Source organism: Ictidomys tridecemlineatus, chromosome 3 (genome assembly GCF_052094955.1).
Source record: "Ictidomys tridecemlineatus isolate mIctTri1 chromosome 3, mIctTri1.hap1, whole genome shotgun sequence".
Classification (NCBI taxonomy): domain Eukaryota; kingdom Metazoa; phylum Chordata; class Mammalia; order Rodentia; family Sciuridae; genus Ictidomys; species Ictidomys tridecemlineatus.
The window spans coordinates 199,275,902-199,846,551 of NC_135479.1; the positions used below are offsets into that span (position 1 = coordinate 199,275,902).

The 570,650-nt window shown below is 38.3% G+C and overlaps 4 protein-coding genes, 4 long non-coding RNA genes and 1 pseudogene across 23 annotated transcripts; 4 read left to right on the forward strand and 5 right to left on the reverse strand.

Moving 5' to 3' along the window:
• Nucleotides 1–13,856: 13,856 nt before the first annotated feature.
• LOC144376464 (uncharacterized) lies at nucleotides 13,857–32,557 on the reverse strand. The gene is made up of 2 exons (XR_013436976.1): nucleotides 32,365–32,557; nucleotides 13,857–14,354 (listed from the first exon to the last, which is right to left on the reverse strand). It is a non-coding gene; the product is annotated as an uncharacterized LOC144376464 (long non-coding RNA).
• Jam2 (junctional adhesion molecule 2) lies at nucleotides 26,507–80,785 on the forward strand. Of its 4 annotated transcripts, XR_013436975.1 has the most exons (11): nucleotides 26,507–27,378; nucleotides 54,946–55,011; nucleotides 60,808–60,915; nucleotides 63,017–63,169; nucleotides 65,421–65,623; nucleotides 68,768–68,867; nucleotides 72,242–72,349; nucleotides 76,328–76,481; nucleotides 77,141–77,183; nucleotides 78,689–78,811; nucleotides 79,446–80,785. XR_013436975.1 is itself a non-coding variant. In XM_005335399.5 (10 exons), exons 1-10 carry the CDS (start codon nucleotides 27,312–27,314, stop codon nucleotides 78,719–78,721), a joined length of 897 nt encoding a protein of 298 aa, XP_005335456.1. In that variant the 5' UTR covers nucleotides 26,510–27,311; the 3' UTR covers nucleotides 78,722–80,785. The 4 variants fall into 4 exon arrangements, 1 of the variants encoding a protein (XP_005335456.1); XR_002485060.3 differs by having other exon boundaries at nucleotides 78,689–80,785; XR_005734552.2 differs by lacking the exons at nucleotides 78,689–78,811; nucleotides 79,446–80,785 and adding an exon at nucleotides 74,211–74,226 and having other exon boundaries at nucleotides 26,508–27,378.
• A 5,691-nt stretch (nucleotides 80,786–86,476) lies between these two features.
• Atp5pf (ATP synthase peripheral stalk subunit F6) lies at nucleotides 86,477–94,657 on the reverse strand. 3 transcript variants are annotated; one of them, XM_078044494.1, is made up of 5 exons: nucleotides 94,521–94,657; nucleotides 94,029–94,068; nucleotides 90,487–90,665; nucleotides 87,629–87,753; nucleotides 86,477–86,600 (listed from the first exon to the last, which is right to left on the reverse strand). In XM_078044494.1, the coding sequence occupies exons 3-5, from the start codon at nucleotides 90,648–90,650 to the stop codon at nucleotides 86,563–86,565; spliced, it is 327 nt and encodes a 108-aa protein (XP_077900620.1). In that variant the 5' UTR covers nucleotides 90,651–90,665; nucleotides 94,029–94,068; nucleotides 94,521–94,657; the 3' UTR covers nucleotides 86,477–86,562. The 3 variants fall into 3 exon arrangements, with proteins under 3 accessions (XP_077900620.1, XP_013218356.2, XP_005335451.1); XM_013362902.4 differs by lacking the exon at nucleotides 94,521–94,657 and having other exon boundaries at nucleotides 94,029–94,183; XM_005335394.5 differs by lacking the exon at nucleotides 94,521–94,657 and having other exon boundaries at nucleotides 93,896–94,035.
• Gabpa (GA binding protein transcription factor subunit alpha) lies at nucleotides 93,962–129,063 on the forward strand. 3 transcript variants are annotated; one of them, XM_078044493.1, is made up of 11 exons: nucleotides 94,475–94,612; nucleotides 97,626–97,716; nucleotides 100,442–100,544; nucleotides 103,979–104,123; nucleotides 105,461–105,545; nucleotides 107,644–107,889; nucleotides 115,348–115,542; nucleotides 120,146–120,199; nucleotides 121,320–121,460; nucleotides 121,680–121,872; nucleotides 125,658–129,063. In XM_078044493.1, exons 3-11 carry the CDS (start codon nucleotides 100,468–100,470, stop codon nucleotides 125,884–125,886), a joined length of 1,365 nt encoding a protein of 454 aa, XP_077900619.1. In that variant the 5' UTR covers nucleotides 94,475–94,612; nucleotides 97,626–97,716; nucleotides 100,442–100,467; the 3' UTR covers nucleotides 125,887–129,063. The 3 variants fall into 3 exon arrangements, with proteins under 3 accessions (XP_005335455.2, XP_077900618.1, XP_077900619.1); XM_005335398.5 differs by lacking the exons at nucleotides 94,475–94,612; nucleotides 97,626–97,716 and adding an exon at nucleotides 93,962–94,110; XM_078044492.1 differs by lacking the exon at nucleotides 97,626–97,716 and having other exon boundaries at nucleotides 94,472–94,612.
• A 37,852-nt stretch (nucleotides 129,064–166,915) lies between these two features.
• On the reverse strand, nucleotides 166,916–168,215 carry LOC144375902 (uncharacterized). Its single transcript, XR_013435753.1, has 2 exons — nucleotides 168,096–168,215; nucleotides 166,916–167,079 (listed from the first exon to the last, which is right to left on the reverse strand). It is a non-coding gene; the product is annotated as an uncharacterized LOC144375902 (long non-coding RNA).
• A 53,938-nt stretch (nucleotides 168,216–222,153) lies between these two features.
• App (amyloid beta precursor protein) lies at nucleotides 222,154–460,152 on the reverse strand. 6 transcript variants are annotated; one of them, XM_078044495.1, is made up of 18 exons: nucleotides 459,907–460,151; nucleotides 403,738–403,905; nucleotides 386,144–386,273; nucleotides 360,143–360,255; nucleotides 357,869–358,062; nucleotides 329,844–330,046; nucleotides 317,665–317,832; nucleotides 315,450–315,506; nucleotides 303,037–303,170; nucleotides 298,351–298,425; nucleotides 297,448–297,606; nucleotides 281,564–281,692; nucleotides 280,574–280,673; nucleotides 246,609–246,830; nucleotides 240,451–240,504; nucleotides 234,072–234,172; nucleotides 230,981–231,127; nucleotides 222,154–223,393 (listed from the first exon to the last, which is right to left on the reverse strand). In XM_078044495.1, the coding sequence occupies exons 1-18, from the start codon at nucleotides 459,961–459,963 to the stop codon at nucleotides 223,292–223,294; spliced, it is 2,313 nt and encodes a 770-aa protein (XP_077900621.1). In that variant the 5' UTR covers nucleotides 459,964–460,151; the 3' UTR covers nucleotides 222,154–223,291. The 6 variants fall into 6 exon arrangements, with proteins under 6 accessions (XP_077900621.1, XP_077900622.1, XP_077900623.1 ...); XM_078044496.1 differs by lacking the exon at nucleotides 240,451–240,504 and having other exon boundaries at nucleotides 459,907–460,152; XM_078044497.1 differs by lacking the exon at nucleotides 315,450–315,506.
• On the forward strand, nucleotides 228,564–243,090 carry LOC144376465 (uncharacterized). Of its 4 annotated transcripts, none has more exons than XR_013436980.1 (4): nucleotides 228,564–228,748; nucleotides 229,309–229,498; nucleotides 231,274–231,461; nucleotides 234,002–234,675. It is a non-coding gene; the product is annotated as an uncharacterized LOC144376465 (long non-coding RNA). The 4 variants fall into 4 exon arrangements; XR_013436979.1 differs by lacking the exon at nucleotides 234,002–234,675 and adding an exon at nucleotides 242,673–243,090 and having other exon boundaries at nucleotides 228,566–228,748; XR_013436978.1 differs by lacking the exon at nucleotides 234,002–234,675 and having other exon boundaries at nucleotides 228,577–228,753; nucleotides 231,274–231,965.
• A 2,530-nt stretch (nucleotides 460,153–462,682) lies between the features above and the next one.
• On the reverse strand, nucleotides 462,683–465,579 carry LOC144376466 (uncharacterized). Its single transcript, XR_013436981.1, has 3 exons — nucleotides 465,437–465,579; nucleotides 462,877–462,991; nucleotides 462,683–462,801 (listed from the first exon to the last, which is right to left on the reverse strand). It is a non-coding gene; the product is annotated as an uncharacterized LOC144376466 (long non-coding RNA).
• Nucleotides 465,580–544,480: 78,901 nt separating this feature from the next.
• LOC101958884 (RNA polymerase II subunit A C-terminal domain phosphatase SSU72 pseudogene) lies at nucleotides 544,481–545,152 on the forward strand (annotated as a pseudogene).
• Nucleotides 545,153–570,650: the final 25,498 nt, after the last annotated feature.

Genomic DNA, 570,650 nt, shown 5'->3' on the forward strand with positions numbered 1-570,650 from the left:
AATACGTAGTCTTGTGCCTTGCAAAGCTGTGCTTTTCATCAGTGTGTGTTAGTGGTGTCCTCTGAGGAGCAGATACCAAAACAGAACTCAGTATGCAAAAATTTTTATTAAGGGAAATGCCTGTGAGGGGAAGGAGATGGCATGAGAAGGAAGTAAATTTGTATAGAAGCATTCTTGGCCACCCTTGCAGTCCAAAGAGTGTTTTAAAGGGGATTAAAGGAGTACCAGGTTCCCAGAATAGGATTTCCTTGGTATCCCCACCTCACCCAGTCTTTGGGGAGCAATTGTCCTAAAGAAGTAGGAAATGCAGCCTCTGAGCGAGCATGGCAATAGATTTTGGAGCTCAGCAGCTGGAGCTCTGGGTCAACATCATTCCCTGTAATTGGAAGTCTACAAAGAACATAAAACAAGCTGCATTTGGGGACTCAAATAGTTAAAGCAGCACTTGATACGCATTTTACATGTTCTACAAAATAAACTCACACAGACTTTATCATTTATCTTCTCTCAGGACACTGCTGAGGATAGTCCTGCATACTATTATGAAATAATAAGTTTTTCTATTGGTCTATGACACCATGCAGCTAAGTAATACCAATAGTACCTTTACTTCAACATCATTCTTTTTCAACTCCTTTGTGGGCTGAGTTGGCTGTGGAGTGTGTGTGTGTGTGTGTGTGTGTGTGTGTGTGTGTGTGTGTGTGTAAATGCCTGTCTGCTGCCTGTCTGAAGAGATAAAAAAAATAGTTGTATATAAAGGTGTATAGAAGGTCTGGGTGTATAGATCAATGATAGGGTACTTGCCTATCATGTGCATGGCCTGGAGTTTGATACCCAGCACTGCAAAATAAATAAATAAAATAAAGGGCCAGGTGCAATGGAGCATACCTGTAGTTCCAACTGCTTAGGAGGCTGAGGCAGGAGCATCACAATTTGAGGCAGTCTATCTTAAATAAAAAATAAAAAGTGCTAGGGATGTAACTCAGTGGTAAAGCTGGGTTCAACCCCCAACACAAGAAATTTTTTTCTATTTCTTATCCTTATTCATAAATAACAAATAATGTTTATTTTAAATGCTGATGACTCAGAAAGTGTGGGAAATTATAAATTAAATCACAAGTTGAAAAGAAAGTACAGAACACTTATTCCATACCCCTCCTGCTTAGTAGATAGATAAAATGAATCACAGAAGAACTCGTATTTGGCTCAAGGTCATTCAGAATGCTGGTGTAGCATCTGGGCTACTGGGAAACACCAGGGTATGCAGGAAATGCCAGGACTCCTGAAATTGGCATGCAGTCCTTAAAACTGAATCATCCTGCCCTGCAGCAGCCACACCAAGTCCTTCATTTTATAGTTTTGGGAACACTGTAAGAATTCTCCTTCCATTTGCTTAGGATTTCAAAGACGTACTAATCCCTCAAACATATGTTAATATGGATTTTCTTTGATGAAAAGGGACAAATACATTCCCTGGAAGTAGATTTCTCCTTCCACCCACCATGCTATTTCAGAGTGAGAAAGCCAGTTAGACTAACTACGAGCTCATTGATAGATAATGTTTGAGGATGGGAGATTCATGTTCCTTGTGGACAGAGTGGGAATTGGTTAAAGTAATGCTTTTTGGTAAACAAAATGCTTTCCTCCAGAATCCCCCCCCCTGCCACTTAAATAATTATTTAGTTGTAGGTGGACACAATACCTTTATTTCATTTATTTTTATGTGATGCTGAGGACCAAACCCATTGCCTCACATGTGCTAGGCAGGTACACTACCACTGAGCCACAACCCCATCCCTGTTTCTCTTGATTATACATAATTTTTGTCCTTATTTTTTGTTGTTGTTGTTTTAAATCCCCAATCCACTTTGTCTTAGTCCCAGTCTCTTGGATATAACACTTGCCTTCCCTCCATCCTCTTCTCACCATCACATCCTGACATACCCTGCAAAGAATGTCCAGAAAAGCCACCCACACACATTAACCCATGGAATAAGGGGGAAAGCCCAGGTTACATCCCAGCTCTCCACTTCCTGGTCCTATGATCTTAGGCAAATTGAATTGTACTTAATGATATTCTCTCTCTCTCTCTCTCTCTCTCTCTCTCTCTCTCTCTCTCTCTCTCTCTCTCCTCCTCCTCCTCCTCCTCCTCCTCCTCCTCCTCCTCCTCCTCCTCCTCCTCCCTCCTTCCCTCCCTCCGTCCCTCCCTCTTCTCTCTCTCTCCTTTCCTCTCCCATCTCCCCACCCTCCTTCTTCTTTTTTCTTCTTTCTTCTTCCTCTTCCTCCTCCTCCTCCTCTTCCTCCTCCTCCTCCTCTTCCTCCTCCTCCTTCTCTCCTCCTCCTCCTCCTCCTCCTCCTCCCTCCCTCCCTCCCTCCGTCCCTCCCTCTTCTCTCTCTCTCCTTTCCTCTCCCATCTCCCCACCCTCCTTGTTCTTTTTTCTTCTTTCTTCTTCCTCTTCCTCCTCCTCCTCCTCTTCCTCCTCCTCCTTCTCTCCTCCTCCTCCTCCTTTTCTTCTTCTTCTCCTCTTCCTACTCCTCCTCCTTCTCCTCCTCCTCTTCTTCTTCTCCTCCTCCTCCTCTTTCCTCCTCCTCCTCTTTTTCTTCTTCTCCTCCTCTTCCTCCTCCTTCTCTACTTCTCCTACTACTACTCCTCCTCCTCTTCCTCCTCCTCCTTCTCCTCCTCCTCCTCCTCCCCCTCCTCCTACTCCTCCTCCTTCTTCTTTCCCCTGGCCCCCATTTCTGATATTCACTTAGGACATTAGGAATGTCCTAAACTCACTGCTATGAGCGTCTATCTGTTTAACATGCATGCACTGGTGTATTTCTTCCTAAAAATTTCTGATGCAAGGTCACACTTTCCAATTGTTCACCTTTCCTGTTTGCTATGCAAGAATTTTTACACTGACCTTGGCACATAACTGTTACAGCTAATAAATTTACCTGTTTATTGATTTTTGGTAAAGGGCTGTTTTTTATCTCAAAAACCTATTATTACCTTTTGTACCATATAATTGCATTCCTTTGATTATAATAAACTGATATAGCTGGACCTTCTTATTTGTTTGTTTGTTTGTTTATTTATTTATTTATTTAGTGGAGTTGGAGATGAAACTCAGGGCCTCAAGAATTCCAAGTGCATTACCACTGTGACTCTATATTTATCTATCTTTTTTTTTTTCCTTTTGAGACAGGGTCCCACTAAGTTGCTGAAACTGCCTCTATCTTGCAATCATCCTGCCTCAGCATCATGAGTCACTGGAATTATAGGTGTAAACCAGCTCACCCTGCTCAGCTAGACTTTCTCAGTACTATTTTCTTGATTACCTCTACATGATTTACATTTTTATTATTGTTTTACATTGCACAAACTTCATAATCCCCTCAAAAATTTAAACATTAGGAATATATCAAAAGTAAAGCATGAAAGACATCTTGATCTCACTGCATTCTGTATGTATTTATCTCTAGCTGTATATCAATGTTTTCTTCAATCCCCAATTAAATATCTATTTGCCCATGCTATTATTCCTGTTATTCAAATAAATCTCCAGAAAGTAGCAAGAAAATGTAATGTAAGGACAACCAGAATAAAGAAATAGTAACTTCCTGAACAATTTTTTCTGTGACAACTGTGGGAGTATTTTGATAACTATTGGCAGCAGGATACCACATGTGATGTGGGAAAAGAAACCTTGGCATTCAAACAAGCAAATGCTTTGGCGACAGTTTGTTAAATTTCTGCCATGCTTGCAAATGCCAGTAACAATTTCTCAGACCGCAGAATTTCTACATGTGACAGGTCTAAGAATGTTTCACAATTGTCACCAAATAATTCATCCTTCCATATTAAAAATTATATGAAGGTTTTGAATAATTGTCACTACTAAAACAAATGCTCTATTGGCATTTATGTATTTTACTTGTGCATTTTGGATACTACTCTGCCATGAATCAGAAGCTAAGCAAGCATCCAAGTAAATTTGTGTAATTCAGTCTTAGTGGGTTTCTATCAAACTAGTAAAGCTTCGGGCCAAAATAGACCCCATTTCTTCCTAAATTTATAGATGTAAATACCTACATTTAAATATATCAAATCAATAGCAAACATTACACCTTGAAAAACTAGAATTAGAAGAGCAAACTAAACCCAAAAACTAGAAGGAAGGTGGGGTAAAGATTTAAGAAGAAATTGATGAAATAGAGACTAGAAAAACAAAATAGAAAATCAGTGAAGAATCAATTCTTAGAAAGATATAATTGACAAAAAAATAGGCAAAAGAGAGAAAATGCAAATTATTAAAATCCATCTTGTAAAAATAAAAAGGATTAAAAAATATAAGAAAAACCATGAACAATTATGTACCAACAAATTAGAATCTTGGGCACATTTCTAGAAAGACACAAACTACCAATTCTGACTCAAGGAGAAACAGAACATTTGAATAGGCCTATGAGAAACAAGGATGCCAAAATAGTAATTTTAAAACTTCCCTGGGAATGGAAATAGTAAAATGAACAGAACATAACTAACTTTCCTATGTTCCTATATGAATACAGGACCAGTGAAACTCTCATCATGTACAACTACAAGAATGGGACCTAATTAGAATAAGTTGTACTCCGTGTGTGTGTGTATAATATGTCAAAATACACTCTACTCTTGTGTACATCTAAAAAGAACAACAACAACAACAAAAAAAAAAAACTTTTCTACAAAAGACCAGGTTCAGGTGGCTTTCCTAGGTAGGTCTTCTAAACATTCAAAGGAAAATTAAGAAAATTCTTTACTAACTCTTCCAAAAAGTGGAAGAGGAAAACATACTTTTCAACTCATTTTATGATGCCAGAATTACCCTGACACCAAAACAAAAGATAACACAAGGAATAAACAAATAACTGAAGACCCAAATCCTTTAGAAATATAGATGCCAAAATTCCTTGGCAAAATATTAGCCAACTGAATGCAGCCACATACAAAAAGACTATATGGGGCTAGGGACGTGTCTCAAGCAGTATCGCACTCACCTGGCATGTGCGGGGCGCTGGGTTCGATCCTCAGCTCCACATAAAAAATAAAAGATATTGTGTCCACCGAAAACTAAAAAATAAATATTAAAAAATATTCTCTCTCTCTCTCTCTCTCTCTCTCTCTCTCTCTCTCTCTCTCTCTCTCTTAAAAAAAAAAAAAAGATTATATGCTGTGACCAAATGGAATTTATCCCAGGAATGAAAGGGTGCTTTAACATATGAATATCAACAAAATACACTGTATATATGGAAAAAGGCAAAAAACATATGATCATCTTAGTAGATGCAGAAAAGGTGCTTAGCAAAATCTAATACCCTTTTATGATAAAAACACTCAACAAACCATGTGAGGTGGCACAAGCTGTAATCCCAGCAATTCCAGAGGCTGAGGCAGGAGGATTGCAAATTCAAGGGCAGACTCACAACTTAGTGAGACCTTGTCTCAAAATTTTATAAAACATAAAAAAATAAGAATAGTTAGATATTCAGCTCAAAGGTAGAGCAGTCCTAGGTTCAATCCTTAGTACCAAAAAAGAAGGACGAGGAGGAAGAGGAAAAGAAGAGCCAAAGCTAGCATTAGACATTTTATGGAACAGGCTATATGGACAATGACCAAACAGACTCCATTTTACCCTGAGACTATATGTCATATAAGAAATGCTTCTCCCATGGGAACACCCCACCTCTCTACCTATCAATAGTTGCTTAGCTTAGCATGTTTGGCAACACAAAATGGAAATTCTTATACAATGTAAAATTGTTCTCTTTTGCTTCCCATTTTTGGGGGGACAATGTACCTTGTCAGAGAGTGATTGTTTAGATATTAGTAACCATTCTTAACTTTTATTCAACTAGCGTTTCCCTTCTGTTTAAGATTATGGAAAGTCCCGTGGGAAATACTGAATGTACCCAGAATGAAAATATGATTATGGGCCTTGCATTGTTTCACTAACTGCTCAATTCAGCTTCTGTACCCTTGCTTGCTTGCAGCTATGTCAACCCAGATGTGGGGTTTGTGAGTTTTTGCCTTTAAATACCTCGGAAACGCTCAGACTCGGGACTGTTCCTTGCAGAGACAGTTTGGGTTCTGTGGGGAGCAGTTGCAGCTAGCTAATAAAGACTCTCGAATTCAGACAAAATTGGGATTTGGTGTGTTTTCTAGGCTGTCTGCCCCATAAAAAGACTCAAAGGTGAAAGACTGAATATTATATTGTAATCAGGAATAAAAAGGAAAACGATGTCTACTTTTCCCACTATTATTTAACATGTTACTAGAAGTTAGAAATTGGGCAAGAAAAAACACAAAAACCATCTCAAATGGAAAGGAAAAAGTAATACTGGCTCCAGATAAGAATATCTTGTAAACAGAAAATCCTAAGGAATCCACTAAAAACTATTAGAACCAACAAGAAAAAGAATATCAAGTTTTCAGGATGCAAAGTTAAATTAAAATACAAAATCAAAATTTTAAAAAAATAAATTGCATTTCTGTAAACTAGCAATGAAAATTCTAAAAACAGAATTAAGAAAATAATTCCATTTACAAGAGCATCAAAAAGAAAAAGTTATTTAGCTATAAATTAGCAAAAAAAGTTCAAGACTTGTACACTAAAAACAACAAAATATAGTAACTTAGCCACATAAATGTTTATAGCAGCTCAATTCACAATAGCTAACTATGGAAGCAACCTAGATGCCCTTCAATAGATAAACTGTGGTATATATACACTACAGAATATTACTCGGCTTTAAAAGAGAATAAAATTATGGCATTTGCAGGTAAATGGATGGAATTGGAGAATATCATGCTAAGCAAAGAAAGCCAATCCCAAAAAACCAAAGCTGAATGTTCTCTCAGATAAGTAGATGCTGATCCATAATGTGGGGGGAAGGGGCATGGGAAAAATGTATCAAAAACTTTGATTGGGCAAGGGGGAGGGAGAAGAAGGGAGGAGGTATAGGCCTCCTATGGTGGAATGTGATGGACATTATTACACTATGCACATGTATGACTGTGCATATGGTGCAACACTACATAGTGTACAATCAGAAATGAAAAGTTGTGCTGCAATGTGGAGAATGAATCAAAATGCATTCTGTTGTCATATGTACCTAATTAAAATAAATAAATAACTTTTTTTAAAAAAAACAACAAAACATTGTTGAATGACATTAAAATCTTAATAAATGGAAATACGTGTCATGTTTATGGGTCAAACAACTTAATATTGTCAAGGTGGTAGTACTCTCTAAATTGACTCACAAATGCAATATAATCCCTAACAAAATCCCAACTGGCTTTTGAAAAGATTGTCAGACTGACCCAAATTTCATAAGGAATTCAAAGGACCCAAAATAGTCAAAACAATCTGAAGAACAACAACAACAAAAGAAAAAACACATAACATGAATGATTCACATTATCTGATTTCGAAACATAACTACAAAGCTATCATAATTAAGATAATATGGTCCTGACAGGATAATAGACATGCAGGGCTGGGCATGTAGCTCAGTGGTAGAGCACTTGCCTAGCATATACAAGGAAATAAGAGAGAAAAGAGAACAAAGATATTTGACGTGTGTATGTGTGTGTATTCATAACAAAATAAAGAAAAATACTCACGACAAATAGATTCTTCATTTCTATAACTAATCACAGAGTCATAGGTAATATTTTTAACTACCTTCTTCCACTATCAATTCTACATTTTCCTTTGCCGTCAGCAAACTCTTCAGCTGGTGTGGTTCTTTATCTGCTAGGGTGACCTAAATCTTCATTTCCAAAGGCTCTGAGCAATAGTAATGCTTAATACACTGTGTTGTTGTAGTTTTCCATTGTCCTTAGTCATAGGGCATTGTGATATTAAGACATAGCCTAAGGGATCTCCTGTATTCCAGGCATGCTCTTCATATTCATTTCATTTATTCATTTCATTCTCCATGTTGTTCAATTTTCCATTGATGATCAAGATCAATTACACCATTCAGCACAGTAACTCCCTTCATTGTTGATTTAGAAGCACGAGGAGCTCACAGTGGCTAGGTGATATTCTTAATTTCTAGATTGATGGAATTATTGTTGTATCTCCTGTTGGAAGCGTTCTTCCCCCTGAAACTAAGACCTCTAGTCCAGCAGAGCTTATAGTCACAGGAGTGAGAAATGAAATTTTTGCTAATGGGTCATTGGGGATGATAGTGAGAGGTGTCAATTCCATCTTCATTCCTTGATTCCTGAACCCAGAAATCCTAGCTATGGGAGAAGCAGCAAAATATATTGGATTCTGATTCAGAGCCTAGATAATCTTCTACAGAACTTTGACCCTGTCCCACAAGACATTACCACCTCGCTGAATCTTTAAATGGCCATTCCTCTGTTGTATACAGCCAGCTGCTTCAGGGTAGTTGAGAACATACATAAGAAAACCAGTGAATTCCAGGAGACTAGGTTCTTTTGTTGTGAAGTGAGTTCCTTGATCAGAGGCAATGAATATAGAATACCACCAGAGTGGGTGCATTCTCCAAGTAAATGGATGGTGGTTTTGGCAAAGCATTGTATGAGGGAAGACAAGCCTGTATCTACAGTATCTATCCCAGTAAGAAAATAATGTTGCCCTTTCCACAAAAAGAAGCAATCCAAAATAATTAACCTTAGGGTGATCAGATAGCTGCCTGATCACCCTAAGAAATGGTGGACTTTATGTTGGTCTCTGCTGCCAGTAGATGGTACACAAAATAGTGGTCATAACCAGGTTGGCCTTGGTGAGTGGAAGTCCATTTGCTGGGCACATACATAACTTCCACCCCTGCCACCAAGTTCACAGTGTTAGTCAGCTTTCCTTTTCTGTGACAAACTGCCTGAGGAAAACAACTTAAAAGGATGAGAGATTTATTTTGAATTACAGATTCAGAAAGTTTAGTCCATGGTTGCTTGGTCCATTGCTTTGGGACCATGGCAAGGTAAACATCGTGGTGAGGAGAGCATGATAGAACAAAGCTGCTCACTTTATTATGGCCAGGAAGCAGAGCGTGTGAGAGAACTGTACAGAGCAAAATATACACTTTAAGGGCACACCCCCAACAACCTATTTCTTCTAACTAGACCCCACCTCCTAAGTTTCCAACTCTCAATATTCCATTAAGTTCTAAATCTGGACATGGTTAGTCTATTCATGAGCTCAGAGCCTTTATGATCCAATCACCTCCCAGAGCCCTCACCTCTGAATACTGATGTCTTGGAATCCAACCCTTCAACACATGAGCTTTTGGGAGACATTTCAGACCCAAACCATAATACCCACTTTGTTCATGAGCCCATGGGGTGATGATTGCTAAATGCAGCAGAGTTGACAGGTATTCATATACTGGTTAACCCATTCACTTGATTATTAAAATCCTCCTCTGCTTATGTTACCTTGAGTGAGAATTTACATAGCTTCACAATTTTTCCCCATGCACAGCTCTATCCATCTAACTCTTCTCCAAATTATCTGGTCATCAATTTTCCAATCATGTCTTTTCCAAGTCTCTGATTATCCAGCAAAACTATTGGCCACAGCCCATGAATCATTACATAATGACATGTGGCTATTTCTCTTCCTAAACAAAATGAACAACAATCATAACTTTAAAGTTACATCCTATGAGATAATTTCCTTTCACCACTAGCTTTCAGGAGTGACCCTGAATGGAGATCTAGTGTGATAGCTGTCCACTTTGCGATGATGTCTGCTTAGCACGCAAAACCACCTGTAAGCCAGGTCCCACTCTTCCTTTTCTCTGTCAGCTGATCATATGTAACTCCTCCAGGTGCCCTAGGTGTGAGTTAGGGGAGAGAAGACAGTATAGCAGGACTGGTGACCATATGTATTTTTGGGGACACTTCATGAAACTTGTTTGTACCTTCTAGTCTTGCTCAAGCCAATAACATATATACTACTGCCATGGAATGAGAGAGTGCTGCTATGCTCCTCAAATTTATGGCTTGCTGGGTCAAATAACAGCCGATCATGGTCAGTAGATTGGGTTATTATCGCCTGATAATTTGCTGATCCACAGATAAGTGTTCAATCTCTACTAAGGCAGAGCAGCAGACCAAGAGCCATTTCTCAAAGAGAAATTAAATTATCTGTGGAGGATGAGAGGATTTTGCTCTAAAATCCTAAGGACATGCTTTGCAACTCAGCCATAAGAGCCTGCCAACATTTTCAAACAACATCCCAATCACCAATGACGCTCTGAATACTGACGGATCTACTCAATCATATGGCCCAAGCATCAGACCAGCTTTCCCAGTGCCTGAACTTCTTACAGAGCTTTCTCTTGCTCTAGGCTCACTCAAAATTAGCAGCTTTTCAGATCACTTGGTAAATGGGCCAGTGCAACACACCCAAATAGATAGCAAGTTGCTTTCTAAATGTGAACAAGCCCACTATGCACTGCACCTCTCTTTTGATTATAGGAGGGGCTAGATGTAACAGCGTAGGATTCACCTTAGAAGACATCTCAACATACCCACACCACACTGTTTCCCTAGAAATTTCACTGAGGTCAAAGGCCTCTAAATTTTGGTCATATTTATTTCCCATCCTCGGATAGGCAAATGGCTTACAAACAAGATAGAGTAGTTTCTACTTTTTTGCTTATTAGTTCCAATCAACATAATGTCATCAGTGTTATGGGTCAATGTAATATCTTGTGGCAGGGGAACGTGACCGACATTTCTATGAACTACATTATAATGCAGTGCTGGAGAGTTAATATTTCCCTGAAGCATGGCAGTGAAGGTGTACTGCTGGCCTTGCCAGCTGATAGGAAATTTCCTGTGGTCTTGGCTAACAAACATTGAGAAATGTGAAGGTTTTTATATAAAATGAAGTCATTAATGTCATACTCAACTAAAGTGGAGTCAAGAAGCCATGGAGAAAAGCATTAAGATTGCAAATGCCTTTACCAAAATCATCTCACAAGTCCAGACCCAAAGTAGGTCTAACTGTTACTCCAAGATTATAAGCCTTATCTAGTAACTACCCACATTTGACAAACAGAAATCACCAGACTCAGTGACTCACTGCCAGCATCAATGAACTTTCTTCCAAAACAACTAGCTTTTCCTCCTCTTACCTCAGCAAAATCTTAACCTTTTCTTTTGTTCTTCAGACATACATAAAAATCTATCCTGGTCTGTGCATATGTTTCCCATTCTAATTCTACTTTTTATTTATTATCACCAAATAAATCCTTTGTTTGGAGATCCATCTCTGTATTTTTTATTTTAAGTTTACAAAAAAATCATTTGCCTTTCAGATACCAGGGAATGTGTTAATTTACTTTAAGCAATAAAAGTACATGTGATATAGTGCTTCAATTGGAGTTATCACCCCACTAACTTATGGCAATCCACCATCATTTTCCAACACACACCAGTCTCCTGTGTAGAACAAATAGGCAAATCGAATGGGTGTTGTGTTAAGAATGCTTACTTCTGCATTTTTCAAATTCTTCATGGTAGCACTAATATTGTAATCCCTTCTGGAGTGTGGTAATGTTTTTGTTTACTATTTACTGGGTAGGACTGTTGTAATGGTTTCCATTTAACCTCTCCTAAATGTTTACTCCAAAGGTCAGAGAACAAATAGGAGATTCTGCCAACTACTGGGTAAATGCATTCCAATTATACATTTTGGAACTGGGGAAATAGCCTTAAGATGAGAAGCTCACTAGTCCCACTATAATATAGACCTAAGCTAAACTCTGTCTATGGATCCACTGACCACCATAAAACCCTGCTCTTTTTTTGATAGATCACAGTAGAATTAGTGTCAATGCAGAACCAGTGTCCCATGTCCATTAGTTTCCCAAATGCTAATTAATTCCCTTTTCTAATACACAATTACCCTGACAAAAAGCCATAGACTTTCGGGAAAACTGGAAGAAAGATATACAGTATAAATCTTAGGTATTGTATAGAGGTTCCTCATCATGGGGACTTGGACTCCTCTTCATTCAAAGGGTTGTGAGTCTATAAACTGGCTCAAGTCTGGGAATTGATTGAAGGGCAGAGACTCTTTTTAAGATTCATATTAGACTTCTATTCACTTGGCCTAGATATGCTGTGATTATGCAGATCAAATCATAATTTAGTCAGATTCTTAGCTTATTTCCAGAAACACCATGATCAAGCAACAATACTATAGGCCTATGTAAGCAAGACTATTCTGATTGCCGCTTCGACTCTGCTGTCTATCATGGTAACCACACCTGTCACCTTACCTTTTGTGGTTAAGTGCCGCTACTTGGCCTTTGCCACCCAAGGATCCAGTTATCTCTATTGCATTTAATTTTCCAATTCAGTTGCTGCAATTCCCACCATAAGTACTGCCTACAGAGAAGAGGTGACCACAGAGGACTTCAAAAGTGTCATGTTTTCTCTCACAAATGTAGTTCTCACAGTTGTGATGAAAAGTGTGTCTTTGGGATGTGCTCAGTGTGCATAAGTAGGTGAATAGCCTCCAGCCCTGAACGGTTCCATACTTTGAGAAGTTCCGCACTTGACTGGCTTCTACCTTTTCTGGCCACCTGCAGTGACTCTTGTATCCGTATCACTTCTTTGCCTTTGCTTTCAGTTCTGCTTCTTTAAACCCTGTGACCACTGTTAACTATTTTTTATCCATTGTGTTACGTACATATATCATTGTGTAAAGTTTGATTTGAGTGTTACAGATATTAGTAATTAAGATTGGAATGGAATAAAAGCACCTGCAATTACCTTGGTCATGAACCATTACCAAGTGAACCATGAGTTTTTGGTGAATTAAAGCCAATGAGATTGATGTGGCTTGTGAATCTGCTTTACTCAATAGATTCTGACGTTGTAGAAAGACACAAACATGTCCAGTCTAAAGCAAATGCCATCCTTCTACATTAAACCAAGGGAGATTAGGCATGTCCATTTGACAATGGACCAATGTTTGAGTGGTGTGACAGTGAAGCAGCAACAAAAACAACAACAAAGAAAACTTAGAGCTTTACTTGTTGGTTGTTTTAAAAACACTCTGACTTATTTTTTAACTTATTTTAAATTGGCCTAATAATTGCACATATTTGTGGGATAAAATGTGATGCTTCGGTACATTTATATATGGTGTGATTACAACTTAGAATATTTGTAATCCATCATCTCAAACGTTTATCATTTCTATATATGAGAACATTCAAAAATCCTTCCTTCTTTCCTTGTGTGTTTCTCTCCCCATCAGCAAGGGTATTAGATTTAGTTGTAGAGGTCAAGATTGAAAAAAAAAAAAAAAAGAAGAAGAAGAGAAGTTTCTATTTTTCTCCCCAATTAATTTGTCTTCCAACTTTTAGTCAAGGCCTCTGTAAAACTGAAGTTGTTTTGGTAGTGATCATTTCTCTCAGATCAAAAGGTTGGAAGACAGAGGGGAGGTGAGATGGAGAGGTTAAACAGTTCATAAATTATAGGCAGAGAACAAAACACAATTTCACATTTTTTTCCCCCCAATACTGGTGATTGAACCCAAGTATACTCTACCATTGAGCTACATTCCCTACTCGTTTTTTTTTTTTTGTTGTTGTTGTTGTTGTTTTGAGACACAGTCTTACAAGTTGTGTAATCTGTTCTTAAAATTTGTGATGCTTCTGCCTCAATCTCCTGAGGCTTCACCATTGCACCTGGCTTCACATTCTTAAATAGGAGTCAGAACTTGAAATCCCATCCACACCCCTCAGATCCAGTAAATAAATGGAACCAGGAACATAGTAAAGATAGTTTATCTATTTTGCTATTTTATGGACTTAAAATAACAACACCAATTTTTGGCTTTTATTTATTTGTTTGTTTGTTCTAATCAGTTAAACATGACAGCAGAATGCTCTTTGATTCATTGTATACAAATGGAACAGAATTTTTCACTTCTCTGTACACAAAGTAGGGTCACATCATTCGTGCAAACATACACGTACCTAGAGTAATGTCGTCCATCTCATTCCACCATCTTTAACAACTCTGCTTTTAAGAAAATAGCTTATTCTACACAAAATATGGGTGACCAAGGCCCAGGAACATGGATTCACGTTATCCTGAGTGATGCGTTGCACTGGGAAAGAGGTTGCATGACTTAAAGCCAAAGCACAAAGTCATAAATCAATACATTTGGCAAATACATTAGTAAGGGCATTAGGTAGGCCAGCTATGGTAAAATAACAGCAAGCTTTCCATAGGTTTCAGATTGTTCTACTGATACCAGGGCTTAGGGAGTAGTTTCTGTTCATTTCCATCCCAGAATGAGATGATTGCCTGCAGGAAGCTGGGACAGAGAACAAACTGGAGTTAGATCAGAGACAATGACTGGTTCTTCCTTTAAATCTTCCAATTTTAAAGTAGAGTCTGCCCTGCACACCCCCACCCCCTTACAAGGTGTTATGTCACAGTATTCTTAGCTTCGGGGTTAGTAGAGGCAGGAGATCTGCTAAGCTTAGGGGTATATTCCAAGATGTTTACCAATAATTGTGAGAATGTTAGGTCAGATACCAAAGTTGAAGTAAATGGCTATTAAAGGGCCTAAGATAGCCCAAGATAATTTGGGCTTTCACCTGCATCATTACATTTCCCCACAATCATGATGTTCTTCTGAGCCAAAGGCCGTCTGCAGAAAGTTTTAACACAGATGCAGCTTCTTTAGAGAATTTCAGTTACACATTTTTTTTTTATACCAGGTGAGCCATATCCCCAGCCTTTTCTTGAATTTTATTTAGAGACAGGGTTGCTTAGGGCCTCAGGTTTTATTTAGAGACTGAGTTGCTTAGGGCCTCCCTAAGTTGCTGAGGCTGGCTTCGAACTCACCATTCTCCTGCCTCAGCCTCTGGAGCCACTGTGACTATAGGCATGCGCCACCATGCCCAGCCAGTTTCACAATTTTGAAGAGCCAGCAAGTTCATTTAAGGGACGAGGGTACAGAATAATTCAATACGCTTTGATTTCTTGTTTATGAAGATGGATGATTTTTTAAATTATTTTTTTTACATGTGCGAAACATTTCAGCCATATAGAAAAGAAAAAAAAATTCAATAATGGATGTCATATACCCACCTTCAGCGCTATGGTCTGAATGTTTGTGTCCCCCATAATTATTATGCTGAAACCTATTCTCAATGTGGCAGTGTTAAGGGGCAGGGCCATTGGAAGATGGTTATGTCAACCTCAAGGATAGGATTAGTGTCCTTGTAAAAGAAGACCCAGAGAGCCACCTCATCCCTTCTACCTGTAGGGCTGTCATGAGAAGGAGCCTCCAAGAACCAGAAAGTTGGGCTTTTGCCAAACACTGAATCTGCCCATTAGTTGATTATAGACTTCCCAGACTCCAGAACTATGAAAAAAAAAAAATTCCATTGTTTATAAGCTACCCCATTTATGGTGTTTTGTTTTAGTAGTCTGAACAAACCAAGGCGCCTAGGTTAACTTTGCCATATTTTGCTGTATCTTTATTTTTCTAAAGTATCTTAATATGAATTTCAAATAGTATACACACTAATTCGCCAGTGTCTATCTTATTTTATAAGACAATATTTTCTTTTTCTTTATTTCCAATGCATATAAGAAAAGACTAATCTCTTTAATATATAAAGTACTTCTAGAAATTCATAAGGAAAAAAAAACAATATTTTCTTCCATAAAAGATGAGTTTTACTTAACTAAAACTTTTGCAGTGAAAACAAGATATCATTCGTACCAAAAAGTTCGATAATTCTATGATCGAACATCTGACTCAATGATGGTAAAAACCAAATGGAGTCTCTTGAACACAAACATACTATCAAGGCTTTAACTGGGAAAATGTAGGGAGCTTCACCTGGGAGAGAAGGGGAATAGCGCTGATGGAGAGAGAAATCAGGCTGGTCCCCCGAACAAAGGAAGGCACTGGTTTTTATTGAGCATCGGGGGTGGAGTAAGGTCTGGTGTTTTTCCACTAGTGTCTGGCATTTTTTACTCTGGTCATGAGTATGGTGATTTTTTTTTTAAAGGAATTTCATCTTTGTGGAAGATCCTTGGAGACATCATGGCGCAATCCTGCTTGTGTTCTTTATGGTCAATCTGATAAAAATAGGAGATGGGGAAGGGCACATTCCAACATTGTTGAAAGAGTCTGGATGGGGTTAGGGAAAGATCTTAATGATAGTACGTTCTGAGTTTTTCATCCTTGTGTCCTGAGGTGGTCCTTGTCTCTTTATTATTCCCATCAACTTTTCTTTTACTAGAAGGAGGTAGACGGGGTGGGGGGACCTGGATTTGTTAAAATAGATCCAAGTACCAGCTAAGACTTTATATCTTGGTGTTTGCAGAGGGACCCTGACAGCAGAAAGCAAAATTCTCTTTAATCTTAAACTGTGGGTGAAGACTGTGGTCAAGTTAGGCCAAAATCCAAAGCTTTCTGCATTGAAAAATGCTATGGAGACATTTGGCTAAAACCAGAAACTTTTTCCTAGTTAAGACTCTCAGTCAACATGTAGTTTCTGAAAGCAGAAAGAATGGAAGGGAATACAGAGAAGAAAATTGATGATAAGAGAATGATCAGAAAAGAGAAGAAACAGATGGTCTTATAATCCCAATTTATATACCACAATCCAGGAATCTTTAGCTTCTATCTCCCTATATCCCTTTCTCTTCCAACATTGTTGACTTACAAGGATAAAAGTGCATTAAATGGTGCATGAGAAAGAGACAGAAAAAGTGTGTATGTGTCTTCGATGGCTGGGAGCAAGAGGAAATAGAAAAAAAATCTGTAGTAGAGTACAAGCTGTTTATCCTATTGACAACTTTCCAGCATAATAATATGGTTTTTCTTATGAGAAGAACTTCTTGGCCTTCATTTCTGAATTTTGAAGCTCAAATATAGAATCTGTCTTGTTTTGCGGTTTGAAAACATTTTCAAAATCCTATTTCTCAGTCCCGTTTTTAATATGTGAGAAATCGAAGCCCAGAAGTGTTAGCTGGCATATATAAGAGTGTATTGAGATAAAAAAAAAAAAATGTTGCTTGTGGGATAGCAGTATATCTTCACTTTTGGTTTACAGTATTGCAGGATGTTTCACCCTATCCTAGGAAGGAATGACAGAGAAGACTTCCATTACAGCCTCTAACCCTAATTATCCTACTGTTAAACTTCATTTATCCCAAGGATACTTTCAGCCTTCACTTCCCCAGGCCAGCAGAGAAACATTCGAACCCTGTCTTGTTGAGGAATCTTAGCACAAAGCCTGGTCTTCTTTGTAACATTACCTCTCCAGGGGGTGAAAAAAAACTGGAATTGGAGCAGTTTTTTTCCTCAAAACTGATCTAATCCATAAAAGTATTATGTCTATAAGAAATAAGGCAGGCCGTAAAATTAAGTGAGACAATGAAAGGGTTTTGAAATTTATGAGAAAATATCCTCCCCCCTCCTTTTTTTCCTCACTTCTCCAGACAACAGAGAAATCTTGGCTTATATGATGGACAGAACAGTCATTGAATAGCTCATCAGTTTTGGAACTAAATGTTACTCTGCTGCTGATATTCCAGTTGGCTACTTTACATCAGAGTCAAAAAAAAAAAAAAAAAAACAAAAAACCATTTCGGAACGATTAAAACCATCCACCTGGTAAGATTGGACAGTTTCAAGGACACAATGGAATTTCTAAATCTTTGGGAGTTAAAAAAAAAAAACATCATTCTGTTCCTTGTCTACTGCATCCCACTCTCTCTGTCACAGAACAGGTGAAGTGTGTCCATGTTCTCTAAAGAACTCTGAAGATACAGGAACGCAGCTGACACATTGGTAAGCAAAGTTCTTTTAGGCATAAAATTCTATTAGCATTAAAAAGTTGATAAGACAAATGAATGTTTATACAGATGTATTAAAGAAAAATGTTTCAAGATACAAAGTAAACACTAAATAAATCAAAAGCCACCTATTTTCTGCTACTTGTAGTCCTATTTATCTGCCTAACGTTGTATTACACACAAAATTCAGTACTTTAAAAGAGGACTTGGTCCAAGGAAAAGAGATACAGTGGTTTCATCTTTTTTTTCTTTTGTGTATACCGAGAAAAATTAATGAAAATGAAGAGGATATTTTTAAAGTCATGTTTTTCTTTGTTGACACACAGCATAAATATTCTCCTAGCAAATAGGTGAGGTAACAGAATCCACTACTAAAAGCTCAAGTATTAGTAATGCACCAGAACTTCTAGAACTGCCTAACATCTTACTGCGATGGTTTGAATGTCCTCACCAGATCACAGGTTGAAGACACATCCCCGATATGAAATTTCACAAGATGGAAACTCTAAGAAGGGCATTAGGGATATGCCCTTGTGAATGGATTCATCCACTCGTGTGTTAGTGTACTCATGGTTTAATGGATCAATGGTTTATCTCCAGAGTGGATCTATTATAAAATCTGTTTCTAGCTCAGTGGTAGAGTGCTTGCTCAGCGTGGGCTTGATCCCCGGTACCACACACATCCACCACACACAGTGCCAAGCAGGAAGGCCCTCATCAGAGGTGGCCCCTCAACCCTGAAATTTCCAGCCTCCGTAACAATAAGCTGAATGGACCTTTATAAATTTCCTGTGGCATCCCTTTACTGCAACAGAAAATAAGCTAAGACATGTACCAGGTATCCTGAGGAAATAATACATAGGATGTACAAATACATAGGATGTATATCACGGTTTTCCCCCCATAATGTTCAAAAATCAAAATAACTTAAAGTAAATTAAAAGTGGACCTTTTAACTAAGTTATTCAATCCCTACAGTGAACACAGTAGTGCCCTCAGGGCTGATTTTCAGTAGAGAGACTGACTTGGAAGGCCGGTGGTAAGAGTGGCACTGACATGGTGGTAAGAGTGGCACTGTGGAGGAAAGCCGGCAGAGACAGATGGACCCGGGGTTGCACCCATGTCCTGCCCAGCTGGGTGACCTGGGCAATTTACTGGACCTTGCTCCACGTTTAGTTCCTTGAGTCAGCCAGGTGGGGTTCCAAACCTCTGCATTCTGCCTGAGTCGGTTCAGAATGCCACCGATAGGATGGCTTAAATAGTTACTCATTTCTCACTGCTTTGAAGGATGAGAAGTCCGAGGTTAAGGAGCTAGTGGATTAGGTGTCTGATAAGGGTCCATTTTCTGGCTGAAACATGGCCCTTATTGCTGCATTCACACGTGGGTGAGGGAACAGAGAAGTAGCCAGCTCTCCCAACTCTTCTTAAAAAGGCACTAATCCTATTCATATGAGCTCTGCCCTCATGATGTAATTACCTTCTAAAGGCCCCACTCCCTAATATCACCACCTTGGGGGTTAGGGTTTCAATTTACGAATTTTGGAGAGACACATTCAATCCATAACAAGCACCAACAGGCTGTTGTTACTCTGACTCTGACTTGTTGCTTAACTTCACTGTCCTAATTACCTCACCTATAAAATGGAAATAATCGTTTACCTTATTTAATGAGTGTTATAAAGATTACATTAGATAATATGAAGAGATCTTAGCTTAATGTCTACCAAATATTCAAGAAATCTAGACAATAGAAGAAGAAGGAGGAGGAGGGGGGGAGAAGGAGGAGGAGGAGGGAATAGCATATGTAAAGTTCTGTGGCTGAAGAAAAAAAAAGGAAAAGAAAATGAAACCCTGTTGTGCACTTTGCTTTTATTCTAAAAGCTGATGGAAGTCATAAGGATTTCAAGCAGGGGCACTTGTGCTACAGCCCCATCTGTCCACTCTAATACTTGTCACAGGTCTTTGCACATCATGATCCCCGTTCACAGATTTTTCTTTCTACCTGTGCTCTCCTACTTTCTTTAGATTTCAGAGAAACCTCCCCAACTGCCTAACTTGACAAATTCATTTTTAATATCTCCCCAGCAGTCATGCTTACTGATTTATGTCCTTTTCCTCCATGCACATCTCCATGAGTTGAGACATTAACCGTTGGTGCATATAATTGTGTCCCCATTAGCCCCGTGGCTTGCTTGTTGTTGTTACTTATTTCATGTTGGATAATGGAAGGTGGAAAGGGCAGTAGAGAGGAAGGAGGGGGAAAACTGGGGAACAATGAGATGGGGTTCATAGGTGAAAATTCAGCTCAACTTTAGACATTGATTTTCTGTGGCACATCTAGGTAGAGATGTTCTAAAAACAGAGAAAATAGAAAGATCTGAGCTAGAGAAATATAGATGTCTTAAGGAGGCAATAGAACTTGGGCACTGACTGAAACAAGTGAATATGGAGTAGCAGGGTCGGTGGACACAGATGGCTTGGAGTCATGAACTGTGAACATGGGCTGGTTACCATGTCTCTGAGTCTCCTTGAGGATTCATAAAGATAGAACCTAGTCCCAGGGAGGCAAACTTCCAATCACATGCTTCCCACATCTCTATGTCATATCCAGGATGATTACTTAGAGTATCCTGAGTATTGACTAAACAGAAAAAAAAAAAAAAGATGCCTCTATTGGTTTGTCATCTGGAGTTTATTAGGTACTTACTGAATATTAGATGCTTATTCATCTATTACACACAGGGTGTTCAAAAATGCACAACCATTCCTTTATCCAGCTTCTTCATTGGGTTGTTGCCAAGATCCAAAGAGAAAATGCATGTGAAAGGACTATAAAAAGTGCCAAACACAAGAAGATGACATTGTCACTATGGAAACAGTGACAAAATTCAGGATAACTCTTTCTACTTCCTGTAAGATGGGAGAAAAACATTGCATTGGAGTCCATCTTTTCAGATATCTTAGTGGTAAAGTACGTGGCTCTTGGAGTCAGATAAGGTTTAAATCTGGCTCAGTTATTTTTCTAGTTGCCACATCCTGGGTCAGAAATTTGACTTTTCTAAGCCTTTGTTACTCCATATGTAGGATAGAAACAATAATAGTATCTCCGCACAGAGCTCCTTACTAGTTAACACCTGTAAAGTGCTCAGCACAGTGTGGCCTATTACACTAAATAAATGTTAACAATTAAAATCCTCATTGTTATCTTTTTTCCTCGGTTCATACTGTATTGCAAAAATTGAGTATCACATGGTGATCTGACATCAGCTTCTCCAGACACAGGAAATTAACTGAGGGTCAGGTGATTTTTTTTTTTTTTTGCGGGGTGGGGGGGGGTGGGGGGGTGGGGCAGGATTGATCCCAAGACCTCAGACATGCTAGGCAAGTGCTCTACCACTGAGCTACAACTCCAGACATTTTTATTTTGAATCAGAATCTGCTAAGTTGCCCAGGCTGGCCTCAAACTTGTGATCCCTCTGCCTCAGCCTCCAGAGGAGCTGGGATACAGGTGTGCACCACTGTACCTAGCTGAGGTCAGACAATTCAGAATCCAGTTCTGTTACTTTCACAGATGGAAATTTTTAGACCTTAACTTGAAGTATAAGATCATCAAAGCATTGCCTCTATATGTGGCCTGTACACAGATCATTCTACCTGTACAAGTGTAAAAGTGTTGAAATATTTTTTAATACCACCGAACAGGAATTTTCCAGGTATTAATTTCTGGACTTGTTACGATTTTAGCATTGCCAAAGTCATGAATTCTACAGCCAACATCCTTTAACATTCATAGCTACCTTTTCGACTGAGCCAAAAGAAGCCATCAGCTTATCTTTCAGAGTGCTCTGCACAGCAGGGACCAAATGGAAGAATCATTTGAATCTATTCCAAATCCTTTCAACATGCTGTCATCTGGATTATATCACCAGCTGTGTGATGTTGAATTAAACTGCACAACTCTCTGCAACCCAATGGAGATCTCCTCATCAATTGTTGTTGTTGCAATACTGAAAATTGAACCCGAGGCCCTCTAGTATTGAATCATATCCTCAAGCCTTTTTTATTTACTTACTTTTCGAGACAGGATCTCACTAAATTGCCCAGGCTGGCCTTGAACTTGTAATGCTCCTGCCTCAGTTTCCTGAGCAGTGGGACTACAGGTGTTTTGCACCACCATGTCTGGTTACAAATATCATTTTTTAAAAAAGAAAATAGTAATGATTTATTTGTTGATTGCTAGTGAATGTCTCTTAACTGGAAGGTAGGACTCACTTGGTGATGCTAAGTAAGTTAGGAACAGAGAACATGAAAGTATGCTTCTGCTTATAATATTAGAACCAAATGAAGCTTGTAAAGTTGTCTTCCCTCTCTTAATTCTCTTAGTCCTCCTTGAGACAAAGTTGAACGGTGTCACTTAGGGAGAGTAAAAAAGCTACCTGGGGTTCTGTGTTTGACTGGAAAGGAGGATAAATATGTATCAGTCAGCTCCATTTACTACAATCAAATACACCAGGCAGTTGAATTGCAAAGAGAGAAAAGGTTTATTTAGCTTACAGTTTCAGAGGCTGAAAATCCAAATGACAAAGTGCTCAATAGCCGTGCCTGGGCTATATGGCCTCATGGTGCTCATGGCAGGAGAGTATGTCAGGAGCAACCTCGTGATTACATCTCGAATCAGGAGTGGAGAGCAAGGGAGCACTTGGGGTCCCACAATCCACTGTGAGGATACGCCCCCAGTGACCTAAGGACCTTCCACTAGGCCCCATCTGCTAAAGGTCCACAGAACTTTCCACTACCACCACCCTGGGGACAAAGAAGCATCTACATATGGATCTTTGGAGGCGGTTCAACATCCAAACCATAGCAGGGTATCACAAGCCTGAGAGTGGATGGGCACATCAGGATGAGATACTAAAATCAGCCAGGTTCCAGAAAATGGGCTGAAGAGAGAGTGGTGAGAGGTAATGGAACAAGGTAATGAGGAACTCAGTAAAGACCTTGAATTCTATTCTTGGAGCTTAAAATTTATACATGGGACAATTGTTTCCAGAAATGGAAGTATTTTTTTCTTTCCTTTCTCTAAGCTACAGCATGTGGACACACTTGCCAGCACCCTCTCCACACCCATGAGGAAAAATAACCCATCCAACACAGAACACCAAATCTGAGATGTTGTGAGAAGTCACTGGATTTAAACCCAGCCCTTTCCTGCACTGCTTGTTTTAGGAAATGTGCCTCCACACCTCCTCAATGTTACCTTGAATTCAGAATTAGAGTAAAAAGACTAAAAATTGGGAAATGTCCTAAAATACTAAATCACCGTTTACATTTACCTGAAAAAAAAAACAAAACTGTTCATAGTGTCAAGGTGAAAGTGATTATGACAGGTGGTGGGGGGTGTATGCTCTTGGAAAGAAGAATAGAGTTTAGACGGACTTCTATGATATTGTCTCCCTATTCTTCCCAACAGATTGCCCACATCCCCTGAAAGGGATTCTTATAAGCATAACCATAGTAAAACCCACTCTTAACCACTCCCTAACAAAGTAGTGTTTAGGACAGCTACACCTTTCACCATCCTATTGCTGATGTTTTTTCAATCATTCAATTTTATATGATGACTCAAATCTCTAGGCTACTATATTGCACAGCACAATTCTAAAATATGAACATTGCATTTCTTGTGCTTTGGGGCTCTCATTAAGGAAGTCAGTGCCTGCACCTATATGATGGAATGTCAACCCTATGTTTTCTTCTAGCACTTGTAAACTTTATGGTCTAATTCCTAAGTCTTTGATCTATTTAGATTTGAGTTTTGTGCACATAAGAGAAAGGAGTCTAATTTCACTCAGTTTTCCCAGCACTATTTGTTTAAAAGGCTATCTTTTCTCCAAGATACATCTGTGGCACTTTTGTCAAACAACAGACAGCTATAGGTATGTGGATTTTTCTCTACGTCTTCTATTCTGCTCCCTTGGTCTTCATGTCTATTTTTGATGCCAATACCATACTGTTTTGTTACTGCAGCTCTGTAATATAATTTCAGATCAGGTATTGTGATGCCACCTGCTTCGCTTTTCTTGCTTAGTATTGTTTTGGATATTCTGGGTCTCTTATTCTTCCCAATGAATTTAAGAATTATTTTTTTCTGATTCTGTGAAGAATGTCATTAGTATTTTGATGGGTATTGCAAAAAATGCGACCAAGAGTCAGTAAATGGAATCATCAAACTAAAAAGTTTCTGAACAGCAAAGGAAATAAGAGTGTGAAGAGAGAGCCTAATGAATGGGAGAAAATCTTGGACAGCTATTCCTCCAGTAGGGAATTAATATCCAGTATATACAAAGAACTCAAAAATTTAACACACACACACACACACACACACACACACACACGTCCTATCAATAAAAGAGCTAAACAGAAACTTCTCATGAGAAGAAACATAAATGGCCAACAAATATATGAAAAAAAATGTCTAACATCTTTAGCAATCAGAGAAATACGAATCAAAACTACCCTAGGATTTCATGTCACTCCAGTTAGAGTGGCAATAATCAAGAATAAAAACAACAATAAATACTAGCATTGTGGGGGGAAGGTACACTTGTACATAAAGCTCTAATAAAGCTCTAATAAGAAATAAAATATGGATTTCTTCATATCCTGTCCTAAAAAGCTGTAGAATAAATTCACAATAACCAAACTATGGAATCAGCCTAGGTTTCCATCAATGGATAAATGAATAAAGAAAATGTGGTATGTATTCACAACAGAATTTTATTCAGCCATAAAGAGAAATGAAATTATGTCATTTGCAGGGAAATGGATGAAATTAGAGATCATCGTGTTAAACAAACTAAGTCAAGTCTGAAGGGCAAGGGTCATATGTTTTCTCTCATATGCAAAAGCCAAAGGAGAAAAAGGAAAAAAAAAAAAGGTGGGGGCCGGATCTCATAAAAATCAAAGGGAGCCCAGTAGAGAAAATGGACCTAAAATAGAGGGTCAGTAGTGGAGGGAGGGGGGAATGCTGGAGAGTGATATTGGCCAAATTAAATTGCTATATTTTGTGTCTATATGAGTATGTAACAGCAAATCCAATCATTATGTACAATTATAATGTATCAATATTAAAATGTGGGAAAATAAAGACCCAATCCACTTTTTTAAAAAAAGCTGTAGAATAATATCTAGAGTCAGTTATATGACATTGAATAATCCTCATAGTTCAACCTCCTCTTTGTTTTCTACCACCCACCACCCTCATCCCAACTCCACATGTGCTGTAGAAATTTGGTTTTCATAAATAATCCATAATTTTTATATCTCCTAGATTTTGATCCTGCTCTCTATCTAGAATGCCCATTCCTGACTTCCTTCCTTTCAAAATTTTACCCATTTTCAAGGCCTAATGAAGAAAGCTCTGGACCCTCCCTGGGCCCATCCCCATATCCTTGGCCTTGGGCAAGCCATTTGGCATGTCTTAGCCCAATTTTCTCTTCTGTCAAGTGGAAATGATAACCCTGACTCTCTTAAAGTTGCCGGGCTACTAGATATCTCGTGTTTTCAGACGCCACCACTGAGAAAACATGAAATAAAAACCGTTGTTTTTAATTTACTGTCCTTCTGTAACACTTGTGGAATTAGGGGTCTTAGATGGGATTAGATGGGATTCTTTCCCCACCTCACCCCATCAGAACTGTGAGTTTATTAGCAATGAAGCCTCAGTCTTGTGCAATATGGTCCCCCAGCATTTAACACACTGTAGCCATTTGACAAATGCCTTGGCTGAGTGGAAAAATAAATGAGCCAATTACACACACACACACACACACACACACACACACACACACACATCTTGTGTACATGTATCTTTAGGGAGGCTAAAAATCATACAGTTATAGCAAGAATGAGAAAAAAAAAAGAATGCAAATAACTTTAAAGTAGCAAATATTACTTGTTACTGCCCAGAAAAGCTGGCAAAAGTCTGTCCTAGAGCCTGTTCTCCTTCTTGCTTGGGTGAAGTATGAGCTTTAACATTTTGCCATTTTCGACTTTCCCTTCTGGGTCCCTGATTTCTCTGCCACCTCCTCCCTTCCCATAGGGACTAAGCCTTCATCACCGTCGCCAAGGCAACATCAGGGATGCCCCATTCCTTGCAGCTCTGCCTGTCTAAACGCTGGTTGCCTTTGTCCACTGAGTGGGCTGAATTTTTTAACCGCTCACCACCGAATCAGCTATCTTTTATACAGAGGTTTATGCATTCGTCTACCTTTTAAAAATATTCTGTTTAAAAACTTCTTCTCTTATAAGGGTCCTTATCCAGACCTGCCAATTCCTTGAAGGCACCAGACATTTTTTAGTGCCTAGAAGCAAACATAAAAACCGCCTGTTTAGCCTTTGTTAGCATGTGCAACGTAAATGCGGGCCAATTCAAAAGCACGCAACAGAGCATTCATAATGGGTCTCCCTTTTAAAAGCAGAGTAGACCAAAAATAAACCTGACAAAAGGCAGCTGCAGAGTTTTAACATGTGGAAAACTCCACAGGCAGCAGTTATGTAACTTGAAAGAAACATGATAAATATTTCACACCGTTAGATGAACTTCCAATTCTGACACGTGAAAGAGCAAAGAACACAAAACACACCTTAACTCCCCGGAGGAGCAAAACGCTTACACTGACCAGGGGCCAAGGCTATTCTGAAACCTGAGACCTGACTTCCAGCACCATCGCGATTGCTTTTCTTTTTTTTCCCTAAAGTCCGAGGCGGAGCTCGCGGACTCCCTCTCCCAGCGCTTCCCTCGCGGTTTCGCTCGTTCGGCAGAATTTTTTTTTCCAACAAGCTCTTAGCCCTAAGCTGAAACCCGAAAAAGAAGTTTTGTGCGCAGAAGAAAGGGATCGGAGCGAGGCAGGCGGAGCCCGCCCCCGGCCCAACCCATCACCGACCGCCCCCCCCCCGCGCCCCCCACCCCAGTGCGCGCCTTCTGCCCGGGGCTCCTCGCCCTGGGGACAGCTGGCAGCCCGCGCAGGACCAGACACAAAGCCGATCAATCCCGGCGGCGCGGGGGTGGGGGAACGACCCGCCAAGGCTTTCCCTTCCGCTGCTTGATTACTGCTGCCCCACCACCACCACCACTAGGACCCGGCGGACACCGTGTGTCGCTTCCACGCCCCCAGCCCACTCCCCTCCTTAAAAAAAAGAACGGCCCGGAGCCCCCATCCCAGGACCCGACGATTGAAGACCGGCCTCTTGGCACCCTGCGGAGAAGGCGCCCGGGGAAGAGAAACTGACATCCCTTCGGGACCCGCCCCTCCCCTCCGCTTCCTCGGCTGCGCGACTCTCTGCTCCTCGGCAGCCCCAGAAGTTCGGGGCCCCCGCCCGCCTCCCGCGCTCCTGCCTCTGGGACCCTGGACCTCCGCGCCCAGCAGCTAGCTCCGGCCCCGGGAAGATGGCGAGGGGGAGCAGCCACCGCCTCCTGCTGCTGTTGCTGCGCTACCTGGTGGTCGCCCTGGGCTGTAAGTTGCTCGGGTACCTCCACCCGCCCACCCATCCACCGCCTCCTACTTGACCAGCCTCCCCCAAACCTCCAGCGCCCAGACGCGGCGCTCGCGGACCGCGCCTCTGCGCCCCTGGGCTGGGGTGAGGGGTCTGTAGAGGGGCATCAGGTTTTACACTAAACCAGCGGGAAATGCCGGGGGCGGACGGGTGCAGGTACTGGGGGTCGGGGAGCTGGGGTTTCTGGTAAATAGCGTCCGATTTCGTCAGTTGTAGTTCGAAAAAAATAAGGGTGTCCACTAGCAGATTCTCTCGTCTTCTTACAAAGTTGGGGTAAGTTTTCAAAGACACCGGGGACGTGATCAGAATGCAAAACTCAACTCCTAAGATGCTAAGAGCCCGAGGAAGATGGCATCACTAGGAGGCAGGCGCCGGCTGCGATTTAAGTACCGACAGGCGGAGGGGCCAGTGGCAGAGTGGACACGGCTTCTAGGGGTCCCTTCTGGGCGGACAGTGTGCAAGGCGCTTGTGCGAGGCGAGGGTGGGGGAAGTTCGTGGCTGCTGAGCCACAAGTACTTTTATCCTCTCCACCTGCACATGGACGGACCTTCAGAGAAGTCTGGTCTGGTGACTCTGGCCAGCTGCTGTGTCCTCAGGAGACGTCCAGTGGGACAATAGTTAGAAAGATGCAAAAGCCGAATGATCGAGTAGCTTAGTAGGGGAGACATCTCAAAGCCAATTTCACGGGATGGTTTTAAAAAGGGTTTTCACAGATTCTGAACTCATGAGATTTAAAATCCTGGGAACGTTTCCTTTTGTTTTCTTCGCGTTAACTTTTTTTTTTTTTTTTTTTTGGAAAAAGACAATAGACCTTAAGCAATGAAGTCTTTGTCTTTCGTTCTTTCTATTTTTTCTTTCCTTTAAAAAAATGAGTTATTGTTTCTATTCAAGTCCTAGAAATATAATACGTATAATACTTAAAACAACCTGCCAGATGAGTGTCTTACACCACAATAGAATGACTTTTCCCACAATCTCATTAGAGGGGAAGGAGGGTGCATATTGTCTCAAGGAAGGAACATGTGCTGATCTATAATAAAGAAAACCAAACCAAGAAGGCAGAGTTTCACAATTAAACCTTTGTGCAATTTTGAAATATCAATTGGTATCACACTGAACAGCAAAGAAAAAAAAATGTGCCCATGCAGAAAGGCAACAAAGACACAAGCTGGAGGAACTGTAACAAAACTACTGGGCAAGATATGTATTCCACTGAAAGTTTAAATATCTAAAAGCATTGTGATTTTAGTGTAAAATGTGTTAATTAAAAACAGTGAAAATCATTTTACTCTCTTATTTCTATTTAGGCATCAAAATAGGAACAATATACCCTAAGTTTGAAGTTGTAGCCAAGAAACAACCAAGAGGCAATCAATCCACAAAAAATAAGATAAAATAGAATAAATAGATTAATGGGCAGGATTAAAGTGTTGGGTAAATATATAATATATAAATATATAATATATAGCCTCTGCTAATCCTAATTTATTTGGGGTTTAATTTGGAAGTATTGTGGTAACATTTTCCATATTGTTCCTGGGTTATCAAAAAGTCTGGCACTGCAAGTGTTTTCTTGCATTTTTAATTTTTTTGGGGGGGGGTTGGTGTACAGTACTGTGATTGAACCCAGGGATGCTATATCCCTAGTCCTTTTATTTTTTATTTTGAGAAAAGGTCTCACTAAATTGCTGAGACTAGCCTTGTTCTTGACATCCTCCTCCTTCAGCCTTTTGAGTTGCTGGGATTACAGGCATATACCCCACACCCAGTTTCCCCTGCTGTTTGTATCTTATTAGTACAGTACACAGTACACTTTGTTCAGGTTTTCCTTACTTTTCCTTGGTGTCCTCTTCTGTTCCAGGATCCCACATTCCATCCAGTCCTCATGTCTCCTTGGGCACCCCTTGGCTATGGCAGTGTCTCAGATTTCCCTTGTTTTGTATTACTTTGACAGGTTTGAAGAATACTAGTCAAGTATCCTCATGGTATTTCTCTGATGTTTTTCTCATGACTCAAATGGGTTCTAGGGTTTGGGGAGGAGGACCACAGAGGTGAAGTGCCATTTTTACCATATTATATTTAGGGAGCATACTGTAAACATGACTTACTACTGTTGATGTTGACCTTCTTCACCTGGCTGAGGTAGTGTATATCAGCTTTCTGTATAGGTTGCTTACCTGTTTTCCTCATTTCCATGCTATATATTTTGGAAGGAAGTCACTATGCACAATCCACACTTAAGGAAGGAGAGCTATATTTTACCTGCTTGAAGGTATAATAGCTTCATGAACTATTTGGAATTCTTAGGGAAGGAGGATGTGTCTCTTGTGTATTTAACCACTTATTTTTCTATCCACATGGGCTCATACATATTTGCTTTATACTTTGGTTGGTAATCTAATACTATTTTATTTATTAAAGACTTGGTGGATTTCTTATGCTATAATTATGTACTCATCTTCTTAATACTCCTCCCAAATGTAATTGTACCATTCCCTGTCCCAATCTTGTTATATCTAATTATAATATCATGCTTATTCTATTTTTTCTACTATTTTGCAACCTTTTAAATATATTTCTTAGTACTCTAGAGGATCTTTTATTGTTTTTCCTGTCACTTAAAGTATGAGTTCAATGTCTTTATTGATATGGATATTTATTTTTGTGTTTAGTTGATGTTTTAGTCATCTTTTAGTTACTATAACAAAATACCTGAAATAACCAACTTAAAAAAAGAAAATACTTATTTTGGCTCATAATTTCTGAGATTTCAACCCATTTTTGGTTGGCACCTATACTTTTGGCCCTGTGAACACATCACATCATAGTGGGGAGCACATGGTGAAGTAAATCCTCTCACATTATGGCATAGATGTGAAAAACTGGGAGGAAAGGGTAAGAGTCCCCCTGGTCCCCTCAAGGGTACACTAGAAAACCTCCCATTATGCTAACCAATTAAAATCTCCTCCTCTTCTGAACAGCACCACAGGCTGCAGACCAAGACTTTAAAACACAGACAGGGTTTAGGGAGACATTTATTTAAACCTAAGCAGTTAAATTATATTTTTCTTTCCCACTCCAATAATCCAGTGCTGAGCAAATAACTTAGTTAATAGTAGATGTGACCATGTACCTGTTGATTAATTAACTAATACACTAATGGTGTATTAGTTCATTTAGGCTGCTGTAACAAAATGCCATAAATTGGGTAGCTTAGTTTTTTATTAACAGTTTTGGAGGCTGGGATGTCCACAATTAGCACAGGTGTGTTCAGTGTCTAATGAGGGCTCACTCCCTGGCTCAAAGATGACTCCCTCTCTTGGAGTCCTCACGTGATAGAAGGTACAAGACAGCCCTCTGGAGCTTCTTTTATTTTTATTTATTTATTTATTGGTTCAGGGGATTGAAACCAGGGGTGCTTAACCTTGGAGCCAGGTTTCCCAACCCTTTTTATTTCTTTAATTTGAGACAAGGTCTTGCTAAATTGCTTGGAGCCTCATTAAGTTTCTGAGGCTGGCTTTGAACTTGCGATCCTCCCACCTCAGCCTCCCAAGCTGCTAGGATCACAGGTTTGCACCAGCTCTGGAGTCTCTTTTATGAAGGCACTAATCTCATTTACAAACGTTCTCCCTCAATCACCTAATCACCTCTCAACAGCCCCATATCCTAATGCTATCACATTGATGATTAGGTTTCAATATATGGATTCCTTTTCTCCAGGGGGTGGGGAGGCTGCAAAAACATTCAGACCATGCAAATGGAAGGGAATAAGGTAAGGTCAGTAGACAAAAATATATAGATTTAATAATTGCAGTATAAATCCTGAAACACCTACTACATATTGAGTAGGTAGGGTATTAAAAGTTTCCGGAGGTGTCCGTTAAGCTGATATATCCAAAAAGAGAACGAATAAGTGTTTGGTACTGGGGAGGGGCTGTCGTGCTTTTGGGGATTAGCCAAGGAGTTGAGTGAACAGGAACTGTTCCTGACACTAGCTGGCTGGTAGAAGCTGGTCTTCAGATCTGCACTGTAACACAAGCCAGCCACTTGGCCTGAGTCTGTAATCTCATAAACCAATAAGGACTTAGGTAGGAGAGGTCTTGATCTTTTGTCAAATCACAAAATTCTTACTTCTGGCAGTACTGACCCAAAACAGCACTCGAGGGGAACCCATGCCAGAAAAATTCTGCCTTCTGTAAACATTGTTAAGAACAAAGCTTCCTAGTTAATTAGCTGAAGGGAACCAGTTCCATCCTGGCATGGCCTCCATTAGCTGATGATATAAAGGTCAAAATGAGCTTGTTGGTGAAAGCTGATAACCATTTCAAGACTATAACAGAACGGACATTAGAAAAAGGTCATAAACAAAAACTTCAGCCTAAAGAGAACAGTGAGTTCCCTTGGCTGAGAACATTCCTTTACCCTTCCACCTGACTGTGTCATGAGAGGCGCCCAGGAGAGCTTACAGATGTTGCCTGCCAGCTGGGGATGCAGCTCAGTGGGGGAGCACTTGCTATGGATGCTCACCCCTGGTGGTTGCCACCGTTGATGCTTTTCTCCCGTGGGTCGTTTTGCTGGAGAATCCAATGTTGGACTATACGTAAGAGGTACACTCTTTGTTAAAGTCAAAAAGCACCTGTATAGGTTATTATTAAAAACAACATGTCCTTTTCATCCCATAGTGACAAAGTGGTAGCACTACTGAGTCCATACTCTAGGATTCCCCTGTTGACAGATTGACATCTAGAGGAAGGTAAGGGTGAGAATGGAAAAGGGGAATTAGAACCTGGATCAGGTGTTTCCTTTGGTAAAGGCAGGAAAAAAAAAAAATCTTAAAACTGGGCACTGTTTTCTTGAAGGGTAGAAATGAGAAAAACAACCCAACTAGTTAATTTTCTATTGCTGCAAAAACAAATGCCTGCAAGCAATACAACACGAATTATTACCTTGAAGATCTAGTGATCAGGAGTGTGAAGTAAGGTCTCACTGGGCTAAAATCAAGGTATCAACAGGCAGTGTTCCAGGGCAGAATCTTCTTTGCATGTCCCATCCATGGGTCAAAGCCAGCAACCCAAGCTGCCATCTCTTTGGTTCTCTCTCTTCTTTTTTTACTTATTAAGGTCCTTGTAATTTCACTGGATCCACATGGGTAATCCAGGATAATCTCCCCAATCAAGGTCAGCGGGTTAGCAACTTTAGTTCCTCTACAACCTTAATTCCTGTTTATCATGTAAAGCACCACAGTTACAGGCTCTGGAGAACAGATTGTGGACACTTTGGAGGAGGACATTAGTCTGCCTATCATACCAACTAAAATGAGGATATGTAGAGCAGCAGTGGAGTCAGTGTTGTGGTCAAGAATATTCTAGATCTGATGCAGCAGCCATAACTTTTACCTTTAGATTTTAACTCCCAGTGAGATAAAGTGGTATTTTTCACTTTGTATCGGACTGTAGAGTAATGGTAAAAAACCATGTACTCAGGTGCTGAACTCAGAGCTTACTCACTAGCCGTGTGAACTTGATCCAGTTATTTGACTTCTGTTGTGTGTCAATTACCAACTGTAAAGGTGATAACCCCAATCATAGGGCTGACTGCATAGCCGAGTAGGGAGAATTATGTTGACGTGTAGAAATAACACACTTAGAAAGCTGGAGAGGCCACCAAGAGCTCCTTCTTAACAAAGAATATCAGTCAGATTTGCATTTCAGAGAGAACACACTGGAGAGTGCAGAGGTTGGAGTGACTGGAGAGATGGCAATCATTTGTAGACGTATTTTTTTTTTTTACATAGCTTATTGAAATGTATACTCAACATATTCTTGCACCCACAGAGAATAGTTTTATATTTGGTTGTTTTTGTGATGCTGGGGATTGAACTCAGGGCCTCACACATGCTGAGCAAGTGCTCTACTACTGAACTACATCCCCATCCCATGTATTTGAAACACAACTAATTAATCGGGGACTTGAGAAACTTTTGCCCACCTCTTCCTTCCTCCCTCCTTCCCTCCCCCTTGTCCTCCCTTCCTCCCTCCCTTCCTCCCTTCCTTCTTTCCTTCCTTTTTTTCTCCCATGGTACTGAGAACTGAACCCACAGAGCTATATCCCCAGTCTTTTCTTCCTTTTTTTTTTTTCTTTTTCTTTTCTCTTTGAGACAGGATCTCACTAAGTTGCTGAGGGTCTTGTTAAGTTGCCCAGGCTAGCCTTAAACTTGCGATCCTTCTGCCTCAGCCTTCTGACTGTCTGGACTACACGCATGCGCCACCTGCCCTGTTTGTTCTTGGGTTTTTTAAGGGATTTTTCTTTCTCTCTCTCTCTTTCTGTGCTGGATTAAACCCAGGCCCTCCTGACTGCTAAGCATTCACTCTACCACTGAGCTGCTCCTGTAACCCCTAAGGAACTTTTAAAATTAATGTTTGCTGCAAGTGTTTCCAGGTTTCTGTTCAGCTCCCAACATATAAAAACATATAAGCTCTTTTGGGTATGGTTTATCTTCTTTCAGTCTTATTCCCTTTCCCACCCTTGGGTTTATGTTCCTTCAGGATTAACCCATTCCCAGAATCCTCTGAGTTGCCATCCTTAAGCGGGTTATTTGCTAGATTTGATGGATTGAAATTTCCTAGGCATGTAAGTGTATAAATGCAGGAGAGAGAAAGAGTGAGAAGAGAATGTGAATGCTCCAGTGAATACCTAGGAGTTCACTGGGACCATAAACCCTCCTCTTTATACCCTCAAGTCAGTGAGTGGGTAGGAAATGTTGTTCAGTTTGAATTCTTCCCACAGTTTATGAGCAGAAATGCAAAGAACTGTACTGAACCTAGTTCTGTGAAAATGTTTCAAGAGCTACACTTTCAGCTGGGTACTTGTTTGAGTCATAAAGGCCTGAGCAAGAATCCTTGTGAGCTTGACAGGAATTTTGGTTCTTAACTGAAGAGTCCCACATTCCTGTCTTGCGTTTTGTCTTTCTTTCTCTGTTCCACTCCACCATTATTAGTATTTTGTTTTTGTTTGTTGTTGTTGTTGTTAGATTTCTTTTCTTTTTGGTACCACAGATGGAACCCAGGGACTGTCTACCACTGAGCCATATCCCCAACCCCTTTTATTTTTTATTTTGAGACAGGGTCTTGCTAAGTTGCTTACGGCCTAGCTAAGGCTATGTTGTAGTTTTTATTTGTTCTTTTTAGTTATAAATGACAGTAGGATTTTGTGTGTGTGTGGTACTGGGGATTGAGCCCAGGGCCTTGAGCATAAGAAGCAAGCACTCTACCAACTGAGCTATATCCCCAGCCCAGAGTAGAGTGTATTTTGACATACAATACATACATGGAGTACAACTTCTCCTTCTCCTGGTTGTACATGATGTGGAGTTACATTGGTTGTATATTCATATATGAACATAGAAAAGTAATGTCCCATTTATTCCACTATCTTTCCTATTCCCCATTCCCTCTCCCTTCCCTTCAGTACCCTTTATCTAATCCTAATCCAAAGAACTTCTACCCCACTCCCTGCTTATTGTGAGTCAGCATCCTCATGTTAGAGAGGTTTTGGGGGATTGACTTATTTCACTTAGCATGATAGTCTCCAGTTCCAACCTTTTAGCAGCAAATGTAAGGCTGTGTTATATGGTATGTATGCAACATAAAATGAATTTTGTTTTTAGTCTGGATTCTATCATCCAGAAATCTCTGTCTATGCTCACTCCAAATGTGAAACGCAAAACATTTGTGGTCCCAACCATTTCAGATAAGGGATGCTCGACCTGTAAAGAGTAAAAGCATATAACCTGCCCCACATCCTTTTTGTGAGGCTTGTCCAGTTTGCCTGCTCTCATTTTATCAAGCAGAACCTGCTATTTTAGTCTTAGCTTTCTTCACTCTGCAAATGCCTGCTTAATACTTTAATATGGACAAAATAAAAAAATAAAGAAACATTAAAGGCATTCACTTATGTATTTTTTAAAAAAATATACTTATGGTAAATTTAAATTGTGCAGAAAGGTTATAAAATGGAAGACAAATAGGTTTCCTTTGCAGCCCTCCTGACCCCTATTGTATGACCCACAGAGAACCCACTCTTAGGTGCTTTTCTAGAGTTTCAGGAAATTGGGGGAAAAGCAGTTCTGGTGTATATGAGCATTCCTATATAGTTTCTTTAGAGTAAAAATCAGAAAGTCCAGAGGAGATGAGCAAGTGGGCCAAAGCAAGACAGGGCAGGCATTAGCACCAGCTAAGATTCACAGACAAGTGCAAATGGGTGCTATTTTTAAAAGAGACCAAAGAAGAAGTAATGACCACAAATAAAAAGGGAACATGTTGAACTACTGGGAAAGTGCTAATTTTGAAAAGGGAGTTGAGTGTTTATGTTTTAAAAGATGCTTCAGGGGCATTTTAAAATAGGAATGAATTCTGATCAGCTGCAAAACTGACACAATAAAATAAGCTATGACTCAAGTGTTTTATTTATGCAACAATCTGAACACATAGCCACTATGTCATACAAATATTAAAATTTTACATGTATTTATATTGGATCCATGGTTGTGCTTTGGCCCTTATAATAATGCTTTTGGTCTTAGAACAAATCAGATTATTTTGTGCCGTGTGTGTGTGTGTGTGTGTGTGTGTGTGTGTGTGTGTGAGAGAGAGAGAGAGAGAGAGAGAGAGAGAGAGAGAGAGAGAACATATATGTGATTTAGCCTAGATACAATACATCTCCTTTAAACCTCCATTATTTTCTGTTGTTGTGATCATTGTATAATATTCTCCCCCTTGCCAAATGCAGTTAGACCTTCTTTTATTAACTGTGCCTTCCTAGAGTTACAAGGGAATATATTGACTGCTCTGTCTTATAGAGTTTTACAAAATTTTGCTGATTGTCTGATGCTTCCTGGAAGGTCTAACTCCAAAATTCTTTACCTTTTCTCTGAAGACTTTCCAACTCGTCCATCCATGAAAGCTGAAGTCTGTTACATATTAGAATCTGGTGCTCTTGGCATATTCCTGGTTCTCATATGGCACTTTTCTGTACTGTTATAAAGTATACATGGGCACCTCTCTAGATTTTGAGTTTGTTGAGGCCAAAAGACAACATATTTTTGTGTTCTGGCACCTAAAATTTACCTGGCCTGAGGTGGTCCTTTAATAATTAGTTAATAGAAGATGAAAACCTAAAGTTTACTTGTTTCTTAACTTCATAAAATTTTATTACCTTTTAATAATAAAAACACCAGGACACATGTAAAAGTAAAAATACCTAATTATTTTAGGGATTTTTGCATAATTAATTTTTTTTTCATAATTTTACTATTTCTAGAACTCTCACCTCCCTTTATTAACTATGCCTTCCTAGAGTTACAAGGGAATATATTGACTGGTCTGTCTTATAGAGTTTTACAAAATTTTGCTGATTGTCTGATGTTTCCTTGATTAAAAAAAAAATCAATACAACAATTGCAATACAACCCTTGCACTTTGCCTGAGGTAAAACAAAACAAAGGATTTTAAAGAGTTACAAAAGTACTCTTTGGGGCAGGGGACTCCAGATTTGCCACTCATGGTTGAATCTCTTTGCCACTTAGATGAGATCATAGCAATCTAGGTCCATCATGGACAAAAATTTATTAAGAGAAATGAGAAAATAGAGCTTGATAAAGTGATGATTAATTCCAAACCAAAGGTAATTTTCTTAGGTACTCTTGTCCATCTTGTGGGATCTTGACACCTGCTCATTATCACAGAAAAAAAACATCCTCTGGATCCAGGTGATTCATCACCTCCATCCAAGGGTATGATCTCCCAGTTGAGTATAGGCAAATTCCAAGATCAGATGCATCCTGAGAATCTCAGTTCCTGTACTGTCCCCTAGAAAAGCTGTCTGAGGTAGTGGAATGTTCAAAAACACTGCCTGGGAAAATGATATTCAAACTTGTGATTACATATTCTACTTATTTAAAAAAGAGCATATGCCTCAATATAGGCTTTTGGTTATAAGTTTTATACATGCATTTCTGTACCAACATATGACATTAATTATGAAAACATACATGGAGAAGTGGAAAAATCAATAAACAATAATACCCCTGTGGGGGCAGAAATGAGGTGATGAGCCAGTTGTGGTGGCGTACCTCTGTAATCCCAGATGTTTGGAAGGCTGAGGCAGGAGGATTGTTAGTTCAAAGCCAGCCTCAACAACTTATCGAGGCCAGCAATTTAGCAAGACCCTGTTTCAAAATAAAAAAATATAAAAAGGGCTGGGGATGTTGTTCAGTGGTTAAGCGCTCCTGGGTTCAATTCCTGGTACAAAAAAAAAAATAAAAGACAGAAAGAAGAGAAAGAAGGTGATGATAGCTCTATATTACAGTACTTTATAAAGCTTCTAAAATTAAAATCCTTTGGGATTGTTACAAGAATAGACAAAACAGACATACCAATGGAACAACAATATGTAATATTCAAAAATTAGCCCATCTTCTTGGAAATTCAGTATGTGTGTGTATGTGTGTGTGTGTGTATGTGTGTACATATATGGTAGCATCTGAAATTAGGGAAAATGCTTAATAAATATTCTTAAAATAATGGGGTAGCCACTTGAGGAGAAAATAGACTTGAACCTGTCAGTGTACATGAGAACAAATTCCACGTGGATCAGAGACCTACATGTTTGTAAGCAAATACCTAAATAAAACCACATTCCTTCACCTCCCCTGCCAAAGAAAATCAAGACAAAATAAGGCAGGGATGTGTTCCTCTGGACTATATATACCAGAAGAGCATACACATGGGAGAAATAAAACACCAGCTACTTGGAAGCTTCAGAAGGAGGATCGCAAGTTCTAGGGCAGTCTCAGTAACTTAGTTGGTAATATCACAAAACAAAAATAAAAGGGGCTGGGGATGCAGCTCAGTGGTAGAGTTCAATCCCCAGTACCACAAATAAATAAATAAAGCACCAAAAACAAATCAAAAGATAAATGATTAATTGGGAAAAGATATTTGCAATTTAAGCCTCGAAAAATTATTGACACTGATATAAAAGGAGTCCCTAAAGGTTAAAAGACAAACATCAAAAAAAAATTTTAATGGCATTAAAATATACCTCAGTTCTCAGAAGAAAAATTTAAATGGTTTTTCAAAGATGAAGCTCTGTTGAATATGATTTAAAATGCAAATTAAACCATCACCAAGAAAGCATCACTTCCTTACTGGATTAACAAAAGCACGTAACTCATTTGCATTCTCTGTTTTTGAAGCTGTATGGAAACAGATGCTCTTACATCCTGCTGATGGGGCTGTGCAGTGTATAATTCCTAGGCAGGGGAATTCAGTAATAGATAAAGAAATTATTTATCTCCTGTTTGACCCATCAACCTCACTATGGGGAGCCTAGTCTAAATCTGTGGTTGCAAAAATAGGGTATGTCTTATGCATGTTATTTATTTCAAATTAATTATTATAAGAAATATTGAAAACAATCAAATACCCTCAGGAGGGGATTGGCTGAGTAATTAACATGATAGTTTGCAGTGTAACTATGTAAAGGAACAAGGGTGATCTCCATGCACCTGTATCCCAGGATATTGAGGTCAAGGTGCAAGGCAGTAATGATGAGGCACATGACATTTTGTGTAGGAAAGAAACACTGGAAGTTTAAGTGAAAACTATCAACAGTGGGTGGAAAGGGCAGTGTTGGGACAGACTTCTCTTACCATAGCTTATTACACAGATTGATGTTGAAAACTTAAATGTTTTACCTCAGAAGATAAAATTCACTAAAACATTTTTCTCTAATCGTTGTATTACAGTATAATACTACAAATTAGTAATTGTATTTTAATGTACTTAGAACTCAAGATTTTTAGTGTAGAAAAATAGATATATGTATACAATTTTAAAAATTTAAGTAAAAATCCTGGAACATTATAATTGAATTGGAAATAGCAATATGAACTCATGTTATTGTTTTCCTTTTTAAAGATATATCTATATATCTACATATATGTATATATATACACACACATACATATATGATATGTCTATATGTGTGATATAAGTACCTATCTATGTTAGTCAGCCTTTTGTTGCTGTGACCAACAAAGCAGAGAATAATAATAAATAAGAGGAAAAGTTTATTTGGGGATTCTGGTTTCAGTTAATGGTTGGCCAAGCCCATTGCTCTAGGTCTGAGATGAGCTAAGGAAAGCTGCTCAGCTTTTGGATGCCAAGAAAAAGAGAGAGAGGCTGAGGAGCCAGGGACAAAATATATTCCCTAAGAGTACACCCACAGTGACCTACTTCTAGCCACGCCCCACCTGCCTGCAGTTACCAGCCATGGCAGTAATCCTTCAAGTTATTAATTCACCATCTGGATTAACCCACTGATGAGGTTACAGCTCTCATAATGTAACTATTTTTCTTGTACAATTTACCTTAGGGTCTGTTGGTTTAAAGAGAAAATAAATAGACCAAAGTGAGCATTATGGCCTGAATGTTTCTATCCTTCAAATTCATATGTTGATACCTAATCCCTGAGCAGTAGTATGAAGAGATGGGTCCTTGGGAGATGATTAGTACTCTTATGAAAGAGGCCTGAGGGAACTTGTTCACTCCTCTGCCACAGAGGACACAGAGAAGGTGCCAACTATCCTCATCTACTAGCCCCTTGGTTTTGTGAGCAATAAATATCTGTTGTTCATTATCCAGGCTAAGTTTTTTACAACAGTATCAAGGTCTACAGTATTTGAGGGAAAGGTCCACTCTACATCAGGGGAAAAAAATGTAGCTGATATCCAGTAAATTTAGTAATGGCAATCCTATGTATGTAACCTGGGGTCTTGGAGTTCTACTTGATAACAGGGTTTTGTTTTGTTTTGTTTATTTATTTATTTTTTATGTGGTGCTAAGGATCGAACCCAGAGCCTCACATGTATAGGTGAATGCTCTACTGCTGAGCTACAATCTCAACCCATAGTATAGACCTTTCAATGCATTTCTTTTTTAAAGTAACTTTAATATTTTATCCCCCAAATGTAAAAATCCCATGGAATAATGCATGTCCCCTTCAGATACTGATAGCAAGGAAAGGTAAATATAAAAAAAGAGTTGAACATCAAAGAGAGTTGATTATATTCCTAAAAAATTAAAAAAAAAAAAACCTTCATCTTACATGGGTTTAATGGATTCAGGTTTGATCAAGCCTTTCCTGTCAACCCTCTGACTCTTTGAAACAACAGAAAGAGAATATTGCATCTTTCTTAAAGGGTCAGGGTATAACCAGCCTTTAACATATCAACCCAAGCATATTTCCAAATTACTCACACTTGCTAAAATATTCACTTAACATTCAAATCCTTGTCATTAATAACAATATCAAGTTCCATGTAGGCATATTAGGTGATTTAATTTACCATAGTTCCTTTAGCTTTGAAGACTCCCAACGCTAAGAAAACTCTCGAGAAGACACTGGTCATGGGGAAGGAATGGAATAAATAGAGGCATTTAGCTACTGAATTAGAAGCAGCTTATAGACCGTGTCAGTGGCAGATACACATTGTCATTCTAGCCATTTATGTCAGAAGCTACTTCCATACTGGAGAACACTTTCCCCAAATATACTATGAATTCATAAGCAAGGGAATGTGGATGTTAATAAAGCAGGAGATTTCACTTGGCCCTCTATTCCATGACCTCCAGCTTTAGGATAGAAACAAGACTGCCACACAGCCCTTTAACAGAAACTATATTCAGAGGCCTAATTTTGTATCTTTCTTGCTACTACCATTTCTATGTTCAGCCATTTATCTTTAGTGGTGAGATATCAAAATCTGCTTAGAATTGATGAGAACAATCAAGACCGTCTTTTTGATTATGTGTTCTAGAGTATTTGAGGAAACTTATTCCTAATTATTAGAAAACAAAAGTACAGCCGGGTGCCATGGCTCATGCCTATAATCCCAGCAACTTGGGAGGCTGAGGAAGAAGGATTGCTAATTTAAAGCTGGCCTTAACAATTTAGCAAGGCTCTAAGCAACTTAGCGAGACCCTATCTTGCTAAATAAAAAAAGGTTGGGAATGTGGCTCAGTGGTAAAGCACCCCTGGGTTCAATTCCCAGTACCAAAAAGAATTTTAGAAGTGCAGTTTTGGAAGTGGGCTATAGGAATACTTTTTTTACAGAGCAAAGTTGTATCACTAAAGACCCTCAAGCTCTAAGAATGCTCTAGAGGAGACGCTGGTCATAGGAAAGGAATGGAAGTGGAGGCCTTTAGCTGCTAAATTAGAAGCAGCCTGGAGCCTGTGTCAGCAGCAGGTGCACACATCATTCCAGTCATTTTGAAAACTCACCATTCTTTTTAGAGGACGGTGGGCTCCCATCTTTTACCTAAAACAACATTAGTCACATTGTCTCTGACATGGCCACCCAGCCTCAGCCTCCCAAGTTGCTGGGATTATAGGCATGCAGATATATACATGCAGATATCGTTAAATAATTTTTTCCCAGTTATATGCATCAAAATTAGTTAAGTTATTCTGAGTTGAAAATGTGATCCTTTGAAATATAGTAACTTATAAGTGTGAAGAATTGCGTTGAACTTAGATTTAGAGCGGGAGGAATTAAAAGTCTAGAGAGGTCAGATAGAACACAGCAGAGCTGAAAAGCCTCATAGTATACAACGAAGGTCTTGAATAAATCCTGTGCTTTTCCAATACCTCTTTTATAGTTGTGAGAACACATATGATATAGTGTAGATCATAGGTTTTACTTTATAAAAACAACTTTATGGACATGTTACATTAGCTTATATAATGAATAGTTTATAAAACAAAACTTTCAAATCTCTGTTCACTCAGGGTGTGGGGGATTAAGTCAAGACTTAAAATATATGCAAAATGATACTTTATTTTTAATTCACTTAATATGTGGGTTTAGTTTGCCAGGTGTTGTAGATTAGAAAAATATAATTATACTATATTTTAAATGCATTTTATATACAAATATAATTTATACTATACTATTAGATATAGTAAAAGTTTATCAATTTGAAGATAAAACATGTTCACTTTTGTTTACAATAGACATTTAATTATCTTGTATTCTGGGTTAAGTGTGATGTAGGTACAAACTTGCATCAAACGATTCCTGACATTACCATGTTCCTAACGCTATCCAATGGAAAGATTGGATATGTAAAAGATTGCTTGTATTAAAAATAAAGGCTTATTGCCAGGTGTGGTGGTGCACGCCCTGGTGCATACCCACAATCCCAGTGGCTTGGGAGGCTAAGACAGGAGAATTGCAAGTTCAAAGCCAGCCTCAGCAATGAGGAGGTACTAATCAACTTATTGAGACACTGTCTCTAAATAAAGTACAAAATTGGGTTGGGGATGTGGCTCACTAGTCAAGTGCCCCTGAGTTCAATTCCCAGTACCCTCAAAAAATAAATAAATGAAAATAAAAACAAGGCTTATAAAAAGTACCATGTCAGGGGCTTAGGATGTAGCTCAGTGGTAGGACACTTGCCTAGCATGTATGAGGCCCTGGGTTCAATTCCCAGCACTAGACAAAAAAACGAAAACAAAAACAAACGTACTATGTCAGACAGAGGAAGGTGTTACCTTTCCTGACATTAGAGTGGGGTGTTGAAGTCGATAGGAGTTACCCTGTGAATACATAGGAGTTCACCTTGTGGCAGGGGAGTGTGGAAGGGAGGTGATTACAGGAAGCAGAATGGAGAATGCTATGTTAACTACATGACTGAGAGCCCTACAGTATGTGACATGAACACAAGGTTTATAGGAGGCAGTGGTGAGAGTGAGGCTAGAAGGACAAGAGCCATCTCTGAAAGGCCATTTGAAGGAATTGGAAATGTATCCTGAAGGCTAGAGGAAGCTCTAAAGGAAGCTAGATATGATCAAATTGTTTTTTAAGAGGCTAATTCAGGCAAGATTAAAGAGGGGGGAATTGCAGACTTGTCTATGTCTACATTCATCTTTAGCAGTTTCCCTCCTGAATCAAAGGAAGAGGAATCTCTCCTATCTAATGCCAGCCTCTTAACCTGTGCTCATGATCCTGTTCTTCCAGACTCCTGGGGTCCTTTGCTTCCGCAGTTATCCCTTTTCAACGTATCTTCATTACTATTTGTCTAGTTACAGGCTAAAACACACTCAAGTCTGCAATTTTACCTGGAGGGGAAAGAAAAGAACCCACCATTTTTCTCTAGTCACATTTCTTGAAACCATGACCTATTTTTATTGTATCCATTTTCCTACTGATCATTCAGCCCACTGCAAACTGCCCCTTTCCCATGCCATTGAAATTGCTGTCAGTGTGTCACTAATAAATTTATTAGTTCTTAAATCCATGGCTTGCTTTCCACTAAAACCTTACTTAAGCTCTCTGGAACGGGAACTATTGTCCACACTGCCTCCTTGGAAGTCTGCCCATCCTTGACTTCCATGACATCCTGCTGCCCTACTTTCTCCAATTGTCTCTTCTCATCCCTTCATGATTTCCTTTTAGACTTTTTCTTTCTTATTCTACTCCAGTGTTTCGTGCTTAAGATTGTACTTCTTCCTAGAGAGTCAAAGTGCTCTTTCTCATGTTGAAGGTGCTAATAAGTTCTTTCCTATAAGAGAGAACTTTGTTTGACTTGTTAACCCACTGTTTCTCAAACCTTTATCACAAGGGTACTCTCATCTTTCTATAAAATGCTAAAGTCAGTTCCCAGTGCGAGGGAACAGATGCAGGAAAGAGGCATCAAGAGAATGATGTCATAAAAATCATCAAATGTGACAAATCATAAAATGATATTTAATTTTTATCAATAATTAATTAATGATTTTATTAATTTATTACTGTAATTCATTATGATACTTGAATTAGTCGGGGATCTCCAGAAAAATAAAACCAACCATATGTGTGTATTTGTGTGTTTATTAAATTAACTGATCTGTGTAATTCCATTATGATGCTTGAATTAGTCAGTTTTCCAGAAATCAATAGGATCTGTGTGTTTTTGTGTATATAGAAGAACTTATTTTAAGCAATTGGTTTATGTGATTATGGAGGCAGGCAAGTCCAAAATCTGCAGAATGGGCCAGAAGGCTGGAGAGACCCAAGAATTGACAATGCTGCAGCTCAAGTCCAAAAGCCATCTGATGACAGAATTCCCTCTTGCATGAAAGGAAGTCAGTCTTTTTGTCAATTTAGACTCCGTTGATTGGATCAAACCCACTCACATTGGGGGACTCAAAGGCTTTTCTAAGTGTATTAATTTAAATGTTAGTCAAATCCAAAAATACCCTCACAGAGGAATATACAGAATAATGTTTGCCATATATTTGGGCACAGTGTCAAGTTGACATAAAATTAACTATCACAATGCTATTTTCAAAACTGTTTTTTGGTAATTTTGGTTATCAAAACTTTAAGCAAGTAAATAATATATTTTTTCTTTTCTCTTTCTCCTTTTTCCCTTTCTCTTTTATTTATTTATTTATTTTATTTTGCATTACTGGAGATTGAATCCAGGGGCCCTGTGGGATGCTCTACCACTGAACCCATTTTAATTTATTTTTATGTTGAGACTGGGTCTCACTAAACTGGTCAGGCTGACCTTGTACTTGTCATCTTCCTGCCTTAGGCTCCTTAGTTGCTGGGATTACAGGTGTGTTCTACCACATTCAGATTAATTTTTTAACATATTCATCTTGTGTTATTAAATTGAGAATATTTTATTAAGCTTATTTTCAATTTTATAATAACAAAGATGTTTTATTTTTTTCTCTTATTTATTTATTTATTTATACCAGTGGTCCTCTTTATGCTTGAATATAGCCCTTGCTGCTCTTCCACTGCAATTTATTTTTTTAAATGAACATGTTTCTTTCTCTTCCTCTCTCCCTGCTCCTTCCTAATCTCTAGGGAATAGGATTACCTTTCTTCCCCATTTTAGGCAGATTTATCTGTCCTTGAGTACTTACCCACCTTTGGAACAAGTAAACTAGACTATTAATGCCAAATGAGACCAGAAGACTCAGAAATGACTGTCTCCCAAATTAACAAGTGAATGACAACTCCTACAGAGAACATGCGGAATGTAGCCTTTGAATCACCTCTTTAAAAGTTCCCTGTTCCTGTTGATGGGCAGAATCACAGCCTTTGGGACAGTAGTCCCCTGTGTTTCTCCTTTGCTAGCAAAGCAAAAAAACCTTTCTTCCTTTTTCTCAAAACTATGTCCTCATCACTGGATTGGCATTGGAGACAAGCACCAAGCTTTCAGTAAAATCCTGCTCTTTTAAATACTTAATATATTCTAAAAATTGGGCCTTTTTCTCATAGCATATACTGTACTCATTTCCCGAACATTCCAGGAGGCAGCTCCAAAGATCTCATGGGTTTGAATACATGTAGATATCATTAAACAATTTTTTTTAAAATCAGACTCTAACTGACCCTAGAAAGTGCGTGTTTGTGTGAGCATGCAGTTGGGTGTGTTGGGCCAGATTAAATAAAAGAGTCAGAGAACTGCCTTTACCAAAAGAAAAAGATAATAATAGCCCCTGGATTTAGAGCATGCAAGAAATCAGTGTAGCTAATTTGAGCAATCTTGCCTGACGATTGCAAATATGACAGTAAAGCAATGCCAAGCCATTGTTTCCATGTTCTGCACTTCAAAATAAATGGTTCTTATTCTTTTGGCTTCCTGAAGACTAATCAAAGGAAACATGAAGCAACAATATGCTGGGAGGTTTCCTTTGGTTTCCAAATTTCTTTTGTAAGCATTCGTGGTCATGGAGTATAATTAATAACACATGTACAAAATGTAAGGTCGAAGATTTTCTGACTCATCATGCAGCAGGAGACTTGAAAAATAAAATCCACACAACTCTTATGTTTTGAGGAATGAAGTTTGGTACAGAGCATGTGTACAGTAGGTCATTGATCCTATGAAACCATAAGTGTTTTAGAGGTTAAATTATGAGACCATGGTCCCTAGAGACCATGTTCTTTATCTAAGCCTGGTGTGTGGTCAAATCTGGGAAGCTGAATACACACATTAATAAGGAGAAGGCTAGGGTTGGGGGTGTAACTCAGTGGAAGAACACTTGCCTAGAAGGAAATCCCCTACACTACAAAAGATAAATAAAATAAAAAATAAGGAAAGGTCCATGATTATTTGCAGACCATGATTTTTTGATCAGTAGCACTCTGTGTATGAAAAAAATACCAAAAAAATCTTATTTTTGCACATTTTGCAAAATGGGCACACATTTCTGGTCCTTCCATCCCACTGCTAGGGCCTTGGGCAATCCCAAGTTTGGTCCCCAAAGCTTAAGCTTCATTAACGTCACGGTCCATTTGTCCCTTTTATGTGCCTGTTCATTACATTTTATGAATATTCTATTTCAGAAAAAGATTGAAAACATTAGCAATGCTATCTGTCTTTGAAAAACGCAAAGATAAATCTCATTTGCAAGTTATGAAGTTAATAAATTGGTGATAGCAGAGAAACCTTTTGACACTTTAATGCTAATTCTCACAAAACATAATTTGTATTCATAACTGCTTCCAAAAAATGAAAACATTTGAAACATTAAACGGTTGCAAATGATTTCTGAAATTCACTCAGTAAAACAGAAGCAAAACCTCCAAGATATAAAGAGATTTTTATAACAATACTAAGTAACTGTGTGGGAGGGTAGAGACAGTTTAGGAGATGGTAGTTATTGTCTCATATGTGCACTTAAGGGATTTAAAAAATGTCAAATAATTGTGGGATAACCCTTTCCCTATTCCCTGGCCCAAGTAGCACTTAAGTAATCTATGTGAGTCTGCTTTTAGGACATTTTGTACAGAGATTACCAGATATTCACAGAATTTCAAACCAGAATTGATGATGCAGATTCTGGTTCTGAAATCTGGTTTGGAAACTCAGGTTTAGGCAATTTTCTCAGAGCTGATCAAACTCTACAAAAGTGATATGCAATACCAAATTCCAAAAACAACTTATTTGCAACTGTATTAGTGAATTCATTTCTACTGAGAAATATAATTACCAAATGCTGATGACATTCTGGACTTTTAATCTTTAAAAACCAAAGTAGGTATTAGGCAATTACAATTTCATATTAAAAGGCAATGAATAATTTTAATCAATAAAACTCTTAAAGCTCCATGCACCATCTCTCCTACAGAAGGGTACTTGTGACACTTTTCAGACCACCTATGCCATTGGTGCAAAAACACTCGGGCTTGTTATTCTTACCTCTTTGCCATCACACCTCATGTCTGTTCTGATATCTGACCTCTTTAGTGATTCCCTATTTTACACTAATAAAATTATAGGGCCATTCTTTCCTGGCACCTTAATCTTAACAGAGAACCAGTTAGGACATGGAATGATCAACAATTGTAGCTTCTATTGAGTATCAATTTCTTTTTCTTTTTCTTTCCTTTTTTTTTTTTTTAGTATCAGGGATTGAACTCAGAGGCATTCAATCACTGAGCCACATCCCCAGCCCTATTTTGTATTTTATTTAGAGACAGTGTCTTACTAGTTGCTTAGCACCTCATCGTTGCTGAGATTGGCTTTGAACAGTCGATCCTCCTGCAAAAGCCTCCCGAGCCTCTGGGGTTACGGGGGTGATAGGTGTGTGCCAACACATCTGGCTTCACTATCACTTTTGAAAGATGACATTTCTTCATCTTGTCTTGAGAGTCTATTGGATTTCACTGCTGCCATCTACAAATATCTATAGATGATGTCACTGGTGAACAAACTGTGGTTGGCTGAGATTGTCATTTGTGAAATATCATGAGGAAATTCACACAATTATAAAATAATTTCCATCATGTCCTGGTGGGTAACACCTGGTAAGAAATTCACAATGACTAAAACATTTGAAGAGATGCCAAGAAACACTTCTTTGAAAATTTGTAGAATTTATTTTACTTTGAGAAATTAACTTATTTATTGCATCTCTTCTAATAGCAAGCACCTGAAAATTTTAATCATACAGTTCCTCAAGGCAATGGAATGCCCTATTGAATTTACCAAAGCATATAACTTACATAAAAACAGCTGTGTACTCTACTCTGAAACATCAATAGTCCCATTTATACTCAAGTTGTTAAAGACCAGGAAAAGGGGAATGCATACAACTTCATGAAGTAGATGACAAAATTCATGGTTTGTTCAATTTAGCTTGTTCACCATAAATATCCATGAATACTCTCTTTGTTAAATGATAATTTTTAATATACTCCTTGAATATCTTTACAACCCTAAAGCTTGAAAATGGACGGTGAAGCCATTCACAGCATTTGTTGTATTTGCTTCTACTTCCTCACCTCACCTTGAGGTTTTAGAGATTCAGAAGACCAAAGAGGCTAACTAACTAAATGCACATCTTAGCCTCCTTGCTTTCTAAATTGTTGCAAGTTTAAGGAGCTTATTTCACTGCTTTCAACTGTCACATCTGTCAACAAAGATATAAACACAGTGGAGTTATATCTTACTTAGATGTTAGGTTCTTAAAGGGAAGTTTTATTCATAGTCAAAAATCACCCTTAAATTCTTTAGGTCTTCATTTACTTACCAGGACATCACCACAAGTCATTAGTTATAAAGCCAAGAGCCTTTTTTCTTTCTCTTAGCACTTTCGCTTGGATTCCCTTTCTCTGAAAATAGAATGTGGATGACTCATGAAGAGGAAGGGCCAGAATGTTTCCTTTGAGAGACTAGAAGGTTATTCTGTCTGTGTTTCTGTCTCTTTTTCCCTTTTTCTTTCTTCTGTATTCCCTAGATCTAGAATGGATGAATAATTGTGAGATAGATGAGTATATTATCTAATTTCTAATTCCTACTTGATTGGATTGCTTTCTATCCATACAAATTAGCCACAATAAATTCTGCGTGGTATTACTTTGCTAACCCTGTGCAACTATTTATATTCATTAGTATAATAAATGTATATTAGTAATGTACTCATGTATATTTAATGTGAATTGTACTAATCCATATGGCTGTTAACTTTTATTTTTTTAAACTTATGAAATAATTTATGTCCTTAGTTTTATAACTTGACTTTATAGGTGATGCTGTCTGTACTGTACTTGTAAAATAAAAGACCTCTATAGCACTTCAATTTTTCGAAATCATGTTTTCAATTAAAAGTGTTGCCTTAAGCAATATTTTCATAGTAATTTAAGTTATTGTAGTGTAAAGTACGTATTTATTCTTAGCTAAATCAGATTATCTTAGATGAAAAATAGAAAATGTAAGAATTTTTATTCTTAAAGGTGGGGGGTGGGAGAAACACAAAGGGTTTCATTTGACCAGGAATTATTTAACTTAGAGTAGTTAGCAGTTAAGGACATAATCATCTTTAACTTTAGTTTGTGAACTTCTGCCAGTGACTTTGGAACACATCCATTACTATTAAAGAGGTTTTTGTAGCTAACTTTAAAACAATCACTGACCTCAATCATTGAGCTCACATCATGATTTTTGTTGTTGTTGTTTATTTTCACATTTATTTATTCTAGAAAAGTAAAGAAAAAAATTGGTTCAAGAAGGCATCCAAACAGATTATTCCTAACATCTGTTGGTGACATATTTATATACAATCCAATATTTTATTTCCATAAGTTTTTAGATACAAGTTTTAAAAAGTAAACTTTAAGGCTCAGAAAGCCTATAACAAAGTAGAAATCTTATAAAGCATGTTTTTAATTTTAAGGTTCACAACTTTATGTTTAAATAAGTTCAACGTAAGTGATCTTATATGTTACATATTTTTACAAGCAAACCTTAAAGTAAGTAGATTAGAGATAGCAAGGTCACCAGAAGAAGATGCTTAAAAACCACAGAAATAAATATTCAGATACCAAGAAATACTACCCATTTATTGATTTATTTACACTAATCCCCTAGGGGCTGGGGTTGTAGCTCAGTTGCCTAGCATGCTTGATGCCTTGGGTTCAATCCCCAGCAATGCAAAACAAACAAGCAAGCAAGCAGCAACAACAGCAACAAAAACCTAATTCTCCTCACTAATGGTTGTATATCTAAGAAATGAAATCATTATGTCAAAGAGACATCTGCATTCCTATTAATTGCAGCACTATTAACAACAGCCAAGAAATAGAAACAACCTGTGAATAAGTAAAGAAAATGTGGCACATATATATCTTGGAATTCTATTCAGCTATAAAAAAATGAAATCCTGTCATTGACAGCAACATGGATCGATCATTATGTTAAGGTGATATAAGCCAGGCATAGAAAGACAAGTACCATGTGTATCACTCACATATAGAATTTGATGGAAATTGAGAGTTGATCTCACAGAAGTTGAGAATAGGATGGTGGTTCCCAGGGCTGGAGGGAGTCCAGGGATGAGAGGGATGGGAAGAGGTTGATCAATGAGTGCCTAGTAAGTTAGAAAAGAGGAGGAAGTTCTGGTGAGCTGTTGCACAGCAGGGTGGCTATAGATAACAATAATGTACTGTACATTTTAAAAAGCCAGAAGAAAGAATTTTAAGAGTTTTTCACTATAAACAATTATACATGTTTGAGAAAACCTATTTTTAACCTGATTCAGAAATATACAATGTATACATATACAGAAACATTGCATGGTACCCTCTTAATATGTACTTTTTTAATGTGTTTGTTAAAATAAGTGTATACCTGAAACAAAAAATCCAATTTCTATTATAATTTTTTGCCTTCATAGCTTCATGTATTCAATTTTATTTTTAGTTAGTGTCTGGGACATATATTTTTTCTGTTCAAATATATGCATGTAAAATTTATGAAGGAAAAATTAATTTCCTAAAATCACATTTGATGTTATTTTTCACAGGATTTTTAATGAGTTTTGAAAATTTAAAAAATATTTCTCAAAAGAAGCTTTAACAAGTAGAAAACTGGAAGTGAGAAAGAGGGAAAAGATTCACTTTCTCATTGATTCCTGGAACACAGCTCCTAAATCTTCTAATCTCTCATTTTACTAAAGTTTGCCTCACATGAAGGAAAGCCAAAGTCTGCTGAAGAAAATAAACACTCTCAGTAGGCAGTGTGGTGTTTGGAAAGTTCAAAGACATGACCACGTGGAGGGAACAAAGATTAACTTTTCCTATTTTTGCCTAGATTTCCCCTCAACTGGTTTACAGGGAATATGAGTCTTTATTGTTTTGTCTAAAAAGTGTACTAAAATACTTCAAAAATCACAAGAATAGTCACTCATAATGAGAGCATTTTTGAAGGCACCAATTCAAAAGGGAAAAGAAGCTTTTTCAAAGTGTCTTTTGAAAGTTTCACAGAAAAATGGTTTGGAATCGTAATCACTGTCAAAAATATCCAAAGATTTAAGTAGTAAATGTAGGATAATACAACAAGGACATTGAAGTTCCTGCCTTTTCCTCAACCACTTAGGAGAATTCTGGATGACCACCTTTGTTTGGAAGATCCAGACTCTGCCTTTGGACTCTATGAAATAAAATTTGGGGAGGAGAGGAAAACGTTGGGGAAAAAAAGTATTGGGGAGGCATATGGAAGGAGGTTTCAGAGGAATGTGAAAAGAGAAAATGCACGGTATGTGACTGAATTGTATGGAAAAGTGGGAAAATGGAGATCTGAAAAGATTGTGTGGACTCCTTTCATGGTTCTTAACAATACAGAAACAAAAGAGTTATTTTGAATTGTTCCTTGGTGGCCCTGACACCTCTACAAGACCTAATCACATCACCCCACTCACTGTTTTATATAGATATGTTTGCGGCTGTCAATAAAAGGGATCAGTTGCATCCCACATTTTTCACATCAACACCAGGGTTATTTCCCTAATGAAGATGTTTACAATTTAGAGATACAAACTCTGACTAGTTAGACAGGGAAGCTAGACGTTCAAGTCCTGCAGACTTCTGAGAGTTTTAATGTGCAATTAGATTTTTTTTTTCTGTGCAGTCTTTTAAGGTAGAAAGAAAGGAATAAAAGAAAACTTCCCTAGCACAGCATGTGTTCCTTAGGAGTATAAAGCCTAATTTACACGTTAATGTCCATATAGATGAATAAGTCAAAGAAAAGATGCTTTCTCTGTTAGTCAGCTTTTCTTCATTGTGACCAAACTCTCTGACAAGAACAATATAGAGGAGAAAAAGTTTATTTTGGTTCATGGTTCCAGAGATTCAGTCCACGGCTGGCCAAGTCTATATTGCCCAGGGCTGGAGGGGAAGCAGAACATTATGGTGGAAGAGTGTGGTGGAGGGGAAGCTGCTCTCTCATGGTGGCCAAGAAGCAGAGAGAAAGAGGAGAAGGAGGAAGAGGAAGAGGAAGAGGAGGGAGAGGAAGAGGAGGAGGAGGAGGGAGAGGAGGAGGGAAGGAGTGAGGAACTACAGGGAAGATGAACATTTGCAGGACATGCTCCCAGTGACCCACCTTTTCCATCCATGTCTCACCTTCCTATAGTTACCACTCATTGATTAGGTCACAGCTCTTGCAATCTAATCATTTCACCTTTGAATATCCCTGAAATAACACAGGAGCTCTTAGGGGACACCTCACATCCAAACCATAACACCATTTAGTATGAAAGATATTTTTTCTCCTTCCCAGAAGTATAATAACTTATCTTTCACAGTTGTGAAATTCTGATTTCATAGGAACTTTCAAAATCTTTGAACTCATAGTTCTTTGCTGTTCTTTAGTATATTGGCTTATTTCTATGACTGGTTCTTCAAACCAGCCTAACTAAGCTCAGAACAGTGATTCTTAGCCAATGTCTACAGACATTTTTAGTCGTCATGATTTGGAGATGGTTGGTGCTTGTAGCATTGCGTGGGAAGAAGCTCAGGATGCTGCACAACATCCTGTAGTACACAGGACAATTTCTTCTAACAAGGGATGATCCAACCTCAAAGGTCAATGGTATCAATATTGAGAAACCCTGCTTCAGAGCCTCCCCTCTGGGAATCCTTTGGTGTCTGGCTTCCCTAGTAACAGCCTCTTATCTTCCACTTGTGTTGTGCTTCAGAGCGAGTATTTTGCCTTTGTTATAACCAATTTCCCACTCTTTCCTTCCTCCGTTAGACCAATATATATTTCCACGTGGCATCTTTGTTAATTGGCAGTTCTTGTTCATAGTTCAGCTTGGGAGAAACAGGGTGTAGTACAGGTATAATAAAGTAATTAACCATGTGGGTTGCGGGTGCAGACAGGCTGAGTTCAAACTCCAGCTCCACCATGTACTACTCATAGAATCTTGATTAAGTTTCTTATTCTCTCTGTGCTTCAGTTCTCACACGTGGGAAAAAAATGTGGATGAAAATGGTACCCAGTTGCAGATAATTCTTGTGAGAACTAAGTGAATTAATACTTGTAAAGTGCTTGGGATGTTGCCTGACATCTAAGTACTTAATAAATGTTGCTATTATTTTTCTTTCTCAACAGTCTGCCAAGATTCACATTCTCCAACTCACTTCTTCCTCTCTACTCCAAGTCTGTGGAGAAGATATATTTCAGTCACAATGGTTTCTTGTAAATGTTTTGCATGATCGATGTTTTTTTTTGTTTTTTTTTTTTTTTACATTTCTTTCAAGGTCAGGGTTTTAATGTGGCAAGGCAAGAAGTGCCCTGTTTCTCTCTCTCTGGTTTTGGCTATCTGTATCCCTTCCTTGGGGCAAGGAGCAGTTACAAAGGTGGGAGTGAGCAAAGAGAAAAAGGACAATTTTTCAAAACATTATCCTGATTGATGCACAATTCTCAGTCCATAGATGAAACTTAGAGTGAATGGATGAGAGGGTGGAGGTATCATGGGCAGTGCCTAAGATTCTGGCCAGAGTGACCATGTGGATTGTGATGCCTCTCACTATAATGAGGTAACCATCGCTCTGAACTTAGGCTTGTTTGAAGAACCTTAGAGTAACCAGTTTTAGAAATAACATTTGGTCTTAAACTGATGAGTTCATCTTTTGCTCACAAGTTTGTGGAAATGGAGATACAGATGTCCAGAAGAAACATGGCAGGAGGGACTCCATGGGAATAGAGATTGGAGTTGGAGATATGGATGTAGGTATTAATGGCAGAGTCAATGAGAGGATGTAAGATTATATACAAAGGGGATTGTTGAGTCAGAAAAGTGGTTTCTAGATGGATGGATGAATGGATGGGTGGGTGGATGAATGGATGGGTGGGTGGACATAGGCTGCATATTAAGATAAATTAAGGACATAAAGACATGAGCTCTTGTTTTCAGTGGGGCTGGTGAGAATGGCTTGTATGTGGAGGGGTGCGAATACATTCATAGGTTTAGCTTTGGGAAATGCTTGAAGTCCAAAACCATAATAAAATGGAAGTGACATGTATAGCTTGATTTTTCTATTTTGATATTTTAAAACCTATATATTATGTATAAATCTATCCCCCAATCTAGGTCATTGTTCTTAAAATGGTATTTCCTTTAAATATTTGAAAACTAATTTTTATACTATTTTAATTATCTTATCTGTTCTAACTTTTCAGATCATAAGGCCTATGGATTATCTGCCCCAAAAGACCATCAAGTTGTCACAGCTATAGAGTACCAAGGTATGGTATTTACCAATTCTTACAGGCTGTAATGTTTAAATGACTCATGAGGGTAACATGTGATATTATTTTTATATTTGTTGGCATATTCTCTTTCACCCCACACTAATTCTTTTGCCTGAAATATTCCATGCATTTCCACATTTATAACACTTTCTCTACCTCCTCAGTAAAAATTCTGAATCATCAATAAAGGCCAGATGTACATAGAAGGTCTCCTATAACATAAATTATCTGTGACAAAACCTATTTTGCAAAACAGAGAGAGATCTTAAGAAAAATTTTAACCAGTTGAAGAAGGTTAATGGGAGTTAACACCCCAACTAAATATTTAAGATGACATTAATGTATTCTATTTTGAAGTGCCATTTTCTTATTTATAAATTTGGGGATTAGTATGTATTTTGTTACAGTAAAAAAATACTTAAAAAGCTAATAATTACCCCCAAGTAGTATATAGAGGCTTTTATAAGTGTACTTCAAATATCGACCATCCTTTTTTTTTGACCTTAGGACACAATGAATAATACAAAGAAACCAGAATAACTAGTCTTTCTTAAATGCAATGTTTGTTTGTGTCAGAGATTGTAAACACTTAAGACACAGGTCTCAAACACCTACTCTCTTGTCTTCAGGAATGTTTTCTTCCTGAAGTTGGAGACAGTTTGAAGGAAAGGGTCAAAGATGAGAGAAGAGACCTGGAACACGAGTTAGTATTTATATGGTGCTTACAGTAGTGTCTAACACACACGTTATACGTGCTTGACAAGTAAAAAAAAATGTTATAAAAACTAGTCCATTATTCAAAAACAACAAACCACTTAGTAACAAGTCACTTAAATAATTTTTAGGCTAATTAAGTCCTTTTAATTTCAATGTTTTACATGACTAAGCTAATAAGACACCCTTTATTGTGAGTTAGTTTTAAGTAAGGAGAAGTGGAAAGAGGAAATTAATGGTTGGAAGTAACTTGGACTCTGGAGTACTTGCAGAAAGATAAATAGGTTGAGTAAGATGCCAAAAAGGAGCCTGGAATGGCCAAAAGAGGGAGCACAGTGAGAGAGGGAAAATGGAGCAGCATGTCCCTGAGGGACAAAGGAAGTGAAGTTCATTTCTGCTATTTCTCACTTTCCTGGGTCCAGCTGGACGCAGTGGCTGTACTTCCCTACCCTCAGGCCCCATGCCCTAATATCTGAATTAGGACGTCAAAGGTACAGTCTTTAATCATCATTACTTAAAAAAAAAAAAAATCATTGCAGCAAAACTCACATAACAAAATCCATCCTTTTTAAAAAAAATTTTTTAGTTATAGTTGGACATAATACCTTTGTTTTATTTATTTATTTTTATGTGGTGCTGAGGATCAAATCCAGCGCTTCGCACATGCTAGGCAAGCACTCTACTGCTGAGCCACAACCCCAGCCCCTAAAATTCATCTTTTTAAAATGAACAATTCAGAAGCCTTTGTATATTCACATTGCTGTGCAGTGCCCCCTCTACCTAGTTCCAGAACACTTCCAACACTCCAAAATGAAATCCTGTGCCCATTTACATTACTTTTTAATGCATGTTTTATTTTAATACAGAAAATCCTTCCATAATTTATTGCAATCAAATGTTAGTCTCAGGGCTGTGGGTGTAAGTGGTAGAGCACATGCTTAGCAGGGCGAGGCCCTGGGTTCAACCCCCAGCACCAAAAGCAAAAAAAAGTTACTCTCACTCCAAAATAAATATCTTCTATTTTCTTGTTTTACCTCTGCTCCTTCTAATTAAGAATTGCATTTTAATTCTATTTTATATGTGCTCTGATTATTCCAATTTAGCTCTCAATAATGCAAAAATAAATTCCTATTTTCTTTCACCTTTTATGATATTTTATGCAGTGACTTAATTTTACTTAAGATCTGTAATATTTGGTGGTTTGTATGTTTGTATATGTGTCCTACCCATTTTGTTCAGAGTTTTTCTAAACTCTTATTTTTCTAATGTCAAAAGTATGAATTAATTCTTTCTTTTAGTGTAACTACTCTGTATCACTTTCCAGGGCAATATCAAAAGCAGAAAGAACCTGAAACCAGGGCAGATCTGTCAGGCTTATAAATTATGTGAGTGGACTTCTATAGAGGGGATCCAATTCTGAAGCATGTCTTCCCAGAAGTAATTTCTGCTAATTTTTCAGAACTGCTCTAGTAGTATCAATTCTTTTTGTGCTATGTAGAATTTGATATATTTTTTTAACATGACCACAGAGAATAGACTCAAAAGGTAGCAATAAATAATCTTAGAAAAAATAAAATTCATAATGATTCTTACTCCTATAAGTAATTATTTTGCTAATTTTTTTAATAAACGTTTATCTTGGGCTGGGGTTGTGGCTCAGTGGTAGCATCCTCGCCTAGCATGCATGAGGCACTGGGTTCGAACCTCAGCACCACATAAAAATAAAGACAATAAAGTCCATCAACAATAAAAAATATTAAATAAATAAAATAAACATTTATCTTTTCTTCATCTAAATGAAACAGTAGTTTTGGCAATGAAATAAGCGCCTTGATTAAGAAACTTGGCATATTTTTCTGTTTTAATATGTTTTGTATTGAAAAGTGTGATTTATGTTTACATTGTTTTCTTTGCTATCCAAAACAGAGATAACATTTTAGTTCAAATCTGAGAGATTTGTGATGATATAACATGTGGGTTTCTATCATGTCAAACTTGCAAGTACATTTAAAGAAAAGATCCCCATGTGTGAAAATAATAATGACCATTTATGTACCACATACTATATATAATACATCATGTACACCCAGTATATAACTTCATTATCTCATTTAATCTTTACAACTCTGTGAGATGAGTACTATTATTTTTATTTATTTTATAGTTTTAGAACATTATTTTATAATGTTCCAAAAAAATTAAGTAAATTTCTCATTATATATCCAGTATAGGGCAAAGGTTTAATTCCAAAACCTGTGCTATAAAGTATATATGCTATAAAGTATATATGTGCTATAAAGTACTATATTTTTATGTGACAATAACCCTAAAGCAGAACACCAAAAATTGTCCTGGCCTTGAGTGTTGACTGTTGGCTAAAGAGAAAAAGGAGATTCCATGAGAATTAGCTTTTAGATTCATTTGTATTCATATTCTAGAGTTGCCATAAGAAAATACCACAACCTAGGTGACTTAAAATAACAGAAACATATTTCCTCTAGGTTCTAGAGGCTAGAAATTCAAAATCAAGGTATTGGCATGGCACCCTAGGGTATAGGCCCTGGCTGTTCCCTGGGCCTACCACAATACATATTCCGTCCATCTTCTATACCATTGATCAGATGTCACCTTGTAAAAGAGGTAAACTTGACTACTCTTTTAAAAAACTGCATCCTTGTCCTTGGCACTCCCAAACTTCCCCAACTCTGCTGTACTCTCTTTTCCCTACAGCACCTCATCACTATCCAACATGCAATAGAATTCACTTGTATAATGTTGCTTTTTTCTGCCTGACTTCTTCTGCTAGATTGTAAGATCCCAAAGGACAGGGAATCATTGCTCTGTTCACTGATAGAACTCAAAAAGCAATGCTGAGCACATAGTAAGCACTCAACATATTTTGGGCAAATTGCATAGACCTGTTCTCTACGTTTTATACAGTCCATGAGAGAGAGGCTGGAATGAAGTCACTGGACTTAGGAAAATCATTGGTGACATTTTCCAACATAATTTCCTTAGAGGTTTTCTCACAGAGCACTGAGAACATAGAAGGATATGAATTAGGAAGAATTCATCAAAATGCATGTTTTTGTTTTGTTTTTGTGTGTGCGTGTATGTATGTATGTTTGTATTTTAATTAAATATAGGAAACAACATGATTGAGTACAACATGATTCCTAAGACATGGGAATAAGACAGTAGAATAGACAAAAAAAAAAAAAAAAAGAGTGTGGGTGTGTGTTTAATTGTTGGAAAACTCAACAAAATACGGGAAGGAAACCTATCTAAAACTTAAGACTCCGGAAGGTCACCGCCCAGTCTCCTTAATCAACAGAGCAAGAGCTGTGTTTCCTCTGACAGGTCCCTCAGCACACGTTTTGTCTTTGTAGCACAGTTGTAAACACCTCTATAAAATCACATCTCTTTGTGATGTAAAACGTGTTTTAGAAACTTTAGGCATCCTTGAAAACAACTTTTGGTTCTTTTCTTCCTTGTCTTTCTTTTCTCTGCCCTATTTTCTATTTCCTTCTATTTTACTTCTATATTTCTGGTAATGAATATAACTTTAAAAAAATGGAAACTACATATAACAGAAAGAAAAAAAATCATCATTATATGACACAGAAATCACTACTGGGTTATAATTTTTATATATATGCTTATAGGCTTTTTGTCCATATCTATGTGTATATTTTGAATAAAACTTGAGTTAATATCTTTAATGACATTAGATTTGTTTAGCATCAAACTCTGAGACACAGAAAGGATTTTAACCTTTTTTCTTCTAATCAGAGATACTGTGTTTTTAATTTGTCTTGTGGGAGAAAAAACTCCCAGAAATATGAAGTTGGAATTCTAGAAGCTTGGTTGGAACATGCTTGAAAGATGTAACTGGAGGTTTCTTTTTGGCAAGCTGAAACAGTGTGCAGACCAGCACTGGGTTTCCCTGCCCTCAATCATCTCGTTTGGAAAGTCAAAGGAGTTGGCTCCTTCAGAAGTTCCAGGAATTGCTTAAAGATGCAACTGCAGTAAATTTCCTGTAATGAAGTCAATTTAACAACACTGGAGTAGTTACACTTGATGCCAAGATCAAGTCTTTTAATAGTTTATCTGAATTGAGGCAGGGTTACAGGCAGCCATTTAGGGGAAAGAATAAACAATTTATTAGAGGGCCATTTGGGTTCATATTAATGTAATTTGTAAGGCATATCCACACAAGGGATCTGATTGAGACTGTGGCTGTAACAGTGGTCCACTTTATGCTTTGAATAAGAGCCCTTGCTGCTTGTCCCTGTGACTTATTTTTAAAATGGACATGTTTCTTCCTCTAGGATAGGAATCCCCTGTGCTTCTCCTTTGCTAGTAAAGCAATATAACTTGGTTTTCCTTTTTCTCAAAACTGCGTCCTCATTGTTGGATTGGCATCAGGGACAAGGTCCTAGATTTCAGTAACAGCCAGTTGGGAGGAACTTCTTTGCGTTTCCCCAACGCAGCCTGGGCTGGACTAAGTGCCTTTCTTAGGCACTAGATGGCGGCGTGCTCTTTCCAAACCCCAAATCTGATACTCATCCCCTTTGGACTGAAATGCCTTTACCTTGTTTGCCTCTTCTACCAGACTGTAGACTCCTCAAAGACTGAAACTGGGGATAAGTTGATGAATAATTAATCAGAGCTGCTGTTTGTTAAGTGCTTACTATGTTTGGGTCTGTGTGCTTTGCATATATTATTTCACTTGAAAATTCACGACTCTATAAGGTACTGTCTCATTTTACTGATGGAAACTCAGGCTCAATAACTAGGAAAAGCAGAATAGTGTCAAACAGTTTTGTGAAAGAGTTGTAATGCTTCCAATTCATCTTTGAGCTAAACCAATAGAATACCCATTATTAATGTACTTTTAACTAACTTATTTATGTAACTTATTAATGGGTATCCTATTAGTTTAGCTCAAAAAAAAAAAGAAAGAATAAATAGAATGTAAAGTCACAATTTAAGAATTCTTAAAAACTGTTAATTAAGTAAAACATAAATTCGCAGGGATAATTAGAAAACCAATGTTTTTGTTGTTGGTCCTAGAGGTTATTTTAGCCTGCAAAACCCCAAAGAAGACCATTTCTTCCAGATTAGAGTGGAAGAAACTGGGGCGGAGTGTCTCCTTTGTCTACTATCAACAGGCTCTCCAAGGTAAGAGGCTGTGGTCTTGATGAGGTCAGAGCAAGAGAATGCCAAGTACAGCCCAAATCCTTTAAATTACAAATGAGAACAGGACATGACTGATTACTGAAAATGTGTTTTTGTAAGTGTGAAATGAAACCAACAGTGTCTGAGATCCAAAACACAACAGCTATAAAGGACAGGAAGAGAATTTCAGTGAAGGTGAATTCCAAGGGGTTCCTGGACCCTCCATCTCTCAGCTCAGTCCTAGAGGATACAGAATGCAATTGTTCTTCCTGGCCCAGTAGATTGAAAAGGAAAGAAAAAGTAGTATGGCCCTGAGATGGAGGGATCACTGCTCAGTTAATAATACCCTCACCTTTCCTGAGTTCCTCTGGAAAGCAAGGCCAGAACTGAGAAGCCTAGGGAGTTTGGACGATGGATGGGTAATTACAACCATTAGCAAGTGCTTTTATTTGTTTTACATTTAGTTCTACTCTGTTCTCCTATTGAATATGTGATGTACTTTTAACTAAAAATGGGATAATAATGCATGAAATGCTATGATGTTAATTTGCTTCAAAAGTATCTAGTGGTAGGCTGGGATATTGCTCAGTTGGTAGAGTGCTTGCCTCGCATGCATAAGGCCCTGGTTCGATCCCCAGCACCAAAAGGAAAAAAAAAAAAAAGTACCCAGTGGTTAAGGGAAATATGAATTAAGATAGGCCATGCATCCATTACAGTTAAAGCTGAGGCATGAGTACACGGAGGGTCAATTTCCTCTATTCTGTACTTTTGCATATATATATATATATATATATATGTATTACTTTCATTTTAAAGAATTAAGTGGAGGGCTGGGGTTCAGCTCAGTGGTAGAGCACTTGAAAAGCATTAGTAAGGTCCTAGGTTTGTTCCCCCAACTCTGAGTTGGGGCTGGGGAAGAAAGGTAAAAAGAAAGGAAGAAAAAAAAAAGAAGCAGCAGCAAGTGCGCGCGCGCGCGCGAGAGAGAGAGAGAGAGAGAGAGAGAGAGAGAGAGAGAGAGAGAGAGAGAGAGAGAGAGAGAGAGGGAGAGGGAGGGAGGGAGGGAGGGAGGGAGAGAGAGAGAGAGAGAGAGAGAGAGAGAGAGAGAGAGAGAGAATAACTAAGCGGACAAATGTTTAAAGTTTATAGAAATTTTAAAGTATCCCCTCTAGCCAGTTGCAGTTGTGCATACCTGTAATCCCATCTACTTCAGAAACTGAAGCATGGAGGACAAAGCAAACACAAAAAGAACTAGAGATATAGTTTAGTGGTAGAGAATTCCTGGATTCAATCCCCAGCATAAATAAATAAATGTCCCCTCTGGTTCCTATCTCACAAGATAAAAGACTGTAGGTCCCAGAACTTTGGCAGCACAGCTATCTTCACCTGAATTTTCTATAGTTGCCGATTCTGGTAGTTGCATATTACACAAAATCCTATTTTAATTCTTTATACAATTACTATCAAAATCTAATTAAATGAATCCTTTTAACACATTCCCCTCACCTTTTCTTCTCTGGTTCTATCATGTGACCTACAATAGGTATAGTCACTGTTCTGATCAATTAAACCAGGGTCTCCTGTTTGTTTTGAAAACAGGAAAACTTCTGCAAAGGTACCATAAAAGGAATGAGGTCAGTAGGTGTTTGGGTTGAATTTTTTAAAATACAGGAATATCAAATTAATTATTTTTTGAACAATCTAAGAAAATATCCTTCAAAAAAAGGCTTTTTTTTTTTTTTGTAGTACTACAGATCGAACCCAGGGGTGCTCTACCACTGAGCCACATCCTCAGCTACGTTTTATTATTTGCTTGCTTGTTTTTAATTTTGAGACAGGATCTCACTAAGTTGCCCAGGTTGGGTCTCAAACTTGGGTTCCTCCTGTCTTAGCTTCCTGAAGAGCAGGGACACAAGAGTGTGCCATCATGCCCAGCTAAATAAAGAAATTCAAAGTAACAGCATGCATGTACAATTTTTAAGGTTTAAAAGTGAACTTGCTGGTAGGAAAATGCATGTTTTAGTTACTGAATGGAGTGATTTAAGGAGGATGTTGCACAGAAAGTTACTTGCATTATTACTAACATTATTGTCTTCATTTTCTGAAGGTGATTTTAAAGATCGAGCTGAGATGATAGATTTCAGTATACGAATCAAAAATGTGACAAGAAGTGATGCTGGGAAATATCGTTGTGAAGTTAGTGCCCCATCAGAGCAAGGCCAAAACCTGGAAGAGGATACAGTCACTCTGGAAGTACTAGGTAATATGCATGTGTATGTGTGTGACTCTTGTCACCCACTTCCATCCTCATCCCTCCAGCTCTAGGGGCAATGACACTGGTCCTCGAACATACTAACATTAACTGGGAGTCACAGCCAGTAAAGTTACAGGATCTCAACAAGGTGGTCTGGGCTGTTTTTTCCTAACACCTGGTTGGTTGCTGAAATTTCATTATTATTAACTCATTTATCACAAAACTTCTTTTGGTTTAATAAAGATAATTCCTAAAGTCCTACTCTGTATGTGGGAGCATATTTCCCATGACTTTTTCAATAGCTTTCAGTATTTGTGCTATTTCTGTTACCATCTAAAGTGATATCACATGATATTATGGAAAAGCAATAGAACAAACAAAAAAAGTAAATCAAGGGAAGAATTGGAAGTGGTTTGGTAAAGGAACAAAATTAGCTTTTATTTTGCAGCTAATATGTAGTAGGTCCTTTCATGAATGTGATTTTATTTAATCTTCACTGACAACCTGATTTTTATAGATGAGGAAATAGAAGTTAAATGATTGCCCAAGTGTCACACAGTTTTAAATAAGTGTCTGGACTAGGATTTGGATTCAGATGGGGTTAACTCCATAGCCAGGATGTTTGATTAGTATGAGAATCACTGGTACACATTATTAGCTCATAACAGTGCTTTGTAGAGGAATAGATCATTGGTGTTAGCATAAGCTACCAAGTAAAGGAAATTAAATAACTCCTTTTCCTTTTTTTAATGTTGCTCAGGTTCCTCCTGAAATACTAGTGATATGCAAGTAGAGAGAAATTTTAATTCAGAAAACCTTGCAGTAGATTCAGTCTGTATATTCATTTTCTACTGCTGTGTAACAAAATATTGCAAATTCAACAGATCAAAAGAACGCTCTTTTTTTTTTTTAAGTTCATAGTTCTATAGATCAGAAATCCAGTAACAGGGCTGGGTTCTGCTCAAGGTTATCAAAATGCTGAAATCAAAGTGCTGGATGGGCTGAATTTTTGCCTTGAAGCTCTGAGAAAAATCCATTTCCAAACTCATTCTTGGTGTTAGTTAATTTTATTTCCTTGTGGTATAGATCCCCCTCTATGCTAGTTATCAGCTGGGGGCCTCACTCAATTCTTAAGGCCACCTATACTCCTTGCCACTTGGTCCTTTTTGTTTTTAGTGCAGCAAAAGCCTGTTGAATCCTTCTTGTGCTTTACATCTCTGGCTTTCCCTTATGTAACTAGGAAGAGAAAGCTCTCTGACTTTCAAGAGCTTCTGTGATTAGGTCAAAGCCATCTATGAAATCTCCGTATCTTAAAGACCACATATACTTGGGACCTTAGTTACATCTACAGAATCCCTCCACAGTAGTACCTACATTAGGATTTGACTAAATAACTGAGAGAATGTGTATGTACCCCTAAAGACAGGGATCCTGGGGGACCATCTTAGAATTCAGCCTATTTTAGTTAGTTCTGGGTTTTCCTGGATATTGGGTCACCTAATAAAGTCTGTTTTACTTTCCAAGTTTCAGAGATCAGAATAACCCTAATTCCAGGAGTTGGTATTTTCTAACTTGGTCAATTATAGATAGAATAGGATTTTTGTTTGGTACCAGGCCTGAAAAAATACCTTTATATCTGACTTCTTTTGAATATAGTTGGTAATAAACATTAAATCACTGGTGAGGAAAACAGAAGAGATTATTTATCTAAAAATGAATAGTTATTGAATTAGATAACGCTTTCTTTTATGACAAATGAGCCCTGAGCTCTGAGTGACTTAACAGAATTAAAGTTTCTTTCTCACATAAGTAAAGCTTAAATGATTGGGGAAGGGGTGGTGGTGTTGCCAATTACTCTACTTCATGAGTAATTACAGACTCAGATGAATGTAGGTCTGGCATCTTCAGTACATGGCTTTCCAAGGTTAACATGGATGTTGACAACTGCTTGTTAGTGGGATGGGACAAGTTGAGGGAATGAATGGAGAATCATGCAGGGAGTTTTTATAGATCAAGCCTGGAAACAACTATATAACTTTTATCCACACTCCATTGCCTTGAACTCATGCATATGACCCCATCTGGCAGCAAAGGGGCTGGCAAATGTGGTCTACTATGTGCCCAAGAAGAAAGGAAATGGATCTGTTAAATAAGTAGCCAGTCTCTATTACAAGTGCTCTGTAAGTACATCTTTACTGGCTATTAAAATCCATGTTCAGCTTTTATGTAACCATTACTGTTTGACTTCATTGTTCAGTGGCTCCAGCAGTACCATCCTGTGAAGTACCCACTTCTGCTCTGAGTGGAACTGTGGTAGAGCTACGATGTCAAGATAAGGAAGGGATTCCAGCTCCTGAATATACATGGTTTAAGGATGGTAACCGTTTACTAGGAAATCCAAAACTTGGCTCCCAAAGCAGCAACAGCTCATATACAATGAATACAAAATCTGGAACTCTGGTAAGATCTTTTCAAGTATTGGTCTAATAACCACCTGACATCTGGATAAAAATATTATTAGAACTTAAGATGTTGGAATATGCTAGTCAGCCTTTTGTTTCTGTGACCAGAATATCCAAAAAGAAAACCTTAGAGGAGGAAAAGTTTATTTTGGCTCAGTTTCAGAGGTTGGGAACATGGTTGGTAACTCCATTGTTGTAGGACCAAGGTGAAGCAGAACATCATGGTGGAAGGGCAGCAGTGGAGGAAAGCCACTCAGCTCATGGTATTCAGGAAATGAGGACTGGCGGGGGAGGACAGGCAGTGGGAAAATGAACCCTTCAAGGTGTTCCTCTAGCTACCCACCTCCTCTGTCCATGCCCCACCTGCCTCAGGTGAACTACTGAACTACTACCTAGTTAGTCCATTCAAACTAGGATGGACTGTTTAGGTTACAGCTCTCTCAGTCCAGTCACTTCACCTTCTGCATTAACACAGATACTTTTGGGGAACACCTTATCGCCAAACCATAACATGAAGAGTAGAAGACTGATACCATTGCTTGCTAAGTGGAGAGAAGAAAGGGTAGCAGAGAAGATGATGATGGTACCTGTACCAAGAAGTGATGGAAAGAACTGCTATGTGAGACGAGAAGACAGTACAGGGAACCGGGAGTTGAGCACACAAGTGACCTGAGGCAGGCAAATACTGCTTTCTGATGATACACCCAGCAGTTCTTTATAGCTATCTTTCTGGCCTGGAAAGTTACTAAGGGCAGTTGCAATATACAACACTAGGGCAATGAACTAAAGCTCACTTGGGGATACCCTGACCCTGCGCTAACCTTGTAAAAACAGTGACCACAGTTAGCCCATGGTAGGACGTGTGCATCATTAAAATTTTCCATGACTCTAGCTCATCAGCAGTGTCTCTGTAACTTAGTTATCTATTACTTTGTTTAGTCCCCAGATTTTTTGATTGTTTCCTCCTTGAAAAGATTCTAATTGAAAGATCTTTCTAGGGTTCCTGATGAGAATCTATAAGTAATCCCTTAATGCTCATGAAATTTAAAATAAAGAGCATTTTTACTTTTTTTGTGTGACTTGAGGCTAGTGGTAGGAAAGAAGAAAGGTCATTGAGCCAGGTGAAGTGGCGCACATGGTGGTTTAGCTACTCCAGAAGCTGAGGCAGGAGGATTTCATATTCAAGGCCATCTTGGGTACCTGTCTCAAAATAAAACTTAAAAGTCTGGGGATGTAATTCAGTGATAGAGTGCTTCCTAGCTTGTGCACAGCTCTGGGTTTAATCCCCAAGTACCACCAAAAAGAAAAAAAAAAGTCAATGAGCTTGAAATATTTTTCCAATCAAAATAATAATATATGTCAATTTTAAAATGTCTAATTTCTAGCAACACAGGATCACTACAAGCACCAATATCAAAACGAAACAAACAAATAAAAGGAAAAAAAACACAAAAACAAAACCTTAAAGGAGAGGTAATAATAACAATTTTGTGAATTTTGAAGACAGCATGTAAAGTGTCTTTCATTCCTTCTACCTAGTAGCACACAATAACATTTAAAAACTAGATCTTCTGATACATAAACCAATTTGATGCAGTAGCTAAATAATAAAGTATATCAGTAGATGCGGCCACTGCTTGAAAAAGGCCCTGCTTTGGCCCTTTCAGCAGTCAGCAGGTCCCAGCGATTTTACACTGAGAAACTGGGCAGAAAACCTGTGGTCACACTGTGCTATATTTACATTTCAAATTTGTTTTTTCTCAGAGCAGGTGATAAAAGCCCCAAGGCAAGTCTGAAATGATATAGATTCACTTTTCTCAGGGAGCCTGAACCCTTGAAATATCCTATGAGGCCAAAGGAGAGCCCTGGCTTGAACTAGGATGGCCTCTTTTGTGAGAAACAAAGACTCCAGTGTACAGATGCCAGTGACTTCCTTTTATGTACCAGTAATAGGCTGGAAGATCATTTGGGGTTTTAGTCTACCTTATTATTTATCCATTGCCATGGCCTTGAGTTTATGGAGAAGATTCTAAAAGGATTCTGGCTTTCTGGGGATGGAGAGATGATTCTGAAAACAGGCCTGGGAAGGCTTTCTGTTCCACCATACTGAAGTACTCTTAAAAAAAAAAAAAAAAAAAGGACATAGGAAGTAGGTAAAGAAATGTGAAAAAGGAAAAGTGTTAACAGATCAAAGCCCTGGCTAACTTAGGAAAATATATTCCAGAAAGATCCAAGACAATGGGGAGGTGCTCCTCAAAGGTTCATGGCTCCCAGGGCTGAGGTCAGCAATGACCTCTGCAGTACTGAGCATATGACCAGGAGGGTCCTGAAAGAATAATTCTGAGTACCCCCACACCCTCTGAAGGGGTCCTGGCAAGGTCCTTTAAGGTGTTCAGGACCTCCTTCCCTCTCTCTCCCCTTCCCTTTTTCTTTCCCTCCTTCGCTCCTCCCTTCCCTTCCTTCCTTCTTGTTTGCTTTCAATTCTTTCCAGAAATTCCCCAAGGCTACAAACTCCAAATCATTAAGTCTATCATATAAAGGTCTTACCTTTCAGTTGCTTTGGTAGGAAGTAGAAGGAGCAAGGTCTGGACCTTATCTTTACAGAATTTTCAAGACTTCTGCAATTGTTAGAATTTATAATCCTGTGAACAGCACCATGAAGATTTCCTAGGCCTTGAGCTACTTCCTGGTGGTAACTCTGGCTCTTCAGAGTAAATATTCATTATTTTCTGCTGCAGTGAATTTGCTTTTGAGTTAGAAAGTACATTGACAGAGAGGCCATCATTGGTAAGTGGTGCTTCCCAGGAATTAGAAATGCTACTGTTGGATGCTGTAAACTTTTAAAAATGCCCACTGCCTTCTTAAACAAACTGCTTTCTTTGTATGACAAAAGAAAGCAAACAGAACAAAAACTTCCTCATATATATTTAAATCTTCTTCTGTCAAATTAAACAGGAGGTTTAGCTATTTACTCCTTGAAGTTATGGTAGATTTTTGAATCCACAATAAAAATGTAAAGTTTTGAGTCATTAAAAAGGAAAGACTAGCTTAATGATAAATCCAAGGCACGTGGTTGTTAAGAGCCTACTTTGAGATTTGTACTTTTAAAGTATATATTTATTTTTTTCCCTTCCACAAATAGCAATTTAACACTGTTTCCAAGCTCGACAGTGGAGAATACTTCTGTGAAGCCCGAAATTCTGTTGGATATAGCAGGTGTCCTGGGAAACGAATGCAAGTAGGTAAGCATGAGATATTGGAAGAGGAAATGGTTTGCAGTTACAGAGTGCCAGTGGGGGTAGAAGGAGCAAAGGGTAAGAAAGGGTTGAGTTATTTGAGAGATAAGTAGGTAGTAAAGTTGAAAATTATCTTGATATAGCAAAGAAGCAGAAATGCTATTTTTAATCTGTCTTCCAATCAAGCCAAGAATATTCAGCATTATATTTAACAAATGTTTTAATTTTTCAAGTAAATGGTTTTAAAATATACTTTTCTGAGTAATCTTTCAAACAAAAGCTAAGTGTCTTATAAACTGTAAATTGCTGTGGATCCAGGAGTCTGTATGGGAGTTCATTTTACAGCTCTGCCACTTATTAGCTGACTCCTCTTAAGCAAGTTATTCGACCTTAATGCTTCGTTTCCCAAAAATGGAAGTAGTAATATATCTTCTTCACAGTGCTGCTATGAAGATTAAAGTACTCCGTGTTTGAAAGTGTTAGAACAGTGCTTGCACACTGTGAGCATTATATAAGTTTCAGCTATGTTAAAGAGTTGTTGATAATTTTTTCTAATTATACACATGGCAGAGTAGTCTCTCTAAAAAGACGTGGAATACCTAAAGACCTACGTTGCTATAAAACATAACTGCCACACAAATGCTACATATCACAAAATAACTTTTAATTTTAGAGTTCAATAAATTAGCACTTAATAATCTTTTCTAAGTAATATAAGTTTCAAAACACATTATTTTTTAAAATTTAATTTTCAATATTTTGACTTAGTTCTTCCTTGTAGTAGGAGCCAGTGTTTTGAGGGCCTGGGGTTGTGGCTCAGTGGTAGAATGCTAGTGTGGATGAGGCACTGGGTTCAATCCGCAGCACCACATAAAAACAAATAAATAAAAATAAAGGCACTGTGTCCACCTACAAATAAAAATATATATATTTAAAAAAACAGCCAGTGTTTTGAATATAGTTGTGTGATGAAGGGATATTCTAGAACTGGCACCAAGGGGTTAAAGTTCACTCAGGATGGCTGCACCCTAAAACAGAATATTGAGGGTCGGCCTGGTTGCAGGAACTTGTCCTCAACTTTATGGAGCAGAAATTCACTTTTTCAGTGAATATAGATCACTGCAGATATGGGGATGCACGAATTTAAAAGTTTGTTTCCCCGGTTACTGATTTCATTTGTACATGATTTCTATGCATCTTTTCTTTCTAGGTGTGAGTTAGCTTAAATGTTAAAATTAGTTTGTTTAATGCTCATTCATTGAGCCTCAGTATTTCACAACTTTGGTTTATTAATTTTCTTCTTCTGAAATACATATAAATTCATTTTCTTCATGACATACCACTGGTATTTTGTAATGAAAACCAGAATCTGTTAACTCTCTTAAAGAAATTCTTTTTGAAGCATAGAAGGAAAATCAAACATGGATTTGCTGATCATTCCCAGACTGGTTTATTGTACAGCTTCCTCCTTGGCCTTTTAGCAGTCTGGTTCCTTTCAGTGAGAATAATAACACCTTCCTTTAATGGTGGCCTTCTTCTTTTTAAAATTCTTTTTTTTTTTCAGAGAAAGAATACAAAAATATTTTCAAGAATACAAAAATATTTATTGCTACATTTTCTCTTCACTGAGTTGTATGACTTGCTCAATATCTCACAGAAAATAGCTATTGGATGAAAACAGCTTACCTCTAACTTACTACTCTTCTATCTTCCATTCCATTGAAGAAAACAACTTAAAGTCCACTGCATGATTTAGCACTTACAGGCTAAGAGGATTTTTTGTCAGAATTTTGCTTTTAAGGTTAATCTTTCATAGATGTCAAATTCATTGCAAACTAAAAGGATTTGTTTTTGTAATAGCCATTAGACTTGAATACTTTGTAGATGTCAAATTTATTGGCTACTATAAAAAATAGTAGGCACAGTTTGGTTCTCAGGAATTCATTTAGCTATTGACTTAATTTTACCTTAATTCTGATTACTGTGGATTTTTGGCCCTCTTTTCTGTTTTTTAATCAAGTAAATAAATAGCAGAATTTCATTGAACTTGACCTCTCAGTGGCCAACCAAATATGAACTGAATCTATACCAAGTAATAATTGGTGTTTTTTACTCTGGTCAAATTAGCCTTTTGGAAGATTCATCAATCATGTCTCCTGCTTAGAAAAAAAAAAAAATTAAGGGCTTGAGGTACAGCTCAGTCAGTGGTACAGCACTTTGCTTAGCATGCGCGAGGTCTCTTGGGTTTGAGCCTCAATGTTGGGCAAGGGGTGTAACTCTTTAGGAATCGCTTCTTTAATAAATGCAAAAAAAATGTATTTGAATAACAAGAGTGTGAGTCATGAAATTCCTGTAGTCAGGATGGAAAAATGTGAAGTAATAATGTTAGGATTTATACATTCCTTGAATCACACATTCCAGGCATACTGGTAAATTGTGGTATATGAAGGAAGGTATCTATAAATATGTTACATTGTTAAGGAACAGTTATGTTCATCATTTTAGTAATGACTTGAATAAAGGGTATCTTTGATACAGTGTCCAATTTGCAGAAGTATTAAGCTTGGAAGTTTAATAATTTAATTATTGGGTGATAGAATCAATCCAGAAAAAAAAAACTCATAAGTTTGTAACATGGTAGCAATTCCAAACTTGAGTCCAAAAAAATCTACTTGTATTAGGATAGAGAAGAGTTAACTTTATAGCAAAGAGAAAAGTGTGTTTGCTTCATTGAGTTTAATTTATTTTAAACTCCATGGGATAACAATTTAGTGTACATATGTATGTGATACACATGTACATACAACACAACCAGACAATTCAAGAAGGAAGGTCTTTCTGACAGTTTTATAGAAGAGCAGTGGCATCTGCTCTCTTGGAGTTTTTCATTATTTGTGAAATTGACACATAGGATGATATAGAAGAATTTAAAGTAAAATTTGTGGCAGAGGAGCCACAATAGAATATTTCAAATCATCCAACTTCAAAGATTGCTTCTATTGTGTGCAATGTATGAATATGTAACAACAAACTCATTATGTACAATTATAATGAACAATAAAAATATGGAAAAAGATAGTTTCTAACCTGATATTTAACTCTGAATTACTGCATTTCCAAATGAATGCAAAAGAATGTCATACATTCTCTTTCTTGACCATAGGACTTTTTAAAATTTAAGACTCTTGCAAAACTTAGTTCTGTCAACATTTTCAATCAGTTTTGTGCTATGCCTTGGAATTGTTGAACGGGCTTCAAAGTCTTGAAAATATGCTTTTTAGCATAGCTGCAAAGTGGAGTTTGTTGAGTCCTTTCAACTTAATGATGAAGTCTGTCCATCTATGTGATGTGAATTTATGCATGGTATATTTCACTTCCAGATGATCTCAACATAAGTGGCATCATAGCAGCTGTAGTAGTTGTGGCCTTAGTGATTTCTGTGTGTGGCCTTGGTGTGTGCTATGCTCAGAGAAAAGGCTACTTTTCAAGTAAGTGAATTTCACCCTTCTTTGATACACAGTTTCCTTTGGATATAGTCTTATGAGATGCTGTTTCTTCTAAAAAGTCCTAACAAACTGGAGAATATTTTTTTCACTGATTTTCTGCTATAGAAGATGCTCAAGGTAATACGCAGGTGGGTTGTGAAGCATCTTGGAGAAAAAAGAACAAAGCAGTCATTTGCAAAATTCTAAGCAACACCATAGCATGTGTGAGTGGTATCCTTGGAGTGGCATAGTGTAGAGACAGACATTCAATATAGATTGTGGTATATTTATGTGCATGCTAGGCCCTCTTATTTTAAATTAGGAATTGAGTATTTCAATTTTTACAAGAAATTTTATTGAAATAAACCAGAGAACTATTTTATCAGTGTTGAACAGTGAAATGTTGAATGTCAAGTTTAGCACAACTGTAGAAGATCATTGTTTAATCAAAACTAGAAACCGACAGTATTGGAGACACTTCCATACAAGGTTTTTAGTTCAAGTTAAACTTGAAGAAAGTTGTAACTTCAGCACCCATTTGATGATAGAATAGTGGGTGAGATTGAAAAATAATGTTTTATTCTCCTAATATATTTCTTTATTTCCAGTCTTTAAAATCATCTCAAAACTGTAGAACTCCATTAGGTCTTTTGGCAATAGTGTATAAGTTGAATCTTTAAATGGAATAATAAATAAATTCATAGCATGAATAAATATTAGACCCACTATTTTATAAAGAGCATTAATTTTAGAATACGGGTTTAAAAATAATTTATACCAAAATAAAAATTAAATTTAAAAGGAGTTTTAAATAATATTTATAAATAGATATTAAATGTAATAAAGTATTTCCATAAACATGGATTCAAGGACATTCCTATAAATAAGAACAATTGTTCTGTGAACTAATAGTATTATTCTTGTTTATACTGCTTCAATTTAATCCCGCATAATGTAATTTTATGAATGGACTCTAACCGAGTCCCCCTGCTGGTCACCAGTGAAAGTACTGCAAATAAGATTACTTATTCAAAATTCTTGTAGTCTGTATTTATACTTGCAATTAATATCTGTATAAGTATTTTTTAAAAAAATTTTCATTGTAGATAGACATAATACTTTTATTTTATTTATTTATATGTGGTGCTGAGGATCTAATCCAGTACCTCATACATGTGCTCTACCACTGAGCCACAACCCTAGACCCTGTATGAGTATTTTTTTTATTTGTTTATATGAGTATTTTTAATGAGGAGTTGGCAAACAAATTTTTCTTCAAATACTGAATTAAAGAGTTAATTTGTATATTAAGGGTTATTAGCTAATAATGTCATTCACTTTTTCATCTGGGAGAAAACCTACCTAAGAGAACCATACTCTTGAACTTGTGTTTAGGACAGAAGTTGGCAAATTTTGACCCAGAGACAAATCTGGCCCCCCACCTGATTTTCTGAGGCCCCAAAACTTTTAAAGATAAATTTTGCAATTACTTAATGATAGGAAACACTAACTTGAATCCTAATTAAGAGAAATGTTATCCCTCACAATGAGTTCTATTCTTCCAACTATTAGGACTTGTATTATAAAACTTTATTATTATACTTTAAATTTAATCAATAAAAATTTGGAAATTTATTTTCTTTCTTGTTTTATAAGTACCTAAATAGTATCCTTACTTTTGCCTCTGGGACAACATAGCCTAAAATATTTGCTGAAAGTTTGCCAACCCTTGATTTAGAAGGTACAAATGTCAGCAAGTGAGGATTGAGATTAAAAAGACATTAAGCAAAACTTGTATTTAAATAAATCTGTCATCCCATATTAATTCTTGCATTAATGATTTATATACTTATTCTTTTTGTAGAAGAAACTTCCTTCCAGTAAGTATATTTTCTTAAAATGCATGCCTCTCCCTATATCCACTGTTATTCTATTATTTATCTGTTTACAGTCAAGAGTGGGATATTGGGTTATTTCTGTAGGTGTATTTCTAGGGAGTTTCTCATATATGTCAAGAATACATTCTGCCTCATGCCTCATGCCTTTTTGAAAATGATGAGTAATTACCAGGAGAAGAATCATGGGCATTAATTTGGCATTATAAGCATTCCCTTAGTACTATTTTAAAATATATATATATATATATATATATATATATATATATATATATGCATTTACTGCATTTTGCTAAATTTAAATTTTTCAAATAAAATTTTACTAGGTCATTTTTTACATTTAATTATCTATTTGACAACAATGTTTTAAAGACTGGCAAAATAGTAGTACACAAAACAAGACCAAAAAAGTTCACAAAATACTGCTTAATAGAACTTATATACTAGTAAAGAAAGGCAGAAAGTCAACAAATATGTGTAGTATACAGTATGTCAGATTGTGTTAAGCACTATGGAGAAAAATAAAGCAAGTAAGAGGACAGGGAATGCACAAGGTAGGAATGAAAATTATTTTAAATAGGATAGTCAGGAAGAGCTTCCCTCAAAGGCGATGTCTGAGAAAGACCTTAGGAGATGAGAGAGTAAGTCATGCAGATATCCATGAAAAGAATGTTCATGGCAGGAAACAGAAAGAGCTTGAGTGAGCTAACTTTCCATTACTATAACAAATACCTGGGATAATCAGGTTAAAGACAGAAAATGTTTTGCAAGTTTCAGTCCACGATCAGTTGACCTGGTTGCTTTTGGGCCTGTGGTGAGGCAGCATGTTGAGGCAGGGGGTATGAGGTTGGACAAGTCTGTTCACTTCACGGGGGCCAGAAAGCAAAAGAGGGAGGAAGAAGAGGGGACAAAGTTTCCAATATCTCCTTTTTGTGCCTGTCCTCAGTGACTAACTGCATCGCACTTGGCCCCACCTCCTAAAGATTCTTCCACCTCCCATGAGCTTTGCATGCTAGGAACCAAGCTTTCTACATATGGACCTTTGGGAGCATCCAGAATCCAAACTGTAGTAGAGCTTAAGACTAAACATGGCTAAAATGTCTAAGGGATATCAAGGAGATCAGTGTGACTTGAACAGAATATGGGAAACAGATAGAAGGAGATGAGTATACAAAAGAGGTCAGATTGTATGGAGACCTTTCCAGGAAGTTTTGAGCAGTTAAATGTTGGTACTTAATTAAAATAGGAAGTCATTGGAGGGCTGTGAGTGGAAGAATAGCATGATCTTACCTAATTCTTCAAAAGTTCCAATTGGCTGCTCTGTTTAGAATAAACCATGAGGTAACAAGGGGTATTACCTCATGACCAGTTAGGAAGCTACTGCAATACTCAAGGCGAGAGAAAATGGTAGCTGGATTTGGGGAGGGAGGAGGAGAAAGAAAGGGAAGGTACTGGGGAATGAGATTGATCAAATTACATTAATTGCATTTATGAATATGGCATAATGAATCCTACTATTATGCCTAATAATGTGCCAATTAAAAAAAGAAAGAAAATAGCAGTTGGTACCAAAGCAGCAGTGTTGGAGATGTTGAAAAGTGATAGAATTCTGGATATATGTATGTATATGTGTATGTGTGTGTGTGTGTGTGTGTGTGTGTGTGTGTTTAACTATTTGCTGATCTGTTGGATATGGGCTGTGAGAAAAAGAAAGCAATGGAAGGTAGCTTCAAGGTTATGAGAAGGATAGAGTTTCCATTTATGGAAGTTTGGAAGATTTAGGAGGAGTGGCCTTGGAAGTGGTGGTAGGGTAGATGAAGAGGTCTGGAGTATTTGGAATTTTAATACTCAATAAACTTATTAGACTTCCAAGTATAGCTAATCATTAAGTATCTGAATATTCAATTTTGGAGTTTGGGGAAATAGTTTTACTGGAGATGGAAATGTAGGAGTCATTGGTATATGAGATATGAATGAGATCACCAAAGTCCCAGTTTATGTGTGCTTGATTTGTGACTGTCCTTCCTGTACATATGGACATGGCAGTCCCTACTGTGAGTCTAAGGGCTCTCTCCTCTATTCCCAGCTGCCATGGTTTCAGATACACTGTCATCTACATCTTTTGAAGACTTAGCTACCATTGATTTCCTGTTCCCAGATGCCTGGCCCCATCCCTCATAATATCCCAGTACAAATCCAGGGTGAAATCCAAGTTATCAGGACTAGGAGTAGCAAAGGAGGTGAGTTCAGAAGAGCGGGGCAGCCTGAATGTGTAGCCACCACCCCACCCCATCCCACCTGACCCCCAGGCAGTTGCAAGGACTTCCACTTTATTGAGAAAGATGAAAATAATTGGAGGGTTTTGAGCAGAGAGATCTAATATTACATAAGCAGTAAAGGAGTTTAATGTTTCCTTGAATTAATGTCTCTACAAAACCAGATAATATTTTGGAAAGGAGTATATTTATATCTTGACACCTTTCCTCCTGATCATTAAGTCTACAGCTTTTAAAATTTATTGGAATTCTACTACAACCCTAGTCACATGTAAATCTTTCTATTAATAAAAGTGAAATTTTGAGATTACAATAATTAAGCTTTCAAAATGTTTAATGTTAATATATTAAGTTACATAGCAATAATTGCACAAAAATCTTTAGTATATTAGCCATAGGCTACATTTAGATGCACAGGGCTTCACTCATGGGTACTTTGTTGCATGGCTTTCTCTGTGTATACTGCTATAAATATAAGAAATTCAGGTATAGTTTTTGGCTAAGATAAATATTCATCTTCCTGCTGATAAAATGTATGGAGGTAATGTTAACTAAATGAGGATAATGTTTCAGAATAGGAGGTGATAATGCAGTAAATCCTGTCTCTTATTTTCCACAAACAGGAAGGGTAGTTCTTCATCTAAAGCCCCTACATTGAGTGAAAATGTGAGTATTTTAAATGTATATTTACAGGACATATGAATAGGGAAGGGAAATGAAGCAGTCATATGGCAGTTGTGAATTTTCACTTTTAATGTACTTTGTATTACTGTCTACTACTGGCATCTAGAAAGATGTAAGTGAACATTAGCTTCCTTCCCCCCAGTGGTATAGCATGATAAGGTTGCCCAGTATTTGCAGATCAATTATAGGAAGTGATCTTTATCATATCGTTCTTTTTCTCTTATAGTATATTCTATTATCAGTATGCCTCCTTAAGATCACTAGGCCCGCAGTTTTCAACTCTATTTGATAGATGAGGAGGTTAAGGCTTAAATTCATATGGGATGAAATGGTGGAGCTGGAATCAGGTACCTTGTTTCCTAATGCTTTAAGTAGATCACTCCCAGCAGATCTGTGGTTCTAGGATTTGCCTTTGGTTATTCAAAGGCACTTGGGAAATTTAAGAATATGAAATATCCTCTGCTAGGGCTAAAAGGATTTTTAGAAGTCCTAGAAAGACAATAAGGATCTTACTCTGATGGTTTAGAGAACATTATTGCTTACGTTTTATAGTTTTTTAAGTGACATTAAACTTTCTGGGTTATTTTTTTGAGGAATATAGTGAGGGAAGGGGAGTTTCTAATGTTTTTAAGGTCTTAACTCCCGCTTGAAAACCAGAGGGTTCCCAGAATTCCTCAACACTCTAGAGCAGAGATTCTTAGATTTCCTTTCAGTGGAGCTTGGGGTGAGGCATGGACATTAGTATTTTAAATACTGTGAGCCTAATGGACGCTAATATTTAACACTCATTTATTGCTCCCTAAAAATTTCACAAATTTAATATAAAACTTTGATTTTTAAAATTCATTTACTCCAGAATCTATTACTGAAATCCCCATATATTTATATATAATTTGCTACACTGAAAGCATATTGTTATTTAATTAGGGAATAAACAATATGTAACTTCATACTCATTCCTATAATTTATGGAACGAAATAATCCCTTCCCACCAAATACTGAAAGGCATGTTGTATCTAAGTTGAAAAAAAAGAGACTTTTCCTTTTTCCCTTTCTTTTTCTCTGTTGCCAGTCATCATCTCAGAGTTAGTCCTCTTCAGTTCTACCTTATATTCAGCCGGGTTTTTAACCTGACAACTCTGAGCCTCATCACTCTGTGTTGTGCAGGCTGTCATATACTGCAGGATGTGTAGCAACAGCTCTGGCTTCTGCCCCGCTAGCTGCCAGTAGCATACCCCTAAGCAACACTATTTCTAACTTCCAGTCCTGCTTCCTTACTTTCTAGACATAATTTCAAGTATCTTGTCTCCTAGTATTTACTTATTTAAATCCCCATAAAACAGATTTCATTAAATATGTGATGGTTTTTATCTCTATGATTCTTATAGTGGATGTAGTTTGATATTCATAAGGCTTATATGTATTTCCTTAAATATGTAGTAGTATATTATATTTAACCTTGATTTGTTTTCTTTTTTTCCCCTAGGATTTCAAGCACACAAAATCCTTCATAATTTAAAAGAATTCTACTTTTAAGATACACCAAAACCACAGTTGTTACAGATATTAAAGTATTATAAAACTCTGCTTTGTCTTAATTTGCAAAGAGGTACATAACAAAATGAAATTGATATTTCATTATGGTTTTTTATGACTTGATTTACCTAAAATTGTTATTTTAAGCAAATAGTTCTGTCATTATCCAAAATATGATCTGGCTTCTTTTGTCTGGGCTAAAGAACAGGAATCAAATTACTTTAAAATATTTTGATATTTGTGAAATGTTAACTAATGTTCTAACTTTTAGAGAAAGTTATTACATCATACTGATTGTGAAGTTAATCCACAAATCAAGCAAATACAACCTGCAGACACCCTGTGTGCCAGAGTGTTATCTAGGAGGTTAAGAAAATACTAATAGATGCAAAAGGATTCTCTGGTCTCATTTCTACCAAAATCCTCTTTATAATATAATTCTTATTCCATTGCTCATGTTATCACTAATGTACCCACAAAAGGGAGGCAGTGAGGTTGGGTCTTATACCCAAGGGTTTGCACTTTGTATTTACTTTCATCTCTGAGAACCAAAAGTGACATGAAGAGAAATAGCTAATGACCAGGTCTCACAGGTGTGCATAGGACTCACCTGGTGTGTGTTATTTATAAATTTTGAGAAGTAAATACAAACCCAAATGGGCTTATTTTATCCTCACTGATGCTTGCTGCTATTTCCTTTCCCTAAGACTCCTTTGAAGAGGCTCCATGACCTTGACATCAAGGCTCAACAATGGTGCCCACATAACTTTTCAGGTATCTTTTGCTGCATGAGTGGTGGCTTCAAATCCCTGTCTCTAAAAATCGTTCATTGAAATTCTGGGCTGGATCAAGTCCTTCACTGTTAAAGCCAAGGGATTGCCAATCCTTTTTATGGCAAGTCAGGGATTAGGAAATAAGTGATTGTCTGGTAAATAAAATATAAGTAAATGAACTCACTGCCACTCCCTGCCTCTGGCACCTGCTTGAGTCATAAAAGGCACTTGAGGAATGATGGTTGAAATAAAAAATGGGTCTAACCATCTGTTTTCTGAACTGATTAACCACAAAAACCTCCAACTAGTGTTAGAATATGAAAATTCCAACAGGTAGCTTAATAGTAAGAGCAATTAATCTGTGTAAAAAAAAAAAGCAATATCTTTTAGAACTGCTTTTGATTATTTAATCCATATTAAAAACAAAATATGGCTACAGCATATCCTGTTATTCCAGGAAAATCTAGATGAAAAGTTGATTCATGACCTTTGACAACTTTGGCCACCATTAAGTCATTTTCAGAGGAATCTGCTCTTGTCACCCAGTAGCAAAGCAGAGCCCCAGCTTTCACTGAGCAAATGGATTAAGCACTCACCGAATGCCTGCTGTAGATCTGGACACCAGGTCACTGGGAAGATGCCTTTTGTCAGCCTGCTCCCTTTGACTTGTCTGTGGCATTTGATGCTCCTCACTAGAGTCCTTTCTGGTTTCTATAACATGTTCTGCCCCCAAAATCAAATTATCACTATTAGCGATTAGCAAACTTTCTGTAAAGGGCAAGATAGTAGATATTTTAAACCATATGGCTCCTGCTACAACTACTAGACTCTGCCATTGTCACCCAAAAGCAGCCACAAAAATGAGCATGTCTGCATCCCAATAGAAACGTAGCAAGCACAAACAGGATTTGGCCCACAGGCATAGTTTCCCAACTCCTGGTGGCAACCGATGGAAAACACCTATCTATAAATTTTTCTAAATGCTGCTTTAATTTAAATAACACAAATTCATATTATAAGAAGAAACTTAAGTAGTGCCTTAACTTCACTAAATAGAGGAAAAGCTTCTTTTTTAAGCTATTAAAGGCTAGATATCAATTCATTTTATGCAGTATAAACATCTAACAGTCTTTGTGCCAAATATATCTTGTACAGTATCTTAAAATATTGTATACAGCTAAGTCAAAATCATTATGTAAAAATGGTTTCTTCTACACATAGGATATAGTGTGAGCACTAATTTTCTAATTATTAAAAAGTTGTCTATCTGTGGATCACTGGTATCTGGGCTGTTTCTGTGTGTGTGTGTGTGTGTGTGTGTGTGTGTGTGTGTGTGTATGTGTTGTTGTTGTTTTATGAACTTGAACACAAACAACTGGTAAAATCCCATTGTAATTCTTAGAATTTTATTTATTTTCATGCAGTGATATTGTATTGTATGAAGATTGAGGCTCTAGAATCAATAATAGTTTGTTTTATTTTAATATTGTTGCTGTTGTAACTAGATTCACTTTATTTTTAGTTGGGGGTTTAACCTAACTAAATCTAGAACGATGGATTGTTTTTCCATACAACTTAACAAAGAACTTCCTTCAGTCCACAGCTGGTTTTGTTTGATTAAAGTCTATATTAATAAAAATAGCTGAACTTAAACGTTTTAGCTCCAGTTAACAGTGCAAGGGAAGAGTCACCCTCCTATTGTTCAACAAAACCCAGGAAACTACACCCTCTCACCATCTGTAACTGCAAGGCTAGCTCTTCAGCTGCTTATGATTAGAATCTCATCTCTCAGTTTGGTTGCTTGCCAGAATCTCATATGTTGGGGGGTGGTCCCTGAAAATAAGGAAAAACTTATTTATTGAACACTTTATATATTATACAGAGCTGGAGGTGGATAGGGGTGAGGGTGTGTAAAGCTTCATTCCTCTCAAAGATAGTATAATGTGGCCAATGTCATCATTTTATAGACCAGGAAACCAACTCATAGTTGGTGTCTTGCCAGGTTCAGAGCTGGTAAGTAAGTATTTGGGTGTTTGTGAACCCAGACCTATCTGATCCACGATGTTTCATACACCATCACCCTCCCCACTCCCCCCCTCCTCAGAATTCCTTCCTTTTAAATTCTCCTAATTTTCTGTCACATTTTTTTTTTCATCTTCATCTTCCTTAATCTCTGGCTTCACAAATTTGTAATGCCTTTCTGTCTTCCCTTTCTCTCCTACTAGTCTAAATGTAGTGGTAGGGCACTGCATGCTCATACTCTCTCCTTTCCCCTTACCTTCCAGGTTACCAAATCTATCTTTTTTTTAATACTAATGCTAATCATGAAGAATGCATTTAAGTTCTATTTTACTACCACCATCCTATCTCTAAATTTCTCCATGAAACCTCCCATTTATTCACTGATCCCATCATTAATTGGCTTGAATTTTGTCACTACTTAACCAATCCTTTTATCTCATGTTTTTGTTATTATCTCACTTTTTGATTTCTGAGCCTTTCTTCCCTCAAGTAACTGTTTTAGTTACATTTTAATTTCTCCAATTCTACAGCCACCTTTTCCCTGTCTCCCTTCCCTTACACCATCTGTCAGTTGCTGTTTACTGTACTAAATAATTTCAGTTCCCTTCTCCCTCTTTTCCTTTCTGCTAGCTAAAAAACCTTTACTCTTTCTGTACTATCTATCACTAATGTCTAAATTCCATGGCCTGGAATTAAAGGTTCCCCTTGCACCCTACACATTTATATCATGTTGAAACAACCTACCCATTTAGCCACGTGTTCCACTATCCTCTTTAATTGCCTTATATATTTGTCAAACTCAGCTATGGTCATTTTATGTTGACAACTATCTCCCCATAAATTTATTTATAATATTCCTTTCACATGGAATGCTGATTCTCCTAATCATAAAATTTACAAATTCCTTCAAACTTAAAATTTTAATTTTTTATCTTGTTGCTTGTTCTACAAGTTTTCAGAACACAATTGGTAGTAATAACTGGTAAAGAGATTCAAGGTAAACTAAGCTTTCATCTGTTGGTACTTTCTAATATTTATTTGATTTTTAATATTTGTCATACTTTTACCTGACCAAGTTTGGGGAAAAAAATCACAAACTAAGACATACTATAGTATGAAATGTCTCCATACTTTCTGTTAAGAAAATGTTATCAAAACGTGTGAAAAATGTATCAACAACAAAAAATTAAGACTAAAGGCAGACTCTTTTAAAGCTAAATTTTATCACCTATTTTCTACTTTGTACTATTTTTAAGGCTACTTAAAGGTATTATAAAAATTGGGCTGGGAACATAGCTCAGTAGTAGAACTCTTGCCTAGCATGTATGAAGCCCAGAACCATACACACACATACACAAGATAACCATTAAGTAGATTTTTTAAAATCTGTAGCTTAACTCCTATAGTTGCCCTTGCTTTTTAATTTTTCATTCCTTTTTTTTCCCCCTTATTTTTAGTATTGGGTCTTGAACCCAGGAGCATTCTACGACTGCGCCATATTTTTTTTTTTTTTTTTTTTAAACAGGGTTTTACCAAGTTGCTGAGGCTGGGCTCAAACTTGGCAATCCTCCTGCTTCAGCTTCCCATGTGGCTGGGAAAAAATTTGGATGTGCTCAATGCCTGGCTCCTAGCAGTACCCCTTCCATTTTTGAGACTGGGTCTAAGTTGCCCATAGTGGCCTTGATTTTGTCATCCTCCTATTCAGGCTCCCAGGTAGCCAGGGATACAGGGGTGTACCATTGTATTGGGCCAATCATTCTTAAATTCACTTTACCATTGAATGATATGAAGATAAAAGAACCTTATTTTTCTAAGTTTTAGGATAATATACAGCACAGAGATGAGGTTTTATAAAGACAGATATGAATTTAACTGGGACTTTTTCTTTTGTTTAGAGGCTGAGGACAAATTTCCAGCTCTCTAAAGAAAATGAATACAATGCATATGAAAACCTTCTTTGCTATTCATGAGGATAGTGCTACTTTGAAGTAACTGCCCCAGGCCACTTTCCCTTTAATCCTTTTTTTTTTTTTTTTAAAGAGAGACAGAAGGAGGGAAGGAGGGAGGGAGAGAGAGAGAGAGAGAGAGAGAGAGAGAGAGAGAGAGAGAGAGAGAGAGAGAATTTATTTTAATATTTATTTCTTTAGTTTTCAGCAGACACATTTGTTGTATGTGGTGCTGAGGATCGAACCCAGGCTGCATGCATGCCAGGCGAGCACGCTACCGCTTGAGCCACATCCCCAGCCCCATCCCTTTAATCCTTAACCCACCATGAAGTACACATAAACTGAAGTGTTGTGTATGAATGGATTAGGAAGGGGAAGGAGTGAGGGAAGAGAAAACAGAAAGTGATGTAGACAAAAAATGAATTGTCTAAATTGTTTCAGAATGAATTAAAGTTAGGAAGGGAACTATACAACAACATGCCTCCAAGGAGAGAATTACTTGCAAAAACTGAAGGTGCCTGCCAAGGATACAGTAGCTATTTGAGCAAGGTGAGAGAGAGTTGGGGAAAAAACATGGAGGAGGGTGCAGCACCTATTTTCCTAGGTAAAAACCTGTGAGTTTTCCTGCATCACTGGAAGCAGGTGGCCTTAAGCCTTCTTGCCAATGTCTCACCTAAAGCAAACATTTGAAATAAGAGATTGAATTTACCATTAGAGTGAAGCTGAGGAGAATTTGAAAGAGATTACCACTGAAAGTAATCCATACAATTGAGGAGACTTCCTAGCCCAAAGGGTAACCCAAGAACTCATAAATACACCTTACCAGAGAACAAGCACTGGGAAACCTTCAACGCCAGGGACAGCAACAATCTGAGGAACAATAGTAGCAAAAAACATACAAAAAAAAAATTAAAAAAAGAAAGAAAGAAAGAGCACTAAGTGGTTTAAGTAAAATCATCTAGAACACTACAACAGACAATTTTGGTCACTCTTAAAGGTAGCAATAGATGAGGTACACAAAGCGCCCTTCCAAGTTCTAATTTTCCTCATCACAAATTTCCTCTTGGAACTCAGACTGGATTAGGTCCCGTTCTAACACTTTCATTTTAACTTAATAATCTATAAAGGCCCTATCTCCAAATATAATCACATTCTGAGAGTACTGGGTATTGAACTTTGGCAAAAGAATTTTGAGGGACTACAATTTAGTCCATAACATTAGGCAAGGGGGAAAACATCTTAAATGGCTAGATGCCTGGATGAGAGCCTTTGCTATAAACATAAAAGGCAGTTTGTCTACCTTGGTCTGCAGAATGAGTGCCTGGCAGGCTGAAGTGCTGAAAAAAGGCTGAAGTTTGCAGAGCTGGGGCAGCTTCACTGGAAAGAAAATGGGTCCTAGGGGAGCTGAAACCTTGACCTACATCACCATCACAGAGGCTCACAGGGAAGACAGGGAACATTTGCCAAACCAAAATTTAACTATAACATACAGCCCTATAATGTAGGGAATGGGAGTGGGGTGATTCACAAACAAAATCCTATTTCTATAATGAAAGACAGATTGGGAGGTTCAAGAAAACAAGACAGACAAAAAACATATGTATAAGACAAATAGATGTGAAATTATAAAAAGTAAAATTCAACTAAAATACATGGAGACAAGAAGCAGCAAAACAGAATCAATTAGTTCTCTACTTTGAATGGCACTTGCATAACTGACCCAAGGGGCAGCTTGGAAGCAACACAGATGGGGAAAGTAGTGCTGTTTCCTGGGAGGTTGGAGAAAGTTCCTGAGCATTCCTCAAATACACACACACACACATAGTGTGTGTATATATACTTATTACTTTGTCCCCCTCTGCTAGGTTATACCTAGTCTCTCACACCTGCTAGGCAAGCACACTACCACTGAGTGGCATCACCAGTTCTCAATTACTTTTAAATAGTTGCATCATTAAACATCAACTGATTTCAATGCCTATGATTACTTAAATAAAAGTAGTTAAACCGATCTGTCATTGCTTATCTGCATATATAAAAAAATGGACTCTTCTTCCTACTACTTTACCCTTCCTAATTCCTTCTCCACACATGAATCATACTCATACCATTAAGAAACATTTATAGATCTTCCATAAAAGATGTTCCTCAGATTTGACCCCAGCTATGGTGACATGGTAAAACTATTTCCCTTTCAAGTTATCTACAACTCATAAGTGTTTATTTCACATTTTTAAAGAAAATATTTAAAGGTTTATATTGACATGTTGGAGATATTATCAGATCTAAAATATCATGATGATTTTTCCTTTTTAAAATAAAAAAACTTCCTTGAGAGTTTTCTAGGGTTACTGAAATTTTAGCAGTACCCTACTGCCACTAATATGGATGTAATTGCTAGATCTTTCATTTCTTGGTCAAAATAACACCATATAATCTTTTTTGTGCCGAGGGTCAAACCCAGGGTCTTAGCACATGCTAGGCAAATGCTCTACCACTGAGCTATAGCCTCAGCCCCTAATCTTTCAAAGTAAACTCTGTTTTGAAGCATTCCTCCCTCTTTGTCGCCAACCTTTCCCTTTTCAATCTACAGGAGCTATAAAGGACTCTGATCTGCAAACAAGTCTGGACTGAGTCTATAGAAGTTAAAAGCACAATAGACGGTCCTACTTAAATCTAAAATTACTCTTGAGTTTCCTGAAAAATCTATGACAAATGATTTATAAACCATTTTTTGAACGTTTTAGGAAAGGGTATATCCATTCCCTGAGGGAATTAAGTCCATACCACTGAAAAGATTCCTCCTCTGCACTCTGAAAAGAGCCTGACAGGGATCTGGGCTAGCTGTATCCAAAATCTCCAACATCTCCATCTGCTTCATTATAGTCAAATGAAAGGATTTAAAAACAACCCCAAGACACAGAATTCAATACACTCAAACATACATTCAACATCAGTAGATAATTTATTTGGGATCAGAATTAAAACAACACTTGATAGTTGTGAAATTTTGTTTATTTTGAAACTTTTACTTAGCTGTACAATTAATTCATAATGAATTACCAGATTCATTTTACATTTCTTCAGGATTGGGGTTTTTCGATGGCTTCAAATTTGGGATCTAAATAAGAAGAGGGGAAAAAAAGGTTCAAACTTAGCCATACTAGAATAAAATGCATCCAGAATGTTTGAAGGTTTAATTCATCAATCTTCAGATTTTTTTTTTAAGTGAACATCTGTCTTTATTTTCCAATCTATATTTTGTGGTACTCAGAATTAAATAACAGGATCTTATGCATGCTAGGCTAGTGTTCTATCACTGAGCTATATCCACAGCCCTTCCTAAATTTAATTTAGTTTTATTTTGAGGCAGTTCTCAGTAAGTTGCTCAGGCTCGCTTCAAATTTGCAATCCTCCTGCCTCAGCTTTTCCAGTCACTGGGATTACAGGTGTGCACCACAATACCCAACTTGAACATCTGTTTTTAAAATCTACACAGAAATTTAACAATAGTTAAACATTTATTTAACACTTTCTATGAATGAGGCTATTAACTGACTTCATGTATGTCATTTGACTACAACTACTGTGTATAGAGGAAGATACTATCATTCTCCTCAAATATAAGATGAGGACAACAGGTTCCAGTGAACTATCCAAAACCACACAGTCAGTAAGCAATACTGTTAGGATTCAAGATCAAACAGTTTGATTTCAGAACCCCATTGCTTAAATTGTATGTTATGCCAGGTGTAGTGGCACATGCCTGTAATCGCAGTGGCTTATGAGGCTGAGGCAGGAGGATCACAAGTTCAAGGCCAACCTCAGCAATTTATTGAGTCCCTAACCAACTTAGGGAGACCTTGTCTCAAAATAAAAATAAAAAGCACCGGGAATGGGCTCATTGATTAAGCGCCCCCAGGTTCAATCCCTGGTAACAATAAATAAACAAACAAACTGTGTTTTATGATCTACACTAGCAGCAGACACTGGTTGAACAGCTCCCATGAGTTTATTTGGTCCTAAATAAATTCACATGTCATTGTCATTTAATCCTCTAAATACCTCCCTTGCACAAAAAGAAAGTGTAAATATTCTCCACTTATAATAGTTTCCTGTGAGAATGAATCTGTGACCAAAGAGACTTACCTTCAAATTTGAAGTTAGGGAATGTGTTCATGTCCGCTTTACCATACATTTGCTTAAGCCTAAAAAGTTCTCTCTCCAAATCTTGTTGATATTCTGGGCCAGTATCAACAGGTCCTCCAGATGTTCTGTTGTGTAAATGAACAAAAAACCTAACTGTATGTCCCACTTTAAAAACCAAAAATTATTCTTCACCATCAAGTTCTAATAGACCTTGTAATGGTATTCATAGAGGGAAAATAGGAAAAAAACAAAAACAAGTATTTCCACTTATATTTCAATTCAAACTATTTTAATATAATGAGGTTTCAAATAAAATGAGGTAATATCAAACAAACAAATCTCTTAACACTCAAAGTCTGTGTCAATGATCCTTATTAAGTTAGAATTCTTCAGAGTCTAACTTCCAATAAAATGTCTGTAGGCTCTGGAGTCAATGACTGGTTCCAGGCTACGCATGCATGGTGGCATAGCCTGTAAATCTAGTGGTTCAGGAAGCTCAGACAGGAGGATCACAAGTTCAAGGCCAGCCCCAGCAACTTAGTGAGGCCTTGAACAACTTAGCAAGACCCTGTCTCAAAACATAAAATAAAAAAAAGGGCTGGGGAGTATGTTAGTGGTTAAATGCCCCTGGATTCAATCCTTAGTACCAAAAAATAAAAAAGATTTTTTTTTAAATTAAAAGATCTTAAGGTTAGAAGTATAGCTCTGTAATACAGCACATGCTTATCATGTGAGAGTTCCAGGGTTCAATCCCCAGCATCTAAAATTTTTAAATAAAAAGAAGAGATCTTGGGAATTTTTCTCTCTACAATAATGTTCTATCAAAGAAGCAAACTGTTTCAAACCCTCAGCAATTTTGCCATTAGAAGAAAAAGATGACATATTTATAAAAATTTATATTGTCAGGTAGTTAAATGATAAGCTTTGAAGACACATTTAACAAAAAGCCAGTCAAATTTAGAAAAGATCACCTATACTAAGCTAATCATGGGAAATTTAACAAAGGTAGTATTTGAGATAAATCATGAATTTAGGGCTAGATTTTAATTCAAGACCTTCTAAAACTGAAAAAGCAAAGAAATGGAGGTGGCAAAGCACTGGTTAAATGAGGGGACACTGAGCAGTCTAGATGGAAAATCCAGCAGAACCCAGTTCATGTGAGGCCTGGAACACTAAGCCTGGTGATTTGCATTTTATTTGCTAAGCAATAAAATGAGAAAAAAATAGAGTTGGGCTTCGGGAAAATGAGTATAGCACCATGGATGAGCAGCAGAAGCAAATATGTCTAATTTATTCTTTGAACAAAATTTTTTGTTTGTCATAGTGTTACTACCTGCCTACTAATGGATATGATTAACAACAAAAAAATTTTTTTTAAAGAAAGAGAGAGAGAGAGAGAGAGAGAGAGAGAGAGAGAGAGAGAGAGAGAATTTTTTAATATTTATTTTTTAGTTTTCAGTGGACAAAACAACTTTGTTTGTATGTGGTGCTGAGGATAGAACCCAGGCTGCACACATGCCAGGCCAGCTACCGCTTGAGCCACAACCCCAGCCCCGATAAACAAAAAATTTACAAAAATTCTTTTAAGGGTAATATTTTCCCACATGCCCTTATCAAAGCATTGGTAAATCTGTTAAAAGATCTTACACAAAGACATACAGACAACTCCAACCTAAGAACCCAATAATGATGTTCCTTCTAATGGACCCAATTTTCTTTTCAGTCAGCACTGTTCAATAGAACTTCCTGTAATACCAGATAGGCTCTATATCTGTCTAATATCCACATATATCTGAACAGATATTGATCATTAGGAAAGATATTATGTATTTTTCTTTAAGAATGCTGGGTGGGGATCAAACCCAGGGTCTCATGCATGCTAGGAAAATGCTTTAGCACTGAGCTAGACTCCTAGCCTGAGCACAAGAAATATGGATAAGATGACTGAAGAACTGAATTTTTATTTATACTTACCTGCAATGAATTAGAATTTTAATAGTCCCACATGATAATGGCTGCCAAAACAAATAGCAAAATTCTAAATAGAGCCTTCAATCAAGACTTTCAATGTTCACCTTCAGGCTACTCATAAGATTCTCAAGAGGGATGAATGACCCCAAACACTGTCCTCAAAGACAGAATAAAAGATCTCTCCCAAGAAGCCTTTCAAATGCCTCAAGATGGAAAGGAGGATTTCTTCCTATGAACTTTCCAAACACAGAATATGTCACTTCCTAAGCACCTAACCATTTACCTTTTGTTGTATTTACTTGTCTAAAAGTTTCTTATCCTAATTAAAGAATATTTTTAAAATGCAGTATTACCCACCAGAGTTAAAATAACCCTGTACTTTGCAAATAGTAGACAACTAAATGAGAGAAATGGAACTATAAATTGATATTTTTCCTAAGATTTGAAAAATGGCTGATGATGGCTAAAGTGCATATCTAAAACTGTGTGGTTTTGTAATCAAACTTTTCTTGGACCTTTTTTTTTTATGTCATTTTAGTCTTTTGTCCTTTGACATTCCCAGAGTTCTATGACTATGAAAATTAGAATAATTCTCTGACACAAGAATCAGAATACTTTGTTTTCTTTCAATTAGGCTAATTGATGTTGAAGGGACTTGCTTTCCTCAAGTAGAGCTGCTAAATGATTTATAATATTCTACATACTTCTGAGTTGACTCAGTTCATAATAATGACATTACAGTAAGAATATATTTTAAATGACAATAGATTTAATGGATTTCTTCCTGGGATTCCTTATAAAGAAGACAGAGTTTGTGACTCAAATCAGAAAACTTTGATATTTTGAATAGTTATATTTACACTGCAGTTGATTTCCTATCTACTTACTGTCTCTTTGTTTTATATTCTCTAATCTTGTCCACGAAGAGTTTCTGTATGGGATCAAGATCCTTATTAAATGCCACTGCTGTAACACCAATGTTCCTCTTCAAATGGACAGAGACTGCAGACCGAATGACAGAGGAGAACTTGAAGAGCCTCTGAAGAACCATGGTGATTCTATGGTACTAAAAACAAGCATTGGAATGTTAATGCACTTCTTGCAAAACACTTCTAAATATATCACATGGGGGTGGGTGTTTAATCCTGCTAATTGTTACAGAACTCAGTCTAAAACTAATCAGAGTCCCCTTCCCCTCTCAATTCACATTGCGAGATTTTTGCTTTTTACTAAAAGGCTCTAGGACCTAGGAACAGTTAGGAATTCAAGCTTGAGGCTCCACCAGCATTACAGCAGAAAGTACAAAATCTGGGATGGGATTTTTTTTTCCTAACTTAGCCTTGGACCAGAGGAAATAATAGAAGCAGGCTATTAAAACACTACCTACCACCAGTAGGAAAAGAAAACCTGCTTCCAAATGAATGGGCTAGGTTTCTCCAATTCCTCAAAAGGCCAAAATAGAACTAGGCAGAGACTGTAGACAGCTGCTGTAGCTAGGGACAACAGCGGGAAATTCATACTTCACAGACCCACAGGGAAAGAAACTGCTTTGCTTATGATAACTGTAGGTTTCTAGTCATTTAAAAACACTGTAACAACCAAATCAACATCCAAAAGAAAGAGGAGGGGAAAAAAAAAAAACCAACCAGCATAAGTAAGCCCTGTAACAACAGAAGGTAAGACAGCATGACCTAATCAGTGAAACAGAATTTGCAAAGGAGATCAAAGTCTGATCTTTTTTCCCCTGGTGCTAGGGATCAAACAAAGGTCCTTCAATGTTAGACAAGCTACAAGTCCAGCTCTGAACGTCTAAATTTTAAAAATATGAAATTTAACAATAGCTAAAATATATTATTTTCTAATTTAAAGAGAGTTCCAGTAGATAAATTAGAGGATGATCTCTTTTTAGACCTGGTTTTGTGATTTAATGACCAAATGCAAAAAATATTTCAAATTAATAGAAAAATTTCATCAGATTAAAACTTAGTTTATAAATTTGAAGGGTTTTACCAATCCCTAAATTGAAATGGTGACAAATATAGCCTGGTGATACTTCTTCTTCTTTTTGAGACAGGGTCTCAAATGTTCCCCAGGCTGGCTTTGAATTCCTGGGCTCAAGTGATTCTCCCGCTTCAGCCTCCTGAGTATATGGGTCTACAGGCCCATACCATGTGCTCAATTTGGCTTGGTAGCATTTCTAAATCTAAAAGTGTAGTCCCAATATATTAACATGCTTCTTTCTCATGCCCTCCTCCAAACTAATAATTATCCTCATCCTGACACCAGACTTATAAGAAGTCATAATAGATAAGTCCAGTGATGGTATACAAACCATTACTAATCTATAGTAATAGAGAATTGAATAAGCAGTTAAGAAGCTTTTAGAGCAATTCAACAAAATTATTTTATGCTGTGAACTTAATAATAAAAAATATTTGTATTCTGTGTGTTTTGTTTCATTTTTCCCCCTTCATATCATTTTTCCAATAATTCATTTTCATTGTATTCTTCAAAAACACCCACTAGGTTGTATGGCCTTTCACAATGAAAGTTTGAGAAGCACTAGTTAGAAAACACTAGAGTAGCAAAATGGTTCTTAAAGTGGAAGAAAGAGGAGATTTTATCTCCCAGGAAACATATGGCAATGTCTGAAGACATTTTTGGTTGGTCTGACTAGGTTGACTGCTACTGGCCTCTAGTGGGCAGACACCAGGGATGCTGCCAAATATTTATAATAACAGCACCCCCACCTCACAACCACCTTATCTAGTCCAAAAATGTCAATAGTGCCAATATTGACAAACCCAGGAATAGCAAATAAAAACTACCCAAAGAAATCATAGGATCAGCAAGATATCCTTCACTAGAGAGAAGGAAAGTAAACCATTGAAGAACTGAAAGAATTCCTTACAATATCACACCTGTACTCCATCAGGAAAAAAAAAATCTTGAGAAGACTACAACCCAACAACAAATGCTTTTATAAGGTACTCTGTATCATTTCATCTTTATACATACAGAAATTGAGGCATAAAGGTTAAGTACCCTGGTCCAACATTACACAGGAGAACTGAATCAACATAAATATGTAAAAAACATCATCCAATTCAAAGTTCTTTCCCTTCTGGCAAACTTAAGAACATGCCTAACACCCAGCAGTAATGTAACATCTGTTCAGCCCTCCGTATTTTGCAAAGTACTACTTCATATATCCCCTCCTTGTAACTCTGAAAAAAAGATACTTAAGAGTTTACAGAAAGGTGTTCTTACCCCTGCTTTACAGATGATAATATTATTTATAAGAAAGTTTATTAAATTGCTCACATCTTCACAGTTAATATGCTCTAAAGCTAACCACAAGACGTCATTCCTACAACAACTTGGGTGAAATTCATTTTCTATCACCTAAGTACCAATGACTCCCAAATAACATCTTTTTCCTGAAGCCTCACAACATGTAATGAATAATATTCTACAGCTCTCATGACCTAAATCCTACACTCACCCCAAAAATGAACCCATAATCCTTCTTATCAAAACTTGTTGCTCCTCCATCACGTCCTTTCATTTTTTTTCTGATTTAATAATAAGTGTGCATAATCCACCATCACGAGGACATATCAGTACACAAATAGGTGTAATACCATATGTGATAAAATTACTTATTCAAGTACTAGCAGAGCCCATGTTAAGGACCTAACGTAAAAAGAATGGGAAAGGCATTAGCAAGAGGGTACTGCAGCCCTGGCAGTCCTTGCCAATGGGAGGTAGCACGGGTAGCCTATTTATAGTGACCGACCAGTCAAAGGCTAGTTCATTTGTTGTCTCTTCAGTACCTAATTCACAAAGCTGCCTAAAGAAATGTTAGGCACCCTCTCACAATTTTGGGATTACTAACTGCCTCTTTCCCTTTTATGGTGCATGACCTGCCCAGTGCATAGTTCAGAAGATTCTCCCGCGTGTCCTGGGCACCGACAGGTTTGGCAGCAGAGACCCGCCTGCCTGACCTTGGACTGCCCCGACCGAGCTTCAGACTCACGATCCCCCAGTTTCCCTTCCTCCCACGTTCGCCTGCGGGGAAGGTATTATAGATCTTATTTTGGGGTCTATGGCAAACTTCAAGGCCTAGAAGCGCGGAGTTCGGTTGTGACCCTGCGCCATGCCACGAAGGTGCCAGGCACACAGACTGCTTTCTCCTCCTACTAGGGAAGAGGTTACAGGCTGCCCCGGCTGTGTGAAGAAACCCAAAATCGCAGTCCCAAGGGGCCAAGCCGCTCTAGCTACCGTCCCAGTCACCTTGCACTCAGTCCCGAGCTGCCAGAGCCACCGACGCCGCCACAGTTCTACTTCCGGCCCTGGCTCCGCCCCTCCCCGCCTACCCGCCATCGCAATGCATTATGGGCGGCCATTTCAGTCGTTCGACGCTCACCGGACAGGAAGCGTCTCGGAGACAGTCTGCGACCGGACGGCTGTAGGTGAGACAGAAGCCAAACAGGAGGAGGAAGTGGAGGGTAAGTGCTTCCGGGTCCCCTGGCGAAGACTCCGCCATCTTTCCTTCGCCTAAGTTGACCTGTCTTTTTTCCTCTTGGAAACATTGTTTTAAACGCATGCGCACTTTGGCCTTTCACCCCAGTTCCAGCCCTCCCCCCCCACCCCCGAGTCAGTGTCCTGTTTCTTGAGGTTGTTGAGATGTATACAGTTGCAGGGAAAGTGAAAAAGTGTAAAACAAGTTGGATTGGGGCGTTGTGCCTCGCGGGCCTCCGTTGCCTCGGGCGTTCGCTTCGCATGCCCTGCTGGGAGTTGTAGTCCTGAACCCGGGGGTGCCTGGGAGGCGGGAGAGGGCTCGGGGTTTCTCAGCGCCTATTCCGCGGGAAGGGCCTAGGGACCTCACACTTCGAGTCGCGGGAGCTTCAGGTCTTACCCGGAGAGAGGCTGCACGTGGAGCCCGCGCTGCTGCCGTTCTCGGGCGGCTCTGGAGCGCGGGCGAGGGCGACAGGGCCCATTCCGGAGCGGGTGAGTGCGGCCGCGGGGGAGGAGGGGAGCGCGGGCCCGCGCGGGCCGGCCTCGTTCCGGGGCCTTTTCCCCCACAGCGGCCCCCCCGCGGCCGCCTCTGTGTTTTGTTTCCGCTGGTCCCCGGCGCTGTGACTCCCATTTCCGTTCGTGGAGACTTGAGGGAGACGGGCGGGGAGGGGCAGGAGAGGCTGTGCGGGTAGCGGAGGGGAGGGGCGGGGGGGCGAGCTGCGCCGGGGCCCGGGATCCCGCGCGCCTCAGCGACCCTGGCAGTACTTGCCGCCTGTCGCGGTTTCCTGTGCTTCTGTCCGCTCTTGGCCGGTCGCAGTCGGCCGTGCTCTGTCTCTGTGGTGGGGGCATTCCTGACGCCCCCAGGATTTCACCGGAAGATGCACACCCGCTCTCGTCTGTGCTTCAGATCCATTTGTCAATATAGAATTGTCTCACGGTTGCACCAAAACCATTTGTTAGTCTATGCGAGCACCATTTTTTTTTAAACAAGAAAGGCACTAAGGGGATAATAGTGGGTTAATGTAGCTTGCCAACTTTTTTAGTTTTTGTGTAATGCTATGTGCGTGTTTGGATTTAGGGAATCGTAGTTGTTTAGGTTAAGGGTAGAGAGGACCGTCCCCAATATTGCATTGCACAATGATGAGTAGTAATTAGAAATAAAGTCTATTGCATGAGCGTCAACCAGTAGTAAGTATAACTGATGGCAGGAAAAAAGTTTAGAAGATATTTACTTATGGTTAACATTCTCAGGTACTATGTTGCCTTAAAACTTAAAGCGGTTGTCTCTTTAGCGCCAACTTTAAGGGAATATCCTCTCTAAGGATTTGATCAAGGATTTCCAAGCTTGATTATTTTTATACATGCCCTAATGCTGGGTGAACTTAGAACTGTTTTACATGGATTGTATATATGGGAGTATATGTCATGACTGGTGTGTGGTCTTGAGATAACAAATACTGATCTAGACGTTAAATTGAAAGCTAGTCATGGGGGCATAAATAGGCCTAGTACTAAATTAAAACTCTTGGCTTTAGTTGTCCCGCAACTCTTTCTTTAAAAAAAACTTCAAACTTATAGACAATTTGAAAAAAAAAAAAAATCATGCAGTGAACACCCTTATACGCTTCACCTGCTTCACCTGCGGGTCATCAGCTGTTAACCTTTCACCATGTTTGCTTTCTCTCTGTATATACACGCCTGTGTGTTTTTCTTTATTATTAGTTGAAGATGGCCACATATGTGGTGCTAACGATCAAACCCAGTGCCTCCGACGTGCTAGGCAAGTGCTCTATCACTGAGCTACAATCCTAGCCTGTGTGCTTTTTCTTAATGTTGATTTTATTCTTTAGAATAAAATGTCTTTTAATTTTCTCAGGTACTTAAAAGTATTTGTTAGCTTGGGAAAATGTGCAGTTGATCATGGAAGTACTTCTAGACTGCACTTAAATTTTTTATCCTGTATGGGGGAATATGATCCAAAGCTCTCTAAACTAATAATTCATTCTAATGAAGAAAAACAATCCTCAAATTTATCTGTGGTTCCAAAACAGAATCTTAAGGATATCTGCTTTGAAAAAAAAAAACATAAAAAAGCACTAACACCAGAATTTTTAGTTTAATTCAAGCTTAGTTTGCATCCATTTTGTAAAATGTTCTGAAGTCCTTGTTACAATTAACTTAGAAGAACTAAGATGCCAATGAAAGTCTGTGAAATTGTTTTATGTAGTTAGGACAAGGGGCAATTCGTAGGTGGAGGGGCACCAAGTAGTGTTGTTCTTCCATTTTCTTAAATATTGATGTAGAATCCTGGGAAGTTGGTTCCAGAAAAAGAGCTAAGATCTTCTCAAGAATTTGGACAGTTTCCTAGTCTCTCCTTTGTTTTTTTGGGCTAAGTAGCACTGAGAAAGATCAATTCAAAGACTACCAGTAACACGGTTTTTCCAAAAGTGTATGGGTTCATTTCTACCTCCTCTATTTGGGGCGAGACTGATCTGTAACATTTTTGAAAGCGTAAAGGAGAAGTTTTATTTTTAATAATTCCTGTTTTAGTCCTTATATTAAGGGGAGCCCCAAGTATCCTTACTAAGTCACTGGGGCTGTTTGACAGCATCTGGATACTTTTTTATAAGTGTTATTCAGCTGTAAGCTTTATTATTTCTCACTTTTTTTTCCTGAACAGAACAGTTTTTAAGATTTATTTATTTATTTATTTATTTAGGCAGGCTTAGTGGTGCACCACTGGTACTACAGCTACTCAGGAGGCTGAGGCAGAAGGATCATGAGCCAAATTGCATTTTTGAAAGATTTTAATTTGAGCATTTTTTCCATGAACCATTTTGGTTTCCCTTTATATGAATTTCCTTTTCCTATTTTTTTTCTATACTAGATTGTTCCATTTTTTTCCCCTCTTAACTTCCTGGAGATTGTCATCTGTTCCATTTATTTGTCCCTTGTCACTTTCAGGTGTTTGAAATATTTTTTCCAGAAATATCTTTTTCCATTCTTTTATGTATTGAACCTAATCTTTATATAATTAAATTTCATAAGGATGAACTGATTAGGTTACAGCTCTCATCCAGTCATTTCATATGTAAACACTGGAGCTTTTGGGGAACACCACGTATCTAAACCATAGCAGTTAATGTTTTGGGAATTTTAAGAAATGCTTTTCTGTCCTTAGACCACATTTTAAAAATGCTGTTTCATTTTCTCTTTCACTTAAAACTTTAAGATACCTGGAATCCATTATTTATGGTTTGAAGTAATCGAAATCATTAATTTACTCAGCACATTTTAATGGAGTGCCTACTAAGGGCAAGATACTGTTCAAGTTACTTTGTATAATTTGTGAACAAATATACCTGCCCTTGTAAAGTTTATGGTGTTCTACAAAGAGTAGGTCTTTACTGGGTCATCACCTATTTTGCTCAGGGTAAATTCGACAAACTTTCAGATGGTATTAGTTACGGAATAGGCTTTACTTGGAAAAGGAAATTCTTTTCAGGTCAATATCAGTCAGAAAGGAAAACAAAGATTCGTCATCCTTTCATCATCCCAAAGAGTAACCAGCTGGAGTAGAGATAATGGAAGGACAGGTATGATACAAGTTTATTTGAGTAGTGAATTCTACCCTCTGTTTATCCTTCTTGTGGTGTAAGTGTTAGAGCAACTTCAATAATACGGAAAAAATAGGTCTTTTTATACCAAGCAGTTTAGATTTGAGTGTCAGCTTTTTATAGATTGAAGTTGTCAGGAAACCAGCTATCTAGCAATTGGAGATATTGGGACCCTTTCTAAAGTAGAAAGGGAGACTATTATTTTCCTACTGCTACTGTAACATTATATAAATTTATTAACTTTAAAAGCTGCCAATTTATTAGTTTACAGTTCTGGAGGTAAAAAGTCTGAAATGGAGCTCTGGAATTAAATCAGGTGTTGGCAGGGCTGTATTTTATAGCTTCTATAGGAGAATCATTCCTTTCCTCTTCTAGTTTGTTTAGATGCTTCCTGCATCTCTTGGCTTATGGTGCCTGCCTTCCATCCTCAAAGCCAGTCACAGGCTCCCATTGAGTCACCTTGGCTTCTCTTAAGTTTCCTTTTCTACTTTTAAAGATCTTCATGATTCCACTGGGCTCACTTTTTAATCCAATTTAATCTGTATTTTAAGGTCAAGATTGATAACTTTTAATTCCACCTCCCACCTTAATTCTTTACCTTCATAATAGATTCCCAGGTTCCCAATCATTATTCCTAACTATAGAGGTGTTGGTTTCTTGAGACTTTGTCAGGCCCTTCCCACTTCAAAAAAGTAGAGGAAGTTCCTAGTCCATACAAACCAGTTTAAGTTCCTATGGTCATTTTTGGACAGTTCTGGTCTTTGTGCTTTAATGAAGATCCAATGGGAAGAAACAAAGTGTGTATGTATATATCATATATAAATAGATATACATACTATGGTATGTATAATAACATATATGTACAAAATATATTAACATAATAAGTTAAAGGGCAAGTGCGATGGAAAAGAAGGAAAAGGAGTAAATAAGAGACAGATAACAGAATTAAGTGGGTATGGTTACTGAAAAGACAAGATTCAGCTAAGAAGACATTTGTGGGTATTAGGTTTCAAGCAATCTGAAAAATTGGAGCAAAGACCATAGGACAGCAAGAATCAAGAAAGTTCATGTGGGAGGGGGAGTAGGAAATGGGAGATATATCATGTGGTGCCCTTGTTGGCTGTTGTGAAATCTTTGGGTTGTACAGTAACTGGTACCTATCAAACATGTGCTGTGATTTAACTTCATTTTTAAAAAGGATACAACTCTGACTGTTGTATTGACTGAGAATAGACTGTAGGGGGCAAGGCAGACAGAATTCTGTTAACATGCTATGGTAATATTCTAAGTAGCAGAAGGTGGTGGCTTTTGAATTAGTATATGCAGGACCCTATATTAGAATAAGCCATAGTTTGGCCCCACCTGGAATAATGTGTGTTTAGATTGATATATCTAAAATGACAATACAGAACCACAAGCAGTTTAGTTTCACTGACCTGAATAATTTTCATATGATGGTGGGTTCAGAATAGAACTGTTCTATGTAAATACGTTGCCTGATTCTCAGTAAATAATGGTTATCATTAACAGGAATGAATATTTGAATTCACTTTGTCAAATATTGTAACTGGGAGCACAGATTCCTTTGAAAGTGTTGGAATACCAGATTTAGGAGAGTGTTTCTTATAAGCAAAAGATTTGTATTTTTCAGATAAGGGAGTAAACTCCAAAACTAATTCTGAAGCTCTGTGAGATGATGATACATGGAATTCAAAGACAAATTTATTGATCCACATTGAGTAGTAGATCCTGGAATTTTTACCATTAGCACCTTAAAAATTAGCACAAGAAATGCCAATATATGTAGCTGTTTTATGCAATACATTTTTCAAAAAAAAATACAGTGCATTTTTAAATTATACTTTTGTAGCAATGGTCATTAAAGCAGTAGGTGATAATTTAACATGAAATAATTAAAAATTGAACTAATAGTTTAAAACTATATTTGAAAAAACAACTTAAAAATTCTAGCGTATAATCAAGGCAATTATATGCACATCTATAATTTGTTATTAAGTAATTTGTAACAAATCCTAGCTTCAGTTTATATTGGTACAGTGCTTTGCAAAAAATATTGCTAATCATCTACAGCTTTTAGCTGGATGCAGTGGAACATGCCTGTAATCTTAGTGGCTTAGAGGCTAAGCAGGAAGATTGAAAGTTCAAAGCCAGGCTCAGCAATTTAGCAAGGCCCTAAGCAACTCAGAGAGACCCTGTCTCTAAATAAAATATTTTTTAAAAAGCTGGGGGTGTTGCTCAGTGGTTAAGCACACCTGGGTTCAATCCCCAGTACCAAAAAAAGTACACAACTTTTAGCTAATCATTTGTGGTTTATTTCCTTGCTAAGCTTCAGGTTTGAATTTGAATTGTACATTTATATTTTGATTTTGAAGTAACATAAATTAACTTGCTCATTGAGATTGGGCCAAAAAACATTAAAATAAATCCAACAAAATAATGAAGTCATTATGTCAAGCTAATAAACACCTTTAAACAAAAACTGGATTATAAATATCATTTATAAATAATATATAAATCATTTATATAAACATATAAATCATTTATATAAATATCATTTGTGGATTTTCTTTTATACGTAATAGTTACTCTTCTACTTGCACTCTGCTTTTATTTTAATTTGGTCTGTGCTTGTGGTATTAGTTTATGCAGTTAATTTTAAAGTGTCTTAAAATTTAACTTGCAGAACTGAGCTTTTGAAATACTTCAACCATGACTAAAAGAGAAGCTGAGGAGTTGATAGAAATTGAGATTGATGGAACAGAGAAAACAGAGTGCACAGAAGAAAGGTTGGTATTTTCTCAACTTACCATTTTTTGTGTATTATCAATATACCTAAGTTCCTTTAGGTTTTTCTTAAATGACATTAGCATCAATAGGGGATAATCTATTGCTGGTTTTACTACCACTTGTTTTTTCTTTTCTTTTTTTTCTTTTTTTGGAAAAAGAAGTTTTATTGTTTTGCTAGCAAAGAAGAAACACTAGGGACTGACTCCTGTCCCAGAGACTGTGATTCTGCCCATTCTGGGGTATTTAAAAAGGTGATTCTAAGGCTACATTTCTGGTGTTCTCTGGGAGTTGTAATTCACTTGTGAATTTGGGAGATAGTCATTTCTGAGATCTTCTGGTGCCATCCCTAAAATCTGAATTACTTCAGTCCTGTGGTGGGTGTGTACTCAGTATAGATAACTATGCCTAGGATGGGAATGAAGGTAATCCTGTTTCCCCTGAGGTTTGGGAATGGGAAAGATTAGGGAGAAGGAGAAAGAGAGGAAAAGAAAGAAACATTTTTAAAAATAAGTCACAGTGAAGGCAGCAAAGAGTATATTCAAAGCATAGTGAACTACTGTTATATATCCACACTGTCAATTTTTATATTCTATTTTTATGAAAATATGGACAATGACATCTCCAAGCTACTTTCTTCTCAGAGAGAGCTAAGTTGTAGGAGAAGTGACCTAAAGTGCTTGTTCTCTGTTAGGTAGGGCATTAACAGCCTCAGGGCAATCCAGAGATCCTTGGTAGCAGTTGGCAGGTAACTGGACAAGGCATGCTAGGGCATGTTGCTAAGACAACAATGAGCAAGGAGCAAAGCATTACTTTTTTGTAAGCAGTTAGCATACAAGTAATTAGTATTTTAGCCAGTCTCTGAAAACTATGAAGACAGTAACTCATAATCATATTAGTGAAAAACAGATCAAGTTTATCTATGTTAGAGGTTCAGCAGATTTGTAAGTCTATGAGATCGGGCTCAAATGGACTCAGTGACTCTACAGTCCTTTGTGATAGTTATTATTAGGCATTCCCACATAAGAATCCTTCCTTTATAGCCTCCAGTTTTAACTATAAAAGGGTATAAATATTAGGGGGTAAAGATCATGGGAGTCCTCTTGAAACCTGGCATGCATGTATGTTTTAAGTGGAAGTTTGCATCCAAGTCCATATAGCCTAAAGCATTTACTCTCTGGCGCTTTGCGCATGTCTGTGTAGGAAATGCATAGTTACTTTGTTGACCTGTGTAAGAAGCAATAGTTGCTACTCAGCTGTAGCAGATTGTTGCTTTGCAGAAATTGAGGCTGAGTGACATGGATCATCCATGGCTTATAAAGTAGGATTTAGAAATCTGTCTTAGTTGGAGCACAGCATGCCTTAATCCCAGCTACTTGGGAGGTTGAGGCAGGAGAATCACAAGTTCAAGACCAGCCTCAGCAACTTAGCAAGACCCTGTCTCAAAAAGGACTGGGAATGTAGCTCAGTGGTAAAGTGTCCCGGGGTTCAGTCCCTAGTACCAAAAATTTTAAAAACTTAAAAAAAAGAACAAAATCTGACTGTGACTTTAAAATTTGTCACCCAAACGAACAAACAACAACAAAAAAAATGGAGAGAGAAAATGGTAGCCTTGTATGCTATAACTGAGAAATTTGGTAAAATGCTTAATAGTCAAAATACCCACTTATTTATTTATTAGTTCTAATAAGTTATACATGACAGTAGGAAGCTCATCGATTCATTGTACCCAAATGGAGCAGAATTTTTCACTTCTCTGGTTGTGCATAAAGTAAAGTCATACCATTTGTGCAATCATACATGTACCTAGGGTAATGATGTCTGTCTCATTCCACTGTCTTTCATACCCCTTTGCCCCATCCCCTTTGTCCCATCAGAGTTATCACATGCTGCCTCCCCCCAAGTGGATTAGCATCCACTTATCAGAGAAACCATTTGGCCCCTGGATTTTTGAATTGACTTATTTCGCTTAGCATGGTATTCTCCAACTCCATCCATTTACCTGCAAATGCCATATTCTTATTCTTCTGAAAGGCTGAGTAATATTCCATTGTGTGTATGTACCACCAGTTTCTTTACTCATTCATCTATTGAAGGGCATCTAGGTTGCTTCCATAGTTTAACCAGTGTGAATTATGCGGTATAAACATTGAAGTGGCTGCATTACTGTAGTATGCTGTTTTTAACTCTTTAGGGTATAGACCAGGGAATGAGATAGCTGGGTCAACTTGTGGTTCCATTCCCAGATTTCCAAGGAATCTCCATACTGCTTTCTGGATTGGTTGCACCAATTTACAGTCCCATCAGCAATGTACCAGTGTGCCTTTTCCCCACGTCCTCGCCAACACTTATTGTTGCTTGTATTTTTGATAACTGCCATTCTGACTGAAATAAGATGAAATCTTAAAGTAGTTTTGATTTGCATTTCTCTAATTACTAGAGCTGTTGAATGTTTTTTCATAAATTTGTTAATCGATTGTATTTCTTCTGAGAAGTGTCTGTTCAGCTCCTTAGCCCATTATTTATTGGTTGGGTTGTTTGTTTGTTTGTTTTTTAAATACCTAATATTTTTACTACTATTTTAAAATAAGTATTTTTTAAAATAATTTTTTAAAAAAATTAGTAGTCTCTTTTATAAACTAAGCATGTTTTAGGAAGAATTGTATATACATATACATATATATATATACACATATATATACACACACACACATACATATATATACATTCATTGAATATCATATTTTTCCTCATTATACTTGGAATTTGTGAAAATGGAACTTGACAAGTTTTATAATATACTGTTTTGACAATTGCAAATGAAATTTTAGATCAGTCAGTTTAGCAAGTATTCTTTGATGTCTGTCTTCCATTTGGCATCATATGAGTATTTACTAGAGATGTAGAATTACTTACCAAAGAGTTTAACCTTTTCTAATTCAAAGTGTGAAATACCAATACAAAAGAGTTATAAGAAAGTTTTAAGGACTTTAAATGTTTTTTTTAATATGGAATTATGCTGATTATAATTATTAATGTTCAGATTAAATTAAATGGAAATAAAGAGTGCTTTAAATTTCCATTTAGCTGTTAGGCAATGATAATTGGTGATATACAGTATGTAAGAAGAAATGAGGTTTTTGTTTGTTTGTTTGCTTTTTCTTTGGTACAACCATTGAGCCACATCCCCAGCCCTATTTTGTATTTTATTTAGAGACAGGGTCTCACTGAGCTGTTTAGTGCCTCCCTGTTTCTGAGACTAGCTTTGAACACAAAATCCTCCTGCTTCAGCTTCCTGAGCAACTGGGATTACAGGCATGCGCCATCACACCTGGCTAGAAATGAGTTTGGTATTGAATTTTGTTTTGAGCATATTGTTACTTTAATATCTAGGGTAACAATGTAATAGCTAACTTCTGTATTCTCCAATATATAGCATTGTAGAACAGACCTACGCCCCAGCTGAATGTGTGAGCCAGGCCATAGACATCAATGAACCAATAGGGAATTTAAAGAAACTATTAGAACCAAGACTACAGTGTTCTTTGGATGCTCATGAAATTTGCCTGCAAGATATCCAGGTAATTTTTTCTCTTCTCCTCCTACCCAATTATAAGAGCAGAATATATTGAGCTAAAAAATATTTGCAAAATGCTTCTAAATTATTTCATTTAACTTTTATATCAGTCTTTGAAATAATATTTATTCATATTCTAAAGAAATAGAAGTTGAGATATAAAGAGGTTAAACACAGTTACTTAGAATTGTAGAATGTGTATATATATACATAATTGTGTATATATATAGTGTGTGTATATAGATTATATATTGGTATATGTACAGCATGTAAAAGTATGTACATGTATATGTATATGAATATATATACATATATAAGTCTAAATTTTAGGAATGTATTTATTCCATCAATGCTATATCAACTGAATTATTCAAGTGAGAGAGATTTGAACCTTTGGTAATATGATATGCAGACACATGCAGATATATATTATTCAAGATAATTATAATGAAAATCTCTCTTCAAGCTAATGACAAAAAGTGTCTGAAAATTATAATTACTTTTCTCATCAGCTGGTCATTGTGTGAAATACATTCACTCTACGAGATGTGAAGGAAAAAGAGCACCTAATGCTCACAGGAAGTATGATTAAAAATATTCATAGTTAGATCGAGTTGTAAGGCCATAATTTTTTAAATTTTATTAACTTTGTGGTCAGGGATTTAGAGTGAACCCTAATCTTCTGTTTATGGCATTGATTACAAGGGAGATAAAACATGAATGAATATATGAATAAATTTAGAAAATTGTTACCAATAATTGTTCACTCTTGCTTATCCATGACAGACATTGCATTATCTTATACTTTAAATACATCTATAGAATGAACAATTGCTTTTTGGCATTATTTAAGGTACCAACCTAGACTCTAGAGATAGAGAAAACTACCACTTAAATTTTGTGCCTGTAATTCCAGCAGCTCAGGAGGCTGAGGCAAGAGAATTGCGAGTTCAAAGCCAGCCTTAGCAACCTAGTAAAGCCCTCAGTAACTTAGCAAGACCTTGTTTCTAAATAAAATATTAAAAGGGCTGAGGGTGTTGCTCAGTGGTTAAGCACCTCTGGGTTCAATTCCTGGTGCCAAAAAATAAAACATAAAATAAAATTTAAAAAATAAATTTTGTGGTTTATGCTGTCCTCAGTTACTACCTCAAGTGGTTAAGATATTTTTAATTTTGACAAATAATGATATGACAACTTGGATAATTAAACATGTTCTTATAATTTAATTAGTATGCTCAGTAATTAAGTTCTGTTTCATATATGCATTTTTCTAAGCCAGAGGTAGGATCCTTAATCTGATGGTTTAGCTGAAGTAATCTTACTCGTTTTACTCATATTTAGCTGGATCCAGAACGAAGTTTATTTGACCAAGGAGTAAAGACAGATGGAACTGTACAGCTTAGTGTACAGGTAATTTCTTACCAAGGTAAGTTAAAGTTTACATTATGTTTTTTTGATATGGTAACTCATTTTTGTGAGTCATAGGTATTTAGATGGTGTTAAATGTCTTAAAGTGAATTATAGCCAGATATTCTTGCAAGTGTGAAAGCTACCACTCTGTTAACTTGGAACCATTCTGCCTTTTATAGTGAGCCACATAAGTAAAAAAATGGATATCATGTGCCTACTTGCCCTTTCTTGACTCATTTCCCAATAGAAGACTTAACAGCATTGAATCTAGAGTCTAAATCACATCTGTACTCTCTTTGCAAGGAAATCGGGTCACTATAGTGTAGCACAGAGAGTTTGCAAAGGAAGTGGAGTGACCCAGGTAACCATATCTATCACAGTATTTTTACTATTGTGCAAGTACATAAATTAAAAAAAGGAAAATAGAAGAAAACTTTTGGTAGGTTGAATATTGGGTTCCCCCCCCCCCACCCTCCAGCCCCTGGAAGAAGTTGTATTTTTATTTGGTGTTTTGGGGGGATTTCTAATATAAATCTTTAAATTATTTAATCTCTGAACAAATATTGCTTGCAATTGTAGCCCACAAAGCATAGTTTTCTTTGGACTTTGAAAGTGATAGTTATTATTTCTGATACTTCATTCTTTCAGGATTGATTATTGGTTGCAAATAGAAAAATTCATCATTTTTATCTTTAAAAACTCAATAACCTCTCAATGCAGATTTTACAAAAAGTTGACTTACTTAAAGCCATAAAAGTGAAATTGGGATAAGGATGAGAGAATGAATCTTAGGAAAATACTTCTTTAAAATTCTAATTATTTTTATCATATATATTTGAAAAAGTGACTTTTTTATATCATCTAGTCAATGATAGTACATTTTTTATAATACTAATTTTCATGAAGGATTTAAGTTGACTTTTGTTTTTCTTTCAAATTTGCATTTAGTTTAATTCTAATGTAGATTATTATAACAGATTCCATAAGCTTTTGAAGCTTTTGCTGTTAAATAGTATTATAGTTTCTTAGTGCTGTCTTTTCAATATAGGTATTTGAGATTATTTTCATGTAGGGTTACTTTTTTCTATTTTGAATAAATAGAGTATATCTTATGTAGACACCACTAAACAAAATAGCTCTCTTTATGGTATAATTTCTTAGCTTAATTATAATTTCTGAAACATATTTAGGCATTTTTATTTGAGGTAGATGTGCATGAAAAGTCTCTGAATTAATAAATTATTTAACTCATCTTTATTTTTTATCTTTTTCTCAGAAATTACAGTTCTTAATACCTTTAAACTAGGGTTTAAGTATCTTCTGAATTTGGGTTTTTCTTCATTTAGTTGAAAATGAAAATTAGAATTTAATGGTGTGAAGTTAATTTGACAAAGTCAGCATGGTTTTTATACATGTTCTTTATACTTTATAAAAAAGAGCAGTCGGTAATTTTAATGTGTTTAGAATTTTTTTTTTTTTTAAATCTTAGGGTGTATTGCTACTCAACATTTAAATTCTTCCTAGTTTAATTTTTATTTTTTATTCTATATTGATACTTTTTATTCATTAATTTTTTATTGTAGTTAAAAGCTGGTACTTTTTTCTTTCCTAATGATGTTTGTAGATAAGACATGTATGTGTATATGTTTTAATTATTGTACACAAGTTGTAAAACAGGTTAAAGAATTCTTGAATACCATTCACCCAGATTCCTCAAATGTTCATTTTTGTCTCACTTGCTTTTTTTCTCTTTCCCCACACATATTGTTTTTTTCAACTATTTAATTACAAATTGTAGACACGATCACTTTTTGTTCCTAAGTTCATCACTAGTGTGTGTTTTCTTAAAAACAAAAATTCTTTTATGTAATCATCGTACAGTTATCAACATCAGGAAATTAACATTGATCCAGAACTGTTATGACAAAAGTTATACTGATTTGTATTTATTGTTAATAGGGATCTATTAAATTCTCTAGATATATTGCTAAAAATATATTTTTAAAATTTTTTCCTCTCCTTTGGGAACATGTAAACTAAATTTCAATTTTTTGTGCCTTGTGTGTTATCATCTAAATTTAAATTTATATATTTTTTAAAAATTTACTGTTAAGGAATTGAACCAAAACTTAACATCCTTGAAATTGTTAAAACTGCGGAAACTGTTGAAGTCGTAATTGATCCAGATGCCCACCATGCTGAAGCAGAAGCACATCTTGTTGAAGAAGCCCAAGTGATAACTCTTGATGGTACAAAACACATCACAACCATTTCAGATGAAACTTCAGAACAAGTGACAAGATGGGCTGCTGCACTGGAAGGTTATAGGAAAGAACAGGAACGCCTTGGGATTCCCTATGGTAATTAAACTTATAATAATTTGTTTGGTAGACTAATAAGAATTAGTTTGACATAGAGAACATTAGGGTAAGTTTTAATCTATTTTATTTGTAGATTTTGTAAAAAGAATGTTGATTTCTCTCTCTCCGTTTTGAACTGTAACACACTTAAGCGTGTATGATGAATGAATATTGGTGCTGGGAATACAAAAAAGTATAAAACAAAATTTCTACCCTTACCATATTCACAGTATAGTTGAAAAGAAAGATGAAAATAGGTAATTGTTATGAAAGGCAATATTAAAGTTGTCAATAGCTTATAGAAACACAACAAGCTATTAGAATCTCAAAGGAATCATAGTGGCCTGAGAAAAAACTGGGGAAGATTTTGTAGAAAAGGACATTGGAGGCCAGAAACATTGGGTGTGAAGCTTAAGCCTGGTAGCATTAATTAATAAAAGGGCTTCTGGTGTAGTTTAGCAGTAAAGTGCTCCTGGCTTTAATCCCTAGTACTGAGAAAGAAAGGGAGGGAGAGAGGAAAAGAACAAGAAAGAGAAGGAGAGAAAGGAAAGGGAAAAGGAAGGAAATAGTGCTAGGACTAAGCTGAGAGTGTGAGTACAGAGTGGGGAGATTCAAGGATTAAGTGATTGGGGAAATAATCTTGATAAAAATCAGTTGCATTTTTATTATATGTGTAATGAACGCTTTCATGTATATGTGTGCCATGGTGTTAAAAGCTGGGCTCGTGATGTTGCATGAGGAGACAGAGCATACTTTTAAGATCCTTGTTGGGAAAGTAGGGAAGTCTGATATGGAGTAGCAGCTTAGGGCTACTTCTTCATTTGTTGTGTATTCACAGACACATATGTATATGTGTATGTATTGACATGTGTGTATAGTTTTTATGCTAATTTTTTTCAGTATTTCACATTAAACTACTGAGTATGAAATTCACATTAATGTGATACATATTATTTAGAAGACTAGCCAAAATCAGTCAATATTTATTCTTTTATTAAATACAAATGTTTAAAACATGTTGAGATTGATTATTTTTCTTCCAGTTTGAATATTTTTTTTTAAAAAACAGATTCATGCTTTTGGCCTTCAAAATTTTCAGATACTAACATTTTAAATGTTACATATACACACACAAAAAAATTATTGTAACTGTATTTCAGAAACAATTGATTTTTATCTCGGTATTCAGTTCCATAGTTCTTCCTTAACCCCATTGGTGAGATCCATCACTTATGGTATATCTTGTTTCACTTAAAGAAAGAAAAAAATCTCTTAGGAAAAACAGTAATTCTTTAACCCAACTTTCCAATCTTCAGCCCTTTACCCAGGTGCAATTATCTTTTACTTTATTGCTTTTAATCATAATTAACTTCATATTATAGTGGATAAGTTTTCATTTCCTTCCCCATTGCACACAGTGATACCTTGCCCTTCTCCGTTTTGTAATATTGTTATGCAATTTTTTGTTTAAATCATAATCTTTGTGTGCCTTATAGGTGTTTGTTTATTGTATGATTATATTTACACAACTCTTACTTCTCCTGAAATTCAAAGTTGATTTATTTTTAGTTGATTTATAGGTTTGTCTACAATACCACTGTCTCTCATTTTGAGCTATTTTTGTTCCTGTTGTTAGTGTTTTCCAAATTCTCAGTTGTCTTTAGATCAAGTCTTTTCTATGTCTGCTGCAGAACTGTCATCCTAGTGCTGGTTCTCCCATTTTGCAGAATCTCATATTTTTCCTTTGTCATAGTGAATTTCAGTCTGTTTATGCACTATTTTTATAAAAAGGTACTAAGAAATAGATTTTTTTCTTTCTTTTGTTGAGCTTTACACATCTAAAAGTAACTTTATTATGTTCTCTTTGATAGTTTGGGTATATAATATTAAAGTTGAAAAATGACTTTTCCTCAAAATTTTGATGACCATGTTCATTATTGTCAAACATTCCAGGGGTATTTTCATCTACTTCTTTATATATCCTGGGCTTTTGTTTGTTTGTTTTTTAAATTTTCTGGAGCCTTTTTTTGTCTACTCCTAATGCCTAGTCTTTACTTTGGTTTGGTGAATCTTTTTCATTCATCATAGATTTATGGTTTATGGTGTAAAGTTTCAGTCAGGCCCTATATTATTGAGTATGATAGCCAATAGTCTCATGTATGCACTTGAAATGTGCCTGGTCAGAACTGAGATGGGGTGTAAGTGTGAAATAACCAATTAAATCAGTTTTTTTTGCACTGATTATATACTTGAACAGTAATATACTTGGATATATTAGATTTAATGTATTATTAAAATGAAATTCACCTACTAGTTTAATGGACATTATAAAATCTAAAATTACTAGTAGTTTGCGTTATATTTCTTTTGATCATTATTGATCTAGATAATTGTAGCCTTCAGTTCTAGAAGGTTTTCCTACAGTATTATTTTGATTATTACCTTCTGTGTTTCTGTTTTTTTATTTTTTTTTAACTCTGTTGAATGTCCTGGATTGATCCTCTCTGCATTATTTTTCTTCCTTCTTTTTCAACTCTACTACTTTCTAGCAAATGTTTTTGCCTTTAAATTTTAATCTATCTGATTGTTGTTTATTTGGTTTTAGTCCTGGGAATTGAACACCGGATGCTCTATCACACCCAGCCCTTTTTATTTATTTATTTTTTATTTTGAGACAGGTCTCACTAAGTTGCTGAAGCTGGCTTTGAATTTGTAATCCTCCAGCCTCAGCCTTCTGAACTTCTGGGTTTATAGGTGTGCACCTCTGTGCCTAGCCTGATTTTAAATTTTCATTTACAAGGGCTCTTTGGTTCTGTTTGTTCTTTTCCATAACATTTATTTATATATATAATGTTCTGCTCTCTCTGAATTTTTTTTCTGTTTATTTTTATTTATTGGTTTAAGTCTTTCTCAGATGTTTGAATATTCTTGCCTGTGTATTTACATTCAAAACCAAATAACTTTAAAGCTCATTTGTTTGAAGTTCTGAAGGATTTGTTAAATAGATGCTGATAAAAAGAGGTATTGGGTTTTTCATTAAAAGATATTCAAATGTGATGTGTGTGGATCTTTTTGTTAGATTTCTTCAACTTGGAGAATGGGCCAAATGCCGGTCAGGAATAGAAGATTGGGATGACTATTAGGATTGATATGTATGTGAGTGCTGCATTCTAAAAGTGGAATGAGAACTGGGACAGGGAGGAGGTGGAGAGGTCTTACTCTTCCATTTGTAGATTTTTATTACTGGGAACTATTCTCCCAATGTCATCTTCATGTTTTTCCTCATTTATAGTCCTTTGGTGTCCACATGTGTGCGATGCTCCTATCTACTTGCCCCTGAGAGTGAAGGAGAGGCCATGTAGATTCTAAAACCATATACTTTTAAATCAATCCTCTCAGCTTTAAGTCTTTTCTCTTGCCTGGAGCCACCATGACTGAGCCTATGTAGGAGTTCTGCAAGAAGGAAGGCACTCAATTTCCAGTGGTATCTTTCTGGACGGACATTTAGGTCATGGTTTTTCCCCTTTTCTGTCAAATTGCCTATTTCTGTGTTTATTGTCTTCAAAAAAACTAGTAGAAATTTCTTATCCACATCTGTCACTTTATTCTCATGTTCCTCTGATTTTTTTCATCTTTTGAAAGTTCTTTCACTGTCATATTACTGCCTCTGTGAGAAAAGAGACAGAATATGCATTGCCAATTTGGTGTGTTAAACCAGAAGTCCTGATATTATTTCAGAGAAAAGATCAGGCTAATGTTTTCCCCTTTATTGATCTTGATAATTTCTTTTCTAATTTGATGTAAAATGAGCTGTCTTGGACTCTTTAGAGAAGTGTAGTTCTGGTGGTTATTCTAACTCAACAGAATTCCGTTCTTCTGTTGTTTTGAAGTTGTATTCCAGAAATAGGTAGCTTGCTTTCTCAGTTATTTTCTACCTTATTTTTGTTGTTGTTATTGTGGGGTTTTTTTGTTTTGTTTAGTTTTTCATTCTTTGGTTTCTCTTTGTTGTTTCTTTTTTTCTACTTAGCATGGACCTGAGCCACCTCTTTCCATTTTCTTGTGTCCCTGTGCTTCTCATTTTTTTTCTTTTTTTTTTTTTTATTGTTGGTTGTTCAAAACATTACATAGTTCTTGATATATCATATTTCACACTTTGATTCAAGTGGGTTATGAACTCCCATTTTTACCCTGTATACAGATTGCAGAATCACATCAGTTACACTTCCATTAATTTACATATTGCCATACTAGTGTCTGTTGTATTCTGCTGCCTTTCCTATCCTCTACTATCCCCCCTCCCCTCCCCTCCCCTCTTCTCTCTCTACCCCCTCTACTGTAATTCATTTCTCCCCCTTGTATTATTTTTCCCTTTCCCCTCACTTCCTCTTGTATGTAATTTTGTATAACCCTGAGGGTCTCCTTCCATTTCCATGCAATTTCCCTTCTCTCTCCCTTTCCCTCCTACCTCTCATCCCTGTTTAATGTTAATCTTCTTCTCATGCTCTTCGTCCCTACTCTGTTCTTAGTTACTCTCCTTATATCAAAGAAGACATTTGGCATTTGTTTTTTAGGGATTGGCTGGCTTCACTTAGCATAATCTGCTCGAATGCCATCCATTTCCCTCCAAATTCTATGATTTTGTCATTTTTTAATGCAGAGTAATACTCCATTGTGTATAAATGCCACATTTTTTTTAATCCATTCTTCTATTGAAGGGCATCTAGGTTGCTTCCACAGTCTTGCTATTGTGAATTGTGCTGCTATGAACATCGATGTAGCAGTGTCCCTGTAGCATGCTCTTTTTAGGTCTTTAGGGAATAGACCGAGAAGGGGAATAGCTGGGTCAAATGATAGTTCCATTCCCAGCTTTCCAAGAAATCTCCATACTGCTTTCCAAATTGGCTGCACCAATTTGCAGTCCCACCAACAATGAACAAGTGTACCCTTTTCCCCACATCCTCGCCAGCACTTGTTGTTGTTTGACTTCATAATGGCTGCCAATCTTACTGGAGTGAGATGGTATCTTAGGGTGGTTTTGATTTGCATTTCTCTGACTGCTAGCGATGGTGAGCATTTTTTCATGTACTTGTTGATTGATTGTATGTCCTCCTCTGAGAAGTGTCTGTTCAGGTCCTTGGCCCATTTGTTGATTGGGTTATTTGTTATCTTATTGTCTAATTTTTTGAGTTCTTTGTATACTCTGGATATTAGGGCTCTATCTGAAGTGTGAGGAGTAAAGATTTGTCCCCAGGATGTAGGCTCCCTATTTACCTCTCTTATTGTTTCTTTTGCTGAGAAAAAACTTTTTAGTTTGAGTAAGTCCCATTTGTTGATTCTAGTTATTAACTCTTGTGCTTTGGGTGTCCTATTGAGGAATTTGGAGCCCGACCCCATAGTATGTAGATCGTAGCCAACTTTTTCTTCTATCAGACGCCATGTCTCTGATTTGATATCAGGCTCCTTGATCCATTTTGAGTTAACTTTTATGCATGGCGAGAGAAAGGGATTCAGTTTCATTTTGATGCATATGGATTTCCAGTTTTCCCAGCACCGTTTGTTGAAGATGCTATACTTCCTCCATTGCATGCTTTTAGCCCCTTTATCAAATATAAGATAGTTGTAGTTTTGTGGATTGGTTACTGTGTCCTCTATTCTGTACCATTGGTCCACCCACCTGTTTTGGTACCAGTACCATGCTGTTTTTGTTACTATTGCTCTGTAGTATAGTTTGAAGTCTGGTATCACTATCCCGCCCGATTCGCACTTCCTGCTTAGCATTATTTTTGCTATTCTGGGTCTTTTATTTTTCCATATGAATTTCATGATTGCTTTATCTATTTCTACAAGAAATGCCATTGGGATTTTGATTGGCATTGCATTAAACCTATAGAGAACTTTTGGTAATATCACCATTTTGATGATGTTAGTTCTGCCTATCCATGAACAGGGTATATTTTTCCATCTTCTAAGATGATCTTCTATTTCTCTTTTTAGGGTTCTGTAGTTTTCATTGTAAAAGTCTTTCAACTCTTTTGTTAGGTTGATTCCCAAGTATTTTATTTTTTTTGAGGATATTGTGAATGGTGTGCTTCTCATTTTTGTTTCTACTTCCAGTCTTCCTTATGTGAGTGCCACTCTCCTGAAAGTAATCCTTGACTAAGTTGAAAAACTCCCAGACTGCACCAGTCCTTTAAACCTCATCATGAACCCCTTATACTCAGCTGCTATTGGTTTGAGGCAAAACTATTTTTAAGCCATTGCTTCTTTCAGCTTGGCCTGTTGTGCTTTCAGTGGATACTTCTTAGCTGTATACTGGTGTTCCTGCACTTAGAATGGATCAGATGCCCCTTTGCTATCTTTTTTTTTTTTTTTTGGTGTTGCACAGATATAGGGACCATGGAGGTCTTCTAGCTGTTTTGCTGTATCTTTACCCATGTCTATTATAGAGTAGGGGATATCTTGTCACCTTGCTTTATTGTAAACATCCATAAGTAGTGATTTTTTTGTTTTGGGTCCCCCTCCTTGTTATTTTTTCTATTTTTATGTTATGCATTCAGAGAAATTAATTACCATTTACTATAATTTTTCTTCACTTCTTTATATAGAAAATTTTAAGGAAAAAAAAGATTCTGTGGCTATCCATACTTTCACAGATAGTGTGCTCTACTTAGTGCTGTAATATTTATGCAGTTGACCATCTTTTTCATTTGTGAATTCAGTTAGATAGTAAAATATGATGGAGAAAATGAAATTATCTGAATATACTACATAAGGGCTTGGAAGTATTTACAAGACAAAGGCCTTATATTTATAAGGCTTGAATGTTGGCAGCTGAATGAGTAAGTAATTAGTATGTTGTATTGTAAGGGATGCCATAAAGGTAAATGCAGGAGCAACTAACCTTTTACAAGAAGGGAAAAGGCGGAAGGTACATTGTTCACATTTTAGAGACTAAAGGTCACTCCCTAGAATCCCCTTGGAATTTTTTTCAAGGCACCAAATCAGACAATGCTATAAAACAATATTTTGAACTTAATTTGCTCTGTTCTCTCCAAGATAACCATGTATGTTGTATTTTGTTTTTCTTGATAAAATTCTAGGCTGATATAGTACCAAGAGATTCTATCATAAATTTAGAGTGAGCCTGACAAAATGGCACATGCCCGTAATCGCAGCTGCTCAGGAGGCTAAGACAGGATGATGACAAGTTCAAAGCTAGCCTGTGCAACATAGCATGGCCCTGTCTCAAAACAAACAAATCTATCAATAATAAGAACAACAAAATTAGATTGAGAAATTAAAAAGGAGATGAGAAATACAGTATAAAAATCTTTTCATATAATTTTATTTTGTTGGGAAAAACATCTGGATTTTTTGTGTATGTTTATGTATTGACAAGTTAATTATAAATATAATACCTATAAAGGAACTAGACTAAATGTAATATTTTCTTTCTAGATCCTATACAGTGGTCCACAGACCAAGTCCTGCATTGGGTGGTTTGGGTAATGAAGGAGTTCAGCATGACTGACATTGACCTCACCACCCTCAACATTTCGGGGAGAGATTTATGTAGCCTCAACCAAGAAGACTTTTTTCAGCGAGTCCCTCGGGGAGAAATTCTCTGGAGTCATCTTGAGCTTCTTCGAAAATGTATAAAATTAAGAGTTATTATCTGTTTACATTGTACTTTCTTTATAAATTTGGTTTTATCTTAATTGTTATTAACAATAGTAAGTTAATTAAGCAGTAATACTTTTGTTAACTGCATATGGGAGTGCTGACAGCTCTTTGTGTTATCTTCTTTAATCCCTGTAATTCTGCCACAAAGCATTACTTTACTTGTTTTTTATGTAAGAAAATTAGGCTTTAAAATGCTTCACAAGGTGACGGGCAGAGGCAGAGCTAATATTTCAACCCAGGCTTACATTAGAATTTGAGTTCTTAACTCAGATGCTGTTTTATCAGTCAATTCTTCCATTTTCTGCACATCTTCTAGAAGTTTAAGATCATTTATTCACAGGTAGCTTCTACCTCATTCTCTAATTATTAGTGGGATTAAACATTTTAATTTACTATAGTCGAATAGGGTCTTTAAAGAGAAAGAAGTGTACATCCCACCATCATAAATTGGAAGTCACTAGTTTGTAAATGATTCCACTTTCGTTCCACAAACATTACGGTCAAGTTACTTTGTAGGAAAACTAGAAACTGCGTAGATGCGAAAAAAAAAAAAAAAGCTCAAATAAATGTAAATTGTTTTAATTTTAATCTCTTATATTTCAGTGACATTACATTTATTAAGACACCTTAACAACAAGTCAATACTATTTATATATCTGAGATGCTAGCCAGACCTTCATTATTTTTCAGTTCATAAGTAGAACAAATTCTGACTTTACTTTATAAGTTATGGGTGAAAATGTAATGGTGAATATTTTGTGTGCCATATGCCAAATAAGGGAAGAGCTCTGCTACACAGATTTTTCACAGTCATGTACTGCTTAGCTTTTGCATCTGAGGCGCTTTCTCTGCTGTTGAATGAGAAATGAACTTTGGAGGGAGGCTTTTCTTCATTGTTTATCCACAGTTTTACTCTTGTATGGATTTTTTAAATACTTTTTTTTAAAGTACCAGTTAGGCACGTTAATAATCCCAGTGGCTTTCGAGGCTGAGTCGAGAGGATCAAAGTCAGTCTCAGCAACTCAGTGAGACCCTGTCTCTAAATAAAGTATAAAAAGGGACTGAGGGTGTGGCTTAGTGGTAAACTGGGTTCAATCCCTCTTACCAATAAATAAATAAGGTATCACACTAAAATACTGACAACATTTATTGCATTTATAGGGTTTATTTCCAATTTCAGTTCTTATAGATAAATAAGTTAAATATCTTAGTTGAAGCTTTGTCATTGCTTTCTCATATTTTCCTCTGAAGAGCTTTTCAGATGAATAAGGAAAATTCTGAATTGTTTCAGGGTCTTACATTGAAATATGTTCATTTGCAATATTCTTCTTGTAAGAATTCTTAAGGACACAACAACCATAGTGCCTAGACTACAGTTAAGTTTTCCCCAAACTCAAGGTTTCCCTGCTATCTGCCAGATCAACTCTTTGTTGTAGTTCATTCTTTCTGGTTCTCCTGTTGTTCTCAACTATAAAGCTCATTCATAGACTTTTCCTAGTTTGGGTAGCAAAAGAGTCTTAGATATCTTTTTCCATTTCCATGGAAATTGGTCTAAAAGAGAATGGTTCTTCCACAGAAAAGTTCTGCTCTAGAGTTGTTGTTTTCAAAAACAGCAAATCCCTACAGCATAGATAAGTGTCTCCAAGAATTTTATCTTTCTTGCTCTGCTTTGACAGGGAAATCCCATGTGGTTTGGGAATCTAACAGCTTAGAATTTATGGAATGAACTGGATGATGTGTGAGGCTACTTCTGGCTGACTCTTTATAATTCACAAGTCTTCTCAGAACCAGGATTCTTTAACCAATCTGGTCCTTCCTGTATAAAGAAGTCTGCAGAATATCTCTGAGACAAAACTATTTGACCCAGCTATTACCTGTTCTTCCTCAGTGATCTCAAGAAGAAGTGGTGCTGGAGAGGTAGAGCTTCTTTTGCTGTTATGTGTTGATTACCCACCTGAGCTACCACATTCCTGCAATTCCTTTTGGTACAGGAGATTGAATTCAAGGGCACTCAATCACATCCTTAGCTCTATTTTGTATTTTATTTAGAGACAGAGTCTCATGGAGTTGCTTGTTGCCTTGCTGTTGCTAAGGCTGGCTTTGAACTCAGGATCCCCCTGTCTCAGCCTCTGGAGCCTGTAGGATTACAGGCATGTGCCACTGTTCTGGCAAGTTCCTTTTGTGTTGAAACTTTATCCAGGTTCTGCTATACTTGCAGGGGGTTAATTAGGAAATGTCCCAATACTGCCAATTCTAATGTGCTTCTGTGTCACCCAAGGCAACGGTCTAATTTTGCTGAGGGTGTTCTTTAAAAAAAAGAATTCTTTATACCTTTAGTATATAATGTTTTTTGATAAAATGGATTTATATTCCCCAGAGCTTTGCCTCTAAGGAATATGCTTCCTTTGCGCACAGTCAAGATTTTGAAGCTTCAGGGGAATATTATACTCAGAATATCTATATGCTCATGGACTAAGCTTTCTAAAACCCTTCTCTTTCTGTGTTCTGTCTTCTGTCTTCTGTTTTCTGTCTTCCCACGACCAAACTCATGGATGAGAATTAAGGCATTAGGGGCTGATTTTACAGTTTGGTCACACCTAGGCTGTGTTACTTTCTCCTTGACTTCTTTTGAGGATAGTGAACCTCTATTCATTTTAGTCACAAATGAAACAATTTGAATTTCAATAATACTTTTTCCTCTTTCATATACTTACATAAAATTCTAGGGAGAATCAACCATAAACATAAACATATAGAGCACAATTTTTTCATGTCACTGGTTGTTCACAAAGTCAAGTCACACTATTCATGCACTTACGGTAATGATGTCCATCTCATTCCACCATCTTTCCTACCCCTATTCCCCCTCCCTTCCCCTCCCTCCCTCCTCCTTTTTGCCCTATGTAAAGTTTCTCCATTTCTCTCATGCTCTACCCCCCAGTCCCCATTATGGATCATCACATATCAGAGAAAACTTTCAGCCTTTGGTTTTTTTGAGATTAGCTTACTTCACCTTAGCATAGTATTCTCTAAACTCCATATATATTACCTGTAAATGCCATGATTTTATTCTCTTTTAATGCTGAGTAATATTCCATTGTGTATATATAATACATTTTCTCTATACATTCATCTACTGAAGAGCATCTAGATTTGGTCCTCAGTTCAGCTGTTATGAATTGTGCTGCTATAAACATTGATATGGCTGTGTCACTGTAGTATTCTATTTTTGAGTCCGTTGGGTATAGACTGAGGAGTGGGATAGCTGGGTCAAATGGTGGTTCCATTTTAAGTTTTCCAAGGGTTCTCCATACTGCTTTCCAGATTGGTTGCACCAATTTCAGTCCCACCAGCAATGTACCAGTGTGCCTTTTCCCCACATCCTCACCAACACTTATTGTTGATTGTAGTTTTGATAACTGCCATTCTGACTGGAGTGAGTTGAAATCTTAGATTAGTTTTGATTTGCATTTCTCTAATTACTAGCGCTGTTGAACATTTTTTCGTACATTTGTTGATTGATTTTATATCACCTTCCAAGAAGTGTCTGTTGAGTTCCTTGGCCCATTTACTGATTGGGTTGTTTTTTTTGGATTAAGTTTTTTGAATTCTTAATATATATTAGAGATTAGTGCTCTATCTGATATGCATGTGGTAAAAATTTGCTCTCATCCTGTAGGCTCTCTGTTTACCTGATTCTTTTGCTGAGAAGAAGTTTTTCAGTTTGGGATTTAGACTTCTTGTTAGGTCCTCAGCCTTTCTTGGCATGGCACCCTTATTAGAGTCTGGTTGGTATCCTAGGTCCCAGGACTCACTGAGATCCTAGAATGATTACTTCTGAGTTCAGTTTGACTATCAAAATATACTGTCATGTATAACCAGAAAGAACCAAGAAATGTTTTAAAAGCAGCATAGTTAACAGTGGACTCCAAATGGACCTGGTAGTAGAGACTGAGATTCACAATTATTGGTTGACAGATAAAGAATAACATTTAAGCATGGAATATAACAGATGAGTAATGTATGGTTCTGTAAAGGGCTTGTTAGTGCCTTGTGTAACATAACTTATTTTGAAAGCTTTATTTGTAAACGTTAAATTATTTAATTTCATTTTGATGTGTAGGACTGCTATAATTTTATTCAAAGGTAGATATTTTAATAGATTATTCTGAGCAAGTTTTGGTAGAAATGTATATCTAAATAATTTCAGTTTGATGTATATTCTCTCTTGGTGTTCTTACTGTTTTTTACATGACTTCATGTAGATAAATTGATTTAGATACAAATATTTGTACTTAGAAAGCCATAATTTTTAGAATAACTTTTCTGAACACTATAAGAAAGTTGAGTCTCCCTGTGATCCTTCCCTTAAAAGATACCTTTGCCTTTTAAAATGACCATCAAGTATTTATAAGTTTCATGTTTTTAGTATTTGGATTTTTTTGTTTAGTTGGTTTTGGTTTTAATTATGGAACTCCCTTTAAAAGGATTTTGTTTATTAAGTTGAATTTTACTGGATTGGAATTTTTATTTCTAGTTTTGAATAAAAACAATTTTTTTGTGTGTTCTTCAGATGTGTTGGCAAGCCAAGAACAGCAGATGAATGAGATAGTTACAATTGATCAACGTGAGTATTCATGCTCATAATATTGGTCCACTGAATCATTAAGAAATCTTTTGATGGGCATGGTGCTACCCACCTATGATTCCATTGACTAGGGTGGCTGAGGCACAAGGATCAAAGTTGAAGACCAGCCCCAGCAACTTAGCGAGAGCCCTAAGCAACTCAATGAGATCCTATCTCAAAATAAAAACAAATAAATAAAATGGACTGGTAAAGCACCTGTGGGTTCAATCCCCAGTACCAAATAGAAGAAAAAAAATACTTTTTTTTTAAATTACTGCAAGGTAGTAAACATTTTTTATGAAATATTTTTGGGTATACAGAAATATAAAGTATAACACTGTGTACCCCATAAGAAATAAAATATGTCAAATTTACCTGTTGTAGATTCCATTTTCTTCCAACAAAAGAACTATCATCAACTTGAGGTTTACAATTTACATAATTTGATTTCTACTAAGTATGTTACCATAAACTTTATAGCATTGTTTTGCACATGTTTTAAGGTTTTAGGTGAAGTAGTATTATATTGTCCAAATCCTTCTGTAACCTAGCTTTTTGTTTAACATTTATGAGACTAATCTTTATGAATAGTTACAACTTGACTTCATTCGTTTTCATTGCTGAATAGTATTTTTTAAAATGTATGAACATCATTGAATTGAGTATTTGTAAGATAGTGTCATAGGGTTTCTACCCTTTCAACCTTAGTAGGTAGTGACACAGTTTTTCTCAAAGTGGTTATATGACTTTGTCTTGTTACTAGAAGTGTAATGTGTGTTATTTGTCCAAATTTTCTCCAACATGTTTTGCAATTTTTATTAATAAATATTTAGAAACAAATGTTTTTATAATTCTTTGCCTAATATCTATACTGTTATTTCAATAATAAGGAGGCTAACTCTTCATTGTTAAGGTTTACAAATATTAATGCAAATATACCTCATTCTCTGAAATTGTATAAGTTTGATTCAAAACTGTTGTGAATTAAGTCTTATAAGGAAGCCTTGTGTTGATGTAATTAGAAGAACATTAATTAAATTGATTGCATTTAAGGTCATTCAAGAATTGTTTTTACTACTTGTATTGGAAGAAAAAATTTCTCCCTTTTCTTTTCTTGCAGCTGTGCAGATTATTCCAGCATCAGTGCAGTCTGCTACTCCAACTACTATTAAAGTTATAAATAGTAGTGCAAAAGCAGCTAAAGTACAAAGAGCCCCAAGGATTTCAGGGGAAGATAGAAGCTCACCTGGAAACAGAACAGGTATTTTTGCATTAACAGGTACTTATGAAATTAGTTATATTTTACTGTATGAAAATGTTAATATGGACTATTCTTTGGGCAGTATTTCACATTATTTTGTGAAAACAAAAATTTTGTTTTGTTGCCCCTGAGATTTGAACCAGGGCATCTGTGTGTTGCCTGTGTCTCTTTTTAATTTGTAACACTATGGACAATAACTTGTCTGTCTTGTTAATTTAGGAAACAATGGTCAAATCCAACTATGGCAGTTTTTGTTAGAACTTCTTACTGATAAGGATGCTCGAGACTGTATTTCTTGGGTTGGTGATGAAGGCGAGTTTAAGTTAAATCAACCGGAACTTGTTGCACAAAAATGGGGACAACGCAAAAACAAGCCTACGATGAACTATGAGAAGCTCAGTCGTGCATTAAGGTTAGCATTTATTGCTTCTTTTTTCCAATATCAAGTCTTTCTAAAAGGTAATTTCATATTCTAGTTGTAAATATTTTATGTAATGATACTAATTATTTGGCTTGTTTATAGATGTTATGTATTTTTAAAAAGCTAAAATTTGTATGTTATGTTAAAAATGACTCTTTAAAAATATCTTATTAATAACTTTGAGGTACATAAAGTATTTTGAAAATCGTTTTTATCTGATTTAAAAGCATATAGTATGCTGTTCAAAACCAGTATGTTTAATATTTGAGATTTTATCATTTGCATATCAGATAGATGCTGTCATTTGCATAGCTAAAATGATCGAATATAAATTTTTTAACAAATATACAATTACTGTCTCTTTTAGAATTAGATGCAAAATATTGTTTCCTTTTTTTAATTTTTTCTTTTCTACAGTCTGCTTAAATGTAAATATCCAACCTTTAAAATTGGAAGAGTATAAAATGGTTTGGTATTGTGGTATGAATTCTCTCTCTCCTTCTTTTTTTTTTTTTTTTTTCTTGAGTCAGTCTCCTTATGTTGCCCAGGCTGGGCTCTATATTGTGATCCTTCTGCCCTAGCCTCCCAAGTATCTGAGATGACAGGTGTGTGCTACCATGCCCAACTTACTAGTATAAAATTTCTATCAGAAATTATACAATAGATTAGAATAGGAAATCCAAATATAACTAAAAACATATTACATTTGATTTAAAGAAATATGACAGTGGGAACATATGAAGAAAATTTACTTTTCTGTCAGTAGTGGTCGGTAATTGGCCACTCATTTGGGGACTAAGGGAGCCGGATGACACCCGACTGCTCCCTTGTATCATACCAAACATCAGTTCCATGTAGCTTGATGATGCAAAATAGGAAAACATCTAGAGACACTTTCATGATTGCAGGTAACAGGTAGAAATATTTAAACAATTGAAGGCACCGACCTGACCATAAGAGAAAAGATCAATAAACTTGGCTATATTTAAATTAAGAATTTCTGGTCATCAAAAGCCATCATTATTAAGAGTTGGGACTGCAGCTCATTTGGTAGAATGCTTGCCTAGCATGTGTGAAGCACTGGGTTCGATCCTTAGCACCACATAAAAATAAAATAAAGGTATCGTGTCCATCTACTATAAAAAATTTTTTTAAAGCCATCATTAAGAGTATAAAAAGCAAGCCACTCATATGTGTCATAAGAATTATATCTGAAATATCTGAAGAATCTTAAAATCAATAAGGAAAATTTTTTGTAAATGGGCAAAAGATTTGAGTAGATAATTCAGTTGAGAGATTATTCAGGTGGCCAATAAATACATGCAAAGATGCACCACTTTGTTAGTAATTATGGAAATGAGGTTTGAAATCACAATAAAATTGTATAGCACATTCTAGGGCCAGGATAGTCACAGTTAAGATCACCAGTACCAAGTGTTGATGAGGATATGGAGCAGTGGGCATGCTGCCACACTTTGGTAGGAATGTATAACCTATAACCCAGCTGCTTTTTTTTTTTTTTTTTTTAAGTTGTAGATGGACACAACACCTTTATTTTGTTTGTTTATTTTTATGTGTTGCTGAGGATCGAATCCAGTGCCTTACACATGCTAGGCAAGCGCTCTACCACTGAGCCTTGCCACTGTCTGTCAAGTAGATACCTGAAAAAAGTGTTCATGAATGCCCTCACACATGCTTATAGCTGCTTGCTAGAATATTTCCAAATCAGAAATAAACCAAATATCAGCAGTAGAGGGGATAAATCAGTTGTAGTATATTCATACAATTAAGTACTGTGCATTCATGAAAGTGAACTACTGCTAGAGTGATATTGAGAAACTCACAAACATAATGTTCAGAAAAGAAATCCATACTTTATGAACTCATTTATTTAGTACAGTTTTAAAAAAAAACAGTTAAAGTAAACTGTCACAGTTAGGGATACATATTGAGGTGATTAAAAAAACAATCAGTGAAATTACTCTCAGGAAGCAGGCTTGTGTTTACCTTTTAGAGTAGGAGGGATGGTTATTGGGAAGGCACATGGGGGATTCTAGGTGCTGTTATTGTTTGTTTAGAACTGGGTTGATAGAATGTTCACTTTGTAATAAATCACTGAGCAATTAACTTTGTGTCTTTTGTGTTATGTAATTCACAATTAAAAAGGTTTAAAAAGAAAGAAAATCACATCCATGAAAATACAAGTATTATGAACCTTTCCACTTTTTCATTTTAGGGAAAGAACAAATGCAATGAATGCTACTCTATATAGTTCTTTGATGCATCAACTAGATTGAAGAAAGGAAATATTAAGTAAAATGAAAATCTGTGCATGTGCATGTTTTCTTTAACCTCTAGGAAATATGGTATCAATTCCATTTTCCACTTAGGTGAAACCACTTTCCTTCTCGATTTTCCTTTTATTCCTGTGTCTGTTATTGCAACCTAGTATATTAATGTAGGAATTATCTTAAATTGAAATGCTTACAGCATTTAAAAGTGCATGACAAGAAATTGGTGGTTTTGTAGGCTGAGATCCAAATTCTGTATTAATGCTATGACAAAAAAGAAAACCCAGGACTCTGCCCAATGTGTTAATATCTTTTACTAGGAAATCAAGCTAACTGTTACACTCTTGCTATTCCGGAATTGGGGAGAGATGGCATAATTTGCTATATATAGATCAGTCTTTTCATTAATGGATTATTTATTAAGCCTAAGTGACTTTTAGAATAAAATCCTGCTAACTGTATTAGCTTATGTCACAGGTACATTGCAAATAGTTGTTCCTTTTGTTGATAGTTCTTTGTCAATGAGCAGTGCAATTTTAAGATAAGGGCTTCACAATCTGCCAGCCCAGAAAAGAGCTTGACTTCTCTTTTTTTCCCTCTGTTGTTCAGATTATCAGTGCATAGTGGTAAGTCTTGTTTTCCAAAGTAAAGACAAATCCACTCCTTTTTCCATCTCCATAGGAAGCAACAGTGAGCTAGGCTTCTAGAATGATTTCCTCAAATCTGTTTATATAAGGGGTTAGAAACATTGTTTCTTTATAATATCCACTTCCTGTTTTTCTGTATTCTCTGATCTTCAAATCCTTTTACTTATACATTTGAAACCTCTATTTGTTTTGGATGATTTCTCTGAAATTGAGAAAGCCTTTGTATAGTAAAATGATAAATTTAAAGGTAAATCTACATTATAATAGAATTTACACAATTCACAGAAGAGAAGTGGACATCCAACAATCCGTAGAATATGTAAATCAGTTTTTTAATTGTCTGGATTCTTACTTATTAACATAGCATATATTTTTTAGAGGGCTAACTATGTGCCAGTCATTGTGTGCTAAGCACTTCACAAAGATTATCTCATAATCCTCAATAATTCTATTAGGGTAAGTACTGTTTTTAATCTCATTTTATATGTGAGGAATAAAAAGTTAGAGGTAATTTGATTTTCCTGTGGTCCCAAAGGCAGTAAGTCCAAATGCTGGGTTTTGAATCTTGATTTTTGACTCAAAAACCCTGTTAGCATCTTCTGCCATTCACAGGACTTTGTTTTTCTTGTTGTATTTAATAATTATGTTTGATTTAAATCAGTGTTTGATCAGTTGTTGAAAATTTGCTTTGAAAATTTGGTGTTACTTCAGTGTTAACTACTATTGTGGTAAGTGTAGTAACTCTTCTAGACTTCTGCTTATGAAATATTCTGTGAATTCTAAGAAGTCTTAATTCTTCATTTTTTCATAGTCCTAATGTGTTTCTCTCCTTTTAAAGGTATTATTATGATGGGGACATGATTTGTAAAGTTCAAGGAAAGAGATTTGTGTACAAGTTTGTCTGTGACTTGAAGACTCTTATTGGATACAGTGCAGCAGAATTGAACCGTTTGGTCACAGAATGTGAACAGAAGAAACTTGCAAAGATGCAGCTCCATGGAATTGCCCAACCAGTCACAGCAGTAGCTCTGGCTGCTGCTTCTCTACAAACAGAAAAGGATAACTGAGACCCAGGACCTTCTGGGAGTCTAAGGTCTTTCTTAAATATCTAGAGCAAGCATCGCTCTTACCTTTATTACTGAATTTGAATCTTCTTTTATTTCTAGATTGTACAATCTGATGCATGATTTTTTTATAAATATTTCATACTCTTGTGAATTTGGATCTTTTTACTTTGAGCATATATTTTAGAATATGTGTATGTTAAAGGATCACCACAATGTTATACGCTTGAAAGCAGCTTCATTGTGGGATAGTTTGTTAACAAGAAAGCTAAACTGGTCAGTATTAATGTCTAGCCCTACCAAAAATAACCAGTAGCATCTGAAGATGAAACATAAATGAAGTACTCCAGGAAGCAGTCTGGCTTAACTATTTTTGAAAATATAACTGTTTCCTCTCTCTGCTGCTTTAGATGTTGCTTTACATAGAACCAGAAAATAGATTTCTCAGCTAAAGCATGTGTTCCTGTTTCATCTAATCAAGCAGAGCTAAAATATTCAAATCAAATAAAATTATAATAATATTAATAAATTACTAAGCTAAGAGTATCAGGTTATTAAGGTAATTTATATATTTGCAAGTAAAGGACAATAGGAAGTTGACTAGCAAAGAGCAATGCTAAAGAAGGAGATCCAGGTTTAAATCTGGCTTAACTCAAGCCATTGTTAAGGGTTTTCTGTATAGATTATTCATTATGTCAGACCAAGAATTTAAATTATTTTGAAGGAGGCATTTAATTCTAATAAACCAATTCTTACAAAAATTCTGAAATGATCTCTGTTTTTCCTGTCAGAGATTTAAAAAAACTGAGAAAGTATACCTCAACCAGAAAATAAAAAGTTTGATTTGATGTGACTTTCTTTTTTTTTAATTAATCTACAGTGCTCATTTATTATGCAAAGCAGCTTATATATTCCTGTGTTTCTGATGAAATGAAGACTTTAAATCAGATAGCAGTACTTTACCTTTTAAAAAGTTAGTAAATTACTTGCAGATAGTTACAAAAGGAAAATTTAACCTCCATTATTTAGGCAGTCTTTAAAATGAAACTTCCCACTTTTAATTTTTGTGTGTTATGTACAAATATCCATATACATGTCCAGTTGACTTCGTTAGACATATGCACATGTATATGAAGGCATAAAGATATTCAAAAGGGAATTTATTAAATAATTTATTTTAAAATGTTTAAATAAATCTTTCCTTACTATGAGCTACCACTAAACAGAAATGGCTAGAAAAGTCTCCTTTCTTTTCTTTTTGTTGTTTGTTTTAAGGGATTATGCATGAATCATGATATGAGAGACTGGCAAATAGCTTTTTTTGACTGGAGCAAGTTGATCCTCAAATACTTCATACACCTTCTTCCTTGTAAATTTCCTTTAAATTCATCCCCCAAAATAGGCTCAGAAGAGCTCACTTAATATCTGTTGTTGACAAAGTAGGGGGAAAGGGCTGTGGTAATAACAGGCCAGGTGGTACTACCAATACTACATAGGGTTTGGAATGAGTCAGGAAGTAGGGACCCTAGAGACAGGAAGATAAATCTCTTGCTCTACTTTTTTGGTAACCTTAAATCACAATTTTAGCTGTTTTAAAGGACTGCAACCCATATTCATTTATTTTGTTTAAAGTCCTTTAATATTCTGCAAAAATACCTAAAAAATAGTAAAATTTGTACCTTTCATTTTTACTGTTTTATAAACAGTAGACTGACAAGTTATTCTTGCAATTTGGATACTATTATTTGAAGAATATCTGAGTGGAAATAACAAAATGAAATACAGAAGCCCTAATGTCAGATAACAAATAGGTATCTATAAAGAACATTTTGTCTCATCTTACAGCCTAGGGAGTTGACAAGTCATTTACTGTTTTAAAAAATAATAAAGTATACTCTTCTGTTAAATTAGGAGCTTAAAAACTTTACTTTTAGATTTAAAACATTTTTGAGACATTATGTTAAAAGTTTTTAGCCAAGAGGACGGACTTTGTTTATGTCTCATTTTTATATGTATGTTTTAAAGTCAGGAAATATATTTTTCTAGATCCCTAAAATCAGATTTATTTTTTGTCTCCTATAAGATTTGAAGGTTAGGGTTTAAAAACTACAGTCTATCTGCTGTCTTCTTTTGGCAGTTCTTACTGTTCATCGTAATGTGAACAGGTCTCATACATGATCTGATGCTGTTTCTTTTTTCTTCACCATTTTGTGCACCATAACATAAGTAATGTGACTGATTTCTCCAACTGATTCAAGAAGCTTTCATTACTTGTGTCAACTTGTATATAAAATATTCCATTGTCTTTATTAAGTTAACAATTAAGTAGTCTTTTCTCTATTAAAGAACGACTTATGAAAGAAAATAGAATTCATGCTATTCATTCTTTATTTTATGAAGTTTTCATATGTAAGATATATTCAAAGGAAGACATAAAATGTTGGATCATTTTTCTGTACCTTATTAAAGTACAAGAATAATGTTAACTTGTGTTTAAAAACTTATATTCCATGTGAGGTTTGCATAGAGCCAACTCTCATATGTATCTTACTAGCCTGAAGCCTGAAAGTCTAATGTGTTGGTGCTGGAAAAATCAAACAAATTAAGCATAATTGCTAAGTGTGGAATTTTCACTTGAGTCAACTGATCCCATACCCATTTGATATCGATCCATGTAAATTAGTTAGGAAAAAAATTTTAGTTGTTTTCTCCCCAGATTAATGGTGATACTCATTAATAAAATTCTTTTAAAGGGTTGTGCCTCTAAATATTTTTGGTGAGGTCTGCTATTTTTTGCATTCATTTTATGCTATTGCCTCATATAAAGAACAGGTATATTCTTGAAATAGCACAAAAATGTTTTAAAATTCATAACTGCGAAACAAACCTGTGACTAACAATGTCTTCAGATCTAAAGGGTATAAAAATATTAACACTTCAACATTTCACTTATTGCCAGGAAAAAAATATTCTCAATCTTTTGTAAAAGGGAGGAAGATTTTTGCATACATTTTTACTCTTTAAATAGACACTTATACTATCATAATAACAATTATGTATTTCTTTGTGGTTTTTTTGTAATTTTACATAAAACAGTTATTTTCTATTTTTACTCAGATAAATATTTGTGGATAAAATGTAAAAATAGTAAAATGAGAAAAATAAAACTATTATACAATATGTTCCTGTGTTGTTAAAATATTTTTTCATGAAAACAATAGTCTCAAATTCCTGGGATGTTTGGTTGGATGAAAGTCTAATAGTCCCTCTGATGTATGTATGTATGTGTGTATGATTCCTAACATATTTCTAAAAACTTTTGAGTATGGTGATACCCAGCACCCAGCAAGCACATACTGACGTGAAAGGGGACTATCAATTTGTGAAGAACAGATTCCACTGAAATTAGTTAGTAGGTGTGTAGTCTTTAAGAAAATAAGTGAAATCTCATCCAGAAAGCCAAACTGTTTTGGAATAGTAACAAGTGAACTGATAAGACTAAATACTTTTCCAAAGGAAGGTTGATTATTAAGCTGTAAACCCCTAATGTAGGTTTTTTTTTTTTTTTTTAATCACTTGTTCATGTTGGCGGACTAGCAACAGGATATTTCAGGCAGGTCCAGAATATAGAGGAATGGGAAGGGTTCAGAGGAGAACATCACTTGTGCCTTTATTTATGATCAAACAGTGATCAAACTTTGACATGCTTAAACAAGAAGCTAGTATTTGTGTGAAATAAATTGTCTGAAAATATGCAATCTAATTTATCTAGTTTGGAGTGATGAAAATCATCAACTAAGACAATGTGGTAAATTTGTTGTCCAAGACTTAATTTTTTTGTGTATATAGCTTTACAGTTATAATTTACAGGTCAAGAATATGTTTAGAATGCTTTTTACTAATAAACTGGTTGCTTTAGGTCACTGTTTTTAGAACTTTTTGTTGATAAGAACCACTTTTTTTTAAGAGTTCATAAGTCAGTAGCTTTACTTTAGTCCTTATTTACCTCTTTTTTAAAAATAATTTTTTATTTATATATGACAGCAGAATGCATTACAATTCTTATTACTCATATAGAGCACAATTTTTTATATCTCTGGTTCTATACAAAGTATACTCATATCAATTCATGTCTTCATACATGTATTTTGGGTAATAGTGACCATCACATTCCACCATCATTTCTAACCCCATGCCCCTTCCCTTCCCCTCCAACCCCTCTGTCCTATCTAGAGTTCACCTGTTCCTCCCATGCTCCCCCTTCCTATCCCACTATAAGCCAGCCTCCTTATATCAGAGAAAACGTTTGGCATTTGGTTTTTTGGGGTTGACTAACTTCACTTAGCATTATCTTCTACTCCATCCATGTACCTGCAAATGCCATGATTTTATTGTTTTTTATTGCTGAGTAATATTCCATTGTGTATATATACCACAGTTCACAGGCAGGCTTTGCTGCTTTAAATAGTTTGTCATCAAACAAGGAATGTCTTTTTTAACTGATTTTTGGCAATGTCATTGTTCTTTGAAAATTTCTCTGTAATATGAGGAATTTACTTTCTCACGTCTGCTAACAAGTTAGTTAGTTTTGGTATTTTCACTCTTTGATACAAATGACACTCAATTAACACCTATGCTGTTTTTATAGGTGACATCACAGTAATTATGTATGAATGGAATAAACACTTGGATAAGTTATTGATTATACATCTATAATAACTATTTCACTTGCTTAATAAGTCTATTTATGCAAAAGTTTGGTTCTTAAAATCTCCATACAGCTTTCCTATAAAAAAACCTTTTCTTGGTTTTACTTTATGGATGAAAGGTTACAATACCTATTAGTACATTGATAAACTTAACATTGATGTTGGTTGAACCAGAATGTTAATTTCATTGGATGGTTGAAAGGAAGTTCTGCATTAGGATCCCCATGACAAGGTTTTTCTTCACCTCTGAGGTCACAAAAATAGAAAGGACATTTTATTTTAAATAAAATTGTTTAATCATTAAAATCTGTCTTGTTGGCATAAATGTATGAATTAATTAAAGACCATTTACTACACACCTTCAATCCTGAAAGATCAGAAACAAACTGTGGTTACAGTTTTGACATTAACCAAATGCAAAAACTTGGGGTTCATCATTAACCTCTGTGTTCTTCCATTTTTTGTTTTCTAAGCTCCATCCATTTGCCTACAGTGCAGGGCTGTTGAGAGGATCAGGTAAAGCTTGTTTATGGGTAAGTGTCTTAACAATATATACCACTAAATAGGCACAAAGATCTGAGAAAGAAAAAAGTATCCTCCAAAGAATCCAGTCTTGTGCATTGAAACTGGTCTCACTTCATTTAAAAATGAAAAATATCCTATGTTCATATATGAGTACATGACCAGTATAATTCCACATCATGTACAACCACAAGAATGAGAGGTTATACTGCAAGTATGTATTGAAAATACATTCTACTATCATATATATCTAAAAAGAACAAATGAAAAAAGCTGGGTACAGTGGTGCACATGTCTAATCCCAGGTACTTGGGAGATAGAAGGATCACAAGTTTGAAGCCATACAGAATTATACAGAATAGTAGATTTTATTGTGGCAAGTTCATACATGCACATAACATAATTTGATCAGTTTCAAATTCTAGTACTTCTTCCCTTCTCCTCACCTTCTCCCTCACCCTAATCTCCTTCCTCTACTCTACTGATCTCTTCTGTTTTTACGAGATCACTTTTTTCTTTTTTTTTTCTCTTTATGTTCCAAATATGAGAGAAAACATACACCCCTTGATTTTCTGAGTCTAGTTTCTTTTGTTTAACATGAAGCTCTCCAGTTCCACCCATTTTCCTGAAAAGGAAATAATTTCATTCTTCATTATGACTGAGTAAAACTCCATTTTGTGTGTGTGTGTGTGTGTCAGATTTTCTTTATCCATTCACCCATTTGCAGACACCTAGCCTGGTTCCATGACTTGGCTATTGAGAATTGCACCACTATAAACATGGGTATGCTTGTATCTCTATGCTGACCTTGATTGATCGACGATCTATTCACACATAGTAGGGATTGAACTCAGGGGCACTCAATCACTGAGCCACATCCCAGCCCTTTTTATCTTTTGAGACAAGCTAAATTGCTTAGGGCCTAGCTAAATTGCTAAGACTTGTTTTGAACTCAGGATCCTCCTGCCTCAGCCTCCTGAGTCATTGGAATTACAGGCACGCACCACCACACCTGCCTGGCTAGTGCTTAATCCTTGTCATAAAATATTTATTTTGGTCCTGGGGATTGAGTCTAGGCCCTTCTGAACACTAATTATGCACTCTATTCCTGAACTATACCTTCAGCCCTAATATAATTGATTTTGATATATTATAGCATAAGATCAAAGTAAGAAGTTACTTCATGGGAATTATTTTATGTTCTAGCTTTTTCTTACATATCCCAAATGTCATTATGAGAACATATTGACTAATCTCAATGCTTTGGTTAGAAAAAGTGAAGATCAGATCACTTGTGGTATTTTATTTTTCGAGTCAAGATTTTTGTTATATAGTTCTAGAAAGGGCAGGATTAGCCTCCAGCTAAGACTCAAAATTTATACCAACCTTTCTTATTTCATAAGCTGAAAAACACAGCTGCCAAAAATAGTTCTTATGACAAGTTCTTGTCAAAAATCTCAGGACAAAAACCTATCAGTGAAATATTTGGTAACAGTGAGCTTCAAAAGAATTAAGCAAACAGGAAGTCAGTAAACTTTCAAAGGTAAAATCATTCGCCTGAGTAGATTTGGGATTGAAATAGTCCGTGAAATGTATTTGATAAACTTTCATGCCTTTGGGGTATGGTGGAGACCTCTCCCTGATATTTATTTAGAATCCTAAGTTGTTTCTCGACCTACTTCTAGTGTAAAAAAAAAAAAAAAATTAGCACATCTAATTCCTGCTGAGAAACAAACAATGTCATGTATCTCTGAGAAGATAAATCAAAGTTAAGACCCTTTTTTTACATTTACATTTCATCTGTAAAGATGCAAGTATTTCCTGTGGCTCTTTGGTTCTCAAGTCAGCAGCGACATCTCTGCCTCCGGTTCTCTCTCAGAGAACTATGGTTGAATTTGTTATCACCCTGTGGGACCTACTGGGAATAAATGAGATCCATATGGATAATGCATATACTCCTTTGGGAAAGTCAGTTTTTGCTTACTTACTAGTATCTAAGAAACTGGAAAGAGTTAATATTGATAAATAATGTTTCCTGAAACAAATCTTTCTGTGTTTCCTTCATTCCCAAGAGTTGATAGCTAGATCAAATTAGTGCATCTTTGGGGATAGTTCTCTTCCCTCTGATTGAAAGTGTTTTTGTCTTCATCTTTTCTTTCCTCCTATGTCTCTGCCTCCACAAATTATCTTCCTTTGAAGCAGGCCAGAGACCCCCACCCAGAAGACCCTCACCATAATTATTCTTGTTAACAGAATATCAGCAAAGATTTCTGCAAAAAAAAAAAAGCTCAGTGTGTTTAGAAATTTCTATTTCCTATTGCTCTGTCATGCAAGAGCCAAGTTTAACCCTGGACTTGCTGATTTACTCCTGCTTTTGTGGTAAAATGTGTAAAACCTCTGATTATTCAAGAGAGAGAGAGAAAGCAACATTTTCTGAAAACTCAAAGAAAAAAATTACTTTTATGTAGATTCTTCCAAAATGTAAACCTCCAAGCTCCCCCCCCAAAAAAAATATTGAGTATAAATTCCAAAGAATTTCTAGACTCTTGGTCCAGAAAATGCTTTGGGTGATAGTCCCTCTGGATCCTGCGATCAACAAAACTGCTCCCTGAAAATTCCTCAGGTGTCCAGCCTCTTGGGTCCTCCATCACCTTTACCATGGTGAATTGACAGGCCCTCCATGAACACACAGTTTTTAGAACTAGCTCACCTGATCTTCCCATCTCACACTGGACCCTAATTTGGGGTTCAGGGCCAGGCTTCCTTCTTTCCTTCCTCCACCTCTCATTAGAGGAGTATAACTTTATCAGTCATGCATGTAACTTGAATGTCTTAATATGCAGCTTTGACCTTTCTCAGATTCCAAGAATATCTCTAACTTCTTGTAAGAGTGTATCACTGGCTGGGGATGTGGCTCAGGCAGTAAGCGCGCTCGCCTGGTGTGTGCGGCCCGGGTTTGATCTTCAGCACCACATACAAACAAAAATGTTGTGTCCGCCAAAAACTAAAAAATAAATAAATATTAAAAAATGTTCTCTCTCTTAAAAAAAAAGAGTGTATCATAGGAGATTTCAATTAAAATTTGGCAAAAATAATACATTTCCAACTCATTTCTGCTCTTCCCAGTTTTCTCAGTAAACAGCACCTCCAGCCACCCAATTGACAAAAAGACATATTTTTCCTTGATTTTAAAAAAAATGAGCTCTAATTAGCTACACATGACAGAAGAATGCATTTGGACACATCATTTATAAGTGGAGTATAACTTCTCATTCTTCCGGGTGTTACACGATGTAGAATTGTACAGGGTGTGTAATCATATGTGTACATAGGGTAGTAATTCATTCTGCTGCCAATTCATTCTACTACCATTCTAGTACCTGGTTACTGTTATCAGAACTTCTGTGCAAAAAAAAGTATGAATTTGGGGGTTTCCATGATGCTTGGAAATTCCAATTCCACCTTTTTCCAGTTGATGTCCAATTCATTCTACTACCATTCCTATCCTCATTTCCCCCTCCCCTGTTCTGTCCTTTAAATAAAACTTTTTGTGCTTGCCTCTGTGTTTCTCGAGTTTTCAGTCTTCAACACCAGAGGAACGGGACTCGAATATAATTCTCAACACCTGTATCATTAGGAGAAGACTAGGAAGGAAGAGATTAGGGAAGAGGAAGAAGGGGAGAGGAAGAGAAAGAAGCATGTCCCTTTAAAAAAAAAAAAAATTAGTGACAGAGCAGCAAGGGCCCTATTCAAAGCATGAAGTGGACTACTGTTATAGTATAAGCTTCTTAACTACAGTGCATTATTGGTGTCTTCACAAATAGATTTATATTTCAAAATGCACATTTGCCTAAAAATGAATGACTATTCCAATAAAGTTCAATTCAGAAAGTATTAAGTATTAATTGTCTATTTGGCCAGTTGGGATTCAGGAAGTTTCCCTGGCCTGGCTAGTGTTATCAGAACTTCTGTGCAAAAAAAAAAAAAAAAAGTATGAATTTGGGGGTTTCCATGATGCTTGGAAATTCCAATTCCAACTTTTTCCAGTTGATGTCACTATGGCAAAGGTATCTCAAATATCTGACAAAAAATAGTACTGGGGGAGGCAAAAAGGTATCTCTAATATTAGACATAAAACAGTAAGGCAGGGGAGACAAATTGACTAATGTGACAATGTGAGAAATAGAAAGTCTGGTGGTCCATTTTCAGAATATAATATTTAGCCTTAGTTGGAATGTAAGACCCAATTGTAGCCATTTTAATTATAGTCCTTCCCTTTACATGCCCCAATTTTAAAATTAGCTAATCATGTAGATTTTAACCCTAAGTTCCTCCAATGAGGATGAAGGGCAGTGCTGTATTAGGGATAAAAGCAGGCAGACTACCAGCCCAGGCTGCTTGCTAGCCAGGGTCCTTAGCTTGCTCACCTACTTTTCAGCACGGGTTTGATTTCTTGCGGCACCTTGGTATTTATAACACTAAATCATCTGCCCGTCAGTACTTGGGGGGGATGAAGCACAATGTGTGAGGGAAACAAGATAGGACATCAGGATTCTCTGAAAGAATCAGAGTGGCTGAGTGAGTGCATTTACCTGATCTTGTATGAATCAGCAAAATAAACACAAAGTCATAATAAGTTTGGAAGCTGTTGAAATTTCTGTCTATGCAATGACATAGCCAGTAAATCTTTCTGCACTCTGATTTGCAGCAGTACATGGAGGTAACAGCGATTATAGCCTTTTGTCTTGCTTTTGTGCTGTGTAGAAAGTTGTAAATGAACCCCTTCAGCTAAATTTCCAGCCATGGCTAGTGTGTTATGGTTCTCCCTGCAGGACTCAGGACAGATCACAGAGGGAGTGCAAAGCAAGGACAGGTTGCCTATTATAAGCAGTAGACATGGTTCAGAGAGTCTGAAAATTAACAGAAGTTAGAGTAAAAATGTCTTCCTGGACACTTTATGGTTCCAAAGTAAATAATATGTCCTTGAGTGAGAGGAGCTGTTTAGGGACTCATGTTTTCGGTGTTTGTTTAAATGGCAAGGCAAAGGAACTTATGTAACTAAATATTGTTCATCAGCAAGAACTTTTCTGAAATGGAGAAGCAGATCTGTTTTCAGATGTTATTCAGCTGTGCAATACGGCAAACAGATGTGTTCATTAACACTCCTGCAGAGTGTATTGCAATATTCACAAGTGGAAAGTGCCTGAACTGAGGTTACCAAATGTTTGCTGGTATAAAACCTGCCTCTATGGAACTGTGATCTTTCAAGGAGGATCTCATTTGAGACCATTTCTGTTGGCATACTTTATGTGAAAGGTGATTTTTCTAATTAACATATTGATAATTTACATTTTAATCTTGTTTTCTTTTCACTTTTTTTTCCATTGGTGCATTATACTTGTATATAATGGTGGGATTTTGTTACATATTTATACATACACATAATATAACAATATAATTTGGCCAATATCACTTCCCACTATTTTCCTTTTAGCCTTGTTTTAAAAATTAAAAAAAAAAAAAAAAAAAAAGACTATTCCTCTGGGCACAGTGGTGCACTCCTATAATCCCAGGAGGAAAATTTCGAGTTCAAAGCCAACCTCAGCAATTCAGCAAGAACCTCAGCAATTTAGCAAGATCTGTCTCTATATAAAAAGGAGTAGTGGTGTGGCTCAGTGGTTAAGCACCCCTGGGTTCAAAAGGGCTATTCCTCCGCCCCCCCCCCACCTAAATAGGGAAAATTTCAGTTTTCCAAGTTAAAGATATTGGATTCCTGGGGGCTGAAGTGGGGGTGGGGGGGTGGAGGAGATTTCAAAAAGATGGAGGAAATTCCATGCAAGCCTGTGAGACGTCATCAGTATTACAGACAGTTCAAATCATGTCAACTAAGAATCTCTGTTCTGTTTTAAACCTAGGAGCCAATAATAACCATCAGTACAGGGACAACATTTATTTGAAATTCTGCCTGGGAAATCCAGGCATGTTCAGCCCTTCCTCTCTGCCAACAACTTTGGATGCTGAAGGACTATGCTGACGAGGTCGGTTCTGACAGTGGTGAGGAAGAATTTACGGGGATTTACAGGGAGGGCACTCAGATCTGAGATAGACAGGAAGAGGGAAAATGAGTGTCTCAGTGCTCCCACAGGTACAGTTTCCCCTGATATTCACAGGAATTGGCTTTCAAACCTCCCACAAATACCCAAATTCGCAGACACTCAAGTCCCTTATATAAAATGGCAAAGTATTTTCATGTAACCTATGTTCATCCTCTTGTATATTTTAAATCATCTCTGGATTGATTTTAATACCTGATTCAATGTAAATAAGGTATTAATAGTTGTTATACTTGATTGTTTAGAGAATAATGACAAGAAAAAAAGATTCAGTACAAGTATAATGTTTTTTCAAATATTTTCTATATACAGATTCAGTTGAATCTGCTAATGTGGAACTTAGGACACAGAAGATCAACTGTATTTCAAAAACACTGAACGGAAGACCTGTAGACATGTGGCCTTGACTAGGACATGAATGTAAATGACCTTGAATGGGTTTTTTGGACCTTAGAGGATCACCTAAAATGATATGCAAGATAATTTCATCCCAAGGAAGAGACAGGGAGGAACCCCCCCACCCAGGTTAGCAGGACTGTAGTCATGACAAGAGTAGAATAAAGAATGGGGGGGAAAGGAAGGAAATATTGATTCATGTTCACAGAATAAACACTAGAAAGAAAAATGGTCCGTGTGAAGCAAATTCTGACAAAATGAATCTTGCTTTTTCCCATTTGGTTTTAGTGTTAGGAGTAAGACACTTGCCAATTTGTCTGCTGTCTGCTGGGTGTGGGGTTGAAGCACTTTCTTAGTCTAGAATTTTCTCAGAGATCTTTCTGGGAAATTTTTCCATATCTTAGGCTTTCAATAAATATTGATTAAACATCCACTTTGTGCTAAGAAATGCTAAAGAAGAATATATGACCCCTGCTCATCCATTTTCAAGACAAACTGACCCATAATAATAGATTGAGGTGAGATTCCCAAGACTTAAGGATTTCATAGAAGGGTAAAATTTCAAAAACAACAATGTTTTGGTTTTGTGAGTCTGCCAGCACAGCACCGTGAACTGGGTGACTCCAACAATGGAAGCATTTTCTCACAATTCTGGAGGCTGGAAGTCTGGGGTCAAGGTTCTGTGGAGGACTTTCTCTGTGGTGCATGGATGGCCATCTTCTGTGTGTCTTTACATGTTCTTCCTTCTGTGTGTCCTCATCTCCTCTCACAAGGACACTGGCTATATTGGGTTAGAGCCGACTATCAAAAGCACATTTCAACTTAATTGGCTCTGTGAATATAGTCAAGTTCTGAGGTACTGGGGTTAAGACTTCAACATATGAATTTGCGGGGCGAGGGGACACAACTCAATCCATTGGCATACAACAAGCCACAAAACAATGACGCTAAATAGACAACAGTGGTTTCAAAATTTTTATTTTGCCAAATCAAGAGTTAAAAAGACCACTTAGGATATCATCATAATTTAATAAAAACAGTTTATTTTTTTAAAAAAGAGGTAATAAAGATCCAATCAAGGAATGAAGGAGTGTCCTTTAAAATCAAATACATTTTACTTTATAAACCTCTCATAAATTTGTCCTTATTTCTAGGACCTCAAAAATCTTGACATCTTTATTAGTAACAGGTGCTGATCTTCCAAAATAAAGGACAAAGTGATTATACCATAGTGTCCTAGCTAAAATTTGGTTCCAGTATTTTCAAAACTTTCGTTGTGATGGTGAAAAACTTATGGGAGGTGAAGAACTAAAAATATCCTGAGGGCTCTGTTCTGCAAAAGAAGGGATTATTAAGCTTTGCATATATTAAATAGATACCTTAAGCTGAAAGAGGAACTCTTAGAAAGGTCAAAGACTCTATGTGATAATAATGAGAGACAGAGAGGTGTCGGGGGAATTAAAGAGGTAGGATGGCATTGTACAGTTAAACCATATTTCTTTGGATTTAAACTACACGATCAGTGATGCTTTTCTTTGGAGGTGTGTGTGTGTGTGTGTTTCAGAAGTTGTCCATAAGCAATCAGGAGCTGAGACATAGATGTTGGTAGAAACAGCCAGCTCTTCTTTGAATGGGAATTTCCCTGGTGGATTCAGCCTCAAGCCTCATCTCTACCATTGATTTCCTGCTTGTGGGGCTATTGTAACAGGATCCTTGATACCTGGAGAAATACTTTGATGCTGAATCAATATGTTCGGATGTGATTTCAAATTGAGCCCCTACAAGTCCAAAGTCCTGTAATGAAGGTTTTTGTTGAACTGAAGTGACACCCCCTTTCTCCACTGAAAAATCTTAACTGAGCCTCTCCAGAAATCTTCACCCAGACTAATTTTAGGACTGTCAGAAAAGGAGTCTCTGCAAAAGAGTTCAATGTAGATAAACTTCCCATTTTCGTGGCCCTGTTTACTTGGCCACTGGCCGAGAAGATACCAGCACTCCAGGTGTTGGACACCCCCTTACTAGTTTTTCAAAACATATCCAGTATGGTACTTTGAAGAAATGTGCAAACAAAGCCTCTGGCCTTGAGCTGGGGCTTCACAGAGATGTCTACATTTTTAAGATAAGTTACAAATGGGCTCCATGGTAACAGCTGGCAGGCGGAGGAAAGAAAGGGGAGAAGAAGCTCTCCCCTTCTCAGGTGTTGTCCTTGAAGGGTTAACTTGCCCAGAACAGTAAAAGAAAAACCTGCTTTTATGTGAACTTCTGCAGACTGTGAACTTCTGAGCCCCTCCCTTAAATGCTGGGTATAAAATTCTGAAACTCCCTGAACTCAGGGTTCAGGGGATTAATTGATTACAGCAAAAGCTGTGCCCTCTGAACCTGGCTGCAGCCAAATAAAACTGTTTCCTGCTATCTTTGGTGCCTTGCCTCCTTGGTCCCTACAACAGAACCAAGAAGCTAGTCTCCCATCAATCATCCCAGAAAGGAAGTCATGCCAAAGAAAATTAGAACTCAGAGTTCAGTCCTTGTACTGACTTGGCAGGGAGGAAGTTGGATGGAGGCCTTTTCTGATGTCTAATTCTTTCACAGGTAGCCCAGGACACCAATGTCAGGAGAAAAGTTCAAGGGTATCATGGGTGGAGAATAAGACCCTCTCTTTCCTCATGCAGTTTAGGTTAAGATACCCACTAGAGAACTTTTTTATCTGAAGAGCTTTGAAAGCAGCCATATCCATATTCATTGACAGTTAAAATAAAACCACTGAGTATAGCCTTGAAATTACTTTCTATAACCTCTGAACCTTTAGGAAAGTCTAATTAAAGGCTTCAAACTGTCTCAGCTATGCTGTAATAAAAGATCGGGTTCCATGTGTGACTCATGTGTGAAGGATCTGTAATCTCTGGACAAGATAATGTACTGATACTGATGCTATTGAAAACTTTTTTTTTTCAGTACTTTAAACTGATCCCAGGGTCTCCTCACATATACTAGCAAGTGCTCTACCACTGAGTTCTATCCTGGACCTTGAAAACTATTATATTTTGTTATAATAGTTTTTCATTAATTACCCCAAAAATATAGCACTAAAATATTTTTTTTTTCTCTCAATCGCTGAGTTTTTCAGTGCCTCTGGAAATTTTACACTGTAGTATCAGTCCTAACTCTAAAAAGTTCCAGGACCTGTTTTACAATAAGAGAAGGAATTTTAAGTGTTGAACTTCAAAGAAAGTAGAGTAAGAAATGTAACAATGTGGTTTTTATATCACAGTAGGAATAAGTTCAAAAAGACACGTAAAAGTACTTCATGACTCTGAGAGTTGTCAGCATATATATATATAAACTTTCTCAGTGATATTCAGCATTGGCTATGGAGTAATGAAGGCAGGGGCAAAGGAATAACTATAGCCTTGGGGTAGAACAAGTAGTCTAAATGTGACAATCACATCAGAAAATTACAGGCAGCATAAAGTTCTTGCCCTGAACGTCTGCATTCTGATGTGAAGTATTTTCATTAATTTTTTTGGTACAGTACCAGGGCAAGTTGAAAATATTTCTACTTGTACTTGGGATAAATCATTACTATGGGAATATTATGTCACATTGGCAGCGGCATCTTCTTGATCTTGGAAGAATGTGGAAATTAAAATCAATAGCTGGAGGACTTCTGGTTTTAGCTCTGACACCTGAAGGGTTTGAAAGTTGTCCCTCCTGTCCCCGCAACAAGGAAAACTTCTACAAACTGAAATATCAATGACTTTTCTTGGAAACATCAAGTAGTTGAGGTTACAAAAGGTAAATTACCACCCCAAATACGGAGAAACAAGTGAATCCAGAGTCACAGCTAATATCTGCTCAACTCACGCAGCAGTTAGAGCGGGAAACGGTAGGAACACTTACATGACAATTTCAATGAACTGCTGAAGGTTGCCTGTGGTCTAGCCTGAGTGAAAAACTTCTGGGGCCCAATTTATGGGGACTCCCACACTTTCATAGTTTTTTCCCCCAAGAATCTTATCAGGTTCTTATGATGAAAAGTGAACAAAACCCCCATGGGTTCTCTGGTAGAGGGAGAGAAAGAGCAACCATCGTGAAGCATGCCGTGAAGCAAACCTGGAACATTTGTTACTAAAGCCCTTGGGCAGAGGTCCCCACAGACCAAGCCCAGCCACCAGTCCAATAAGCCAATCAAAGAGGTGAGCAGGGGTGAAGGGCAAGAATGGAGCTTTTAGTCAGTGTGTGCACTCTGGGAAGAACAGACAGAAGGGTACAGTGACCAAAGACCTGTCTTCAAGGGACGGACAAAAACTGTCAGGTTGTAGAAAGGGGAAGAAAGGCAAAGTTTGGGGGCTTTGCATAGCTGGCAGAATAAGTCATGCTGGTCAGGCCATGGTCTGCTTGGTCACTACCCCAGGACTGGTTCTGTGGAGCTCTGGGAAGGGTATCATTGCTTGAAGGGATGATTTGGTTCCTGTCCTGAGATGACTGCTCCTGCTTAAGGGGAAAATCTCATGGGGTGACCGGTTCTGCCAGACTCACCATTGGTTAGGGGTAGTTTCAGTCCCTTATCATAAAGATGCTTATCAAGCAGCCCAGTTGTTCCTGAGATCCAGAGTAACTTGCAGAAAGAAATAGCTTAAAAGGAAAAAAAATAAAAGTTGCGAAACAAATGGAGTCATCAGAGAGGGATGAAATGGTGTTTGTTAGGTCAGTGACTAGGCCCTCTCTCACATTCTCCTTAACAAAGCAAGTGGAAGGTCTTTATCAGAGCCTTATCTCAACTGGGGAAAGGCATTTCTTCCATGCCAGCTCCTTCTGGACTTTTTATTTCAGAAGGGGGTTAAAAAGAACACTGGTGGAGGTGACAGCCCAGGGACAGGGTCACTAAAATCCTGATTTAATCAGAAGGTTATACACAGCTTCTCTTCCCCACACCGATAACCTCCAATACAGTAACAGTGGATTGCAGATTTTGATTTCCAACTATCCCCCAAAAAAGCCAAATGGAAAGAATGATGGTGAAGTAGGAAAGGAATTTATTCAGTATAACCATACTGGGAAGGACCAATGGGACCAGGAATCCCTAGTTCCTTAAGGAACTAACAAAAGCTTTGCAGTTATACAGGAAGAACAAAAGCAGGGGGATGGGAATAAGCGTGCATAGCTGTGTTGCCTAGTTGATCATTATCTCAGGGTGGCCATTGGAGTCTCATCAGTGGTGAGAAATACCACTGAGCTGTGTATGGTGGTGCACACCTGAAACCCAAACTACTTGAGAGGCTGAGGACAAATTGCAAGGTTGAGATCAGTCTAGGCACTTGAGGGAGACCATGTCTCAAAATATAATTTAAAAAGGACTGAGATTAAAACAAAATAACAACAATAATTCAAATAAAATTAAAAGAGCTGGACTACAGCTCCGTGGTAGAGTGCTTGTCTAGCATGCATGAGGCACTGGGTTCAATCCCCAGCACCACCAAAAAATAAAATAAAAATGAAGTTTCTCCTGCCTGGGGGTAGTTTTGATTCTTGTCCCCTGGAATCCAGGGTGACTGAAAAGGACAATGACAAGACAAAAGGGCAAGATATTTTCAGTTCCAGGTCAATGACTGAAGATATCTAGGCACTGTTTAGGTGATCTGGAATGGAAATCTAAAAGCTGATCCTTATGATGTCCCTGTAAATCTTGAAAATACCTCAGTTAGTCTTATCTTGATGTATTGAAGGGCAGGATCGACAGGTTTAAATGAAGATGTCTTAAGTGATTAACGAGTCCACCTGCAGAGCTGAGCAGGATCTAACCCCAAAAAAGTTTAAGGTAGCAAGACAGAGAGATGCAAAATGAAGGCAAGATTTTATTCTGCTTTTCGTTACCTTTTGGGTATCTGCAGACCCAAGTGAAGAGCCAGTGCTCTCAGTCCCAATTACAAGAGAAACCCAAAGTTTACAGGACACTGGAGGAGTTTGAAGTTTTTTGTACATACAGTTACAGCAAACATTAGACACATGAGACACCGCTCAATTTCTGGTTGGTTACATCAACTTAGAAACTCACCCTAAAGCCCTACTATCTCAGTTTCTATTATCTAGCACATTGTGGCCAGCTTTCAACAACAAAAACAGTTTCCAGACAAGCTAAAAGGAAAAAAAGTGTCAGATCCAAATTTAGATAAACAAATTTTGGAATTATTACTCAAATAATTTAAAATGACTTCTGAATACGTGAAGGGCTGTAATGGAAAAAGTCAACAATATTCAGCAACAGCTGTATAATGTAACAGAGAGTTGGAAACTCTAAGAAAGGATGAAAAATAAATGCTAGGAATAAAATTAGTGTAATAACTCGGTGTCGTGGCTCACATCTACAATCCCAGCTGAACAAGAAGCAGAGACAGGAAGATCGTAAATTCAAGGCCAGCTACAGCAACTGAGCAAGACCCTGTCTTAAAATTTAAAAAAAAAATTAAAAAGACTGGGAATATAGGTCAGTAATAGAGCATTCCTGTGTTCAATCCCCCAGATTGGAGAACAAAAAAACAAACAAACCAAAAAAAACTCACTGTAACAATAATGCAGAGGAGCTTATCAAGAACTGAAAATGGCCAAGGAAAGAAAGAATCAGGGAGCTTGACGATCTGTCCATATAAACTTTTCAAACTGAAAATCAAGAAGGAAAGAAAATTGAATTTAATGAAGAACATCTAACAACTGCAGAGCAACTTTGAAAGTTATAAATACACATAATTAGAATACCAGAAGAAAAAAAGAAAAATTTTCTAAAATTCATGACAGACACAAAACCACAGACCTGGGAAGTTCAGAGAACACCAGCTGTATAAATTCCCTCCCCCGAAAAAAATCTCTATAGGACATGTCGTATTCACACCACAGAAAACCAAAAACAAAGAGGAAATTTTGAAAGACTCCTGACTTCAAACAAAAGAGCTTCACCTATAGAGGAACAAGAAGCAGAATTATAGTGGACTTTGAGTGAAATATTTAATTTATCAAGAGAAAAAAAAATTCACCAACCTAGAATTGTTTTTGATCACAAAATTATTCCTCAAAATGACTGAGAAATAAAGACTTTTTTCAATGGCAAAAGTCAGAAGTTATAATAATGTAGTTTAAAAATCTTAACTTGCTAGATGTTATGTATGTGTGTGAGTGTGTGTGTGTGTGTGTGTGTGTGTGTGTATTTTTTGTGGTGCTAGGGTTGGAATTAGGAACAGGCTAAGCAGGTATTATACCACTGAACTATGCCCCCAGCCCCTTAACTGGCTATATTTTTCATTCTAGACTCAATCAATACTTCATTCTATTAAAGAGAATAAATGTTCCAAAGAATCAAGCAAGAAGGTTGGTTTTATAGACAGGGAAGGCCTGAAAAAAGCAGAGACCAAGAACAAGAAGTATATTATGGTCGTTTCAAAGTACTTTCCTTGTAAGGCAGGAACAGGGAGACAGAATAGAAAAATAATTGATTGGGTAGCATCAAGGGACCTTGGGTTATTTTTGTGTGTGCCAGGATTAAGGCAGAGGCAACGTTATCATCATGCTAATTGATACTTGTGTTTTCTAAAATTCATGACATTTGTCTGTTCTCTCTCTAATCCTGATTGCTTGGACGGTTAGATAACAAGTTAGCTGGGGTTTGGTGTTATGGAACTTCCGCATGGGTGACTCCATTTTCATTTTTGATTTATTATCCTGGTGCTGGAGACCAAACCCAGGGCTTCCTGCGTGCTAGGCAAATGCTGTACCACTTAGCTATACCCCCAACCCTCCTTGAGTTTTAGTCTAGTTGGCTGGGTCTCCTGGTGCAGGAGCTTAGTCCAAAGTAATGGTCTCCTACATTTTTTTTTTTTAACATTAGACAAACAAAACCTAAGAGGATTTATAGCCAGCAGATCTTCCCTGGAAGAAATGTTTAAAAAAGTTCTTTAGGGAAAAGGAAAATTAAGTCAGAAACTCAGATCGACATAAAGAAGGAAGAATATCAGAGAAGGAATAAATGAAGGTAAAATTAAATTTTTTATTTTTCACATTCTTGAGCTAAAAGAAATAATTTGGTTTAAGTAATAACAGTAACAATAAATTGAGCAATTACTGAAATAAATATAATGAATGACAAATATATCACAAGGGAAGAGAGGGAGGAATTAGGGATACTCTATAATAAGACACCTGCGTTACATGTAAGGTGGTATAGTGTTCACTGACAGTAGACTTAGATTAGTTAAAAATGTGTACTGTACTTTAGAGCAAACATTTAAAAATTAGAAATATCCTTTGTATGCTAAGGAAGGAGGTGAAATGGGCAACATGATCAATGATCATGTTAGGCTGCTGCTCAATTTGGCTCTGGCTCAAAATGTTCGCAGCAGTTTTCTCTATAAACAACTCATAATTCAAAACCAAAGTGTACAAATAGTACTCAAAGGCCTGGACTGTACCAATAGTGTCCTACTCCTCGCTGAAAAGAAAACACTGTTGAATACCTAAGCATGCTGTGGTGGACTTGTCTACAAACATCCTCACGAAAGCTCCTGCCGTCCCTGTGTGTGCATGCCACCCTTCCCATGGAGAAGAGCAGTTTATTTCCATTTCCTTTGAACTTGAGCTGCCCTTGTGATGTGCTTTGACCAACGGAATGTGGTCCAAGGGATGCGGGGTGCCAGGTCCAGACTTAGGTCGCCAGAGAAGCAGCGGCTTGCATATTTGCACAGTTGGAACCCAGCCACCATACTAGATGGAGGCTGGTCTAGAATGTTGGGGATAAACGGGGATATTGTATAACAATAAAGTGGAAATTCTCCAAGCAGATAAAACTGTCATTTTTGCACCTAACAGCTGAATGGTAAAATACATGTGGTAAAAACTGATAGAACTGTGAGGACAGACAAACCCATTAATATAGATGGAGACTTTATCAGTCGTCTGAATAATTGATAGTTCAGAAAGTCAGTCAAGATTTAGGTGATCTGAATATCTGTCAGCTGTATCTAATTGGTAATTATTCTTCCATGGAACACACACCAACCTTATAAGGGTGTAATACATACCAAGCATCGATCTTGGGGCACACCTGGAAATTTTTTTTTTAAATAAAAATCATGCTTTAAAATCATAACAAAATTAAACTAGAAATATATAACAGAAATAGACCTGGAAATCCAAAATGTTTAGAAATTAACATATTCCTAAATAACTCATGGGTTGGAGATGAAGTCTTGAGAGGTACTAAAAATATTTTGAACTAAATAAATACAATTATCAAAGTGTGTGGGTTACAGGGAAAGCTCTTCTTGGAGGGAAATAAATGCAACATGAGAAGCAAAGAGATATCTAAATATCTAGTTCTTCAATCTAAACTTCCATCTTAGGAAACTAGAGAAAGAATAATTTAAGGCTGAAGCATACAGGTTGAATATTATAAATACTAGAGCAGAAATCATTTTAATGGGAAATAGGAAATCAAGAGAGGAAATGGATGAAATAAAAAGCTGAACTTCAGTTAATAATAGTGTATCACCACTTGTTTAATAATTGTGGCAGATGACTGGGCCCAGTGGTTTGAATCTGTATTCCCAGCTACTCAAAAGGATGAGGCAGGAGGATGGCTGAGTCTGGGAGCCAGCCTGGGCAACACAGCAAGGTCCCATCTCTTGAAAAATTTTAGTGACCAATGGACCATACTTATGTAAGATGCTAATAGTAGGAGAAACTGGGTATGAGGCATGTGGAAGTCTCTGTACTCTTTGCATCATTGCTATTTTCCTGTGGATCCAAAACTGTCATAAAATAATGGTTTTTTAAAAAAACTAAATATCTGGTTTGGCAGGTGAACTCACTACTAAGCAAGTTGGCTGAACCTGCTCTCATAGAAAGCTTTGGAATAACACTGACTACCCACATACTGAGATCAGACATGGCTAAGACTCAAGCAAGGCATATTTGATTCCTTGAGTATGAAATTGTCTAAGATCTTAAAGCAGATGCCTCCTATCCACTCCCAAATGGGGCAAGATATAAATAAGTTTATTGCTTTTACAGATCACGAGTAAAAGGGATACAAAAGCAAGGACATAGAGAAAAGACAGAGAGCTACCACTGGAAATAGCATCAAAAAAGTGAAAGTTCAGCATGGCCCGAGACTTGCAAAAACTGCTTAGCTGAACGAAATCTAGGCGTTTCTTTTTTTCTTTCTTTTTTGGAAGAAAGGTAAGAAGCATGTAGACTGCATAAGGTCGGTTTTAGAAAATATAGGATATTACATTACTATATCACTTAGTTTTGGCTTTTCAGAGGAATGAGAATACTGCCAAATAATGGGCTTTAACAAATAGAAAACTGATTTTGTTCCTATATACCTGGAGGTAGATTCACCAGGGCTTGTTTTCCCTGTCTGTGACATCATAATACTTGACACGAGGCTGGTGATGATGACTGTAAATGTCACTATTGTTCAGACACTGTGTGGGAATGTGTTGGCCCTGAAAAAGCTAAGCTGCTTTTCTTAGGAAGGTAACAAGCCCAGGTCTTTCTGGATGTCAGGTTTACATTGCATTGAACTCACTTTGAAACATTGTTCTCCTATCCATACATCCTCCTACATATATATATATATATATATATATATATATATATATATATATATATATATATTTTTTTTTTTTTTTCCGAATAGCACACATCTTGTAGTTCCTGGGTTTGTCATTGGTCAAAGAATATTGACACCTCCGGGTCTGGAATCATCTTCATTATACGGGTGAGAAAAATGCGGGTGCAGAGAAGTTTGCAAAATCCCCAAGAGAGGGTCCAATGCAAATTCAAACTCTCTCCTTTACAACATACTTCCTTCCCGAGGTGTTGCTTTGTTTTGGTTCTCAGCATAAAAGGGCTTATGGATTTCACAGTTCTTCTTTATGCCAAGCAAGCAGCTCTGTAACATTCTTTGCACGACTTGCATTCTGTAGCTAGAAACAGGGACATTCAAAAGAAATCTATAAAGGGTGTCCTACGGGAACGGCACTTAGGATGTTCATTTACAGAACTCTCTCAGTCGATGTTTGTGCTGTGGATTCATGTGTGTGAATGTCTGTATTTAGACTCATATATATGCACCTGGCACCCCTCTTTGAAAAAAAATGCTAAAGTTCTTTCTCGTTGGCACTATACAGTCTTAAACCCAACTATAGGAAAGTGAGAATTTATGATAACTCCAACATTCCAGGACTCCTTTCCTTGAATGGTAATTTTCTAATCCAGCTGGAATAAATTCACATACCATCACTATGGCTGATAATGCTAATAACCTAGAAATCAATATGAACTTCAGCCTGAAAATCTCTCCAATGTAGGGCTTTGAGACATACACAAGACAAATGTGTATGATGTTAATGTTTCAAAATTTAGAATCTCAACATCTTATTAAAATTAATGTAAGAAGTGCACACTTGGAGAGGAGCCTCCACTTCAGCATGTATTTTTTTTTTTGAAGAAAACACCAGAACCAGAAGCTGTGGTGTACACATGTAGTCACAGTGACTTGGGAGGCTGAGGCAGGAGGATTGTAAGTTCAAGGCTAGCCTTAGCAACTTAGTGAGATTCTGTCTCAAAATAAAAAATGAAAAGGGCTTTGCTTCATAAAGCATTGCTGGTCCTTCAGTGGTTAAGTGCCCCTGGGTTCAATCCCCAGTTCAAAAATAAATAAATAAATAAATAAAATAAAAAGAAGAAGAAAGAAAAAGAAAACTTCAGAGGCATCCAAAGACATCATACCTAGAAAAGTTTAAAAACAGCATGAAGCTGAAACCAAACATAGGTTTTTTTTTTTTGTTTTTTTTTAGGAAAAAAAAAATTGTTCCCAGTGGTATACTTTTTTCTCCCCATAACCAATTGCTGTAAAAAACATAAAATTCCCATCCAATCTCTCAGCAAACCACAAGGATTAAGACCTCCCATCTGCAGGAATAGAACTAGGAAAGGTAAGACGAGGTTTGAACTTCTGATAATTCTGTTTTTCTGCTGCTCTCTGTACCTGCCATTATTGGTTTGGCAAAATAGTTGTTCTTTGAAATTTTAGCTTTTCCCAATTGTTTCTATTCAAGAGGAAATGGAAACACTATAGGTTTGGACATAAACTTGGACTCTTTCCTGGTTTTCACAAAGAAAAAAAAAAAAAAGAAATCAAAAGACAATACAATAGATGGTGGGTTGTTCTTTTAATAGCGCCTGTTAAACTGAACCCAGGATTGTCGCAAACTCTGACCAGAGGACACAGTTACTCTGATTTGGACAGTAGGGCCCAGGAAACTTCCCTTACTATTCCTACCTGCCCCCTTGCCCCACCCTAAATTAGGCAAACACCAAAACCTGGTGTCCCATGACCTGGTCCTGCTAAACCCTCTAAACCCCAGACCCTTGTTGTAGCCTGTTGCCATTTTCCCCTCAGAAACACGCCTCTCCTTTGCTTCATAAAGCATTGCTGGTCCTTGAGGTCTGCTTCCTTTTTCTTCTTCTTTCTGTATTCTCTTCCATGAGCTTTCACTTGGTGTCCAACCTGGGAGCAGGAGTTCATCCTAATGAACCTCTACCACATTTTCACATTTCCCTCCCATTTCTCTCTCTCTCTCTCTCTCTCTCTCTCTCTCTCTCTCTCTCTCTCTCTCTCTCTGCCTTCAAAGGTCACTTCTGTGGCTCTCTGAGGCCAGGGAAGTCCCTGGCTGTGACTAGCGTGGCTGAATTCCCGGACTGACTGATTTTTTTTCCCTCTCTCCCTTTCCACCTTACACTCAGAAAAGGAGGCACTTCATGAGCCCTGGGCTAGAGTTTTGCTTCTTTACTGCCAGGTGGATGGAGCCAGGACCTATGTTAGGTCCTTTATTGATATTAGAGGCATCCTCCTTCTAACCTCTCTGCTCCAACTCCTTCCTTCTTCTCCGTATTCAGACTCTGGATCAGAGGCTGCTCTCTGCCATTTGGATCCCTCATGCAGCACTTGCCTTCTCATTCACTGGAAAAGTTAAGATCCCTTCTGGTCTCTGGAAGAGGCACCCTTCCTGAGACCCTCACCTTTTGACTCATCTGGACCTCAGGGGTCCTCCACCAATGGGATTAGAGGAAGGGCCGCCCTGTTATTCTCTGGTGGAACTCTGACCCGTGACAGGAGATATCAAGGGGTGCCTCCATCTCCACTACCCTGGTCAAACGTCTCCACCACGGGGGCTCCCATGGGACTCCTCTTAGGTTGTCTCGTTGCTCATCCGGGCCACACGGTCCTCCACTGATCTGGCCACAGTTTAAATTAGTCAATGGCCAGATTAGGATAACATCACTCCAACTCATTCTACCCCTTTCAGAGGCTGGAATGAAGGATATGGACAATAGGCCCCAGAGAACTTCCCTGACTGTTCCCCTACCTGCCCTCCTGCCCTTCCCTAAAGGAGTCCACCATGAAAACTCCTCCCACAGCCTGGGCCTGCTACACCCTCTAAAACCCACAGGCTTGTTGCAGCTCCTTGCCATGTTCCCTCAAAACGTGCCCCTCTATTGCTTAATAAAGCACTGCTGGTCCGTTGAGATCTGCCTCCATTTTCTTTTTTTCTTTTAGTGCTTTCAACTATGCACTCCATGTATCCACACTGCTCAAAAACCACTATAAAATACAACTATTAAAACCACATTCTCCGTTTTAAGTCCTTGATCCTGAATTAACGGCACCTCATTGAAGAGGGCACTGGCTTCACTGGGGAACTCCGTCTTACCCAACCTATGATGGTAGTAGGTAAAATAAAAAAATGGAAACGTAAAGATACAGTGATTCTTAAAGATCAGAAAAAGGTCCATGTAGAGTTGAACAGAGAGAGGTGGTAAGAGAGCTGGGAGTTGGGCCCTGGTGGGGCAAATTGTGCCACAAAGCCAGAGTTAGCTTACTGTTGAAGCAAAGGCTGATGTGACCCCTCTGCCCTTGAAATATAATTCAGAATTTCTGCTGCTGACTGCTGCTTAATCCTGAGTTTCTGTGATACTTCAGACCCAAGGAGGAGGACCCAGACTCGTACACAGGAATTGCTGGCCTCTAGCCCCCTAGTAGCTCGCGATTGAATTGCAATGTTTTCCGTAACCTGCCAGAGACAACTGTGGACCGCCCAGGGGTCCCTGGAAGTTTGCTCAAAGGCCAATCTACCCAACAGGTGGGGTGAATACTCTGCAGGGATAAATACAAAGCTGAAACAACCCCCAAAGTGCCTGCAAAACAAATATCTGGATCATACATAAAGCCAAGAAAGAAAATTGACAAAATACCCTAAGCCAAATTGTACTTCAGAAACTTAATAGGGCAATCTGAAAGCCTTTAAAATAAGTATTTTAAAATACTTAAAAAGGCTGGATATGGTGGTGCACACCTGTAATCCCAGTGAGTGGGGGCAGGAGGGCTGAGGCTAAAGTGTCAGGTTCAAAGCCAGCCTCAGCCAGCCTCAGCAACTCAGTGAGGCCCTAAGCAACTTAACGAAGTGCTGTCTCAAAATGAAAAATAAAAAGGGCTGGGAGGGGGGTGGCTCAGTGGTAAAGCATCCCCTGGGTTAAATCCTCAGCGCCCCCTCCTCCCCCACAAAATAAAATACTTAAAAATAAAATTAAAGAGAAGCATTTAAGACTAGTGGCATAAATGAACTGAGAATTCGTGAATATAAAAAATAACTAACTGAAATACTTAAACAACATAGTCAGGACTGTACCCAAAGACACAGGGTAAGCTATGTTGGATATAATAGAAGGAAAAAATTTGTTCATGAAAATATTCACCCAGGAATAGTGGTTAGATTAAAATGCTTCCTATATGCAGAAAAATAAAATGGAGGGAATGGTGGATTATATTTAAAGAGAGAATAACAAACTCTTCCCCAGAATTGAATTTAAATATGTTTGTACATTAAAGACTAGTCCAATTACCAAGGAAGATGAATAAATATAAACCAAAACAAACCCAATTTACTATATAAATTATAGTAAAGCATATTCTTCTTAATAGTTACCAGGAAGAAAGAAAGATTATCACAAATAAATTATCAGCAAAGATGATGTTCAAAAGACATGAATTATCAGCCTAGAGTTTGGTACTTAGAGAATGGGGGATATACTAAGACAAGCAGCTTGTCTCACATATTCTTTCAATTAAGAACTACAATGGCAGCAGTAAGCTATTATGCATACACTTCTGCAGAAAGAAAATTGAACCCCGGACAAAGATGCTGAAACACACACACACACACACACACACACACATACACAGTAAATATAGAAATCAATAAAAATACTTTGGAGAGAGTATATTGACTACAGAAATAACTACTTTTAAGCAACAAGAAAATGAAAGAAAAAAAGACAATAGAAAGGCATGAAAGAAGAAATAAAGATGCAGATAAAAATGGGTAATGGCTAGGGATAAGCTCAGTTGGCAGAGTGCTTGCCTTGCATGCACAAGGCCTGGGTTCAATCCCCATATCACAAAAACAAACAAAAACAAAACAAAACAAACAAACAAACAAACAAAAAACCCCCAAAGGGTAGTGAGAAAAAAAGAGCAAAGAAGAAAGAAACAAATAAAATTCTAGTTATTTAACTAATCACATAAAAAGTAAACAGATTAAACTCACCTTTTAGAAAAATCTGAAATGATCTGTGTGTTAGGTTTCTGTTGTTATGACAAAAGACCTGAGAAAATAAATTTAAATGAGGAAAGATTTATCTTTGCTTATGGTTTCAGAGGCTTCAGCCCATAGTCTTTCTGTTCCACTGCATTTGGATTTTTTCAAATTTGTGGTGAGTAGGGACATCAGGGAGCATGTGGCAGAGCTTGACCTCATGTGGCCAGGAAGATGGGGGTGGGGGGAAGAAGAAAGGAAGGAGATGGGGACAAGATATAGCCTTCTGGGGCATGCTATCAATGACCCACCACCTCCAGTTAGAACTCACCTCCTACAGTTTCCACCCCCTCCAAAAGTCCATTCAACTGTGAATTCACCAGAGAATTAATCCATGATGAGATCAAAGCCCTCATGATTCAGTCACTTTCTAAGAGCTCCACCTCCAAACATTGCTGCATTGAGGACCAAAGCCGTCAACACAAGAGCCTTTGGGGATTTTCCAGATCTAAGCTGTAATGATAAGAATGGATAGTGAAATAAACTGTAGATATATTTTGTTTATAAGAGACATATGTTAGAAATTTCAAAATAAAGGAATGTATAGATATGCAAGATGACCATTGAGGGAAACTAGGGGGAGAGTATGTTTTTTGTTGTTTTGTTTCTGTGAATTATTTCAAAGTAGAAAGTTATTTTTTTTTAAAAGGGGAGTTAGAGTAAAAACACTATTCAAATATCTATGAAAAGAATGGCAATATTGGAATGGCAATATTGATAGCATATAAAATAAAATAATCATCACAAATAGTTAGTAAGGTAGAAAGATCAGTCCATAATAATTGAAGGGATAATCCACTGAGAAAACCTAATAATTATGGACCTGCATCTACCTGTAACAAATCTCAGAATTGTTACGACTTAGAGAAGGAAAAGTGTATTTGGGTCTCAGAGTTTCAGTTCATGGTCAGCCAATTCCATTGTTCTGGATGTGAGTTGAGGCAGAACATCACGGTGGAATGGCATGGCAAAGGAAAGCTATGCAGCTTATGGCACCAGAGGAAGAAGGAAGGGGAGAGGGGGAGAGAGAAAGAAAGCAAGCCCTGGACTAAATGTAATCTCCAAGGGCATGCCCTCATGACATGCCTGCCCACCTATAATCATCACCCAGTAATCCATTCAAATGATCAATCCATCAACTGGATTAATGCGCCGAAGATGTTACAGGTCCCATAATCATCTCACCTCTGAACCTTGCTGCATCGCCTTACACGGAGCTTTTGGGGAGACACTTCATATCCCAGCCACAACAACTACACAGCGCTAATATTTCTATATATTTCTATTAGAACCTAATACATTAGAACAAAAAATTAATAAGGATCAGAAGATTTACAAAATAAACTAGTTTTATCTAATACATATCTAGTAACTGGCCTCTAACAAATAGACATGTACATGATTATGGTATATTCACAAAATTTATTCAGGACATTTCAAAGATTGATTATGGACTTGTATCACTAAGTAATTTTCAGCAAATGTCAAAGTCAGAATATGGTAGAGAGAATGTGCTCTGATGATCAAATCAAATGAGAAATCAACAACAAAATTAGCTTTTAAAATATATACATAGCTGCAAACCTACACACTTACTCCAAAATAATTCCCATTCAAGAGTTTGATAAAATTATCAAAATGAATGATAATTAGGGCATGATATGCCAAAACTTGTTGGATTTGAATATTGTACGGTTTAGATGTGGTGTCCCCCCAAAGCTCATGTGTAAGACAATGCAAGAAGAAATTATTGGGTTATAGCCTTAACCTAATTAGTGAATTGATCCCTGGTGGGATTAACTGAGTAGTAACTGGAGTCAGGTGGGGTGAGGCTGGAAGAAGTGGTTCTCTGGGGTGGAGCGATGGGATATATGTTTTGCATCTGGAAAATGGAGATTCTCTCTCTCTGTTTCCTGATCACCATGATGTGAAGTACTTCCCACCACCATACTCTCTTGCCATGATGTTCAGCCTCACCTTGAGCCCTGAGAAATAGAGCCGGCCTTCTATGGACTAAGACTTCTGAAACTGTGAACCCTTAAATAAGGTTTTTCCTCCTCTACAATTGTTCTGGTAACAGCATCAGAAAAGCTGATTAAAACAAATATCTACCTTTAGAAGTAAATCTATAAGCTTGAATGCTTTTGTTTATTCAAAAACCAGAAAAATAGGAATGAAGTGAATTAAGTGATCTCAAGAGCTAGATAAATAAGTAAACTTAAGTTAGTATGGTAACAGAAGTAAAGAGAAATAGAAATAAGTGATACAGAAAACAATAAATATTAGAGAGGGTAAACAAACTGGAGCAAATCAAATAAAAGGAAGAGAACCAAAAAAATCTAAAGAATTTAGAAATCATGAGTATTTTGAGCAATTCTGTAACACTACATTGAAAAAGTATGTAGCTTTTGTAATTACCTAAAAAAATGTGTTAACATAGTTGATTCAAGACAAATAGAAAAACTAAAAAATCGGATAAGCATTTTAAATTTGCAGATATTAACAAAGCCTCTCCTGGTAGTTATTACATGGTGTTAAATGGTAGAGGTTGTTCATTCAAAAATAGTTAATTATTCTCTGATGTATTCCAGGGAGTCTGGTTTGTTATAGACCATAATGGAACAATGATTTCTTGACAAGTAATCTTTATCTTCAGTATTGATTATCTCCTTAGGGGAAGATACTTGGCTATGGAATTCATAGGTCAAAGGTTTAGCGTTCTCACCCCTAACTGTGTTCCCTGGTTGAGAACACGTCATCCCAGCTTCCAGCTTCCAGTGCTGCCAAGGGTGGTCACTTCAGAAACAGACTGGCTGTCAGGACTGATCCCACCATGCCATGTGAGCAAAAACCATGTTCCTGCCAGGAGAACACACTTCTTCAGTGAGCGAGTGTGATGCCTAGCAAGATCAAATACTTTATTGTCTGAACCTTGGCATCTACTAAATTGCATGGCAGTATGATAGATAAACGGGGATGAAGGTGGGAGAACAAGGGATATATTTTCACCCTGACCTCTCCTGTAATGAACATCTCCCACATAAGTCTACCTGGATTCTCTATGCCCATCGCCAACCATTCATATCCATATATTTTCACTGTGGACTCCAGTTCTGCAGTCCGTGGGTCCTCGTCCATTCACTCTCTGCTAAATGTTTCTCTCTTTTCTCTCTGCGATGGTCAAACCCAGTGCCTCACTAATACAAGGCATGGGCTCCACCACTAAGCTGCATCCCCAGCCCTTGCTAAATGTTTCAGTCATTTCCTGAACTCACCTGGAATCTGGCTGTCCCTTATGAACATTCTTCTCCCTTCAACACATAATTTTATGTGTCAACTTGGCTGGGTCAAGGGATGCTCAGGAACATTTTTGGAAGGGACTAGCATTTGAATCATCCAATCTGTGGAGGGCCAGGATAGGACTAAAAGGTGGAGGAAGAAAGGTGAGACTGCATTCTTTTCTTGGGCTCAGAGATCCATCTTCTCCTGTCGTCAAACACTGAAGCTTCCGGTTCTCAGGCTTTTGGACACCAGGATTTCACCAAAGGTCCTCCTGGCTCTTAGACCTTCAACTGAGAGTTACAGCACAGGCTTCTCTCCAGCCTGCAGATTCAGGATTACACCGACACTTTCTTGGTCTTCAGCTTGCTGATAAAAAATAGTGGCACTTCCTGGTGTCCAGGACAGCATCTAATTCCTCTGATAAATCCACTCATATGTATCTCTATTTGTTCGATCGATTCTTTTTTCTCTGTGGAACACTCATACAAACCCTTTCAACTAGAGCTGTTTTTCTCTCTTATACTCCATGTATATCAGGGTGAGAATATGAGGGTTGGTTGGAGGAGTTTCACCTATGAGCTTGTTCTACCCAACAGGAAAACCTCTCCTCTCTTTATTGCTCTCACCTGGTGTCATCCTAGTCCCTCCTCATCATGCCCTGAGGATCAACTCCAGGCTAACAGCATTGCTGTGCACATCAACTTCAGTCATAATAACCAACAACTTCAATAATCAGCATGACTGATCAGATAGTTGTTGATATTATTTAATAATTGTGAGTTATTTCAGATGTAATAATGTTGGAATCCTTTGTTTTTAAAAAAATTTAAAAAAATATTTATTGTTTAGTTTTAGGGGGACACAATATTTTAATTTTATTTTTATGTGGTGCTGAGGATGGAACTCAGTGCCTTAAGCATGCTAGGTGAGCACTCTACCACTGAGCCACAACCTGGCCCCGTAGAATCCTTTGTTTTAAAGATGCATTCCAATACATTTATACATAAAAAGATGCAGTGTCTGGATTTGTTTCAGATGGTAAAAAAAAAAAAGAAATTTAGCCATGAGTTTAAAATGATTAAGATTGTTGATGTATATGGAGATTTTTTTTACATATTTACTTGTTCTTTTTAGATATACATGACAGTATTTTGATATGTGATACATTCATGAATTATAACTTATTCTAATTAGGGTCCCATTCTTGTGGTTGTACATGATGTGGAGTTTCACTCATGGTATATTCATATATGAACGTAGGAAAGTTATGTCTGATTCATTCTACTCTCTTTCTTATTCCCATCCTCTAACCCTTCCCTTCATTCCCCTTTGTCTAATTCCCTGAGCTTCTATTCTTCCCTCCTTCCCCCTTGTTGTGTGTTTCATAATTATCAGAGAGAACATTCCGCCTTTGGTTTGGGGGGACTGGCTTCTTTCACTTAGTATGATATACTCCAGTTCCATCTGTTTACTAGCAAATTCCATAATTTCATTCTTCTTTATGGCTGGGCAATATTCCATAGTATATATGTACCACATTTTCTTTATTCACTCATTGGTTGAAGTGCACCTAGGGTGATTCCATAGCTTGACTATTATGAATAGCCAAATGACATGATTCTATATTTGGAAGAGCAAAACAAATTGAGCTGCTATAAACATTGAAGTGGCTGCATCACTGTTTAATGCTAATTTTAAGTCCTTTGGGTATCAACTGAGGAGTGGGCTAATTGGGTCAAATGTAGTTCCATTCCTAGTTTTCTAAGGAATTTTAATACTGCTTTCCAGGGTGAGTGCACCAATTTGCAGTCCCACCAGCAATGTACAAATGAACCTTTTCCCCCACATCCTCACCAAAATTTATTTATTTTTAATTTTTAAAGAGAGAGAGAGAGAGAGAGAGAGAGAGAGAGAGAGAGAGAGAGAGAGAGAGAATTTTTTAATATTTATTTTTCAGTTTTTGGTGGACACAACATCTTTATTTTATTTTTATGTGGTGCTGAGGATAGAACCCAGCGCCCCGCGCATGCCAGGCGAGCACGTTACTGCTTGAACCACATCCCCAGCCCATCACCAACATTTATTGTTATTTCTACTCTTGATAATTGCCATTATGACTGAGGTAAGATGGAATCTCACTGTAGTTTTAATTTGCATTTCTTTAAATGCTAGGGATGTTGAATATTTTTTCATATATTTGCTGACCATTTATATTTCTTCTTCTCTGAAGTGCCTGTTTAGTTCCATTGCCCATTTATTGGGTGGGTTATTTGTTTTTTGTTTGTTTGTTTGTTGTTGTTGTTGTTTTTAGTGTTGAGTTTTTTGAGTTCTTTGTATATCCTGGAGATTAATGCTCTTTCTGAGGTGTGTGTGGTAAAGATTTTCTTCCATTCTATAGGCTGTCTCTTCACATTCTTGTTTTCTTTACTGTGAAGAAGCTTTTGATACAACTTTAGTGGTTGATAGTAAATTTTACTTCTAGCACTTCAAGAGTCTTTTTAAGGAAGTCAATTCCTGAGCCGACATGATGGAGAGTTGGGCCTACATTTTCTTCTAGTAGAAACAGGGTTTATGGTCTAATACTTAGGTCTTTGATCCACTTTGAGTTTTGTGCAGGTGTGAGATAGGAGTTAAATTTCATTCTTTTACATATGGATTTCCAGTTTTTCCAGCACCATTTGTTGAAGAGACTATCTTTTCTCCAGTGTATGTTTATGGCACCTTTGTCGTGTATGAGATAACTGTATTTATGTGGGTTTATCTTCTATTCTGTTCCGTTGGTCTTCATGCCTGTTTTGGTGCCAGTATTATGCTGTTTTTATTACTATAGCTCTGTAGGATAATTTACGGTCTGGTCTAGGGATGCCTCCTGATTTGTTTTTCTCAATAAGAATCACTTTAGCTATTCTGGGCCTCTAATTTTACACATGAATTTTATGACTGCTTTTTCTATTTCTATGAAGAATATCACTGAAATTTTATATGAATCGCATTAAATCTGCATAGTGCTCTTGGTAGTATGGCCATTTTGACAATATTAATTCTGCCTATTCAAAAACATGGAATATCTTTCCACTGCCTAAGATCTTCTTCAATTTCTTTCTTTAGTGTTCTGTAGTTTTAATTGTAGAGATCTCTTACCTCTTTTGTTAGACTGATTTCCAAGTACTTATTTTTTTCTTGAAGATACTGTGAATGGGATAGTGTTCCTAATTTTTCTTTTAGCTGATTCATCATTGTTGTATAGGAACACAATTGATTTATGGGTGTTAATTTTATATCCTGTGACTCTGCTGAATTAATTTATGAGTTCCAGAAGTTTTCTAGTGGAGTTTTTTGGGTCTTCTAAATATAGAACCATATCATCAGCAAATAGGGATAGTTTGAGTTCTTTTTTTCCAATTCATATCCCTTTAATTTTTTTCTTCTAATTTTTCTGACTAGAGTTTCCAGGACTATGTTAAATAAATGTGATGAAATAGATCCTTTGGTTGTTCCAGTTTTAAATGCTTTCAATTTTTGTCCATTTAGAATGATGTTGGCTTTGGATTTAGCATATATAGTTTTTACAATGTTGAGGTATGTTCCTACTACCCCTAATTTATCTAGTGTTTTTAACATGAAGGGGTGATATATTTTGTCAAATGTTTTTTCTTCATCTATTAAGATAATCATGTGATTCTTGTTTTTAAGTATATTGATGTGATGAATTACATTTATTGATTTTCATGTTGAACCAAACTATGTTCATCAGGGAAATTGGTCTTAAGTGTTCTTTCATTGATGTGTCTTTGTCTGGTTTTGGTATCAGGATGATACTAGCTTCATAGAATGAGTTTAGAAGGGTTCTTTCCTTTTCTAAGTTCATTCCAGGTTAACTAGTAGTACTCAAACTGAAATTTTCACATTATCATCTGGAAGTCTCATGAAAATGCAAATTATAATTCACTAGGTGTGGGATGGGGTCTGCAATTCTACATTTCTCACAAGTTCCAAAGTGATGCACAAGTCCATTGACCATTTTTTTGAGTAGCAAGGCTTTAGAGATTTTTAGAATGCAAGTAAGACATGACAGAGGTACAGTGGGGTGATATTAAAAAACACCAACTTCATAAACCAATTCCAAAAAACCAAAATCCAAATATTCTGACAATTGGATGCTGATTCATACTGGGGGGGGGGGGTGGTGGACAAGGGAAAAGTGGACTAGCGTTTTCAGGACTATGTTTAATAAATGTGATGAAAGAGGGCATCCTTTGCTTGTTCCAGTTTTTAGAGGAAACTTTGATTGGGCAAAGGGGAGGGAGGAGAGAGGAGAGAGCATTAGGACAGGAAAGGTGGTGGAATGAGATGGACCTCATTACCGTAGGTACATGTATGACTGCACATATGGTGTGATGCTACATCGTGTACAACCAGAGAAATGAGAAGTTTTGCTGCAATTGTGTACAATGAATCAAAATGTGTTCTGCTGTCATATATACCTAATTAGAATAAATAAATTAATTAATTTTTAAAAAATAGCAACTTCAGCTGGGCATGATGGCGCACATCTGTAATCCCAGCGGCATGTAAGGCTGAGGCAGGAAGATGGAGAGCCTTAGTGATAGTGAGGTGCTAAGCAACTCAGTGAGACCCTGTCTCTAAATAAATATACAAAATAGGGCTGGGAATGTGGCTCAGTGGTTGCCTGTAAGTTCAATTCCTGGTACCAAAAATCAAAACAAAACAAACAAACAAAAAATTCAGCAAAAACACCAGATTCTTATAAAGGAATACAGGTCACAGATCTGCAACAGGGTCTCAAGGTCCTCTGCTGGGTTAGGACCTGTTTAGTTTCCAGATTATGAACAGGTCCACTGCTCTGGGATTCAGAGCAGTGGTGATTTTACAAAAAGTACCTGAATATTTTAGCAACCAACATATAATACCAATATGAACCAGCTGAATACAAAACATTATGTCATGGTAAATTTTAGGAGAAATGAATACACATTTCAGTGGGATAGCTTTGAATCTGAATTAGGAAGAATACTCACGGTGTAACCAAAGATGAAGTGGACTAAGTGAGAAAAAATTTCAAGTCCCTGGAAAATCTCAAAATAAATATTTTAATTCAGACCATAATTTATGGGTTATTTAGACTGTTTGCAGAAAGAATGATTTTTAAAGTATTTAATGATTAAAATTACATTAGAAAAGAATTACCTTGAAAAAGAATTTTCAATTCTTTTCTGAATTTTATTTTTTTCCTATTGCACCTGATTTATAATAAATAGCAAGTAAATTCTGCAAAGGGTCAGGATAAAAAGTCAACAATTAATTTTTTTAAAAAATTTGTATTAAATAATTAGAAAGTGAAATTAATATGAAGAATATCATTTATAATGGCAGTCAGAATATGATACACTTGGAAATAAGTTGAACAAAATATGTGCAAGATCTGTTCATGTATTGAAAGCTATAAAATATTGCTGAAATAAATGAAAGAAAAAATAAACAAATGGAAACATATATATATATATATATATATATATATATATATATATATAGTGACTTTAGAAGATTTAATGTTGTTAAGATGATAATTTCATACAAGTTACTCTGTAGGTTGAATGCATCCCTGATGAAAAATTTCAAAGGCGTTTTCTTTTTTCTTTTTTAAAAATTGATGAGCTGATCCTAAAATTTATGTAAAAAACACAAAATACCCAGATCAGCCAAGACCACTTGGAAAAAAAAGAATGAAACTCAAAGATTAACACTATCTGATTTCCTAACTTTAAATAAACTACCATAAACAAGTCTGTGGAATTGGGGATAGAATCAATGAAATAAAATTGAGAATCCAAAAATAGGCCCATTGTTTATATAGTCAATTAATATTTACCAAAGTGATGAGGTAATAAAGGTGTGTGTGTATGTGTGTGTGTGTGTGTGTGTGTGTGTGTGTGTGTTTACATATAAATTTAGTTGTATTGGACACAACCTTTATTTTATTTATTTATTTTTATGTGGTGCTGAGGATCCAACCCAGTGCCTCACATGTGTTTTCATCATCAAGTCTAAAGCTTAATTTTGCTGGATGTAAGATTTTTGGTTGGCATTCATTTTCTTTCTGAACTTGGTATATGTTGTTCCATGATCTCCTGGCTTTGAGGGTCTGGTTTGAAAAATCTACTAAGATACGAATTGATCTCCCCCTATATGAGATCTGATTCCTCTCTCTTGTGGCTTTTAAAATTCTATCCTTATTCTGTATGCTAGAAATTTTCATTATAAAATGCCTTAGTATAGATCTGTTGTAATTTTGTATATTTGGTGTCCTGTAAGCCTATTGTATTTGATTTTCCAATTTATTCTTCATGTTTGGGAAGTTTTCTGATATTATCTCATTGAAGAGATTGTGCATTCCTTTGATTTGAAATTCTGTGCCTTCCTCTATTTCAATAACTCTTAGATTTGGTCTTTTGATGCTGTTCCATAGTTATTGGATGTTCTGCTCATGTTTCCTTACTGTCTTTACTGTGAAGTCAACTTTATTTTCCAGATTGCATACACTTGTCTTCATTATCTCACATTCTGTCTTCCAAGTGATCTAGTCTATTGGTTATGCTTTCTATTGATGTTTTTATTTCATTTATTGTTTCCTTCATTTCAAAGATTTCTGATTGGTTTGTTTTTAGAGACTATCTCTTTCTTGAAGTAATCTTTTGCTACCTATATTTACTCTCTTTTCTCTTTGTTGGAGTGATCAATTTTTGCCTGTATTTGCTCATTTAGGTCATTCTTTAATCTTACAGATCATTTTAATTATGAATATTCTGAACTCCTTCTCTGACATTTCATTAGCTTCGCTGTTCATGAAATCTGTTATTGTAGTATTCTAGTTTGTTTGGGGCACTTTCCTCCATTTTTCTTGTTGTCTATGTGTCTTCCTTTCTTGCAGTGTGAATCTGAGATATTACATTTTCTATCCTATAATCTTTAGAATCTGTGTAGATTATCTGTGCCTCACCTTTATGCTGGGCTTCCAGACCCTGCAGGTGTCCTACGATGGATGCTACTGCAACTAAAGGTGGTGGTGGCCATAGGGGAGGTAACTCAAAATAGTAGTGGAGGTACCCCAAGATGGATGCAAGGTCTTTCAGAGATGGGGCTGAAATAGTGGGCCTTACACTGGCTTTGGGATGCTTACTCCTAGATGCAGTTGCTTCTAGGCCCTGTCTGTTGTTGAAAGGTAGAGGCTACTGTGTGGAGAAGACTGCAGTCAGACATGGCGATGTCTGCAGTGTTCCAAGATGGAAGTGGGTTAGGCCTGGGCTCCAGGTGTGGGACAGGTGACGAATCTTGATCTACCCTGGGCCAGGGTTTTGAGCAGATGGTCAGGGGGGGATCTGGGCTGGGCTGAGATGCAGCAGGGGTCTGCTGGTTGGAGAAAGTGGTCCTGTGCTGGATCCTGAGACCCAGGGAGTGTCTGCTGGTGTTGGATGGACCTGGGCTTACCCTGGGCCTGGGTCCTGTGCAGGTCCAACATGGCTTAATTTTTCAAAACATTAGGGTGAGCCAAAGAATTCAGAACAGAAAAGCACTTACTATATGATTTTGTTGATAAGAAATTATAAAATAGAACAAACTAATCTGTAAATATGGAAAGTAAATTAGAGCACTGGAGGGAACTAAAAATTTACTTCAAGGAGGCACCAAGGAGCTGGGGTGATGGCAGTGCTCTGTGTCTTAATGGTGCTGATGGCCACATCTGCCCATAATGTTGGAGGAAGCAAGCTATGCTCTTTCACCACCAAGAGAATGAAAACCTATTTACCAGATTCTGATGAAAGGCAATCATAGACCCTAGTAAGTAATTTTCTTCTCCTAAGTGCTTGGCTTTCTGTAAGAATATTGATTTATTTCCTGGAATTTTCAGTGAGTTTCTTGAAGAACTCCCACTGAATCTCTTCACAAATCTGGTGCAGTGGGGTTTTGCGAAGGGTCTTTCTGGGTCCTGTTTGCTGACTCTGACTCTGAATCATGCCGTAATGTACCCACATGATGCCAATGTTCTCAGCACTCCTTGGGTATTTTTTGTTTTGTTTTGTTTTTCCCCTTGACTTCCCATCAGCTCCAAACCTTGGAGACTTGCCTCTGTACTCAATCCAACTTCTGAGTCCAGAGGGCACAGAAGCCAACTCAGCTCACCACCAAATCCAAGTCTTTTGAAAATTCCCACAGTCTGGCTCAGAGGCCACCCTGAGTCTCTCTTCTGATTCCCTTGCTTGGCCCTTGTGACTGTACCACACATTCTCTCTATTTCTTCCTTCTGGCAACTCTCTTTTTTTGCCAGTGACTTTTTTTCCATTGTCACTGAGAAGATCATAAAATGTGACTCCCTCAGCTACATGTGTTGCTCAGCCCTTCATTTCCCACTTTGCTCCTGTAATTCCAGCTTTGCTCACAGCCTCATGGGGGTGGTGGTTGGGTGGGGGGGTGGGGGTGAGGAGGGGCAACCTCTTCTCTGTCCGTGCCTGGCACCCTGGAAATTTGCTGGCGGGCAGGAGGTGGTCCATTCCCTTTACTTATTATTCATTATCATCAAGTTTCTCATCCTCACGGCGCACACTAGCCTGCGCTGGTAACCCCAGTGACTTAGGTGACTGAGGCAGGAAGATTGCAAACTTGAGGCCAGCTTCAGCAATTTAATGAGACACCCCCATCTCAAAATTAAAAAATAAAATACAGGCTGGGGCGATGGCACATGCCTGTGATCCCAGTGGCTCAGGAGACTGAGGCAGGAGGATCAAACCCAGACTCAGCAATAGCGAGGTGCTAAGCAAGTCAGTGAGACCCTGTCTCTACATAAAATACAAAATAGGACTGGGCATGTGTCTCAGTGGTCGAGTGCTTCTGAGTTCAATCCCTGGTACCAAACAAACAAATGGACTAGGGATGTAGCTCAGAGATAAAGTGCCCCTCTAAAATTTTCTCATCATCTCAGGTTTTAGAAAACCTTATTCCACGCAAAGATATTCTAGGATTTTTCTATAAGCCACTGCCCATACTTCTGCATTATCAAATATATTAGTTATACCAATTTACCTGCCCACTACATGTGAGAAGGAGTTTCATGCATCCAGCAGCACCCAGAGGCAGTGAAGCACAGTTGTTAGCAGCACAGGCACGAAGCCACTTCTGAGCTTAGTCTGGCCACCAAATACTAGCCACATGGTCTTGGGTTAAATTACTTAAATTGCTGTTCTTCAGTTTCCTCATCTTTAAAATGGAGATAATGATAGATTTGACTACTTCCCATTGTTGGAAGGCTGACAGACGTTAAACACTTAACACAGCGCCATATAATAATGCTTAGTATGTGCTACACATTATGACTGTTGATAGGTGAAAATGGTTTTTGTTGTGAATTCCTTCTATAATTCATAAATGCTAAGCATTAATTTTTGTTGTTGTTGTAGCTGTTGTTTTGGGAAGGGCATACCCATTTAATATAATGGTCTATGAATGGTTCCTTCCTTCCCTTCCTCCCTCCCTCCCCCTCTTCTTTTCTTTCTTCCTTCCTTTCATTCCACCAGAGACTGAACCCAGGGGTGCTTAACCATTGACCATATCCCCAGCCCTTTTTATTTTTTATTTTGAGATAAGGTCTTGTTAAGTTGTAAAGGCTGGCTTTGAACTTGTGATCCTCCTGACTCAGTCTCCTGAGCTACTGGGTGTTGAGGGCCAAAGCCTAGTCGGGATGATGCATGCCATTTTGCCAGAAGGGAGTGGTTGAGAGATGACGGCCATCGAGCCATTGAGATGATGATGGTTATGTTAAGTTGTGTATTCAATTGTATATAGACCTTTACTGTCTGGCAATAGGGCGGCTCTTGCTGCCTTGGGCGCCCACTACTTTGGAGTTCCCGTGGAGTTCTCGTGGGTTCCGAGAGTGTGCCCAGCCCCTGGTGGAGGGTGAGAGTGTTCCCAGGGAGCGTGTGTGGAGTGTGCTGGTGGAGTTCGGAAATAAAGTTTGTTCCTGCTTGAGTGGCTGGTGATTTGTGCCCAGCCAGACTGCGGCAACTGGGATTATAGGCATGTGCCACCTTGCCTGGTTCCTGATTGATTTTTAAGCTTTTTATAAAGTAAGGTTATTAACTATTTCTGTGATTCTGTCTTAGTATTTGAGAACATCTTTGTAGTCTGTCATTGGTCTTTCCATTGGCTGATAGCATCTTACGTCTTCTTTTTCTTTTTTGGTAATGGGCATGGAACCCAGGGGCACTTTACCACTAAGCCACACCCCCAGCCCTTTTTAAAAGTTTTTATTTTGAGACAAGGTGTCACTAATTTGCTTAGGGACCTTGCTGAGCTGCTGAGATTGATCAGGATCTTGGACTCCTCCTGCTTCAGCCTCCCAAGCCACTGGAATTACAGGAATGCATAACCAAGCTCGACATCTTTTTTCTTTTATACCTAAAGAAAATTCTTTCCCATTATTGTATCAATTACAGTTTCTATTTTCTATATTTTCTCCTTCCTCCCACCTCCAATTCAAATATGTTTTGTTGACTGTTAAAAAGTGGTTTGGAGAGCAGTAGTCTCAAGAGTGCTTATTATTCAAATGGGGGTTATTTAATAAATAACAGTACTGTTTCTAAAGAGATAATTCAGCGTGATACTTGTAAATCAAGAAATTTTCCATCCATTTCCCTTAAAGAATAAGAATGTCATTACTAGAGAAGTACCATAATTTGCTGAAAGGGGACAAATAGTGAAGGTTATCAAAGAAGCCTATTTCTTGAGATTGAATATTGCTGTATATCAACATCCTTTGGGAAATGAGCCTGCAGGAACTGCCTGTGGAGGCCCTGGCTTCTCTGGCTGTTTTTAAAGCTAAGCTGAATGGAGCTGTCATGTGGGGGCCTCACCTCCTTCTCCAACAATAGTTTCTTCATTAGTTACCTGGCCCTGTTGTCAGCCACACACAAGGGTAGATATGTTACATGCCATTTCCTCCAAGGTCTTTTTTTGTTTTTGTTTTTCTTGTACCAGGAATTAAACCCAGGGTGCTTAACCACTGAGCCACATCACCACCCCTTTCTATTCTTCATTTTGAGACAGAATCTCACTAAGTTGCTCAGGGCATCACTAAGTTGCTGAGGCTGGCTTTAAACTTGTGATACTCCTAACTCAGCCTCCAGAGCTGCTGGGATTACAGGTGTGCACCACCATGCCCAGCTCCAGGGTCTTGCAGCAGGTTGACCCTGATGGAAATCAGGTAACCTGCAGTCTCCTCCCTTGAACCTCAGCAGGCTAGCCGTGCAGTAAAAGCCATTATCAACTAAGATCCACGAGGTTCATTTCCAGTCAGGATCAGCTGACTTTTGGAAGACCAGCTGGAGTTAGTGTAGATGTTTTTTATCTGAAAATCATTTGTCTTATAATTCATTCCCTGAAGACTCCCAAAATAGCCAGAACTGACAAATTACGTTTTTGTTGTGGTCTTCTTTCCTTTCATAGGCCGAAGAATATTTTTGGCTCCACAGGAGAGGGCATCTTTGCAGCTCTGTTCCTGGTGCAGTTTCATCTCGGTGTTTCGAGTGTTCTTCTGGCCTCGGATATGGAATCCTACGCTTGCGCTGTGTGACAACTCTTCATTTCACCCAGGACTTATGAGTCAGTGTAGGTGAAGGTCAGGCAGAAGTTCTGCTCTCCAAAAAAGAAGATTAGGAGCAGAATAAGCCTAAGAAAAGCCATCTTGCCAGAGGCCTTTTAATGAAGAACTTTTGTGTTAATGTGAGGTGATTGGTGGCCCTGAGACCTTACTTTTAAAATTAATGAACATTTTGTTCAAGGAACATTTTCCAAGCCTGTCTTCTTAGTAAAATATAGATTATAATCCTTGTTCTACTTATAGATTTAGCAAATTTTTAACACACACCCTTAAAGGGTTGACTAGTGTCTTCCCTAAGAATCATGTCGATCCGGAAACTCAGAATGTGACCTTCTTTGAAAATACAGTCACTGCAGATGTAACTTAGGTACGGATGGCAATGAGAACCTACTGGATTGGGTGGACCCTAAGTGGGCCCTAAACCCAATGACAGTGCCTTTGTTAGATACAGGGGGGAAGAAAAGTAGCAACACAGAGAAGGTCAGGTCAAGATGGAAGCAGAGATTAGATTTAGGCTACCACTATCCAAAGAACTCCAGGAGTCACTGAAAGCTGGGCAGGGATAGATTTTTCCCTAAAATATTCAAAGAGGGTGTAGCCATATTGACACCTTTATTTCAGACCTCTGGCTTAATACAGGAGTGAAGGGAAAATAAATCTGTTGTTTTAAACAACCTAGGATGTGGTACTTTGTTATAGCAGGCCTAGGAACTAATTAATATAAGGGGGTAGGATTCATGGTTTCATTTACAAACTTAAATTCAATCCCTTTAAACAACTTAAGCTACAGTTTAAATACTTGATTACCTTTTAAAATACTTAATTATCTGATAAATCTTACAAGGTACTTAGATTCTTATAACTCCAATAAATACAATGTATTAATGTGGCAATTTTAAATTTTATTTCAATTTCAATGTTATAAACTCAGTAGGATTTTTCTCATATCTTTTAGTCAAAATCATGAGTTTAGATTTATTATTCAATTGTATGTTTTAGTTCAAATTCTCTTAAGCCTGACAAGTGTGTGTGTGTGTGTGTGTGTTTAAAAATCAATGTGAAAAATATTAATACCATGGACCTCATTCTCTTAAACATTTCTAGACTTTATTTTGAATTTTTCCAGAAATCAGCTGATTGAGGTCATAAAAGAAGCAGAACTATTGACCAGAACACTGACTGAATTCTTGACCAGTTGCACCTTCTAAGCCAAACTTTGTCACAGTCTACCATGGTTTACCATGGTTTTCTAATAGAGAAGATGGTTGTCATTTCCTTGGTTTTGCCTGATAGAATTACTTCCTCCTCCTATTAATTGAAACATTGCAAGCTCCACCCAGGACAGTACTCCACTTGACTGGGCTTTCCATTATTTGGTACTCGATATGTTTAAATATATTTCCAGCAAGGTCCAAGATAGTTTGCATTTAAGGGCATTCTGTATTCTCTTCACAATTTTCTTATCTCAAGGTCACAACGTCTACTAGATACCCAAACAATGTCTTCTTGGATGCTGTGTATCACCCTCGTAGCCTTGTTGGATTCTGTGATCTCCAATACTAAGATCATTCAAGTGTCATTTGTACTGAATGCCATTCAAAAAGGTTCAACAGCAGTGAACTTTAGAGGATTCTGTGGAATTGGTCTGAGATAAAGGACTAGAAAGACAGGCATCAGCAGCATGGCTGCCAGGGACGAGAGGTGGGGGAGAGACTAAGAAAATCTAGTTCCTTGTGATGTGGTGGGGATGACAGAGCTCATAACTAATAACACAGCCAGTAATAAGATGGAATTCACACAGACTTCAAGATTATATTGCAACTGTTTGCTGGAACTGAGAAGTCCATAACATAACTGGCTTCTTTTGAGCTAGAGTTGGATTGGTCATGCTACAAAGTGAATCGTCACCCAGACCCTTCTTTTCTTCCTCCACTATGGTCTTTGGGTACAAATGGAGTGATCTCATTCTCCTGCCTCTGCCCTCCTCACTGTGTTCTCGCACATCTCCCCCAGTTTTGGAACACTCTTTTCTTTGGCTCCAGAATCCAGATGGCATCCAGACTGTCCAGTCCCCAGAGAACATTACCTAACTTTTGTCTTGAGGGAGAACACTGCTTTCCTCCTGGAAGTTTTTTTGTGTTTCTTTTAGTTATCACTCTTTCTCTGAACCTCCATGCAGAAACAATCATGCCTCTCTTCAAACATTTCTGCATTAGCACAGGTAGGTGCTTTTTGGGGGCACATAATATCCAAACCATAACACCTCTCTTCCCATTTTAGGGTTCCATTTAATCATCTGAGCTTATGGCTCATGTTCCTTTAGCAATATTCTAAAGGGGTCTGGTGCATTTCCTTGAGGTTGGCTCAGAGAACTGGGATTGTCAAACATCTGTGTCTCAGACACCATCACAGGAAGGCCTGGGAGACCCACTCAGCCAGTATCAGCCAGAGAAATCCACACGGTGGAGAAGTGGATTTAGGGGCTGCCTTTGAATTTGTGATCCACCTGTCTCAGCCTCAGGAGCTGCTGGGATCATAGGTGCGTGCCACCACACCTTACTAATTTCTTGGTTTTGATCTGGGATGCAGAACCTAAAACACACATTTTTAACTAGATTCCAGGTGATGATGCTGATGCCGGTCAAGAGATTCTATTCTGAGTGCCACAGGAATAACGTTAGTTCTCTGCAGCAAGCACATAAATACAGGTGCGACTGTGAATCAAAAAATTTACTTCCTTCATACTCTCACCACATGGGTGAGGCATGACTGGGGATAGCTGGCAGGGGAGCAACTGGATCCATCCAACATACCCTAACACCACCAACCTGAAATAGCATGGCTTGCACAGTGGAAACTGCCTCTCTGTGTGGACAGAGACAGGGACAGCTTGACATGATTTTGTCAGGAAGCCACCATACATGTTTAAAATTGAAGACAGAGATCCCTTGTTCTAGAACCCGACTGAAAAGTGACTGTGTGTGTCTTATTAAGCAGAGTTATCATGTGGCTTTCTGTGCTCTGGAGCTGTGAAGATTAATTATTTTTTGTTATTGATAGCATTTCTATTTTGATGAGGGAAGATGTGATTACCTGTGGATTTATACCTCTAGGTGGTCTGACTCACATTTCTGAACTTCTGCAAGAGCAGTTAGCAGCAAACCAAGGTTGCTGATATTTTAAAATAGCAAATCAACAATATTTTTTTCCTTTGAAATTGAGAAAAAAAAACCCATTACAGAGAGCTAGAAAAATAAAGGAAAGGGCATAATTTTTCCCTCTGATATAATCTTTTCTTATATATATATATTTTACTGGTTCTAATTGGTGTCTCCTGATATAATCTTAATCTGTGTTGTTTTTGTCTCTTCGGTCTTTGGTGCTACAATACTCAATTTAGTTATAAATAGAGTTCACATAATTTTGAAATCTACTTCCCTAGTTAATTCAGATCACAAATTATGCTTCTACATAATTTTTATATATCATCATTTTACTACTAACATTTCTGTATTATCTTCTATTATCATTTATAAAGAATGCGTACATTTAAAATGATTATGTCTGAATTTAATTAGCAGGGAAATCCCTGTTTTGAGCACTGCAATTGCTTTGATTTTTGAAACAATAAAAACCAGAGCAAGGCACAGGTTAACTGAAACCTAATGATATACATTTCTTTGGAGGTAGTAGTGGTCTCTGCCAATAAAACTATTAGCATTTGTTCTGGGCTGGTGAGTGTGGTTGATGACAACGTGGTACTCGTTGAGACTAAGGTACCAGTGGTTCTAACAAAAACAAAACAAAACAAAACAACAACAAAAAAAATACAAATAACATGTTCACCTGACCAGAATGGAATTACCACTCAAAACATTTACCAGTTGTTATTGCTTGAAACTGTAATGTATCCTACAGCCCCATATGTTAAAATCTTGGTCCTCAGCATGGTGCTATTGGAGGTGGTAGACACTTTAAGAGGTGGAGCCTAGTGGGAGATCTTTAGGTCATTGGGAGTGTCCTGACTATGGGACCTTGGCCCCTTTCTCTCTCTCTCTTGCTTCCCAGCCATGATGTGAGCAGTTTTGCTCTCCATGTGCTCCCTATAATGATAAACTATTTGTCACAGGTCCCAAAGCAACAAAGCCAAAGAAACCCTCAAAGCTGCAAATCCAAATAAACCTTTTCTTTAGTTATTTATTATTTTAAATTGATTGATTAATTTTTTTTATTATATTAAGGATTGAACCCAGGGCCTCATGCATGCTAAGCTAGTGGTCTACCACTTAGCTGTATTGCAACCCCCTTTTTTAAAATTATATTTTGAGACAGGGGTTTCACTACATTGCCCAGGCTGGCCTCCAATTTGGGATCTTCCTGCTTCAGACTCTCAAGTAGGTGGGATTATAGGTGTGCACCTCCACACCTAACAACCCTCTCTCTCTTTATAAGTATTTGTTTTATTTACAGAGAGATGATTAATATAGAAAAATGGTACTGAGAAGAAGGGTTGTTATTGCAACTGCACTTGAAAATGTAGAAAAGCTTTTGGAATTAGTTTGCAGGAGGAGTTTGGACAGATTTGGAGAAGCAGTGTAGAAAAAATCTAGATGCTGTAGATGCAGCTTAACAGGCAATTCTGGTGTGAGCTCAGGAGACCATAAGGCTGATAAGAATGGGGGCAGTAAAGGCTATGCTGATGAAGTTTCAGAAGGAAATAATTGGAAATTGGACTAGACCATGGATGTAATCATCGTTGCTACATCATGGCAAAGAATTTGGATGCATTTTGTTCATTTCCTGAGACTTCATAGGAGGAAATTTCAAGGCAGCAAAGCATTCAGACAGGCATAGATATCACTGGCTGCTTTTAGGCAAATTTACAGTGAGAATCAGGAGCAAAGAGGAGCAGAGCAGAAAGATTTGAAAAATATGCTGCGTGGCTAGAAAAGGAGCACAACTTAAGGTGCAACCAAAGAGGATGCAGAGATTAGCACTGTTAAAAAGAAGCCAAGTGCTTTGCCCTGGGAAAATAGAAAAGATACCTTGAGGGCATCTCAGGAATTGGTACTGCCTTAGCCATCTCAGGCTCAGAGATATAGCAATGCATATTTTTTTCTAAGACTTTTCAGGACAGAGTCCTTTAAGAAGAGAACCCAGTGGTGCCCTGTTTACCCAATACCATCTAGGAAATTGTTTCCCATGTTCAGCCAGTGAGACATTCAGAGGAAGCTATGGCTCAAGTGAACCCGGGTACAACTTGTTCTGGGGTAGTCCATGACATCACCCACTGACATATTTCATGTGTTAATATTTTTCCAGGCATGCAAGGATTTCCACTAAGATTTCAAAGGAAGTCCTGGATGAAGTCCTGGATGTTTCAGGTTTCAAGTCCATGAACGCAGCATCTTCCAAGGAAAGCTGTAGGCAGCATGCAAAGCGAGAGAGAGAGAGAGAGAGAGAGAGAGAGAGAGAGAGAGAGAGAGAGAGAGAGAGAGAAACCATGTGGTCAGCAACCAGCAAAGTTGTAGGGGAAGAATGCCTAAGTCCTAGGAGCCAACATCCCTATCACTACATGCCTTAGATGTTGGACACAGAGCTTTAGGATTCAATGTTTGTCCTGCTGTGTTTTAGTTTTGCTTTAGACCAATCCTGTCTTGCTATTTTCCTATTCCTTTTGAGTAAGAATATATATCCTGCACATGTTCCATTATTGTTATTTTGGAAATATGTATTATTATTATTATTATTATTATTTTATTTTTGCAGGGTTTACAGCTGCATTTGCCTTGAGTCTTAGCGAAGACTTTGGACTTTTGAGATATGCTGGAGTAATCAAGACTCTGGGGACTCTTGGAGTTGGATTGAATGCATTTTGCATTGTTAGATGGACACATACTTTGGGAAGTCACAGTCTGCCAAAGGCCCATGTGTTAAGGGCTTGGTCCGTAATTGGTGCTGTTGGGAGGTGGTGGAACCCTTACGAGGTGGATCATATGGGAGGTTTTTCAACCATTGGAGGTGTGCAATCAAGGGTGATTGTTGGCCCCTTCACCAATTTTTTTCTTCCCAGCCATGAGTTGTGCGGATCATATGCTCCTTGCCATGTTATATTGCCTTGGCATAGACCCCAAAGAAATGGGGCCAATTGATCATGGATAGACTGGAACCTACAAAACTGTGAGCCAAACTAAGTCTTTTCTCCTTCTAATCTGACTATCTGAGGTATTTGTTATACCTATGGAAAGCTAACATACCAATGCATGTCACTGGGCTATGAGGTAGGGATGTATCCAGTCATTACTAATAAAGAATAAAACTTTACATGGTTGTTATTTCTGGTGATATGAACTTCATTTTCCTAGGAAGAACCTTATTTATAATAACATTGGAAAATAGCTGAAACTTCATTTAGTCCTCAATCTCGTAAAAGATGTTTTCCCAAAAGTCAAGAGGCTAAAACTTTTCAAGACATTTCATGACAGGGGAATGACAGAATGAAGTTTTAATATCATCTATGGGGAAAATTCCCCTATGTTTAATTGGCTGTTATTTCTTGAGGACTAAAGTACCTGCATACTAACACATCTTTTGAGTCTGCTCTTCACTACAGAACCATTTTGAAGAAACTTACCTAAGATTCCAGGATCCACTGTTTGAAATGAATCACTAGCATTAATTTTACTTCAGTTGGTTTGAAATTATAGATTCACAACTGATGTTGTGATTACCAATTTAAACTCTTTATACCTCATCTCTCAAATGGGGATAATAATGGCACCCACATCTCAGAGCTAATTATATGAGCTTAATATAAGAAAGTGCTCAGAATAGCCTTTAAACTAGTAAAACTATATAATGTTAGCTACAAATTGAGCATCCCTAATGGACATCCAAAATCTAAAACTCTTTGAATCTGAACATGATACCATAAGTGGAAAATTTCACAAATGACATTATGTTGTAGTCAAAATGCAGAACATGAAAATATTGTCTCTCTTTAATCTCTGTGTATAAGTTATATATGAAACATAAGTGAATTTTATGTTTAGACTGGGGTCCCATTTCTAAGATATCTGACTATATATATATGTATGCAAGTATTCCAAAATTTGAAAAAAATACAAAAATTTGAAATATTTCTGGTTCCAAGAATCATACTCAACTTGCGCTAATTCTTCTTGAGGCTTTTAACCGGGAGCACATATTTTCTGTGAACCAACATATCTCCAGTGCTATAGTATGGCTCTGGCAAACAGTGGGTGCTCAGTAAAGATTTACGAGTGACTTAATAACAGTTGAATGAATGCATAGAGTCACTGACTTTGCCTTGCCTTCTTGCCCTGTTTATTTTTGTTTTCCTTAAACTCTGTAATTTAGCAGCTGGCTGTTTATGCTTATAACTCAAACACAAAATGCTCAGTAGGTTCTAGAGGGAGAAAAGCAATGTCTTGTAACTGCCACAGATGAGATGCTGAAAGCTCATTTCCGCATTAGCTTTAAAATCAATGAAAATTCCCCAGAACATTATTTTTGGATTTTTAGATATTGAGAAGATTGACTGTAAATCTATAATTTTCACAGCCATGCTCTTCAAAATATCCTTAACTTCTACAATTGAAGAATGAAAATAAAACTAGAACACATCTGTGTTCGTATAGGATATCCTTTGCATTTAGGAGTTCTCCAGCCAGTAGTTCAGCTAATTTTCTGTGAAAATTTATGATTCCCTTCTCAGAGGTAACTTTTTGGTCCTCTTGCATTGCAGACGTACCTGCCAGGTGAAGAAAGGCAGGTCAGTGGTTGGACGTGCACCTGCTCAGCAGTCCGATTCTACCGAGTTCCAAACAGTTCCACTGCAGCCTAGAGGTTTAGATTGAGGTGTACTTTCCCAGAAAGACAATGTTAGGAATTTCTTCCATAACAACTCCAAGGAACCCTATTAAACTTCCTATCCATGAAGGGTAATTGGATATGTACAGCACTAGAATCCAGCTACTATTTGTAATCATCTTTCTATGAAATGTTTTTAGATTCTCAAGTTAGGAATGTATCTTTCTTAAAAATGAAATTAAGCACTATGATTCTTTGCACTCTATTCGCTCTCTTTGAAAGTGATGGTGCTGCTGCCAGTCTTCACCTAAGCAGAAGAAGGCTTCTGCAGAAAGACAAAAGATGAGAATTGGAGGTCAGAGGGCACCAAGAGCTCTGGGAGATCAGAGCCATCTGTAAGGTAACCTCTGAACTTAGCCTGGCTCTTTGGAGGCTCCCTGCATTTGATCTATAGCATTCTATGAACTATGCTGCTGTTATCCTTTATTTCCAATTAGAGCATGAACTTATTAAAAGGATGAGTTCTTGGCAGATTAATCCCCGATTATCACTTTACCACAATGCCTGTCATATACTAGGGCCCATCTAATTGTTGAAATGAAATCCCTCCAGTTTTTAACCCTTCCTGACCTGTTAAGAAGAATTATAGAATTTTATACTTTCTTCCCTGCCTCTCTTGTCACTCAAATAAGAACTTAGAATTTTGGGATGTGTTTTGTGATTTTCATTGCAAAAAAAAAAAAAAAGCAAAATTAACATAGGATATCTATTTCCCTTCAGACTCTATAGAGAGTGATACGCCAAATCTGATAGGTAGAAAACTGGCCTATATAATTGTTTCATTGTGCTGGGCTGGGTGAACCTGCTCCTATAGGGGAGGGTCAGCCTTACCTGGGGATTTCAGGAGCCCGTGGATGATTGTACCATAGACCATCCAGTCTAATGTCTCTAAGTGGTAGAGACCTGTAGGTTTCCAGTGTGCCCTAACATCAGACTGTGTACTTTTTGCCTTGATTTATCAGAGATTTTTTTCTGTCTTTTCAGTTATTACCCCAACTTTTATTTCCGAATTTGAATTGCCTGACTAGAACTCAGTTTCTTGACCAACACAATGGAGGTAGGTCTTTAAGAACCAATAAACAAAACAAAGCAACTTTGTTTTCAGAGGGAAATCATGGGAAATGGTGTACTGGTGAACTGGCTCTCTGGAAAGAAAAATATCTGAATTGTAGTACCTAGCAGTTTTTGAGGTGTAAATCCTCCTACCTTTCTGAACTAATAGCTTAACAATCAACTTTAAAATTTTTATAAATTTAACAACATGTTCTTGCAAGCAAGGTAATAGAAGCTAGTGCTTAGCATCCAACAGATGTCTAGCAATTAGGAAGAGAAAGATCCTCCAAGTGACTGTGTCTTCTATTCCCATTTCATCCTGGCCTGATCTCAGTTGAAGGACACCAGCTAATCTAGAAAAGCAATGAGAAGGAAAAAGAACAGTTGTGAGTTCTGGTGGTCAATAGCAATGTCTTGCCAGTTGAGAAGGCAAACACAGTATGCATGCATAAGTGAAGAAGATTGATGGTGATGAGAGCAGATTTTGAGGGAGATAGACCTTTATTTTACTCTCAGAAAAATTACTTGAGAAATAAACATGGAGCACCAACGACTCCGGATTAAATGTGTCTATCTCCCCTGTACAGTGTGTCCACTGAAGGCTTACTTGGGTGATAATTTCTACTTACAATGTGTAAACAGGCCAGAAGATAGAATAATTGCAGAAATATTTACATTATGTTCTGTAGGTATGATTACCCCTCACTTTCACTTTGTGCAAATACAACCCTCTGGAAATATACAACATGAAAGCTTTGTGTGTAAAATGTGTTGCAGAATTAAGCTTACTGGTTATATACACTTTGGTGTCAATCATTTGATTGATTTTCTCACTTCAATGTTTTTAAGCTTGGTGGAATGGAGTTTTGATTGATGGACTAGCTTTTAGAGGACAAATCACTCTTGCTCTGTATTGACTCCCATCTTAAAAAAACTTTCAAGACAAACCTTTTTTTTTTTTAGAGTAAGTTGAGATACATAGAATAATGGTAAAGGTAGTACAGACAGTTTCCACGTACTGCACATTTTGCTTCCCTGTTAATAGCACTGTGTTAGCCAGCTTTTTATCACTGTGACCAAAAGACCTCACAAGAGCAACTCAGAAGAGTCATCTATTTTGGCTCATGGTTTCAGAGGTTCGGTCCCTGGTCAGCCAACTCCATTGCTCTGCACCCAAGGTTAGGCAGAGCATCACTGTGGAAGGATGTGGCAGAGAAAAGCATCTTGATTCATGGCAGCCAGGAAGGAGAGAGAGAGGGTGGGGAGAGAGAGATACCACACTTAGGAACCAGGAACAAAATATAATCCCAAGAACATGCCCCCAGTGACCTATTTCCTCTAGCCATGACCCACCTGCCTATAGTTACCACCCAGTAGTTCATTCAAATCATTAATCCATTAAATGGATTCATCCACAGATGAGCTCTCTTAATGTAATCATTCCACCTCTGAACATTGCTACATTGGGATCACAATTCCAACACATGAACTTTTAGGGTAACTTTTCACATCCAAACTATAACAAACACTTTGTATTACTATGGTACATTTACCACAATTAATGAACCAATGTTAATAGGCTATTATTAAGCACATGCTTTTGATATTTTTTCTATGTTTTAATCTAGTGCCTTTTTTTTTCTGTTCCAGAGACTCACCCAGGAAACCATTGCATTCATTCAATAAGCCTCCTTAGGCTTATTGAATGTTGACTGTGACCATTGCTTGTTTTTGGTGACGTTGACGGTTTTGAGAAGTACTCACCAGGCATTTTGTAGAAAGTCTCTCAACTGAAATGTTTCTGATGTTCTCTTCACAAGTAGGATGAGATTATGGGTTTTAGAAGAGAAATGATAGAGGTAAATGCCATTTTTATCACATCATATCACAGGGACAGATCTATCTTGCTCTGTATTGACTGTAATGACCATCAACATTATTTATTACTGCTGAGGTCAACCTTGATCACCTGGCTGAGGAGGTATTTAGTTTCTCCATTGTAATGTTACTGTTTGTTTTGACTCCTAATTTTTTAAATTAGTGCAAGGGATATCATATATTTATTGTAATGGGGCAATGGTTTCATCTATGTATTGACATGCTACTTTACTCTGGATATAATTCTTAAACTTTGCTTGACCGCGAAGGACACATCAGAGTGTTAAGAATGCATGTCCCTGCTGATTCAATTATGCAAGGGAGTCCCTGGGCAGGGATCTACATTTTTGGCAATCACAGGTTATTCTACTATAATGATCGCTAGACTACATACCTTTTAGACCCAAACTAAAAAGGGAAATTAAGAAATTCTTGATACCACTTACAAATTGCCATTTCCATTTATGTGATGATGGTGTGGAGGAAAATTTCCTCATGAATTACCTTTTCTTGGCATCACTCCCAGGCAAAACATACAATTAGCATCTAACCCAGTGCTTTCTCCTTTTAAAAGCACTTTTGCATTTCTCTTAGACCGACAGGGTCACTTTTCAATGTGCCACAATTACATCTTGTTAAAACCACCATCTCGTCTTAACACAACTATTTGTGGGTTCATGCAGCTATTTTACAGTGAAAAGGAAAATATTATTAAAGAAAACCCTCAACTGACTAGCCACAATTTTATTGTGTAGGAATAGCAGGGTTCGCATTGCAGAAATTTTTTCACTTTTTATTCAGAAAAAAAATTACTTACAGGGACCTTTGGTTACAAAACAAAATTGCATGGATTGGTCTGGATTAGAGAATCTATAACAAAGGAAGCTAAACTGCTTTTGTGACAAGTTAAAATGGTGTCCTCCCTAGGGATGAAGCAAATTATCGCACACTGCTATGTGAGCTTTTCTTTGACTCTGGGAGGAGTAGATTTTAGATCCTGAATGCAGGGAAGATTGGGTTGAAGAGATGAGATGGAAGGTCAGGACACCAGAGAAGAGATGTCACAGAGAGAGGTTCTTGTGCAGAGCATGGTGAGGATCAGGGTTACCTGAATCTATCTGTTGCAAATGTGCACTGGTCTCTTAATCCTTCATACACAATAGCCTAGGGTTGGTGGGTTGTGTATTGAAACACAGGAACAAGGCAGATCACAGAAATCTAAAGTAAACATCAGAAGGTAGAATCAGAGGACTCAAAATAATGGAAGTGAGGATTGGAGAGAGAGTTTGGTCTGGTCTAGTATCAGCATTACAGGTGAAATGTCCAGGAATCCCCAACATACACAGTGCTTTGAACGATTTGCTCTGGACTCATTAACAGCACGGAGACTTAAGGACTTCAGGTTCTATGAGTAAGATTCTCTCTAAAGATTTTCCAGTCTTCCTGCAGTTCTGAAAAAGGAATTCTGGAGAAAACAGTGATAACAAATGGCTATCTGTCCCCATATTTCCTCCCTTGATTTTTTTTTCTAGTTCTTTGTGGTTCTTACCGTCAGCACAGTGCTGAATTTTCAAATAAACTCTTGCTTATGAAACTGTCAGTATGTCATCGTTTATGACTTTGTTGAACTCCATCTAGTCTAAACACAAAGTGGATGGAAGTTGTCGTGTGGTGCTTTGTTATGGTTTTCTATCACTTTCAGCAAAATTTCTTAGATGAACAAGTTTCTTTACAGAGACAAAGGATGTTGAGTGAGGCACGTTAGTTAAAATGTACTGGATGGAATGACTGCTTCAATATAAACAAGAAATGAAGAAGAATTTGAAGGCAGAAGAAACCACTCTAACAGCTAGGAAAAAGTAGGATATAAACATGAAAGTAGAAAAGTTATTTTTTCCCTCTAGCTTTAGTGCTGCATATTATTTGAAAAAAGTGGATAGTGTCAGAGAGACATTTCTCTCTGTGTGTGTGTGGTGTGTATGTGGTGTGTGTGTGTGTGTGTGTGTGTGTGTGTGTGTGTGTGTGTGTAAGGGATAATGGACAAAAGAAAGGATCACTTCGGAATTATTTTTTGTAAGCTAGAAGCTCTAGCTTCTGAGAATGGGCCAGGAGACTGGTAAGAATTTTGTGATAGCAAAAAGATTTTTGGATGACAATATTATCCTTAAACTCAAGGTTTTCATGTTTATCTCTTTGAGTTGGGTATTAGTTTCCTATTGCTTTTGGAACAAGCTAGCACAAATACTGTGGGATTTATACAAAACCACAGTTTTATTACTTGACAATTCCAGAGCTTAAAAGAGTGACAAGTCTCCTGGGTGGGGCTTCGTGCCTTTCTGGAGGTTCTGGGGGAGAGACTGTTCATGCCTTTTTTTCTCAATTGTAGAGGCCAACCTGTTCCTTGACTCAGGGATCTTCCTGTATCCTCAAGCCCTCATGGTCCTGACACACGGTCCTCCATAGCCACATCTTCTTTTCAACTCCAAGTGAGAAAATTTCTCTGCTTTAAGGATCCACAAGATTAGATAGGGCCTTCCAGAGTGATCCAGAGGAATCTCTCCATTTCAAGGCCGTGAACGTATTTATACCTGTAAAGTAATTGTGCTGTATAAAGCAGCACATTGACAGGTGCTGGGGATAAGGATGCAGACCTCTTGGGGAGGCGTCATTATTCTGCCTTCCACAGGTTGATTACAGACTGCATGTTTTTCCACTGTAGCAGTGAAGAAATTGTTAATGTGGAGTCATGAAGAAGGCCGCCGTGGCAAAATTAGAATTTCATGATTCCTGGCTCACAATGAAAAAAAAAAAAAAAGCCAAGGATTAACTAAAGGATTAAATTAAATTGGATTTCTCACTCCAGCCAGTTATTTAAATCGTCTCATTTGATAGCCTCAGGGTGTTACTGATGTTGAATAATTTGATCCCTAGCTTGAATCTTTTTCTCCACTTAATCATTTTTGTGATTGTTCTCTATCACTAGAAGATATGTTTCGGAGCTATAGGAGATGCTCTCCTGGTAAGATTTGGAAAACCATGACAACCGGCATTGAGGCAGGTTAACAGGGACTGTCTTTAGAGAAAGGAAGTGTCATTAGATAATCCAGCGTGAGGCAATCCATTAGGAACAGTGTGAGCCACAGGGACAGCTTAAAATTCTCTCGCAACCATATTAAACAAGTACAAAGAAACCAGGGACAAATTTTTATCCTATATCCCAAATGTCATCATTCTGGCATGCAATCAACATAACAAGTGATTGATAAGACACTCTGAGTTCTTTTTCTTCACACTGAATTTGGCTAGAGTCTGCTTGCTTTGGATAGATCTAATAGAAGCTTCTTTTTCTTAAGGAACATCTTTTGTTTTTTTAATTTTAATTTACTTATTTGTTCTAATCAGTTAACATCTTTTAACAGCCTTGCTCGTTGAGTCCTTAGCAGTGTTCTCTACTCTTATACATACAAATGGTTTCAAAAGCTTGACCCACTTGCCCCGTCCTGTCTACCTCAACACCAGTATCATCCCCTTGTTCCTTGCAAACATCTACTAGAGAAGGAAGAGAACCCAGCTCTCACCTCCCAGTTTTCTTTGCAGCTTAGGGTGGGTATTTGACACTTGTGTGGTCAATGAGCAATAATCAGAGTTATGATTAAGGTTTCTGGAACTGGTGCTGCTCCTTTTTCCTTCTAGGTGACCTGAAGGTGACATTGAAACTGTCGCAGCCCCAAGATTCTTCAAGACCCGGGTTCTGACAAATAGCAACCAATGAGGACAGCCTTCTACCCCGACATTTCTTTCTGTTAAAAACATCCATATTTATTTAAGCCATTGTTAGTAGATTGCTCTTTGTCTTGCATTTTATTTTATCCCTAAGTGATGCAAAACTGAGCTCTGGATTCTGCTTTGCACAAACTGTACTTCTCATAAGTCCCTCGGCTCCCTGTTAGTTCTGACAATGGGGACACTACCAGGGAAATATGAGAAATGAGAAAAGAATTCCATGTTCCTATTTTGCTCCAATCATGAGTTAGTTGTCTTGAATTACCTATTTCCTGACGGGATCTTGAATGATGCTGACCCCATGTCTGCAACCGTCTCTTCTCTACATGTGGGCAGAAGAACTTTCTCTTTTTTTTCCCCCTTGGTACCAGGGATGGAACCCAGGGGCCCTTAACCACTGAGTCACATCCCTGCCCTTTTTATTTTAAAAAAGGGTCTCACTTAGTTGTTTAGGGCCTCACTAAGTTGCTGAAGCTGGCTTTGAACTTGTGATTCTCCTGTCTCAGCCTCCTGAGCTGCTGGGATTACCGGTGTGCACCACCATGCCTGGCTCCGAATAATGGTTTTAAATCAAAAGTCAAATTATATTTATAGTGTTTTCTGGTGTTGATAAAAATAAGACCACAAATCCCTGCAGCTCCTGAGGTCCTATACCATGCTGCCTTGGGCTACTTCTCTGACCTTTCCTCCTAACCATGGATCCTTGCTTCCTCTGTTCCAGTAACCCAGAACTTTTTGTTCTTCCAAGTCAAATTAACCCAACTTCTTTCAAATCAGGAACTCTGAACTGGTATCATCTCCTCCCCTGCAGGATTCTTACCTGGCCCTATTTATCACTGGCTTTAGCTCTCTGCTCAGATATCACCACATCAGCAGGACTTCCCTCACCACTCATCCAAAACACACCTATCACTCTAGATCCACTCACCTTGCTCCTTGTTTTTCCCTAGAAGTTTCCCACCCACTGGATGTTTCACAACGCTTAATAGTTTATCTATTTATTATTCATTTTTCCCGACTGGAAGAAAACCCTAAGGGGGAAGAGATTTGGTTATTAAATTCATTGCCTTATCTCCGTTACCTGGAATAATTTCTAAGTTAAGATTCATAGGAAAAGAACAGGTGAGATGTGGACAGAGAAGAGAGAGATGATATCCAGTTTTGGTATGATGATTTTCAAGTTGCTTATTAGATATTTATGTGGGCATGCCCAGCTGACAGATAGACACAGGAGTCTAGAGCAAATGGGAGGGAGAGAGTCAGCTGAAGATTTGGTTGAAGTCATAGGTTTAGATGAGTACATCCAGGAAGAGTTTCTAGAAAGAGTTTCCGGATGAAATCATATACCACACAATATCAGAGAAATGTACAGGGATTTTGCAAGAGTAGGAATGGAGGGAGGTGCTGTATATTGTCAAGAGGAAGATGATTAAATGCCACAGAGAGGTCAAGTGGGATCAGGGAAGCTGCCCTTTTGATTCTGGTAGCTGGTCAATCCTGGTGAAATAATGGAATGAGAGGTTTTTTTTTTTGGAAAGTCAGATTACTCTAGATTGAAGAATCAACAAGAGAGAAAAAAGTATGGGCTTCTCTTATAAAGAAAAAATTTCTAAATGGAAGAGAGATTCCCAAACTAGGGGAGAGATCATACCAAAACCAGAATTGCTATTTTTTTTTATTATTTTTAGATGAGAGATATTTGCACCACTCAGCACTGGAAATGAGCATCCATGGCTGAAGACAGATGTCATCAACTACAGGGGGACTGTTTCCAGACTTACCACGAATCTGGGTGGCATTGAGGATAACAAAAGCCTTTTGAAGAAGGGCTCTTTTGGGGTATGGTTCCAAGCTGCACAGAATCCTGGACTCTCCCACTGAACTTTATGGCAGAGCTAGCCCCTGACTTCCTTGTTACTGACCATGCCCCATCCTGCTTTTAATTAAAGTAATTTGATATCTAAAATACTTGCAAAAAAATCACACATTGTTCTTTTTATGAGTTTCTACAGGCTTCAGGACATACATTCAAATAATATCCTTGGGTCAGATTGATATAAGCTCAGAATCCCCCAGATAAATACACAGACATGTTCTAATAATACCAGAGTGGGAGTAAGTAAAAATCTAAAGGAATGAACTTTGTTTTGTTTTTAAATATTGAATACTTTAAAGACAAATTTGATCTTTTGTGACTCTATTCACATTTTTTTGGTGGATATTGATGATATGTCCTGATATGCAGCACACCATGAATACAGAATATTCTCTCAAGTCAGCCATGCTGCAGAATGTCTATAATAGATTGTGTACTGTGATCTGAGGCAGGAGAGGACTTGAGAGTGTGGTAAAAATCAATCTTTGTGGTTGACCCATACTTTTTCCTTTGCACTATAGCAACTGTACCCTGTGTGTATTGGCATAAGAACAAACAGCGTGTATCCATGACCTTACTGGCTGGTGGGCAATTACATAAGAGAGCTTCACTTTCACTGAGAGTAATAACAATAATAATTTCTTCTGAGGACTTTGTGGGGAATGAAAACCAACTCTAAGCAAAAACACAGCTATCTAATTTTGAAACTGTATCTAGCAGGAAGTGTATTTTGTTTCCCAGGGCTTACATAACAAATGATGACGATCCTGGTGGCTTAAGAAATGTGTTCTCTTATAGGTTCAGAGTCAAGGTGTTGGAAAGGCTAGTTCATTCTGGAGACTCTGAGGGAGAATTGCTTCCATGCCTCTCTTCTTGCTTCTGGTGGCGGCCAGCACTTTTTGGTGTTCTTAGGCCTGCAGTGAAATCACTCCAATCTCTGCCTGCATACTCACAGTCCCAGTGCCTTCTCTTGTGTGTCTCTGTGTTCCTGTCTTCACATGACACCAGGCATTGGAAATAGGGTCCACCCTAATCCATTATTACCTCATCTTGATGTGATTACATTTGCAGAGACCCTATTTACAAATAAATTCACATCATTTGACTCAGAAGTAGGGATTTCCATCCGTCTTTTGGGGGACACAATTCAACCAAGAGCAGAGGGCTATTGAGAGATAGGTACTTAGAAAAGCTTAGAAGAAGAGTCCATATTAAAGTACAAGAAGTGAACTTGGCATGCTCACTAGCAAATCATAACTTTTATGTATGTGGTCAAAGCTGGGATCCCTATAGGAAAATAAAATAATCCCCCAGATTTCAATATATCCTGGAACTTTTGGCAGTGGAAAGCAGATTACCCCATTCTGCCGGGTGCCTCTGGTACTTTCTCTGTTTTCAAATTGTGCAAGTCTGGTCTGGAAACTTGAAACTACTCTCAAAATTTCCACAGACCACTTAAAATCAGTTAAAATTGTGATCATTTCCAATCTATTACACCATAAAAGAGGACCATCTCTCACCCTAATGACTAAGTCTCAGCCGAGGCTACAAAGTGGAGCCATTTTCTCCATGGCCCTTATGGTACCTGGAACTCTTCAGCACTTATATAGTTTATTTTAGAAAATTTGCCAGATGTTGACCTTTCATATTTGTGTAATTTGCAGGATGAATACTGTAAGTGTTAAGGTCTTTCAAAATAAACTAAATATTTCTTTCTTTCCTTACAATTAGAATGATTCATCTCTGGGAGTTACTCATTACATTAGGTTTCCTTTGGGTCCATTTTGTTTTATAATTTTAATAATTCACAATGCATTGTTGTGTATCTATGCTGTTGTTTTCCTTGGGCACAAAGATATCACATCAGACAAAGTTCTCTTTTGAACTGAATTTCTGTCACTAGGGACCTGCATGTTTTGGAGCCAGTTAGGACTAATAATTTTCATTGTTGCAGCTGTCACAAATAATTCAGTTGGCTAAATTCCAATACCTGTGTGGAATGGGTGAGCACTTTCTTTGAAATGAGAATTTTCTATATCAGTCTTTTCTCTATTTCATCAGTACTTAGAATTTCCAGTGAAATCACCCTGGATGCGGAAGATATTAGTATATAATGGGATTCATTAGTGCTTTGCACATTCCTGACTTGTGATGATGGACATGTCAGTGGACATAAGGACTTGGTCCGTAGGTCCTGAAGGCCAAGTGTGTGCAGAGCAATGGACCAATGACTGTGGGCTGACAGATGATCCAGGCAGTGGCCTTGCCCTCTGGGATCTTATTGTCTCAAGTCCCAAGAATAAACCATTTTTGGAATAATAAAATGTTAGGGAGCATGTTAGTTTCTTTTTGCTATAGTAAAAAAAAGTGCCACAAACTTAATGGTTTGAAACAGCACACATTTATTATCTTATAGTTCTGGAGATGAAAAGTCCAATGTGGTCTCAATGGGCATGGCTGGATGCCTTCTGGAGGGCTTTGCAGGCATGTACATTTTCTTGACTTTTCCAGGTTCTAGAGGCTGCCCGTGATATTGACTCAAGGCCCCCTTCCATCTTCAGAGCCAGTGTCAGTGGGAAAAGTTTTCTCACATTTAATTACTCTGACATTGAATCCTTCTGTCTCCCTCTTTTACTTTTAAAGACTCTCATGATTACATTGGGCTCATCAAGGTGATCCAGGATAATCTCCCTATTTTAAGGCCAAGTAATTGGCAAATTTAATCCCATCTGTAGCCTTATTTTCCCCTTGCCACGTAACCTCATATACTCACTGGTTCTGGGATTAGACTCTTCTGTTATCTTAGGGAGCAAACCTCCTAAGCTGTAGTCTTCTGGTGAGAAAAGTAGATAGCTTTTCCCTGAACTATTCTGCTTTGTAAACACTTTTTAAATATATATATATATATATATATATATATATATATATATATATATATTTTATTTGTTCATGTACTTTCATGTTATACATGACAGTAGAATGCATTTTGACACATCCATAAATGGAGTATAACTTCTCATTTTTCAGGTTGTATATGATGTAGAGTTACACAGGTTGTGTAGTCATATATGCACATAGGGTAATAATGTCCAATTTATGTAAATGCTTTTTTCTTTTCTTTGTTTGGGGACTGGAGTTTGAACTCAGGGATGCACTGAGTATAAAATATAAAAAGAACACTGAGCAACATCCCAAATTCTTTTTATGTTTTATTTTGAGACAGGGTCTTGCTAAGTTGCTGAGTATGACCTTGAACTTGTGATCCTCCTGCTTCAACCTCCAGAGCCACAGGTATTACAGGTATGCATTACCGTGCCTGGCTGTAAATTCATTTTACTGGTGTGTTCTGACACTGGGAGAGCAAGTAACAACTCAATGTCATACTGTCCAGTTTTTGCCTTATTATCTCTTCCCCCATCCCAACTCTGAGCATGGATATGGAGTAGTCTTTTCCTTTAGTTGGTCAATCTTTGATTTTTAAATGTCGAATTTAAAGAAGGGCATCAAGCAGAAATGTTGCAACCCTCTCATTTCTGCTCTGAGCCCTGGCTATTAAGGAAGATACCAGGTGTACAGGGGCAATGAGGGATAAAGAAAAGACAGACGGACACAGAGAGGGAGAAAAAACTGGGACCAGGTGGGTAGTCAGGCCCTGGTGAGGCTTGACTGACTCCAGAGCTAGCTCAGCAAGTTTATTATATAGGTTTTCATCATCATAAGGTTATTTGCAGGAAAGTTTCAGCAAAGCGAGCTATCTGAAGGATGCAGGACTGGAGAGACATTAGGGTCATCTTGTTTTGCTCAGAATTCTCTATCCCTGAGAGAAGGTGCTGAACTCAAGGCCTCGACTGATAGAGCCACACACCTTTGCACATGGCCACCCTGGCCGTTACCATAGCAACTGGAGCATCTTGACCCATACCTTTGTACAGGCAGTTTCTAGTATAAATGCAGCCAAGAGTCAGACAAGTCAGGATTTAGATCACCACTCTCCACACAGAAATCTGATTAATTTTTGGAAAAAGATTTGATCCATTTAGATAGTAATGAAGGGTGGAAGAAAAATTCTTTCTACTGCATTGAAAGAGAACATAGTGATGACATCCTCTGTATATGCGATGTTCGTTTGGTAGAGTTGCAAATTGCTTTCTCCTATATAGTTTGGTTTATCTTTCTGTAGTTGATCCCCTAGAGAAACTCCTACCCAACACATATCCTGCCCATCATTGATGCAGCCGTGCCTGAACTGCCTCACAGAACCTGCTGTCTTGTCGAGCATGATCCCCTCCCCCGCCCACTCAATAAAGCCCATTAGATGTTCTCTTCTGAGTCCTTGGAATGGAGACACAAAAACTCTGCATAACATAATGAACCCTAACACAAACATTGGACAATGCATCGATATTGATTTGTCAATTGTAAGAAATTAAAAATCTGTTTGTGTTACTATCATAATAAAACACAAGCTAGCTCGCTTATAAACGAAAGAAATGTATGTATCACAGTTCTGAAGGCTAGGAAGTCCAAGAGCAAGGTACCATAGGTTCAGTGGGTGGGGGTAGCCTGCTTTCTGGTTCACAGAAGGCATTTCTTTTCTATGTCCTCTTACATGGTAGAAGGGGTATGGGGTCTCTTGCAGGCCTCTCTTACGAGGGTACAACTGTGTCAATGAGTGATCTAATCACCTCCCCAAAGGTCCCACCTCCAAACAGTATTGCCTGGTGGGGTAGGATTTCAGCCTATGAATTTGGGGAGTACAGACACATTCAGACCGTAGCAGAAGGCAGCCACACTAGTCCAAGATGTTAATAACAGGGGAGACTGCATGTAGGAGGAGAAGGGGACAGATGGGAACTCACTGTACTTCCTGTTCAATTTCTCTGTAAGCCTACAACTGCTCTAAAAACATAGAAGCTGCTATTTAAAAAAAAAAAAACCAAAAACTCTGCCTACCCGGTTTCTTTCAGGGTCTAGGTCCAGGCCCTCTTCGATGGGGCTGCGTCACATCAATGAAAAGCACATGAAGCATGAACTGTGTGAACTCTGGCAACACAAGAGAAGGAGCCGGCTGAGATCACTGAGAATACAAAGGCGGGGTCCTCTTCAGGGAAAAAATAAATGCAAAATGGAGTGTGAAATTGAATATTTTTTTTTTTTGGAAGAGGCCCTGCAAATGAGGGATCTGGGTGCTGAAGCTTCATTGCCTTTAGGATAAATCTACGCCAGCCTGTGTGTGCTGGAGAAAAGAAAGCCGGTCTTCAAGAGGGAGGAGAGAAGGGAGCAAATGTGAGGAGAGAGGCAGAGGTGAGAGACTTTCCATGGGTGGAGAGACAGCTCTTGAGCTCACTCTCCAGTTCCAGGTTTGACTCTCTTGTGAGGCCCAGCTTTGTTCCCTGTGAATATCATCAATAATGTGCCCCTTTTCACTTAAATCACTGGGTTGGAACCAGACGACCACCAGAGGCCATGTGCTCTGGGAGGAGAGGACAGTTGGTGGGCAGTGGCCCTGTTTTCTAAGTGGCACGGCTAAGGCACAGCGCAAAGTGGGAACTTACTGAAGCTGTGCATGGGGCATGGGCTGCTCCACCTGAGCCCTCTCCTTCGACTCTCAGTTCAGTGGTCTCTCCTCGCTTCAGAGTGGGTTCAGCACCTCCGGAGGGAGCCAGCCAGCACCTTGGGATCTCATTACTTATTTCCTACCCACATTACGTGATCAGAGATCCCTTGAAATTCAATCCTGTCACCGTTGCAGACTGAGAAATAATGAACTGAGAGCAAACAGGGGTAGGTGTCATCAGAAGATGACATCTTTGACAGTATGTCCAGAGGCCGCTGTTCATTACAGTTGCTCGTTGAGACCCTCTCGTGCCTTCGACCGCCGTGATTGGAAATAAGGGTATTTTTGAAACTTTCCCTCTAGGAAGTTTTCTTCCCACTTTGATGTGACAAAGGAAATGAACAGCCTTAATTTAAGCTGAATTCAATTGCAGGCTCCTTAAGCCCTAGAATTAGGATACGATTGGACAATGTGGCAAAAGACCCATTAATACACAGGGAGACTTGTCAGAAAGAATACATGCGGCGAGTGTTGGCCAATTATTCTGGTGTTACCCTGGGCATCATGTTCTTTTATGCGGTCTCACTTCTACAAGCAATGGCTTCTGTGTATTTGCCGTTCAAATCCTTGGAGATGCTTCAATCCTGTTTACCATACATCTTGGCAGCTGCTAACTACTGATTTAGAAGACGATCTCCAAGGGGAGAGGGAGAAGCAAGTTATGTCTATTTTCTTTTTCTGTTTGTTTTGTTTTTGCATCCAGAGGCACTGAACCCATGGCCTCATGCAGACTAGGAAAATGCTCTATCACTGAGTTGCAAACCCAGCCACCTGTGGCCATTTTCTGTGTTTTCATTAGTAAAGGGTGTTCTGTGTGCATAAGAGTCAAATCTTCTCTCTTTTTAAAGTAATGACAGTGTTGCTGGGTCAGTGCTGAGATGTTTCCATATACTAGCACAAAAGTCCCCCAGACAACCTGGTAGAAGAAGGATCACTCTCCAACACGGAGGCATGGGGAGACGAAAGCAATGTGTGCACAGTTGAGAAATGGCAAACAGAGAACCCAAACTATGTCTCCTAGACCGCAGGGACTCAGTGCCCACCTGTGTTAGTCAATTTTTAATCAACTGTGACAAAATATCTGAGAAAATGAACTTAAATGAGAAAAGACGTATTTTGGCTTATGGTTTCAGAGGTCAGTCCACGTCAGTTTGCACTCATTGCTTTGGGCCTTTAGTGGTGGGGAGCACATGGTGGAGCATGGTTTGTTACCTTAGGGAAACTGGGAAGCAAAACAAGAGAGAAGACAGTCCTGGGACAAGGTACACCATTCCAAGGTACATGCCCTCAGTGACCTATTTCCTCCAAATAGGCCGCACCTCCCAGGTTTCTACCACCTCCTAATAGTTTGTTCAATCACACATCCATCAATGGATTGATGAGATTCAGAGCCTTCATGATCCAATCATTTCCCCAAACCCCACCTCTGAACATGGCTGCATGGAGACCAAGTTTTCAACACACGAGGCTGGTGGGGACTTTCCAGATCCAAACCATAACACCCACCAAATGCCTTCCCAAGTGGAGTCCTTGCACACCTGCACCATGCTACTCATCTGTGCATCTTTTATATTTCGCTCTGAGACTTCTTAAATAAAGAGAATGAATGAGAGCTGTTGTCCCAGCTGTGGGACTGACTTGCTCGGAATGGCATCAAAAGTGGCATTTGGGTGTCCTTTCTTCTAGAGAAATTTCATGTGCTGGCAGTTCTGTCTCGAAAGTTAATGAAGTTAATGCATCTCAGCACAGTGGATTCATGGGTCTTGGATCCTCTTCTGCAAGGGGAATCAATGTTTGGCCTATTCCGTGAACAAATGAGCCCGACATCACTGTTCCTTTTGAGGGACAAGCTGTTGTCTCCTGTCAATAGTGAGTAATTTGCTTTTCAGCTTCCTTTCTTTGGTACAGAGGAGTTCGGGGTTTGGAGTGAGTGATTCAGCACTTGGTTAATCAGCTGTCTGACTTTCTCCTGATTAGCACCTCCCACACCTTGGTAACTGCCTCCTGGCACTCATTCTCCTTCCATTTCTCCCCCACACTCCCTTTCTGCTGCCTGATAAATCTCTGGGGGAAAGCTGCCTCTCAAGGCTTCTCTGTCAAATGTTCTCTGGTAATGAGAATGGAGCTGAGTTTTCAGGTCGTTGCTATGGAGAAGTGTGTTTTCTAATATATTTGGGCATGTTCCTCGTCTAAAATCTCAGGGTGACATCGAATTTGCACCCTCTTTTAAATTCTGTTGTAGTTTAATTATATAAGCACAAGTGTTCTTTTCTTTTCTAGTTTTATTTTTAAGTATTTATACTCCCCCTTTTATTGTCCAGTATAACCGGTAGCCTCACCTTAGTGGTTGGGGGTAGAAGATCATGCACTTAACTTCTCCCTGAAATCCTACTGCATGTCTTTGGCTGCCTTTTGGAAAGACAACATTCAAATGTTGTGTTTATTATATAAACAACACTGAAAGGACCAATATCTGGTGACCACCAGTTCCTTCCACACTCCTCACATGCAGAAGCTGCTCTTTGCTTCTGAGTGGTATTTATTTAGGGTTTAGTCATTGACAGATTCAAGATTCAATTTGAACTGGCTGCCACTCTCCTTTCCTGTGGGGGCTCCCCCAGGCTCCCCCAGAGGACCTCAAGGGCTTGCAGAGTTAGACATCCATTCTACAAGTTGCAACAAATATGAAAAGACTGCACACCAAGTGCTTCTTGGAGCCTACAGTCGAGTGAAGAAGACGTTATGTGATTAACACACAACTAGCTGCCAAACAGCATGATAGGTGCTTTAACAGCAGTCAGGTGGACCCTGAGAGTCAAGTGCATATGGTGGACGGGGCAGTGGGCCTTGGAGATATGGTCAGAATCCTGACTTCAACTCTCTCTGGGACCTTGAGCATATTATTGAACTTCTTCGAATCTGCTTATGATCTATGAAATAAAAATAACCCTTTTTCATGGGTTGTTAAGAGGACTAGGGACAGGATAAGATAAGCTATAATAATTATACAGTAGTCAACCCAGGAGCTTGTTAATGAAGACAGTACTCACAAAAATAGTGGTTAACATTGAGTGATTTCTTATGCAGCATAGGACTAGGAATCTCACGTAGATCATCTCAATTTCTTCCCCAAACCTCTCTGTGAGGCATCCTACAGATAAAGACATTAACTAACTGGCTTAATGTATGTTATTCATTCATGTGGGCACTCAATTATGTATTGGGCACCTACTTATTGCTAGGCCCTGGTCTAGTTTGGTGGGTACCACAGAGATCTCTTTTCTTATGGACTTTGCATTCTAATGGAGGAGATGGATCATATTAACGGGATGACGAACCAAACAGAAGGAAAATCAACTCTTGAGAAGTAGATGACCATCAGGTTTTATTTATAATGTTCTTGTTTTATAATCAAGGTCTGGCCTTGCTCAAAGAATCACTAGTTGTATAAGCTCTGAAAATTGAGATGATTATTTTTTCTTGTAGTTTATGATCATGTCACATACACTATAAATATCAAGAATTGTGATTTAAGGTTCATATTTCACCTCTTCTGGAAGAATCTGCTTGGAGATTCTGTACTTGTTCATGAACCACAGGTTCAGGTCATCTATTCAACCTAATTTCAAATGTTTTCTCCTCTGGGAAGCTGTCCTAACTCCTTCAGGTCTCTCTTGCACCTAGTTCCTTGGTACAATAAGCCTTTGATGTTTCAGTTTTCTGTGTATCTCTCTGCTCTTTTGTTCTGTGTGTTCCTTATAGGCAAGGACATCTTTTGTTTATTCATGTTTGTATCCCAGAGTCTAGCACCTATAGTACTGCATTTTTTAAAAGCTATAGATGAAGAAAAATACCAGTAGAAGATCTATAAGTATATGAATATTTACACAAATGCCTATACTATAGGGAAAATTACAACTTAGTCTTCTCATATATTTTTATTTCTCAACGTTTGCTTTTTTTTTTTTTAACCAGATATGTAGGTGCTGTAGGTGGGCAGTTGGAACTTGATGGTGGTAGTCATCTTGGTATTACCAAACAGGTCTTTGTTTGCATTTATCTATTTGCATAAAATGATTGTCATAACTCTTTAGTAATATGCTTATGATACTATTATCTCAAAATTTTTGCTCTGGAGCAATGAAATCTGCACTAGCTAAAAAGTCTCAGTTCTCCTAGGGAATTTTTCTTTAGTGATGCCCTTATATTTCCTTTCTTCAGTTCACCCAGGGTCCCCTTGATGAAGAATAGTCATAACAGAACTGCAATTTAGATCTACCAGCTCAACGGCCCTGGTAAGTGAATCAGGGATTATTTATTTGCTCCTTGTGTGACTTAATTTTGGAAAGCACCAAACTTTTCACTGTCAGAGACTGTTCTTGAATGAGGCAGATACAATGTTTGAGTTATCAGTAATCAATGTCTCTGTGATATTTGCTTCCTAAATCTTTTATGGCTTATTTCCTCAAGAGAGTAATTTAATACATCTGTGAATACAGTGCATTAATGAGCTCTGCTTCAAACTGTAAAGGGCTTGGGAAGAAGTCAATGCTCCATAGTTTAACTGGCTATGTTTGAAGTAGCTCTTATTGGGCTTACAGAAAGCTATTTGGCCGTGAAAATGAGCCCCCAGAACTCAGAGTCACATGGAGATGCTGATATTATAGGCAAAATGCTCTTTCAAACAAAAGTTATTTAAGTATTTTTCCAACAAGAGTCAAGAGCCGTGTTGAGAGAAAATGAAGGAAGGAGGGACTACGCTTAGTTTCTTTGCTATTGGCCCAAACTCTCAGGTTTGATCCCCAGCTTGTATGACCCATAAAGTTAAGCAAATTGCAGTTTACCTCATCCATCTTCATTAGGAGGAAATTTCTGGACTGTGTCATTCCTTACCCCAGAAACAGCAACTCCTCAAAGTCTTCTTCCCTAGCACATAGGGTATCCTGTGAGATGTGCACTAAGTATATCCCGTCTAGTTAATGCCCGATGAGATTTTATTGCTTCAACGTGTTTTAGTGCCCTTTATAGACTTACCCACTTACCAATATTCCTCTAGATAAAAATTTCATTTATGTGATATACTTTATCCTTTAATTCTTTAAACCTGGATTTTGCACATTAAGTGTCCCCAGGAGTAGTTGGTGCCTTCGTTCTGAAGTCAGCTTCTGCTGTACTCTGTTCTCAACTGGGACACAGACCCTGTGATGGTTTAGATATTCCCCCAAGTATCATTAGATGTTTATTTAGATGTTCCCTCAGAGCTCATGTGTGAGACAATGCAAGAAAGCTTAGAGGTGAAATGATTGGGTTAGGAAAGCCTTAACCTTATCCATATATTAATTCTCTGATGGAGATTAACTGGGTGGTAGCCATAAGCAGGTAGGGTATGGCTGGAGGAGGTGGGTCAATAGAGGTCTTCCTTTGGGGTTTATATTTTGTCCGTGGTGAGGGGAGCTCTCTTTCTGCTTCTTGATCATCGTGTTCTAGGCTGCTTTCCTCCACCACACTCTGCCATGATGTTCTGCCTCATGTGGGTCTCTGGGGAGTGGCGTTGGCCATCTGTTGACTGAGACCTCTGAAAGTATGAGACCCCACATACACTTTTCCTTCTCTAAAAGTGTTCTTGTCAGATCTTTTAGATGTAGCAGCAAAAAAAAAAAAAAAAAAAAAGCTGACTTAAACAGACTTGTTTCTAAAACACGGCAGATAGACCTCTTCCTTCTTTGGATCCCTCTATACTCTTCTGGACTACAGGCCTCACATCATTATGATGCAGTATGGTCCCCATGGCCTTATGGCCACACACCCTACTTCCACAGCTCTGGGATCCCAGGATCAATCATGTCACCCTTACCTAGGGCGCTAGTTCCCCTGTAGTTGAGCAGGAGACTCACAGCAGTTATTATGTGCTTCTCAAACAGGGAAGGTTAGTCAAAAGTACTCCACACAGGACCCCTTCCTGAAACTGACTTGCATCTCCGATGGTTGAACAGTCTCAACCTCCTTTAGCAGCAAGCCATTGTCTTAGACCTTGAAGACTCATCACAAGTTCAAGTGCTCACTATTCTGCCTAAGACACCAAGGATTAATTCCACCAGGTCTACAAAAATTTTTCTATACTTATTCTGACATCCTGACATTTTATTCTTTTCTTTCGTGTTTTTTTTTTTTTTTTTTGTACTGGGGATTGAACTCAGGAGCACTTAATCACTGAGCCACATCCTCAGCCCTTTATATATTTTATTTAGAAACAGGGTCTTGCTAAGTTTCTTAAGGCCTCTCTTAGCAGCTGAGGCTGACTTTGAACTTATGATCCTCCTGCCTTAGCCTCTGGAGCCTCTGGGATTACAGGTATGTGCCATCATTGGGTCTGGTCTATTCTTCTTTTTTATTGGACTTCACATTTTGTAATTATTTAGCTTTTAAATTTTTTTTTGTCTGCTAATGATTTGAATCTCTCACTTAACAGACTCTAAGCTTATCAGAAGCTGACAATATCTAATGGTTCATGACAGTACTCCCTAACAAAGAGCTCAGTGCCTGGAACTCATAAGCATTTAATTATTATTGTTGAATTGATGAATTAATTTTCCACCTTTCTTTTGGAAACCCTAGAAGAATTTATTGCTGCATGGTTTCATGTCTTAGGAAAGAAATGCCTATTAGAAAGGCAGATGGACATATGTAAAAATGCAACAAACTGTTGTTTACATTTATATAAAGTGTTTGTTATTTTCTAGTCTAATTATTTCTAATTTTGGTGTAATTTTCTAATGACATTTACTGAGTTCTGAGTTGTGTTACTATCCACTCTTCCTGTTTTTTTTAAAAATAATCTGTGGCTCAGAGAACTTGAAGCTTTTGGGGTTTTTTCCTTCCTATTTTTCTTTACTATAAAAACAACAATAATAATATCAATAATAATAATGAAGATGATAATAAAAGCTTGGGTGGCCTAGTGGGAGCTGAATTCTTTTGTCATGTGGTATCATTTCAACATCATGACAAACTTTCCCAAGAGACGATGCTGTAATTATTTTTGATTGATTGATAATGTCTGAAAGGTAAAATCAATTTTATAGCTATCTAGATAAGCTTTAAAAAAACATCCTCTGAACAACCAAAATCCTTCCATATGAGTGAAGGTTGTCTTGAACCAGGACTTTTCCTGGAGCTAACCCAATGACCAATGACTCATCGTGGCACAGGTAAGTTTACCAACAATATGTGAACCAGTATCCTCTACCCTGGGCCTTCAATCTGGTATTTTCTCCCAAAGCCTAAGGACAAAGTTAGTGGTTGCCTAGCAACATCATTTCTAGCTTGTTTGTGGCTTTCCAAGCAGAGGGAAGGGGGACTTCCTTCCTCTCTCAGCTCCCTGGGAGCTACTTGTATTCTCTCATTAAGTTGAACTCTGGCTGATTGAAAGCACATAAGACGATGGATGTAAAAGCTCTTTCAGATAGTCATGTGTGAATACAGGACGAGATTATTGCCTCTCATTAAGACACATTCTAGTCCCCGACTCTTTAGTGCAGTATCTTTGCAGCCAGGATATGAATCATTGGTCTCCAATTTTTGGTATATTCTTCTGCTACAGACAGAACTGCAAATGTCAGCCCCAACAAGAAAATTAACCACCCCCTGAATCATTTCATTTTTTTTTTCTTCTGGAGATAAGTAACATCTGTTTTATGGTCTGTTCTTGGTCCTGCCTCTCTCTTCTCCAAACACTGCAAGGTTAATGTGTTAGAGATTGTATTTGTGATGTCCTATTTCCAAGTAAATTTAATCTACCTAGTTTGTTTGTTTTAGATATTACTGTAATTACCCCCCCCCACTTGTGTTTTAGGCCTTCAAATCCTTTTGTATCAGGCACTTTCCAAGTTAACCTTGGCAAAAAAATTACAAAAACATTTAATTGTTGGGAGACAATTCTCCATAGATCTCACCAATTCTGCATGTCTTACGTTAGAGCTGCCTTTGTTTCAGGCCAATTTTTCAAGGACGTGTGGGTAGTGGACAGTCTTAGAAAAGAGAGATAGTGTCTCCAACTAGAGCAAAGGGCAGATTTGCTTAGCTGGGAAGATAATGATTGTATCTGTATCTCTCTCTCTCTCTCTCTGGAGCAATGAAGAAAGTTTACTTATTTCTTTATTCAAAGCATATTGTTTTTTTCTACTTGGGTTCCTCTTCTTTAACACATTTCATTGTTTACGCAGGTTTCATCCAACTCTCTTTATATTTCCCTGTGGAATTTAGGACTTGGAGAACTGGTGTAAATTTTTATATTCTGGCTAGTACTAATGCTTGGAGTAGTAACATTCTTTGTCCCTGACTCAGGAGTATTGCATCTTCTGCATGCATCTGTGACATTGGCAGGATAACCTGTTGGTTTGAAAGTAGGGTAAAATGTCAGAATTTGCATAGCCATTTTGGCTTGAAGCTTAATGCTCATTAGGTCAGTAGATATGTGTGTTGGAACATGTTTAAAACATATTTCGGCTTAAGGCAACATTTCTTTAAAAGAATATTTTACAGATTTTATAGGCCTGAGATACTACATGAATTTCTATCAAGAGTTGAAAAAACCGAATGAAGCTGGGCCCAGTGGTGTACTCCTGTAGTCCCCGAGGAGGCTGAAGGCAAGGAGGTTCACAAGTTCAAGACCAGACTTAGCAACTTAGTAAGGCCCGGTCTCAAGGTAAAATATAAAAATAGCTGAGGATGTAGCTCAGTGTTAGAGAGCCCCTGGGTTCCATCCCCAGTACCACAAAAGCAAAAGTAAAAACAAAATGAATGGACTAAGCACAGTTATGGTCATAGTATTTTATTACTTGAAAAAATTCTATTATTCTCATTTCCAATAAAAGTGAGTGAAAACTCCTTCCCTGATGTTATAGTTTTAATGTGTTTCCCCCAAAGCATGCATTGGGTACTTAATCCCTATTGCAACAGTGTTGGAAAATGAGAGGTGTTTACATTATGAAATTTCTACACTGGTGAATGGATAATGCCAATTACAAAAAGACCAGAGGCAGAAAGATTCAGCCTTTTCTTTTTCTTTTTTTCTTTTTGCCTTGTTTTTGACCTTCTGCCATGGGATGATGTAGCAGGAAGACTCTGCCAGATGCTAGTATCTGGATCTCAGACTTTCCAACTTCCATATCTGTAAGAAATAAATTTCTGTTCTCTATACATTATCCAGTCTTTAGTGTGCCATTACAGCAGCACCCATAGACCAAGCTGGCAGGCACAACCAGGGTAATGTCCTTTTTACATTTGCTTGAAACTCCAGAAAACTCAAATGTTGAAAGTTACTAATCTACTTCACTGGACTGTTCATTTTCTGGTATTTTTATCTAATCTATCAGTTATCCAACACTAATCTGTGAAACACATTAATCTTCATTATTCTCAGATAACAATGGTGTTTTAGATATCTCTAGCCTCTCTCTCTCTCTCTTTCTCTATTAATCAGTAATGGGGATGAACCAAGGGGGACACTTTACCATGGAGCTATAATCCTAATCCTTTATTTTTTGAAACAGAGTCTTGCTAAATTTCTGAGACTGGCTTTGAACTTGTTGTCCTCTTGCCTCAGCTTCATGAGTTGCCGGGATTACACTCAGTTCTAGTCTCTTAAATATGTCCCCTATTCTCAACTTTTGATATCAAAACTCTATACATAACTCCATTGAACCATTGTGGTAACTTTTAATTGGTTCCTCTAATTCTTGTCTGCAAATTTAAAATCTATTCTCCAAGCTGGTTTCATGTGATTTGTCCAAAGGACAAAACTGATGCTATTTAAAATGTTTCTTTCCTACAGAGATTAGTGGTCCAGGGCATCTGAGGGCAGCTTGTGAACCAGCCTTCCACAGTTCTTTGGTCTTATGATAGTCTGTGTTCTGTGGGAGGCAGTATGGCTAGGGATAAAGAGCAAGGACTCTGGGGTCACAGTATCTGTTGTTTTCCATCCATGAGCTGAATGACCCTAGGGCTCATTAAATTATTATTCTAATGTTCTCGTTCCCCCCTCTGTAAAATGGGAATGAAAGAGCACCTATTCATAGGGTTGTTGGTAGGATTCAATAAAAATAAAATTTATAGAATATTTAGGAAGTGTCTGACATGTGCCATGCTAATATATCTACCTTTCATAAAAGGCTTCCCCCCGCCCATAGTTGGCTTCTTGATGCTGAGGTCAGGATTCTGCACTCTGCATTTCTCTTTGGCCTGTGGGCTCCTTGTGAGACCCTACTTATAGAGATGGTAGAGCCAGACCAGGCAGAAAGATGGGGAAAGGACCGCCCCTTCCAGCTCTTTCCCGTGTGCTTCCTGTCTGCTGCTTGTTCCTACGTAGGCTGGAATTCTCCCTTTACCCTTTCAGAGGACAGGGACTGGGTTGAGGTTGTTTAGGGAAATACCTCAGGGACAAAGTTAAGGCAGTACTAAAATACTCAGGAATCATGATAAATTATTTTCCAAAGCTATGTTTTTAAAACTCAAAATTGTATTATGAAAAACACCATGATGCATAAAACGTCAGAATTTTAAATGGAGTTGAATGCCATGCTGAACCACATTGGAGCATAAGGTCACCAACTTACCTAGAAACTTATCAACAATATTTTCAAAATGTACTTTGTTGCCTATTTCATTTTCACTTGAGCGAATGGCCATGTAGGACGGTTTTCCAGTACAAGGGATGACCTTGAATAATTTTTAATTAGTTTAATTTGGTGTATTATAGTAAATTAGCTTTGGTAGAAATAAAAATTCAAACTTAATATTCTGAACTCATATCTACTTTTCAATTTCTTTCTTTTTTTTTTAGTTGTAGCTGGACACAATACCTTTATTTTACTTATTTTTATGTGGTGCTGAGGATTGAACTCAGTGCCTCACACATGCGAGGTGAGCACTCTACCACTGAGTCACAACCCCAGCCCCCACTTTTTAACTTTTTTCAACTACTTTAAAGTATAAAATTTTTACCTTAAAAATCTATACCTAGGTGTATATATTTTATCATATATTTTTACATAATACATGTAAAAAATTTATTTACTTAATACCTGATACACGTAAAAACATTTTATGCACATGCATGAATTTTTTACACAAATACATTTTTACATAAATACGTGAATAAATATCTAACTCACAATTCTCTATTAGGTTGTTCTTCTTTATATTGATTTCATTCTGCTAAAGTCACTGATGTGATTTCTTGCTCCTGAATGGGTTCCTCATGATGAAACATCCAAGTACAAAGTGGACTTCTTCCTGTTCTCTTTCCTGCACCTGAGCGCTTGAGCACATGTGTACTTTGCTCATTATCTCAGTCTCAGGAAAGGCAGTCTTCTCTCCCACTTCTTCTCTTTGTCTCTTTCCATCTAAATCCAATCCATTCTTCAAGATTCATTTCACACGTGACGTAATCATTCTTCATCCTGCACAAAAGGAATATGTGTTCTCATTTCATGGGATGCCAAAGCTGTTTTGGCATCAATATCATCATATCCTGCCTTGTTCCTGTTGTTATTTGTGCAAATTTCTTATTCCTCTTCAATTCCCATCTGGTGGTTGAGTTGTTTGTTTTTGCTTTTGGGAATGGGAATTGAACCTAGGGATGCTCTATCCCCATTCCTAGCCCTTTTAATTTTTTTTTTGAAGAGAGAGAGAATTTTTTAATATTTATTTTTCAGTTTTCGGTGGACACAACATCTTTATTTTATCTTATGTGGTGCTGAGGATCGAACCCAGCACCTTGCGCGTGCCAGGCGAGCGCAGTACCGCTTGAGCCACATCCCCAGTCCCAAGCCCTTTTAATTTTATTTTGAGACACGGCCTCGGTAAGTTGCCCAGGTTGGCCTCAAACCTGTGATCCTCCTTCCTCAGCTTCCTGAGTAGCTGGGATTACAGACCTGTGCCACCATATCTGGCCCATCTGGGTTTTAAATATCTGAGGACCAGAGACTGACTTCCTTCTAGTCTTTCTCATCTTTGAAGACTTCCTGTTGGGTGGATCAGGAGCTCTGGGGCACGAGGCACAAAGAGAACTGGAGACGCAGCTGAGTCGTGGAACACTGATCTGTACATGGCTGTGAAACAGCAATGTTAGATTCTAAAGTTGTTTTTCTTTGAATTCCCAGTGTTCCCTCCAAGCTTCCTTCCTGTCACCCTCCCCCCCCCATCTCTGCATCATGCTCAATTTTGGTTCTTGAAAGTGATGATTAACCGCCCTTCTCTCCTTGGCCTGCTATGCAGGGGGATGCCATTTAAAACAGCCGAGAGCAATCTCTCCCCTGAGCTGGAGAGAGTGGCTTCCAGGAAGCAGAAGTCGGGGTGTTTGTCGGTGGGAGCCAAACAGCCCTGCTGTGAGTGGCTTTGTGAACAAGCCATTTGCCTTACGAGGAGATGAGGTGCCCGCAGGACCCAGTAATGAAGGGGCGATGGTAATTGGGACCAGTGGGGATATCCTGCTTGCCTCTGGAGCAGCAAAGCCACCTCCCACACTATGGAAACATTAGGAACTGCCTACCCCCAGCCTCCCACCGGGTACAACTTTGTTCCTTTAGAGAAGTCAGAACCTGCGGAGACAAGGGATATTCTATCCAGCGTTTGTTTATTTATGTTGCATAAAGATGACACTTTCAAACTGGAAGCCAACTGATTTCGGGCGACAAAAAGAATTTTCCAAAAACAAATCCACGACGGGGTCAAGTTTCAGCCTTCATAAAGGAGGTAATTTAGGCCAACTTTGCCAACTACAATAGAAGATGGCGTAATAAATTGCTGCTTTGGAAAAGGAATTGGCGTTTACAGACCTCAGGCCGCCCTGGAACCTCAAGAGCAGCCTGAACTGAGAACGATCTCTGAGAAACGTGCATCTTTATCCTTCTGCCGGCTGACCCACATTAAGCTTTGTTCCCCAAAGAGCAAAGAAGAACAGGATCACAGTAGACTCTTAGACCTGGGGGTACTTCTGAGCTTACTTGTATGTTACAGTCCAAGACGAGGGCTACGCCTGACTTCGTCCTCTATCTAACAACCTTGTTGATTGCTGGACAGTGGATTAAAGTATCCCCAAAGTACCATTCTATATTCCTGCTCCTTAAAGTACCATTTCAGAGGCTCCATGGGATTCTCTTAGACGAAAAGAGCCAGACATGTTAACTCTCTTGGGTTGCTAGGATGTTCTTTGTAGTTCCTGGTTAAGAAAGGAAGATCCGGTATAGAGAGAATCAAGGCAGACTAATAATAATAATAATAGTAATGATAATAATAATAATAATAATAATAATAAAATGAAATTTAAAAAAATCTAATCTCCCTAGGACAATTTATTCCCTGTACAATCTTCTTATTCATTCATTCATTCACTTACCATGAGCATACTTGGTGCCCCACCATCCTAAGAAGTCTGCAGCATAAATAGAAAATACATACTTCCTGCAGGAGACCTGGCTTCACCTCTCCACCCTCAGGCCCTGTGTACAGTCATATGATGACATGACGCTGATAAGATCATATCTCCTGGAGAGCTGGCAGCTCTGCTAGTTCGTGTCAGTGCACTCGGTGGTGTCAGTGTGACCATGACATGGCTTAATGATGCGTTTCTCAGAACAATCCCCGTCATTAAGCAATGTAATAACATTGCAATTAACACATTTCTGGATATTTGGAAGGTTTTCTAAAAGTGATGGCCCTCACATGAAATGCTTTAGATATCTGTGATGGGCTAGTTAGCCTCAGATATTGGATGTGAGAGTTTGATGCAAAAACTAAGCTAGGCACAGTGGCACATGCCTGTAATTCCAGTGGTTTAAGAGGCTGGCGCAGGAGGATCATGAGTTCAAAGCCAGCCTCAGCAACTTAGAAAGGCCCCCGAGCAACTTAACGAGATTCTGTCTCTATAAAATATGTAACAGCTGGGGATAAGGCTCAGTGGTTAAGCACCCCTAGGTTCAATACCTGGTACCAATAAAACTAAACTAAAGGTGCTTTTAAATATCATAAGTGATATTTATTAGATTTTAAACCAGTGGTTTCAGCCCTTCACTTCCCTCTGTCTAATCCAAAGTACCTCTGTCCTTCCCTAGTCTCACCCCTTATTGTGAATTAGGATCCACGTATCAGAGAAAACATTTGGCTTTTGTTTTTTGGGATTGGCTTATTTCATTTAGCATGATATTTTCCAGTTCCATTCATTTACTAGCACATGGCATTCCTTCATTCTTCTTTAAGGCTGAGTGATATTCCACTGTGCATATATTTCACAATTTCTTTATCTATTCATCTGTTGAAGGGCACCTAGGTTTGTTCCAGAGTTTAGCTATTGAGAATTGAACCGCTATAAACATTAATGTGGTTGCATCACTGTCGTAAGCCCCTTTTAAGTCCTTTGGGTATAGGAATGGGATAACTGGGTCAAATGGTGGCTCCATTCCAAGTGAGAAGCCCTATTTTAAACCAACACAACCACGGAAACTAATTCTTCTCTCTTTCAAATCAAGATGGATAACTGTATTTTTGAAAAACCATACTTGGCTGAGTTTATCACGTGTCTTGCGTAAGGAGCCACGGTCACATATACATTTGTCTTCACCCCAGAACACTTTCTTTTCTAGCGGTTTGGTTTTCCACCAGATTTCAGGAAGAGCTAATGTTCTCAATTCCCAGATGGTTTTATCCTGACTCCAGCTTAGGAGCAGGAGACCTCTTTTGATCTTCAACATCCTGCCTCTAATGGCCTCCGCAGACACGCTGTGCTTCTGTCCTTTCCACCTCCTGGCCTCTCTTGAAAAGTCCTGGGAATATTAGGATCCTGGCTTCAGAGATCAAGAGAACCTGAAACCCAAAGGTGAAGGCTTAACCAAGGTCATGGAGCAGGGCTTCCCAGGCCTTTCTGCCTCCCCTCCCTCCCCCAGCTCATGACTCGCCAGGGCCTCCAGAGGAGATGTGCCCCACAAATCAGAAAACACCATCCTCCGGAGTCGGCTGGGGGTGTGGAGGTTAAGTTTAGTCAGGCAGGGTGACTTACACTTGCTTATTTTCTTTAAAACCTCATGAAGGATTAGGAGTGTTTTCAGCTGGGAAGACCAGGAAGGAAATCAAATGGGTTACAGTTTCTATTGTTATTCTTCTTGGAGTATGAAAATATTATTCATTGGCAAGGTCTGTACACCCAGGGAGACTTGGATCAGGAGGAATTTTTGTAATGTCATTAACTCATCAAAATCGGATTAAACAAAAGCGTTGGGCACTGCAACTATCTGGAATCTACCTAAGAGTCCAATAATCCATGCCAGGCAAATACATGGGTCTATAAAAACAAGAGTCACATGGTCCAATGAGGAGGTAATAGAGGGACCACAGGGACGTTTCTAAAACATATATGAAAGGGCTTGGTTTGGGTTGTGTGGATCATAAATAGAAATAATGATTTTTAGACGTAACGAACCTGCAAGTTTAGGAGAATTTTTCTGGGCTGAGTCAATCCACTCACTTCCTTTTCTTACTCAGGAGGAGCAAAGCAATGATTTACAGTACACATAAATCTGGAAGCGCCTTTCTTCCCTGTTTACCCTGTACCTCCTTTCCTCCTTATTTATTTTCTTTTCATCTTTTCTTTTTTTTTAGTTTTGGGACCAACACAGTTCAGACAATATTTGGTATCAAAGATATGCTTGGCCTTCCTAATTTGTTCAAAACTTGAACCAGGTAGCAGGTAACTTTTATGTTTGTAGTCCCATCAAGAAATGGAGACAGAGGAGGTTAACCATTCGGCAGTTGCATTTTGTGTTGGGCATGATCACATACTTACCTGCAATGATGGCTATGACCATAACAAGAGTAAAAGGTGATTTTCATACTAGTTTAAAATTGATTAGCTTAGTATGTTGTGAATTTTGTCCACCCTTCACCCTGCACCTTCATTGCTATTTCTGAGCTGGGGCTTGTATGTAGTCTCACCTGGGAAACATGACTCAGCTGACATAGTCTATGGAAAGATTATCGATTTTCCTTTATGTACTTTCAAATGTAAATGACTTTTTAGTTGGTCAATCAAATAAATAAATTTGATTTAGAGGTAAAGAATTTTTTTTTCTGGGTTTGGAGTATGAGTGTCTAATTTCAGGAAAAAACAACTTAGCAACCAAATGTATTTGTTAATTGTGCTTTCCTCTAAATGCTGTCTGACCTAATTTCTTATACTAAAAATGACATATTATAAATCCTAAAGATGTGCTTTCTAAACATGGCTCTCCTGAAAGCTAAATAACTTAATGGTGCACTTTTGGTTGAAGCCAGTGTTCTACTGATACAATTCATAATTGCTTTCTGTCAAAAAGTATGACTTTTTGTATTGAAATAAAATTTAACCCAATTTAGTATGCTAAGGCATGGAAAATCAATAGAAAAACCCAATGATTCAAAAATATGACTTAAAGAAATAAAAGCCAGTGGTTTTTCTCATTATATATCTTTATTTTTCTTTTTGTGGTGCTGGGGATTAAACCCAGGGCCTTGTACATGTGATTCAAGCACTCTACCAACTGAGCTATGTCCCCAGCTCATTACATATCATATATGAACATTAACATTCTGGAAAACAGCTGTTTTGTTTCCTTGAAAAAAATCTGGAATCAGTAGATGTCATTCAAATTTTTATCTATCTTGTTTCAATAAATCTATGAATTAGAAGCCAGGGCTTCCAATCAGAGTTATAGCTCTGAAATCTCAAAGGGGGTGGCAACAATGGTCACACATGATATTGAGATATGTTAAATTGTATGTATGTTTGTAAATTTTTCACTTTTTCTTTTTTTCAAAAGGGATAAGGCCCACAATTTTCAGCATATTCCAAAAACTGAAAGAAATTGAAAACTACCGCAAAAAGTCTGTACAATAACTGAATTTACCATAATAACACTAGAATGGAAACTCCTTGAGGGCAGGCATCTTGTCTCTGCTTTATCTCCCATACCTAGAACATAGCTGGTTCTCAATAGATATTCAAGTAACAAATTGCACAAAAGCATTACAAAATCTCAGCATTCTATGAAACATACAAAGACCACATTTAATTCAGCAAAAATGAAATGTTCTTGGTTTTGTATATTTTTCTTTTTTCAAAGCTGATGATGTCAAATGTGATTGAGGTTGCTAAACAGGATATCCACATGTTGGGGCTACAATAAATGCCAATTAATAAATACAATAAACTGGGTAGCTTTTAAACAACAGAAATTCATTTCTAGGTTTGGAGGATGGAAAATCCAAGATCAAGGTGTCAGCAACTTTGGTGTCTGGTGTGGACTGGCTTCCTGGTTCATACACTGCAGCTTTCTCCCTATGTCCTACATGGCAAAAAGGACAAGGGACTTCTCTCTGTCCTCTTCTGAGGGCACTGATCACATTCATGAGTGAAAAGGCCCCACTTTCCAAAGATTCCACCTCCTAACATCATCACCTTGGGGGTTAAGATTTTATCACAAAAATTGGGGGAAGGGTGCTTGTAACATTCAGTCCATTGCAGCTAGAAATTCTAAATTTTACAAATATTTGGCCTGCTGGTAGTTTATCCACTTAATTTTATCCACTGATTCATACTGCCTAAAGCGACTCATACTTTTAGCCTTTTTCGCTCTGCCAGCTTAGTTGTCCATTTTCTGTAAATCTGTTAGAGACTAAACAGCTGTCAGACCATTCTCTTTCTTTTACCCCCAGAGCACTTCCTAGTGGCGAAAGCAGGAATTGCAATTCCAGCTAGCCTGTTGAAATTTCCATCCTTCATTCATTATGGCTTACAAATGTTTCAACAATAATGTAAAGATCTCTCTTCTGTTCAGTTGTTTGGAAAATATTATAAAAGAAACTTTTAACTTTTTTCTCCAATCTCTACTCACCTCTATTTCTGTTCCCAGATGACCCGAAGTGCCCCAGTTTAGGACAACAGATCAAGCCCTTAGCATTGGTTATATACTTTTAAAAATTAGAAAATTAAGAATGCTAAGAAACAAGTACATGGTACTTTTGCAACAAAGTGTTTAGAATACAATGTGTTGGCTTTCTTAACCCCAATCAAGTGATTTGGGGGTTTGACAGAAGACTAACATACTCTATACAAATTGTTTAACATTATTGTCATGTTAGAAAGCTGGTAAACATTTATATAAAGTTCAAAATCAATGCATTGAAGAGAACTTGGGGGGTTGTTAAAAGCAAACAACCTGGCCAAAGAACTAATTACAAAAAAAAAATGCAAAGAAAGTATAATTTCCAAGATATCAAATTCCATTTCTGGCTAAATTGATTTTCTTCTACAAGACTATGAATAAAATACATGCTTACAATGAACTTAACTTTTCTTTCTTGGTCTCTGGGTATAGCTCATCATTTTTGATGAATTGGTTCTTTCGTAGTTTATGTTTGGTATCATTTCAATCTAAATTGATTCAAAGGAACATCTTGAAGTTTTCATTTGCGATAGCTGCTGAGTCCCCTAACAGTATTCACTACTTCCAAATCATACAGTGGCCCTAAGAATTAACCTTGAAAAGGGAGACAAATTTACACAAACCTTGTTTGGACATCTATACATCTCTGCACACTCTTTTTTTAAGCCTTGTACCATAAAATACTGTATTTTAATCTTTTATTTTGAAGTAATTTTAGACTTACAAAAAGGTGCAGAAATAGAACAGAGTGCTCCATATATCTTTCACCCAACTTTCTATACATAACTATGGCACAACATCTTATATAACCATAGCACAATTATCAAAACCAGAAATAAAGAGCTGTTTTATATTTAAAAGAATGTGCCCTCGCTGACAGCGTTCTTGTTATGTTTTCTTTCCTCTGTTTTTAGAACTGAATTCTAGACTTGGGAAATGGACTCCTGCTCCAGCCCTATGATGCTCCTGTAGTTGGATTTGCTTTTCCTAATACCTTTCAACTTCGCTCTCTGTGATGCCAAATGTCATTGTTTTAGCCTGGTGCTCAGAATATTGGCTTATCGTGCCTATATTAAGAACTCTCAGAGTCTTATTGCCAGAGGCTCAAATTGATATCCCAAATCTCCTTCTAATGCTGGTACATGGCATCTATTTAATAGGAAGTTTGCTCCTTTTCCATGAATGCTATTCCTTTACAATAAAAAGATGGTGAGAATGTGAGTGAGTGTGTGTGTGTGTGTGTGTGTGTGTGTGTGTGTGTGTGTGTGTGTGATGGAAGTGCTAGGTTCAGGCTGAGCATTTATTTCACGATGATTCCAAACTATTTCTGGCTGTTTAATGAAATTCAGAAGCCTAGCTATGGTGACTATTTCAAACTGAAGGCAAGGAAGAATATACATATTTCCTTACAAAAAGCAGAAAGTTTTCTTAATGGAAATTAATAAAACAAGAAGATGATTTTGAAGGATCACATTGCTTGCTTGTGGTTTCTTGTCATTGTGTAGTGTCAGTCCTGTTGTGCTCTGTGTGTGTGTGTGTGTGTGTGTGTGTGCACACGCGCGCGCATATGGCATCTTATCAAGATCCATTGTTTTGGGGTCAGTGCCATTTCTTCAAGAGAGTGGCTTCTTGTTCTCCCTGAAAATGAACAAATCCCTCCTGGGATGTTCTTTGGGAAGTACGAGAAAAACCTGTTAGAAGTTTCATGCTGATCTTTCCTGCTTTCCAGAGGCTTCTTGGTCGGAAGGGCCTGAGTTTTTTTGGTTGAAGAAAGGGAGGAAAGAGCCAAAATGTACGAAAAATTTCAAGGGTCAATTTGCTGTTCAGGTAGGAAAAGATTTCAAGGAGAACTCATGACATCTATAAGGTCTTTCTTCCACCTTACCTTACAACTCTCTTTCTGGGTCCTAGAACAGGAAGAAATCTATTGTGATCTGTTTTCAGGGTTGTTTGGACACCCACCTGAGCCTCACTGCTCTCAAAATGAAACCACTGGCCTGAGTACTGTAAGGGCGTGTGTGCTCCTGGCCCATCTGAATTTAATCTAACACCCACACTGGTAGTTGAGATCGATAATTACTTCATGGACTCTTGGATGTCTAAGCATTTGTGTTGTTTTCTAAAGACACTGCTACACCGTGACAGATCTAACAAGGCCATTAGTGCCTGCCAAGCTTGCCTTTCTCTCCATGACAGGAAACGTTAGACTGGCTGTGGGTAAGTTCTAGTGTTTTCTTCAGGTTGAGCAGCGTTTGAGCGTTTTCCACGGCTCAGAGGACCAGAGAGACTGCTCTTCACGTTTGGACTAGGCAGAATCTTCATTGTTATTCTCAAAACTTTTGTCACCTTTAACCAAGAATTATTTTTATTGTCATGCTATTTTCCCCCCCTTAGATAAATCCACTGTTAGACGTGAAAATTAGATAGTTTTACATGTATTTTTCAGACGTCTGCAATTTTAGGAAATTCTAGGAAAGATTTAGAGGATGGAAAGGAAGAAAAACCTCATAGGCAGGAGACATTGGCTCGGGAAAAGTCATTGTGTAATTGAGGGCTACTGCATAAAAATGGTTAAACCAGCAAAGACAACATACATTTAAAAAAAAAATCGTCCTGTAATTTTGCGTCTGGAGCTACCAGCCCCAGGGTGCTTTTTCATCCATGGCTGTCATCGCAATATTTTCATCTTTTCTGATTCTGGGCATTAAAATGCAACTAATCCACCACCCACAAAAGCCATTAGCATAAACAATAAAAAATGAGTTGGTCAGACTGCACAGTGATAGCATTAAAATTGCTTTAGTCCCATGTAAATATAATGAGGATTCGGTTTCAGGGCAGTTTGCATCATAATAGACTGAACCGTCTTGGACTTTAATTCTGGGTTCTTTATAGATGGTTATTGTCCTTTTTTTTTTTTTTTAAAGAAAACATCTGTGTCCTGTTACTTTTCATTTTTTCCTTTTGCTTTTGTTCTCTCCCAAAGTCTTCTGATGTTAGAATTTAGAATTTTGTCTACTGTCTAGGACAGGAAATAGAAAGATTTCCTTCTGCCTCTTCTTTGAGTGAGAGAACTCTAATTGCTTCTCCTGTACAAGAGCACACACTTTCATGAAAACCGCCATCAGACAGAGGCGGTGGGAGTGTGCTGTGAGCTTCGGCACCCTCCTGTCTGACAGCCAGGAAGGGCTCCCTTCTAGCCTTGACATTCAAGAGGCAACAAGGACAGCCAAGGGGCCCTCTGCACTCTGCAGCAGAGACCCGTGGATGGCCACCTGCAGTTTTATTTTAACAGAAAAGAAAATTCTTCCTTTAACGTTCTCCAGGAAAGAAGAGAAAGAGACTACCCCACCACGATGAATATATTTTTCTTTATTTCTTTGTTCCCGAGTTTTTGCCTTCTGGACAGTGAAATCGTTATCAGAGGATTTGTCGTTAGTATTCTTATTCTTTCTAGTATATTGGCATTCACAATTGTCAGCTCCAAGCCGGCTTCCTTGGTCCCTTCAACAACTATACATCATCGTGAAAACTGGGAGCACAGACTCATTCTCTTGGACCAGTGAAATCAGACTTAGGTAGTCAATTCTACAGCAGGTGGGGTGGGGGACTCCACAACATGAAGAGAATGTAGGATGATAATTTCAGTTCCTTATCTATGTGGTCTATTGAGAGACGACTTTCAATTTTTACCTTGTTAGTGCCTTGAAGTTAGTCTTTCTTCGATATAACTGGAAAACAATATCTCATCAAGTATTGACTGTGGTGTTTGAGATGAATTTGACCTTGACAGTCCAACATTTACCCTTGTGAAAAAGGATTACTTTATCTCACATGGTGTCTAAACAGGACCGAATGATACTTGGTAGCTCCTCTCTCATAGGGGTCATCATCTCTCCAGGGGAGGTTGCTCTAACAGGTGTTGGGAAAGTTTCCTGATTCCAGGAGGAGTGCCTTGCATTACAGCATGGGGTGGGGCTGGGAAGCAGGCGCTGAGACAGTGGTCTTAAAGGAATGTATTAGAAGCTCTAATACAGAGTCCCCAGGAAAAGTGAGTGCAGTCGATATGTGGTGAGAAACACAAAGCCCAGAGTCCTGCCAGAGATCACCTTGAGCTGTGGGAGACTCCCTTTCCATTTGTGAACCTCAATATCCTTCTAAATAACCTCTCATGTCCTTTCACTTTTAATATTGTTGGATCCTAAACATTTGGTGAAATCTTGGTAACCACAGTAAGGCAGGCAGCCTAGGGGCCCGAGGACTATTTCTTCATTTAAAAAAAAAAATTATTTTTAGTATAACCATAAAGTCAGTTATAATACACACACCTCTTCTCTTGGAGGTAAAAATACAAAATGTTTGGCCAGAGACATGTTCAGAAATTCCTAGGAGAGTCCCTGGTCCAGTCCCTGTGTGTCCATTGGCCTCTATCAGAGAATGCTCTGGAGGACAGGGCTGAGGGCCTCTTTGGGGAGTCAAATAGTTCTTGGATTATCTTTCTGTTTGAAGAAGGATTTGCCTTCCAGGTGTGCATAGGGCTTTAAATGCAGCAGGACTGGTCAGACAGGAGATTGTAAATGTGCATGGAAATTGGTGAGGTGGATTCCACAGGCATTCCTCTCTCTCAGGTCCATTATTTTTCCTGTAGAGAGTTCTGCTTTTTCAATTCTGAAAGCCTATTAAAGATTCTACACTCTACGTGCCTTTGGTTGAATGCTTCTGAGCTGTTCCTGTTTCTCTGAGCATGTCAGTTTTCTCTCTCCTATTAAGTATCTGTATCGCAGGGTTCTGTGTAATTCACCAAATTATCATATTTTCTAAGCTGAAGTAAGATTCTGCAGCAGTAGGTATAATTTTCATTGAACGATGGCTTTCCCTTTCTCATTGTTGAAGCTCTGTCGCTTGATGTGAAAGGAGAGCTGTCTACAGAAAAAAAAAAAAACACTCAGGTTTAGAATGATGAATAAAAATGATGGAGGCAATTTCGGAGCTTGCTTTTTCCCATATAAACTTATGGTGAAGCCTTTCTTTGCCAAGGCCCTCTCAGTCCATATTCTCTCAAGCTCCCATTTTTTGCAGAAACTGCCATGGGAAACTGAAATAGACGTAGCTATTGTATCTAGGCCCAGTCAACATACCAGGAAGAAGAGTTAAAACTATTTAGTCTATGAATGGATCCCGAGAAAGCAAGACATCTACGGTGATTCCTTCTAGTTTCCAATATTTGAATAAGTTATTCACCCTTCTCATTTCTCCGTATTCCTGAGTCTTTTTCTGTCCTGGTTGCCAAGGGGCACCAGCTTGAATCCATCGTTCATCCAACAAGTACTTATCAAGCAGTTCCCATGTGTGAGGTACTATTTTAGGGGCCATGGATTTATCTGTGAACATGACAGATCAAAAATTCTACATAAATTTTTTTTGTATATATGTAGCAAGAGGAGAGCAATCAACAAATAAAAAAGAAAAAAAAATGTAAGTCTAATAGCATCAAGGAGAAAAATGGTGGATGGGAGGGTCATAGAAAGTATGGGGGTGGGAAAGCAGAGAGGGATTTTAGTTTTAACAAGCAGGTCAGGAGAAACATGATCAAACCATTGGATCAAAGGAATAAGGTGAATAGATAACAGATAATGGAAAATGATTGTGATTTTTGTTTTATTCAATTGGAAGAATGTAGTTGTCAGTTATTGAGAAGTCAAGGGCCAGAGGAAGAGCAAGCTATCTGGGGTTAGATGTTGGACATGCTAAGCATGAAATATCTGTTAAATATGCAGGTGGAGATGTCAGCAGGCATCAGGAATCTGGAGTTCAGGGGACAGATCCAGAATGAAAACTATAAATATAAATTGCCCTACCCAAAGGAATTAAGCCACATCTCAACAAGCCCTAGGTTTTCATTACTGATTAATTATGCTGAACTAATCAAGAGAGGGAAATGGCCATTATCCTTATTTATTCCTAATAGAATATGTAGACTTTCCTAATGGAGTGGTTTCAGAACACCTCTGCAAGTTCCTTATGTCCTTTTTATTAGGAGATAAGAGTCTCTGTCCCCTCCTCTTGACCTCAGCAGGGCTTTGGAACTCCCTTAAGCTACTGAGTATGACAGAAGTGGTGATATTGAACTTCTGAGGCTAGAGCACCAAAGACACTAGTTTCTGCCCCTCCCTTTGGGTTTTCACTCTTGGGACCCGACCACCCTGCTATAAGAAGGCTGAGGCCATATGAAGAGGTGCCCATGGAGAGGAAGCGAGATCCACAGCTAAACTCCCAAGCTGCGTGAGCACATCATCTTGGGACAGATCCTCCATCACTCAGTTGAAATGCCTGTTAATGTTTGGATATGTGGTGTCCCCAAAAGCTGATGTGTAAGACAATACAAGAATGTTCAAGGTGAACCGATTAGATTACACAACTGTAACCTAATCAGTGGATTAATCCACTTGAATGGTTTAACTGGGTGGTAACCTTAAGCAGGTAGGTTGTGGCTGGAGGAGTTCTCTCTGCTTCCTGGCTGTTATGTACTGAGCTGGTTCCCTCTGCCATGTTCTTCCACCATGATGTTCTGCCTCATCTTGGGCCCAGAGCGGTGGAGTCCGTCAACCATGAACCTCTGAAACCATGAGCCAAATAAAGTTTTTCCTTGTAAGTTGTACCTGTCATGTCATTTGATCACAGTGATAAAAAGCTGCCTAAAACACGGCCTCTATTTATGCTGCAGGGTGCATACATGGGCATTCCTCACTGAACCTTATGTGAATTGCAGATTTGTGGCAAAATAAAATTTTTTATCGTATGGGCCACTGTTTGAAGTGGTAATGGTTATTACAAGGAGACTTATCTTGCAGGATCTTAAGAGTGGGACCATGTTTTTTTTTAAATTTTTAATCATTGTTTTTCTAGTCCTAGGCCTCCTCTGATTGCATGCAGTTGGCACTCAAAAGTTGTTGTAAAAATGGTTGAACCAAGGCGAAATCGCTGAGGCCATCTCACAAATTGAAGGAGGGAAGTTCCTAGTTTTAGAAAACTTAGTTATCCAAGAAAACTCACTGACAAATGAAAGTCATTCACTTTGAAAATTACTCTAAAAGAGTTTCAAAGAGAGCCCCATTAGAAATGAAACACTACCTGCTAATTGCTTCAGAACTGGTAGCTTTGCTAGCTTCAATCACCACACTGGAGCTTCATATTCTGATTTGCTCAGCAAGTATATTCAACAAAGCAAATACATAATGAAAGCAAGGCAAATTACATAAATGATTTGTATTCCAAGTTTTCCTACATGCAGAAAATTATACCACTGAAGGGCCTTGAAGATGTTTTCGAGGAAGGGAGAGGAAATAACAGAAGGGTATGCTCTAAGACACATCTCAAAGTCCTCCATGAGGGAATCATCCTCATGTGACCAACCCAATGGGAAAATGGTGTGTGTGTGATTAGGTCAAAGTAGTCTGTTTTTCAACTTAAAGCATTTACTACATAGCAGGCATATATATTAATAAATTTAATCCTTATGACCACCTTAGGATACATTAATATCTTCTTTTACCACTGAGGAAATGTAAACCCCATGGAGGCAGAAACTGGCTCAAAAGTCTTCATTCTTAGGCAACCATCTAGAATATAAATAATAATAAATGCTGGAGAGACTGTGGAGGAAAAGGAACATTTTTACACTGTTGGTGGGATTGTAAATTAGAACAAACACTATGGAAATTAGTGTGGATGTTCCTTAAAAGACTAGAAATGGAACCAGCATATGAACTAGCTATACCTCTCCTTTGTATTTATTCCAAAGAATTCAAGTAAGTGATATAATATATTATATTATATCATATAGTGATACCTGCACACCCATGTTTATAGCAGTCCAATTCATAATAGCTGGACTCTGGAACTAGTCTAGGTAACTTCAACAAAAATAAAGCCAAATCAAACAGTGATTTGTGGTCAAAAATTTTGGTTCAAGCATTATTTGTAATAGAGAAAAATTTCCAGAAAGAAGACAAATTGAATATCTTTCTTCAGTCATTAAAATCATTATCATAAGAAATTTCTAAGTGCCTGAAATGAGAACATGCATATTATAGAATATGCATATGGAAAAGCAGGATGGGGACTATAAAATATGAAAACAAGTGGCAAATGAAGTAAATGCATGATTTTAAAATACAGAAAAGTATATGCCGCAGGCTTAGCATTTGTATCCATCCTGAGGCCACAAGTTGAAATCCTGACCCCCAAAGTGATGGAATATGGAGGTGGGGGCTTTGGGACATGAGTATCCCTGAGGACAGAGGGCTCATAAATAGGATTAATGCCTCATAAAAAGTCTTTTGAGAGACCCCTCATCCTTTCCAACATGTGAGGAAACTATTAGAAAGTGGGTGCTCACCCGACAGTGAATCTGTTGGTGCTCTGATTTGAGACATCTCAGCTTTGAGAACCAAGAGAAATATTTCTGTTATTTATAAACTACCTCTCTTATGTACTGTTTCATAGAAGTCTGGATGAACTAAGTGGCATATACCTCTAAATATTAAAAATATTTATCTCTGGATGGTGGGCTTATGAATGAATCCTTTTTCTTCCTATATTCTGTATATTGTACATTTAATATGCATTGCATTTATAATCATGATGCATGTTATTAAAACAAAAATAGGATTCTATGTCTAATTCAAGGAAAAGGTCTAGGTTAAGCTATTACTTTGCACATATGGATTTAATAAATATTTTTCACGCGATCGAGATTACTTAGTGTATAAAAAATAAGGGTGAAGGCAGGAACTCAGGATTCTTCAGCATCCAGAGCAGTAATTCTTACAATCTTTTGTGGCTTATTTATGGTGGTGGGGTGGTGGTGGTGTATTTATTCAAAATACAGAATCTTAGTTTTTAACAAGTTATTTCAGTAGAACCAGAATGTTATCCAGAAAATTATATCTATGCACATATGTAATGAAACCCATAATGGGATTATGTAATTGTGTGATTCTCAGGCAGGTGAATGGGAGAGTCCTTTGAGAAACAAAGCCAAAGAATAATCCCCTATGTAGGTCTTTGGAAGTAGAAAAATGAGACAGTCATGCTGGAGCGGGGCACATTGGTGATATGATGGGAGGTTCTCCACGTAGGCTGCATCTTAGAAAAGCCTGGGGAGATTTAAAAACTTATCGGTGTGAGAATTTCCTCATCAGAGTAGACAGTCTCCCTTTTTGGCATTACCAAGAGAAACTGCAACCTTCAAATGATGTCAATGTGGAGGGAAAGATAAATCCTGACAGAGTGCTCACTACAGGCCACCACAAACCAATGGATGCAGAAGTCAGGGGAGAGAACACTCGGATGATTGGAGAAAAGGGTTGAGGGGAGCAGAGGACTTAAAGAAAAACAATTTCCAAAGAGAAAGGGAAATCATCTATACAAAAATAGTACAGATGGGGACTTGGTGGCTCCAAGCCCTGATCAGAGAGGGCACCTGGCAGGGTGCAGAGGGGCAGCTCCCAGGAGAAACCAACAGATGGAGGAGAGGCCACATTCCTGGGAGACAGGAAGGGAAGGAGAAGAGGAAATAAGAGGAAAGAACTAAGGATCCTGCAGAGACACCAGCTTTCCCTCTTCTCCCTGCCCTACTAACATGACCTATAGGCACAGTCTACCCTAAAAGAACGTGGAAGTTGAAGAAAATTGTAACACAACACTCAATTTTAACTAAATATTCTCCAACGTGCATCTGGGAATATGGGAAATGCACTGAGTTAGAAATAAAAATTAGGTAGAGAGATCAACAGTGACGAACAATAAAACAGGAAGAAATAAAATGAGAGGCGATGAGCTCAGGAAAAGCATTCAGAGCAAAAGCATAAAACCAAATAAGCAATAAAGGACAGAGTGCAAGGTGCCCCAAGGAGAATCGGTTCAAATAAACATTTCATGAAGGGTCCTGATTAAAATAGAAAAAAAAACAACCAAAAGAACAAAAATCAGATAAAGAAAATAATAAGGGACAGGAAGAGGGTGAAAGAGAAGCTAGGCAGAGGAGGCCAAATATTCATATCACTGGTGTCCCTAGAGAAGAAAATGAATGGGAGACAATATTTAAAACTTGAATTCCAAGAAGTAAAATAATTGAAAGGGCCCAAGGCTGGTAACCTAGGACTGACTCCAATAGTGAACTCCAAAACCTAGCTTGTAAAATTATTAGACTTTAAAGATAAAGGAAAAAAAAGCATTCCGAAGTCTCTAGAGCCAAAAGGAGAAAAATAAAAACAAAAACAAAGAAGATCATTTAGAAAAAGACAGACAGTAGGCAAGTTAGATGGCCAATTAATTTGGCCTCAGATTTCTCAAAACTAACATGCAAAGCAAGACATAGTGGTGTGCCATGCTCAAGGAACCTAAGGAAAAGCAAACTGTCCTTCAAGTTTTAAGATCCTGGAACATGAATTTTTTTTTTTATTATTTTATCTTATTTTTTATTGGTTGGAACACGAGTTTTGATTGTGTAGAACTGGAGAAGGGCTATGCATATGAGACCTTGGGAGGCATCCACTGGAGGGTGAGTGTCATCTAACTGGAAGGTTTGGGGCACAAAGGACTGAGGGAACATTTCCTGTATTTAGTTGTCAAGCTACGATGGAATCAGAGTTGGCTCATGGGTTGAGGGAAAACATGTAAATGTTGTGTATTGATCAAGTAGAACTAATGTTTAGGAGAAAAAATTGGGGAAAGGGAGAGCAAAGGTAAGTAGTGAGATCACTATTTATAGGCAATGGTTGGGAGTCAAAGAATGTCATTTAGAAAAAGACAGTCGGCAAGTGAAGGGGAAGAACAAAAAAGAACAGAAGGGAGTGAGAGAATTGCTGAAGGCACTGGTACAGAAGTGACCACCAGGATCAAGACACAGGCTGAGGACCCCCGGTTCCAAATGCTGGGGGCCTCAAGTGTTTGGATTCAGGATGTTTCCTTTGGATTTTAGAGTATTTGTGTGTGTGTGTGTGTGTGTGTGTGAGTGTATGTGTATATATATATATATATATATATATATATATATATATATATATATATATATAGAGAGAGAGAGAGAGAGAGAGAGAGAGAGAGAAAGAGTGGGGGAGGGAGGATGGGACCCAATTCTCAACATGAAATTCATTCATTTTATATAGGTCTTATACATATAACCTGAAGGTAATTTTATACAATATTTTAAGTAAGTTATTAACAAAGTTTCATTGGTATGGCATTTCCTACCTGTGGTAATAGTTAGTGCTCAAAATGTTTGACATGGGGGCTGGTTGCATCTGAAGAGCTCACTGGTAGAGCAGCTGCCTAGCATGTTTGATGCCCTGCATCTCCACACACACACTCACACACACACACACACACACACACACACACACACACACACAGAGTTTCAGATTTTGGAGCATTTCAGGGTTTGGATTAGCGATGTTAAACATGTAAAAGGTGCATATAAACCATTTAAAAAAATACAAGAGAATCCCTGTGTCTCCTGGAGAGACACAGAAAATATACTTAGTAATGACAGTATAAGATTTGACTGAATTGAGAGCCAATATAGGAATTATATCAATAAAACCGGACGGCGTCTCTTGCCTATTAAAGATTTTCAAGTTGGCTCATATGGCCAAAACACAGCTATAGCTGTAGACAAGAGAGATCCTTAAAATGCAGCTATTGAAAAAGCTGAAAATTGGGCTGGGTTGTGGCTCAGCGGTAGAACGCTTGCCTAGCACAGGCGAGGCCCTGTGTCCGATCCCCAACACCACATAAAAATAAAGAAATAAAGATATTGTGTCCAACTACAACTAAAAAATAAATATTAAAAAAAGAAAGAAAAAGCTGAAAATAAAAGAGGTGGACGAAGACTTCCCCGGGCAACTGGAAACACTCAGCAGGAGTAGCAGTCCTGACAGTAAAGTAGGCTGTAAAGTCCCAAACAAGTCATAAACTGAAAAACTTGAGCTATAGAATAACTCTTAAAACTGGAAAAATATCTAACATTACTCATAACATAAGCACAAATTTAAAACTATACTGAGATGCTGTTTCTCATCCATCAGCCCCATCAGAGTTCCTCCAGATCTCATTGATCTTGGCCTGGACAGCTACTTCCATAATTCTATTTGGCAGAACTTCAGTTTTGTGTAAATTATTTATTGATTAATCCACAGACCATCTGGAGAGTCTTATCAATATCTCTTAGTTGAAGAACCAAGATTATAAAGTACTGTCTTTTCATAATTTCAATGTTTTACATGTATATATAGAACATATACATTATATATGTAATTATTTTATATAACATGAATTATATACTTGTATTACATATAAGATTATGTATCATATATATATATATATATTATATCATATATGTGGATTTTGGATTTTTTTTCCTACTAGTTTTGAAATTACCTCAGCTACAGTTTATGGTTACAATTGAAGGTCAGCCTGGCCTGGGAGTGATGTGCCAGAGCACCATGTTTGAGAGTGAGGTTTCATTTCATTGGTGTCATTAGAAATGACTGTTGTATTAGGGTTAATTTCCCCTTAGCCAGTGACCTCTCTTTGGGCCAGGCAAAATGGAATGGTAGCTTATACATATAATCTGCCATGTGTACATATCTTCATAGAGCAGTCAGGTCTAATTGCTCCTAACAGGATAAGGGGCATAATGTCATACATACAGTTCTTATGACTGTTTTGTTCTCAATGGATATACTCCATGAGTTTTAGTTGCGTCTTCATACTTGGAGTGATGTGAAACAATTTGGATTTTCTGGCTAAGTGTTTTAAAGGTTGCAATAGAGCTACAATGTGCTTGACTGATTCTTGATCACTGAAGATGGCACAACACAGTAAAAGTAGAGATGATGTGTTCTCTGACCTTTGGAATAGTCAGATGCTGCTATGAACTGAGGATGTCTCCCCCCTAAATTCATGCTGAAACCCTAGTTACCAATTGTATGTGAAGGTGGGATCTTGGGAGGTAATACAGGAGAAGAGACCTCACATTGGCATTAATGTCAATGTAAGATGAAAGACCAGAACCTTTCCTCCCCACCATGTGACTAAACAGTAAGAGGCAGCTGTCTGTGAACCAGGAAAAAAATCCAGTCATTGCTGGGGCCCTGAGCTTGCACTGCTGGCCTCTGGGACTGGAGAGGTAAATGTGTGTGGTTTAAGCACCCAGTCTATGGTCTTCTGTTGTAGCTGCCTTAAAACTGTGATAGACAGGGTTCTTCATAAAAAACTACGTACCTATGACATTAAACTACAGCACAGCGGTTCTCAATTAGGAACAACTATGCTCCCCAAGGGACTTTTGGCAATGTCTGGAGACATTTTTTGATTGTAAATAGGTAGATACTTCTGAACAATTATCCTACAATGCTCAGCTCTCCAAAACAAAACAAAAAACAATTATTCCTTATAAAATGTGCCAACGTTAAGAAATTCTGCATAAGGATAATTATCAGCTGGCCTTCATTTTTATTTACCTGGAACTTTTATTTCTTGTCTCCCATTTGGGACAAACTTAAGGATGAAAGTATGGCAGCACAATCCTTGTAACAAGTTCAAACAGCTAATCAGGTCTGTGAAATATTTTAGTAGCATTGGGAGATGCACATTGTCCCCAATTTCCTACTCAGACTCTCGTGTACATGACACAGGAGGTGTGAACGCCCAACACGGGCAGATTTCTCACTAGCTTTCAGATCACTAAATAGTCGAGATCACTGCCACAGAATCATTCACACCAGCACAATGGCACTCCTCCAAGAATGTATTTATTTACATGAAAACACCATTTTATACAAATAAAAAGACAAATCTTTCAAGAAGGGTCTGCCTGGGCATGCCTTCTCCTTTCCCTTATTTCGCCCCTCATTTCATCTTCTTTTGATATCATAAATAAAATGTTTTAGATTAGAAAAAGGAAATTGAGTTTGCTTCTCCCCCCTGCCCACATTCCAATATTATTCTGACTAATGTCTATAGTCATCTTTCAAAGAAAAGTCTTGCCCAGGGTTATTTTATTTAATTTATTTATGTAATACAGTGTAGAAAGCTATCATGGCATAAGCAATGATTCTGTACAATCATCCTGCAGAAAAGTTTTTGGAGAATTCTTGGTAATTGGAGAACAGCAGAGCATCCCACCCCCCCACCCATAAAAGTGCTTACAATGAACAGGGATTCTTTTTTTTTCTTTTTTTTTATATCAAAGATCCAAAGATACATGGACAAAAAAAAAAGTTCAAATTCTCAATGCCTAATGTGTGCGCATAAAACAGGCACAAAGAAATTAACGTGTATCCTCATAATTCCTATATCACAAATATAGCAGAAGCAGCAATCTGTACAGTAAAATGCAGTCGTGGAAAAAACTCTCTAAATCATTTGGAATACTTAAAAATGTTTACTTTGAAAATGCATAGTGATCAGGAAAAGAATACTTAGGCAAGAGAAGCAGCTAAACTCCCACGTTCACACGAAGCATCCTCCATCGATTTTTTTTAAAGCATATTTCAAGTAGGACTTAATTGGGTCACAAACCACAAGAATAATATACAACTGGCTAAGGGGCTATGTATGTGATAAATAATCAGGAGAGCATCTATTCATGCACTAGTTTGATACAGCTAAATTCTTTACAGTACACAAAACCCATTAATAATGTAGTGTAGAGACCAAAATGTAAAGAGAGAGAGAGAGAATACATTACTGATCTGTATATTAATTCAAGTTCAGGCATCTACTTGTGTTACAGCACAGCTGTCAAAGGCGATAATGAGCAAATAATAAAACAGAAGGGTTTGTTCCTTTCCACATTTTTCTATGAATGAACACCGATGGGTAGTGAAGCAATGGTTTTGCTGTCCAACTTCAGAGGCTGCTGTGGCGGTAGTCTAGTTCTGCATCTGCTCAAAGAACTTGTAAGTTGGATTCTCGTAGCCATTCTGTTGCATCTTGGAGAGGTGGCGCTCCTCTGGGGTCACAGCAGCATCAACCTGAGAAGCAAGTATGAGAATGGCATTAAAATAAATACCTAAACAAATCCCTTAAAAATGCACACAGCACTGCTAAAGCTGTAAAAAGATAAAGTGCACAGTACTCTTCTTTTACCATGATTTTCTCCTCTTTTGACATTACAGCAGAAAGCCTTTGCCTATGTTATGCAGATGCTCCATACAACCACCACCAGGTGGCGCTGACATGTTTACACGTGGACTCAGGCCAGTATCAGGCCCAGTGGTTACTTTTGCTCCCTCAACCCAACACTAATAAGGCAAATTAATTGAGGTTGACTTTTTTTTTTTTTTTTTTACTTCTTTCCTGTTGGTTACAATAGTACAAACAGCCATGCTGGAGGACTGTTTTACTTGAATGTGGGTGGTAAGCTATAAAAAAAAATGCAAGAATATCACAGAGAGGGATCAGCAAAGTATGCTATTTGAATGACACTGTGTAGGAAAAAATTCCTCAACTTCCTGGACTGCCATGTATCTTCCCATGCTTATTTTAATTTGTCCCTGGTTCCATCAAATTTTATATTTGTAAAAGTGTTAAAGAGAGATCTGAGAATCTTTAATGTTATATGCAAATCATAGGAGCATTTATTTAGCACAGGAAAAAAAGAAAAACATTAAGGACATGCTGCTGTAGATTAATATACTTGGGGTATGTGCATGTGTTTAAACTGAGCACTAGTGCTCTGCTTCTAAGGTCAGCAGCTGTGAACATTTATCTCCTTACTCTTAGTGCCTGGCAGGGTTGCATGAGGCAGTTACTCTCTGCAGATTGTGCAGGGCACTTACCCCTTTAACCAGGGGTGCTGCTGTTCTTATTTCTACTCTATTTGCTATAGCTCTCTCTCCCAGTCCACAGAGGAGAGGAGGTACTGCATTAATAATAGCATATTTTAAACAACTTTCTGTTCTGTAAAACCACTGTAAGATAAAGAGTATGACACAAATATATAATCAGGATGAAGAAACATCTTTTCCATAGAAAAGGAGCTTTCTCTGAAGGGGCATTTTCTATTCTGTGCATGATGGACCTGGGCTCCCACCACATCTCCAGGACCCTTCAGGCCCGTTTCCCATTACTGAGCCTCGGCCAAGTGACATTCAGCATCTTCCCCAGCTTCTCCTCCCCCCACACCCCAGCGACAGAACCAATGATTGTGGCATAAATCGGGTACCAACAGCTGTCCCACTGAACTCAGTGAAGGCAAGATGCCAGAGGGCACATGGTGTCTCTTCAGGGATGGGGTAGAATGGTCATAAGCCGTCCAGACTTAAAAGATGTGTCCATCTAATTGCCCCATCCCCCACTGCCTGCAGGCAACCATGTCTGACCCCACCTTGCCTCATTCTGTTCCCTGATTCTTGAGTTTCCATTTGTGGAAGACACAAATGGAAACTCAAGACACAAATGGAAACCCAAGCCTGGACGTTTCCCCTTAGAACAGTACCACTGACAGGCACTAACCAAGAGCCAGCACTCAGAGGACTGATCAAATGATGCCCAGCATTACTGTCCCAGGGGAGTCATTCACAGATGTTTTCCCCATCGCTTCCTGCTTCCTTTGATCTGCACTGTTGTCAACAAATGAGGTCACCTGGCTTTAATTGGCAACAGTGTAATTAGCCACAGGCTTACAAGTTAAAATCCATCATTGAAGATTCGCACCAATAATTAGAGACTTCGTTCCCTCTCCAAATCTGCTCAACAGGGAACAGCCTGCCTGCAGCAGTGTGCCACTCAAACTTGGGCATCTTAACTGAGATTTTGAAGAATGCCAGGGTTCAAAAAAATTATCTTGCTTTGGAAAATAGGGACAAAACTGCTGCTTCTGAATCTACAAAAAAATGATGGGCTGCTTCACTGTTAAGAAGGTTATATTTTTATCTCCTCCAGGAGGCACATCATTCTCAACAACCATTTACATTCATCAAGGGCAGCAGAACACCTGGCAATTTCATCTTCCTATCTCTTCTTCAAACTCCAAAGCCAAACACTTAGGAGAGTCCAGCCAGAAATGCAAGGCTCAGAGGCTGGTGTGCAGTCCACACTTCCAGCCTTCCTGCCTCTTGGCCACGGTGCTACTTGCTAATCCTTGCACCCCTGGCTGCTGGGAAGGTAGCTGTATTTTGCCATTTCCTCAGGGTGGGTTAGCTCTCAGAGCTCAAAGGGCTCAGGAGCTTCAGGAAAAGGGATTAGCTTTACAAACGGCACCCAACAAGTTTGGGATATATATATATATTTTAAATCCCAAACCCCCTGAAAATTAGGAGCAAAAATCTGAGCACCCATGTTGATGGATGAACTGGGATGGATAAACCTCTGCAGGAAGTTTCTTCCTCTTGACTGAAGTTGCAGCCTTGATGTGGGCCATCATGCAAGGGCCATTGCTTTACAACCCTGCGCAACTGGGCCTCTGCATGAACACCACTGTTCCCTTAAACACCATCATTTCCCTTAAAGCTGAGCTGAGGCAGCTTGAGCTCCTGGTGCTTGTTCTGGAAGGACTGATGCAACAATGAAGCGAGAGGCAGGGTCTTCAAGGCAGGAGCATCTGCCACTTGCTGAGATGCAAACACACACACACACACACACACACTCGCATATCACTCTGAATACTCTCTCCTGACTCCTGGATTGGAAAGCAGAAGCGACATCTGAAAGCTGCATGTGGTACTCTGTGCAATGCTCTGTGTCTTTCTGAGACCTGGGGCTCCTGCATAGCACCACAGCATGGCTTCAACTCCTGCAGATATACACTGTAAGAGCAGAGCCCAGTCAGATTTGCTTTGCCCCAAACTAACTAACTTTGAGTAGAACTTTTTCTTTTCTTTTTGTGGTGCTGGATTTGGAGCACAAGGCCTTATGCATGCTAGACAAGAGCTTTACTGCTGAGCTACATGCTCAGCTCCTGAGTAGAACCTATGAATACTCCTTGGCTTACATCCCCTTCCTAGAGCTTTCTCCCTGAACTTGATTCTTTGGAGCCATTTATTCCTTCACTCGACCCAGAGGAATTTATAGCTCAACTATTAGATGACAGACAGAATTCTGCTTGGGTCTCCTTAGTTGCAAGTAATCCTAGTGCACTGCCTCTGGTGTGTGTGCTGCAAGATGTAAACTTGGAGAGGGACAGTGAATACCACGGTGACAGTTTATTATGTTTAGCCACCAGCAGGATTGTGCAAGTGCATGTCCTTCACAAATGGCACGGAGTTAGGCAAAAGAGCAGAACCCTAGGCCCTAAAAGTTTCCCTTTTAGGCCACAGAGGTGGACAAGTAGAGGAGGGGAAGAGGACCACAGCACACATTCTAGTGAGAGAGCCAACAACATTGAAGCGCTGGCCATAAGAAAAGGAAAGAACTTGCCATGGGTCAGCAGTGTGGTGATTCATTCTCCTCGCGCCCTCCCAGGCTGGTTTTCTGCTCCACGGTACACGGGTCCACTTTCTTGATTGCAACACCTTTCTTAATTACAATCTCCTTATAAGTAGCTGAGTTACACTTATTGCCAAGAGCAAGCAATTCTCAGGAAGGCTCAGGAGCTCCATGGGAGGCTATTTGTGATCATCTTAAGGCTTCCTCCACCTGCCACTTTCTTTTTCTGCTCTTCAATGAAGCCACCTGTGCCTCGAGGGCCCACCCTCACTTTTCTGACCTTCGCTTCCTGCTTAACCTGATTACTTCCACGAACTGCTCTAGGACACCACTGTTAGTGGCCATCAGGTACCTCCCATCCTGGTGGGTCACCTTCTTGCCAGAGTCCTTTAAGGACATCTTGCATATGGCCATGATGTCACCAGTATGTCAGCACATTCCTCAGGAGAGAAGTCACATGCCACAACTCCATAAAAAGCTAAATAAGCAACTCTCCTTATTTAGGTCACTAAGGAGATGGCTGGAGTGTGGGGGGTGGGGAGATTTCCGGTGTTCCCATCATCAGATCCGTGAAAGGAAGATTCTTCTACACCCTACGAAAGAGATTTTGTGCCCTCATCTGATTAAAGATGAAGACTCCTCCCAGAGGGGTGGTAGGAAGAGCTCCAACAGTAGACAGAACACAGGGTCAGTGCTTTGCAGGGCTGTTTACACAGGAGCAGGGTGGATCATTTGACCAGCACTGGGATTCTCAGAAAGGCGAGAGACGCTCCAATACGGTGGGCACATCTGGAAAATGGCATAATGAGGGCCATCGTGTCACTGCTTGTGGCAAAAATACAGCACAGTTGCCTCCTTGTGAAAGCATAGCTAACGGCTGATGGGATGCATCTCTGGCCTCCTGGCGAGGTCATCACTAAATCAGCACCAACTGCTTATTTTTAAAAAACAGAACCAACAACTGCTCATTTCCCACTGCTCACACCTCTTTACATTTCCCCCTAGATTCATCTCTGTGATCTGCTGCAGGGGTCTTCCAGTCTAAGAAGGAGGGTGGTCCCAGAGACCACAGCTGCCCTCAGGCGGGAGTGCGACAGCATTCTGCCTGGGGTGCTCACTGCTCCTTTTCTTTTTCTTGGTAAAGCAGGGCCACTCATTAAAGGTTCTCCTGGGACGGAAATAAAGGCACCTCCATGCACAGTGGTCCCTCAGTAACTAACAGGGGGTTAGTTCTAGACCCGGCTCCACAGATGCTCATGTCCCTTATACCAGGTGGTACAGCATCTGCATAACCCCTCCCCCACACACCTCCAGTGTATCAGTTCTCAATGACTTACAGTACCCAATACGATGCAGACGCTAGGTGAAGAGTTGCTATACTCCGTTTGCTTGGGGAAGAAATGACCATGTTTACTACATAAAAAATAATTATTTTTTTTTCTGCAAATATTTTCCATCCGTGGTGGGGTTGGACCTGTGGATACGGAGGGCCGACTGTCCTTGAGTGTGAGCAGCCACCCAAGGGAGGCAGAGATACTTGCAGGAGGATCAGTCCCATCCCGTGCAGACTCCAGGGCACTAAGTTCTAGTCCAATGCTGCTGGCCACGCAGAGGACACAGAGCAGCACAAAGGCAGAAACAGGCCAGGGAAAGGAAGGAGGGGCAGTTTCCTGGCTCCCGACACATGTCCTTCTCTAAGGACAAAGGAGGTGAGAGAAAATCAAACGAACAGAAGGGAACGGGGCACTCAATCCAGACAGGTTTTAGTCCGTCTCAAGTCGAGTCTAAAAGGACCTTGCCTCTGGCTTAAAAATTAATTTCTTTTCAGAATCTGGGTCCAAGTATCAACTCCCCCTCTGACAATTCCAAGGAGACAGTTCTCGGCAGCCGACCCTGGCGGTGGGAAGGGTGCTTGTGAGGCAACTAGCTGGTGGAGAGAAGAGAGAGAGCATTTTCTACTCGTAAGGTTTGCTTAGAGAGTGACCAAAAGGAAGAGTGGGAACACAGTGTTCCAGGCTCCTACCTGGTTCTATGTCAGATGCAGGTCGGGACATTGAGGTTCTTTTAATACTCAGAATGTGAGCCTTGTTGTACTGGGAAATTCTTCCTTATGGGACGCAGGATGTGTCCTCTTAGACAAATGCATGAGTCTCACGCCTCCAGGCAGGGGAGCCCTGATAGAGGCGCTGCCATTCTGCACAGCACCCCTGGGTTGACTCGGACTGAACTGTGTTTGTCTTAAATCCACGTTAAAGTCCTAACACCTCCCCCTGCCCCACACCAGGCTGTGTGGCTGTATTTGGACAGGACTTTAAAGAGATACTTAAGGATAAGTGGCATCCTCAGGGTGGGTCCTCATCCAGCATAACTGATGTCCATACAAGAAAGGGGAGAGGGACATGGGAAGACAGTGTGAAGTTGCATGGAGAAGTGGCCATCTTTAAGCCAAGGAGAGAAATCCCCGGAAGAAAACCCCCCACCCACACAGGATCTCAGACTTCCTGCCTCTTGTTGTTGACAGTGTTCCTGCCCTGGACTGTGGATCACTCCGTTCCCTCCCTCCTGATGCCTGCTGTTTCCTGGGTTTCATTCATTACACTGCTCTTTAATGCACCCACACCAGCACCAGCAGAGAAATAGGACTGAAACCAATCGCCTCAGCAGCTCCTGTGACCCAGTTGTCTGTGAAGACTACAAGTGCCCCCCCCCAAGTGAGATTTCTTACTTAGTTACAAATTTACTTTTTTTAAACTGTCCCTGCCCTCCTCCAGAGAGCAGTTTGGAGCACAGTTTCTTGGAGTGAGAGATGTTTCACTGGCTGGGAATCTCTGGACTTTGACCTTGATCCTAATTAAGTTTCACATTGTGTGGATACTTCTAAGGCCAAGATTAGAAGATTAATTTGATCACTGAGATCTCTTTTAGCTCTAAAAAAATCTCAAATATGTATTAATTCACCCTAACAAGTTACACAAACGATGAGATTTTAATTTTTCTTTTTCTCACCAAAGCTCCATTTTAAATGCATAAAAGAACTTATTTGTAAATCTCTCTTTCCTTGTCTCCCTCTCTCTCTCCTGTATGGAATCATATTTGAACATTGTAGCCCTTCTGTTCCCTTGGTGTGTCCCACACCTTCTGTGTGTAGACTCCTGTTAGTCAGACTGGCCTTTGGGGAGGAAGACTACAAAAGCATAATCATGTAGTAATTGCCATGATCACTGGTGTGTCTTCTCACCACCCCCAGGGCTATTGTATTTTATCATCCTGAAACTAAGGTTTTTCAGGTGGAGGTGCAGAGTAATAGGGGGAACAGCATCCTAAGTCACAATTATATACTTTGTACTTGGTACAAAAGTGATTCCCTGCAGAATTTATTTTTATATTTATTTTTCAGTTGTAGCTGGACACAATACCTTTATTTTTGTTTATTTATTTTCATGTGGTACTGAGGATTGAACCCAGGGCCTCGAATGTGCTAGGTAAACACTCTACCGCTGAGCCACAACCCCAGCCCTCCCTGCAGAATTTTAAAGATAAGGATCATTACTGAAAATTAGTAACCTTTATCTTTACCAGGTTTTATTTAGAGACCATATTATTTAAAGGGAAAAAAAATTAGGAATAAGTGTGTTTAGTAATCTTTTTTAAAAGCAACCGTCTATTTATTCTCCTTTTCATAACTTCTGATACTATTTTTGTTGTCTGCTTGTTTGTTTTAAAAAAGGCTTAAGTGTAATCATGGTTTTTTAAGCCAGGCATTATTATTAGTGTTATTTTGGTAATTCTGTTTGTTTTATTTTTTGGTACCAGGGATTGAACCCAGGGGTGCTTAACCATTGAGCTACATCCCAGCCCTTTTTTGTTTGTTTGTTTTGAGACAGGGTCTCACTAAGGTGCTTAGAGTCTCCCCAAGTTGCTGAGGTTGGCCTTAAACTTGCAATTGTTCTGCCTCAGCCTCCTGAGTTTCTGGGATTAGAGGCATTCACCACCACACCTGGTAATTTTGATAAAAATCATAATATTCAGCATAATATTCACAGTATGGTGGAATGAATAAAAACCAGCAAGAGATGAGTAACTGCAATCTGAGCACCATGGAGGAACACTTGATCCTTAGACCAATGCTCAGCCTAATTTCCCTCAGGTCTTCCCTGATTTCTGCTAGCAAACATGCCTCCACGTTTACCTACCTCCACCACGCCATGATGGATGGATGTGTACTGCTTCTTCTTCAGCATCACCAAGGTGATGACAATCACTGTCGCTATGACAACACCGCCCACCATGAGTCCAATGATTGCACCTTTGTTTGAGCCCACATCTTCGGCAAAGAACACCTTGAAAAAAAAAAAACAAGAGAAAGGATTGTAATTGAGAGAGACGCTGGTTGCGGTCGGTGGAAAGTTCTTGTATAGCCTCTGTCCTCACTGAATCTTACACTCTGAGTTGGTCGGTCACTAAGAATGATAATCCTGTTTTACAGAGTGATGAACAACATGTGGCTTCTCCAGGTGCAGGGAAGTCTACTTTCCCCCCATATGTCGAAACAGAAGTCTGCAGGGACCTGACACCTTGTGTGACAGATGAACTCTTGGCAAGTGACGGGCTGGCAGCTCTAGGACCTATCTCAGCCATGAAGGCACTCAAGGAGATTAAGAAGGGAGGCCAGGCGTAAGTAACAGCAAGTTTAAACTGGAATTCCGGATGTGCGACTGAGTGACCCTGCCTTAGGTACTTTCCAAACCCACAGATGTCCTCATTTCTTTAGAGGAACGTGTTTAATACTTAGCAATAAGCAACCCAAAACAGAAGAACACATCACATTGCCTACTTCCAGTTACACGGATTCAGTAAGATTCTAATTAACCTTGAGAAGCATACTGCATGTTAAAAGCATAATGTTATTTCAAAGGGAAAAAGTAGTAGGCCAAGAGGCTCTTAACAGTCACACATAGCTCACACTCTCGGTGTTGTCTACAGAGGCCAAAATTAAAAATGTTGCTTTATCCTTTTGTTTATTTGGATAAAACAAAAAGTGTTTGGAGAACATTGTAAAGAAGAAATAATATTCAGTATGAAAAATTTATTGCACCACATTTCTTCAGATTGTATACAAAAGCAAGCCATTTATTTTTCAATGTTATCTATTTAAAAATAAAAGTACACTGCCACTTTTGTCATTTTGTTATATAAGGAGTCTTATGCTAGATCAAAAAAAAAAAAAAGAAAAACTATTGCTAAACATATAACACATTTTTTAAGGAAGTTAGTGAAAACAGTGGCTTAGATAATTCTTTCCATAAAGCCTCAAAGACAGTCAAATGACAGATTTTCATTGCTAAAACTATTACTGTAGCAATCTACAACAGTCACACAAACCGCAGCACATAAAGCAAATTTCTAGAAGGATGTTATGCATGGTGTCTCTCCAACCAAATTAGAATTGTTCATACTCAGTCCCTTTTTCAAAACAAATATGCTATATCAACATATTTATTAAAAGAAGTCATTAATTAGCTAATTATACTAATGTGAGGTAATCAGAAATAAATATGAGTCTGGACATACCCCTATGTCTTTAAGAAAATACTGTAATTTTGTAATATTCATTGCACTAATTATAGTACATTATCTTATCAACTAGTTCAGTAGAGGGAGCTGATTTCCCTAATTGCTGCCACCACCATTAGTCACTGTCGCATTACAGGACTTAGTGTAATTACTGAAAAGGGCTTATATGACACAGGCACTGGAAAATGTGAATCTGAACATTCATCTTTAGCTTTCTGTCCCATCGGCTCTCAATTCTTCAGCAGTTCCCTCAGTTTTTTGTTTGAAACTCTTTCAGCATCAGCCAGATCAAAAGCACTTCTGATTTCCCAATAACCGAACTTGCAAGTGAAAGCCATGCTTCAAAGGGTAAATGTCTTTTGACAAAACAGATAATGAGAGTGAAAATGCAAATCCAAATCCCAAGTCAGTTTTGGATTTGCTACAGTAATTTGGAGGGAAGGAAAAAGGCATAAACAATAAAAACATTTCTTCTGGAGATTAGTACTAGGGTTTATAAACTTCATGGATATTGGAAAGATATTTGCCACCCGAAAAGGCACACGCGTGCGTGTGCGCGTGTGCACACACACACACACACACACACACACACAGACACACACAAAAATGACTGAAAGTATTTCTCAAGTATTATTACTGAATGCGTGATAAACTGTCTTTTTATTAATTTAATCCCTCACTGTGCTTATTGCTAACATAGAAGAGCCTTAACATAATACAGGATATATTATCTGAATTTGGTGAAGATTTTATATTTGAGCTGTCTGCCTGCAAAGAGATGTTTCCTTATTGTATTTATTCCAATTCTAACACGAGAAAGGAAAGAAATCCATTTTGTCTGAAAAGGAAGCTGCCTGTGTCTTTGTCCAAACCTTCTGCTGAAGGACACGGCTGGGAAGATTGGGGATGGTGATCCTCTCTCACCTCACCCACCTCTGCAGGGTTTCTTCCCTTGTAAGAGAACTAAAATGCTGGGAAGTGGTGGAGGGAATAGGAGGGAAGGGCAGGAGGGACAGATAGAAACGTGAAAGGCCTTAGGTTTGATCCTCAGCACCACATAAAAATAAATAAATAAAATAAAGGTATGTGTGCAACTACAAATAAAAAATAAAATATTAAAAAAAAATCTATTACAGGTTGAAAATCCCCTGTCCAAAATGTTTGGGACCAGGAGTGTTTCAAATTCTGGATTTTGGAATATTCGCATATACGTAACAAGAAATCTTGGGAATGGGACCTGATTCTAAACCCAAAGTTCATTTATGTTTCATATACACCTGAGGGCAATTTTATATAATGTTTTAATGATTCAGTGCATGAAACAAAATCTCATGGTATAAAATTTTGCACTTCGGGCATCATGTCAGTGTATTCAAAAAGTATTGTGTTTTGGAGCATTTCGGATTTTCAGATTAGAGGCGATCAACCTGTATAAATCTATTTCCCTAGAGAATAGTGTGCAAGCTAATTAACGTGACTGTTATAATGAAATTAATTCTACTTTAAACCCTGCAGGGGTTTAGCTGCCTTCTAGATGGAGCTATAACAGAGCCCCCTTTTCTTCATGTTTTCATGAGGATCCTACAGGCAAGCGTTTCATTGTTGTTTTTATCTTTTACTTCATTCGATTCCTTACACAGAATGAGCAAGACATAACAGGTCCTTTGGTAAGATAAACAATAGATGGAAGAGGTGAATAATCCGGCATACCAATTTTTGGTGACGAACTTCAAATCCTGAGTCGTGTCGGAACTCCGCGTCCATCTTCACTTCAGAGATCTCTTCTGTCTTGATATTTGTCAGCCCAGAACCTGTATCATGCCATGATGAAAATAGGCAGGACAATCCATGAGTTTTGACTATAAACAGTAACTTTATGAGAACAAAGGCTACCAAAAACTTCTTTCTAGGATTGAGGTTAGAGGAAAGTAATTAAGGACTTTCTTCAAGGAACATGACTTCCTGTATTTAAATGGTTAATCGCTGCCTATTTTAAACAAAAAGAAATTAAAGATCGGAGAAGTCTGAAACACATGTGATAATTTCAAAAGGATGTGGGGAGAGGACAAAAGATAAATGCTGGTTGGGAGGTTGGCAAGCATTTGTTGCTAGAAAATGTCGGTTTAGGGACTTATTGTCTCGCCTATTATGTGCCTTTTTCTAAGTGCTGTCATTTCTTCAGAAAAAAAAAAAGAGCATTAATTACCTGGTAGAACAGAACTGTTACTTTGAGGCTTTGTTCTAATTACAAATGAATTATGTTCACGTATCTAAGCAGTGAAGCATTGTAAAATTATATCATTTATTTAGTTGAGCATTCTAGTTGTGTGTGTGTGTGTGTGTGTGTGTGTGTGTGTGTGTGGTTCTTCTGCTGAGTATAGAGCTTCAGTACATAATATTCTTCCTTCTCTATAGATTGCTATAGGATCTTTACACCAATTGTTACAATGAATTTCATTATTCAGATAATAATTAGAGGTTTAAAAACAAAATGCAAAGGTATTTTAGAAAGCAAACGAAGGATCAGTGTTGGTTCCCATGTTGGAACATTTAAATATCAAAAATTCAAATTTTAGGATGAAAAGGGCTTTTAAAAATAATATTCTCTACGGTGTTTCAATCCAGGGATGGGTTCTCAGCTCCCGCTTGGACACAGGGAATGTATCAGATAGTTCTGCCTACTAGAATGGCCTTCTTACATTAAGCTGACACCATTTTCCCTGGGGCCTGCAGCCTGGGTCACCACAGCAAGCTGGTGCCCTGCCTTCCACACGATGGCCTTCAAGAGGCCTATCAGACTCCAGGGAGAGGCAACATGTCATGCTGGTTCGTCCCCTTCTTAGCCCCATATCCTGAATTCCTTCAGCTCCTCTGGGAAATAATTCCTTGCTCTTGGCCTAATTGCCCTTCCAGTCTTACTAAGAGGTGCTGTGGAACTTGTCACACACCTGCCAACACTGAAAAGCACCAGGCCTATAGCACAGAATGTGTGGCTACAGAAAGGCAGCATGATTTGACAAAGCCCAGGGAACCCACGCTGGGTGTGACATGTACCTGTTTTCTCGTCCAACTGCCTAAAAAGCAGCTGTTTCGTAACCTATCCCAAAAGAGACCCGCCAACAATGTCAGCCTACACATGGCATGTAGATGGTGGCGCTACTTTCTCTCCTTTCTTCTTTTCAGAACTGTTCTCCTATTCCTAACTTCCTCTTCTCCAGAATTCCACAAAGACCATGGGCAGAGGTTCTAGTTCACCTTCAAGTTCTTGCTCTGGGGTTTGTCTGGGTCATGAGGAGTTGAATTTGGCAAGCGAGAAGCAGTAGTTTTAAAACACATTCACAAATTTGTTGATACTGCTCCTTTCAAGAGGAGGAATTTAATACCCACACCGTGTGTGGACTGGACATAGTGACTTGTTTCTACATTTACAAAATATGGGAGAAGTGATAGTATATGATTTCAGAGACTAGGTCATAAAAACGCAATGACGTTTCCTTTCTCCATCACCTGGTGTGGGAGAAGCCAGGTGCCATGTAATGATGCCCAAGAAGTCTTATAGTCCTGGGAAGGTTGTTCGTGTCAATAGCAATGTGAAAGAGGCCTTGGAAAGAGACCTACTATCCCTGGTCAAGCCTTCAGAGAACCTCAGCTCTGGCAATGTCTTCAGTATTGGAACCCTGAACTGAAATCATGCAGCTAAACCACCCCACAATCCTGGCTGTTAAAAACGAATAAACTAAACACTTGCTCTTTTAAGTTGCTAAACTCTGGAGCTATTTGTTATATAGCAACAGCTAACTAATACAAGTGGCTAGCACTTTCTTTTCTCATCTTGCTCTACCTTGGGCCTCAGTTTCCTTTTAAAGATCATTCTTGTTCATAGAGACATAAAGGGCATAAGCAAAGCACAAGATTTCCCTTTCTCTCTCATTTCTTTAACAGCAGTCCTCTAATTGACCTAGTTTGCTAGTCCCCACCCTGAGAACCGCAGAGCTCTCTGTTCTTTTTTTCTTAAAGTCATTAGCAATATTTATAAGTTTCAACTCTTTCTGTCTTCTAACCTCCTGATACTGATTTTTATAGAGGGTGATACTACTATTTGTTTCTCATTGGTGCAGGTGGTACAATTTTAATCTTCCTAGGAGGCGCTTTAAAAACTGAGATCCTTCCTTCTATAACAATAGTGACATCTTTGGAACTCATCCTTTTTCTGTTATCAGGATCTGGAGATATAATAATTAAGATTACGCTTTCAAGATCATTTTTTTTTTTTTTTTGGTGGGGGAGGGCGTGGATCCGGGGATTGACCCTGGAGCCTCATACATGCTAGGAAATTGTTCTACCTCTGGGCTACATCTCCAGCCCCGTTTCTAAGATTTTAAAGATAACCCTCTTGAATAGTCTTCCCTTTTAGATTTGGAGTCAATTATACTAAAAAAAAAAAAAAATCTAAAGAATAAGTTCTCCAATTCAAAATTATGTTAAGTCCACGCTATTTCTGAAATAATACGGAATACTTCTGGTGATCAAAAAAAATGAAATTCATTTAACAAGTCAGTATGACTGATAATGAACATTTATAGATCATTAGTTGGAAAGATTTTCAGCAGAAAGAGCTCTTGCTAGTTCATTTTCATTTATCAGGTCTGATCATTTTCTGAAGACTTTCTTTACACCCAGCAAATTTCACCAAAGAATTAGCCAGACCTGGTGGTGCACACTTGTACAACACCAGTGACTCAGGAGGCTGAATCAGGAGGATTACAGTTCAAGGACAGCCTCGGCAACTTAGTGAAGCCCTAAGCAACAGAGGGAGACTTTGTCTCTAAATAAAAAATAAAGTACTGGGGATGTGGCTCAGTGGTTAAGTACCTCTGGGTTCAATCCTTGGTATAAAAGAAAAAGAAAAATTAAAGAAGTTTGGAAACACAGGAAAACATCAATAATAGGCAGATACTGCAAGCACTGGGCAGTTTTAGACAAAAGGCAGGGGCCTGTGTTCACAGGAGTGCAAGAGGCCTCTTCTGGGTTGGGCTGATGCATTCCTGGTGCCGTCAGTGCTCATTCTCCATCTGAGTCAGGAGGGAAGGACCTGCTGTGCACTGGTGGCAGTGTGGGTTCCTTGATTAGGACTGAGAAGGATGATGATCCACCCTAAAGCTCAGGGGATCTCTCCACCCCACATGGAGAGCCTGCCGATGCATTTTTCTTATAACTTGTCCTTTAAATAGTCAATTTTTCTCTGGAAATAAGCCAGAAGGGAGTAGCAGCCAGCCTAGAAATCATACTGTTATTATTGTGGCTCCCATGTGACTCTTCCTGCTAGAAGTTCCAGCCTTCTGGTCTGGCAGATGTGAAAATCAAGGAGAAGGCACTTTCCTCCTCATGACTGTAGAGCACTAGACGGGAGAAACCCATTGCCCTTTGGCTCGCTGGTTTCTGAGCCTAACAGTGATGACTCAGAAATAGTGACGCAGGGTGACTGGGAAGGCTCTGAAGTCTGAAGATATAATTGGGTACCTCAGATTCAAGTGTGTGGCCTCACAACATGATGATGAAGAACCAAAAGGAACGCTACAAAACAACTGAGGAAATCAGTCTAAACGCTCAACAGACTCATTACCAACACAAAAATCTGGGGTCTCTACATGACCTAACAGATATCCAGAAAACAATGGTGTTCATCAACACGCTGTAACCAGAACCTTCCTCGGGTCACATCTGAACATTCTTTCTCATCATCTACGCTCTCTGGTTGGGCATAACAAGTCTTACATGGAGTCAACAAGGAAGCCTGGCCTAGGACATTCTCTCATCTGTGTGGAACGGTCCTCCCTGTCAATCCATGAGCTTCACGGCTTTCACAACCTCTCTGGAAGCTCATCTCCAGCAAGTCCCCCAGTTACCACACCCTTGGGTCAGTCTCTATCTGTTCACATCACCATCACACAATGTCCTTGTTGGCCCTGAGGTAGCTTTGTGTTCCTCTGCCTTCCAGATTCCATGACATCTTTCTAAATATGTAAAGTGGGTTCCTGCCTTCATTCCTCAAGCTCCTGAGAGAAGGGACCTTATCCTTTTAATTTCTTTTAACAGAATGTCATGCAGGGATCCCTGTGAAATATCAAAATACTCTTACTGGCCACAACAGAGATCTTTGGATGGCTTTCTCCCACTTACATGATATCATGAGCTGGTGTCTAAAAACAGATTAGTTATTTGCCAGTGTACGGGAAATGTCCTTTTCATGTCAGACTTTAAAAACATTCCCTGTTGTGTCACCCCTATTCCAACAGGAACACACAGGCCTGGCTTTTGCACAATTCAGAAAACGGGCTGAGTGAGTGCTTCTGCACATCTTACGTTTGCATATGGAAAATGTGTCTCCTTTTAGAAATAAAAGGAGAAGCCCATGAAGAAATGCCCCCAAGGCCAAGGGCCCACCTGAGCTGGGTTTGGCTGCAGTTAGAATTGAACTGACCCTCCGTTTTGAGTCTCACCAACCGGCTGAGCAAAATGGGAATGTCAACTTGTGGCTCCTTGAAATTCACTTACGTGACACTGACAATAAGGAGGACATTAGGACAGCCGAGACTGTCTCTGACTTAGGATAATTTAAGTTCCCTTAAAAGCCCTTCAGACAAGATTCATAAAATCAATGAGATCAGCTGTCAGGACGTGTCACTCCGCTGTCTCTGCTGCCACTCTGCATCACAGCGTGAGAGCAGGAAGACGCCACAGGAAGGGCTCTCAAGAGTCTTCATGCATGACTGTGCTGGAGGCAGTCATGGCTCGAACATATACTAGCAGTGAGAGAGACAGGGCCTATTTCTGGCCCTGCTGCTCTTTCATTAGGGAGCAAAGGTGGACCTCTGTATGTTGATGATTTAAATTTTTTTTTTTTTTTTTTTTTTTTTTTGTACTGAGGGTTGAACCCAGGGGTGTTTTTACCACCGAGCTACATTCCCAGTTCTTTTTTTTTTTTTTTTACTTTGAGACAGGGTCTCACTGAGTTGCCCAGGCTGGCCTTGAACTTGTGAACTCCCGCCTCAGCCTCCCTTGGGGGTTACAGGTGTGCACCACCACACCCAGCCATATGTTGATGTCTTCACGGCAGGTTAATCTCCTGTTCCTTGACCACTGCATGGGACTTTATGAGGGTAAAAAAGAAAGAAAATATGGAAAAACAGGTGCTATTGGCAGTAATATTTCCCCAGAATATACACATTTTTCAATTCAATAATTTCCCTTCTTTCGGATTTTCTGAACACATGGGTCCTACCCACTGGGTGAGGCTATGTATGGCATAGATACCAGGCATGCATGTGTCTCTTGTAGTGTGATGTTATGCTTAAAACCAAGTTTGCAACCATAGGATAAATGGAGAACAGAGGGTGAAGAGTGCATTTCTTCTTAATGTTTGGGATAAAAAAAAAAATAATTGTCTGTTTTGTTATTAATGACATTTTAAAATAAAAAATAAAAAGGGCTTATTTGCAAAATTTTGCATATATATCTGTTGTGTTATTTTAGCCACTCATTGGGAGTAAGTATATACAACCCACAAAAGAGAAAAAGTATTTCTGGCTCTGGAGATACACCAATTCTGGTATTTTCAGAAAGTCCTGCCTACTTTAGTAACTAACTGAAGCTTGAGCCCAGTTTAGTTGGAAAAGGACCCATGTGGAGACCAAAGGAGAAAGGAAAGCCAGGCTTATCGCAGGAACCAAGTAGGTCACCACCAGACTGTCTGCACCTGTGTGGGCTTCCATTTTTGAGGACAGGTTCTACATAATCCTCTTCATTAAAAAAAAAAAAAAAGAAAAGAAAGAAAAAAAAACCCCCAAATTTGAGAAGGGCTTTTTTTTTTTAGTCTCAAAAGGAATAGCTCAGAAACAAAAACTAGATGATGACTTAAATAGAAACTTGGAAAATGAAGCGTGAGGAGAATTTTATGAAGTTTGGTTTTAAGGTCATTTCAGATTCTATATGGCAATGTGTGCAACTTATGGGGCTGATCATGGAGAAAGAGGACCTGTTTTGCTCAAGCAGAAGTTGCTGAGAGGCAGAAGGAAGGCGGGTCAGATACCTGGTCGAGTGGTCAGTCCTCGGTCGGCAGCGGGGCGGGCATCGACAGGCTCAACTGGGCGCAGGAAGCAAGAGACACAGAAAGCAAACAAGACAAATCAAGATGGTGAGTTGTGGCTCCTGAACGCACAGCAGGGAAAAGCATGTGCAATAAACAAGTTATTAAAAAGAAGCAGCTGGAAAAGAATCTCAGTGAGCCAATCACGAGCCTCGCGGAACAGGAGGGGCGCCACTTCAAAAGCCTTATCGCCATTGACACATCAACCCAGTCTCCTTAGTTTCCTCAAAAGCACTCGCCAGGGCACAAAGCAACATCAAAGAAGAGGGAGGGTGGGTTTTCCTCTGAGCCAGTTTAGCGATAGTTTCTTGGCTTTTAATTAGAAATAAAAATAGATTACAGCCCACCCCCACAGAAAACCTTAAATATACCTCCTTTTACAACTGTCCAATCTTATCTTCTTCTACAGTTAATTAACTACAAAAGGCCTCTGTTAAATCTCTAGAGAAAATGCAAATATGAATTTATTAGGAGAGCAAAGTTTCACCATATAATCTGTCAGTTAGTGAATTGAATTTGTCCTTCATTTGAGGGTAGAAGGGGTTTATAAAAACCACAGATTCTTTTACTCTCTTCTTTTTAAAAGGCTGGTTTCCATCGGAGAGATGACATTCCACTGAACTGTGTGAAGTGAGACTATTTCCTTTTACATTTGTTGACATTCACGATTATTCCTTTGTATGTGTTCTGGGTCTGACCCAAAGAAAACAGTGTGAGCGGCACAATAGTGCCCACCCTTGCTCACCATCATCTGGCATTTCCAAATGCTTCTCATTGTCAGAAAATGCTTCCTTGAGCTTACACTGGTCTTTGAAGAAACAAGGAAGGGAGAGAGAAATAAAGCTTTCAGGATTAACAAATTGGTCAAAGGGCAAATGAAGCCAAGGGCAGAGAAAAAATTGCTCTGGTAGGGTCTGGCATATACAGAGGGAAGATGGTGAGAAAACTGAACACGGGGTGGAGGGAACACAAGCTGTGCTTGATGGGATGGCTCTGGAGCGGCAATTTCAACTGTGCAGCTCACTGATGCTAATATGCCGAGCATTTACACGGGAGATCATGAACCCCAATCAATTGTGAATGTCACATGTCCGCAGGAATGGTGAGGAAAGAAAGTAGAAGCAAGCTAAGTATTCAAAATATGAGAAAATCTTGTTTCTGAGATGACAGAGACATTTGGATACATCCAAAGAGGAGATGACTTGTCCTTTCTGGTGCATCTAAACCCAGACCCAGCATTTATATATCACCCCCCACGACCTTGGGTAAGTAGTCACTTCTGAGGTGGTTTTTCCACATGGAAAATAGAAATGATAACATCTCACCTCCAATTGTAGTAAGGCACAAATAACTTTAAGAGTCTGTTTCAGAGACTCCAAAGTACTAAAAAACTGCATTTATTAAAGTCCCTATTATTAAATATTCTATAATGACTTGCTGTGTGGATGACAGTTCTCTGGCACTTTTTTTTCTTGCACTAGAATTAGACACACTTCCTTCTGCAACTCGAAAATGTATTTCAACAATGTAGTCTCATTTCTCTGTTTCATCCCCCCCCATGTGTAAAATCATGCACATGTGACTTTATTCCTCCTTATAAAATGAAGTTGATGGAAGGATTATTGTACTTTGTGAGAATTTCCTAATGACCAGGGGCCCAAATGGTGCTTCACTTGCAGTCAAGAACACCAAACCCCACTCACAGGAGCAAAATACCCAACTTGGAGTGGTGGCCGTCACAGACATCAACTCTCATTTGATGAGAAAACGTGTATCTGACCTAGCGGGAAGCCATTACATTTGTGTTTTAACTGTAGGATGAAGAGCTGGTGGCCTTCCGGGCCATGGCTATGCCACCACTTCTATCTTTGTGATCTTGGACAAATTAAATTCTTAATGAACCTTTTGTCACAAGCAGATGGGGGTTTTTCAGGACACACCTCTGTGGAAGAAACTTACAAATAATAAAGCACGAGTCCATATGATTACTTAATATTGGAAAGTATCAAACACGCATAGGAAAATGTCTAAAAGAAGGAATGATTTCATTCCTTCTGTCTGGGTGAGATTACTCCTATAAACTTCCCTCTACTTCCAAAAAGTAGAAAATATTTTATAATGTCAGAAAAATGTATTTGTGATACACTTATTTTTTTTTTTTTCAGTGTGAATGAGCAGAATGACCAGGCATTGGACCCTCACGGGACTCGACTGACCGCTCTTGAGAAAAGCACCACCTTTCTGGTAAGCACCAGACGCTAGGATGGTGAGGACTGCATGAACTCTGAAAAAAAAAAAAATAAAGCCTTTGAAAACTCTAGATGTTTCCAATAGAAGGTGAGTGTGCATGTATCTGTAAAAAGAAAGATGAGCAAGGCACAAGTTTCAGGGGGAAGGAGAAGAGAGGTGAGAAGGGAAGAAGGGAGGGCCTGCAGGACTGCATTATCACAGGCTTCTTATCTATTCATTCATCTTAGGGCACATTGTTTGGGCCATGTGAGCATTCATCTGGAGACAGGATGAAGATAAAGTCTCTTTAATAAGATCTTGGTTCCATTAAAAAAAAAAAAAAAAAAAAAAAAAGCAAGCTACTATGTCCCAGCCACTCTGCCAAGAGCTTCTCATGCTGTTTCACTTAGAGCACACACATTACCTTTGAGCTGGGAATGAATATCATCCTTGTTTTACAGATGAGGTGACATCTAGGGAGGATTAAGTCACTCGCCCACAATCACACAGCAGAGCTGGACTTGAAGCTCAGTTTTCATCACTGGAGAGTGTGGAGGAGGACTTAACTCTTCCATGAGATGGTGGGGAATGTGGAAGTGTTTTTGGATGTCACTAGACCAGGGAAAGAGAGGATGCTATGGGCATTTAGTGGATGCGGTTGAGGATGTTAGGTGCTGTACCCAAGACAATGTCAACAAATCTCATACTCGGTGTGGGTTTCAAACTTTCCACTCCTATTGTGGGAGTTCATGGCAGTATGAACCAAACTGAATTTTATTCATAAATACCATGCATTTTTGCAGTTTTTAATATAATCTGGGTATACCAGAGGCACACTATTGTATAAACTGGGGAAGACTGATTTATTCAGAACTTTCCCAAGAGTTATTCAAAATTTTGGAAAATCATGTTGCTGATGCTTCCGCTGTTTATGGACGCTGATTGCTGAAACAGCACCAGTGTAAGTTTGCAGCTGTATTTGCCACATCTGTAGGGGACAAACAACCTACTATGCCATTGTTTCTAGTTGTGCTGAATGCCCAACAATTTGAAACACGTATTTTTACAATATTGATTTTTTACCTAAACCTTGCCAATTTTATTTAAAGATTAACTGTGGTGGGCCAGAGGTGCAGCTCAGTGGTAGAACCAGTGAATAGCATGGCTGAGACCTTGGGTTCGAGCCCCAGCACCACAAAAAAATTAAAATAAAGAAATTGTTGAGGAGGTTTTTTTTTTTTTTTTTTTTTTTTTTTACAAAATATTTGTTATAAAAGGGGTGCTGGGTCTGATAAAGCTGAGATTGGTAAATCAGGACTCTGAGATCTTACGTACTATTGTGTCTTAGTGCTTTTTTTTGGGTGGTGGTGGCACTAGAATTAATATTGGAACCAGGGCCATGTGTATGCTACAAGCACTCCACCACGGAGCTCTGTCCTCTTCCAATACTTTTATATGAGAGTCCGCTGTTTGCCAAAAGCAGATCTTTATTTACTACATCAGCTTTGATGAAATCTGGCAATTAACAGCTAAATCTCCTTTGGTTCAGAGGGACTGAAGCAGAGACTGCCCACCTGAGCACACTGGCAAGATCCAAGGGCTGCAGTGTGTGATTGTGTGTGTGATTGTGTGATTGTGTGTGTGTGTTTTTTCTGCACTCATGTACAGTCTGTCTCCCAGGACGGATGCCACAATGTGTGTGTATTAGCAAAAGAGCCAATCTAGTAAGCATCTGGTTTCTCATTTTGGAAAATCAGACTGTACATTCTTCCCAAAAATTCTCATTCAAGGTTGAATAATGAGGATTTTAAATGGCCCAATTGTATCTACTTATGAAAAATGATACAACCAGTACTCTAGCAATGGTATAATTTGATAAGGAAACTATTCAGATCTTGGGTAACCAAGTATTCTTAAATTATTTTGTTCTTTGTGAGTAGGAATAATTTTAATATGTGATAAAAACTTTATTTTTTTAGAAATGATGGTAGAATGTGATGGACATCATTATCCAAAGTACATGTATGAAGACATGAATTGTGTGAATATACTTTGTATACAGAGATATGAAAAATTGTGCTCTACACGTGAAATATGAATTGTAATGCATTCTGCTGTCATACATAAAAAATTAATAAAAAAATTTAAAAAAACCTTTATTTCTACACTATATCTAACATTTCTGTTTATATCTGATGGTAGTACTATAAGGTAACTTTTTTTTTCAAATCGAGGAAACATACTGGGGTGATTATTCATGTTGTGCACATAGCCTATACAAAGATTTTTCTGCAGTAGTTCTTTTTTAAAAAATGCTTGTCAAGTGTGCTTAAGGTATAAAATTGGATTTAGATTTACTGAGGACCACACTGATCTACTTTATAAGGTAACTGTATTACAAATACAAAAATATCAAAGTTTGCTACTTTTCAAAAAGAAAATCACAGGTAAAATCCCATTGTGTTCTTGAAAAACTTGTCATTATTATTATTATTATTATTAGGGAAAGTTTTCACGTGTTTGTGGTTTTGCACTTCTAATCATGCAAAAGTGATGAAAACAAGATGCTCTTTCCTATACAAACAGTTCTGCTAAGAAACACTCGTGGCAAAAGTATATCATCTAGGTGCACAAATATGTTGATGGAGAAAACCCTTGATTCTCAGAAAAAATGTAGAGTTATGTGCCCCTGAATACTGACAGCTGCCATAAATTTAAATTGCTAAACAAATTTATTTAAATCTTAAGGAAACTTACATTTTATTTATATGTGGTCCTCTATTTTTGCCTTTAACATTTACTACAATTTGAATTCCCATGTCTGAATAAATAGCCAGCAAAGACTATCTTGGTGCCTATTAAGTTTCCATTATGCAGCCTATCCCTAAATGCTCCTCAGGTGCTGCATGATCTTCCAAACTATATTAGTCGAGGCAATGTCCTCCACCTGTTATCTTTGGTAGTGGACATTCTAGCCCACTATTCCGTAAACACAAGCTGAAAATTGTGCTTTCATTCCAGAACCAACAAAATAACTCTCAATGAGAAAGTGTTTTGTAAAAATTCCTATCAAAAATCGCCATTCAAGAACTTCGTTTCCTGATGCCTCAATTTCCTTATTTGAAAAACAGTCCTTAAAACAATATATGGTATATAGTACATACTCGGTGTACCCACACATTATATATAATATATAATTTTTTGAGATGGGGGTCTCACTATTCTGTCCAGGCAGGTCTAGAATTCCTGGGCTCTAGTAATCTTCCTGCCTCAGCCTCCCAAGTAGCTAGGACTACAGGTGTGAACCACCATGCTCAGCTCTATGTGCTTAAGAAGAAAATGGAGAAAATTAGTGGAATGTCATTGCCACACATTTTCCAGATAGAGAATAGCTTCTTGAATAATGTATGTTTTTAAAAGAGTAGTAACTCCAAGGATAATACTCCCCAGAATGTAAACCAGGATTCCTGGGAAACAACAGGCCTTTTTTATTCAAAAGTGTTCCATGTAACTATAATCATCCCCTGTTGTTACCCACAAAATGGGACTGTTTATTTGCTTCATAAAGAATAAAAAAAATGTAAAGAATAACTTCTTGCTATTAATTATAAATGTAAAAAAACAATTCAAATCTATCAATGTAATAAAGATATATTATTTTAAAAACATAACAATTCCTAATTTTTATTTCTGATTCAAAATAAAGTTAAGTGACACTATCATTACCTCATAAAAAAAATCACCACTCAAACACATGAAAAAGATTTCATGTGTGTGCTTGTACACACCCACCTACGTGAGCTAACATACGCACACTTATCTACATTTACACACACCTTGGGATGCTTCTGTTCCCTTTTGGGGACTCTTACCTTCATTTTCGGTATTGGCCGGCACAGAGTCCACCCCAAAAGGATGCCACGGCTGGAGATCGTCCAGGCTGAACTCTCCATTCACGGGAAGAAGCTCCACGGTGGTTTTCGTTTCAGTCAAAGACGGCATGAGAGCATCGTTTCCATAACTGATTCTTGGTTCGCTGATCATGTTGGCCAAGACGTCATCCGAGTAGTTTTGCTCTTTCTGAAGCAGCTCGTCTAAACAAAACAACCATCTCCTTGGTGAGTAACAAGGATCATAGTGGCAGCAGGAACAGCAGCTCCTGTCCAGCCAGGCAGACCTGGATGTCATTGAGACCCTCCCTCTGGGTACTGTTATCTCCCTCTAACAGATGTGAAAACTGAGGCACACGGAAGGTAAGCGACTTATGCAAGGTCACAGCTGGCAAGTGCCCTGGGTGGAATCCGAACTCAAAGAGAAGGGCAGCTGGCTGCTGTTCAATGGTCACACCACTCTCCCAGAGGTGAACGATGTCAGGAGCTATGCTTCCATTCCTTCTCTCTAGCATCCAGTGATCTCAAAGGAATCAACAGTGTGCTTTGGTGTGGTGTTTGGGAGAGTGTCGTGGTTTGGATCTGGAATGTTCACTAAAGGCTCGAATGTTGAGGGCTTGGTCCCCAGTGCAGCACAGGTGGGGCTTTTGGAAAGTGATTAAACCATGAGGGGTGTCGGACCTCTGGACTAACCGAGTTCACAGCTGAAATGACTATTGGGAGGTGGTAAAAACTATAGGAGGTGGGACCTGTGTGAAGGCAATGGGTCCTTGGGGACTATATCTTGATCCTGGTCCTCCATCCTTTCTCTGCTTTCTGGCTGCCGTGAGCTGACCAGCTTTCTCTGTAACACCTTCAACCGTGATGCTTGTGCCTTGAAGCCAGCTGACCATGGACTGAAAGTTTTGAAACTATGAGCCAGAATGAACTTTCAACTTTGAAGTAGTTTTTCTCATGTATTTTGTTACAGTGACAGAAAGCTGACTAACATAAGAAGAGTGTCAGCAGCTGGTAAGCTGCAATCTATTTCAATCCAAAGGGCACATCCCATCATTGGAGACCCTGGGGAGTCTTCCTTGAACACGTGCATGGATAAGAAAAGCATTACAGACCATTGGTCTGCTTTATTCTGAAACATTTTTCATCATTTTGTCTTGAAAAAGATCTGTTTCCCTAAATGCTCCTCAGGTGCTGCATAATCTACCAAATTATTCTGTGGTATTTTTAAATATTAGAGACCCAAAGATGCATGCCATATGACCTGGCATACATGTCATTAACAGTCATCATTATTAAATAGAGTATCTCATTTTCCAATCATACCTCTGCCAAGAGTTTACTGAATTATATATTTCAAACCCATCACTGGTTAGTATTAATGTTGGAGAAAATGAAATCAGATTTAAATTTGATATGTAGCATTTTACTACTGTACTTCAAATTCTTCTTTAACTTGACAAAACCCTTAGAATTTATCTGAAAAATTAAAACTCTGTTCAAATAGACCTATTAAGACAATTTGATGGGATAGCATTAAAGCATATGATTAATATCCTTCCATAGAATCAGTTTTATTGCAAGAGATTATGTAAAATGATAGAATCCACAGCAAATTAGTCCTTTTGAAGTCTAATTTGAGTCATAATATATACCTATTCACTGTGGCACAGTTTTAAAATTCAATATTTGATGCTTTCAATGACCTTTCCCTTACAGATAAAAGGTCCAGATTACATTTCCTCCAACTTTTTTCAAGTCTTACAAAGTCATAGGTAATGGGTAAAAACTCAGCCAGTACCTGGGAAGCTTATCTCTGCTTATCTAAATTATATGAATTCTTTAATGCCCAGGTCAGATACCCTCTCCCTTTTGACTCTCCTCTCAGCCAGTATCTGTTTGAATAAATTAAATGGGCTTTTAAAATATATAAATCGTATGCTTGTGACTGTCAAGCACTTGCTATCCTGAAAACAGGATGTCCTGGAAGAATTATTGGTGCTAATACACCCATTTCAAGAGAAAATGAGGGAGCTTGGTTCCCCTGGGGCCATGTTGTCGTTGGTGCCTTTGTGGTATTGACTACTGATTACCTTCCCCATGCACCTGGAAACATTCTCTGTCTTGCACATACAATACTAAGCTTCTTCCCTATAATGTCTCTGAATAACTCGCCATGTTCCTTTTTTTCCCAACCTCTTGGTCTTTATTTTCTTCTTGTACACTTTCTACAACTGTTCCCTTTGGAAGTCTCAACATGCTTGGAAGTCTAAGTATCTCCTACCTTTGGATGGATCTGAAATGTTCTCCCTCAGCTCTGTCTCCTCTCTCCCACTCTGTATCATTTCCAAGGTTTGGTGGATGTGTTAACTTAGGTCTTCCTCCTGATTCATGAACTTATTTGGTAGAGAACTGTACTCAAGCTCCTGCCTTCCCCTTTTCGAATCATCCGTGACTCACACTCACCACTATTGGCAACTTTTAAATTTCATTTCTAAATCCTCTCGTCTACATTCCATTCGCTTTTCCACAGCCCTCTTCCTTGGACCAGGATTAATTTTTTGCCTAAATAATTATGACATGTTTCCTTATTGTCTACTATGGTCTGAATGTCCCACAAAATTCATGTGTTGGGACTCATCCCCCACTGTGGTAGTACTAAAAGGGCCTTTTGGGAACTGATTAAGTCATGAAGGCTCCACCCCCATAAATGCTTAATCAGTGCCTTATAAAAGGGATGCAGGGAACTACCTCAGGACCTTTTTAGCTCTTCTGTTCTGTCATGTGAGGACACAGGGTTTATTCCTGTAGAGGGTGAGGCACTAGATGGCATCGTTTTGGAAACAGAGAGTCTAGGCTCTCAGCAAACTCAGAACCTGCAAGTGTCTTTTTTTTTTTTTTAATTTTTATTTTTTTTGCACCAGAGATTGAACCCAGATGTGCTTAACCACATCCCCAGCCCCCTTTTTTTAAATTTTAAGACAGGGTCTTGCTAAGTTGCTGTGGCTGGCTTCAAATTTGTGATCCCTCCTGCTTCAGCCTCCTAAGCTGCTGGAGTTAATGGGTGTGCACCACCATGTCCCCGGCAGTGTCTTGATCTTAGACTTCTAGTATCCAGAATAGTAAGAAATAAATTTCTATTGTTTCTATTACTGAGTTCCAGATATTGTTATAGCAGCACAAACTAAAATACTGCTCTTTCTACTAATTTTTATTCTTACTTGTTCCCTAGATCTTTCCCTAGTAATGGGAATGGTTTTTCCCCACTTCAGTGGGTCTTCATTTCCTACTGAATTGATCCAACTCCTGGGCCAGACACTGGAGACCCTCTTGATCATGTGCCTGACACACATCCCTCAGGCTGAACAGTGTAGGTTATCCCCAGAGGGAACCATGTATTCCCGCCATGACAACTTTGTTCTTTGTGCCTGTTACCTGGGAAGCTTACCTCTGCTTATCTAAATTATACGAATTCTTTAATGCCCAGGTCAGATACCTGCTCCCTTTTGACTCTCCTCTCAAGCTAGGCATTACTAATCTTACAGGACAAGAAACTGAGGCTGGGACAGATGAACCCATCTCTTCAAGATCCCGTGCCAGTAAGCATCCGTGCTGAAATCCAGGTCCTAGGCTGCACTTAGCCCCTACTTATTTCCACCTCCCCTGATATCAGAAGAGGAGTTCAATCTTGTCTCATCATTGGGCTGCTCATTTACAGGGTAAATGCAGAAACCAGGCGTGGTGTCTGAAACCAGAATGTTCCAATGTCTTTAGTAATGTCTTCTGCTCCTGTGGGGTTGTGAGTCGACATAATCACCACTAGCCCTGTGAAATGGTTATTCCTTTTGTCTGGCCAGAAGTCATTTCCCAAATGGGCAGCTGGAGGAGGGGGACCCTGTGTCTACCTTAGCATTTGGCAGCAAAAAAAGGCAGGGTAGGGAATCATCAGAGAGTGTTATGGTTTAGATACGAGGTGTTTCCCAAAAGTTCATGTATGAGACAATGCAAGAAGGTTTAGAGGTGAAATGATTGGGTTATGTGAGCCTTAACCTAATCAGTGCATTAATCCCCTGATAGGGATTAACTTGGAGGTAAATGAAGCAGGAGGGTGTGGCTGGAGGAGGTGGGTCAGTAGGGGCATGCCTTTGGGGTATATACTCGGTGAGCTGAGCTTAGTCTCTCTCTTCTTCATGGAGTGATATCTTGAGCTGCTTCCCTCTACCACACTCTTTCACCTTTACCTGGTTTTACCTGGAATTAGCTATCTGTGGACTAAGACCTTAGAAAACATGAGCCCCCAAATAAACTCTTCCTCCTCTAATTGTTCTTGTCAGGAAGTTGTAGGGAACTTTTCCTCTTTTATCTCTTATACATTGGCAGGAAATGTCCTCCAATAGGCACCAAAATGCCAACTCCCCTGATTATGAGTTTTCCTGAGTCATTATATTCACATTCAGAATATTTAAGTGAAAGAATGAAATATTCAAGAAAAGTTACATTTTTAGCTGAGCAAAAAAACACTTAACCATTCTTTTCATTCCGAGGTACCAAATAGCAGAAATCTATATCCCTTTCTTAACATAGGAGTTTTAGGGAAAAAATATCCCTGGCTATATGATTTGGAAAAATAAAGTCAGTGTGATTTTTAAGGAAAAAAAAAAAAGAGGTGAATGTGATGGATTACTCCTAGTTGGGGTAGGATTCAATTGTGTGTTCATAAAATGTCTAAGTCAGTCAGCAAGCAACCTCTTGATATTATCAAGAGCTCAAGATTTTACCAACAGTAAATGCACTGGTGCTGGGCAATTGCTCCTGTGACCAAATATGCAGAGCCTCCATGATTATTTCATTGTTCATTTTGAGTAGGACTTCATCTTTGACTCCCACGGTGAAGCTAACCACCTTCTACTGCGATGGTGGGCCTGATGGATTGTCCTTTTATCTGAATTAATTTAATATTTTATTACAATGCTTTAATGGCCTACATTGGGAATTTCCAAAGCTTTTAAGCATCTACATTTGCCAACTGTTGTATTAAACTGAAGGAGTACATTCATTTTCCCTCACCGTAATTTTTTTCCCTTCCTTTTCCCTAGAAGCTTTTATTGCTCAAAATTGCAGCAGTTACTTCTGGAGCCAGATATACCCAGATACTTGAGTTTTGCATTTTAAAGTAGAAATATTTCACTGAGTTCAATGATGGTAAATATTTAACCTTTGGTTTAAGCAATAGAGATAATTTCAAATATTAAGACACACAATGAACCCCATCACTTTGCTCTTTTAAAAGTGCTCTGAGGATGTATTTAGGTATACTTAGAGTAAATAAGAAAAAGAAGAACCCCACCACTTAGCTATCATTGGAAATATTGAAAATGTTTCAAAGAAAGTAACATCAAAAGAGACTAAGTAGTAATTCCACCTACAAGTGGCTGAACTAATTCTGTTTTTGTGGAAGCAAAAGATATCCATGATTGTTCATTTTGAGACAAATGATTTAAAAAACAAAAGGACTGCTGAATAAGAAACAGATGAATTCTACATAATTCATCTAATGTTTTTTTAATGATCAACCCACTAGCCAAACTCCTTCTAAAAATTCAATGGCCACATTTTAGGTTTCTAGAAAATAAAGTTTATTGACATTGTGTCAATCCCAATTCTCTTTTTACATGCTTCATAATTCCTTGTGATTACTGAACGACATCTCAGCCTTTCTACTGTAAAACATGGCTGGTCCAAGGTCTGGTTTGGAGACTGGTGATCACAAGGTCGCCAGGCTTGCCATATTATCTTTTGCCAAGAATTGATCTGTCATTGCCAGTATCATTTTCATTTTGATTCTTCTGGCTCCTTGTGGAAAAAAATTTATCTCTACCCTCTATGCAAAACTCAAATTTCTTTTAGATCTTGTCTCACAGGGGATTCTCACAATCCTTATCATTTAAATAGGTATTTACTTACCCACCTGCCTGAAAGGACTGAGGATCACACCCCACACACTCCATAATACACACCATCCATCCTAACGCAGCTGCACTGAAGTATTTTGTAAAAGGGATGTAATTTTTCCCTATCAAGAAGTCACTATAAATCAACTGTCATCCATTCTAGGCATTCTGCCCACACCAGTACTATGAGATCAGATTTAATTTTCCAATCAGAGTTTTCTGCATGTCTGATTCTTGGCTTGGCATATTACTGCTATGCTGTTTATCTTATTTAATGTCTCCATGGCCTCTGAAACTCCTTAAGCCTGTATTCCTCATCCATAAAATTCTGGGCTGTTGGTTGGGTGGTCTTTGTAGTTCCTTCACATAAATCCTGTTATCTCAACTCCTGCTACGTGAGTGTCCTCTGTGTGTTTGTTAGAAATGCAAAATTTCAGTTCTCAAAACCTGCACATTAATGAGACCCCCAGGTGACTCTCATGCATGCTAACGTGAAGGGACCTACTCTCCACCATGTTGACTACAACACGAGCTGTTGAAAGGCACCACGAATGCCATGGCCTCAGCTATCCCTCGATAAAAGACAAAACAAACCTAAGAACAGAACATAAAGATAAAAACGGGTATAAAAAATGATCATTGGACAAAGAAGCAATACTTCCAGAGGAAATTTCACCTCCAAACACTTTTAAGTCTTATTCTTAGAACCAACACACTATGTCCTGAAGCTATTATTCCCGATTGTGTTTTTGTACTCGAAAGCCACAGGAAAGTCTGATCTCCTTCTTCACCAGACCACTTTTAAGGCAGGAAGTCACATATCAGCAAGAGCTAGGATGCATTCAGGCAACAGGTCAGTGTCATACAGCATGACCCTTAAAGGAGCATTAGGGGTTGGTCACATGTCTCCACGGGGCTCTTCCCAGAAAAAGAGTAGCTCTCCCCCACTGAAGACACTTTCAGCAGACTAGTCTGGCTGATAAGTTGATTTATTACAAAGTAGGAACACACCAAAGGTTCAGTGGAGGAGAAGCTGTTTGGCATGCTGAACTGGAGATTCTCTCTAGGGTCTTCAAGTGATTTGTGCACGGTGGGGGTGTTTTAATCAGTCATCTGTGATGCTGTAGCTATGTTGTGATGCCACTGAGACACGCTATGCCACATTAAAAGCAAGAGACAACTGACTCACGACAACATCCATTTCTAAGGCCTTTCCATATCTACTCATCAGCTCATTTGATACCTACAATGATCTTTAGGTTGGGAGTACCACCCTGCTGAGCACAGAATAAACAGACATCCATCCCGAGAAGTATGTTTAAAATCAGTAACCGGCATATGCCTGTCATCCCAGAGGCTCGAGAAGCTGAGGCAAGAGGATAGGGAGTTCAAGGCCAGTCTCAGCAATTTAGTGAGGCCCTGGGTAATTTAGTGAGACCCTGTCTAAAAAGGGCTGAAGGTGTGGCTCAGTGGTTAAGCACCCCTGGGTTCAATCCCTGGTGCCCACCTCCCTTTCCCCACCAAAAAAAAAAAAAAGTAACTGAAAGAACTGGTGTCTCCCAATTTCTAATGCAACCTTGTCATGAAAATTCCATTTGACAGAAGACAAGGTTTGATTAGGAACTAACACTTTGGAAGCATCACCCCACACATCCACCATCACAAATGCCCCAACTTTTACATCTTTTTTGGATAGTTTTGAGAGGACGAATTTGATTTTCTGTATCTATTTATTTTTCTCTAGATATATATAGAAAAATAGATATGAAGACACTATGGTAAAAGAGGTTAAAGTCATAGTCTGAGAACTCCTTGAGGGTATTTGAGCAGCAAAGTTAGGTGAGAAGAGCATCACAGCCAGGTGAGGCTCCTTCCTTTAACTGTGTGAGGCCTTCCCAGTCACGTCCATCTTCAGGGTCGGTCTGTCCTCAAAAGTGTCTCTGGAAACGCTGCCTCACTATTCCTTAGAGTTCCCTTCCTCGGGAGATGGGAGGAGGACCACAGCCACGTGAACTCCCTGCATCTGGGTTTCACCAACTCCAAGTCACATTTAAAAATCACTCAGACTGACTCGGAGCTGCTGAACAGTGCATTTATTCTATACTCAATCACATAAAATATCCTTTTTTTTTGTTTTAATCCACAATATAAAAATGTAGTGAGTAGGACTGTTCAATGGCTGAGAGTGAAACAGGATCCTTTTCCAAGTTGGGGGAAAATTTATAGACATATTATCACAAAATAATGCTGTCCCACAAATCTAGTTTTTATCTTGACCTCTGGAAAATTAGGACACTCCTCTCTTATTTTTAGCCACACTATCAATCCTGAAAATCTTCCAGAGTTAAAATTCAGACTCCATGTCTAAATCTGGATTTATTTTTATTTAGCAGCTTCCTGACTACAGATCTTTAAATGGGGCATGCTTTGTCCACTCATGGCAACAAACTGTCCCTGGAGGGGACACAGACAAGGCTGCACATCATTTGTGATAATATTCCTTACTGCAAATGACATTTTCCTGAAATATCATTTGTCTGGCTTCGACTGAAGGTAAGGAAAGAGTCCCGTTTCATTTAGGACAAATTTCCTTTTGGCTTTCAAACATCAAACAACTTCTATCTACCAATGGCATCGGTCAGAAATCAAGATAAAAGCCAGCCAGGCTCCCTGGCATCTGAAAGCAGATTAGAAGGCTTCTTTTTCACATTTCCTTATGGAACGTGTGCCAATGTCCTGATCTTATTTCCACTACATTAGGGGGGTCTTAATCCCATGTGGGTGGTCGGCAACCTAAAATCAGACTAAAATGAAGGTTTACACATTATAGAAATAATCTCTGAAAGTACACTGTGCTGAGATTGCAATTCTCATATGGACTATACGGATGTTTTTGTTTTGATGAAATTAGTTAAGAATTCAAGTGAAAGAGCCATTAGGTCTGCAACTCACTTTTTAAAATGAAGGGATTTTTACATAGCATTTTTGGATTATTTCTGTTAAGTCTGAAATTTTCTTAAAATAAAAACAGTGCTGTAGACATTACTGTACCTCTATGTACATATCTGGATGGTTTCCTCTGGTTAATATATAGTGAAATTGTATTACATGGGCCTTTAATTTAAGCTAATACAAACTGCACATTCTCTGCAAACAAAAATCAAAAATGAATAATATTTTTATGCTTCATATCCTTTAAAAACAAGAAAAGTCTTTCATATGGTCTTCATTCCAAGAATCAGTTCTCTCTTCACATGCTAGAGAAAAAACTGGCTGTCTTGAGCTAGTTGCGAGATGTGCACTTTTATGGCTGAGCTAATGGAATTTTAAGGAAATTATTATGTGGCTTTCTTTCTTCAAAACTGTCCTTAACCTCTGAAGCAAAGCTATGACTTCACTGTGGTTTATATCTATTTATGTATAAAGGAATCAGTTGATACTAATTACAAGAGTAACATACATTCAGTGCAAAAAATGTAGAAAAAAGCAATAACAAAAACTCATTTGCAATCTCACTACCAGAGATGACTAAGAGTAATTATATTTTTTGTTAAATGTATTTATCCTTTGAGGAATTGTATTTCATCTCTTCCCCATCCTCATTTTGTTATCTATGTTTTTATTTATTTTTTTATACCAGGGATTGAATCCACGGGTGCTTAACCACTTAGCCACATCCATAGCCCTTTATTATTTCGAGATAGGGTCTTGCTGAGTTGCTTAGGGCCTTGCTAAGTTGCTGAGGCTGGCTTTGAACTTGTGATCCTCCTGTCTCAGCCTCCTACGCTGCTGGTATTACAGCCGTGCACCATTATCTCATTTTTGTCAGTGTGGAAAATGAAATCAAATATATTTTGAGGCTACTAACATGCAGATGGTGCTTGGAATTAGGATTATTAGATTTGAGGATGCAGAAAGATGGGTTCATGATGAAGAATCCTCCAATTTCCTGCTTCAGCAATTAGTTTCCAGTTTTTTTGTGGGGCTCTTTTGCATACTTGGTAGTTTTCTGGAGTGTTTTTTTTTTTGTTGCTGTTGTTTGTTTTTACTTCTAAGTTCTTAGATTTAAACTGGCAAAATGAAATGTGACGTTTACTAATATGAAATAGTATCATATTTCTTTTTAAAAAAGCTAATGCTTTTTAGGGTGGACAAAAAGAGAGCGAGCAGGGCTGGGGATATAGCTCGGTTGGTAGAGTGCTTGCCTTGCATGCACAAGGCCCTGGGTTCTAAAAGAAAGAATGAGGGAAAAAAAAGAAACCTCAAAAAAGTTTTCCTGTGCTTGTGTACATTTTTTATAAATGCTACGTCATTCAGAAACCTGTGTACAATGTGAGCCCAGTGTCTCCTGGTCCCTTCTTTGATGGTTGTTGGGGTGTTTTGGGCATCAATCCATAGGGATCCCTTTTCTCTATCTGAGCTCTGCCCCAATTAAGAGAGCAGGCAGAGAGAGATTAAAACATCACCTTTACTTCTGATAAAGGCCAGGTCCCTACTGGCCCACATGATGGTTTCTTTGGGGAGTGAGTTACATGAAGGGCAGACACTCAGCTTATCCAGTTGCATGTGGGCTAGATTTGACCTCCAACTTGATCCTTTGGCTGCACAAGATGAAGGAGGGAGAACCAGCCATGCAAGACACACCCACAGCACAGATGCAGAGAGCCATGCTGGCTGTAGATGCAATTCCAGGATGAGTACTGATTGGAGGTCACTGGGTGGTGCCCCTACAGCTCTGTCCTGTAGGCTCCACATAAATATGGCTCTGCAATGGCCCTGTCTGACTAGCACCCTTTCCCATAGTCCTTTCTGACCAGGAAAAAGACATCTCGGTGTGCACCAGGGCAGATGAATGAAATGGAAAACGTGCCTCTCCCCAAAGACAGCCATCACTCTGGGGGGTGTGAAGAAAGCACATTTCGTGTTGATAAGTGATTAATTGATAGAATTTTACACTATAAAGCATACAAAAATTGGTTAGCATGGATGGTGAGCTCACATCAGAAAGGCTTTCAACATCCATACGTAGTTAATTTCTTAGTTAATTTGAGTGTCCCTCAAAGAGCTTTAGAGATTTATGCTGATAATTGTAAGAAGAGGTAAAAGTGTAAGATTAGGACAGATACCTATCTCTTCACGAGGGGGGATGGGCTCCTGTTCCTGGAGACATCATCTTCCTGTACAGGATAGCTCATTCGAAATGACAATTTATGCAGGTAAAAATCTAAACACACCCTCTCTGCTTTCCCACACAAAACTCTCTTTCCTGTGAGCAATTCTAGGCACAGCAGTGGCTCTCCATGCTGCAGATTATTCATGTGCCCCCTTAATGATATATGGGGAAATCCAGCCTGGAAGTGGCAGGAGCTTGGCATCTGGGACTTGGCATTGGATGGCAACATCTTTTTAGGAGGGTATTCACAATGCACAGGTGTGAGAGAAGCCAAAGGGATCCACTTTAAGGAAAAGGATATGGGACGAAGGAAAGTCAAACAACTTTTTCATTAACTAGGGAGTTCATCCATTCGTTCACCTGTTCAGCAATCCTAACATCTTCTAGGTTGGTGTTAGAAATAATGTCTTTTTTTTTTTTTAACTAAAAGAACTCATGCTTCAGGGAAAAAGAGTGGCAGAAGAATAACTCCTATGGAAGTGTTATGGTCGGAATAACAACAGAGTGAGAAAGAATTGAGATTGAATTTTGGGGCTGGGGGTAGTGATTATATGGTTTGAAGCTGAGTGTCCCTCAAAGGTCCACGTGTAAAGGTTTGGTGCACAGGTGGAGCTATTGGGAAGTGGTAGAACCCAGTGTGGGGCTAATAGGGTGCCCTTGAATCATTGGGTCTGTGCCCTTAAAGAGGACTGTGGGACCATGTTTTCTTTCTTTGTTTCCATATGCCCTCTTACCATGAATTGCTATCATCCACCACCAGGGGTCAAACCATTGGGGCCATCTGATCTTGGACTCTGACTTCCAAAACTGTGAGTTACATCAACATTTTCTCTTTATAAAGTTGATTGTTGTAGTAAGGTAAAGTTGATTAACACAGTGATCCAACAGCAGGACCCAACAGGAAAGAGACTGCCATCCTAGCAGACACAGGTCTGCGTACCATGGCACAGAAGACAGGCTGACCAGGGCTTCTGGGTCAAGGGAGAAGTGACAGGGAAGGCAGCTTAGACACTGCAAGGCTTTCAGTGGGACATCCAGAGGGCAGAGGAATGTACTGACCTGTACCATGAGTATACTATGAGCAAAATCCCAGACTAGAAATTTTACAGGCCAAGTGATCTGTGATCCATCAACAAGTAAAGAAAAGAAAGGAATGGAGGGGAAGCCTGGGGTTTAAAAAGAGACTTAAAAGACATGGGATCATTAAAGATGGGCAAGAGGACAGCGGGTGAGGATACACAAGAGAGTGACGTGGAAGTAGCACAAGGAACGGCAGTGAGTGCTTGGGTGGTGGTGGTGGTGATGGTGGTGGTTGGGTGGCTGTGACTCGGACAGGGAAGAAACACTATCCAGAGAACAGGCACTATTCTAATTCTTGACCTGCCCTTAGTCTATGCAAAGAGCAAACCTGGGGAAGAAAGACAGGTTCGATTTGGATGTGTTGAGTTTGTGAAATTCCTGGACATTGCGACAGAGGTCTTGGAAGTCACTGGAAATATGAACCCAGAAAACTCACGCCCAGGTTGAAACAGCCCACAGGGAAGCACTAGAATATAGACAGGTGTTCTCCCGATGTGAGAAAAGGGGGAGGTGCTCTCATTAGATTAGCCCAAAGGGATTTATCGGATATTGAATTCTGCTAAGTGAACAGTTCCACCCACAGTGACGTGCCACGTCCTTGCTGGAAATTCTTCATAATATCCAACTACAATGCTTCACCCAATGAAATAAGATGAGTGGCTGTTAAGAAGTCTAGAGTGAGTAAGACATTCCTTATCCAAATAAAGAGTTATGGGTCTTTTCTTTCAAATCAAACCATTTTAATATGAGCATTCTAAGGTAATAGATAGCAACTTTACTATTTTTCCTTTTCCTGCAAAGAACAAAGGAGAAAATTGTGTAGGAGGTGAAAAGTAAAGTCCACCTACCCTTTTTATTGATCTGATTTTAGAGACTTGTTCCCTGCAGATGATGATGAAGGGAAAAGGGGTGTGGTGTCACAGAGGCCAGCTCTGCTTGAATTACCTAGAGAACCTCAAATCCTGGTGCTTACAAGATGTGCTCCACTCCACATGATGCGAGTACCCAGCTGGCCACTCCCTCACTAAGAATGGATGACATCATTCCCTAAATAGTAAAACAACTATTTACATAGGATTAGGTGTTCTAAATAATCTAGAGACGACAAAGTCTATGAAAGAATATGCATGCATTATATGCAAATACTACTGTCATTTTATACGAGGAACTTGAAGATCCATGGGCTTGGGGATCTCTAAATGGGTCCTGGAATCCGTCCTTCTTGACACCAAAACTGCTCCAGTCTCTTCAAACCATTTCTAACGTCCACACTTCCTAGCCTCAGTGCAAGACCTCATACAAGTTCTTTCTGATATTGCTCAAAATGTGCACAGAATCCCAGTAATTTATTTTCTTAAAAAAAAAAAAAGTTACTTTAGAATACTGTTTTCGGGACAGCACAGTTAACCTTTCCTTACCTCCTGCTGTGCTTTCAAAGCATTTCAACTTGAAACAAACAAAAAAAAAGGTAACTACCTTTCTCTAAATACATAATATTACAGTGCAATCATCTTCAATAATGTGTAATTAATGTACTTAAAAGTTTAGAACGCTCATAATTACCATAGTGCTCCAATGTCCTTCTATGAAAAATAGTGTGATGTAAGCAATATTTATTCAAATACACTTTAAGCTTCAACAATGAATTGAAAAATGATTCACATTACAGTGCATTTATACATGTCTTTTCATCTTCCGAGTATGGTAAACACTAATTAATCCTGGCTAATTAAAACAGCCATGGTATACAAATTTACGCATTCATCTGCCTCAAGCAAAGAAGCATTTAAAGCTTTTCACAATTTGCTATCAATTAAATATGGAAACTAATTTTTTTTTAAATGGAGAGGTCACAGATTCATGATACGTAGTTCTTCGATTTAAATTCAATAGTGTTTGAGAAAGAATCTTAGACAACATTTCAGATTCTCAGAAGTAAAGGGAAAAGGAAAAAAAAAACCCCACAATTGTCCCTACAAATGTTAAGTCCTAATCCTGAATGCCCATAAATATGACATAGGCAACTAGCGTCTTTGTAGATGCTATCAAGTTGAGGCCATGCTGGAGTGGGACAGCTCTTACGTCTTACTAAAGGAAACACACAGAGACAGAAACATTGCATGAAGAAACATGCTGAGTGAAGACGGAGGTGAGGACATGAATGGTGAATCTACAGTCCAAAGAAAGGCCAAGGACAGGCAGAGGCAAGAGAATGCGATGGAAGAGATTCTCCCCAGAGCCTTCAGAGGGGAGGTGGCCCTGCCAAAGCCTTGCTCTCAGACCTCCAGCATGCACAATGTTTAAGAGAACACATTTCAGACAGTTTAGGCTTCCTGGATTATGGTGCTCAGTCACTAGAAAACCAATACACTGCCTGTGTAAATGGGTAATACCTATTTGCTGGTAAGACAACCCTTTCTGGCTGCAACAGACACATTGGAGTAGAATGTGGTTTTGTAGTGAGCTTTGGTTAAGAACAAGGAGCTCTGTAATCCTGCAGTCCAATGTGGCCCTATTAGCATAGCTTTCCCTCCGAGCACCAGGAAGCCTTTCTGTGAGACTAAACATGCCCTCCTCTCAGGTCTGTTCCTCTCCTCCATGCCCTTCCGCAGGGAACATTTCCATTTCCCTTCCTTGACCATCAGTGGCTGAGTGTCTTATCCCGAGAAGACCATGAGGATTTTGATGCTAGTGTCAATCCCTAAACTCAGCAATAAGGTGGAGGGGCCTCCGTTTCTCACACAGTGTAAAGACGGAGGTTAGACATCTACATTCAGTGAAGTTAGGGTGATTGGAGTATTCCATAAAATCTAGTGTCATTTCCTCTTCAAGAAGCCAAAAGCCAAGCCGTCCTTGGCAACACGATGTGTGGCAAGTGCCTGGTGGGTTTCAGGTTTCTCTGGCCTCAGAGTGATCAACACGCCATCTCTGAGCCAGAATGGGCCGGCCGTCATGTTTGTGTCTAGCAACTACTGGACTCTGGATTACTGGAGTAATCCATAAAATCTAGCTTATGGATTCAATTTAGGGTTCACATTTGGCAAATCGGGTCTTAAAACAATTTCCAGTTGTCAACAGTTGCACTTTTATTCTGATATGAAATCTGACTGGTTGGACTTGAATAGTTTATAAAAAGAGTGCTTAGTAGCAGTACCTAGGTTGTTTGTGATCCTTTGGCTCAGGACATGAGAAAGCCTGTTTAACGGCTCTGGTTGTGGTTGTCATGCTCTGCTGTCATACAGTCTAGTCTGTGTAGGTTTACCACTGTGAATGTCTGGCGTCAGTCATTCAGAGACAAAGAGAAGAGGGTAGGTACATTAGCTTAAAAGACGTTTTAGAAATCTGTCAGACCCTTCCATGCCAAGTAAATGCTCTTGGATGTGAAGCTCATAAAGGCTGCCAAAGGGAAACCTGGTGTTTTAGTCCATTTTGCACTGCCATAACAGAATATGGAGACGGGGTAATTTATAAAGAATCGAGATTTATTTGGCGCAGAGTGCTGGGGGCTGGGAAGGCCAACTGCCATGGTGCAGGCATCTGGCAAGGGCCTCTGTGCTGTGCTGTAACATGGCCAAGGGCAAGGGCGCACGTGTGAGATGAGAAGAGAAACCAGACAGAACTCACCCTTTCATCAGGAGTGCACTCGGGCCCTCTCCTGTGATCCTAAGGCTCCCTCAGGACTTGCTCATCTCTTAAAACCATGATCGCAATTAAATTTCAACATGAATTTTGGAGGGGACATTCAAGCCATGTTACCTGGCTCCAATGGCTTAGGGTATAGAAGCAAGGCAAGAAAAGTACCTTTCATGGTCCCCCCTGATTTTCTATTTTTGAATATAAAACTCGAGTGCAATAAATAGATAATGGTTGAGGAACGAGGAAGGGGAGGTTGACTGCATCTACTGAATGCAGGATTTAGTCAACTGTCATGGGTGGAAGTGTATCTTCCCCAAGTTCATATATTAAAATGACTTTATTTGGAGATAGGGCCTCTAAGGAGGTAACTGATATTAAAGAAGGTCATAAGAGTGGGACCATAATCTAGAAGGACAGCTGTTCTTATAAGAAGGAGAACTTTCACTTTAAGAAAGGACTTGTAGTTCAGTGGTAGAGCGCTTGCCTAGCATGTGTGAGGCACTGGGTTCAATCCTTAGCACCACATAAAAATATATAAAGGCATTGTGTTGATATACAACTAAAAAAGATTAATTTTAAAAAAAGGCCTTGTAAAGATAAAACAAAGTGGACATTTGTAAATCAAGGAGAGAGGCCTCCCCAGAACCAAGCTGCTGGCTGGCACTTTGCTCTTGAATTTCCAATCTCCACCACTGTAGGAAATTCAATTTCTGTAATTTAAGCCATTCAGTCTATAGAATAACTAAATACTGCAGACTGAAGAATTTTTTAAAAAGGATAGATTTATTTAGTTCATGATTCCGGAAATGCAAGAGCAAGCAAGGCTCCCATCAGGCCAGGGCCTTCCGATGGATCATGCCCCAGCAGAGGGGGCCTCACTTGTGAGACAGAACAAGCATGCCAGCTCAGGTTTCCCTCTTCTGAGAAAGTCACAATATCACCATGAAGGCCCAACCCCATGACCTCCCAAAGGCCCTGCCTCCAAATGACATTTATAGATGAATTTGAGGACTAAGTCTCCATATGAGTTTTGGAAGGAACAAACACAAGGACCATGGTACCACCCTAACCCACTAACCCAGCCATCTAGTCATGCCCAGAGGAAAGAAAGCACAAAGGTCAAATTGGCTTTTCTTGAGGGATTCTGTTTTCTTTCTTCTTCTATTCCATTTTGAAAAGGTTACAGCTGGAAAGGATCAGAGTGGAGTAAATCACTTTGTTCCCTCGGGACGTGCAAGGAATTTCTCGAGCTTCTCCTGCATGGAGATGACAGGGCCATGCTCTATTTCAGATGTGATGATCCATTTCAGATTCTATTTCTATTTCAAATCCTCATTTTAGGATTTGAAAGCACACTTGAAACCTGGAGTTTTTCTTCCCTTCTTTACATTTTAGGATCTTTCCCAAAACCATTCCAAGTGCTTTCCTCGTTTCACTACAAGTGGAAGGAAAAATCTAAATGACAACCTCCCCATGTGTCTCGAACATTTCCAGTTGTGTAGTCGATTTGCCTTGCAGGACAAAAGAGATGGTATATGATTTGTACAATTTAAGAAACAATGGAGTTTAATCTGCACTCCTGTGTACCCCGCCAAATACATACAGAATTGCAAACACAGTTGCCTTTCAGGACTGGCAACTGGAGTTGTACGTAGTACGCAGCTTTTCTCTTCTGGGTAATTTTTTAGCCATTCTCTAAAATGACACATAGTTCTTGACTTAACCACAAGGCCGTCTGACAACCATCCAAGATTAAGCTTTCACCATTTGTCATTTTCAACGTTGACAACTCCAGGTGTCTTGTCACTTTATCTTTTCATTCACATTAAAATATAATATCACTGGATCTGAAGAGAGGCTCGATGGATAATTTCTTTAAGTAAAATGCCCACATCAATGATAGAAAGTTCCAAATTCAAAATAGGTTTCCACTGAATGTGTATGGAGTTAGTTAGCACTATCATGAACTTAATAAGTCATAAGTTGAAACATCAAAAGTCAGTGCTGGAAATCCACACAGCTAATTTACCAAGATGTACCAGTTTTCAGTGTTTGCTCTTCTTCCATGTTCAAGAGAAATATAAATAGGTTCTAAGTTTCTAAGAATCTTTCTGTTTTTGCTATTGCATATAAACATGAGTTTTAAAAATTTGAATGTTGAAGAATCACTTGGAGAGAGAAGAAAAATGCAGATCTTTGTAGTGTGGAGGTGGGGCCCAAGAATCTGTGTTTCTAATAAGCATTCCTCCAAACTATTCCACTTTCCTTGGCTCCTGGTACATACAACAATAACTTCCAGGATAACAACTTCCATAGAGAGTGAATTTTTTTCCTAGAATTCTAAATGAGCTTTTCACATTCAGGTCCTATAGCAACCAAGCTGAAAATACAATTATCAGCTATTCATCTGTCTATGCAGTGAAAAAAAATGCACAAAAAATGCAGAGACCACATAAGGCAGGAAAGAATGCTCCAGCAACAACTGGAGCCAGAGAGTCAACAGCACCAGCCCTGCTAGTGGTGGGTTCCAGGTAAAGTATGCCATATCTTATCATGCAGGCTCACACTTCCAATGAGCGCCCCCAATTCTCTCTCATATAACTGATTTTTTTTTTTAAAGGAAAAGCATCTGATATTTTCATGCTCCAGGTATTTAAAAGACCTATTTTGACTTCTGAAGAGCTTTGGCAAGACACAAGGGGGCCCTTGAGTCTCAACCATTTTTAGAACATTCAGGCTCTGATTCTGATCAAGCCACTTAATCACCCAGGAGCCTTAATCTGAAGACAGAGAGGGTACCACTCCACTTTCATGTTCCCTGGAAAAGCTCTTGGCTGCAGAGCAGAAGCAGGTCCATGCTGAATGTGGGAAAGAAGCCAGCTCTTCCTTTCACAGCAAAGAGATCCAGGGAGCAAAGGCTCCCTCACATTTTCATTCCCTGTCTGAATTACAGCTGGATGTCACCTTTATCAAGACAGCACAATTAGGCCATCCTGCCCCCGCTTCCTTAATGACTGTTTTAGGAATCCACAGTTAGTCTCACCTTAATTTCTAACTTATACCTGAAGGAAGTACTTCACACTTTTGGTACAGGAAACCTTCTCACTTAAGATGGAAAAAAGCAGTCAACAGTTAAGGTGTTGGTTTTCTGCCAAAAGGAGGGAGAGAAATGAAGCAAGGACTTAATCTACTTTCTGGCAAAGCCTTACTACTGGGTGACAAACACCCCTCCCTTAAGCTCCACCTATTTTCTCCTTTTCTTGAAACAGCTCCCACCCCCCACCCCTTTTTTGTCATGGTCACCGACATTGCCAAGAGCAGATTGGAAACTGTCCAGATTGATTCTTAGCAGAAATTGTGGGACTATTCCTGTTCTTATTAATATCCTCAAAACACTCAAACTGCATTGGTATGCTCTGCGTGTTTCCAATACTGATTGATTAAGAATATTTCTAATCTGAATATCATCTGAAATCCGAAACTTCCAGAACATTTTGGTGTCATGACTTTTGGATTAGAGATGATCAACCAGTAAAGTCTAGGCAAAGATTCCAAAATCTCAACTTCTCGTGGCTGAATACTACAAATCCAAGCATAGTTTTGAATGATCACCTTGGCCATCTTAAAAAGTCTTCATACCTTCTCAGGACAAGGATAGTTGGACATGTTCCTTTTCCATTGGTCATTCCTGATAAATTGAATGTGCAGTCCTTCCTAATTTAGCACCACGTTCCTACAGGTGCACAGGCACTTCTGCTTGTCACTGCATACTCTTTAGTCCTGTTTATTTTTTTTTCATGAGCATTGTGACTTTTAAAGTGACTACCAAGAAAGGACAAATGATGGGCTACAGACCCTGGTTCTTCACAGACTCCCGTTTTAGTGTTTCTTTCTATCTCTATCTCTCTCCCAATATCCTTAAGATTTTAGAGAAATTACAGTATGCCACATTAACTAGAAATACTAAATTTCTAGAAACTTATGTGGAAGTTGGTTGAAGTCATCAGCCTAAATGATCCGTGAATGTGTTAATCTGTTTCTTTCCTGCAGGGACTATACTCCATTGTAACCCCTAGAGCATGCACTTTCTATATAATCCTGTAAAAAGGAAGTAACTATCTTCCTGTTCTATTTATTAGGGTAGGAGATGTCAGTTAAAATAGGGTTTAGAACTGTGAAATCAACAACACTAGGGATGAATGTGTTAGTCAGCTTTCCATCACCATGGCAGATCACCTGAGATAAATCAACTTAAAAGGAAGAAAGATTTATTTTGGCTCACAGTTATTTTATTTATTTTATTTTGGCTCATAGTGCTTCATGGTGGGATCATGTGGCAGAGGAGCTGCTTATCTCATGACAGACAGGGAGAGAGAGAGAGAGAGAGAGAGAGAGAGAGAGAGAGAGAGAGAGAGAGAGAGGAGAGGGAAAGGGCCAGGGGCCCAATATCCCCTCCAAGGGAACACTCCCAGGGACCTTCCTTCAACTAAAGCCCCACTGCTTCCAACACCTCTCAGTAGCACCACAGTCTGGGTACCTAGCTTTTAACACATGGGCCTTTGGGAGACATTTAATTCAAATTCCATGTATTAACAAGCTGTCCAAGTGACTGTGCTATACACAGAGATAATGAACTCACAAAAAAATAGGTGAAGATCTATGGCTCCCCAATAAGCCAATTCAATTTATCTACACTATTATTTCTTTCTTTTTTTCCCCTTTATTTATTTATTTTTATGTGGTGCTGAGGATTGAACCCAGGGCCTTGCACATGCCAGGCGAGCGCTCTACCGCTGAGCCACAACCTCAGCCCTACACTATTATTTCTAAATCTAGAAGACAAATCATGTGCCAAAAACATATTTAACGTGAAAACCCAAATGAATTGAGATAGTCGATTAATTCAAAATTCCACAGCACCCATTTACAGAAAAAGATAATATAAGTGGCAGGTGGTCATAGAGGAACAGAGGCACAACTTCTATTTATTGGGGTTGGTGATGTCAGTCAAAATAGATTTTAGAAATTCTTGGGCATTTTTTTTAAAGAAATACAGGTTTAGTATTCTTTATCCTAAATGCTTGGGAACTTGAGATTTCACAGTTTGGGGTTAGAACCAGAGGATGTGTATTTTTAATAAGTTCCTAGATGATGCTGAGGCTGCTGGTCCAAGGACCACACTTGAAGAACCATTCCTCTGAATTATTCTGTGAGCACCAACATTTGTGATACCTTTTTCCAGGAGATACAAATGCCATGAGATTTGACTTATACTCTAGAAGAACTTAAAACTAGTGGCAATTAGTTGACTAGTGTGTATCAAAGTAGTACTTCACACATGCAATATATGAATTGTATATTTTGCATTATTTTAAAGGGGAAATTGAGTCGGGGTTGTAGCTCAGTGGAAGAGTGCTTACCTAGCATGTATGAGGCTCTGACTCCCAGCAACAAAAAATCCTAAATACAAGTAAAGTGGGTGGTGACATGAAAGTTAGGGTTTTGAAAGATGAAGTAAAATCTCACGGGTCAAGACTGGGGATGGACATTTCAGGCACATGGGGGAGCATAAATAAATGCATCCAGGGTCATGGATACAACATTAGCTTACTTGGGAAATCAGATTCATGAAGAAGAATAAAAGGCAAAACTAGGTGCTTTGCCTGTCCAGGGTTACTTTCAGAATCAAGTGAGATTGGGGGGGGGTTAAAAAAGGGCAAAGTCTGTGTGTGATCAAAAAGAAGACGAGAGTTAATAATATAAATTTAGAAAAATATACACAAAGTCTTTCACTGAAGTATTTTTACTCTCTCTTCTATTCCCTTTTCTAAATACATTGAGTGGCAGTGAATAAACTGGGTGTCCACAACCATGAGAATATTCCCTGGGTTGGTTTGAGAGACAACCTCATCGTGTGTAAGGCTTAATGGCTGGCAGCATCATGCCACCAACCTGCCATCTGCCTGCCAATGGATTCAGGTCACAAACATTCATAGCTAAACCCTTTATGCCTGATCCCTTGCAAATGATGAAGTTATGGCTGAGGGTTGTTGCCTCATTTCTTCACAGAATGTTTGGCTTGTCTTTATGGTTTAGATATTAGGTGTTCCTAAAAACTCATGCGTGAGACAAGGCAAGAGGGTTCAGAGGTGAAATGATTGGGTTATGAGAGCCTTAACTGGACCAGTACATTAATCCCCTGGTAGGGATTAACTGAAGCTAGGTGCAGTGTGGCTGGAGGGGGTGGGTCACTGAGAGCATGCCTTTTGGGACATGTATTTTGTCTGTGGCGAGGGAAGTCTCTCTGGGTGCTTCCTGGTGTGACGATCTGAGCAGCTTCTCCCTGACACACTCTTCCACCATGATGTTCTGCCTCACCCCAAGCCCCACGGAATGGAGCCAGACATCTATGGACGAGGACCTCTAAAACCCTAATCCCCAAATAAACTTTTCCTCCTCTAATAGTTCTTTTCAGGTCTTTTTGGTCACAGCAGCAAAAAAGCTGACTAAAAAAAAACCTATTTATCCTGCACTAATCACATGGAAGAAGGAATGTTTGTTATCATGTTTTGGCAATAAAGAATATTAATATAACACAAAATCCTGCAAAACATAGAAGTAACTGATATTTATGTCCTTCTCAAACACCTTGACTTGCATATCCAAGGTATTAAGTCTTGAGCTTGAGCAGCATCACCAATGCTAAAAGAGGCACATTTCTTCCACCCGTGACATTTTCAATGAAAAGATGCAGAAACTACGTATAGTTCCTTAAGCCCAGTTCTGTTTAAGTTGGCACAAGAAGTAAGCAAATACCTTTAGATACAGAGACACTGGAACATATTCAATCTCTGGTCTTATTAACCAGGTGTCTGACCTTAGTCATTTCACTGAGCTATGAAATGACGATGGCTGAACTAGTGGAAAACTCCTAAGATTCCCTCTTCACTTAATGCCTCCAGATCCAGCAGTCAACACCCCCTGATCTAATGGGGCAGCCTCTTTCTCAACTGTTTATCTGAAGTCTTTCCAAGCAAATTCTAAACTACCTTAAGTTCTCTAAGAAAGATTGTGCCCTGTGGCTGGGACATATCTGGAGCTTAGCACAGAATCTGTAACATGGGAGGTACTTATTAAATATTTATTGAAGATCTTATATCCTTGACTAATTTTTCAATCTTCTTGCTATTCGCGATGGCAAATAATATGAACACACACATACACACACATGCACACACACACATACACACACATTTTGTATCATGGTAAAATGTTCATAAAATAAATTTTACTATTTTAACTTTATTGTTTATTTATTTATCTATTTGGTTCTGAGGACCTAATGTAGGGACTTGCCCATACTAAACACATGCTCTACCACCAAGGTACACCACCAGCTTCTATTTTAACCACTAAGTGTTCAACTCAAAGGCATGGACATGACACTGCTATGCAGTCCCTCCTACCATCTATCTTCCCAACTGAAATTTTCTTTCTTCTGAAACGAAAATTCCATAACCATGAGGCAACAATTCTATATTCCCTCCTCTTCCCAGCCCCTGGCAATTACCATTCTACTCTCTGTTCTATGAATTCACTACTCTAGTGGTTCATAGAGATGGAATCATTTGAGAGATGTGGAAAATGTCACGCATTTGCATGGTTTCCCTAAGAGGGAACATTCTAACCTTCTTGTCATTCTGATTTTATAGTCTACAGCCAATGGAGGCACTGTGTATATACTTTTGATTATTCTTCTTCCCCCTCCTCCTCCTCCTCCTCCTCTTCTTCTTCTTCTTCCCCTACCACCTCTCCTTTTTTTTTTTGGTACTAAGGATTGAATCCACGGACGCTTCTGTCACTGAGCTACATTCCCAACTCTTTTTATATTTTATTTTGAGACACAGTCTCACTAAATTGCTTAGGACCTCACTTACTTGCTGAGGCTGGCCTTGAACAAAGTCACATTGGGGACTGGGGATGAGGCCCTGGGTTCAATCCCTAGTACTGTCCCCCCCCCCCCCAAAAAAAGTTACATTACAAATAATTAATGTTTTCATGCCCAGGTAGATACCTAGCATTTTTCTTTCAGTGTATGTCACACTGTAACAAGTATATGTGGCAACTTTCCTGCCAAAGATACTAACTACAACTTGAGAGGAAACCAAATTTAATTCTTTTCAAGACTCAATACTCATCAATAAAATGAAGGGAGAACTTTAAAAAAAAACATTATCTCATTCACAATTCCAAACAGCAAATACTCCTCAACTCACCCCCACCAAAAAAACCCCATAGTTCTCAGAATATGAAATTTGGTTTGCTTTTAGAGTTTCCTAAATAATAACAGTGAGCACTGCTAATAAGTATAACCATATTAATATGTCACGTTCCTTACATTTACCGCTCTCTACCCCTCATGCCCCAGGAAGTTCCTCTGTAACTTGGCAAAACTTCAAAAGGAACTTGCTATAGCCTCAGAGCTTCACTTCACTGTTACAGATTCTAAAAGAGAAGAACTTAGCCGTTTTCAAGGCTGGGTTGGTTCTGACTATTGTTTCTGAGGGTATGAAACCTGCAGCTTCCCCTCTTTCCTTCCAGAAGACGAGCTTGTTTCTGCTCTGCACTAGCCTGGGGACAACAAGGTCCATGCTATAAAGAAGGTAAAGGCGCAGACATACCACTATCTGCTCTCAAGGACAGGACAAACAGATTCATCTAAATGCCACCCAAACCAAAAGTAGAGACAAGTACGAGACAATACAGGCAGCTTGCAATTGCTGTTTCAAAGAAATAAGATTTAACTCATGCTTTTATGAGTACATGTAAAAGAATAATAATTTGGGTAAACAGATTAAATAGGCCATTTAAAATCTACTGCCTTAGGTCAATGCACCTGTCAACTGCCTAGCTTGACCCTCTGACCACTTGTTTCCTGCTCCAAACCCCAAAGGCTCTATGAGTGGTTTTTTAATGCATAACAAGTCAACATTCCTTGGGCCATGTCCCAAGGAATAATAATTTGGAATAGGCAAATATATTGATCTATGGTTTTTATGAGATGTTACACCTCACCTTCTATGGTTTACTTTCTAAGGCAGCCTATAATGTATGTGACAGAAGAACTGTTACAAAGAATAATGGGGCTTACTCGGAGAATCCATTGCAAAATCTGTTTCTAAGCTTAACAGCAAGAGGCAAATTAACATTCCTTCCAAATTCTGTTTCACATGAAAACAAATTCATCTCATTCCCAGTGAAGTCTTTGTGGGAACATATTTCAAAATTGATCTCAATTTGGATTCATCTCCACATTCAGGGGGTAAACATCACTACTCTTCTCTCTCTCTCTCTTTTTTTAATGAACCTTGAAGGCAGCTGCTTGTGAAAAATAGAATAACCAGCCCTCCCTACCATCCAAAATCATTGGTTGTTCCCAAGACTCTACAAAAAATCAGGACACATCTGCTGTAGGGTTCCATGCCAGGATGCAGCCACTACCGTGGTCTGACTTCCCTCCCCAGTCATTTTTGCTATGGTTTCTAATTTGATTTTGTTTCAAATTATAGGGCCACACATTAAGAGTTGGTGAGCTGAGAAAATAACTTTAGAATGGCACTGTATCATCACAAGATCAGCAGAAGTGGGTGTGGGAGACCCTGCCTCTGGCTTTGTCCACCTGGTAGAGTCTCTCTCTCTCTCTCTCTCTCTCTCTCTCTCTCTCTCTCTCTCTCTCACACACACACACACACACACACACACACACACACACGCACGCACATAAGGGATTGGAACAAAATAGACAAAAACTATTGAGGTGCCACAGTCCTCACAGTTTAAAAAGAAGTTCACAAGGAGATTCTCTGGAATCTCACTAAAACTTGGAGTAAAAGATGGCAGTGTGCTATGTCAATTCTCCTGCTATTTCCAAATATTCACCCTACTGAATGGGGGGCCCAGGGTAGAAATGATATCCTAGTGAATATCTGTTCTGGTAGTTGCAGTGCTGTTTACACTTCATTAATAATTATAATAGCAATATTCCCAAAATTAATTTACAGATCCAGTATAATCCCTAACTCTCCTCAACGTGAGGAGAAAAAATACTTTAAAATTCAGACAGAAGTTCCAGATGCCCTTGTTTGTCAAAGTAATCTTGAAAAAGAAGGTGGCAAACATAGTGGACTCATATTTGCTGATTTCAAAACTTACTACAAAGCTATAGTAACCAAAATAGCAGGGTAATACAATAAGAATACGCACATAGATCAAAAGAATAGATTTGAAAGTAAGGAAACCTGTGGATGAATGAATTTGGCCAAAAGTGCAAACTTCATTCCACGGGGAAAGAATAGACTTTTTCAACAAATAGTTTTGGGACAAGGACATCCAGATGAAAAAGAATAAAGTTGGACCCCACACCTCACACCATATACAGAAATTTACTCCAAATGAATTAAAGGCTTAACTGGAATAGCTAAAACTACACAACTGTTAGGAGGAAATAGAGGCATGGATTTCTGTGACCTTAGATCAAGCAATGGTTTCTTCAGTATAATTCCAAAGCAATAGCATCAAAACAAAGAGTTGATCAACTTAACTTCATAAAAGTTTTTAAAAATTTGCATGTCAAAAGGATACCACTAAGAAAGAGAAAAGATAATCTACAGAATGGGTAAAATATTTGCAAACTGTATTTGATAAAAGTTTAGTATCTAAAATATATAAAGAACTCTTGCAGCTCAACAATTAGAAGGCAAACAACCCAATTAATAAAAAGGGGCAAAGAATCTGAATGGTCATCACTTATTTGGATGGAACAAAATGACCCATAGCGAGCCACTCAAATGGCATGAGGAGGAAAAACACTGTTGATGTTTAATTCATTTAGTAACTGCCAATGTCATTTGGAGCACAATTAACAAGATCAATATGCTATACTGAATTATGTATATTAAGTCAGTAATTTGTCTAGCAGAATGGTAGATGGCAGAGACAGTTTGGTTTTTTTTAAAGAGAGAGTGAGAGAGGAGAGAGAGAGAGAGAGAGAGAGAGAGAGAGAGAGAGAGAATTTTTAATATTTATTTTTTAGTTCTCGGCGGACACAACATCTTTGTTGGTATGTGGTGCTGAGGATCGAACCCGGGCTGCACGCATGCCAGGCGAGCGCGCTACCACTTGAGCCACATCCCCAGCCCAAGACAGTTTTTTTTTTAAAGACAAATCTTTTTGACATTCTTTCTTAAGTGTACTCCTTTTAAGTTTTGCTAAAAAGGATTGACTCCTTCTTCCTTCCATTATTTCTTCTTTCTTTTGGTACTGAGGATTGAACCCAAGGCCTTACTCATGCTAGCCAAGCACTCTACCACTGAGCTATGTCTCCAGCTTTAGCACTGACTTGTTCTTTAAGATTATTTTTGCCAGAATGGAAAACTATAAAAATTATTTAAGAAAACTGATATGTTGCTTGTCAACTTTTAAACATATATGCTATATTTATAGATGCCATATTAAAATTCCTAAGTTAGAAAAAAAGGGTGCTCTTACATAATATTGTATCTAAAATAGGCAGAGAGAACTAAGTGCTACTACCACTGAGCTACAATCCTACCCCCGTATCCCCCCATTTCAAAGACTGAAATGCTTCAGATGTAGGTTCGTTCACTTGACATGCATTTTCATTTATAAAATGAGTGGTTCTACCTTGGAGGAGTAACTAGCTTGCTCAGAGCTAGGTACTGCTATTCAGCTAATGATACTGGCGAAAATACAACAAAGGCTCTGAGACTAAAATAAAACCAATCAGGAAACATGCCTGTGGTTGCTTTGATACAAATAAATGTGATTTCCAAATGCTAAGTCAGCTGTAAAATCTACGTACATTTAGAAGTCACCTGTTATGAAAAACAAAGAATGAGAACAGAATAAATCAGCCAGGTGGAGTGGCACACACCTTTAATCCCAGCAAGTGGGGAGGCTGAAGCAAGAGGATCACAGTTGGAGATCAGCCTCAGCAATTTAGTGAGACTGTCTCAAAATAAAAAGGGCTGGGTGTGCAGCTCAATAGTAGAGCAGCACCCCTGGGTCCCTCCCCCGTATCAAACAAAAAACAAAAACAACAATAGAATTAAGTCAATACCTCTCTTACTTTATGACTTCAAGAAATTCATTTCTTGATTTTTTTTTTTTTTTTTTGTTGTTGTTGTTACTAGGGATTGAACCCAGGGACGCTTAACCACTTAGCCACATCTCCAGCCATTTTTATTTTTTATTTTGAGACAGGGTCTCTCTAAGTTGCTGAGGGTCTCACTAGATTGCTGAGGCTGGCTTTGAACTTACAATCTTCTTGCCTCAGCCTCCCAAATTGCTGGGACTACAGGTGTGTGCCACCATGCCTGGCTTCTTGATAGGTTCTTTATTGACTAACAATTACACATTAGGATACTTACAATTATCAATAGAATTTAAATGTTCTATTTTCTTGGACTGGGAAGTCCTGGAAATATTCTATGTTAAGCCTAGTCTAGTTTAGATTCATTAGACCTCCAAATAGATAGGTTTATTAAGGATAGAGAATGGACACACTGTTTTTGAAATAAGCTTACTGCATTTTTCCTGATGAGTGGAAAATTTTATCAAGAGGCCACAGTAAAACTGTAATAAAAAAATAAGCATATCTCATTAGAGAGAGTTTCTTGATTCCCTGCCACATCTCTCAATACCAACCCCATTAACTATGGATTTGTTTAGCTGGAGAGCCTTTCTGAATCTGGCTTATAATAATTTATGTTTTTATTAATTTTGAATGCTAAGAGAAAAAAATAAAACCAGGGTAGGAAACAATTGTGTCTTCCTTCCCCTTTCCTTCCTACTGCCTATCTCATAAATTGGTCATTATAGCATTCTGTAAAAACAGCCGTCTCTGAATTGAGAGCTACAATATTTTTAGCCTTGAGGTAGCTGCAAAATGAAGCACTTTGATAAACCACATCAGCGCCAACAAAAAGAGAAGAACAGAACCCATTCTGCATCGATGTAAGGAAGATTATAAAGGGTGAAAAAATCCAGTCATTTTTAAACAACACAAAGATTGAGCTGAACAAGAGTACAGAGGAAGGCATTTTTCCACCTTTTTGAAGGGTTAAAAGATGATTCAAGCAGAATATAGGCATTAGTCGGGGCCATGTTTTCATTAAAATAATGATTTTATCATTTGTTGAATGAAAAAACAAAGTCCTGAACAACTATTTAAAATACATGAGGGAATTTCTCCCCTCTATAAGCAGCGCCTACAGCCTTTCTTAGCAGGAAAGCTTCATAATTTTTATGCAAATAATCATTTCTTCTTTTTTTTTTTTTTTAAAAAAAAGGAAAATATCAAGGAAAAAAAGGAGCCTGGAAACCTACAGATAATAATTCAAACAAAATTAACAAAAAATTTAAATAATAAAAGTTTAACCACTTTATGAAAAAAACAAATAGAGCAGTTTGAAAATTCACAGCGTAGTCAAATCAGACAACATAATTAATAATTGAGCTATAAGGTATGGGAACTGGGGAGATGACCAAATAGCACAGAGTCATAGTACAATATAGGACCGTGTTGTGGAATGTTATTAATAACAGTCCTTGGAACTCTGCTTTATTCTCTGATATCTCTGCCAACCGCATGCATGCTGTTGGCTTGATCAATTACCACAGCTCTGGAGAACACCGTGGCTGAGCAGAGATTTGTTTTGTTCCAAGACTTATGCTGGGTGCTAAGGAAGGAAGAGCACCGACCTTGCAGCCTGGGGCTTTGCCTCATCCTTATGGCTACAATTATTAACACCTACAAAGTACCAGGATCCCTGCTGAATCCTGAGGCAGATGACCAAGGCATGGATGGCCCACAAGAGCTCCCGGAATGGAGGATTCCCAGGTGGAAATAGAAACCAGCATGGAATTCAGGACAGCACTAGAGGTGGTTACCCAGTGCTCTGGACACTGAGGTTATAAATTCAACCTTGGAGGCAACAACAGGTAGCAGAGAGAATGTGAACTTGAGATTCTGAGAGACCCCAGCCTCTCAGTCCCACTTTCATCCTGTACTACTTGTGTGGACAAGTTAGTGGCCCCTCTGAGGTTCAGCTTCTTCAGCTGCAAACAGGATATGATCGCTGAATTCCCCAGGGTTGTCATTTGTCCATGTGTTACATCTATGTGATGTACAAGAAAGCCCTGCTTCAGGGGGACACAGCCCAGTGCCAGAGGGGTGTACAATGGCTGTCAGTCCTGACTCTTTCCCTAAATCTAAACATGATGGTCCTCCATGGTGAACTTTCATCAAGAACCTGGGCCACTGACATCCCAGATGCTTACTAGTTCACTATCTGGCTATCACCAAATGCCAGCATTTTCCCTTTCATTCTTGAGCAAATTTCATAAGTGTTTACAGGAGCATAAACGTTTCAGTTGAATCTTGAAAGATGCAACTTTTTAATCAAGGAAGCTTCACGTGCAGCAGTCATTTCTATTTCAGCAGGGAATCTGGCTGAAGAGGAAGAATTTGAATGGGAAGGGGCCCAGAGAAGGGGCAGTGTGACCGGCTGGAGTCCATGAAAATGATGAGGACAGGAACTGATCTAAGGTAGTGGGTGTGTAGAGCAAGGATTTCATGTTGAAACTGCAGGAATCGAAGGTAAAAGAGAGAGGACTCGGGGTTGTAGAAACCATGGGCGAGAGAGTGGAAGCCTTCGTGGATAATGTTAGGCCAGATGGGGAGAACCATATGGAGTTCTCTCCTATGCACAATGACTGGAGTTGTGAAGGCATGTGAGCTTCTGATGGCCAGGAAGGTGGCACTGGGACTCGGAAGACAGGCTATTTTTTGCTAGAACTATGGACCTGGGATTTACTGGAGTTATCAGAAAAGTAGGATTAGCAGATGGGATGTCTCAGCGGAAGCACAATGGGTTAAAAAGAGGCTGGGGCAAGAATTCACGAGCATGATTTTAACCATGTGCTCTAGTCATGATTTATTTATTTATTCTCACAAATTTGATTCCAATTCCCACCTCCAACCACAGCCTTCTCTCTTTCTGGCATAGGAATTTTCTTCCTTTGATTTTCACCAAAGGAGAAATCTAACTGGGAGCATCATTCACGGAAGTAGATAGACCTAGTCACTACAGAAACAGATCCTGGAAGTTCCTTAGACAAGTGAAGGCCCTTCGTCCAGAAAGCACCTGGTGCCATGAGTTAATTCAAGTACTGTTAAGTCTCTCTACTTGACTGACTGCAATAACCATCCTAATTGCCTCTGTTTATAAGCACCAACTTCTATACAAAAGGCATGCAATTGAGGTACTCTCACATCATGTTCTTTTGCCAGCAGCTCTGAAATTTTTAGTATCCTCCTTATTTGTACTGAATTGACTCTAAATCTAAAGCTTGATTATGAGAGAAATGGTAGAAAACACCAACTAGACTGATGACAAAGCATGAAATTAGAGACTGTAACAAACAGTTTAAGATGTAAACTAGAAGAAATCTATGAATGAAGATCTTATTTAGAAAGGATGCAAACAAACAAACAAAAACCCACCAAAATTTGTATGACAGAGAATTAACATACCCAAAAGTAGAGAGTAAGATTAGGAACTCCCAAATACCACTCAGCACAAACAGTTACCCCCCAATCTTGTTTCATCTAAATCCTAGTTGAGAGTGCATTCTTTAAAAATATTCCTTCAAATAAAGAAAGACAGAATCAACTGAGGTCAACTAAAAAATGCTATTCTCCCCCAAAGAGTTCTCTTTCTTAGCTTTGGTATTAGAAGCTCAAAGGGTGCACAGGTCTAATTAATAGAAGTTCATTACTGCAAGCTTCTCTTTCTATAGGAAATAGCCATTACAAATGAAAACACACAGGATTCCAAATTAAATATTAGAGAGAGGGAGGGGGAGAAGGAGGGAGGGAGGGAGGAGAGAGAGGGGGAATATTATCTTTCAGGATTTGGTGACCAGTAGGTTTAGAATGAAACAAATATTTTAAAAATAATTTATTCTTGATCCTATTTAATAGCAGGGCCTCTTTCTTTCTTTGAAGAAAAGAAGAAAAATACCCTCCATGATTCTACTTATCACTGAGATTTGAGGTTTACTGGGTTGCCCTATTCTTGGGCATTCTGCAACACTCCAGATTCTGAATCACCATCTGTTCCATGGAAATGTGATTCATTGGTGGCTCATGTTGTTCAGTAGCGTGTTGTCAAATGGCCAGTTCTAATATTTTAATTAGAAAGACCCACACATAATTACAGGTGCAAGTGGAGTAGGTCATCCACTCTCTAGATCTTTGTAATGGCTTATTCCTCTCTAGTTTGTTATCATCGACACCACCTTCAATTGAAGTCACACCTGAAAAGAGGCTTGAGACAATCATACGGTAGAAGTATATGCACCTAGAAGATTTTGGCTTCAGTTCATTAAGAATGTGATGAATTATTTGATTATTTGTCCCTTATCAAACTTTGCAGAGGAATTTCCTACATTTTATATATAGTATTTTAAAAGTTCCTTTCTGATTTCTGTCCTACAAGTCTATCAAAAAACAATATCCATTTCTTAAAGAAACTTAACAGAGTGAAAAATAAATTGAAAATTTGTGTTCTCAATTCAAGGGAGAGACTGAAAACTCCATCGACCAGTGCTTGTAAGATCTTGCTCAATGCTAAGTTCCCCCTTCTGAGCAGAGATTTAGAGGACACATTACAAGGTCTCTTTTGCAAGCGTGTAGCCTTAAGTGCATTTGATCCATCCACTAACACGTAGCATTGAACAGACCTGACATGTACCAAATACTTGACAGTTATACAAATAACATTTACAGGGCAGTTGTAAGTTAGAAAAGAAAAAGTAGACTAGTATTGGCATAAAATACAAAAAGCAAGCCAACTGCGATCTTGAGCAGGGACTTCACAGTAGAAATTACTGTAGTGAACATATTCATCCACAGCAACATGGGTGTCCTAATTTCAGATGATAATCTGTACCTATTTTTTCAAACTCAGTTAACAAGAAGCAGGATTCTTTCTGGAAAAGGATATGCCAGAAACATACTGCCCATTTGCTGATTATCTGTGCACCAAATCTCTAGTACAATTACATTTGAAAGATTTACCACCAGAATTATCACTCTTGTGTGTTTGTGAGATACTGGCATTTTGGAGATTTTTGGAACATCATGTTATGCAATATACTTTGTTCCCTTTCCAAGAAAAAAAAACAGAAATGGGAGAACTTATTCATGTGAAATACTAAACGTGTTATCAGGAAAACTAGGGACAAAAAAGACAGTGGGCACACAATGCTAACTTCCTGGGTTTGATAACATACCAACTACAGTTATGTAAGATGTCATCCCTGCGGAAACTGGGTAACAGATGCATGGACCTTCTCTATTATTTTTCCAACTCCTGATAGTATCATTATTTCAAAGTAAATTTAATAGTCCATGACCTTTTAAGTCCAAACAACAATGTGGTTTAAAGAACACTTGTGGTATTTTTGTCCCATCAAAGAGAATTGTGATTTATTGAATATAACAATAACCTCAAGGTCAGAATGTCACAATTTTGTGTTTTGGCTGTGCTACTTCAGATGCCTGGGACCTGAGAAGTAAGTTACTTAGATTGTAAGTCAGAGTGTTTTCATTTGTAAAATGGGGCTGCTATGTTACTCATAATGTTAGGGTGACAAAGGAAGTTTTTTTTTCCCCCTTAATTGTAAAACAGCAAAGTTTAGTTAGGAGATAGTCACAAGATTGAATAAATTGGAAAATAATTGCTGACAAGTATACTTCAATAAAAGTGGCTGATAGCTACACAAGTCTCTCATAGGTTAAGTTATATTCCTCCAATATCACACATGTGGAGAGTTAAGAAGTGGTATAGCAGTTGCAAAAGTGAGAAAGAACTCTTAAGATCTTCGTGGTAAAAGGCAATCAGCTCTTTTAACTTCCATGTACTCAAACACTGGTTCCTGATATGGAAGAACTCACTTCCCTGACTTCTTCTCCAGGGGAAGAGGTGTTTACATGCATGGGATCAGAAGAACAGCTCACTTACCAACTTCATCCTGAATCTCCTCAGCTACTGCAGGTACGTTGTAGAGCAGGGACAGAGACTGATTCATGCGCTCATAGATTACTCGGAGGTGTGTCATAACCTGCATCGACGGGTGACAAGACCAGGTGAACAATCTCTGGGATGGGGATGGTTATTTTCTTTATCAAGCCTTGCAGACAGATACAAACTTCCAAAACAAAACTAAGCAATGTGGCTGGAATATTTAACTAAAAGGGCATTTTTGCTTTTTTTTCCCTCCCATTTTTTTTTTTTGGTTGTTGTTTTTTTGTTCTCTAACATTTTAGCTTAGTTTGAAGACTTACCTTTAAATTTACCAGCATTTTGTATGCTTGGAAGAGTCGATTAAAAAGACCACCTGTGCCAACTCTGATTTCTAAGACTGAGGCTTCCTAAATAGCTTCTGATTTCCTAAATTTATTTCTTTGCAATTTCCTAATAGATGAGAACATTTCGGTGTGTTTGGATATTTCGTGCTAAACATAGGTAGTTTAAAAATTATTCCATTTAAGGAAACAGAAAATGTCAGCCTTCCAGAGATAGATCCCCATTTTGAGTCTTTGGGAAGGAGGGAATATGAAACATTACGGGGCTTCATTCAAGCTCACATTTAATCTAAACCTTGTCGTTACAATGAAGTTTATGATTGCCTGCCACGATTGAGTTGAGCCACTAGGACAGGTTTTAGTTTCATTTTTTTCATTTTCTTTATTTTAGTGGTCAGTTTTAAATGGTTCATGTTAAATGGTATCAGTGGCAGTGGATACCTAAGATTTTCATATTCCTGATTATTTGCAAGATGTCAAACCACATACTCGTCCCTGATTAACTTTTACAATTTACCAGGCCTTAAAGAGCTCTTGCCATTGAGACAAAGACCATAGGTAATACCTGAAGATTGTACGGCCACACCCAAGAAACCAGAACACCGGACTGTCAGAGCTACAGATGATTCCCATGAGAAGGGCTTACCTGGGACCGGATCTGAGCAGCTTTCTTGGGATCCACCATGCGCACATGCTCGAAATGCTTTAGGGTGTGCTGTCTGTCTTTCTGCTCGGCACGGACATACTTCTTCAGCATGGTGAACACGTGACGAGGCTATTTGGGGGGGAAAAATAAGAAAAATGTTTTCAACTTTGTGCAAAATATTATTTCTTTCACTGGCTTTTGGGTCAGAGGTCCCACTAATTCATCCCATGAAGGAATTCTCCTTTCTAAACACTTCTCCCAGTCCTTTATTAATGAGTAATTATTAATGAGTAATTAATTACTTTGGCCAGTTGTCATTTCTATAAGAGCATTTAGCATTTTCAACACACATGATGGCTGACTTCCTTAATCAACATTTTCTTTTCAAGTGTGCCTGTTCTTCTACAGAAGGAGAACAGATTTTGGATGTGTCAGGTTTCATTGAGGCCCCTCTCTTTTCCCACTCAAATATTCAGGGGTATATATAAGATGCATCCCTATTTGCACAGTGCTAAGAATAGAATAATGCTGCACACACACACACACACACACACACACACACACACACACACACACAAAATCCCAGCATCAGCAAAGTAAGAAAAACAATAGGCAATCTAACCACTACTCATTTGTAAGCCAAGGAATACCTGATAAGCTCTAAGAGACCTTGTAGTTTTTCAAGAGAAAGACCATTATTAAACTGTAGTTATTTTACTTTGAAATTTAATTAAGTTCTTGTTAAGCCATTAGAGTCTAATTCTTTCAACAACAATTAAGTTTCTTCTTAAGTGCTTCAATTTTTTTTTTTTGTAAATTGATTCCATTTCATTCTTATTCCAGTTTTACACAAAAACATTCATCCTAATTAAAACCAAAAGGGCAGAGGTTCCTTTGTCTTCAACAATTCTTCCATTGCTTTGTGCATTCTATGTTGTGATTTTATATAATGATTTGCTAAGACACAAATTTCTTCTTCATTAAAAAAAAAAATCACCTGTGAAAATTCATGGCAGGAATAGAACTGGGGCCATTTGAGCAAACTAGTGATTATTAACTGATGTGTCATGGGCATCTGGGAAAGCTGGAAGGCACTGAATTTACTCCCAGAGATGGTGGGTAGCCTACAGTGCTTTTCTTCTGTTACCCATATTCTATGGGATAGGCCTGTCCTTCCCTGTTAACTTGGGTCTTCTTCTTGTCATCCCAGGTAGAATTTGGTGCCCTTTCTCTGTGCCACAAGAAATACTGTGCAAATCTCCACTGTTGCATTTAGCATAATCTGTTAAATTTGTTATGCTTCTGGCTGCCTTCTTCAATGTGAGATCCATGGGGCCAGATGTGATCTCACTCTTTTTGCTCTACTGGGAACCCCAAGCATCAGTGCCAACCCAGAAGGTGCTCTGTACTTGCCTGTTCATGCCTGACACAGAGGCCTTGTGCCTGTACTTAAGAAAACAAATACACACATTTAATAGGAACAAAATAAATCTGTGCTCATCTGCCTGGTTTATTCCTTGTTTTCCTGGAAGAAATGTGACTATCCTTAATTCCAAGACAGATAGACATCACAGATTGAAATACAGTTTTTGGCAGAATATCATTACAATTCTCATATGTACTGTGAAATATGGTTGAATCTACAAATGGAGAATGACCTTTCAAATATCAGAAGAAATGTAGAAAAAGAAATAATCGATAAGCTATTTTTATAAAATATATATTTGAACGAAGATAGGGTTATACAAGCTAACTAAAAAAATCCTTGAAATATCAGAGTTAAAGGCTGACTATTTTGGACTGTGTGGGCTATTGTATATACAGGATTGTACTATCAAGATACTACATAAGCTTGATGCTGGCTTGTTTTCAACCATCAAGGTTTTTAAAAAAAAATCCCTCTAGTCCTATTGTAATTCTACTTTCAAGGTTGGAGACAGAAAGGGGTACACTAATTGCTTTTATCCATGCTATTCCTGTCTGTCCTCACAGATGCTCTACCATTGAGCTATACCCCAGCTGACCAGCATATTGTGCTTCCTCAAGATGTTCTATTCCATTTTTTCTCTCTGAAAAAAAAGATGTCTTACTTTGTAGAAAATGAATTTTTTTCTTTTATGAGTTCAAATATGAAAAAGCACTTAAATTAAAATGTAAGGATTGTTTTTCAATGTCACTATTTCCCCCTTCGAATTAGCCACCTATGAATGTTTCCACAAGGCATTTTTTTTCTGAAAGAATTGTTACCAACAAGCCAGTGCCCCAGACTTGCCTTGGTGTTGTTATTATCATCAGTTTGCAGAATGGGGAGTGGTCATTTGTGTTAACTGACATCTGGTGCCCCTTTATCTTCTTCTATCAGCACAAACAGCACACGCTCTCATTTACTAATTATTAATGTTACAATATCTCTTCTTTCTTTCTTTTTTTTTTTTTTGGAGGGGAAAATTGAACCAGGAGTGCTCTACCATTGAGCTATACCCCAGCTCTTTTTATTTTTTATTTAGAGATAGGGTTCTCACTAAATTGCCCAGCTGGCTTAGCACTTGAGATTCTCTTGCCTCAGCCTCTGGAGTCTCTGTGATTATAGGTGTGTGCCACTGTGCCCAGTGTAGACAAGAGTGCCCTTCAGAGAGGAAGCACTTGAAGATGAAAAACATTGTGTGTCAGTTACCCAACATAATGCTTGGTCCACCCCAGGTATTCAATACGTACTTCTTCTATTCAGTCCTTGGCTCCAACCCCTACTCCCTTCTTTTTTCTAAGTAAAAAAGTTCTTTTTCCTAAGTAAAACAGTTCAATATTTGTTGACTGTCTCTGAAGGGGACAGTGTTTGAACTGGTGTGTGCATGGCAACTCATTCCAGCTTTGTGACAGAGAGCTGCTTTCTCTACCTTACAGATGAGGCATGAAGACCTAATGGGCTGAGGCTGAGGTTACACAGGCTACAGGCTAGCCCATGGGGACACAGCTGGTCAGTGCTCTAGCAGGAATAGACCAGCTGTCCAGGCCCTTTTCTCTGACCACTATGTGATCTTCCCTTTCAACAACACTCTGCCATGGACCAAGCTAAAGACACTTCACAAATTAACTCACAGACTTGACAAAGAAATTGCTGGATGGTTGGGAAAGAGTGCATTCCAAAAGTCCTTGCCTGACTTTCTAGTTCTTATAAGCCCATAGACAGAAGTCCTGCCCCGCCTTATCCATAGACCCCAGTGGATGCCTGAAACCTCAACTAGTATTAGACCCTAATGTATTCTATGTTTTTTCCTATCTATGATAAAGTTTAGTTATAAATTAGTTATGGTAAGAGATTAACAATAGTTAATAATAAAATAAAAGGTATTTAAAACTTATGAAGTTTATTTCTGGAATTTTCCATTTAATATTTTTCAGACCAAAGTTGATTCAGGTTACTGAAATCACAGAAAAAAATAACCATGCAAAGGATTATAGTAATACCCTTTTGGAACACACTGATATCAGCTCTTTTAATTGTGCTGAAGTGTCAGATTTAGCTTGTTCAATCTCTCATTTTCTGTTCTCGGTTTTTGGCACTTGGCTATTCTTTAGCAAATGCATCAGAAGTGGGGTGTAGCAGCATAGGACTGTCCTCCGTTAATCTGATTAGAGGATTACTAGAAAATGATTCAAGGTATTAGTTAAAAGTTATGCTTTTGTGACACTCAAGGGTTCTAGTGCTAAATTCATCCTTATCTTCTTAATAGAAGACAGATAATTAAATGGTGAATGTGCTCACTTGTTTTCAATTGCTTATCTCACTTAATGCTGCCATTTCTTTATATGCTTCAGAAATATATTACTAACTTTCTCTCCAAAAATCCCCAGAGCTTGATAATGAAGCGGTAGCATATCAGGCTGTGAGGATCCCCCAGGCCTCAGCTCCTGCATGATAATGAATAAGCTCTGACCTCACCAAGTGCATGTGAGCACAGAGACACACTGTGTGTCTAACTACACAAATACAAGCTTTTTCTTCCTATGCCTACCTGACAATAAGCAAAGGCTGGGGGCAATAATTCAGGAAGACTTTTGAACACCTCTCAAGAAATGCATTGCAGGATTTGGATTGGTTGCTTTGACCACATAAACATATTTATTTCTAAAAATCATGCTTTGAAATGAAAAACAAAAAACAAACCAAAAAAACTGGATTAGCTCATATGTTGGATAAGTCAAACTAAATGAAATAGTGGTTAATCCTGCACCTCAAAAATGAACAATGTTTTTAGTTAAGAAAAGGAACAGGTTAACATGTTCCTGTACTTCTATATTTTCATTTACTTTAGGTTAAAAAAAGAAGGTGGGGAGCTCTGCTTTAGGTATGTGATTCATGCATCTTTCATTCAAATAAAGAAATCATTGCCCACATTTTTGGCTATAAAAGAGAATTCCTCAAGGTGTAAAACTGGTTATTTCTAGAGCTATGTCATGTAACTCAGAAAAATGGAATCTTGATTGTCTAGGGAGGTTTATTTTATTAGGTTAAGATGAAGATGAATTTCGTTAATTTTAATTAAAAAGAAGAAACATTCAAACAGGAATGGTAGAAAAACATACCTGATATTTCTACAAGAACACTTGGTATATCTAAAGAATATAGAAAGAAATTCTAAAGAAACTGTTATTATTGTTAGTACTGCCATATCACTTATATTTAAGATTGAATTATTCATGATTAGAAAGACAACATAATTTGGTGGCTCGGGGTGCTAATAACATAGTTCAAGAAACATTTTTAACCTGTATGCATATAATTTAAATTACTCTCAAGGCTTTAAATTTTCTGTAACTAATGTTTTTTTTTCTGTAAAATTTCTCTTATTTCATAGTTATGATATTTTATATATCAATACTACAATTTGGTTACATTAGAATTGGATGGTCAATCTAAACTTTATAGTAAAGAACAAAGAAAATACAAGATCTGCTTCCCAGGGACTAAATGTATCAAATCCTTTGTATTATCACTATCTTTCCAAGAGTATTTAGCTCATAATCACATTGTAACTCTTTGCGACAGATTTTGCACTTTTCAATTTGTACTAAAGTTCACCATGGTATCACGCTGCCTTTAAAATATCTTTCAAAAAGAATTTCTTAAAGGATTAAGAAAAGTTATTCCTAAAATGGATTAGGCATCATTTGCAATAAAAGCAAACAGGAAAAGAACCTGAAAACAGGAGATCACATTTTGAGATGAGAACCATTTTCCTCTTTGGGAAAAAAAGTGTAACACATTTTGATCTCCCGACACTGGAACAATTTGGCTGCTAATAAATCTTTGTTAATTAAATTAATGAAAGACCCAGAGCTAAGTATAACTTCAGAAGTAGTTCCAGTAGTATAGAATATCCTTCATGGTATCTTATTTGTGAAAATAAGCATCTCTCTGATCAGAAGAGCAGCGTTCTCAGTTTTCACAGTACATAACTGAAATTACAAGCCCATTTAATTTATCTACCCAGTGGGCCAGGTGTTTGAGGAAGTCATTTTTACTGGGAAATGTTTCCAGAAAATACTTAGTAGAGTCTACAGCATATCCAAACCACTCTCAAGAAGAAGATTCATTTCACTGGTTCCAAAAGAGAATCCTTTGTTGTCTCAAGTTTTGATAGCAAGTTGATTTTGGTAATTTTGAAGGAAATTCCATGGCCTTTCCTTTTAAGAGGTAATATTTAAAATTGAAAGGTATTTTTAGAACTAAATTCCTTACTTCTCAGATTGTCTTTTCCATCTATTTCTTTCACTCAGTTGCTTAAGTTTGGTGTCCCTGGATGTGGAACAAATAACAAATATTAGACTGATGGAGGATGAATAGGGCTACTCAGTGCCAATCATGTCTGAATATGTAGCTTTTTATTCGACCATCCACATGGGAAGCACATTAAAACATGACTATTCATAGCCCCTACTGTCCCACCCTGTAGCTTTATGCTTGCTCTAGAAACCTGGCATCTTACCATAATAGACACTTCTGCCCTAAACCATTTCCTGATGGGATTGAATGAACAGTCAAGAGTTTTTAACAGCCCTGGGTGTAGTGCTGCCAAGAAGAAGGAAGCAAATGACTCACTTTATGGGGGGACCCTAACCTTTGCAGGTCACAAGGGACTTATTCAGAAAACCTACTCCTGGAGGATTAAATTGCACCCTCGTGGTTTCCAAAACTGTGACTAGAGAAGCTAATTATCTACCAAGAATATAAGCAATTCTTTCCTGTTTTCACAAAGAGGCTCAAGGCCATTATTTTCGGTTTTATACCTTGGATTTCAAGAACTCTTGAACATATAATGTAAAATGCATAAAATCTCCATGTGTAGGTTTAAAGACACACTCGAAGAGAGTTAAACCTCTCGGTGCTTGAGATGGTCTCTGTTGAGTTTATTTTGCCTTCTGATTCTCAAAATGTCAAATGCATTTTTTCACTGTTGCAAAAAAAAAAAAAAAAAAACCATTGGGGGGTGAGGTACCAAACCAAACTAAACCAAACAAAACCAAACCAAAAATATGCAAAACAAACAAAAAAACCACAAAATATCACACAAAACAATTGGGGAAGCTCCCAGGAACCTTTGGATCCTGACCATTTTTGTCTTTAAATCTAGGAGTTGTGTGCAATTTTTGAAAGTCCAATGTCAAATGTATCCGCATAAATGACTTCTGTAGGTTAAAATGAATATCAGAGGGGAAATAGCAATTCTACACCAGGCTGAACAAAGAAGTCTTGATAAAGCAACAGAAAAAATGCAGTAGATTCGTTAACATCCTTCCCTGCTCAGCTTCTCGATTTTGATGGTATGGAGGCATCAGAAGGAAAGGTGTTGGGTAACTGACCTTCGACACTTAGTGCATGCTGCCAAGACAAAACCCCCACATGTGGCCCAGGGGTTACCCCAATCACTGCACAGGCTCTGACTTTGTGATCTCATAGAAGTCACAAAGTCAGGAGAAGAGAAGGTCATCTCCTCTGAGTTCCCTCCTCCTTCCCCAGGAAGCAGATCACTTCTAACAGGGACAGTTACCAAAGTCTCCATGTGCTCTTCCCTGACAATCTTTCTCCTCTTAAGGAGGAAAACATTTTCCTCCTTCACAGTCTTGTCTCCATGTACAATTAAGTCCTCTGTTTTTCTAACAAACAAAAAAAAATTATGGCTAAAAAAAAAAGGGGGGGAGTGGGTGGGTGGATGGTGTGTTAGAAAATGTTAATTACAAAAAGAGTAGAAAAAATAAACCCAATTTGCAGATGGAAGAAGAATCCCCTGTTCCAGTTACAGGTTGTACAAGGGCAAACCTGAGAATTATTTATATATAAATGTCTGTATAATACTCTAAGACAGAAATAAGAGAAAATTTGTAAAAAACAGAAAATAAGAGAGGTTGTAATCATCTCTCACAAATAAGTTAACTTATGTCAAATCTGATAGGTTTCATGATTTTTTTCCTGGGATGTTTCACTAATTCCTAGGAATAATTTATTTTGCTTATACAGATCACAGCTATAACTTAGTGAAGACTGCATATAGGACTGAAATTTAGCACCTGTTTCAACCCCACAATTTATGCTTTCAGACAAACTGTAGCGTATACTGGAGCCAGAGCTAAGATCTTCTGACCTGAGAGCACCTAAAGGCTAGAAATGATCTGGACCTAGACGTCTTGAAGCCTTGTTTAGTCAAGTAGTAAAACACACTGAAGCTCACTAGAATGCCCAGGTTATTCATGCAACCCAGAAGGCAAAGCCCACGGAGTTGCTGAAGAAATGATAAACAAAACATGTTCTAAAGTAACACAGACCCTTGGGGAGATTTTCCAAATGGTCTGATCATACAACAAATGCCAATTATGACAGATTCTTGACTTTTTCAGAGAGTTATAGCAATCTGCTTTAATTTTGCATACTGAGACTACAGCTTTGGAAGTTGTTTTCCGCCCTAAGAGGAGAAAGATTGTTAGGGTAGAGCACATGGAGACTTTGGTAACTGTCCCTGTTAGAAGTGTTCTACTTCCTGGGGAAGAAGGAAACCCAGAGGAGATGACTTTCTCTTCTCCTGGCTTCTGTGACTTCTGTGAGATCACAAAGTCAGAACCTGTTAATATGTTCAAGAATAACCACATTCAAATTTCTTTTAATTGTACACTCTCCTTCTCCTACACTTAGCCAGTGTTTTGACCTTTTAGATATTCTGTTTTTTTTTTAAATTTAATAACATTTTTATATGGAAACTGAAGACAAAACTGTTTAAAATCCAATATAACCTACCTAGGATCTTTATTTTCTGTTTTTATTTTTTGATACTGGGGATTTAACCTAAAGGCACTTAATCACTAAGCTACATCCCCAGCACCTCCTTTTAAATTTTGAGACAGGGTCTCTTGAAGTTGCTTAGGGCCTCACTAAGTTTCTGAGGCTAGCTTTGAACTGGCAATCCTCTTGCCTCAGCCTCCCGAGTGGTTGGGATTACAGGTGTGCACCACCCTGCCCATCTAGCATCTTTAAATTGTGATCCATGGTTAAGTTTCATAAAATAAATGAAGCCCTTGAAACTGATGTGAAATTTACATGGGTGCTCCTGGGTACATGTTGACAGAATGAGGACTTCCTGCTGTTCTTTCGGGCAGGTGAATAGTACTGGACCTTTCAATAACATGCCCCATATTTGTCTACAAACCCTAAATACTTGATTTTTCATCATAGGTGTTCATTTTCAAGAATGAACTGAAAATAGATATTAACATGTAAATATGCATTTATACAAGTTGCAGAGAAGCACAGGGTCCCCATGCTATGGGTTGTGACAGACCCATTTCCACTTGGAAGGAGGTCACAGTGGGGCTCCATGTGGAGGGAACTTGGGTGGTGACTGTGGTCTCAGAGACACAGTATAGAGCTTTCAAGCTTTTCATTATACTTCATTTTCTATCTGACTTAATTAAAAACAGAAAACATGAATGTCTATGGTTACCTACTTCCCACTGGTCTGAAGCAAGATCTGTTACTGAGCTTAGTAAACATTTAAAGCAAGCTACAGAGGAAATACTGACAGGCTTTACTAATATAGCACACATACCACCCAGTACAGTTTAAAGGATTTGCTTCAATAAATGCTAATTCTCCCATTTTTATTTCCACCCATCGTCTGCTACTGGGTTTGTCCTTAAAAGCTCTCAAGTTAATGAGTCCCTGTGTGCTCATCAATTTACACAAACTTCAACTTTAAATGAATGGTGAATGAATAAATAATACATGCATACATAAGGTATAGGATAATTAAGTACATTTCTAAAAAATGATTTTTAGTCTTTAAATTTCTAACTACATTGTGATTATCACGACAAAATTTTTATAACATTCCAAAATTGCTGGTAGAAGGCTTTAAACATCATATTAATCTCTCCACGTATTAAGGACTCAGCATATAATTTTTAACTTACTCGACACTAACATTTAAACGCAGCTGTTCCCTATTTGTGTACATGTGCTCTGTGCAAGTCCTAACAAAACGCTGGATATTTCTCTTCTGGCTGAAAGTGACAAGTAGAAAATGATGGGAGAAGGGCAGTTAGCAACGTCATATGAAAACTAAAGTTGCTCAGGTCTGCACCTCCATTTCTTTTTTGCCTTAGAAAACTTACAGCTATACTGATACCTATGTTAGCTAAAGATTGATTTAGTTGGAATCAACATGCTACATTGGCTAGAAACGGATTGGCTAGAACCTCCTCCTGTCATCACAGGTTTATCTGCCACAAAACACCCTTAAGCTGCTGTTCATTTCATCTCCAATGATCACTATTTCTTATTGAACATCCACTGACCTGCCGCCAGAATTCACCACATAGCAGTGGGTGAAAATTCAACTTGGTGACAAAACCACACTCCTTACATAAGAGCCTCATCATAGGAATGTTCTTCTAAAGAATTCTACATGGAAGTAAGTTTTTAGGAACATCAGGAAGCTCTAATGACTGAACCATTCAGAAATGAGAAAGGACAGGGAGTTGGTGCTATAGGTACTGTGACATTATTTTGCTCAATTAAATATTAAGAGTCTGAGCAAGAAGCAGTAGATACAAGCATGAAATAGAATTCGGTATTGATAAGGAAGATTGCAATCATGAGAAATCACGGAAAAATCAACATTAAACTGGCACACAGACAAACAGACAGATGCACATGTAAATGGTTCCTAATTCTTACCACCACTTAGAAAATGTTTAACAGTAGAGAAAGTCAGAATATTATGATGCTAATGGAAAATTTAGACAAAGTGTATATATAAAAACACCAAAAAATCTCAGAATTACAAAAAAAGGTTTGGTTATTTTTCTCTCATCTTTAAAACATTTCAATTCTTTAGTAATTAGGGTCTGCTAAGTTTTTCCAGATGAGGCCTACAATAGACACTTTATTTAAAACAAACAAATAAGCAAACAAACCATATCCAGTCTGGCTTAACTATATGGGATTCCACATTAAATCCAATTTCTCTCCAGACTACAGAAAACACTGAACAGGCAGGAAACAGTGTCATCCTCTGGGAATCAGAAACAGGACCTTGGCAGTTACAGGCAGGAAGGCTCCACCCATACTTGGCTCTTATTCCATGAAGCTGGGGGAAGCTTCACTCTGAACCTGACCAAGTCAGAAGCAGGAGGGAGGGAGCTGAGGGAGCTGGTTACCATATGATGACAGCCTGGCTCGAGTCCTACCTAATTTTGGTAGCTCAGAGGCCTCCAAAGGGGATGGAAACTAACCACACGTGATGCAGCTCTGGAGAAGAATTCAGCTTTTCTGGGGGTAAACAAAAATATAAATCCTTGATTTTCTAAGGAAACCTTTAAGACAATAAAAGAGTTAAGTAAGGGTTTGGTGTTTAGAAGAGTCACTGGGCTTCAACGGAGCAGAGATGAGCCTCAGTCCAAAAATATAGCTGGGTTCTATTTCTTTCCTAGTGAAAATTAAAATTTTAATTATTCCTGGGTTCAATCCCCAGCACCACAAAAATAAATAAATAAAATCTTGATTGTTATAATTATAAACATATGTAAGGATGTATATATGTGTAGATTTTTTTTTTCCAGTACTAGGGATTGAACCTGGGGACTGCTGTATGCTAGGCAAGCATGCTACCCCTGGGCCACATCCCCAGTCAAAACAATACACTTTTTGATTGGATGTTCAGTTTATCCACCTACGGGTACGTGGTTAATTCAAAAGGAAACCTGGAACATAAGAGTATATAAACACAGGGACTTACCAAATGAAATTCATAGTAGGACAAGGAATAGTAAGCCATACAAAAATATAACCTCATAACATTTTAAAGTTTGGATTCAAAAATATAGATAAAATACAAATTAAACCTGAGTGTCAAAGAAACTGCATATAATCTATGTTTCCCGCCCCCCCCCCCGCCAGAGTCTCAGATTTGCAAAGTCTGAGAATATATGGTAGAATTTGGTAAGGGTTAAGGGGATGACTATTTCAAGTGATAACATTTATAGAATTTGCAGAAAAAAAACACACTTTCATTAATTTATTCAAATATTTTCACTAATATATCCAAAAGATGATTATTGAAAATTTTATATTTTCTAGGCATTATGTGTAGGAGAGTTCAGAAATATTTCCTTATGGTTCTAATTACAAGATGTCATCTTCCTTATATAATCACTGAACAGTTCTTGATTCATGTCTTTTAATAGCAATGTATAAAAGTCCCCCAAAATGGACTTAAAATTTCCTTACACTTTTCAAAGTGCAGAGCTAAGTTTGATGCCAAGCCATATATTAAAATTTAAACAAACATTCAAAGATGGTATCCTCACAAAAATGGCAGGCAACACTATAGGACATTGGGCTTGTGTCTATCTAACTTCACTTTTTATGACCAAGGAGACATTTGTGCATTTCTGAGGTAAGAATTTAACAGGAATCCTCCGATGAATCCATAGCAATATGATTTCACTGATGGTGAACAAGTTCTTCCTAATCCAGTCTTAAACTTTTATTTCAAATAAACATGCTGTCTAATTCCTATGACACGATCAACAGGGCCATGACAAAGCACCAGTATAGCTAATCTAGAATCGTCCCCTTGTATGAATCATGAAGCTCTGGCAAACAGTCTTGCTACAGCCTTTCCTGTGGTGGCCCATGGGATTCAACTGAAAGACTCTCTGTGCACTTGTTAAATGTTCTGTTCAGCCCTCATCTTATTTTTTTCAGACTACCAATGACCATTGAATAAAGACCTTACTTCATGGATTGGACGTTCAGCTACACCTTTTTACAGCAAGTCTCTTTTTAAAGATCTGGTCTAGATACTCACCATGCTGCTCTGCTCTTGCAAACAATCCCCACAGCTCCTCCCCTCAAAGCATGCTTCCCAGAGAAGAAGAAGAACCAAGGAACTTATTATTTGCAGACTTAGAAGTGCCTGAAGAGGACAGGGATTTTTTTTTTTTTTTTGCTAATATAAAATGAAAATGCTAATGTGGATATTCAGTTTCAAAAGCTCTTTGTTCTGAGAAGTATGGTCTAGTGAGAAGGTACTGCAGTGGGAGACTGTGATTCATGGCTCCATCCTGTCTCCCTTACTTGTGGTGTCACCCTGAACCAGCCGCAATCTCCCGGGATGCTACTGATGTCATTGGGACAATGGGGTCAATACTGTCTTGACCTGGAGGAACGCCAAGAGTTCTTTTCTGGCTCCTCAAGGATTTCTGCACTAAAACCTCACAAGGAAAATAAACATACTGAGGAAAATCAGCATAAGTGGGTGGCTTTTTAGTTTAGTTACATAACATACACACAGACTCCCATTTCTGGCCAAAATCCAGGAAGAGGAACTGGATTTATCTCCCGTCCCCTCACCTGAAACAACTAACAAATTGATTAAATACATGGAACAGATCCTTCACAAGGTACCAGACCCAGGGTGAAGGAGTGAGCCCTGAGTTTCCAGGCCATAGCTCGAGGCAGAGAAAGTCAGGCAGAACCTAGAGGAATCCTGGGCAGCTCTGGAGAGATCCAGGGAGCTAGAATTCACAGCACAGAGGACAGAGTATTGGTAGAAGAGAGCTGTTCTCAAAAAGAGAACCAAGAAATGTGCAGAGGGTGATCCTTGAAATTGTAGCTGAGTCATGATCATTATATGCATGTGGAAGAAACCGAGGCTGGGGGAAATTCACCAAAGAGGATATTTATAGTGTACAAAATATGTAGAACTCAAAAAGCTGAAATTCACAATGTTTGACCAATCAATAAAAAGTTACTACATATGAAATGATTCAGGAAAAGAGCACACAGAAGGAAGAAATATCAATCACAACTGATCCGAACTTGACACAGTTAGCAAACAAAGATATTCAAACAGTTTTTGTAGTGCTCCATAGGTTCAGAAGTTAAAATATAGAACATACTGGGGACGGGGGAGCCCAGACTGAATATATAGACATGAAAACTATGGTAGGAGAGATGAGATTAAAAATGATCAGAAGGATTGTAGGGTAGTAGGAAGTACATCATGGAACATCATAATTAAATGGCTCAAAATTAGTGATAAATAAAATCTTACAAGGAAAATCTTACAGGATGATAATAAAAAAGACATGTTATTTATAGAGACATAAAGATAAGTATTATCACGTTTCTTCTTGGAAATAACACAAGTAAGAGATCACAGAATATATCTTTAAAGAAGAAAAGGGGAAAAAAAAGCCTCAATCTAGAATTCTACACCCAGCAAAAACAGCTTCCAAAGTCAAAGGTGAAATTAAGGTATTTTCAGACATTAATAAATTAAAAACAAGAAAAGAAATTCAAAAGAATTCATCACCAACCTACAGGCAATCCAAGCAAAAAAAAAAAAAAAAATTCCATCTCCAACCTACATGTTCTTCAAGGCATTTTAAGAGGAGTCCTTTGGGCAGAAGCAAAAATGATACCAGGTGCATTTGTATAAAAAAAATTAAGAGCATCAGAAATGGTGACCGTATGTAAACATGTAAACACGTGAACTTTTTTTTCTTATTATTTCCTGAACAATGCAATTTAACAAATATTTACAATGTATTAGGCATTGCTAATTAATCTAAAGATGATTTAAAGTAAACAGGATGACATGTGTAAGTTATTTGCAGATACTATGTCTTTTTTTTTCCCTTGTGGGTGCTGAGGATTGAACCCAGGGTCTTGCACATGCAAGGTAAGAGATCTACCACTAAGCTGCACCCCTAGCTTCTATGCTATTTAGCATAAAGGACTTGAGCATCTATGGATTTTGGTATCTGAGAAGGTCCTAAAACATACAGACATTGAGAGGTGATTGTACTTTATTGGTACAGATGAGACAAATAGAAAATCTATCAAGATATAGATTTAGATTTTAACTGTATCAATAACTTCGCTGAATACACATGGCCTTCCCAATTAAAAGGCAAGACCCAGCTATATGCAGCCTATAAGAAATGCACTTCAAATACAAAAAAAGTACATGAACAAAAAATACTATGCAAATATTAATCAAAAGAAAGCTAGAGTAGATTTATTAAAATTACACAAAGTAGGTTTTAGAGCAAAATATATTACCAGGGATTAAAAGGTAATTTCATGATAGTGCATGAATCAAAGAGGACATAACAACTCTGAATGTTTCTACACCTAAAAACATAGTCTCAAAATACACAAGGCAAAAACCTACAGCACTGCAAGGAGAAATAGAACACACCACCCTTGTAGCTTTCAATACCCCTCACCCAATGATGAATAGTATAAGGCATAAAGTGCAAATTCACTATCAAAATGTTAATTATCCTCAAAGCAAAGTCTAACACTGTGTTCAGTAATGAACTCCATGGCCCCACTTGGTAAACCTTTTTTTTGGCAGTGATCACTGCAAACCACAAAGAAATCTCCTCACTGTAGCCTTCAGGACTGATGATGGCTTCCCTCCAGAGTTTACGGTCAAAGCTCTGATTCAGAAATCCAAGTCCTAGATCCTACACTGAAAATTATTACAGCTCAAGTTAAGTTTTAGCTTTTCTTGATCTCAGTTACATGGATTGTATGTTGAAGGTGTTGAGCTAGATAGATTACTATTAATCCTTCCCTATGGTCGGAAGGTTTGTGTCCACCACTGAATTCTTATGTTCAAATGCATCGTGTGGTGGTATTGGGACAGACTCCATAAGAATGGGGCTATTGCTTTTATAAAAGAGGCCCTAGGAGAGCTTCCTTGCCCCTTCCATCAGGTGAAGATGTAGTGGGGAAAAGGGGGTATGTGCCAGGAAGCAGGCCCTCTCCAGACCTCTGTTGGTGCCTACTCTCAGTTTTCTCAGTCTTCCAAACAGTGAAAAATACAATCTTGTTGTTTACATGCCACTCCGTCTACAGTACTGCATCAGAGCAGCCTAAGCAAACTAAGACATCCTGCTTCTGGCTTTTGTGTTTCCGACTTCAATTGCACCATGAAGAACATTACATAAAGTTAGGTACTGCCTTGAAGTTCCTGGAAAGCCTGTCTCACTGCTCTAAGGAGAAGTGTCAGTGTCCAATTCTAAGAGTTTAGATGGCCCTGTCAAGACAGCTGCCCTGAGACCATCACTTTTTCTTTTTTTTTTTTTTTTCCAGTGCTGGGGATTGAACCCAGGGTCTTCTGCATGGTGGGCAAGTGCCCTACCCCTGAGCCACATCCCCAGCCAGAGACTTGTGACTTTTAAGATAGAATGGACACCACACATTCCTATGAAAAAGGTGTTCATGGCATTCTTTTAATTTCTCTTCTAGGGCCTCCAGTGCCCAGTGTCCCCACCATCTGTGCTGTGACCTAAAGCCAGGTTTCAGGGAGACCTACCCGAGGAGGAACAGCCTGCAGGGCGGTGATGTAGTTCTCCAGGGCCAGTCGGCGGCGGTCATTGAGCATGGCTTCCACTCTGGCCATGTGTGTCTCCACCAGCTGCTGCCTCTCGTTGGCTGCTTCCTGTTCCAGAGATTCCACTTTCTCCTGGAAATGCTGCCATTTTGAAAACACACATCAATCAGGAACAGAACGAGGAGGATGGTGGCAAATTCAAGTCTTTTAGAAGAGATATTCTATTGCATTTTTCTTCAAGTGATAAAAACTATTCCAGAGGGTGCACAGTCACCTCAACATTGACTAATTTCATACATTTTATAAGTTACCTCCTCTTCTTGTATTCTCCATCTCCCAACCAAATTAATTTCTCATTGAAAATCAGGATTTTATAGAGTCCTTCAAGACTCATTTCACTGATAATGACTGACACTAATGTCAGATACATTTATATATTCTTGAAGCTCTTGCATTTCATATTTTTTAAAAATTCCTTTCTTCTGAAATTATTTTAATTTATGCAAATGGCCATGATAAGCTCTCTGTTTATGTAAGGTAATCTGGATGCTGGTTTCAGACCCAAATTGGAATCTTTGGATAATTTTTCCCAGGGGGAGAAGTAGCAAGAACTAGGGCAACCAAAGAGATGCATTATTAATAAAAAGTAAACTGCAAGTAACAGTAAGTTTTATGGCAATGAATTATAACTTGAAATAGTTGGGAGCAAATGTAAGGCAGGATTTCAACAACTCAATAACTAGACAACGATTAGGAACATCCCAAATTTATGGGAATATGAACAATCATACATGGCGTTCCAGCAGATGTTGGCCAACCTGCAGGCCCTCAACAGACAGGTTGTTGGCAAGGTCCTGCTTGCTAGGGAGTGGGTTCAGATTTTACCTGGATCACTGCCTTCTTATCAGCTTTGGGCAAGTTCTTTGCTTGACGTTCTGCTTCTTCCCATTCTCTCATGACCTGCAAAAAAGGACAAAACACTTTTATCATCAGTTCTTCCTTCAAATACAGCTTTAACTGAATATTTTATAGTAATTTTCTCCTGATTTTGTTACTGTGAATACAAAAAAACCCCAAAAAACTATTGCATACTCATTCTTACATGAAAAATATTTGACCTCCCATGAAGATGTAAATAATTTATCATATAAGTGTACTTAATATAAATGTCTTTATTTACTGCAGGCAGGCAGCCTTTGAAGTATGATTGTTCTTTTTTGTTCCCCCCTCAAAAAATGGCCAGAAGTCATTTATTTGATGTGAAAAATACCAACTGTTCATAAAAGGCATACACTTTCTGAACAAGGAATTAATTAATTAAACACACTGGTCTTACCCTTCTATAAAAGAAAGTTAAACATTTCAACTGTGCATTTGTAGAAGGAGGAGGAGCCAACATAACAACCTATGTATGTGCAAATGTCATGAACACAATACAAAAAAAAATAAAAAAAGATAATGGTGGAAGATACAGAAGACTTCAGTCATTTGAAATCCTATGATCTACCCTTTATGAGAATTTGATGAGTAATTAGGGCCTTCTGCTTGCCAACATGAATTATGCATAGCAAGGATTACTCTGAATCCCCCGGAAATTCCAAGAAAATATAGATTATAATATTCTGAATGTAGCAAAAAGCAACACTAATTTAGTAACCAGGTGAATCTAATTTGTTAGGAAATAAAACTTTCTGGTCTCAATCTTGATGTCCAGCCACCTGGACTTCCTGAGAGAAACTCACTCTTTCAGCAGACCACAAGGCGTAAGTCTATAGCTGTGCATCTTGTTGAACGAAAATATCATTTTCTCACCATCTATGGCTGCCCTTTCCTTTCTAAGTGTTCTACTAGCTGTCAAGGGAGTTTAAGTGTAACTCACACCAGAGATTGGTAAAATGAAAAAAGAAAGATCAAGTAAGCAAAATTCTGGCCTCTTATAGGATAAGTACTTGTCTACCCTGTGTACTTCCATAATGTGGGAAAACTTGATTTCTACACTAAAAAGACTGTTACAAGCATTTAACCCTCAGGAACTGATTTTTTTTTTTTTTTAGATATTCTTCCAAATCACAAAGAAAAAGGGGTTTAGAGAAGTTCTATGAGAAAATACCATATCTAACGACCAAGTGAGTTTCTTAGGTATTTTATTGGCTGTCAGCATTAATTCTTTGTATAATATACAAGATCACTTACATTGTGTATAAGATACAAATTCCTTATTGTTTTGGTAAAATTCTGGAGAAATAAGATGGAATGGCTTTTCTACTACACTTGAATAGTATATAAAAAATAACATTAAGGTTTATAAATTTGGGACAAATGTCCCACTGTAGGAAACAGGAACATAACACACACAAAAATTAAATATACTGTCCAGGTTACTTTGGTATTTCTGTGAGTTGATGAAAAGGACCTGTGGGCCAGGGGGATACTGAAAACTATCTTTGCTTTACAGATAAGATAAGCCTTGCAGAACAAATAATTCAATTTCCTGTATGAGAATGTTCACCGTGGTGGTGCTTGACCAAGAATTCCTCAGGCAAGGAATCTCAAAATTAGTTTGAGACAGAAGCCAAATGTCTTTCTGGAATGTGAAACGTTGATTTTCTGCATTACATTTTCATTTTTTACCAGCTCACCTTGTATACTCAGAATCTGGACTTTCAGCTTTGAATTGGAGATTCATGAAACATTTAAGATTTATTTAGCTAATGGGTTGAAAATAAGCATCACTATAAAAATGAACTCAAACTTTGATTTGTTTTTCAGAACAATTAAACAATATCCTCCACCCCTACAAATAAAACAAATCATCCTAGAACTCCTTACTACATTCAAATGGATCCACAGTGTAGGCTGAACACCACCCTGTGATAAACGGCTTCCGCTGTGTTGCATTGATAATAGATAACATTACTGTTCACCCTGGATTAAGTGCTTTACAAAATCTATCAAATTTAATTGATTCCTCACAATAGACTGTGAGATTAGGCATGGCCATTCCCATTTGATGTACAAAGTTAAGATAGGAGCTCAAGGTCATGCAAATAGCAATAAACGAAGATCACTTGGCTCCTTTGCCATTATAAATTGGAAAAGCTACCAAATAAGCCAAGTTTACTTAAACTCAGTGACAGGAGAAGAGCCATTCCTGAGATGATGTTATTGTCAAAATAAAAAACTCAAAGTAAGGGCAACTTTCAGTTTGAAAGTTCATTTTAAGTACATATTAAAATTGCTGGAAAAGTAAGTAATAATAAGTAAGTACAAATGTACTTCATATTTCAGAAACAAAGAGTGTTATTACTATAAGTTTTTTTTTGTCTTTATGTTACACTGTTCCAATGCTTATTAGTATGTGGTAGATGCTGTCATAACATAACACAAAAATCTACAGATTTTAATTTGTAATTCCCAGCATCAACAAAATGCCCCAAACTCCAGATTCTCTGTATTTGTAAGGAAACAAATAATAACAAAAACTACAAAATGAATCAATAAGAAAAAAAAAATTGAAATTTGAAATTCTCAGGATTTGTTCCTTTTGGTTGCTCTTTATATTCTTGTAAAGCAATTTTCCACCACATGCACAAAGGTATCAATTTCATCTGGATTTATGGATCTTCAAAGACCTGGCTGTTTCATGCAGAGAAAATCACTACTAGAGATTGAAGAGGCAGGCAAGTTCAAAGTCACATGTTCCCAGAATTCAGCATCATAGATTACAAAGATGAATACTGAGCTCAGGAGTCTCTCTTTGCTCTGACTACTGGAATCTAGCAGAGAGCAAGCATGCTTTGCTCTAGGATAACATCTGATGAGTTAGTTACTTCAGCTGGACTGAGTGATTAAAAATCAAGAAAATCTACAAAAAATTATATGAACTAAGCAGATATACTAAAATAAAGTTCCTATTCCAGCAGAGACCAATCGTAATAGAAACTAATCAGTTTTCTTAATGTTACCCAAATGATCTGGATACACTGAATAAAACAATCCAGGGGTAAATACTAGGTGAATCTAAGAATGAAATGCAAGGTTAGGAAGGCTTATGTGGACTTACAGGGACCGGAAGGAATTTACAACCAGCTGGAGAGATAAGACATATGGATCAAAACATCATTAAGAAAAACGGGGATGCAGATATTTACAATTAAATGAAAGGTAAGAGCAATGACTGCTTCTCCCATTCTGAGAATTATGTGGGGTATCTGTGGATGTGAAGAGCGGAGTGGCCTAATCAGAGCAGCAGCTTAACGATGCAGTAAGTCGGGGTGGCAGTAGGAAGCCTGGGCTCAGGGAGCAGGGCAGACACTGGAGAGAATTTGATCATTCAGTGCTTATTTCTTTTATTGTTCTTTTAGACGTCATGCATCACTGCATGAATTTTTTAGGGCAGTGTGAGGCCTCCAAAAGCGTCAGAAACAAAAAGAGAGGCACAATTTAAATCTAAAGGAGGACATTTCAGCGGCAGTAAGTTCCACTCATAGTATCCCCATTTGGTTTCCCCTTTTGTAGTACTGGGTGCTCTACCACTGAGCTACATCCTCAGCCCATGTTTTATTTTGAAACAGGGTCTCAAGTTGCCCAGGCTGGCTTCAAACTTGTGATCCTCCAGCCTCCGCCTCTTGAGTAGCTGGGATTACAGACAGGCTCCACCACACCTGGCCTCCCACAACAATGACTATATACCCATTTGCGACTTTCCAAATAAAAGATCCTATTTTTCAAGGCAATTTGTACTGTTCCACTCTAGCCAGTTTTCTAGTTCAACTCACTTTTAGGTTTCCATCATGGGCAAGATTAGAACTGCGCTTCATGTTTCAGAAACAAAGAGTGTTATTACTATCAGTTTTTTTTTTTTTGTCTTTATGTTACTACCATACTAAAGTAGATTCAAGCACTGTGATTAGTCATCTTTTTAAAAAAAGTTAGCCTTTATAGATACATTGTTAGCTCTGTTTTAAAAATATGGCTTTTATTATAATTCAGATATGGTGAGGCCAAGAGATCAGGAAATGATTGTTTCTGAGGAGCCAGTCATTTCCCCAGTTTTAACAGGGGGTTGGGAGGTTGGGGGGGGGGGAGGGTTGCACATCAGGACACACAGCCTCACACAAGGAAGCACTAGATCCATGGGAGGCAGAGGGAGCCTTTGTTGGTATTTCATGGGAAGGAACAGGCAAGGCAGTGTAAGCAGGCTTAGGACAAATTCGAATAAATCTGGCAATTCTGGGGAATGGGGGCTGTCCCTGACAATCTATTACAGGGAGATCAGAGCAGAAGACTAACTCAAGCATAAAGCCAATAAAGACCAGAGTTGCAGTCATAGGCTTTGGACCAGTTGGGGTGCCTATGAAAGATAAGCTTTCTGGGGCATCTGTCTGCTATCTCTAGAGATTGGCTGGTCCTAGAGTCAATAAGGCCCCAGATCAGAAAATGCAGAAAATGAACAGGCATGATAAATCATATACCAGAGACTTAATAAAGCATTGAAGCCCCGGGTCGAGGCAGAGGCAAGCCCAGATTTTCAAGTACCGTAGGGCAGAAAAGACTAAGAATTGGATTTACCTGGGACATCCTCTCCCGGTGCTTGGCCTCCAGCCTCTCCTTGGCTTTCTGGAAGTGGGCATGCTCATTTTCGTCACCAGGCGTCTCAAGATACTTGTCAACGGCGTCAGGGGTGCTGGCTGCTGTTGTAGGAACTATATAAGGTAGAAGGGAAGAAGGTTTGAGAAGTCGAACACAATGTCCAGACCTTCATATGAAAGCCAAACTTTCAGTTATTTGCCAGGACAAAGAATTTAGTAAAGAAGCGCAAATGAGATGTTAATGCTGTTTGAGAGAACAACGCGGGACATTTCGCAGGAAAGGTGGGGATGTGTTTTGCCTCCTCCAAGTATGGGCTAAAGAAAAGTCTAAAACAACCCATTTTGCAAATTAGAGTATTAAGAAATTCTTTGCAAAACACGCATCCAGAGAGAAGCTGGTGCTTAATATGAATATGTTTTGCTAAATTAATTTTTTCTTTGCTAGATTTTTTGTAATTTTGAAATGTTGATTATTTACTTTTTAAACAGCCCATTTTGTATCAATATTACATATTAAGATTCCTGCAGAAAACAAAGAAAACTGAAAATAGACTACCGCAAAATAACAATATCTCACTGCAAAATAACAATAGCTCTAAATTCTACACAACGTATTTTAGATAGTTTAATTACAAAGTCATCCTTTACGAGATGGTATTTGAAACCCTATAAAGGGAAATAATAATAAGTTCATCTTTGAAATCATAAAAGGACCTTATACTTTCACAAATTTGTAAGTTAACAATTCATTAAACTACTTGGCAAAAAGAAAGAGGTTTAGGCTTTGTATTCAACTACTAAGTGCTAAGCCATAATTTGAATTGTGACATAGGCTGCTATATTACAGACACATACTCATAAAACTAGAGTAGACTATAAAATAGAAATGTTCTAACGCATGAGCCAGTAAAGTATAACACTTATACAAGGGGTCTTCCAAAAGATAAGTACTGCCTAGTGACAATTCAGAGTATTTAGGAGCTTAAAAGAAAATAAAAAGAGATTTTGCCATTAGAACAACTTTAACCTAAAAATGAAAAGACAGGCTTTCACTGTCTTCTCAGGTCACATCAATTTCAAAGGATTATTCTAATATCACTAATGTTCATTCTTTTTACCTAATTACTTGAGTACTATACTTGGGATATAAAATCCCAAGGAGGACTTTAAATGAGAAGAATTTATGGCTAAGTCATTTTGAAACTAAAGCCTAAGTTACATGTCTTTTATGTAAGCTTAAGAAAATGCCTGGAATCTTAATCCAAAGTCTTTGAGTTATTAACAGAAACCAGGAAATATATTAAATAATATATTTAATTTTAAAGAGAAACAGTCATTCTGATTTCTTCCTCTCTACTTCAATCACCAATTAGTCATTATTTGTTTAAAAAAAAACCCAGAAGCATGTAATAAAGGAGGGAATTATATTCCATCTTACGCTGACAGAAAAGGCGGGAAGGATGGGGCGAGCAGACTGGGCTTTGCAAGTAACCGCAGCTGCATTTGAATTTCAGTTCTTTTCCTACACCAGCTGGGGTCCTGGGCAAGTGACTTGGTCCTCTACAGTCTAGTTTCTTTATCAAGGGGAGACAACATGTCCAAGGACATACTAGGAGAGTTGGGAAAATGAGAACCACCCTATGCCAGTTAAGCAGTCACTTAAAGGGTATCGCTCAGGATACCTGGTATTGTTAGCACCTTCCCTCCTCCTCTGCTTATTCCATCTTATTTAAATCTCGTTGTTTGTGCTATCATGGGAAAAATCAGCTACTTTCATTTCAAACCCACTGAAAATGAACGATATGCAGGACCATGAAGTATCTTCTTACAAGGAAAGTTGCATGTTTTTTTTTTCTAAAATAATCTTAATTTGTAAGAATTTAATCAATTTGTAATTGAAATAATTTTCAATTTTAAAACTTTCTGTAAAATATTTTAAAGAAGGTATTTTTTTCCTGCGTAATCTTGAACAAATCAGTATGCGAGTATTTTTTACTTAAATGATTGATTTCCAAACATGACACAGAGGTGGTATTTATCATTTTAAATGGGTTTCCCTCGGTTTTAATCATTTTCTCATCTTCATATAGTAGACACAAATGAGAACAAGTTAAAGATAAAACCAGAAAATAAAACAACATTCTTTTGGCAAAGTACAATCTAGCAGAATGACATGATTAAGCAAACCATGTTTTACATTTTAAACAAACGAAAATGTATAAACGTTTGGGTGCATATGCACTGATCAAAATAGCCATCTGGCTCTAAGACATAACCACACCATAGCACCCGCTGCAGAAAAAATTTACACTCCATAAGTACAAAGTTTTCCAGCTCTTGGGACTGGCAAATTTTATGATTTTTCTCTAGTTCTTACAGATTACAAATATTGTTTACTCTACAAAGGAGAGGTGATAATACACTACAATCTAAGTCACTAAGATCTCATTGGCCTAAGTCGAAATATAGCTTTATAATACTAAGAATAAAAGAATAATCAAAAAATAAGCATGAAGTATGTTTAACAGTATTAAGATGATTTCAAATATCAAACTTTTTTTAAGGCACATGAAAATAAATACAATACTGTATTACCAATTTATTCTAGTCAAGAAATATTTCCATGATACTTAATTTTATGTGCCAACTTTTTTCCTGAGGGTGTCCAGATAAAACATTCTCTTTCACATGTTCTGTTTCTGGAAGGAGATCAGCACTTGGATCTCCAGATTCTAGAAAGTAGTTGTCCTCCCCCTATGGATGGATCCAAGTGCTGATCTCACTCAGGCCACTTGACTTGAATAGAATTAAAAAGGCTCAGAAGAAAGAAATTTGTCATTTTTGCTTCCTTTCTGCCTGTGTGATTGAGCAGGGACCTTGACCTTCTTCTGCCCTTGGACAGGGATCCCCTGGTTCTCAAGCCTTTCAATTCAGACTGAATTATACCACAGGCTTTCCTGGGTCTCCTCCTAGCAGATGATAGAACATGGGACTTACCAATCTCCACAATTGCTATCTGAGACAATTCCTTACAACACTTCTCTTCAAATATATGCACACATGTTCATGTACACACACACACACACACACACACACACACACACACACACACACACACACACGAGTCCTGTTTCCATGGAACACTTGAAGAATTTCTCTTCAAGTTAATCTTTGTTAGGGGTCCCAGTTGCAACTTTAGTTGAGACATTTAAGAGAAGTTGTTTCTTTTTAAATATTTAATTCAAGCTTTGTAGCCATTTATACTAACTCTCCATCTCAATGAATAAGAATGAGTGAGATTATCCTATGTACACACTAACTGGGAAACCAGATCACAGTCTAGTTATGGAAAGAAGAATGATAATATGTTAATATTTTTTAAAAAATTCAGTATTTTATTATTATTGCCCTGTAGCTGGTGAGGAGGAAGGGAAGAACATTTTTTAAAAATATATATATTTTTAGATGTTGATGAACCTTTATTTTATTCATTTATTTATATGTAGTGTTGAGAATCAAACCCAGTGCCTCACACATGCTAGGCATGCACTCTACCAGTGAGCCACAACCCCAGCCTAGGGAAGAGCATTTTTAAGGACTATGTCTAGAGGGCTCAGCTTCTTTTCCTCTCTCTGTCTACACCCTAAAGGCACTGTGTTTTCAGGACTTGTTCCATGTTGTGACAAGGCCCATGGCAGGCCAGAGACTTGGTAACACAGGCAGCAGGCAGTAGGAGAAAACCTATTTCTAAAAGGTGTTTCCCTCTGGGAAGGGAGTGAGTGGCTCAGGGAATGTTAGGGCATGTCCCAGGGCAAGAAGGGAACAGGAAGGTGCATATTGCAGGTTACTCAAAGCAGGCCACTATACCCACTTCAAAAGTAGAAACAAACTGGCTTGGAAAGTTTTTTTTTTTTTTTTTTTTCAAACCACCACAATGCACTTTAGCCTTCAGAAAACTCTGAGGTTATTCAGAAACTGTCATATGGGATCCTTTTTGCAAGCTGGCCAAATAATAACAGCCTCTGTTTATTAGCATCTACTGTGCTAGGTTGGTTAAATGGTTTTTATTTAGTATGAAGACAGTAAAAGAAATTTGCCCAATTTTATTGCATAGAGGGGAACACTATCATTTAACATGCTCACAACTCCAAACATAAAATCTGAGTTTAGAATTAGGTAAATCATAAAAATGTTACAAATTCAATTTTTTAGAGCAGTAGAGCTCATTCATTCACATATCCAGGGTACTCAAAAAGGTTTTGTTTTTGTTGTTGATGTTTTATTTTGTTAAGGAGCAACTATGGTTCGTTATGATATCTGTACGTCTGTTTCCTATCAAAACTGTTCTGCCCTGAATGCCATATGGCAGATTAGTGACTTCTAATAATGGTAAGATTATAAAACGAGGTCAAGCAAAAGGCCCTACAGAGCTGGAATACAGATGACTTCTTAGCCTGGGGCCCTTACTCAAAACATGCTCATTCATGCTTTCTTCAAGCAAGCTGGTGGGGTGTGCTCACCTTCCTACAGAAAACGAGACTTAAACTCAGAGTTAAAACATCTTTAGCTCCAGGTTCTGACCTATAGGAGTCTAATCATTAGCAGTACCATCAACATCCTATGCACATGCTTTCACTTTTTAAATGGCCTTCCTATTTAAAAAGGACAACAGAAGCACTTCCAATTAATAGCACATTACTGCCTCCAGGGGCATATTCTACTTCCAAATCCTCAAGCGGCATCCTGGATGACCTATGCCTTCTACAGAAGCTGCCTGCCTGTCCTTCGCACCCTGGTAAGACAGAGGTATCCGAGAGGCTGAGATGGCAGGTCTGCTGCAGACAGGCTATGCTGCCTTGTGAGTGTTTGTTCATTCCTTTATTCCTCCAGCTTACCAATATGACAGCTCCTACTATGCACAAGACACATGGAGACACAGTGAGCAAAACACACACCCTTACCTGTGGCCTAATATCCTAAAGCAATCACCAAACACATGCACGTGCATGCACACGCACACTCACACACACACACACACACACTCACAAGACAAACAAGAAATGATAATGGTTATGATTATGGTTTCATTGTGAAGTATGGTTTGTGTTATAGAGGAAAACAGGAGGTTTGTATCATGGAGGAAAATAGGGCTAAGGAGGTTGAGGGGGTAGAGGGGAGAGGGAGGCTGCAGCAGGCTGTTGTGCAGGAGCTGTCTTACTTATGAAGGTGACATCTGGGCACTTCCCAGCTAGCTGCCTGAAGAACATGGCAGGCAGATGCAGAAATTGACACAAAGGCTCTAAGACAGGAGAATGTCTGGCAAATTCCAGGAGCAGGGAAGGAGGCCTATGTGGCCAGAGCTGAGGGAGCCAGGCAGAAGAGGTGGAAGAGGGAGACAGGGGACGGGACAGATCACAGAAGGTTGTGGAGCCAGCAAGGCCGCTGGGAGCCAGTGTGGGTGTCTAAGGGGGGGAATATGTGATGTGTTGTGAGGCCTATTAGAAGGATGGCCCTGTAGAGAAAAAGATAAGGATGGCTTGGGCCAGGGTGGTTCTCACAGGAGGTTCCCCACAGCACCCCACACCTGAGAGGGATCACAGATTTGCTTCCTCCTCACAACAAGATGCTGTTACCTGAACCCTGGGTAGCTGAATCCCTGGGGGTGGGAGGGGGCTGCCTTCATGTGTATAAGACGGCTCATTTCAGTTTTAGTAACAATATACCAGTGCCTATTGTGACTCTTCCACTGCACCATGTAATCTCTCCTCAATACCTGCCAGACATCTGTTTTCTTGGTGGCAGTGGGAGCAGATTTGCTCTCAGTCCACAAATGAGCTCTGGTGCTATGCTCAATGTTCCTGTCACAAAATGCACCGCCCATCATCGAGGGCACGATGCTGATGAAACATTTCCAATTGCATTTCCCCTGAGAACACCATCATGTGACGGGAGTGTGCTTCCAAGCAAGGTGAAACCTGCTAACGTTTTCTGGATGCGGCTGACATCACTCTACTCTCTCTCTGACCATCTGGAGGACTCCATACGAGACAAACCACCAAATTTAACTGCTCAAGCACCAATTTCCCTCATTTTAGTCCTGATTTGGTGATCGCTCCATAGGACAGTTGTCCCTTGGTATGCTCAGGGAATCGGTTCCAGGATCTCCCTGCAGGTCCCCAAATTCTCATATAAGGAGGTCCAGTCTCCTATATAAAATGTCATAGTACAGCAGGCACATCTTAGCGTATATTTTGTTATTTTCTGATTTTTTATGATACCTAATACAAAGTAAATGCTTTGTAAATATTGTTTAGCGAATGACAAGGAAGCCTGTACACATTAAGTACAGATGCAGTTTTTTAAAGATTTTTGATGAACAGTTGGCTCAATCTGTGGATGTGGAAAAATGAGTACCAAGGGCCAACTGTCCTCAATTTCATATTCATAGCAAAGATGGCACGAATGTGAGGTCAAAATTAAAGACACCAGAAAGTTGTTCCTATAATTTTGTATTCGTTTGTTTTGTCAATTATGATGGACTCAGGGTGCTAAAGAAGAAATAATCCTACTTTCAAACAGTGATGAGCAGGATCACCTAGAACAAGATACAAGCAAGGCAGATGTAAACAGAGCCCCACAAATGACATCGAGTTGATATTCTAATATTAGGTTATAAGAAGAAAATTTGGTCCATCTCGTCTTGTCAGCAGATGGTCACTTATCTCTATGCCACTGGCAGCTAGAGATGAAAGTAAATTAAATCCTACATAAGTCATTGCCTTATCATTGAAAACGCTATTTGATATGGAATGAGCAGTGCTGTCACTTGAAAGGGCTATAATTTATGAGAAGAGGCAATGTGGATAATTTATATGTGGGTAAAATATAAACCTATAAGACAGACTTCAGGTGAAAATTTCATCTCAATCTGGCAGGCCTTTTGGACTGCTACCCCACTTAAATGGAGGAAAATTGTAAAGTTTTTTCATTTCTCTAATTTCAAGATAGCTAAAACTCCTAATGCATTCTAAACTCAAGCATCTATTATCCCTACCAAATCTGAGAGAGGAGCCATTTATAATGTGAAAACAAAGTTTGTTATCCTTTAATATGACATCAGATTTTCTAATAAATAAATAAATAAATAAATAAATAAATAAATAAATAAATAGGACAAAGACATTTTCCTGTTAAGTCCTGGTATCACATTTTCTTTATAGCCAGTGCAGTCAGAGTTGGCAGGGAACACTATCAATACATCGTGTGGACATAAGGTCATAAAAATGCAATCTCTGCTGTGTTTACTCTATTCTAGTTAAGCTACATTTCTTTCTTTTTTTTTTTTTTAATGTCTGTGGACACGTCCTGAGGTGGGAATTTTGTCAAATATGTGAAATGAATGTGGCTTTATTATTATCTACATTTTTTATTTAGTACAAGCCAACAACATTTAAAAGTCATCTCAAGTCTGACTCTAAAAAACATGTGTGAAGTAACAGCAATGACAAATGGCTTCTAGAGTGTCTTAACCATAAGTTATTGTTTCTTGTCAGTGTGTTGGAAGCTTTAGTGATCCTCATAAAGAAACGACTGTCGTGTCTGTTCAACACTCAATGGATGAGTTCACAAAGTCCAAATCTTCCATATCATCCACTTTCACAGAAACTGTAGCAGTCAAACCAGAAGGAAATTTCACCTCTACAGCAGTCTTAAGGATAAAAGTAATTTCATTTTATTCCAGCCTCTACAACCATCTGTCCCTACAGGTATATATTTTGCTTTGCATTGTTATTTAATAGCATTGCATACCGGAGTCTCATCTCAGCAATAAAACTATCAAGTTGTAGAGAGCAGAATGTTTGGATTACTTTGCTGGTCTCTCTCAAAATGCCTGGCTTAGCACTGGCACATCCTGAGTTCAAAAGCAACCGCTGTATTAAATGGGGGGTTGGCCTGCTGGCTGCTGTTTCAAAATTATGCTTTATGGGAACAACCCAGCCACGTCTGTTCATTTATTTATTCTCTGTGGCTGTTTTCATGCTGCAACTACAGAGTCAAGTAACTGCAGCAGAGACTGCCTGACCTGCAAAGTTTAAAATATTTACTAGCAGGCCTTTTAATAGCAAAGGTTTGCCAATCTCTCTAATGAAAACTATCCACTCACCTTTAGTGAGTGAATGAAGGGAAAGCACATATATAATGAGTTTCCTTATTTCCTTTTACTATTCAAAGTAAAGTGTTCTTAAAAAAAAAAAACAGCTGGTTTGGTAAGCAATTCAATCCTCTTCCATCTTGGAGTTGCTTACTATTATAGCCTTGAAGGAAGCTTTTTATTTTTTAATCTAAGCACTTCTGGATATCAAAGATTTGGCTCTCCATACTGGTCAATCTGGTAGATTTCATTGGCACTGATGTGGCATGTAATTTAATATGTCACCACATCTTTTAGTAATTGTTTTTAATAATGTTTGGTGGTTTAAAAAAAAAAAACCTCACAGTTCCATTAGTATTACAGAATGGGCTATTTCACAATTCAAAGGAAAAGGATCAGGATTAAGAACAAAGACCACATGGCCAAGGCATTAAAGTAGGACACAGTTAAGACAGGCTGCAGTGACTGGTAACGCTGGGGTTAAAGCTGTCTCTTCCTTGCAAAGGCTACACAGGGAGTGACCTACAGTTTACAGATCCTGGGATTCTGCAGCAACAGGCTAAGAACCTAGGGGTGGGAGTTTGGCCTGATCTGATAGACTCCAATTCTTTTTTTTATCCTCTGGAAGTGCCCTAGACTATTCTATGGTATCTGGATTGCTTTGAGGTGATGACAAATTCACCTTTCCCCTTCCTCAATCCTGTATGGGGAAAGAACTCCACCTCTGCCATAAACATGAGCCTAAGGTCATAAACATGATCCCAAGGCACAAGTAAGCAGTGCAGCAAGCATACAGGGCATCTCCACAGATGCATGTTTTCTAGCATAGGCTTAGAGAGAAAATGGTGAATAGTGTACTTCTAGCCTAGGGGTTTTCTGTTCATGCTCTGCTCACATTAAGATGGAAAAACAATGAGACCTCACATCTTAGTCAGAATAGCAATAGCCATACCTCCCTTTTCTCACCAGTATCGAGAGCGAGGATAATGGCCTAACAAATTTAATTTCATAGATATCTGTGGAGAATTGGAGGCCACTGACATCTTTACAATCCAACAGCCTCCCTTTGGTAGTACACATACCTGTTTATAGCCTACTTATATTTCTGGGTCAGAGATGGAAAAAAAAATAATAGTCTAGAACAGTAGTTCTCCACCAAGGGAGATTTTGTCACCTACCTGCCTCAGGCACATTTAGCAATGTCTGGAGACATTTTTAGTTATTGCAGCTTGATAATGGCATATGGGGACTGGGACCAGGGGTGCTGTTAAATATCCTACATGCAGAGGACACTCACAGCAATGAATTATCCAGACCAAAGTGTCAATCATGCTGAGGCTTGGAAATTCCGGTCTGGATATTATCTGCATCACATTTCAGCAAAAATGAAGGAACCAGAGATAGATCACCCTTTGGCCAGATCCCCACAGGGCAATCAACTGACTAAAAACTGACACAATAATCTTTGTGAGATTCAATGCTATTAAGGATTGATCTGTTTGCCTTTTGAGAAGCAATCTGAAGGGGCCAATACTAGAAGAGATGATCATAACTCAAAATTTAAACATAGTAAAAAAATATGTAATAATTCTCTTTATAAACTGCATCATACAGACTGAATACAGAACTTTTCTACTGTCCTAGACTCAAAGAGGCAGATATCAAATTAATATTGGAAAACTAAATCTCACAAGATTCTTTATCCCAAATGGACAGGATTTCTTTAAAGGATTTAAGACCATATGTTTTATAAGTAAAATAATAGCTCTCAGTCTCATGTCTCTATCTCTTTTATATTTGTGATTTCAACACTTACTTATGAGAACAACAAAAAACCCAAAGCAAATCTGTGTTCCTAAAATTGCAATGCTTCTCAATATCGTTTTTTTTTCTGACAAAAAAATTAAAATCTACAAATGCCCGATTACAGTAATAAGAAGTCTTGACAGGAAAATTATCACATTTATAACGTAGACCCATCATACACTTTTTCCATTAAGTATAATCTCGGTTCAACTGAAGAGCTTTTCCTGCCTCATTTTCACATTTAGTTTTTGACTAGAAGCAGCTCAAGAATGAGCAACCTGTAAAACCAATCACCTCTTGCAGAGATGTCGTCCAATTAGCCCAGGCTGGTGAAGGGGCAAAGTCTAAGCCCAAGTTGCCCAACAGAACCAGCGTGGTCACCGTCCAGTTCACTTTCTCTGAATCAAGTCTGCTGTCTACATTTGACCTCTACATGACCGTGTTTTTTTTCAATTCAAATGTACAGCTTTGCTATAAATAAGACTGCCTAGCTACACAGCCTATAAATAACTATAAATTATATGGTTTTCTCCTGTCTGTTTGCACTAGCACTGCAGAACCCTTCACCTGCTGTGATTGAAGAGGCTCCATAGGTAGTCATGAAAATATAACCGACAAAAATCACTTCATCCTCCTAGAACAGAAGGTGTCAGAATCCTACAGACAGTGCAATCAGATGGAGAAAATAACTGGGGAAGAGAAAAGTAAAAAAGAGACTTTCAATATCTGGAAGAGTGGACGAAAATGGAGTCATTACATATACTTCATGAAAATAAATGAATCAAATGATGATGTTCATTTCTATCAGTTCATTAAAATGAAAAATACCATTCTTTTATATACTGAAACGATATAAAATGAAACTTAAGGGTAAAATCACCTTTATTTTTAAAAAGAGTGGGAAATACTTGTAATTTACCGGTGCATGCTACCTATAATCATGGCATTTAGGATAAAATGTTAATATTCTTCATCCTCTTTTTGTTATTTTCTGCATTCTTAAAATGTCCTTTCCGAACCTCAGATGTAATTGTCTAACCTAGAAAACAATGTCAGAACCAAATGCTTAGCCATTTGGTATGGAGCACAGCCAAAACGTTGTTTTGGTTTCAAACCTTGTCCTCCCATGCTTGATGGCTCTACATAAGTCACTAAGCTCTTTAAGTCTCATTTTCTCATATGTACAAAGGAAATGAAGAAAATGTCCACAAAGTGGCCCAGAGAAACACAAATAATCTGTGAAAAAACTTGGCACACTGCAACATGTCATGCAAATCAGTATATTATCAATAATACAGTGTAATATTGGGAGATTTCTTTCTAGTTCTTCTATGTCTACCTACTTGCCAGATTTTTAGTGTTCTTACAGAAAAAAAAAAGTTTTTATTTCCACAACAGTATAGAAATAGGTTTACCATGTAGGAAAAACTATATCCTTCAAAAGTTATATACTATCTGAGCCAATATGAATACCTTATGGAAGCCACTAGAAACCTTTATAGTTTAGGATAAAATCTTTTGCAAAGTATATAATTCTCCATCTATAATTTCTCTTTTTAAAGAAATAATTGGTTCCATCAGTTTTGAGGCTAGGATTTTGTTTTTCCAGGATAATGTTAATAAAGATAATTTTAATTAAAAAATATCTAAGTCACAACTGAAATCATGTCTCGTGGCAAATCAAAAGGCCTTGAGCTGGCTAAATCTATTGCTGGATATAATCCAAATTTGAAAATAAGTACTGGTGTATTTGTCACATTTTTAAACCAAGTTAGACTGACATGACAACTAAAATAATCAGAAAACATAAGACACTGTAAGGCACTCAGTGGTTGGCTGATACAACATTCCTTTATAGGAAACTCTTTTTCTACTTCTTAAAATCATAAGTGAAGCACCTCTGACCCACCACTGTGCATTCTGGAACAAGAGGAAGCAATGGTCCTGAAATCTGTGTGACCTTTCACCTCCTAGGTTGTCTTATCACATATATCATTGGATCGTAGGTGCACAAATTAGTCTGTGTGTTATGATTAATAAATATTAGACATTTTGGGGGAAAACAAGTTATTAATGGATGTGATCTCTTATTAAATCACAACATCATAGCAGCTTTTAGGAAATAAAAGTGATGCCAAGTTGAACACGATAATCATGTTGCATATATGATATTTAACTGAACAGCACTAAATAGAAAGGAAATTGATCAAAGAGAATTAGCTTTGGTCCAGGCTCTCAGCCTGATATCTGAAGTTGTCTGCCAAAACAAGTGGTTTTGAAATCACAAGCAAGGCAATGGGACCACACACTTTATTATAAAAGACAGTGTTCAAGAAACACAGACCCATGCAAAGAAGGTGGTGGTGCTGCAGCTAGGATCCAGCCATGCAATGCTCTCCTCCCTCGCCCCTCCCCACAAGTGAACGACAACATACTTTTAACAGGATCTTGGGGGAGAGGTTCCCGAGTAGTCTTGAATAAACTTTGGGACACTATGGAAAAAAGAGAACATAACTAAAAACAAAAACAGAAACATGGGAAGGATGGCTAAAACACGATTCCACTGGCCCAAAGCAAAACAAACAAACAAAAGTAACATTAAATTAAAAGCAAAAAACTAAACAAGGAATCTAAGTAAACATATAAATAAACGTATGATCTATTTTCACCAGAGATGAACTTCTGAGGATGCTGAACATTTTGTCTCTGAGAGGACATCCAAGTATCTATGAGAGGACTTTTTGCTTCTATTCTACTTTCCTTAGTGCCAAGTATCACTAATTCCCTTCTATTTGTTTCTCATAGCATCTCCATTCATTGGGCAGCTTTTGATAAGGCCTATTCTCCCTCTGTACCTGTCTGTCCATCTAACTGACTTTTAGCCCCTTGCTTTTTTTTTTTTTTTTTTTTTGCAGAGATAGAGATAGAACCCAGAGCGTGGTACATTCTAGGTAAGTGCTGCTCTATTGAGCTCCATCCCCACTTCTGCCATTTCTTTCTTGATACTTTTTCCAGTAGCCCACTCCCTTTAAGTTACTGTTTGCCTTGCTCAATATATCACCTTTGGGAAAGTCTACACTTTGCAAATCTCTCAAGCAAGTGTGTGCTTTCCAGGGCATCTCCCACCAACTTGTGGTGTCAACCGCCTCCATTCCAGCCTACAGTGAAAGGGAGGGCCAATGGGGAAGGTGAATTCAAATTCTTAATGCAAATTCATCACTGCTAATAATTAAAACAAACTTCTTCATTCACATATATATACATTTTATATTTATATATTTTGATTTATTTTCCAGACTGGTTAATATAGGAGTCCAGAAAATAAATTTCCTTAGGGAAAGGAAGAAAAAGTTGGGAAACTTGCCAGGAAATCTCACCCAGCAGCTAAAGCATAAGAATCACTGTAACAAAAGCCCTTTGTTTCAAAGGCTCCAGGCAACAGAATCCCCCATTGTGCTCCAAATTACCTGACCTAATTAACTCCTTTGTTTGAAACTGTAGAAGAGAGTCTTTTGAGTCAGAAGCTGCAATCATCCAATCAGAGAGGAGAAAAGGGGGTTTGGGTTACTAGTTCCTCCACCTGTTCTTACAAAGGGTTGAAGAAGAACCACATGACAGGCCAGAAGATCAACAGGAACTTTCCCTAAGATCTCAGGTAAAATATTGGGCTCCTTCACAAGGGAAGGTCTTCATGGTGCATGCCCTTTTGTTGTTTTGCTTAATCCTATGATCTGGCTGGAAAATAATTTCTATAATCCCCAGGAATTCCAGGCAGGAAATGGTGGTTGTCACCCTTACAAAACAGGGGAATAAATGCAAGAGTCTCCCCCAAAACAAACACAATTATTGAATTTCAACATGATTTTTAACTTCTTCCTGTCAATGAACAAAAATAACCCCTCCCTCCCTTTGGGGAGTCCACCTTGCACTTAAGTCATCATGATGTCCCCATATATTTATTCCCCAGAGTTTTTGAAAATTATATTCCGAGCTTGATGTCTTTGAAAGTTTCTAATGTTAAGAGTTTTCTTCTGTTTCCAAGAAAAGGAATGAAAACTGGACATTGCAAATGCCTGCGTGCTGAGCCCAGATTACCAGGGCCACTTCTGCCCCTTGGTCATGTGAAGTGCACAAGCTCCACTCAATCGCACTCCCTGGCCACCGCACCAGGCAAACATGCTGTGAAACAATTCAAAGGCGGTCATCACATCAGTACACCTTGTCCAGGCAACTGAAGCTTTCGCCAGCCACTTCCAGGGGCAGACTGTCTTTGCACACGCAGTGCACATGCATAAACACAGACACACGGACAGAGACGTACAGGAAAGTATGCGTTTGCAGAGAAGGCCACCCCAGCTCCGTTTTTAAAGAGAAGCACTTGAAAATCCCTCCAGATTGCAAGACAAATCTACTACAGATAGAACCAGAACACACCCAAGGCCATGCTTAATAATTATTAGAAATAGACAAGAGATGTGCTCATGATGGAACATACTGCAGAGACTGGGCAATTAGAGAACCGACAGAAATGTGTTAGTGGTTAGCAACAGGCCCATTCCCAAAGAACCAAGAAAATCAATCTGTTACAAAGAGCAGAGTCAGTGGCGAGAAAGGCGAAAGGTGGCCGGGCTGGAGGAGGGGTCCACTTACTGACGCTGCCACACACGGCCAGGCAGTACTCTTCAGAGTCAAAGTTGTTCCTGTTGCCGCCACATCCGCCGTAAAAGAAGGGGGCGCACTTCCCTTCAGTAACATCAAAGTACCAGCGGGAGATCATTGCTCGGCAGGGCCCGGTCTCGGCTTGTTCAGAGCACACCTCTAAGGAGATGTGGAACCACATTTAGCATGAAAAGGCATGTCGCTGTCCCCCTACACACGCTTACTCATGCATTCATCCTCCCTGTGTGACCTGGGCCAGGTGTCCTAGGCCTGCCTCTACCCAACAGTAACTGGGCGGTATTTGACATGGCAGGGAGCTCTCATCTGGGTTGTTGTCTAGGGCTCAGTAGTAACAGAAAGATTTAGGCCAGAAGTGAAAAGATCTTGGAGTTGCTTTTAGGTGTCTATTAAATTCTCCATTAAAATAAAAAACAAAAAACTTCTGGGGCTGGGGTTGTGGCTCAGCGGTAAAGCGCTTGCCTAGCATATGTGAGGCACTGGGTTGGATCCTCAGCACCACATAAAAATAAAATAAAGGTCATTGTGTCCACCTACAACTAAAACAAATATTTAAAAAATTAAAATTAAAAAATTTTAAAAAATAAACAACTTTTCTCTTTTAAAACGACTTCAAGTTCAATTTTGATGTTTTTTTGTACAGGATGCAAAAGTTTAAGCTCTCACAAACAATCTGACTTTGTTTCCTCAATAAATGACTAACTTCACTTGGGTATAAATTTAATTACACATATTTTGGAATATTTTCCAGCCTGATCACCGATCATACCTGAAAACATCTGTGATATCTGTAAATGTGACTTACAGTCAATTACATCAACTCTAAGACAATTTTTATGTGTGCATTCATCTTGACTAATGTTCCAAACCATAGAATACAGTCCACCAGCGCTAAGTTGTTAATATATATCCCATGCATTGTTTTACATTAAAATACATCTTACCTGTCCACTTGCCTTGCCACCCTCCCCAAGATTGGTTTCATAATCCCTGATTGACTCCAAGTGTAGAAATCCATTCAACTCATTTATAAGTTAATCATGATCAGAAGTAGAACTCTACATCTCCCATGGATCCCAGTTTTGCTGGAGATAAAACAAGAGTCCTATTTTTCTCTCTGAGTTTGCTTCCTGCCATGCTGGCTGATACCTAAGCACATACACATATCTTGTTTATTCTTGGTTTTACTAACATATCAGGGGAAAAAAAATACCCTTCTGAAAGGTAAAACTATGCATAACCCAGAGCTTCCAATTTAGGAATACTCAACACACAGAGACAAAGACCCACAACATCCATGAGAAGGCAAATTCAACTTCTACTTCACTTCCCTGTATATGCTGCTCTTTCAGCACATGCAATGACACGGTGGCAAAAGCTGAAGCTGCTAGCATCATGATGATGTCAACAGAAGGGACAGTCAGCCTGAGCACAGAAGGTGAGCTCCAAACAACATAGGGGTCCTATGTAACATATAACAAGCATCTAGGATGATTCTGGCTCTCTCAGATGGAAATATCTGACTCCAGGAGCATGGAGCTCAATGCCAGGCACCAAGGTCATCTATTCCATGTTGCTCCTCTGAAAATCCATGGCCCCCAGGCTAGTCTTTAATTGGCTTTCTGTACCGAATTCTCCTGTAGGATAAAAATTGACTGACTTATTGATTCAAGGATTCCATTCACTTGACAATTTTATTTATCCCCCCAAGTCAAGGGACTACCATTCTAATTTCTAAAGGGTAAATTAGTTTGGGGGGGGGGTGCTTTTCACCTCTGAGTTAGTGACAGCAGCTTCAGGGCTGCAGAGCTGAAAGTCACGCCCACACGTGGGGCTTGCCAATCACAGCCACCAGTGGTCTCTGCCTCTGGGCCTGACCTTCTCTTCATCTAACAGACACCTTTGGGATGGCCTGGTCTCTGTTGCTGGATCTCTCTGTCTGTTCTGAACATATTCGTGTCACGTTGCTTTTTCATGTTTCTGAGATGCAATGTGACTCATCATTAATCTCAGGCTGTGCTAATGCCAAGAAGGCCAAGAGACAATGGTGCCTCTTCAGCCTGCCTTGGGTTGAAGTGGCACAGGAGTTGCAAGCAGTGTGCAGCCACTGACACCTACAGAAGCACAGAATGGTCCTAAGACAGGAGCGCTGGCAGCAGAGTTCACCGTGCTTGAACCACTCGGGCCTGTTTTCACATTTTATACCTCTTAGAGCACCAAATGCCTATTTTCTAGTACTTGTCTCTCAAGGGCCCCACAGTGTACATCCCAGCCCTGCAGGTGCAGGAAACTTGTCTTCATGAGTTCTCTCATATACTAAATAGAACTTTGGTGGGTGCACCTTAAGCATGAGATAAAAGAATGATGAAAAGAAAAGACAGTCTACGATGGATATTTGCCCTTGTGTGCGGCCCAGTAATAGCTCTATACTTCTGATGAAAGGAAAATCTCCCGGCCTAGTGTTCAAATGACATTACAATAGAATATAATTTCCTGTGTCACCATTGAAACATAATAATACACTCATTTTTATTTTTCTTCTGCCTCATTCTAAAATACCTATGAAGCCCTTTGTGATAGCTAATTTGAAGAAATCAGGCCAAATGAGCCCCAAAAGGCAAGAAAAACCATTATTCAGAACTCAAAATCCATTTATTATGTTAAGTAAGTAAATAACTACATGATAAACCCACAACTCTTGCTGAAGCCTACAAATGACTCTCATTCTAAAATTGCCCAGATTTTGGACTGACTCTCCTGATCTTGTTAGGACTGTTAGCACATCTGTCTTTCAAAGGTCCCAAAGAGTTTCACGACCTTGATGAAGTCCTTGTGAGCTGCCTGGAGATTGGCAACAATTCCATAAGTACTTACATACACATTGTATTTGTGGCAATGTGGTGAGGAATGGGCAGAACAGCACAAGATGATCTCATGCCAAATACACAGGTATGGAGGAGCAGATGGGTGTGGGGCTGGAAGCCAGGGGCTAAAGTGTTCCTGTGTCCCTTCCCAATCTCTAAAGTTCAACTGCTTCTGATCAAACCAGGGAGTTTTATGGACAGATCTAAGAACTGTAGATTCTGAGGTTATTAAAAAAAATCATGAAGCATAATTTTCTCCATATTCCGTAAGAATATGTATTTAATTGAACGTCATACACAGTAAAATATATGTCTCATTTCCTCTAGTTAAAAATTCCTTGTGTTTTTCTCCAAATATTAAGTCAAATAAGGACAGAAAAATCTAAGACAAATACAGATTGCCTTTGTAGTAAATCACTTCCTTCATCTAATAGTAAAATAAAAATAAAGAACATAAGTATTGAAATCCTCTACATATACTTATTTTGGATATTTCAAAAGTATGCGTTCATTATCTAATCATTCAGTCCATCAATAATGAAAAGAGCTGACCTCAACATAGTTTAAAACAGCTTTACTTTTAAAAAAAACCTTTTAGTTGTACATGGACATAATACCTTTATTTTGTTTATTTATTTTTATGTGGTGCTGGAGATTGAACCCAGTGCCTCACACTAGGCAAGAGCTCTACCACTGAGCCACAACCCCCGCACCCAACTTTACTTTTTTAAGCTTGATTTTAGTCATTGCTACAACTCTAAACACTACTATATTCTGTGCCTAAATTATTAGACTCAAACGTGTATTCTGTTGATGCTTAAGTAGATAAGTGTTTGATTTCTATAGATGAAAAAATTTAAAAGTCAATGTACTTCTTTTTGGGGGGTGATGTGTTTGTCTCAATGCTAGAACTTTTAATAGAAAAGAGCACTTATCATGAGCTTGTGCATATTAGCAGGTAGTCATCAAAAAACATGACTAGAAAATTATCAGAGCAACAAATGATCAAGTATTTATTATCTAGGAATCATATTTTACTAAATAGAATCATATAAAATTAGGCAAGTAAACATGAACTGAAGTCTTATGATAAATCTTACTCAAGCTCCAAATATGGGTTGAAATACCAACAAATGATACTAACAGCTGTGCATGGCAACTGACTCAGTACAAGATGATGGGTGCTTATGTGTCACGGAAGTCTCTAGAAGGTATCATTAGTTGGCCAGCCTTTTTACTGAAATGTGTTAATTCTCCAAGGCTACCCAATACATCTGCCATTCTAATTATACCTGACCCAGTTCTCACATCTCTCCAGGACGAAAGGTTATTTATAAAATGCCACCTGAAGGAGATTTACTTGTGAAGTCTTAGACTAATCAGAACTCCTGTGTTGTGATATTAACAGCCAGTGAAGGGTTCCATTGTAATTTTCCTTCAACTTTGGTTCCCTGTTTGTTGTAAGCACACACTTATTCTTTACTCATCTGCACAGCTAGTCTGAAATACAACACAGTATTAGTAAGTTTGAAACCAGGCAAAAGGTAGCATGTTCACTGTCAGAAAGTCAAAGGGAGGGCTTTTCCCATTCAATGAGAGGTAGAGTATGCTGGGAAATTGGCTTTCTCCATCAAAATGAAAGATAAAACACTTGAGTCACAGCGTTTGCTGATTTCCATGGTATTTCAAGCTACCAATGGTTGTGGCTCATGAAGTGAAAGAAGTTCATGAATAATTAATTTTCACAGGCTAGCATACCAATGAGGGCATAAATGCAACCAGGAGCAATATTATATGTAGAATAGCCTAGGAGAGTCTTACATTTTTCTTGTTCTAGGGTTTAAATTTAAAGCAAAAACAAACAAAAAACTCCACTGGGTAGATACCTCAGGGTTCTCTCACTCTGGTTGACATTACTAATGCCTTAAGAACAATACCACCATGGTAAGGGAAGTTTCCATTTCAGAGTCTTATTCCCTGTCTCAGTGCCTCAAATCTGCAGAATATATAGGGCAGAAGATGCTGCTAGAGGCTCCTCCTCCAAGTACTGCCCAGGACCAGCACTGCCTGGACTCCCCTCCAACCCCGTGAACTTAGAATTTGTGGTTTGCAAGAGCCTTTGGGTGACCTGAATGGATAAAAATTTAAGAGAATAATAGTAATCCACCCTATCTTTTAAATGCAGTCGAAATGTCAAAATTAGAGATACAAGGTTCAATCACATTCTAAAAAGACAAGAAGGGGAAGAATTAGTAAATGTTGTATAGGTTTTGGCTATCAAGTCCACATTTTTGTGGGAAACCAGAGATATGACAAAAAGTTAGTAGAGTCTTAAGATTCAAATATGTACCTCAAAAACTTGATTTTAACCAGTTATCTAGAAATATTTATTTTTTTACTTTCAAGTTCTGTGTCTGAAGCAACATAAAAATAGCTTCAATAGTTTTGCCTCAGATTCCATACCAGGATATAATTCTCTTCCTCATATTTAAGTCTATGAAAACACCAGCTTCCTCAGAAATCTGAATTCCAGTGATATCATTCCCATAGCATGCCAGAACATTAGAAATATCAAAGCTTTTATTTTATTTGGACACAAGAATGAAAGAAAAAAACAACTGGGATTAAAATCAAGGGAAGACCATTGGACTTAGACTTCCTTTTACTGTTTCTTTGAAAGGAAAGGAGACTAATACAACCAGAGACTAATACAACTAGATGTGTAATATGAATTATAATGCATTCCGCTGTCATTTATTACGAAAATTAATTTTAATAAAAAGAAGAAAGGAGACTGGACACATCCACCTGACCATTCTCACTGGCCTCTGGTCACAGTCTCCAGTAGAAAAGCAGCACCAGCTTGGCTGAGAACAACCATGTGCCCGTTACAACGTGGATGCTACCACCATTTGCTCTTTTATAACACTGTGCCAGGGGAGAAAGAATTTCTTAGGAAAGAATAAAAACCCAAACTGGGAAGAATAGCTTCCTCTTATTTCACTGCCTATATGGCGAAGAAGCATGTGTCATATTTTAAGTCAACATTTTAGGCAGCTTTAACTGGACTGCATTATACATCTTATCTATCTTCTTTTCACCTAAGTATGTGTTTATCATGTTTACTTTGGTGTACTTTTGTTTATTTGATTTATTCTTGTGGGATAGAATCTTTGGCTACATACCACATGCTAAGCCCCGAGTCAGGAAGTACGGCTGACATTAAGATGAGACACACAGAACAGTATAGTGGAGCAGTACAGCATAGTGGAGCAGGGGCATTTTTCTGTTCTCATACTCAAAACTGGATATCATGCAGATCTTGACACCAGGGGATTGCAATTGAAAAGGCTTTACTCTATCCTTTCCCATGGGACATTTTTGGTTGTCACAATTGGGGGGCATACTACTGGCCTCTAGTGGGTATAGGCCAGGGATGCTGCTAAACATCTTACAATGCAAGAATCTCATTAGTGAATTATAGGTACCTGAATCGTGTCCATTGCAAATACATAACAATGGAGACAGGAGGATTATGCCACACTTTGTTTTACGTCTCAGATCAATGCAAGCGGCCCTGATAGATTTATAATGCTTGTGGGATTCTTTCTATTTGATCCTCCATCAACTGGTAAATTCTTTTCTTCCTTCACAATCACTCAAATGCCAATATTTCCACGGTGCCTTAAGCAAAAACTTCTTTTCCTAGGCTAAGTACTTTCCTTATTCCATCCATGCTGCAAAACTTCCTTCCCATCCAGGTTGAACAGATGCATTCTTTTCAAGGAGTGGTGCTGAAGCAAACTGAGCTGGCCACCTCATTCACATCCTGCTGTCTGCAGCAACAAGTGTGATGCCTGTACCTAGAAGCACCCCATCAATGTTGGCAGGATGTACGGCAATAAGGCATGGTGCTTCTTCCAGATTAACAGTCAGCAGAAGGAGAACAACAATAATTTCATTTTGCCAAGATCATTCCCTAACCCAAGGGAAGCAACATCTGTATCAAATGTTTTGGCTTCACCATCAGAGGAATCAGTCACCTATGTCAGCGTCTCCATCTGTCCATTTAATATAAAAATTTCCACAAAGTTTAAAAGTCCTGCAAGGAATAAAAGTCTACCTGGAAATGTGGTAGCACTTAATACCACCTTGTTCAATACCAGCTGGACATAAAATTTAACTACAGATACTTTAATATGTGGCATGTATTCACAAAAAATGTTTTAAGCCAGAAACCAAGTGTAAGTTGCTTTTTAACTGTAATAATGTTGTCTAAAAAAATCAGTTCTGTTATATCAATAGATAACAGTCATATTACACTTATTCTTTTTATAATTAAAAAAGTCAGTTTGATGGCCTCCCTTTAACATTCTTAATTTGCAGGAAACATTGGTTCTCTAATGTTCAGAACACATTAGAGGATTTGAATGATGATTACAACCACAACAATCTCAACAGCTGAGGTTAACTGAGCTCTGTCTATCAGGACCTGTGCTATATGTTTACCATGTATCACTTCATTTAATTCTCAAAAAGTAGCTAAATTATCAGATAGGTATTACTAATTCCCATTTTACAGAGAGAAGCCATGGGGATTAAAGCTTATTTGATGTATACAAATTTACATTTAGTAGCTATAGATGGGATTTGTATCTTGGCAGCCTTTGCTCATGAAAGAAACTTAACAGTTACTAGAAATTTCTCCTTACAGTTACTAGTCATTACTGAATGTACTGGGCATTATGGTCAATACTTCACATAGATTATCTAGTTGTTCTCACAAGGCACACATAAAGTAACACTAGCACCCATACTCTATCTGTGAAAAACAAATTATTTAATTGGCCCAACGTCATAAATTATTAAAAATTCTCTTTAAACATTATACTTGTCTGCCCCTGACCACAAAAACAAAACAACTTCCTGAAGGAAACTAACTTGATATGGTAGCATCTTCTTAGGGATAATATCAGGGGTTAGCAAACATTTTCTGGAAAGGCATGTTTGGAGCTTTACAGGGTCTGTGATATCTCTTACAACTGCAATTCTGCTTTTATAGCATGAATAAGCCATAGGCAATATGCAAATAAATGGGATTGGATGATTATTTATATACAATTTTCTAAATTTCTAGACATGCTCAGTGTGGAAAAGATAATAAGATAAATGCATGCCTGTAGCAAAGCAATAAGCACTTACAGAGGAACACAGGTTAAACTGACTGGGGTGTATTTATAAAGAAAAGTGAAGTAAAAGCATAATTTGGCAATTAGTGCAGCAGAAATGCCTTGGAGCACCAGGCCCAAATCCTACCTTCACCACTTACTGGTCAGATGATTGTGCGATTTAAAAAAAATAAAAATAAAAAATTAAGGCCTTATGTGGGGTGTAAAATTTCGTTCACACAGAAAAGTAAAAATTGTTAAAGATGGAACTGCTACCTTAAAGGGCAAGGAGAGAGCGATCCTGAAATTTTCTATATACAATAAAAGATTTCAACTTGGGCCCACCACAATTGCTCTGCTGTACCCCCATCATACCTTCTACCTAAGGAAGAACCCAGCAGAGAGGAAGGGCACAAAGAATGCTTGCTGAAGAAATCAACATAGGGTAAAAAGCAGAGTTGCCCTGGATGGACAAAACAGACTAGATTAAATCAAAGATTATATCACTTATTACAATTCTAACACCTAATCGGAAATTCACAGCTCAATCAGAAACTACCCCTACATCTCTTCTCCAAACACAGAAAAATTAGGAGCAAGTGTCTATCTGTGTTATGGTTTTACTTAACTTGGAAATGGCTATTCTACTAGATCAATATCCCACTTTTTCTTAATTACCAAAGACAACAAGAAACCTGAAAGTCAAATGGGTTTTGCAATAATGTGCTTACTTTCAATGCATTTTTCCTCTGAAATCAGAAACACAGAATAGACCTCTCACACTTTGGTATCACTGATGCTCACACAGCATGGCTGAAAATTTTATGACCAGGCTGAAATGTCTTCTATTTTTATTTCCTCTGTTTCTTCCAAATGTTAATGGGTCACAAAAGTACTGAGTTTTTTTAATGAAGCAGTTAAGGACTGGTGTTAGTAGCAATAGGCTGGTGACGATGAAACAATTTTCTTTGGGTTGTAAATCACAGTTTCCATCAGGGACTGAAGCCTTAACACTGAAAATGAGATTGCATGCCTCTTTCACTGTCTCTTCTTTGCAAGTCACTGTCAATGTTTGTTTTCAGCCTGCAGAAGCAGGCTACTTAGAGTTTTACATAGTGAGCAATCACCTATGGCTTGGCCATTGCTCTTGATTGGGGCAATTTTTACCTTCTGCTAACAATTTAATGCTACCATCTAAAACATTTATGTCTTCATTGGAATTAGCTGGGACTACAAAAAAGTCTCTCACGTGGATACAACATACCATAACATTAGGCCTTCTTTTCCAGAAAGCTTTGCCTCTATTATATCTTTTGTCCACTTCAGGAGACTTTGAATGGGTGGATTCCTATTAAAAGTTTCTTTAATTTCTGGCATTAAGTGCCTTTAAAAGACACTCGCTTTCAGAAGGTTGCTTTTATGGCTCTTCTTGCAATCAATATTATTAACTAGTTATATTTTGAACTAGTTATTTTTTTGGTTTCTTTTTTGTTTCTCTTACATTAAACCTTAAATCTAAAGATTTTTTTTAAAAAAATTCTTTTAACTGCCTTTGTCTTTCTGTAGAAAATACTAGGACATGTGTGTTCTTCTATGTTCTGCTTTAATATGTCCTAACAATTCAACACATAAAACTGAAAAGCAAATGACTAGACTAATTGAGAAGGTAACAAGACCACATGATCTCAAGAGAACTCTGCCTTCATGTGCAATATGAGCCCACGTTTATCTGGTAACCTCTCCCCTATTGCATAAATTAGGTCATTCCTTATCACCTGACACCTCAACAGCAGTTACATCACATTCAAATCTCTCCATTGCCTTCTTGAAAAATCCACAGCACATGTAGATCCTGAGTTAGTCCTTGGAAAATTAATCATCCCAGTTAATGCCCGTATTTGCCAGCCTGGCACTGAAGGCCTCCACATAACCTTATTTCCTCAAACTCTATTATGTAGGACATCTGCTCTAACTCAAACTAGACCAACCCGGGCTCCCAATCATGCCACATACTATCCCACAGCACCATACTAATTTGCTACTCCCTATTGATGCTAATGTGCTGTACAACAAAATCTATCAGCAGCCTGTGCTTCCAGTCCTAGTTCCAATGCCATCTTTTCCCTGGAACCTTCTTTGATCAATCTGTAGTTCTCTCTCGTCTTTGAAGGAGGCTCCATGTTCATATTTCTTATAAAACAGACTGAGTTTGTATTTCTTTGGCTTTGATTTCCTACTAGATTTTAGCACCCATGAAGGTCGGCCAGCCTGGGGGTGTTCATCATATGTTCCACGTGGCCTAGCAAAATGGATTATGTCATACAGGTGCTCATACGCTGAGGTTGAGTAAACAGACTTTAACTATTACATAAACAACTACCTTGATGGACATCAAAAGAACTTCATCCCCACTGTCAGATACTACCTACTATAATTTGTGATTATATATTGTTTAGGTTTGAAGAAGAGAAGTCCTGGAAAATCAGACTTCTCAGATGAAGAAATCAGAGCTAACAAATTCATGTGATCAGATCTGGCACTGTTGGTCCTAGGAAGCATTTGAAAAATACTCAGGAAAAGGATTCCCAGGGAATTTCAAAAACAATTTCAAGTGAAATGTGCATTTATTTGCACATGCATTTATGTGCTAAAATGAATAAGAAACTCATTAAGTAGGGACTAATAACATGAATCAGTCCATCTAGAACTATATGTTCTTTTTTTTTAAATAAAAGAATGCATAATATTTTAGTTGGATTTTGAACTGATTCTGAGTGTTCAATTCAGAATAATCTCAGGTATAAAAGCTACAAGGTAAAGAAATGTTAAGTGAAAGAAAGCAGAAACAAAAGAACATGTATTGTGTAATCCCACTTGCATTAAATGTTCAGAAAAGGGTAAAACAATGGAGACGGAAAGATTAGCTTTTGCTTGGGGCCAGAAATAAGTAGAGGCATCAACTGAGATGTGGTATGAGATAAATTATTGGGGTGATAAAATGTTCTGAGTTTGGATTATGGAGATGGTTAAACCATTTGGTAAATTTTAAAGTCACTGAATTATATGCTTAAAATGAGTGGGTATGTAAATCATTTAAAAATGCAACATAAGGCAATGCTAACAGTGATAATTAGGAACCTACTCAGGCAGAGAAAGTAGCCCATTTTAAGCTCTAATACAACAAAAGAGCCGAAATAATTACACCTTCATAAAAAGTGAGAGGAAGCCTAACAATGTTGTAACTTTTGTGGAAAAACTTTGAAAATATTTGCAATACACTCAAATTCAATCAATCCATATTTCTAAAATCTAATTCTAGAACCTTCAAGCAATCTGACCCCACAATTTACCAGTTGCTATTGTTTGTTTAATGGAAAGCAAATACTTGTTTTTGTCTCACGGAGACAAGAAGGAAGTCTTTTTGTTCATTTGGTTCACGGCTCAACAGAAACATTAACAGAAAAACAAAATCTAAGATACTAGCATCTACTTCTTGAAGAAGAGATTGTCACGATCCCCAGTTAAACAACTTACACGTAACAAAATTCATCCAAGTTAAATTTTGAGGCATTAATAATGTGACACTTGCCAGATCTTTAGTTAAATCTCATAACTACTGCTGGGACAAAGGTTTTTTTGTTTGTTTGTTTTTTAACTTTCTATAAGCCTAGCACTCTGTAGGCTAACTAAATAGAGTCCATTTCTTACAATCATGGAGCTCACAGTCTCAGTGGTAAGCAACAGACAATAGCATGCAAACAAAGTAGCAACTGCTAGGGCAACCGCTAGGAGGTTGAATGCTTGGTGTTTGTCAAATGAGATGGTCTAGAACAAGGCACAGACTAGACTGTATAATCAGGAAATGCTATTACTTGAAATTAGCTGTTGAACTGCTTGTTAAACCAAAAGGGGGAAAAAAATCAACAAGTTTCACAAGAAGCTGGGTTATTTGTTATCCAAAAAAAAACAACAACAAAAAAACACTATTATTTTTTGGGTGGGGAAGGCAGTGTCAATAGGGTAGACTGAAATATCAAAACTCTGGTGTGATACTTTCTTATATCCCAAGAAATTAAAAAAAAACAAATGAACAAACATAAACAAGCCAACAGTGGATTACCTCGGACCACCTCTTCCACGGACTCTGTGGTGGTGGTGGTGGTGGTGGCAATGCTGGTGGTCCTCTCTGTGGCCTCTTCATAGGGTTCCTCGGCCTCCTCCTCTCCCTCATCACCATCCTCCACATCCTCGTCATCATCGGCTTCTTCTTCCTCAACATCAGCCACTTCCTCCTCCTCTGCCACTTCCACTACTTTGTCTTCACTGCAAGAACAAATAGAAACCCTTCATTGTAACAGTGAATTCAACAAAATTCAGGAAAAGAAACAACAAGAACAACCAGGAACTTTGGCAATTCCAGAGGGAACATGGCATTGAAGAAAAATACACAAAGCTTGAAGCTAGCAGGTCTGAGCCTGGATTCTAGCTCAGTAAGTGGCAAAGTGTTTTTCACTTGGACTTAGCATAGCTCTTCTGAGTTTACAGGGTTGCAAAAAGAGGAAGCCATGATTCCAATTCTATGACATTTTGCAAAAGGCAAAATTGTGGAGACAGTGAAGAGCTCAGCAGGGCTTGAGGGGATGGAGAAAGAGCAGAGAAGGCAGAGCATGAAGGCTGCTGAGGCTGTGGAACTATTTTGTATGCTACAGCAGCAGGGGCATGTGGCATTATGCATTTGTCAAAACCCACACACGTGCAACACAAACGTGAGCACCAGTGTAAAATATGAAAACTGGTTCATAACTATCTGTCAGTATTGGTTCAAATGTGTCACACTAAGGCAAAATGTTAAGGATTAGAGGAAACTGTGGGGGTGGGGAACCTAAAAGCAGACAGAGAGCCTTCATATCGTCCACTCAAATTCTCTAAAAACTTAAAATTGTTCTGAAAAATAAAGTCTATACAAAAAAAAGTGGTTTCAAAACTGAGCTTAGTGTGTTAAAAGAATTATCACTCATAACATCTATGAAAGAAACACACAGCACCTGCAATAGAATTAGATTCTCAATGAGCACAGGTCAAAGAGCTATTGAAAGTTGATACTGGAAAGAGGAAGAAAATAAATAGACTTAAATAAATGTGTAACACCCCATGGTCAGGGAAGCCTACTGAAATTATTTAGTTTGAGCTCCCTACTCCAATTGCTTATGATTTTGCAGAATATCAATATTTCATTGGTTCTAGAATTTTAGCAAGTACCAGCATTACCTTAAAGACTTATTAAAAATAACCAGATGCCCATCACTTCCAGAGCTTCTGAATCAGTGGATCTGGGATGAGTCCTGAGAATCTGCATTTCTGATAAGTTTCCAGCTGATACTGATGCTATGTATCAAGGGAACAGCAACATTCTGAGAAACTTCAAACAAGCAATACCAAGAAAGATGGCAAAAGATAATCAGCAACTCCAAGTAAGAGTTGGAAGAAGATCAGAATAATACTTATGACATTAAATATCTATGCACTGACGCACAAATGGTAAGAAATCACCAAGAATAAATGGCAAAAAAGGGACACATGAAAGAAAATTTAAAAGGCCTATTAAGAACACCCTCACCCCCCCCCAACCCCCACGAATATGTGTGTGCTTCTGCAGTCCTGGTTGAGAACATTTGAAAGGAGATAAAGGAAGATGGGAACAGAAGTGTGAGACAGGGAGAGTCTATCACATACCCCCTGGCAGGCAGGAAAGAGGCCCTTGATCAGAGCACAAAATCAATTCAGGTAAAAAAAACCCTGGATGTGGAGGAGATTTCCATGTCCCAGAGTATCTGCTGCAGGTCTATTTGAGAAGCACCATCTTTTTTTTTTCTTTTTTTTTTATTGGTTGTTCACAACATTACAAAGCTCTTGACATATCATATGAGAAGCACCATCTTAATAGAATTAGCAGCTGCTCTGTTGTTATATGAATGCCACATCTCCCCCACCGCTCAAGAAAAAAGAAAGCAAAGGGGAATTATTGCCCCAGAGCCCATTCTGGCCAACAAGGAGCTCACTGTCAGGGTAAGTGATAAGAACTGGGGTGACTGTACCAACCTGTCAGGAATTCTTGAAATTCAGCATTATGGAGGAAATCTGATTTCAAACATGTCAGAGGGGAGAACAGTATGATGCCATCCATGGTCCAGATGACAGAAAGGAAGAAGATTCCAGAATCAGAAAGGCTTTCAAAATGCAGCATATGACAGGACAGCCACAAGAAATTTTGCTGAGATACACGGAGATGAATACAGCATGAGATGGAATTCTCTGATTGCTTCAGAATTGAAAGGATTTTTTAGACAAGTTGTAGAAAGACATGTAAGATCCCCTCAGATTAAGTGAGATTACAAATAATGCAAGCATAAAGGATTTCTATACAAGTCCTATGAAAATGTATGTGACTCCTCAAATGGATATTTTTCTAACTCTGATTAAATATGATGCAAGGATAATGAATGATCACATCCAAAAAGGTTTGAAACGTGGCTATGGAATAAAAAGCAACTTTTTAAGCAGAATAATTTAATTGTGTGTTCATACAGAGAAAATCCTGATCAGTTCTTTTCACATTTCCACAAGACCATGAAGAAATACATGAGAAGAAGAAGAGAAAACATGGGCATTGACAACCAGATGGTATAAAGATTCATCTGCTTAGAGCTAAATGGGGCAAAATAACTGATTCCTTGATTGCCCACACAAACATTTCTGCACAAGAGTCTATTCCTTGAGGTGACATTTCAAAAACATACTAAACTTAACAGTTGCTTGTCTGGCTCAAACTTCACTTAGAGTCCTTCACTTAGTTTCCACGTTCTTCTGCAGAATCCCAGTGTTGTGCTACTAGCAAGTGAAATAAAAATGACTTGAAGCACACCATCAGTTAGCTTACCATGTTTGGTCTCTTCATTCAATCAAAATTATATGCACAATACTGTTGAGTTCTCCAACTTAGGTGGAAAATTCAAGTAAAGCAAGAGAGAACAATTAAATCAACCCAGTATTCTCTTTAAACTATGAACTTTGCATATGATCTTGAGCCATCACTGGAAGTAACAATGTCCAAGTATACAATCCAGGCCTGAGATAACAAGCACTGTGTTCCCAGCGGGGATGGGGAAAACATGACCCTGGATACCTCCAGATGCCTCCCAGCCTTCTCTGTTATTATTGAATGTTACTCTTAAAGCTCCAAGCTGAAAAAAAATGCCTATGAAAACAGCTGTTTAAAGTGATCTGCATTCTGGAATGAGTCTAGCCATGAAAAAAAAGTGAATTACACGCCCATCAGCCATTACTGCATCTGCCTGCACAATTTACGGGCATAATAACAAGGAGCAGAGATACATAACAGTGCCACTGGCTGAGGAATTAAATTACTTGGCCTAAGAGAACTTGGGTCCAGCCTTATTACCATAGCTTTGAATTCTGGAATTAAATTTAGATGTTCATGAATTCAATGATCTATTCTAACACTGTTTAAAGCAGTAGCACACAACTGTGTTTTAATGATGCTGTTTCTTCCCCAAGAATTCCAAACATGCCAATATTCCAACTTCTAATTACAGTTTGTATGGGTAGCGGGAAACAGTGAAAGGAAAAAAAAAATCACTTTAACACCATCACTTCAAATGCCAGACAGTTGTTATGTGATGTGACTCAGGTGAGCCAGTTTTGAAAGCTGATCACAGTGTAAGGAAACTCAGAGGGATTGGTTCATAGAAATGTGAGGCTGAGCACCACAGAGCAGTTTCTCATCAACAACCAAATAAACTCACAACAAAACAGCCTCTTGATAACATGGCCAAATACTCATATCACATTCATGAACTTTTAAAGGATCTCAACTTGCAGCAGATGGCTTTTACAGGTTTTTAATACTAATTTTGAGAAATGCTTCTACAGAATGGAGAAACTATATGAAAATGCTGACCATCCCAAGAGGGTCTCAATGTAAGAAGAAGGTCAAAAGAACATCGGTATGAGGAAATAAATCACTGATGATAAAATTTTACATGACAGCATGCAAGATTTTTACTTGGGTGAAGGATAAACTGTATAACAAAGGTGAATCTCCTTTTATTTCTGAGTAGGCTGACCTTGATGTAATCTACTTGTAATTGCCTCTTGATAGTCCTTTTATGTAGAATGCTTTATATACCAGTTTTAATTCCTTTTTATTAAAATTATGCCAAACAATTCACCATTCACATTTGTTGAAAAAGCCATAGGACATTACAGAAAAGACAAAATTATAAAGACAGTAGAAAGATCAGTGACTGCCCAGGGTTAAGGGGAAGGGCGAAATGACTGCTCAAGAACCCAGGGATTTTAGGGCACTGAACTATTCTGTATGATACTGACAGGCAGATACGTGTTATTTACAGCATCAAGAGTGAACCCTAATATCCAACTATGAACTCCCAGTGACTGACAGGGATGTATCAATGTAGATTCATCAAATATAACAAATATACCCTTCTGGTGGGCATGTTGATAATAGGGGAGGCAGGGGTACAGGAGACATTTCTTCACCTCCTGCCCAATTTTGCTCTGAACCTAAAACTTAGCTCCACGAAGTTTTAAAAAACATAAAAAAAAACTTTTAAAAAGCTCCATTTATTACTTCATAGTCTCTGCTAAGATTGACATTTTTTTCTTCCTGTTGTAGGACAAACACAGGAAACGACAGAGGGAAAGCACCAATTCCCATGGTCACGTGGGCGTGAGCAATCATGAGACCTAGACTTCTGTATTGTGGAGTGAAAAAAAACCAATGTCAGTTCCCCAAATCCAACAACCAAGTGGGGGGAAGCCATAAGGGGCCCTGTCAATAGGAAGCAGCTCACACCAGTGTTAGTTGCTAAGAAGCCAAAAAGAAAGGGGGGGGGGTGTCTTTGGGAGTCTCCTATCGTCAGAAATAGCGAGAAAATGAAGCAAATTTGTTTTTACAAAGATAAACAGATGTTTCTCGCTGCTCTGCATCAGCTCTTAGGACTGCCAGTTTTCCAACCCGAAGGTGCAACGGCTGGGTCACACAGTTTGTTCCAAAGGAAAGCACTCTGTGAAAGTATTGCTGTTAAAGTAGCAAGATCTGAAGTCCAGGAAATGTGAGAAAATGTAAAAGAAAGGAAGCTGGTTGTCTGAGGTTCCCAGGAAATGTTTCCAGATGGGGAGGGCTAAAGAAGAAACCCAGTGCACCAGCCTCAAGGCCACTTTAAAAGCCACACTCAAGAGGACACATCTTCTCAGAGGATTTGTGTAAACTAAGAAAACGGTAAACTTCTGGGAGGTAAACTCAGGGGAGTCATCAGGGGAGAGGGATCTGGGCTCGGAGAGGACAATGGGAGGATTCTGGGGGTCCTCCACTGAGTCATGTTGAATTTTTGAAAGTCCCCAAGCCACATTATTTGTGTTGTGTGACCTTCTCTTCATGCACATTAAAGATCAGTTAAAAGGTGTACAAGGGAGAGGATTCTCTGCGAGAGTAATGTTTCACCTTTCTCTTAGTAAATACTCATATAGATTGTTCTAGAGTAAGAGCTCCTAACTGGTAACATTGTGATTTTCACCATTCAAGGCACATGATGAACTGAAGGCAAAAATAAATAAAAGATTATGGTGTTATGTATTTCTCTAAAATCTATATAGAGATTCTTTTGTTGTGGTCTTAGTAACTTGGCTTAATACATTCAATAATATATCTTCTAAACTCATTATTTCAGTACTTCAGATATTTTGTAAGTAAGTTTTCTATTTGAAGGGTTCAATCCATCGTGTTTTTATGACTACTACAAAAAGTTTTCCTCCTTTTAATGCTATAGGATTAGAATCTCTATGCATTGATAATACCATCTAAAAACTGATCCTATAAATTTCTCTTCAGAAATCCCTAGTATTATTATACAGTACCTTGCTTTCAGTGGCTTAGCTAGCTACCTGTGGTCAAATATAGTCTGAAAATATTAATTGGGAAATTTCAGATACAAGTAATTCATGGGCTTAAGCTAATTTTTATTATAGAACTTTCCTAAAACTACTCTAGTTTATTAGTAGTCTTTGCTGTTAATATCTTTCCATTCCTGAGTTACACATTAAAGTTTTATCAGAGGATGTATGTTTAGAAAAAAACAGTATACACAGAGTACCATCTCAGATCTCAGGCATCCTCAAACCATCTTAGAATGTATCCCCCATAGTTAAGGAGAAACCACTGAGGCTCCTTGTCCTGACAGCATGTGTTATGCACGGAAAAGCTGATGAAACTTCTCCTGATAAAGGCATAAGCCCTTGCAGCAAATGCTGTTTGTAAGTGACCCCAAGCCTCTCTTGACTCCCTTTGCTTGACTGGAGGTTAAGTAAAAATACTCCACATCCCTGCCTCCCTGGCAGGTGGGAAGGCCTTGCAATGGGATATTTCCAAATAATCAGATGCCAGCTACCTGCTTGGCCTTCTTGGAAAGTACTCTAGGATAGTTTTCATTTTCTAGATGAAAAGGTTCTTTTTCAGTGGCCAGAGCCCTTTAGTATCATTACCTTTTTAGTTTTCCATGTTTTTCCAATCCAGATGGGTAATAGTTATCTGTCAATTGGTGATAAACATCAGGGTGTGGCCAGTTAAGCAGACCAGTGGAAAGTGACTAACCTTTCTTTGTACCACTGTACCAGCCTCAGCTCCCCACCAACAATGACTGGATCTTCTTTCATGTGCAGCCAAAGCATCTCTTGCAAGGGTTTCAAAGGCCCAGCAGGTACCCCAAGTTAAGTATTTCCACTCTAAGAAGATAACAACTAAAGTGGGCACCAAAAATTCAAGACTAGGCAATTATGGATGAGCTGCAGGCCACATCCGATCTGAAATTAGCCTTTATGGATCTGAAATTAGCCTTTATTCTCATTCTTACACATTTAGTGATGCTTACTTATTCTGGGTGAGAGATTCTACACTAATTGCTGTATGAGTAACAGAGGTATTGCATGTTATATACTTCAGAAATTCAAGGGAAAAATTGATTCCTGAGAGCCAGAGGCATCAGCAGATAGGATATGAAAGGTAGGTATAGGATAACATAGGAACATCCATTCAATGCCCACCCAGGAATAATAAGTAAGAAAATCTGACTAAAACAGAATTTCACATGGGCATTGAGCTTTTGCAGTGAGATAGGTTAAACTACAGAAAATAACATATTTGAACATTTTTTTTCTTTAGTCAATGGACAGTTAAGCATTTGTGGTTAAAGTAATATGCACAGATTGATAAGAAGCAGAAAAATGACAACATATCCATTCATCCAACCAACCATCAAACTATTCCATTAAAGTACTTCTCTATGCCACACGCTTGCCATTCAATCAAAGTTTATTGTGCTTTTTACCAAGTGTTAGGTACTATTTCAGAACTGGGGATACATAAGTAAACAAGAGCTAGCCCCTCTTTCTTGAAACATACGTATTAGTAGAGGAGGAACAAGATGAGCACATGAATTAAAAAATTATTCAAAAGGATAAATGAGGCAAAGGTGCTAGTGAGCAACTATAATAGATTATTTGTGGGAACGGAGACAGCATCTCAAATACAGTGCCCATGGAAGAGCCCTAAGAAAGAGTCCTGAGAACAGAGATAGAATACTGAGTCAGGTGCTGAGAAAAGGAGGGAGATCCAGATCTGAGATGCCCAAGAGGAAGAAATGGCTGCAGTGTGATTTGCAGAAGGCCTTGTGTAAACTGGTAGCACCTGGATAGAACAATGCAAAGGACTTAAAAAGAGCATACTACAGGGACACAGCCACATCAATGTTTATAGCAGCACAATTCACAATAGCTAAACTGTGGAACCAATGTAGATGCCCTTCAATAGATGAGTGGATAAAAAAAAATGTGGCATATATACACAATGGAATATTACTCAGTAATAAAAGAGAATAAAATCATGGCATTTGCAGTTAAATGGATGGAGTTAAAGAAGATAATGCTAAGTGAAGTTAGCCAATCCCAAAAAGCCAAATGTCAAATGTTTTCTCTGATACAAGGAGGCTTATTCATAGAGGGGTAAGGAAAGGGAGCATGAGAGGAATAGATGAACTCTACATAGGGCAGAGTTGTTGGAGGAGAAGGGAAGGGGCATGGGGTTAGAAATGATGGTGGAATGTAATGGTCATTATTATCCAAAGTACATGTATGAAGACACGAATTGGTATAAATATACTTTGTATAGAATCAGAGATATGAAAAATTCTGCTCTATATGTGTAATAAGAATTGTAAAGCATTCCGTTGTCATATATAAATAAAAAAATAATTTTAAAAAAATTTTTCTTTCCCTCCCCTCCCTCCCTCCCGCCTTTCTTTCTCGTATCTTAGTACACAGTCATGGTAAGATGAATATTTCAGCAATGGAGAGACAGTCAAACTAACACCCCTAAGGCACGATAAGACAAATCCAAGGATTGGATAGTTCATAGAGAAATGGGCACGGCTTCTTTTAACAAGTTGCTATCAAGATGTAAGAAATGCCACAGTGAATCCTAAGAGTTAAGGACACAAGGACACTGGGCCTAGTGCTAGAAAAGATCTGAAATAAAGAAAAACAAATTGTGAAGAACATTTTTGGGAACAAGGGAAAATCTGACCATGAACTTGATATCCAATGATATTAAAATTATTGGTTAATATTGTGAGTGAGATGGTGTCATATGGGCCCTGTGGGAAAATGTTCTCAGATTTCAGAACACAATGACATATTAATATGCTTGCTGTCTGAACTTTTCTTTAAAATATTTTGGCATCATATAAAGCACATTGAAGGGGCACAATTATATCCTGGCAAGACTTTTAAATTTGGAATATAATTACAGTAAAAGGCTAAATTGCTTTTTTAAAAGACTATCTGGGAGGCAAGAAAGGTCATCTATAATCAAAAGTAGATTTATGAGCCAACCAGGATTAAAGGAGAAGTGCCTAAAGTGATAGAAAGTATGTAATCTTGATATGCAAAACACAATTTTGGTTAATCAGATGCTAGGCCAGAAAACTTTGAATGAGCAAACTCTCCACATTAAAAGATTTATGTGTTGATAAGAGCAGGCAATCTATCTATTTATCTATCTATCCATCCATCCATCTGGTTGGGAGCTGGGAATACATGATCTTTAGCCATTTAGTATATATTGGCATGCTGAATAGGTTCCAGGGTCTGCTCCACATCCTAAGGATATTGCAAGGTATAGAAAAAAATTTCCTGTCCTCGTGGCACTTACATTGTATACGAAGAGAAAGATTGAGAAATCCAGGCAGAGATGTCATATGAGCATATTCCAAGATGACAAGTGATAAAATGGGCAGGAGAGGGTGCTGCTGGGGTGTCCAGAGATAGGGAGTTGGGGGGCAGGGGTTACTGCAGTTTTTAAAGATTGCAGTAAGAGAAGATGCCCTGGAAAAGAGTCATTTTAGCAAAAACAATGTGCCTGGCTTCCTTTTCCACTGTGTACACACATGAGAACTAATATAAATCGACAAGAAGTCTGTGAGCTAAACAGCTATACAGAAAGTCACAAGGCAAGAAATGAGTCAGACCCTTTTTCCTTTGGAGGAACTTGTTGAGGACCTGTTGTTCCTTAGGTAGAAGAAATGCTGGCTACTTCTGCGAAAACCTAAGTGGTTCTATTTGGAAAGCAGTAAGAACCTCTGCTTCCTCTTGTAGCACTTAGCAGATACCACAGTGATACTTGTCCTGCCCAAAATTCTTTTCTTTACATTTATTTATTTGTGTATTTTGCAGTGCTGGTGATTGAACCCAGGGCCTCTGGTACGTGCTAGGCAAGTACCCTACCACTGAGCTACATTCCCAGACCTTTTTATTTTCTATCTTGAGTTCTTACCATGTTGCTCTGGCGATCCTCCTGCCTCAGCCACCCGAGTTGCTGGCTTGACAGGTGTGTGTCACTGTGCCTGGCTATCCCAAATCTTAAGTGGGCCCCCTTCCTTGGAGGAAGTAGTTACATCTTTACCTCTCATCCTTATGTGGTTCAAAATAAGGGTGGGGGGGGAGCTACATCGTGGTTCTACACGTTTATAGCCTAAGGCCTTCCTCACTTCTTTGTTCTGAGGGCTTGAAATAAGCATAAAAGTATTTTAAATTATATCGTAAAGGCAGAGGCAAGCACAGCCTATTACCATTGTGTCATTAGAGTTTTGGGTTAGCTAAAACATTTAGAGGAAGTGCATTCTGGACTGATAAAAGTTTTTGTTCATTTCCCACTAGTGAGACAACCTCTTCCCTCTTGTGACAAGCCCACTTCCTTGCCTTGGAAAGTATTTATTTTAGAAACATCTATAGTTGATGGCTGAGAAATTTTGGAGTTAAAATACCAAATGTCAACACTCCTTGCAAAATGTAACCATCGTAGAAGAAAAAAGGCAGTGAAACGCTTGTGGCTGTGTATTTCTTTTTAGGTGAAATCCCTGACAGCAGCTGCTTTTATGACTTATTTCCCCTTCCTAAGAAAAGATCATAATTAAAAACATAGTGATCCCCTTTATCCAAACGTTTACTTTCCATGGTCTCAGTTATCCCCAGGTGACCAGTCCTAAAATGTTACATGGATAATTCCAGAAAGAAATAATTCATAAGTTTTAAATAACTTTTTCTTCCTTCAGCATATTTTGGTAATTCTTCTATTTTATTTTTAGCCATTGTATATCCTTTCTGTACCTCGTGGATAAGTTAAAACTTGACCAAATGGCTGCATGTACATAGAAAGCCAGTATAAAGAAGGTTTGGTAGGCTCTGAGGTTTCAAGTATCCACTGGGATCTTGGAACATATCCTTGCAGATAAGGAGGGACTACTGGAATCCAGTTAATTGAAGGATCTAGTTATCTACATCCCCATGTGGGTATATGCAGTGGGTACATTTTGCAGAGCTAGTCTCTGTGCGTTTGAATCTGTGCTGCCATCTACCAGCTATGGTATGACCGTGAACAAGTAACTTACCCTGCTCTGACTAGGTTTCTTCATCTTTAAAATGGGACGCTAATATTAATTACCTTAGGAGATGCTGTGAACAGTGTAAATTGAACACTTGAAACAACACATACTAAGAGATAAATATCATACCTATTTGCTATTATTAGACTATAGCTTGCATTTGTATTTATGATACAATTTGCTTTTCTTTCAATGCAGTTAGGTTTGAAAACAGTATAAATAAAAATGCAATCTGTTTTGGATATACTATGTTTTCTTGAAGTTCATTATTTCAGGGAAAAAAAATCTATTAAGACCTATTCTTAATTATTAAGTACTATATCTAGCAAATTCCCAACTGCTGACCACAGGTTCTGAGGCCTACAGAGATGTACTTGTAAACACACATAAAATAATCTTATAAGTAATGTGCATATTAACAGACACAGAGAAAAAGTATCCATTGACAGGTGGGAGACATAGACTGGAAAGCAATTTGTTGAAGGAGTACTAAGCAAACAGGGAGGTAATAAATGAATAGAAAGCTCCAGAGAAGAACATGTGAAAAGGGGCCTTGCAGACAGAGGTCCCTGAAGGTAAAGAGATGAAGCATCTGCAGGAATTGCCAACAGCTCAGTGTGGCTGGAGAACAGGAGTGGGCGCGGAGACTGAGCAGAAGGGAGGCCTGGCTCCATTCCAAAGAACTTCACTTTAAAGGCTGAAGAGTTTGAACCTTAATCTGCAAAGATACAGAGCCTAACAGAAAAGCTGTATGCAGAAATGTGTCAGGATCAGTTGTACTTCAATAAGCACCAGCTGGAGGGAACAGGGAGGACAGGCAGGTGAAGGAGTGACCGGTGGGATGGGGAGAAGGCTCCTGTGGGGCATAGCCAAGGGGAACCAGGAACTGAGAGCTCTGATAAAATAACCTAAAAGGGGGCTGGGATTGTGGCTCAGCTGTAGAGCACTGGCCTAGCACAGGCGGGGCCTGGGTTCGATCCTCAGTACCACATAAAAATAAAGATATTGTGTTGTGTCCATCTACACCTAAAAAATAAATATTAAAAAAAATAACCTAACAGGACTGGTGACCATCTGGATGGAGGGAGTTAGTGAGAAGATGAAGCTGATGCTTTGAGGTGGCGAGAAGGAGTAGAGATGGCCTAGTGGCATCATGGGACACAGCAGGAAGAATGGATGGCTCAGAGCAGAAGTTACTGGGTCAGCTTTGGGCATGATGAATTTGAGATGCTGTGACATACTACTGGAGAGGCATCTGGCAGACGGCTGGAAATGAAGGGCTAGAAATTTGGGCCACAAATATACGGATCTGGGAGGCATGGTTTTTCCATTTTTCATGAACTAAACAGCTGCACATTTTTGTTGATTTAAAAAAAAAACAAAAGAAAAAAAACCCAAAAAACAAAAAAGCTACCCTTCCTGAAAGACCAGATAATAGACCAGATGGCCACTCACTCTGTGCATGGCTGATATGTCCTGTAAACACACAATATCACACATAAGGAGAGATGAAAACCAGCCTTCTGAAGTTCATCCCCCGCCTGCCTTCCTCCTCTTCTCTTCCTACAAGGATATTTCAAGCCTGCTTCCCAGTTGAGGGATGGATGAGAGAAATTTCCTGAGAAGGTGTTTTCTAGTATTGACTGAAGAGTCTAATCAGGAACATTGTTTAAACAGAAAATGTGACCCCAGGGGATGCCTGAAACTGAGGTTGATACGGAACCCTAGATATACCATGGCCCTTCGCCCCATACACATATACCTATGATGAAGTTTAATTTATGAATAAGACATAGTAAAAGAGTAACAATAACTAACAATTGATAGGATGGAGAAATTATAGCAATGTACCCTAATAAAAGTTATGTGAATGCAGCCTCTCTCTCAAACATCTTATTGTACTGTACTTATTTCCTTCTTGTGATATGATACTTTGATATTTCACAGCTTCTCTTTGGCAAAACAAAATTGCCAGCATCTCTACTTGGTGCTATTATTAAGTAAAATAAGAGCTATTTGAACACAGGCAGTGCGATACCATGGCTGTAGTTCTGATAACGGAGATGGCCATTAACAGGCAGACAGTATACATAGCGTGGATCTGCTGGACAAAGGCATGATTCATGTCCTGAGTGGAATGGAGCAGATGGCACAAGATTTCATCACACTACTCAAAAACAGCATGCAATTTAAAAATTGTGAATTGTTTAATCCTGGAATTTTCCACTTAATATTTTCAGACTATGGAAACCAAAACCATAAATAAGAAAAGTCATGCATATACTGAATACATGCCAGGCGTTCTGCTGGATGTGAGGCTCTATAAGGAAAAAAACAGTCCCTGTCCTCAGAGCACACATTCTACTGGGGGAGAGAAAGACAAGGAGCCAACAAAATACTGCAACATGTGACTACTGTCAGGATGGAAATAAATACCCACTGAGATGGAGAATAATAAGGAAAGGGTGTGTTCTTTTGAAAAGGATGATCAGGGACATTCATCCATCTGAGACAAGGACAGCCATGCTGAGGCTCAGAATGGAAATAACCCCCCAGGATCCTGGGGAAACCATCCCAGATGGGAGATGTGTCTGCCCTGGGGTGGGGAGAGCTTGTCACATGGACTCGTGTGATGCTGAGTCAGTAGGGGAGAGAGAAGCACAGATGACACTAGAGAATGAGGAAGGAGCTGTGTCGAGATGTTATAACCTCAAGAACACAGATAGTGCAGTCATAGATATTCTGACTACTGTACAGAGGAAGGCTCAGAATGCACATGAAGTAACAAGCTTCACAAGGCGCTTCTGAGCAATGGCAGAGATGATGGTTTCTAAAGGCTTATTGACCCTTATGGTGCTTTACAATGGAAATTTCTATCCTAGGAATGTTTAGATTCCTGAGATTTGTGGGTGTATCTGTACTGGTACCCTGACTGTACAGATAGAGGGGTAGGAAAAGTACTACCTCATTTGCCTGTCACCAATACTGATGACAGAGAAAAAGTATTTAAAAGTTATGGCCAAAGACCAGAGATGTCCTAAATACAGCACCTGAAAGAATGACCTACACAGGGATTTACCAATGTCCATGTAGGGAAATGTCCTCAAATGGAAAAAAGTTAGAAAGCCTATCTTTCTATGAATGGCCCATGCCCAAGTGTTGTTAAGTGAGTTTTGGCACCAATATGAGTGGTACACGAGGCTGGACTGGATATAGAAATGCTATATCTGTAGTCTTAGCCTCCTATTCCTCTGTGATTAATTCTATCATCATTAAATTACATTCAATGCAATGTTGCTATCCTGGGATTATCTTGTAAACACATTTTCATAAAACCAAAGTGCTTCATTACCACTTCTAATATGTGTACAAATCCTTGGCTCCAATTTTCCAGTAATGGTAGCTATAAAATTCTCCTGAAAAGTGCTTGAGGCTAGCCTATTAACATAACATGCCAAGGATGTACAATGGGAATGAGCAGCATATTCCAGTAGGTATAGCATTAAAACTTTCACACATCTTCTCTTACTTATTGGTAGAATTAAAGACACAACAATTCTTCTCAAATTATTTCTGGAATATAATTTAAATATAAAATTGAAGATCCTGAAATATAAATAGAGAAACTGAAAGTACAATGACTTTATTGCTTTTTGAATAGCTATTGAATATCTATTTAAAATGTCCAAAAGAGCCCAAGTCAATTCTTCATTATTTTTATAGCCAATTTCCAATTATAGGAAATTCGATATTCTAGTATTTTTTGCTTCCCTGAAATAAAAACAAATGAACTTTTACATATTTAAATTTATAAAATAAGAATGTCTTTGTTTACCCAAACTTATTTTAATAATGTTCTCAATCTCATTTAGTACAAAAGGGCTTAAGGAACCATTATCTATCATTATTGATCATAATAATTACAAAGCCCACAATACTTTTAAAATACCTAATTAAGAAGGGAACACATCTTAATAGCCATGATTATCAAACCAGAGGTGGGAGATTCGTCACTGAGCTCTGGGGAGGGCTTTTATATTAGACAGTGTGAGAGAATGTGTGGGCAAGTGATTTGACTAAGAAAATTCCTGCCCTACACTGGATCTCCCCCACCTACAATCCTAATCTCTGCATGATAAATAAGTCCACTGAACATTTTACCAGTTCAGCCTATTTCCACATCTATTATTTAGTATTTCTGAAAGCAAACACTGTGAATAGGTTATTGCAAGTTTTCCCATGTTAGAGATAAACAGGCTCAGGAAGATACATTAGGTTTACAGCACATTTTAAACCTTCAAAGCATTTGAAAGATCATCTTATTTACTAACAAGACTTCTTTCCTTTACTCCTTAGGTACCTTCAGGCAGCTGTGGTTTCACTAAAATGAGAGTAAGTTCAGCATTTGCAACTTTACATTTAAACCCTGGACACACTAAAAATGTTGCAGATTTTATTTACCTCCAATCTAAGGAAAGTTTTGAAGGTCTAAATTGTTTTCTAAATGACTGACGTCTTTCTAAAACAAATAGGTTCATTATAATTTTGTGGAGTTTCCTCTGATAAACTACTGGTGCTACTTGTACCATAGGGTTCCAGCAAGGAAAAAATTTTTTGACATAGCATGCTCATGTATAGAGGTTGAGGTCAGAGTACAAGAAATAATTTTAAATATCATTTTTACATGAGACAATTGTGAATCCCACTTAAAACTAGGGGTTTTACAATGAAGATGACAATATCCAGATGTTGGTTTCAACAAAAAATTAGTGTTTGTGTATACTAGTGCCAGAAACAGTTAAAATCACAAGGATCTATATTTTCTTCTTCTTTTCGTAACATCTTGTAACTTGGGAAATGTGTACAGTTTGATTCAAAGAGGGAATAAAAAGAGGCCATGCCTCCATGGCTTGAGATCCCTTGCGATGAATAATCCAACCCTCCAAATCACTGTTAAATGCATCGTGCCTCAGTACTTCTCATTCAGCACTATCTTGTTAAGAGCAGCTTTCTCAGTAGGCACAGCTTCCCCGCCAGATGCAACTCAGATGGCAGCGACCCAGCCCTGCACTGCCAAGGCATCTCCTTTCCCAGCCATCACCTGCTTGGAAACCCAAACAAACCCCACTGGTTTGGCCTCACATCTGTAATCTGGTTAAGGCTGTTAAAGTGTTTTGTTTTTCTTCCTGACATATATGAGGTCCAAGTTTATTAAATACAGAAATTCAGCATTTCTACTAAGACCTCAGAACTGGCAACCAGTTTCCCCAAGAGAAAAAAATGCAAGCTTCTGCTCTTCCCCTATTCATCATTTTCAAATTAGTTCCCGAATTTCAGTACAAGAGTCAAGCAGACTCCAAAACTGCTAGAAGCTGCCAACCCAGCATTATGACAGTTGCTTCTCAAAGCCATGAGCTGTCTCATCAAGCGCATTCTTACTCATCCACTGGCAGTGAGTTAAAGCTTTAATTTATCTTCTGTATGACTCAGTTTGTGACCCTCTAAAGTTAAGTATTTTTCTCCCTTGAGCATTTAATACTACTTTCTTAAACTGCAAGGCAAAAAAGCAGCTGCAAAATAATCTATTGAAATAATGTCAACTCCAGAGTCACAAATAAGGAGATACATGGCCAAGTAAAGCTTCTCTCTTTGTTTCTCTCTCATTCAATTTTAAAGACAGAGAAAGTACTGACCCATGAATAGACATAAATTCTCAGACAGCCTGAGATCCCCTAAGTAAGGCTATGAATGTTTCAGCGTGGCTGGCTAACTAGAAGTCAGAATGTACGTAACTTACTACTTGACTCAATGACAAGTTTTCACATACTTAAAACAATGTATTTGCAAAATGCACCTTCCATAATATCATCTGTTTTTTATATTCTGAGAAAAGTTCTTGGAACATAGAGACCATATGTTATGGTTTGGATGTGAGGTGTTCCCCCAAAAGCTCATGTGTGAGAAAATGCAATAAGTTTCAGAGGAGAAATAATTGGATTGTGAGAGTCTTAACCCAATTTGTGAAACAATCTTTGATGGGATTAACTGAGTGGTAATAAGAGGCAGGTGGGGTGTGGCTGGAGAAAGGGCCATGGCTGTGGGGTATATATGATGTATCTGGAGCTGGAATATCGCTCTGCTTCTTGATTACCAAGATGTGAGGTGCTTTCCTCTGCCACCCTCTCCCGCCTAGATGTTTGAACTCACCTCGATCCCCAAGGAATGGAGCCATCCTTCTCTGAACTAAGACCTCAGAAACAGGGAGCCCTCAAATAAACTCTTCCTCCCCTAGAGTTGTGAGGGTCAAGATCCTTTAGTCACAACAGCAAAAAAGATGACTAAAACACTATAGTTTCAAAGGTTTTCAACTGTGCCACTCACAAATCCAGACTTAGCAAGATCCTTCTATGATGATTGCAATGACCCTGATTGACATTTTTACTCCTTGAAAAACCTGTTTGTTGGTGGGACTGCAAATTAGTACAACCACTATGAAAATCAGTGTGGAGATTCTGCAAATGACAAGGAGTGGGACCACCATATGACCCAGCTATTCCACTCCTTGGTATTTATCCAAAAGAATTAAAGTCAGCATACTATCATGACACATTCATACCAATGTTTATAGCAGTGAACCTCACAATAGCTAAGTCATAACTTAAGCCTGGGTTTCTGTCTACAGACAAAGCATAAAGAATAGGTGATACACATACACAATGGAATTTTGCTCAGCCATAAAGAAGAATAAAATTATGGTGTTTGCAGGTAAATGGATGGAGCTAGAGACTATCCCGCTAAGTGAAATAAGACAGACTCAGAAAGTCAAGGGTCTTGTGTTTTCTCTTATAAGTGAAAGTGAGAAGAATGAAAAAAAGGTCTCATGAAAATAGAAGGAAGACCAATAGAGCAGAGCAAGGGAACAGGTCAAGGGAGGAGAGGAGCATGGGGGACAAACAGGGGGAATGAAATTGATCAAACTATATTATGTGCATATATGAACATGAATCCAACTATTACACATAATTATAATACAATAATAAAAACACTAAATAAATAAATGCCCATCGTACCAAAATGACAAAAACAGTTTCAACTCTTATGCTGAGTTCTGGGGTGTTACAATCTGGCAACGGTGACACAGATGAACAAATTTTGAAGATATCATAAACACAAATTAGAGAGATAAACGTGAAAGCAGTAAAAATACATGATAATAGCAGTTGAAACTGAAAATCTAATATTTTAATGTCAACTAAATAAAAATATATACATATGGGGGAGGGAGGAGAGACCAGGCAGAAAAACAAAACTTATTATTAGTCAAATTATATGTGAGTCTCCCTTGACCCAAACCTTGTGAAAAGTTATCATACTCTTAAGTATTTTTTTTCAAACTATATGTAATAGATGTATATTTTGAATGAAGACAGAGTCTCCCATGCTACTAAATGCATCAAGTATTTCAAAACATGATTAATGCCTTCCAGAAAATATGCTGACATCTGTTACAGCAAAAAAGGACAGTAATAACACTAATGAAAGGAACAATATTTGGTATAATGGTAAGCATTAAGGAAGTAATCAGTACAAATAAGAAGCCTTAATTAAAATTCATTGCATTTGAGCACATTTTGATAATGGCATTTTTTTTTTTTTTAGCTACAAATGCAGTTACTAAGGTCTGTTATGATCTCCATCTTACAGAAGCTGCACTGAAAGATAGACTCTTATGGTGGTTGCTTCTCTGTCCATATCAGATCAGAAGGAGGTTAAAGCTTGAATGGAAGATTTCCTTAGAACACAGTAATTTCTCTGGCATTCCAATGCCAAAGAAGCCTCTAAATCAGGAGTTCTCAACAACTATGTGGGCTGCCCTGCTCACTGTAGGATGGTTAGTAGCTTCCCTGGTCTCTACCCACTGGGTTCCAGAAGCAACCCTCCCTGACGGTGACAACTAAAATTGTCCTGTAAACATTTCTAAAGATCCCTTGAGCAGAAATTGTCCCAGGTTGAGAAATACTGCTCTAAACCAATATTTACTCATTTCCTAAATCAAAGAATAATTGCCAACAGTTAATGGAGTTGAGCTAGTCTCACAGTTACAAATTGTACTTCCGAGACTTTTGCCTACAGTTATTTTTTATTAAAGAGCCCCAACTTCACACTGAGGAACAAAAAAGTCCTGCTAGTTCAAATAGGAAAGTTATTATGAGAATGGACTTTTATAATAAAAGCCCAAAGAAGGGAAATCTTACTATTACGAGTAATTGCAATTTCATTTTCTTCTATTTTATTTTACTTTTTGAAAAAAAAAAATGAAAAGACATTTAGGCAGTCACTATTGAAAAGGTGTTAAGAAATTGTAAATTTTCCTTTGATTTCAGCACTTTTTTTTTCCTTCACTGTTTCTAGTTTTAGAGATTCATGCAATTTTACTTAAGAACTGCATGCCTGGAAGGATAATCCTTAATTTTGTTTTGTTTTAAAAATCAATTAGTTTTGATTATATACCAGACCTTGAGCTACCATGAAGGTGTGTATATTTGATATGAATGCCAATTAAGTCAACTCAAATATTTGTTAAGCATCTAAACTGTATAAGATTACACCACGTGTTTCTATGTGTCAAGTCACACAGGCCTCATCATGAATACAAACTCCTGGTAAGTAGGATACGCTGTTAATCCTTGAAATATTTTCTGTGTTCACTCAGCACAATTTTACCTTTTTTCTTCTGGGAAGTTCCAACTACCTGTAAGAAGAACTGATGTTTTTGACTTGTATTCTTTCTTGAAGAAAAAAGTCAAATCAATCAAATAAAACTTTAGGTTGTAATTACAACATAAATCCAATGAACTTTTCATCTATCAAAGATGCATTACAGATCTTCATAATTTTATGCTTATATTTTACAATATTTTTCTATTTCTATCATCCCAAGAAGTATTACCTATCGAGAGAAGATGGGAGGGGAGGGGAGGGGGGATAGTAGGGGATAGGAAAGGTAGCAGAATACAACAGTTACTAATTGGGCATTATGTAAAATTGTGGATGTATAACTGACGTGATTCTGCAATCTGCATTTGGGGTAAAATTGGGAGTTCATAACCCACTTCAATCTAATGTATGAAATATGATATATCAAGAGCTTTGTAATGTTGTGAACAACCAATAAAAAAAAATGTTAAAAAAAAGAAGTATTACCTATCTCCAATTGTGCTAATGAAGACCAAATAGTGAAAGAATGATGGAATTGTCCAGAAGGATGATACAATAAGGAAATTGTCACATTTATCACTGTGTTCTTAAAAGTAATGCTTCATCTTTCAAGAGGGTATTAGAGAAGCCTAGAGGTTTACATTGAATACAGCTGCAAATCGGAATTTTTCTTCATTTTCCACATATTGGCAAAAGGAAAAAAAAAAAAGAACAATGGAGACATTTTCCAATTCCTGGATAAATCAGAAGATGAATGAAACTGATTATGCAAGTGAAATCTCATACCATGAGTCTCAGATCAGGGTGTCCCAGATGAGCTTTCCCAAGCTCCAGAACTGAGAAGTGAGCAAAGCATTTCCAAGAACAAAAAGGAAATATGATATTCTCACCCACTCAGTCATTCAACAAGGACAACATCATTCAGGATTTTGCAACAAAGATGCCAACATCTGCTGTTAAAAAGATTGTGACAGTAGTTTTTTCCCCTTTTACGATGTTAGCACAACAAAATCTATTTGAAGTAGTTTAGAAGCCCAGGTGTCTATAAAGGCCATTAGAAGAAAAAAAAAAATCACAGAGAAATTGGTGGTTGGGGATTGCTTAATCTACAGATGTTTATAAATCCAAAATAGAAAATATTTTAAAATAATAAAGAAAGCAGTTTTCTCAACAAAATGACCAGCAAAATTCTAGAAGTGTTAGATTTTTTACAATAATTAAGTGGAACTGCAAGAGCAAGGAAAGACTAAGAAGTACGGTTAGCTAAAACTGAATAGAGATGCTTACATGAAAGTTGGAATCATTATTTATAAAACAGACATCTTCCAGGTTCATGTATGGAGGATGATTCAAAAAGATATTACTCATTTCAGGGTTCTGCACCTTGAAAACTAGGAAAATATGGAATAAAAATCTAGGCATACCATATTTAAATTATAATTAAAATTAAAAGTTATTACGTTGCCATATTAAAATTTCTGATAAAATTACTCCCCACTATCCCCCCATTCTTAGTTCTCTAAGTTGCTTTCAAAAACATTTAAAAAAAAGATCGTCATCATAATAAGAATAATATTATAAAGGGCCCATTGTACTCAGATTGGTGCTGGCTTTCCTGAAGTAAAGAAGCTTGTCCTATCTGTCCCTCTGGCAATCCCCAGAATTGCTTTATTTGCCTAGGTACAGTGGGCACAGTCATTTATAAAGAGCTCCCATGTGCACACCCCCCCCACACACCTCCCCCCACACACCCACGCCTACACACACACACTACACATCCCCTAAACACACACACACACACAGCCACACACACACCCTACACACACACCCACCCACCCCTACACCCACCCATACACACACCCTATACACAGCCACACACAGAACTAGAGAGGACCCTAACAAAAGAGAACTCTCCTAAGTTACCATCACAGCCTTGAAGGAGGGAGAAGCTAGATGCAATCAAAAGTAATCATTCACCTACATCTGTCTCACCCTCAAAAAAAAAAAAAAAAAAAAAAAGGAAACAATATGATCATCTAATTATTTGGGAAGTAATTATTTGGGAAGATAGGTCAGGTTATCTCTCAGCACATTCTCACTAATGCTTGCAACCCTAAAAATTACTGACTACATCATTACAGATTCTGTTTTGAAAAACAAAAAGAGGTGACTGAGCACCTGCTACAAGAGATGGGTGCTAGAATAAAACAGAGGATCTTCCCTTCCTGCCTTTGCTCTGAGAGTTCAACAGCCCCTGGGCGACCATGTGGTTCTGAAGCTGCAGTTCCTGGTGGGGGAAAGCTCAGCCCCTGCTCCCCACTCCCAGAGATACACTGGAAGTGCGTTGTCTGCTCTTACAAATTAGCTTTCTAAACGAGTTTTCCCCCTGGAAAAAACGTTTAGCCATGATGCCTGAAATCTGTGTACTATTACTGTGAGCTACATTACTGATTGCACAAGTAGGCATTTTGAGAGGGTCTGAGAAATGATTATATTAGGGAAATAAAAACTCAGTTATTTAAAAATAAATTTTTGGAACGAAACCCGCTTATCTATATTAAAAGATTTACCTCCTTTTGAATGAGGTCCTAAAATAGAGCTCATTGCCACAAGGGCTGTTTCCCCAAATGCTTGATGAGCAATGGCAGAACACGGATTCTCTACAAAAACAACTCTGATTATCTACTAGATAACAAATTACAGTAGACTGTGGATCAAATTCCATTCCATGAGGATCAGAGTTCCTCTTTGTTTTTTCCCTCCTCAAGAATTGTCATACAAAGTCCCCTGAGGATAGTTTAAGTCAGTTGTGCTCAATTCCTATTCTGAATCTACCTTTCAAGCGTCACAAGGAGAGCTAGCTATGCTCCTGAAACCAGGAGGCTGCCGGCTGGCGGAAGCCCAGGTTCCTTGAGGCTGGGTGATGCAATCCCTCTCTCACTTTGCTCCTGCCTCTGTCAGATGAGAAGGCAGGCACACCTGCCCACAGGGCTACAGGAAAACAGGTTCGAAAGTGACGCAGGGGACCCGATGTCTCAATTACATTGCACCCAAGCCCATTCTTTCTTTTATGTTAGAGACACAAACATGTAAAAATAAAAATTAAGTAGTTCAACCTTGAAGTATATAATTGGGCTATCTAAACCATGTGTTTGAATAGGAGGAAAAAGAAAGAATGATTAAGAAAAGATCAGGTTATGCAGGGCTACACAGTCCAAGATGCAGTGTTATTAGGCACTTGAAATGTGGCTACTTTGAGTCCAGATGGGCTGTTACAATAAAGACCTGGGGGTGAGTGATTGTAGTGCAGTAGAAAAGTACGTGCCCAGTTTGAACTGTGGTGCCACAAACCAACCAACCAACCAAAAAAAAAAAAAAAAAAATCTGGATTTTAAAGATCTAGCATGAAAGAAAAGAAATAAGAAAACAAATGTGAACTATCTTAATAAGTTTTTCATATTGGTTAAATGCTGAAATGATATTTGGGATATAGTGGATTAAATAAAAACATTGTTGAAATTAAATCCACTTTTTCTTCGTACATTTTTACAATTGGCCTTAGAATATATAAAAGTACACATGTCCCTCACATGATATTAGACAGGCTGGGTAATGGTGGCACATGCCTGTAATCCCAGTGGCTCAGGAAGCTGAGGCAGGAGGATTGCAGGTTCAAAGCCAGCCTCAGCAATTTAGCAAGACCCTAAAAAACTTGGTGATATCTTGTCTCAAAATTAAAAATATAAAAGGCTAGGGATGTGGTTCAGTGGTAAAGTGCCATCAGATTCAATCCCTGGTTTAAAAAAAAAAATCCTATTAGATCTGTGATAAAACATTGGGAGGTTCTGTATATCCAATGATGAACCACCAAGTCTTTTGATAAATACACTATTCAATTTGTCTTTTGATAAATACACTATACAACTGTAGTTTGCATGCTAGAAGATAAAGAGATATGACTATCATTGGCAGGTAAGTTAGGGTACGAATAAATATTATAAGAATTCAAAGGTAGACTTGTAAAGGAGGTATCTTTTCAGGTTAACATCAAAACACATGTAAGATTTTGATAGGTCATGATCAGGTATCTTGATCATACATTAACTCCATTTGAGGAAAAAGGAAAAACATTTTAGAAGGAACAGAATGGTTAAAAACAAAAGCCTACAGAATGAAAAGGCCACACGTTATAAGGTGTCAGTAAACAGAATGAGGTATGTGTATAAAGTTGACAATGCAGGTTGGGGCCATGTAATATGGAGTTCTGCGTGCCTTGCTGGGGAATTGGCTTTTTTTGTTTGTTGGTTTGGTTTGTTTGTTTGTTTATTTATTTATGGTACTGTGGATTGACTTATTTATTTATTTATTTGTTTGTTTGTTTATTTATTGTACTGTGGATTGACTCCAGACCAAGGGTTCTACCACTGAGCTACATCCCCAGTGTTTCTTATATTAAATAAAAATAAGTGTTGAGGCTGGCCTTGAACTTGGGATCCTCTTGCCTCATCCTTCCAAGTAGCTGAGATTACAGGTGTGCACCACCACACCTCAGTAGATTTTTCTAAAGTTAAGGAAACCATCAAATATTTCCTGCCAAGTCCAACAGGATTGAAAGTGCACAGCAGAAAGATGGTGAAAGCAGGGAGAATTTTCTGGAAAGGGAGTGGTCGTGTGGGAGGGAGCAGGAGTGGTATTAATTCCTCATGGGAGTAGAAGTCAAGCAATGAATGAACCCTAGAGGCATAAAAACAAGAGCAACAAGGAAAACACAAGGAAGAGAAAGTGGGACACTGATGTTGTAAGGGGTAATAGAAGAAATTCGTCTAGTAGATAATAAGTGACTATCTGAATTCAGGCAGTTCAAGAACTAGCAGGTTGGTAGGTAGAGGTGGCGGAGCCAATAAGACTGAAAAGACAAGGGATGTGTGCTCAGGAGTTCAGGCAGAACATAATCACTAACGGGAAGACAGGAAGCAAAGAAAGAGGTACGGGAGATACTGAAGTAGAGGGGGAGACCTGCTCATTTTTTCAACAAACCTTTAACTGAGCACCCACCAAATGTCAGGTACCTTGCTGCACAAGTTCACAACGGGTGGCTATGAAAGGGTCAGGAGTAGAGGATAAAGCAGGGTGATGCTGGGAACCCAGGAGAACGGCCTGGATCACCGGCATGTGAAAGAGGAGAGGTTGTCAAACTGTGATACTGAGGTGCATCTAGTGACATCGAGATCCCAGCTGATGTTACAGCAAGAATAACGAATGGGATTACCTGGTAGGGTTACATGACTTGATACCTTAGAAAACTCAGAAGCAAGTAAGAGAGAAAACAATTTCTTCCAGAAATTATTGGAGAAACTGACAAAAATATGTTTAGAAAGTGTGAAGGGTACCAGTAAGCCCAGGACGTTCTGTGGAATACGTAAAAATGGTTATCCATTGATTCCATCCTGGTTAGAAAGATCAGAAAAAAAAAAAAAAAAAAAGGAAAAAAGGAGGACAATGGATTATTATAAGTTGGAATAAATCAGGATGATGATTATGAGGGAAAAGTGAAATTCAGTGGCACCTGATGCAGGTTTTAGCTGTAAGATCAGAAGATCATGGTCAGAGAGGCAGGTCAAAGCTGGACACCCCAAGGGAGTGCTTTTCCTGAGGGATGACACAGTCCACAGGAGGACTGCATTGAAGGTACTGAAAATGGAACAGAATAAAGGTGACTAGGAAGGCCCAGACCAGCATCTTAACTGAACACTAACGTGGATGGTGATATCTCTGGAGACAACAGGAGGTAGGTGGCCCTAGGACCCCATGTGCCTGGGTCTCTCCTGTTAGGACTGTGGTCCTCATGTCTAGATTGGATAGTGCACTGCATTGTTTCTCCAGTAGTAGGTAATACAGCAAGTTAACAAACAAACAAAACCCACACAGAAATAAACCAACATCCTTCAGTTTGGTGTTTGTAACAATGAGAACAGAGAAGGGGATAACCAGGAGGTCCAGTTACTGACAGAAATAAATAAATAACGGACCGAAAGTTAGAACAGGGAGCCGTGTGAATCTATTTCCAGGAGCAGTGAGAAAACATGTAGGCAGAGAAAGGGCCACTGGTTAAGTGAGTTTCCTAAGAAAAACGTTAGTAACACTTTCATTTAAGTAGTAAGTTGGAAAGGATAGAAGGAAGAGATCAAGACCCATCAAGATTGATTCTTAATAAAAATGAGTTTTTATAAGGCAGATGAAATGTTTTATGTGGGAACAGGGCCTGGCAAAGGACTATCCCTCTCAGAATAAAGCAAAAACATTCATTTTTATTCATATACTTGGCACTGAGAATTGAACCCAGTGGGGAGCTTAGCCACTGAGCCACATCCCCAGTCCTTTGTATATTATATTTAGAAACAGTGTCTTGCTAAAATGCTTAGGGCCTTGCTAAGTTGCTGTGGCTGGATTTGAACTCGCAATCCTCCTGCCTTAGTCTCCTGAGCCGCTAGGATTACAGGTGTGCGCCACCACGCCCAGCTTCCAATTTTTAATTTTCAAAGTCCCCCTGTATAAAAATGATCATAAATGACAGGTCACCCATGTTGAGCAGGGTTGTAAGTATTTATCCAGTGCCTTAGCATTCTAAGCAGCCACTGAGCTTTCCTGGTTTACTCCCCCTTCTCTGGATTTATTTACTCACTACCAGCAATTTGGTAATGAGCGATAACCAAATCAAGAATCCAGAGTTGGGGTTGTGGTTCAGTGGTAGAGTGCTTGCCTCGCATGTGTGAGGCACTGGGTTCAATTCTCAGCACCACATATAAATAAATGAATACAATTAAGGCCCATCAACAACCAAAAAAATATTAAAAAAAAAATTAGAATCCAATAGCATGTGAACAAAGAAAATGGCTGCACAACTTGAAACTTTCCCCTTTAGTACTGGCTGCATTGGTATCATGTTGGCAGAGACCTGGTGCAAAGACTTTTCTTAAAAGCTACTCTGAAGCTTTCAGATTTAACTACAATTTAGGAAAACTATCAAAGAATTACTTTGAAAAAAGTGAGAAGTAGGCCACTTTAGATCAAGTGGCAATTAGACCCAAACCAAAGGATGCCCTGCATCTGGCAGGTGGAATAGAGGTGTGAGGATCCAGCATGGAACCCAAATATTCCATTCTATGCAACAAAGTGCAAAAAAGTTTCTCAGAAGCAAATCCTGCAACACTGAGGCTTCCTGCCCTGGGAGAAGGAAGTTGTGTCATTAACTTTTAGCTTCTACAAAAACAGAGAAATATTTGCATGTTTACAGATGGCTTTTTGCTTATTTCTTTCTCTCATCCTTTGAAATTTGTTTTTTGTTTTTATTTTGGTTATTTAGCTTTATGTCCAGCTATACTGAATACATTAAAAAAACAAACAAACTAGGCAACACCCACTAAAAAGAAACCTTTTACCAACTGACAAAAACAGGCAGCTAAGATTCCTGAGCGTACACAGATAGTAAAATTATTTTGAAAATTTTACAAAATGTGTTCCACACTTACACAAAAAATCTCTGCCTGAAGTTAGAAAACTTTGTACTGTGTAACAGCAAGTCTTACAACTTGTATTTAACCTTCTGTTGGGAGATCTATAACACTAGGGAACATCAAGAGAGAATAGTGGAGGAAAAACAAGTGACACAATCCTCACATTCTGGAGGATGATATGGCAAGAAATCAACTGACCCAGATGACATTTCTAATCTAAAGATTCTACATCTATTATCTTATGATTTTACTCCAGAAGCTTGTCTTCAATTAAAAATGGGAATCTCATAATAAATTATGGGATTAAGATCTCATAGAAAAACTGATGAAAATGTTAATCACAAAAATGAAGAGAAAAGAACTTTAGCATTTATGAATGCTTTTGACTTTAGACATGAAGGAAAATGGTGACAAAGGCAAAGAATATCCCACAAAGACAACAAAAACCCAAAACCAAATCTTTCTTTTAAAAAAGTTTGCAGAATTAATAATTGACAAAAAGAAAAAGAAAAAGAAAAAAAATCCCAGAATAGTGTTTACAAAATATTTCCAAATTACAGAGCAAAAGAGAAAGCCAGAGTATTCATTTAGATTTCAATTCCCTGTTAGAACTATCAGTGATCTGCTATAATATTACTGGGATTTTAATCTCAATTCTTGAGATTAAAATTAACTCCACAACCAATTACATTAAAATTAAATAGCATGCTATAATCTTTAACAGAACTCCAGGGTTTGATAATTTTTTCCAAAAGAGAAAACTTTGATAGTAGTGAGCAGAGATCTTTTTGGTGAGAAATATAAAGACACATTTATTAATGAATGCAAAACCACATACACGATGTTTTAGCATGTATGAGGCCCAAGGTGGGACACCTTACCTCCCATCTGCATAGTCCGTGTCTGCTCCACCCCACCACACATCAGAGTCATCCTCCTCTGCATCTGCAGAATCGATACTGTCACTCTCCTCGGCCAGTGGGCAGCACACAAACTCCACCCCGCGGAACTTGTCAATTCCACAGGGCAGCAACATGCCATAGTCATGCAAGTTGGTGCTCTTCTCGCTGCAGGTCTGCAGAGGGGAAGGAGAGAACGTGAGGCAGATGCTTTTCCTTGTAAGAAACACAATACCCAACACACAGACCTGAAATATTAGGAACCAATTTGACAAAGGAAACAATCGACGGTTTGCTTTTTGAATGGATTTACAACAGGGTCTTTAGCAATGGGCTAGTTTGGTATTCTGTGTGTAAATGTGGTGCTGGGGACTGAACCTGCACCTTACTGAGGCTAGGCACACACTCTATACCTGTGCTACATTCCCAGCCCAGTATTCATTCTTTTTTTTTTTTTTTAAGGTTTATCATTTATTTAAGAAGAACATGATGTTAAACAATAGAGGTTCATAAAAACAATTAGAATGGAAACCAATTGGGTAAATGCAGAGGAAGGCTGCTAGGTATCAGAACATCTATGCTTTCTGGTTTTATTGGTGTATGAAAGATCTGAAGGTTCCTTTTGTACATCCCCAGCTCATTCCCACCTCCAGGACAGACCTAAATTCCTCTCTCTTGGACTAGCCTTATTCCAGAAATTCTGACTCTCTTGGCTCACTTCCCAGAGTAACAATCCCAGAAAGAGAAGTTATCTCTGCAGCCACTCTGAATCAGAACTTAGAGTCACTAGAGATTTTGTTTCCAATATCTTTTTGCTTTCCTGGGATTTTCTAAATATGCTCAAATCCAACGTAGCAGAAAGCTCAGACATCATCTACTGGTGACAAAGGAGAAATTAATAATTCAACCGCCTAGGTAAACAGTGACAATATTGCAGAAAGCATTTTGACCTCATAGGAATCTATGAGTCATTTTTGTTTCTTAGGAACAAAGGATTTTTCTCTTGACAACTCAGAAGAAATGAAAAATGAGGTTATCAGATGGAGAACTGGGCTTCAAATTATGTGGTTGGTTTTCTTAAGCTCAGCAAGCTCTTCAACCTCCAAAACACATTTTTTATATAAAGTAAGTTTTATTTTGCAGTGAATCAGAACATATTATTTTATAAAAGGTGAAGGCGATGCCAAATTTTAAGTAGTGTTTTCGGCCTAACAGCTTTAAAGCTATGATATAAGGGTAAATCGAACTAGATCAGATTTTTCCAGCTCAGCACTACAGACATTTAGTACCAAATAAGTGCTTGGGGTTGAGGAGCTGTTCTGATCACTGTACGATGTTCGGCAGAAGCCCTGACCTCAGTGTTGCCAGTGACAACACACCAGCAGCACTTCCCCTCCAGTTATGACCATCAAAAATGTCCCATGTTTCCAGGAAGGAGGAGGGGAGCAAATCTGAGCTAGATAAAGGAGCCTAATTCTAGGAGACTGATCTCATCATCTCGCCACAAATAAACTATGTACTTTTGAGAGAAAAACATTACAACAGAGGGACAGAGCAGTTTCAAAGGCACTAATTCCACAAAGTGACATCTCATATGAATCGCTTTGTGTCTTTTGCTGGCTCAGCCAAAAGCAGAAGTTAGCAAAGGGCTGGTTTGGTGCCACAGACTCACCACTTGTCGGGGAACAGAGGTGGCAGAGTGGCCTGGTGAATGCCAGACTGGACGGCATGACTTGGAAACTGAGTCCTAACTGTACCTTCCACATGGTATCAGACAGGCTGCTTCCCTGTTCTATTGTTTCAGTCACCAACAGAAAGTAAGGGCAATGCTTAAATCAGAAAAACTTCGGGTGGGACCAAAGAAAACCACAGAAAATCATTTGAAGGAGAGGTAAAATTTAAGGGGCTAAGTATTAAAGATTATAGTTTCATTTTAATTTATAAAAGCATAACAGTTTTAATCTGTAAGACATAATGAATCCAACTCAAGGGCCCTTGTTTCACTCCTTAGAAATGTGCGTGGATGGGGAGGCTGAGTGTGTGTGTGTGGACAGAGGGGACAAGGGGACTCTAGTTTCTGTTCAATTTTGCTGTAAACTGAAAATTGCTCTCTACTTAAAAAAAAAAAAAATCTTATGGATTTTTTTAAAGAATTTATTTATCAACATGCTGTTGCCTCAAAATGCCCTCCAAACTGTCACCAGATATGATCCCAGGAAATCTTCGCTTTGCAAGAAGGAACTTATGGGTTGGTACCTCTTTGGCGACGGTATGCCAGTGAAGGTGGGTTTCACAAACATCCATCCGCTCCTGGTGTAAGAATTTGCACTTGTCAGGAACAAGAAGAGCATCGCTTACAAACTCACCAACTGAAAGAAAGAAAAAGCACCTCCTGTCATTCAGGTTGCACATACTGCTCTTACCACAGAGGTCATTATCAAGGCAAGATGGGGCTAGATGAACTTCAGGGAACTTTGCAACACCTAAACAGTGCAATCAGGTCTCAAGTGCTGTTACAGTGTGGAGGCTGGTCCCCCAAAGCAACCTAGTAGCTTGCACTTCAACCTTGATGGTTCATCAAGGATGGATTTTCCTACGTATATAAATGATCTCTTTCCTGACTTAATTGGAATTTCTGCTTCAGAATTAATCATCTAAGAGCTTACAGCTACATAATCAATTACCATTCAATTATAGCAACTAGTGAAAGACAAAAATTCACATTGTCAATTTGAGCAGAATCAAAATAAACATGGTACACTCTTTCTTGGACCCTCAACCCCACCTTTTTTGAGACAGGGTCTCACTATGTTGTCTAGGCTGGTCTTGAACTCCTCAGCTTAAGTGATCTTCCACCTCAGCCTATGAAGTAGGTGGAATTACAGGGACACACCACTGTGTCTGATTCTTTCTTGAACATTTTAATCTGCTTATGAACTAGTAGATATTTTAGCATATTTCAAATGCTAAGTGAAAAAAGAACCTAAATATGCATGTGTACTTATATATGTTTACATAACATATAAAACAAATTAGCTCAAATTATAAAAACTGTCCTTTTACTTTTTTTTTTTTAAAGAAAATGTGTAGCATGCAAATTATGTCTAGGTATTGCTGGCACCACAAATATAAAGATATTACTTAAAGTCCATGAATTTACATTCTAATGAGGGTGACCACACATTACAAAAGCTATGGACTTAATTTTTGTTTGGTTTATTCACTGTGGTATCCTCCAGCGTTTAGTATGAATTCTTCACACAGTAGGTAATAAATATCTATTGATGAATTAACAAGTTCAATCATATAACAGAGATAAAGAAAGTGCTAGGCCAATGTAGTTAGAGAACACATCTGCTTGAGTGCACGGGGATAGACCTCAAGATACAAACAGCATTAGAGATAAGTCTGAATGTATGAGTACAGAATGCCTTGTAGAAATAAAGAGAAGGACGAAATCTATCCATTTACTACTATACCCCCAGTCCCTGTGGGTATACATTGGGCTCCAACTTTGAAAAGTATGAGGTTTTGGACATTATTTTGGAGATAACAAAATTTTAAAAAATATGTTTTAAACAGCAATAACATGTTCAAGTTTGTTTTTCAGATAGACTGTTATTGAGTGAAAGATGGATTTGGGGTAGTGAGACAATGGAGGCAGGAAGACCAAGTAGGCCACTACAGTCCTTCAGGTAAAACAAACAGTAGCAGATTTAAGCCCACAAGCCTAATTAAGTAAGGAATACAAATGTTCCACACACCAGCAAAAACAGCATTTTTTCCCTTGCATACTATGTCATATGACATTTTCTGAAATGCAACATAAAGAACAAAAAGGCCTAAGGGGGGCGGAGAGTCATTCCCATAGCACTGTTTTTAACTTCAATCTTCTTTTTCTTTTTTCCTTTGGTACTGGGGATTGAACTCAGGAGCACACAACCATGGAGCCACATCCTCACTCCTATTTTGTATTTTATTTAGAGACAGGGTCTCACTGAGTTGCTTAGAACCTCGCCGTTGCTGAGGCTGGCTTTGAACTTGCAATCCTCCAGTCTCAGGCTCCCAAAATGCTGAAATTACAGGTGTGTGCCACCGAGCCCGGCCTAAAATTCAGGCTTTTTTTAGCTCAAATATGTAGGATATCTCATGATATTTAAGATATACTTATTTTAATAGATAATATTTAGATTAAAATTCTAAGAAAATGATAAGTTAGAGAAAGTTATGTATCTTTTCTTTCCTTAATTCTTTAAGGCAATCCATGAGGCCCACAGCATTGTATTGTATAGAGCGCAATAAATTATGAGACACAGTACCCCCTAAGGCTGCAGGTGGTACTTGGTGGGGAAAAGCCAATGACGATGGGGTGCCTAGTTCATGGCAGTGGCTGCTGCTGCAAAGCCCCATTGCATCTTGTTTCACAGAGCCCACATGATGTCACCTCCTATAAACCCACTTCCCAGGAGATAATTCCCTGCCAAGAAACCTGTGGAAGGCCACCCAGACCTCAGGAGAGTTCCAGGGATAGACATTAAGATAATAAATTATAAGGAAGAAAGTAACATAATAATGCAAATGACGTCACATTTTTCTTTTGCTTAGAATGATATAAAACAAAAACAAACAAGACTTCGGGGGAGTTGGACAGTGGAAATAAAAGTGATCTCTTTGAAAACCAATAAGGCTTTACCAGATGAACTCCTCAGGGTTTCTAAGGTCACAACCAACCCTAGCTGCTAGGATGAATGCCTGACATCTGAGTCATCCTAATGTCCAAGGCCACCAGAAACAGGAGTGTCTTAAGATACCCATTTCTTCTGTTAGCACTGCTCAGTCATATTTGCAAACGACCAAAATAATAAGTGGTGATTTGACTTTACAAGAAAATACTGGAAGGATTAAACATCTGGCTCAATGCTATTAAGACTAAATTAGGGCTGGGGTTGTGGCTCAGTGGAAGAGCGCTTGCTTAGCATGTGTGAGGCACTGGGATCAACTCTCAGCACCACATAAAAATAAATAAAATAAAGTTCCATCAACAACTAAAAGAAAAAAAAAAAATATATATATATATATATATACATATATATATATATATATATATATATATATATATATATATATATACATAAAGTAAATCAGTTCATGAGACTATCAGAAGCAGATTTGAGACACTCTGGACCTTGGCCTCAATAAGTTCTTGGGGTATGAACTGGACAGTTAAACAACAAAACCACAAACACAAAACCACACACATCTTGTTTCACTTGCCCTTTGTCAATCAGCTGAGGACCAGATTATAATGCAAAGCCAAAGTCATGGATAGATACTTACTGTTAAAAATGTGCTTATCAAGAGGACATGCACTGCATCAATTAAACATTTTTTTCACTCTTTATAAAAACATAATGAAAATTTTAATTTGCAAAACATTTCATTTAACATTGTAAATATGGCATTAAATTTCTAATATTGCATATAGCTAAGAAATATATGGCCTGTAGAATGAGAATGTTTTTGAAAGGATGGATACTGGTTATCTTATAAGCCTTTTCAACTAACGGCAAAATAGAAGGTTCATTCTGTTCTAACATTAAAATGGTTTGGCACTGGAAGTGCTGCTTATACAACTTGAAGGATTGATGAAAACATATTAGGATACCACCCATCAGAAATTTTAAACAATTAAATTATGAAAATCTATAACAAAAATGTTAGTAATTTGAGAACGGTAAAAAGTATAATGAAGCCTTTTTCCAAAACTGGCTTAGCTTAGCATGGTTTATTTTTTCTCTTTCTAATTATAAAAGAATTCTTTTTAATAATTTATGCTGGGATAGGTAATATATAGGAACTCTGTACTTTCTGCTCAGTTTTGCTGTGAACCTAAAACTGAAAAATAAAGTTTATCGATTTACAAAAAAAATTGATGATGACCTTAAAAGTTTCCATATAGAACCATATGACTTTTATTATTAAAGTAAACCTTTCTGTTTATTTGGTCTGGTCTTTCAAATGAAAATTAATTATATCTGGTACAGAAGATTGAACCCACAGCTTTATGCAAGTGCTCTATAACTGAGCTGCATCCCTGATCCCCTCCCCACAAAAAAAAATTAACAGAATTCAGGTAAAGGAGAACAAAGACAAAAATAAGTTAAATATCATAATGAGAAGTCATATTCCTGTGGATAAATGTCCAAATGGATAAATTCATCAACACACATTATGCATGTTCACTGACAGTCATACTACGTGGTTTCTCATTCAAAATTTATATTTAAAACACATACAAACACACAGGCAAATTCCACTGGAAAGGGAGTTTTTCAAGTTAGTGACCCAAATCTGGATTTGGCTTCCTGGATGAAATGTCTTGGCAAGGTAAACGGTGGTACCTAATTTAATAGGGACTCTTTAAGCCTCCAACCGCATGCTCTTTGGCAGTCTTTGAGAAGACTGTTTAGCTCAAATTACCCCATTTTGCAGATGGGAGGGAAAAGCTCGGGTCAAGGGGCTGGTGTACAGAAAGTACAGTGTGCTATAGTAGTCAGTTGAAAATGCAGACCTCCTGGCTCTCCAAGAGTGGTAGCTCAATTTACTCATTTAAAGTCTGATGAATATGGTTTATTTGGCCAATTTCCTTTGGCCTTCATAAAAGCAGATTTGCTTTGAGACTGTGAAATGCTTTAATGTCATAATCCACAATGTGGTCAGTTTGACAATGAAACTAGATCTAAATTAGTGAGTAAGCATTCGACTGTATAGAGTATTCCATGGTAAACGGTGGCTTAAACACACTACTGGCTGGATTACTTATCATACATAAGAAGCAATTTTGAGGCTGGGTGCTATGGACCAGCCTGTCCCTATCTTTTTGTACTGCAACTTTTGTTCTCATGCACAGAAGTCACAAAATGGCCCTGGAAACTTCAGTTTTCATGTCTAAGTGCCAGGCAGAAAGCAAGTAGAACAGACCAAGAGTTAAAGGTTTTGTCTGTCTTGCCCCTAATGAAACTTTGTGATGTTTCTTGGGAAGGACTTCTCCCAGTGACTCCCACCAACACTGGACATGGCTTGAATGCGTTATCTGCCCACACTTGGCTACAAGGCAATCTGTGAAAGTATTTTCAGTTGAGCACAATGTTAGCCCTAAAAATAAATTTAGAATTCTCTTAAAAAGGAAAAAGGGGAATGCATATAAAACAGGCAAGTGGCAGAGTCTCCAGTACTAGAGAATTCAAAGATAGGAATGTATTTTTAAATTTCTTTATGTTGCCTCTTCAAAGGATAGATGATTCCAGGAAGACAGAATTAAGAGTATAAAGTGCTATTACTAGAAACATAGGAAACCCCCAATCTATCACACAGGGGAAAAAAAGAGAAAAGGAATAGGTATGAGAAGAATGAGTAAAATTTCTTAAAACTAAATGCTAAATTTTTGAGAGTCTGACTAGTTTTCGAATAGATTAATCTAAAACATTCCAAGCCTCACATGTGTTCTTCAAGGCACAGGAGATTTCAGATTGAAAAAAGATGTTTCTCTAAGTTCTCAGGGACCAGAGTGGATGGCAAGAATCATGGGAATGAATCTGAAGTCTTTGGATGTTTCAGCCATCTTTTTTTTTTTTTTAATTTAACTTAATTTATTTTTTAGTTGTAGATGAATAGACACAACACCTTTGTTTCATTTTTTGTTTTGTTTTTAAGAGAGAGAGGGAGAGGGAGAGAGAGAATATTTTTTAATATTTATTTTTTAGTTTTCGGTGGACACAACATCTTTATTTTTATGTGGTGCTGAGGATCGAACTCATCGCCCCACACATGCCAGGTGAGCTTGCTACCGATTGAGCCACATCCCCAGCCCCATTTAGTTGTTTTTTATGTGGTGCTGAGAATCGAACCCAGTGCCTCACATGTGCTAGGCAAGGGCTCTATCACTGAGCCGCAACCTTAGCCCTTCAGTCAGCTTTTTCACTGCTATGACCAAAAAAAAAAAAAACCCCAACAATTTCAGAGGAGAAAAAGCTTATTTGGGGTTTATGGTTTCAGAGGTCTCAGTCTATAGATGGCTAATTCCATTCCTTGGAGGCTCAGGTGAAGCTAAACAGCCTGATAGAAGGGTATGGTGGAGGAAAGCAGTTCCAGACATGCTGATCAGAAAGCACAGACTCTCCACTCTGCAGGGACAACATATATACCCCAGGGCATGCCCCCCCTCAATGACCCATCTTCTCCAGCCAAACCCACCTGCCTTCAGTTGTCACCCAGTTAATCCCTATCACAGGATTAATTCACTGATTGGGTTAAGACCCTCATAAACCACATTACCTCTTAACTTTCTCTCACTGTCTCACACATAAGCTTTTGGGGGACATCTCACATGTAAACTATAATACCGGATTTCTTCCCAAGGCCTGGCTTCCCTTCCTTACTCTCAAGAATTAAAGATGATTCTGGAAAGGGGGAGAATGTTCTGGCATTGGGATTTCTGAAGAAAGGCAAAGTCTCTGTTTCCTTGTGCAGGGCTAAGATCTGGCTCATGAAAGTGAGACATCAAGAGCTCTTTAGTAACTGAACTACGTGTCTGGCACTGCCATAAGTACAATGAAAGAAGATGAGAATGAGAGAATATGCAACCAACCCAGGTCACATTTGTAATAAGTGATAGAGCTGTAAGAATTCAATGAGTTTAATCTTCATGAAGTACTCAGTGCCCAGAGCAAAGGTGATCAGTAAAATTATTATTATTATCCTTTTCCCCAGTATCCATTCATCAACCACTTGTCATATTAATAATAGTCACAGTGATAAGAGCAGCAACAGCTACTTTTCCTCCTTTACTGATCACCTATTATGCACCTACTGAAGGCAACAGGTTTCATTCTCACTCAACTGTCACTCTCCAGCTGCAGCCTCGTTGATGAAATGGCACTGTTTCACATCTGGATATCACCTCTGAAGTGAGGAGTAAAAACACCAGTGGGGATGGGTCCCAGGAGACCACGGGAGTGGGGGATCACAGCCATTAACACTTTTGGCTTCTGCATGGGGCCCTGGTCCTGGATGTGAGAGGGGGGTTTCTTGAATCCCCTGGAGCAGCTGAAGTCCAACATGCATTCACTCTTCATGAGAACATTCTTTTCTCTTAGTGCTGAGAATACAGGAAGGGACGAAAAAGATGGAATGACATAAAACTCTCGTGGGAAATGACAAAGAAAAAATAGAGTGTTTGCTACATGGTAATAAATATTACAGAGAGAGATAAGGTAGAGAAAGGGAGATTGGGATTTGGGGAGGTGTGGATTTTACATAAGGGGGTCAGGGAAAGCCTTACCGCAAATATAGGACCTTGCAGTGAAGACTGGCTGGTGTAAGTGAAGAAAACATCCAGAACTCAAAGAGAAGACTGTTCCAGCCAGAGGAAGCAGCAAGTACAAAGGTCCCATGGTAGAAGCACAGCTGGTGCTCACAGAAGAGCAGGGAGACCAGAGTTGTCAGAAGGGCATGATGGACAGGGGTCCAGGGTTGTGTGCTGGGGCCTTGAACATGGTCAACACATCACTCCAATCAGTACTGAGGCACATGGGAAGCCTCTGGTGTGGGTTCCTCAGTCCATGCCCTTATAGAGGTCAAGACTGGAAGACCAAGTAAGGACCATTGCAATAATCCAGGCGGGAGGGAACAGTGTCTTAGATCAAGTTGAGAGCAAAGAGACTGAGTAGTAGAAAGATTCTGGATAACATCTGAAGGTCAGACCTACAGGATCAAATGGAGATAGCCAAGGATCTTGCACGTTCCCAGCACCTAGAAGATACTTTATGTTGGAGGTGATAGAAAATATTGGACAAAACTTTCATAATATTTCTTCATGGAAGCATACACAAGTAGAACTCCACCTGGTTTGTGTATTTTTTCAACTCCTCCTGGTTTATGTATTTTTAAAAAATCTACCTTACTACATACGTGTCTATCAAAATAACTGTAGACGAAAAATGTGTACTTGGGCAATTTTTTATTTCACCACTTCAGCTTCTTCACAAACATGTTTCCTAGAATTTGTTCTTTATGGACTGGTATTCTGTACTTTTAAACACCAACAAATAGGCTGGGAAAATTTCAGGGAGAGGCTTTTGTACTCAAGAGATGTGAAGAATACTTACAGAAGAGGCCAAAATACTTCTCCACCAACTTTCCATGTGATAAAACTGTTAGCTTTTGCTTCAGAGTGTGGGCAGTTACTGGATCCTCAAAGAGAACACAGGAGTGAATTCCACATCTCTTTTAAAGTGTCTGTTTCTGTCACCAACACTTCACTGCAACTGTTACCAGATAACAGCGAGAACTGACAGATGGGTTTCTTCAGATGAGAACTATTTGCCAGATGGCAGAAACTACACGGATCAAGATAAGATAAAAGCAAAAGAAGTGAAAACTGAAAGTTTCACTTAAATCCCCTTTTCAGATTTATTCAAATGAATGGAGTTCAGTCACACAAACACACACACACACACACACACACACACACATTCATATATACACACATCCATACACAAATGGCAGGAGTATTTGACAGAAATAATGTTTGTCCCATGTTGTGAAGAGCACTGGTCTTAAAATAATGAAAACAGTACAAAGGGCACATATTTAAAAGGACAGGAACAAAATGAAATGTTAGCAATTTTACTGCTTTTAAAAAGCCTCCCATAGATATGGGTTAACAATTCTGATATTGCTATGCATATATTCTGAAAGTGAACAATAAAGTAAATAGATATTGGATGGCAGAAGCCAGATTTCTCACTGTTGGAGTAAGAATTTAAAGATAAGCAAGGGGAGGAGGTGCAATGATCCATGCAGCAATATGTCGGAGTAGGAGACATGAACCCGTACTTGGCTGAGAGAGACAAAGGAAGCTACAGAACTATTTACAGATATTCATAACATAACGGTGGGAGTAGATAACTACATTGCCTTGCTCTAACGTTGAGATATTAAAAGCAGAGACACTCCAGTGGCAAGGAGCAAGCCTAAAGTCCTGGTCATGTTTAAAATTATTCTCCAATAAAAGGAACCTTTGAAGAATTGGCTACTTCTAAGACTGGGGCAGAAAAACACATAAGATGAACCTAGAGCATCTTGCAGGAATATAGAGAAGACAGAATGTCAAATGAGCACAAGAGCCAACTCAAGACCTTCCAATAGCTAAAGCTAGAGTGATCAAATATGTCATTCACACATGCATATATGTATACATATACATTCATATATCACACACATAGATATACATATACATTCACATATACATACACATATATATTTACATATGTTTTATGTATACATATACATAATATACTACAGGATTACAAATCAAAGTATGATATAATATCCATGAATTCAATCAACCAAATAAGTGGAGAAAAAGAGACAGATTTCTGTGCACAAGAATTTCAAATATTGCACTCTGACCTTGAGAAGGTGAAGCGTAAATCTCCACTCCTCAATTGTGGGTTGTGGATAGTGACCTTGTTTCAAAGAAGGAAGAGATTGTTCGTGCAGGAGAAACCTGATAACCACTACCTTAACCAGGTGATCAAGTTCAATATCGATGATGATAGATCCTGTTGATAACCTGTACCCTTAATATGATGTGATGAAAGGGCCACTTTACCTCTGCGGTTTTCTTTCTAAAACACCATGACTCTAGTCAAAGCATGAGAAAATTCCAACAGAGGGGTCCTCTACAAAATGCCTGACTTCTCAGAACTGTCAAGGTCATTAAAAAGGAGGCAAGTATTTGAAACTGTCTCAGCCCAGAGGGGGCTCAGAAGTTCTGACAACTAAATATAATGTGCTTTTCCAGATGAAATCCTAGAGCAGGAAAAGGACAAACACTAAGAGAATCTGGGAAAGTATGGTCTTTATTTAATGATACTGTATCAAAATTAGTTCTTTCATTGTAGCAGAACTAATATATTAATAGAAGATGTGAACAATAAGGAAAACTATGGGAAAAAAAGTCTATGGAAACTCCTAGACTATCGATTTTTCTGTAAATATAAAACTGTTTAAGAAAAAAAAAAGAGTCTATTTAAAAAAAAATTTTAAAGCCTATACAAAAAAAATGCACAAGAAATGCATATATCTACTTGCTTCCACATCAACACTGTAGCCTTCAGAACAGTGCCCATGAAATCACTGTAGCTGAAAATAACTAGGGGTTAAAAGAATTTAGCAGCCTGGGTTTCTCATCTACAACATCTATGATAACTAGACAGAACTTAGTTATATATTTTCTTAGCAAAAATAATTTGTGTAAGCAACATATGGTATTTAAATTCTTTTAAACATTTCAAGAATTTGAAAGTAATCACACACATGTCAACAATAAAGAAAGTCTCTGCTGTGCAAATCTGACCTTGTCTTAGGAATGTAAACTAACTGGTCCTAGAATTCAACACCCTTCAGAAATGCAACTCTCAGGCCAGTAGGGTTCCTAACAAAGGAAGGCTCAATGCTGGATCCCAGCTCAATCTAAAGTTCAGTACTCAGTACACCATTAACAACATTCCTCGAATTCTGGACAGTTTCCTCACTAGCCAACCTGAAAACAGTTATGCATGCTTTTCCTATAGACTCTTTTTTAATGCATTAATTATTACTCCCACATCTAACACATATTTTTCACCAATTATAAACCTTTTTTTTTTTTTTGCTACTTGTCATAATTCCAACATCTGTTAAAAGACAAGTAAAAATCTCCATTGTGCTAAATCTTTCCAAATCATAAGCTCTAAAACTTCAGTGAGCTTCCGGATTGCTTGGGATGGGGGCGGGAGGCAGTTTCATAGGTCCTCTGTCCCCACCACCTGGATCTGATTGTTATGCCTTCTGGGATGGGCCTGAAAACAGACCTCCCCAGAGTGATTCTGATGCAGGTGGCTCATGGACCACACTTTGAGAAATGATGTTTCGAACAGGGCTTCTCAAGTTTTATCATGCATACGCATCACCTGGGGATCTTGTTAAAATTTAGATCCTGATTGGACAAATCAAAGGTGGGACTCTTCTAACAAGCTCCCAAGTGATGCTATTCAACTATTCCTTCAGGTAGCAAGAGTCTATTTAAGATTTTTCATTGCAACACGTCTCATTAAGGTTTTTAATCTTACAGCTTACTGCATCATAAATACACTTCAGAATGGTTTGTCCTCTTCATTCCTTTATAATTGTGGTAAAACACATGACATAAAATTTAAGTGTATGCTTCAATAGTGTTGAATACATTCACATGGTCATGCAACCATGGTCCATCTTCAGAATGCTTTACATCTAGCAAAACTTTTAAACTCTGAACCTGTTAAACAAAAATCCCTATTTGTCCCTTCCCCCAGCCCCTGGCTAACCACCATTCCATTTCCCTTTTGCATATGACTAAGTACTTCATGGAAACATACAGTATTTGTCATTTGGTGGGGGGGGGGATTCAGTTTTTCACCGTCTTTCGTATCTTGTCTAAGCTCTGTTCTGCCCCATAGATTGGATGCTTTGTATCATTTTAAGGGTTGATGCTTTTTCACACATCCATAAAAGCCATATTGCTCCTCTCTTGTCATTTGTTTAATTACAGAATTGCAAAATATAGTAGAAAGAGCTCTAGATTTAAAAGCAATGTGATGACTCAGGCAGATTTAGTGATTTTGATATACAGGCATACTAAGACATTCTCTATTATTTTCCTCCTATACTACTTTTTCTATATATGCTGTATGTTTTACACTTCTGACACAGTTTGGATGAGCCATGTTTAAGTATTAAATAGCCACATGTTGCTGGTGGTCAGCAATGGGCAGCACAGACTTAGCCTCAGATTTTAGAGATCAGGAATTTCATTCAAGGAGAGATGAGTTGATGGTGGACAGGTCTGAGGTTATGGGAGAAAATCCAAAGCCGAAGATAAGTCAGAAAAACCATAAATCCTAAATTTGAATACATTGAGATTGCACGATTAGTTTCATTCTCTGTTATTGCAGTAGCAGATGTTTTAGTTATTGAATGGTGGACCACTAGGATGCTGTTTATTATCACCATTAATTCTATTTATCAAGCAAACTACCCTTCTTCCTCTGTTTCACTTTTTGCAGTTCTCATATTGTAATTTGCATTTATGGGGATGTGACCAATTCGGATGTAGAAACAAGGCTTCCTTTCAACCTGAACCTCCTGCAGCTGAGTTCAGTCCTTTCTTGAGAAAAGAGCTAAAATCAGACCCTGTAGGGGATCCTCCTAAATTATGTTTTGTTTGTTAAAAACACAAGCATCCTCTGGCTGCTGCTTTCTCCTAACCCTTTTCCCTTTCTTTGTACCTTATTTAAAAAGTCAAAGCCAGAGAATCTTTTAAAGATGCAATTAAATAGGGTTATATATGGGGCACAGAAAAAAAAAAAAACAACCACATAATTGCTTACAAAATACCAACCAAGATGATGTACGGTGAGGCAAGAGAACCACTAGTTATTACCAAAACCTTAAATCATATGGGGAGGTAAAAATACACAGTGTGTGTTTTCCATTCACATTCAGAAACCCATGTGTGAGGTAGGCTATAATCAAGACAGGAAGAGGCACTTTTGGATAAACTCCTCAACAGAGTTGTGGACTGCCACTCTCAAGCCCCTGACTTGTTCTTGCCAACCCTTCACCATCTGGTCCCGCTCCCGCAACCTGCGATCAGCAACTCTACTTTTGAGGTCAACTGCAACCACACACTGGTCTCAGCCCTGAAGCTCTCTGGTTTTCTCTTACACCGTCTCCCTCCAGTCTCCTTCCCCAGCTTCCACCAGCCCAGGCAGAGCTTTTCTCCACGACACACCTCAAACTCATCACTCCTTTCCTCTCATTCACCTACATTTCCAAAATTCTGATTATAAAGTGAGACCATCCTCTGTTCTCTGCTCTTCCTACTCCATCACACAGCTGTACTGTTCATGCCTAAGGAGTCAACAATCTCTGCTCTTCCAATTCTGACCTTTGACTTGGCATTCCTAGCACTTGCTAGGCACTTCCACTTGGAGGGTATTGCTTTTAGCAAACGTACCAAAATCAAGTGCTCAATCAACTTCACCAAATCTCAGGAAGGCACCCAGAGAACACTGAGCCATTCCTCAAGGAGTCAAAATCTCTTATAACAAGAAAAAAAAGAGTGGGAAAAGATGTCACTGCGTTAAACAAAAGAGCCAGCCAGAAAGAAATTTGGATAGAGTACTTGAAACTGACATAGTCTTTTACCAAGTATTAAGACCATTGCTTCAAGTTTCCAGAGCTCTGTGAAAGCAGAGAAAAATGAAGTATCGGAATTCTGTCACTCTACCAGCAACAGCATTTAGGGATGAGAAACCCAATATTTAATAGAACAAAAACCAAAATACTTTATCACGATTCATCAAGCTCTTCAATAAAAATACCTTGTAGAGGGCCAGGGTTGTGGCTCATGGTAGAGCACTTGCCGAGCATGTGTGAGGCACTGGGTTTTATCCTGGCACCACATAAAAATAAACAAAAATAAAAGTATTGTGTCCATCTACAATTAAAAAACATTTTTTTAAATACCTTGTAGAAATTACCTACATCCCTTTGAGTCATGATTTTTTTTTTTAAAGAAAGAGTGAGAGAGAGTGAGAAAGAGGGAGAGAGAAAGAGAACTTTAATATTTATTTTTCAGTATTTGGCGGACACAGCATCTTTGTCTGTATGTGGTGCTGAGGATCGAACCCGGGCCGCACGCATGCCAGGCGAGCGCGCTACCACTTGAGCCACATCCCCAGCCCATTGAGTCATGATTTTTAAAAACCACGCCATCTTTTTAGTGGGGATAGATCACCAGATAAATCAGAATCTCTCTTTTTGTTACCATGCCACTGTGTACTTAGAAATTGACATTCAGATTTATAAACAAGGATTAGTTTCATTACTGTAAATCAATTTGCTATGGTTTATCACCCCTCAGAGAGCTAAAATAAGTGAATTTCTGGACATTTACAGAAGAAGGTTTGAGGAAGAAATAACTACATTAAGGCTTCAAAAAGTAGATTCTAACCATTTTTTAAAATTTTTTAAATATTTATTTTTTTGTTGTAGTTGGACCCAAAACCTTGATTTTATTAATTGTCTTCATGTGGGGTGCCAGGGATTGAACCCAGGGCCCTGCCCATGCTAGAGGAACACTCTGCCACTGAGCCACAATCCCAGCCCCTGATTCTAACTATTTTTTTAGTAGAAAAACTCCCCTGGAATGCTGATCCATATCTCTAATGCAGTGGTCTATGACGGCAACTGAGTTATCTGTCTACACCTGCTGTTACAATTAAAGTATTATGAATCTCTAATAATTGTACATAAAACTAATAGTTTTTTTATAACTAATGGATAATAAATTTTAAGAACAAAATGATACAGAATCTGTTTCTAGATAATTAGAAAAAAACAAAACAACAAGAAATATTGCAGGTCAGTTAAAGGATATGTATAATTTGAGCCTTTTGATCAGTGCCTTCCCAGAGGTACAAAAATGATCTCCAAATTGACAAAATCCCGCGTCATATAGCAGAATGAGAAGAGGGCTCTTTTTCAACCTAGTAATTTTCTTTTATCACTACAACTTCAATCATAGATGCAAATGGAAATTTCTGCTCCCTTTGCTACTTTTCTGCTTGACTGAACTTGATAATGAAAGTGTCTGTTCCCTTCAGACACAGCACAAGTGTCATTCAAATTTTACACACCAGGCAAAGAGAAAATGCATTTGTTTGATGCAATATCATTTAAATATGCCGTCATTACAAGCGGCAGCACATTTATGGATGCAGCAGTTTAAAAAATTCTCTTAAGCAATAAAAGCAAGGCATCAAATAAAGGTGCATTCAGGCTTCAAACATCTCCAAACTACATCTCCCCTCTGTACACAGTGAGCCCCGCCCTCCTTCCTAGGCCCGACTCAAACCAGAAAGCAGTGGAACTATGCCAAAGCCGCTTGCGTTACCCCCAAAATCTTCCAGGTCAACAATCCAAAGTCACATGAAAAGGCAGACTTCAGTTACCTCTCCAGGGAGCAAACATTTTGAAAAGCAAGCATTTCAGGCAAGCTGAAGTTCAGCCTTTAGATCAAACTAAGCTTGAAATAGTTTTTCAAGGTAAGCTTCTATCAAACATAGGAGGCACATGAGAAGAGTTTAGAGAAGGCAAATTTCTCATTTTATATTTAACATTTAGAAATGAGGAAACATGATAAGTACAGGGCTGGGGGCTTATAAGTACAGGGGGCTCCCTTTCTTCCAAATAATACAGTTTCTGTCTTTCATTTAAAATGATAAAGATGACTAAAATGTACATTAAAGGAAAGTTAAAGTTAGGATGAGAGTTGCTTTATACCAAAACCGTTGTCGTTTGGAAGAATGCTGGAAAGACTCATTTGGGTAAGAAGAGCTGGAGAGCAGACTCCCTTAAGAGAGTATAAGTGACTTATCATTTGGGGGTAGAAGGGCAAACTTTCTAACAAAACCAAGGCCACAAGATGTTTGTTACCTAAGCTTCAAGCAATCCCCATTTAACAGTTGAGTGTGTACAAGTTTACCTTCAAGGAAGGAAAATGGAGAGAAAGGTCAGTTTCCTCTCTTGGCTTTGAGGCATCCACCTCATCCGCTTATACCATTGCAGGATATTCTGCATGTTCATTCATTTTTTTTTGTTGTTGTTGTTGTTGTTTATATTCAAACTCTCTGGATTATCTCAAACCCTTAGGAGATGGTTTTATATAAGTCCCTGGAAGATGTGTACTTTTAAGGCCATCTATAGTAGGCCATCCCTTTGGGAAAACAGAGCTGTTGTACTGAAAAGCCAACTGTTATACCAAGTGCAAAAGGCATCTTTGATATCAAGTCTCATGTGCAATTCAACATTCATCAACCGTAACAATGGGTGGTACGTGGTGTGTTTTCCTGAATTTCTGGCACTTGTCATTCTTGACTCATTTAAGGAATTCTTTAATTGGCCTTCCTACATTCGACAGTTTTCTGGGCTTTGTTTTCAAATGATTTAATTTAACTCTCTCCTTCTGGTTATACAGTTTAGTAACAAGTATAAGATCTCACAGCTTAAGGCGATAATTCCAACCTGAGACCACATCTATGTGAGAAAAACAAACAAACAAACCCTACTGGGTTAAGAAATTTCATATTTACGTTAAAGGATTTAAAATGCTTTTTAAAAGTCAAATTTAAGAAGACTATATGTAATGATATATTACCACTCTAAAATGTGTTAAAAATCAGCACATGAATACTTAATAGGGATTTAATCTTGACTAATTTTATTCTTGCATACCAGGTGTCATTAGCTGGCAGGGGAAAAAAAAGCAAAGCAAAGCAAAGAAATAACAACCACCACTGATTCTGGTGAGAGCCCAGTATGGGGTCTATTTCTGCATCAATAGCAGGGTTTCTATATTAGGTTCATTTAAATCTAATTAATTTTTATGCATGAAATCAAGGGTGCAGAAAACTTTAATAAAGACTGAGAGTAAGTCTATGCTTTTATCACAAATAATACCCAACAATAAACCAACAGAGAAAAATGATACATCTAAGGCCTCAGATTTATCACTTATTAGTGCTCTTTTGTTTTGGTTTCTTTTGCAGTTCCTAGCAGGGCACCTCCCTGGAGCTTCAAAAGCACTCTACCTCAGAGCTGCAGCCTCAGCTACCATTACTTAGATGAAGGTCCCAGTAAGTGCAAGAGCCTACACTCCAGGGGTCACACCAACTCTGAATTCTTGGTGAAGCTTCCACAGGAAGAGGCCTGACCTTGAACTCTTTCTGGTAACTCATGGTAACTCAGGAATGGTCAACACTGGCTGTTGCCAAACCGCGGCGCTGATGGAGTCTTCTGGCAAGTATGTGTCTTGTGAGAAAATGGCAACCTGGGATACCAATATTCAGAATTTCTTAAAGAGGCAGAAAATGTGCCTGAGAGACAGAAAGAAAAACAGACCGGCGGCATGATGATGTGGGGAGAAGGCTACAATCATCAAAGCTGGATGCCACTGAGAGGCCATGGAACAGAGAGGACCCAAAGGATGTGACAACGTCAGAGGCAACTGGGCTTAAAGGGATGGATGACTGATAACAGCCAACCATGGCAGGAGCTGGGGCCAGGGAGTTGACACAGGTGCTCTGACACCGCATCAAGAAGCCTGGCTCTGAAGGGACAGAACAAGGATTCAAGGAAGACTGACTGGAGTGAGGGCCCAATTCTGAAAAATAGGGAAAAGACGAAAAGACAAAACATTCCTGGTAGATAAAATTAAATAAAGGGTCAGTAGGCCAAAGGTCTTCATGAAGTCACATCAGAAACAACGAGGTTAAAGAACCAAACTGAAGAAAACACATAGGTGAACTGGTACTCACGATGTGACCAAGAACGTTGACCAAACACTTAAGAAGGGAACAAGATGGAAGAAGAAAACCACGTTCAAGTTATTTAACTCATAAAATTTAGGATGATTTCTTGGCATATTGAGAATATCACTGAGCCTCCTCATATTAAATCTGCATAGAGAATAACATAAGTCCCTGATTTATGACTGCGTTAAGCTTTCAATAAAGCAAGAGTTATAAGGCCGATTCATAGGAATCCTGCAGCCCTGAGAAATGAACTGTCTTCCCAGCTGATCCAGATTCCACCCAGTAAATACAGGAATCTTCTTTCAGTGACATACAGATTTTCAAAAAAATAAATTTAAGAAATAAGGCCGCACCATATTCTGGTAAAGTAGTTAACACTAAAGGGAAAGGTCTGGGGGGGGGAACTCAAGTGGGGTGACATTCTTGAAAATACAGGTGCCTAATCAATACAGCAAGGGAATGCCTCCAAGTATTAATGGCATAAAAAGATTCAACCTTTAGAAGGGAAGTCTTTACATCTACATCAAATAACTACTAAAACACCACATTCATCTAATCACTCAGTAAAAGACATTATTCTAAACAGGATGAGTGGAGTTAATGTTCGACATTCGCAATTAGTATCCCATTTCTTAAGGAGCAACATAAAAATCTCAAGTTTCCAAAATCTATATAACCACTGCGTATCACATTTAAAAGTGGGTTTTTATTAAAATGATGCTTATCATTATATTTAAAAGCTCAGGACACTGAGTAAAACACAGAGGCCTCTGGTGCACACTGATTTTTACTAGACATATGTAGAAAGGGGTCTAACCCTATTTCCTAAATTTTAGTTCTTCTTATTAAGATCTAGAACACTTGCTGTCTTCCTTATCTGAGGATCCTTATGTTATTTTTTTTTTTTGGTTGCTAAATAAAAACTGCCCTAAGTGGGGCACAGTGGCACATGTCAATAATCCCAGAGATTCAGGAGGCTAAAGCATGAGGATTGAAAGTTCAAAGCCAGCCTCAGAAACTTAGTGAAACCCTAAGCAACATAATGAGACCTGTCTCAAAAAAATAAAAAGGGCTGGGGGGGGGGGTGTGGCTCAGTGGTAAAACGCCTCTGGGTTCAATCCCCAGTACCAAAAAACAACAAAAAAACAACAATACCTGCCCTTTCTCCTGAGCAACACAAGAGTTTTGAAGTAAATGACACATGTCATAATGTCAGAAATTCTGTCTTTTGGGCAGGTGAAATTCCTGGTCCATGTCTTCTGTCTCCCTAGTGTTTACTTTATTCCTTCTTTTCCTTTTCCTTCCCTTTTCCAATAGGCAGTATATCCTCCATTCATTTGCTGTAAGCTTATTAAGTATGTACTGTGTAGTTGGGTGCAGTGGCACATACCTGTAATCCCAGCTACTTGAGAGTAAGAGAAAGGAGGATCGCAAAACTTGAGGCCATGTGGCTAGACTCTGTCTCAAAATCAAAAAAAAAAAAAAGGGCTGGGGATATAGCTCAGTGATAAGGTATTTGCTTGGCATGTGTGAGGATCTGCTTTCAGTCTCCAGGGCTACAAAAAATTAAAAAGCCAGTATGTACTACATGTCATGACATGTTACAACCTCTGGGAAATTTTCAGTGACTAAAAAAAAGTCCCACTCATCAAAGAGCTTACATTTTGAACAGAAACCAATCATTTCCAAGTTTACTGGTACTGCAGGGAAGCATCCTTCATTTACGATACCATGCACTATTTATTCTCTACCAGGAGTGCTATCCTTCCTCATGAGGCCCTCAGATCTACTGACTGTAATACTTTCTCCAAACCCATCACCCCCTCTTGAGCTTCCTCCCCATATTCAAAGATGATGCGCTATACTGACAGCATACTATAGGTGACAGAAATATTACTTTAAAGTATACTCTCATTTTGCTGTTTCTTCTGCTACTTGTCCCTGTCCCTGTAATTCTCAGCTCTGTATTAAACAGCTCTTTTCTCCATTTTTCCACTTTAGGTCTTCCAACGATGGAGGGTGAAATTTCACCAGAGTCTCCCTCCTTCCTGTCACCACCGTAGCAGTACAGAGTTGTCAAGTATCTGGCATTTGCATGAGGACTCTGTGCTGTAGTTTGGATCTTCAATGTCCCTGAAAGGCCCACAGAGAAGGCTTGATCTCCAGGGTGGCACTGTGGGGAGTGGTAGAGCCTCTGAGGGGTGGAGCCTAGTGGAAGGAAGTTGGGTCACCAGAGACATGCCCTTGTAGAAGATACTGGAAGGCTGCCCCCCTATTTCCTCTCTCTTCCACTTCCTGGCCACCAGGAAGTGAATGGGATTTGCCCAACCACGTGCCCCTGTGCCCCTGAGGCAACTAGATGCTGCTTCCCCACCAGCCCAAAAGTAACAGGGCCAACTGATCATGGGCTGAAATCTCCAAAAATGTGAGCCCAGATAAATCTCATGATGCCCAAATGGCTCATAACTGAGCAGTGATGTAATTCTGTATTTTACAACTTTTTGATACATTTTTAACTCTTTTTCAAAAGTTAGTACTTGCTGGGCACAGTGGCATGCGCCTGTAATCCCAGCAATTTAGGAGGCTGAGGCAGGAGGATCACTAGTTCAAAGCCAGACTCAGCAATGGCGAGGTGCTAAGCAACTCAGTGAGACCCTGTCTCTAAATAAAATACAAAAAAGGGCTGGGGGTGTGATCCAGTGGTCAAGTGCCCCTGAGTTCAATCCCTGGTACAAAAAAAAAAAAAAAAAGGTTAGTACTTGCCTCATTTTAAGATTTGCTTCACTTTCTATGCACTCATCATCACTATATCTTTCCCAAATTCTTCAAGGGAACTATAGGTAAAACCATGCAAAGTCCTAAAATGCGGTTAATGCTTTGGTGCCATTTCTTCCCCTCTTGGGACCCTCCCCACGCTCCCCCTGAAGTCTGCACTACCTGTGCACAGCTGTTGCCCTGGGAAGTCCCTTTACCATCAGGGTTCAAAGCCAAAGCGGAGATTCACTGACAGCAGAGGGGAGGTAGGGAATCCTCCTGGGAGGCACCAGCAGCAAGAAGTGAAATTTATCAAGGGATACAGAAAAGAGGGAAAGTTGAATGAAGTTACTCAGTGACTGCGGTGATAAAGAAAGATAGCAGAATTTATCCCTAGACTGGAGAGAAAAACAAATACTAAGGGATTTCTGTGTCAACTACTAAAATCTGAACATTTTGTAACACCCTTTGATACTGAAATTGAAATACCTCTCACTCTGGTTTTAGATTCATTGCTGTCTTGATGTCATTTCTTATATTTGTGACTTTTTTTTTGTTTCTAACTATTAAAAAAACACATTCCCTACCCCCGTACTTCTTAGTCAATTCTTTCATCAAGTATAAACATCAAATAACTTCTTTAAAAGTCTTAAAATACTTGAGAAAAAAAATGTTTTTCTTAATTTTTTCAGTATTCTTGATATAATTAACTCTTCCCTTCAAAGTAAGTAAATAGTTATGCTTTAATGGGTACTACTGGAGGTGGTATAAAAATTGGCTGTACCGAATTTGCAATATTAAAACTGAAAGTTGTTGCCAGGCACGGGCACACCCATAATCCCAGAGGCTTGGGAGGCTGAGGCAGGAGGATTGTGAGTTCAAAGCCAGCCTCAGCAAAAGCGAAGCACTAAGCAACTCAGTGAGACCCTGTCTCTAAATAAAATACAAAAAGGGCTGGGGATGTGGCTCAGTGATGGAGTGCCGCTGAGTTCAAACCCAAGTACAAAAAAAAAAAGCCTGAAAGATATTGAGTCCACAAAAAAGCACTTCTTAGTTTTATCACACTGGAATACTGTGCTCGGACCTCCGAACATTTACAAGATCTTTGAAGTCGACAACAAAAATGTTCTTCCCTCCCCACTCCCATGTGTGAAGTTTGGTTTAGTCTACATAATACTCTTGAGTATTGTTCTATTGTGTGATGTATCTGAAAAGAACTGTTGCTTAGCAGAAGCTCAAAGAGTTCCCATGGTCCAATATCTATCATTATCAAATACATACTTTGCAACCTTAATGATTAAGATAGCTAGAGATCATTCACAGAAGCTGCCACATAGAAAAAAAAGGAATACTTATACTGAAATTTTATTACAACGGCTAAATTCAAAATGAAAATAATTGAATACCTTTAATTTCTCATTTGACTATACTGAGCAGTTTCCTGGTTATTACTACTTACATGTTTGGAAAGTCTTAATTAGAAAAGGAAACAATGACATTTCAGGTAGTCATTCTTTAACTTCTAATTCTTCCTTTGGATTATGCTATTAACCTGACTGTGCCCCCGTAAATCTACAGTAATTTATCTTAGGCAATGCGCCTTGCTTTCGCTGGTCAGCGACAGCAGAAGTGTGCCAATTTCAATAGTGGATCCATTACACCATGAAGAGCAGCTATTCAAATGGAAAGCATTTGAAAGCTTTACAAAAAAATAATTCTCCCTGAGTGATGATAAATGATGGGCACTGAATTGCACATGCAATAATTAATACAATGTTTGTAAGATTAAGACAGAGCGTACATCCTGGTTCCAGAAGTACTACGAAAAGCAAAGGGTGAACTGAGAAAGCCAGCTCACTCCCAAGGGAAATCATCTGCTCTGTGGGAAGAAAGTGGCCTGGCGATGGCAACCTGATCCATTGTCCCCTTCTCCCTGAGGCATGTGAGATGCTGTAGAGCAGGGATGTCCAAAGCAACTGGTTTACAGAGAAATCACCAGAGCAACATTGGATCCTTCATCTGATAGGGTGGTTAGGGAGGTGCATGCCACACATAACCTGAACTTTTCTCTCTCCAAGCTTTGTTTTGAATCTTAACATAGTTAATGTTTGAGACAATCTTATATTGTTTTCTAGATGGCATCTTTGTGAAAAGTAACTCTAGTAAAAATCTCCTTTGACTAAGGGTGCCTCAGGGTATAGTCAGAGATCTTACAGTACTTAGTTAATGCTAAATAGCAGTTCTTTCTTCAAACAGCAGGAATATGTAAGAAGGATACTGTTACTACTATGAAGTAGAAAATATTATCACATGGAGATATATCCTGTGCCAGGCGTCATGGTAGTCGCCTTGATCAAGGTGATTTTTTAAAATTTATTCTTTTTAGATAAACATGACAGCAGAGTATATTTTGACATATTATACATACTGTGGTAATTTTTTTAAAAAAGTGTTATTTATTGCTCTTATTCACAGTCTTGCTTATATGAGTTGGTTTTAGAAATCAGATGGATATTTGTTCTAACACATAATTTTTATATGTATATTGTAAAGAACATTAGACTAAAAATTAAGGAATGAGGGGCTGTAGTCCCAATTCTGAAGAACTGTGGGACTTATAGCAGAAAGCCAATCTCTCTGACTCTCAATAAGCACTCCTGTGAGGGAAAAGACTAATAGAACTAACACTGTCTTCCGGAAGAAATACTCTAATGATGGCCTATGCACTTAATATTGAAATGAATAACAGATTAAGAAATCAGGAGAAAGGCAGGCAGAAAAGAAAAAACCAAAGTGGGGGAAAAAAGAAAGTAAAAACAGTGTTAAAATTAATGGGATGTTACAACATTTGTATAAATAAAATGCACTTGAGTTGTATGTTGATATTTTTCAATTCCTTTTCCTGAAATATAAGCCACATTCTGCATAGACTACACATCATCAGTATATTATATGCCTATGTGTAATTCTTTAGTATGAGTTTTGGGAAACTACCTAAGAGACAAGCAAGGCCCAGATCCCTAACTCTAATCTAAGCTCAAGAGCAAAGCCAGAGTCATTCTGTGCTCTCTGTGTCCCATGAAGTTACATTTCAGGTCCAGTGGAGAAGGAACAGGGATTTCTAAGATGAGAAATGATTAAAACAGGCCCAATCCCTACTGGGAATAGCTAATGATTATCTAGTCCCTGCTGGATGTCCAAAACAGTTAGTGTCAATGCACTCATTTCATCTCAGATACTAAACCAGAACTGGGAAATTTGCTGGACAGGTCACAAGTGACCTGTCCCCTTGAATTATGCACATCAACATCAAAGGAGCCCAGAAACTGTTCAGAAGAAAAAAGAGAGATCTGTATGTGCCGAAGGCAAGGCTCCGTCAGGAATTAACTCTTGACCATGCCCATAGTCTTTTAGAAAATTATTTGATGGGTTTCTCTCTATTTCTCCTTGTCCCTGTCCATCCTGTACATTTCTATAAACATGTTTCAGTGAAATGATACAGTCTGAAGTGAACCTCTTGCTGTAGTGGTTAAAAATATATGCTGAGGACAGGTCACCAACACCACTAACAAGGTGACATTTACTAAATGCAATTAATTCTTAGAACTCAAATTAATTAGGCTGTTGTTTCCCCCAAAGAGTGCATGAAGCACAATAAAAACAATATATTTTGATAGTTTTTGTGTATTCACAGTGTTATAAAATCTTTTGGCTTCATATATAAACCTTAGGACATTTTTTACATCTCTTTTCTGCAGGGTTATTTTTAAGTTTTTTTTTTATTTATTTATTTTCAATTCACTGTTGCTATACAGGGTAATGCTTTTGAGAGATAAAGAGTCTCTGGGAGGATTAGGGAATGTGGCCAATGGAGGAGACAACACCTGATTTGGGGTCAAAGAATACTTATCTCAACTATTGGCCCTCTGTAAAAAATTGCAATTTTCTTGTGGAATTCAGCTTTTAGTCAATTATAGTATCAATAATTCTGAATCATGAAAGAATTTTCCGAGTAACATAATATTTAAACATAAGTTCACTTCTGATGTGACATGAGGGTTCTACCAGGCGTTTTATGTGATAACACATGTTCAAAGATCTAGTCAGGACCTCCATGAGTTTATATCCTACAGAACATGCACTTGATAATACTGCATAGGGCAGGCAAGTGAGAAGTGAAAGAAGCAATTTACAGGGTCTGGGCCACCTAAGTAACTAACTCATGGCCTACCTCCTGACTGTAGTGGCTTGGATCGGCTCTGCACTATTTCTTGGTGCCATTTTAAAAGCAGTCTGAAGTACACAGTTCCTGGAGACAGATAAGCCTCCATAGTCATTTCCTGAAATAGGAGCTCTGTATCTAATATTTACATGTTGCTTAGTCTCTTCTTATTTATTAAATCTTTATTTCCTGACCAGACAAAAAAAAAAAAAAAGGCCTTATACGGCATGTAGGAACCAGAAATACCAAGAACAAGGAAACTTGTAATTATCAAATATCTAAGAATCTGGAAAAAAAAAAATCTGGTTTTCTACACTCTTTGTCTTCAGTTACATTGTGAGTAGTAAATCCACCAGATGAAATTTCCAGTATTCTCCATTTACTTCTCAAATTATGTACATACATAAACAGTATCCATGAGCTCTATGGCATTAATTGGCCAGATATCATACAGATCTCTAGTGGTTATCTACTTTGTCAACTTGCTGTTTGGACTTTCCTTCCTTTCTCTCTTTTACCTCCCTTCCTTTCTGTCTTTCTTTTATCCTTTTGCATGTTAGGAATAGAACCCAGAGCCTTGCACAGGCAAGCAAGGGCTTTCCTTCAAGGCTTCCTCTTAACCTTTATAAGAAGTCACATCAGAATGCCTATCAATATTTGTCCAGCGTCTCCATCTAGGGACCTCTATGACCATATTTACAGCCTCACACAGTGAATAAACTATTAGACAACATCTAGATGCAGTTACCAGAGCAAAGACTGCGGATTTTTTGCAACACCTGGTTACATTAAAAATATCAGCCAGGAAGAGATTAAGGACCAAGTCATATCTTAATAAGAACTTGTATCAATGTTTCCAGAGGAAAAATCATGAGATCACATAAAATTCAATTTCAGAAATAAAAAGCAAAGGTGAAATTTTAAACCTCAGATCAACCCAACTCCAACTTCTTATCACCAACAACAGGAAAAAAATAGCCAGATATTATAAGAAAAAGCTTTTCAAGAAATTAGCAAAACGCTGCAGCTTCACATTGGAATCTTTTTGCAATGCAGTCTGTGTGATGAAAACTCATGAGGCCCCAATCTACCAGGCTAGGGAGTGAGTATAAATGACAATCATTTATGAGATTTGGTAAAATAAGGGTTCCCAGACCCCACCACTCAGCACTTTTCACTCGTCAGTCCTGGATAAATTAATTCTGAAGCAGAGAGCTCAAAAATACTGCCCTTGTACTATTGGAACATACAATACCATCTTAATAGTCCAAAGCATAGACCAGTACCATTATCCCTCAGTATCCATGGGGGACTGGTTCTAGAATTCCCTGTGGATACCAAAATCTATAGAATCTTATCTGCTATATGTCATGTTATTTGCATATTACCCATGTACATTCTCCTTTTGTTGTTGTTGTTGTTGTTGTTGTTGTTGTTTTGGGTGGTACTGGGGATTAAACCCAGTGTGTTATGCATGCAAGGCAAGCACTCTACCCACTGAACTACCTCCCAAGGACCTTCCTTGTATTTTTCAATCATCTCCAGCTTACTTATACCACCTAATACAATGCAAATGCTATATAAATAGTTGTTATGCTGTACTCTTTGGGGAATGATGACATGAAAAAGTTTGGCCATGTTCAGTATAGACAGTTTTGTTGTCGTTTCCATATTTTTGATCCACGGCTAGCTGAATCCACAGTTGTGGAATGCACTGATGAATGCTGAAGGAAAAGTCCATGTACCTGACCTGATTAGAGCAGCCTTTCTCATTGCCAAAGACTAGACCACGCAACACCAGCCAGGTAGCTGGCAGCTTACCTAAGCAGCGGTAGGGGATCACGATGTGGGCATGGGTCTTGCACTGCTTGCGGCCCCGCTTGCACCAGTTCTGGATGGTCACTGGTTGGTTGGCTTCTACCACGTTGGTGATCTGCAGCTCAGGGTAGACCTGGGAGAGTGTACAAGAAGAGGACATTGTTACTTTGACATAGACGACCATTGGATGATCCTCCACCATTACAATAAAGTAGTGCTAAGTAAGCCCCAAACATCCAAGCCTGCTCCACTTCTGACCTAAGCTAAAGAGATTCAATGTCAAGGAAAAGGTCCAAGTGACAAAGCATCTGGACATTCCATTTAAAACATCCAGCAGTGTGACCTGGATTTTACTGCACCCATTCAGACCTCAAATATTTTTCCAAAGGGGGAATAAAAGGTAAAATGAAAGAGGTAGGTATGGGACTCTTAAAAATATGGGGTCATTTTTTATGTAAAATAAACTAGCATAAGGTCCATAGATTGTAATATTCTAAATAAATGTTATAGTAGATCTACCTAGAGATATTAATTTACTGAAATTCTACTGACCCCTATCTCACTAATTAAACATTTTACATATAGAATATGATACAAGGAAGATTTTATAAATATTAATCTCTTTATTCAAAGCAATTAACATAATAAAAATTTATCACAAAGTTTTCAAGGGTGTCACTTAGATAAAGAACTGTCACTCATGAATTCTGTTCCCTCAATGTCTAACTGGTATCCCCCTGTTACATTGTTACATTACTATTCTTAGTACCTAGTGATGTTTGCTGAGCACTTGGAATGCACTGTCAAACTCAACTGAAATATCTACTAGTAAAATATCAAACCACTTCTCTTTATTAATAATAATAAGCAGAGCAGGGCACAGTGGCACACTTCTATAATTTTAGCTATTCAGGAGTCACAAGTTCAAGGCCAGCCTCAGCAACTTAGACCCTGTATCAAAATAAAATCTTTAAAAAGGGCTGGAGATGGTCAAGTGCTTGCCTCTAATGCCTGAGACCCTGGATTTAATCCTCAGCACTGCCAAATAACAAGAAGAAGCAGAGATTTTAAAGGAAAATGCTAATAAAAAGAACATAGCTCTAAAATAAGTTGCTTTGCCAGACAAATAACAACGGAAAGACAGAACTAAGAGTGTGAGCAACAGCATGGTTCTAACTCTGGGCTATGAATCTAAAGTGGCAAAAGTGAGCACAGTTTATTTTTGAAATTGTGAATGGGCAAAGGAATTTCTGCTGTGGAAGTGGAAGTGAGGCAGTGAGAAGTAGTACTTGGAGAGCCAGTGAACTGAAATGAAGATTTTGGAAGAGTTGCAGGTATTGGTAACAGCAAGGTATATAACAGGATGATGGGAGGGTATAGACAATGAAGAATGAGGAAGGCAAGATCCCTAAAGGGAATCGCTGTGAGCAACTGAGTACAGGAGGGATCACTGAGCTCACCATTAAAATCACTCAGAAGCCAGATGCCTGTAATCCCAGCAGCTCAGGAGGCTGAGGCAGGAGGATCACAAGTTCCAAGCCAGTCTCAGCAAAAGTGAGGCACTAAGCAACTCAGTGAGACCCTGTCTCTAAATAAAATACAAAAACATAGGGGTCTGGGGATTTAGTTCAGTGGACGGGTGCCTCTGAGTTTAATCCCCAGTACCTGCACCCCTCCCCCAAATCCCTCATGAGTCACAAAGGAGGACCGCTGTACTAGATGACAGAACACCAGAAGCTAAAATCCCGCACACACTGAGGGGTTGTGCCACTGAAAGGGAAGAGGCTGGGGATGATTCCCACAGTAGAGGAGAGTGTGGTGGAATTTAGGTGCATTACTTCATGGATGAGATAGATGGCGTTTTAGAGAGGAAAGGGGATGAGTAGTTTGGAGGGGGAAATGAGGAGCAAAGAGGCCATCTCCACCTCTAGGCACAATGCTATGACGATTCTGAGAAAAGCACTTCTACCAGAGGAGTCTTCAGGGGAAGCCATTTCTGCAGAGGAGAACCAGGTTTCAAAGCAAGAGAACAATGTCCCGTGTGCATTACGAATATAGGGAATTCTGCTTATGATTATCAGTGACCCTGACAGGGCTTGGTGGGATCTTCTCTTTACCTAAAATGTTAATGCCTTGTTCATCATTTTTGCTGTATGAATTTTTATTTTTTGAAAAATTGTTCTGCCATATTATTCATCTTGATTCCCTGAGCATCTCACACACCTCACCTTAGTCCTGGTCCCAAGAAAAATGAGTTGAAACAAAAAGCATTGAGAATGGACACATAAACTATGGGGTACATCTACAGTGGGGTATTCTTCTGTGATAAAAAGAAATGAGCCACCGAGCCATGAAGAGTCTTGGAGGAATCTTCAACGCATACTGCTAAGTAAAAGAAACCCATATGTAAAGGTGACACGCAGCACAACTTCCGCTACGTGACCTTCTGGGAAAGGCAAACCACAGAGGCAATAAAGATTGGCTTGGAGGCTGGTGGGAGGGTAAACAGGCAGAAACAGAGCATGTTTAGGACAATGAAACTACTCTGGTGAATACATGTCACTGGCCTTTGTCCAAACATGAGGAATTTGCATTTACATTTGTCCAAACCACCAAGAGAGGGCCCCAATGTGAACTATGTACTCTGGGTGTTAATGACGTGTTCGTGTAGGTTCATGGATTATAACAAATGCATCACTCCATTTGGGGTATGTTGACAACGGAGGCCAAGGGATTATGGGGAACCTCTGCATATGCTCTCAATTTTTCAGTGAATCTATAACTTCTCTAAAAAAAAAAACAAACATATTATATTTAAAAATAAAAATTAAAAAGAAAGGCATGTATCAATGTAGCAGAGTATGTGATCAATCCAACAGTAGAAGAATAATTTAGAACACACACACAAGTAGCTAAATCAGAATCCTAGGCTGGGTGCTGAGAAAGTGCTTCAGAACACTGCCAGAAATCTCGCTCCGAAGGATACAGCTTCCTTCCCTTTATTTTAGTTTGTTCTTAAGTATCTTAACACTTCAATGCATGCATATCAGGTCACAGATAATGCCCTACTTGAAAATGTCACTAAAAATTTAATAGGCCCATGGCTTTATCCTATGTAATGAAAGGCCAAGTGGCTCTTGGTACAGAAATATAATTCTCCCTTCACCTTTGCTTGTTTATTATATCGCAAAAGAATAGCACTGATGAGTCATAAAGTTGGTGGCATTACAGAGTTCACCCTGAGGGTACCACTTTATGTGCAGCAAAGTGTGCGCTATTGCCTTTCTCTAAAGGGGTTCTATCTGCCACTTCACAGAAGTACTACCCTGCTGGGAATTTTCTCAGGACTTGTCAGCTCTCTGGAATCCCTATAGCAGATACAACCATATCCCATTTCCTTCTTTTCAATTTAAAACCAACAAATTTTTTTTTTATTGTTGGTCGTTCAAAACATTACATAGTTCTTAATACATCATATTTCACAGTTTGATTCAAGCGGGTTATGAACTCCCAACTTTACCCCGTATACAGATTGCTGTATCACATCAGTTACCCTTCCATTGATTGACATATTGCCTTTCTAGTGTCTGATGTATTCTGCTGTCAGTTCTATTCTCTACTATCCCCCCTCCCCTCCCCTCCCCTCCCCTTTTCTCTCTCTACCCCCTCTACTGTAAATCATTTCTTCCATTTGTATTATCTTGTCTTACCCCTCCTTTCCTCTTATATATCATTTTGTATAACCTTGAGGATCGCCTTCCATTTCCATGCGATTTCCCTTCTCACTCCCTTTCCCTCCCACCTCTCATCCCTGTTTAATGTAAATCTTCTTCTCAAGCTCTTCGTCCCTACCCTGTCCTTGTTTACTCCCCTTATATCAAAGGGGTCATTTGGTATTTGTAAAACCAACAAATTGAAGGTACAATTGATTAGCAGGAAAGAAGGATCTCTTTTTCACCTTGAGTGCTAACCATCTTCAGACTCCTATGGTCCTATTCAGGGAAACAGATCGGTACCTTATTTGACTGAAAATTTCCAAGCAGTTAGACAGAATTGCAAACTAAAATCTGTGAACACAGGTTTCTCCCTCAAGATCATCAGAGCTTCAAAGAGTGATCATCAGCCAAACAGAGTTCAACTCCAGTTTCTGCCATGAAATCCAGGGCATAGGTACTATTTCCTGGCTTTATTTAGCTTCTCACTCCATTTTGCTAACAACGGTAATTGTTAATATGGAGAAGAATGTGGATTATAAAATTTGAACCACTCACAAAGGCCATGCATAATTGTGTCTACTGCCCTAATCGATAAAATGGAGGCAGTACTTCAACCTGATTCACTTACTTTTATTCAGGGATAAGGAGTTATTAATTTGGAACTGCCAAAGATAGTAAAATTTTCCTGCTCTAACACCAGGAGGCTTATTTGAAGGTGGAAGAAGATAAAAAATCAAAGTAACAAAATTTCTTTTGACGCACAAAAAGACCCAGTTAATAATGTGATAACCACAAGCGTAAGAAACCCCCAAAGAAGCAAAAGTAATAAAACTAGAAAACTTTTTAAATAAATGACAAAATCCAAATAATATTTTATTTTTATGAAGTAGCTAGCTCTAGTATATGTCTAGGGACCCAAAAAAAAAGCATTTTTGTATGTTAAAAAGACAGCCTAGCTCATTATCTAGTCAAGAATGAAAAATAATAATTAGATACACAAATGTCCTTGAGAAAAATTCCTGACTTTTCTCCATAATTAATTATAAGCATGGGCTCAATGTTTAATATTTTCTTTGTAGCAGTACCTCAAATTTTAATGCTTAAGTCTAAATTTCAATGGTTTTAATGCTCAAATTGAATTTTTTATATTTAAAAAAAGGGCTTTATACAACAACAGTTATATTTATAAATACTTAAGCAAATCCAGACCAGTATTAACTACTTGAAAAATAAACTGTCCCAATCTCTACAGATCTTCCTAAATTATAGGTGCCCAGAGCAGTCACTGTATAAACACAGGCACAGTGTTCCAGCACACTGTGACCTCAAATCCCTTACACCACACTTCCTGTGCCCAGGCCCCCTAGGGTCCCCCTGCGCAGACAGGACTTCCACAGTGTGATACATCGCCAACCCTCCCTCTCTCTGGGGAATTCTCCTTGTATTTATCACAGTGCACTCACAGTTGGTTAAATGCATGCCTGCATGGCCTCCCCAATGAAAAATCCCTTTCCTGAGGGGCAGGAAAGGCGATCTGGCACCTCGAAGGCCTCCTGATGGCTGCACATTCATCACCTCTGGTTTTAAGGCCAACAGGAGGCTGCCAGCTCCTTCTTCCTCTTCCTGTGCTCCAACCCTCCGCCATCCGAAGGAAGTTCTCAGTAGAGACCACGTTTTAACTGCAGCTCCATCCCCTCACTGACTGCAAGGCTAAATCATATCCTGCATTCCCTTCCCCAGGAGACAGGAACAAACACATACAGGCTCTTGCTAGATGATGAGGACACTTGATGGGCATTAGGGTGAGTCAGAGCCAGAGATGGCTCACTCACATGCAAGAATGAGCCAACCGGGTATCTGGGAGAAGCTCCTGGTTTAGGGGAAACTGAAAAGAGAGAATCTAAGGTGAGAGGCACGGAAAGATGAGGATTTGACAGGGGCTGGCTGGCGACCTCACTCATACTCCTCACCCCTCCAGGATTCCTTGTGTCCCTGCACCCAGATTGCCTCCTGCAAACACCCATCAAACGTCACTGACCACTGTTTGCCTCCTGTGGCACCTCCCTGTGCTACTAGGATCTATAACTCTTTGAAGGTGAAGACAGTGTCCCCTCAACAAAGGCCAGCAGTGGGCTAGCGTGTAACTGCTCATAAATGTCTAATGAGTATTTCTGGTTCAGGTAGGAACACCTTCATTATAGAGAAATTCAGTACATACTAAGCTCTCACTGAATATTATAAAACTATCTCCTAAACAGGATGCTCAACAGTTATTGGATTATGAGCTTTTTAATAAAAATAACCCTTCCAATATTGTTCTTCTAAATAGATACAACTTATATAAATAAGACTGCCTGACATAAAATTAAAGTAATAATAAGTACAGCTAAAGAAGAATTACACTGAGGAAGAATTCAAAGCTAGGCTGGTCCTAGAATCTGAAAAGCAGCCTATCTGGCCAAAAAGCCAGATGTATCAGAACATAAGATGATTAGAGAGAGAGAGAGAGAGAGACAGAGACAGAGACAGAGACAGAGAGAAATAAAGAAATTTCATTTACTAACAGCCAGAAAAGAGTTCAAGTAGGAACAATCTTAGATGCATATCAGAAGGTTATAGTGGATGGTATAAGTGGTTTTAAGGCATTTCACTGCAGAAATACATTAAAACTTGGTCAACTCAATTTTGTTCTAAATTTAAAAAATTTTAAGTCTCTTTCCCTCTCTGTCTCTCCATATTGGAAACATATTAATCTCAAACACGATGACATTTAAGTCGTTAAGTACGCAAAACAAGAAAAGACATTGATGATATTTAAGAATGCCAAGAACATGTAGTTTTATATGTAAAAATATAAAAATATTTCTTTAAGACATATGTTGTCAGAGTCCTACAGAACTTCATTCTTCACATTGAGGGCAAATTCCTTTCACAAACAGGCCACCTAGGACCAGTGAGGAATGCCAAAGTCATTTCCAGATGCCCCAGGGTTATTTCAAGATCACAAAAATCAAACAGGGCCTAGTAAAATGGGAATTGATGATAACTGTGAAAACAATTTGCCTATTTTTCTTTTTAGCCATTCAGCTTTTAAAATTCATTTTCAATCAAATTCCCAAGGATATTTCTTTTTGGAAAATGTTAGAAATTTTGTTAACAAAATGATGTGTTAAGTAGGTGTTATGTAGGTCAGAAGTCAATGGGTAAAGTGTGCTGCTTCAGTATGTCTGAATTTACAGGTCAGCAAAGGGGAAGGGACACAGGTCTGCAGGACATTCTGACTCAAGTCATAGATCTTGAGTAGATGAAATAAAGAGCTTGCATTCTAGACTTAACCAGGAGCAAGGGTGAATGAATATGACAATTACAGAAGTTGAGTGACTGGCACAAAGGATTCATTTTACTATACTATCCTTCTTCTTTCTTTTTCATGGTGCTAGGAATTGAGCCCAGGTGCCTTTGCACATGCTAGATAAGCATTCTACAATATCTCTGGGTTATACTCCCAGTCCCTGAAATTTTACATTTAAGAAAATGAGAAGGAGGAAAGAACTAGCCCAGGGGAAACAGCTCATAGATTTATGCAGCAGATGAGAAAACAAAAATCCAAGATCCAAATTGTACCTGCATGAAGCAAAGAATCAAAAGCCCTATAACAAAATGCTAAATGGCAGTCTAATCATGGGATAGTTTCATCTTCTGAGAACTTCTTTTTTTAAATCTTCTGATAGCCTTTATATACCAATTAGTTTTTCAAAGAGCATACCCAAAAGAATAAGAAACGTATATAATAATTGAATGTTTATTAGTGCCAGAAATTGCTGCAAACATTTAATGTGCAGCACATTATGGAATCCTCCACCAGCTAGTAACTGCTCCACTTTACAGAAGATGAAGCCAGGACCTAACAAACAACCACAGCAGGTGCCATTCTTAAGCACAGAAAGAGCATAAGTTTTCAATAACTTAAACTTTGGTGTTAAAACCAAAACAAAGTATGCTGTAGACAATATATTCATGTTTCCTGATTTAAATGATACACTGCAATTTTTTTTCTGGGCTACATAGAAAAAAAATCACATTAAAAAATTGTTTTCAACATAAATTCTGTGAATAATGGGAGATATCGGAAACAGAACCTCTAATTTAATTGAGAAGCAGAACTGGAAGCTGAAAATCGTTCTCTGCTTGCAACTTAATGAGGAGCTGAGAGGCAAAATGCATCTGATGAAACCCTACCGCAATAATGGGAAGTCTGAGCCGTGCTGGGTTTTCACAATGATGGCCTGATGCCAGCCGACAGGGAAGATGCTGCAGGGCAGTAGGGAATTTCCCAAGAATTTGGCCCAATTCTATTTCTGACACTATGTATAAATATATGCTATATCCACACATTCATACTCCAGAGTTGAGAAAATAATGTCAAAGGATCTTCTTTGATTGACAAGTCATTCTAATCCAAAATTCTGAATATAAAACAAATGGGGGGGGGTAGGTGGTGGTGGTGGTGGGGTGACCAAACCAATGGGACAGGACACAGATGCAAAAACGAAACCAGATGTGGACACATACACTCTAGATTCTGTCTCCTTAATCTCTCTCAATTTCTGGCTAATATTCTCATTTTAAAATAAACAAACTGGCTTTCTTTCTTTTCAATCCTATTGTCTGTGCAAGCAACTCCTGCAGACTACTATATCCAGACCACTAATGCATAAAATATACCCATATTCATGTAGAAGTAGTCCAATGTATCTATTGAAACATTGTCTCACTTAGTATGCACTTTTGGATCTTTCAAATACCAAACCCACAATGTTTATTTGCCTAATACCTGTGAAGAGATGTGAAGATCATCCTTCCCACTCTCCTCTTTTCCATAGCTGAGCTCTGTGCATACCTGGAGGGGCTGTATCATTGCTCTTTGGCACCTGAGTTGTTCAGGAACAGCCACCCGTCCAGTCTCAGATGTGCCCTCACTTTATCATGGGAACACACAGGCAAGTGTCTTTATAGGTTTAAAACTGAAGTTTTAAACCTATAAAGCTGAAGGGAACACAAAGCAAAATAATGATGACCAAGAACCTCCTATGGCCTTTAGTAAGAGCCAGTGCAGAGCATAGCCTCAAAGATGGATAGATTTGACTGAAAAGACCATTCATTGTTCCCCTTTTTTACAATTTAACTTTACTTTTATATTACTATAGAATGAAAGAGAGAGAGAGAGAGAGAGAGAGAGAGAGAGAGAGAGAGAGAGAGAGAGAGAGAATTCTTGTCTGGGAATCCCATCTTCAATCAAATACTTGAATAGAAAGCTGAGCAAGGGAAATGGTTTTGTTAAACTCATGTAAGAGGCAGATTTTGTTCCGTCCAGGTATCGGTATGTTTTATTCTCTGGTCTTGTTAATCTATCAACAACACAACTGTTCATTTAGAGCAAGAAGGTCTAAGAAGCAGCAGATATTGTTAGCTGTGGGAAAGAACACACCTAGGAAAAAGAGAATATATCCATACTCTAATAAGAGAGACAATAAACAAAGCCACATTCACCCGCCTAGCTTTCCCAGCTAGAACTCTGCCAGCGAAGCTCACCCTATTCAGAGCCCCATTCCCATCCAGACCTTCAGAAAGCCCTACCTGGAAAGATGTGCTCAACTTGTTAGGAACACAGAGAGCAGCAGAGTCTGTGTTGTAATTCTCTTCATAGAGGAGGAAGAGCAGTACTGGGACTTTACAATTTACCTCTCAATTCGCAATGCTTAATTCTTAGGACACTCGCCTGTGTGTTCCCATGATAAAGTGAGGGCACATCTGAGACTGGACGGGTGGCTGTTCCTGAACAACTCAGGTGCCAAAGAGCAATGACACAGCCCCTCCAGGTATGCACAGAGCTCAGCTATGGAAAAGAGGAGAGTGGAAAGGATGATCTTCACATCTCTTTTCACACTTCTACTTGGTGATCCGAATTCCTCCTTTTCCCAACTAACCTCTCCCTGGAAACTAGCTAATCTATCGAATTGTCCTGACAAAACACACTCATGCTAAAAACCACCCATGGCTCCCGCATCTCCAGATGGAGAACCCAAGTCCCAGGTTTATAATCATGACCCTCTGTTTTATAGCCTCATTCCACCTTTTTCAAATTTCTGAATTCTATTTTCAATTATATTCAATTGTATATTTACCGCCCACCTCTGAGTCACGAATGGCATCTTGCCACGTAACAAAATCCCATTTTTGGTGTTCAAAAAATATTGACTAAATCTGCCAAAGTTATCTTTGGGAAGAAATAGATTCCTGAGATGCAGAACTGAAATACATTTACTTCTTGCTTCTCACATCCTGAAGTCTTTGGTTTAAATAGAACAATGCATGGTTGTTGTTTTTGGTTTTTAAATCTCATTTCATCGAAAAGAAAGAGTATAATAATATCTAACAATTCTAATTTTTATTCCTAAACTTTAGTGTGTGTTTCACGGGAGATATTATCCTCATTTTGTTCTATTTATAGTTAGCAATTCCTTACATTTATATTTAGAAATTCCTTAGGTCAAACTTTGGGTACTGCAACCATTCATTAAGGCAAGTGGCCACTTTATGCTGTTAAATTAATTATGAATAATTCATCTAGTTATATTCAAGCTGTTTCCACAATTCAGCACTTTTTCCTTTTAATACAAAAGAGAGGAAAGGGACTTTTTCCTATCAAAGAGCCACAGAGGAAAAATAACAATTGACAGTCTGTTGTGGTTATTTAGTTTTTCATACAAATTAACGTAAAACTTAGTAGCTTCAAACAATACTCATAAAGAACAACCTAGGGATCTGGTTCCATAAATTTTTCTCAGGAAGTGATCATTTAGTACATTACATCTGAATGTTTAAAGTCATGCTGTAAGGTCGTGACTGAATATCTGAAGTCTCATGGAGTCCATCATGGCACTTGTGTTAAAACTGGATGAATATAAACTGAGTGTCAATCTGTGCTACGGGCCAAAATTCCCCAAACTCTTGCAGGAAAATCACTTTAGAATTCTATCAATGAACAGAAACAGTCTCTGAAACTGCAAACCACAGGCTTCAGTCTGAAGGAAGCTCCCTCAGTGTAGAGATGGGTACAGAACCACATCCATCCTGAGCCATGATCCCAGTGCCACCAATACGCCATCTACAAGAAGCATTTACTAAATGATGACCAGTGTTCTCTAGGTCCAAGCTAAGTGTTGGACAGACTGTTTTGCAAGGCATGATCTCTAGAAATATTCCTCCTCAGCAGCACCTTGGGTCTCTAGTGCTTTTGCCTACAGTACAAATCAATACAGTCTTTGTTTTAGCTTGGGCTGCTATAACAAAATACCAGAGACTGGGACATTTAAAAAACAGAAATGTATTTTGACATAGTTCTGGAAGCTAAAACTCTGAGATCAAGATATCAGCATGGATGGGTTCTGGTGAATGCCTGCTTCTACCTTCTTGCTGTATCCTCAAGGGGCTTCTTCTTTGTGTGAGCAAGAAGAGACAACAGGCTCTCTGGTGTCTCCTCCTAGGAAGGCACCAATGCCATGAGGAGGTCCCTACCCTCCCAATTTCATCAATACTATCACAAAGGGGGTTAGTTTCAACACACGAATTTTGGGGGCACACAAACATTCAGTCAGTTGACAGTACTCAATAGATACCCAATAATGAAATTAAAGGATTTTTAAAAACACAGTATTTCCTAATAACTGGGCAGAAATCAAACAACTATGATTGGGGAGACACCCTGGCACCAAGAAATTGAAGCACTTGGGATAAACACATAGGTAAAACAAACATGCAATTTAAATCATAAGTTTCAACATATCAATCAAACTTTATAAGGGCTGATAATCAGGACTCAAGTTTAAAAGGACTCAATCTTTACTTTCCCTCCTGAATCTTGCTCTTGACCAAGGATAGGACCAAAGAAATCACAAGGGCAAAGATGATAACACTCACAATAACAACAACAACAACAACAACATCCAAAAAGCAGGGAGTATAAATGGAGAGGAACAATGGAGACTATGGAGAAGGTGGACTAGATAATTATTCACCATCAAAGTATTAATATTTCATACATTACCCTAGGCTAAGTACCAACAGATAGGAGTTAGAGCAGTCCTGGGGAAAAACAAATGGAACTAGTGAGTTAAAGTGGTTAGCAAAAGGTCAAAATGAGGTCACAGTCATGGGTTCAGTTGGTTTTTTGGTCCTAAGATCACAGACTGCTAACAGCTGCCTCTCTGACTCAGCTGGCTGCCTCTAAAACATCTGTGTTTTGGTCACAAGAGGGATAGAGGGAGCATATGAAGAAAAAAAAATATATTCTCCACTGTTCGGAGAAAATATCATTACGTGAATAGCCCTGTTAATGGTAATAAGTAGTAATGGTTTCAACCTTTTTTTTTTCCATTGAAAACAGGGGGAATATGCACAAAGATCAATGCCAATAGCAAAGCATCTTTATATTCCTGACCGAAACGACCTGCCAGTCTGCAACTCCACACCCATTCGAGACACTTTGCTATGACTTCTGAAAGTAACTAATGAAGACAAAAGTCATCCAAAGACAACACCAACAACACCACCCAATAGCGGAATCAAAATAAATAACACAAGAATTAGGATATATTGGTGGAAGAACTGGCTACAAACGATGCATTCAGTTATAACCTACAATGATGGTAATTATGGCAATATAACAGATGGTGCAATTATAACTTTTGACGACATAAAAATAACGTAACTTATAAAATCGGTAAGAAGGGAAAATAGAAAAATCGTAAGAGTACTGTTTTCCCTGTCATTTGAAGCAATGAATCAATCGACACTGTTGAAAATAAAACATGGACATAAAAAAGAAATATAGGCAAATATAAACATTTCCAGAACATACAAAAAAATGCAACTAACAAAAACTATTCATTATTTCTAATTATAAAAAAAAAAAAAAAAACAGAATAGCTACAGTGTGGAAAGTGGCAGATAGGCCCTAAAATATCAATATGGAATATTCTAGATTTTTCCAGATGCACCATTGGATAGAGTACATCAAACACTGCTCAATAGTTTTGCGTGAACATCTCTGCACTCCATACTAGTACTTCCCTGCAAAGCCAGTTAAAGTCATGAATTCCTCTAGCAGCTACTCTCCGACCTGAAAAACTCTTATCCCTGAGCTCTGCATTGCACGGTGACTATCGTTCTATTTTGCCTCATGCCATTCTTCATCCCTTTTCAGGAAGCAGTCCCTCACCCCACACCACTTTGGATATTAAAGATACCTCACACCCACATAGTCTGGGTGCTGAGTCTATGTGCTTGGTGACTGATCCAGGAGTGGATGTGGGGCCAAAAGTAAGACCAATCCATATCCTTCCCTGGAACTCTAGTGCACATGGGCAGAAGGAAGTTGGCATCTCAGCGGGAGAAAGTGAGCAAACAGCAAGAGAAAGGACAAGCAGAAAACAAAGAGAGACCCTGTTAGGCAAATCCCAGACCGCACTAAGTCTCAGTTCCAGTGTCTGAGGACCTAACATCAGTGCATTTTTGGTTTTTGTTTTGTTTTGAATTGTGTAAGCTATCCTTGCAGCATCTTCCCCATTGATAGGAGAAAATATTTTCCACACCTGTAAGTTGCTTAGTGAGTTTGGTCACTGGGCAACAAAAGCTGTGTAACTCACCATCATTATTATTTCATCATTTCTCTTTCTCACAAAAGGAGATGTTCCTGCCCTTTCTAAAACTCCAGCCAACCACTTACCCACTGGATCTCATTCTTCCCTAGTTCTTACAGGAATGTCACTAGACATCTGAGACTAGTTCTTATGAAGGATGGCCACCCTTCCCAGAGTTTTGCTTAAATTTTCTTTAGTTCAAGTTCTTCTCATTTTAAAAATATAAAAACAGCAGGCCATAGTGGCCCAGGCCTGTAATCCCAGCTACTGGGGAGGCTGAAGCAGGAGGATTGCAAGTTTGAGGCCAGGCTGGGCAATGTAGTGAGATCCTGTCTGGAATTTTAAAGAAGGCTGGGGATGTGGCTAAGTGGGAGAGCGCTTGCCTAGTGGGCAAGGCCTGGGTTCAATGCCCAGTACTGAAAAAACCAAAAAAACTAAAAGATGGTTCCTTTGTCTTGGTTTTCCCTCCAGCTCTTTGCCTCCAGATCCTGCCTCAAGAGCCCCAAGCTGTACTCACCATCCACTAATGTCGTTTGACTTCCTCCCAGCTATTTCAAGGAAAGTGCTATCCCAGAGGTCAGTGATAACACTTAATTTGACACTAAATAAGAAAAACTTTGTTGTCACAAAACAACATTCAAGGCTTAGAGGTGGGCAAAAGAATCCTAGCAATGAAAGGCAAGTTTGGAATCACAGATCCCAAGGGTGTTGAGAGACAGGGTGATCTGATTCTGCAGGGGCATTTCTTTTGACTGATTGGTAACTTGAAGAGGCTGTTTAACAACTCTGTGAGCACCAACACTGTGGATAACTGATGGCAATACCAGTGTTTCCTGTCCCATGGAAATAATTCCATGATATTACTCCAGAAAATTCCAGATGATTCCTGTTCGTAGCCATGGCAAATGAAATGCGTTAAGAAAATACACTTCTCCAAGTCCAAATGGACCTGTGTTAAAGTCTTAGAGTTTACCTCTTTAATAAATTGAACTGGATGAAACCTTTGCCATGTGGTCATTTTGCATGAGAGGCTTGATTTCTACCTGGTCAAATATCATACTTCAACTCCTTCAGTGTGCGTCAGCCCTGTACTCTTAGCATTTCGCATTTCACGGTAAACCAAGCTTGACTTCCAGCACGTAGCACCTCCTACTTCTGATCTTGTCTCTCTGGCCACTTTTCATTCTCGCCTAGTGACATTCTTTCTCTTTGTTCCTCTTAAATGTTGCAGTTCCCCAAGGCTCTGCCTGGGTTTCTCCCTGGCTTCTTCCCAGAAACGTCACCAGTGGGTAAAGGAATGCCGGGACTTGGCACAGCAGATGCTCATAAGGGTTAGGTGGTGATGCCATCGTTTTCGTCTTTGCTACGCTGTTTTCACATGCTAACATGATTTCTCACCCTCTAAAGAATGGGCCCTATGTTCTGTTCATCATTGCATTCTTGGCACCTACAGATAAATCGTTGAGGGACATAGAGAGAACTATTGTTTCTCTGACACAGGCACCTTGCATTGAAAGATTTTTTTTTTTTAATAAAATACGTATTTATTCAATCCTGTCTCCCAAACACCAGTAAAGTCCTGGGGAACACAGTCTGTAGGAACTCTCCAGTTCTACCTCCCTCTCGGGCTTGCCAGATCTTGGGATCTAAGACCCTCTCTAGCCCAGATCCACTAGCAGTATGGGAAGAGCAGCACTGTTGAATGGAAATGTGAACAAGCTGCCTATGTTCTTTTGGATTTCAAGTTTAATCACACATAGTTATAAATTCACATCTCTTATGGTCTGGATCTGGAATGTCCCCCAAACACTCAGGTGTGGAAGGCATGGTCCCCAATGCAACAGTGTTCAGAGGTGGGGCTTTGGAGAACTGATGAATCATGAGGACTCTGAGCCCATCAGTGGATTAATCCACTGATGGATTCATAATTTTTAGCATTACTGGGAAGTGGTGGAAATGACAGCATTTGGGGCCTAGGTACTAGTCAATGGTGGTACTTCCCAGAAGGGTATATCTTGTTCCTTGTCCCCTCTTCTCTCTCCTGCTGTCTTCTGGCTGCCATGAGGTGAGCCGTTTTCCTCTGCCACCCTTCTGCCATGATGTTCTGCCTCACCTGGGGCCCAGAGTCAACGGAGCCAGCTGATCACAGTCTGAAACCTCTGAAACCGCGAGCCAAAATAAGTCTTTCCTCTTCTAGTGTTTTTTATCAGGTGTTTTTGTCACAATGATAAAAGGCTGGCTGATAGAACATCTTTATGATCTCTTTAACAAGAAATCCAAAATGAATCATTTCGTTTATTTAGATTTCATGAAATCTAAATAAAATCTAATAATGTAACACTTTATATCTTTATTCATACTAAATGTCCAAAATATGATATTTATCTTACACTTACAGCACACATCCGTTTGGACTAGCCACATGGTGAGTATTCAAGAATGGCATGTGGCTATGGCACCACATGAGGAAAGCACCGGCACAGAGGCTCCAGCAGGTGGGTGGAGGGAAATGAAGTGTGGTACAGGACACAGCGACAATCTAAAATTCAAATTTACAGTCTCTCCCTTTTTCAAAAAAAAAAAAATCAATAAAGAGCTTCAAAGGCTTCCTGTTCTTACAGAAGAAAAGACCAAATTCACTAAAATGGCTCAAAAGGCCTGGTATTTTGACCTTCTTTTACTTAGTCTGCCAACTGTGGGTGGTGCCTAGAGAAGGATGAAAAAATACCCACGTTGCAAGAGGAGGAGAGAGCCAAGGGGGCCCCCTCACAGTGGGCACAGCAACCCAGCAACGTCTGGGACTGGAAAGAGCCACTCTGTGGCCTGACAGAAAGTGAGCTACCCAGGCATTAGCAGCATCCCTAAGTGCAGCAGGAAATGAGGGTGTTCCAGGGTCAAGAAGAGTAGCTTCTGTAGGGACAACACACAAGTGTTAAGAACACCTGGTGATTCCCAGCTGAAACCGAAGGAGACACCTAGCAGCAAGTGATAGTACACGGGTACCAAAATAGCCATTCCAGAAAAGGGTAGTGTGCTCAACACCATTAGCTACATTTGAATTCCATCCTTTTGGGTTTTTTTCCTTGTAATTTTCTATGAACAGTGGTTCCCAGAACTTGGGAAGGGAGCAGCGGGGCAGGGGTGGTAGTGGGGGTGGTGGTGGGGGTGGGGGTGGATAAAGGGCATGAGGCCAGATGGGCAGAAAAAACACCAGAGAAAAACTGGTTAACAACAATTATTTGAACATTTCAAAATAACTAGTTCAGAGGATTTTTAATATTTCCAAAACAAAAAAAAAATGATAATGTCTGATAGACAGATGTGCCAACTACACTGATCTAACTATGTGGGGTTTTTTAATTCCTCCCTCCCTCCCTCCTTTCCATCCTTCCTTCATTTTCTCAGAATGGAGGGATCAAATCTAGGGCCTTGGGAATGCTAGGCAATACTCATTCACTTAAAATAATGTATAAATTACCTTCAAGCTATGCCTGTAAGGTATAACAATGAATTTCACGTTACACTAGGATGTCATGCCAAAAATAAGATTTTGATTTTGCAAATATCGCAAACTCTGTAAAAAATCCAAAATCCATAACACTTCTGATCTAAAGCATTTCAGAGAAGGGAAACTCAACCTTCTTTCTCTTTTGTGCGAAGGATAAATTAAGAATAGTGAAAATGTTCAAGAATAATAAAAATATTTACCATAGAAGCAAGTTTTCTGAGTATCACTACAGAGTTAACAGTGTAATTTTTCTTAACATTTGTAAAAAAGCAAAATTAATATGGAAGGGAAAACAAACTGAAATTGATGAAAATAGAAAAAAAAATGAACCAAAATATATCAAGTTGGTAAGAGGAAAAAAAAATGAATTCTAGCATTTTTAACAATAATACCTTGACTAGAGAGGCACAGTTGGATACATTTTAGAGATAAAAGGAATTGTTAAAATATGTTCAACTTTACTGAATTTATGGAGGCCGTAATAGGACATCATAATTTGAAAAATCACATATATAAATTGTAGCATAAAGTATGTAAATAAATCCATGGTATGATCAATCATGAGAAACCAAGACCTTTACTATAAGAAAATACAAATATAAAACATGTTCATTTTTTTTTAAATGAATGCATGTGTCCAACAAGCACCAGTGGTGACCAGGGAGGACTTACTTCTTGGCAGTACTGCAGGATGCCCTCCTTGGTACCGATGCAAGTTTTGGTCCCCGATGGATCTGACTCCCACTTCCCATTTTGCACGTTCATGTGCATGTTCAGCTTGCCACAGAACATGGCGATCTGAGGTTCTGCCAGGAGGCCAGCATTGCCATCAGTGGGCACCTAAAAAATAAGTTTCGGTTAGTTATAGAATCCATAGCTCCAAGGTAGACATTGGGAGAGGAACAAGGAACTGAGCAACGATATCCAAAACTTTCATCACTCCCCCACCCCTGCCCATCACCTTGCTGTGTAGCCCTGCGTTTGGTATTCTTGGGTGAAGTATTATTTAGACGTGATGCACATTTCCAACCATCTATAACATAGTGCTTTCTTTCAATCCAAAATAGAGGAAGAAATGAACAATGCTGAAAGGAATTTATTCATTGAAATTTTTACACATTTTTTTTTCCCCACAGAAGATTTTGCAACTGCTGAAAGGTTAGGACAATTAACATGATTTTCTAACATAAATAAAATTGCTGTAGAGGAAACCACTTCTCATAATAATCACCAGCTGACGCACATAAAGTACAATGCCAGTCCCTGCCTGATGACCAGGCCTGGTCGTCACACTGAGTGCCACCTCCCAGCCTGAGAGGAAGGTGTTATTAGTTCACAAGTGACTGTTTTTTGACTTTGGGACAGAAAAATACACTGTAGAATTCACCATCCACATACATAACTGAATACGTTGGCCATTCCATCTAGATTTCCCCAGAATATTCTCTGACTTATCACTCTGTCTGCAAGAAATGTAAAAATCCAGAGGAGGGGGGAGTTACCCGAAACCAAGGAATGGGAAGACACATTGAGTCTAATGCCTCCCCTGTTAAATCCAGCTGCTGAGGGAACGTGAGACACCCAGGCCAGGAAAAAAATTGACTTCCAATCGTTCATGCGGTTAGGTCCTGGGGCGGCTCCATGATAACTTGAATTGTTTCTAAAAATCATCCACAGAAGAAAAATAAGCACTGTAACTGTATTGAGATATTTCAGTTTAAGAAATGGAGTTTCCTGACATGTGTTACCGCAGAAATGTAAAACAGATCCAGCATCTGCTCATCCAAATCATCTTCATATGTATTTTGTCCAACCACAACGGAGGGATTTATGTATTTTTTAAAAATGAAAAACAAACACATCTGACACCCAACCTAATCATAGGTGTGAGAGCTGCTGACAAAATCTTGACAACCATGATTTCAGGCAACTTTTTCTGTATTTCACAAACCTTTTGCCTCTATGTTGCCTGATGTTGAGGTCATTCATGTCGAACATCAGCTTAGGCTACAATGTCAGATAGTCTGCAGAAGGGCTGGGACTCCTGCACCTGGGCCCTTGACACTTCCAATTTCCATGAAATGAAGAATCTGACTCTCCATTTGACACAAAGCAGCAGCCTAGGCATAATGCTCTTTAAACTTCACAGCTCTTTGGAGGGATTGAAAGGAAATTCGGTGCCTTGATCTTAAAAATCAGAATACAAATGTTGCCAATAATTTATTGAAATAAGTAGTACAGATAATAACATCACAAGAAAGTTAAAATCAAACAGGACACCTGTCTGAATGCCCCGCACAAAATGCTAAGGAAGGATGGATTCTCCCTCAAGGAATTTACACTCCACATAAGGAATTCCCACGGTATTCCCCATGCTATTTCATTCAGTTCCACCTTCAAACACATTAATGTCCCAAAGATTTCCAGTCTTAGCAACATGTTATCCCTAACTGAAGAGAGACTAAGGAGCCTTTACCACATTTGGTAAATACTTTTTAAAACGAATCCCTTCATCATGTCTGTACCAGTTCACTATGTAGCTTCTAAGACAGGTGTTCTACCTCCTGGTCAATACAAATGCCCTGGATTCCATTTCCTTCCTTCAAGGGACATTTACTTGACAATTTCTCTCCTTGTGGTAACCAGGCCCCGGATGATCAAAGTCCACATGTCTTCTAGCTAAGAGCCAAATAGGCTTCTCTTTAATGCCTGTCCCTTTTCATCATCTTTGCCACACATGAACTCTTCCTCGGCAATCTTTTCCCTTGGCTTTTATCAGAATGAATTATCCTGGGTCTTATTTTTTCTTATTTACAAATTCATTATCCTCCAATTCCAACTGCATAATACACTCCTAAAGTTGGGGCTTTTGATTCTCTTTTATCATACTTTAAAAAGCCTTGCTGGTCTTACTCTTTCAATTCCTAGCTGCAAGAGGCAACTACCATATAATACCACCAGGCAGTGATGTAGTATTGGGGACAAAGCAGCAAATGAGGCAAAGTCCTTGCCCTGACAATCAGGAGACCAATCACCTCAGTTCTCCCAAGACTGAAGCATTTCCAACATAAGAGATTTGGGGTGCTAACATCAGGGAAGTTCCTTGCCAAAATGGGACAAGTGTTTACTTGACAAACCTACCAAGTAAATGCCACTTCATTTTTTCACCTTGATTTTTTCCCTTTAAGTTCTCCATTCTTCCATTTGTTGTCCTTCCTTCTTCTTGACTTCAAAGTTACTTTCCTGCCATCTGTTTCCATATATGTCTATACCGACTACGTAGTGGTGGTAATCTTTTCATATCTTTTCAAATAAGTTAGCGATGGCCCTGTAATTATCTAATAATCTCCTTTTTTTTAAACAGTGTTAGTGTAGACTAGAAAATATATGCTTCAGTTCCTTTTGAGTTTTCCACCAGATGAGATTTAATATTAACTTTAAGAATAACTATGGAGAATCATAACAATTAACATGCCCTAGTTCCATAAAATGGAGGCAGTCTAAACTTTGATTCCTCAATAATTACAGCAAATTACTGAACTAGAAATTACGGAAATTGGTTGTATATACACATCTTGTTACACTTGACATTCCAAAAAGCCCTTCAAAAGTAAATACTTACGTTACAAAAACCACATTTTTCAGGCAAAATTCTTTACAAGCCAATACCAGCTGTGCACATGAAAATCAAAGCAATTAAATTGGAGATATAAATTGAACCAGAAGAGCTTCAATTCTTACTGAAGCCCCCCTGCAAAGAGTCCCATATTTTAAGTAACATTTACCTGGCTTAGTTAATTAATGCAACACACATGATCCAATCCACAGCCTCCTCACTTGCATCAAATAAACCACTCAACAATCAAATACTAGAAGCAGCCCTATCTCCAGCATTTAGTCAAATGAAAAGCACCCTCACTAGGCAATGTGGCTCCACAGGAAAGAACACTTTGCCTCCATCCATCCATATGAGGGCCTAACTTGTTTACTCAAACCCCTTTTCCTAGACAAAGCCTCAAAGAAATGGTGTAAATGACTGTCCGTGACTATATGGACAGTCATGGCACTGACTTTGGGTCCTAGAATGATTTCTGTCAGTAAAAATGCATGCTCAAAGTCACTTTCTAGAATATTCCTCTTAATAAAAAAGAAATACAAACATCTTAGTAGAAAGAAAATACAACCACTTAAATAACGACTATACCCGGCCATCTAAGGCAATTTAAGGTGACTTCACGGAAATCTAAGACAACACCTAAGAGATTAGAATCCTGGAATGTAACTGGTCATTCACAGTCTGTGCATTTCTGGAAGACTGAATATGAAGGTAATTCTTGTCACTTGTATGACTTTCCACTGAGATCATAAAACTCGAGTTTACTTTCCCATGGGAAAACTGTTCAGTGACAATGAACGAAATCATTGGCTACAACAATGAAGTGTTCAGACGTGGTCTCAAAAGCAAGAGGCTGTTTACGGAATGCTTTGAATTATAGAGATGTAAACATTACATTTAAAAATGAATCTGTTCGGAATGATCCTTTGCTACTAGGAAAAAAATATTTTCAAGTCACAACATGGATTTTCTACATAGCAACGTAGCTAGAAAAGGGCTTTAAATAGGCTATACATAAATATAAAAAGAGAGTCCTAATCTGGACCAATCTGCAGAGGTGAACTTGGAAATTTACACCTACAATTGCTGCAATTGACAATTAAGTGCAAAGCTAGCTTCTTGAACAAGCTTTCCTACTGCCTTTCAAACCGGGTGTTCGTTTTTCTCCAAAAAGTTTCTCTCTTTATTATCATCAAGAAGATCAAAATTCCTTACAGAGCAGGCTTGGCAGCATTTCTTCCCACATTCCCAACTACAAGGGAGAAATGAACAAGGAGCCCTCTGTTTCCCTGGCCGTAAAGTCCTGTTTGGCAAGGAGGGGGCACAGATCCATAGCTTAGCTACATCTGTGGATTTATGTAATTTTAAGGATTTGGGGGTAATGAAAACCATCTGTTTCTGCATCTGAACAGACTCTCATTGGTCTGAATAGCTGGTCTCGTACAGAGTAATGTTTGGTGCTTTTTTTCCTTTGGGTGGGATCTTTACATAATCTTTTTTTTTTTTTTTTTTTTAAAAAGCACAGGACAGTGATTCTATTTCTATTCCATCTGTGGTTTCCTCACATAAATAAAGTCTTCCCATAACCTAAGCATGGTTCAGTTATACCCCACAAAATTTTATACTCCGTATTGCTTTTAAAATTCTATGTGAAAACATTTCAATATTCTACTTTTCAAACATAAAGAAAGAGCTGGTCTCTACAATCAGAATCTAGAAAATTTGAGAGTGCACTCCTTTCAAGGAATATACATCAGAAGCAAAATTTCATCCTCCAAAGGAAAAGATTATTGGTGAGTGTTACCTTTAAATGCACCCCCAAAATTACCTTTTAACAGAGAACCTCTAAAATTGTTCATTTTATCAGTCACAAAGAACTGAAAATTAGAATCAAAGGGGTGAAATCTGTAAACAATCATTCATGCCAATTGTAACAAAGAAAAGGCTCAGGAAAGGATTTGTCCAAGGTCACAGTTTCAGAGGTAGAGCAGGGGACCCACTCTGTCAACTCAACGTTGCTGTTGATGTGACCAGAATGACTCTCAAAACAGAAAACTGCAATCTTCCATGGCTTTGCCCTTGGGTGTGCGTATATGTATTTGTGGTGAGAAAAATAGAGAAGCTAATCAAAGCATGCAGAAAAACGAAATGTGACTGCTCAAGTGGTACAGGGCTTCGATTTACCCACGTGGACAGCCACCACATCGACTCACACCACTCCACCACTGTTTGCTGCACAATTATGTCAGAGTTTGAGCTTCAGCCTAAAAATCATTTATCACAAAAGTGAGTGGAGAGAGACAAAATTCTTTTCAGAGAACTAATCTATGTATTTTTCACTCCCATAAACTTGACATTCTTTTGGGGGCACTGTTGACATGGCTTCAAATAACAAGTTATCACTCGAAGCTATTCGCAGTGTCTGTTAATACCAAGCTTTTCTTTCTGCTCAGAGGGTAGGTATTCTCAAGCTGACCCCAAACTCCTACCACCTCATATTGCTGCTAAAGCATGCTTGCTGCTGGTGCCCAGTAGGAAGTCAAGAAGCCTATCAATAAAAACCTTTATTTTTCAACACCCATAAAGTTATTAACTAACCTTTAAGTCATGCATTTTAGGAGGCCCTAGAAAAAAATGGGAAAACTGCTTGAACTGATGTAAATGGATATAAAACCAGATGTTTAAAAGAATGGAGCCTTATGTATGAAAACCAAATTATTAGCTTCAAAAATAGTTTATAATTCAATTAATGCCTATTTAGTCCCCAAAAGTTTATGTTCCATATTTGAGCTGCGTGCACACTCGTGAACGTAATTCTAATGAAACTATTCCATGTATAATTGTGTCTAATATGCTCTTAAATTGGTAAGAGTTAAGTTACATTAGTAAGAGAAAAATTCTTTTCAAGGTCATTTTTATGTAGAAATAGTTTCTGATTCTATTTTTAGAATTTTAGTGACAGTTTCATACAGTCACCAAAAACTACTGAGATCTTCATATTATTTTGCCTCTCTCAATACTGTTGTAACCATTGCCCTTGACCTTGCAATAGGAAAAGGACTGAGATCAAAATTTGGCTCAGCGGTAGAGCGCCTGCCTCGCGTGTGCGAGACCCTGGGTTCGATTCTCAGCACCACATAAGAATAAATAAGTGAAATAAAGGTTAAAAAAAAAGAAAAAAAAAGAAAGAAAAAGGAAAGGCATCTACTTAGCATCTGCCCCCTTATCTCATTTGACTCTCATAAAAACCAAGATAAATTCCTTCCAAATCTACTTAGATAATCGGAAAGGCTCAAACTTTGTCTAGGTGCCTAACTAAGGCTGTGACCTCAAAGCTCCTGCTTCCTCTCCTCTTAATAGGCTAGCTGGCATTCCTGATACTGAGCCTTAAGCTTATTTACTTTTCGATCTTGAATTTTTTTTTGTTTCAAATAATCTCCCCCCTATAACAGTGCTCTTTTGCAGCTCTCTGTTGCTAGTTTTCTAAAAACTTATTTTTGGTGCAAGTAAAAGGGGAAGCAAATTCACGGTTTAAATGTTTAATCTGCATCCCCAGCTACCATCCCCCACCCTGTGTCTACACAGTCCCCTGCCCCCTTCTGGGAATGGAACCCAGGGGCAGTTTACTAAGCTGCATCACCATCCCTTTTTATTTTGAAACAGGACCTTGATAAGTTGCTCTGGCTGTCCTCAAACTTTTGATCCTCCTGCCTCAGCCTTCCACGTAGCTGGGAGGCTAAATGCCAATGCACCCAGCTTGATGTGTATTTCTTAAGTTTAAATCACAAGATGTTCATATCTGGTAACCTTAGCTTCCTCTTTAATCCCCACCTGAAATGTAAACACATAGCTTTCCCATAAATTAATTCTTTCCTTAAATCAAATACAGCCAACTGAATCAGAAAACTAAAGTTATAAATGTCCCAATATTTCAAATGCCATTGCATGATCATCAATTATTTTATTTAATCTTTCTAATTGTTGAACAGTGGTTACGCACCTACCTGTGTATATATTTGTACATATACCTACTTCACTGCCACCTGTAATCTCAAACGCAGGTGCTTTGCTAAAACCTCACTGCAGAGCTATTACTCTAAAGTAATAGGATTAATAGGAGCCTAACTATGGCTGTGATCCCAAATGATGAGCATAAGCTGGAGATGTTGAAACCTGGGCTTCTCAGAGATACTGGTTTGAATCGCATTTACTGTGAAAAATATTGATAGTAACAAATGAGTGATTTTCCAATATAACTTCTAATTTGGAGAGCAAGGACAGATTAGCAATCAGCCATATTATAACACAGAAGAATCAAAATTTCTCATTCCTTATCACTTTAGATACAAGAGATCTATATTTGTTCAATTTCTGAAGTTCCACTGTTTCCTCTCAAGTCTGGTCAAGATCAGATAACCTGAAGGCTTACGGACTATGATAAATGATTCTTGTTTTAGGCTACTCAGTTTAGGGGTGGATTGTGACTTTGTAGCATTACTGTGGCAAGAGAAACTAATGCAGGCATGTATTTGGGAGAAATAAGTAAACTAAGTGACAGAATCGAGGTTCAACCTTATTTCAGAAGGCAGAAAGTTTCTCACATTTATTTTTTTTATAAGTATATACCAGATCCACTATCCTGCTTCAAATAGTTTCTTGAAATACTACAGGGAGGAAAAAGCATGGTTTTAAGAGACAAAGATGAGAAAACAGCTGATGCATCTCAAATACAGAGCCCCAGAGGACCATGGGAAATCCTGCTGCCAAACCACATCAGCGAGGCTGTCCTCATACTTTCAGATTAACACTACAACGTTCAAGAAAGTTACTGCTATGGTTTGGATCTGAAGTGTCCCGCGAAGGCTCAGGGAGGTGGTGGGACCTTTAGGAACAAGGGTGTAGTGGAAGGAAGTTAGGTCATTAGGGATGGGTTCTTGAAGCAGATATTGAGATCTTGGTCCCCTTCCATCCCTATCCCTCTCTTTGCTTCTACTGCCACACCCTTCCCTGTGATATGTGCAGCCATAGGCTCAAAGCAACAGGGCCAAGTGACCCTGGACTGAAACCTCTGAAGCCATAAACCAAAACCTTTTTATCCTTAGAATTCTCTCAGGCATTTTGTCCCAGATTGGAAAACTGACTAATACAGTGACCCAGAAGAAGGAAATAAAAAAGAAAAACTCACCTGAAGAAAAAAAAAAAATGAGGGTGAAAGACAACAGCTGAAGGATAATCACAAAGAAGCACAGACTGAAAATCACAAGGAAGCACAATACATCAGTGATGGAGAAGGATTTGGGGGTTGGAAAGGAACATTTTGAGATGGTGCACACCTCATCAATGAGCCACTTAAAAACAGATGGATAACCATCCACAGATTTTTCAAAGAAGATTAAATAGCGTAGCAAGGTAAACATTTTCTCAACGTTTTTAAGCAGTAGATTCTTGTGCTCAAATAAAATCTGTGTGAAACCCTCACAGCTGGACACTTGGCCTCTGGAAACCTGGATTTCTGCCCTACACAGCTTGCAAAACAAGGGCCTCGTGATCTTAAGTCCATAGACTGCCATGAACTACCAGCACCTCGATTTCTTTTGAACAACTGGTGTTCAGTAGATTTTCTTACCTGCAGATTTGCTTTGGCTATCTTTTCTATTGTTGGTCTGTGAGGCTTACTACCCTCTACCCCCAAAGCACCTTTGCTTCCTTCTGTTGCAGTGTTCTTAAAAACTCTGCTCCCTTAAAACATACTAACAGGATAAGCACTAGACACCCGTGGTGCCCTGGGCACTTGGAATGTGCTTATTGATTTTGAGGGAATGCTTTTTCCTGTTACTTCTTTGTAATTAATGTAATATTGAACTTAAAACCACTACAAGCATGTTTAAAACTTGTCTCACTGAGTTTACATTTAAACTAAATTTTATGAATCTAAAAGACAAATTTCTTAAATAAAAATTTAGTGTCCCAGTGGAGTTGTGTTTTCAAGTAAAATGCCTGCCAGATTTCAAAAACTTAATGTGAAAACTATAATATAAAAAATATTAATAATTTTATATCAATTACATGCTAAAATAATTGAGTTAAATATATTACTAAAATTATTCCAAATTACTTTTTGAAATGTGGCTACTAGAGAGTTTTAAACTATGTGAATGACTCACACTGTCTTTCCATTGGACGATGCTATCTTAAACATGCCAGAAATAAATCAATACAAAATACACAGCACAATAATAAATCATGTTCCTAACAAAATTTGTTCTTTATTAACACTGAATATGTACCACTTCCTCTCAACCTTTTGGTATAACCTCTCAGAAAGAGAGTTTTCAATTGTTTCAACTGGCATAGAGTAGTAGTACATTTATAGCCAGAAACTTCATAAATATTTGACATTTAATGTATTACATGAGATAGATAAGCTACATATAGCATGAGTCATGCTATCTTGATTCTCATTGGAGATCTGGAAATGAAGAATCTGAATAAAGGCAAACAGAACATTGTTCCAAACACATGCACTGAAGCTCTTAGGGAGATGTCAATCAATGTTGCAATCTTTTGATTTGACTGATTTTGTGGTTGTCTTAATTTTTCTTTTTTCTTTTAGACCTCTGTAAATAACAATTTAATGTGTGTGTGTGTGTGTGTGCGTGCGTGTGTGCATGCGCGCGTGTGTGTACAAATGTGCAGGTAGGGGGGTGGTGCTGGGGATCAAATCTGGGGCCTCATACCTACTAAGGTACACATTCTACCACTGAGCTATGTCCTCAGCCCAATAGTTTATTTAAATGCACAATACATGCATTTTGGTTCCCTTAATATTTTTAAAATGAAATATTTAAAATGTAAAAACAATCTAACATTACTAAATAGTTCATGCTACTGCTCACATTTTACACATTGCTGCAAGAATATAAAATGTTGACCTAATTATACTTCTCCCAACAAGGGAAATGCAGATTTCATCACAAATACTCATGCAACAACACAGTAATGATCACTGGCCACCCAACAATGTGTGTTGAAATCGTTGCAGCACAACCACACATAGCTCTAGCCCATACTTTCTAGGAGGTAGGTATGCATACAGAGTGAAGGGCGGAGGGAGAATGGGGTTCTGGAATGTTGGATCAAGCAGACTGACTGAATGATGATACTTGTACTGCTGTCATGCCAGATTTCACTATGTTGCAGAGTTAGCACCTAACAAACCCCAAAGCCACAACCTCAGTATCACCTGTTCTTAGCACATAGACTTAGTTTCACCATGTGTGCAGTTATCAACTCCAGGAACAATTTATGATATTACCTTGGAAGAGACTATTCCATATAATTTTTCTTTCTCTTTCATTTTTTGGTACCAGAGATTGAACCCAATAGGTACTTAACCACTGAGCAACATCCCAGGTCCTTTGGATGTATTTTTGTTATGAGAAAGGGTCTCCCTAAATTGCTTAGGGCCTTGCCAAGTTGCTGAGGCTGGACCTGAATTTGCAATCCTCCTGCTTCAGCCTACTGAATCGCTAGGATTAAGGCATATACTACCACGACCAGCTATCCCACATAATTTATAACCTAAATTGCTTTGATTTTTCCTGTAGTTGTTCCTCTTGCCTGGAAATTGAGTGTGGCCATGATATTTGTGATATCTCAGTTAGCACTTGGCAGATGCTCTAGTCCTAACCTTTTATGAAATATCAAATTCATCATTATTTAAATGATGCAGTGCTAAAGTGGACTTTTACATTATCAAGAGCATTTTATAGCACAACAGCATTTTCCAGAGTTTATGGCTTATGTTTATATGCTTCAGGTAAAAGTGAGCATAAATTCAAAAATTACTTAGTTCTTGTATTTCCCCTTTATTTTTTCTTCTCATTTACTCTGTGCAATGTTGACTGCTTATAATGCAGAATATAGATAAAACAGAGCTCCAAAAATGTATTAGATGCAGGAGGACAAGAAGTCTTTCAAAAGCTGCAGGTAGGAAATTGTTGGAAAACAAGGTCCCAGAAGAGATAGGGGGTTTATCATTTAATTGGAACACGCACACAGGGCCATGCCCACACATCTATGTCTTAGAAATGCCCAAACTATTGAAACAAAGAATAAAAAATATTCCTCTATCTTTTGCCAGCCCGATCTTATTTTCCTTTTCAGCTTCTACCAAGTTTCAGGCATCAGGACATGTGAAATCATCATTGGTGGAAAGGTGGTTAGAATGGGAAGAGGGAGGTAGTGGGATTCCTAGTCTCCGAATGCAGAGGAGCCAGCACATATATCGATCTCATACACACATCCCACTCTGTCTACATCTTTTTATAATTTCTAGTACCAAAATAGTATGAAAATCCTAAGTTGAAGACCTTTACAAAAATGCTAGTTTTCCAGATAAGCTTCCACACTGTCCTTGAATATGCAGTGAACTCTCAGAGCAGTTTTGAAGGGATAAGGAATGGAGTTGCCGACACATTAGCTCAGAGCCATGCTGGACTCCCTGGGAAGTGGCCTCTATCCGACTTCCTGTTAGTGGTTTTCCAATCAGTCAGTATGCCGTTATCAGTGCCAAATCTAAGTCACTGGTACATTTCAGTATGCACCTATGAACTTGTGACTTCATAAAATGGCATTAATATGTTGTTTTCTATTAGCAGTATGAGAAACACCACAACTGGAAGAATGATAAGGTCCAACTTATACTAAAAGGTTTTTTTTTTAAATAAATAAAGATTTCTAAAAGTTCTTTAAAGCAAGTCATATTCTAAGAGATCAAGTGAGTGGAAAGAGAGAAATGAAATAATTTATTCCCCAAGACTTAGAAGTTCAGACATTTGTTATTTAATTCTGTTCTCATCTCCTTATACACACACAACCAAAGCTCACTCATACATATTTATGTTAAAGATACTAAGGCTACCTGCAGTAAGAATAAGAGGGATGATAAAAAATTACATTATATAAGAATCCAAATATTGTCAAATGAAGGGCATGGAATTTATTGTCTTAAACTTTACCTTTCTATTTTTAGCACAGTTGCAGAAATATTTCAGGAAGGGAACGTGAAGTATTTTATTTTTGATAAGGAGAAAGGATATTTACTTTATGTCCTTTGGTTTATTTTCTTTCAAAGTTTCATAATATTTGCTTATCTGCTTTACTGTTTTAACTCTCATACTATTGTGTTTTTCTTACTCTGCAGGAGAAAACCACTTTGAAAACATAATAGATATTCCGAGAGAATATTAAGCTGGTGTGAAAAATCTATGATAACTTTCAAAAAGCATTCTTGCCCCTGTTCCAATTGTGCTCTGCCAGCTTATCACTTTTAGCTAAGCCAAGTTTATTTCTTCTCCTCCAGGGTTGTAACATCAAATACTCAAAGTTCAAGTTTCAGGCTCGGTGCTTGATAGGCACAGGTAGATTATCCTTCTTAAATAACTCATGCCAAGGCACTATCAAAGAAGCCTTTCCTTTCAAGAGCCCTCAGCCTAATGATCAGAATTTTTCAAATAGCCATTCCTATTGGAGTAGTCTATGGGGAACTAAAAGATTAAGAAAAGTAATTCTGAAAGGGAGGTAGAGTGAAGTCTTATTTCTAGTTCTTGGCTACATTAAAAATAAATAAATAAAAAGCTGCAGAAAGAAGACCAGAATTCAAACAATTAAATAAATAAAACTTTATTGGTGTCTTACTCTAAGATTTAATTTCAATGTTCATCTCAGTGGCACAGCATCTGAGTCTTCTTTATTGGTGAGGACACATTTCAACTGGCTATTTGGGGACTCGGATTTGATCTTCATGAAGGCAATTTGAAAGTGACAATAATAAGGCATGAGGATGCAATTGATGTTACTGCCTGGAAGTGTTCATCTAAATTTTATCTGTCAGAAGACAATATCTACACATTTCAAGTGCACACAGCAAGAATTCTTTGTCTTTTTTTATGTAAACGTGAACAAGATAAGTTTTAGTTGTCTATAAGATCTTCTTCGCCCTACACCACATGCCTGTCTCTCTCACGGCCACCATAAATATTTTTAGAAAGAATTAAAATAATGACTGTCATCAAAAAATAATAACAGTAATAAAGTAGAATGCCCAAAATGTAATTATTGACAAAGGCAGGGAACAACAGGAAATAAATTCCAACTTAGATACCTATGAGGTTTTTCTTTTATTGCAGCAACAGGAGAGCAATTTCCTCAGGTAGGGAAAAGAAAACACTGCACCCAACTCTTATGTACCAGTTACAGCTCCACTTGTTCTTGACCTCAGTCTCCTCCCAGAATATTCAAAAAGCAAGGCGGCTCACGTTAATTTCTTGATTCTCTGATAGCACATTCCTGAAAGCAGCATCATTTTCCAATTCAGGTAGTATTTTTTTAAAAAAAGGATTTATCTCAGGAGACTCTAAAATTTGCACAAAAGGTATGGGGAGCGAGACTTCCTAAATAAAGCACCCCATCAACTCTTCTTTTAAAAATTCCAGTAGCTGAAAGTCTTTAGCAGCTCAGAAGTGATTCTCAGAGATTCCAGTGAAACCCAACACTTAAGGTGAAAGGTTAGTGAACAAAACACACCAAAAATATGAGGAGGAGACAGAAACTAATTGTTGACAGAGAAGCCAAACAGTGCAGGCTGATGGTGAAGCGCTTGTCCATCCTACTTCAGACCAGGTTTCAGAGCTGTTTCATTAACACAGTTGGAGTTCATTAATCCAAGGCTCCATGCCTTGGATTCACATGGACATTTCCCAGGCACTGAACATATTCCTGGATGGGACGATGAGGTGCCTCAAAAGTCCTTGACATACAGTACAACAGAGGAAGCACAAATGAGGCCCAACTTGCTAATCAAAGGTATTGAAGTAATAAAACAGGGGGATTGCAACGGTGTGTCAAAGAGCTCACAGGAGGAGTGACTGGTTTGACTTGGAAAGGAGGAGGATGGAGTTTTCACGGAGCAGGCAGAGCAAGGACAGATAACACACACAAGTGAGTGTGGAGAGAGGAGGCCTGAAACATCCTGAATCTGTAACAAATGTCAGAACACACAGGAAGCTACTGCCCTGTTCCAAAGAAAGGAAAAGAAGATCCCAATAACTATATGAAGACAATGTGTAGGCACCTTCTTCTCTAAAGTAAAAAAAAAAAAAAAATACACGAAAAATTATGTTCTATAGGACTAAAGGTCAAACAAGATAACTAATCCAGCTTGAATTTGTTCATTATTGAATACTTGTAATTCACATTATATTCATCATTTTTTTTTCTTCAGATTTAAAAAGAATTAAAACATTTTTATAGGGCCCAATGTCATGTACCTGTAAGATCCTGCTGCTCAGGATGCTGAGGCAGGAGGATCCTTGAGCCCACAAGTTCAAGGTCAGCCTGGGCAAACCAGCAAGCCTTTGTCAAAAAAAAAAAAAGAAAGAAAGAAAGAAATACTTTTGTGAGTCCCTGCAGGAGTTGTGGGCTCTAGGCACAGTGCCCATCATGCCTAAAGAAGGTGGCCTGGGGAGTTGGGGTTGGGGCTCAGTGGTAGAACACTTGCCTAGCACATGGGAGGCTGGGTTCAATCCTGGGCACCACATAAAAATAACTAAACAAAGCAAAGGTATAAAAGAAATCCAGAAGGAAGAAGAGGAAGAAGAAGATGACAATGATGGCGTGGGGTGCATAGAAAGGGGGAGGTGTCCCCAGCTGCAATCACAGAATGAGGGTAAGCTCCAGAAGCAAAGCACAGGCAGGCAGAAGGAGAAGATTCTAAGGCTTGTAGTGATGGAGGTGTCTGCAGTGCCTTTGTGGCTCCCATCCCCAGGCATCAGGTGTATCATGACAGAGAATGTGAGTTTGTCCCACTGGGGGTGGGAGAAGGGAGGAAAGGGCAGATAGTTCCCCACACAAGGCACGGCTTCCCACTTTATGAGCAAACACTATTCTGCCTCTGCTGTGGGCAGTTCCTGGAGTCAATCTGGCAGAGGAATTCATCGACATTTCACCGCCCTGAGTGATGAGAAATTATTTTCATCTTCAAAACTAGCAGATGTTAACAGACCTGAGCAGGGATGCCTGAGTGATCTGGAGAAAGGATTATCTGGACTCTCAGCATGCAGATGATCATCCGGAATCGCTAACACACTCCTAACCCCGAGGGATGTTTCTGACATGTCTACAGAGGAATAAGCCTCAAAATATAGAAATGACATGCAACGCCATCTATATCCTGCCCGTGGATAAGAGAGGTATTACAGTGGGTTGGAAATGTTAGGTTCTACCAAGAACTCTAAACCAGGCAGTATTTACATAAGTGCAAAAAAAATAAACAAATTTGTTCAAATAAAGTGAGAGAAGTGCACAGCTGTGATCACAAAAAGAAAAAAAAAACAATGAGACAGAGCATGTGGGTCTGGTTTCCTCCTTTCTGCATTTGTTCATAGGATACAATTATAAGTCAGAAGAATTTGAAGCAATTAGAAAGAAGCACCTTCTCAGATTTGCTAGAAATTATTTTATATGCACGGTTGTTTTCTCAAAGAGGAATTATTATGGAGTAATAGTCTGAATATCACATGCACTTGCTTTACGTGCACAGCCGATCTTCCGTTAAGACTTGCTGGGCCCTGGCACTAGTCTTGCAAATGCTGTTCAGCTCTGCAGTGGTTCCACTAGGGAAACTTGTTAACTCACATGGATCAGCCACTCTACTTTCTGAATTGTTCCTAGGCAAAGGCTCAAGGTCCTTGGGAAAGTTGATTGACCCAAGGTGGGTGGTGCTACTGGAATCTACTAAGTGAAAACACAGGATGCTGCTTAACACCAGCACAGGCAGCCTTCGCTACCAGTCCCCCTCCAAACAGAGAATCATCTGGACCCAAAATGTGATAGTGCCTAGGTTGAAAATTCCGATCCAAGCTTTTTTCTTAGGGGAAAAGAGGTATGTATTACTCATCTCTATATGCCTAGGATAACACTCATATCAAAATGGCACCCAGGTTGGGGTGATAGTTCAGTGGTAGAACAAGTACTTAATTAGCATGGGAGAAGACCCTGAGTTCAACTCCTAGCACAAAAAACAGAACAAACAAAAACCATATATACATATTGGTTGATACCAATAGATTTTTCTCTTAGAAAATACTGAAATAAATACAAAATGATAACCATGTAAATCTAACAAAATATAACTTGCCTTCCACAGGTCAAAAATATCTGTTAATTTTTAAAAGATGGCTGGGATATTGATTTACTAATAAAAAGTGGGATAACCCCTTCAAGTTCACACAAGATCAGTTCATAATTCTATTATAAGTAATAATCAAAAATACTTTCATTGAATTAACTCCCTGCAGGTCAATCTATATTAGTAAGTTATCAATTAAGAGGTCTTGAAGGTTAATTATCTAACCTACATAAAAAATATCTTTTTAATAGACTGCTAACAGCTTCTGATCAAAGTTTACAAAAAGCAGGGTTACGCACTTATAACTAGTGTTCCAAGGCCAGTTGAGCCGTCCCTCTGCAGGTAAAGACTTTCTAATTCTAGCCAGTCATTTCAGAATGAGTGACTTAGACAAAAGGAGGGAGAAGCCTAAACCACTGGAATCCCTTTGAATAATATATTAACTCTTGCTGGAATAACAAGTGTATGCTAATAGGTTACATAAATCAAAGGCCTTCTGAAAATACATGACTAAAAAAGGTATTATCAGAAACTTCTCTATGTCTCGAATCTATGATTATGAACCAGGTCTAATACAACACTGCTTATATCCTCTGAAGACCTCAGGGGTCTCGCAGCTGGGATTTCTATAGTTAGCTGAAGAAAAGACCCCCTTACCTGAAGGTACCAATATAATCACTGGAATCAAGAGGAAAAGGTCAAGTTCTATACCTCACATTTACCAGCTTGGGAGGGCAAGCCTCTTAACTTTTAATTTCCTTTATCTCTGGATATAAAAACATCCACCCTCACAGATTTTTATGAGGATTACAATTTCAGTAAAGTATGTAAAATGAATAGGAAATTTTATTTTAAAAGCTATCCATACTGATTCAGCTTGTATTTCATAGGAAGAATAAGAAAGGAACACAGATATGAGAAACTTCCTGGGCCATCTGGGGAGACTGAACCGATGAATGCATAGTCCTTGCAATATTCTGAGAGCTCTCTGCAAAGATGCCTCCTGTTTGTTTAGGAATCCTGAGAGAGGATTTTCTGCTCCAAAGAAAATGCTGACTATATAACCACATATGACACATGGGTTTAAAGAATGTCTTATGCCACTTGAAATAGACAATCTTTCCTCATTTATCTGCAAGATGTCTGCCTGCCAAGTTGTCTCTAAAAGAGACAAACTAGTAACGACACGACACGGCAGCCCATGTATCGTCACCCAAGCTACAATGCTGCAAGCTCCATGTGGCAGATCTGACTCACCAAGCCTACTCAGTATTTTTAAACCGTAGGAGATATTTTAAATCATGCAGTTGAATGCCAATGTTAGCTCTAATGTCTCATATATGGTTCATGAAGTCCCCCCTTGATAGTTTACTATCAGCGAATTGTTAATTTTAAATGGGGCTAAAGGGGAAAATTTCAAAATGTTAAGAATTTTTTGGTCTTTTATTTTAGCCACTATATTAAAATCCTTTCTTATTTAGAATTTCTCTTCTGAAAGGATTTTTTTAAATCCAGGTTTAGGCCACTAAATTATTAAACATATCAGTAAATAATGTATGTGCTTGAAATGATCCAGTGCATTTGAGATATTTTTTTTTCAAAGTATGAATACACATCTCACTTATTTCCTAAATGAGTGTTCTTAGAAAGTATTTCCAGAAGGTGTAAAGTTATTCTCATGAAGAGGGAGCGATTTTGTTCCCAAATGCATACGGGAAATGGCTCTGTTATACTTTGGATATAAAGTGTCCCCCAACCACTATGTGTTAAAGGCATGGCCCCCAATGCATTGTTCCTTGTTCATCATGGGGCTTTTGGATCATGAGGACTCATCAATTAATCTATTGACAGTTAAAGGGACGACTGGGAGGTTGTGGAAACTGTAGGTGGTGAGGCATGGTTGGAGGAAGTAGTTCACTGAGAGGCTATACCGTGTCCCCGGCCCCTTCCTCTCTCCTCCCCACTTCTCTCCTCTCTGCTTTCCTGCTGCCATGAGCTGAGAAGCTTTCCTCTGCCACACCCTTCTTCCATGATGTTCTGCTTCATCTCAGGTCCAAAGCAATGGTCTACCTCGGATTCAAACCTCTGAAACCAGGAGCCAAAATAAATCTTTCCTTCTCTAAGTTGTTTTTCCCAGTGGTTTTTTTTTTTTTTTTTTTTTTTGGTCACAGCAATGGAAAGCTAACTAATAGGGCTCCTTCGAGATAGACACTGGAAGCTTTGAGAAAATCCTATAATAATCAAGCCAGTTTAACTTTTTTTAAAACCAAGGTTTCCCAATTGGCCATGGAACCCTTCCCTTGTCACACATTTAACAAACTTGGAACGGAACAATGTCCCAACAGATTTGAAATGGATGATCAAGCAAAGTTCAACCAGATCATATTGAGTAGAACAAAATAAACAAAACCAAAATAAACTTTGAAGGGAACAAGAGCAGCGAGTGCTATTACCGAGCGCCTGAAGAACTGATGGACTCTAAATAATTATATGATACGCAGAACACAGAACAAGAAAACGGATGATTAGAATGCAGATGTGTTTCCAAAGGCCTAAAATATTCCAGAAGCAACTCATGATCATTCAGAATATGCATGAAAATTTAAAAAAAAAATCAAGAACTTTAGAAGGTCCCAGTACAGTGCAAATGTCCAGGTCTTTTGCTTTTTAAACTATACAGATAAACTGAACCGAGGTGGTTGGTTCTATTTACACATTCACACTGTGAAACAAGTGTGAGGTGGCAGACAACAAGTATGAATGCTTAATATCACTTCACTCGATCTGGCAATACGACTTTTTAATCCAGGGATGAGACTTAAGTAGAGACGACGAGCGAATAAGAACCAAGAACAGAAAAGGCAGAAGCCAAGGATGTCATGATAAACACAAACACATATTGGAGGGGAGGAAAATAACTTGGACTCCTGTGTCCACAACACAGAGCACAAGTTGCCTTTGATTTCAGACTTGTGTTCATTAGAGAACACAGTCTACTTTTGATTTTCCCATTTCCACACAAGTGAGAGAGAACCTGACTCCTGAATTACATGTTCCTTTCTATAGATCTTCACAAAGTCGTGCTGCACATATCTCAAAGACATTGTGGAAGTCATCTATGGTAAAACAAAGAGAAAGCAAAATATAAGTAAAAGATAATTAATGTAATTCCCAGAGCCTTGCTATTTCATAAATGATGATTTCTTCAAAGAGAATTGAAACAGTGTGCTAACATCACTATATAAAGAGTTAAAGCTGGGTGTGGCGGTGCATATCTATAATCCCAGCAGCTCGGGAGGCTAAGGCAAGAGGATCCTGAATTCAAAACTAGCCTCAGAAACTTACTGAGGACCTAAGCAAATTAGAGAGCTCCTGTCTCAAAATAAAAAGTAAAATGGGCTGGGGATGTGGTTCAGTGGTTGAGCGCCCCTGGGTTCAATAAAAGAATTGAACATCACACAAAAGCCAAACTGGTTACTATTTCAATTAGAAAGGAATAGAATGAAACCCATATGAAGGTTTCATTCATAGGCAGAAGTAGACAGACCATCATTCTGTGGTTCTGTTGTGTGTATTGCCATTTAACAAAAATCACAACTGACAGTCAGGGTCCCCCAGTGATTCAGGCAGGACACAGAGTCAAAGTTGGAAAACATCAGTGAAAGAAAATGTCCTTGCTTGAAGTCCTTGTCTGAAGATCACAAAGCTTGTTGGTGTTTCTCAGACAGTGTCTTGGGATTGACTTTTAAAATATAAGAAAATTTCTGCAGAGCTGGGGATCAAGCTCAGAGGTAGGAATGTGTAGGAGGCCCTGGTTTCAATCAGAAGAAGGAGGAGAAGGAGAAGGAGAAGGAGAAGGAGAAGGAGAAGAAGGAAAGAAGCAAGGAAGAGAAAGAGAAGAGGACAGAAAGAAGGAGGGAGGGATGGAAAAAAGAAAACCTCTAGGCTTTTCTTCATAAGGAGACACACTTGCCCAGGACAGGAGGGACTTGGAGCTGAAGAGAAGAGTTCATCAACTAATAATGAAAGTCTTTGAAAACAGGTACCAGCTCTGAGAATCAATTTCCTCTCCATGTTTTAAAGCACTTAGTAAGATTCTCAAGACAACCTGCTTTAGAGATTCACATTTCATAAGACATAGTCTATAACATTAAAATCTGCAGAACTTTAGAAATAACTTGGCTGTTTGGTAAGATCACGCTGAAGGCAAATTCCTGTTTCTAAATCTGTCAGGTCTGGACAGCGCAAGTATTTGAGCTTCAACGCCCAAAGAGAGACTTTACTTCTATTTAGCAATTCATATTTTTAGTAGTGGCCTTTCCTTCCCTTCCTTCCTTCCTTCCTTACCAGCACAAAAAAGAACAAGACAGGGGGGGAAAAATCGGCTTAAACCACGGAAACCATGTTTTAGATGAGAGTTCACTACTAAGAATAAATTCTATTATTTCCCTTTGAGTACACCTATTCCTGGGTAATATAAATTTATGTTATCAATAAAGGAGGAAAAGGGCCCATAAAATAAAACACTTCATTATTTACCCAAGGTGTACCAAGGCTTTCTAGCAAAATGTAACCACTTTATAGTTCACAGTGATTCTATAAACTTTTTTTTTCCTTAAAGACAATTGAATGTAGAGCAGTTATTACTCCAGCAATCAAAGTACATGATGGCCTTTCACTAAGCCAAAACAAAGATGGTTAAATTCTTGTCAGAGACGTGTCATGGAGGCAAGCTTAAAAAATAAGAGAAGAAAAGGCCCACTATGCTAAGTGTAACTTAAGCACCCAAGGATAATGTTTTATAGCCACAATGAGTGACAAAATAGTAACAGAGAAAAATCCCCAGTCAAAAAGCTCCTCTGAATTGTAAAGTTGAATTTATGGTCAACTGACTTGAAGCTGTCAACCGCATTCAAGTCATCTAACAGATCCAACTAATTGTTCTCTAAAGGAAGAAATATTAATAATCTAAATGCTACATATAAGTATGACATCATGACCAAAAGGTAGCCAAGTCTAGAATCTCCAACCTTCAGAATGATAAACCACAAAAGTCAAATTTGACACTCAGTATATGCAAATGAATTGTTTGCTTAGTGCTGGACAAGAATCATTAGGTTTTCCCACCCAGATCAAAAGGAAAAACAAACTCCTCATAGCTAAAAATAAACAAATGTGACAAATGAAACACTATCTAGCCCTAACACTAGATAAGCATTCATCTTGTAAGCAGAGACAGTTAAAACACACAAAAAAACCCCACTCAAGATAAAACTGTTCTGCTACAATAAAAAGTCATGCCTCATATATGATGCTTGAGGTTCACCAAAAAAAAAGAATCCATTTCAGGGGAAAAATTAAATTAATATTATACATACCATATGCTTGAATTCTGATTTTAAGTCAGTTTTAGAATTAAAGCTGTACCTTATGCCATTAGACATTTCAGCTAAAGGATGCTCATTCAAGCCAAAGTTTAAAGAAAGAGTAAGGCCCCAGTGCAATGAATTAGACCTCTAAGATATAAAAGTTAGTCTTCTAAAAAATCAATTTTAGTTCTCCCTTACATAGAAAGGAAGGAAGGAAGGAAGGAAGAAACCACTCTGATTCTTTGACTACTGAGCCACGGCAGGACTTCACATGTTCAAGGTGCAGTACATGATTTCTGATTTCTTAACTGGATATCTGTTTAGCATTCACAGCATAACTTTAGCTTCACAAGTACCAAACCCTCTGACAGAGTGCCCTAACCAAGAAACACACAAATATTGAATGCTTCAACCTAGTTTTTAAGAAGCAATGAACTGTTATGGAATATAATATTTTGAGTTTTAAAACCATTTCTAAGGAAAATAATCTGTGCTAACTCACAATAGACCCTATATTGAGTGCTTATGTCAAATTCTAAATGTCAATGCAAACCTCAAGGGTCAAAATGAATTAAGGATTGGCTTTATTTGGTATAAAAAGTAAATAAATAATTCAGCAGTCTTCTTGGTTCAATGTATTCTACAACTAAAAATTCACTATCTGTACTTCATTGCTGGAACTCAATGTCAAAGAGAAGTTTAAAAAAAATATGATAGCTCCTGAATAATCCATAGCCTAAGGAAGAAATCTATTAATATTGCATATATGATTTTTATTAACACACTTGCCAACATCTCAATTTTAAGACTGACTTAATGTTTATGTAATGCTAGATCCAGATTAATCTTCAATGTCTTAATTATTCATTATAATTACAAGGGAGACGAATCACTAGACTATCGATTAGCAGTACAATCTTGTTATAGTTTGGTTGGCTTTTCTCTTTTTTTGGCAACATTAACTTGTTAACTATTAGAATAAAGAAAAACACTTCCCTGATGAAACATCAGAACAAATGTGAACCCCATCATAACCACTGTAAAAAATATTTCCTGTACCAACACACCAGTTGTGGTTGACTGGATATTAAATCTTTCTTCCTTGCCCAGATCTACAACTTCACTTAGTATGGCTTTAATTTCAGTTATCTACAAAATGACATCCAATCTGTTATAACCCACTGACTTCATTCTGATGTTGCAATTTCATTGTAGGAATTTTAAATGTGATGAAGCAGTACAACGCTTAGAGGAAAAGCAAGGCTTGCCTGTTTGTGAATTTTTTAATATTTTTGCAAACATTTCTAACCCACATTTTACTTACTCTGAAGCAACATTTTCATATGCACTTCAAAGAAAATTTTTGACAGTAATAAATATGAAAACATCAGTATTATTAAAATCTGCAAATAAGATGTTTCAGCTGTACGTCAATTAAAAGTTAGCTTAAAAGAGCACGTAATTAGTTGAAGCAGGTAATCAACTAGATGAATAAAATACAACCATCTTATGAAGCAGAATTTTTAAAAAAAACCCATTCACTCTTTTTTTGGGGGGGTGGGGATTAGGAGGTAGCAGGGATTGAACCCAGAGGTATTTTACATGTGAGCCACATTCCGGGCCCATTTTATTTATTTATTTACTTACTTACTTACTTTCTTAATTGAGACAGGGTCTCCCTAAATTGCATAAGGCACCACTAAGTTGCTGAGGCTGGCTTTGAACTTGCGATCCTCCTGCCTCAGCCTCTTGAGTCACTGGGATTACTGGCATGAGCCACCAGTACCCAGTTTATCCATTTACTCTTTTTTGTTTTGTTTTGTTTTTAAGTATTTTTTTAGTTACACCTCTTGCCCCACACGTGGGAGACAAACGCTCTACCTCTGAGCCACACCCCAGCCACTTCCATTGACTCTTGAAATATTTCCTACAGGACTTTTCAGCCCCTGTTAGTTAACACAAAGTGTAAAGCCTTTTCTTTTAAAAACAAATTGCTTTCCACAGTAATTTCTTAGATGTGATTCTAGGGAAAATAGGTAGTCACTCATCTTTTCCCCTCAGTTTACTTCCACCCCAACACAGAATGAAAATTGTCTATGATTACTCTGTAAAATCTTTTGTGAATAGATCAAAATTCAAAATAAGGCCACATGTTTTTAACCCAAGATTTATAGACTGCTCCCAAAACCACTACTGATCATTTTCTTGGTATTTAATAAAACCTAAATGTCTCTAAATATCTAAGATATTCACACAAGACTAAAAGTAAACTTTCACCATTCCACTTTCATAAATTACCATCCAAAGTCATCCAGTATTCTAACATCTGCTGAAATATCTCTGTATATACCGTAATGCCTACCTCCTGATGTTTTTTCAAGAGGCTTGCACTCATACAGTTCTTAAGGAATAGACAGCAGGAAACATTATCCCTTATTATAATTAAGCTCTGTGCATAATCGCTTAGCAAGCCAAAGATAAGGCCAGGATTAGAATTACCTCAAGTTCATAGCTTATCAAGCTGGCTTTACCTAAAGCTGGCTGTTAACATTACCTGTGTGTGTGTGTGTGTGTGTGTGTGTGTGTGTGTGTGTGTGTGTTGTGCTGGGGGTTGAAACCAGTGCCTCAAACAGGCAAAATAAATGCTCTACCACTAAGCTACAGCCCCAGCCCTAATCCTGTTACTTTTTACAAACTTTTTTTTTTCATTTTAACCACCCCAAATTTTCATTTTATTACTTTGCTCTGTCACATCGAGACAGATGCAAACTAGAAAAGGTAACACACTTAGCTACTGTCCCAAACTTGTTCTTCAGTTTCATCTTCATTTGCCTAGATGGGGTGACCTCTGCCACAGGTTAAATGCAACCACAGCTGGAAGATTCTGGAAGTGCAGGAGCCTCCTGCCTTTCTCTTTCTCATCCCTGGCTAGCATTCAGGTGCATTTTGCATATCACTCAGGAGGAAGCAACAGAGACACCTTGGAAGAAGATCTGGAACTATCCTTTAGAAACAGCCCTGTAACTTACACATCTGTGATCCTTTCGTCTTACACACACATTCCACGGGTGCTATGGTTTCGAAAGCGAACTCCAAAGGCCCGCGTGTTAAAGGCTTGATCTCTAGTGCATGGGGCACTAACTGGCAAAAACCAGTAAGAGGGGAGGCCTAGTGGGAGGTCTTCTTGTCTCTGGAGGTGTGTCCTTGAAGGGGAAGCCCTGTCCCTTCACATGCCCTTCCTTTCAAAAAAAAAAAAAAAAAAAAAAAAAAACCACAACTAGGCTCCTTACATCACTGGTTTTCAAACTTGCCTAAGGAACCCTGGAGTTCTTCAGCAATGCCACAGTGTTTGAGGGACGTCAAAGAAGGCAACAGATCAAAGTCTAAATAAAAGCACATGGAATTTTAAAACCTATTTCATAAATGGGGGTTCTACTCAATCTATAGTTTGTTTGAAATTTATTTTGTTTTCATTGCCTCATTTTTTTTCTTTAACCTAAGTAAAAAGCCATATCCCCAACTAACAACAACAATAACAAAAAGGTTCTAATTTCAAGCTATTTTATGTACATATAACTTCCATTGTCAGACAACAAGTAAGGGGCACCCACCATCCCCCACACTGGAACAGCAGAGTTTTGTCCCTGATGGTGTCAAGATACCCCCACCCAGGTAAGAACAGAAGCCAATACCACAATAAAAAGGGCTGTTTTGGAAACTCTACACCGAATTTTTTTTTTTTAAATAGAGTATATTTCTAAAATTCAACTAAGTCAGAGTTTTAAAAATAAATGAATGAATAAATAAACAAATAAAAACCTACTGAACAACAACTTAAAAATATTCTGGTTACCCATCCAGGAATAAAAAAGACAGGGGGATCCTATTTCTGTCCCTTTATTTAATGGATCTGAGTCATGGCTGGCTAATGATTTCACCGATGAAACAAAATACATATTTGTTCCATAAATAAAGGGTTTCCCTAGGAAACTCATCTTCCCTTGCTGTGAGAATTATGTGATAGGTATTTTTTTTCTTGGTAGCTACAATAAGTATAGAGAAAACTCATAAGGGCTCTAATATACTTTATAAGCATTGCCTAAATTAATATCAAAATGTATATTTATACCTAATGGTCTTTTTCTTGACAATATGTGTCTAATTATAACCTTCTGCATCAAATCCTTCTGGAATCCTAGAGACAGAAGTATTTTACAACTGATATGATGCCTGAGAATTATTTTCAAAATAATAGCAAAATGTTGGACTAGGTCGGTGGGGAGCACTAACAAGAAGAGCAAAATGTGATCAACTGTTGAACGGGAGAGGTGTATGTTTGAAATCTTATATAATAAAAGAATCTTTTTAGAAACATGGCAGATCATATAAACTATACACAAATATTATACATGGTATTGGATCAAAAAGCAGGATTAAATCAAAGGATTAAAAAGTGATTATAAAACATCATTTCACAAACTTAGTCAACCCTTGGTATCCAGGTGGGGCTGGTTCCAGGACCCTGAAGATACCAGAATCTTCACCTTTATATGAAATGGGGGTAGTATTTGCATAGAGCCTTCTGTATATTTTAAACCATCTCTAGATTGCTTATGTTACCTAATCTCATTTAAATACTATATTATTAGAAACTAATGAAAAAGGAAAAGAGTTTACATGTTCAGTTTAGATGCAATTTTTCCCCCAAATATCTTCAATCCATGTGAATAGGTGGATGCGGAGCCCGCTGACTGTATATTCTCTTGATGGATAATTTCCCATGGATACGATAATGCAATCTCTATTACTCAATATTTACCAACTGCAAACACAAAATGAAGGTCTAAGGTAGTCAAAAAGCAAACAAACGCTTATAGGGCACGGAGCCACTGCTGGTGAAGGAGAATGACTCTCTTCAACAATGTTGTCTACTTTCTTGGCAAAGCAAGGTATTTGTACTTCTATGTGGTGTGGGGGGGGTGTCATACTTTTGTGTGTATCGTATTACTTGGGACCATAACTTTAGATGGACTCTGTATATTTTATATGCTAGAAAAAAATGAAAACCTTGAACAACAAGGGCACAAAATCAAATTCAATATCGTAATTTGGAGAGACAAAGACAAGAAAGTCAAAGATGTGTCCTCTTGACCTTGAGAAAAAAATGCATTTTATCATACAGACATACCTTAATCTCAAATATAAGTGCTCGTTATCCAATAATTGGGTGGGGGGGCATCCTTTACCTTGTGAAGGATAGAAAGGGTGGTTCCTTCCCAATGCTCAAAATCTGATCAAGATTTTGTGATGTTAGATAAATTAACACTAGTTGTTCTCAATTTTCAGCTTGCATCAAAGTCAACTATAGGGCTCTTTGAGGGGAAAAAAAACCTCAAAAAACAGTATTTTGGGGGCTGGAGATATATCTCAGTAGCAAAGTGTCTACTCCCTAGCTCCTGTAAAGCCCTGGGTTTGATCCCTGACAATACCAAAAAATAAGAACTTTGGGGCAGAGCAAGAGTGCTTTACAAAGTTAATTATAACTCTTTTGTTAGAGAACTGCATTGCATGGTTTGCCAAATTAGATAGATACTAAGCAATTCACAAACCTCCTCCCTCCTGTGGTTGTTACAAATGACACTGTGCCTTACAATAAAGATAATAATGACTGACTGCCTTACCCAAATGGGACTTAAAACAATACCTACTTCACAGAACTCAGTTATTAAACTGAGTGTCAGCCAGTCCTCTAACTGGTCCAGTTGATACGAGGGCCGAGTTGGCTCCCATCATTTTCAATTACATCAGCAGCTATGGAATGTGCCATGAGATCAACACACTGTTGCTGCAGTGACCACAAGCTGACCCGGGCCAGGGCTTCCATCCTTGGAAGGGTCATTGACAGCGCATCGAAACTAACCCAACCTCCACCAGGCAGGGCAAGCCCTCGCTCCTGAAGTGTGGATCACACACACACTGCATCAACTTCAATTTTCTTCTGTAGGATTTTCTTAACAGAAAGCTTTGTGCCACCGTTGGCGGAGGAGGGGCACCGCTAGTCCCAATTCCGTCTATGGTTTAGATATGATTTCCTCCATACCAGTCCTCAGGGACAAAAACAGTCAAGAGGAAAACCCAGATTTCTACAAATACAAAGTATACCACATCTGCCCCAGCATCAGAAGAGTTCAAGTGTTCTGTACTGGAGACCTGTTAGGTGTGATTTTACAGGGAAAAAACAAAAAACAAAAAAAAACCTCTTCCATATCACCTTTGTCCCAGGGGTTTGGTGATGATGTCACTTTCCCTTACAAGGAAGTAAATTATCTCCTGACACAATGGCAACTAGTACCCCATGATAGGGTAGCTGGGCTAAAAGTTCTCAAGGTCCTGCCTAGCTTTACCACTGTCCTTTCTTAAGAAGTAGTTCATTTAACAGGGTATTCATGGGTAGTAAAGATAGACAAGCTGAAATCAGTCTACAGAGGCTTAAACTCTTACTATTATTTTGGACAAAAGCTTGTTATATGGGTCCTCATCTGTAAAATGGGGTACCAATCTCATAGAATCAGCCTGAGAATCAGATGAGTATGTGAATTGTTTCCTATGATGCCTAGCATCTAGTAAACACTAAAAAAAAAGGAAATGCTAATGATGACATATAAATCTGATGCTGCAAACACCAACAGAGTCTAATTAAACCTGAAGAAATTACATGTCATTAGTTCATTATATAAGCTTCTGAAGTTTGTACAAGCCACAAATTAACTGGAATGTTACTTAATGTTTATAATTAATTTGAATAGCTTGATAATATATTTTACAATTTTACCATTTTTTAATATTCCCTACATTTCAGGCATCATCACATTGCAAGAGGAAAAACAACAACAAAAACAAACAAACAAAAAAAAGGCTTTTCATGACAGCAAAAGAAAAAAAGACGCTTTTAACTTCCTTAATTGCCCAATTTTGAAAAATAGATCTGCAAGACAGAATCGGGGATGACTAAGTTCTTTTATTTGGGGACAAAAGCTGATGCTTGGGGTCGGGGGAGGGTTTAGAAGGTTGAGAAAGCTCCATTCTGTCACTCATGTTTTATGGGTGGGACAATGAATGGAACTACTAGAAACATCTGGCAAATAGAATTATCCAACCACCAATGCCGGCTGATAATAGCAACAATAAAAATAAATATTTAAGGAGTGTATTCTGTGCCCTACCAGTTGTATTCTTTCCTTTAATCCTCGAACAACCCTTGAAGTTAGGGACTTTTCTACCTGTCCTACTTTACAGATAATGAACCTAAGAAGAGTAAGGTAAGTTTTCAAAAAGAAATGACATGAAAAAATACTTATATTAAGAGTTTCATTCAATCCCCAGCACGAGATATATATACATATCTATAATTTTTGGGCTGGGGATATAGCTCAGTTGGTAGAGTGCTTGCCTTGCCTTGCATGCACAAGGCCCTGGGTTTAATCCCCAGCACCACAAAAACACAAAGCATTTAAAAATTCAGAAGGAAAAACTGCTTTGCTGTACGTGTGGGAAGCCCTTGACATGAACAGGCAGCCCACACATGGAGATAAACAACTGTGTATGCCAGGCACATGTGTGATGCTGCTTACCCTACATATATAACCTGTGAACAGTGCAGGAAAATGGAAGAACAAGAAACAGTATCGGAACTCAGGTGCCAGATCCCAAAGACATAAAATGCAAAAAAGAGCTTTTACACCATTTAAGATGATTCTCCTGGCCGGGCACAGTGGCGCATAACTCTAATCCCAGCAGCTCCAGAGGCTGACTGAGACAGGAGGATTGCAAGTTCAAAGTCAGCCTCAACAAAAGTGTGGCCCTAAGCAACTCAGTTAGACCTTGTTTCTAAATAAAATACAAAATAGGGCTGGGGATGTGGCTCAGTGGTCGAGTGCCCCTGAGTTCCCCAGTACCAAAAAAAATATATATATATGATTCTTCTGGTATCTCATGGTGACATGTCTGGAGTCTAAGGTTTCCCTACACCTGTCACAGACCATCCTAGACAAGCAAAACATCACACCCACCAAGCTAAGTATATGAAGGAGTTTAGAAAGCTCCCCCATCACACAGCCCTAGGCTCTTCCTTTTAATGGGTTCTGCTAAGAATGTCACTGCTGGATTCCTGGAGGACCCAACATTGATGGCAACACACGTGCTTATTTTCATAAGGCCTCATATCCAATTCTCTGCCAGCTCATCTCAAAATTGTTGGCCGCTCCCCTATTCAGAAGTAAGATACCCCTGACTAGCAGTACTTAAGAAAAATTCTCAATTTTTAAAAAATCACTTGAAAGAAATTCTAAAATTTTTATTCAAAGTCAATGATAGCTTTTGGGAGCTGGGGATGTAGCTGGGGCTTTTAGTGCAGTGCTTTAGCTTTAGCAGGAATGAGACCCTGCATTCATCCTCAGCAGACACACACACACACAAAAATACAAAAAGATACATAGTTCTAGAAAAATTCAATATCACTTAACTTTCCATAACCTCTCACACTTATAACCACTGTAGAATGAGATAGGAATTTGATAAGAGTTCCCTAAATTGGTGGGAAAATCAATTGAGGTAGGAAAAAAATACTACAAGGTAAATATTTAATATTAAATATTTAAATAAGAAAAAAACTTAAGTAATGAAGATGCCCTCAGAAACAATGAAGTTTTGTAAATCAAGTTATTCTTTTTATCAAAGAGATTCAGAGAGCTACTACCTTGGTTAGATTTCCACCACATTCCCTAGTTTACTGAGGTCAGATTAACAAATTAAAAATACAATCAAGGTGTACAATGTGATTTTTAAAATACATATACTTTGTGAAATGATACCACAACCAAGCTAGTTAACCTGTCTCACAGATGCAGTTTGTGTGTGGTAGGGGTTGGGGGGCAGGGTACTGAAGAGCTACTCTCTTAGCTTACCAAACTTCAAGTATACAAAACATTATTATAATTGGAGTAACAATACTGTACATCATCTGTTCAGAACCTATTCATCTTTTAACTGCAAGATTGTACACTTTGACTAATATCTGTTTTTTTCCTCACCCACCAACCCCTAATAATCACCCTTCTTCTGTTTCCATGAGGTCATTTTTTTTTAAATTTCACATATTAGTGAGGTCATATAGTATTCACCTTTCTATATCAGACTTATTAGCCTAAGTATCAGGAGCCTGGTTTCCAACCTCAGCCTTGTTGTTTACCACAACCTAGGGCAAATTAGGCAGGCTTGCTGAACCTCATTTTATTCTAATTTTATTTTGAGATAGCATTTGCTCTGCCTTTCTTATAAAGCTATGAAAAATAACAACTTAATACCCAGAACTTTGTACTATACACATCTATGTAAGTTGAAAAGAGTGCTTTTCTTGTTTCACATTTGCGTTATATTATCCCTTATATATTCTCAATTGTTTTAATTCAGCTTGTAACTGAGCATATATTTTCTGCCTTAGACAATGTACATTTTATTACAATTTCCCATACCCAAATCATTATTTTTTTAAAAAAATTAGTTATTGGTTCAGGAGAGGCTACACTCACCCTTAAATTTATAAGTCAGTAATAATTTCTATTTGTAAAGAAAATATAAAATAAGCTAAGGACAAATGGCTTCTTCTGGCCAATTCCTTTTAATAGCTTTCTGGGTAAAAATGCATAAAATATAACTAACTAATCCCAACATTACTTTCAGTGGAAAAGAAAACAGTTCCATTGAACTGCTTTCATCTCCCTTGTCATGAGAATTCCATAGTAAGCCACAGTGATATTACAAACACAATACAAATTTTGGATTGAAGGAGTTACTTCCTGATGTTCAATGCTTTGAACTAAGTAGGTCAAATGAGCCTCAAGTAATAATTTATGTTTCCAACACTTTCAAGAGCACGTTTTAATGTTAAGTATCTGATAGGCACAAAAATAGATGAAATTTACTGAAATGAGCCACTTTCATAATACAATACACTTGCTAGTTTCAACTTTATAAAAGTACTGTTCCTTTGAAGAACAAGTAGGAGGATTCTAGCTATCACATCAAAATACACGTCTTCCTAACATTAAAGGTATTTTAAAACAGAGTAGGATGGCTTCTCTGTAAGGGGAAATCTCTGAGGACAAGAAACGAGGTAACACCTACCGGGGATCGGAGAACCATCTTATGTTCAAGATGGGGCCCAAGGAGCAACCTCTAAATTCTCTGCTTAAACTTCAAAAGATTCAAAATACAATCTGCCCTCTGCATCTGTACCTTCCTCTTCTGGATTCGACCAATGGCCAAAAGAAAATATTTGGGGGTGGGGTGACCTGCACATGCACTAAACAAGTGAAGACTTTTATTCCCTACCCAAAATAAGACAACAGCTGCTTACAGAGCATTTATCTTGTTATTAGGCATTACAAGAAATCTATAAATGATTTAAAGTAGATGGGGGACGAAGAGCTTGAGAAGAAGATTAACATTAAACAGGGATGAGAGGTGGGAGGGAAAGGGAGTGAGAAGGGAAATCACATGGAAATGGAAGGTGATCCTCAGGGTTATACAAAATTACATATAAGAGGAAAGGAGGGGTAAAACAAGATAATACAAATGGAAGAAATGATTTACAGTAGAGGGGGTAGAGAGAAAAAAGGGGAGGGGAGGGGAGAGGAGGGGAGGGGGGATAGTAGAGAATAGGATAGACAGCAGAATACATCAGTCACTAGAAGGGCAATATGTAAATCAATGGAAGGGTAACTGATGTGATACAGCAATCTGTATACGGGGTAAAATTGGGAGTTCATAACCCACTTGAATCAAACTGTGAAATATGATATATTAAGAACTATGTAATGTTTTGAACGACCAACAATAAAAAAAATAAATAAATAAAATAAAGTAGATGGGATGTGTGTAGGTTACATAACAAATACTACACTTATTAAGGGACTTGAGTATCCTTGGAGTTTGGTATCTGCAGGGGGTCCTAGAACCAATCCTCTGAGGATACTGTGGGTTAAATATGAAATAGAAGGTGATATTACATATTACCATCTCAGTATTCAGGGTTCATTTTTGTCAGATTTGCTTGAATTTCTCATAGGTCTTATGCCCATAAATTTTATATATAAATTATTACTTTTATTTCTTTTTTTTTTCAATCCTGGAGATAAAGGCCTGGTGCACACTTGGCAAGTACTCTACCAATGAACTATATCCACCCCTAAATTATAAATTATTTCTTACTATAAATGATTATGTCTGCTTTCTGCAAATTCTTTTTTTCACCTAGCAGAATATTTTAGATATTTCTCTACACTCGTATGCTTATGTCTACTTTTAATGCATCACAGCATAATATTCCACTGTATGGTGCAACATAGTTTAAAAATAAACAGATTTATTTAACTGAGACAAATAACACTAATTATATTCTCATTTGTGTGCATGGGTACATTATATCATGGTACTAATTCGCAGAATTGCTAAATCAAGGGTACATACATAAAGTTTTCAATGATTCCTCTTAAACATTTTTTTTATTAATTGAAAGAAGAATATGCCCATCACCAGCAAGACTTTCTAGTCTTTGCTTAAGAGAAGGTTAAAAAAAAAATCTCACTATTTTAATTTACACTTCCCTGATTACTAATAACACTGAACCTATCTTCAAAGGTTTATTGGCTATGTGAAATTTCCCTGTATACTATAGAATTCTTTGGCCTTATTTTTGTCCATTTCCTTCCAAGATTCTATGAGACATCCCTACTGAAAGGTTTGTGGATAAAAGTGCATGACTGACTTGTTTGAGACAAACAGTGCTCTAATAATATCCTCATCTGTGTGTGCTCATTTATTTCAAAATAACCCAGTAGAGGAATGGAGAATTGAGAGGTAGGAGAGGGGTTACAGATAAAATGAGATCAACTAGGAGCCGACTCATAAGACTATTCTGGTTTCAATTTTTTTCAGAGGGGCTGGGGATATAGCTTAGAGGCAGAGTGATCACCTAGCGTGCATGAGGCCTGGATTTAAGCCCCAAACCAAAAAAAAAAAAAAAAAAAATTCATAACGTGTTTTTAAATGTCTACACATTTTTTTCTTATTCTTTCATATTTAGCATTTTTATCGATTTTTAAAGCACTTCATGGATTAAAGAATTTGGCTCTTTGTTACATGCACTATGAATAATAGTGGTTATCTTACTGTCCAGCTTCAGATAACTCCATAGCATTTATTGAATAACGCTTCTTTCCTCCTATGATGTGAAAAGCCACCTTTATCCTGAATCAATTTCCAATGTAAATACAAGTTTATTTCTAGACTTCCGTAGTACCCCGATGGTTTGTCAATACATGTATTGCACAGTTTTAAATTTCTATATCGATCTTTACATTTTTTTTCAGGCTATTCCAACCTAATGATTGTCCCAGATGACTGAGAATCACCACATTAATTTTCCTAAGTGTCCACTACATCTATGAACACCTATCCTTGTAGACTGCCTCCCAGATAATACACAGCTGGGTTTTCTTTCAGGTTAGTCTGTTTTCATGTTACTACCTAGGGTCTCATCTGTTGCATTTAGACTGAATTCTCTTGACATACTGCTGTACAAAAATGTTAAATAATTCTTTTCTCAGTGTAAAAAATATTTATTTAGCTACTGTGAAAGGTCAAACTGCCAAAACAGACTGGCCTAGCATTTGAACACTGCCACTTATGTAAGACTTATTTTTATGAATAAGCATCTGGCTAGAAATTCAGCAAAGGAGCACGTCATAATCAGTCTAAGACCAGGGTTTTAAATATAATACACTAATTTTAGACATAAACATTTCAGTTTTGCTTTACTGGTCTCCAGCTTCATAGGAAGATGAAACGTCTTAAAGGGGAAAGGATCCTTTAAATGGCTTGACGATTTATTAGAAATAAGCAGCAAAGAGCATCTGTTTTCACAGAGCAACTGTTAAATTAATCTGTGTTAAGTCGGCCTCAAAGCACTTGGATGCAGCTACAGGATGTGGGTGTAATAGGATCACACATCCTAACACTTGATAGGGCCTTACACATGCTGGGTCAGGACAAAGCAATAGAGGAGAGAGGGAAAGACTATTCTTTAGAATCAAAATACCAAAACCCCCTGCAGTCCCTTAGGATTGTCTTGAAAAATACACACACACACACACACACACACACACACACACACACCCCAAACAGGTTAACTCCCCATTAAAAAAAAAAAAAAAAAAAAACCTAAAACAGATTGCTCCATTCAATTTAGGTTTTACGAATTAATGAAATTTAGGAGCTACCTGAAACCACCAAAGATACTAGGTGATTTTCTCCTGAATCAAGTATCTGAGTGACATGAGCAGAGAAATACAATAATAAAATGTAAATATAAATGCACATGTCAGTCCCTCCCTCCCATTACTGAGGATTGAACCCAGGAGCATTCTACCTCTGAGCTAAATCCCAAGCCACCCCCCCCCATTTTTAATATTATGTTTTAGTTGTAATTGAACACAATACCTTTATTTTATTTTTATGTGGTGCTGAGGATAGAACCCAGCGCCCGGCACGTGCTAGGCTAACGCTCTACTGCTGAGCCACAACCCCAGCCTCCCCCAAGACCCTTTTTAATTTTATTTTATTTCAAGACAGATCTCTCTAAGTTGACCAGGCTGGGCTTAAACTTGGGAACTTGCAATGCTCCTAAGAAGGTGGGATTACAGGAGAAATGCACATTTCTAATACACAGTCAAAGCTACAGGGAAGCAGGCCCCGGGAACACAAGGAGTCTACCGAGGCCAAAGCACTACCCATCATATCAGGAAGAATCAGCAGGTGCTAGAAGCCCAAGTCCCTTCAGATAGATCTCTCAATTACTGGCTTCCCATTTCCCTTTGATATGTGATAAACAATCCTTTGTTTGCAAAAGGGTTAGCAGAGACCTTTGAAAGCCATCAGCAAGGGATTCTGTGGCTGTCTCCAACTGATCCAAGCTGCCAAGGCTTGTCACTGGTGCCTGGTCACTGCCGAAGGAGGGGCAGGAAAGTGGACCAGGAGGAGAGCCACATCCTGCACCAGCATTCTTTAGATTCCTATACAAGTGGCTTTCTGCTGGGTTCACCAAGGGCAGATCAGGCAGGGAGGGATAATAACCAAGGAAATGAGGCCCAAACACCAACAACTTGACCACAAACAAGTTTATGCAGCAATACAAACAAGTCCACAGTTTTCAGACATCAAAACTGTTACCAATGAGAAGCGCAGTTGCTAAAGCCTTCAGGTTCTTTGATAGCAGGAAATATAAAGATCAGACTAATGGGGCTCTGTCTCCACCTCTGCATTTCCAAAGGGGTAAAATGTGGCTAATTTGGACATCTGGATTGCTCGGAAGAGTCTGAGATGTTACAAAAGGACTGAGTCATGAAAGTCAGCCAGTTTCTCTCATGCGTTCAGGACGTTCATCCACCATGGGATGATGCTTTGTGAAACCTTATGTTTAATTCAATCTTTCTCCTGACCAAGTCATTTACAGATACTATGTAAATGTAGAAATTTAGGTTTAGGGAGTTAAATCATCCTCCTGCAGTCATATTTCTATTACACTTAGAGTCATGACTCAAATCCAAGTCAGTGACTCCAAGGTGACATCCAGGACTGCCCCATTTGGGGCTGAAGTAAAGGGAAAGTATGGGATTGGGACAAAAGGAACAGATTCAGAAGAGAGAGACACCAAGCAGGGACAGAGGCCCTCAGAGTTCCCTATAGGTAAAGGCCCAGGGAGGGAGGGAGGGGAGCGGCAGCCAGGAACTGAAGGCCTAACAAACCCTTATCAATCTCCTACACTCCATGGCTTGCTTCCTCCAGGCCTAGCTGCCTGGACTAAGAGGAAACACCAGCTGACTCCACCCACAGGCCCACTTGGCCAGAGGAAGGAGAGATAAGTGGTTAAGAATGTGAAGATATCCCAGTACTGGGGGGGGGGGGGTGGAGTAAGGGGAAGGGGGACATGAAGAGAGTAAAGATGGAGTTTGAACCTGGTCCACTGGCAAGCTCCCTCCAGGCTGCTACTGAGGATTAGAGGGGAGCATTACAACAAGGCCAGGTTCATAGAAAGAGCTAGAGACCTGTTCATTGTTACCACTCTCTGCACACTATTTCCACACATGCCAAAATACAGGTGTTTATTCCAGAACTAACAAATCACAAACAGTATGATGCAATTTGCTGCCATATTTCTCATGTCAAGTTCTTTCCATGCACTCCCAAACTCAAACCTGAACTATGACACAGTAAAGCAGTACCCTTCCTGTGTTAAATTTTAAAAGGCAAACCTGAATTGTTTATGCAGCAATACACTTTTAAATGTTTAGAAGTACAGAACATCTTTCACAAAACCCTCTTGATTAACACATACATTCATCTCCAAGAACCGGGTGGATTTAGAATGGAAGAACATCACCATTGGTTTTTATAAATGATTCATCAATGTCAACCACTGATGAAAAATTACGCACAACTAGTGGGATGCACAATTAGGAGGATGTTTGTAAGAGCTCATGGACCTTCTCAGAGGCCCCAGTAGGTTCCCTATCTACAGCCTTTGGATTTAATAATACTCCAGCTTGAATACTGTAAGGGGGGAAATTTTTTTTTCCTGTACCCTTTTAGCTTTAGTACCAGGGGCCTTGCAAATTCAAATGTCAAAAGACAGAATAAAAAGAAAAGACATAATTTTTATTTGATGCTAATATTTTTACAGGCGGGAATGGAAGCTTCACAGGAAAAAAAAGAAAACCCTAAGGAGTTTATATACCATTTTAACAAAGAGCAACACATTGTGGAGATGCAACAAGATAGGAAAGGAGTTTGGACTTCTAAGGGCAGTAAATGGTGGGAATGTGAATATTTGGGGGAAACCAATGGACAATCAGGGTTATTTCAGCAAGTTTTGTTATTGCAGATGAATCTCAGCACTATCTCCAAATGATGAGTCTTCTCTTCCTGGTTCAGGAGACAGGAGGGAGGATACCTTCCAAAAAGGAAATTAATACCAATTGTGGTAGAAAGCTTCTCTGGTATGGGCTACTTCTCAGTGGCCTTCAGCTCAAAATAATCTTCATGCCAAGGTGGCAAAGTTGGGGGTAGCATATTCTGATGCCCTTTACACTGTAATTTACTTTGCCTCTGTCTTCAGCCCTTACTTACCTACTTTTTCTTTGTAGCATTGATCACTGAGTGGCAGGAAATACACTGATTGGTATACATGTGGCTTTGCCATTTACACCCACAGAGTAGAAGCTCTCTGAGCTCCAGAGTTGTCCTTCTCCATGGCGGAATCTCAGCACTTAATCTAGAGTTGGTCTCAACAACTGTGTTGAATAAATGAATGACTTTCCATACTACATCACTGTATTTTTTACAATTCCTTCAGTTTTTATGGCACAGAAATCTGGTTTTATTGACTGCTATTTTTCAAACACTCACTTTTACTCACTATATATTCATAGCACTATATTTTGTTTATTTATTTATTTATTTTGGCACTGAAGATTGAATCCAAGGGCACTGAACCACTGAGCCACATCCCCAATCCTTTTTATATTTTGTCTTGAGACAGGGTCTTGCTGAGTTGCTTAGGGACTCACTAAGTTTTTGAGGCTGTCTTTGAACTCTTGATGCTCCTGCCTCAACCTCCCAAACTGCTGGGATTACAGGCGTGCACTACCATGCCTGGCTCTATATTTGTTTTCAAAAGTAAACAAGGGGTGGAGGTGTAGCTCGGTGGTAGTGTATACTTAGCATGCATGATGATCCAGAGGCAAAAAAGGAAAAGTAAACAATAAACGATAGCATTGTTGCTATCAAATCTATAATACAAAGTATAATAATACAAAACTGGCTTACAGACTATGCAAACAGGAGTCAATTATCAAAAATTAAGTTGGTTGGCCAAATGGGCTTGACTCCCCTATTTCATCACTTTGTCGCCCACTATTAAAGACAAATATAGTTCTCCTTTGTGGCTAAAGATTCTTCTTACCTTTGGGAACTTCATCCAATCAATGTTCTGACTTATTTTTTAACCTGATAAAACCGGTAGAGACTTTAACAGTGTGAAATGGGAAGGAGGATGCTATTTGCGTGTGTAATCACCTAACCCAACTAATGCTCCCACTGAATGGCTCCAGTAAGCTGAAACCACAATTCCACTAATGTCTACGTTCAAGCCCCAGCTATGTTTGCCTGTCAAGTCTAACAACTTCCTATAGTCAAACTTCTTCCTACACAAGCCATCATGGGACCATTAAATAAGAGGATTGATCATTGTTAATTACTAGGTCAGGTTTTCCTTATTTATTTGTAAATCTTTATGGTGTCTGTTCACTTCATTTTCCTTAAGTATTTATATTGTAGTTGAAGGGACAACAGGTGAATACCACTGGAGAACAGCAATTTAGATCACTCAATAAATAATCAAAATATTACCAAGTATTCTGCATATAAATACCTTCCCTGTATTACAACTCCTAGGCTAAAATGTCAATGAGCTGAAAATGTCAATTTTCACAATTATATAACTCAGGTTTATATATACATTAAGCATTCCACCTACAAAAAATTTATAATAGCACAAGATTTAAAGAGAAGAATACATAGGATATAAAATCTAATCTACAGGATAATCTCAAAAATGCTTTGAAATATGACACAATATATTGACATTGTGGGTGGTAGGATTATGCGTGTTTTTGCAGTTTTTCTAAGTTTCCTACGATGAATTTGTAATGCTCTCACAATTCAAAATCCGATTTAAACATAATTTTAAATAATGATTCCATCAAACATGTTAAAGGTGGAAACCTATTGATTATATTTTCTATGAAAAAATATCGAGACACTGATTTTAAAATGGCAGCTTTTAATAAAGTTTAAAGATTTAAAATACCTGCCAAAGGAAATACAGATATCCCTGTATTTTTAACTCATTCCTGTGAGCTGAGAAACCTCTTCACATTGCACATACACCAGCCACTGGCAAAATTCAATTACTTGCATCAGAGGGGAGAAAAAACAGTGTATGCTTAATTTAAAGGCCAATATTTTTTTGTAAGTAAAGCTGGACCACAGATGAGAAGTTCTAAGGTTCAAATAGAAAATCTGTTGACACTAAATCTAAAATCTTTAAACCTACATCACATGAATAAACTTAAACTCTCTTCAAAGCGTTCTCACACAATCTACAACATCCACGCAAGAAAAAAACAGCAGCTTCCAGTTCTGAAAGTTGACCCATCATTCATGTTTTCATGAAAACAAATACTTTACAAGGATGAATACATAAGAGGACCACACCAATCCCCTCTTCTCCACCCCGCCATACCATGCGGGTAAGCTTCCCACATTTGCTTACATACTTTACATGCCAGGAGTGCATTGGGCTTAAGTTGTCAAAAATTATCATTCTTGAAGTATCACTGGGTAACAACTTGGTACACACATGAGCAACCTTCTGACACAAGGAAAAAAAAAAAAGAAACAAGGCTTAACCCTACTATTTCCAGAAACCCAGAACCAAACTACAATTCATTATCATACGTATAGATCTACGTATACAAATATGCTGTTTATGGTAATGACATGTCTATCGACCTCCTTTTAATGAGCAGAAGAAACGGATCATTGGCACAGCAGCATCTCATATTACTTCACAGAGAGGTTCTAGATATGTCTGCCCAAAACAGCTTTGTATAGTTCAGGCCACAGGTTCCTTAAGTGGACCAGATGTCTTAAGGCTCTCGACTCAATATTTAACTAACAGCAACAACCCAAAATTCATATACATTCAAGTGGACACGGAAATATAGAACACAAAAAGAAAGAAAGAATGTGATAAAGAGATTGGAAATCAGATGACACGAACTGGGCTTATGGTCCTTTATACCTGGCAACTTAACATCTCCATATTCTACTTTCTTCATCTGTAAAATGAGGGAGCTTAAAATAACGTTTTCTGGATCTACCTGCTCCAAAACCTATGATTCTCTTATTACACAAGCTAGGCTAAGATGGCAAACCTTCCAACATGGTAGCCACTAGCCACACGTGGCTATCAAGTCCTAGACATTGTGAAGCCAATCTGAATTAAAATATGCTCTAGTTGGGTGCGCTGGCACAAGTCTGGATCATAAGTTCAATGTCAGCATGGGAAAGTTAGCCAGACCCTGTCTCAAAATTAAAAATACAACAGGTTGGGAATGTGGCTCAGTGGTTAAGTGCACCTGAAGACATATGGAAAAAATTGTAATATGCTTCACGAATAGTCTTTCTATTGATCACATTTTGAAATAATAGCTTGGAATGACAAGTTAACATTAATTTCTTTTTTTTTCATTTCTCTTCTTCCTTTTAAATTTTATTTGTTTGTTTGTTTGTTTGTTTGTTTATGGTGGTGTTGGTGGTGATGATGAAATCCAGGGCTCAGTCTCCACATACTAAACATTACTAAACATGCCCCCTACCTCTGAGCTATACCCTCAGCCCCTCTTTACTTTGAGTGGCTACTTGAACATTTAAAATTAGATCTAATAGTCCCATTTTACTTTTGTTGGACAGTGCTGCCTTAGAATCAGGCCTGAGCATAAGTGAGATGAAATGACCCAGAGGAACATTTGAATGGAGTACTGCCATTCTTTGGCTCTTCCCATTAGAACTTGGTACTTCCCATTTCCATCCTATATGTATGAATGACTGTTTGAAAGTCATGTTTCTGTTTTCTCATTGTGTACACCAACAAGAAATCAATAGCAAATAACACTGGGTTTATAAATAATCAACATCACTTCATTTACTCCAGGGCTGCATCTTAATGACCAACAGCATGCCTAAGGATACTGCTAACTGGCTGTACCTTTACACAGGCTCTTACACCTTGTTTTCCATTTCCTTTTAATTGGAACTATATTTAGAATAATAATTTAGTTTACTTCATAAAGATGATTACAATCTACCTTTTTTCTTTTCATTTTTTGAAATTCACATTTGAATCTAATAAGAAAAACCTATGAACTTGTATGGATGGACTACATTTTTATTTCACTGATCTCTAACCAGGAACTTCTCAACTCATTTTTATAGTCTCTATCAATTTACTTCATGTGTTTAAATGATCAGCGAAGCACAGAAAATTTCTAGAGAGCTTGTTTATCTAGAAATGCAACAGACTATGAAACAAAGTCAATAAGGTATTTACAAGATGCAGTTGAGTCAGGGTTGGTGCTATAGCTCAATGATAGAGCACACGCCTACTATGCAAAAGATTCTGGATTCAGTCCTCAGCACAGCAATAGATAGATAGATAGATAGATAGATAGATAGATAGATAGATAGATAGATAGATTCAGGTGAGTCGAGAGTTGAATACTCAAACATTCTTCTCAGTACTTATTATTAGGCTTTCAATTTTGTGATCTTAAACAATGGCATATATTGTCTACAACATAAGTTACTTATTTTTTAAAGTCAGACAAAGCAAGCATGATCCAGACCAATGAAGACCAGCCACTTCAAACTAGGCTTGGACCATAGTTAGTTATGATGGTTCAGATATTTTTAGATGTATGGAATCATAACAGAATTCAGAATAAAGTGTATGTTCTTTTGGAGAATGTTTTTAAAATAATGTTTCTCAAATTATATAAACTAATAACTATTAGAAAATTATGTGGGAATTAAAGAATTAATTTTTTACTTTCAAATTCTAATGTAATTAAATTTTCAAAATTAATCAACATGATATAAGTTAATCAATGCACTCTTTCTTTATGAAAGACATTTCAAAACATTGATAATTAAAAATATAATTTCAAAATATTTATCAGTGTAATATGAGAAAGATATATGTTCAAACATTATGGCTAGCTGGAGGCAATGGCACATGCCTGTAATCCCTGCAGGAGGATCACAAGTTCAAAGCCATCCTCAACAAAAGCAAGGTGCTAAACAACTCAGTGAGACCCTGTCTTTAAATAAAATACAAAACAGGGCTGGGGATGTGGCTCAATGGTCCAGTGCCCCTGAGTTCAAACCCCCGTATCAACCCCCCCCCCAAAAAAAGGCTACTTTTTTCAGATCTTCATCAAACAATTATTCCAGACCTGCACAAATTGTTTTTGTAAAGGCAATGTCTTGGAAGTAGAGTAATAAAACATTTGATATATAGACCTTTTTTTTGGCCAGGCATAGTGTCACTCCTATAATCTCAGCTACTTAGGAGGCTGGGGCAGGAGTAAGCATGTTCAAGGCCAGCCTCAGCAGCTCAGCAAATCTCAAAATAAAATAAAAAGGGTTGCAGATTTAGCTCGGCAATAGAACACTCCTAGGTTCAATCCATAGTACTGAAAAATAAATAAAGAGACGGGTTGGAGGGAGAAGGGACAGGGAGGGAAAGAAAACAAAAAAAGAAAAAAGAGAAAAGAAAGAAAAATTTTAAAAGCCAAGATTCACCATAAGGGGGATGACACTAGAGAAGGATAGTTACCTTAGATTAGGTAGAGAGAAGTGAAGGGAGGGGATGGAGGGATGTGGGGATAGGAAGGACCGTAGAAAGAAACAGACATTATTACTGTATGTATATATGTGACTGCATGACCAATGTGATCCTACAACATGTACACTCAGAAATTATATCCCATCTATGTATATCAAAGTGCATAAGTGCATTCTACTGTCATGTATAACTAATTAAAATAAACAATTTAAAAAATAATATAAAAAGTCAAGATTTAAAACGGTTGGACTCATACTACCCTTCTGACTACTGTTAAAGGGAGTGAAGTGTTAAAAAAAAATTGGAAAATATAACCAAGAGAAGCTTTCAAGGAACCATGAAAGTTTAGACATTTCCTTAAAAGACAGACCATGTAGAACATGTCTAAATCCTAAGACATATTTTAAATAAACCTTTAGGTGAAGATGAAATAAATATCTAATATAAAACTTCCAAACACTCTCTCCAAATATTATATCAAGCCTGATTATAATTATTATTATTTTTTAACAAATCTTCATTTCATCACATACTTTCTGGTCTACATGTTCCTTTGGTCACCTAAAATATTCTAAATAAATAAGAAAATATATGTGATGAAAATGAATTTTAAGATGGCTGCCTCACTTGTACTGATGTAAACATATGAGGGCTCACTCTTCTCTTTTCCATGCGTCTTTCTCTTCGGTTTCAAAAGGACAGGTGAGCATTGACAGGTACGAAGGAACACAAGAGGGTCACCGTGACAGGCAGGTCTTGCTCAAGAGGCCTCAATATCATCATGCTCCTTCCTAAAAATCTCAAAGCCTGTTTTATCTGCTGCTCCTTTCAAGAGCAAGTCAACAGCAACATCTCTAGGTCAAATGAGAGATGGCTTGCCATCAGGGAGAGGAACCCGATACCCCCATTACTCTCCCGTCACTGGCATTATCCCTTCTTGCCATTGCTCTAGTTGCGAAGATGTCCCAGGAGCACAAGTCTGAACACATCCTGGGTTTGATCAGCCAAAGCAGAGACTTGGCAATGGATGTTCCTGCCATAAAACGAAAGATGCTCCCACTGTGTGGTTAGCTGGCAGGCAGGCAAAGTGGGCAAACTCCACAGACCTCCTCTACGTGTTCATGGAGAATGTCTGCTTTGGTTCAGAATGTTTCGTCGTCTTCTCACTTTCCTCTAGATCATTTTACAGCACCGTATCTCCTCTAGATCCAGAATGCCAGCTGCCACCCATGATTTTGCCTCTCCTTTATCCTTTAGAAGACAACCAGGAACATGTTCTTGTGGCAATGCCCGCTAACAGAGCACATTCACCAGCCTTCCCATGCAGGTAGGTTCCAGCCTCTGACCAAGAAGATGAAGCAGATATTGAACAGGACTTCCGCAAAAGCTCCACAACCTAAGTGAACTGCAGCTATCAATGGTCACCCTGTTTGAGGAACCCAAATGGGATTTAAAAGTACCTCCCTGCTCTGAAAATGAAGTTCAGACTCGTTAAGGACATCCCAACAAACCTAACACTACCTATCTCCTGTTGTCTTTCTCACCACATACTAATGGCTTCCTCATCCAAAGCTCTACCCCTCACTGTTCTGTCTGGGAAGCCCTACCATGCCCAGTTGACCTTCATTCAAACTTGAAACCCAGGCCAAATGCTGCCTGCCTTCTCTGTGAAGACATTATAGGTCCTTCCACTGCAGCCTTGGCCCATGATACCTAATTATTTCTTCACTTCTTCTTTCACCCATTAGGCTGTTGAATTCCTCATGGCAAGAACTGTGCTACCTCTCTGCAAACAGCCCCATCTAAGATTCTAGTGCTTCTGTCATAATTCAAACACAAAAGTCACCCAAAACATGTCCAAAAAAAAAAGGAATGGTCTTTAAATGCAAGAAAGAGAGATAGAGTAGTAAATCAGTAATAATTAAAAAAAATTATAACTCCAAATCAATGTAACATTACAGACGTCAATCAGAAATGTCCTGTAAAAATGTGAAGTCGGATAGAACAGGTGAAAGCATACTTCAAACATCCAATTAAACATCCTGAATTAAGGAGGATGTTTAATGCTAACAAGAGAACCATGGGCTTGAGTTTGAACTTGTTATGTTCTACTTTGTAAAATAAGCCAAGGAGCAATGAGGACAACATGTTGGATTTCTTAAAAAGCATAAACAATTTAACATGTGATAATAAACTCTTAGAATATTACACCCAAAGTCCATTCTTGTCCAGGAAAATGTCTTACACTGACTTTTTTTTTTTCCTTATCTCGTCATGAGTTATTTATGACATCAATAAACACAACTAGAAAACCAGACACACAAGAAGTACTCCCAACAAACCTAACACTACCTATCTTGTGTCTTTAAAACACGACCCCCAAAATTCATAAGCAGACCAAAGTAACCTGAGTCTGGTTCACAAAAGTGAAGCAAAACATGCAACTGGCAGATACAAAGAAAGAGCAAGGTAAGTCGCCTCCCACATTGCTTACTTAAGTAAACCCTCTCTGCAGCCACATCCTTCATTACCTTTGTTCTGCACAACTTTGATGGCCATGCTGATAAACGACTCTGTCATAAGGACATTTCTGTCCAGCTGCCTTCCCTCTCCTCTGTAGCAGCCGCATAGTCACAAGGCCACCCTATCATCAGCTGGAAATCTTCCAGCTACCCTCGGGGATTCCCTCCTCTCATACTTACTGAACGAGCAAGCAGTGTCCAAAATGGAAATGTTGTCACAAATAGACGCTTTTTTTTTTCTCTTTAATTATAGGTGGACACAATACCTTTATTTTATTTTTATGTGGTGCCGAGGATGGAACCCAGTACCTCATGTACTCTACCACTGAGCCACAACCCCAGTCCACAAATATACTCTTAAAAGTACAGCCCTTCATAATTCTTCAACTAACAGCAATATGTAAACTGTCTTCAAGTTCAAACACCCTATGGGTTAGCCAAGAATCTCCCCCACCCAAAACAACTAAAGGATCTCAAAATTTGGTTTACTTTTACTGGATTTAAATTTTCTGAATTATTTCGTGTAAAAAGATTTAACACTTGACACAAAACATTAAATACAAGCATGAGAAAATGTGAGCAAAATACAAGGCTAATCATAACCTCAATTAGTCTTTTAATGCCTGTCAAATAAATGGCACATAGTGGCATTAGCTTCAAACCCTTGAACTTGAAAAGTACTATTTCTTTTTTTTCCCCACATTTTTATATTAGTGCATTATAGTTGTACATAATGATGGAATTTGTTGTTACATATTCATACATGCACATAATATAATTCGACCAATATCCCTCCCCTGTACTGCCCCCTCCCTCCCTGCTTCCCACACCTTAGTCCCTTTCCTCTACTGACTTCCCTTTGATTTTTATGAGATCCACACCCACCACTCAAAAAGTACTATTTCTTGTAGACAATACAAATAACATAATTAAATACTTTTTTTTAAAGTTCCAATTGTGATCCTCTTCACAGTAAAATAAAAAGAAAACATTAGCTGTCAGATGATAAAAAGCACCAAACTGAAATTTTCATTTTGATGGCCACTCAGTTTAATTCCAATACACATTTTCTTTCTAAACTTCACTACCTTAATCCAGAAAAATCATTTCAATGTCTTCTCATCTGAAAGTGTCCCAACAAATTGATAAAATATATTTTGAGGCACTGAATTCCTGAAATGAAGAGTTGCAAATGAAAGAACACTATTAAGTTACTGACAGCATTCATGAAAAAGGTCCACAAAACCAATTTTTATTTAAAACGCTTTAATTTTCTGTTTGTTCAGAATCTTTGAAACATAAGTGAAATTTCCTCAACTCTCCAGAATCAAAACATGTAATTCTTCATCACAGTATAAAATTCTACAGCACCGACTGAATATACTTACAAGCATTCAGTAAATACTAGGTTTAAGGAACTGTCCTGTTAAAACAAATTATGGAAAACAGTGTGGTCACATCCACTTAACTTAAATCCCCCACCATTTTTGTTTTGAATATTTAACCACTCCAAAGTAGATTCCCAGTTCCCAATTCTCTTACAACACAGCAAATATACAGTTCAGAGCTTTAAGTTTACCTTTGGGTAGTGAGCCAATTAAAGACCCTTTTCAAGAATATTATATAAAATACCATACACTTCCACATAGTGTTCCCCCACAGCTCTTGCCCACCTTAACTTTTTCCAAGTCACCTGGTCTTCCCGTTTATTCTGTTTAATTCATTATTCCCTTGGGGGAAAGGACCTCAAAAATATGTGTGAAACAGAAGACCTAATTTTCCTTTACTGGGTGTTATCTATAAGAATCTAGGTATGAAAATAAGCCTGCAACTTCTGAACAGAAATTTGATTTTAATTTTAAATATGATTAATTAAATTTAATATATACCTGTGAGCAAAACATTCATAAAATTGATCTACATATTTGCACATTTCCGGGGGAGTTCTTAAGACTCTGCACCTCAAACTAATATATTGTGATGACAAAATTATATTTGTTCTAAATAAACTATAATAAGCAACTAACAGCATCAGGAGGAGGAATATATGCTATGAAATATGACTTTTCATATGATGGGTTTAAGTGTTAGTCTGAAAACACTCAGATTTCAAAACTTTTGTATCACTTTCAAAGTAGATAAGCCTTTTTCTTTCCTTATTTTTTTAAATACCTTTTATTTTATTTATTTATTTATTTATATGTGGTACTGAGGATTAAACCCAGTGCCTCGAACATGCTAGGCGAGCGCTCTACTACTGCTGAGCCACAACCCCAGACCGATAAAGTCTTTTTCTTAATGATTAAAATAAACAATATGGCTAAGAACTAGTGCTTATCTACCCTTATCATGTCTGCTTACCAATTCAATTGCAAATAAAATAACTGAGCAGTGACATTTTTAAAAACAATGTAATTATGCCTTTGAAAGTCCATCCAATAATAGGAACAGATTTAAAAAGTGCTTTTCTTGAACTAATCAAACCTTAATGGGTAATGCCATTTTCTTTATTTTCTATTAAAAATGAAACTTATGCTACCTCATTAATTTTATTGAAAAATACCAATCAAGTATGTGCAGACAAAGAAAAACTCAATAAATGAGTTTCTGGTAACTGGGGGCAAGGGGGCAGGTTTTAAACACAAAAACTTATCTCAAGGGTAAGATTAAACGGCTTGTTTTTCTTCCTGTAAAATGTCTTCATGGGGTCAAAATATATTACAGTCATTAAGGCTTTAGCAACAAGGAGAAACAACTCATTTCTTTGCTTAATACAAATGACTTTTCTTTATACAACAGATCTCTTATTCTCATAAGTGTGTTTTAAGGATGAAAAGTAATTTATCCATCTCCATCATTTAGGACGCCTTATATTTTTCAATGAAGAGAGTCTGTGGCTTTCTCTGGAAGGTGACTGACAGCACAGGACAAATTAGACTTTTGATTTAACCATCAAAAAACAAAATAAGTAACAATTTTTCTTGTCAAAAGAAAATTTTTCATCTGAAAAAAATCTTCTAAACTTGAGAATAATCTGTAAATGAGGGAATTCCAACACTGTTTGGGGATCCCTAATAAGACCCTAAGAAATCACCACTTTGTTGATCAGGATCCACTCACTCACAAACTGCCTCATTCTCCTCTCCCCTCTCCTACAGTGTTTATGTTGTCTATTTCTTATCCTTGCTCACCAATGCTACACATGATTCTAGGTCCACCTCCTGCATGCCTACTACATTTATTTATTCTGAGTAGACTACTACAAATGCAGCTTAAAAAAAAAAAAACAAGTGGATTCCTTGGGACTTTGCTTCTTGATCCTTCAATGTGTTAATCATCACTGAAGTGCAGTATCTGCAGTTTAATGCACTGAGAGCTTTGAACTATCCTTAGCCTAATTTTGAAATCGGGATTGAAAGTCTTTTCTGTCATGACCAAAATATGCTGATTTTTTTAAATATATACTTTAGATGTGATAGCCATATATCACTGGTTACATACATTAACTTTATTTTGAAACTGATTTCTTAACAGAAATACAGCCTTCTCAAGAAATATGTGCTTCAGTTTCCTCATCCCCAGTGAAGAGCAACTTCTGAGTTTCCATTCTAGGACCAAAATTCTTTTGCTGGCATTTGAAATGATCCACTTCTGCTCAGATTGGCAAAGTCTTGTTTACTAATTTTTCCAGAAAAGGTTTTGCAAGAAACTAAGCCAAGCCTATTCACAGCTCCAGTGCATATAGATGGTGACCAACTAATAGTTAATAATTGACCAGTGTATAAACTGCTCAATATTAGACACTGTATGGCTGCCAGTGTGCACATTAAAAATAGGTCGTTCCAGGCTGGGGATATAGTTCAGTTGGTAGAGTGCTTGCCTCTCTTGCACAAGGCGCTGGGATCAATAGCCAGCACCACAAAAAAAAAAAAAAAAAAAAATAGGTCTTTTCCATTTGTGTTAAAACCTGCTTGTACTTTTTCCACATTTCCATACTGCTTAAACTTCTCAATGAGCATGAAACATTCAAACATTTTTCAAGCAGCCAACTGCAATAGAAAATTATAAATTTAATAAAAGAAATTTTATAATGTGTTGTAAAATTTTTATCTGAGATGTGCTTTTATATTTAAATCAAATTCAATCATTCTTATGAAGAACAAACCACCTGCTTCCTAGAACAGTCTTAATTGGTTGATAAGTGAATTAATAAGTGAAATAGAAAACTTTCAAAAACTATGTGTGAGACTTAAATATATCAATTTTACATCACCATCACCATCGTATAAATAGTAAGATTTACATAGCACTTATAATGGGCCATCAGGCTACATATATATTAACTCATACACATGTTCTAAGCATTTTACATAGACGGCAATTTAATCCTCAACAACAGCCAACAGCTCCAAAGGGTCAGGACCAGTTCCTCAAACAGTGTGTGCTATGGTTTAGATCTTACATATGTCCCACGACCCATGTACTCAGGGCTTATTCCCTAATGTGGCCCTATTGGGAGATAGTGGAACCTGGGACCTGGTGGAAGGTTTAAGATCACTGGAGATGTTTCCTTGAAGGGAATTGGGGAACTCACATCTCCTCCTCTTTCCTTTTTGCTTCTAGGCTTCCTTGAGGTATGCACCTTACCTATTACACACTTTCCACCATGATGAGCTACCCAACCCCTGGCCCAAAAGTAACCAGGCCAGTCAACCATGGACTACTGAAACTTCCAAAACCGTAAGCCAAAGTAAACCTTCCCTTTAAGCTGATTATCTGAGGTATTTTGTTACAGTAATGGAAAGCTAACAGTGTGCAATAATGCTGCCTTCTCTACACATCTGAGAAACACTCAATGACTCAGTGTTACTGGCCTAAGATCAAGCCTGGAATAAAAGTCAACATTATAAATGCAGAAATAATTCCAAGTCTTTCCATAGAGATGGGTTTTTTAAAAAAATCTCTCTCATCTTCCCCATTTCAACTACTACCTTCGTTCATAAAATACTATAATTCTAACCATGTTCAAGCTAAATTTGAATTGTATGCCTCTTCAAAACGCAGGCACACAAATCTAAATAAAATGCCCTCTTTGCTCCATTCTATAGCTCAGATTTAACACACGTGAGGCTGAGTCCTCTGCATTGCTCTTTGAAAAGTCACCTAGCTAATATGTTAAGCCTCACTTTTTCAAAATCTGTTAACTGAGAAATGTGTCTAGGATTTTTTTTTAAATAAATTACCTTATTCTTAGTTTTATCCAGTCTTTGGTGGATTTTTATTCCTAAAGAATCCTGATTCATAGATATATCTATGAATCAGGATTAATCTGAAGAGAAAAAAAATCACCATTTTTTTTCCAAAGAAAAATACTACTGCCCTCATTATTTCTTCAACTGTGCACATTGAACTGAAGACAATGAAACTTGCCCCCTTCTCTAAGGTTTTCATGTGCAAACTCCGAGTGAGGGTTTGGGTACTATGCTTTTCTTTGTATAAAGGAATGGAACAGAGTGGGAAGGAAAGGGGAAAAGAGAACGACTCAGACTTTTTATTGCCCATCATCCCATCCATTCAGGGAGTACTCGTTCCTTCCCCTTAGTTTTGCCAGTCTGCCACCTTCTCCTCTCCCAGTGTCTCATGAGGGTGTGTCTGTATACTGTGACACAGGCTGTGAGACTCACAGGGTGACAACATTTCAAGGGTTTGCAGAAGCCGGTATTTAACATCCATCTGGGTTCCACACATTTGTATTCAAGATCCCATTATGAAAAGGAAAGGATTTCATGGTCAAGTGCAACAGAAAGGTCACACTCACCAGCAAAAGACCTAAACACCGTGCAACTGTTAGTGCTTGGAGCTGAGGCCACTGCGGGTCATGACCTCACAAGTGTAGGTAGTGTGCCAGGTGAGGGGAGAGTTCTTCCCTGACACTACATGAGTTTCCAGCCCCATGAATGGAGTTTACTAGTAATCCTTGTTATAAGAAGAATGTTAATGTGTGACAGCTTGAAGAGAAATAAAAACACTTAACAATGGCCTGTGTTTTCTTTTGCCTTTCTCCATATTTCTTGCTCTACTGAGCCTTCCAGGCAGTACTTGGCCTTTTTGGTTTCAGAACAACTTGCTGAGACCTTCTCCAAGATCCAAAAAGTAGCTTGCAAGTAGTTCATGTTGGTGTATTTGTAGCTGGTCTTAAAACTCTGGTTGCACATAAGAATTACTAAGAATTACCTAAAGAGGTTTTGTTTGTTTGTTTGTTTGTTTGTTTGTTTTTTTCTCCAAATGCCAATGACAAGGCATTGCTCCAAAGGATCTTATTTAGCTGCATTGGGTGGAGTCCTGACAAGAGTTTTGTTTTTGTTTTGTTTTTATTTTAATCCACATGATTCCAATGTGCAATCAAGGTTGAGAACCTGTGATTAATAAAATAATGTTCCTTGTTAGAAGCATTTGACAAAACAAAAGCAAAAAAAAAAAAATTATTTTACCCATCCCTTCATTACTATCCAGAGAATTGCTTTTTCATCATGTACTGTCTTGGTCAAGACCCTACTTGATACCCACACCATAGGTTTCTCAATCCTGCTTTCAGTCCCTTATCTCCTTATTCCCAATTCCCTGCTCCTCTCCAGAGCATACCCTGCAACTGTCACAGTTCATGTGCCTACTTATAGAGTCTGTTGTTTATCTGTCTTACCCAGAAGACTGGAAGCTATGTGAAGGAGAAGATGGTTGGGAGCACTGCAATATCATCCATGCTCAGAGACTGGGTTTGGCCCCAGAAGTCAATCAGTAAAAATTTCCCTAATATTTGATTAAGAGACTAATCAAGTCCAATCCTGCACTGTGCTCACCCTTAAAGGAGGAACAGAGAATAGAAGATAAAGGCCCTGCCTACACATTCCTATGTGTGTGTGTGTGTGTGTGTGAGAGAGAGAGACAGAGAGAGAGAGAGAGAGAGAGAGAGAGAGAGAGAGAGAGACAGAGACAGAGACAGAGAGAGTCTAGAGAGAGAGAGAGAGAGACTATCTGTCTCTCTTCTGGCAAAGGCAAAAAGAGGCATGTAAACAAATACCATACCTGTACAGACTTAGCCTCCACGCCCCAGACTTGGTATACAAACCTAGGTGGAAAGTTACTACCAGGAAATGCTACAGGATTATCTCATCCATTGTTCCTTTACTCCTTAAATACAGGTTTTTACCCTATAACACTTTCACTCTATACACAGCTAAATATGTATTCTTTCTAGAACTTAACATATAAGTTCTTTCATAATCATGAGCATGTTTTATTTACCCCACAAACTTCAGGGTGGTGGGGAAGGGCAGTGAGTAATGAGAACTATGCAAGGAAATTAAACCTTACATTCTTGAAACTTGGCACTTGCAGGTCATTTGTGTAGGTTTATCTTTGCTTACATGATTGATATACCAAGGTAGAGACTTTAAAAGAAACACATTAATCAAAGATGCTTTGTAAGTCTCAAGGCAATACATTTTGCAGAAATAATGTAATTTCTACTGAATTTTATTGAACTTCTTTCATTCACTTTTTCAGGCACATCATAGCTATGCTTATTTCTAGAGCAACTGACAACCTACATCATCATATAAATAACTGTACAAAAAACTTCCTGGTATGCCATAAACAATAACTTAAAATAGTGATCCTGTAGCAACAAGGAGATTGATTAACCATAAAATAACCTCTCCATTTTCCTTGAAACCAATATTCAATTGATCATATTTCTTTGCCTTTTTTTTTTAAGCAGTCATTACTAGTCATTCCTAACTTAACCTTGTAATCTTACATGTTCCTTTTCATTTCCTCAATCCCGACCAGAACAGCTGCTCCATCTAGTAACTTCTCTGCAGTACTAATAGTCAGGATTCTTTGCTGCTTAGGGTGACAGGAGAGTAGCTTTTGCAGCCTATCATGGCTTCCCACCGATTAGCAAAAAAGGGTGACTCCTTGTAGATAACCATCTCAGCCTCACTATTCTGTGTGCAGGATTCTACTTTTAGGGCAGTTCTCATCAGTAGCAGTAAGTTTCTAGCATCTGTGAATCAGCACTATACCAACACAAGACAATTGTGTTTAGACGAAACCTTTAATGCAGGAAAGCAAAACCTAACAGGGAAAAAAATTAATGAATGGGTGATTAAGTAAGTAAGTAAGTAAATAAATAAATAAATAAATAAATATTTTGCGTGTCAAGGATTGTTAAACTCATGCCTCTAATCAATACACCAGACAAAAGCATCAACCGGGGGAATAACAACCCTTCCCTGCAAGCTGGGGCCCCATTATCATTGCTGTCATTTGTTTCTTTTTTAGAGCCACCTGCAGACCTATTTTCAATAGTCAACTCATAATTACATTGGTTCAGTGACACAGAGCTTCACAAATCCCCTTCAAACCTCAGTAGAGTGAATTACCTACCCTTCTACCAGCACTTTGCAAAATGTACTAAAGTCAATCTGATCTCCAGCCTTTAAAGGTGATAATAACCAGAGAAATATCTCCAGAAAGATGGCATAAAAAGCAAATAGAAAGTAAATTCAAATCATATCTGCCTACATGTTACCTCTTTTTATACAGAAAAAAATGCTTAAGAAAGTTAAATATTTAAGTTTTGGCAAAAGCTCTCAAAACAAAGGTTATGGTGTGTTTTTAATTGCTTTTTCTGTTTTTTAATTTGTAGTGAGACAATTCAGGAAAATTAAAATCTTCATACAAACAAAATATTAAGTCATCAATCAGCATTTCCTAATTGAATGCCTCTTTTAAGAACATGGAAAACCAAATTCTTAGACTCCTAAACCAGCCTGTCTTAACTAGCCCTCCGGTGATTCCTGAGCCACTTGTGGATGAAAATCAGAAGGGAAAAAAGTTCAATGACCTTGTAAATTAGGGACTAAAAAACTGTAATGGTGTGACAATCTGTACAGTCTCGGTGGAATTACAGAAAAACACTTGCCCGGAAATTGCTTTTTTGGAAAATTACTACGAGGTGGGGGAGAGAAGGGGACAAAAATGGGGAGGGGTGGTTGCAAATGGTAAGATACTTAAACGGGAACCTCACCAATGCAAAATGCAATCTCCTCTGCCCCAACTGTCAAGCAAACAACTTCCAAGCATCTTCAGATAAAAAGAAAAATAGTCTTTTTGCTCAGGCGTTAGCTGAATGTTCCAGAGTTGGGTGAATGGGGAAGACTTGTTATACACCTAGTGGTGGGTGGATTTCACCAGGCTGCAGCCTCCACACAGCTTTTCTTTGCTGCACTGCAGAGGCGCCATCTTCTCCGTCTTAATCTTCACTCTGTTCAACCCTTTTATCTGCACCCTAAAAAAAGGAGCCTGCGGACTCTCCCCCACCATCCTGCGCCCTCAGGGGGTCTAAACCAGAATCCCCAGAGCTGCCAGGGAGGAGGCCGCGCCTTAATCAGACAAACGTCCCCTTTGATGCCCAGGAGGGATGAGATCCTGCTTCCCACCACCCGCCACTGCCCTTTCCAGTCGCGCACCCCACTCTCCAGTATTTCTCCCTAAGGACTTTAGAGCCCAGCACAGAATGAAAGCACAGCGGTGATCCAAGGATGTGAACAAGAGCGACCCGACCCCGAGGCTCCGCCGGGAGGCCCCAGCAGCGCCCCAGCCCCCTCTGGGGCAGACGCGCGGCGCTGGGAAGGGAGCCTTGGTGGCTCACAGACTACCGCGGCTCAGCCACCGCGCCCCGGACGGCGAGGGCGGGGTGCCGCCGCTTTTGTTCCACGGGACTTTCTCCCTGGCTGGGAGAAGCTTGAGGGTGCGAATGCACGCCCGGGACGTCCGGGCTTAGGGAAGGTGCAGTGGCCGCTGGTCTCCGACCCCTCCCATCTCTCGCAACTTACACAAAAGGGAGACGCGGAAATGTACAAAGTTTGCCTGCGGAAGGCGGTGCGCGACCCTGGCGCCAGCGCCTGCTAGGGTTGTTCGCAGGCTGCCACCGCCAGCGACCGCGAACAGGAACAGGGATGAAGGCGAGCAAGAGGGGTGGAAGTAGGAAGAAAAGGTGAAACGCGTGGCATGGGCAGAAAGAAGCCAGGAGACCCCCAGCTTCCAGAGGGGTTCCGACTCCTCCACCCGGGGGCCCGAGAGAAAGGGAAGGGCAGCGACTGAAGGCTCCGAGACTGGATCCGGGGACTCTGCGTTTTCGGTTTTCCACACGTGCTCCCTTCCCCTTCTCCCCCATCTGGATGTCTCTCGCCTCCCTGGACCCTGATCTCGAGACAGGGCTGAGTCAGGGTCTGGGATCAGCGACTCCCCCTCCCCTTATCGCCCAGAGCTGGCGGGGACCAGGGAAGCCCCGCGCCTCGCCCGCTCGGTCTCCGCTGACCAGGGCGCGCGTCCCCGGGGCAGGGCTGGGCCGGAGGCGGGGATGCGCAGGGGGCCCGTGAGCGGGGGTGGCGAGGAGAAGGGCACTCTTAGCAGCCCCCTGCTTCTCAGAATTAAAGACTTGGGGGGATCGCATCCCCATCATGCTCTCCTCCCCCCTTCCAGGGCACAGCACCCACCTCCAGCGCGCGAGCCGTCCAAGCGGCCAGCAGAAGCAGAGCCAAGCTGGGCAGCATCGCGACCCTGCGCTGGGCACCGAGTGCGCTGCTGTGCGAATGGGATCCGCCGCGCCCTTGCTGTGCTCGAGTCTCCTCCACCGTCTCTGGTGGCCCAGCGATCGCACTGGTCCGGGTGCTCTCGTCTACCGCTGCCGAGGAAACTGACGGAGCCGGAGCGCGGCGGCGGGGCTCGGAGCCCGGAGAGTCAGCTGATCCGGCCCACCCCGCTCGGCACCCGAGAGAGACCCCTAGCGGAGCCGCCGCGGAGCTGCGCCCGCTGGCACCGGGAGGGGTCCGCGCCCCCGGCGCCCACAGGTGCGGCGCCTCTGGCTCCCCACGCGCCTCCCCGACCCACCACCCACCGCCCACCAGGGCTCGGGGAACCGCAGGAGGGAGAGTCTGGGGCCAGGGGAGGGACGGTGCAGGATTAGGGAAAGGTGAGTCGTAGGACGTTTGGGGCTCCAGAAAAGTCGGGAGCGCTCCTGCTCGTCCCCGTGAGCTTGAATCATGCGACCCCGCAGGCCTCTTGGGATGTCGTATATAGGGCTGCTGCTGGGGTGCGTTTTTATCCGCATTTCAGTTTTTGTCTGGGTTCGGAGAGGTGGGGCAAGCCTTTCTGGAAGAGAACAGGAGCAATCGACGCTTAAAGGAAACAGGATTTTTTTGCTTGTTGAGAAAGCAAAAACCTCGGGGTTTTTTTCCCCGTCAAAAGCAGCTACGAACAACCTGGAATTTCTATCTTTAGAAAGATCGAAAGGAGATAGATAGACGCGGGACCCGGGAAAGAAGCAGGCGACCCATTTTCTCCTTCTGGAAAGCAATATTTTTGTTTTTTGGAGTTTTTATGTTTTATTCTCTTATTATTTACGTGTGCGCGCTCGCGCGTTTAGAGGAGATAGGAATTGGGGGGCATATATCAGGTAGGAATGTAACATCTCAGATGGAGATAAAGTAGAAGTTATGACGGAAGAGATCTTAAGAGGTAATTCTTGTTCTGTCCTGTAACTGAGGACTTCCGACCTCAAATTCTGGCCCTGTTCTTCATTGTCTGTCCTATATTACAGAAACGAACCTTATGCAAAGCCACTTAATCATAGATAAAGAAAAACTGTACAATGCCCAGTGTTCAGTTAGTGTACAATGGTCTAGAACTGCCAGGATATACCCTTTTCTGACCTGAAGTGGTGTCTGTCACCAAACTACAGCCCACTTGGTACTGATGGGAGAGAAAAAAAGCCAGGGAGTGCTGTGGCCCTTCTTAGGGCTTCACTGCAAATGGCCTCTTCTCTCTCCTGCTCATTGCTCCTGCGCTGTGGAGTGATGGCTCAGCCAGAGGCTGCCCACTTCTGCTCTGAGAAGTCAGCATTTACCTGCCAGCTCCAATAAATGTTGTCATCTACTCTATACATTCAGTCCTGACCCTTGGATTACTTTTTGTCCTGAATGACCTAAAATAAATAAATAAATATATATGCATATATATGTATATATATGTGTATTTTTATATATTACTATATATATTATGCAATATTTGTTTTCATGGTTTATGTCATTCACTTACAAAAACAAATGAAAACATTGCTATGATATTACTATGATTATTTCCACTCATAAGTCAGGAAGCCAGGGGTTGGGGACTATCCTCAAAGTGCCAGTTTTTCATTTGAGAAACCTTGGGTTTGATCCCCAGCGCGCACAGACGCGCGCGCGTGCACACACACACACACACACACACACACACACACACACACACACAAAGTTGGGACTGAAGGGGAAAGACTAAGGTGAAAAAAAAATTCAATTGTTGACCTTCCATACCATACTGCTTCCCAAATGCATGTACCCACCACCAGGATTCTGTTTATCTGAGATTTGTATGAGCAAAGAAGGCATCTAAAACAGAGGAGTGTGACTTAGAGATGGGGGGAACAGGGTCAGCTACAAATTTTCTCAAGTCTGGTGCCAAATGAAAACGTGGAATTTGTTGTCCCAAAATTTAAAAGTTTAAGACGGTAACAGCCCAACATTAAACCAAGCATGAGAGTCTTCTGAATGCAGGACACAGGTTGCAGGCCCATAAAGCCAGTCCCAGGAGGAAGGGAACAGTTTTTAAGAGTAGAAACTTTTAATGAGCATGAGATTTAAAAATATAGAAATGAGGTCAAGTGCTGTGGCACACACCTCTAATCTCAGCTACTTGTGAAGCTAAAGAGCACAAGTTCGAGGCCAGTCTGGGCAATGTAATGGGACCCTGTCTCAAAAATAAAAATGTCTAAAGGAGTTGAAATTAAAACCACCCTAATGACCTCATTAACTTAATTACGTCTTTAAAACTGTAGGTCAGTGATAGAGCACCCCTGATCTCAATCCCTGGTACTGAAAAAGAAAGAGAGTCTATCACTTATAAAAGTGAAAGCTCTTAGATTTAATAATTATTCTTTTCACCACTGAAATGCATCCCATCACACATTCCTGGTCAAAACAGTGCGATACATGGCATAGTTTCTGGTGACTTCTACACCTTGGCTATTCTCCTCCAAATATGTTCTGGTTCATTTGTGTCTGAAACCTAATGCTGACTTTGGTAGCTGCATCCCACTGTGAATTCCAATTGGTCACACCTGCTACCAAATCTTCCAATTCTGTCTTATGTATGGTGCTGCTAAGCCATGTTGCTGTCGTTTTGTGTTTAGGTTGTTGTCTGTGCCTCATAAGTGTCATCAAAAGTAATCATAAGTCCAAGCCAAAAGATGAGCCCTGTATTAATTTTCTAGGACTGCTATAACAAAATGCCACAGAATGAATGCTGGGTAAGTTGCCTGGGAATGGTGCTCTTGCCTGGATTCAATACCAGCACTGGAAAAAAAAAATAGCAAATGAGAAACAACATAGACAAGATGACATAAATAACAGCAGAAACTAGAAACTTACTTTATCACGGTCCTGGAGACTGGAAGTCCAAGATCAAGGTATCAGTAGGTTTGGTTTCTTCTGAGGCCTGGCTCCTTGATTTACGGATGGCCATTTTCTCCCTGTGACCTCAGATCTGAGGACAAATTTGCGTAATATATAGATCTGTGTGTGTCTGTGTCCAAATTTCCTCTTTTAAAGGATGCCAGTTTTAGTTAAATAAGCCTTGATGATGACCTCATTAACTTACTTACCTCTTTAAAGACCCTATCTCCAAACACAGTTATATTTTGAGGTTTTGGAGATGTTAGAACTGCAACATAAGAATTTGGTCCATATTAGAGTAAATAGGACAAAAATACATGACACAAACAACTTGTCCGGGAAAGGGTTTATTTTGGTTCACGATTTCAGAGGTTTCAGTCCATTGTGAACTGGCTCCATTGCTAGGGTCCTGAGGTGAGGCGGAACATCATGGCAGAAGAGTATGGCAGAAGGAAAATGCTCAGCTCATGGTAGCAAGAAACAGAGAAAGAAAGGGACCAGGGACAAGATAGTCTCCAAGGGCATGCTCCCACTGACCTACTTCCTCTAGCCCTGCCCTGTCTGGGGCTTTCACCATCTCCCAGTCGTCCATTCAAATCATTAATCCAGTCATTTCCTAAAATCCCACCTCTGAACATTGTTGCACAGGGGACTATGCCTTCAAAACATGACACTTTGGGGAATATTCCAGAAACAAACTGTAACACTATAAATCCAGTTACTAATCTTTGATGATTTTTTTTTAACCAATGATCAATGTTCTACTGCCATTTTCAGTTGGAAGATCATTCAGCTGAACAGAAAAAAATAGAAATTGAAGAGATCTGCCTTTTCTCTATGAACATGGCACCCTGTTCCCCACGAAGCTGGCTTACCCTTAACATGACTACCAGACTCTGAAAATAAATAAAATGGCCTTTTACATTTTTCCCTTAGAAAATGTTATCAAAGCTTAAACTTGTATTGACATTTAAAATCTGTATTAGTTTGCTAGAGCTGCCATAACAAAATGCCAGACTGGGTAGTTTTCAAGAACAGAAATTCAATTTCTCACAATTTTAGAGAAGTCCAAGATCAAAGTGCAGGCACGGTTGGACTCCTCAGAGGCCTTTCTTGCAGATGAACGACTTACTCTTTCTTTGCGTAATCATCACTCCATCTTTGCATACCTGCTGTCATGGTATTTTCAAATTTTCTTAAAGAATACTGGTCATGTTATATTAGATCCCACCATAATTATCTAATTTTAACTTAATAAGCTCTTTCAAGGACCTTTCTCCAAATATAGCCACGTCCTGACATACCGAGGGTTAGGGATTCCATATATGAATTTTGAGGGAATACAGTTCAATCTGCAACAGAAGAACCCCTAAAATTATTCTCACACTTTAAGATACCCTCACATCCATCCTTGGAGTGGGTTCTTTCCAATTTTTATCCATGCCTTTTTGAAATCAGAATGCTTTTTAAATAACTGCCTCCTGGTTGAATATTTGAACTAGTTAGCCACTCCAGTGTTGGGAACTACCACACCCTCTATGGAGGTGCTACTTTGCTGGGTGTTATCTGTAATGACAGACATAGGAATGTATTTGACAGTTTCATATGCTTCTTAGAAATTGTCTTCCCTTCCAGAACCTCACCCCGATTCCTCTTTGTGATCAAAAACGGAACCTTAGTTGTATTCTCGCTTATCCCTTTCTGCCTCTAAGACAGGCCATTATTAATTTCTTTAGCCTCTCGTAACTACCTAAGTCTGAATCATGAACATTATTCAAATCTGGGGTACAAACTCCTTTTCCTAATGACGTGCACTGTGGTTTTGCAAAGTAAGTTATATTTATTGTTTCTTTCTTTTTTAATGAGCAGACACAAGAAATGTTAATTCCTGTAATCCCAGGAGCTCAGGAGGCTGAGGCAGGAGGATTGCATGTTTGAAGCAACCTCAGCAACTCAGCAAGGCTGTAAACAACCTGGTAAAAGCCTGTCTCAAATAAAAAAATAAAAAGGGCTACAGATGTGGCTCAGTAGTTAAGTACCCTTGGATTCAATCCCAGTACCAAAAAAAAAAAAATTAAACTATAATTATTGTTAACATACCTCCATTTAACCATATTTATCTAATAGATCTGCATGTAAACAGGGGATGTGACATTTTATTTACACTTTTTCTTAAGTTACTACCTCATTTATGGATCTTTGCTTCGTGGGAGTACATCCATGAAGTATTCATATATTTTCAGACAATACAATAATTTCAAAATTAATTCTTTACCATCAGTATACGAAACTACTTTAAACAGATTTCAGATCAAATAAGTCACATTTTACAAATAGGCTTAGATATTTCAGTAGTAACTCCATGGAACAATAGAATTAAATGTTTAACCAGGGATCACTACTGGCAGTTGGCTTATATAACTTGTTTGGGGAATGGTGGCAATCCCTAGGTTGTTGTAGGACTGATGTGAAAAAACATTCTTGGGTTTTATGGAATAAAAGAACAAGAGAGGAAAAAGAAAGAGGTTGTACATACCAGCCTCAGAGGTGGGGAGTATGAAAATCAGTCCAGTAGCAGGAAGATGTAATGGAGCCATGTGAACATTGTGTGGATTCCCTTCCTTAGAGCACTTTGGATAACTGTGCAGTGGTATGCCAAGGTGGAAAAAGGGAAAACCTGAACATTACACATTAACTTGGGAAAGAGTTATGGAAACTCTCAGAGCCTGAGTTTTGACAAATGCTTCCCTTAGGTGTTTCAGTGATGAATTGAGAAGGCACCTAGCACAAGGTCTGGTTTGCCATAGAAACCAATTCTCTTTTCTTGAGAAAGAAACATTTCACCATGACCTTGCACTGACTTTGCCAGTGGCTGCCAGATAGTGCAGTGACTCTCAACCCGGGTGTTACCTTAGCTTAGGTGAATTCCTAAGCAAAAAAAAAAAAAAAAAAAAGAAAAGAAAGTATTTTGTTTATAGAAGTTCCAAATTCATGAGTAGTTTAGTTCTGATATAAATGAGAGCAGACTCAATTTACCATCAGCATATTCTTACTTGTGTTTCAATACATTCTCTTGACTGGGAGAGAAGGGATGGAGCTAGGACTACTACACTGAGAATTAGGTAAAACCCTGACACACCCAAGGGTGTGTGCCTGGTATGTGAAAGATATGCATCCTGTTTACAAATGGCACTGTGCTGCATAAGGCTGCTTGCCAGGGGTGCTGAGAAAATTACTTTCAGCTGGACATACCGATTGGAAGACCACAACACATGGTCAAGGAGAGCCACACCTAGAGCAGCTGCAAGAAGCCCCAGCTCTCAGAATTGTTGGGCCCCGGAGCCACTGACGGCACTCAACACTGGCGACAGACATGGAAGCCAAGGGCATGTTTTGCTCAGGGAACTAGATCTCTTTATCTCTGCACAAATTATACCTGGAGACAATCCTTCATAATTTCTTCATGGACAGAGAAGTCCTAAAGATGTTGATGAATAACTCGGTTTTCAAACTCCAAGTGGAGGTTAGAGCCAGAAAAGTGTTACCTAAGCCCAAGATAAAAGAGAAGATTATAGGCAGACATCTGAGTATTCTGGAACACATTGTGTAAATAACCAATATCCTGAATGACAAAACAAATCCACAAACCAGTCACAAGTAAACATAGCACCAGAGTCATTCAATATACAACTTTGTCCCTGAGCAAAACACCCAACTTTACTATATCCCTCAATCAACACTTTTCTTGTCTTATGTATGATTTATTCCAGCTAAAATAAATATAGCCATGGGAAATGGAAATGTTTATTATTGGGAGATCCATCAAAAATGTTTATAGGTAGGATAAAAAAAACCTCATATATTCACACTTTCCTTAAACAACTTATGTTTATGTGAGAAACATATCTGGGAAGATAAAAAGGGATAATAAAAAAGTACATTAGAAAATATAATGTGGTGTAAAGTATTTGTACACATGTGTATGAGATCATCAAAGGAAAATTAGTTTACCTGTAGCATTGGGAAAGGTCAATGAGGGACTTCAAGAGGTCTCTTTGCTTATTTGGTTTGTGTTTTGTTTTTGCCAGGGAATTTAATAGCAACCATAAAGAAAGGAGAAAGGGCAAAAGAAGTATGTTCTAAGGAGAGACCAGGCAAAAACACCAAGAGGGTTTTCACGTTGGGAGAGGGAAGTGACGGTAGCTGGTGGTGGGGGGTCAGGGGAGCTGTTAATGTTAAAATAGGTGAAAAATTTAGATCAGTTGGGGGAATGATGGAAATTCCTAGGTTGGATAACTGTGGGCAGCTACTCACTGCATGTTTCAATCATGGACTTACATATTTTAACATTTTCTGGATAAGCTTTGCCAGTGGGGACTGTATTGGGAGATTTGAAGGATGAGAAAATTGGAATCAAGAAGAACAGAAGGAAGAACATGGCAGAGATTTTTGGTATAACTAGAGAGGCAATCAACAAAAAGTTTGTTTAAAAAAATCATGGTGGAAACTACTAATAAGAAGCCCAAAGGATGACTGTGTGCAGACAGATTTCATTGACTGAATGAATACTCACTGAGTTGTGTTTTGGGGGTTAACATTCTGTGTTGCAAATGAAGTGACATAAGTTCAATCAGGCAGTAAAAGGGTGGGGATTTGTACTCAGTTCTGTCTCACCTGAACACCTCTAATTAGTACGCTGAATTACAAAGGAGGAAAAAGGTGATTTTAAACTTTTTTTTAAATGAAAGAAATAATAAATTCAATATTCAGTTTGTTTGTATTTAGGAATCAGAAATACATAACCACAGAAAGTAACTCGAATATGATGTATACATTATACATTTTCAAGGGAAGGTGAACCATGGATGAACACTGGAAATATGCCCGTGGGCATTGTTTGTCACAACTGATGATTTATCCCCAATGAATGTGTTGAAAACTACTCAGTGGAAGTCAACAACACAACATTACAAATAAGCAAATATGTTTTGTGCTGACTTTTAAGAACCCAATAGGTAATGGGAGATTTGAATAGGAATTGGGAAATGAATTATAAATACCCGTGTGTATTAGTTAGGATTCTCCAGAGAAACAGAAGCAATATTATATATATACATAACCTTAGGTGTATATATGTGTGTGTGTGTGTGTGTGTGTGTGTGTGTGTGTGTGTGGTGTGTGTATGGATTTGGCGCAGAGATTTTGGAGGCCAAATCCCACAATATGCCTTCTTCCAGCTGGAGAACCAGGAGAGCCAGGGTTATAATTCAGAAGCTAAGAGCCTGAGGACTGGGGTGACTGTTGATTGAAGTCCCAGAGTCTGGAGGCTTGAGACCCTCGAGTTCTGATGTCCAATGACAGAGAAGATGGATGTTCCAGCTTTAGGAAAAGAGAGAGAATCTGCTCTTCCTCTGCCTTTTTGCCCTATGCCCACCTTCACTGGTGTAATAATGCCCACCCCATTGTTGAGGGTGGATCTTGTGCTAATGTCTTTCAGAAGCAGCCTTACAATACACTTAGAAATAATGTTTTCCCAGCTACCTGGGCATCTTCTTAATCCAGTCATGTTGACACATAAAATTAACCATTCTATTCTGTAAATATGATGTGAGAGAGATCTGATTTACATTTTCATATCAAGGTTATTTTCCAATGCATAGATACATTAGAATAAGAATTTTTGAGAAGTGAAAAATAACATCCTAGCATAATTTCCAAAATCGTGTACTATGGAACCCTAATTCTGCAATATGGTACTAAGGTATTAAATGCATACGTGAAAGGAGTTCTGTAATCGAGTTTGCAAAATACAGCCAAATACATTAAACAAATATCTTTATTTTAGAATGCTTATTACCCTTTAAATGCTAAGATGTGTTTCGAATTTTAAAGATGATAGTCTTAGTATGAAGCATCCCCTCCTTTCCAGTTTGTTTTGTTTACTGTGTCAACTCCTAGGACTATGGGGACACAAAGCAAGTGTTAGGGAACTCTGCGTTGGAAGCATTTTAATTGGACGCTTAGATTTTTTTTTTAGACCTGTATAGAAATAAAAGTTTTTAGTGCACATTTTTAATCAAAGCAGATGGGTTCTTTCTACTAAAAGGTGTTTGCATGCATGACCTTGAAGATAAATTAGAGGAAGAATATAGAAATATTAGGCTGACAGATATTTTAAAGTAGGGCATGGCATGCCATAAAAAGCATTTTGAAAGTTTAAAGCGGGAGTTAAATTGTGTGTTATATGGATGATAGTGGATCAGAGTCTTTGAATATTTTTTGTACTAATGTGCCAGTATATGACCAGCTCCTTCTCAGGAAGAGAAACGAGACAGAATTCAACTCACAATGGAGACTTTTCTTTTTAAATTTTCATGTGAGGAAAAAGAGGAAGTATTGTTAAGTTTACAAAGATAAGCCGGAGGATAGGACTAGAGCTCACTGTCTTGCCTTTAATTATGCAGGGGAGAGACCCTCAGGAAGGGGCTGAGGACCCTGTGAAGAGAGGTAAACAGTTCCAGGAGGAGAAATAAGACAGACAGTTGTGGGATCAACCCTGAGAGGTGCTTTCTACTGAAATTTCTCATGAAGTATACATGGAAAGCAAGAGCATAGTGAGAAATACAGCTCTCTGTGTCAAAAAATAAATCTGAATTTCCATGGTTTTTCTCTGTTAGTCCTTATTGAAAAATTCATTTACCACTAACAGTGTCAAGCAGCCCTGTCAGCCCTCATTATTGTGACAAAAAGAAAAATACGGAAAAGGTTTATGGAGCCAAGTCTGAAAAGGAATGTTGTCATTTCTGTTTTCCAACTGTCAGTGAAAACAGATTCTGTTATCTAAACCTCTTAGAGCCAAGGTGCAAATAATCACGTTGCTCTGCTGAGTTTGTGAAGCCTGGTAAGAGGTACTGACCAACAGGCCCATTTCCTCTCTCAGGGGGAGAATAAAATAAGCAAGGAAAATGGTGGAAACACAAATCCTGTTTTTTACATAGTTCTAGAGCCCTAGCAATAACTCAGGCTTAAACAATGTGAAATATCAAAAAAAACATAAATTTTTTTTGACTGTAGTTTTCTGAATGTCAATGGTACCATTGCATCCTCAGTTACATCGGAGCTCCTGGAATTTTTTAAAAATTGCGTTCTACCAATATTGTTTGATGCTTTTCCTCCCATATCTCTATACAGCTCCCAAAGCCATAAGCAACCCGTGCCTAGAAAAAGACCCACTAACCTATTGGTCTTAGTAATCCAACACCTTGAAAACATCCAATGTGAAAGGCGTATTAACCCAGTGAAGAAGCCCAGGCCAGCAGTGATGTGCAATCATTCATGGGCCCACTTGTTTCTGGAATTCGTCTTTAGTGATGAGCTTTCAGTGTGAGATTTACTCTCCACCAACCAAAGCACAGAGCAGCTTAGAGCTGTACTGCTTCTCAGAAGTGAGCAGTTGCGGTATCATGTCCTAAAAACTCTGTGAGTAAATAGTTTTTCATCCTGATTTTTCAAGCCCATCGCATTTGGATGCCTGGCTCAGAGGACTTTTTCCTCTTGTTTCTAGACTTCGGAGATAAGGAGGGATTTGATTCAGCTTGATTCTCCTTAATCTGAACATGTCAGTGCACCTCCTACAGACTCCATGTCGGCCTGGAACCTTTCTTTAGTCACTGTCTTCTCGTTTCTGTGAATTGAGAAAGAATCTAGAATTAGAATGCTTAGAACTGAAGTGGGGGCTGCGGTTCTAACTGATGAGGACTTACCAGAGACCCGGAGAAGTGGCATATCTCATATTGACCACAATTATTGGCAGAGGTTGGCCTTAGTCTCTCAGATTTCCCAATCTCACTTCGTCTTGTGGTGCTTCCCAAATCTGTCAATCCCATCAGACCCTAGTCATAAAAACAGTGGGGCATAAAGACCAGATGTTCTTTATAGACGAAAATCTGCCTATCTTTCTAGAATTTTGGAATTAGAACCACAAAAGCAGGTGTCATTTTGCAGTGTATTTGAGACAATCATCTGGCTGCTACTTCCCTAGTTTCTGTTGTCGGGAGCCAGTTCAGGACACAACATTTTACTGGAATGCTTTTGTTGTTAGGTTGAACTAAAATTTACCTTCTCTTCGCTTCTATCCTTAGGTTTCAATGCTGTCATGTGGGGTGACATTAAATGCAAAGAGTGACTATACTTTCACCCATGGAGCACTCCTTTAGAAGTGGAAAGGCAGTTAGCCAATATTGCCCTAGGTTTTTCTTTTCTTCTCAAAGCTGAACATCTGATTTTCTAAACTGTTTCTTATGAGATTGGTTGGTGAATCCCTCATGATGTCGAACTTTGGATGTACTACTTTCCACAAATGATCCTTCTCTGTATCCACATGTTTAATGGATGCCTACTAAGTTGAAAGACATTTTAAAAACCCCAAGCATCTAAATAAGAAAATATAGTGTGTTATGTAATGATATGAGCAATGGAGAAAATTAAACAGAGTAAGGGGAGGTAGAGAACGTGCACGGCTAGGGGCTTAGAGACTTGCTATTATGTTTAGGGTGATCAGGAGAGGCCTGAAAAAGTGACCTTCAAGCAAACATAAAGGAAATAAAGGAGGGGGACTTGCAACTATTTGGGGGAGAAGATATAGAATAGGGTAGAGCTCCTGTGGTAGGAATGAATGAATCTGAACTTTTGAAAGAACAGCAAAGAAACCTTGATGCTTCAGTGGAAGAAATATGGTGGGGAGAGATGGTGGTAAAAGGAGAGGTCAGGGAGGTTGTTATGGGACAAACCGTTTCCCCCAAAGAAGATGAAATTACGACACAGACATGTACACAGGAAGGACCAGATTAAGACACAGAAGAAGGTGTCCAGTCACCAGGCATGGAGAGGCCCCAGAAGAAACTAACCCTGCCACACACTTGATCTTGGACTTCCAGCCTTCAGAACTATGAGAAAATAAATTTTTATTGTTTAAGCTACTAGACTGTGGTTCATTGCTATGGCAGCCCTAGCATTCTGTATAGGTATGTGTGTGTGAAGACAGACAGATAGATAAGGATGGATGGATGGATGGATAGATAGACAGACAGATAGATAGATAGATAGATAGATAGATAGATAGATAGATAGATAGATAGATAGATAGATAGATGATAGATAGATGATAGATAGAGGCCAGATAGTATAAAATCTTGAAATACATTTTGAGTAATTTGAGCAGAATGGGAGCCAGTGGAGTATTTTGAGCAGATTAAAGGCAAGATTTGGTCTATATTTTAAAGGGCTTACTCAATCTTCTGTATTGAAAGTAGTCCCTAGGGCAACAAGGAGAGAAGACTGGTAGGAGGTGATTGCAGAAATTTACACTAGGGTAGGAAGTAAGAAGAGAGGAGTTTATCATTAATTTAGAAGTCATAGCCAAAAGGATGATCTGATGAATTGGAATTGTGATATGTGAAGGTGGAAAGAATCAAGGAGTCCTAACAAACTAAGGCTTTTGGCTGTGGAAACTCAAGAATGTTTGTTCATCAAGATGGCAGACTGTAGGAACAGACTCCAGTGGGGAAGGACAAGAGTTTCGCTTGGACATGTTAAGTTTACAGTGCTTACTCATCTTTGAGTTTGAGACCTTAACGAGGCCATTGGGTTGTATTAACTTGGAATTTAGAAGAGTGGTCAAGACAAAGATATAGATAGTCCCAAGTAAGATCATCACTTTGTGTGTAATGAGGCCAAAAAGAGAAGAGTGCTAGTTTCAAAGTGGTTAAGATGAGCAACAATGAGTAAAAGGATAAAGAAGGAAAAGAAGGAGAGGGAGAGAGGGAGAGAGAGAGAACACACAAGTAACACAGGAAGGGAATGACAGAGTGGTTTCCAAGAATCTGAGTTGAGAGTGTGTTTGATGAGGAGTGAATGATTCCTAGAATAAATGCTAGAGACCCATCAAATAAGATATGGCCCCTCATCAATGATAGAGGTCACAGGTGACATTGACCAGAGCAGATTCAGGGAGTGGAAGGGACAGAAGTATGATTGAAGTGGAGTCAGGAGAGAATAGGGGAGAGAAATTTGAGCCAGCAATTGTAAAAATATTCTTTTGAGGATTTTTGCTATAAAAGGGCAAAGAAATTGTATTGTATCTTAAGAGAGAACACTAAGAGCCCGTTATTTTTTTTAAGTAGAAGATAGTACCATGTAATCATAGGCAGGGGGGATGTTTCAGTAACAAAAGAATAAGACACTGCAAGGAGGGGGACCATTGTTGGAACAACGTCCTGGAGTAGATCAGAAGAAATGGTACACAGATCCCTTGGTAAAGCGGGTCCTAAGGCGGCCCAGGACCCCAAACGTGCTGTGTTGGCTTTTATGTAGCCACATGCCATGTGTGTCTATTTAAGTTAGAATTGATTTAAAATGATTTCATTTTGTTTTCAGTTCTTGAGTTGCACCACCATATTTCAGGTGTTGAGTGACTTGTGACTTGTTGGTGGCCACATGTGCTAGACAGCACCAACAAAGAATTTGTTGATCATCAAAGAAAGTTTTATTGTATAGCCCAGAGATGAGTAATAAAGTAGGCAGACATGCCCAGACACATATGCTGGGTGGATTTGGTGGTTGAAGGTTGTTGTGGAAGATCTTTTCTCATTTCTTCTATCTTCTCGCTTAAGTAGGAAGCAAGGTCATGGGCTTTGGGTCTGGGAAAAGAATTTGGAGCTTTTAGGAAAAGGTGTGCACTGTGGTCTGTTATTTCCAAAACTACATCCTTTGATTGCTACATGGCAGTGTTGGGAAGTGGGCCGTTTAAGAGGTGGTTAGGTTGCTACCAGGAATGAATGTCTTTCTCCATCACTGGATTAGTTACCCACGAGCATGATTTGTTATAAAGCAAGGCTGTCCCTTGTGTTTGGTCTTCTTGGCACTTGCCCTTCTGCTTTTTACCACGTTAGGATGCATCACAAGGCCCTCACCAGATCTGACCTCCTGATCTTAGATTTCTCAGCTCCCAGACCCATGAGCCAAAATCAACTTCTTTCCTTTATAAATGACCCATTGTTGTAACAGTAATACAAAATAAATCAACATAGTGCAGAATATGTCTCTTAGGAGACAGAGATACAAGGGACAATGGGGTAAATGGTAGGATTGCTGGCCGGCTTTTAAGATTCACATCAGGTTGACGGTCTCTAATTTAGGGGAGCCAAACAGCATCTATATTTCCAATAAGGATGCAGTGTGGTTGGAAAGTTAGAGCTGCTCAGATGGTTTCAATCCTGGCTGCACATTGGAATCACCTGTGTGAACTATTTAAAAAAGTTAAAAAGTTCTCCACAGCTAGATGATCTGTTTGAATAGTCTGGAAATGGGCATTGATCTATTTAAAGAACCCAGGATAGTTCTAACACAGCTATGTGTTTGAGAACAGCTGCATTAGAGAATGTGGAGGAAATGTGCAGAGAACTGAAAGATAAGAGAGCTTTGTACTGATGGATCACAGGCCAGACAAGGTGCAAAGAAAGAGATTCAGGAGTTGTGGAGGGATAGGAGATGGAATGAGATTGGGAGTTTTCGAGGCTGATGGTGGATGAGAGATGAGCTGGCAATTCAGGGCTTCTTTGTGACTAATGCAAACTGATAAAGAACACAGTGAGGATTGCTGTACTTGTCTAAATCCCCTCAGTTAGCAAATATAATGCAAACCACATAGGTAATTTTAAACTGCTTGATATCTGATTATAAAAGAAACAAGCAAAACTTGAATAGCGATATATTTTACATTGCAGAACATTATTTCAGGATTTTAAATGAAACGTTTGACACTTTTTTCTTTAATCCCTAGTTGTCCAAGTTTGGTGTGCACCTTACACGTAATGCATGTCTCAATTCAGAGCAGATACATTTCAAGTGCTCAGTAGCCCTGTATGTAATGGACAGAGCAGGTGAGGCTATAAATGTGTGATTTCTGTGGAACATGCCTCTCACAATACAAACATACTATAATATATTCAATCTTTAATCAGTCAGCATGATTATGTATAATTATGTTCTTATCTAACCCAGTGTAGCTTGTCCATAAAAGTATCACAAGTGTCTTAGTCATATGCTCAGCTGAAGTCTGAAAATGTCACGTCAGCCACCTTTAACCTAAGAGAGGTTAATCTGGCACACATTTCCTGGGAGTCTGTGCCAGTTTCAGCTTCAAGAGGTCCCTGCTTCTTCTCTCTGTGGGTTTTCATGCTAATCCTTCAATAGTGTAGTACTCACACAGCTCCCATTTGTGTGGAGATGATCTTTTCTGATTTCTGACAAAGTCATTGACTTTGGAGGGTGCGAGAAGGGAACGTGAACAACCACCTGTCATGCAAATAGTGAACCAGTTGTATGCATTTCTGTTCACCACACTAGATTTTTTTTTAAACTTTTTTTTTTATTGGTTGTTCAAAACATTACAAGGCTCTTGACATATCATATTTCAAACATTAGTTTCAAGTGAGTTATGAACTCCCATTTTTACCCCAAATACAGATTGCAGAATCACATCGGTTACACATACACATTTTTACATAATGCCATACTAGTAACTGTTGTATTCTGCTATCTTTCCTATCCTCTACTATCCCCCCTCCCCCCCATCTTCTCTTTATATCCCGTCTACCGTAATTCGTTTCTCTCCTTGTTTTTTTTTTCCCCTTTCTCCTCACAACCTCTTATATGTAGTTTTTTATAACAATGAGAGTCTCTTTCCATTTCCATGCAATTCCCCTTTTCTCTCCCTTTCCCTCCCACCTCGTGTCTCTGTTTAATGTTAATATTTTCTTCCTGCTCTTCCTCCCTGCTTTATTCTTAGTTGCTCTCATTATATCAAAGAAGACATTTGATATTTGTTTTTTAGGGATTGGCTAGCTTCACTAAGCATAATCTGTTCTAGTGCCATCCATTTCCCTGCAAATTCCATGATTTTGTCATTTTTTAATGCAGAGTAATACTCCATGGTGTATAAATGCCACATTTTTTTAATCCATTCATCCATTGAAGGGCATCTGGGTTGGTTCCACAGTCTAGCTATTGTGAATTGTGCTGCTGTGAACATCGATGTGGCAGTATCCCTGTAGTACGCTCTTTTAAGGTCTTCAGGGAATAGTTCGAGAAGGGCAATAGCTGGATCAAATGTTGGTTCCATTCCCAGCTTTCCCAGGAATCTCCATACTGCTTTCCAAATTGGTCGAACCAATTTGCAGTCCCACCAGCAATGTACAAGAGTACCCTTTTCCCCACATCCTCTCCAGCACTTGTTGTTGTTTGACTTCCTAATGGCTGCCAATCTTACTGGAGTGAGATGGTATCTTAGGGTGGTTTTGATTTGCATTTCTCTGACTGCTAGAGAAGGTGAGCATTTTTTCATGTACTTGTTGATTGATTGTATGTCCTCTGAGAAGTGTCTGTTCAGGTCCTTGGCCCATTTGTTGATTGGGTTATTTGTTTTCTTATTGTCTAATTTTTTGAGTTCTTTGTATACTCTGGATATTAGGGCTCTATCTGAAGTGTAAGGGGTAAATATTTGTTCCCATGATGTAGGCTCTCTATTTACTTCTCTTATTGTTTCTCTTGCTGTGAAAAAACTTTTTAGTTTAAGTAAGTCCCATTTGTTGATTCTTGCCATTAACTCTTGTGCTATGGGTGTCCTGTTAAGGAATTTGGAGTCCGACCCCACAATATGTAGATCAGAACCAACTTTTTCTTCTATCATACGCAGAGTCTCTGATTTGATATCCAGGTCCTTGATCCATTTTGAATTAACTTTTGTGCATGGTGAGAGGAGGGGATTCAGTTTCATTTTGTTGCATATGGATTTCCAGTTTTCCCAACACCATTTGTTGAAGATGCTATCCTTCCTCCATTGCATGCTTTTAGCCCCTTTATCAAATATAAGATAGTTGTAACTTTGTGGATTAGTCTCTGTATCCTCTATTCTGTACCATTGGTCCACCCGCCTGTTCTGGTACCAGTACCATGCTGTTTTTGTTACTATTGCTCTGTAATATAGTTTGAAGTCTGGTATTGCTATACCACCTGATTCACACTTCCTGTTTAGAATTGCTTTTGCTATTCTGGGTCTTTTATTTTTCCATATGAATTTCATGATTGCTTTGTCTATTTCTACAAGCAATGCCATTGGGATTTTGATTGGCATTGCATTAAACCTATAGAGAACTTTTGGTAATATCGCCATTTTGATGATGTTAGTTCTGCCTATCCATGAACAGGGTATATTTTTCCATCTCCTAAGATCTTCTTCTACTTCTCTTTTTAGAGTTCTGTAGTTTTCATTGTATAAATCTTTCACCTCTTTTGTTAGGTTGATTCCCAAGTATTTTATTTTTTTTGAGGATATCGTGAATGGAGTGTTTTCCCTTATTTCCGTTTCAGAAGTTTTATCGCTGATATACAGAAATGCCTTTGATTTGTGTGTGTTGATTTTATATCCTGCCACTTTGCTGAATTCATTTATTAGTTCTAGTAGTTTTTTTGTAGACCCTTTTGGGTCTTCTAGATATATAATCATGTCATCCACAAATAGTGATAATTTAAGCTCTTCTTTTCCAATTTTTATGCCTTTAATTTCTTTCATTTGTCTAATTGCTCTGGCCAGTGTTTCGAGAACTATATTGAATAGAAGTGGTGATAGAGGGCATCCCTGCCTTGTTCCAGATTTTAGAGGGAATGCCTTCAATTTTTCTCCATTCAGAATGATGCTAGCCTGGGGCTTAGCATAGATAGCTTTTACAATGTCAAGGTAAGTTCCTGTTATCCCTAGTTTTTCTAATGTTTTGAACATAAAGGGATGCTGTACTTTGTCGAATGCTTTTTCTGCGTCTATCGAGATGATCATATGGTTCTTATTTTTAAGTCTATTGATATGGTGAATAACATTTATTGATGTCCGTATATTGAACCATCCTTGCATCTCAGGGATGAATCCTACTTGATCATGGTGCACAATTTTTTTGATGTGCCTTTGTATCCGATTCGCCAGAATTTTATTGAGGATTTTTGCATCTAGGTTCATCAGAGATATTGGTCTGTAGTTTTCTTTCTTTGATGTGTCTTTGTCTGGCTTCGGAATCAATGTGATGTTGGCCTCATAGAATGAATTTGAAAGAGCTCCCTCTTTTTCTATTTCCTGGAATAACTTGAAAAGTATTGGTATTAATTCTTCTTTAAAGGTTTTGTAAAACTCTGCTGTATACCCATCCGGTCCTGGGCTTTTCTTGGTTGGTAGTCTTTTGATTGCTTCTTCAATTTCATCCATTGATATTGGTCTGTTCAAATTGTGTGTGTCCTCCTGACTCAGTCTGGGCAAATTGTATGTCTTAAGGAATTTATCGATGTCTTCACTATCTTCTATTTTATTGGAGTATAGGTTTTCAAAATAATTTCTAATTGTCTTCTGTATTTCTGTAGCATCTGTTGTGATATTGCCTTTTTCATCCCTTATGTTAGTAATTTGATTTCTCTCTCTTCTTCTCTTCGTTAGCATGGCTAAGAGTCTGTCAATCTTGTTTATTTTTTCAAAGAACCAACTTTCAGTTTTGTTAATTTTTTTAATAGTTTCTTTTGTTTCAATTTCGTTGATTTCCGCTCTGATTTTAATTATTTCTTGCTTTCTGTTGCATTTGCTGTTGTTTTGCTCTTCCTTTTCTAGGGCTTTGAGATGAAGTGTGAGCTCATTTATTTGTTGGTTTTTCCTTTTTTTGAGGAATGACCTCCAGGCGATGAATTTCCCTCTTAAAACTGCTTTCATTGTGTCCCATAGATTCCTATAGGTTGTGTCTATATTTTCATTTATCTCTAAGAATTTTTTGATTTCCTCCTTTATGTCTTCTGTAACCCTTTGATTATTCAGTAACATATTGTTCATTTTCCATGTGATATTGAATTTTCCCTTCCTTCTTTTATCATTGATTTCCAGTTTCATTCCATTATGATCAGATAAAATGCATGGTATTATCTCCACCCCTTTATATTTACTGAGGGTTGCCCTATGGCATAATATATGGTCTATTTTTGAGAAGGATCCATGTGCTGCTGAGAAAAAAGTATATCCTCTTGATGATGGTTGATATATTCTATATATGTCAGTTAAGTCTAGGTTATTGATTGTGGTATTGAGTTCTATAGTTTCTTTATTCAACTTTTGTTTGGAGGATCTGTCCAATGGTGAGAGAGGTGTGTTAAAGTCGCCCATAATTATTGTGTTGTGGTCTATTTGATTCTTGAACTTGAGGAGAATTTGTTTAATGAACTTCACAGCACCATTATTAGGTGCATAAATATTGATAATTGTTATATCTTGTTGTTTAATGGTTCCTTTTAACAGAATATAATGTCCTTCCTTATCCCTTTGGATTAATTTAGTCTTGAAGTCGATTTTATTCGATATGAGGATGGCCACCCCTGCTTTCTTGCGAGGACCGTGTGCGTGATATATTTTTTCCCAACCTTTCACCTTCAGCCTGTGTATGTCTTTTCCAGTCAGGTGTGTCTCCTGGAGGCAGCATATTGTTGGATTTGTTTTTTTAATCCATGTTACCAGCCTATGTCGCTTTATTGGAGTGTTTAAACCATTAATGTTTAGAGTTACTATTGATATATGGTTTGTACTTCCAGCCATGTTTGATTATTTATCTCTCTTTTTTTTTTTCAATTTAGTTTGTTTCTCCATGATTTGCTTTCCCCCCTCTGTCTGTCTTTACTGAGGTACTTCCCACTGTTGGCTTTGGTTATTGTTTTTCATTTCTTCCTCGTGGAGTGTTTTGCTCAAGATGCTTTGCAATGCTGGTTTTCTGGCTGCAAATTCTTTTAGTTTTTGTTTATCGTGAAAGATTTTTATTTCGTTGTCGTACCTGAAGCTTAATTTTGCTGGATACAGGATTCTTGGTTGGCATCCATTGTCTTTCAGTGTTTGGAATACGTTGTTCCAGGATCTTCTTGCTTTCAGCGTCTGTTTTGAAAATTCCGTTGTTAACCTTATTGGTTTACCCCTGAATGTAATCTTTCTCCTTTCTCTTGTAGCTTTTAATATTTTCTCTTTTTTCTGTATATTGTATATCTTCATAACAATGTGTCTTGGCGTTGGTCTACTGTGATTTTGTATGCTCGGTGTCCTGTATGCATCTACAATTTGTATATCTGTTTCCTTTTTTATTTCTGGAAAGTTTTATGTAATTATTTCATTTAGTAAATTACTCATTCCCCTGGTTTCAATTTCTATCCCTTCCTCTATCCCAATGACTCTTAAATTTCGTTTTTTTACATTATCGCATATCTCTTGTATGTTTCTCTCATGATTTTTAACCATCCTATCTGAGTTGGCTAGACTCTTTTCAAGTTGATATATTTTGTCTTCATTATCAGACGTTCTGGCTTCTAGTTGCTCCACTCTATTAGTGATACTCTCATTTGAGATTTTAATTTGGTTTATAATTTCTTTCATTTCTAAGATTACTGTTTGATTCTTTTTTATAATCTCTATCTCCTGATATAGATGCTTAACTTCTTCTTTTATCTTTTTATGTAATTCCTTCTCAATGTGTTCTTTCGCTGCTTGAATTTGCTGTCTTGTGTCCTCTTTAAGGTTCCATTCCATCTGTCTAAGGTGTTCCCTGAGTTCTTTATATGACCACTTTTCTGATGACTCTATGTCGTCCTGAATATTTAGGCTGTCCTGCGTTGTTTGTACTCCTTTTCTTCCTTGCTTTTTCGTACTGCTCATTTTGCTTTTTGTTCTGTTTGACTGTTGAGTTATTGTCTACTCCTATAAATTTATTTGATGCTTGGGAGGAAAGGTATTAGCAGGGAAGGGAAGAAATCACCAAAGAGAATGAGAGTAACTAGGTAGAATTCAAGGAAGGGGGAATAAGAGAATTGAAAAGAAATGGAAAGACAGAGGAAGAGAAGAAAGAGAAAGAAAAAATTGAAGATTTAAAAGAATTAAAAAAATAACAATAGTAATAATAGAGATGAGGATTAAAATTAAAAAATAAAATAAAATAAAATGAATTTTAAAAACACTTTTTTTTAAAAAAAAAAACAGCAACAACAACAACAAAAACCCAACAACAACATCCACAAAAAAAATAAAAAGTAAAAAAAATAAAAATAAAAAAAAAAATTTAATAAATGCAGTCTTAGAGTCCGATTCACTATTCTTCCATTAGGTGAAGCTGTGCCCACCGGGCTAAGCTTCTCTTCTCAGTAGGCGGGAGCCTGTCACTGTGCAGCAGCTTTTCCTCCTGGACTGGGCGGGTCTGCTCACTGGTAATGCTCACCACAATACTGGCTACACGCCAGGTCTGCTGCTCCTGTGTGTCCTGTTTTCATGGCCACCTGGGCACGCTCTCCCTGTTTGCCATTCCCTGGGATCCTAAGTTTGTAGGGCTTGGGGTTGAGAACCCACAGCGAATTTACTTGCCCTCTGGTAGTCACGCCCCTGGAAACTGGTGCAAGAGACCTCAGATGTTACCTCTGGTGGGAGCCGTAGCCGGGAGTTCCGTGCGGTGGGTCCTGCGCCACTCCTGATTCCCCCGTGCGGGCAGGGCTGTTCGAAGTGCCCGGTGGTCGGGACTATTTGTCCGTTTGCCGTGTGGTCGGGGCCCTTTGCAGAGCCCAGTGGGCGGGAGTTGTTCACAGGAGCGGGGTGGGGGTGGGGGTGGGGGGTCGTGGTTTGCAAAATCCGAACCGGCTGGGGGTGGGGTGGGGGGGGTGGGGGTGTTGTTTGTAGCGCCAAACCGCCAGAGGCAGTTCACAGACTCAGGCCTGAGGGGCCCAGTCCGGCCTCGGCCTTTCATATGTCCGCTGCAGTTCGGCGGCGGCCAACTGGAATGTGTCCCTGATCCGAGTTGCTCCGAACCGGCTGGGGGTGGGGTGGGGGTGTTGTTTGCAGTGCCAAACCGCCAGAGGCAGTTCACAGACTCAGGCCCACAGGGCCCAGTCCGGCCGCGGGCGTTCGTATGTTCGCTGCAGTTTGGCGGCACCCAGGGGGATTGTGTCCCTGATCCGAGTTGCCTAGATTCACTCGCCTGAGACAAACTGACCCCTCCCACAGACTTACTAGTTATCGGCAGGTCTCCTTTCAATGGAATATTGTTAGAAGTTCCTCAGCAGGTCCCATGCAAATGTATTTATGTGTCTCTCTGATCCCGTTACTGCGGAGGTACAGAAAATGCTGCCTGCTCGCCGGCCGCCATGTTGGAACTCTCCACCACACTAGATTTTAAGGAGCTAAATTATGACCAGAGCACAGATATGGTGCATTGGACACATACAAGCTAACCTGGGTCTATCAGTTCCCATGTAGTGACCCTCTGGGGATTAGAAAAGCTCCATTGCTCTTTTCCTGTAAAATGAGAATAATACAATTTGCTTGCTGGTGTTGTTCAGAGGCTTAGAGATGACATCTGCTATGTGCTGGGCACATAATGGACATTCAATTAATGCTAGCAGGTGTGGAAACTATGGACTTGGTTTGGACAAGGACTTTCCTCTGGTTCGTTTGGTTATTAGATACAATGACAAGGAAGAGATCACAGTGGCACAGTTGGACAAACCAGGCTGAATCCCAGTGAACTTAGACATAGGCAGGGGAGAAGTGAGGCCTGCTGGGACATCTTCAGCAAATGCCTGATATTCTTGTTTGTCTTACTGGAGGATTCTGATGGGCTTCCTTTGGTCTGAGATGTTCTGGCCTTTCTCTGCCTCACTCTCTCAAATTTATCAAGACATAATTCACATATCGTACGATTTGCTCATTTAAAGTGTGAAACTTATTAATTTTTAATATAGTCACAGATATGTGTAATTATCAACATAGTCAATTTTAGAACATTTTCGTCACCTCAGAGAGAAACCCTTCTGAGTCTCCCTGCCCAGGGCCCTAATCAACTACTGAGTTACTTTCTGTCTTTATAGATGTTCATGTTCTGGACATTTCCTGTAAGTGAACTTATCCAATGTGTAGTCTTTGGTACTGGCTTCTCTTACTCAGCTCAAGGTTTTCAAGGTTCATCTGTGTTACAGAATGTGTCAGTGCATCTTCCCTTTACGTGGCCAAATACTATTCCATTGTGTGATGGAGCACGTTTGCTTATCCATGCACCAGTGTAGGAGGGTTTGCATTGTTTCTACCTTGCTTATTAGGAATGATGCTGTTGTAAATACTTGTGCACAAGTTTTTGTGTGGACTTTAAAAATTATCTTGAGTATGTGCCTAGGAGTGGAAATAGTAGTTTTCAGCCTTCAGAAGATAAAAAGTTAGTGGTTTTAGTGATTCTTCCCTCATGTCCCTCAAACACTTTCCTATGGGAATTCTGCTTTTGCACTGTATGTCCATTCACTATTAAAAGTGGCTGAGGGCTGGGGCTGGGGCTCGGTGGCAGAATACTCGCCTAGCATGTGTGAGGCACTAGTTAGACACATAAAACAGTGCCACATATAACTAAATAAAAAATAAAGGTCCATCAACAACTAAAAAATTTTTAAAAAGTGTCTGAGAATTTACTGCATATTGGGTGCTATTCTAGGTCCTGGCTAGTTCGGGGCATATTGGGTTCCTGTTTCTCCTGGGCCAAGATGGAGTCTGATAGCAGAATAACTACTAATACTTGAAGCAGACATAATTGTATGCTACCTTGTGGGATAATATGTTACTGAACAAGATGTTCTCAACTCATCTTGGGAATAGATCTCAAGATCATGAAGAAAGATACCTCAAAAGGGAATTGAATAGAGAGAGGCTGGCGTAAGGTGGGGGCCTTTCCAGACACAGGAAAAGTATAAGCAGAGACTTAGTTTGGATTATTAATAACATAGCACAAGTAGTTTAGTGTGAGTGGATCATAAAACTTTCAGGGTAAAGAACCTCCAAAGTAGGTGAAATATAACTCCTTAACATATAGCCTATCAATGAGAAGTTATTATTAAGTGAAGGAAGATTATGCAGTAATTTATAACCACCCACTTGATAGCTGTGTGACATCAGACAATTAACCTCTCAGTACCTTGTTTGTCATCAAATGTTGCATGGGAATTAAACATCATGAATACCTCCTTTCTAAAGTGAAACTCAAATTGCTAAAAAAAAAATTTTTTTAAAAGCCTAAAGAGCCTTATAATAATTGTACCCCAAATATAGCCAAGTCTTGAGCATACTAAATTATATATAATGGATATAGGTCATAGATTTTATTCCAGATTAAACAGATTGAAGTGAAGAATTTAAAAAAAGAAAAGAAAGCAGAAGGATTTCAAGCTGACTGGAAACTGAGCATCAAAGAAACCAACCCACTAATGCCACAGCCTGGAGAAGAAAATTCCTACCCCAAGTTCAAGTCTGCACTTATCTTTCTTTAACTCCACCCTCCATGATTCATAAAAGAAACATACCTTCTATCTAACCTCAACTCCTCCCAAATAGTTGTTTTGGAATGTTCAACGTGCTCATCAAATGGTGATAGTTCATAATGTTCTGAGCCTACATAGCTATCCAATAGGACACCTTCCTTCTTGGATTCTGTGCCTCCGATGTATGCCTGTGGATTTGGGCTATTTCCAGGTCTTTAAAATGATAGAGGTCTGGCATTTTATTCTTGCATTTGTGCCTCCAGTGGTCACCAACTCTCCTCTTCTTCTTTTTTTTTTTTCTTTTTGTGGTACCAGGGATTGAACTCAGGGGCACTCAACCACTGAGCCACAGGACCAGCTCTTTTTTGTATTTTATTTAGAGACAGGATCTCACTGAGTTGCTTAGCGCCTTGCTAAATTGCTGAAGCTGGCTTTGAACTTGAGATCCTCGTGCCTCCCTCTCCCGAGCAGCTGGGATTACAGGCTTGTGCCACCACGCCCCGGCCCTCCCCTTTTCTTTTTGAAAGCTAGATATCTTTATCTTTGATCTGCATTTTTTCCTTCAACTCATGGCAGCCACATAGAAGCAAATGGGGGTGGGGATATTCCAAGAACACAGCAGCCCTCTGTGTTTTTTTTTATTGTTGGTTGGCAGTGTGGGGGCTTTAACCCAGGCTCTCACTCATGCTGGACAAATGCTCTACCAATGAGCCACACTCACAGAGCACAGCAGCCCTGCAGCTTGGGTGTCTAACCGCCTCCAGAGCCTTTGCTCCCACTCACTGCTCTCATACCCGTGAATTAGCAAGAAGACCAAGGGCTGTGGTCATGCCTGCTGTCCCTAAAGGTCCTTGGCTCAGTCATAATGAAAGAACAAGATGAAAAGAAATGGCTGTGTCTGTGATTCCATTCTCTTGCAGAGCTGTCTTGCTTCTCAGAGTACTTGTCCCCATGAAGGAGCGACAAGCTACAGAAAGAGATGTGGTGGAACCTTCTGGAAGCTAAACATAAAGGACATAAAAAATTTAAAAAGGTCAGGTTTAAATTAAGTATCTAAACATCCATATCCTCAAGTTACTCTAAGATCATGCCATAGGGTATTCTCCATGACAAAGTTCCTCAAGGCCAGTAATGAAGGGAGACCTTACTCCAGTGAAAGTGAAATTTCCACCAGAACTGGTAATTTGGCTCTTGACTTATAAAGTATGGGAGCTGCCTAAATTACCACCATTTGTGACATAAAAATTTGAAAGTTGCATTTATTCACTGAAACTTGCACAGTGGCTATTGTTGATAGAATGTCATTTCCAGAATTGAATTCATGGGATAGGGCTGCATTTAGAATTTAAGTTTCTATTATATGCACCAGTTAAAACATTGTGTTTTTTCTTCATGATTCTTTACTTGCTGTCAATTACAGGCTACCAAATTACTGAATTTTATTACTTTAAGTAATGTTCTATGAAATGATAACGTGTGTGTATGAAAAAAAACTATCATCAATCTATAGGAAGTTCTACTTTTCTTTTGATAAAATTAAACCTGATTTTATATATAAATAAAGACCCACAATCAACCCATTCTATTGGGCTTGTGTAACCACCTTGTGGCTGCTATGTGAGCTGCAAAACCCCCACTACCCCGTTCCTGGAGAGTTGTTTGCAATAGATGGGGGACACCTCACCAGATATATCCCCAACCAGAGGCAGCACACATCCAATTGATTGGTATGAAAATCCTGCTTCTTTTCTCAAGATGGCACAATTTTTGTGGTCTCTCTCATTCCAAGACTTCCTGTGAGATCAGGCTAAGACTACATTTCAACTAAAACCGCATCTTTGCTTCACTTTTTCTACCCCCTCCTGCTTCCCTAACTTCCTTACAGGTTTCTTCTGAGGCATTCCCTCAATAAGTCACTTATTACATAAGAATCCCTCTTAGACTCAGCCTCTAGAATATTCCAACTGAGACTATTGTGAAAACACCCCTTTGTTCCTTAGTCCATTCTCCGATGCTAAAACAGAATATTTGAGACTGGGTAATTTATAATGAACAGAAATTTATTAGCTCATGACTCTGGAGGCTGAGAAGTTCAAGGAGGGTACTGGCCCTTGGCCAGGCCCTTTGTGCTTCGCCATCCCATGGATGAAGATAAAAGGAGACAATAGCTACAGAATAAGAGAAGGTCAAACAACTCACTTTTATGACAACCCATTTCTGCAATAATGACATTAATCGCCTTATCACCCCTCAACAGTTCTAACTTTTAATAGAATGGCAATTACATTTCATCATGAGTTTTGGAGGGACCATCCTAACCAAAGCAGTTCCAAGTGGGATAAATATTAAAAAATGTTAAAATAAAATGATACAAATTATTAAAAATGATATGAAAAAGGCACCCATTTACAAAATAATAAAGGATATGCACTTAAGTACATAGAAATATCACAGATATTTGGAAACATTGGCATTTAGTGACAAATAATGTTAAAATTGTACACTATTTTGTTGTTTAAGAAGCATAGGAAGTCAAAGGTTAGCTGTTGATGCCTCCCGCCAAGAACAAATGTGTACGTCCATGAACTTGTATTTAATGGCGATGACCTTGTTGGCTACATCCTGTTTGACATTTACAGAAAAATGTGTGATAATGGGATTGATGAATTCATTAGCATTAAGAATGAATGTGCGAAAACAGAGAATCTTTAACACGTTTTATTAAGTGTGAACGAAAATCTGTCGGTTGGGAGGGAACAAAGATTACAAATGTTTCAAAGTGGATTCCCAAGTGGGGAGGAAAATTAAACAATCCCATATTACTCAAAAAGGTCAAAGGATGGAAGGAACGTCTCACAGGTGGCATTGCGTTCATGTGGTCAGCAGGACAGAGGAGATGATATTACCATCATGTGGACAGCAGGACAGAGGAGATGACCAGGACAGATGAGAAGCCCAAAACTGGAGGATGACCCTCAAGGGAAGTGCCAAGTGCTGAGTCAGACACTGGACAAGGAGTTCTCTTGTGATTTTTTTCAAAAGAAAAAAACTAGATTTTTGAGATTGAGGTTCATTGATTGACTGATTCAGCCAATGTTGAGACAGCGCCTCTTGTGTGCTGAGTGTGTGCCCACCGCTGTGGTTACAGACACGAAAAGGCAGAGATTAGTCCCCGAGCTGTGTGCTGGGTTGTATTGTTTCTGGCTTTATTTTCTGTGATTTCTGCACATCATTTCTGGGTTTTATAGGCTCAATCTTCATTTATATGGTCTCCTAGGGATTTCAAACGTTTAGAGATGACTAAGTCTTTCCTGATCGCCTTAACGTCTTCAGTTAATTTATATTCCAGAATTGTCACTAGGAAAAAAAATGGATGTTTCCTTTTCCCCAGATAAAATACACAACTGCACAGTTTTGATAATTTCATGTGGATATTCTAAATTAAATATTCTCTATATTCATTGTTTTCTCTGAAAAATGAAAATGCTATTTAGACCTTTGTGAGTCCTTGGCTGAGTGTTAGTATCTAAGTTGTAAAATTCAAGATTCTCAAGCCCAGGAACTCCCACGTGTGAGAAATTAGGATTCCTTGTGTCTTGTGAGAGAGTTCAGCATCTTGATTTATTTCTCCTTGTCAATCCCCAACCTACCAGTATTTCAGTAACCATGGTGACCAGTAATCATGAATACCTGTTCATTATACCTGACTTCTCTCATCTTGGAGGATTTTATTTTAATAAATTGAATGTGTTATTAGTATATATAGTTTGCTAAGTACAACAGTTAGGGTTCCTGTTCTCTATTTAGAGAACAGGAATTTGTTCTATTGTATTAATACGGCTTGTCACATTTTGATGAATGTTTTGACTATAATCTGAGATGAATTGATAGAAATACAATTCCCAAGTACTTTACAGAAAATTATTTATAATGTTTCTTTCATCTTTTAATGAAAGAATGTTGTTTTCTTGTGACTGTAAGGATTTTTTTATCTTTCTGTTTAAATAGAAATATATAATGAAATTTAGACATTGGGAACCAAGTACTTCAAATTTCTGTGTCTTTCCTTTTATAAAGGCCACAGTTTCTGAGACACTCTTTCACACTACTCTACCTTAATTTAGCATGCCAACAGATTTTTTTTATATAAGTCCTCTTTATTACTGAGATTTTAAACTATGTTTATTGCCTGTGTCAACTTTTTTTGGGGGTGGGGGAGGTACTGGAAATTGAACTAGGGGTGCCTAACCTCTGAGCCATTTTTATATTTTATTTAGAGACAGGGTCTTACTGAGTTGCTTAGCACCCTTCTAAGTTGCTGAGGCTGGCTTTGAACTCACGATCCTCCTACTTGAGCCGCTGGGATTACGGGCATGCACCACCACACCTGGCCTGCCTGTGTCAACTTAAAGCCTATAGAGATTCTTGGTATTTGAATTGTTGGATTTTTCAAAGACCATTTGTATCAAGTGGACTTGTAATACAGAGGCTACAAGAAAAGTACTATTTTTTCCAGTGTTACCAAAGAATGGTTCATTTTTCTACACTCTATTTCTGACAAAGTTAACTTATAAGGAATGAATGAAATTACTTAGCAGACTTCTCTTCATTTCAGTGCATTCTTAAAAGCTTATATTCTGCAAATAGTTCACATAACTAAACAATGAGCATAAATTATATACATTGAGAAATATTAAAAATTCAGATAATTATTACCCAATTCAAAGATCACTTCTTCTAAATCAATACTTTTATCTTAAGTTGTTTATTTCTAGAAAAAGCCTTAATAGGTACAATAATAATAATTTAAATTAGCAAATGTATGTTCTGAAGAAATTCTACATTTTATAGATTCCATTTATGGCTTCTATAATACATACTTTTCAATGTTTCTTATAAATAGCTTGGTGTCCTATAAACAGCTGAATTTTTAACATGATTTATCTTATTGGTGTTGATCCTCAGGTGTGCATGTCAAAAGACATACAGATGATTGGAGTTTAGCAGACTCTTATCACTCTCACTGAAGAATTTTCTAAGCAGGTACAAAAATTAGAGCCATGAATTAAAACAACACAGAGATAATATGTCCACAGAGTAGATAATTTCTGTGCTATTTTGTAGAAAGTTTCCTCATATCTAATATGAGATATTGACAGTTTATTAACAGTTTTATGAGGTCTTACAATAAGCAAACAATTATGGGTTTGTTTGAGGCAAGGCAGGGAGCTGCTTCTCTGGAACTCTTGGGTGGATAAAGCCCATATCATGCTGATGAACTGTCCTAGCTCAAAGCCTTAGGATCAAACAGCCTCTTGGAGATGGGTGTAACCTGCCAAATAGCAACAACCCATTTACTGCAAGACCCCTGCCACACAAGCACAACCCCTCCCACTCTGAAACCTTATCCTTGCTCTTGATGTACTCCCCTTAAATACAGAATTGGGGCCTTTTTCCATTTTTCAGTTCTAGTTCTTATCAGGGCTGGAAGACCCATCAGAGGCCCAGCTTTTTAAACCTAATCTTTGGCTTTGTCTTATTTCTTACTGATTATTTTAGACTTTTCATTTTCCCAGGCAGCTCACTCCGCCTGAGCAGGAACCTGCTCTGTCAGGTGCTGGTCACCCTGTCATAAAATAAAACAAAACAAACCAAAGAAACTATGCCAGGTAGTATGAAAAACTGAAAGGGTCATTGACGATTGAATTAAGATAATAACTTGATTGTAAATGAACCAAAAAGACTGGTTCAATGGAGCATGGGGAATTGTCAAGATTGGTATTTTCATCTTATATAAGTGGAAACAGATAAACGGAGGTTAAATGTTTATATCCAAAGACACAGTTAGATGATGGCAGATCCAGTCCCACTTGTCCTCCAGTCTTCTTTCCACTGTACAACCCTGCCTTTCAGGAACAGAAGGACATGTGCCAGTTAACTGTGATTGCTTAGGAAAAAACATTTGAAAAACTGATGACCTGCAATCACATATGGACTGGAGTAGCATTAGTATCACAAGAGTACGTGGAGGAGGAAATACCATTCTGGAACATGCTTCCCAGCGTTGGCAAGCTGGGTGACAATCTGCAACTTCATTTTTACCAGTTCTCAGTCACTGGAATAATCCCATCAGTGAAATTTTATTATTAAATCAAATACATATATTTTTTTAATGTATGCACGTTTAAATTTCATTCCACAAAGTTTCTTCAGGAATGAAATATTCTCCTTCTTCCTCTTGACCCGAGGGGGGACTAGCTTGTTTTATAGTCATATTTGTATGAAGACATGCAGAGATACCAAAGCAAGGAGTTGAAAAGATATGATTTTGCTGTTCTATGAAGCTAAATAGAACTGTAGTCTATTGAATGATTTCCCAAACTTCTGTTTGGGTGCAGGTTAGGGAATGGATGATAACAAATTTAATTTGTTCAATTATATTTGTTATTTATCTCCTATGATAGGTTAATCCATTTGCTTGACTCTAAACTCATATAGGCTTCAATATAATACAACACTTAAGGTGTGGGGTCTCTTACAAGTTACATATATTTGTTTTATTTTATGAGAATTTCATATATTTAGGCATGGGGATGTAGCTTGGTGGTAGAATATTTGCCCCAACATGTGTGAGGCCTTGGGTCTGACCCCCAGCACTGCAAAACAAACAAGCCAACAAACATTTTCCCATCCCTTCGTTAGTATACGCCAAATAGCAACTGTAAACATTTTTTGAAATGATGGTAAGATTTACAGGAAGTTGGAAGAAAAGTACAAAGAAACTTTGCTCCCGTTCATCCATTTGAAAGCAGATTGTTAATAAGATACCCCATGACCCCAGAATAATTCATTCAATTACAAATCAAGACACCCTAGGAAATCAAGATAGCTAAAGCACAGCCATTGAAATCAGGAAATTAACACTGATATATTACTACCGTTAAGTTTCATCAGTGTCTCAATTATGTCCTTTATAGTAGAAGGATCCATTTAGAATCATGTGCTGCTTTTAGTCTCCCATGTCATACTCTCTGTAGGCTTAGGAAAGTCCTTAATTTTTCCTTGAATTTCCTAAATCTGACACTAATTTAATCTCATGATTAAATGCATGCATCTTTGGCAGGGACATCACAGAATTGATGCTGCTTTCTTCGCGTTTTATTCTGCCTGTGGCTCACGATTGTGACTTGTCCAATTACCAACTTTGATAACTGGGTTAAGGTGGTACCTGCCAGATTTCTTCACACTCAAGAGTACTTTTCTCCTCAGAAAATAATTAGTATTTCATAATGGGGGTACTTTAAAGCTATGCAAATATCTCAGTCCTCCTCAAATATGTTACTCATTTATTTATGTCTTTATAGACTTATGGTCTACTATTGTATTTAATGAATTAACATCCACTATCATCAGTATCTATTTTAATGCTCAAATTGTTGCTGTAAGAACCACTTAGATTGCTTCTATATCATCTTTTGATATGTCTTCATTTTTCTTTGAACATTTTCAGACTTTCTGAAACAAAAAAACTTTCTAGGATCATTTTGTACTTTCTCCACTCCATCCTAGAATTGATCATTTCTCTAAGGAGTCCTATTTCCTTTTAGAGAGAGTAGTGTTTAGAAGCTGAGGTTTGGGTGTTAAATGTGCTTATTGCTATTGGAGTGTCAATGCTCCGGTACTGCTTGGAGGACCAAAACTAAGGAGTGTGATAATATGCACTTTTACATTCGTATATTTGTTTTTATGAATACCTATGTTTGAAATCCAAGAATTAATACTGATTTCTCTGCTTTCAACCCAACACCATGGACTTCATTCTTTTTTTCTTCACTTGTTGCCTTTTTCTCCAATAGTGAGAAATGCAGCTCCATTGGTACAGAATATGCATTTTTATTTCACCATTCCCATCCATTGTATGTAATCAATTTTCCATTGCCTCTCCATTCCTGCTCTGCTTGGATGATCTCTCATGCTGCTTGAGATCGGATTCCCTGTGCTGGACCACTTTCTAGGTTCTGAAGTTCTTTTCTAGGTAGCCTCCTCACAGGGATGTAAAAAGTCATTTCTCTCAGTTTCTGACCACCTGATCTGGGCCATTTACCTCCCCCATGTCCCCAGTGCTGCTGGTGTGTTTACTTACTGACTTGCTTGGGATTATGATTAAGTAGGTTAGGAAGGAAGTGGAGGGAGTGGGAACAACAACCTATTAGATTTAAAAATCAAATGCCAAACTTCAAAAGTATTTATGTATGATATATGTTTACCATATGACATATGCAATTTATGAGTAATATAAAAATGTGTATACACATACACACACATATTAAATATATTCTTGTGCTTGGAATGAAAGGCTGGGCTTCATGAACTTCTAAAATGTTTAAAAAATTCAATAGAGCATTATTAAAAGAAAGGAATGGGGTATATTTATGGATTTTTCTTTCTTTCTTCTCTCTTTTTTTTTTTTTTTTGTTAAGAGTTTATAAAGACGGCTGGATGAAAAACAAGTGTCACCTGGCACCTCCAAGAAAATATTATTTAGAGGTCTTAACACTGATGTTACCAAAAGTTCAGTCCCTTGCAATCTCAAAATCGAGGACCATGTTGTAGTAGCAAACAAGTGAAAAATGAACCAGCAAAATTATTGTTAAATAAACCTGTCGGGCCTTAAAATTTTGTCTTTGGTTGACAGAATTAACCATCATGGAAGAAAGTTGTGATTGACAGCTTAAAAGTGGTGGGAGAGAGCAATTAATTGATACAATTTCAATCATGTGAGACAATTCCCTGATAATAAATTTCTCTCCTCTCCCTCCCCCCCTCTCATTTGTTCTTTGTTTCTGGAGAACCCTGACTAATGCACACAGCAGTCAGTATCATCATTCAGAAGTGGGTGTCATGGTCTATTCAGGTGGAGCCACAGGGGGTATTGTTAGGACTTCAGGGCTAACATCCTACCATCTCATGTCACAGGCACCAACATGTCTTTAAGATTTGCTGCAGTCTGTTGGTTGCATGCAGAATGTCCTCATATGATAAACCCTGATAGGGCTCACAGAATTTTTGCAGCCCAGTTTTTGCAAAATTTTTTGTCAAATTCTCACAGTTTTTTACTTCATGGATCATTGACTTACTGGATCAGAATGAGTCCTTCAAGGTTGTCATGTTCTATAAGATTGCTGCGGTTCCCTTGTGTACTCAATGAAGCCATCTTTCCTAGAGTCTAGACACCTGAGAGCTGATCAGGGTCTGTCTCTTCCAGATGAGCTGCTGTCATTCCTTGTTTCTGTTTAGTCCTGAGTGATACTTTGAGTATCACTGCTGAAAAGTGTGCTTCCCCTTCACTTTGTGGAGTGCTTAAAGTGATTTGTAAGGCATTTTTCATGGAAAGGTTAATACTTATGGGACAAATGGTGTATCATTGAACTTGGAACTGCAAGACCTAGATTTAAATGCTGTCACTGCCACTCACTAGCAGTGAGTGGGCTCTGTTTCCTCATTTGTAAAACAGGGTATTACTAGTGTAATAGTAATAGTCATCCTCAGCTTAAAAAAATTAAGTTAAAAGTCATTTTGATACTTGAAAGTACTATTAAAATGTAAGGGGCACTGTTGTTGTTTTGTAAAAACTCATTTCTCTAAATGTAAGAAAAAATTCAGATGAAAGAAAAGTAATAAATAAAATTATCCTAAGAAATGTTGAGATCATTTTGATCTAGCAAATATAAATTTGTTTTCAGATTTAAAGAATACATATATTTTTAGTCTTTTAATATAAAAAAAAGTAAAAATAAGTTCCAAAACATTTCGCAGACTTTAATTACAAGCTGGGTGTGGTGGCACATATCTGTAATCTCAGCTACTTTAGAGGTTGAGGCAGAAGGATTTCATGTTTGAGGCCAGCCTGTCTCACTGAGGGCAACTTACTGAGACCCTGTGTCAGAATGAAAATTTTAAAAGGGCCAGTATGCAACTCAGTGCTTGCCTAACATGTGCTAGGCACTAGATTCAATTTCCCAGTACTAAAAAAAAATTAATTTTAGGAAGTCTTTGTTTAGCTTTAAAAGCAAGTTTCGGGGCTAGAAGTATAGCTGTGATAAAATACTTATCTAGTATGCATGAGGCTCTGTGTTCAAACCACAGAACTGAATAAAAAAAATTAAAAACAAAAGCAAGTTTAATTTTAAGGACAATATGCCTATTTATTCCCCAAATCATCCCTAGGCAGTAACAGTCTTCAGTGTCTATTACTTTAAGGAAAGGTATTAAGTCTAATTCAGAATGAATGAACAGATGCTCAAAATCAGCAGGTTTCTAGTCTGAGAACAATGAAAATAAGAAATGATGATTTTGAGACTCCATGAGACTAAATCAGATATGACCAAAAAATAGGCTAATTATTGTAACTCTGAGCCAATATTAATTTAAGAATGTGTTAAGTTATCCATCCTGGGAGATCTGTGGTGGCCTCAGCCGATTGAAAAAAACTTTATTTTCTCATAAACAAACTGCATTATTAGAGGAAGAAGCATTTGACTGACATCATTCTAAATAATTAAAACAATTAAACATTATTTTTAATTTTTATTTCTGTTTCCTTTTTATTTTTAGTTGAAGATGGACATAATACCTTTATTTTTAAAATTTTTTTTAATGTGGTACTGAGGATCAAAGCTAGTGCCTCACATGTGCTAGATAAGCACTCTAACACTGTGCTATAACCCCAGCCCCAAACATTTATTTATTTATTTTGTGGGTACTAGGGATTGAACTCAGGGGCACTAGACCACTAAGCCACATGCCCAGCTTTATTTTGTATTTTATTTAGAGACAGGGTCTCACTGAGTTGCTTAGCACCTTGCTTTTGCTGAGGCTGGCTTTGAATTCTTGTTTCTCCTGCCTCAGTCTTCTGAGCCACTGGGATAATAAGTGTGTGTCCCCATTCCTAGCCAATATTTATTTATTTATTTTTAACGTTCTATTTATTTATTTATTTATAGTTGTAGTTGGACACAATACCTTTATTTTATTTATTTATTTATTTATTTATGTGGTACTGAAGATCAAACCCAAGGCCTCGCACGTGCTAGGTGAGTGCTCTACTGCTGAGCCCCAGTCCCCAACATTTATTTTTTTAAAAAGTGGTTTTTGTTTAGAATCGAGATGTTTTTACATAATGATTTTGATTTAGTGTTTGATATTTATTTGTTTTGGGGAGTTATTTGGTACTGAAATTGAACCCAAGACCTCACACATGCTATACATGTGCTCTGCCACTGAACTACAACCCCAGCCCTAAAGCTGAAGATTTAAAAACGTATATATTTGTAGTAAATATTTTCCTAGGTTCTGTTATCAATTTTCAATTTTCCTTGAAACAGTTGCACATTATGATATTTAAAATTTTGTGTCTTAGAATTGAAAATTGGTACTGATCTTTCAATTTAAAAACTCCTATTGAAAGAATTTTGGAATCCTAGCAAAGAATTTTTCTTATTATAAAAGTGCTTCTTGACTTATGATGGGGGGTTACATTCCAATAAACCCACTGAAGTTGAAAATATTGTAAATTAAAAAATGCATTTAACATCCGGATAAACCCACTGTAAAGACAAAAACTTCAGTAAAGACAAAAACTTCAGTCAAGCCATCTTTCAATAGATTCTATGAACACAAAACTTACCAAGAATGTTGGCACTCACATTGAAAACCTGGCACAGACCTCTCCCTAGGTACATGTAAGGTTGCCCTGTATTCGGTTTTTAGCTTTCTGCAGTTTCATGACTAGTTTATTGAAATCATACAGGTAATCAGATAACGAAATGCTAACCAGGGTGTAGATACCACATAGAAAGTCATTTTGAAATTGGGGGGAAGGGTTAATAAAATGTTTCTCTTCCAGGGAACATCTTAGACGGCCTTGCTCATGAGACTGACATGTCTTCCAGTCATCAAGAGCAATGTCTTCATTTGTTTCCCTGAAGGCAGGACCTGGGACCTGGGAGTGGGCCCAGGCAGTTTACTTGGGAAGCAGGAGTGAAGGAGTTAAGGACCATGACACCAAATGGGAGAAATGGTGAATTATTGAGCTAGCTGCCTTGCTAGACAGCCAAGATCCAATTCTTTCAGACTCTGTATTAGTTCATTGTCTGTTGCCAATAACTGAATCTCACAGACTGGGTAACTTTATAAAGAAAAGTGGATTGCTTTGGCTCAGAGTTCTGGAAGCCTGGGACCAAGGAGCTGCATCTGGTGATTGCCTTCTTACTGTCCCAGAGCAGCACGGCACCACACAGGGCAAGACACAGGGAGGATGTGCACCTTCTGGATCCTTCTCTTTCCTTTTAAAGTCACCAGGATTTCATCATGGGGTCTCTACCCTCATAACTTCATCTAATTCTAAAGGTCCTTCCAAAGGTCCCACTTGTAGACACCATATTTGGATGAAGTTCCACCTTCTTAACACCTCACCAAATGGATTAAATCTCAACACAGGAATGCCTGGGGTACACACTTAAGGTATATCCAAATGGTAGCAGAGATTTTTAAAGGAAGTTTGTGGAATTCCCCTCAGAGGTGTTTCGGGGAATAACAGGGAGGATGGGTCAGCCATGCACTAATTCCTGTCTCTTGTTTGGGGACATTTCTTGAGACATTTTGCACCATGGACTATTCTAAACTGTACCTGGTCCAGGCAGATTTAGGCTAAATTTCTTTGAGCAATTCTATGAGCAAGTCCAGTTTGAGAGATGCTACAACAGTTTATGGTGGGATGCTGGGTACTTGTGCAAAATTGTCCTTCATAGTGATGCTGAAATCCAGTTGGTCAAAGGGTGTGGCTGAATGCTACAAGTTTGTCTGCTGGGAAGAAAAGAAGGCAAATGTCCATTTACTTATTTATATTTACTTTTCTCAGTGCTGGAGATTTTCAGTGCAATGAAATCCATTCATTTGCAATGGAATTTAAGGAATGCTGTAGCTATAGGGTCACGGTCTTTACAGAGTGGTGCACGAGGTCAGAATATGCTAGCCCAGAATATTCCTCTTTGGCATAAAGATTACTGTGAGTTGATTACTGTGATGAACTACAGATTCAGTAGAAGCTCTGGAAATAGATAAGTAACCATTTTGTCAGGAAAATTAGCATCTATAAAAGAAATCACTATTTGTGAGAGTGTTCTCTCTTTATTGGTTTCTCCTGTACCCTTTTTTTCTTTCTTCCATCAGACAATGAATTAATTCAAAGTCATCTCTTACAGATTTACTTATTTTTCTGGGTGTCTGTCATATGTATTATGTGGCTTACATATTGTTTAACTTCTGTGTGAGTCAGGTACTACGGTGTATCTACTTGGGATGCTGAGACAGGAAGATTGCAAGTTAGAGACCAGCCTGAGCAACACAGTGAGATCCCATGTAAGAAACAAAACAAAACAAACAAAAAACCACAAAAATTTCTGTGTGTGTGTGTGTTTTCTTATTTGTTTGTCTTTTGATATAGGGTTCCTTCCTAAGAATTATAAAAGAGATTATTTTTCTTCCCTTAAAGTTCAAAATCAAGAGTTTAAAGAATTTCTCCAATTACCAAGAAGAGAGAATGCTGTGATTCTCATGATTAATTTGAGCATCTAAATTGATACATTTTCTTAATGTCTACAGTCTAACATGTTATTTTGGTTTGAAGGAGGCAGTTTTTGGAAACACAATGCCATATGTTCCAATCTGAAGTTCATTAAGCAATGACTGATCCGTAATTTGATGTTCCAGATGGACCTACCCTTAGGAAGTGAAAGTCCTGTGCAAATGGCCATTTTTCAGAGAAAGCTCCCAATATATGACATAGCATATTGGAGTTCAGGTTTGAGGCAACCTCTTGGAGAGTTATTATTATGCATCAAATTTTTATCCCAGAGAAAACCTAAGAGTTATAAATTGAGGGGTTATAAGAGTAATAATTCATTTGAGATTTTGAATAACCATCAACAATTATCTAATCCCCAACCCTCATTTTGTACACGCCAACAGATATTGGTAACTTACCTGATATGCGGGCTGACAGCCTGGGACTACCTGGATTAGAATTGAGCTCAATATTCTGCAGTGTCATCATAGAAAATATGCATTTGTCAATTTGCATAATCAATATTTCACTTTTGTAACATTCAGGATTGCTGTTTAAGTACACAATGATACACTTCCTGACCTTTAGAATTTTAAATCATTGGGCTTAGTGAAATTCCCCCAGACGGCCTTTAAAAACTTGTGGAAAGGCATATGAAAGCAGACATTCGAGTGTTTTGAATACTAAAATCCAAAACCAGTACAGATAAATGACAAACATCATTTTAAAAGAATACCTTCAGAGCTGGGTGAAACTTCTCTTTCCCTTGTCTGGAACCTTTCTTCCTGAAGTGAACAACTCCTTGGGGAAAGGAGAATAACAGGTAAGCACCTTCACGTCTTGTCCCCTCAAGAACCTAAATGCCCCATATTTATTCATATGTATCATACATAACTCCCTACTGAACTTCTGAACTCAAGGAAGCACGTGGGGTGGGGTTCAGACAGCTGGGCCCATTTCATGTCATGGAATTTCTGCAACAAGTAACACATCAGCTCTTGAAGTAAAATTTCCTAAAGTTGTGTTGTGACTTTGGTTGCTGGAGACATTTTTCCACTGTTGCCTCCTGTTTGCTACGAACCCTAGGCCAGTGTCTCCCTAAAACAGCCAAGGGTGTTTCCCACTCTCAGAGTCTTGAAATCATCCTTCCCACGTATGACAAATGAAGAATCGATCCAAGCTCACGGGATGACAGAGACTATCTTCAGATCCCCTGGATCTCCTGGGGTCAAAGGTTTAACTCTGTAGTGGTAGATGATACCAGGGGCCAAGGAGAACTTTCACTGTGGTCAGAGCAGCAGTAAGGGGCTTGGAAAGTTCATTCTGCCTTTCCCGTGAAAAGAAAATATCAGTAGTTAGCAGTGTTCCTTGGACTCATCCTTTCTGCTATGGATGCCCTTTTCTGGCTACAGGAACTTGAGGGAAATGAATAATGAGAGATCCCAGACAGAGAGGATGGGGAAGCAGTGGAGATTGATGTGGGCTGCTTGCTGGAAAGGTTAACAGAAACTAGAGGGCATGATTTATTGCAGCAATCAGAATGTAAATGCTTATGTGTGTTTTATGTTTCAATTTTAATTATTATGTTCATAATTAATGTTCATATTCCATATTTATTGAATGAAAACAACACAAAAGGCTAAAGAAGTACTGTAGCTAATGCTTACTCACAAACACTGTTGAAAATTCCTAACATATTCAAAGGGAATTAGAATAATATAATGCCTCCATGTACCATCTAATCCTGCTCCAGTAATTACATAATTATCATATCACAGCCAATTTTATGTGAACTGTACTATTCTCTATCCTTCTTGAAATTGTTTTGAAGCAAAGCATAATATTTAGTCTTTATTACTTTGAAAAAATTTTGATACTGAGGATTGAACCCAGGAACATTTAACTTCTAAGCTATAATCTCCAGCCCTTTTTTGTATTTTATTTAGAGAAAGGGTCTCACTGGGTTGCTCAGTGCCTCACTAAGTTGCTGAGGCTGGCTTTGAACTTGCACTCCTCCTGCTTCAGCCTCCCGAGCTGCTAAGATTACAGGTGTACACCACTCTTTAGTACTTTTTGATAGGGTTTTTAAAAAACTAACTTTAATAAAATTGTTATACCAAGAAGTTACTAATTCTTTGCCCAATCTATGTTCAAATTTTACTGGTTCATTCATAACTGGTGCCAGGATGGGTTTGTTTGAATCTAGTCTATGTCTTTTAAGCCTGTGATCATTCTTAACTCTCTTCTTGTGGTGTTGGGGATTAGAACCCCAGTCCTTATGCATGCAAGGCAAGCACTCTACCAACTGAGCTGTATCCCCAGCCCCTCTCTTTGCCATTTCATTCTTGTTGATGAACAGTCTTGTTTTAAAGTTTTGTCATTCAAGTTTGTACATCAGTGTTTCCACTGTTGGTTGATTAGCAGCATGATTCTGTGGCAAGAAAGTCACACTATTAAATGTTCTCCCTTGCTGCTTTTCTACCATCCTATGAGGAAAGAAGTTTTTTTTTTAATCCCATGTGTATCCCTGGATTATCAGTAGATTGATTGTGATAATCTTTTCATCTGAGCTTTTTTTATTTTCTGTTAGTCCTTCCTTAGCTTCGCTTTTGTTTTCTGTGGTCTGTTTCTTGTCAACTTTCCATCACTATAATACAGTTCCTCAGATGATTAGGTTATATTGGCTCACTGTTTTGGAGATTTCAGCCTATGATCATGTGGTCTCATTACTGTTGTCTTGTGAGCAGATAATACATCATTGGTGGAGCACATGGTAGAGTAAAATACTACATGGCAAAGATGCAAAACAGAAGAGGAAGGGGCTGGGGTCTCACAAGCCACTTGAGGGCGCACCTCTAGTGACCTAAAGACCTTCCAGTACGTCTCACCAATTGAAGTCCTACCATCTCCCAATAGAGTCACTCAGTGGACGAAACCTGGGATTTGGGGGAACATTCTAGATACTAACAATAGCATTCTTCCCCTGGATTTCAAGAGTTCTTGTCAATTTCAGAATGCAAAATGTGTTCATTCCATCTCCAGAGTCCCAAAGTCTTAACTCTTCCAGCATTGTTCAAGACTCCAAATGCTAGTTTGGAGGGGAAGGGACTGACCTCAGGGAGTTCCAAGGAAGCAGGTCTGGCTACTTTTCTGAGCAACCAATTTAAAAAAAAGTATTGGTAATGTAGAAAAAGAACTTAATATTTGGTAAAGACATACTGGGAAGACAAGGGACTAGAGTCCTCAGTTCTGTTTCCAGAAGTACTGACCTGCACATCAGGTTTAAATAGGGGAAGAATTGGGGGAGGGGCAAGAGGTAGTTACAATTAAGTAGTCTTGGTCAAACTGTGGTCTGGCTGATGATTACTCAGGACTGGTTCTGTGAGGTCCTAGAGAAGTTGTTATCGTTTAAGGTGGCAATTCTCATAATGAGATGATTGATCCTGCTTAGGAGGCCATAGCGTAGGTTCCCATTATGGGGCTGTTGCTCCTACTTGGGAGTAGGGGGCAGTATCATCATGGAGTGATCTTCTGGCAAGACTTGATCTTCGTTGAAGTTTTCATGCAACGACTGGAGACATCTAGGCACTGCTCTGGGGGTATGAAACAGGACATTGTAAGAGCTGGATGTTGATAATATGTTGATCATTATGTCTCTGCACATTTTGAGATTACCTTAGTCACTCCTACCTTGGCACCTTTAGTCTTGGGGGAAGGAGAGAAGTTAGGGCTACATATGGTGCTGAGCAGGAATCTGACCTTAAGGTAATAAAGGAGACAGGTAAAAAATATGGACAGAGATGCCAGGCTTTTTATCCTGCTTTTAGATACCTATTGGGCAACCGCAGCCTAAGTGAACCAGTCTCCTTTAAGACTCAAGGCAAATTCTGCTGTGGGTCCTTGTAAAAGTAGATAAGAAAGTTTTATACTTAAAAAATTCAGTGGTAGGATAGGAATAGGGTAAGTATTCCCATTCCAAAATGGAAGATATGGGAATAAAAAGGTGGGATCAAACCAAAGCAAGATCAAAACCCAGCAGCGTAGATATTAAAACCTGAATCCCCATGTCTGGCATTCAGGATTTGCAGGGGCAGGATGTGGATTCCCAAAGGCTTGGGAAGATTACTCCATAGTCCTGCCTCCTTCTTAGGCAGGTTTTACACACTGCCTGCGTTTTACCCCTGCTGGCATTCCATATTGTTTGCTGTCCACCATCCTGAGGTCTCTGTGCAGCTTTGACTCCCCCTAGCTGCTCCATGCATTGTCTTGTCATGGGCTACTGGCATAGACTCTGACCCTATAGCACACGGCCTGACTTCCAGGACTTTCCTTTGAATCTCTGTAGAAACCTCCATGAATCCCTAACTCTTGCATTCTGCATGCCTGCAAAAGTAGCATCATGGAGAAGATACCAAGGTTGGCCTCCAGTGTGAGTTATACCTGGACCCACTTTAACCCTGGCTATAGTGGCCTCTGAGTGCCTTGGTGACTAAACACAAGGAAACAAATCCTAGGTAAATAATTTCCTAGGAAGTTTTGGGCATGCAGGGCATCTAGGGGCTGTCTTCTGAAATGTTTCTTACCTGGAAACTCTTTGGGACAAATTTTCATTTCTATAACTTTCAGGCTTTGGTGACTGGGATGGCTTTGCAGATTCCTGAGATGCCCTTGAAGTTTTTTTTTGTTGTTATTTTTTAATATATATATAAAGTTATTTTTTGAAGAATTTTTCTTTCCACATGTTTTTTATTGATGCATTATAATTTTACATAATGATGGGATTTATTGTTACATATTCATACATGCACACAATATAACAATATAATTTGGAAAATATCATTCCCCAGAACTCCCCCCTCCCTTCCTACCCCCACCCCCACCTACTGGTTTCTTTTCTCTACTGACTGCTCTTTGATTTTCATGAGAGGCTCACACTCCCTGTAATCCCATCTCTCTCTCTCTCTCTCTCTCTCTCTCTCTCTCTGGATTCCACATATGAGAGAAAACATACGACTCTTGAGCTTCTGAGTTTGACTTATTTCATTTAACATCTATTTTCCTGCAAATGGTATAATTTCATTTTTCTTTATGGCTGAGTAAAATTCCTTGTGTATAAATGCTACTTTTTCTTTATCCATTCATCTGTTGATGGGCACCTAGGCTGATTCCATAGTTTGGCTATTGTGATTTGTGCTGCTATAAACATGGGTATGCATGCATCATTAGAGTATGATGCCTTTAATTCTTTAGGATAAATACTGAGGAGTAGTTTAGTGGGGTCCTATGGTGGTTCTATGTTTAGTCTTTTGAGGACTTCCATATTGATTTCCACAGTGGTTGTACTAACTTAGAATCCCACCAAGAATATAAAATTGTTGTTTTTTCTCCATATTCTTTCTAGCATTTATTATTATTTGTATTCTTTTTTATTATTCGTTTATTTATTATTCCTGATGATTGTTGGATATACTTTCTATTGTCCCAAAGCAATCTTTTTAATTGGTACTAGTATCCACATCCTTCTTAGTCAAATCTTTATGTGTGCTTTTTGGCCAAGTTGCATATTTCAAAAATATTTTCACTCTACTTCTTTATGTTCCTGATTCGCAATATAAAACTGATTAAAAGCAACCATTAATATCTATGGTACTGCCTGAGTGCTTTGCTGCTGAGGGCCATTACCAAGTAGGAATGACGCATCGAAATTTCCTTGCCAAGCGTACCCCATGCTGCTTAGAGGACATTCAATGGGACATTGCATGCATGCTTTAATAAGGTGACCTTGCTCAAGGACCTAGGCAGATCCGGGTTTAGAGCTGATCAGGTTTGAGGAAGTAACCGGCTCCTTGAGTTTAAGGCGTTGCCAGTTTAAGATAATGGGTTTTAGGGAAGTTGGAAGTTGAAGATTATTGCTGGGATTAGGGTGTTCCTGCTGCTTGTTCCCGTTGAGTTCTCGTGAGATTAAAATGGGATTTGGAGATAGCCTCGTGGAGTAGGTGAATTGTGCGGGTAGACGGCAGAACGCGTTTGCCCCTGGACCTGTGTGGAGGTGGTGTGAGAGCGGGAATAAAGAATTGCTGTTTGAACCTACAAAGCTGTGAGTGCCTCGTGATTCTGGTGCCAAGCCGAGACATTGGCCTTGGCACTTTGCTACCTTGAAATCTCTGCCAGATAAACTGGCCCATTACCTTTAAGCTTGGCTTCCCACAAAGTATCAGGTCCTGGACAAAATGCACTCAAATTCTTTGCCATGGCAAAATAACTAGCCTCTAGTCTAATTGCCAACAGAGTCCTCATTTACATGTGAGACTATAAGTCTAGTCTTTACTGCCCACATTTCTGTTAGTATTCCGATCTTCTGAACCTCCACCATAATCCCCATTATGTTCCACTTACAGAATTTTAGGCTTTCTGTAGCCCACTCCTCCAAACTTCCAAATTCCTTCAGATCAATTTCAAAGGCTTCTCCATCATCATTTATATAGTCATGAGCCAAGACCACCCCGCTTCTTGGCACTACATTTCTCTATTAGTCATCTTTTGGTCACCATAACAAAATACCTGAGATAATAATAAGGAAAAAAAGTTGATTGTAGTTTACAGTTTTGGAGGTTTCAGTCTAAAACTGGATTGGTCTACACTGTTGATTTGGGTCTGTGATGAGGCAGCAAGTCACTGTGGAAGCTCACGATGAAGCAAACTGGTCACTTCCTGGCCAGGACACAAAAGATGAAGAGGAAAGGACCAGGGTCCCATAGGCCCCTTTGAGGTCATGTCCCCAATGACTTAAAGACTGTCACGAGACCCCACCTTTCACTACCTCTCAAGAGTGCCTCCCTAGGGACCAAGATTTTAACATATGAGCCATTGGGGGACATTCAAGACCCAAATTATAGCAGCTGCAGCCAACCATGATCTGAAAATATTAATTAGAAAATTCCAGAAATCAACAATTCATAAGTTTTAAATGCAACACCATTCTGAGCTGTGTGATGAAATATTATACCATTCTGCTCTGTCCTTCCTGGGGTATGAATGATCCTTCTATCCAGTGTCTCCATGCTGTGTATACTACCTGCCTGTTAGTCTCTTTTATAGCCATCTAGATTATCACATCAACTGTCGAGGCATCAGAGTATCTGTGTTTAAGAAACCACTATTCTACTTAATATTCATCCCAAAGCACAAGAGAAGTGATGCTAGCAATTCCTATACACCAAATAGAAGTCATAAAGCACTTCATTTACGTGAAAAGGTGAAAGTTATCAACTCAATAAAGAAAGAAAAAACACAACTGTATGCTGAGGACATTGAGGTAAATGGTAAGCACCAGTCTTCTATCCTTGAGATGGTGAAGAAGGAAAAAGACATTCATTCCAGTTCTGCTGTCACCGCCTAAACTGCAAAATTATAGCCACAGTGTGTGATAAGTGCTTGGTCATTCACCTCACTTCATCTCATCCTGTAGGCATTGTATCATCTCACATTATCACAGGAAGAAAGGGAAATTCAGTACAGCAAGATATTGAGATAAATAGAGTGCACATTCATATAACTTTTATTACATTATTATAATTGTTGTATTTTATGGTTACGTATTATTATAAATTATTCACTGTGCCTGATTTATAGTTAAACTTCATCAAAGGTATGTATTTACAGAGAAGGTGCAGGGTTTGTAGGATTTGGTACCATCTATGGTTCCAAACAACCACTGGGGGTCTTGGAAATCATCTCCCATAATAAAGGGGGACTTCTGTATTTTGGCTTACAATTATTAGTCAAAATTGGTAGTAACCCTCTTGTTTTGTGCCTAAGAAAGAAGGACCATGAATAAACAAAGCATTTTTCCACTGCTTTGATGTGGGAAGTGTGTGGGTTCTGGGTGTGTGGGGGGCACTGTTCTTGGGTTTGAAACCTGGTGACACTTGTTGCCTGTGTCCTTTGGGCAAGGGCTTAACTGTTCACACAGTCGGTTTCCTCTACCCTCCAGTCATTGTGATTGTATTAGCTACTCAGCGTGGTGTTGGCGGGGTGAAATGAGGTGACACTTTAAAATTCTTAGCTCAGTGCCACCCACACTGCAAGTGCTCGGTGAATGGGAGCTGTAACGATTATTGTTGAGCTCCATTCTCAGTCGTTTTTGTGTGTGTATTTTGATTTTTTTACGCTTTTCATATAGATTTAGATTTAAAGAATAATTGAACAGAGCTACAGAGTTTCATACACCACTCCTTCTCTACCTCTCAATTCCTCTCCCCCATTTCTCCTATTAATAACAACATGCATTGGTATATGTTTGTTACAATTAATGAAGCAATATCAATACATTATTATTAACCATAGTCCATTAATTACATTAGTGCTCATTCTTTGTATTACATTGTTCTATGGGTTTTGACAAATGCATAATGACAGGTACCCTCTGAAAGGGTTCAGGATATGCCATCCCAAAATTAGTTATCTTGGCATAAGGATTATTTTGAGCTGGAGCCAATTTAGAAGCAGCAGATTCAGGAAGAATTCTCTCCTCCCCTTTCTGCCTAAAAGCAGGGCATAAATTTCCACTTGTACAGGTGTTTCTCTCTCCTAAACTAAGAAGACGGAATGACTCTTAATTCTTATAGAGGAGAGGACTTGAGTCTGCAAACGCATCTCCCTAAAGAACACTTATCTGCCAAACATTTCCTAGTCACCTTCTCACAATCTGCCACCCTTAGGAACCAGATTCCCCTTTCCATTTGTCTAGTTGCTTCTCCACCATTTGTTAAAGTGGTATATTTAAGTCCTGGGTCTTTTACAGGAGTCTTCTTGAAATTGTCCCTCACTACCCCCTCACTTTGGCCCTTCCACCCCTCCCTAGTCCTTTGGATGGACAGAAGCCTCTTAGCCTTAGATTTACAAACCCCAGTGGCCTTTGCAACACCTCACCTTAATTGCTAGCCACATAGTCCCTTGCAATGTTGTGGAAAAGCCCTGTGCCCCACCTGACCAAGCCCCTGCTCAGGGGCCTCACTGCCTCTTTTCTCTCCACATAAAAGCTCTTTGTGTCCCACACTCAAGGTAGGGCTTTGAGGAGCTGGTCGCTCTATCTTCTTCAGGGTCAGCTCTGAATAAACCTACTTCCTTCCCACCAACTCTTGACCACCAAAGTTTGGTCACTTTAAGCAATGGGCAGCTTGGACATTTGATTCAGGTAACATAACCATACCTTTGAATTTTCACTTGTTTTCCATGAAACTCCTTCTCAGTTAAAACTAAAAATATACTTTCTATGCCACCTTTTCTGTTAATCTGCCTTTTGTCAGTTTAATTATCAGGTTCTGACCGCAGAATGAAAGAGCTAGGGGAAAATTTTCTTCTCCTATACTATCATTACCGTTTCATATGGAACAAATTCACCACCTAAAAAGCCCCTGTGCACATGTTTATGCCCCCTCCAGCTTCTTTGGATCCTTTCAAATCCATGGAAATCATTGGTCTTTTTTTGTTATCTCTATAGTTTTTCTTTTCAAAATATCATATGGTTGTAATCATATAGTAGGTAGTCATTTTAGATTGGTTTCTTCTAAGTGGTGATATGCCTTAAAGTTTCATTGTTCTATCTATCTATCTATCTATCTATCTATCTATCTATCTATCTATCTATCTATTTATCTATCATCTATCTATCTATCATCTATCTATCTATCTATCATCTATCTATCTATCTATCTATCTTTCTATCTATCTTTCATCAATCTTTCTATCTATCTATCTATCTATCTATCTATCTATCTATCTATCTATCTATCCATCTGTCTGTCTTGCAATGCTGGGGATCAAACCCAGGATGCACATGGTGGCCAAGTACACCACCACTGAGCTATATCCCCAACCCAAGTTTCATTTTCTTAAAAATGCATTAGATTCAGTAGCTAAGCTATGGAACCAACCTAGGTGCCCTTCAACAAATAAATGGATAAAGAAAATGTTGTGTATATACACAATGGTCTATTACTCAGCCATATGAAGATGAAATTATGGCATTTGCCAGTAAATGGATGGAACTGGAGAATAACATGCGAAATGAAATAAGCCAATACAAAGAAAACTAAAGGTTGAATGTTCTCTCTGATATGTGGATGCTAACACAAAATAAAGGAATGGGAGGGAAGAATAGAAGTTCCCTGGATTAGACAAAAGGGATGGGAAGGGATGGGGGATGGGAATAGGAAAGGCAATAGAATGAATCAGACATAACTTTCCTATATTCATATATGAATACACAACCAGTGAAACTACACATTCTGTTCAACCACAAGAATGGGATCCTAATTAGAATAAGTTATATTCCCTGTATATGTCAAAACCCACTCTACTGTCATGTATAAAAAGAACAAATAAAACAAGTGCATGTTATTTATGGTTCATGAGAAGGCTTACACAGGGCGTGTTCTATGTGAAGACATAAAATATGCTTTTGATATTTGTCTGCTTCCTTGACACAATACGGGGCAGTTTGAGTGACTTTCCCTCCAGCATGGAGCAGAGGGTAGGAAGGAAAAAAATGCCAGAATTCTGGTTCTTCTGTGTGAGTGCAGTGCAGTGGCTCCTACAGGTGATCCATGAACTGGCTGTAGCCTGAAAATACAGATTGTTTCATCCCCCAGAGGTTCTAATTCTGTAGGATTGGAGCAAGACCCAGGAATCTGTATTTTAATGGGATCTCCTGATAATACCTACACAGAGCCATTTTCAGGCAGTAAAATGACCACTGGTGTTGGTGTCAAGAAAATTTGGCTTCAAGACTTCAGTCTCCATTAAAGCACGAAAGATTTCTTTAGCTTCTTCCATGTGCCAGACTAAGGTTCTAAATTGAAAACAAGGGTGAGCTACCTTAATGAACCTACACAGGAGAAATCATCAGATGTTAATCATAGATTCACACAAATAAACCTTAGTCATCAACTGTGTTTGATATTAGGAAAGAAGATATACTATGCTGTGAGAGAGTGTTAAATGACAGTCTGGTTTGGTCTGGAGTGAGGTCAATGGCTCACTACTCCCTGGGATAATGACCTTGAACTCAGATGTTATTTTCGTGAAATGAAGGCAGAATGTCTGCCACCAAGGCACACAAGGTCCATATGGCATGGAATCCAGAAGAGAGGGATGAGGCTGTGGAATTAAACTACTTAATATCTGCCTTTCTGCTGAAGAACATGAAGGAGCTTTTCCTACTCAATTTCACTGAAATTTCTCCCAAGTCTCTAAACATGTTTAATAATCCTTCCAATTATAATGTTCAAAATCCAAACAGTTAGGCTGTTAATAGGCCTCTCTTGCAAAGTGTCAGAATTTCAGTTGTTTATGAGTGATTCTTATGACCTTCTGTATGTTTGTGTTCATTTACTGGAAGAGAGGTGCAGAAGGGAAAAGATTTGATTCTGTGTCACAGCTGCTTAAGAATTGGACAGTACTTGAGCTTTTGTCAAGTGATTCTGTTTGCATCCTTGTTTCATCTTTACCCAAGACTTGTTAGAAGCATTTTTGCTACAGTTTGGATGTGTCCCCCAGAGTTCATATGCTGGGAACTCAATTCCTATACAGCAGTGTTAACTGGTGGGACTTTTAAAGCCGCTACCCTCAGAGTGGGTTCATGATAAAAGGATGACTTGCCCTTCCTTCCCACTCTCTCTCCCTGTTTCCCCCACCCTTCTCTTGCTCTCACTCTGCTCTTTCTCCCTTATGCTTTCTTTCTTGTCCTTTCCCCTTCCACCATGGGATGATGCAGCAAGAAGGTTCTTACCCAACTGAGCTCCTTGACCTTAGACTTCCCAGCCTCCAGAATTGTAAGAAATACATGTGTCTTCTTTTTGAATGACCCAGTCCCAGGTATTCTATCATAGCAGCATGAAATGGACTACATTATTATCACATGCGTTGTACATATGCAGAAGCAAAAGCTCAGAGCCCCTCTGCATTAACACCATGAGGGACTGAGAGCAATGGTTGGCTGCAAGGGAACAATGAATGGCAGATAAGAGAATTTTATTGTTACTATTGTGTTAGTTTAGGGTTCCAGATATTTTCTCAGGGATAGACTGTATACAATTCAGATATACCAGCTTCCCAGGACCTCCTTGATGCTGGGCACAAGGGTCTACAGAGGACTCTAATTCTTTTCTGATTCTCCCAAAAGGATACAATGTCTCTTCAGAAACCTGTAGCTTAGCCCAAAGTAGAGACTTCCAATACAAACGAATAATCCTAAACGTTATGATATTAAGAATTTGAATTTAACTTAATCCCATGTAAACTGGGACCTCTTTTCTTCTGATAGAAGTCTTTTTCAAAATGAATTCTATTTCTATTCTCTACATTAGGAAATAATTAAGGTAATTGCTGCTGAAATTAGACCATATGATGAGCCCATATTGAAACAAGTATAAATAAGGCTTATGCTATGCATTGGGTATAGTAGATAACAATGTAGAATTAAAAGTACTTATTTTAGGATTTACCAGGCTGCTTCTCTCCCTCTCCAATGCCTTTACTTATATTTTAGTAGAGTGCCTACAATTCTCACTTTTAGAGTCATTCCTTGGAATTTGTAAGGCCTTGGACATAAAAAGCCCCTGTTAAAATAACATGCTATCCAAGAAAAGTAACTCATTAACATCCATTGAAGCTTAAATATTAATTAAAGTGGTGCAGTTTGAAAGTTATGGCTGAGCGATTTATTTACGAAGAAGCTAAAGGCTTCTAGATAGGTCTGAATCCAAGGGCAGAACTAAAAGTTCAAATAATTCTAATGATGCAAAAATGCCAATTAATTACTTGATCTGTCCCTGCTCTGCATTATCTTTATTCTAAACTGCTACTATTTCATGATATATTTAAGTATCGATCATAATGGATTCTGTGAGATTATCAGGAAGTTCTAGAGTATACTGAATCTCTGCCTCCTTTTAGAGTTTTAGAGAAACCATTTTGCTCTGCTTTCCCCTGAGAATTTTGCTTGACTGTGTGTCTGTTCTTGATGACCATAGTAGTTTTTAATTCTTAATATGTTATCTTGAAATGTCATTTAAAAATTAAAATGGAATCTAGATTTTGTCATGTTGAATTCCAAGTTCTATGAATTGGCTAAATCTTTCTGTGACCTTGTTCAATTGTCAACAAAGGCAGTGGATTACTGATTAATTAAGTTTGTATTGTCTCTAACAGAAAAGTGGAAACAGGAATGTCCTTGAGTTTCCACAATACCTGACAACGTTGTTTTAACTTTATTCATGAGATTTAGTTGCAGTGTTTGGGACTTTAAGACAAAATATGTCTCTCTTAGTTCTATTGATCCCAAATACAATATTTATTAACTGACTAGTTCATTTTAATTTATAGTATTAAAATCTTGGCACTGTGATCATGTTAGGATCCTGAACAGATCAGAAATGTGTGGAATACATTTTGATGGGAAAATAGAAATCCTCATCATGGGAAAGAGGGTCTGGCACTTTGGCTCAATCCTGCAACTGATGATCCTGGATAGCTGAGAAGCTTTCTGTACACCAGAAATGCTAATGATATAGGAAATATGATACTAAGAATTCACCTAGCTCACAGCTTTATTTTGACAATAGCCCTGTATAGGTAAAAAGAAGCACATTCTTATATGCAAAACTTCAATGGTTTTTCTTATAAAGCCTGGTGTCATGAAGGCATGTCCTTGGGACTTGTCATGTATGCATTTCATTTCGTTTTGGGGATGTTAGGGCAGACAGGAATCCTTGGGGATGTGTCCAACCAGACAATTGGAAATAAGGTATAACTTTGAGCCTGCATCTGAGCTGGAATATTATTGGTAGAATTTCCTATTGTAGATAAAACAATAGCCACTCCAGCAGCCAAAGACTTTCTAAATCGTTCTGACCACCACAGGTGGCATAATTTCCTATTGTTTTCAAATACTGATATATTCTAGAGACATTTAATTTTTATGAAGTTTCCTAAGATAAATGTGCTGAGGATCTGAGTATACTTCTAGTTGTTGCATTGGAACGTAATTTGATACAATAAAATTCTAGGCGATTCTTTGACATCTGGGTAGTGGAATTGGGCAAGTGGATTTGTGCCTATGTATTTTGCTGTAAGTTCATATTTTTATATTATTTACATTTTGCCTTTTTTAATAAATGTTCTGGATACTATCCTTGTACTTTAATAATTATAATCAAATTCTAATTCATTCTATTATCTAAGTTTAGTAGGAAAGTAGGATTGGGCTTTGGATTTAGATGAATGTTGGTCTGGTTGGATTATCTTGCACATGTTATTGAACTTCTCTGAATATCTTCTTTTATAACTAAAAAAAATAATACAGTAGTATATGATATACATCAGCTTAATACGGTGACTGGATCATACCAAATGTTGAAGAAAATAGTATCCTGTGTTCTGCTAGAAAAAGAGCAAGTTGGCATTTTGTAGCTGTGTATGATCAGATGCATTTGTTTTTCAGTTGGGAATATTTCATGAATCATCTTTATGTTCTCAGTCTTACAATTTTTCCTTTTCATAATGCAACCATCTCTCTCTATGGAAATCCTGAAGCACAATACCAACCGTGCTGTGTCGGTAATTTTGTCCAGAGTCTGCTGACAGTGATCGCTTCAGCAGTAGCATTTACTTTTTTGCCTTAAAAATTGTCTCACAATTTGTCTACAAAGCATGAGCATTATTCTTAGTCCTGCCACTGCTTCTATTCAACAGATTCATCAGTGATATGAACGTTTTCAGTTTGGCTCAGGTCTGTTTCTGTTTCTCTATTTTGCTCAAAAGGTACCACTGACCTTTTAATTGGCTGGGTTGCAGATGACTGAGCTGGCATAAATGAGGGCCATTCAGAAAATAAATCTTCCCTGTTTCTGTCCAGTCTGTCATCAACAGTCGGAAAAGAATTCCACTGAAAGTTCATAAATCTTCCATCTTCCTTCCCAGAGGGATGTGAGAGAACGGCTCTTCTGCCGTTATGGATGACAGCACTCCTGCATGTGTGCGTAAGGTTTTCAATGTTAACATTTTCTGCTGACATCATGAGCGGCCAGCAAGAGTTGGCTTCCTGCAGGCAGGAGTGGAATTAGACATTTGGACTGGTCAAGGACAGCATGGATATATCTGGGGTATGTAAATTATCCAAGCTCCAAAAATGAGCTAAAGATAACTTACATTTTCCAGAATGAAAACCCACAGTAACAGGAAGCTCGAAGGGCCTGAGAACAACTCAGAAAGCCTGAAGGGAGAGGGAAGAATTTAAATCATGGAATTCATCATCTTATTCCAGGTGTTTAAGCATGTCCAAAAGCATAGATAAAGAAGCTGAGCTTCTCAGAGGAGTAAATACAGTTTGCACTGAATTTACAACCCTCTTAACCCCCACCACTCACATCCCCACTTTAGGGTTAAGCTCAGGGTGTTTAGGTCTCAGGTTCTTCTCCCCTTAAGCTGTTAGAGAAAGTATGTTTCAGGGATCTCCACTAGTTAGGAGGTGAGATCAGGACCCTAGGCCCCAGGATTGTAGAAATCTCTAGATGAGTAAAATAAAACTTGGCAAACTTTGGTAGGATCCTTAAGCAAAGATTGGGAAATTCTTTTCTTATTTGGTTAAAAGAGTTCCTGGACTCCAGCAGATTAGGGTAGCTACATAGCTGATGTGCACCAGCCTGGAACAGAGTTTGCTCTTTGGGGTTACAGCAGATGAAGAGGCTGAACATTCACATCCTGAAATTCTGTCTGACTTGTTATATCAGCAGGACAACATGAAGTGGGCTTCACCTGAAAAGTAAGACAGGCAGCCTGTGAATTGCTCCTTATGTCCTACACGAATAATTGCAAGGGACTTAGATAGCAGTTCGAAACCATGACATCCAAATGTGAACTATTTGAGATTTTTTTTTAAATTTTATTTTTAAAATATCAAGTTGGAGGGAAGATGGTGCCTTCATCCCAGATTTTTTATTTTTTTTTTTTTGTGTGTGTGCCTATCCTTTTTCTCTCCCCCATGCCTTCTTATCATGTTCACAACCCTCTTAACCCCCACCACTCACATCCCCACTGGGTTAAGCTTGGGTGTTTAGGTCTCAGGTTCATCTCCCCTTAAGGCACATCACTCACATGAATATTGTGAGCTGACTCCGCAGCAATAAAATTACTTTTGAAATTTCAAGACCATGGCTCTTCATGAAGCAACTCTGGGAAAAATAAAGATGTTTTCATGACAGTCCGGGGACATGTGGTGGAGGCAGTAGCATCTTGGCTGAAAGCACCAGAGAGGAACTCGTTGGGCTGGGGAGGTGAGTGAGGTGACCTCTGATGGAGAAAGCAATTCTGCAAACCGTTTCTTGATGACTAAGTAGTCACTCAGATGGCTCTCTTGAGTTTCTTTCAGATTTGTGAGATAGATACAAACAAGATTTAAATTCAATAGCTTAGGGCTGGGGTTGTGGCTCAGTGGTAGAACACTTGCCTAGCACATGTGAGGCATTGGGTTTGATCCTCAGCACCACATAAAAATAAATAAACAAAATAAAGGTATCGTGTCCATCTACAACTTAAAAAATGCAAAAAAAAAAAATTCAATAGCTTATATCTGTACCTTGTGTAGGATTTCAAAAGATTGCACTTTCTTTTCTTTTTTTTTGTTTTTTAGAGACAAGTGTAACTATTGTGTCTTAAAATGTCTTAACTATGTTATGGAAAATGATCAAATGGCACATTTCAAAATCAAAACTGTAAGCTGTGGTTGATGTGGCAGCCTATAGTAGAATGGGACTGATTTCTGCATTATTAATGATTTCTTGGTGGCAGTTCACCTGGTCAGTCTCTGGTTATACACTCCTCAGTGAAAATATTTATATCCTTTGGTTGGTTCACTGGGTGTCTCAAGGAGAAGTGCTGATTGGAATAAGGATCAGGACCCACCTGGAGACAGGTAGCCATGTTTGCTGAGCCAATGACAAATTGACACATCCAAGGAAACTTTGCTCCCTACAGGGATGACCTCTAGCACTTCTCAAACTTCCCTCCGTGGTCTCGCTAATGAGAACGAATGCCACCTTCCTCTGGAGTAGTGGAGGACAATCGGGTCGCTGCTAAAAGACGACTTTTCACACTCCTGCTTCCTCGAGAGAATGTAAAACTAATTGGTGTGCGGTGTGAAAGGATAAAATTTGGCCAGAATGGCAGGTGTGAACATTCCTTCTTCACATCCTGCGGAGTCATCAGGGAACATGATGGAGCTTTTCTGGTGTGAGATCATTTCCCATTGCACAGTGCTGGTCGCCGCATGACTCTACCAACCAAGAAGCGGAGCGCTGCTGTGAAAGCTGCTGACAGCTATGATGTGGTTCTGGGAACAGAGTCTCATGGCACTGTGCTGGGGAACTCACTCATTAGCTGTGATCTTGCAAAAATTCTGAGACAAAGTGATTTGATCACCAGTATGTCATATAAAGAAGTTTTGGTATCACTTTAAAAGGCATGGTAGACCAACACAAAAATGAAACCTATCTATCTAATGAAAAAATTCCATTTGGGGTAGAATATATTCAACCACTACAAGCATGGATATTTATGTGTGTGTGTGTGTGTGTGTGTGTGTGCGCGCGTGTGTGTTATAGAAAAAAAAAAAAGAAAATCCATTTACTTAGGAGGACCTCTTTGGAACCTACTAAAAATTGAATAGCCAAGAGCATGTCTCTTAATTTTGGAACAACAGGATGTTAAAAAACCAAAGGAAGTGAATGTCAGAGTGAGTGAAAAATAAGAGCCAGAAAATATCAAGGTGAGTTATGATATCAATAGACCAATGAATTGCCAATGACTCAGAGGAGCTTTATGAGCCTTGGCAGGCAATTAGGTAAGAGTACTTTTTCCTCTCGTAGCAATTTGAAGGTGCTATTAACCATGTATACTGAAATTTGATGGGCTAAAAAAAAACACTTTAAAAAATAATTTATACATGGAATTGTTCCCTCTACTCTACTTAAATAACAACCCCCCCAAACCTCATGATGAGCTGAAGTAAGAGATTTTTATACCAGAGATGACTAAAAAACTGAAAGTATGAAACCTTCTATTTTTAGTGGATCCTGATGTTCTTTACTGCTTGCATTCCTGGTTTCCAGATAATGTGTTCTCCAGTTGGCTGGTTATTGTGCTGTAAATCACATTTCACTATGTCAGCAAACAATGGCATGTACTTAAAGAGTAATGCAAAATCATTGTGGAAAAAACTAACACAAAAACTCCCATTTAGAAGTGGTCCTTTCCCTTAGAAAATGAGGGACAATAAAAGAGGAATTAAAATGAAAAGACAACACAAGTGTTGTTTTTTGACTATGTAAGTACATATACTTGTTTGTATCTACATAATTGTGAAAACAAGTGACCAATTCATTAATGGAATAAAAATTCCAGGGTTTTTGCTTGACATATGATTTATGTACTTTATGTGTAATATATTGTTTCAAACAAAACTATCAAATTTACATACAAATATATATCAGAATAAATTTTAACATACATTGAATACTCAATATTCAATTTGTGTATATGTTTGGAATATACATAATATATATACTGAATTATATTGTGAACTCTTCAACTAATTCCAATTGCATCATATTCTCAAATTTTTATTTTTAAGTCTGACCGTTATGTTCATTAACTACAGACTGACGCAGAGTTGTTGTTGCTGTGTAAATGTGCCACTAATTTTGAGATTTCAGTACTTTCCTCATATTTTGAGTATGCTTATCTTGAATTGCCTGCCACTGTGGCAGAATGTGGCCACAAAACCCCCCACCAAATCACAGGAGAAAAATAGTGTTTGCAAAGTTAAATGAACACTTTCTACCTTTTGATCATTTCATATGTTGGATTATGCATTAGGATTCAAACACATATTCACAGAGCTGGGCATGGTGATGTGTGCCTGTAGTTCCAGCTGCTGGGGAGGCTGAGGCAGGAGGCTCACTTTGAGCCCAGGAGTTCAAGACCAGTTTGTGCAACATAGCAAAATCCTGTCAAAAAATTGCAGTTATTGAACTAAGTTTTGTCCCCTAAAATATTTTAACATGAATTATTATAAATTTTCTGAACATACCTATTTATAGAAGTATTTTTAAAGATTGAAATGTATTAGGACTGGGGTTGTGGCTCAGTGGTAGAGCACTTGCCTAGCATGTGTGAGGCACTGGGTTCAGTTCTCAGCACAGCATATAAATAAAATAAAGGTTCATCAACAACTAAAAAAAAAGAGATTGAAATGTATTAAAATAATGAAAATCCAAGTGAAGGAAAACAGATAAAATGGAAGATGACAAAAGGTTTACTGGGCTCCATTTGTGGTTCTTTTTTTGTTGTTGCTGAATCACAGTTAAAGATAAAATTAAATTTACAATTAACTCAAAAATAAAATTAAATGTATAATTTTGGAATATTAGAAAGCGGAATCTAAACAATCTCATATAAATCAATGGAAAAAGTAGAATTTTCATCAGTGCTATGTAGTAACGTATTTGATCATTAGGAATCCTTCACTATCAGCATACACTTTTGCCAATGTATATAAATCTGCTTTTTTGCTTTCTGTGTCAATCAAAAATAGTATCCTGGCATTTCATTTCGTGTTTCACAGTCTAGAAATTCTTAGTAACTTGAGGACTTGTGACTTGAAAACTGAGAATTATTTTCTCTCTCAGTCTTCATAGCTATAGAGTTAAGAGTCGAACAATTCCCAGTGCATCACAGAGAGCAAAAAAAATATTAAATTCATGGGCTAAGGTTTTTGCCATTGAAAACTCACTACAGAGGTTTTTCAGAGGGAAGGGCAACACAAGCCAGGAACTTGAAATCTTGCCGTCTCCTTCTCACCAAGAGTTTTCCAAGTAAATAGGTAATAAAAATCTCAGGATTTCAGTTTTCTACATCTCCAAATAAAATAATGGTTTCAAATAGGATTGCTTGAATAAATAGACTCTAAGTTACTTTTGGGTTAAAAATCTGATTCTCATATAGCCCTGTTTATAAATGCACAGATATAGAATTCAACTCTAGGGAATCTGCAGAGTGATTTCTAAAGTATGAGAGTTATTTCACCTCCTGGTGGCTGAATTTCCTTCGCTGTGAGACCTTAGTCTTTCCGATCTGTGGCATCTGACCCATTACAGCTGTATCCTGATTCAGGGCTTTGGCTGAGCAGGGATGTCCAAGTACATTCCTTATGATCCACAGAGGCTCATATCTCCCACAGAAATATCTGAGGAAACTTGAAGGATTTTTTTGTTTGAGCTGGTACATTTTTCTGCATGACCTCCCTGGGGGCAAAGAAAGAAATGTGTAGCTTTGTAATGCCAGGGACTGCTCAGCAATATTCCAGTCATAGGTATCTGGAATTGAGAAAGTGCAAAGGTGATGTCACAGCTCCTTATGACAGGTCGTGAACATGTGATCCATATTCTTCTCAGGAGACTAGGGATGGACCCATACTTTGGAGGCAGAGCTTGGGCATCCCAGTTGAAACAACAGGCTGTGTGACCGTACGGAATGTGACCTCTCTGCTTCCTAAATGGGCACCATGGATTACATAAGCTTACATTTGTAAAGCATCTTGAATGGCACTGCAGATTCTAGGAGTGTTCTCTTTGCCCTGCCCTGCCCTTCCTTGCTGTGTTTATCCTGTGACAGATAAAATTAACTCACCTGTGAGACTGTCAATGTGTTCAGCGCTGGCCTTCTCTTTGGACAAGAGGATGCCATTTGCAGAATTCTGCACCAGCTTCAAGAACATAATGTACTTAGAAAAATACTCATCAATGTGGACCCTGGATGAATCTCTCTTTATTAAAAACGAAAACAGTCAACCAACCAGGGCAAGGAGCAATGCACATCATCCATTATTAGAGAAATCTGCAAATTTTTAAAAAGCAGCTTTCTTTTTAAAATTTTTTAAAAATTTCTTTCCTTTTTGTAGTTATAGATGAGCAGATGCCTTTATTTTATTTGTTTATTTTTTATGTGGTGCATAGGATTGAACCCAGTGCCACATGTGTACAAGGTAAGCGCTCTGCCAGTGCGTTATAGCCCCACCTCCTCAAAAGAGCAGCTTTCTTGATAAGGAATTCACATACCACACGATTATCTTTTTAAAGCATATATTTCAATGGATTTTTTTATGTTCACAGCATGTGTTATATACACCCATTACCAGTTAATTTTGAATTTTTTTTTAACCCTGTAAAAATCTAAACACACTATCTGTCACCCTGCTTTTCAACTTGAAATCCTCCTTCCTCCCAGCTTTAGCCCTACTGGTGTGGCCTGAATATGCTTTGTCCCCTAAGGGTTCAAGTGTAGGGGCCTTTCAGAGGTAGGACCTGCTGGGAAGTCCTTGAGTCACTGGGAGAGTCACCCTTGGACAGGAACCCTGGGCTCTCTGAGATCAGATGGTTGTGACAATAAACCTAACCCCTGCAACCCTCCCTCTCTGGCTTCCTGCTTAGGGATGTGACCTCTTCCTCTTATATATGCTCCCCCAATTGTGATGCCACCAACCATGAGGTATTTGCCAGAACTGAGCTGAGGCAAGTGCTGGGCTCCTGTAACTCCAGAACTGTGAGCTCAATAAACTTCTTTTCTTTATAAAGTTACCTAGCTTCAGGTATTTCATTGCAGTAATGAAAAATGGATTGATACACTAAGGTAACAATGATGTACTTCATGTCTGTATAGATTTGTTTATTCTGGAAATTTCATACAGATGGAACTATATGTTGTCTTTTTGATCAACCTTATTTGGCTTAGTACATTGTTAGAGTTTATCCACATTGTTGCATGTTTCTTTTTTTGTTTGTTTGTTTTCAGTTTTATTCTATTTATTTTTTAGTACTATTATTTTTTATTGGTGTTATTTTTAAATACACGACAGCAAAATGCATCACAATTTTATTACACATATAGATCAATTTTTCATATCTCTGTTTGTATATAAAGTATGTTCACACCAATTCATGTCTTCATACATATACTTTGGATAATGATGTCCATCACATTCCAGCATCATTTCTAACTCCCTGCCCACTCCCTTCCCCTCCCACCTCTCTTCCCTATCTTCAATTCATCTATTCCTTCCCTGCTCCCCCTTCCTATCCCACTATGAGTCAGCCTTCTTATCAGAGAAAACATTTCACATTTTTTGGGGAAGGCTTGGCTAACTTCACTTAGCATTATCTTTTCCAACACCATCCATTTACCTGCAAATGCCATGATTTTATTCTCTTTTATTGCTGAGTAAAATTTCATTGTGTATATATGCCACATTTTTTTTTATCCATTCATCCACTGAAGGGCATCTAGGTTGACTCCACAGTTTAGATATTGTAAATTGTGCTTCTATAAACATTGATGTGGCTGTGTCCCTGTAGTATGCTGTTTTTAAGTCCTTTGGGTATAGTCTGAAGAGAGGGATAGCTGGGTCAAATGGTGGTTCCATTCCTAGATTTCCAAGGAATCTCCATACTGCTTTCCATATTGACTGCACCAATTTGCAGTCCCACCAGCAATGTATGAGTGTACCTTTTCCCCCACATTCTCGCCAACACTAATTGTTGTTTGTCTTCATAATAGCTGCCATTCTGACTGGAGTGAGATGGTATCTTAGAGTAGTTTTGATTTGCATTCCTCTAATTGCTAGAGATGATGAACATTTTTTTTCATATATTTGTCGATTGATTGAATATCCTCTTCTGAGAAGTGTCATTTATTTGTTGTCTTTTTCTTCTTTTAAGGAATGAACTCCATGCAATGAACTTTCCTCTTAGAACTGCTTTCACAGTGTCCCAGAGATTTCTATATGTTGTGTCTATGTTCCCATTTACCTCTAGAAATTTTTAAATCTCCTCTTTGATGTCTTCTGAAACCCATTGTTCATTCAGTAGAATATTGTTTAGTCTTTAGCTGTTGGAGTAATTTTTATTTTTTATTTTGTTATTGATTTCCAATTTTATTCCATTATGATCTGATAAAATATATGGTAGTATCTCTACTTTTTTGTATTCGCTAAGAGTTGCTTTGTGGCATAGTATATGTATATGGTCTATTTTAGAGAAGGATCCATGTGCTGCTGAGAAGAAAGTGTATCCACTTGATGCAGGTTGAAATATTCTATATATGTCAGTTAAGTCTAAGTTGTTGATTGTATTATTGAGTTATATAGATTCTTTATTCAACTTTTGTTTCATAGATCTATCCAGTGGTGAGAGAGGTGTGTTTAAGTCAGCCAAGATTATTGTGTTGTGATCAATTTGCCTCTTGAACTTGAGAAGAATTTGTTTGATGAACATAGCTGTACCATTGTTTGGGGCATATATATTTATGATTGTTATGTCTTGTTGGTATATGGTTCCCTTGAGCAGTATGTAATGTCCATCTTTACCCCATTTGATTAACTTTGGCTTGAAGTCTACTTTATTTGATATGAGGATGCAAACCTCTGCTTTCTTCTGCAGTCAGTGTGAGTGGTATGATTTTTCCCAATTTTTCACCTTCAGTCTGTGTATGTCTTTACCTATCAGATGAGTCTCCTGGAGACAACATATTGTTGGGTCTTTTTTTTTTTTTAATCTAATCTTTTAGTCTATGTCTTTTGATTGGTGCGTTTAAGCCATTAATATTCAGGGTTACTATTGAGACATGGTTTGTATTCCCAGCCATAGTTGATTATTTTTGTTATTTAACTTGACTTGATTTTCTTCTTTGATTAGTTTTTCTTTTAGGGTACACCCTCTGCTGATTTTCATTGTTGTTTTTTGTTTCCTCTTCAAGGAATATTTTTCCAAGGATGTTTTGGAGTGTCAGTTTTCTTAAATTCTTTTAACTTTTGTTTATCATGGAAGGTTTTTATTTCATTTTCAAATCTAAAGCTTGATTTTGCTAGATACAAGATTCTTGGTCAGAACCCATTTTCTTTCAGAGCTTGATACATGTTGTTCCAGGATCTTCTAGCTTTCAGGTGTTGAAAAATCTGCTGTTATGCTAATTGGTTTTTCCCTATATATAATCTGATTCCTTTCTCTTGTGGCTTTTAATATTCTCTCCTTATTCTGTATGTGGGGCATTTTCATTCTAACGTGCGTAGGTATGTATCTGTTGTGATTTTGTACACTCAGCATCCTGTAGGCTTCTTGAATTTGGATTTCCAATTCATTCTTCATGTTTGGAAAATTTTCCAATATTATCTCACTGAATAGATTGTTCATTCCTTTGATTTGGACCTCCATACCTTCCTCTATCCCAATAACTCTTAAATTTTGTCTTTTTATGCTATCCCATATTTCTTGAATGTTCTGCTTGTGGTTTCTTACCATTATCACTGTGTGGTCTATATTCTTTTCAAGATTATATATTTTGTCTCCATTGTCTGATGTCCTACCTTCCACGTGGTCTACTCTGTTGGTGATGCTTTCATTTGAGCTTTTAATTTGGTTTATGATTTCTTTCATTTCAAGGATTTCTCTGTGTTTTTGTTTTTGAGACCCTCTATCTCCCTGTTGAGGTGATCTTTTGCTTTCTATATTTGTCTATGTAGCTCCTGTCGAAGTGATCTTTCACTGCCTGTGTTTGCTCTCTTATGTCTTCCTTGAGTTCACAGAACATTTTAACCATGTGTATCATAAAGTCCTTCTCTGTCATTCCTCCTGCTGTGGCTGCCATTGATTCTAATGATGTGGTGTCTTCATTTGTTTGAGGCACTTTCCTCCCTTATCTTTTCATGTTGTCTGTGTGTCTTCCTTTCCAGATCTATGGGTCTAGATTGTTATTGTTTTTACCCTATAGGTTTGTAGTGCTCTTATAGGGTTCCAAGACCTCTCCTTTATGGGGAAGGACAATGTTGACAGATCCCAATATCAACAATATACCAACTATGAACAATTTGTTGTTATTAAGACTTTTACAGTTTAGTCTCAATGTACAGAAATGTTAGATTCATTTATTATCTAAAATATAATCAGTAATTTTGTAAAAAGGTTTACAGTTTCTGGCAGTGGACAATAAAATGGGGGTGGGGCTTAGAATGATATGCTGAGGAGGTAGGATGTGAGGATATAGAGTTAATATATCTTAGGAAGTATGAAGGGGAAATCTAGTGAAAGGGTTAGTAGCAATAGACAGGAAGTAACTTAGGGTAGGCAAGTACGTGGGATGACAGTAGACTACATAAAATAAGCACATATATGTATTTAGAAAAATACAGGTGTTAAAACAGTAAAATTTGGAGGGGGAAAGAAAAATTAAAGAATAAAAAGGAAAAAAAAAGGGCATATAAACATATTCAGATGACTCAGTCCTCAAAGTTCTATTTCATGCAAAGTTCTTGGTTTTACATATGTTGGGGATGTGAGGGCCTGAGATGGAGAGGTAGAAGAGAAAAATCCAACCAACCCACAAACAAAAAACAAGAAGGAAGAAGCCAGGGTTGTAGCTAACTTTAGAGAGCCACATCTTTCCCGCTTCTCTTCCCATCCAGGAGATGGCGTCATCTGTTGTAAGCTGGTGTCTCTACCCTCCAGATGATGGACGTAACCTGGTGGGAAGACTGGTCCTGATGCAGGGTGCCTGGATGTGGGGAGTGGTACCCACCAGTCCCTGCAGAAAGACTGCACCTCACAAGTCTCCTTTGGGGACTGCTCGCTCATATGATGTGAGGGCCCAGTACTATCTCCCCTCTTGCCTGAAGATTTTCCAGTTCTAGATCTTTCCCTTTCCCCTAACAGTTCCCAACTGAGGAAACTCTCACCCCAGTGGCTCCTGTGGGTGGCTTACTTGTCCCACTGCACACCTGTGTTGGACAACTACTGTGTTGGGTCACCACCAATGGGGAGGGGGGTACCTGGCCTCTGGAGATCCCATCTGGGAACTGCCCCCAGCTAAATGGTGAGAATGTTGAGTCAAGATGGCAGCTGTCTGCTTTGAGCCCCAGAGTGTCTGGTGAGGTGGAGGGAGCCTGGTGAGGTGGGGGGAGTGGGGCAATGGCATTGTGCTGTGGGGAGGAAGCAGTTGAGTGACTTTGGTGGGAGCGCAGTGAAGTCTTGGTGATCTGTAGTGTGTTGATAGGTGATTCTGCTAAGGCGCTCACCGAGGCCCGCTAGAACTAAAGTGCTAGAACTTCCAGCTCTGGTTCTTGCTCTAACGCCGGGCGTCCTACTGGAATGCTGAGGCCCAGAGCCCCGCATGGGGTCACAGCATTGGTAATTTCTGCTGAGAGTACCTGGATAGGGGTCCTCTAACAGTATTAGAGATGGAGTATTCTGACTAGGCAAGATCTGTGGGTCTAGTGGTGTGGGGCCTTGGGCAGCTCACTCCCTTCCCACTGCCATGTTTGTTGCACGTTTCAATAATTCATTCTTTTTTTTAAAAAAAACTTCAGAATTGTGCTTTTTTCATTTTTTATTGTAGCTAAATTTATATTGCATAAAATTTGTAATTTTAACCATTTTTAAATGTACAGTTCAAGTGCATTAATTATACTTACAATGTTGGGCAATATCAACCCTATCTATTTTCTCTCTTTCTCTCTCTCTCTCTTTTTTTTTTTTTTTAATTTTCTGGTACCAGGGTTTGAACCCAGGGGTGCTTACATTCCTAACCCTATTTATTTATTATTTTGAGATAGGATCTCCCTAAGTTGCTGAGACTGGCTTTGAATTCGTGATCCTCTGCCTCGGCATCTCAAGTTACGGGAACTCCAGGCATGCCTCATCACACCCAGCATCACCACTATCAATTTTTAAAGGCTTTCATCACTCCAAACAGGAATTGTAGATATTAAACAATAATTTCCAACATACCCTTTGGGTCCCTGGTAACCTCAAATCTCCTCTCTCCAAGAATTTGCTTATTCTAGAAATGAAATCCTTCTAGATATTTCAGTTAGGTGTAATCATACAATGTGTGTCCTTCTGTGTCTGACTTATTTCCCTTAGCACAACATTTCAAGGCTCTATGAGTAATGCTTCCTCTTGTGGATATTCTGCATTCTGTTGATTCATTCATCAGCTGATGGGACGCTTGGCTGTATCTACCTTCTGTTACTGTGAATAATGCCACAGGGAGCATTGGCATACAAATATCTGTTCCAGGGCCCAGTTTCATTCCTTTTGAGAAGACACCTAGGAGTGGAATTGCTGTGTCATATGATAATTTGATGCTTGAGGAATTGAATGGCCAGACTGTTTTCCAAAGTGCACCAATTTATAATCCCGTTAGTAATACTGAGTGCTCCAATTTTTCCTTAGCCCCAGTAACACTTGTCTTTATTTTGATTGTAATCATCCTAGTGAGTGTGAGTGGTCTCTCATTGTGGTTTTAGATTTTCATTTCCCTGATGACTTATGACATTGAGTATTGTTCATGTGCTTATTGCCACTTGTAATTCTTATACTGTTAAAGGGAATGTAAATTTTATGGAGAACAGTTTTAAGCCAATAAGCCTATTTCTAGGAATTTGCCTTAAAGAGGTAATTACAAAAAATGTGAAATGATGTTCTCCAAGTTAGTGCGGATTTTTAAAAACAATAAGTAAAATTTGGAGACATATTCTGCAATAGAAGTTTTTACAATTAATTATTGACCTAATCAAAATGAAGTCCTATACAGCCATTAAAATAATACTATGGAAATAAATAATTTGATATATTATACACCCATGATATATTGTTGAATGACCAAAGTAGAACATAGAGTAGAATGCTATTTTACCTTTTGTCTTTTTCCATGTGTGTGAATATATTCCACCTTCTTCTCTTTGTATTTACTTACATAGCTGTACAGCAGCATTAACGATAAAAGTGAACATTGCTCACTTCTATGTGGTAGGATTTGGGGATTACTTTCCATCAATATTTTTCTCTTCTCTTAGAACTTTAAAAAGAGAAAAAAGCATGTATCAAAAGTATAATAATAATAAAATTTCCAAGGGAAAAATAGTTCTTTGCTGAACCACACCCACTACCATCTCCTCTCACTATCCAGGATCTTACCACTATGACTGTGAACTGCTTCTTTCAAGCCACAATTCTAATAACTATAGCTGTGTGGAGAGCTGGTGTAACAGGAAATATATTGAACCTGTTCTCATTGCATTTCCTTGCAATAATTACACAAGCTTAATTACAGCAAATAAATTAAAATCAATACAGTGGAATCAATACACACAAAACAAAATGTGCTTGTTTTACAAGTCCTAATAGGATTCCAAATAGGAACCACTTATTACCATATATTTCTAGCACATCTGTCTTTGAATATAAATTTGGGGGGACGATGCGAGAAAAATCTAGAATATTTTCCTGTTCTGGCACTTATCTTCAGCCAAGGTTCAGCTCACCCAGACTTGTTCATAGTTGTTTGAATCCTGTCAAGACTGTGTGTTGTTCCACTGAAAGATCTCTCTCTACCTTCAGTTCCTAGAAAAGACCCACAGTTCTACCAAGACTCTTACTATGATCAAGACTCAATACTTTTAGCTTTTATTATGATCTATCAATTCTGAATTCAACACACTCTCTCACACATACACACACACACACACACACACACACTCTACAGAGGAGGATCTTAGTTCTTTATTCAAATAAGAGATAATCTTGGGATTTTTTATCATTGAAATTAATATATATTCAATGACAAATAATTTAGATTACAGAGAAAAGATAAGAGACATCATTTGATATCCTTCTACTTACCATTATACAGTTAATATTTACTAGTTGTCTTTTGGACTTTTCTATACAAGTGTACATCCATGCATGTATTTGATTGTTTGGTAAAATAATAAAAATGAAAGGAGATGTTCTTATTCTTGGAAGGATTAGTTCAACAGACCGTATTTTGTCTTTCATAAATGAGGCTAGCCAGAAACTCTTATCCTGGGGAAAAAGTCTAATCAGATTTTAGTACTTTTTTGTGTGGGTTTTACTCTCTTTTTACTTATATAATTAAAAAGAGGAGAACATCAAGGGTAAAGAAGATCCAAGAATCATGCCCTCTAATTCCTATTTTCCAGAGCCAAGTACATTCAACCTATTTGCACCCTTTTCCTAACACTGACTTACATACTTCTAAATAGCATGCCCATGTTACTATTTCTGTAGTTTCCAATGTTAGTGGTCCTCTATTTCCTTATTATGCCAGTTGAGGACTGAGTTCTCTTACATGCTCCTATGCCCATGTTTTTTCCTATACCTCAAGAACCATTACATTATAATTTTTGGTTAGAGCAGTGGACCATTGGAAACAGTGTTACAATATAAAATTATTGACAGTTGAGTTCCATGTGGCTCTATTAGTTAGCTTTTCTTAAAGGACTTTTTGTTTTTCCTCCAGTTAATAATTGTCTTGTTTTCCAGTTTGTTCGTAGATATGTGCATCTAGGTATTGAGAAAAAAATTATACCAATGCATGGTTTGGGACAGAAAACATCTGAAAAATCTACAAGTCTAACAAATAGCCTGAGTAATTTCCTCGTAGACTTCACCAGAACCAAGAGCCCATTCTGGAGTTGGATTTTTCTGCCCAGCTAACTATCTGCCTTATGATGAGCTTCATAAACTTTAGTCAGACTTTATTAAAAGTTATCTAGCCACCTTTCTTTCTCAGCATCTCTATTAGAGAAATCTTTTAATGAACTTTATCAGAAGGCTTTGCTTTTGCAGAAAATTTAATGAAAATAATTGACACTTGGCCGTAATCAATTTGCCTGGAAAGTTGCTTTACCAGTATCCATTATTAATTCTGCTACATACTTTCCCAAGAAGTAGGAGTGTCCTTTCAATAAGTTACCACATACTGGGTGATGTTAACGTGTCATTCTTACCTTTGAAGATGTCCTTCTGCAAGCCCATCATTTTCTGGCTGTGTTGTGGGCTGGCGATGCTCCAGACTTGCTACTCCGCTACTGTTCTGGATTTTCCTTCAACCTCCTCCTGGGAATTCCTTCCTCTCATCCTTGGGCTGGACCTGGCCTGGTTTCACAGGATCTCTGCCATTGTGCTAGAAGGCCTTTGCATTTGGCTCAGTTGTTTCCTGTAGCCATCTTGACATTTTTAATGAACTTCGAACATGAGCTCTCTGTATTCATTCTGTACTGCATCTTGCAAATTATATAGCTGGTCCTGATTGCCCCCCTCCACCTCCCCAGATTTGTGCCTTTTGCTTTCCTGGCAAGATCTTTTTTACCAGAGCACCTATTCTGGTAACTTCCTGAGTAATGCTGTGTAGGAGGTAAGAGTTGTTGAAATTCCGCATGTTTGAAAAAAATTCATATCTTACCCTCATATTCTAATAAGAGTGTGGCTCAATATAGAATTCCCAATTGGAAATCGTTTTTCCCCAGGGTTTCGAAGGCATTGCTTTCTTGTCATCTGGTGCCCAGTGCCTCTGTTAAGAGGTCAGATGCCTATCTGATTCTAGACCTGTGGATATGATCTGTTTTTTTCCCCCCTCTCAGTTACAGGTTTACCCTGTATTTTCTGGCATACAAGTTTGATTGCTGTCATCTCTGCTCATCTATTTGGTTTTTTTTCAGGTGATTTTTTTTTTTAAAGTCTTCATTTTAGCAGAATTTTGAGAGAGAACAGAAGATGTAAACACATGTTTTCAATCTGAGCTACTTTTAAAGGTCTATGTCACTTTTGAAGTCTGCCCTTTCTCTTCATATGCAGAACTAGGTGGTAATGGTGGGGGATAATTTGCATTAGAAGCCCAAGTGCCTTCTGGAAGAGACACTAATGTTTCTTTTCAAAATTCAATGTTAAGGAAACCTTTGCTGCAGATGAGAAGGAACACAAAGAACTCTGGAGACAAATTCACCTTGAGAACAGAGACTGTGCTGGTAACTCTGTGCTGCAGCAGCCCTCCTGGATCAAGGGTTTGCTGCTTGAGGCTGAACAAAAGAATCATCTCCTTGGAGCCCATAGCAGAGATGTACTGAGTTAATTCTCTGTATCTTTTCTTTCCCCCTCAAATAATTTTGTCTTAAATCATGTGGCAGTGATTCAAAATATGAAAAGAAGATTCAGACTTGTACCCTCTAAAGAGGATGCTACCATAATTACCTTGCAGGAGCATGATCAAAGGCAATGACCATGCTGGATTCCAGAAGGCAACAGGGGTAAGAAGCCCCGAGGCTTAAAGGTTGAAGAGCTTGTTTACTTTCCAAGGAGTTATAGGCAGTGGAAGAGACATGAAATTTCAGCGACCCTTCAAGGACAGGGCACAGCTTCTGGGCCATGAGCATCCTGTTCTTTCTTCAGGGCTTCATACATGCTAAGCACTTGCTCAACCATTGAGTTATATGTTGGGTCCCTCCAAAACATTTCTGGATGGTGCTTTTTATGTCTTGAGTGTTTGTTTTGTGCACATCTGTCAATTTTCTTCAGACCTGGTCTCTGTGCTCATTGAAAAAGTACAGAAACATGAGCACATTAAGCCAGAGGTTTCAATTTCATCTGCAATTCTATCTCCAGCTCCACATATTTGAGAATTTTCTTCCCAGTTCTCTACCATTGAACATTGATATGTGTGATTTTTAATCATTATGAATATTGCACCAATATCTAAAACCACACATTTTGGTACCTGTTCCTCACTTATTTTTCTCCATGCACGTTTTACATATTGCATTTTTCCAGGGTGCTTTCAGAAAAGTTGTTACTTCCTTGGACTTAGTGTAATTTTACTTGAAGGAAAGGATTTTCTTATAAAGACTCAACAAATTAATGAATAGAAGAAATGTCAAGGTCTCTTGAACTTCCTTCTTTTTGTTAATTTTACTTTTTTAAAAAATTAATTTTTATTTATATATGACAACAGAATGCATTACAATTCATATTACACATATTGAGCACAAATTTTTCATATCTCTGGTTGTATACGAAGTATATTCATGCCAATTCCTGTCTTCATACATATACTTTGGATAATGATGTCCATCACATTCTACCATCATTTCTAACCCTCTACCCCCTCCCTTCCTCTCCCACCTCTCTGCTCTATTTAGAGTTCGTCTATTCCTCCCATGGTCCCCCTCCCTACCCCACTATGAATCAGCCTCCTTATATCAGAGAAAACATTTGGCATTGAGCTTCTTTTTTGTTCAAAGATACTATTTGTTAACTTTTGATTTCCATCTTTGATAGAATTGAAATGCATTTACAATATGGTTATCATATTCGATCATTAATATTTCAGAAAGAAGGACATATATTTTTGTCTCTGAGACTTCACCTTTACCTATCCCTATACCCATTTATAAGTGCATATTCGAGGAGCATTTCTCAGGAAATTCCACCCATATAAAAGTAGTCTGACAATAAAACTAAAGCAGCCTTTCTTTACATCTTTAAAGGTAATGGAAAGTTGAAGTGCAGGTGGGTGGCCGAGTCCTAGAGGCCATGCAACAGTAGTACCATGTTGTCCACCTTTCAGATGAACGTTGGGATGTGGCATGCTCTTATCATCCCTGACACCAAGATCACTTTACAGCGATCTCATTGTGCGCACTGTCAAAACGTACTCAATGTAGGAGAGAAGGTTGACATCATGATCTTCCTCGTCATCCTGGAAGGCTTTCATGTCTCCACAAGGGGCTCTGGTGGTTGCATACATGTGCAGAAACAGAGTGCCTGGGAAGGATACACATGCTCACGTGTGTTTTGTGCTACCCGAGTTTGCTGTGCAAGCTCCCTTGAAGGTGACTATTGATTTTCTTCCAAATTCAAGGGCAGGAGACTTCATAAACAGATGGCAGCCGTTATGCCAAATTATCTTTAATTAACATATATAGCACACATAGCACTATAGAGTGTTTTATTTAAATTAAAAATATCTCTTTTCCTAATAATGTGGCAGTAAACTTCATCTTCACTCATTCTCTTACCCTCCTCAGTGTCTGGTGGGTTACCTAGTTTGGCAATGCAACTCACAAAAATATCTTGCAAGTCACGTATCTCCTTTCCATCTGAGCTACCACTGTTTTAATTCATGTTCTTGCTCGACTAGATGTTCCCAACAATACCTAAGCAGGTTCCCTGAATCTGGGTCTTCTTTCCTTAATAACTGCCCACCCTAAGCTAGAAATTTAATTTCTATGCTTAAAATTTAATGGAGATATTATTTATAAATAGTTAAGGAAGCACAAGAGACCATGGAGCTCTCTGGGGCTAACATACATGGAAGCCTACCATTCCTGAGTCTGAGGAACAAGGAAGAGACCAGTGACCCATAGTAACTAGAGAGTTTAGAACAGGCATGCCGACTTTTCATAGAGAAATGTAACCACTACCAGACTGTAACAGGACATGGAGGAAACTGGAGAAATAAATATGTAACTCACTTTTGCATTCCCTCTGATTTCCTGCAGGGGTATCCCACTGCTAAACTCCTCTAAAACCTAAAAGGCAAACAAGACAAGCCTGGGTCATGCTGTCCACAAAAGTTAGCTTCTTGGGATATAGAGCAGGTGGAAAGTGGCTATGTGATAGAAAGGGACATGTGGGGACAATTTAGCACAGTTGCTTTTCTGACTCTCCCAAGCAGAACACATTTCTCCCTCACTGATATTCTAAAAACATTCTATTCATACTTCAACAGAGGCACCTGTGATATTATGTTTGTAAAGTACTTCCATGTTTGGACTGTCTGCTTCATTTAAGGACTCTATCTTAATTATCTCCATATTCTAAATACTTAGCATTATATTGCATACCAAGGTCTTAATATATGTTTCTGAATAAAAGATGATGACATGCTGATCTTGGGATTCCATAGTGAAAATCTTTCCTACTGCATATATGGTGTCTTTGGACAGTTTCAGGTCAATGGAGTCAAGGACTGAAGAAATGCAGAAGGCAGAGATGGTGTTTGCTCACTTAGATGAGATCATGAATGTAAAAGCACTTTGTGAGATATAATGCTATTCAAATATGACTAGCATAATTTCCATTTTTTTTTCTGGAGTGAAAATGTGGAGGAATAAAAGAAAACAAACAAACAGTGGTCAATAGGGAAAAGATTAAATTCTTTGCTAATCCCTATTACAAGGAGAAAGTTGAAACTGACAAACAAACAAAGGTGCTTACTCAGCTAGGACCAATGACCAGATCAAAGTCACTGAGGACTATTTTCTGTTCTAATCCTGGCTCATTTTGTGATATTTGGTAAATCACTTAACCTTTCTGCAGTGCAGTTTTTCCAATCCATTAAGTGTCTATTATAGTACATTCTCCCTGCCGATGTGCAAGGATGTTTGGGTGATTCATTTGATCACTGTTTAAAGCACTTCTAGATCCACAGAGAAAGCCAAGGGATACAAGGTTTAACTGGGATTTTTAATTAGAAAGTTTTTCTGTATTGGTTGAGTCTATGATTCCCATTGGTAGTTTAAATTACGTTTGTTTCTGGGTCCTTTCCAATTCCACTTCCAAATATAATTACAAGGGTGCAATGATATCTTGATATCCTAAATGATGTCATCATAGTTAACTAGTCAGATAAATGTAGAAAACTCAAAAGTTTAAAGGATTTTGAGCCTGTCGTAAGTTAATTAAAGGTAATACAGAATGATTTCAGTGGAGAAAGATTATCAGTGAGTGAAACAAGTTGGGTACATAAAAAACACTGTCATGACCTTTGGCACTTGACCTCTAACACATGACTTTTTTATTATGGAAAAGTACAACTGATTCCAAAATGTAAAGAAACTTAGTTCACATAGTTTGATATTTAAAATTTAGGTATATTTTTTCTGTCAATGATTTATTTTTACAGTTTTCTCTCAGTGATAGAACCTTTACAGAGGAGAATAACAGTGACTCTTTATGGAGATACTGAGAGATTGCAGTAGGGCCTCTTCATATGGCTTTGCAAGAATCAGAAAATGTGGTCATTATTTGGAATTTTAAGTCTTATTTTGCTGTTTCAGGTTGAGGAATAATGTGGGATATTGCTCCATTATGGCTTTTTGGATTTCTTTTCTGTTAAAAAATCAGAGCATATAAATATTTATCTCATAGCTTGAGCTTTATGACTCTAAAGAGAAATTTAAGATTGGATTGTATGTCTAGTCCTCTCTCTCTCCCCTGAGACCTGGCCTTATACTTTATAGCAGTACGTTTGCATATCGAAATGCCAGCTTGACCTAGCTACCTGAAAGTCCTGAATGTCAAGTCCACAACAGAATCTATTAATTTTCCTTTTACAAGTTGGTGATCTTTTATTTCCCCCCCCAAGTACATCTTTGCCATGAGGGGGATTCTAGGTCCCCAGTAATATTACCAGCTTGTGGCACATGCCCTGTCATCACTTATTGGCATAACTGTTGAGGATGGTGTGTCCTTTTCCTGGAAATCATAGAAATGGCAGGAACATGGAGTAGATGCGAGTCATAGCAACTTAGTTCGTGATGATTGAAGGATCTGAGTCAACAGAGAAATTACAGATTCACACGATAAACATTTACATTTCAGATTATATATTATGGATGTAACGATGCTAACTATATTTCCTTCAGGACACCAGAAATATAATTCAAGTGGGGAAAAGAGACAGGGCATGGCAGGAGCAAGGATTTATTGGATCCCTTTTGTTTGTAGTGGGTACCTTATATATTTTCTATTTTATTTTTTACATGAGGCATAATTTTATTCATTTCATTTATGTACAATGATTAAAAACTAGGTCAAAAAATAAAAAAGTTATTCCCAATTATGAGCTTTGGCAAATTATTATCAGTAGATAAAAATTGCTTTATGTTGGGGCTAGGAGTGAAGCCCAGTATTAGAGTGGATGTTTAACATGTGCAAAACTCTGCATTCAATTCCTAGACACCTCCAAGGTCCCCCAAAAGCTTAATGTTGAGGTATTGGTGGAATTCAGGTGGTTGCTTTACTTTATAAAAAGTAATTTTTAAAATAAACAGTACTTGTCATAACATAATTCAAACAGGAAAACTGTGAAGCAGATGTCATACAGTGCCATACCATCTCTTTCCCAACTCATGCAGTTTCACCACCTTTGAGACCCCTGTCCTCTTTCCCTTGACTAACTCTGTTAGGACATTTTCAGAAACCTCTCTGTGTATACATGTATGTGCATGTTATATGCATATGTGAATCCTATCTTTATATATGTATCATTGTCTTAGTTTGCTTTGGTTGCTGTAACGAAACACCATAGACAGAGTAGATTATAAATTATAGAAATAATTTTCTTGTAGTTTTGGAGGCCGGGAACTTTAAGATCAAGGCACTTGTAGATTCAGTGTCTGGTGATGGACCAGTTTCTAGTTTATAGATGAATGTCTTCTCACAGACAGTGGAAAGAGGGTCAGAAGACCTCTCTCGGGTCTCTGCTAGGGCCCTAAAAGCCATACTTCCTAGTATGACCACCGTGGGGATTAGATTTCAAGCTATGAATTTGGGATTATATAAACATTCAGACCATAGCAATCACATTATACATCATATCTAATATACATATGATATATCTTTTTAATTTTGACAAAAAGTAGATTACCGTCTATGCCCTATTCTGAAATTTGTTTTTTTTATACTTTAACATTATGGACATATTTCCATTTCATTGTGATTATTTTATTTCATTCATCCTAATGGTTATAAAGTGTTACCCTAAGGTACAGCCTAATTTACTTAAACAATTCCCAGTTGGCTGACACTCGTTTCCAGATTTCAGTTATTTTCATAATGCTGCAGTAAGACTCTTTGTGCATAGGGTCTTTGTGTATTTGGGGGATTAAATATTACAGGATAAATATCTAGGAATGAAGTTTCTGGGCCAAGAATATAAACATGAATTTTGAGAAATATTGCCAAATTGCAAAGGACCGAACTTCCCATTAGGATGGAGGGAAAATATTTTATTATGGATGTCTTTACCAGCATTGGTAAGTCTTAGTTCATCATGTGTTGCTGTAACAAAATACATAAGAATGCTGTAACGAACACATAACAAAATAAATAAAGGACAGAGATTTATTGATTCACGGGTCTAGAGACTGGGGAGTTTAAGATCAGGGAGTTGTGTCTGATGAGGGACTTCTTGCTGCATCATAACATAGTAAAAGGCATTGCATGGCAGAACAAAGCATGGGAGAGAGAGAGAGAAGGGGCCAAACTCACTTTTATAACAAACCCACTCTGAAATAATAAAACTACTTCCCTGAGAATAGCACTGAACCATTTGTGAAGGTAGAGCCCTTATGGCCTAATCTCCTCCCAAGGTCTTACCTTTCAACACTATTGTCTTGAGGATTAAGTTTCTAACACATGAATTTTGGGGGATACATTCAAACCAGACCTTCAAGCTTGACCAGATAATCCAGGGGTGGTCTGGCTTTGAAGATGGGGACTTCCATCAGTGCTGCGTTCACTTTGGTTTACCACTGAAATAGGACATTCACTGCTCAAAATGAGGTCCCTGGACCAGAAGCATCAGCACCACCTAAGAAATTTGTTAGAATCCCAGGTTCTCAGGTCCCATCCTAGACTTCCCAGAATCAGAAATTTTGCAGGCAGAGCCTGTCAATCAGGGCTTAGTAAGTTCTGCCGATAACTTTGATGCTTGCTATAAAATTTGAGAACTGCTTCAGAAGAGCTTGATAAAAGTGAGGGTGCAGTTTTCCAGTACTTCCTTTAAGCTTCTTGGAGGCGAACCTGGAATTCTCTGGTTTTGGTTGAAGATACCCAGAGGTGCAGATTCTGCAATTTATGTCATTAGATTGGGGCAGGGGCCACACTGTCATTTTGTGGAACACTTAATTCCATGTAAGGCAACTCTGGCTCCCTCATGATTATAAATCTCTGTTCTATTGCTTATTGTTTCAGATGTTGTACAGTGGACATACCAAATATTAGCAAATTTTGGCTTCTTGTATCTCTGAGAAATGGCACCACATTCCAATTTAACATTAATTTCTTACATTATAAGTGAGGTTGAACACCTTTTTATTTTATGGGCTACCTTGTACTTTTTTCTCTTATTACCTCTTCTTGTTTGCTACATTTTTTTTTTTTTTACAAATTAGTTACCTTTATTAACATTATGAAAGCTAATCTTAATTTTAAGAATATTATTAGCCCTTTGTCATTTGTGTTGCAAATTTGTTTTCCCCTCATTTGTATTTATCATTTGAATTTAGTTATGGTACATTTTTGCATCAAAGGTAGTTAAAATTTTTATGTAGTCAAATTTATGTTTTTATCTTCTGAATTTTGAATTTTATGTATGCTTAGATAGATCTTACCAACTCTAGATAATAAAAAACCCATATTTTCTTCTGACTTTATGATTTTATTTTTAGCATATAAATCTTTGATATAAATGGAATTTATTGTGACTTAAGGAACAAAGTGTGCACTTAAACTTATATTTTCCAAAAGCTTAAAAGTTACCCGAGTGTCATATATTAAATAATCTGTATCTTCTCCAATGATATGAGTTACCAGTTAAATTATATTAAAAACTAGAATATGTATTTGGCATTATTTCTAGAATTTATCCCACTGATTAAGATTGAATTTAATTTTAATTCAATTTAGGAAAAAAACAAGTTTTTAACACAAGGTGTTTCTAACCAAGAACAGAGTTCACCTTTCCAGTTACTCAATTTTTCCTGTAGGTGTGACTTAAAGCTTTTTTCATATAGATATTATATATGTGTTTTGTATTTTATAAGTTTTTGGAACATAATGTGTCAGTATGTTTTCTCTTGCAATAACTAAAAACCAAGGACTGAGTAGTTTATAAAGAATAGAGGTTTATTTAGCTCATGGTTCTGGATTCTGGGAAGTCCAAGAACATGTCACCAGTATCTGGTAGGGACCTTGTGCTTCATCACAACATGGTGCAGGTCATCTTATGCGAGACACAGCAAACGTGCTAGCTGGAGCCTCTCTTCCTCTTATAATAAAGCCACCAATGCCATTCTGGAGACCCCACCCTAACTCATCATCTAGTGCTAATTAGCTCTCAAAAGTCTTACCTCCAAATAATTAGCATAGGAGTGGTTTTTTTTGTGGTGCTTGGGATTGATCACAGGCCTTGTGCATGTGAGGCATGCACTCTACTGAGTTATACCCTCAACCCTGGGAGTTGTTTAATGAAGTTTCCAACACAGGAACTCCTGGTGGACACTAAAAGGAATTGTAACATGACATTCCCCCCTATTATAAGTTAGTTTCTCATTGCTAGTTATGTGCATGTAAGAAGGCTCAATATTCTTTTTGTATTGATTTCATATGAATTATCATATTATCTCTCTTAGTTTTGGGTAGATTTTATGAGTTTTTCAAAGTTATAATAATTCTATACTGATAATGTTAAGCATCCTATCTATGAAGTTAGACTCTATTATGGAATGTACTCTATTGTGGAATATGACTTTTTTTTTTTCTGATTTCCTGCTTTTATAAAAATCACCCTTTGGGACTGGGGATGTGGCACAGGCGGTAGCGCGCTCGCCTGGCATGCGTGCGGCCGGGTTCGATTCTCAGCACCACATACCAACAAAGATGTTGTGTCCGCCGAGAACTAGAAAATAAATATTAAAAAAAAATTCTCTCTCTCTCTTTCTCTCTCCTCTCTCACTCTCTCTTTTTAAAAAAATCACCCTTTAATGAGGCAAAATTGTCACTTTAAGTTTATAATTTTAATTTTTGCTAAGCCTACACAATTGTGTAATTACCCCCACAGTCCTACCATAGAACATATCAATTACTCCTGAAAGTTCCTTCTTGTTTTTTTCTAGTCAATTCTCTCTCCCTATTCCTATCCCTGGCAAAACTAAATGATTTATTATCATTATCATTTTACTCTTTTTAGACTTTTATTCAAATGGAATACTATAGCATGAAGTCATTGTGTCTGACTATTTTCACTTATTCTATTATATAGATAGGAGTAATTTGCTTATATTAATTAGCTGATCAGCATTTGGGTTGTTTACTAATTTGGAGCTATTAATTAATAAGAGGCTATTCACATTCAAGCACATGGCATCGGACATATGTTGTCATTTCTCTTGAATTAATACTTAGGAATGAGCCAGCTGAGTTATATGAGAAGAGTATATTTACATTAAAAAAAAAACTGACAAAACTGTACGAGTGTATCATTTTGCATTTCCAACAGTAACATAACAAGCATTTAATTTTTTTCTATGGTCTAAAGGTGTTCCCCAAAGTTCATATGTTGGAAATTTAAACCCGAATGCACTAACACTGGGAAGGTGACTGAGTTATGAGGGTTTTCCCTTCATGAACGGGTTCTGACCCTTACAAAAGGGTTGGGAGTAGATTTGCTCTCTTTCACTCTTCTACCAAATGAAGACACAACACCCAATCCTTCAGAACTGAGAGAAAACAAATTTCTTTTTTGTATAAATTACCCAGTCTCAGGCAATTTTGTTATAGTAATAGAAAACAGACAAAGATGGTATTGCCTTTTTTCTTTTCTTTTCTTTTTCTTTTTTTTTAAATTCCAGTGAGTGTTCTGGGGTTTCTCCATGGAGTTTTAATTTGTATTTCTGAAAAGAACAGTAATGCTGATCATATTTTCATGTTCTTACTATTTCAATATATTGTCTGATGAAGCATTTGTTTGAATTCCTTCCACATCTTTATTCGAGTGTTTGCCTTACTGAATTGTAAAAGTTCCGTATCTATTCTTGAAGCAGATCTTTTATCAGCTATGTTTTGTACATTATCTTCCAGTCAATAACTTGCCTTTTTATTTTCTTAATATTAACGTTTTTTAAAAATATTTTTTTTAGTTGTAAACAAACACAATACCTTTATTTAATTTATTTATTTTTATGTGGCGCCGAGGATCGAACCTAGTACCTCATATTTGCTAGGTAAGCTCTCTACCACTGAGTTACAACCCCAGCCCCTCAACATTAACTTTTGAAGATCAAACTTCTTGAAGTCTAATTTATTAGTATTTTTATTTTATAGTTTATACCTTTTAAAAAAAGAAATCTAGTGTAACCCAAGGTAGCAAATATTTTTCATTTTTTCTTCTAGAAGTCTTAAAGTTTCAATGCTTACACTTAGGTTTGTAATTCTTTCTGAATTAAATTTGGGATAAGGTCTAAAGATGAAAGTTAAGGTTCTCTCTCGGTTTTATTTATTTATTTAGTTAGTTATTTGCTATCTTAATATCTAATTTTCCATTAGTATATGTTGAAAATAGTAACTTTTTCACATTGAAATACCATTGAGATCTTTGTTGGGATCAATGAGCTGTGTATGTGTAGATCTATTTCTGAACTCACTCTTCTGTTCCTTTAGTTTACATATCAATATCAGTCAGTCCTCCAACTGTGAGTCCTCCAACTGGGAACTTGGACCTGTGGATGAGAAGGGGAGAGGGGCAATGTGGGGGAGCTCACTTACTTAAAAAACGGTTGGAAAGACAAACGTGATTTAAAATGGTACTGTAATAGAAGGCTCCTAATTACTTTAGCTTTATATTGTCTGTTAGTTTTGTATTATTTGAGAATAAGACTTTCAGCTTGCTTTTTCTGTTTCAAAAGACTTTCAATTATCCTCCCTCTTTTTTTTTACTCTATTCTAGGTGTTTTATATTTCTGTCTACATTTTTGATCTTCTTGTAATTTCTATGAGAAATACTACTGATATTTTGGATTATGTTGATTAATTTATGGAGAACTAGCTTAAGAATTTTGGTTCTTTTGATTCATGAACATATATTCCCATTTGTCTGTTTATCTTTAATTATTTTTCTAAGTAATGCCTAGCAGTTTTTTATTTGCATGTTTTACACATTTAAAAAATTTGTTACTTTGTTTTTTCACAGCAAGAGAAACAATAAGAGAAGTAAATCGGGAGCCTACATCATGGGAACAAATTTTTACCCCCCACACTTCAGATAGAGCCTTAATATCCAGAGTTTACAAAGAACTCAAAAAATTGGACAATAAGACAACAAATAACCCAATCAACAAATGGGCCAAGGACCTGAACAGACACTTCTCAGAGGAGGACATACAATCAATCAACAGATACATGAAAAAATGCTCACCATCTCTAGCAGTCAGAGAAATGCAAATCAAAACCACCCTAAGATACCATCTCACTCCAGTAAGATTGGCAGCCATTATGAAGTCAAATAATAACAAGTGCTGGCGAGGATGTGGGGAATACATTGCTGGTGGGACTGCAAATTGGTTCGGCCAATTTGGAAAGCAGTATGGAGATTCCTGGGAAAGCTAGGAATGGAACCACCATTTGACCCAGTTATTGCCCTTCTTGGGCTATTCCCTGAAGACCTTAAAAGAGCGTACTACAGGGATATGGCCACATCGATGTTCATAGCAGCACAATTCACAATAGCTAGACTGTGGAACCAACCCAGATGCCCTTCAATGGATGAATGGATTAAAAAAATGTGGCATTTATACACTATGGAGTATTACACAGCACTAAAAAATGACAAAATCATGGAATTTGCAGGGAAATGGATGGCATTAGAGCAGATTATGCTCAGTGAAGCTAGCCAATCCCTAAAAAACAAATACCAAATGTCTTCTTTGATATAATGAGAGCAACTAAGAATAGAGTAGGGAGGAAGAGCAGGAAGAAAAGATTGACATTAAACAGAGGCACGAGATGGGAGGGTAAGAGAGAGAAAAGTGGAATTGCATGGAAATGGAAAGAGACCCTCATTGTTATAAAAAACTACATAAAAGAGGTTGTGAGGGGAATTGGAAGAAAAATAAGGAGAGAAATGAATTACAGTAGATGGGATAGAAAGAAAAGATGGGGGGGAGGGGGATAGTAGAGGATAGGAAAGGTAGCAGAATACATCAGTCACTAGTATGGCATTATGTAAAAATGTGAATGTGTAACCTATGTGATTCTGCAATCTGTATTTGGGGTAAAAATGGGAGTTCATAACTCACTTGAAACTATTGTTCGAAGTATGATATGTCAAGAGCTTTGTAATGTTGTGAACAACCAATAAAAAAAAAATTTGTTACTTTGTTTTCATATTTTATTATATTCCAATGAGGTTTGCCTTTAATTTCTAATCATTTACTAGTTGTACATAAGAATACTACTGATTTTGGTATGTTGACCTTGAATTTTGTGACTTTGTCATTATTTTGAGGAGATGTTTTGTAGATTCTAGAATTTGCTATGTAGACAATAATGTTGTTTGCAAATAAGAACACTTGTATTTCTTTCCTTTGCAACCTAAATACCTTTTTATTTGTTTATTTGTTTGGAGTAAAAGCGTTCAGTCTTTTGCTAGTAAGTATGTTATTGTTTTTAGATTTTTCATAGATGTCTTTTATTAGATTGAGAAGGTTCTATTTTATGCCTAGTTTGCTGAAAGTGGGATTTTTTTCCTAAATCACAAATAAGCATTGAAGTTCATCAAAGATATTTTTTCTGCATTTATAGAGACAATCATGTGATTGTTCACTTTTAGTCTATTAATATGATGACATCATTTTTCTAATGTTAAACCAACCTTACATTACTGGGATGAACCCCAATAATTATTGTGTGTTTTTTCCTTTCATGTATTTTAATTGACTATGGATTTTTATATCTATGTTCACAAGGGATATTTATCTGTAATTTTATTTTCATGTAATATCATATAATGTCTTTACCTTGTGATAATTATGATAACTTTAAAGTCTTTCATTCTGAGTGTGCTTTTTTCTACTGTTTGCACTTTTTATTTTTTTTTCCGGTATTGAGCCACATTCCCAGCTCTTTTAATATTTTATTTTGAGACATTGTCTCCCTAAGTTGCTTAGGGCCTTGCTCAGTTGCTGAGGCTGGCTTTAACCTGTGATTGATCCTCTTGTTTCATTTAGCCTCTCAGATTGCTAGGATTACAGGCATATGTCACCATGCCCGGCTGACTGGTTACATTTAAAAACTTTTAATAAATATATACTTTAAGCTTTATTTGAGAAGGAAAATGGTGGAAGCGAGCTACACAGTGAGTCTTGATCTCCTCACAACACAGAGAGGAAGTAGTGAAGGAAAAGCAGCATTGAGAGGTGAGTGACAAAATAAATAGCTCTAGGACTTGATATTACATACTCTGAGACCTGGAGAGACCGGAAGGTAGGTCAGAGTAGAAAACAAACTTGGAGTCCTCCAACTGGGAACCTGGACCTGTGGATGAGAAGGGGGAGTGGTAAGGGCGGGGGGAGCAGATATTCCCTTAAGCTCACTTACTTAAAAAGGTTGGAAAGACAGATGTGATGCTACCTTAACAGAAGGCACCTCAAAACAGCACAAACAGCTTAAAACCAAATGGTGAAAAGAAAGCTGAGCCAGGGGTCTGCAGCCATCTTGTGGAGCCCTCAGCTGACCAGTCACCCCCTTAAATCAGCGCAGTGTCATCCCACGTCCAGACAGATGCAAATTAAACCAAGGGGATGTCGACTTCAGTGGGACCACTTAATTCAGCCAGAAAGAACTTCTAGAAGGACCATGACTAATTGTAAATTGCTGAAATCCTCATCCCCCCATGAACACAGGGAACTAACAGGCTGGTGGGGAGCTGTGTGGAGCAAGTGCACATAATCTTGCTCAGCCTCTAGGACCCAGGCCTGGGTGAAAAACCCTGTGCACTGTCTGCTTGCTCACTCATCTCAAGCAACTTTGGCCCTGAACCAAGGAAAGCAGATTGACCAGACTCAACCACTGACACTGTGGGGAAGGCATCAAGGGAAGCCTAGGGACGGTCCCTGGGATCAGAGTGCCATACCAGAGGGAAGCTGCCAGAATATCCAGTGACATACAGACCCAGCAGGAAATTGCCAGAGGCTACACAGCAGAAATGGGATGATACCAAAATTAACATGCACAACCTGAACCCTGATTGCAGCTGTCGAGTGACAGGGCATTGTTTGGATACTTGCAGGACCTTGCATCAGACCTAGTAAGTAGAGGGAATCAACATATGCCATTCGCAACCTGGAGCAGTGGAAACTAGAGTTCAGGTGAACCATTAGACACCTTTTACTACAGTACCTCAGAGAGTGGTGTCAACCTGGAGAATACTTCTGTCCTACAGATTTTCCACCCATGGAAAATCCACAGCTAGAGTTTCTGAACTCACAGACAGTCACCAGGAGCTTCACTACCATGAAAAGAATCCAGTCGAGGGGAGCAGGTACACAGTGACCCATGGCAAACTCAGGGGCACTTCAGAGCCTGCATCCTAAAGTACTGCACCCAAAAGAATCAGCCAACTCACAACATTGCTCCCTCCAAGCAATCAGCTGCAGGACCCTGAGTTGAAAAACTAGAAGCTGTCGGTAGGAGGTTCATAGCAACTAGGGAATTGGCTTCTGTGCCCCTGAAAATTGGGAGAGATCCACAGCCAAAGATGTATGATCATCTGCTAAATGTCCAAGCCCCAATGAAATCCAAACCAAGATTCAACAAGAATTTTCTTCACCTTGACATGCTATAGAATAAACAATCTAATGTTAACTTTGATCATGTAAATAACTCCTTAATTTGATAATTGTTAACCCAATAGCAAACATTGTACCTTCCACCCATTTGAATGTATTTCATCTAATGATTTAAAGCATTAATTGGAATCAATATTCCTATCTTTGTTTTCCTAGGTCTAGTTTATGCCTGATTCTACTGCCTATGCCTCCTCTTTCACTATCTGCTACTACCTCAAATAATACCCATTCCTCTATTTCTCCTTTCTACCTTGGTGAAAATTACCATTGATAGATTCTCTCCCACCCCCTCATTTGCCTAATCTTTCTTCCTTTTTTCTTTTTTCTCACTTAAAGGTAATAGTAAGTTTATGAAATTAAACAACTAATTTTTGGACCTATTCCAGAACTTTACTAAAGGTTTATACCTGAATTTGAGAAACTGAAGAGAAAAACTGCACCAAGATTTTGTTTTTATAAGGTTGAATAGAATAAGGGGTAGCTTAGAAGTGATTACAGTAAATAGGGTTCAGTGGCATCTCTTAAAGTAGTAATGATGTTGGGATCAACAGAGGTCAAATACTGAATTAAAATATCATTAACTGGATATTCACCCAACCCCAGGGCTCTTGAGAAAAAGAAGCTCACAAAGTAGTCCTTCACTGAAAAGAAGAAGTCAGAACTATACTAATAGATGGGTCGAGATATAATCAATATGAAAAAGCAAGGGAGCAAACCATCCCAAACAACCCAAATGCTTCAACAGCTAACTTCATTGACGCCACAGTGGAGGAAATGTCAGAGAAGAAATTCAGAAAGTTTATAGTTAAACTATCAAATGAGCTAAAAGATAATGTGAGGTGTGAAATCAGAAAGAAAATACAGAAAGTGAACCATCAGGACTTCTTGCGGTTACCATCTTGCTTGTGCAGAAGCCCATGGCTGGGTGGGAGCCCCTGAGCGGTTTGGCAGACTGTGTGGCCTTCACCATGCTGTCATATTCACTTTGGGTGGCAGTGGTATGCTCCAGTAACCAGAATCTGAGCATGGAGGCGCACAACATCTTCAGCAAGCGGGGATTCAGCATCAGATCCTTCAGCTCAGGAACTCATGTGAAGCTCCCAGGACCAGCGGCACCTGACGAGCCCAATGTCTATGATTGCAAAGCTACATATGACCAGATGTACAATGATCTTCTCAGGAAAGACAAAGAACTCTATACACAGAATGGCACTTTGCACATGTTGGACAGAAATAAGAGAATCAAGCCTTGCCAGGAGAGGTTCCAGAACTGCAAGGACCTGTTTGACCTGATCCTCACCTGTTAAGAGAGTCTAGACCAGGTGGTGGAAGATCTGAACTCCAGAGAGCAGGAGACCTGCCGCCCAGTGCACGTGGTCCATGTGAACATCCATGACAATCATGAGGAGGCCACCCTGGGAGCCTTCCTCATCTGTGAGCTCTGCCAGTGTATCCAGCACATGGAGGACATGGAGCATGAGACTGATGAGCTGCTGCAAGAGTTCCAGGAGAGGAGCGGCAGGGCCTTCCTGCACAGTCTGCTTCCACTGAGCTCCACCTCCTTCATGCTCCACCTCCCCAAATGTCTTTATTCTGAGGCGTTCTTGGTGGACGGTGTATGGACTATACATATAGGATGAAAAGGTACACAGAACGGCCAGATTAGAGACCATTACCAAAAGAAAATGTCAGTTACCGCCCACTGCCTGAGGGTGTGCCTGATGCTCTGCCTTGCCCTCTTCTCCCCCCAATTGCTGGAGTTGTACAAATATCTGAATAAAGCAACGAGCTGTATCTTAAAGAAAAGAACCTGGATTTACCCAATAAATAGATGTTGCTAGTTGTCCAAAAAAAGAAAAGAAAAAGATCACTTCAATAAAGAGAAAGAGGTTCTGAAAAAGAACCAAGAAGAAATTCTTGAAATAAAGGAATCAAAAACCAAATTAAAAATTCAATAAAAAGCACCACAAATAGATGAGACCACTTTAAAGACAGATTTTCAGGCCTCAAGATAAAGAATATAATATTGAAAATAAAGTTGACCATAGAGAACTGATGTGAAGAGACCATGAACAAAATATTCAAGAAATCTGAGATAACGGGTTAGATGAAGAATCTGAAATGCAAACTAAAGGAATGCACAATCTTTTCAATGAAATAATATCAGAAAATTTTCCAAGCCTTAAGAATGAAATGTAAATTCAAATACAGAAAGCATACAGGACTCCAAATATATAACATCACAACAGATCCACTCCAAGATACATTATTATGAAAATGCCTAACACAGAATAAGGATAGAATTTTAAAAACTGCAGGAGAAAAACAACTGATCACATTTAGAGTTAAACCAATTCAGATTTCAGCTGATTTCTCAAACCAGATGCTTCAATTTAAGAGGACTTGCAATAATATGTAGCAAGCTCAGAAAGAAAATGAATGCCAACCAAAAATACTATAGCCACTTAAAATAAGCTTCAAAATTAAAGATGAAATGCAAACATTTCATAATAAACAAAAGCTAAAAGAATTCATAACTAGAAAGCATGCACTATAAAACATACTCGAAAAATATTTCATGAGGTAGAAATGAAAAGTAAAAATATTAAAAACAGCACAGAGAAGAATTATACTGGAAGAATGGTCAATCAAAGGAGAATCAAATCCAATTTAAACACTATTAAAAATGGCAGGAAATAAAAATTATCTCTCAATAATGACATTGAATATAAATAGTCCAAACTCTTCAATCAAAAGACACAGGTTGGTAGATTGGATTAAAAACAAGACCCAACATTATGTTGTCTGCAAAAGACTTACTTCACAGCTTGAATTAGAAAAAATAGACCATTCACATGAATCTTGTAAACAAGCAGGGGTTACTATTCTTATATCAGATAATATGGAGGTCAAGTTAAAATTAATCAGAAGAGACAAAGAAGGTCATATTGCTTAAGGGAATCATACATCAACAAGATATAATGATCACAAATTGTTATGTCCCAAACAATGGAGCATCTATGTACATTAAACAAACCCTTCTCATTATTAAGAATCAAATAGTCTACATTATAATAATACTGAGTAGGTGACTTTATCACACCTCTCTCATCACTGGATAGATCATCCAAACAAAAATTAAGTAAAGATTTCACAGAACTAAAAAATACAATTAATAATTTGGACCTAACAGACATCTATAGAATATTTCATCCATCAGAGACTGAATACACTTTCTTCTTTAGCAGCACATGGAACATTTTATAAAATAGACCATATTTTAGGTCACAAAGCAAATCTTATCAAATACAAAAAATAGAGGTAAATCTTGCATTCTATAAGACCATAAAAGAATGAAATTAGAAATCAACAATAAGATAAAAAAATAGAAACCACTCTAATACCTAGATATTAAATAACACACTTTTGGATGATAAATGGATAGCAGAAGAAAACAGGAGAGAAATAAAATAAATACTTAAAAGTAAATGATAATAGTGATACAACATATCAAAATCTCTGGGACAGTATAAAGACAGTTGTAAGAGAAAGTTCATAGCACAGAGCTTATACATTAAAAGAATAGAAAGATACCAAGTAAATAATCTAATATTACATTTCAAGGCCTCAGAAGAAGAACAAACCAACACCAAAATAAGTGGAAGAGAGGAAATAATTAAAATCAGAGCCAAAAATCAATGAACTTGAGATTTAAAAAGTATAAAATATCAACAAAACTAAAAGTCAGTTTTTGAAAGGTTAAACCAAATTGATAGACTCTTAGCCAAACTAACCAAAAGAACAAGGCCTCAAAATTTCAAAATCTGAGATGAAAAAGGAAATGACACCAGAGATACAACTGAAATCTAGAGGATCATCAAAAATTATTTTGAAAATTTATAATCCAATAAGCTAGAAAAATTTGAAGGTATGGAGAAATTCCTAAATATATACCTACAAACATGCAACCAGGAGGATATGGAAATCCAAACCAGATCAATTTTAAGTAATGAAATTGAATCAGCTATTGAAAGCCTTCCAACAAAAAAAGTCCTGGACCAAATGGATTTTACCAAACCTTTAAAGAAGAACTAACACCAATTCTTTTCAAATTATTCCATAAAATACAACAGGAGGGAATTCTCAAACTCATTCTAGAAAGCCAATATTATCTTGCTACCAAAACCAGACAAAGACACATCAAGGAAGAAAATACAGACCAATATCCTTGATAAACACAGATGCAAAAATTCTTAATAATATATTTTCAAACTGTATACAAAAAAAGGGTTAGAAAGATAGCATAGCACTATCAAGTGGGTTTCATCTCAGGGATGCAAGGTTGGTTTAACATACGGAAGTCAATAAATGTTATTCACCACATAAATAGATTTAAAGACAAGAATCACCTGATTATCTCAATAGATGCAGAAAAGGTATTTGACAAAGTACAGCACCTATTCATGTTTAAAACATTAGAAAAACTAGGGATACAAAGAATTTAACTCAACATTATAAAGCCTATACATGACAAATGGAAGGCCAACATTATTCTGAATGGATAAAAACTGAAAGTATGTCCTCTAAAAGTAGAAACAAGTCAAGGATGCCCACTTTACCACTTTTATTCAACATGGTCCTCAAAACTCTAGCCAGAGCAAATAGGCTAGAGAAGGAAATCAAAGGGATATAAATAGGAAAAGCACAAATTATCTCTATTTGTCAACGACATAGTCTTGAATTTAGAAGACACCATCCCCCAAAAAAACTCCACCAGAAGACTTCTAGAACTGATAAGCAAATTAAGCAAAGTAGCACAATACAAATCAGCACCCATAAATCAATCACATTTCTATATTCCAATGATGAGTCTGCTGAAAAAGAAATTAGGAAAACTATTGCATTCACAATAGCCTCAAAAAATAAAATACTCAAGAATCAATCTAACAAAAGAGGTAAAGGATCCCCACAATTAAAACTATAAAAAACTAAAGAAAGAAATTGAAGAAGACCATAGAAGACAGAAAGAGTCTCATGCTCTTGGATAGGCAGAATTAATATTGTCAAAATGGCCATACTACCAAAAGTGTTATGAGGATTTAATATAATTATTAATAAAATTCCAGTGAAGTTCTTCTAGAACTAGAAAAAACAATCATGAAATTCATTTGGAAAAACAAGAGACCCAGCATAGCCAAAGCAATCGGTAGCAAGAAGAATGAAGCATTAGGCATCACAATACCAGACCTTAAACTATCCTACAGAGCCATAGTAAAAAAAAAAAAAAAAAAAAAAAGGAGGAATGGTATTGGCGCCAAACAGCATGAAGACCAATGGAATAGAGAGAGGAAGCAGAGACATGACTAACTTAAATACAGCTATCTGCTGCTGGAAAAAGTTGCAAAAACATACATTGGAGAAAAGATGGCCTTTAAAAAAAAATGGTGCTGGAAAAACTGGAAATCCCTGTATGGTAGAATGAAATTTAACCACTGTCTCTCACCCCACACAAAACTCAAAGTGGATCAAGGACCTAGATATTAGACCAGAAACCTTGCACTTGTTACAAGAAAATGTAGGTCAACACTCCAACATGTCAGCTTAGGAACTGACTTCCTCAACAAGACTCCAAAAGTGTAAGAAGTAAAATAATAATAAAAAATCAATAAGTAGGATGACATCAAATTAAAAAGCTTCTCCATAGCAAAGAAAACAATTAAGAGCATCAAGAGAGAACAAACAGAATGGGAAAAAGTCTTTGCCATCTGTTCCCCAGATAGGGCATTAATGATCAGGATACACAAAGAACTCAAAAATAATTAACACTAAAAAAAAAAAAACCCAACAACGAATATCCTAATGAATAAATGTGCAAAGGAACTAAACAGATACTTCTCAAAAGAAGAAATATGAATGGTTGAGAAATATATATATATATATATATATATATATATGTTCAACATTTCTAGCAATTAGAGAAATGAAAATTAAAACTACACTAAGATTCCATTTCACTCCAGACAGAATGGCAATTATCAACAATACAAGTAACAATAAATGTGGGCAAGGATGAGGGGAACAAGATTCACTCATACATTGCTGGTGGGACTGCAAATCAGTGCAACCCCTCTGGAAAGCAGTATCTAGATTCCTTAGAAAATTTGGAATGAAACCACCAATTGACCCAATTATCCCAATCTTCAGTTTATACCCAAAGGACTTCAATTCAGCAAACTATAGTGATGCAGTCACATCAATGTTTATAGCAGTTCAGTTCACCATAACCAAGCTATGGAACCAACCTAGATGCCCTACAACAGATGATTGGATAAAGAAAATGTGGGACATATGTACAATGCAATATTACTCAGCCATAAAAGAAGAATGAAATTTTCCAGTAAATGGATGGAACTGAAGAATATAATGCTAAGTGAAATAAGCCAGTCCCCCCAAAAAACAAAGGCCAAATATTCTCTCTGATATGTGGATGCTAACCCACAACTAGGGAGGGGAGAAAGGGAAAGACTAGAAGTTCATTGGATTAGATGAAGAGGAATGAAGGGAAGGGAGGAGGAACGGGAATGAGAAAGACAGTAGAATGGACACTACTTTCCTATGCTTATATATGAATACACGAATAGTGTAACTCCACATCATGTATAACCACAAGAATGGGATCCTAATTAGAGTAAGTTATACTCCAAGTGTGTATAATATGTCAAAGTGCACTCTATTGTTATGTGTATCTAAAAAGAACAAATAAAAAAAGGAACAAATAAACAAGATAAGGAGGAGGGATAAGTAAAATAGAAGAAAGATTATAGAATAGAGGAAGGGGAAAAAAAGGGAAGGGAGGAGAGATGGGATAGGGAAAATTGATGGAATGATCTGACCTAACTTTCTTATGTATATAAATGAATATACCACAGTGAATCTCACCATCACAAACATCCATAAGACACTAATTACAATTATATATAAGTAAATAGCAGAAAGATCTATAGAACAGAGAAAAGGGAACAGGGGGTAGAGGAATGGAGGGAAAGGAAGAAAATTCTGGGGACAAATTTTATATTCTCACACGCGTGCGCGTGCACGCACACACACATACATATTAGAACAAATTATATTCCATGCGTTTATAATTATGTCAAAATGAATCCTTTTGTCATGTGTAACTAAAAAGACCAATAAAATATTATTTTTTTCCATAAAAGGTCTCTTTCTACATATATCAACCATAAAACTATCTTACTGGGTTCTGGTTTTGGGTAGAATCAAACAAGCACACCATCTCTGCATGTACATTGAATATATCTGCAAAACCTAAGCAGAATGCATACAGCAGCCATCTGAGGACACGGAAAGTCCACAGTACCAGGAAGATGGGGAACACGACCAGTATTCAAAGCTTCTCTGAAATGACAACTCAGTTTGCCATTTTTTTTTCTTTTCTTTCTTTTAGTGTAGCTACCCTTGATCTGGATTTAAGGTTGCATGATACTCAAATCCTGGACATGGACATTGGTATGGGTAGGAATCAAAGTGCAGGCAGAGCTCGAGATGCGCTTCAGTTTTAGTTCAGTGAGGGGGAAGGAGTTTTCTTCTAACCTTCAGAAATGGGGCGAGGGAATCATCATTTTCTTGTCTTTATCTGTTTTCTTGTGCCCTTGTCTCCATGTAGTCCTATGGCAATGACCATGACAGCAGTGGCCCTCAGGGACCTCACTGAGGCAGGAGAGCCTTCCTCTTCATTTAGAGGAATTTGGTGTGATTCCATGCGAATGCTTGTTGCTGTTTCTCTCTGTCCTCCCACCAGTTGGCCCCAGGTATGGTGCAATGACTGGAAGGGTATGCCAGGGCAGGGTAAACCAAGTCCCAGCTCTGTCCAGAAGACTCAAAGGGGACCTATGGGTACCAAAAAGGGAAGAACTTAGGGAAGTAACCTCTGAAAGTTCTCAGTTCACTTCTCAGCCACCCATGCATGAATCTGATCCTAAACAGTATAGCAAACACTTTGAGCCTGGAACTAAGGAACAGATAGATCATCACCTGAGTTTGATACTGGATACACTTGAGGCACATCTGAAGGGCACTACAAATGCCTCAAAGAAACTGATATTTCAACCACAACCCAGGAAAGTCAAGTTGGAATTTGTGAACGGAACACAAATCTGTGGGTTAGTTGCTACAATGAGACATAAAGTTAACATTCTCTATAGATTCAAATGAGACCAGAGTCTCATAAAAAACATGATTGAACGTCTGGGATACAATGTGTAATTACTTGACAATCCAAGAATCAGGAGAATCTCAGCTCACACAGGAATAGGTAATCAATAAAATCCAATGCTGAGATGAAATTGTTAAAATTATGTGATAAAGTCTTCAAAGGCAGTAAAGGTGAATACTCTTGAAGTGATTTTAATGGTAGGAAATTTCAGCAAATTCAGAAGATATAAAAAAGATCCAAGTAGAAAATTTCATGCTATAAAATACAGTAATCAAAATAGATACTCCATCAGTTGGTTCCAACAGTAGAGTAAAAATGGGAGAAGGGAGAGTCAGTGAATTCTAAGAATAGGAATTATAAAACAATGAGAAAAAAGGTTAAAAAGAAAGTGAACAGAGCCTTGGGAATCTGTGGGTTAATCCTCAATCATCTGATTTTATATCATGAGAGTCCCAGAAGGAGAAGAAATATTGAGGTGCAAAAATGCTCGATAAAAAATATTTTTTAAGTCTGCAAATTTGGCAAAATATTCATATAGATCCTACAAATTCATGCAAGTCAGGGAAACCCACACAGGATAAACTCAAAGAAAGTTATGCCCAGAGCTATGAATAGGTTTGAATGGGTGCCTTAAATCCTAGGTGTTGAAAGTTTGGTTGCTGGGGGATACGGCCTAATGAGAGGTGATTGGGTGTGAGGGCTCTGCCTCATGAATGGATTATGTCATTACCTTGAGAGAGGGCTAGCCATGTGACAGAGCTTTTGTTATAATAGCAAGTTCAGCCCTGGCTTGCTTTCTTACACTCTGCTGCTCCTCTGCCTTCATCATGAGATGACACAGCATGAAGGCCCTCACTCGATGCTGACATCTTTATTGTGTTTTATTGGTACATTATAGTTTTACATAATAGTGGGGTTCATTGTAGCATGTTCATACCTGCACATCTTACAATTTTGTCTGTTTCATTCCCTTCTAACCTGTTCCCCTTTCCTTCCTCTTCTCCTCTGATTCCCTTCCTCTTAGTCTAGGGGTCTCTCTTCTGTTTTTAGGAGTTTTGTTTTCTTTCCTTTTTTCTCTCTAGCTTTCACATATGAGAGAAAACAGTACCATGGCTGGATAATTTCACTTAGCATAATGTTCTCCATTTCCATCAATTTTCCTGAAAATGACATAATTTTGTTCTATGGCCGAATAAAACTCCACTATGTGTATGTATGTATATATACCTTTTCTTAATTCAGTCATCAGTTGGTGGACATCTAGATTGATTCCATAACTTGTTGATTGTGAATTGTGCTGCTATAAACACTGGTTTGCATGTATTATTCTTTTTTCTAATTTATTAAATTTGTTATATATGACAGCAGACTGCATTTCAATTCATATTACACATATAGAACCCAATTTTTCATGTCTCTGGTTGTACACAAAGTAGAGTCACATGATTTGTTTCTTCAAACATGTACTTAGGGTAATGATGTCCAGCTCATTTCACTGTCTTTCCTTCCCCCATGCCCCTCCTGCATGTATCGTTCTAATCTCTTGATTCTTTCAGATAGGTACTTTGGAGTGGTGTGGCTAGGACATATGGTGGTTCCATTCCTCGTCTTTTGAGGAACCTCCATACTGATCTCCATAGTAGCTGTTGTAATTTACAATTGTACCTAGAGTGTGTAAGTGTTCTCCCCCCCCCCCCGCCTCCTCACAGCTATCATTATTACTTGTATTCTTGATGAATGCCACTCTAACTGGAGTGTGATGAAATCTCAGTGTAGTTTTGATTTGATGCTGATATCTTGATCATAGGTCTTCTATCTTCCAGAACCAGGAGCCAAATGAACTTCTATTGTATGCATAAATTGTACAGCTCTGGTTGCTATGGTCTGGATGTTGCTTGTCCCCCCAAAGGCTCATGTGTTGGAGGCTTAGTTCTCTGTGTGGTGGTAGGAGAAGGTGGACCTTTGAAACTTGGAGTTTAGTGAGAGGTCTTTAGGGTTACTGAGGGCATACTTTTGACAGGGATTAAGGTATTTCTCATTGGACTCTTGTTAGTTCTTGAAAAAATAAAACAGAGGAAAAATCAAACAAACAAAAATGTTGAAGTCTGGTCCCATCCAATTTCTCTCTGCTTTCTTATTTAGCAATGTGATTTCTTCCTCTCACATGTGCTCCCGCCATTGTGACCCCATCTGTCATTTGCCACGTGGCCCTTGCCAGAACCAGCATTATGGTACTTGGACTTTTAACCTACAAAGCTAAGCTAAATAAACCTCTTTTTTCTTCAGGTTTATCCAGCTTCAGGTGTTTCAATATAGTAAGGAAAGGTGGACTAATACAGCGATATTCTGTTACAGCAACACAAACAGACTAAAACACCTAGATATACTTCACAAACAAACTGTTGAAAACTAAAGACAAAGAAAAAAGTCTGGCAAGCAACTAAAGAAACACAACTCATTATTCATAAAGGAACTGTGACTCTAATGACTGCACATTCCTCATAGAAACCATGGAGGTCAGAAGAAAGTGGCACAATATTTTTAAAGCACAGAAAGCAAAGAAATGTTAACCTGTAATTCTATTTCCAGTGAAAACATCCTTCAAAAAGTGAAGGTAAAATGAAGACCTCATCTGAAGCAAAACTAAAATGACTCATTGCCAATAGAACTGCTCAAAAAGAATGGCTAAAGGAACCTTTTTAGACAGAGGGAAATAATATCAGAAGGAAACTTGGAACATCAGGCCTAAATAATATCTTTTCACTTCCTGATATAAAGGGTTAGAAAATTGGTGCACTTGGCCTTTTTTTTTTCTCTGATCCTCTTATTCTGCTAGTGCCTGTTTTTTCTTAGCTATACTCTTTTTTTTGGGGGGGGGGGCGGTGACGGGTGGGGAGGATGTTTGGAATTGAGTGCAGAGCTTCAAGCACTCTGGGCAGGAGCTCTGCCACTGAGTTACACGTCCAGCCCCCAGTTATACTCTTATTTACAATTTCAGTGTTTAAAAGTTTGCACATTGTTCTGTTTTACTTCTATATTTTAATCGTTTCAATGCAAACCAGCAAGGCTTTTGTGCCATGGATTCCTCCTTTCTTAAGCTCTTTGATTGTGGCACTTGATGAGAATGCACACACAAGTAGCTTTTTATTCCTAATTAGGAGCTGTCTATAATCTTTTTTGGCTCACAAGTTTTGGGTGCTAAATGTTGCTCTGAAGAAATAGGAGGCTACTCTGATTTTCTTCTTGCATAAGTGAATTGCTTTCTGTGACTGAATGCTCATATAATTTCGCTTTTATTCTTAAAAGTAAGCAGCCTCACCCGAATACATCATGTTGATTACTGGAACAAATTGCTTTCCCCCAGAACACTATGTGCCCTTTTGCTCATCAAATTCAGACCTCTCTTCATTTCAAAATTATTTTTTATTTAAGTTTCAAATACTATTTTTTGATTGATTTGTTTGACTCCCTTGTTTAATCAAGTGTAGGTCACCTTGGTCTCTATTCTCTTTCTTATTACCCTTTTGTTGTTGTTTTTTACCATTTAAATTTTTAGTTTTTTTTTTTTCTTTTCTGTCCTGGGGATGGAAACTAGGGCCTTGTGCATGTTAAGCAAGTGCTCTACCACTGAGATACTCTCCCTGCCCAATTTTCAGATATTAATAAGCGTATCTTCCCTGTTTCTAATTCACTTTTTAAAAATTCTTTTTAATATTTATTTTTTAGAAGTAGTTGGACACAATACCTTTATTTATTTATTTTTATGTGGTGCTGAGGATCGAAGCCAAGGCCTTGCATGTGCTAGACAAGTGCTCTACCACAGAGCCACAATCCCAGCCCCCCAAATTCACTTTTAGGAAATAGTATTGTATCATTTTTATGTTTCTGTATTACATTTATTTCTATGGTGATCAGTTTGGTTTCTTTTGTAAATTCTACTGGCTCACTTTCACTCTCTTTGTCTCCTCTTTAATTTTATATCTCTTCTCAAAAAATGCTCCATCCCAGATATTTCTTTTCCCTTATTCATTTCTTGAGTGTGCATTAAGTTTTCCCCCTGCTTCCTGTCATAATTCTTATGTGTATTCTTTTAAAGTTGTTCCCTTTGTTTAAAACCGTTGTACATGTGATAAATCATATATTCTATAACACCATGGCAACGCCTGCTGCTTGGAAAGTCTTTATGCAACATTAAGAGCAAATGCATAGATGGGAAAACTAAAAATCTGACCTTTGTGATAGGGAGATGTGATTGAGATGTTGGGAGAGACACAGGGTAGTCATTTCCTTGTGCAAGGTGGGGGTGTGCTGGCACGTGACATCCTGTGTTAGTAGCAAGAAGATTCTGAGTTTGAGGAAAGGAATGGTGCTGGTCTAGGTGCAGTGAGTCACTAGACCACCTTGCCTGAACAAGCTTGTCTATACAAGAAAAATGGCAGGGAACTGTTATGGTTTGAGTCCAGAATGTTCCCCCAAAGGCTCATATATGTTTCTTTGTCATGATTTTGTTACTGTTGCTTTATAATTATACATAATGGAAGGATTTTTATGTGTTCCTATGTGCACACTATATAATACTTTAATTTGGTCAACAGTTTCCCCCTGCCTTTCCTCTATTGATCTTCCCTCAATTTTCATGCATTCCCTCCCCAACCACACACACCTTTCTTATCCCTTTTTCTTTCTACAAGAGCTTGTTACAGGTTTGGTCTTCAGTGCAGCAATGTGTAAAGGTGAAGCTTTTAGAAAATGACTGTTCATGGGGGTTCTCACCTCATCATTAGGCTATTCTATTTGGTGGATTAATGATTTGAATGTATTATTGGGAAGTTGGGCCTATGCGGAGGAAGCAGGTTAGTGGAGGCTGTCCTGGAAGGCACATCTTGTCCTGTGGCCCCTTCTGCACGTGCAGGCTCTGTCTTCTCTCTGCTTCCCAGCTACAAGTGAGCTGAGCAGCCTCCTCCACCATGCTTCTGCCACCAGAAAGTTCTCCTCACCTCAGGCTTAAGGCAAGGGAGGCAGCCCACCCTGGACTGAAACCTCTGTAGCCATGAGCCAAAATAAACCTTTTCAACTTTAAGTTGTTATTGTCACAGCCAAGAAAGTGGACTGACATGGGAACCCTGTGCACACACCTTCAAGGATCACTAAAACTTGGCTAAACAATTAGCTCTGTTACTAGTGTGAAAACTTCTGAGTGTGTCATTTCTTCTAGATCTCTCTATATGTATTTTTTTAAAAAAAGTTAAACAATAAAAAACATAGTTAAAGTGGAAACCAGGCTTTCAATCCCTCACCTCTTAAGAAGCAATTACTGTACAGCACCTTGACATGGCTATTTCTTGACATTTTCCTGAGTATGCTTATTGATAAGAAATTTCTGTTTTCGCAAATATTTTACTAATATGTTCCTGTTTTTACTAATTATATTTTATGTTGTTACATATTTTTCTACTACAAAAACCACAGTATTATATGCTAAGGCTGTTCTATTTTTTTTTAAACTATCCACTACTTGGTCTTATACTGGCCCTAAAATGTGGCAACAATAAGTCTTTGTATTTCTATAAAATATAATCCTAGAAGTTGATTTTTTAGGAGTAAGAATATGCACAGTAAAATTTTGATAAGTACTGAAAAATTACACTTCAAGAAGTCTGTAGCAATTTACTGTTTCATTAAAGTCTATTTCCCTACACCCTTATCAAAATAAAGTATTATCCTGACTTTTTATTTATGCTTATTAGATAAGAATTGTAACTCATTATTTTGAAAATTTGCATATTCCAAAATGCAATGGAATTTTCAAATATTTAAAAATATTCATTGACACATATTCTTCTGTGAATTCCTGTATCTATTTTTAGTACACATAATTTTTAGTTCTTTTTTCATTTCCAGGGTCCATTGGTTATTAATTAGTTGTCTACTAAAGATGCTGGAAATAATTTTCTTCAAGTCTCTCATTTCTGAATTTTCTCTATAATCTTCCCATTATTTGAAAAATATTTGAATTTTTACATAGCTAAATCTTTTAAATTCATAACTTTTATATCTTTGCCTAAAGGAGTGCTCCCCTCCTCAAGATTAAAGAATAAAGTTCTCTATTGTGTTCTGTTTTTCTGAATACTTACCTAGAGTTATTATTATTTAATTTTAATTATTATTATTTAATTTTATTTATACATTTTTTTTAAAAAAATTAAACAATAAAAAACATAGTCAAAGTGGACATGTAGTACATATAGTACAAATACACGTACATGTGGTAATTCAGTACATGTACATAAAGTATAATGATCAAATCAGGGTCATTAACATTTCCCTTACATAGTTTTTAATATTTTTTCTTGAGCTTAGTTTTGAATCTGTTTGTGGATAGCTATCCTGTTATTCCAACATTGCTTATTGAACTGCTGCTGGTCCTTTCCCTCAGATGTGATGTATCACCTGCTTTATCTTTTCATATTGATCTATTTCTTTACTTTTGGACCAGTGCCACACTGTTCCTGATACTTAGAATGATCAGGCAAATTCTTCCTTATTGTTTCTCGCTTCAAAAATCATACTGGCTATTTAATTTCATTTTACTTATTTCAAGACATCCTGTTAGGATTTTATTTGGGAACTGTATCACATTTATATATGAATTTTGGGAGAAATGATATCTTTTAGTATTAAATCTTCCCATCTAGAAACATAGTTTGCCCTTCTATTAACTTAGAGCATTTTAATTTTCTTTTGTAAAATTGTACAACATCTTTTTATTGTACAACTCTTATAAATGAATTACACATCTCTTGTTGGATTTAATTATAAATATATTATAATTTTCCTTGTTATCATGGTGGGATCTTTAAATACATTCTAATTGGTTATTACCATTATTCATCTTTGTTGATCTTGAATTTGCTTAACTCAACCTTCTGCTTCTTCTTAATGCTTATTAGTAGAGTCTCTTGGGGATTCTAGATGGAAAGTCTCCTTCCTTCCTTTCTTCCTTTCTTTCTTCCCTCCCTCCCCCCCTCCTTTTTGGTGCTGGCAACTGAACCCAGGGACAAGCACATGTGCTGTCCCACTGAGCTACTATCCCAGCCCCTAGACAGATACTAATATTGGTAACAATAATAGTTTTGTTGTTTTCTTTCCAATATTCACCCCATTATTTTTCTCCTAATGTTTTAAAGTATTTTTCAGTTTTCTGTGATAGCTTTTTTTTTTTTTTTTTTTTTAGTTCGGCGAGGTGGGGGGGTCTCTTGTGCTTTTGGAATTTTTTTTTTTTTAATACTTAATGCTTTGTGTTTGCTTTCATTTGTGGTTGAATATCTAGGTTGAACAGTTTTTTATTTCTCTTAGAATATATTCCGGCCCGAATGAGACCCATCTGTCTGGCAGGTGATGTGAACTCTAAGCCCTTCTGTGACCTTACAGCAGGTGAGGATGGAAGTGTGGCTAGGAAGGGGAGAAGGTGCCTCGGATCCTAGAAATGGGGCGCTGGCACCCCCATCTCATGCTGTCTTGTGTTCATCAGCCACCCTCGTGGTCTGGTCTCTATATCAGAGTTCTTAGCCGGGGATGCTTATAACCCTGATATGGGAACAAATAGAGCCTTTAACTGGGGTTGCTGTCTAATTGGGGCCACTCTTTAGATAATTACCCAAGACTTTGTCTCAGTCTCTTTTCTGTCTCCACTGACTTTGACCATGGATTTATTCTGGAGTTTTACTGGGAAAGCACACTGTTTTTATTTGTCTACTGAGAAGCATCTGAATGAAATCTAGGGCTCTCATTGTGGTCTATAGATTTTATTTGTCTACACTATTCTGGTATGTTTTATTTGCCTGCTGAGAGGAATTCCTCAGCAATTTAGGGTCGTGTTGCCAATCCATCACTTCTAAAAAACTTTTCTTCATTGTTTTGGCCTGCTGGTGAACCTTGTTTCCAATGCTATTATGAATTTGCTAATTTACTTACTTGGTATCTGTTTTATTTGTGCACATATTTCATTGATCAGTTCTTGTTTTTGACTGGGGAGGATGTTGTTCAACCCTATTAATTTGCTTAAGAACTGAGTATGAGAGGATGGGGGGTGATCAAGAGGAGTACCTTATTCATTATTAAAAATGAAAAGTTTTTTTTCTTACTATAAGAAGGTTCATTGAATGTGCAGAAAGTACAGAAAAATAGGAAAAACATCATTCCTACTCCCATCGAGGCAATTTCTGCTAATATTTAGTTATATTAATTTTTAGTCTTAATACATACTTTAACATTCTTAGGATAATGTTCTCTATAACAGTTGGTATCTTTCTAATTACATTTTTACATGTTCCCTACATCATTAAAAGCATTCATGATTAAAACTTTACTTTAGAGCCAGGCACAGTAGCATGTGCCTGTAAGTCATAGCTATTTGGGAGACTGAGGCAGGAGGATCTCTTGAGCCCAGGAACTTAAGGCTGGCTTAGGCAACAGAGCAAGACTTTGTCTTAGGGAAAACGATAACAACAACAACAAACCTCCAAGGATATCCTCCAAGGATAACATTTTACTTGTGTTTGGCCTATTGGGTTAATGTGGTATCTGGCTGTTTTACTTTTAAGAAAAGAAATTTTATTTATATGTATTTAATATTTTGAGATAAATTCTACAGTGAAGTGTGCAGATCCTAAGTGACTAGTCTGATGAGTTTGAGTAAAAGTTTACATTCAAGTAGTAATGCCTGTGCTGTGTTAGGTAAAGCCAGTGGTTAGCTCTTGATGAGGCCCATCTGAGACCATCATGTCTCCGTGGCTCTCCTCTGTCTTTTTCAAGGACGTGGTGTTGCTTCCAGTCACACAGGCTCTCCATCTCATGAGCACTGGGACAGAGCTCTTGTTTATTCTGTTTTCCTGGCTCACTTGGCTCTTACTTCTCTTCCTGTTTTTATTTCCATTCCATCGCCTTATTCTCAGCCATTTTCACCTCACTTAAAAATTTTGGGGGAGTTCATCCCTTCATGCCCTCCCTACACAAATTTGTCTGATCCTCGGTTGCCGGATCACTCAACCCAGAGCATGGAGGCATAGTTATTGCTATTGGGAATATTTTAGAGTCTCCACTGAAAATCCTTTTCCTGGCATTTAGGGGCTCCCGTTTGTCATTCAGCTTTATTTTTCTTTCTCTCTCTCATCAAATCCAGCCAGACAAGATGTATTATCCTCATATTGAACACAATTCTCTATTGTTCGCTGCTTTATTCAAGCTCTTGCCTTATCTGGAGTGCTTTCTGCTTCTGCACAATTTAGTTTTCAGCTTTTACCTTACCTTGAAAATCCAGTTTAAATGTTATTTCTTTCACAGAAAAATTTCTTGTTGCTCCCAGCAAAACAATCTCTCTCCCCTCTGCACCAGTTGCATACTTCATGGTATTTTTGTTTTGAATATTGTTTTCTATCTTGATTATTTTCTATCTTGAATTATAACAATTATATCTTGAACTTCCTTGTTGAATGGGAGTTTCCTTGAAGGAAAATTCCCAGTTTTAAAATTTTCATTTACTTTTTCAGTGCCTTGTACATAGCTGCAGTGCAGTAAGCAAATGTTCACGAGCAGGTGAGCCATACTGGGAAGAGAACTTGTAATTTGGGGAAAAGTATATAACTTATTTGAATTTACTGGGAAAACATACCAATATAGCAATTGTGCTCTTGCAAAAAGTTTTACCAATTGAAATGAATAGCAAACTTGCTTAAAAAATTCAAGGACTGATGAAATTCTGTGAGATATTCTGATTTAGTTTCCAAATTACCCCCAGGTCAAGACAATGGAGATGTTTTAGAGCTTAAAATAGAAACACAAAAGGTCAATTGGATAATATATCCCCATTTTTGCTGCAAATGTATAAAAAATGGAATTAGCACATACCTGTAGTATTTCAGTTATGCTCAAATTTTCTGTTGCTTTGACCTTGAGTGACCATATTATGTAAATTGTAATTTAAAAAATCACAGATTTCTATCTATTCCTGTGCTAAAACCAGATTTTATGAATACAGTCTTTTCTCTATGGTGGTCTTATATTTGCAAATGTGTGTGTTTACACACTTCACGTATTATACAATCATATTGGAAACATTGTAATGCATTTTTTTATTTTGAACCTTCCTCCACACTGCTTAGTGATCACCATATGAACATACAGATATACAAAATATAAACCTCTCACTATGGGAGATATGGTCATTATGTTGCTGGCTCTTCTAAAATGTTTATAAAATATGTCACCACCCTGCAGTGAATTGGCTCTGTTTTGCTATTCTACTTACTATCAAAGAAATAAAGCACATGCTCCAAGCAAATAATCTAACTCATTATTCCTCAACAGCACTTTCAAGATGCAACATTTATTAACTAAAGGAGCTGACCCAAGAGGAAGATGTGTCTTACCCCAAGTCTGGGGGCTTGTCCTGGGGGACCTGAGCTCTTCAGCAGTCCCCATCTCAGGTGCAAACCCTTGCTCTCCACCTGCACCATTCATCTGAATCAAGCAGCCTCATGGAGAGGGACGTGATGGCAAAGAGTAAGCTGGTAATGTAGTGTGACTGCAGCTTAGTAAGGGGTTGCCAGGGAAGAGGTTTTAAAAAAAAACCAGGGGAGGAGAATCGTCAGGGTTTGGCTCCTTGTAAAATTTGCCTGTCAGGTGAGATGATGCGTTGGGGCATAACGTGCACCCAGCTGCTGCTTCTGGCAGATTTGCCCTCATTTTCAAGGCCTTCACAATTTTGCTGAAACTTATCCTTTCAAAGGGCTTTTCCTCTCCACATTTCTCTTCTGAACATTAGTCCAGAGAGGTGAGAGATTATTTTGAAAATGTCTTCTCAGGACTAATTTGGTCTAGAAACAGGTCAGGCAGAATCAGGCCAGCATCTGCCCCCTCCCTCCCCTCCCTGGGTTTCGGGGTACCATCCCATCCCTTGCTTTGTCTGGAATTGGAAGGAGGTTTGACATCGTTCAACAAGCCCTGGTGAGACTATCTCATAGGGCAGGGGCATTTTCTGGAAATGGCTTGGAGAAGAATGTGAATTTTTGAGGTACAGGAAGGCAATGAAATATGACACAGAAGTAATGATAGAGTACTGTTCATAGGAATTATCTGGTCTCCTAAATCTTGGAGGACTTTTCTGTTTTGCCTGAGGGGTGAGAGTTGATGCTGGAACATTCAATGTTCATTCAGAAGTGTTGTTTGGCAGATGTCATCATACTGACTGACTGTCATATGGGCTTCTGCCCTTTGATTCTTACTGCAATCTTGAGGCAGTAAATATCATTACTCCCATTTTCTAGATGATGCCCCTGAAATGTAGTGAAATCAACAGGTAGTAGGAGATAGCTTCAGAATGAAATCTGGATTGCTCCCTCTGGTCCATACACTTTTTAATATCTAATCTCCCAAGTGTGTGTGGGGGGGAATTCTATCTTTAAAGTATCTACCTGGCTTTCTATGAAAGGATGGGTAATAAAGAGGCCAGGGGCAGACTTTTGCACAGGAACAGTCTATACCGAGGGAGAGAATGCCTCTTTAGACTTGACATCTCTGATACGAGTGGAGCTGCTTATTTAGTTTTACTTCATATCTAAATGATAGTCGTGAGTAGAATAAAGTGTCTCATCCAGGGCCTGCTCTCCAGTTTCCCAACATAATCTATGAAACAAAGGGGGCTTATTCTTTGCCTTAATAGACTGTGCTATGATGGTAAGCAGAGACAGCAAAATTCCAATTAAAAAAATATTGATTGCTCATTAATTAATGTCATCCATTCAAAATCAATGGTCACTGAACTTCTTTCAATGATTTTTATTCCAAGTGCGCTCAGCCTTGTGCTTTGCTTATGACGTGTCCCGCTATAATTGTATGCCCATTTAAGACGGGCGGTTCTTTTTCTATTCACATATAGTTTTTTTTTCTTTTTGCCTTTATACATGAACTTTTTTTGCATTACAATTCTTAATACAGATATATACCACAATTTTTCATTTCTCTGTTTGTCTATAAAGTATGAATTGGGTGTCCACATATAGTTTTTGATTTTGATCTAGTTAGCACTATAAGTCATTGCAAATGAGAGTCAGTGGAACCTAACAAATTCAAATGCCTCCCCTTACTGTCTCCCAGAGATAATTTATGTATCCCTCATTCTTCTGCACCTAAAGCAGGTAAACATCTTCCGTTAAGCTGAATAAAGAAAAATAGGCATTCTTTAGAACGGGAAAAAACTTCCAACCAGCCAGACAAACAAACAAACAAGAAAGGAACCTAGGGATGTAGTTCAGTGGTAGGTCACATACTTAGCACCCAAGGCCCCAGGTTCAATCGTCCGCATCAAAGAGTAAAGAAACCCAAACAACATTACCACCAAATCAAACCCAAACAAAAGCCCAGAACATTAAAGCATAGAAATGTCATAGGGAAGTTATTCCTGGATCCAAAGGGTATATAATTTCATCGTCTTTGAGGCAAAGTCATGACTTAATGTGCTCCGGAACGCAGGCTACTGTGCCTTTGAGAGGATCTGTGGAATTCTCCAGAGCATTGTGCTAATTAAGTCTGAAAGGGAGACATATTGGGGTGCTGCCAGGTGTCAGGCTAACCTCTGGCAGTGTAGTATGGGGAGGTGGGTGAGCTCAGTGAGCACAGTTCACAAGACGGACAGACATGATCACTGTGTGAGTCAGGGGTGAAATTCCTCTTCTAGTTCAATGGCTGGCCTGGGACTCTTGAGGTAACCTGTGGCCAATCAGGGTATCCTTGTGACAGATCTTCATCCCTCAGACTCCTGGGATTTTCTCTTTTTTTTCTAGTGGCATCATAGCTAGAGTCCACTAAGATTGGAGCAGCCGTTGCCTACTCTGACCCTTCTATTCTCTACAGAATTGTCCCTTCTTTTAACTAGTGCCTGCTTGCGGCATGAGGGGCTTCCTGATGACCAGGAGGGAGTGGCAGAAGAGAAGTTGATGAAACGGAAACATGCCTTAGGGACCAGGACACTAGGGTTCTAATCCCAGTTCTGTCTCAAATTGGAGGCAAGTCATTTAATTTCTCTGCTTCTCTATAAAGAGAATTGTGTCCCCGCCCCCCCCCCCCAAAAAAAAATCACATATCTTTTAGGTCTAAAATTTATTCTACTATAGACTCTTGAGTAGTATCATCCGACTGTTTTTTCTCATTTATTAAAATTTGCTTACAGGATTGTAAAAAGGTGTGCACCCCCACACTTTTAAGTTGACACTTCATAAATTTAATTAGTTAAAAAGGACGTAAGTACACAGGATGCACATTGTACACTGCATAAGGGTTTAAAGACATGTTTATCCAAACCTCTTGATTTGCTCATTCACTACAGTAAGTATATGTAGCTGGTGTAACTTATGGTATATGTTACCACATCACCTGAATAAAAAAACCACTTATTGTCAAGTCATTCAGCCAAATTAGACTTCTTATTTTTTTTTTTTTGGTCAGGAAAAGAATCTGATTTTATTTTGTAATTTAAATAAATACATTAACATTCAGACTGCCAACAACCACCTAACTCAAGATTAGGCACCTTGAAATCTAGTTAGCTACCTGACTGAAGCAGGGAGCCTTGCCATCAGAATCTCTTAATTTGTACTTAGAGAACTGGTCCTCAAGAGCAATGTAGTCTTCAATTGTTCCCTAGTTGAATGACTCCAAGGTCTTTGAACTAGGGGACAAGGCACCCTGCTAGTCTCAGGATGAGTGAGAGGGATGCCTTCTGGTGTAAAGTGGGAAAGACTGGTTATGAGATGGCGGCCCATCTGTTTTGCCTCTAGGGACTCGGTCTTGTGTTGGCCACATCCTGTTCTGTCCTCTGCCCTCTGTTATGTTGGCTCTGGCATTTCTACTTTACTTCTGAGGGCTATTGCTCTGTCTAAGCTTGCAGGAGCCAAGTTAATCAGCAGAACAACTTCAAGGCAGTTCAACTAGTGCTTTCATTTGGGGCAAAGCTTAACAGCTTCTCTGTCCTATCTTTTAGATTTTAATTTTGCTTGATAGTGGATATTGGGTTTTGCTTCAAGATTCCCTAGAGCAAGAATGGCTGAAAATTTCCACCAAGATTCTTTCCTTAAAACCAAAGCAGATATATATTCTCATTAGGAATATAAGGGAGAGAAAATGTAATAGAGAAGTCATGGTATTTGAAATCAGTAACCCATGCTTCAGGTAGCATTTGGGGCAAATTTCTGAGCTCTTCCATTTCTATTTATAGTATCAGCTGACTGTAGAAAAGTAAACGTGGTGGAACAGATGAAGTAAAAAAATGGCTGAGAAAGAAAATTAAATAAGAATATTCTGACTTACTCCCATGAACAACGGGAGCTGTGCCAAATAATGAGCATAAACAAAACATTAAGCTAAAATACAGCTAAAGCTGTCAAAATTTTTAATATTGATTTAAATATCCAATTTTACCATTGTCATGACCACTGCTGGCATGTCTTTGTTCTACAAAGGAAATTTCAAGTCTATGCATTGAAAATTGACATGCAGAAGAAGAAAATGTGTTCAAAGAAGATTTTAGTTTATCTTATGCACTGTCAAACTGGGAGTTAGGCTGCAATAGGGCTATGGTGCTATTGTCCTCTGTCCAGGTTCTATATGGCTGCAGATGCATTTAGCTTCCAGTTGCTGAGGGCGCACAGCTGTATCCACATTGGGAACTGGCTCTACCACAGAACTGTGTTGCCCAAGGTTACACTACTGGGGAGGATAATTTCATAGCCAATAATGAGATACTGTGGCATTTGCTTTCACTTGGGAGAACTTGAAGAACTATTCCATCTCTAGAATCTTTTGAAGGGCAGCTTTTTTGTTTTTGTTTTTGTTTTTTTTTTGTACTGGATATTTAACATAGGGGTGCTTCACAACTGACCTACATCCACTAAGTTGCTTAGGGCCTCACTAGCTTTAAACTTGCACTCCTCTGGCCTCAGCTCTCCAAACTACTGGGATTACAGGTGTGCCTGCACCTGGCCAGATCTTCTTAACCTTCATTCCTGTGTGTTTTCTCAGAACACTCCCCAATAAAATTTCTACTTCTGCCTGAAGCAGATACCTTATCTCAAAATCTCTTTCCTAGGAACCCAATCTAATTGAGCTGATGCCAGGAGCAGATCCAAGAAGAAAACTCTAAATTGGGATTGTGACACTGGATCACCTGCCACCTGGCTGGCAGTGAGGTCCCACCAATAGTGGCAAATGGAGTATAACAGGACCTGGAGTGCTCTGTGGGGCACCCATTAAGACTTCCACTGGGAGTTCACAGGGATGGTGTAAGATGGAGGGGAAGCACTACACCTGGCTTTGGGGAGATAAGAAGAGACAAGTGTAAGAATGGAATTGGGTAGCTGAGTGGCAGTGAGTCCTGAAAAGGCATAATGGCTGATTAAGGGTGATGAAGGAACAATGCAAAGCAACAGTGAAAGCACCTATGGTGTGCCAGGATCTGGCTCATGTGTCATAGCAGGAATGTGCCCACAAATGCAGATCCTCAGCGTGCCAGACCAAGGGGAACGTGCAGTTGGACTAGGGGGAGTTTATTAAAATGGGAACACTCCCTCAGAACACAGACTTACCACTCTGGCAAAGACCCTGGAAAGCAATGCTGTCCGCTGCGGGGATGGCTCCTGGAAGCTTAGACAGAGCAATAGCCCTCAGAAGTGAAGTGGAAATTCCAGAGCCAACATAACAGAGGGCAGAGGACAGAACACAATGTGGCAACAACACAAGACAGGGTTCAGTTGATTTCTTTTTATTATTTTCTTATCCCTTTAAAATGAAGTGAAGGCCACTCTTTAATGCATTTTTCTTTTTAATTTTCTATTTTTAAAAATCAAAATACAGTATCGTTGGACACAATTTTCTCATTGGATTGGGATTTTAGTTGACTGAAAAATTATTGCTTAAAAATGAAAGAACAGAGGACTATCCCCTTAATGTGGGAGTCTAGGCCAAGATTAGGCTCAGGACAAACCAGCAAACTCACACCAGAGACCAGGCTCAGGCTAAGGACTGCCCTCACCAAACTAAGCCCGATCCCAGGCCTAGCCCACCTCCATTTTGGGACACTGTAACCATTGCTAGAGCCCTCCCCATGCAGCAGCCTCCACCTGGGAACAACAGATAGGGCCTGGGGGCAGATGCATGTCTGATCTGGCTGCCCACCCTTTCAGCCCCATCTCTGAAAGTGGTTGCAGTCAACTTGGGACACCCCTACTGCTGCCTTGAGTTAACTCTTCTATTGCCACCACTACCTTTAGTTGCAGTAGCATTTATCATGTGACACCAGCCAGGGACTAGAAGCCCAACATCAAGGGAAGGTACAGGTAATCTGCAGGGACACGACAAGATTATAGGGTAGAAACTGTAATATCTTAGATCCGCACTGCAAGAAATGAAGACACACAGACAAAATGAAAAAAAAAAAAAAAAAACAAGGGAAGAAAATGCCCCAAAGAAACCAAGATAGTACAATAATAGAATCCACGGACAGTGCAGTTGATGAAAAGTCAGCCGAGGAGTTCGGAATGAACATATTTTAAATGATTAGTGAATTAAAGAATGACCTAAGTGAGCAAATGCAAGCAAAAATTGATCTCTTCAACAAAGAGATAAGAGAAAAATACAGGTGACCATTGGTCACACCAACAAAGGGATAAGGGAGCAAAGATAGGCAGCAAAATATTACTCCAAGAAAGGGAGATTCTGAAAAAAACCCAATCAGAAATCCTTGAAATGAAGGAAACAATACACAAAAACTCAACAGAAAGTATTACCAACAGACTAGATCACTTGGAAGACAGAATGTCAGATAATGAAGACAAAATATACAATCTTGAAAATAAGGTGACCACACATTGAAGATGGTAAGAAAACATGAACAGAACATCCAAGAATTATGTATGGGATAGCATCAAAAGACCAAATCTAAGATTCATTGGGATAGAGGTACGCACAGAGATTCAAACCAAAGGAATGCACAGTCTCTTCAATAAAATAATATCTAAAAAATTTTCCAAACATGAAGAATGAATTAGATAATCAAATATAAGAGGCTTAGAGAAGACTAAATGTATAAAATTACAACAGATCGATACCAAGGCACATTATAATGAAAATGCCTAGCACACAGAATAAGGATAGAATCTTAAAGGCTGCAAGAGAGAGAGGAATCAGATCACAAATAAGGGGAGATGAATTCAAATCTCAGCAGATTTTTCAACCCGGACCTTCAAATCCAGGAGATCCTGGAACAATATATACAAAGCTCTGAAAGAAAATGGATGCCAACCAAGAATCTTATATCCAGCAAAATTAAGCTTCAGATTTGATGAAAAATAAATACTTTTCATGATAAACAAAAAATGAAAAGAATTCACAGAAATAAAGCTGCACTACAGAGCATTCTCAGCAAAATATTCCAGGAGGAGGAAATGAAAAACAACAATGAAAATCAGCAAAGGAACTACACTAAAGGAAAGGCTAGTCAAAGGAGAAATCAAGTCATGTTAAAAACCAAAAATAAACCAAAATAACCAGGAACACAAATCCTATTTCAATAACAACCCTGAATGTTAATGGCCTAAACTCATCAATTAAAAGACACAGATTGACAATTTGAATTTTAAAAAAAAAGAATCAACTATAGGTTGCCTTCAAGAGATTCATCTGACAGGAAAAGACATCCACAGACTGAAGGTGAAAGGGTGGGAAAAAAACGTACCCCTCACATGGACCATATAATTAAGCAGGGGTTTCCATCCTCATATAGGATAAAGTGGACTTCAAACCAAAGCTAGTGAAAAGGGATAAAGCAGGTCATTTCATACTACTTAAGGGATTTGTACATCAACAGGACATATCAATCATAAATATCTATGCCCCCCCAAATAAGGCATCTATATATATATCAAACAAACCCTTCTCAACTACAAGAACCAAATAGACCACAGCACAATAATACTGGGTGACTTTAATACACCTCTCTTAACACTCTTAACTCTTCCAAACAAAAACTAAACAAAGAAACTATAGAACTCAATAATACAATCAATAATTTGGACTTAAAAAAGACATATATAGAATATTCCATTCATCAACAAATGAATACACTTTCTTCCCAGCAGCACATGGATCCTTCTCCAAAATATGTTATGCCACAAAGAAAGTCTTAACAAAAAACAAAAAATAGAGATACTACCCTTCATTCTATCTGACCATAATGGAATGAAATTAGAAATCAATGATAAAATAGAAAATAGAAGCTACTCCAATATCTGAAAACTAAACAATACATGATTGAATGACACGTGGACAACAGAAGGGAGGAGACAAAAAAAATTCTTAGAGATAAATGAGAACTCTGGTACAACTTACCAAAATTAATGGGACACTATGGAGGCAAGGTTCATTGCATGGAGTTCATTCATTAAAAGAAGAAAAAGTCAACAAATAAACGATATGACATTACATCTCAAAGCCCTAGAAAAACCAATACCAAATGTAGTAGAAGACAAGGAGTAATTATAATCAGGGCAGAAATCAATGAAATTGAAGCAAAAGAAACAATTCAAAAAATTGACAAAATAGAAAGCTAATTCGTTGAAAAAAAATAAATAAAATTGATTAACCCTTAGCCACCCTAATGAGAAGGAAGAGAGAGAAAACTCAAATTACTAAAATTCATGATGACAAAACAAATATTATGAAAGACACTATTGAAATACAGAAGACAATTAGAAATTGTTTTGAAAATTTATACTCCAGTAAAATAGAAAACCTTGAAGACACCAATAAATTTCTACAGAAATATGATCAACCCAAACTGAATCAAGTGGAAAAACACA

Bases quoted from the DNA above. Each gene is read 5' to 3' on its own strand.
- App (XM_078044495.1), bottom strand. From the start codon at position 459,963: ATGCTGCCCAGCTTGGCTCTGCTTCTGCTGGCCGCTTGGACGGCTCGC. The intron at 358,063-360,142 runs GTACCAACCCAT...TCCCCTCTGCAG, and splicing joins GGCATACCGTCGCCAAAGAG to ACCTGCAGCGAGAAGAGCAC. The intron at 315,507-317,664 runs GTAAGTGGACCC...TTTTTTCCATAG, and splicing joins GGCCGTGTGTGGCAGCGTCA to TGTCCCAAAGTTTATTCAAG.
- Atp5pf (XM_013362902.4), bottom strand. From the start codon at position 94,148: ATGGCGGAGTCTTCGCCAGGGGACCCGGAAGCACTTACCCTCCACTTC. The intron at 90,666-94,028 runs GTGAGCGTCGAA...GCTTGTTTTTAG, and splicing joins TCCGAGACGCTTCCTGTCCG to TACCATAGAATCACCATGGT. The intron at 86,601-87,628 runs GTAAGTCTCTTT...CTTCTTATTTAG, and splicing joins CCCTAACTTCAAATTTGAAG to ATCCCAAATTTGAAGCCATC.
- Gabpa (XM_005335398.5), top strand. From the start codon at position 100,468: ATGACTAAAAGAGAAGCTGAGGAGTTGATAGAAATTGAGATTGATGGA. The intron at 121,461-121,679 runs GTATTTTTGCAT...TTGTTAATTTAG, and splicing joins CTCACCTGGAAACAGAACAG to GAAACAATGGTCAAATCCAA. The intron at 121,873-125,657 runs GTTAGCATTTAT...CTCCTTTTAAAG, and splicing joins AAGCTCAGTCGTGCATTAAG to GTATTATTATGATGGGGACA.
- Jam2 (XM_005335399.5), top strand. From the start codon at position 27,312: ATGGCGAGGGGGAGCAGCCACCGCCTCCTGCTGCTGTTGCTGCGCTAC. The intron at 55,012-60,807 runs GTATGGTATTTA...TGTTGGTCCTAG, and splicing joins CACAGCTATAGAGTACCAAG to AGGTTATTTTAGCCTGCAAA. The intron at 60,916-63,016 runs GTAAGAGGCTGT...CATTTTCTGAAG, and splicing joins CTATCAACAGGCTCTCCAAG to GTGATTTTAAAGATCGAGCT.